General features: G+C 37.9%; 14 protein-coding genes and 4 long non-coding RNA genes across 28 annotated transcripts in view; 8 read left to right on the top strand and 10 right to left on the bottom strand.

Annotated features, from left to right (window-relative positions):
- Nucleotides 1-5,340, bottom strand: part of si:dkey-183c6.7 (urea transporter 2) — a 36,399-nt gene extending 31,059 nt beyond the window's left edge. The window contains exons 1-4 of the mRNA XM_048183897.1: nucleotides 5,118-5,340; nucleotides 4,119-4,308; nucleotides 2,173-2,301; nucleotides 1,877-2,069 (exon numbers count right to left, since the gene is read on the bottom strand). Coding sequence (XP_048039854.1) covers nucleotides 1,877-2,069; nucleotides 2,173-2,301; nucleotides 4,119-4,308; nucleotides 5,118-5,250 — 645 coding nt within the window. The 5' untranslated portion in view covers nucleotides 5,251-5,340. The remainder of the gene's footprint in view (nucleotides 1-1,876; nucleotides 2,070-2,172; nucleotides 2,302-4,118; nucleotides 4,309-5,117) is intronic.
- Nucleotides 5,341-36,659: 31,319 nt separating this feature from the next.
- On the bottom strand, nucleotides 36,660-41,428 carry syt4 (synaptotagmin IV). Its single transcript, XM_048183875.1, has 4 exons — nucleotides 41,107-41,428; nucleotides 39,561-40,423; nucleotides 38,425-38,545; nucleotides 36,660-37,801 (listed from the first exon to the last, which is right to left on the bottom strand). The coding sequence occupies exons 1-4, from the start codon at nucleotides 41,138-41,140 to the stop codon at nucleotides 37,491-37,493; spliced, it is 1,329 nt and encodes a 442-aa protein (XP_048039832.1). The 5' UTR covers nucleotides 41,141-41,428; the 3' UTR covers nucleotides 36,660-37,490.
- An 11,993-nt stretch (nucleotides 41,429-53,421) lies between these two features.
- On the top strand, nucleotides 53,422-59,529 carry vbp1 (von Hippel-Lindau binding protein 1). Its single transcript, XM_048183891.1, has 6 exons — nucleotides 53,422-53,582; nucleotides 53,876-54,000; nucleotides 54,252-54,318; nucleotides 55,217-55,315; nucleotides 56,189-56,327; nucleotides 58,896-59,529. The coding sequence occupies exons 1-6, from the start codon at nucleotides 53,502-53,504 to the stop codon at nucleotides 58,970-58,972; spliced, it is 588 nt and encodes a 195-aa protein (XP_048039848.1). The 5' UTR covers nucleotides 53,422-53,501; the 3' UTR covers nucleotides 58,973-59,529.
- Nucleotides 59,530-59,870: 341 nt separating this feature from the next.
- Nucleotides 59,871-66,925, bottom strand: rab39bb (RAB39B, member RAS oncogene family b). 3 transcript variants are annotated; one of them, XM_048183889.1, is made up of 4 exons: nucleotides 66,672-66,925; nucleotides 66,489-66,595; nucleotides 65,524-65,750; nucleotides 59,871-61,819 (listed from the first exon to the last, which is right to left on the bottom strand). In XM_048183889.1, the coding sequence occupies exons 3-4, from the start codon at nucleotides 65,736-65,738 to the stop codon at nucleotides 61,393-61,395; spliced, it is 642 nt and encodes a 213-aa protein (XP_048039846.1). In that variant the 5' UTR covers nucleotides 65,739-65,750; nucleotides 66,489-66,595; nucleotides 66,672-66,925; the 3' UTR covers nucleotides 59,871-61,392. The 3 variants fall into 3 exon arrangements, with proteins under 3 accessions (XP_048039846.1, XP_048039845.1, XP_048039844.1); XM_048183888.1 differs by having other exon boundaries at nucleotides 66,489-66,570; XM_048183887.1 differs by having other exon boundaries at nucleotides 66,489-66,570; nucleotides 66,667-66,924.
- Nucleotides 66,926-69,535: 2,610 nt separating this feature from the next.
- zgc:162171 (uncharacterized protein LOC565931 homolog) lies at nucleotides 69,536-74,271 on the top strand. The gene is made up of 3 exons (XM_048183886.1): nucleotides 69,536-70,315; nucleotides 73,154-73,434; nucleotides 73,567-74,271. Exons 1-3 carry the CDS (start codon nucleotides 70,123-70,125, stop codon nucleotides 73,744-73,746), a joined length of 654 nt encoding a protein of 217 aa, XP_048039843.1. The 5' UTR covers nucleotides 69,536-70,122; the 3' UTR covers nucleotides 73,747-74,271.
- A 1,071-nt stretch (nucleotides 74,272-75,342) lies between these two features.
- LOC125264525 lies at nucleotides 75,343-81,682 on the top strand. Its single transcript, XR_007184090.1, has 3 exons — nucleotides 75,343-77,623; nucleotides 77,766-77,852; nucleotides 80,127-81,682. It is a non-coding gene; the product is annotated as an uncharacterized LOC125264525 (long non-coding RNA).
- Nucleotides 81,683-83,757: 2,075 nt separating this feature from the next.
- si:ch211-200p22.4 (phosphatidylinositol-binding clathrin assembly protein) lies at nucleotides 83,758-153,063 on the top strand. Of its 5 annotated transcripts, none has more exons than XM_048183858.1 (20): nucleotides 83,758-85,193; nucleotides 105,746-105,888; nucleotides 120,144-120,219; nucleotides 120,300-120,402; nucleotides 120,621-120,714; nucleotides 121,217-121,328; nucleotides 123,902-124,008; nucleotides 126,060-126,101; nucleotides 126,509-126,529; nucleotides 130,065-130,150; nucleotides 131,152-131,287; nucleotides 134,883-135,016; nucleotides 136,607-136,704; nucleotides 140,987-141,097; nucleotides 143,416-143,547; nucleotides 143,837-143,867; nucleotides 143,979-144,129; nucleotides 148,666-148,722; nucleotides 148,830-148,946; nucleotides 152,534-153,063. In XM_048183858.1, the coding sequence occupies exons 1-20, from the start codon at nucleotides 85,064-85,066 to the stop codon at nucleotides 152,546-152,548; spliced, it is 1,896 nt and encodes a 631-aa protein (XP_048039815.1). In that variant the 5' UTR covers nucleotides 83,758-85,063; the 3' UTR covers nucleotides 152,549-153,063. The 5 variants fall into 5 exon arrangements, with proteins under 5 accessions (XP_048039815.1, XP_048039818.1, XP_048039814.1 ...); XM_048183857.1 differs by having other exon boundaries at nucleotides 83,760-85,193; nucleotides 140,987-141,109; XM_048183861.1 differs by lacking the exon at nucleotides 140,987-141,097 and having other exon boundaries at nucleotides 83,759-85,193.
- LOC125264524 lies at nucleotides 148,291-160,660 on the bottom strand. The gene is made up of 3 exons (XR_007184089.1): nucleotides 160,505-160,660; nucleotides 159,073-159,124; nucleotides 148,291-148,438 (listed from the first exon to the last, which is right to left on the bottom strand). It is a non-coding gene; the product is annotated as an uncharacterized LOC125264524 (long non-coding RNA).
- A 22-nt stretch (nucleotides 160,661-160,682) lies between these two features.
- Nucleotides 160,683-172,889, top strand: zgc:92429 (uncharacterized protein LOC445063 homolog). The gene is made up of 11 exons (XM_048183877.1): nucleotides 160,683-160,903; nucleotides 161,492-161,541; nucleotides 161,754-161,810; nucleotides 164,640-164,794; nucleotides 164,968-165,071; nucleotides 167,346-167,398; nucleotides 168,956-169,026; nucleotides 169,231-169,333; nucleotides 169,463-169,582; nucleotides 169,690-169,752; nucleotides 172,492-172,889. Exons 1-11 carry the CDS (start codon nucleotides 160,840-160,842, stop codon nucleotides 172,810-172,812), a joined length of 1,161 nt encoding a protein of 386 aa, XP_048039834.1. The 5' UTR covers nucleotides 160,683-160,839; the 3' UTR covers nucleotides 172,813-172,889.
- A 532-nt stretch (nucleotides 172,890-173,421) lies between these two features.
- On the bottom strand, nucleotides 173,422-259,133 carry si:dkey-172j4.3 (diacylglycerol kinase delta). 3 transcript variants are annotated; one of them, XM_048183840.1, is made up of 29 exons: nucleotides 258,960-259,133; nucleotides 256,492-256,727; nucleotides 198,873-198,983; nucleotides 198,701-198,781; nucleotides 198,431-198,535; nucleotides 195,907-196,039; nucleotides 195,518-195,624; nucleotides 195,313-195,438; nucleotides 194,934-195,036; nucleotides 192,686-192,845; nucleotides 192,306-192,414; nucleotides 191,236-191,375; nucleotides 191,072-191,156; nucleotides 190,474-190,559; nucleotides 190,247-190,346; nucleotides 189,769-189,973; nucleotides 189,309-189,407; nucleotides 188,030-188,120; nucleotides 185,488-185,595; nucleotides 185,176-185,272; nucleotides 184,801-184,908; nucleotides 183,092-183,205; nucleotides 182,482-182,616; nucleotides 179,673-179,833; nucleotides 179,227-179,341; nucleotides 177,500-177,589; nucleotides 177,280-177,396; nucleotides 175,594-175,702; nucleotides 173,422-175,311 (listed from the first exon to the last, which is right to left on the bottom strand). In XM_048183840.1, the coding sequence occupies exons 2-29, from the start codon at nucleotides 256,666-256,668 to the stop codon at nucleotides 175,262-175,264; spliced, it is 3,222 nt and encodes a 1,073-aa protein (XP_048039797.1). In that variant the 5' UTR covers nucleotides 256,669-256,727; nucleotides 258,960-259,133; the 3' UTR covers nucleotides 173,422-175,261. The 3 variants fall into 3 exon arrangements, with proteins under 3 accessions (XP_048039797.1, XP_048039798.1, XP_048039796.1); XM_048183841.1 differs by having other exon boundaries at nucleotides 177,280-177,393; XM_048183839.1 differs by lacking the exons at nucleotides 256,492-256,727; nucleotides 258,960-259,133 and adding an exon at nucleotides 211,749-211,995.
- Nucleotides 183,595-185,472, top strand: LOC125264527. The gene is made up of 2 exons (XR_007184092.1): nucleotides 183,595-183,746; nucleotides 184,224-185,472. It is a non-coding gene; the product is annotated as an uncharacterized LOC125264527 (long non-coding RNA).
- A 9,320-nt stretch (nucleotides 259,134-268,453) lies between the features above and the next one.
- On the bottom strand, nucleotides 268,454-270,667 carry LOC125264526. The gene is made up of 3 exons (XR_007184091.1): nucleotides 270,539-270,667; nucleotides 270,025-270,126; nucleotides 268,454-269,801 (listed from the first exon to the last, which is right to left on the bottom strand). It is a non-coding gene; the product is annotated as an uncharacterized LOC125264526 (long non-coding RNA).
- A 1,084-nt stretch (nucleotides 270,668-271,751) lies between these two features.
- gpr185b (G protein-coupled receptor 185 b) lies at nucleotides 271,752-277,724 on the top strand. Its single transcript, XM_048183879.1, has 2 exons — nucleotides 271,752-271,882; nucleotides 272,742-277,724. Exon 2 carries the CDS (start codon nucleotides 272,744-272,746, stop codon nucleotides 273,740-273,742), a length of 999 nt encoding a protein of 332 aa, XP_048039836.1. The 5' UTR covers nucleotides 271,752-271,882; nucleotides 272,742-272,743; the 3' UTR covers nucleotides 273,743-277,724.
- An 11,695-nt stretch (nucleotides 277,725-289,419) lies between these two features.
- zgc:109889 (uncharacterized protein LOC553542 homolog) lies at nucleotides 289,420-336,744 on the bottom strand. The gene is given in 11 exon segments (XM_048183866.1): nucleotides 289,420-290,201; nucleotides 291,545-291,721; nucleotides 291,724-291,932; nucleotides 294,936-295,220; nucleotides 297,826-298,004; nucleotides 298,373-298,456; nucleotides 298,848-298,965; nucleotides 299,757-299,910; nucleotides 306,047-306,181; nucleotides 307,820-307,964; nucleotides 336,474-336,744. Coding segments are annotated over 10 exon segments (1,632 nt in total). The 5' UTR covers nucleotides 307,953-307,964; nucleotides 336,474-336,744; the 3' UTR covers nucleotides 289,420-290,043.
- A 1,919-nt stretch (nucleotides 336,745-338,663) lies between these two features.
- htr2cl1 (5-hydroxytryptamine (serotonin) receptor 2C, G protein-coupled-like 1) lies at nucleotides 338,664-508,162 on the bottom strand. 3 transcript variants are annotated; one of them, XM_048183869.1, is made up of 8 exons: nucleotides 442,356-443,697; nucleotides 441,065-441,192; nucleotides 440,868-440,984; nucleotides 439,552-439,650; nucleotides 392,037-392,124; nucleotides 374,699-375,304; nucleotides 344,239-344,439; nucleotides 338,664-341,017 (listed from the first exon to the last, which is right to left on the bottom strand). In XM_048183869.1, exons 6-8 carry the CDS (start codon nucleotides 375,087-375,089, stop codon nucleotides 340,062-340,064), a joined length of 1,548 nt encoding a protein of 515 aa, XP_048039826.1. In that variant the 5' UTR covers nucleotides 375,090-375,304; nucleotides 392,037-392,124; nucleotides 439,552-439,650; nucleotides 440,868-440,984; nucleotides 441,065-441,192; nucleotides 442,356-443,697; the 3' UTR covers nucleotides 338,664-340,061. The 3 variants fall into 3 exon arrangements, with proteins under 3 accessions (XP_048039826.1, XP_048039828.1, XP_048039829.1); XM_048183871.1 differs by having other exon boundaries at nucleotides 443,400-443,697; XM_048183872.1 differs by lacking the exons at nucleotides 439,552-439,650; nucleotides 440,868-440,984; nucleotides 441,065-441,192; nucleotides 442,356-443,697 and adding exons at nucleotides 506,054-506,112; nucleotides 507,703-508,162.
- LOC125264505 lies at nucleotides 443,702-448,349 on the top strand. The gene is made up of 4 exons (XM_048183876.1): nucleotides 443,702-444,013; nucleotides 444,430-444,595; nucleotides 444,728-444,843; nucleotides 447,444-448,349. The coding sequence occupies exons 1-4, from the start codon at nucleotides 443,864-443,866 to the stop codon at nucleotides 448,248-448,250; spliced, it is 1,239 nt and encodes a 412-aa protein (XP_048039833.1). The 5' UTR covers nucleotides 443,702-443,863; the 3' UTR covers nucleotides 448,251-448,349.
- LOC125264511 lies at nucleotides 448,505-450,695 on the bottom strand. Its single transcript, XM_048183881.1, has 3 exons — nucleotides 450,106-450,695; nucleotides 449,618-449,787; nucleotides 448,505-449,363 (listed from the first exon to the last, which is right to left on the bottom strand). The coding sequence occupies exons 1-3, from the start codon at nucleotides 450,281-450,283 to the stop codon at nucleotides 448,788-448,790; spliced, it is 924 nt and encodes a 307-aa protein (XP_048039838.1). The 5' UTR covers nucleotides 450,284-450,695; the 3' UTR covers nucleotides 448,505-448,787.
- Nucleotides 477,611-478,994, bottom strand: LOC125264521. Its single transcript, XM_048183894.1, has 2 exons — nucleotides 478,832-478,994; nucleotides 477,611-478,633 (listed from the first exon to the last, which is right to left on the bottom strand). The coding sequence occupies exon 2, from the start codon at nucleotides 478,575-478,577 to the stop codon at nucleotides 477,906-477,908; it is 672 nt and encodes a 223-aa protein (XP_048039851.1). The 5' UTR covers nucleotides 478,578-478,633; nucleotides 478,832-478,994; the 3' UTR covers nucleotides 477,611-477,905.
- Nucleotides 508,163-530,063: the final 21,901 nt, after the last annotated feature.

Raw genomic sequence — 530,063 nt, 5'->3', positions numbered from 1 at the left:
CTCACCAAGGCTTCATTTATTTATTCAAAGATATAGTAAAAACTATAATATTGTGAAATATTATTACAAATTTTAAAATGTCATTTATTCCTGTGATAGCAGCCATTACTCCAGTCTTCAGTGTCACATGATCCTTTAGAAATCATTCTAATTTGCTGAATTGGTGCTCAAGAAACATTTGCTTCTTAATGTTTTTGTGGAAACCATGATATATTTTTTTCAGGATTCTTTGATGAAAGGAGGGGGGGGGGGTTGTTCTTACGCATGCGCTCATTTCAAAAACTCACTAACAGTCTTTGGTTTCTCAGTCGACGAAAAGATCCTCGTTAGCACCTTTAAAGACTCTAAAATGTTTCTTTCAATACAGTATTTCCTATTTAAACAAGAAACTGAGGACATCTATTTTTATAGACATTATCTTAATTATCTTAAATGTGTATCCCTGTCAAAAGATTGTTTTGTCAACTTTTGTAAGTTAAAAAAGAATCTGAATATTTCTACCAATATCTCCCATATTATTCCTGTCATAATATTGTGCATGAGTCATTTGCAGACTCTGGCTGGAAATAATATAAGCTAATTTTAAAAGCCTATTTTAATGGGCTTTTAACTCTTTTTCACATTCAATATTTATGAAAGTCAGAGATAAAAAAGAGATACAAAATAAATATAAAAGTTCTTCTCCATTATTTCTTTCAGCCCCATGCACCTGTCATTAGTGAATCAAGCTGTCTCCATGGAGATGTGATAAAAGCATATAAAAGCTATAAACAACCCATAATAGTCAGTTGCTATAGTGTGCCAGAGAGAGCGGATGCAACCTAATGCCATGCAACAGACCAGAGTAATGCAATAAATACGATCATCATCATCATGACATAAAAGATCTAAACACACACACACACACACACACATATAGGAGAGATACAAAATGTTAGGATGATGAAGATAGATGGAGGAAGGAGGTTTAAAATGTTAGTTCACCCAAAAATGAAAATTCTGTCATTAATTACTCGCACTCATGTCATCCCAAACCTGTAAGACTTTCGTTCATCTTCAGAACACAAATTTAGATCTTTTTGATAAAATCTGTGAGCTTTCTGTCCCTCCACTGACAGCTATTCAACTACCACTTTGATGCTTCAAAAAGTTGATAAAGAGATCGTAAAACTAATCCGTATGAATTGAGTGGTTTAGCCCAAATTTTCTGAAGACTTGATCGCTTTACAGATTTAACTGAATTTATTCACATATAAACATTCATCAACTCGGAACGGAAGCTCAAGCATGTTTGCTTTACGCATACAAGAGGTTTGTTCTCGCGCGTCAGGTTTGGTTGAGCTTATGTTTATGTTCACTGATCAATGTTTATATGTGAATAAAAGCCTAAATTCAATCTGTTCATCATGTAAAGCAATCAAGTCTCTCCAGAAAATTTGCACTAAACCACTCAATTCATATGGATTAGTTTTACAATCTCTTTATGAACTTCTTGTAGCGTCAAAGTGATAATTGCATGGCTGTTTATGGAGGGACAGAAAACTCTCAGATTTTATCAAAAAGATCTTCATTTGTGTTCTGAAGATGAACGAAAGTCTTAGGGGTTTGGAACGACATGAGGGTGGGTAATAAATGACAGAATTTTCATTTTTGGGTGAACTAACCCTTTAAGAGGCAAAACAGGAAAACGTTTAATAAAAAAGATAGAGCTACAGGGAATGATAGGTAGAATACAATAAAACCTAATCAATAAGATGACAGGTTGTTTTAGAAGCATGAATGGCAAATGATTTGCTTTTGCCTTTTCACATCACTCTGTCCTTTGTTCTCTGTCATCTTCATCATTTTACGCTTCCATTCTGTTTCATTCTCTCACCTGTGGAACATGGAGTTGGGTGTGGTTGGTGCTCTCTGGTGCCCCTGGTGGCTGGGCAGGATAGTTTGGGAAATAGGGGTTAGAAGTGCCAGTACAGGCCAAATACAGCACAATGACTGTGTTAAAAGGAAAGACGCTAACTGGCAAATCCCAGCGTTCCAGAACTGAAGCCAAACTACTGGAAATAAAAGTTCTAAGAGAGGAGAGAAAAAGGGTTGTTTGCGTTTTATCAGCTATTTTTTGTGAATGTGAATATGTGACAGAAAAAGACACATATTCAATTAATTTGCTCTTACGTTGTAGCACCACCAAGACACACAGGCAGCAGAAGCCACCAGTACCAATCTCCAGCAGAGCTGAAGACGCCCATCAGCAGAGCCACTAGCATTCCATTAAAACCATGAAGGCCACTGGAAACCTCCTCCCTGCAGACACACACACAGGTTAGGATCACATGTGAGATTGGAATCAGCACATGCTTCTTTTTTTAGCCATGTGCTTAGATAAAATGTGCTAGGAGCATTTTTAGATGCAGCATGTTTGTTTTCTGTGCGCATGACAAAGTGATGCCTGATTCCTGCACAAATGACTCTTATAAGCCAGCTCTATTTAGTGAATCAATAACATACTGTACAGTACAGCGACCTATGAAGTCCGATTCCCACCTGAATGACTCTTATGAGCCAGTTCTTTTTAGTTGATCAACAACAAACTGTGCGTCCAATGAAATCCCATTCCTGCACAATTTACTCTTAAGAGCCATTTTTTTTAGTTTATCAGTAACAAACAGCGTGGCCATTTAAAGTCTGATTTAAGAACGCATGACTCTTATTTTAGGATTAGGTGTGAGGTTGGGGTTAGGATTAGGCAATCAGGTATCAACTTCAACAAAGTGGGAAATAATTTGGCAAGGAGTCGAAATTCAGCACAACACCTGTTGTATTTAGTGAATCATGTGACATACAGTATACAGAGCGGGAGAGCATTCTGATTCCTGAGCGAATATCTCTTATGGCTGATTCTGTTTAGTTGAAGGATTAGTCCACTTTTAAATAAACTTTTCCTGATAATTTACTCACCCCCATGTCATCCAAGATGCTCATGTCTTTCTTTCTTCAGTCGAAAAGAAAAGTTTTTGATGAAAACATTCCAGGATTATTCTCCTTATAGTGGACTTCAATGGGCACCAAACAGTTGAAGGTCATAATTAGTTTCACTGCAGCTTCAAATTGTTCTACATGATCCCAGATGAGAAATAAGGGTCTTATCTAGTGAAACCATCGCTCATTTTCTGAAAAAAAATTGAAAATTTTATAAGTTTTAACCAGAAATGCTCATCTTGAACTAGCTCTCTTCTTCTTCAACTCTATTAGAATTCCAGCAGTGTAGACACTGCTAAGTGTATTACTGCCCTCCTCAGGTCAAAGTTTGAACTAATTTTTATATGCAATATGCCTGCTCAATAATACAATAGTGTCATTTTTTTTTCAGAAAATGAGCGATGGTTTACCTATATAAGACCCTTATTTCTCATCTGGGATCGTGTTTAACAGTTTGAAGCTGCAGTGAAACTAATTATGACCTTCAACTGTTTGGTGCCCATTGAAGTCCACTATAAGGAGAATAATCCTGGAATGTTTTCATCAAAAACTTTAATTTCTTTTTGACTGAAGAAAGAAAGACATGGACATCTTAGATGACATGGGGGTGAGTAAATTATTTAATCAGTAACAAACATTGCGACCAGTGAAGTCCGATTCCCGCACAAATATGAACCGGTTCGTTTTAGCGAATTAATAACATATAGCACTGCAGTCTTTACTCTAATTGTAAAGACTTATATGAGCTGGTTCTTTTTAGTGAATCAACAACATCAAAAGTGTGTGTGAAGACAGACTTCAAGAATTGTAATTCTTTTGTTATACCTGTTTGTTAAAATTAGTTGACAACAGAATGTTGTCAAAACATCACTCATCTAGACTGCAGCTGTAAAAGCAGTTTGCTTCTCTGAGGTTTGTTTTTGTAGGTGTGGATCTGTTTATTCTTGTAATTGCTTGTGCTTTTGTGCTTTCTGTTGTGCATAATATATATAACAAAATATATTTTTAATTTGTTTTTGTTTTTTTGCTATAAGCATGTCCTTTGTGTTTTGTTCATGCTTGGCTGCCCGAGTATGCATTTATTTGCACATGTTTTGTCTATGCGTATGCTTTTGTGCATGTGTGGGTGTGTAATTCTTCACCAGTCCTGTCCCAGGATTATAGCTGTGAGGGTGGAGGCCAAAAGGCCGAGCATCCCCAGCAGAGCCTGCCAGGGGCTCTCCAGCAGTAATGCAGCTAGAATCAGAACTCCACTCAGGGGGTTGTTTAGCAGAATCACCCGTGAGATCCCACGTAAACACCACTCAGAGAACTGCAGCAGGATGGATTTATCTGGGAGAGAGAATGTAGGAAAAGACGGAAAGAAAAGGAGAGAGATACAATACATAGGAGAGAAAATTCTGTCATCATATATTGATACTCATGTTGTTTCATACCTATGTAATTTTCTTTTTTCTGTGGAATATAAAAGATGTTTAGCAGAATATCTGTCAATTTCAATATGTAGAAGATATTGCTGCTCTCTTCACAAAGAATGTGGATGCACCACAAATAAAGCACCACAAAAGCATCTTTAAAGCCTCATAAAAGTAGACAATTCATGCACTATATTCCACATCTTCTGATGCTATATGATAGCTTCATGTGAAATGTTTATCTGAAATTTTGTTATTCACTGAAAATTGGTCTTACTTGACAGCTGTGGTCACCATTCACTTTCATACTTTCATTGGTTAGATCCTTTTTTATTCCACAGAAGAATGAAAGTCATAACCATTTCAAAAGACATGAGGTAAATGACTTGAATGAATGAATGAATTTTCTTTTTTTGAGTGAGCTATTAGTTAATATATATAGCTACGCATGAAAAACCCTCTGATTCATGAAAACGTTCTTGAGGGAGAAGAAGGTATATCAACAAAAATTACATGTGTGTAACTGTGCATCCATGAAAATTTGATAGTACAGCACAATTTATTTTTACTTTTAGTATTTTTATCATGCATTTTATTTTCAGAGAAAACAATATTTTGAATAGGCTGTGTCGTTCTAATACAAACTCCTCATTTTACATTTAAAAGTACTGGTAATTATATTAGTATGAGCTGAATGTTGTGTACTGTAGGATGGCGGTCTCTTACCCTTCATGTGAGTGTGTAATTGTTTCATTTCTCCAGTGCAGTAGAGCAGGGCACTGATGACACGCTGTTTTAGTCCTCCGGGCTGCTGTGGTGTGTTTTTTTCCGAAATCCACATGTTGCCAGTTGAATCCATGCAGCCACTAGGGAATTTCAGACTGAACTCTCTGACTAATCGCACTTATACTACCTTACTTCCACTGTCCTCGCCCCTTTTTCTCACCCTCTCCCCAATCTTTTTCTTCTAGACATTGTGAATTCTGTTCTCTCTGTTACTTCTACTGGTCTCCCTTGACATGTAAAGGTTAATATTATATCTTTTTTAACTCATGTAGTGTAACAGAGCCGGGCAAAGTTCATCTGTAGCATCTTTTGTCTTCCTCAATCATTCACATTTCTGTTACCCTTGTGTTTTCCTTATCAGCATTTGTTCTTCGATTTTTTCTGTAAAGCAGTGAATTTGTGAGCAATTACCATGTGAAAGAACATATCCGTGTACAGCATTTATTATTTTTTGTCATCACTTTAATTCAAATAAAACCAAATCAGTTTATCATTTTTTTATTTTTATCTGTTAAAACCTTAAGCTCATTTATAGGCATCCTTTTGAAATAGATAACGAAAAACTAATGATGTAATATACAATATAGCCCCTCTTTAAAAATGAATAGACATTAAAAAGTAAAATAACCGAATTATAGTTGCATTATGTAATCAGCAGTCATTGCTGTGAGAGGGACCCACAGTTCAGTGTTTGGGCATGTCTGTTACATAATAAAAGAGTGTTGCCTGAACAAAAAGAGATTTACTCTCGATGTAAAAGGGGTCAGTGAGAAAGCAATTTGTAGTCTAAGTTAGTCTGTCCACAAATTATGTAAACCTGTTTCTGTTTGGAGATCCAGAGGGAGGCGGAGTTTTTTGACAGACAGACAGACAGATATGGAGCTCACATTGCTAATTATAAATAATAATAATAATGATAATAATATGTTTTATTTATATAGCACCTTTACATTACAGTTACAGTTGCACTATAGGAATAACAATAAAGCAATAAACAGAAATGACAATCAACAGCAAAGTAACAAATTAGAATAAAGCACAATGAAAAACAGGACACAAAATGCAACAGAAAACATACAAAAAACAACAGAGAAGTAAGAAATAATTTACAACTGACAACATTCAGAGAACAGATAGGTTTTGTGTAGTGATTTAAATTCAGAGATATTATTGACACAGCGGAGTGATTTGGTGGAGAGAATTACATAATTTTGGTGCAGCAACACTGAATGATCTGATTGAAGCGAGGCGATACCGAGGGATACTGAGAAGGCCAGAATCAGAAGAATGTAATGAGTGAGTTGGAATGTAAGGGAGGAGAGTGAGTAGGAGGATTTTGTATTTAATACGATATACAGTACGGAAAGTATTCAGACCCCCTTAAATTTTTCACTCTTTGTTATATTGCAGCCATTTGCTAAAATCATTTAAGCTATTTTTTTTCCTCATTAATGTACACACAGCACCCCATATTGACAGAAAAACACAGAATTGTTGACATTTTTGCAGATTTATTAAAAAAGAAAAACTGAAATATCACATGGTCCTAAGTATTCAGACCCTTTGCTGTGACACTCATATATTTAACTCAGGTACTGTCCATTTCTTCTGATCATCCTTGAGATGGTTCTACACCTTCATTTGAGTCCAGCTGTGTTTGATTATACTGATTGGACTTGATTAGGAAAGCCACACACCTGTCTATATAAGACCTCACAGCTCACAGTGCATGTCAGAGCAAATGAGAATCATGAGGTCAAAGAAACTGCCTGAAGAGCTCAGAGACAGAATTGTGGCAAGGCACAGATCTGGCCAAGGTTACAAAAAAATTTCGGCTGCACTTAAGGTTCCTAAGAGCACAGTGGCCTCCATAATCCTTAAATGGAAGATGTTTGGGACGATCAGAACCCTTCCTAGAGCTGGCCGTCCGGCCAAACTGAGCTATCGGGGAGAAGAGCCTTGGTGAGAGAGGTAAAGAAGAACCCAAAGATCACTGTGGCTGAGCTCCAGAGATGCAGTCGGGAGATAGGAGAAAGTTGTAGAAAGTCAACCATCACTGCAGCCCTCCACCAGTCGGGGCTTTAGTGGCCCGACGGAAGCCTCTCCTCAGTGCAAGACACATGAAAGCCCGCATGGAGTTTGCCAAGATGGTGAGAAATAAGATTCTCTGGTCTGATGAGACCAAGATAGAACTTTTTGGCCTTAATTCTAAGCGGTATGTGTGGAGAAAACCAGGCACTGCTCATCACCTGTCCAATACAGTCCCAACAGTGAAGCATGGTGGTGGCAGTATCATGCTGTGGGGGTCTTTTTCAGCTGCACGGACAGGACGACTGGTTGCAGTCGAGGGAAAGATGAATGCGGCCAAGTACAGGGATATCCTGGACGAAAACCTTCTCCAGAGTGCTCAGGACCTCAGACTGGGCCGAAGGTTTACCTTCCAACAAGACAATGACCCTAAGCACACAGCTAAAATAACGAAGGAGTGGCTTCACAACAACTCCGTGACTGTTCTTGAATGGCCCAGCCAGAGCCCTGACTTAAACCCAATTGAGCATCTCTGGAGAGACCTAAAAATGGCTGTCCACCAACGTTTACCATCCAACCTGACGGAACTGGAGAGGATCTGCAAGGAGGAATGGCAGAGGATCCCCAAATCCAGGTGTGAAAAACTTGTTGCATCTTTCCCAAAAAGACTCATGGCTGTATTAGATCAAAAGGGTGCTTCTACTAAATACTGAGCAAAGGGTCTGAATACTTAGGACCATGTGATATTTCAGTTTTTCTTTTTTTAATAAATCTGCAAAAATGTCAACAATTCTGTGTTTTTCTGTCAATATGGGATGCTGTGTGTACATTAATGAGGAAAAAAAGGAACTTAAATGATTTTAGCAAATGGCTACAATATAACAAAGAGTGAAAAATTTAAGGGGGTCTGAATACTTTCCGTACCCACTGTACAACCGGAAGCCAATGGAGCTTGTACAAAATTGGGGTGATGTGGGCAGAAAAGTATTCTGGCAGCAGATTTTTGAATATACTGTAGTCTGAAGATGGAGCTGACTGGTAAACCAATGAAATGGGCGTTGCAGTAATCAAGGCGGGATGAGACAAAAGCGTGGATAATGGTTTCGGCATCTTTGATACTAATGAAACGATGGAGCTAGGCAATGTGGCGTAAATGAGAGAATGCTGATTTGGTTACAGAGTTGATATGGGGCTAAAAGGAAAAATATGGATCGAAAAAAAACTTTAAAATAACTTAGGTGTTATTTTCCTGAAGCGACTTAACTTAGGTCTTAAATCCTGAAGCGTTTACAGTTAAGTGTGCCATATGCATCAGATGTTCAGCCAGCAGTCTGTGGGCATGATGTCTGAGGCTGAGACTAGGTCTACTGAGGAGTACTGAGACTGTCTCCCATGTCCTGTATGCCACTCTTACCCACACCGACAGCAATAAAGGGAATTATGTGAGGCTGCTTTTTATAGACTATAGCTCAGCCTTCAAGGCTATAGTCCCCCACAGATTGGTCTCCAAGCTCAGGGACCTTGGACTGAACCAAGGTGAAAAAAAAGTATACTTGAATGCACTAAAAAAATACTTCAATAGAATCAAGTACATTTGTAGTACATTCTTAATTTTTGTGCTAAATAAAATTGTAAAAGTTATACTCTATAAATACACTAATTAAAAGTATATTTGTACTTCAGTAGTACTTCAGTGCACTTAAAAAAAAGTATACTAAATACCACTAATACTTAAATTGATTTTTAGTGTTAATAAAGTATACTACCGCAAAAATATACAGAGAAGTTTTATTAGTGTATTTCTTAAAAGTGTGATTTGAATGCTTTAATAATTAGTTCAATCTTAGTAGACTTTTATATAGTAATCCTAAGTTTAAATTAAATTGATTTTATTAAAAATATATTACTGATGTACTAGTTATAAGCACATTTTCCCAACTGTGGTGCTTAAGTACACACTTAATATATAAATGCACTAATTAGCACTAACACTTACATTGATTTTAATTGTAGTCAGATAAAGTAAACTAAATTTACATTAGTGTTTTATAAGTGCATTACTTAAAGGGATAGTTCACCCAAAAATGAAAATTTGATGTTTATCTGCTTACCCCCAGGGCATCCAAGATGTAGGTGACTTAGTTTCTTCAGTAGAACACAAATGATGATTTTTAACTCCAACCGTTGATGTCTGTCAGTCTTATAATGCGAGTCAATGGTCACACAATTTATAAGAGTCAATAAACATGCATAGACAAATCCAAATTAAACCCTGCGGCTCGTGACGGCACATTGATGTCCTAAGACACAAAACAATCAGTTTGTGCGAGAAACCGAACAGTATTTATATCATTTTTTACCTCTGAAACACCACTATATCCAACTGCGTTCAGCATTCACTTGGTGATGTCTGATCGCGCTCTGACAACAGCAGTGATGTCTGGCACTCATTGAAGTATATGCACGAGATATCACTGCCATTGTATATTGTGTGTATATTCAAGTGTGCTATGAATGTCTTACATACATTTTTGTGGATTTTTATATATGCTGTCACTAAGTTATATTTTAATATGTTTTCATGAAAAATAAAACATGCAGGTTAAATGTGTACTAAAAGTCACAATTTAACAGTAAGTATACTTTTAGCATAGTACTTAAAGTGCTATATTTTATATTTTAATGTGGAAAAAAGTACTACTAATGACATACTAATAGTGTACTTGATTGTAATTTCACGGTTCGTGGGTTCACTCTGGCTGTGTCTGAAATCACCCCCTATGCACTTAAATAGGGCACTATTTGAGGGGACAGCCATTTGTAGTGGTGTCCGAAACCATAGTGGACATTACCGAGTGCATTCATTCAATCCCACAATGCACCGCAATAATGAGTGCACAACCGATGTACACTCAACGGCTGTGCATTTTGCCCTGTGTAGTCAGATCGTTGGTGTGTTCATGCAGTGTTAGCCCTGGCTGTGTTTGAGTCTCTCGTTTCTGTTCTGAATATTCCCCATCAGGTTTTGGATTACCTGTTGGACTCTTGTCGGAGGACTGGTTTGCCCATTGCAGTCTCTGGGCTACCAAGAAATACTTTGCCATCTTCACCCCTGACGTCTGACCCTTAATTGCTATCTTTCCTGCTGCTATTTTTCTTAATAAACTTGTATTTGCTGCATTCACTATTGAATCCTCCTTATTTCACATGACAGCGCTATTTAAAGACACCATTAACATGTACTTAAGCATAACATATAAAGGGGATATTAACATAGTTACAGTACATTTAAAATAAAAATACGTGGGCAATACATTATAAATGCATTTTGTATATATTTATCATATATTATTCTTATATTTTAAATAATTCATAAGTGTATTTTCTATGTCTGATGGGTATATTTAAAAGTGTATGAAAGATGGGTTCAAGTGTACTACAAGTGGTAAATACATACATTTTTAATACAGAGATAGTATGTTAAAAGCACATTTTTGCGTGTCTCAAAATAGCACAGTTGAGTACACTTATTTTATAAAAGTGCACTTTTTTTCATCTGGGAATGCCCCCCTCTGTGATTGGGTTCTGGACTTTCTCTTATGCAGACCACAGGTAGTGAGAGTGGGCCAGACCACCTCCAACATCATCACCCTGAGTGAGTACAGGAGCCCCACAAGCATGTGTTTTGACTTTGAGTCCCCTGCTCTACTCCCTCACATGACTGTGTGTCCTCTCACAGCTCCACTTCTGTCATCAAATTTTCAGACGATGCGGTGGTGATGGGCCTCATCTCCAACAACAATGAGCCTACCTACCTTGATGAGATGGAGAAACTGGCATATGGTGTCAGTCAAACTATCATTCTCTGAATGTCAGCAAAACCATGGAGCTGGTTGTTGACTTCAGGAGGAGGCAGCAGAGGAACTACTGGACTCATCACATTCAATCCCAGTAAAAAATGTCAGACAATGGCTGTACCATCTGAGACTACTGAAGAAAATTCAGGGTCTCCCCTGAAATCCTGAAAACTTTCTAGAGAAAGTATATTGACTCAATGCATCTCATCGTGGTACAGGAACTGCTCTAGGACTGTAAAGCCCTACAGAGAGTGCTATCCTGAACTGCTCTGCCTTCTCTGCAACATTCGAAGTGGGTGGATGCAGAGCCAGGGCTGTTAAGATCCTCAAGGCTCCACCCAGCCTGAAAATTCACTGTTCAACCTGCTGCAATCAAGCAGATGCTTTCACAGCCTGATGGCTAAAACAGAGAGGCTCAGGAAGTACAGAGTATGCCAGATCTGCATTTGGGATGGATGGATGGATGGATGGATAGATTGATTTTATTTCCTTACTTCTCCTATTTCTTGTTATTTCTTTCCTCTCCAGGTTCTCCAGTGTTCAATCAGAGGTTGAAATATTGACTGGGGCCATGTTGAATTACTGAATGCCAGCAGAAACCAGACAGAAATATAAAGACACCCACACAAGCACAGAGAGGGAAAGCAAAGGTAATTGTCCAACCCTTCCCTTCTGATGATGTTTACGGGAAGTTTGCGAATAGCATAAAAATACCCACTGTGGCCTTGACAATCACAATCTGTTTGTACAGCCAAAGAAAACCAACTACTCACAGTCAGGCCTGCAAGAAAATAAAGGTGTATATTGACCTTAGGCATGTGTATGATATGTTTCCCCCAAACAGCTTTTATTCTATCAAAGAAGCAGATATATGCTGGTGTGAGAGTTGTTTTCCACTCTCACTCCCCTTCCTACGCTGTTTTTTAAACGCTTTTTTTTCTTCAGTCATCAATTTTTCAGTGCATCTGTAAGTGGGCTGAGGCAACCCAGAAGCAAACACGCCCTACCATTGATTGATAGTCACCCTGACTCAAAGTCTCAGAGGTCTGACTGATGCCGAGATGGATGGAGTTAGATGAGGAGAAGAGAAATCAGAGTATGCAATATCGAGCAGAAAGTGCTAGAGAAAATAAGGCGATAAATGTGAATGTGATATTTTGAGGCTAGTATACATTTTGCACATAGCTTACAGGTTCTGTGTATATGCTTGGGTGTGTGAGGCCTTTTTGAATGACACAGAGGACATTGTGATCTTGCAATTTGAGTGACATTCTCCTTGCATGGACAAAACTGGTCGATGCTTGCTCATTTACATTGTCTCACGCACACCCACAGGCTTTAATTAAGGATGCACAGACTGTCTGGCCAGTTGTAGATCGTTAGCCCCGCATGTGCTGGAGTCAAGATCCAATTATCTGGCAGTGTAGTGCAGTGGCCTCGTGATCTGTGCTCCAATTCACCCCACCCACAGGGTTCTGATCTGGATAGAGCTGTCATGGGAGGCCTCTACTGAAGCTGAATGTGTTATTTTCTTAAAGGGACAGTTTACCCAAAAATGAAAATTTTGTCATTTTACTTACCCTCTCTTCATTCCAACCCTGTATAGCTTTCTTTCTTCCGTGGAACACAAATAAAGATCTTTTGAAAATGCTTTTTTTTTTTTTTTTTTTTTTTTCATACAATTAAAGTCAATAATGTTGCTTTGGACATTGCATATCACTAATTATGATCACATACTTTCATGTTTAACGGGTGTTTTTTTCTAGTGATAAAGTATGTTTAATTCATACAATTTAATTAAATTCAAATATGAATTAAAACTAAATCAATTAAATAAAACTAAATCCATACAATGATCCCATGATGGGAACCCCTAAAATATTCTATATGAAGCATCTGAAAGAACCCTTTAAAGTTCTATATAGAACCTTTTCTTCTAAGAATGTATAGAGGGTATGCATGTGACGTCACCGTCGACTGTTATGACTGCGGTTACGTCCACTGAGTGGCAAAAAACTGAGTGACAGTATTGGTTTTCAGCGTGAATGCCGCGAAAAACACACAAAACACATTCAAAACGGGAAAGAGCTTTGCGACTGACTGTACAAATAGCTTTGACACAAAATCTGAGGTATATTTTTACAGACTGCTGAAAGCTACAGAAAAAAGAAGCAAATAGGTTGCTGCAATTCACAGAAACAGCTGGACTCCAGGCAAAGAAACATGTTTTGCAGTTATCATTTTGTGTCAAAATGTCTGATTTTGGGGTAAAATCATACCGTAAATATTGTATTGTTATATATTGTGTTGTCAACTCATCAATTAAATATTTACCATCTTATATTCTGCATAATTGGGTGTTTTTAAATAAACACCAAGTTATTTCACTCGGCGGCCATCTTTGAAACGCCTCTCGGGCATCCTGGGCATCATGCAGCTCCTATCTCTTTGAATGGGGAAACATCAAATTCTCCAAAACTGTTCGCCAACCTTACGATTAAATTTCATATTTGAAATCACCAATGAAATCTGACAACAACTGTCTCATAAATGTTTTTTCCAAACTCTCGAATCATGACAAAAAATTTATTTTTCAGGCTGGATCAAGCTAATGCGCGTCTCTTGTGCCTCATTTCGGAGGCGCGCGTCTGACTGTTTCTATAGAAACCAGTGCTTCTAACGGCCGCTGCAGTGACGCGATGACTTTACCAGTCGGCAAGTGGTTCTTATTTAGAAGGCGGGACTTATTCCGCCATATTGCGCGTTACACTTTCTCCCATTCAAAACAATACAAGTGACACGTCTTGTGTTATTCTATAGTCTTTGTAAACACTGACAAAAACTATACAAATTGTAGGGCTGGACAATATGACGAAATATATAGCATTGATATAAGTGATAACTCCGATTTAGACCTACTTATAGTATTTATATAAAGTGTTCACAGGCAGATTTGCTTTATGTATTTCCTCAGCGTCGAAATCAGGCACATATAAATGTCAGGAAACACGATTCCTGGCTGCATGTCAATATCCATGGATTAGGTTTATTTGACATGTCATAAGGAACACTTTCGAGTCCAACCTTTAGTGTAATCGTTTGTTTTACTCGCGTTTTCGCAGTTTTCCCTATTAAACCCAGTCATGCAGCAGGTTCTTTTGCCACTCAGTCCAGCTGAGGGAGCGCATTCTGGCGGAAAAGTGACGTCTATGCATACCCTCTATAGACTTTATGTGTCAGAGAAACAAGCACATAGACATCTTTAGAATTTTGTGTTTGAACTTCAGTTTTTGTGGTAGATGGCATCGCTGTTGAAGAGTAATTCTGGTAAAGTGGCTTCACTCACTGTAGAGTTAATGAAAGTTATCATGAGCATTGTTATGTTTTAAGTGGATGTCATAAATGTCAGTAGACAAGGAAGATTTTAAAACAAGTGGTTCATTCATACAGTAAATCCTTAAGATCTTACCTTCATGCTGTTCAAATACAAACCGGAAGACAGAACTCAATGAGTGCTTGGGACAGGGCTGCATAAGGTCTATAAATTCTAATCCATTCAGAGTACTTTGCTGTTGTGTAGTGGAGGCTTTGGATTCAATAAGAATGAGAAGCACACAGATTCATTACACATCCCTCTGTATGAGACATATTCTTCATCCCTCTATGTGTAAGTGTGTATGTTTGTATTGAGGATTGTAGGTGGTGTTGGTATAACCATTTCGTAGGACTGCTGATATTCTGCATAAACATGTACACACACACACACACACACACACACACACACACACACACACACACACACACACACACACACACACACTATATTCCTCAATGTCACTGATTGAATAAGCAACACGCACCTTAAAGGTTACACTGACAAACCCAGACAAATGACATTGAGAGCTGTAAGAGTCTAGTTCCATTTTATGGAAATGGCTAAGCAAATGTTCATTTGAATTTTGTGCATTCTCTCTTGGAGACTCCTTTAATATTCTTTTCTTTCCTTCCTACAGATCGATGTACTTGTTACATTTACATGTACTTATGTTTTTTTCAATTGCTAACATACTTTTGTCCATTCTGTAGTCACATTTTCAAAACTCTAAACACATTTAGCAGAACATCTGTCTGTTGTGACCATACCATGTTTTCACACAAAATGCAGTTTTGTGTGAAAACACGTTTCTAAAATGCTTAGATTTTCTTTTCATATAAGCTTACCTCATACCAAATTCATGGATCTTTCTCATCTTATTTGCACATGTTTAAACACAGCAAGTCAGAAATGAAGACCTAATGTTCCAATCTTTAAATATAGGATAAAACTTACACTTTTGCAACAACAGCAGTATTGGAAAATAATTGAAACTATTGATAAGCATTTTAAATTAGCAGATCACTTAAATATATAGAAATAGCAGATTCCAGTCTCAGTAAAATAGGACTCTTTGAATTTGATTTGTTCAGTGTGGATGAGGAACAACACAGAGGAGCAGAGAGAAAATAATATCTGGGTAAGGGAGAAGAATAGATGAAGGAGGAGAGGAGAAGTTGCATCAGGAGGTATGGGAGAGGAATAAGAATGTGTGCTGGATTGTGCGTCTCTATGGTTTTCCGCCTTACATATGTAGAACCTGAAAGCTTATTTCTGCCATGGATAGAAAATAAAAAAAGGTAATTGTGACTTTTTATCTCACAATTCTGACTTTTCTTCTCTCAATTCCTAGTTTATATCTCACAATTCTGAACTCACAATTGCAAAATAAAAAAATATTTTTGATAAAAAGTCACAATTACCTTTTATGCTTTTGTATTCTGTGGTGGAAAAAAAGCTTTCATAATAACCAATGACCATGTATGTTGGATTTGTTGTTGATAAATGGCAGCAATTTCATGTTTTCATTTCAGTAAAATCTTTATACTACAACGATTTTACTACAACAATTCCACTACCACTGTTCCATATTTACAAAATATGTGGTCTGCATAGGGCACTAGGGGACACCATCCCACCTATTCTATGGGGGCAACATCAACACCACACACCCAACCCCAGAAAGAGATTTCAACCAAGGGGGCAACTGAAGTTCAGCATAGGGGACTCACTTAGCTGCCCTGAGCAATTCTGTTACTTTCTTCTTCTTCTCTTTTTCTACTGCACGTTCTATAAAATAATGACTCACTTCTGTTGCCAAGAATGCACACATTCATCACTCAACCAAAAATGTAGAATGGCTTACATGCATTATACTATTACTGCAGTAAAAGGAAACTGAATTTTACAAACTATGGATTTCATATTTTCTGCAGGTAGAACCGAAACATGACAAGTAATGCAGTTTTCATAATGCCGTCAACTGTTTTTTTGTATTTTGATAGTTTGATTGACTATATGTTCATGTTGGATAGAAAACTAGTGCTATGTTTTGATGAAACGACTCAATTTTGAATCTGTGTTTTGATAGAGTTAGTATGTGTTGAAAAAGGTTTTTAGCATTTTGAAATAGAGTTTGTGTGTATTTACCAAAATATGGTTTTGGGCAGTACTTAAAGTACTTTAAGTATTGGTAAACGCTTGTTAGCAATTAAAACAAAAAAATGTAACTTATATCAAAGACTATAGAATAACACAAGACGTGTCACTCGTATTGTTTTGAATGGGAGAAAGTGTAATGCGCAATATGGCGGAATAAGTCCCGCCTTCTAAAGCCAAGAGCCAATCGCCGATTGGTAAAGTCATCGCGTCACCTCAGCGGCCGTTAGAATCACCGGTTTCTATAGAAACAGTCAGACGCGCGCCTCCGAAGAGACGCGCATTTAGGTCTGCGCATGCGCATTAGCTTGATCCAGCCTGAAAAAATACTTTTTTTTTGTCATGATTCGAGCGTTTAGAAACTAAATTTATGAGTCGGTTGTTGTTAGATTTCATTGGTGATTTCAAATATGAAATTTAATCGTAAGGTTGGCGAACAGTTTTGGAGAATCTGATGTTTCCCCATTCAAAGAGATAGGAGCTGCATGATGCCCAGGATGCCCGAGAGGCGTTTCAAAGATGGCCGCCGAGTGAAATGACTTGTCTTAAAGGGACTTTGCTTATATAACCTCATACTGTAATGTTATAAATTGCTATGTGATCTACTTGCAGTTTGTTTTTGCAGGTTTTCCCTCACCCAACTACATGAGGTTGAATACATTATGTGAGAATTACCTTTTTTTGTTGTTGTTTAATTTTCATTTTACTTACTCTAACGTTTTAAGATGGGAGTCAGATACTAGACAAGTTTTGTGGGTTATTCGACTTTGCCATTTAGCGCCACTACCAGTCTTTGTGTCCTTTTAAAGGTCGATCTTGCTAGAAGCAGAAGCACAAATTAGGTTCCACAAAGTACAAGCAGGAGATAAAGCAGGGAAGCTGGGCTGGACGATTAGATCTGAGGCTGATCGATAGAGGATATATGATCTGGTTCAGTTTTCGGCAGCAGAGAGAGACTAATGTTTGCGGAGAGAAAGCGAGATAGAGAGACCAATAATGAGTGTGTGTTGTGTGTGTGTGTGTGTGTGTGTGTGTGTGTGAGAGAGAGAGTATGTGTGTGTAGTTTAAAGAATGTATGCCACAGCAGCTGAGCTGACTAATGGCTGTTCATATGAGTCTTCAGATGACCACAGGGAATAGATGAGTTTAGCGGGAGAGAGCAGAAGTGAGATATGGATATGGATAGAATGAGAGTGAGATAGTGTGAGAGGAGATAAATTGTTCAAGAGAGTCGTTTAGCACAAGAGGAAACTGAGAAAACTGTTTAAACCCTGCTGAACTTATCTGCCTTCCCCAATCTCTCTTTATCTTCCTCCCTATCTATTTTTCTTCATAGGATCATTATAACTGAAGACAGTTTCTTTTAACATAGGCTTAGCCACGGAAGACACATTCGTGGACTGACTGTAACAGATTCACTGGTCATGTGATGCATATTGCACACAAAAATGACAAGTTTCAGTATGATTTGCTGACAGCTGTGCAGCTTCACAGAGTCAGAGTGCACAGTTTGGAATGGATCCTTTTCACAGACTGAATCTAGAAAAGTTTTTTTATATAGTTTCATTTTTTGAAAAACCATATACTTTGTGTTTTATTGCCATTAAATTACAGAAAACTGGTTAATTATTCTGTGTGAGTGTTTCTAATACAATGCGTCTAAGTAGGTGGATCTTGGCCAGAATAAAGTGCAAAATGTACCAAGCTATTATACTATTATTGCTAATACTTACAGATTGATTATGTACAATTGTCTGCTGTTTCCTACATTATCAATTGCTAATGTCATGTTGCTCAAGATGTATTATATGGTTCTCTGTTGAATAGTCTTACCCCTCAAAACATCATTAGTTCATCACATAAGTCATTAAATGCAAAATGGTTGACCTAGTTATCACAATGTGTCAAGTATATTATTTCTATGACATGAGCACAACACAAGAGTTACAATTTCTGATAATGGAAGAACATCATGGAAACAAACAGGGTCAACAGATGGAAAGAAGAAGAGGAGTAAGGATGTGTGGTAGAAGGGTAGGGAGGCAAAACAGAGGAAGAGGTAGATGAGGCAATGTTTCTGGTGAAATAAGGACCACTATTGTAAACAGTGTTATCAATCATGACCTTGCAATGGCTTATGCGGGTCTAAAGGTGCAGCTGAATGTTTGGAGAAAAACCTTTTTCTCAATCATTCAAGCATTTCATAGACATAACAGGTATATATTTCAGCAATATGCACTATACGCTAATATGGTATGCATGCTATAATCTTACAGTTTTTCTCAGTTGTTTTGGCACATTTCTCATATCACCCTTAAAATTTGCAAAACTTCTAATTTCTTGAAATAATTCATACAAACAGCACAACATATTGTATTACCTGCAAAAGCCTGTAACTTGCTCAGAATCCTTAGTTCATCTCTCAAAAGCAAGTATTTATGTCAATGAACATATCAGTGCCATCAAAATGACAAGTGCTTGTGTCCTTGTTCACAAACAAGATAGTCAGAATGCTTAGCCTTGTTGTCAATATAACAGTGATGAATATTTCAGATGTAGCCTAAACTATGGCTATGGTTTTTATGACAGTGAACAAATTATGTTCACGTGTATGTGTGTGATATAGTATGTACCTGTATAAAGTTCATTCAGCCTACACTGTAAAAAAAATCCCAGTAAAATTTACGGTGAAAAAAACGGCAGCTGTGGTTGCCAGAACTTTACCGTAAAAAATACGGTCACATGATTAATCAAAGTTCATCACAAGCAGATTTTCCACAAGCTGAGAAGGACAACACTAACATATAGAAGGTGCACACAGTGTCATTCACACACACACTAAACACCATCATGGTAACACACATGACATTTTAAAAATGCAATAAACATTAATTTAACAACATTAGATGTAACATAAAACCCTAATGTACATAACTGATTAGAAAAAAATGAGAAAAACTAAGAAGAAACAGAGTTATTTCAATGAAAATATATCAAATGTGAAGTGTCACGCAGGGAATTGTGGGAATGTCAATTTACGTTTTTTCACTGTAAATTTTACAATGAATTGTTATTTTCACTTCCAAAAACTGTGAATTTAATGGTATTTTACCGTAAAATTACATTAAATGTACCGTTAGATCTATTACAGTTATTCACCGTACATAGTACGGGAACTTTCTGTAAACCAATTAACAGTTTTTCACCGCAGCATTTTTACAGTCTTTTACTGTTAAAATCACGGTCATTTTTTACAGTGTACTATACTGTACGTGTAAAGCAAGTGTAATATGCTACTGTAAATGTAAAAATGCTACTGCAATATTAAGATTATAGCATGCATACCATATTAGAGTGCAGTGCACATTGCTGAAATACATACCTGTGATGTCTACAAAATGCTTGAATGATTGAGGAAAAGGTTTTTCTCCAAACGTTCGGCAGCACATTTAGACCCGCATAAGTCATTGTAAGGTCATGACTGAGAACATAGTTCACAGTACACTCAAAAAAATAACTCTTTGAACGAACATAAAAAAATCATGGAAAGGATTTCCACATGATTAAGTTGCTTTATTTCAGCATTATGCAATTCTGTTATTCCAATTTAATGTACTTACGCTGTGTCAACTTAATTTATTAAGGTTGATTCAACTTATTTACTATGGTTGGGCACAGCTTAATTTAATAGTGTCAGCCCAACTAATTTGCAATGTTTTGGACCAACTCATTTACTTAAGTTGATCCAATCTATGCAATTTAAGTTAGCCTAACAAAAGTGCATAATGCTGAAAGAAAACCATTTAATCACACGGAAATCCTTTCCATGATTTAATTACATTAATTCAAAGAATAGCTTTTGAATGTTAATAAATTGAAACCTTTTTACCAGTGGGTCCTCATAGTGGGCCTCATTTCACCAAAAACGTGCCTACGCCCTTTGCCTTATCTCTTCCTCTGTTTTGCCTCCCTACCCTTCTACCCACACATCCTTACTCTTCTTCTTCTTCCCAGCTGTTGACCCTGTTCTACCATTATCAGAAATTGAAACTCATATGTTGTGCTCTGTCTATATATGCTTTCCAGTTGAAGATTCATGACATGCATTTTTTGTCTGCTTTAGAGAACTGGTTGTGTCATTGGTTGATAATGCTTTACATTCCCCTGAATACATTAGTGAAGACAGGATTCACCTGCAAAATTCATCAATTCAGGACACATTTAAAAAAGTCTAATAGAAATGTATAGATAGATAATATACTAGGTCAACCATTTTTCATTTAACGACTTGTGCGATGAACTAATGATGTTTTGAGGGGTAAGACTATTCAACAGAGAACCATATAACACATCTTGAGCAACATGACATTAGCAGTTGATAATGTAGGAAACAGCAGACAACTGTACATAATCGATTGCCTGAATGTATTAAAGCATTTGCAATTTGTTCAAAAGAATGAGAAACTGCTTTCATGATGTGCACAAGTGACTAGATGATGTGGTGGTTGAACAAGTAGTTTTGAGAATTTCATTTGTGATCTGAGAAATGTGCCAAAGCGACTGAGAAAAACTGTAATATTACACTTGCTTTACACTTACAGTATAGTAGGCTAAATTAACTTTATACATACTATACACATGAATACATATACAGTACAGTCCAAAAGTTTGGAACCACTAAGATTTTTAATGTTTTTAAAAGAAGTTTCGTCTGCTCACCAAGGCTACATTTATTTAATTAAAAATACAGTAAAAACAGTAATATTGTGAAATATTATTACAATTTAAAATAACTGTTTTCTATTTGAATATATTTGACAAAGTAATTTATTCCTGTGATGGCAAAGCTGAATTTTCAGCATCATTACTCCAGTCTTCAGTGTCACATGATCCTTCAGAAATCATTCTAATATGCTGATCTGCTGCTCAAGAAACATTTAATGTGTACAATTGTACAAAATATTTGTGTACAATATTTTTTTTCAGGATTATTTGATGAATAGAAAGTTCAAAAGAACAGTGTTTATCTGAAATCTAATCTTTTGTAACATTATAAATGTCTTTACTGCCACTTTTGATTGATTTAATGCATCCTTGCTGAATAAAAGTATTCATTTCTTTAATTTCTTTTCAAAAAAATAAAAATAAAAATTCCTACTGACCCCAAACTTTTGAACGGTAGTGTATAATGCTACAGAAGCTTTGTATTTCAGATAAATGCTGTTCTTTTGAACTTTCTATTCATCAAGGAATCCTGAAAAAAAAAGTACACAACTGTTTTCAACATTGAAAATAATCATAAATGTTTATTGAACAGCAAATCATCATATTAGAATGATTTCTGAAGGATCATGTGACACTGAAGACTGGAGTAACGATGCTGAAAATTCAGCTTTGCATCACAGGAATAAATTACTTTGTCAAATATATTCAAATAGAAAACAGTTGTTTTAAATTGTAATAATATTTCACAATATTACTGTTTTTTACTGTATTTTTAATTAAATAAATGTAGCATTGGTGAGCAGACGAAACTTCTTTTAAAAACATTAAAAATCTTAGTGGTTCCAAACTTTTGGACTGTGTATATACAGTGTATGAATATAGTCTTGTCTTTTTTATCACAAGGACATTTTACAGTGTTTTGTTGAAAGACCAACAGTAAATACAAAACTGTGAATCCTGTCCAGTCTTTTGCAATCAATCTCCCATATACAGTAATGTGGCAATTTGTACTGTTAAAATTGATATATACCATACAGACAAAGTGCAGTCTTGTGAAGTTTCAATCACTGTCATAAAAACCATAGCCATAGTATCTGAAATATTCATCACTGTTATATTGCAACATGCCTAAGCAATTTGACTATCTTGTTTGAGAACAATGACACAAGCACTTGTCATTCTGATGGCACTGGTATGTTCATTGACATAAATACTTGCTTTTGAGAGGATTTTGAGCAAGTTACAGGCTTTTGCAGGTAATCCAATATGTTGTGCTGTTTGTACGACTGTACAAAACTGTAAACAAAACTGTAAAACGCTTTCTCTGTGAGACTTTCATCACGCTGCTCTTGGTGTCCCCCACTATAGGCAAACAAATACTTAAGTAATCCCAATAATTCAGTATAAAATCTTTCATCCATTAAAAGCTCTGAGAGAATTTGGGTGTGTGCGGGTGTATTATGTCCCTTCAGTCATGCAGAAAAGGCGCATCTGCCATGACTCAGACTGCTAGCGCTTCTGGGCAACAGAACAGCATCTCACAGATGTTGGTATATCTTTATAATTTTATTTCTTAAATACTTAAAGAATAATTAATGGAACTGAAAAGGGATCTGGGGATGGAATCATTATTTCTGATCCCAACTCACAGATCAGTAACAGAACACATGGCAGATCAGCCTTGGAGGGCAGCGTGTTTATGTAAATGGAGAAAAAAGCAAATAATGCCTCTTGCTCTCTCTCTCTTCTTTCATCATCTCATTTTTCTGGTGGCTGATAATGCGCTTCCTTTGGAAGTGTTGCTGCCTAGGATTCAAATCACACACTATCATTATCACAAGACTTATTTACCGCTTATATGTGTGTGCTTAGCTGTTTGTGTGCTGTTATGCCATCCATCATGTCTCCCAGCGTTTTGTGGGCGCAGCAACAATTTGTCATGTCACACGCCTGCTAGTTTGATGGCCCGCCGGGCATACTTTCTCCCTGTCACGACTGCTCCCTCCTTTTCTCACTCCCTCCATCCATCCTCCCTCCCTCGTTCTTTCACCCTCTCCGTCTCCATAACAACCGAAGGAGTTTAGCCTTGACAGTTTGGTGGAGTGGTCTTTTCTGAGCTGTGTTCATTAATTCATACTCACACACTCTCTCAGGTGCAACTGCTCTGTCTTGCATTCACTGGGATTATCAAGCAAAACGCTCTTGCAATTCCTTACCACATCTGTGTTACCTATAGGCCTCCTTCATGATACCGCATCTGACACACATACTGTACACACACACATACACATTGGTATATGTGGTTCACGGGGGCTCTCCATAGACGTAATGGTTTTTATACTGTACAAACTGTATGCACTATCCCCTAACCATACACCTAAACCCATCACAGAAAACATTTGGCATTTTTACATTTTAAAAAAAAACATAATTTAGTATGTTTATTAATCCATTTCTCCCATGGGGACTGCTGGCTGGTCCCAACAATGTAGGTGATCTCAGGTTTTTTTTTTCAAGGTGGAGTATTTTAGATTATATTTGTGCTGATACCTGCTGAAGTGGGATGGGTTCATCGCTGAAAACTGGGTCAACCTAATTCAAATTTCTCCCACTGAGACATGACACCTAACACAGTCGTTTGTGTGGTTTGGTCAGGTTTTGCCAACATCATGAGCAATAAATGTCCCCACAAGGATAGTAAACCCTGAAATCACCTACACTACGTGGAGCAACCAACAGTCAACAAGGAAGATGTCTTAATAAAGATGATGAATAATGAATATGTAACAAGCTGGAAAGTTTTGTGTGTGATAGGTTTAGGGGATGTATAATAGTCATTCCTGCATCTGCAGCTATGAATTCTCTTATGCTTACTAATGCTGTATTATTTGATTAAAAATACAGTAAAAACAGTAATACTGTCGAAAATAACTGATGTGTCACGGTTAGTGGGTGTTGTAGAGAAGTGCACAACAAAAGAGTATTTAATAAATCCAACAGGTAAACATGTTAAACTACTACAATACCAGACAATGAAACACTGGAAACTGCAAGGCTTAAATACACAGGGCATGATTGACTAAAACAGAACAGATGTAGAGCTAATTAATAACCAAGGAAACTAACTAGGAACTCAGGCAGGTAAAACAGGAACAGAACACAGAGAAAACAAAATCAAAACTGACTGCACATTACATGTTGTCTTTTTAAATATATTTTAAAATATAATTCATTCTTGTGAAGGCAAAGCTGAATTTTCAGCATCATTACTCCAGTCTTCAGTGTCACATGATCCTTCAGAAATCATTCTGATATGCTTATTTGGTGCTCAAGAAATATTTTAATATAATTATTCCAAACTTTTGACCTGCAGTTTATAAGCTATATGTAATGTATTTGTCATCTGCCATCTTGGATGTTGCCAAATGCCAAAGACATTTTTAGGCAAAATGAGTTACTTAAAGGTGCCCTAGAATTAAAAATTGAATTTATCTTGGCATAGTTGAATAACAAGAGTTCAGTACATGGAAATGGCATTCAGTGAGTCTCAAACTCCATTGTTTCCTCCTTCTTATATAAATCTAATTTGTTTAAAAGACCTCCGAAGAACAGGCGAATCTCAACATAACACCGACTGTTACGTAACAGTCGGGATCATTAATATGTACGCCCCCAATATTTGCATATGCCAGCCCATGTTCAAGGCATTACACAAGGGCAGCCAGTATTAACGTCTGGATCTGTGCACAGCTGAATCATCAGACTAGGTAAGCAAGTAAGGACAACAGCGAAAAATGGCAGATGGAGCAATAATAACTGACATGATCCATGATATCATGATATTTTTAGTGATATTTGTAAATTGTCTTTCTAAATGTTTCATTAGCATGTTGCTAATGTACTGTTAAATGTGGTTAAAGTTACCATCGGTTATTACTGTATTCACAGAGACAAGAGCCGTCGCTATTTTCATTTTTAAACACTTGCAGTCTGTATAATTCATAAACACAACTTCATTCTTTATAAATCTCTCCAACAGTGTGTAATGTTAGCTTTAGCCACGGTGCACCATCAAACTCATTCAGAATCAAATGTAAACATCCAAATAAACACTGTACTTACGCGATTAGACATGTTGCATGACGAACACCTTGTAAAGATCCATTTTGAGGGTTATATTAGCTGTGTGAACTTTGTTTATGCTGTTTAAGGCAAGCGCGAGCTCCGTGGGCGGGGAGCGTGAGCATTTAAAGGGGCTGCAGCCTAAATCGGCTCATATTTAATGTTGCCCCAAAATAGGCAGTTAAAAAAATGAATAAAAAAAAAATGTCATCTGAACAAGTAAGTATGTTAGCATTATAATAAATCGCGCTGCCAATGGTGATTAAATATATCAATCGCTTAGCTCGGATCACGTCAAACCATGCAAATTAATATTATTGTTATACTTTGTTTTAAAAATTGTTAATGTTAACAACATCAGCATTGTGTGACTATGTGTATTTAGTGTGTATTAGTGTTACCTGTAGATTTCAATTTCTGTAGCCATTCCCAGTCCGAAGTCTTTTGCTTTTGACTACAGGTGAATCACCAGTTGTCACCGATGATTGTCATTTGGACCTTTCTGGATTACAATCCGCCATCAAAGTTTTATTAATTAATTATTGCAGCTGCTGTGAGAAAAGGCTATATAAATGATCTGCCACCTGCAGCATCCTCACATGCCATATAGCCTTCTAGCTGGGACTCCTTCTTCTGTTTACAGATGTAATGTAATGATGCAAAGATAAACTGCTGCATGCTTGAATTTCACACGGAAACCCACCAGTACTGATTTTATTATAAAACATTATTAAAAGCTGTTGTGAATTGGGCTAAGGTAGGGAGATTGTTTTGAACACTGGCTGGTTATGTACTTGCTCAAAAATTTATTTTGGATAATTTTTTAAAAGTTACGGACTGCAGCTTTAAGAAGACAGCATAATTTTTCTACCAACAATTTGAGTCAGTCTTTACATTTAGGATGACTAACTATATTTAACTTACTTCCAACCATTAATCCATTTGCAGAGTTCTGTTTTGTATAAAATAGTCCTCATCTAGCCAACTGCTAGAAGGACTCATCCAGTCAGTAGCAGACAGAGGACCTTATGCAAATGAATTCATACCCAGACACTGTTGAAAAAGGTCTTCAATTAAAGCTGTTATTTATATATTTCTTTGAGTGTGTGTGTGTTGGGAGAGAAGAATGAGAGCCCTTTAAAAGGTTCTCTGGTTATTTAATTGTCATTGCCATTGAAGGTCATGTAGTTTCAGCTGTGTGAGTCAGCATACTGCTCCTCCAGTGGCCCATCATGCACCTGGACACATTCACCTGTTATTAAGGACATTCAGGCCAGAAAATGGTCAGTCAATTTAATTCGGTTTTTATTCATGACGTTCCATTCATCCAGTTTGTCACATTGACTGCATTACTTTTTTTAATAGCCAACCCATTTCAGCCATTTCAAAAGCATTTCAGTTTCCCAACAGAAAATGACACTCTTATAGAAAATATTTTAAAATAAATAAATATTTTCTTATTTTCACCATAAAATCAAAATTGACAATTCTTATTTTTTTATGTAATATTGCAGTATTTATTATAAATGATTTATCTGTGTACATCATTATTTGTTTTTATATTCATATCTCATAAACTTTAATAAAAATGAGGATGGGACAACCTGTCACTCACATGAGATCACAGCAATAGCAAATCAAAACCAACAATATCAGTTTCTGATGCACAAACTCAAGTCCCACCCTACACTTTTTTCTTGTTTAAGAAGCTGTTTCACTTGGACATATGTCATAATATGGAAGAAAAGACAATCACAGCTTATGTTTCATGCCGACTTTAATGGTACACGACAGAGTATTTCTTGTTTATTTATTTAAATAAATGAATTTTTTATCCAATACATTTAATATCTGCATTTTTGATGCATCCCGAGTCACTACAGTAAGACTGCATTAATGATGTTTTTTCCAGTTTGGACAGAAGGTTTACTTGCTCATATGACATATTTTGATATGCACATCTTATAGGACATGCAGAAGAGAATAAAAATTATGTAAAATGTTCCTCCGCAAGTTACGTGCAATGTTATTTCAAAACACTGCCTCATGAAGCTTCGGAGCTTTACGAATTGAATCAGTGGATCATAGCGCCAAAGTCATGTGATTTCAGCAGTTTTGGCGGTTTGATACACGATCCGAATCACTGATTCGACAAAAGATTCAACACTCTGAAGCAGTCTTTTGAAATTGGCCATCACTAGATATTGTTAAAAAGTCATTATTTTGTTTTTTTGGCGCACCAAAAATATTCTCGTCGCTTAATAATATTAAGGTAGAGCTACTGTACTCACATGAACTGATTCAAATATGTTTTTAGTACCTTTATGGATCTTGAAAGAGGAAGTACCATTGTTGGCAATGCAGGCCTCACTGAGCCATTGTCTTTCATCAAAAATATCTTAAAGGTGCCCTAGAATTAAAAATTGAATTTACCTTGGCATAGTTAAATAACAAGAGTTCAGTACATGGAAATGACATACAGTGAGTCTCTTCTTATATAAATCTCATTTGTTTAAAAGATCTCTGAAGAACAGGTGATTCTCAACATAACAGCGACTGTTACGCAACAGTCAGGATCATTAATATGTACGCCCCAATATTTGCATATGCCAGCTCAAGTTCAAGGCATTAGACAAGGGCAGGATGTCTGGATGTGCACAGCAGAATCATCAGCCTAGGTAAGCAAGCAAGGACAACAGCGAAAAATGGCAGATGGAGCAATAATAACTGACATGATCCATGATATCATGATATTTTTAGTGATATTTGTGAATTGTCTTTCTAAATGTTTCGTTAGCATGTTGCTAATGTACTGTTAAATGAGGTTAAAGTTACCATCGTTTCTTACTGTATTCACGGAGACAAGACTGTTGTTATTTTCATTATTAAACACTTGCAGTCTGTATAATGCACAAACACAACTTCATTCTTTATAAATCTCTCCAACAGTGTGTAATGTTAGCTTTAGCCACGGAGTACAGCCTCAAACTCATTCAGAATCAAATGTAAACATCCAAATAAATACCATACTTACGCGATTAGACATGCTGCATGACGAACACTTTGTAAAGATCCATTTTGAGGGTTATATTAGCTGTGTGAACTTTGTTTATGCTGTTTAAGGCAAGCGCAAGCTCCGGGGCGGGGAGCACGAGAATTTAAAGGGGCCGCGCAGCCTGAATCGGTGCATATTTAATGATGCCCCAAAATAGGCAGTTAAAAAAAATTATTAAAAAAAATTTATGGGGTGTTTTGAGCTGAAACTTCACAGACACATTCAGGGGACACCTTAGACTTATAATACATCTTAATTTTAAAAAGATGTTCTACGACACCTTTAATTTGTGTTCCGTAGATGAACGAAGGTCTTGCGGGTGTAGAACGACATGAGGGTGAGTAATAAATGACATTATTTTCACTTTTAAGTGAGCTAAAACTATTCAGAAAGTTGTCATGATCATATCAGAACTTTTGAACCTTTAATGTAAAAATTTCAACACATACAAAGCCACTGAAAACCAAAGTGGCACATTTCAGAGAAAAAAATTATAATAAAAAACTTGAAATACCTGCATAAGTGTGCACAACCCTGAACTAAAACTTAGTTGAAAGCGCCTTTTGATTTTATTACTTTTGATATATCTTGACTTGGGAATATTTTCCCACTCTTCTTTGCAAAACTGTTCCAGGTTATGAGGGCATCTCCTGTGCACAGCCCTTTTCAGGTGCCCCCACAGATTTTCTGTAGCAAAAATAGAACATCAGAAAAAACTGGTAGATTTTGTGCACATGTGCAACACGACTTTTAAGGCACTGCTATATGTGTGTGTGTGTGTGTTCTTATCGTATCATCATATTCAGCCTGTATCATAGTGGTCCTCTTCTTTTCTGTGGTTTAATCTTATTTTCATCTATTTAATAATTTATTGCTTGACGAGACAGACATCGGCTGCTCTGAATACCAAAAAGTCAGAGACCCAACCTCACGTGCTTCACATCACCCTAATATTTCATCTGCTTCCTCCATCAGACACACTGCTTGGCATACTCAATATTCTCTCCTTTTTTATATATCTCTTTCAAATTCTTTCCCTTTGCCTTTATCTCTCCCACTCACCTTTCTGTCTATCAGTTTACAACTATTTCAGTTCCAACTGTTCTCCAGCCAGAAAACCACCTTCTTCCATTTGTACTTTGTATCACTTCATCTATTTCTTTCATGTTCTCTCACACTTTTAAGTTCCTCACTCCCCAGTTTCATTTTATGCTTTATTGGCAATAAAAAAAGTAAAACACTTTTGTATTGTCAAAGATGTAACGGTATAGACAATAACCTCCTTACCTCATTCACTCGCCCTCTCCCTCAGCCAGGAGACAGCAATCCTTCATTTGTCGTTTCATGAAACACTGCCTCATTTAAAATGCATTTCCATTACATCTGAGCACTATAAAAAATTCCCAGTGCGCACACAGAGACACACACACACACATAAACGTCTGAGCTGAGTCACAGCATGATGTTGCAGCTCCCGCAGAGCTGAACTGGACAGGGTGGGGATTTGTGTCTGACTGCAGGAGGTGATCTCTAATGTGGACATGGCTGGTCTTTTCAGCTATTAGCTTTGTTCCAAAACCTAGTGAGTTGCACTGTTTTTGGCATCTTATATTACAGACATTGCAGTTTTTTGCTCTGGCCACATCTGCAGTCCTCATGTTTTCCTGCACCAGGACTATGACATATTCAGACAGGTGATCAGGGACCCTGAGCATCTTTCTTCCAGTGTTTTTTAAAGTCAGTAGAAAGGTCTCTTTAATGTCTTGTAAATGTGACCTTAAATGACCCTTCGCAAAGACCTTAGTTACTGTTGCTTTGTCCGACAAGCCATGGCGATGTCACGCCACACAGAGTGAAAAATACATCGCGGAGAAAAGAAGACACTGACAGCACATCGACAGACAAGACAGAGCAGGTCACTTATGATATTAAACAAAGTCCCAGATTTCAAATTGTGTAATTTTTTAAGAAATTCGAACAATAAAAACCATTTTGTAGCTCTTTGATGTGTCCTGACAGATCGCTGTAGCGCCTCAGTTCAAGCGACTCGTGAACCGATCATCTCTTCCTACTAGTTCATTTATAGCATCAAATAAACATGAATGAACATGAGAAGGAATGTTGTTTCAACCGCGGAAAGATGTTAATACACACCGTTTTCAAGTCCACCGAGGTTAATCTCCTAACTCCTGACTGCTTTCTCGGATGAAAATGGCGGAATCGGCGTTATGATTGGTTAGATCGCTTGTCAATCAAACTCCCGGCGAAGGGTCAATTGTCTCCCGTCTGTAAACTGTTAGTGTCTTAAGGACTATCTATCTATCTATCTATCTATCTATCTATCTATCTATCTATCTGTCTGTCTGTCTGTCTGTCTGTCTGTCATAACAGCTACATCACAGCAGCAGGGGCACCGCTAAGGGCCCATGCACTTTTGGGGCCCCCAGAGATCAGTTTTATTAGTAGTAGCCTAACAGTCAGTGCTCACATGTTGCCGGGACTCTGAACGCCCACACTGAAACATAGAATCATCAGACTATTAATTAATTGTATACATCGTGCGTTCAGAGCTTTTATAAACTGTACGAACTGAACGGATCAATTGTCTGTGCAATTGACTGTGACTGTGACTGAAGCTTAATTGTTTAATTTTGCATGAGTGGCGCTCAAATCACCGTCAGCGCATTCACCAGCGTTAAGATATGCACGAGCCATTCCTATGCAACGCTGATGATACAATGTGCAATCCATTTGGATTGTGTTGAGGATAGTAAAACGCTATGGTGAAAGTCGAACATGATCTAAAACAGCCATTAAAATGACCGATGAAAAAAGAGGGGAAAACATCATCCTGCAAGCTTTTTAAACTCACGAGGACCACGTTTATTAGAATTGATCGCTGTATTTATTGTGGCAAATTTTAACTAAGCTAGTTGTAGAATTTATAATAGATAATCTGTAAAGGGAATAGATTTTCACTAAAGATTTATATTACAACTGTGGCTATTTTTCATAACAAATGCTAAAAAAAGAAAGAAAACATGGTCTTACCTGTAATTAAACCTGAGTTTTTGTAATTTGATGCAAAGGTAGTATAATACTAAGGATAGTGTTATTAATGTGCATACGTTTTAAAAAAAAATGAAAATATATATATAAAAAAAAAACTTTACAGGATTTATGATATTAATAAAACAGTCTATGAAAAGGGTCTATTCTTTCAGAGGGCACAAAAAATTGCTAGCGGCGCCTCTGCTCAGCAGTTCCAGTGACTGAGAGGATCAGTTTCTCAGGTGTGCAGAAACTGATGATAGAGTCTGAGCTCTCTTTTGACATTATTCTCTCCTTTTTTTGGCCAGACAGGTGTGGAGGCAGATCTCTCTGATAGTTTGGTATGTGTGTGTGTGGTTTGACCATTGCCCAGTGCTCTTTATGCTGACCTATTCTCTGATGTATCATTGCGTTGCCTAACACGTCAGAACCTCAGTCATCTCATTCTTTTACTTGCCTCCATAAGACACACACACAGACACTGTAACGATTCGGGACTCATGGTAAGATCCATATGCAAGCTTTATTAAATGTGAGCGTGGTCGTACAGGCAGGGGTCAGATTACAGCAAACAGGTACAGCAAGGAACAGGCGAAATCGTAGTCAGGGTACAGGCAGTAGGTCGAGGCAGGCAGATATCACTCACAGAACAGCAGACAAGGCAAAGGTCAGGACAGGCGGCACAGGATCGTAGACGGGAAACAGACAGGCAGACAAGATAAACGCTTGGAATTGTACACAGAGGCAACAAGACTTCGCGGTGAGGTGGTGTGTGTATGAGTCTTTTATAGTCCAGGTAATGTGTGGCAGCTGGGTGTGGTGATTAGTGTGGAGTGATTGTGAAGTGAGTGCAGGTGATAAGCAATGGAGGATCATGGGAAATGTAGTCCGGGATGTGACAGGAACAGACGTGATCGTGACATAACGCCCCCCTCCTGGAAGGCGCGTCCTCGCGGCATAAAAGGAACAGCTAGGGAGGGAGGGTGGGTGCATTGGAGACCTGCATGCAGACAGGAACGGGGTCCCCAATGCAGGTCCAGGAGCCTCGGGCAGCCACGGCGGGTCAGGAGCCTCGGGCAGCCACGGCGGGTCAGGAGCCTCGGGCAGCCACGGCGGGTCAGGAGCCTCGGGCAGCCACGGCGGGTCAGGAGCCTCGGGCAGCCACGGCGGGTCAGGAGCCTCGGGCAGCCACGGCGGGTCAGGAGCCTCGGGCAGCCACGGCGGGTCAGGAGCCTCGGGCAGCCACGGTGGGTCAGGTGGCTCGGGCAGCCACGGCAGGACAGAGTCCGAAGATGACCACGGCGGGTCAAAGTCCATTAATGGCCATAGGGGTTTATAGTCCATGGGCGGCCCTAGCAGTTCGGAGCACGCTGATGGTTGCGGCCGTGCAGGGTCCCCACCCACAAGCTCCCCACCCTCTGGTATATGGCCCCCCCAAAAAAGTTCTTGGGGAAATCAACGGTGGCCATGGTCGATTCGTGGACAAGGAGCTCGTGGGGCACTGGCAGGGCAAGTAGCACAGGTTCTGGAGCGGACTCGATGGCTGGAACACCCCCTATGTTCCTTGACACCAAAGGGGCGGCCATCTTGCCCGTAGGCACTGGCGAAACAGCCATCTTGTCCATCGCATCCAGAGAGCTGAGGTGCGTTGCAACCGGCGAACTTGAGTGCGTTGCAGCCGGCGAACTTGAGTGCGTTGCAACCGGCGAACTTGAGTGCGTTGCAACCGGCGAACTTGAGAGCGTGCAACCGGCGAACTTGAGAGCGTTGCAAGCGGTGAACTTGAGTGCGTAGCGACCGGCGGGCTTGAGAGCGGAGCGGCCAGCGGGGCAAACGGCTGCTCTGAGACGGCAGCAGGCCGTTCTGGGACAACAGCGGGTTGCTCTGGGACAACAGCGGACTGCTCTGGGACAACAGCGGGCTGCTCTGGGACAACAGCGGGCTGCTCTGGGACAACAGCGGGCTGCTCTGGGACAACAGCGGGCTGCTCTGGGACAACAGCGGGCTGCTCTGGCTGCTCTGGGACAACAGCGGGCTGCTCTGGCTGCTCTGGGACAACAGCGGGCTGCTCTGGCTGCTCTGGGACAACAGCGGGCTCGGGCTGGCAGACTGCTCCCAAGTCCATAGAGCTCGAGTACATCCTCCACGCACGCATGTCAGCCAAGACATAAAAAGTGAAGACAGCCCTCTTGGCCATCACAGGACTGACAGGGAAAGCATGCTGGACTGGAGTGGACTCACTGGCTGGAGCGGGCTCGGGAACGGATTCACTGGCTGGAACGGGCTCTGGGCGATCAGCGGAGACGTGACGTTGCTCTGGGCGATCAGCGGAGACGTGACGTTGCTCTGGGTGATCAGTGGAGACGTGACGTTGCTCTGGGCGATCAGCGGAGACGTGACGTTGCTCTGGGCGATCAGCGGAGACGTGACGTTGCTCTGGGCGATCAGCGGAGACGTGACGTTGCTCTGGGCGATCAGCGGAGACGTGACGTTGCTCTGGGCGATCAGCGGAGACGTGACGTTGCTCTGGGCGATCAGCGGAGACGTGACGTGACTCTGGGCGATCAGCGGAGACGTGGCGTTGCTCTAGAAGATCAGCGGAGACGTGATGTGATGTTGTTGTGGTGGCCGCCATTTTGTGAGTGTTCTCTTTAGCGGCCGCCATGACGTGATTCACTGTGGTGTCGCATTCCTCTGCGATACCCACAGTAAAAAGTGAACCGACAGTGAACAGGGCAAAGTCCAGAAATTCCATGAGCGACCCTCGGGGACCATTGGTAAGTAAGCAGTTCTTTAATGGTTCGTTTAATCCATAGGTAAAGAAGTCAATGAGGGCGTGGTCCGGCAGATCAGATAAATTAGCAATCCCCAAAAATTTCTGGATATGTGCCTCGAGAGTACTGTTACCTTGACGCAGGCTGACGAGACACCATGCTGGGTCCATGCTGAGGCTGGACATGCTCACAGAAGCTGCTGGATCTAGGTTTGGCGAAGTCTTCTGTAACGATTCGGGACTCATGGTAAGATCCATATGCAAGCTTTATTAAATGTGAGCGTGGTCGTACAGGCAGGGGTCAGATTACAGCAAACAGGTACAGCAAGGAACAGGCGAAATCGTAGTCAGGGTACAGGCAGTAGGTCGAGGCAGGCAGATATCACTCACAGAACAGCAGACAAGGCAAAGGTCAGGACAGGCGGCACAGGATCGTAGACGGGAAACAGACAGGCAGACAAGATAAACACTTGGAATTGTACACAGAGGCAACAAGACTTCGCGGTGAGGTGGTGTGTGTATGAGTCTTTTATAGTCCAGGTAATGTGTGGCAGCTGGGTGTGGTGATTAGTGTGGAGTGATTGTGAAGTGAGTGCAGGTGATAAGCAATGGAGGATCATGGGAAATGTAGTCCGGGATGTGACAGGAACAGACGTGATCGTGACAGACACACACACACACACACACCTTTTTCACTATTCCTGTCACTTTACAATTGCCCTCTCTCTACACTGTAAACCCAAATAAGTTTGCAAAACTCAAAAAAAATGGAAGCAATTGGTTACATGAAAATTTTTAAGTTGAGAAATTCCAAGCTTAAGTAAGCAGAATTAGCAGATTTTTTTATTTTGTACTCATGCATTTTAATTGTTCTTAAATTGAAATATTTTAGTAAACTAATTCATACATTTAACTTAAAATTATCCTGCATGCTGGGAAATAGAAATCTCAGTCCAGTTTCAGTTAAACATAAGTTTGTCTAAATTAAAAGAAATTAGTTCATAAAACTCAAAACAATGAAACAGTTCAATTTACTTAAAATGTCATTTCTGTGAACTTGAAAGAAAAAGAAAGTGCTACATACTCAAAGTTAATTTGACTGTACTTATTAGTAATTTAAGTTTGTCCTACTCAAACCAATTCATTATTTTGATCGTTGGGGTTTACAAATTTCCTCTCTCTTTTGACGTTTCTCTCCTCTTCTTAGCATCACTCTGTTGTGAGGTCTACAAATCTGACATGAAATGATCTTTTCTTTACCTGTCATGCACACAAGCCTCTCTATATGTGATCTCCCTTTTATCACACTATTTTCCTTTATCAATCTTCATATGCAATGTCATGTAAATAAATTTGACTGAAATCAATAAACATGACCGCCCGTGTGTGTGCTTATTTGAGTGCATGTGTGTCATTTTGAGTAACTGTCTCTCAGCTTCTCTTTTTCTCGATGCTCTAAAGTCTCACAAGTTTGTGTGAACGTCTTATGAGGTAATTTGCTATGTATGGTAAGCGTGGGTGCTCACGGGTTTGCTAACACATGTTTTCAGAAACCTGGAGCGCTGACACATCAGTACTGTACTCAATGGACTGACGTCGACGGCTAGTAATAGTGCTTTAGCTCATTTTGCCACAGATCCAAGGAGAAAATAGAACATTCAGGCCCTTCTTGATATTCTAAGCCTTGGCAACCCACCGACAGGTTTTGTGAGGATAGAGCTTTCCTGATGTCATACATCAGAGGACTATATCTCCTGCTGACTGCTTTCAAATAAGAAAGGAAACATACACTATCATTCAAAATAATTATCTTATAATCTCACCAATGCTGCATTTATTTGATCAAAAACCTGTTACAGTAAAACTGTATTATTATGAAAGTTTTCCAATTGAATATATTTTAAAATGTAATTTATTCCTACATGTGAAGACAAAGCTGAAGCAGCAGGCAGTCTTCAGTGTCACATGATCCTTCAGAAATCCTTCTAATATGCTGATTTTGTGCTCAAGAAACAATTCTTATTATTGTCAATGTGAAAAACAGTTGTGTTGCTTAATATTTTTGTGGAAACACAAAATTCGGGATTGTTTGATGAAGTTCAAAAGAACACGATTTGTTTGAAATAGAAATATTTTGAATACTTTACTCTCACTTTTGATCAATTTAATGCATCCTTGCTGAATAAAATCATCTCTCTCTTTCTCTCTAATGCTAATCACTATTATTGATTGGACTGTGACGCAAAACCACTGACTCAGACTTCCTAGTCATCACAGTAAATAACATTAAAATGATCAGATGGAATGAATTTAGATTAACTAAATGAGACATACTATATTTCTTTTTCAGAACTTGATGTTTTATAGCAATACACATATACATCACTTCCACCGTTGTGCTCACAGTGAAGAGAAAAACACTCTGTCTCACACTCCACTGGAACTGAACTAACACACACATACACATTTATATACAATACACACACAGATACACACACACACACGCTCACATTCACACATGTACACGCACACCGCATGCGGTCCTGTTCAGTTCGTGCAGTCGTCCTGCTTTAATACATCAGTCTCTGCTTGTTTGTGCCTAATTTAGGCTGCTTCCACACCATGTTAACTTACAAAAACATCAGGCAAAATATGCAAAAACAAACCAAAGTCGAGAAATCAAGTATAAAAGGGAAGAGATTAAATGAATTTCAACATTTGAATAAATAAAAGATAAAAGCATCTTTTAAAAAATAAACAGATCATTCAGTTAATTTACATCATCATCATCATCATCATCATCACATTACCAGGATTTTCTTTAATTGTATCGCATAATGGAGTATTAATAACAGTGAGTAGAGAAGAACAGCAATAGCAACATGACATTCGGTACTGCACAAGATGGTGATCGATCAGGTTTCGTATGAAGCATGAAGAAAAAGCGGCATTGGGCATCTGAGACAGTCTTTGGAATCATTAATTGGCCGGGTTCAGCTGGCGCCTCCCCCTTTAGAAGAAGCCCCACCCCAATGATATGACTTTGATGACTGAAATCAGTTGATTGACAGACATTACTCGCGACAAGTCCACAGTTCAAATCCTGCCCACTCAACCATGAATTCCAATGACAGTTCCTGGGCATCTGTCAGCATGGCAACCAGCAGAGCTAGTCTTCGGACAGCGCGTGCCACTTAGCGATCTGTCGGCGCGGGTGGTCGCAGATCTCACGCCAGTGCTCGCCGGCGGTGCCGGGGGAGGAGGTGCCGAGGAGGAGCCGGCCGATGACAGGTGTACGGGACGTTCTGTCGGAGTCCAGCAGGAGGAGCTCCACGCTGGTGTCCCGCAGGCCATCTTCCGAGGGCAGGTCGAAAACGAAGAGCTCGTTGAAGACGGGGTTGGGGGCACACTTTTTCACGTGCGTCTTCTTCTTACACACTCGCTTCTTCCCCTGGAACAAGTTCACCTTCACGTAAGGGTCTAAAAAAGATGGGAGCAAGAGAAATAAACAGTGAGACAGAAATCAATACTTCAGTCGATGCGCAGGAAATTATACTTTGTGCACTGGGAGATCACATCCCCGCTGTACAATGTGTTTCATAAGTGGCCGACACAATGATGCACTAATCAGGGTTATTATGACTAAAATCATTATAAATAAATAAATATTTTCACTGCTTGGAAAAAAAAAAACTAAATGTAAATTGAAATAATTAAAATATATAAAAAACCTAAGCTATTTTATTTTTGACTGAGTTTAACTTGATGTACTAAAATAACTAAAACTGAAATAAAAAATAATAAAAACTATATAGACATTTAAAAAAAAATGATTTTTTTTTTTCTAAAACTTGAAATGAAAATGGAAAATATAAAAATAAAAACTCATTCAAAATATTAAGAAAAACTATATTATAGTATCTCAAAGCTAATAAAATAACACTGGTACTAATAGAGGCGATCCATCAAAAAATGCACATGAAATGTTCTTTCTATCTATCTAGTCTATCTATCTATCTATCTATCTATCTAAATTGCACTATATTAAGCATGATGCTTCTGCTAATGTCCACTACTATCTGTCCCACACACTCTGACCTCACCTGATGGTCCGTTGGTGTCAGCCTTGGGCAGGTGACGGGCTTTCAGTACCACCACAGTCAGAGTACTGGTGGTAGACTGATAACACAGGGACAGAAGTAGCTCTCCTCGACCAGCACTCCTCTACAGAGAAGAAGAGAGACATTTATTTACAAGTTTTTGTCTGGTTTGGACACAATCAACATCACAAACCTCTCCCTAATTTCACGTTTGGGCAACTAACCCTTAGGCAGGTTAGAGAGGACAACGTCTAAACAGTTACGAGAAACTGACTGAATCATTCCCTTGGCACAACACCAATGTATGCCTCCAATTATGTGTGAACATGGAAGCATGTTGCCTTGGCAACAACACATCAGCAGGGTTCTGCTGCTGCCACGACGATGACTTAGAATGTCTCTCAACCGATGAAGCATAATTATGTGTTTAACTATATGCAGTCAAAGTCACCAATGAAACATAACAGCCTTTCTTTCATCTCAAATGGAGTGAATTCTTATGTGCATAACAGTAAAATTGTGTTGCCAAAACAAGATTTAATCAAAGATGATGACTTCTGCCCTGTTCACTGTTTTTTAAATTAGGTGCGTTGCCTTCCAATCCCCAATAAAGACTTTTATGCATGAAGCAGTGCATTAAATGTGACAAGAAAATTGGTGTAGATTCTTTGTGAACACATTAGTACATTTATTATAAGCCTAAATACTTAGTCAGTCTGTAAAGGCAGAAATGAGTCATGTGTGGTCCATTAGTGGGTCAATTAAAAATGTACAACCTGTGGGTCTTAAGATGGATGGCAATGACTATTTATTAACCCAACTGGAAAAACAGACACCATTAATTGTTTTCTCTTTCCGGGCTTGGGTGTGTCATTGACTGTCCGCATTAAACAAGACCAAACCATTGACTGTCTCGACATGAGCTGGGACTGGTATGTTGACCTTAAAAAAAAATATTCAAATTCTCTCTCCTCTTCCAAAGGTACATGTATGTGCTTTCATATTATACTTGGCTGTGCAATCTATGCGAGCATGTCCATGTAAAATATATAAATCGATATTAACTTAAACATTTATAGTACAGTTTACACACACACAATAAATAAAGACAAATAAACACAAAATAAAGCTATTCTTACCCTGACGTTTCTTTTGATAATGTCCCGGCTCATGAGGACCCGCCCCTCGGACAAGTCAATGTCAGCCAGAGGAACGAGGGTCTCTCCGATCACTTCATCACGTGAAAAGCGGTCGAAACTCAGCACCATGAAGTGCAAAGCCAGCTGGGAAACTCGTGCATATTGGATTCCGTAGAAGCTGAAGGTCTCGTCGAAGGCCGGGTCCAGAGTCTTCCTCAGTACACGTGTCTTCACCTTGTGCTTCTTCTCAGGCAGCAAGGTCAGCTTAATATAGGGGTCAGAGGTCAACGACTGTTCATCCGTGGGGGACAATCCATGTGCCTCCTTGATGTGAACCATGAAAGCCTTCTTCTCAAAGTTGTACTCAACTGAAAAGAAGAGAGTCCCCAGGCCACCCTCCTTGTCCTGAGATTTTTCCACGGCTGGTGTTGGTGTCTGACTAGATAGGATGCTTTCTGGAGTACCAGCCTCCTGATTGCCACCCGGCCCGAAGCCTGCTTGAAGAGACGGGATGTCCAAGTCTGGGGAACTACGCACTTTCAGTTGGAGGGTTGGTGGCTTGGAGGTAAAGTTTCCATTAAGATCTCGTTTTTCCAGGTCCAGATGGAGCTCTGGCCGCCCAGCAGTGGGACTGAGGGTCTGTTTTCCATGGGCTTCTGGTGTCTTTTCTCCTCCAAACTTCTTCTTTCCATTCAGGCTCTCAGGATAGATGTCAACCCCCTTCAGCATGTGGACAAACTTATAGGGTGGGGTCTTGTTATTGGTCTTGTTGGCTTTGCGCTGGCAGCAAATCCATGCAAAGATGGAGACGCTGAAGACCAGGCCAAACACACTCACCACTGCCACACTCACAGGAACCTCCGCTATGTATAAAACAGGAAATTGAGAAAAAAATATCTATTTATCTATTCTTTTTTATAGATATATGCAGTCTTATTGTTGCCGTGAAATACTAAAACACATTCAACCATTAACGGAATACGGAGATTATATAAAATTATTTGCATCAGAGGCAACACAAACACTGACATATGTTCACAGTTTTAGCAAAACAATACAAAAGAAAAATAATGCCACTTTTTCTCACCGAACAAGGTCTCAGGAGGCTTTATAAATCATACCATTTATAAAGGACTGTAAATTTCGTTTTGGCTATGAAAGAAGTCACAATCATATGGTATGCAGTAGCTAGTCTCTGTGAATATGGAAATGTCCGTTTTCAAGGTGGGTGCAGCACCTCTCCCTTGAATTAGCTAAGGTGCTCTGTCAGCCTTTTGTCTTTCCCTCAGAAAACAAATTATGTACTCTTCTGTGACTATTAAGTAATCTTTGAAAGCTGCTGACAAGCATCTCGACGCGTTTCAAACATTTTCATATAGCAGTGATGTCATGGGCTACTAATAGAGCACGCGCCTATTTATGTATGTGCCCGCGCATCAGAGAAATCATTACTGAGCCACGTTTCCAAAAATGTAATAAGAGATATGTAACCGTGCACAAATACGATGTATTCACCGACAATGATAAATAACAACAATTTACTCACCGAAATGTTCTTCTTCTGTCGTCAATGGTGCCATTGTATGTGCGCGCTCTGTCCAAGGTCCTGAAGAGATGCTTCGGCTCGCGCTGCCTCTCACGATTTTCACCGCACGTTACACTCGCCCGTCTTTCGCTTCAGGCGGAGAGGGACACAAGACTGAATAATTTAATGGTTGTAGTAAATTAAAAATTTACGCCTGTTTATTGTTGTAACAAAACAGAATAAGCAAGAATTTCCTCCTTTCCCAGAGGTTTCTCACACCCACCCAGTGCTGATACTCGCTGCGCTATGAGTGTGCCTGAAAAGCGACGCCTCCCCATTCCCCTCCCCTCTAGTGAGTTTATCGGTTCTGACGCAGTTCTGACGAACACAGTGCCTGAAATCACTGCCCTGCGCACTGTTTAGGCCTGTTAATCATTGTGTGTGCGTGTGTGTGTGTGTGTGTGTGTGTGTGTGTGTGTGTGTTTAAACGTAGCCTATCTGAAGAGGTACAGGTGAAATGGTCTTCGTTGTGGGTCTATTAACGGGGAGAACTGAGCTGACACAATTTCATTTTATGTTTCCTACAGTAAAAGCTACATTTGATCAAATAACACGGATAATAGAGCAGTAGGTCTATGCCTCAATAAAGATCCTTTATATATCCTAAACATCTCTGGTTGCACACATAAAAGACTGGTAGTGGACTTGTTTTTATTTTGTTCTTTTGCCAGAAATGTATGGTCTGACATCTTTTAGGCCCTAATTTAGCTTGGAATTGGTAACATCCCTCTCAGTCCTCATTTAACATCTGTTGAATATTCATGCTCATCAGTGAAAATCTGCTTGATGGTGTCACCTTCACATCTTTCTTAATCAGTTTGGATTTTTTATTTAATATACAGGTGCTGGTCATATAATTAGAATATCGTGAAAAAGTTCATTTTTTTATTGTAAATTATTTTTAAAAATGAAACTTTCATATATTCTAGATTCCCTACATATAAAGTAAAACATTTCAAAAGTTTTTTTTTTTTTTTAAATTTTGATGATTAGAGCGTACAGCTCATGAAAGTCCAAAATCCAGTATCTCAAAATATTAGAATATTTCCTAAGATCAATCAAAAAATGGATTTTCAAAACAGAAAAGTTCAAGTTCTTTAAAGTATGTTCATTTGTACACTCAATACTTGGTCGGCAGCACATATTACAGCAAATGACTTGCTCCTAGCACAAATTACAGCATCAGTGAAGTGTGGCATGGAAGTGATCAGCCTGTGGCACTGCTGAGGCACTATTGAGCCTTCAGATCATCTGTATATTGTTGAATCGACTATTTCTCATCTTTCTCTTGAAAATATCCCATAGATTCAGGTGTCAGGCATGTTGGCTGGCCAATAAAACACAGTAATATCATGGTCAGCAAACCACTTGGAAGTGGTTTTTGCACTGTGGACAGGTGCTAAAGTCCTGCTGGAAAAGGAAATCAGCATCTCCATAAAGCTTGTCAGCAGATGGAAGCATAAAGTGCTCCAAAATCACCTGGAAGATGGCTGCATTGACTTTGCACTTGATAAAACACAATGGACCAACACCAGCAGATGTCACGGCCCCCCAAATCATTACTAACTTCAGAAACTTCCCACTAGACTTCAAGCAGCTTGGATTCTGTGCCTCTCCAGTCTTCCTTCAGACTCTGGGACCATGATTTCAACATGAAATGTAAAATTTACTTTTATCTGAAAAGAGGACTTTCGACCACTGTTCACTGTCCAGTTCTTTTTCTCCTTAGCCCAGGTAAGATGCTTCTGATGTTGTTTCTGTTTCAGAAGTGGCTTGGTAGTCCTTTTCCTGAAGATGTCCAAGTGTGGTGACTCTTGATGCACTGACTCCGGCTTCATTTGACTCATTGTGAAGCTCTCCCAAGTGTTTGAATCGGCTTTACTTGACAGTATTCTCAAGCTTGTGGTCATCCCTGTTGCTTTTGCACCTTTGCCTACCCAATTTCTTCCTTCCAGTCAACTTTGCATTCAATATGCTTTGATACATCACTCTGTAAACAGCCACCCCATTCAGTAATGACCATCTGTGACTTGGGCTGCGTCCGAAATCGCATACTACATGAGTAGGTACTACATTTGAATTTGAACGTACTTCCCGACCGTTAAAACAGTACATTCTATATAGTATGAATAAGGGTAGTATGAATGGAATTCGGACGTACTACATCCGCTATGTTAATGTTGTCACGTGTCATGCGTCGTCACAACAGCACGAAAATTTAAAGGGCCTGCTCTACTCCGCTTTCATCAGCAATGTTTTTTATTAATGCTTACCGCTTTCATCGTTGTTTTAACGTCGATTCAATCAACAGCTCAAAGGAGGCGTCGGTCAGCTGCTCGCAGATCACGCTTTTCAACAGCTTGTTAAATATGTCAAAGTATAATCACCTAATGTATTTAGCTAGGAAATTTTACCTCAGAATAAAAATACATCTGTTAATATCACGACAGAGGCTGATTTGAAGCAACGAAAATAAATAATTTATTGTTAAAAATGAATGCATATAAAAATACACGAGAAACAAAAGACATGAATCAATAAACAAACTTGAATACATTATATATAAATAAATAATGTGTAGACAGAGAGGGCGAAAGAAATACACAACACTAAATATTATATACAATATATACAAATAAATACAATGATAATATACATTCTAAAAAAAACTACAAACTGTGAGCCCTATAAACTACTGCCACCTGAATGTTGCTGTCCGTTAAGTTTTCTAATCTCATTAAACTGCGTAACAACGAACGTCTCCGTTAAATAAAACAGTGTTAACAAGCAGATGTAACGTTATCTCGACCTGTTCGTTAGCTTGATGTGCTGTCAGTAATAATGAGTAAACATCTTTTTACAGCCAACTCTTAATCTTCTCATTACATTGTTTAAACTTTCAATAAGTCAGCCGTTTACTTACATTATATTAAACAAGTGCAATTTAACCACAGTAAACGTTTTTCCCCGAGGTACTTAATGACTTGAATAAGCTGCATATTGCCGCTTTCCGCCATTTTTGAATATGAAGAATCCTCTCCTGTGGCATCACGGGATAGCGCAGCGTCCATCGAATGCCTACTACAGAATTCGGGCGGAAGCAGTAGGTTATCCGGGTACTTCTCGCCTACTGTTTTTCGAATACTATAGTTGCGTCCCAAATGACGCACTATACACTATGCACGTATACACTATGTACTTGTGCACTATGCACTCATCCATGTAGTGCGTGAATTGTATAAGGTTATTTTGTCATTTAACAACGGAGTCCGATCCTCCCTTCCCCTCCACTACGTAATTAAAGCTGCGACAGTCGAGTGCACGAAGTGTCCAACATTCCACACTTCGTTTTTTCCGTTAATTTAGTGCATCATCCGGGTATTTAAAGTGCACTTTTTCTTTTTGGAATTTTCTGTGTGAACGCACTACTCGCACTATTTATACTTAAAAACGTCATAGAATAGTGCACAAGTACGCGAATTGGGACGCACCTTATGAATTCGGACATACTACTCGCCTCGCATACTGTTTTTCGCATACTATATAGTAGGGAAGCAGCGATTTCGGACGCAGCCTTACTCTCTTTGTGGAGGGTGTCAATGATTGTCTCCTGGACCATTGCCAAGTCAGCAGTCTTCCCCATTAGTGTGGTTTCAAAGAACAAGAAATACCTGGAATTTATACTGTAGGGATGGCCATTTAATGAAACTCACATGGAAATATTCTAATATTTTGAGATACTGTATTTTGGACTTTCATTAGCTGTACGCTCTAATCAACAAAATTAAAATTTCATTTTTTAAAATAATTTACAATAAAAAAATGAACTTTTTCACAATATTCTAATTATATGACCAGCACCTGTAATCAGTATATGAGTCCATAATCAACAAATACTGTAATAATCTAAAATAAAAAGAGCCCTCATTTCATCACAGACCTTTTTCAGCATTTGTGGTGGTGACTTAAATTATTATATTAAATAATTTAACTTGAAATGATTCAAAATGTAAACTGACATCATATTTCTTATTTTATTAAGAAATGTATCTTGTCTCCTCAACGTTTTTATTGAAGAACATATTCTTAAAACAAGTCAAAAAAGTCTAAATGTTGAGAACCAAATGAAGACATCTTGTAAATACTCTTGATTGTAGATGAACACTGATTTCAGCAACAGCCACATTGGAGTGGAATAATGCCCTAGTGAAAAAAAAGTATACTTTATTGTATTTTAAATATATTCCCTTTTTCTATAGTACACTGCAAATATACTAACAAAAAATGTACTATCATTAAATATATAAAAAGTATATTAGTATCATATTTTCACAATGCAACTTTTAACACACTTTAAAATAATTGTACTTTAGTATATTTTCTAAAAAAATATATTTTAGAAAAATATACTTGAAGTATAAGTTCAGTTTATTTTTTAAAAGTGTATTTATTTGCACTTTATAAAAATATATTTGAGGTGTATTTTAACAGTGTACTGAAAATGATCACTGTAACAATGCACTGAAAGTATATTTAAAAAATACATTATTTAATATCCTGAAGTTCTAGTGTATCTAATGTTAAATTTGAGTATATTTTTTAAGTTTAGTTCTTCATCCTTGGAATTCATTATATTACTTGTGCTATTTATTTCAGTATGAATGCATTACAAGCCCATTTAGTATATGCAGTGTAGCCTTTACAATTTCCAAATATGTGTAAATGTTTATTAAGTTTACACTGGCAGAATCATTTTACAATCGTACACACAAATCTATATTAAACAACACACCAGCAGCACAAGTAATGCGAAAAAATATGTCGAGTGGTTAAACTTATTCAAATGTCTCTTCAACTTGGTCTGTGACCAATCAGATTTTGTTGCTCACTGCCTTCAGCCAATCAGAGCTGCTGACGTCACGGTCGTCGTCTGAATCTCCTCGCTCAGTCACTCAGGTGAAGTATAATGTCGCAATGTATAATTTTTTTAATAAAACACTGAAAGCGCAATACATCGCTCAGTCTTGGGGATTCTGACCAGTTCAATCAAGTGACATCGCAGCCTGACCGTGATGGCGACGACAACCGGCTAATCTAATGGCCTACGCGATCCTGAAAGAACCGGAGAAAAGTGCTGCTATTGGGAGGTGAGTTGTAACGTTAGTCTACCAGTTAACAAACTTAATTTTATTTTCGTTAACAAACGGAGAGCGATATTTCGGCTTGATATCTCATTTTTGAGTTTTTGTGTGGTGGTTTATGGCACATGTTTGTATGCAGCACCAAAACATTCATATATGATTGGTCAAATCGGCCCGTATTCTGTACGATATTAATTCATAAAGTGTTTTATGCTTGACTATGTACCGAAAACAATATCGACATGCCATTCTGATACAGTTCCCTGCTGCTAATCCTCATTTACTGTTCAAAAATAGTATTGGTTCAATGTAGGATTTAGACAGACTATTGTAAAAGTGAATAAAGAGTTTAACATTTCTTATATCTTTGGTATATTCTGTCAACAGATGCTGTTCTTCACGAGTCTCTGCGGTCATCATTGTGCCATCAGACACAATGAGAAGCTCATCAGAAAATGGAATATAATGTGTAATTTGTATTTATGTATAGAGGGTCACCATGGTCCAATATATTTTTTTTTTCTTTAATGAAAAACATGGTAAGTTTTGCTGAATCTAAGTTTAAATAAAAACCATTGGATTTGTCAATGAAATATGTCTCTTCATTAGTGACGTTGTTACATTTTATTTATTTTAATGGCTTTGAAAACAAATGCATTCAACTTTGGGAAAAAGTGTTAAACTGTATTTAAATAGTAGCACAACTGTATTGTGTGAGATTATGTAATTCAAAGTACAGTAGTCAACTTTTGAAGTGGATCAAAAAAGTTAGGACAACATTGATTAAAGGTTTTGATCCGCTTCAAATGTTGACTATATTATACAAAGTATAAGTAATAACAAAGTGTATTGTTATTGACTGCAAAGTGTGTAATGTTTAATATTTGGAATAAGCCAAAGGTACTGAGCATACAGTATATACTATTACCTGTAAAATAATATATTCAGCGTATATTGCTTGTGTTTTCTGAAGACACTCGTAATTATTTTGTATTGTACTTAAATCACAAATAAACTGTACTAATAACACAAAGTGTACTCATAACAGAAATAAATTATACTTATAACACAAATAAAAGTATACTTATAACAGAAATAAAGTATACTTATAATACAATGTATATTATAACAAAAAATATACTTTTAACACAAATAAAGTATACTTATAACACAAACTAAGTACACTTTAATATCACTAATCAAGCATGTAATTAGTCCCTACACAGGCATATACTTAAAGTGTACTAAGTATACTTGAAGTTGTTCCAATTTAGTACACATAAGTATACTAAATATACTTAAAGTTGTATTTCAATACTACTTAATTTCAACTTAAATATACTTAGTACAAAATAAGTTGTTTCAAAATAGCACACTTTAAATGAACTAATCATTAACACACTTGAAATATATTAATAATTAGTCTTGCTGCAAGTATACTTAGTATACTTTTTTTTTCACTAGGGTAGAAATGACCAGGGCCTGGATGAGAAGTTGTGTTGCATGTTCTGTTATAAGGCCTGATTTTCATGATGTTGTACAGTGCAAATCTGCATTTGACATTTGGAGACTGAGGAGTTTTGTGATTAGATGTAACACTTTAAGTTTGATAGGTTAGAAAAGAGCTGTGGTCTTGTCTTCAATATCATACACTATCTTCTTTTTGCGCTCACAGGAGAAATTGCATGTGACTGTGAGCAAATTTGTCTCCATTTTCTCCATAAACATTTTTTATCAGGATTATTTTTTGCCTAGCAATCATTGAATTTTAGATACAATTATTTAACTTAGGCCTACATGACCTGAAGTAGCTGTTTCTCTTGTTTAATTTGATGCTTTGTATTTATGCTACTGTAACTTCAAACCCACATGCTAAAACAGTTAGCTATGTTATAGCTGTTTGGGTGGGGATTGTTGACTTATGTAATTGTATATGTTTTCTAATTGACTGTGATCTATTTTCATGAAGTGGGTGGAGTAACATACACAGGTGTGCAATCATTAATAAAATGGCCGCTGCTCTCTTGTGCAGTTGAAGCTTTGGAGCGTTATGAGTCTTTTGAGTCGAATCAACGGTTCGGAGCGCCAAAGTCACGTGATTTCAGCAGTTTGGCGGTTTAATGCTCCTAAGCTTAATGAAGCAGTGTTTTGAAATCGGCCATCACTAAATAAGTTGTTATGTTGTTTTTTTGGCGCACCAAAAATATTCTCGTCGCTTTATAATATTAATATTTAACCACTGTACATGAACTGATTTAAATATGTTTTTAGTACATTAATGGATCTAGAGAGAGGAAATGTCATTGCTGGCTATGCCTCACGGAGCCATTGTATTTCAATAAAAATATCTTAATTTGTGTTCCAAAGATTAACAAAGGTCTTACGGGTGTAGAACGGCATGAGGGTGAGTAATAAATGACATTATTTTCATTTTAGGGTGAACTAACTAAATATATCACTATATAATATATAACTAATTTGTTTAATTTAAGTTTGGCCTACTCAAACCAGTTAATTATTTTGAGCAGTGCAATTATGTTTATGCAAAAAAGTGGATAGTGTGGATGTTATTTCAGCAAATTACTTCTCAGTGTTATTTCTATCCCCAGCTAGTGTTACAACTCAGCCCAGTAATGGGGTAGATTGTAACAACGGAACTCTTTGTATTTGACAATTAACTCACATGACATGAGCCTAATCTGTGATTATGTAGTAGACAAATGTGGCTACCACGTAGGCTATCAAAATTTGAGACATCTAGCACAAACAACCTCTTGTTGACAAAAAGTGTTACAACCATCCCTGGTCTCCTTCTTAGTAAATGGAAAAAAACAAAAACGAATTAATGCAAGGCTGTTTCTAATTCAAATTCTCTTTTTGACCATTGTAATTGTAACGATTCACCACGACACATTTAGGGTTAACCCAACTGTGGGAGTTTATTCAAACATAGAGGGATACACCAGGTACAGTAAGTAAAGTGTTTTCAAAGACAGGCCAACAGGAAAACTCAGGATATCGTTTGTCCTCAAAGATATCCAAAAAACGAGGAAAACAGGTAGTATCTCAGGTAATCAACTAGAAACATAATCTATTATCTCAGTTTGCAGGCATGAAATAAAAAAAAAACGATCATAACAAGAAGGTGAGTCTATCAAACACAAACAAGGCCAGACAGAGGCTGTGTAAACGCAGTGTAGCCTTGAGATGACAACACGTTCTATTGGGAGCTGTCCACGTCCTCGGGCTGGGAATTATGCGTTTCTATGGCAACACTATCAACGCTGAAATGAATCTGCAGCGGTCAGGTGGTACAGCAGTGGGTTCAAGTAGGAGCTCTTGCAAGCTGTAAAATACGGTGACCGGGAGGGGACATGTTCGGTTAATTTAGTTTTGTCGTCGCCACAACATGTAAACTCGTGGGAACGTAATAATATGTCGTGGCCACAAGATATTAATTCGTGGGAACGTGATAATAACTCGTGGCCACGAGATAATTTTGTCGAGGTAACGACATCCTTATGTCGTGGCCTCGAGATCATATGGTGAGGAAATGACATCTATTTCTCATGGCCACGAGTTAAATGTGTAAAAAACCTACGTGACCATGGCAACCTGGAACTATCAGAAATGGATGAGACTAATAATATTTATTTTTAATTTAGAAAAAGAACGGAATTAAGAAATTATTATATTAACATAGTGCATATTATATTGTATTACGCGCTATGTTACTTAGACAGCATTCGAATGAAGTTTATCAATAAATGTTTAAACGTTGTACATTTTAATCCCGTCCGAGTCTTTTAAATCCATTCACTTATCGTTTATTGTTTATTTAATATTTTAATATTATTATTAGTTACATTTGTACATTTATTTGCATTCTTTTCCCCTTCATTTCCCATATTTCTTTTTCTAATTAATATTCTGTACTTTATGTTACTGAAAGTTTGTATTCTGTAGGTTAAATACTGTAAATGCCCGATCATGCCAATAAAGTTTTGACTTAATGACTGTATTTCTGTAGCCTATTTCTGTAGCTTAAATGAGCGTCTGTTTTCACTTGTAGCCCCTCGTGCCTGTGACAGCATTCGAATTAATTCAGAGTTTAAGTTTAAAAATGTTACTATTTTAGAATATTTTGTTCACTATTTGTATATGACCTATGAAAGCTTTATTTATGATTTTATTTTATTTCTATAATTTATATATATATATATATATATATAGCTATATATTTCCCTCACCATATTTCCCTGATCTCGAGGCCACGACATATTATCACATTCCCACGAATAATCTTGTGGCCACGACATATTATTATGTTCCCACGAGTTTACATGTTGTGGCCACGACAAAACTAAATGAACCGAACATGTCCCCTCCCGGTCACCGTAGTAATAGGCTATGCATGATTACTTCCTGGTTGTCCTTAAGCCAGCCCAGGCTTGCTGTAGGTACATCGACACAAAACCATCAATGGTTGACTTTTTAATGTTGTATTCATATTTTAATGCAGTTATCACATTTACCTAATTTGCCAATAAACCAGATTTATTGATTGCAATAAAAACGAAGCTATTGGGAAGCTATTTAAAAACGCCTTGTCTGTAATTAGACACGCACACGCATTTTTTTCCCCCAGCACTTCAAATGTTATTTTTAATGTGATGACCACAAACATTATTTGTTCATCCTTCTGAGATTGTCCCCATTGTACAACCGAACGATTCAAAATGTGGGAAATTCAACATTTGATAGAAAACAATTATTTAAAAATAAAAAAGACAATAATTACCACTATAACCAGCAGGTGGCGGCAAAGTAGCATTTATTTGCGCATATATCAGCCATTTCCTCTAATCGTTTTTCACTTCGTTTTTGACTAAATATTAAACATTATAAAATAACTAGGTTAAAAAATACATTTTGTCAATGTGAAGTATGAAATACTCAAAAAATCTCATGGAAAACAATAACTTTTCTTGTGAATGAATGACAGAAAGCGAGCACGGCTCTCTTTGTAATCACAGCAGCTGTCAGTCAATGCAGCGCAAGATCAATGATTTCAGCACACTTGTAAAAACACACATTTTATTCAATTAATCTAACTAAAGTGCACAATAAATATTTAATTTTTGAAGCTTTTTTCACATAAAAGTGTGAAAACTGATGGTCGAACTCAATTTAGCCGAAGAGGAACACTGAGGTACGTCTTTATTTATTTGTTTTTTATGCTGTCTTACATTTGAATAACTAAATTAATGCTATGCCTGACTATTTAAGTGACTATATTCTGATTATAAACTAAGTATTACACTACTGATGCTCAACACACCAGCAAATGACATCTCACCGGAAGTTTTCAAGCTGGCTTATATTATTGCAAAAGTTATTAAGTTATAGTTACTAAAGAATGCCCATTAATGACCCACTAAGGTCACAAAGTAAAGTGTAACTCCTCACCCACCTGGGTCTCTGGCATGAGAGTCGGAGGCTGCAACCTCTAACATTTGTCACTAGAGCATTTCTTGAGACCAGAGGAGTGAGGTTTACTCGCACAGCAACTACCAACCTCTGTTACACTCACCCCCCTAAACCTCACTCCCATCTGGGCCACGGCACCAATGTAACCCCTTACCCAGGTCCTACTCGGTCCGCTCTGTGCGGGCCTCGAACCTGGGTCTCCGGCATGAGAGTCGGACACTCTAACAAGGAGGCTGAGGCTGCAACCTCTAACATTTGTCACTAGAGCATCTCTTGAGATAAGAGGAGTGAGGTTTACTCGCACAGCAACTACTAACCTCCATTACACTCACTCCCCTAAAACTCACTTCCATCCGGGTCACGGCACCAATGTAAGCCCTCACCCAGGTCCTACTCTCCCCGCTCTGCGCGGGCCTCAAACCTGGGTCTCCGGCGTGGGAGTCGGATGCTCTAACAAGGAAGCTAAAAGCTGCAACCTCTAGTGCCGGAGACTAGGGCTCGAGGCCCGGGCAGAGTGGGGCGAGTAGGACCTGGGTAGAGGGGTTATAAAAGCATTTAAATATTTGTGAGCTTTACAGAGTATTTAAAGGTGCCATGGAATGCTTTTTCACAAGATGTAATATAAGTCTAAGGTGTCCCCTGAACGTGTCTGTGAAGTTTCAGCTCAAAATACCCCATATATTTTTTTTTATTCATTTTTTTAACTGCCTATTTTGGGGCATCATTAAATATGCGCTGATTCAGCACGTCCCCGCCCCCAAGCTCATGACTCTATAATACATTGCATAAACAAAGTTCACACAGCTAATATAACCCTCAAAATGGATCTTTACAAAGTGTTCGTCATGCAGCATACCCAATTATGTAAACTAGTATTTATTTGGATGTTTACATGTGATTCAGAATGAGTTTGAGGCTGTGATCCGTGGCTAACGGGCTAAAGCTAACATTACACACTGTTGGAGAGATTTATAAAGAATGAAGTTGTGTTTATGATTTAATTGATGTTTTTATACCCGATTTTACGTTTATTTTGAATTCTATATTATTCCCCAATTTATTTATTTTTTTGTAGTCGTTTTTGTCTTTTTATTGTTTTTTTTTATGTTTTATTTTATATGCATAATTGTATTATAGTGAATATTATTCAATAATTAAAAAAACACATCTACCGATTTCCACTCACACACACACACACACACACACACAGGAAGGCCTGTACTGAAGGTGGCAGTTACAAAACACTCGTGTCTGTCGATCTGCGTCTGTTGTAGAGTATTGTTTTAGTATGCAGAGGACCGACTCAATATCATTTAAATAAAATTGAAGTTAAATGGCCATTGTATTTATTGATATTCTTTTCACACCAAATGTATTGGATCAAACTTCTGGCTTATCGCCAACTGCATACGTCACAGCCAGCGCCTCGTGCTCTTTCTAGGGGTCGTTAGGGCAACACTGACATCTGGCGGTTGATTTGTGAAGTGTCGAAGCGCACAAAAACTCGCTCACTGAATTTGAATAAGGTACTGAATTTGAACATAAAGAACACTTCCAAACACGTTTAATGAGACAATTACCAGACAATAAAACATAGATGGACCCTTAAATACACCACCGGCTCACCGTTAAAGGGAGATTCGTTACTTTTATTATGCAGGCAGCGCTCGTGCGTAAGAGCAACGGGCGCGTGCGTCAAGAGGAAGAGCCGAATGTCTCTCCAAAATGGCGGCGACCATAGAGAGTGGCAATGCAGGAGCTGCAAATAAGAAAAAACATCTCGGAATCCCCGAAGCAATATTTGTGGTCAGTGGGAATATGACATATAGTTCCTTTTCATGTCCGTACTGTCGATAGTTTCTCGTGAAATCTGTGTGTCATTGTGTTGGTGTTTAAACGGCTTTCTTAAGTAGAAAGCGCCCTGCTCTTCTCCTTATAAGGCTGCAGTCATTGCTTGGTTATGTCTTGAAGGTGCCGTGAGCTTTAAGTGACACATAACACATGACTAACCAGTATTTATATACTTGATAGGATAAATTCATTAAGGAAGCCCATAAGATGTCGTTATAATGAGATGTGAACTATAACTGTTTCTGTAGGAAGATGTGGATGCCTTCATGAAGCAGCCGGGCAATGACACAGCAGACGCCGTGCTGAGGAAGCTGGATGAACAATATCAGAAATATAAATATATGGAGCTCAATCTGGCTCAGAAGAAACTCAGGTTTGATTATAATTCATTTTACGTAGTACAGTAATAGTCAATGATTAGTTTGTGTGTCAATTCTAAAGGATGCTTTGCTATACAGACTGTATAATTGGTTTCCTTGCATTGCTGTAGGCTGCTGTTGTCCTTTTGTTATATGGAACAAATAAACAGTGATTTACTACTGCATTTAATAAATCAGATTTATTGCACAATAAAATATTGTTGCTGATTCTACTAGAAGCTGCCTTTTTTTTCATCTCTCTCAGGTTGAAAAGCCAGATTCCACAAATCAAACAGACATTAGAAATTCTACGGCACATGCAGAAAAAGAAGGTAAGCCCATCACTCTTTTACAATCCGTTTTAACTCCCATATCTCCATACATGTGAATAGATGGAGGGCTGCAAATCAAAGGTCAGCTTTCTAATTCCTAAAAACATTGCTTCTAAACGAGTTGCCCCATCCCAATTCACTTACTTGGACTATACCCTAAAAGTGTGTACTCTTTTTGTTAAGAAAAGAGTGTGTAGCAGAATCATAATTGCATCAATCATACGTGCTGTCACATAATGCATCCTGTCACCATAAACTTGCCTGTTAATTATCTTGTCACAGTTAAAGTCGGCATGAAATGAAAATTCACCCTTTCTTTTTTCCTTAATGGACGTTATAGATCTTATTATGATCTGCCGCTACTTTCATTGTATTGTGGTTTTAATATCCACATACACATTCCACATTTCAGTTCATTTGATTTATGCAACTCAGTTCTTCCTGCTGTATTGGAGAGAAAAGAAGTAGCACATTGATCTCCCAGTCATGGGTTTTGCATGCAGATTTCACAATGTTTTTACAGATGAATTAAAAATTTTCAACAGGTTAGAAATTCAACTCTTTTATTTAAACCTCCACTTAACCGTCAGTCTTGCACATCTGCTTTTTTTTTTTTTTTTTTGTGTCTGAAGCGCAATGGGTTGTGGTTAATATTAACTGTTAGAGTATGCATGGATCTAAACTTCGAATCTTCAGTCACGATCTGTGTACTTTTGGGATACTCATTTCCACATACTGATTAGGGAGTAGGGACACACTAATTCTAATTTCAAATACTATTTAGGATGGATATAATGTGAAATGGGATGCAGCAAGTGTTTTGTTCTTTGTCACTTTCAATCACTCTCTCATCACTTTGTAAGATTTTCTGTTCTGAATTATGTATTTCCAATCACAGGACACTACTGATCCCATGGAGACACATTTTCTGTTGGCTGATAATGTCTATTGCAAGGCCTCTGTCCCACCCACAGATAAAGTGTGTTTGTGGCTTGGGGTAAGTTTTGACTGCTGTATTTCATTGTATTTATAGTCAACATGAAATCAAAAATTGATATTGAAACAGTTTACTTATTAAAGGATTAGTCCACTTTTAAATACACTTTTCCTGATAAATTTACTCACCCCCATGTCATCCAAGATGTTCATGTCTTTCTTTCGTCAGTTGAAAAGAAATGAAGGTTTTTGAGGAAAACATTCCAGGATTATTCTCCTTATAGTGGATTTCAATGGCTACCAACAGGTTGAAGGTCAAAATTACAGTTTCAGTGCAGCTTCAAGGGCTTTAAACGATACCAGATGAGTAATAAGGCCCTTTAAAGCCCTTGAAGCTGCACTGAAACTGTAATTTTGACCTTCAATCTGTTGGTAGCCATTGAAATCCACTGTAAGGAGAATAATCCTGGAATGTTTTCCTCAAAAACCTTAATTTCTTTTCGACTGACGAAAGAAAGACATGAACATCTTGGATGACATGGGGGTGAGTAAATTATCAGGAAAAGTGTATTAAAAAGTGGACTAATCTTTTAACCATCTGTCATATAGAGACTACTTTTCATGTCCAGTCATTTACCGACTGATAAAATCAAGCGCTGCTTAATTACACTGTCACTGCATCACATAATAGAAGTAAAATGAGCTGTGAACACCATATAATGTTGACTGTAATATTCCTGTTTTCACATTGCTGCCTATATTTGAACATTTGAAATGTATACCCAACTGCTTCAATAAAATATTTCTGCTAAATGACAAACACTCAAGTAACTTTAGACATGAAAAACTTTCATGTTGACAATGTCTAGAAACATGTCTTTAATTGTTATTATGAATCTTGCTTATAGCCATGGTTATTGTTTTTGTGCATTAGGCTAATGTCATGTTGGAGTATGATATTGATGAGGCTCAGGCATTGTTGGAAAAAAACCTTGCTACAGCTTCCCGTAATTTGGACTCTCTGGAAGAGGACCTGGATTTCCTCAGAGACCAGTTCACAACCACTGAAGTCAGTATCCTTAAACTATGGCAAATATAGAGAATCAGGTTTGTTTTTTTGTTTTCCATATTGTGGAATATTACTTAAAGTATACTTGTTTATGTTACTTTGTTTCTGTAGACATTTTTGAAGCCCGAGAAGGTGTTTTGAATAATTGATAGGTAAATGGTAGAAGGAATATCAAGTAATGGAACAAACTAATCTTCATTGACAGAAATGTTTTATTATTTTGTGTTTTTCATTTTAAATAATTGCTATTTAAAATGAAAAAGTCTTGAATACGTTAGTAGAGCAAAGAGAATATGGAGAAAACTGGTTAAAAATGTGCTTAAAAAAAACAAAAACTTTTGAACTGCAGTGTAGAGCTGCATGATCACGATTTTTTTTTGTTTGAAACAGAGATGATTATCCCACGTTTCTGAACCGGAGGTTCCGACAAAATGTTAATCGCTCCAGTCTATTTAAAATGTTTAATCAATCTGAATAAATTATTTAAATGAACAGTTTGAATGAATGATTCGATGACAAATACCCTTTTTAACGTTCACTTTACGTTTAGTGCTTTTGAACATATCTCTTAAAAGAATGATTCAATGACAAATACCCTTATTAACGTTCACTTGTCGCCACTTGGTGTCATAACGATGTAATCGATACAATCGTTAGTTGAAGTGCCAAGCTACTTTCAAAAGGAGATTTGCTCTATTTTGATAGGTACCGTAGACATCAGTGTTTATATCCAAATGATAAATTTTTATCCTAGTACTTCTGTGATGATAATATTTGTAACACAAAAATAATGATAGTGTGGTTGAAAAGACTGTTTGTGAAGCTGTTGCATACCTTTACATGATAACTGCTCTCTCCGGGTCAGCGGCAGCACAAACGTAGATTTGACACTGTTCCAGTGTGATTTTGTCAAATGTTTGATAGACAGGTGAATTGTTGTCATTTTGGAATGAGATCGAGTGGGTTTTTGACTCGAGATCACAGTCTTTTAATGATTAATCGTGCAGCTCTACTGTAGTCTATGCATGTATCCGCAAAAGTCCAGTTTTTATATTGTTACCAGTATTTGATGTGGAGAGCATTGAGACACTTCCCTTTATTGCTTATTATTGACTGTGTAATAGTGAATCTTGTTCAGATTTATCATTGAGGTTGAAATGAATGAGATGTAGCTGTGTTCTCATAGTCCACATGTGCAACTTTTTTTAGACAATGATGCTAGTTGTGGTTTGTGCTCAACGTGGTCCATTCTATACATTACCACCAAAAGCATTTTATTTACAAATATCATATGTGTAACATGTTTGTTTATACATTCAAACTGTTACCTCAAAAGCCAGCTTGTGATTGCATAAAAATGCTGAATTAATGACTTCAGTTGGTAAAATGTTCTCAAAGCTATGAGAGTATGACTTTACAGTCTTGTCAGTTACATCATCATTGGACTCTCAAGTAAGTGGAAATGCAGGCCAGATGTGAGAGAGATGAGCTATGTTTCCATCCACCTATTTTTGGTGCATTTTGGCATATCGCATAAATGCTGAATGGAAACTCTAAGATGCGCATAAATTCTAAAAAATGTGCACTCAATTGTGGCGGATACATTTTTTGATCTGATAAGACATGCACATAAACTACATGGGAAACACATTTACTGAATAAATCGCTTGATGTGCAACAAAAACACTCACACGACTTTTCCTCAACAGTGGATGTGATTGGATAACTGGACTAACCAGTGGATCAGTTTAATTGCACAGCATCTAAAATGTTGGTTTTGATCATTCTGATCAAATGCCTGAGCCAAAGTCTGTCATCAAAATGATTTGGTTTAATTCCCTCCCAGAAACATCTGATTGCATGATTGCGATCCCAAGCACCAGGCATCCGAATGCAAAATAACATGACAGAATTTATGTGCACTCTGAGACATTTATGATGTAGGAGAAAAGAGCTTCCATGGTTTCCCAAATTGGAGCAACTTCCATTTTTAATACAGATATTTTGCACCAATTTCCCAGGAAGTGATGGTTTTGTTCTCTTGAACACATAGAATGGAAACGGTGGAATGTCACATAAAACATTAATGAATTATGCAGTTTTGCACACAAGTTAAATTCGCAACTTTGGATAGCTATGTACAGATGCACTGGCTCCAACACTATTGGTGGAAAAGGGGTAATTGTGTTTGTCATGTTGTAATGTTATTGAAACTGTTAATATTTATCAATGCATATATTTATGTACATGTAGTGTTGGTTAAGTGATCATTGAGTGAATTATATGAATTTTGCTTAGGAATATTCCACATCACATTCTCTGCCTCAGCAAACTGTTATGTTTTTTTTTTTTTTTAATGGAATGACATCTGGAGATATCTTTCATGAAAGAACTCTTTCAGGCAAATCAGATACAGGCCATAAGTGCCACCTGTTCTCACCACCTGTTTGGTGAAAGATGTGTTGACTCTTGTGTCATCTTAGTCTAACACGTTCCTCCAGGTTGCGGAGCGAGGAAAAATGCAGAGATAACTTTCCAACATTTTCAGATACACCTTAACCACTATTCACAGATATGGCACGTGTTTACAATTGGGATGTCAAGAGAAGGAGCAAAGATAACCTCCTCAAATCTGCTGAGCGGTCCTAGAAAAGGAGGCCTAGTTTGGTCACACCCCACCCGAATTCCTTCCTCATCAGAAAATTCACCCCCATATATCTGTTTGCACCAACACCAACTGTTATCTATTGATTTATTACTTTTTAAAGTATTTTTTCAAGTAAAAAGGTGAAAAACATCAAACAAAAGTAATAATGGTAGTTTTCTTGTTTTCTTTTTTATGATGAATTATTAGCTGTTTCAGATCGGGGTTCTCTCCACAGGGTCTACAGATTTGTCTTCCTCTGTGCCCCTTTTTCCTTTTCATTTGTTGTTTGGTAAACATTTGCATTTTCAGTTCTGTTAAAGCTAAACTGTAAAGCTAAACTCGTATGGTCCTATTTCTTTCTGTGGATTTTTTCTTGCCTTATCTTGGTGAGATCATTGTCAAAATGCAGCATACAGAATATCAGGGGGACATCTTGTTTCATCAGCCTCCTTTCTTCTCCACTTCCCTTTACTTTTCCTTCTCTGATGTCTGTTTTTTCATCTCTTGTCCTGTGCTCATTTGTCACATTGTAGCCATTAAACACTGAACAAGGAACTAATAATGAAGCGTTTTGTGAAGGCACAAAATCGATGAGCTGGTCTTTGTTTTTAATCTGCGTAGCTTTTTATAATTCCTCGTCTGATTGAGGTTCTGGCAGTGAGCGAGATGAATAAGCTGCGACTAATTAAATATGTGCCTGCAATTCTGTCCCTTTCTTTCAATCTTTGGCAATCACTTGTGCATGACTGAAATTACCAATTTTGTCTTAAACTTCTATTGCCTTTCAATTGCATTCTTTTGGAGCAGCAAAACTACTGAAGTGATAATATCCTCATTAAACTGTAAAATGACCCCAAAATAGTGGGTGGAATGTAGATTGCATAATATTCAACAAGAACATTTTTAACATGTTACTTTAATCTGTAGTACATTTCAAGTTCCCTTGATAAAGAGGTACAGAGTCAGTAGTGTTTGTACAGCCAGTCCTTGCAAATCCACATCAGCATCAAAAAGCTTACAGAGCAAGCGAGTGGTCAACACACTTCAAAATCTTTTGGTCCTTCCCTGAGACCCTGTTTCAGCCATGTTCAGAAATGGCTTCATGTTTATCCGATAATGTGACCGATTAACTACTCGGCCAATTGTGCACAGTTATGGACAGTATTGACACATCATCTCCAATCAGATTTGAGAAAGCGGGAATGGATTTATTTCATTAGGGATGGGAGTGAAAGTGAAGAGCAAGTCATTTCAAAAAGTAAAGATGTTATAGATGAATAAAATAATGGTTAAATACATGGTGATGCACGCTCCATGGATATAGATTATGCGAGTGTGTACAAGGTCAAAGGCCCTCAGTGGGCAGTTAGGAAACCTAAAGGAAGAGCTTGCTTTTTTCACATTAGATCATGTACAATCACAAGCTGTAACATCAGAAACACTCTTTGGGATAAAAGGTGTAGAAGATGTACCTAAGTACAACAGATTAAGGTTTATTTGTAATTCTGGTGAGCACCAGAGGCCTCTTGTGGTAATGCGTGATAAGTGAAATGTTATTAATTGTAAAATAATGCACAAATTGAATAATCCATCTGGAGCTCGTGGATGTACTTTCAGTAGTCCCTTTTGAATCTTCGCATTAGATCATTAAAACGAACCTCTTGGGTGATATGATGGACTGTCATACCATCTGAGTGACCTACTTATCTCACACCACTTCAATTACAATTGAAAATCTAGTTTTCGTTGATAAGGGAATTGTTCACAAACATTAGAGATGATGTTTTTTCAGTCTTTGAATTCATGTAGTATATTGCAGTATTTCACCTTCCTTTTGTCTTTCATGTTGCTAAAAGTCAATAATCAGACACATCATACCTCCAGCAATCACGTTTTCTTTGAGTCAACAGAAATGGGTATCCCAGCATTCGTCTGTGACGTAAGCAAGTTAAACTTCTGTTAGTCATTTATCTATCCCATGATAAAACCAGTAGAAGATACCTGGAACAAGCTTTAGTCCTGGATACGGGAAATCTCGTAAAAGCTCCCATCTTCATTTGGGAAGTTTAACTTTCGTGGCTCAATAGAACGAATGGCAGATGTGCAGATACAGTTAAAGTGCAGATATAGTTCTGACTGGCCAGTATGGGGTCTGCAGTAGGTTATTTACTAACCTTACATTCTCAGCAGTCAACAGAGTTCAGTTTGGCCATATACAAGATTGTGTGATTAGGGAAATGAGCAAGTAGTATAGAAAAGTGAAGCAACAGGGCATGGTGGGACTCAATTAGGCATTCAGCAGGCAGGAAGGGGTTGATGGTGTCATCAGGGAGTTGAAGACTGACCCTGTGATTGGAGGAAGCGGTTCTTTTGTCTGCTAGGGCCCAAAGGTTTGATAGGTACCATGGTGGTGATTGCTGACTCAACAGAAACATCGACGATCACCCTTTGTAACTTCTTCTGACGAATGCACCACGTTTGGTACAAACCCGCTCTTCACTCCCTCCCAGCCTTCCTGGATGGTAATCTCCCCGCTCTTTACCAGCTCGAATATATCCCGTGTAAGCTCCGTAAAAGCCCTCTCCACATTTATGGCGTCACGTGCTGAAGTCTCCACATAGCGCATACCGTACGCAGCCGCTAGCTTCTCAGCCTCTTGTCGGCTCACCTGACGCTGTGGTTCCAGATCACATTTGTGGCCGACTAGCAGGAAGACAATGCTGTGGGGCTGCACGTGGCTGCGTGCCTCCTCTAGCCACTCGTGAACGTTCTGGAAGGAGCGACGGTTGGTTATGTCGAAGAGCAGCAGACCTCCCACAGAGTTACGGTAGTATGCTCTGGTAATAGACCTGAAGAAAGCATTACAGAATGAAACAATGTTCCTGAATTTGAATTGAGATAAAATACTATTTAAATGTAAGGTAGCATTAAAGGTGCCCTAGAATCAAAAATTGAATTTACCTTGGCATAGTTGAATAACAAGAGTTCAGTACATGGAAAAGACATACAGTGAATCTCAAACTCCATTGTTTCCTCCTTAAATAAATCTCATTTGTTTAAAAGACCTCCGAAGAACAGGCGAATCTCAACATAACACCGACTGTTACGTAACAGTTGGGGTGTACGCCCCCAATATTTGCATATGCCAGCCTATGTTCCCAACATTATGAAAGGGATTACACGTCTGGATGTGCACAGCTGAATCATCAGACTAGGTAAGCAAGCAAGGACAATAGCGAAAAATGGCAGATGGAGCAATAATAACTGACATGATCCATGATAACATGATATTTTTAGTGATATTTGTAAATTGTCTTTCTAAATGTTTCGTTAGCATGTTGCTAATGTACTGTTAAATGTGGTTAAAGTGACCATCATTTCTTACTGTATTCACGGAGACAAGAGCTGTCGCTATTTTCATTTTTTGCAGTCTATATAATTCATAAACACAACTTCATTCTTTATAAATCTCTCCAACAGTGTAGCATTAGCCGTTAGCCACGGAGCACAGCCTCAAACTCATTCAGAATCTATGTAAACATCCAAATAAACACTGCACTTACGCGATTAGACATGCTGCATGACGAACACTTTGTAAAGATCCATTTTGAGGGTTATATTAGCTGTTTGAACGTTTTTTTAATGTTGTTTAAGGCATGCGCGAGCTCTTGGGGCGTGGAGCACGAGATTTAAAGGGCCACACACCCTGAATCGGCTCATTTCTAATTATGTCCCAAAATAGGCAGTTAAAAAAATTAATTAAAAAAAAATCTATGGGGTATTTTGAGCTGAAGCTTCACAGACACATTCAGGGGACACCTTAGACTTATATTACATATTTTAAAAAAAAGTTCTAGGGCACCTTTAAATTGGTGTAAAATGTAAATTCACCCCATTTATTTACTAAATGCATGTTGTTGATCGTATCAGTGAATGATTTACCCATGCATATGTTTGTTTTGTTTGACCTCATTATTTTTAGTCAAAATGTCATAACTGGATCCTCTGCTGGACCGGACTTGTCCAGACATTTAGTCCACTTAAACTCCATGTCTTTCTTACAAATGACTGGAAGCTTACATTCAGATCTGGCTCTATCCAATCAACAACCAATTGATTGAACCAAGACCCCGTCTTACTTTTTTTTCTTCTTTTTGTTAGTTTTTCTTTTCGCTCGGATGTACATCGCAAAATGGAAAAAAAGATTTGTCGTTACTTGCGTTACGTTGTGATTTTAAAATGAAATTCATATACCTGTACTTTCAACTAGAAAAACAGATTTTGTAACAATTAAATGTCTTTAAATGTCTTCACAAAGCCTCATCTCTCATCAAGTTTTCAGAAAAAATTTAAGAGACCTTAAAAAAAAGTATTTTAAAAACCCCAGGCTACGCAGACAAGGCTTAAGCCTAAAATGCATGTTTGAGCTCTTTTAACTGAAAGCAACTTGCACTCTTAAAATATATCAGTGTCATTGTTTTGTCACAAGATGCAAACAAGTAATGTTTTTTTTTTTTTTCCAAAGGCATGTTTAAAAAAGCTACTTAAAGGTTTAGTTCATCCAAAAATGAAAATTCTGTCAATAATTATTCACCCTCATGTCTTCCCAAACCCGTAAGACATCTGTTCATCTTTGGAACACAAATTAAGATATTTTTGATGAAATCCGTGAGCTTTCTGGCCTCCGATAGACTGCAACATTATTACCAATTTCAAGGCCCAGAAAAGTAGTAAAGACAAAGTTAAAATAGTCCATGTGACTACAGTGGTTGAAGCAACAAGAATATTTTTATGCGCAAAAAACAAAAGTAATGACTTTATTCAACAATTTCTTCTCTTCCATGTTAGTCTCCCACGCTGTTCATGTAGTAAACACAGTGCAGGTGCTTCCGGGTTCTACATCAGAACGCCAGCTCAGTATAGAGACCTGCACTCCCGCGGGACCCAACGCAACAGAGTGCGGCGCGGGACAAGATTTGATGGGCGCGTGCAGGTGCGGGCGGTGAGACACTACTCATGTGCGGGTTGCGGGAGAATCAAATGATTCGCGGGACTCCCGCAATATAGAAATATCAAAACATAAAATATCTAAAAACGAATCATTTGTATTCATACATTGCAAAAAAGCAACAAGAACAACTAATACAAAATAAAAACGATTTACAGTCGCAAGCATATGCGAGATTCTATTTATAACTTGTGTTTGCAGTGTTGAGCAATGTAGCCAATCACAGACATATCTGTTGATTTCTGAGACGTAATGGAGACGCAACACAATTAGGTGTTTATGTTAGAATCCTCTCACCACTCAAAACGCCGGTGTTTTTATGCAGTGCTGAAATTTGCGCGCTCACAAATCCTATTTTTATAACACACGAAGTGTAAACATTATGCAAGATTCATTGTTATATATATTTATTGTATTATAACAGAGCTTTGTGAGATCGCGATGAACTGAGATGTCAGCTTTTTAGTCATTATAAAGGGAGTGCTCTTTGCATGCATTCTGCCATACCAAACCATGCATGCATGCAGCTTACGTTTTGGTTAAAACTAACTGTGGTTTGTGAATGTTGATGCTTTAATAACAAATATTTTATCGGGAGTGTTTATGCTGGGATGTTGTGGTGACACATAACTTAATATTTCATGGATATACGGACAAATATCTATATAAGCTACTTTTATGCGTGATTTTGTGGGTGTGCAATGCATGCACGTGATGCTAAAACAGGAGCTGGGATATAATGAGCCGGTGTTCCAACGTAGAACCCAGAAGCGCCTGCACTGTGTTTACTACGACAACACACTGACATGAAAGAGAAGAAATTGTTGAATAATGTCATTATTTTTGTTTGTTTTTTGTGCACAAAAAGTATTCTCGTCACATAACATTAACGTTGAACCACTGTAGTCACATTGCAGTCTATCGGAGGCCAACAAGCTCACGGATTTCATCAAAAATATCTTGCGGTCTTGTGGGATTGGAATGACATGATGAAAAAAACTGTTAAAAGGCATCAGAGTGAGACTGTAAAAGAGGTCTGAGCTTGTGAGGAGCACCGCTGGGAACACACTGAGCTGTGAAGGATTCTGAGGGGCCTCTGGAGTTAAGTTTTAAGACATTCGTGACATTGTAGACGGCAGTGATTCATCAATATTTCTATTTCCTGTAGGAGTTCTACAAAATCTTTTGTTGGTAAAGAGGCATTTGAGCTACATTTATTAATAAATAAATAAATATAGACAGTGTCTCTGAATCACATAAGGTGGAAAAAAAGTATTAGTGATGTGTGAATCAGTCTGTCATCAAGTCTGGGTGAAATAAGCATGGATACCATGGAAACACCAATCATGCGGATGGATAAGGACTAATGATCAGATAAGCTTAATAAGGTGGAGGTTTCTTTTGATGTGTAAGCAACTATTTGACACTGTACAATAGTTAAATATGTGAAATAATGTGTCCATTAGCATAAAAATCTTTCTGAACTAATAATCAATAATATTATTTACGCAGACATACATCTTTATGGACATGGATTTACAATACCTGAAGCGTTCCTGGCCTGCAGTGTCCCAAATCTGCAGTTTAATGCGTTTCCCAGGTTCGATCTCCACCAGGCGGGAGAAGAAGTCCACCCCGACTGTTGGGTCTGACACCTGTGCAAAGCGGCCTTCTGTGAATCGCCTGATTAAACATGATTTTCCAACAGTGGAGTCCCCGATGACAATCAGTCGAAATTGATAAAGCCAAATTGCTTCCATGTCTATTCAGGTCTGTCAAAGCAAAAAGGAGAGAAGTGAAATTATACAGATGCTCCCAAAACATCTATTCATGGTTCCAAAAGACAAAATAGAAAAGAGAAACATTCTTTAATTTATTCACCCACATGTCAACCTGCTTTACCAGCTTTCTAAAAGGAGGAAATACAGTAAAGTTCTCTTTAAAGTGTTTCTATAACCTCTTCCGGGAATGTGTTGTAGTTATAAATATTACAGCAATTACATGATCATGGCCTGACAATCATTTTAGTCAGCTACATCCTTGCTCTTCGTGAGAAGGTAGTTGAGACACAAAATCATCCTTTTAGTGTTTGGTTTTAAGGTGTACAGTAATGATAGTGTCTGGTGGTTTAAACTTTCCCTAAGTTCATCTTAACGTGATATTTTTGTAAAATATAAGATGCTATATATGATTAGATGCTATAAATGATTAGTCTTTAACCTGCATCAATACCTGAAATTACTGAGTAATTTTTAGTAATTTGAGTTTTTAGGTCCTTAGTCATATGCAAGTAACTCAATACTCTTATCATGACCTATTGACAAAATGTGAAGTCTGTTAAATGACTGAGATTTCACTGAGGCTCGCCTGATAGCTGGCTATCGCTGGCCTTGTCATAATAACGATTGCTTCTTGTTCTAAATCTACGAAACATTCAAATGTTTAACAAGCGATGTCTTTGTGTAGAAGCATTTGTGTAGAAGATCCCTTATTCGGTGCTCTTTACTTACGTTGTGTTTTTTGTTTGGTCGTTTCAAAGCTACCAAACGGCAGATCCCATAATCTTTAAAGGATTGAAGCCTCTTTAGGAACCTTTGGATGAAATGACAGACATAAACTATTCACACAATATACCGAATAATTGACAAAACATTCGTCTCTACAGAAAAAAAACAAACAGGTGCAAACCTAACTGCGCCGCGTAGGCGGTCTGTTTTGCTTGGATGTGGCTAAAGATGAGTCGCGTGTTGTTAAAATGGTCCCTGCCTGGATCAAAGTCGCGTAAAAGTCAAAGATGATTTACGCTTGTCATGTTTTGATCCACGCTTGGAAGATGGAGAAATGTTTGGATGTTTTGGGCTGATGAAATGGAAGCGACAGCAGAAGCATCATATAGCCTGACTCATTCCGCATCAGCACCAGTACCACAAACCTCCTAATAGTAGCGACAGACAAACGCGTGTCATCGCCACATACATTAATGATTCCCTCTTAAAGGGTTAGTTCACCCAAAAATGAAAATTATGTCATTAATGACTCACCCTCATGTCGTTCCAAACCCGTTCATCTTCGGAACACAGTTTAAGATATTTTCGCTTTAGTCCGAGAGCTTTCTGTCCCTCCATTCAAAATATATATACGGTATACTGTCTATGTCCAGAAAGGTAAAAAAAACATCATCAAAGGAGTCCATGTGACATCAGAGGGTCAGTTAGAATTTGTTGAAGCATCGAAAATACATTTTGGTCCAAAAATAACAAAAACTACGACTTTATTCAGCATTGTATTCTCTTCCAGGTCTGTTGTCAATTCGCGTTCACAACTCTGCTTCTTCTTCTTCTTCTTTCCTGTTTTACGGCGATTGGCATCCAGCTTATTGGTGCATTACTGCCCCCTTCTGCTCCGGAGTGTAGTTCAGGACTCCGCAGTGACGCTGCTAATATAAGACGCTGCTGACGTGTTATCTAGTGCGCCCGAGCTTCGTTTACAGTCTGAGGGAGACGCACGCTGTATTCAAGCTATTCTACATTGTTTGGTATTGCTATATTTTTTTAAATGGTGCATAAGTGTGCATGTTGCGGATGTCCTAATCGCCAAAAACAATGACGTAAAAGTGCATTACCAACGCCGACAGATGAAAGGATTCAATGGAATCAATTCAATGGAAAGGATTCCGGAAGAGAAGACAATGCTGAATAAAGTCATAGTTTTTGTTATTTTTGGACCAAAATTTTCGATGCTTCAACAAATTCTAACTGACCCACTGATGTCACATGAACTACTTTGATGATGTTTTTATTACCTTTCTGGACATGGACAGTATACCGTACATACATTTTCAATGGAGGGACAGAAAGCTCTTGGACTAAATCTAAAATATTTTAAACTGTGTTCCGAAGATGAACGGAGGTCTTACGGGTTTGGAACGACATGAGGGTGAGTCATTAATGACATAATTTTCATTTTTGGGTGAACTAACCCTTTAACTTTGACATACTATTTATATTGTTCCATACATAATTTTCAGCTTATTGGGGAACACATAGGAAATTCGCCATCAAATGAAAATGGTGTTTTTAAAAATGAATCCAATAGCATAGCAATAGCAGTATCTGGTGTGACCACCATTTGCCTCATGCAGTGCAACACATCTCCTTCACATAGAGTCGATCAGGTTGTTGATTGTGCCTGTGGAATGTTGGTCCACTCCTCTTCAATGGCTGTGCGAAGTTGCTGGATATTGGCAGGAACTGGAACACGCTGTCGTATACGCCGATCCAGAGCATCCCAAACATGCTCAATGGGTGACATGTCCGTTGAGTATGCTGGCCATGCAAGAACTGGGATGTTTTCAGCTTCCAGGAATTGTGTACAGATCCTTGCAAGATGGGGCCGTGCATTATCATGATGCAACATGAAGTGATGGTCGTGGATGAATGGCACAACAATGGGCCTCAGGATCTCATCACGGTATCTCTGTGCATTCAAAATGCCATCAATAAAATGCACTTGTGTTCATTGTCCATAACATACGCCTGCCCATACCATAACCCCACCGCCACCATGGGCCACTCGATCCACAACGCTGACATCAGCAAATCGCTCACCCACACAAATTGCCTTGCCATGAAGAGAACACCTCTCCAAAGTGCCAGACACAATCGAATGTGAGCATTTGCCCTCTCAAGTCGGTTACGACGACGAACTGCAGTCAGGTCGAGACCCCGATGAGGACGATGAGCATGCAGATGAGCTTCCCTGAGATGGTTTCAAACAGTTTGTGCAGAAATTCTTTGGTTATGCAAACCGATTGTTGCAGCAGCTGTCCGGGTGGCTGGTCTCAGATGGTCTTGGAGGTGAAGATGCTGGATGTGGAGGTCCTGGGCTGGTGTGGTTACATGTGGTAACTGGTGGACATTCCTGCAGTCAGCATGCCAATTGCACGCTCCCTCAAAACTTGGGACATCTGTGGCATTGTGCTGTGTGATAAAACTGCACATTTTAGAGTGGCCTTTTATTGTGGCCAGCCTAAGGCACACTTGTGCAATAATCATGCTGTCTAATCAGCATCTTGATATGCCACACCTGTGAGGTGGATGGATTATCTCGGCAAAGCAGAAGTGCTCACTAATACAGATTTAGACAGATCTGTGAACAATATTTGAGAGAAATAGGCCTTTTGTGGACATAGTCTTAGATCTTTGACTTCAGCTCATGAAAAATGGGGGCAAAAACAAAAGTGTTGCGTTTATAATTTTGTTCAGTGTATATTGTTTCATACATAATTTTCAGCTTATTGGGGAACACATTGGAAATTCACCATCAATCACCACCATGTTGATGATGAATATGGGTTTTCAATTCTAATTTTTGAATTGCTTTTAATTAAAAATAACTTTTTAACTGTTTATTTTTTATTTAAAATACAGCAAAAATGGTCTTACAAATGCACAAATGTACCACTTTTATGTTGATTTATACCACTTAATCTAAAAAACGTCAAAAAGAAAGGTATGTCATCACAGTGAAATTTATTTTAAATATTAATATTAAATATCATTTTGATACATTTACATTTAGGAGGGTTGAAACATCACAAAAACTAGTAGGCTCCGTCTTAAGTCTACACTAAATCTTGCTTCAGGTTTAGAAGCGTAGGCTAAGTGCGTTTTCATGTGCGCCATCTATTTCAGGTTTTACGAGAAAACAAACAAGATAATCAGCATGACGGGAGATGTAGTTTATATGCGATTCTTGGTACTAAACGCTGGATCAAAATCTCCTCCTAGTCTTAAAGTTCAGTTAGGTCTTAAAGTTCAGTTAGGCACACTGTGAAGCTTCTTGAATAGGTCGGTCAGCACAATAGATATTTGGTTGGAAAGGCTCGACAGTGGATCCACCGCGCGAAGAAAAGTTGTCGACAGGCAAATGAAGTGTGAAACTTCTCACTGCTGAAGAAACGCATTTAACTGCACTATAGCCTATTGACAGCTGTCAGGCGCCTTAACACGCAGTTGATTTTTCTTCTTCTTCTGTTTTGTAGAGACCTAGACCTCTAACACGGCTTTTATTTTACAGAAAATAAAATAAAAGCTTTCTTTCTTCTGATTATTTATGTCATGTAGGCTAGTTTAGACTGTTGAAATGCAGCAGGAGCGGTTACTCAAAGTACTTGTCATTGGAGATTTAGGTGTGGGCAAGACTTCCATCATTAAGCGTTATGTGCATCAGGTTTTTTCTCAACATTACCGCGCAACTATAGGTGTGGATTTTGCTCTGAAAGTCCTGAATTGGGATCACCGGACTGTCATTCGACTGCAGTTGTGGGACATTGCAGGTAAGTTACTGATGTTATGTATTCCCTGCCTTTGCATGCATTCTTAATGATTTTCACTAAGTAAAGTCACAGGCTTCCTTATCAAAAAATCAATAGGCCTATGTAAATAAATGAACATATGGGTAATTGAGAGATTTCAGGGAGTGACAGCAGTGTCCTACAATATGACATGCAATACCTCACGTGAAAACATTCAACAAAACATGTAAATCTTGTATAGGCTACTTACATCATCCATGCAGTTTTTAGGACGTTTAATTAATTTCACGTTTATAAATGAATTCTAAGCTTGATATTATAAGAAAAGGTCATTTTTGTGATATCTGTCAGATACCAGTAGACTATATTTATGTATATAAAATCAAGGTGCTAAAACATTATGCAGCGATAAATTCATTGTACACTTTGAATTAAATTACTGTTGAAGAAAATTGAGCAAAACTTTGTGATAATTAAATGGAAACAAAATTGTGGGTTCTTTCTAACACCCAATTTCATAGCACTGATGTTTTATTCACTGTCCACAGTGAAACTTGCACCATTACAACATAATATTTGATCTTAATAATACACAGAAAGAGATGAATAATATTACTGGAGTGATGCCTTTACCACTTGGCTTGGACACATTACATACAGTCCAAAGCATGCCTTGTTTGGGATTTTTTCCCCCCTCTCTCAGCTGTTGTGAGTGACCTCACAGTGTTATGAATCACCCTCTGTGTTTATGCTCAGATTAAACTAAAGCACAGGGACAGGAATTTGTGTCTCGTGTTTATATTCACTGGTCTGGTCTCGTGCTTATATTGGTCTCATGTGACGGCTCTCGCATCACCTACTGGTACAAAACACTAAAAACTCCTTTCCATCGCTGAAACAATTCAACATGGCTGACAGACTCAGAGATATGTTTACAAAACTCTAAAAATGGAGTTATGGTTTTATTTTTCATGTTTACAATAAAATGTTCACAAAAACTGAAAAGATTTAGATAAAGACTTCTGTCAGCATAGTTTATTGACTGTGAAAGCATGTATTAGGGATGGCTGTGCCCCTGAGCATAGACTTAACATGGAGAAACTGGTAGAGTGCATTACATTCTCATCCCTGATTGAATGTAGTAATTTATGAGAAGTTTCACAGAGGACCACATAAGGTCAAATTTCAACTGCAAACCATGCATATTAGTTGTGACAGTCTAACTGGCCTTGGTTTGCCTTGATTTTCTGCATGATAATGCATTAATACAGACTAGGTCCTTGTAAACACCATCGGGCTGAATGATTCTTATTGTGAAACCGTGCTGATATCCAGACATGTTCACAATGTCTTCCATGTGGTGCTGTGAAATCAGGATTAGAGTGGTTATATAGAAATGTAAGAGTTCCCAGACTAGCTACAAAGGACATTTATTGACATAATATTATATGACTAATATATTAATATGAGTATAATGAGTTAGCTAGCGTAATGTGCCTTGCTGATGGAAAATTGTGTAGAAAAATACTTAAAAATGAAGGTTGTTTATTGGCATGTTTCATTCTGTGAAGAACCTTTAACATCCAAGGAACCTTTCCATTGCACAAGAGTGGAAATAAGTTTATTTAGATTATTAAAACCAGCACAGTAAGTAGGGTACAACAGGGCTAAAGGCACACCTTAAGAAAAAATGTGCTTGTGCTACTCTCAAAGTGTATGATTGCAAGGAAAATATATGTTTGTATTGGACATTGTTGGAGCAACAGATTTTGTGTGAAAATAAATCATAAAAGTGGTTAATTTTGTATAAAATCTTATAAATGTATGAGGTGGTGACACACATGGGGTAAAAGGCCCCTCGCAATGGGGTAAAAGGCACACGGTATTCATACATATACTTTAGCTAAAATAATATGTTTTTAATAATGACTAGGTTAATACTTGTTCAAAAGAATCACTTTAGCAAAGTTTGTACTATTTTCTATTTATTTTGATATTTGTGTTCAATAAATATACTGACATTAAAATAGGCCTATGTTAATATAAAAATATTAACAAAATTACTTTAAAAAGTAAAGATTCTGAAATCATTGAAGGAGATCCCATAATATTTAATATAGATTTACAGTAGTAACAATAAATTATATTTTATTATCAAATGATAATATAATATATTTTTTAAATATGATTGTTTCATTAAATATGGGTATTATCTCTAAGATGGATACCCAATTTGATATATTTACCATCTGAATCTAACCATGTCACGTCAACAAATAGAAAAGCCAGTCAGCTATTCATTATCATGTTAATTATTGTGCCTTTTACCCCAAATACAATACTTTTACATATTCACCCGTTATTGAAAAACTGGTGCTTGAATTACCTTGAACAAAACTGAAAATCATTAATATTACATCAAACTACCTCAGAATCAACTTCAGACAAATCAGAATCAGACAAATTTGCACGTGCATTTTGGAAAGCGGATATTTAGGAAAGTGCTGCGGCAAGTTTTTGTACCATCAAGTGGTTTAGAGGCATTTAGCTCCGTTGTACCCTATGCTGAGAAATCTGGCGAAAAAATGGTGAACTGCTCTCAAATGAAAATGCAAATGGATCCATTCTGACAGATTTTATAAAAGCGATTAAAGATTCTGCTTTTCTCGTGTGCTCAAGCTCATGTCATTTGTGATATGGGAAGATGTTTATGTTGTTTGCAGTCAAGGAAACCATGTACATTAAGTTTAGCCAGTCTAAGAAAAGAAAAAATATTGTGAAATAGCACTTCAAAACCATTAAAACAAGAAAAAAGACTACATAGAAACTATCTCACACTCATTTCTTCTTTATTCTCAGGACAAGAGAGGTATGGCAACATGACACGTGTGTATTACAGAGAGGCCGTAGGGGCGCTTGTGGTTTTCGACATGACCCGTGCCTCCACTTTCCAAGCTGTGTTGAAATGGAAAAAAGATCTTGATTCTAAAGTGGCCCTTGGCAATGGGCGTCCCCTGCCAGCTGTCCTGCTGGCCAACAAGTGTGACCAACAGAGACATGGTTTATGCTCCAAACTGCCCAAACTCGACAACTTCTCTAGAGACCATGGATTTGTGGGTTGGTATGAGACGTCTGCGAAGGTACAGATTATAGGCTATTTTTTTTTCATATATATATATATATATATATATATATATATATTAACCTCTGCAGTAGCTGCACATCTGAAAAAAAACATTTCTACTCATATTGTTCCTTCCTCTTTTTAACAGGACAACACAAACATTGAGGCAGCCATCATGTGTCTTGTGCAAAATATAATGGCCATTGATGTGGAGGATGTTCCTGTGGAATCAGACCCCAGTGTACTGATCCTGCCTGCTTTTGATTATAACCTAAAAGAGCGCAGTGACTCTAGATGTTCTGTCTGCCCAAAATTCCAGTCCAGCTGAAAACCATACACTAAATTATAGCGTAAGATGGTGAAAAGAACAGAGAACAGAATGGGATAGAAAATTACAAAGAGAGAGAGAGAGAGAGAGAGAGAGAGAAAGAGCAGCCACACTCTTTGTGGGGCCTTCAAATTGTGCTAAAGTAAGCCTTTGTGGGAAAGACAAGACCATGAAGCTTTAACACTTATATGCACTTAACATTTACACATGCCAAAAACAACAATGTCATCAATAAAACATGCAGCGTTTACATAGAGTTTTCTCTGATAAATACTTAATGTTATAGACTCACAACTAAATAAGGCTCCTGCAGCAGAGGCGCTTCTGACTTAAATTCTGCATGCTGTTTTAAATGCAGCATACAACAAGCTTATGTACACTCAACAGATACTTGAGGCTCTTAAAACAGTTAATGTCACCATGAAATCAAAATGGACAATTCTAATTTTTTTTAATGGGATATTGCAGTATTTATTATAAATGATTTATCCGTGCACATCTTTACTTTTTTTTTAAATTCATGTGCCCTCGTAATCTTTAATTAAAATAACTAGCCCTCCCTCTTGCAGTGACGTCTTCTCTTCTCTGATGATGTGTTTACTGACGTGAGGGCGGGACAACCTGTCACTCACATGACATCACAGCAATAGCAAACCACAACCATCCAACGATCCAATCCCGATGGAGCCTTTTCACAGACTGTGATGACATGTTTCCACAGTTATCAACATTGCAAATCTAGTAAAGTTTTTCATATTTTTATTTAAAAAAAATTTAATACACATTTATAACACTATATGTTGTTTTATTGGCTTGTCTACGGAAGAGGATTAGGGCCAAGCAATAATAAAAAAATAAAACCATCTTGAGATTAAAGTTGTTAAATTTCGAGAAAAAACTCGTTAAATTTCGAGAAAAAAGTCAAAATAAAATGTTTAGATTAAAGTTGTTAAATTTCGAGAAAAAACTCGTTAAATTTCGAGAAAAAAATCGAGATAAAATGTTGAGAATAAAGTCATTAAATTATGAGAAAAAAGTCGTTAAGTTACGAGAACAAATTTGTTAAATTATGAGAAAAAACTCGTTAAATTTCGAGAAAAATGTCGAGATAAAATGTTGAGAATAAAGTCATTAAATTACAAGAAAAAAGTTGTTAAATTACGAGAACAAATTTGTTAAATTTCGATAAAAAAGTCGAGATAAAATGTTGAGAATAAACTCGTTAAATTACGAGAAAAAAACTTGTTAAATTTCGAGAAAAAAGTCGAGATAAAATGTTTAGAATAAAGTAATTAAATTACAAGAAAAAAGTCGTTAAATTACGAGAACAAATTCATTACATTTCGAGAAAAAAGTCGAGATAAAATGTTGAGAATAAACTCGTTAAATTACGAGAAAAAAACTTGTTACATTTCAAGAAAAAAGTCGAGATAAAATGTTGAGAATAAAGTCATTAAATTACAAGAAAAAAGTCGTTAAGTTACGAGAACAAATTCGTTAAATTATGAGAAAAAACTCGTTAAATTTCGAGAAAAAAGTCGAGATAAAATGTTGAGAATAAAGTCATAATTTAATGAGTTTATTCTCAACATTTTATCTCGACTTTTTTCTTGAAATTTAACGAGTTTAATCTCGAGATGGTTTTTATTTTTTTTATTATTGCTTGGCCCTAATCCTTTTCCGTACTTGTCAGTAAATGACAAAAATGTAATTAAAATTTGACATATTTATCTCTTCTTACCAACACAATCAATCTCTTTATATTTTTTCCCTTTTTTGGAAAATTGTGTAAACTCTATCATAGACTTTTTTTTTTCTTTTGCTATTGGAGGAAATGGAAATACAGAAATTATTTTTGCTGTTGTCTCCCGTTCACCGCTATAGATGTTTACCAGACTAGAACGACTTCCACTTCTGAGAACCCCAGAAATGTGAAAAGGGTCCATTGACAAAACCAAGTCCCGCCATTTCACGTGGTTATACGTCACAATAGGGAAGAAGAGTATCGCGACATGACGACTTTAAGTAACTAGTCCATTGCTGCTTATCAACCTGAGATATTTTTGGAATTTTAGATCAGATGCAGACCACAGATGGAAAGCCCGTCTGAACCAACAACAACAGCGACAGCTTGACCAAGTACTGTCTGTAGTGCATGCCTGCACATATGACAATATTTCAGATGTAATAGCTGATACAATTGTTAGGTAGCACTTTATTTTACAGTCCTGTTGCCCATGTACATATCATGTACTTATTACAGTAATAGCAACCCTGAACCTACCCCTAAACCTAACCTTAAAACCTGTAGTTACCTTATATCACCCAGTATTTTCTTAGGTAAGTACACGTGCTGTAAAATAAAGTGCAACCAATTGTTATTTATTGTGTTTAAGATATCTTTTATATTGGTTTGTGTCTTGCCTTGGCTTATGGAATCAAGGATGATGTAAGAAATTATGTGAATGAAATGAAAGTGATATAAAATGCAAAAATAAGCAGTCAGTTATTATAAGCATATAATAAATTCCATTACCGTGAATAGCAGTACTGGAATTCAAACAGTGATATGTGTATGCATACATACATATGCAAAAAAAAATGGAAAGCAATTGCTTCAGACAAGTAATTGCACTCAAGTGTCTCGGCTGACACCAAGGAGGCACGTGCCTAGTGTTTTAATGTGTCACTGGATGTTTGAATGTTTTTATGTCATGACCCATATGCTTACTGTCTGCTCACAGCAGTAATTTTTCACTGTCTGTTTACCCTGTCTGCTATGTCTGACTTGCCATTATTATGGATCCCCACAGCTATCTTACTAAATAGGCTTCACTTTTTCCACATTATTGTTTTGGACTGTGTAACTCTATCTGTGTAATTGCATCTTGTAGCTAAAAGGTATTTATCATCTCACAAAACAGTAAAAAAAAAATAATCTTTCTGCTTGTTGGACTGCCTCTTTGCCACAAGAGTCTGCCACATGGAGCGTGTCTAACATTGACCTTTACTAAGCCTGCTTTTTATTCAGTAGACATGATGATGAATAATTGTATGCCAATTAAGTCTTTACAAAAGCGGAACTTCCTCTCATGTCGCACATGATCATTCTGTTCATCAGCAGGAGACTTATGATTTTATGATTTTGTAGTAAAAACTAATGAATGGAAACTGGATATCTGGATTGCATGATATGAATTATATAATTTATAAACACTCACGGACACCGTGTGATGCAATGTTTAAAATCTTTTAAAAAACACATTTGGAATTTTCTATAAAATGGAAAATAAAACCCTTTCGTGGAATAATCCAGTATAAATGTCACATAAGAATACCCCACAGAAAACAGCGAAAAATTGAAATCATTACATAACAAATCCAATGCTTAAGAACAAGTGAGGCGTGATTTTTTTAAAGCGTTGTTAATTGTGCATCTGATGATGCTCTATGTTTTTGAGAGGTAATTGCTCGTGATATCGTTTGGAACAATATGAGGAGTGAACTGCACGCGCTAATGATATAGCAACTCGCACCTACAGTGCTGTGAAAAGTGTTGTATTTCCAGCCTTGGGCAATAATTATAGGTCTGGGAGCATTCCCGGAGGATGTGTAGGCTATTGCTCGCTTTACAGGTATGCTGTAGTGAGGAAAACGTGAATAGGGGCGCTCCGACACTCCAGCCGAAGGATGCGATAGTGTCACGGCGCGTCGTCGTTACGGACTGATCAAAGGGAATTCCGTAAAAGTGGTCAGAAAACTGTTACAGGTTTTTTGCTCATCGTGGGGGATGTCGAAAGGGTAACGACTATAGGGACCAAATTCCCTTTGGCGGTGGAATATGTTTTCCTCTAATCAAGTTTGAGCAGATATTTTGGTAAGCACGCTGGGGAGTGATGGTATCATGATGGTATTATGCCCTCCTCTCAAAAAGAAGCCAGTCAGAAGTGATTCATCAAAAGTAAATTGTAATTTTCAAACATAAATCAAATTGAAAATATTGTTTTGCTGCCTCCAAGGATGATATCAGCAGAGCAGATAACTCGACATAATGCTGTGGATGGGGACAGAATTGCTGCTTCTTTTTATTTTCCCATTGAATTCAGGTAGGATACTGTCTTTACTTAAACATACAGTTTATATAGTTTATCCGTTGTGTTTTTATTATTGCTTTTTTGGTCCCACTTTATATTAAGTGTCCACTATGTATTTAAATAAATCATTTGATACAATGCACTTATTGTGTACATACATGTTTTTACATTGTACTTATATTTTAAAAAACACCTGCATGTAATTACATCTGTAATTACATTTATAATTACACTGTTGATCCATCCCTTACACCTTATCCCACCCTTAAACCTACCCATACTACCAAAGCTTTCCCTAATCTTACCCGTATCCCACCTCAATAGCAGCAAAAGTGTTTTGCAATTCAATATGAACCCAATAAGTACATTGTACTTATTTTTTGATTTAAGTACATGGTAGTTAAGGCCACCTAATATAAAGTGGGACCGCTTTTTTTTATCCCATCAGACAGCTAGCTGTCTTGTTCATCATTTATTTATGAATAATGAATAATTAGTAGCATCTTGTAACAGTTTTTTTTATTATTAGCTGTATATGCTGTTTGTCTAACTGAGTGTCTGTTCTGTTATATAGTAGAATATAGTTTCAATGGATTTCAGGGGACATGCAGAAATGAAAGAAAAAGGCACAAAACAACCTGAAACAACAAACATCAAAATTAAAACATAAAATTAACTTCTTCATTATTACATATACAAGCCCTAAATTAATAAAATGAATACATGCAATACAATGTACAAATGATATTGGCCTTTTAAAATATATTAATAATTAGATACTTTAATGACATGACTGGGCTGCTGGACATTTTTGTCGGTGCAATTTTTGAAATTATACACTATGCACTGTAAACCGAACAGTGAAATTAATTAAATTAAATGAGTTTGTTTCACTCAAATAATAATGAAAGTTCATTGTACTTAATAGAAAAAAGTTGCATGAACTCAAAATTTCATTGTAGTAAGCTGAACTTAATATGATTGAGTTGAGCTGCAGCAGATTTTTAATTCCCAGCATGCTTTGCGTCAGACCATATAAATAACTGTTGAAATTAAGTGTTATTTTGTGTGTTTTTGCACAAGATTAACATATGGAGATAAAAGTTAATGTTTAATGTTGTGTTATGTTGGGATTCAGGGTGGTTCTGTTATGTTAGTTTTGTAGGGTTACCATGGTGAAGAGTAGAGCCTGTGGTTAGGTTGAGGATAAGCTGCAAAACATTTAAGACCACATGTTGTTTGATTACATATATGCAAGTATGTAATGACTCTCTGATAATGTCTCTCTGATAGTTATAATAGCATGTGTTATTTGCTATGTAACATTTAACCAAGATCTGAATGTGATGTTTATGTAAATTAACTGTATGTAATTAACATTATGAGGAGTTGGGAAAGGGATGCTGGTGACGGGATTGTTAGTGAGAGACACCTGTGCACCACACTGGCCTTGATCCGCTTCCATGGCTCTCAGCCCCACCCCACTTGTCACAAAAATTTTAAGTTCTACCAACTTTTAAAAAATGAGTTAGTTTACTTAAAGGTGCTAAAGAGGATCTTTTCGTCGACTGAGAAACCAAAGACTGTTAGTGAGTTTTTGAAATGAGCGCATGCGTAAGAACAACCCCCCTCCTTCACAGCTCATTTCGAGGGAACGCCTCCCAAAACTCATGCACGAGTATTGGAACATGAGTGTTTACCACCGGCATTCGCTGTGTCGTGTTAGTGGATTCATTATGTCGGACTCACCGCAGGTAACTCATAATCTGCAGTTGTTACTCCTGTCTCCTGACAAAAACATTGCATGCGGCGCCTGTAGAGTGTGGAAAGTTACTGGAGCGCGCAGCCGCGCACGTCTCTCACAAGGAACGTCATGGCAGTGCTTGACAAGCCAGAGGGCTGGTGTTTTTAAGGCCCTACCTCGTGCACAGATGATGTATATTAATGTTATTCCTTTCAGTGCACCTAATAAATAGTCTTTTATCAGTTAGTAAAGACAGTTTCAAGTAATATTGCAAAAATGTATAAAACAAAACATCTTCTGTAGCACCTTTAAATGTTTTGGAGTAATAAGTTTCCTCAAATGTTTTGAGTATTCTGAACTTATTGGGTTTTACAGTGTGTTCATTAAGCAAAATATTACAATGTGCAGTATAGAATACAATATACAAACTGAGATTTTACATCAGTAGTTAAAATTTTGCTAACAGACCATGATGATGTGATTTTTTTAAATAAATGAATTGCTAAATAAAACTAACAGCTCATATCTTTTCAATTCACCAGCGCAGAACTCTGAACTACCTGCAGTTATGGACAGTGATGTGCTCGCCGAATATGCATACCAGTCTGGGCCGTCATACCTGAGTCTGATCCTGCTGGTTCTAACCGTGGGACTGTCCGGCAGTGTTTACCTCTGTGTGCTCCGGTACATTTGTACCGGCTGCTGCCAGCCTGTAGTTGTTGGACCTGAAGATGAGAGCATGTCAGGAGTGGTGTGAAAGCAGCTTTTGTTTAAAAGTGTGTCTGTCTTCATGATTGTGTTGGTTAGCTTGTGGCAACAACAAATCATACTTTTTTTCATTCATTTGAAGGACATCAGAATGTTATTGTAAGATTTTGAATTTGTATAATACATTTCTTGTGACGTTCCTCATTTGTTAGTCACTTTACATAAACGCATCTGCTAAATGATTACTAAATTTACAGCCTATATGTTGGCAATAAAAGCATTCATTTAGCCTAGTCAGACATGTGATTATATGGATGATGCAAGGGCTGACTGAATGAGAGGGAGGGGTAAACCATTTTACCAGGCGTTGGATGCTCTGTCAATCAAGAGAAGTCCTTTTCACAAGCCCTGTTTGCAATGGTATGACACAGTCTGCAGTAACACCTGTATACTTTCAATGAATGTAAAGAGCTTTTTAAAAACAAGGTCAAACAAATATGGAACCATTTATGTGAAAAAATTGTTTTGTCCACATTTATGTATTTTAAGTACTCTTTAAAGTGATCCAGAATTTAGTTTTTTATTAAGGATAAAGCGGTCCATGCAGTGACGCGGTGCAACTTTCTATTATTGGCAGAATTTCAACCATAATATGTTATTTACATGTCAACATCTCTTGTTTCATTAAGTAGGATGTTCCCTGGGGAAGTGATCAGTTGCCAAGGGCTACTGCGGGATCTAGTTGCCATGGAAATAATTGCATCTGCTTACCTCTAGATGGGGCTGTCACATCATCTGTTCAGAATGCTTACCTAGGCCTCTTCAAAAAATTGCTGGATTACATCTTGTAGAAATACTTTTGTAGATCACTGTGTAGATCACAATGTTCTGTGTGTGTTCTAGTGTAAACACATTATGTTCATTGCAAATGCACATGAATACCACAGCGTGAATAGATTTTTAGTAATTTTATAGTATTTTGTATTAATCGTAATTTTGCAGTGATGTACAAAACAGCTATTAAAAACCAGGTTTACTTATACAGTGTCATCAGTTTTTTAAAGTAGACTATATATGGCCATATTTGACTAGTTCAAATGAACTAGCTATTTATAAATAAAACGTTTCTCTCAAAACAATACATGTTTTCATGCTCCTCCCAAATGAAGTCACAGGTTGACACCATTGTGGTTTTGCTCTTTAAACCACTTCCTCATACAGAAAGGTATGTTGATTGCTGTACTTCCCCTCAGAAACATTTCCTTTGCTTACCCCATGTTTGACTCTGACACTGGGTTTTAATGCTTTAGAGGTCACAGGTCATTGTTTTTGACCACTATTCATTTGTTCACTATAGTATTTATAAATCTAATACAATAAAATTAAAAGTTCAAGCAAAATTTGTCAATTGTTTATTTATCTAGTATCTTGTTACTTGGGCACATGATGGCATTTGAGTGTTGAGTGTATTTTATTTATAATGTCTTTTAATGATTTAATTGCCTAGTTAGTGTTTAATTAACAGATAATATATTATTTGTGGTATTTTAATCCAAAATAGCCTGTATGATCTCACTGCTCTTCAAGTAGGCAAACAAAGAAAACACTGATATTCATTTCATGTTGATGGGTGTCATATTATGGTGAAAAGCACAAGAATTTCATGTCAGTTATTTACACGTGAATAGACAAGGGCAAAAAGACGTGAAGCTTTAATGTGCTTCTGACACAGCTGGATGTAGTTTTCAGAATGACAGACATACGCGCATAAAAACAGGTTAAATGATAAGGTCACAAGATTTTCTATAAGGCATTTTCAGGGATGCAAACAGGTGAGAACATTGAGTGGGGCTTCGCATGATATGTTTTTAAAAAAAAATATATATATATAAATATATATGCTCATCTGTAGTTACTTTAAGGGAATTTTTATTTATTTTTAATACCGTATATATCCAAAACTGTAATGCAGGATATTTAAGACAATATTGGCTGATTAGACGGCAATACTGAGCTAAACTGCAAACTGTTTGCCATCTCTCTTCACCGTCCCCACATCTCGGACCTCAAATACATAAAATATTCCCCTTTAAAGACATTAGTTTTTAAAGTCAGAGTAAAGGAAATAATGTACAGTACTTATTGAAACAACCAAGTACCCTTGTAAACCCCCCCCCCCCCCACCCCCATAAAAACACTTTCTCATTGGATCTATGCAAATCCCTTAAGTGACCTATTTTGATCTCAAAAAGGTGAGTTGTCACTGAAAGGTGAGGAGTTTCCATCTATGATTTTAAACATATTGATGAGCTTAAACTTCTGATCTTTGAATGCAATGTTAATAGTTCCTTGCCACACAAACAATTTTGTATTGCTATCTTAGTGAAGACATTGCATAGACTTCAATTGATTTTATATCAGGTCAATGATATTTTACTAGCCCTACTCCTAAAACTACCCATCACAGAAGCATGTGCACATCATTAGATTGAAATAAAAACCTGATATAAAACTAGTGAAGACCAGTCAATGTCCTCACTAGTGTGTTGTGAAAGTATTTCACAATATAAGTGAGGACAGTTGGTCCTCACAAGTATAGTCAAAACACACACACACACGTTTGTTTTTGTGAATTGTGGGGACATTCCTTAGGCGTAATGGTTTTTATACTGTACAAACTGTATTTTCTATCCCCCTACACTACCCCTACCCATCACAGGAAACTGTGCACATTTTTACTTTCTCACAAAAACTCACTCTGTATTATTTATAAGCCTTTTTAAAAGTGGGGACATGGGGTAATGTCCTCATAAGTCACTTCATTTTGTAACACCTATGTCATACCCATGTCATTATACACATTTGTGTCCTGATATGTCACAAAAACACACACAGAAATAATAATAATACCTGTTTCGAAATATGATTATTTGCAAATAGATTCTTACCCACAAAATGTAAGAATATTTCGACAGAGGTAGGCAACATTGCCAACACAGCCTTCACACCACGAGTAGCTCAGCGACTTCTCTGATTGGTTGATTTCCAAATACTTTGAATGCAAACAAGATCCTTGCACAAAACATTCTACTTAAATTACATAACATTAAATGTATATAAAATATATCCTATGAAAACTTAAAATAGTTTTTATTCTATGAAAAGCCATGTCATTCATGAACTATTGATTTCAAACTGGATTCATGAGTCCCTAGCGGCTAATGATTGAACTGCAGTAAATCAGGGAGATTGAGATGTCAACTGGAAATGCCAAATTAAATAAAAAAATTCAGTTTAAAAAAATTTTTTTTTATATATATATATATATATATATATAATTTAATGTCTTATTTGTTATATTTATTCAAATGTTTTTCAAAAGCAATCTCCAGTGTAATTTCGTTTAAGGAACAACTGTCAAAAAAGAATCACAACAAGAGTTTAATAAGTTGAGAGTGGCAACGCTGTTTCCCACGATCGAGTGAACGCCGCTTGCTCTCGTCCAATCAAACTCTCGCTCTTCGTTCACCTGATCACAGCGAAGCCATTTTGTCCTGAACGGCTCCGCCAGCGCATTCTTCACCAAAACCGGAATAACAGAGCTGACAGTTCGAACCGCAGCCACAGAGACAGCGACAGACAGGGGGGTTATCGCTACACCACCCCTCCTTTAGTCCCGAACAACTCGACGTCTCTAGGTCTCACCACGGACGGAACCGTGTCGTATACGCGGACTAAAGGGGGACTTTAAGCGGGACGGAAGGGCAGAGAACCAGGCATCCGGTTAGACGCGCTGGCTCACCGGGCTGGAGTCCAACTTGAGCCGGACACTTTCAGCTCTCTTCGTCGGGATGCACGCTGGACTTCTTTTTAACGATATTTTCAATTCTTTTTGAAGATTATGTGCTATTTAGGAATAGCTTAGGCTCGCGCAGGATTGTTTTTGTTAGTAGTTGTCTAATATAAGAAAGCTGGAGCAGTAGTTCAAGCTCAGATGTGATTTATCTACTCAGCTGGCTGGGTACGTTAGATAGTTTAGATTGTTGATCGCCTAAATAGTTTGGTTACATAATACTTTTGTTTTGTTACCTGTATAGTTACATTGTTGCGTTAATCCATATTTCTTACCGCCTCTTTGCTACGTCTCTCATAGGGTTTGGTTTGTGTGTCTATGCATATTTCTCGCAAGCAGAGTTCTTGACTGGTTAAGTCTTGGTGCCAGTGTAATAGCAGGTTTATAAAGGCAAGAAAACCCGCAGAACAGTTTTGCTTATCTGATCTCAGTATAGTCTGCTGGTGTTTCCCACAATCCAGTTAAAAGGTCTTTATTGGTGAGGCTCAAGCTGGCTGACAGGTGATATTTTCTGCCTGAATCCTCTGAGCTGGCCTGACTGATAGCTATGACATTTTCCAACAGTTGTTTTGTATCTTCAGACTTCAATAATACCAGTATCTGCTCTTGCTGCCAATGCTGTATGAGTAATATTAGCTAACAAAAGTTCAGATCGCCCCTCCAAATTAGTTACGGCATATCTAGTTGTGACATTTTTACTAGTTAGGTCAACTTTTCCTTCCTTTTTTACTGCAAGTGTATAAACTAGTGCCAGTTGACTTGGTGGCTGGTTCAAACATATCAAACTCAACAGTTTGTATCGAGTCAGTGTATTTTTGTAAAATTGTCCTATACTCTATCTTAGTGGAAATACACACGTCTGCAGTGAGATCAGGTCAAGTTTAGTGCTCGTTTTTCATATATCAGAGCTGAATAAAAATGTCAGGTCAGTCCATCACGGATCGCATTGCTGCAGCTCAGCACAGCATGACTGGATCAGCCATCAGCAAAGCCGTCTGCAAGGCCACAACGCATGAAGTCAGTGGACCCAAAAAGAAACACCTCGATTGTGAGTATGCCAAAAAAAAAAAAAAAAATCCTTGTAATTGTATTTGCACAGTCTCTGCAGGTGTTCTTGGGTGCTCTTTTAAAAGCTCAAAGTCTTACTGCATGCCTGGCATGCAGTTCCACTAGACTTGCACATCCTCAGCTGTCTGGACGCTAGTGATGAATTAGAACATGCTCGTGATGGGAATGCTGATCTGTCTTTGGACGCCGTCAGTTCAACGTGTGTAACGTGGCAGTATACGGTCATTCACTGACTTTGTGGCCCATTTTATTTTTCTGTAAAGATGTATGTGTTATTGCAGCAATGTTGAAGCGGCTTGTCATCTTACAATCAGCTTCAGTCTATTAATATGTGCTTCATAATGAGCAGCCGCTTCTGCTTGAATCAGTGAATGTAGCTGTCAGGGATTCTGATGCATTGTGTTTGAAGTCATGTGGTGTGTGTAATGTCTTCACGTCTTGTGTGATCCCTCTTTTAACAGTCATCATCGAGACGGTGTGGGAGCGATGAAGGTCAATACAGGCGTGTGTGCAGTGAAGCATTGAGTCATTGATTCTTTTGATAAAAGGAGAGTTAATGCAGAATGCAGCATGTCCGTTTCATTTTCGCATAGTCAGTGAGCTAAAGTATTTGTACGACTTGTTTCTGACGTTTTAAACGCAGCTAAATGCGTCTAGGTGCAAAATGCTCTTCATCGAGGAATTTCTTTTTAGACCTTTATCAGAGATTCCCTGATGGAATGAGGTGAGGCTGGCTGCTTCGGCACCTTTCGTGCTGTTAAACCACAGACCTTCTTGCAGCCATGAAAACGATAAAGCCTGATTGGTTTGTTTTTGTGTTTTTGTCTTTGATTCATCAGTGTTTGCAGAACACAGCTTCATGTTTAGTCTGGATTTGTTTCCTGTGTCAGCCACCTGTTATGTGGCCCAGTATGGTAGACTGTGCCGATCTGCCAGCTTCATCGCTTCTGTTTTAATCTGCAAACACTGCATAACACAACACTGTATTTGTCGTAACTGTGACTCAACGCAGAATTACTGAAGGTTGTGTGTTGCTTACTTCCTCTTTTTGCTCAAAGCAGAGAAGTATTATATCCAGAAACATTTCCACATGACTTGTTTAAACCGGTTCTTAGAATTGGGGAATTTGTGAAGCCTGTCATATGTTGTTTTTGTGTTGTATCATAAAAACCATGTACGTCATAATTTATTATTGTGCACTGGTATATTGGCAAATTGGTTATTGGTGATTTTCTTTTAAATTTATGGATATTGGTTGATTTTGGAAATTTGTGACAGTTCACTTCCCCACTTTTTACATTTGGATTACTTTTGCCATCATCTAACTCTTTAAACAATTAGTTCACTTCAGAATTAATTTCCTGATAATTTACTCACCCTCATGTCATCCAAGATGTTTATGTCTTTCTTTCTTCAGTTGAAAAGAAATTAAGGTTTTTGAGGAAAACATTCCAGGATTTTTCTCCATATAGTGGACTTCACTGGGGTTCAGCGAGTTGAAGGTCCAAATTGCAGTTTCAGCTACACGATCCCAGCCGAGGAATAAGGGTCTTATCTAGCAAAACGATCAGTCATTTTCCAAAAAAAAAAAGATTAAATTCTGACGAGATTTCTCGTTGAGGTGAAAAGCAGTCTCGTGATAGTGTGAGGGTGAAATTAGGATATAATATGCCACCGCTACGTTTACATTATGCCTCCGCTGTCGTTTTGCTTTTTATAGACATAAAAAACCATTTAATTCAGTTGGATAACGGTCGCTGCCGCTCCCTATCCACAGAGCAGGCCTACGCGTGATCACGAAAGTGAAAGTAAACGCGAGCGCGTATTCAAACGCGATGTCAATACCCCGCGTTTGAAAGCGGCTCCCTGATGCATGCAAATATCCTCCAATATGAAAGCTATTTTAGGCTGGGCTGTGTAGTTGTAAGCATCTCTCAGCTCTGTATCATGCTTAAAAAAAAAAAAGTGGTCTCTATTTGCACTTTGAATATTGAGAGAGTGCTTTGATTATGGTTGCACTTATTGATTACACTTAAGACTAAAAGAAAACTTATTTATTTTTATGGTAACACTTTACAATAAGGTTTCATTAGTTAACGTTAGTTAACTTTACATGAACTAAGGAAGAACGATACTTCTACACTATTTTAGTTAGTTCATTTCAACATTTACTAATACATTGTTAAAATCAAAAGTTGTATATGTTAACATTTAATGCACTATCATGAACTAACCATGAATGACTATTTTTATATTTAACTAACATTAACAAAGATTAATAAATACTGTAGCAAAGATATTGCTCATTGTTGATGTTGGTTAATACATTAATGTTAATAAATTAGACCTTATTGTAAAGTTTTTACCATTTTTATTTATACTGTTTTTATTTCTATAATCAGTTTGTGGAAAGGAGTTCAGTTTGGAGGTCAAAAGTTGTAGAAGCTCATAAATCATGTACAGTAAGGTCTGAAGAGACTGAAATCATACAGTAGAGAAGTCAGTCAGTTGAGTTTGCGGCAAAACGTTTTACAGTGCTTGAGTATTGTTGTCTTTTACTGCATATGATAATTCATACTCAGAAAGTAGAACTGAAATGACATTAATTACAAGATGATTAGTTAAAACATTTTAAATACACCTGCAGAATATTTTTCTAATCATGTTTGAGGATTTCTTAAAAATAGTGTGTAAAAATCTCGTCTCGTGAACTCAATCTCGTGTCTCGTCTCGTGAGCTACCTGTCTCATCACACCCCTAATAAATATATAATATATACTTTAACCACAAATGCTTGTCTTGCACTGCTCTGCAATGCGCCACGCATTATGTAATCACGTTGGAAAGGTCATGGCGCGTGATGTAGGCAAAGTACTGATCCGGTGTTTACAAAGCAAACGTGCAAAGTAGGGGAGTGCACTAGGCATGTGACGGTATCAAATTTCCCTGTCACGATAATTGCTGAAGTTTTTATAAGTAAATTATCAGGAAATTTTAATTTCAAAGTGAACTAATCGTTTAAAAACACAACTGAATAACACTGTTAAATTAAATCTTTATGCAAATATCAAAGAATATCACTTGTTGCATGATTGGTTTTAATTTTTTTTAATTTAATTTTTATTTATTTATAAAATAGTACAATTTTAATGCATCAACCGTTTATTGGTTATTATTAGCCATAACTTTAAAAGAATTATTGGCTTATGTGTATCGGCCAAAATTTTATTTATTATTTTTATTATTTTTATTTTTATTTTATTGCATCCCTATTGGTTATGTTTATTCATTGTTTTTTCATTCTGACTTAAGCAGTCTGTGAGATTGGAAATTTATATAGCTGACAAAGAAGTTAATCTGACTTTTTTTTCTCTCTCTCTTTTGAAGATTCTGTCTTTTTATTATTTAGTTTTGTCCAGTTTGCATTCACTTTCCTGTTCTGTGCAAACATCAGTGAAATTTTTACTGAGTCAACAAACAGATTTTGATCTCTGACCTCTTCGGAAGCAGTGAGTGGGTCTCTAGCTTTTGGTAGAACTTCAGCTTATTGTACTGAACTGGGATCTGTGCTCAGTCTTACATTCTAACCAAGTAGCTAACTGGAGAATTGTTTCCAGATTGGTACAAAAATTACACTGCTACAAGTCTCCGCTTCAGATTTCTAATTTTACATCGACCATTTACAGGTCCTCTTGATATATTTTGCACACAATCAACAGATCCACTCTGATTGACTTGTTTTAATGCAATTTTGGAGTGTCAGGTTGCATTGGATTTTATCAGTCCACTGGGAAATTTTTTAAGAGTTAAATGCTAAATAAAAAAAATGTATTAATTTTAGCTAATGCCAGATAGCCCCTTCCTGTGGTGGGTGGACTTTGACCAAAATAAGGTACAATTTCCAACTAGTCGAGAAGTTTTAGATTTTTTATATATATACTTTACTTTAAATTGGGCCGGTAGGCAGTACTTCTATATTTTAATCTGTAGCATACCCTCACTTTTTCTTGCGTACCAGCTCTTCTCACATGTTGCCATATTGCAATGCAATGATAAAACGATTATCGCTGCATCTTTTTTTTTTCCCTATACAGATTTTATTTTTTCTCACTGTGTGACTACTTGGTACTTTTAAAGTATTTGTAATGATCCATAATGAATTACTTCCAATATCTTTTATTAATAAAGCAAATGGAAGTGATTTGGCAAGTCAACAGGAAGGTTACATTTGCCAGCATATGTCCCAGCATTGCAAAGTACCAACAGGAAAGGAAGCAGCATACTTGTAAAATAATACAGACTTCAGCATATTCTGAGTCACTAACATTAAATAATAGACTTCTACCCAACATCCTCCTGTTGTGTGCAATAAAATATTAATAATATAGCAATAACACAACTTGCATATAGTGTGGCTTGTCCAGGGTTGCGTTTCTCAAAAGCATTGTAAGCCTAAGTTGATCGAAGAACAATTGCCACCAATGGTCTCTACGATCAATTTAGGCTTCCGATGCTTTTGAGGAATGCAGCCCAGGTCCTTTTCCCATTCAACTTCATAGGAGCCAAAGTGCTTCCATTCTCTAGCTTTTAATGCAGAGTACCAGTCAGATTTCTCGCTCAGCCATCATGGATCTCTTAGGGTGCGTATCCACTGGCACGGAGCGAGCGGAGCAGAGCGAGCGTTTTCAGTTCATTTCTATGGAAGTTGAGCTTCACGCTTGCCCGTGACATTTTCTTCACACACAGTATAAGTTGCCGTCTGACATGTTTTCCCGCCCCTTTTTGATTCACAGGATATCTTTTTTTTTTTTTTTTTTTTTACTGTTGATTTATGGTTTAGGGTGTTCTACCCTGCCCATATAGTATTAATTTGATTTGTGCAGGTCTTAAAAAGCATAACATTTGATTAAGATTCTTAAAGGTTTATTTCACCCAAAAAGGAAATTTGTCATTAAGTACTCACCCTCATGCCGTCCCAAACCTGTAAGATGTTCATTCATCTTCAGAACACAAATTAAGATATTTTTGCTGAAATCCGAGAGGTTTCTGATAGGGCTGGGTATTGACACAATTTTCACGATTCGATTCGATTTCTATTCACATGCTTGTGATTCGATACAGATTATTTTGGTTGTATATTAGATACAATACATGGGAAGTGTTCTAGAGGAAAAAAAAATCAACTAATGCTGTAAGCTACACATGGGAGTCAGTTTGTACTACATTACTATAATTTTGAAGGTTAAAATTTAACTTATTTATATACAAACACTTAAATTACACTCAATTTTTTTTTATAATAAATAAAGTTTAGAATTAAACTTAAATTTTTTTTAATCTAAACATTTAAATCATGGCTGTCATAACTGATTTATTCAAACATGAATTAAATATTGAAGAACATTAAAAATTATAATGAATATGTAACTGTGCATATATTTATCAGAATGCTACTTTCTAGAGTTCACTTTTCTAGCTGACTAATGAGTTTATGGTCACTGAATATGGTTTTTCTGAGGTAAATGTGACGTTGCGTGACATTGTATACAAGATGTTTTATTAACGTATTTCCTTGGTTGAAACACTGAGCGATTTAATGTGACATGATATGGATTTCGGTAAGTTGTACTGTATCTTTTAACATACCTTTTTAGATGTTTATTTCACGCTGTAACTGGTATTAAAGCGGAGAGGATAAGTTCACATGCGCTCCGTGCTGTCACTTCTCTTTAACTGAGGTGCTACAGCGACCTGTCACGTCACATTAAACAGCGCCAAAACGGTATTTATTTTTTGAATTTCATAATAAGATGGATGTGATTTGAAATCTGAGACTTTCATATCAAAAGTAACAAAGCACAAAGATTATTGTGATTTATTGGATAGGAGGCACGCTACATGTTCTGTTTATTCATCAACTGAAAACAGACTAAACTAATCGATTCTTGTGATTGAGGAATCGATATCGATTTGTAAAAATAAGAATCGATTAAAATCGAGAAATCAATATATTATTTTTTTTTACCCAGCCCTAGTTTCTGAACACTTAGGCAGCAACGTCATTGCATCTTTCGAGGCCAAAAAGGTATTAAAGACATTGTTAAAGTAGTCCATGTGACTACTTCAGAAACCCTCAGATTTCTTCAAAAATATCTTAATTTGTGTTCCGAAGATGAACGAAGGTCTTACGGGTGTGGAACGACATGAGGGTGAGTACTTAATGACAAAAATTTTCACAAATTTCAATTTTCACTTAATGACAAATTTCATTTTTGGGTGAACTAACTCTTAAGATGTATTAGTTGACTAGTCATTCAGTTAACCCACCATACTAATTGATTTTGAATGTGTGTGGTCTTGTACATGCCTAAAGCAGACTTTACAGCCATAGTAAAGTCGTAAGACTATCCAACTAGCAGCAGTCTGAATCTGGAGTCTGTCAGGGTTAAAGGTGAAGTGCTGCTGATTTTGAACTAGACAGCTGAAATGATGCTGTGCAGCAAAGACAAAACAGCCATTCTCAAACATGTCTTGGAAAATACCACCCAGCCTTTCAGTATACAGATTACCCTTCAGGATGCTTTGTCCACTGTTTGCAGCCATCAGCTCCGCACGAGTAAACTGCTCCACAGATAAGTAGCTTTTACTCATGAACTCATTGTAATTTTGTGGATGATGGATGTTGTATTACTTGAGAAGCAAGCAAGGAGAAATGGAAGCCACGGTACTTTGACTGATAAAAGAGGATGTCTTTGAAGCACAGATTCAGTAATGGAGTTTTTTAGGAAGAGAAGCAGTTGATCAATGTTTGTTGAGCTTCATTCAGTGTGAGGACACAACTACACCACTTTAAGAGAGCTTACACATGCTGCATGACACATTGCTTCTGTTCCCTTCACGCTCATAGTGCTGATATGGCCTATTTATAGCTGCTGAGGGCCTTTGGCTCTGTTTGATAGCTTGTTTTGTACCTTATAAGAGCCCTTGGCTCTTCTTCTGACATCTCCTCTGCAAAACCTGGGACTTTATTTATGATGCATCTCAGAGGAGAGAATTCTCAGAGCTTTTTTTTTTTCTCTCATGCCTATACAGTATGTGCAAAACTACATATTTTCACATTCAGATATATAACTATAACCTTTTATTGCACTGAACTATCACACTATCCTCACAAAAAACAGACAAAGCAAAGAAGCATAATAATAACTGAAAGTCTTAAGTCAGAGAATTATTATTATTATTATTATTTTTTTTTTAAATTTCAATGTTAAAGACAGTAAATTTGTTGGAGGAAAAAAATGGTTCTTTGGTGGCAAATATAGGTGCACAAATTCACAAAAGTATAGACTTTTAAGTCATACAAGTAACAAATTATATACAAGTATAAAAAAGTATTAAAAAATAAATAACATTCCAGGATTTTTCTCCATATAGTGGATTTCAATGGGCACCAAACGGTTGAAGGTCCAAATGACACTTTTAGTGCAGCTTCAAAGGGCTTTAAATGATACCAGATGAGTAATAAGGGTCTTATCTAGCGAAACGATCGGTCATTTTCGAAAAAAATACAACCGTTTATGCTTTATAAACAAAATATCGCCTTGAACGTACTTTCGGTTTCCGCATTTTTCATAACGCTCTTCTATGCCTTCCCTATTCTACTTATGGAACGAACGCGGCGCCAGTTTCATTTTTTTTCCCGTAAGTAGAATAGGGAAGGCATAGAACATTCAGCGTAAGCATTTTAAAGAATGCGGAAACGGAAAGTACGTTCAAGGCGATATTTTGTTTATAAAGCATAAACGGTTGTATTTTTTTTCGAAAATGACAGATTGTTTCGCTAGATAAGACCCTTATTACTCATCTGGTATCGTTTAAAGCCCTTTGAAGCTGCACTGAAACTGTAATTTGGAACTTCAACCTGTTGGTAGCCGTTGAAATCCACTATAAGGAGAAAAATCCTGGAATGTTTTCATCAAAAACCTTAATTTCTTTTCGACTGATGAAAGAAAGACATGAACAACTTGGATGACATGGGGGTGAGTAAATTTATCAGGAAAAGTGTATTTAAAAGTGGACTAATCCTTTAAATAGGGTAATAAATCAAATTATATCTGAATAGTACTTGATTTCACTATCCAACAAGATGCTATTTCGGACATTAGACATTAATGCGTCAACATTCATGCTTAAAGATTTGCATTTGATTTTTCTATTTTTTTTAGTTTTCCTTGCCTTAAATGACATTTGTTGGGCATTGCGAGAAATAAAAGGCAGCTGATCTTATATATGATTGTATGGCTTTCTTTTGTCCTTTTTATTATAGTCTGGAGCTCTATAGAACTCTACAAGCTGTGCTCCCAAGTTGCTGATTAGTTGCAAAGCTCTCCTGGTGAAAAAGAAAAGAGAGGGAGAGAGGGAGAAATATGGGAATGACATGTGAGGAATGGCTGCGGTATTCCACAGAACTGTGTCACTGAACTCACTGTTCAGGAATCCCATATAGGCCTTTTACAAAAATGTCCCCATCATCACATTTATGTTCCCAGAGCGCTGATCGAAGACCGACCTTGTCTCGCCACATTTCAGCCTGAATGTTAGAGGACCATCCACCAGATAAACATAATTTGCTTTTCTAGCACTTTGCAATCACAGCAACAAGGCCATCAACATGCATCTGGAAGGAAACAGAGGCAGAGATACAGACATAGCAAACAAGCTCACAAAAAGGAACCCAGCTACATTTAATAGAGGTCCCAGGTTCCCCAGACAGAGGGAGAACTGACGTTTATTTGGAGAAGAATTCTCCTTGCTGTTCTCCTTCAAGCTAGCTGAAGCAGTTAGCCGATAAAAGTCTCTCCGTGCTCATTAAATTCAAAACGGTTTGCTGTTCTTATCTGCAGGTTAGAGAGGTTAGCATTTGTTTTTGAGAATAGAGAAAAATCTGAACAGGTCTGGAGGTCCTTTAATCTTAGTGATCAGCTTTGCCATGAAGGAAATCTCAATCTTTTTGATATTTAGTGAAATTATTATTGTAATAAATCTCTTCATGCTCTTGCGTTGGAGGTCCATCTAGTCTTTAAACATGGCTGCACACGGCACAAATATTGGCAATACAAATATTATATTGATGGCGGGGTCACGATAAAGTAGTATTTATTTTTTATTTTTTGTATTTATTGTGATTAGAACTGTAAAAATTTAATTAAAATTAAATAAAAAAATTAAATATAACTTCGAACTAATTTCTCATTCATCTTCAGTGAACTTCACTGCTTTGCGTGAACCATAGTACCATGTTTATTTTAGCAAAAAAACCTCAGCAGACTTGCCCTGACTGCTGTCAACCCCCCAAATATTTCGTATTTGTACGCACAAGATCTTCTCATGAAAAAATCTCTAATTCACAACACGTGCGCACATAAATTTGATCTCGTTCTAATGTTAGTGAATTTGTAGTATTCTAAATTCGCGGCCACGTGCATGAGGTTAGTCATTTGCATAAAACATGCCCAAACCATCTCCATATAAGGGCTTTCCACACAACCTTTACAGTCTTTCGTCACTCTCGTCAAACATGGCGCTCTCGCCAGATCCTCGATCAATGTATCTTTCTCAAAACCAGTTCAAACACAATAAACCTTTTATACCAGTGGTTCCCAAACTTTTTAGCTTGGAGTACCCCCTGAAGGGATTACCATCCTTCTGCATAGCCCCTCTCTTCCACTTCGACTGCAGTCACACCTTTACCATTAAGGGACAATATTTGCCCCCTGAATTGATTTTCCAGTACATTTTTTTTACCTTTCTGAATAACTTTATAAAATAAATGTTTTAAATAAAAAATATTCAATAGAGAAATATGCATTGATGGTAAAACTAAGTAAAACTTTTAAATATTAAGCTAAAACCGCCAGTAGGTGGCAGCAAGTCACCGTTTTTATGAGTGAGTCATCGAGTCATTCATTCAGTAACGAAGCAAGTGGCTGTGAATGAATCATTGAATCATTGACTCACAATTTGTTCAAAGCCGCAGAATTGTTTTTGAAACACAGACGTGTGTTGTAGTTCTGCTGTGGTTTTCGTTAGAACTATTATTACATTGCAAAATTGAGTAAATACTGACAGTACTGTGTTTAAAATGTACATTTTATTTTTTTACCTGTTGTATAATAATGTCACGTTTGCAGTCATATATTTGGGAACAGTGCATTCTTGCTCGTTATCATCATTAAATACAAGAACTCACACAAGGTATGTTTTTGTATAGTTTGAGTCTTAAATCGAAATTAATCCATTATCTGTCTATATTTGTTCTTCATACGAGTAAGTGCTGAATCCCCACTTTTACAAAGGTGAATTGTCGAGAACGACAGTAGTTTAGCGTGATTTAAGGCAGCAGATTCTGCATACAATCTATCATATGCATGCTGCTTGTGTGGATAGAGTCATTTTTGACTGCAAAAGATGAGGTTATTTGATTAAATGTACTGGATTTACGACATTTTGGCAGTTAGAAATACATGCTCAATTTTAATATTATTTTAAGGTAGAATTAAATGAACTACTCAGCATTTTGTTCACGTACCCCCTTTTGTCACCTCACGTACCCCAGTTTGGGAACCACTGTTTTAAACAGACCCAGACTACAGACCTCTCATTAGCCAGCTGTACATACTCGTAAATCTGTGTTATTCAGAGAAACCTTGCAGCTGAAGCTATAATGCAGCTTTTCTTACGTCTTACTAATTTTATTATTAAAAATTAAATATAACAAAATTATAAGGCTGCACAGAGAAAGTGCTTTTTTTTTTGTGTAGGGGTGTGGTTTCGGGTGTTCCTAAATTTTTTGTTTTCCGTTAAATTTAGGGTAAATTTCAGTACGAATGTTTTTGGTGAATCATGATTTGTTTGTGAAAACATTTCTACGCAGATTTCAAATTTGTGTGTGCGCAAGCTTAGTGAATGAGACCCATTGATTTTTTTTGTCTGAGAATATTGTGCAATAACATATTGCAATACTTTGAAATGTCAATTCCCACTCCACCTCCAGTGCATAATGGGCAGCAGAGGGTCATGGAGAACTGACCTAGAGTCAGTGATTAGTACACTTGGAACAGGTAATTAGCATGGCAGCTGTGGCGGTTCAGAGGTGAGCACCAGCTACGGTCTTCTGGCTGACAGCTGGACAGACTGTCAGGCCACCTGGTCAATTTACTTCCTCGTGTACACACACACACACACACACACACACACACACACACACACACACACACACACACACACACACACACACACGAGAGGCTTCCTGCCAAACTTCCTGTGCCTCATCAAGGCTCAATCCTGATTAATTTGTAAGCCTGGGCACTGCGGAGAATAATCATGCTTTGAATCAAAAGTGCTTTAATTTGTAATTTTGTTATTTTTTTTCACTTTTGCATAGAGCTTGTTTTAAATCCAAACCAGGCTCCAGTCCACCGGCCAATTATGGCAGCAATGTGTGCGTTGGAAACTCAAGGATGTTTTGAACCTCTGTCAACTCTGACTGGTGGCAGGCGCAGCCCGGTATGAACATTTCCAAAGAGTTTTGTTGTGTTTCAGTCCAACAATACGACTTTGACAGAGGCAGACAGAAAGTGTGTGACCTCATCGCTCAAAGACTCATCATTTGCTGCATTGCAGTGACATCATTGGGCCACCGCTTCCTTTCACCGCCTTTCTCGGATTCGATTCTCGCCATTGCACATCATTTCGTGCTCTGGTGCACACATCTCAGCACGGAACCGTGCAGGTGTGTGTGTTTGTAAGGGATAACATGGAAATGTGATTGTCTGTTTTAGTGAAAGACTGTCAGAAGCTCTATTTAAAGGCTCTGGTGTGAAACGCTGCCTGTTCTCCGTCTCTCTGGGAATCTACTTTTGTGAACTTAGTGTGTGACACTCAGAAGCATTGTAAAGGAGATCATTGGAGATTAGAATCATGTGCTATCGCTAACTACCTCATGATACAATACACGTCGTATCATACAATATATCATGATTCAGTTCAGTACATTGCTTTGCATCGCAGTTTAATTTGATTGGAATTGAAATGAGGATGAAACGGTTACCAGTTTAACGATAAACCACAATAAAACCCTGATGCTTACATTTACGGTTTCATATTTTAATTATCATTAATTACGCTGAATTGCATTAAGCAAAATTAGCAACATTCTCACGCAGGTGCAGCATATGTTTTTTGTTTTGTGTGATAACATGGTGGAAGGCGTTTTATAGTTTTACAACCTCTACAACTTTTGCAGTCGAGTGCTGAGGGAAATTATATGAATGTAGGGCTGGACGATTATGGCCTAAAATCAAAACCTCGATTAATTGAACATTTTACCTCGATTACGATTAATGAACGATTATTTTATTTCTGTTTTTTTTTTTTGCCCTCATAGTTCACTGACAAGGTTTGTACTGTAAATAGCCTATGATTGACTATTAAGGTGGGATTTTTTTTTTCCCCTGTTGAAAGAGTGATCTGACATCATAGCTCACTATCAGCAGTTAGGCTATTTTATCTATGGTTTGTAACATTTCTTACATGTTTCTGCTCGTTGTTAGTCATACCGTCTCTCTATTAATTGTGAAGCTGTGGGTTGTAAATAGTTCCTTCAAAAGTATAAAAAATAGATGCTATAACTTTCTTTTTTTAAAGTTTCTAAGCTATTTTAGTGATAAATCACAGGACAGAGCTGACAACAAGTTTCTGCGTTCCTCTGTGTGCGCGCGATCTTCACGTTTTGCCCAGCTGTTTGTGTGAGTGTTCGTGCCACATGCAGCTGCGCGAGCGCGGCATAGATATATGTATATATCTATGCGAGCGCTGTAGCTCGATATAATAATACACATCCGATTGTCTAATCGCTCGAATGTCCAAACCATAAAACAAATACAACTGGCAAAGTTTAGTGAAGACGCAAGGCGCAAGGCTCACCGCTCGCGCGCCATCACTATGTGTTGAACTGGCGTTCACCTCCGTGTTTTGCTTTTATGCCACTGACTGGACGGGGCGGAGTCACGTGGCTACACACGGAGTTATGTTTTTAAGGGGGAAGTATAGGCCTATTTACTGTTTGTAAACATTCGGGATGCGCGCGCATCGTGGTTGCAGAAAACCCGGGAGTGATAACCAGTACGACTAGAGAGTTACGACGAAGCGGTTCAAAGTAGTTAAGATTTAGAAACATTATAGAATATTTTGATTTGTTATTTTTTTTAAATGTTGTCGGCATATCACAGCAGCTTCACCCAGCGATAAGCACTGTTATTTCAAAAAAATTAACATTACCGAGTGGGATACAGCTTACGGATCCGTTTGCCATAGCACCTTGTCAGTGGTTAAATGATGAAACGAAATGGCCAAGCATCCAGTGGCCAGAGATATATATTTACCTGATTGACACCTCAAGTGTAGGCCTATAGCCTATACTCAGGAGAAGCTAAAAGCGTATAAGTCTCTTGACGCGTACAACTTTGTTTTGTTTTTGTTTGTCATGAATTAAAAGAATAAAAAGTTAATTTCGAGTTTATATCTCACAATTCTGACTTTTATTTCTCGCAAATCTGAGTTTATATCTCACATTTCTTACAAAGAAAAACAATTGTGAGATATACTCGTTATTCTGTCTTTTCTGAATTGCAATTTATCCCGCAATTCTGACTTTTTTCCCCTCAGAATTGTGAAATAAACTCACAATTGCGAGTTATAATGGCCGAACTGGGAGTCATAAACACGCAAATGCAAGAAAAAAAGTCAGAATTGTGAAATAAAAATTTGATAGACTATGTTTAAAAGTTATCTATGTAAAATGTTATAGGTTTAAATATTATTTCATGCTGTAACTGCTATGTATGTATGCCCTCTGAACTGCATATGTGAATATTATGTAGACTTACTGTTTACATCAAATTCCTGCTTTAATAGTAGACTAATCCTTGCAGGTGTCATCAGTCCAGTCTTGTGAAACGTCTCCATTTAGCTTCAAAGGACGTTTTCAACGATGGTTTTCTTTAAAAATTAAGACTATATTTTTTGATTTCCGATTCCAACATCCAGAGGCACAACAAAACATTTTTCTCTTATTCTCTTATTTTCCTCCAATTGCTACCGCTATTTTTCTGCAACCACTATGCGCGCGCAGCTGCAAGTGACGTCATTGTGACGTCTGCTCCAAAGTGGTCTATAGACCACTATGGTCTATAGACCACTATGGAGCAGACGTCACAATGACGTCACTTGCAGCTGCGCGCGCATAGTGGTTGCAGAAAAATAGCGGTAGCAATTGGAGGAAAATAAGAGAATAAGAGAAAAATGTTTTGTTGTGCCTCTGGATGTTGGAATCGGAAATCAAAAAATATAGTCTTAATTTTTAAAGAAAACCATCGTTGAAAACGTCCTTTGAAGCTAAATGGAGACGTTTCACAAGACTGGACTGATGACACCTGCAAGGATTAGTCTACTATTAAAGCAGGAATTTGATGTAAACAGTAAGTCTACATAATATTCACATATGCAGTTCAGAGGGCATACATACATAGCAGTTACAGCATGAAATAATATTTAAACCTATAACATTTTACATAGATAACTTTTAAACATAGTCTATCAAATTTTTATTTCACAATTCTGACTTTTTTCTTGCATTTGTGTGTTTATTACTCCCAGTTCGGACGTTATAACTCGCAATTGTGAGTTTATTTCACAATTCTGAGGGGAAAAAAGTCAGAATTGCGGGATAAATTGCAATTCAGAAAAGACAGAATAACGAGTATATCTCACAATTCTGTTTTTCTTTGTAAGAAATGTGAGATATAAACTCAGATTTGTGAGAAATAAAAGTCAGAATTGTGAGATATAAACTCGAAATTAACTTTTTTATTCTTTTATTTCATGGCTTCCATAGACTGCCACTGCTCAACTGTCATTTTCTGCAACCAGGTAGGCTCCGCCCATAAAAAACGTCATCGCTGTTTGCAAACACCAAATTGGTCTATTAACAGGATTAAAAAACCGAAATAACCGACATGGGAAAATTACGTCGGTTAGAGGTTCTGAATTTCGGTTTCGATTACTTTTCGATTAATCGTCCAGCCCTATATGAATGAATTAATTATATAAATGTATCTACACAAAAATATGTAGATGCTTACCTGACCAAAGAAGTAGCTCTAACCAGACTGGGAAATTCCTGTTTAATAGCTAATGCTTATTTAGGCAACCTGCTTCTTTGGTTTAGTGAAAGTACACTTAATCAAAAATACTGATACATGGATTTAAAGTATTGATGCAATATTGCAAGAGAACATCCCTGATATGCAATGTCTGAAAGCTCTGATTCAGGGTGTAATCAACCATACAACCACATGCATTCCCTGTGCTTCAGATTGTCAGAGTGGGAGTTTCTTGCTCGCATTAACTCTGTTATTTGTGCCTCTCTCAGTCTTTCTCCGTTTAAGACAGTGGACTTTGTGATCAATACCACCAAATGTGTTCTGTTTTATCTGATTAAATCAGCACATATTCTCACTTAGGAGTTTTTCACTCTCGTTCTCTTTCCCTCCCCCTCTCTCCCAAAGGAGCCAATCAGCTCTCAGGCTCTCCTTCTGACCATCAGAAAACAAGCAAGACAGGAAAGGAGACTGAGCTCTGAGCAAATGCCATGGTGCAGTTCAGTACTGGAGAGAGAGAGAGAGAGAGAGAGAGAAATGGGGGAAAACACTGTTGAACAGGCAGCCATCTCGTTACTCATCCCCCAACAGGCTTCAGTGTGTTTTTAATAGTAGTCACAGTATGTGAATATGCATTAATCTTGGGAAGAGATGCTGAATAGCTCAAGTGGAGTTGACTTGAATCTTCAGGATCGCACAGATTTATTAATGCTCCTTGCAATACAATTACTATTGCTCAACCTAAGTGCTAAACTTTGGCACATGACTCGTTTGTGCTACAGGCATGAATGGTACCTCAAAACGTGCCCCTGTGTGCTATTACTTTTCTAAGCGATCAGTTTTTTCCCCTGGTGGGTGATACCACAGACATGACTGTAAGGAGGGACCTGTATGTTATCTAGAGGCTTGAATATCATTAGACTTAGGGATGGATTCTTTGGACTTGGGCCAGTAAACAGCCACCCAGAATAATCTAGTAACCACCTAGCAACCACCCACAACACCCTAGCAACTAGGGCTGGGTGCTGCTACAGATCTCCACATTCGATTCCTACTCAAAACTCTCAATTCATTTCCAAATTTTCAAAATTGTTCATTTATCATGTTCTTTTTTTTGTGTGTAAAAGAAATTCTTTCTCAGTTAAAGGCATAGTTCACCCAAGAATAACAATTCTGTCATTTACTCACCCTCCTTTCATTCCATACCTGTAAGGTTTTCTGTCTTCTGAAGATATTTTAGAAAAATGTCTGTTTTTTTTTTTTTAGTTTTTTTTTTTTTTAGTAAAAGTCAGTATAGGCTCAAATTGTTTTGACTTTCATTTCATCGTTTTAACAGTTTTTGTCCATACATTCTTCAAAATATCTTATCTATCTGTTCCAGAAAAGAAAGTCACACAGCTCAAACTATGCTGTTAACTTTCATTTATGTATTTGGCAGATACTGTTACAGGGTCCCTGCAGCTCCTTAAAAATCTTAATATGTCTTAAATTCATTTTGATCAAATTTAAGGCCATAGAAAGTCTTATATCTAAATGTTTATTGGTCTTAACTATCATTTTATAAGAGGTTTTAAATTTCACGATCCGGACTGTGTTTATTAAAGGTGCCGTAGAATGGAAAATTGAATTTACCTTGGCATAGGTGAATAACAAGAGTTCAGTACATGGAAATGACATACAGTGAGTCTCAAACACCATTGTTTCCCCCTTCTTATATAAATCTCATTTGTTTAAAAGACCTCCGAAGAACAGGCGAATCTCAACATAACACCGACTGTTACGTAACAATATGTATGCCCCCAATATTTGCATATGCCAGCCCATGTTCAAGGCATTACACAAGCCAGTATTAACGTCTGGATCTGTGCACAGCTGAATCATCAGACTAGGTAAGCAAGCAAGAACAATAGCGAAAAATGGCAGATGGGGCAATAATAACTGACATGATCCATGATAACATGATATTTTTAGTGATATTTGTAAATTGTCTTTCTAAATGTTTCATTAGCATGTTGTTAATGTACTGTTAAATGTGGTTAAAGTTACCATTGTTTCTTATTGTATTCACGGTGACAAGAGCCGTCGTTATTGTCATTATTAAACACTTGCAGTCTGTATAATTCATAAACACAACTTTATTCTTTATAAATGTCTCCAACAGTGTGTAATGTTAACTTTAGCCACAGAGCATAGCCTCAAACTCATTCAGAATCACATGTAAACATGCAAATAAATACTGTACTTACGCGATTAGACATGCTGCATGACGAACACTTTGTAAAGATCCATTTTGAGGGTTATATTAGCTGTGTGAACTTTGTTTATGCTGTTTAATGCAGTCGCGAGCTCAGGGACGGGGAGCACGAGGAATTAAAGGGGCCGCAGCCTGAATCGGTGCATAGTTAATGATGCCCCAAAATAGGCAGTTAAAAAAATGAATAAAAAAAAATCTATGGGTTATTTTGAGCTGAAACTTCACAGACACATTCAGGGGACACCTTAGACTTATATTACATCTTGTGAAAACGCGTTCTACGGCACCTTTAAACTTCTAAATGCTATTGGGCTATTGTCACAGAAAGGAAAGACTAAAACATTATTTAACACATCAATTCTTTATATAATATATTTTTATATTGTCGGCACAATCATCTGCTTGTTGCCTTTCTTTAAATGGGTCAAAGACAAGATGTCACCATTTTGGTATTTAGCACTGACAAATATGTTAAACTTGATAAATATTGATATTTTAATGCATTTTTAGATTGTTTAATTTGTGTTATTGATTCATTTTAGATGCCCATGAACAGAGAGAGTTGAAAGGCACTGTAAAATGCCAAAACGTAAATGCAGACCCAATAGCTAGGGTGGCACTCTTAAAGCCCATTCACACCAAGAACAATAACTAAAAATAATTATAACAATAACTATATTAGCGTCCACACCAATGAACTATAACACTGTTCATTCTAAGCATGTACTGCAGTTTTGTCATCTGCCACAAAATGCTGAAGCTCTTTAAAGCAGGATGGATACTGATTGGCTGTCAGAGTTTTTATTGTTTATTAGTAAACAAAAAGTATTCATAAATATAGCTGCAAGAAGTAATTTTTGGGGCCGAGCAAGTCAGAAACTAAGTGTTAAGCTAAGCAGGCATGGCAGGAGCATCAGAACAGTAGAATAAAATGCTTATCATTTTTCAACATCTGCTTCTGCCGTCATTTACTCAGGAATATTATTAAAACTAATTTAATGATACAGGCTAATACTAAAAACATTGCAATTATGGGATCAATGTAGGGTTGCACAATTATGACAAAAACCACATGTAATTGCGATTATTAATTACGATTATCACAATTTAAATTGAATCATGGAAATTTTTCTCTTCCTGAAAAACTTGTATTGCTTTTCTATAGCATTAAGTCTCAAATGCCAACTATACATTGGTTTGGTTTCTTTAAATAAAAAATTAACAATATGCATGGCATCATAATGTTATACTAAAACTAAAATTAAGACTATGGGAAAAAAAAAAACTCAAGATAACCTGTAGAAAACACATCTCAAGCAAATAGAATAATATAAGTGAATTTTTTTTTGTAATTGCACCTTTGAACGATTATGTAATTGTGGAATCCGTAATTGTAATCACAATTAAAAATTTGATTAATTTTACAGCCCTAGAACAATGGCAAATTTCTCTCCCTTTTTGGCAAAATGTCATTCAGAGTAACAAACCATGGTCATTCAGCGTAATGGATATATTTATGTAAAAATGAAACAACATACTTATTCTGACCTGTAATTATTAAATTATATAAAAGGATATGTGATGATACTAAATTTTATTATATTTTAGATCACTTCCTTACAACATCTTCTTGCTGACAAATGGGTAAAACCTAGTGGTGGAACGATATTAGCAAAGTATAAAGATATAAAATGTACAATTAATTAGTATTTGAAGGCTGCACTGTGATCCTTTTTATAGAGTCTTTTAGTAGGACATCAAATGAATTACATTTTAGTGGGTGTCTTCTGTAAATTATGGTAAAAAATGTATGAGTGTCATAATATTTTTATAAAATTAAACAGGACATATTCTAATGTACAGGAAAAAAAATAAATATTAAAGCTTTATTACACATTTATTTTTTGATGCATGAAACCCCGTTTTATCTTTGACCCACATACATTATTAACAAATGAGCAAAATCCAATATAGAACAATCTATAGGCCTAATTTTAATGTGTTGATATATTAGTACATAAACCAATTTACCAAGGTATAGCTACATTTCACATGCATTCCCTGGGAATCTCTTGAGCTTAGAGTTGCTAGCACCATGCTTTATTGTTTGAGCTACAGGAATTATATTTAATTTATATTTATTTAACAGACATAATAATCATCTCAACAAATAACTGCTGTTATGCCAACTGAAGTAAACATTAAATTGCATTTCTTGTGCAAAACTGTTTTATAGAATTACACCAATATGACATTTAATCATAAAGACCCACTATATATACAAAACAGGGCAGAGGCTTATCTACACACACTCTTGCTTCCACACTGTAGTGCATTACATCCTCAGTTTATAGGCCATTTGTACCTTGCTGGCATCCTGTAAGTGTGTTTTGTAGATGTATAGCGCACTGCATACTAGTGTGCTGTCTCTTTTGCCAGATCCTTGTGATTCATCATCAGACTCCAATTGGGAGCTGCACTACTTACTACTAGAACTCCCTATTAGAACAACAGACAGGCCCACAGGGCCAAAATCCGACAGAAACGGAGGAGTCGTCTCCCTCATTACCTGCTCTGTGTTTGAAAAGATGTTTTTCTCAAGGGAAGGGAGAAAAGAGATTTGCCTTTGAAGAACAAAAAAGAATACTGGGTTGTAGGAGGAATGTCTTCATTATGCAAACAGGACAGACTAGAAACGAGTTTTCGAGCATCTGATGGCGTTCAAGAGATGCTGCTTTCAGATGCAAGTACGCAAAGCAAAACTGGGGTGCTGCTGCATATTTAAAGACGTGACGCTCTTTGGTTCTTCTCTGCTTGTCTGTGTGTGTTGCATAACAGAACGACTGCGATAAATTCTCGCTGTAGAATACTGAGAGATGTTATGAGAGTCTGCTGAGATTTGCTTCCATTAGCACCCACTGCAGATACATATGTTTCATTCAATGTGAGGGCCCTGCTATCTGCTGTGTTTGTTGGAACATCTTGTGCAGGGTCTTCGAATCGTTCGAAATGTGAATCGGTGATGTGTGTTGCTCTAACTTGTGTGTCGTGTGTTTTCAGATTTGATCCACTGCACCAATGAGATGAATGTGAACGTGCCCCAGCTGGCCGACACTCTGTTTGAGAGAACCACCAACAGTAGCTGGGTTGTGGTCTTCAAAGCGCTCATCACCACACACCACCTAATGATGTATGGAAATGAGGTAAGAGATTCTGCAAATGAACTTCATACTAGGGCTGCACAACGATTAATTGCGATTAATCGTTTGCAAAATAAAAGTCTGTGTTTACGTAATATATGTGTGTGTTCAGTGTATAATAATTATGTATATATAAATACATGCACATACATGTATATATTTAAGAAAAAAATTATATTTATATATAAAGTATTTATATTTATATGTAATATATAAATATGTATATTTATTTATTTATACATGTATATCTTTTTTACATTTATACATGTATGTGCATGTATTTATATATACATTATTAATTATTATACACTGAACACACACATATATTACGTAAACACAGACTTTTATTTTGCAAACAATTAATCGCGATTAATCGCTGTGCAGCCCTACTTCATACTTTTTTTTTTTTTTTTTTTTTTTTTTTTTTTTTTTTTTAAATGTGGCCCATATCAGACACCCTTCTATGCAGTTACCATTAGCCACATCTCCACTTTCGGGCCAAAAGCGAGCATGCTAGTGCATGCCAGGGCCAGTTGAGTTTCCACTGTCACTTCCGGGGCTTGATCGGGCCTCGTCGGGGCTTCCTCAGGGCCAACGGCCAGGGTTTTTTGGCCCCGTCGAATACCTTGATCCAGAGCGGGCCAAGTGTGGCTTGAGGAGTGGTCATGAACAGAGGCGGAGTTTACCTTAGAATCAGGAGATGCTGCTCATTTCCCATATTATTATATCAGGCTACCAGCTAACTTCAACATTTAAGACATCTTAAACAATTATGAGCTCAAGCTTTCAGTTCAGACATCAGTGAGTGTTTGAAATAACTTCCTTGTGATCTGATGGGGATTCTGATCACTGTATGAGGCAGAAAAATACGTATATGTAATGCTAAAGGCTACTTATGCTAATCATTGCGATTAATAAATACACACGTTTATGGAAATAACCAGAAACTGCTTGAGGAATGTAGACAACTCATATGATTATAATTGTGCTTTTATTTGGTTTAATGTTTTATCTGTCTCTTTCCTGTGCCTTTGTTGACACCAGACTAATGCATCCGTATATCTGTCACACACTCTGTTTAATTCGAATAACTCATAACTCTTGTTTTCTTCTCATGAGCTCCCTCTGTTGCTCTGGCTGAAAGAATAACAGTATAGAGAGACTGAGAGATTGCTAAAACCTCCTCAGATTGCAATCATCTCATAATTTAGAGGAAAATTAATAGAAATTTTCAGAAATGTGACGTAAACATGATATTTTATCAATATTTTTATAAATATGTAAGCCTTTGGATTTAAAAGCCTTAATGGAGTTGTTTTGGGCGTTCTTGTGATTGTAAATAAATAGACGCAGGTGCAACCGAATAGGTTCTCTTTTTACATGAATTGGTAAATACTAGTTTGATTCAGCATGATTGATGTGAACTCCTGACACAAATTAATAAATGATTGTCACTGTAGCATTTTTTTATTGTAAAAGTTTGGTCAAATATCAACGTTGGAATCTGAAGTCTTTAAGTAAAGGCCAAATGTTCGTATTTGTCATGTTCATTTTTCGTTCTCGCTAGTTTTCAGTCAGCTGGTGAAACTGTGAGGTCGTGTGACGTGTTCTGTGGAGGCGTGTTAAGGGTGGGTTGTGGGAAGTGCTGCGGAGCTACTGGCCCGACAGTGGAAACGCAACTTGATTTTGGCCTCGGTGCTTGAAGTCCGAGGCTACTGGCCCAGTTGTTAGCACTGGCTTGGACTGGACCAACAGTGGAAAAGCGGCTATTGAAGATCCAGCGTAACTTGGTCAAATTGATCCTACATGACAAATCCCAGCTCAGCAGTCACAGTGTGCTGTTTGTGACTGAGTGTGTATGTGAGACATGGTGACAGTGGAAGCATTTTACATTGCCATCCTGAAAAGTTGGCGTCAAGTTGCAGTAAATCTGTGAAGTTTTAAATGTCAAAGTGACCTGAAACAGCATGGAAAGACTAAACAAGTCCTAAGTTCAGCTGAAGCCTTATCCAGCCTAAATTATATTAAATGATTGAAATTAATAGAATTTAAACATAAATGGACTTAAAAAATTTTTTTATAGCATTACTTTTTCTTAGTTTAAAGCAATTTTGACCATTTGACACCTTATGTACATCAATATTTTAATTGTTTAAGTATTTTAATATTTTCTACTACTGTTTAAAAGTTTGGGGTTGGTAAGATGTTTTTGAAAAGTAATTTAATTGATCAAAAATATGGTAAAAACGGTAATACTGTGAAATACTATTACAATCTAAAATAACTCTTTTCTACATTAATGCATTTTAAGATGTGATTTATTCTTGGGATGGCGAAGCTGAATTTTCAGTAGCCATTACTCCAGTCTTCAGTGTCACATGATCCTTTAGAAATCTTTTTGTTCTATCTATTTGAGAGATCCCACCAAATTATTAGTATTTTTTTTTTTAATCTTTCAGAAATCATTTTAATATGCTGATTTGAAGCATTTCTTGTCATTATCAATGTTGCCATTAGGGATGGGTATCGTTTAAGGGTTAGTTCACCCAAAAATGAAATTTCTGTCATTAATTACTCACCCTTGTGTTGTTTCAAACCCGTAAGACCTTTGCTCATCTTTAGAACACAAATTAAGATATTTTTGATGAAATCCGAGAGGTTTCTGATCTCCCTATACGCAGCAATGTCATTCCAAATTTCAAAGCCCAGAAAGCTAACAAAGACATCATTAAAGTTCTTTAACTGTAGTCTTTAAAAGTGTGCACAGTTTATGAACAGCAACAACAGTTGGATAGAAATAGATACTTACATACAGGCACAAACATGTAGTCCACTAATGATGAACAGCGGGTAGGTGAGAAAATGACACACATATACACACACATTAATGATATATACAGTAGAACGTGACCTAGATGTGCACATGGCACACTTAATGCATTGCTACTACATAAGATCCTCTAGAAATGCACACGTTTACCTAGCTACAGTATCTAAATGAGGATACTAGTTCTCTTATTATTTAAAGCTAATTGTAATTATTACAGACCTTAAAGGTTTAGTTAAACCCAAAAATGAAAATTCTGATCATTTACCCACCCTCATGTCTTTTCACATGTATATGTCTTTCTTTTGTGGAACAGAAGTTGGCAACCAAACAGTTTTGGTGACAACTGACTTACATTGTATGAAAAAAAAAAAAAAAAAAAAAAAAAAAAGAATAGAATAGAAGAATATCTTCTATGTTCCACAAAAGAAAAGAAAAAAAGGCATACAGGTTTGGAACAGCATGAGAGTGAGTAAATAATGACATTTTTCTACTACTACTACTACACTACATCAAAATGCAAATTTTGTCATTTTAGTATTAAAAGAACACATTTTTGACTCTTGATTTTCACCTTTACTTTTAAAAACTTCCTCAAAGGGAAGGTTTGTCAGGTTTAGAGGACTTGTGGGATTCCGTGAATCCGAAGTTTCTTTGTGAATTGTTCTACACTAGTCGCTCTATATGTTTGTTTTTAAATGCAGCCAGTGAAGAAAAGCCATCTATTGTATTGCCCTGGCATTATTTCGCAGTACACTGTCCTTTTTATCTCATCACATTCAATTTAGACTGCAAGCTCACAACTTGGGATGGATATAATTGCTTTTTCTGGCACTATAGATTCTGCAGGAAACAATGGCACACACACTCACACAAAAACAATGGCGGTGCTAGTGACTCTCATATGTGTCCTTGTTCATTCACTTGGACTATAAAATAAAAAGCCCTTCACTATACATCTTGTGCTCGCCAGTGTCAGAGATAGTGAGCGTGCAGGACTGTCCTTCAGCACACCCTGTTCTACTGCATGACGGGGCACTAATCAGACAGGGGTGGTTTTTGTTATCGGAGCTGAACGTCTGGTCCAGGTCAGGACTGGTCTTAATCCTTTACTACGTTATGGTTTTAAAAACACACGGTTGGTTATCACTGCCTGTCGAGGAACTGAGACATTTGGAGGACATTTGTTTGTCAGCAGTATCCCTGTAAGAGGGCACAGGAAGGGCCACAGATAAGGTATTGTTGATAAGGGCGTTTGCACATGCATTTGTGCGAAATAGGAGAGAAAAGGGGCGATGTCACCCACCGATGGCCCAGATACCGAACGCAAAATTCGCTATAGTGGCGTGACTGATGTCACTGGGAGTGTATCTTGTCTAGAGTAGAGATAGGAGAGAAGGGGGGTTTGAAAAAAACGTCTAGGTTAAGATAACTTTATGGATAAGGAACTTTAAGCGAAAGAGAGTAAGGCAAGGGACAGCGAGAGAAGCGGGTGGAATTTTAATCAGCCGGTTCATGTGGGGTCACACAGTAGACAAATTGCTTGACCTTGTATGGGAACACCACTGCCACTGCTGTCCATCTAGAATGGTTGGTTTTGGATACCGAAGGAAGACTGGGTGTGCGAGTGAGCTAATACTTGAGAGAGTTGTGTGTGTGAGGGAAGTTTAGTGGATCTGGTTAAAGCTGGAGGTGCAAATAAGGGTTAATTTAATAAAGATTGTATTAGGGCTGGGTGATATGTAAAAAATATTTTATCGATAAAAAATCGCCTTAAAAAATATCGCGATATTCAATAATATCCCCTACCCGAGCCCCGTCCCCGTCGGAGACAACATAGCCGACAAGTACTGTAAACACACATCAGTTTGGTTGCACTTGATCTGACAATAGTCTGCAAATCAGTAGGCATAAACTTAATTTAATTAAAGGTTAAAGGTTTGTTTTTCTTTTCTTTCTTTGTGCTTTAATATAAAACATTAGCTTTGTTGTTATGTTAGTGTTGTTAATCATTTCCACACTGCTCTTATCAAGTGTTTGAAATGAATTTCTTTTCGTCAAGAGAATTGTTGAATTGATGAGAGTTTAATGGAGTTCATTGTGAAGGTGGACATTGTGGTGGTGATTGTAAGAATGATGCATATTGATGTCAAATGTGTCTTGCCTATTTTTTCTTAAGGTCCGATGTTTCTCTTTCATTTTTGGAAGTTTTTTAAACTTGTAGTTAAGCTATAATGTATTTGTTATTTGTCTAAAAACGATTAAAAATAATTTGATTCATTCTGCATGACCAAAAACGGAAAGGTTTTTTTTTCTTCTCATGTTTTAGAGCTCCGATGTGTCCTTACAGGCCTCGTATAACGAAATAATAATAATAATAATAATAATATTAATGATAATTATAATAATAATAAAATCATTATTTATTTGGAAAATAAGTAATTACAAATGTTGTTTGTGAATTTTATGTTTCATTTGTTTTGATAATGAACAGGCTGCGATGTCAAGCAGTGCTATTGACGTGTGCGCGCGAGGCGCCGGCGTGATCACTTGAACTGCTTCCTTCCACCAGTGAAAATAACTTAAAATACTCATTTTTGGTCATACTGTAAAGAGTTTAATCATATCTGTGTACACTCACAACAAAAACAAAACATTTTGTTTTTGTAAAATAAAGAAAACAGGTAGCCTACCACTTTCTTCCGTCTTAGTTTCCTTTTGAACGTGTTTGTGTGGAGAGCGTAGCAAAAAAATAAATAAATTAAAACAGCATATGATTTCCGTTTTTTTTTTCTTTTTTTTGTTAATCTGTTAATTGTTTAAGTGAATATATTTGGTGTATTTATTTGTTTTATTTAGGCTGTATGAGTTTATTTTGCGCTGCAGATGTGAATCCTCCTTTTCTGTTGTTTGCGCGTGTAAAACGAAACCACTGGAAAACGAAAGTGATTATTTTTAACGAGTCATAGACATTTAGGCTATCCATTCTAATTTGTAATTTAATTTAGCCTTTTAATTCGAATTTAACAATCTTGACGGTTTAAACAGAAATGTACATTATTAGCGCCGCGGGTATTGATAATACACAAATCCAATATAGTCTGTTACACACACATGCGTGACAAAACTGTGTTTACGGGAATGCTTGAATGTTTTAAAAATAAAAATACATTGTTAATAAGCAAAATCAAAATGTTACTTTTATAAAGAGTAGCCTAGGCCTATTCGATTCCTGGCCTTAAGTAAATGTGATTCCAGAATAGATTTTTTATTCCTAATTAATTAGCTAGCTACTATAGGCTACAAAATATTTCATTTATGCTATGTGAATAAATATGTGAATGGTAACTATGGGACTATGTTAATTTTTTTTTCTCGATATTGCCAGTTATCGTCTGTAACTGACTTTTAATATCGACATCGTGATACTTGCAAGACATCGTCGATATACGATAATATCGTCATATCGCCCAGCCCTAGATTGTATTTAATGAGACCTGCCTCAGTCCTCTGAGTACTTTTTGTCTTTTTGGTTTCATCATTAACTGATTTCTTGTTTTTTTTCATTTAAATTTAGCTGGATTCTGTTTAAATTTGAATGTTTAAATTAAATTGTAGCATTCAAAAAGCATGTCTAATTAATTGAAATAATAAAATGTACACAATTTTATGTCACCTCTGTCTAAAAGCCACTGTCGTCTCTGGCTTGCTTTGTCAAGGACACCTAATATTCAACAACATTACTGCCTTACCTGCATTGACACAATTGTATGCGAACTGAACTGAGCCGGATGATGACATCACTGTACATCACTGTCTCCTGAGCTGCTATACAGATAAATGAACTAAATTAATAACTAATGATTTTTTTTAAGATGAAAATGAATCAGTACTGAACTTACTGAAGCGGGGCAATGACTATTTTTTTTTTTTATAGAGCTGCTAAACAGCCAAAATTATGTTTCCTGCTATCACTATGAAGCTGCTTTGAAACAATCTGCATTGTAAAAAAACACTATATAAATAAAGGTGACTTGACTTTAACAACAATGTATTAAAAGTTTAACAAAAATAAAAATTTTACGGCCCTATGAAATTAATTTTACCCCCCACCCACTAAATTCTGCTTTTTCCCAAATTCCATTTTTTTTTTTAAAGGTGCCCTCGAATGAAAAATTGAATTTATCTTGGCATAGTTGAATAACAAGAGTTCAGTACATGGAAATGACATACATTGAGTTTCAAACCCCATTGCTTCCTCTTTCTTACGTAAATCTTCCGGAAAACATGCGGATCTCAACATAACACCGACTGTTACGTAACAGTCGGGGTGTACGCCCCCAATATTTGCATATATGCCAGCCCATGTTCAAGCATTAGACAAGGAAAGGCAGTATTAACGTCTGGATCTGTGCAAAGACAAGGTAAGCCAGCAAGAACAACAGCGAAAAATGGCAGATGGAGCAATAATAACTGACATGATCCATGATAACATGATATTTTTAGTGATATTTGTAAACTGTCTTTCTAAATGTACTGTTAAATGAGGTTAAAGTTACCATCGTTTATTACTGTATTCACGGAGACAAGAGAGCGTCGCTATTTTCATTTTTAAACACTTGCAGTCTGTATAATTCATAAACACAACTTCATTCTTTATAAATCTCTCCAACAGTGTGTAATGTTAGCTTTAGCCACAGAGCATAGCCTCAAACTCATAGAGAATCAAATGTGAACATCAAAATAAATACTTTACTCACATGATTCGATGTATGCACACAGCATGCATGACGAACATCTTGTAAAGATCAATTTGAGGGTTATATTAGCTGTGTGAACTTTGTAAATGCGCTGTAATATAGTCGAGAGCTCGTGAGGCAGGGGGCACGCGATTTAAAGTGGCGGCGACTGAAAAAATCAGTGTATAGTTAATGATGCCCCAAAATAGGCAGTTAAAAAAATTAATTTAAAAAAATCTATGGGGTATTTTGAGCTTAAACTTCACAGACACATTCAGTGGACACCTTAGACTTATACGTCTTGTGAAAAAGCATTCTTGGGCACCTTTAATTATAAAATTTCATTATTACGTTTTAATGGTTTGATTATATGAATAATCAAAAAGCGTTTCTAATCAATTGAAATCATAAAACATTACAGTATAATTTTTCTTCAAGCTGTGGAAATTGAGCTCTGGGGAGTGTCTTCCTATAGTGAGAAAGCAGATGCTGAAAACACAACGAGCGTCACACCTGTTTCAGTATGTGTAGTTGACGAAACTGCACCACTCATTCAAACAGGGAACATGCAGACTTCAGATTTAAAAAGCAGCCATTTTGCACTTTAATATTCACAGAAACTATAGTCCATATCGTGATTTGAATGTGCACTCCTACTTTTTGATTTATTTATCAAAATTTGCCAAATTTTATGACATTTCGCATTATACTGTAAATTTTTATGACTGGATTCCTTGATTGTGTCCATGTTTTCCTCATTGCTGAAATCATAGGGCCTGATTAATTGTGTTGAATAGACAAATTTCCCCATAGACAAAACAAAAACTTGTTAATAAATGGAAATACACAAATGCTGACCAGAAGATTGAATGGAATTAATGAATGTGCTATAAACATTGTGTCAAACATCAGACATTTATCACTTACAATTAATAATTTTGCTTAATTAAAAAACATTAGGCAATGTGTGATTGGTTGATCTGTTCACTGTTGTTGTCTCATCACTGTTCATGCAGCTGTGTCCATAGAAAATCAAAATTGACTCTATTTTATTTACTGTTCTCATTATGAAGTGCGTATTAGTCCAGAGAAGGGAGAAAAATAGTCTTCTTATCTTTCATCGAAATTTAATTAACTTCCACATCTGAAACGCCTTTCTTGTACAGCTGATGTCACATAGGTTGCACGGGCTCCTGGATAATGTTAATCAATAGCCAAATAGCTGTAGGCATTGTTTAAGGCTATCGCTGTAATTAATGCAGCCTTTCTGAAATCTCAACAAAAGATTAATGTCAACACAAGTTTCAGCATTTAAAGATCTATTTTTAATAAATCCATGTAAATGTCAGTCTTGAAAATGCTCTGCGAGCGTGAACACAGGTGCTCAGCTCGTGTTCTGGGATTCTGCGTCTGACATCTGGTGCGTTTTTCTGAAGAATTATAGAGAACAGTCTCTGATTCATAGTGTGCTTCCAAATGCAGAAAAAAGGTGCAGTTCAGCCTTGCTGTGTGTGATGGTTTAAATGAATTTGTTGCTGTATGTAATGCTGTACCAGTTGTGCAATGTATAATCCATGGAGTTACGGAAGTTGCAAGATCTTGCTTAGCTTCATAATTCAAAAGTGCTTGTAATGTTGCATCTGTTTTATCACTTGACGAAGTATTAACACATGTACACACACAAAGATTTGTTTTGCTATTTTAGTGAGGACAGTTCCATAGTGGTTTTTATACTGTACAAACTGTACATTCTATGTATATATATATGTATGTATGTATATATGTATATATATATGTATGTGTATATGTATATATATGTGTGTTTGTGTATATGTGTTTGTGTGTGTACATTATATATAAACGTCTCATACGTACAAAGATTTATTTATTTTTATTCTGTCAAATTTGAAAATGCGTCTCATTATTGAAGTAAAATGGACTACAAATGCTGTTTTATGTTGACTTTCAAGGCTTTTCTGACGTAGCTGTGAATTGGGCTGATTAGCATTCTGGTCATGTGCTGACTCTGAGTTCAGGTCTCTCCTGTGTGGGATCTGTTTGCATAATGGACGCTGTTTGTGAGTGATGTGCGCTAGGTAAGGTAATTATTACCTTTATGAAACACCCTCTCCCTCCCCTGATGTCTTTTTCCTTCTCTTCCCTGCAGGCAGGAATGGCAAATCTGGCAGAAAACAAACGGCTGCTTCTTAGTAATCAGTAATTCATAAGTAGGGAGTATGAATAAAGTACATGTGGGAATTGATTACTCCCCTTTTTGGATTGGACCATTAACATTTTTTTTTTTTTTCTGTGATAGTAGACATAGTGGCAATGACATCGGGCTCCTACGCACAGTTGTCCATGATGCTTTGTCACTTTTCTTCATTGCTATAAGAAACTGTTTTCCAAATTAGTGTGTGGGAGGGTCAATTTTATTTCTTTATTTGAATGGTTTACATTACTTACTTTTTTTTGATGGTGAGATTTTGTGAGTGTGAAACATAGCAATACTTCAGCTTTGTATGGTGCATAAAGTTTGGTGGGGTTTTTTTTGTTTTTTTGTCACCCTTTCCACTTTGCATTCTAGTTCAGTCATTCATTGTGAATCAGATGCAATTCCAGCTCTTAACTTTACAAACAAAATGGGTTTTGTGTTTGAAAATAATCGCTATCGAACTACGCGATTCCTTTCACATCCTGTCATCATCTTTTTGTGCTCGCTGTTTTTTTAAAGCTTTTATTTTTTCTAACTGTAGTAATTGCTCAGTCCGTATCCATAGAAACCTCAGAACATGTATGGATCGAGAGAGCGAAGACCAGCAGCCGGCACATTATCAGGGCATCATCGTACAGCCTATTTACACATGTTCCCTGCAGGGTTAGTTCTCTCGCACACAAACACGCACACATACGGTTTTCACACAGCAGTTCCAGCGCTGCTTCTGGATCAGTTCCCGACCGCACATGCAAAATCAGTGGCTAAAACATGAGCAGTCCCTGTTGCCAGATTGCTGATATCTTCCCTCAGCCTGAGCTGCTGTGTTAATAGAAGCTGCTCTGTTTGGGAGAGAAAGCTCCCTGCCGAAGTGCCTCCTGCCTTAATAATAAATGATGCTTCACTCTGACACTACTTGAGGTTTGTTCTCACATTAATTATTTGCTAAGCAGAGAATGCAGGAACCTTCCTGGCCTATCAATCTATATTTGTCATCCTTACTTCTGACATCCATTTTGAATTACCTAAGCAATGTAAAAAAGAAAGCGAGATTGAGGCTTTCATGCAGAGGTGCAGGCGAGCGTGGATTTGCAGACTCCACTGAATTAGTAATCCATATTGATCTACTCTCCGGAATGGAGCAATATTCTCTGCATTTTGGTGCTGGCTCGGCCGTGCATTTTCCAAGAGGTTTCTCTCCAAGGTTAAGCCATGGTGCCAGAGAGAGCTAGAGCATGAGCTCTGCACAGCTGCTTTCCTGGGGATTTTCTTCATGGTCTGAATGCGGTCTGCCTCACTCCGCTTCTTATCCCTATGGGTAGACCAGCATTTGTGGAATGGGTCGGGTGTAAAGCAGAAGTATGTCAGTAGTTTTCTTTGAGAATGATTGGGAACACACTGCTAGATCAGGGATTTTCAAAATGTTAGATGCTAATGAGAGACTCCCTTCCAAAATGATTAAGACAGCTACACTATATATTTTCTTTTATAAAGAAAATGTTATCCTGTGTAATATAGTAAGTGAAATTTTATGACATTTTGTTTGCAAAATTTAAATGGATTTCTATTTAATGCAGATTCTATTCATTTTCTGCTGTTAAAACTATGGCTGATATCATAATAACTGACTGTTGACATTTATATTACATTTGAAGTTTTTTTTAACCTTTCTTTTGCTGATATTTGCTGATATTAAGTCAGTATATCCCGCATTGTCCTTTTTTAACATTAGTATGTTGGTAAAATGCAGCTGAATTTTTACAGGCTGCACAAATTCTAAGAGATTGAGGAACCTCACTCAAAGCCATAATCACATGACCAGGGCCACCCCAGGCACCATGAGCTCCTTTGAGATCAGAGATCATTGGTTTTTTTCAAAGGGTGGGTGGCCTCTTTCCCTCTATTTACACACAAAACTGTTCACTCTTGATCTGCCAACTTAAGCAGAGGCTTAGGAATGCAGTGTTTTTTAAACCTCCCTTTCCTTCAGATGCATTTTAGGAACCCTCAGTGATTTCAGTGACTTTCGACCTTTGAATACTTTTGCCACAGGCAGAAATGGCCCCTGCCAGGACCATTTTATTCCTCTGCACCAAGCAAATTTTGCCTGACCGTAGGGCCTGTCACCAGGTCCTCATGCTGGTTCTCCCCTGAGGTGAAACAAGCCTAAGGCTCCATCCCACTACGTAAAAACTAGTATGTTTCTTTCCTATTTCTGTGGTGCACTGATTTACAAAACAAGATCAAGGTTACACTTACTGCATTGGTGGCTGATAACTTTTTAGTGTCCCAAAAATGACATTGACGAATGCAGTAGGAGAAACAATTTGTTTTATTCATATGCCCCGGTTAATAAAATCTGTGTTCAAGATGCACAGTAAGTAAAGGTTAAAGTCAGCATTAAATGAAAAATCACACTATATATTTTCTAAATGCATATTATTGATCTTATTGTGTACTACTCCTCCATGCATACACTTCATTTTGTTTTGACCTTATCATTTTTAATTTTAACTTTAATAGGTTGTTTGCACATGACGTCACAGCAGCAGCGCGAATGAGTCTGGAGGGCAGGGAGTGATTTTTCTATATAGGAATCCTATCAAAAACTCGAAGTTCGTATGTTTTGCGTCATTTATGGTTGCTCAAATCGATAAAATCGAGAACCCAGAAGGTGTTTATATCGTTTACATAACTTATACCATTTACCAATACCATTATACCAACTTATATCGTTTTTTATCTTTAAAAGTTGTCGCCTTTAATAGCGTTTTGCATCTGCTGATACTGAAATGAATATGGATACCTGCTTACCTTATTTGTTTTTGACTTGGTTAAATATCCACATTCTTCATGGTATCGTTTGCAGGGAAGAGAAGCTATTTTATACCATTGAATGATAATTTGATGTTTTCACTTCAGTTTTGTAGTATTCCTTTCACAATGTTGATCTGGTTACCATGAGAACAGTGTCACGCGCCGCTGCTTCAGCCATCTTATGGTAGAAAATGTCCAAATAAATAAATGAAGTCGATTCAACAACCAAGACAGCACTTTCAAAAACACTCAGCTATGTGATTATTTTATTGAGTGATAGGGAGTGGGTTAAATCAGTGACATTATTAGATTTGATATACGGCGTCTTCCCGTCACCTCCTCAGCCGGCTTCCCTTAGTGTGTTTTTACACGTATAAAAGGCAACAATTGTATTACACCGTCCAGTTTTTTCTTTGAACGATGACGTGAGCTCCTGTTGCAATTCTCGATTCAGCATAAATGACCTACAATGGCGTCATTTTTCACAATCACGACAGAAAATCAAAATACTGCCCTAGCTTCACTAGTAGAAAGGCAGCGCGGTATAAACAAACCAGACTAGAACTGAACGCGGCATGACGGCAGCTTCGCATTCTCTATATCTACCTCCTCGATGGCAATCAAGTCTTTCAATTCAGTGGAAAAGTAGCTCATCTTCATAACATTAAGAGATCACGTCCAACATATGTTGTGATTTTCTGTTTATACCTTTCTAAACCAGCAGAGAAAGGACTTTTCTCCATCTCTTCCATTCTAATTTTCACGGCTTGCCCTCCACCGGTATTTTGCGTGTCACCAGAACCACGTGATCGCAAACAACCTATTTTAACCTGATATTCCTATAACTTTATACTCCTGTCATGTTTCTCTCTGGTGACTTCTGTTGGAATTCTCAGCTTAAACCCTTTCTCACAATCAACTTCAGATATCCCTCCATCCAATCAACAACCGATGGAAAAGAACAAAGTCCTCATCCTACACTTTTTTTTCTGTAATCCGTTTCACTCATATGTACGTCACAATACGGCAGAAAAGATCTGTCGCAACTTCCGTTACATCACGACTTTAAACCCTTGTTTTAGTAAAGTGGTTGATTGACAGCTATATTACAATATGATTTCCCTGATAGAACATGATTATTCTTCTATTCATCAGTAACTACTTGTGATCAAATCCAAACAATCTTTATACCAGATGGTTTTGAGGTCTGTTTAGGGTACAATGAACGTTCAAGAGTCTGTTTTTCTTTGTTTACCCGTCATGTCCACTACATGCATGAATGAGGTTGGAACGCATCATATCTTGGTGTAAATCTCCCGCATTCCCAAAACTCCCATCATGTCCGTTCACAACAGCACCCAGAATGTTGTGTGCTTCTCTTTGCTCTCTTTCTCAACCCACAGCTGTGTGAGCTGGTGGGATTGGGCTGGACGGAGGAAGGGAGCTGCAGCAGACATACTTGGCAGCTCAAAGAGAGCTCAGAGGAGTCTGGTCTTGTACACAGGTCTAGATTTCACAAAGTGTACTGCAAATTCAGCAGCGGGGGATTTCCGCATGTCAGGGATGAAGTCGCTCCCGCAAACTGACAGATTAAGAGCTGCAGAATCACATCTAGTATATAACTTTACACTTTTGTGTCATCTCTTCTCTGTACCTGCAGCGTTTCATTCAGTATCTGGCCTCAAGAAACACACTCTTCAATCTGAACAATTTCCTTGATAAAGGTGCATTGCAAGGTATGTAAGAAACATCTTTACTCTCTCTAAAGCATTGTACGTATAAACACTGATGATAAACCCCTCGTTCTGTCCTTCAGGTTATGACATGTCCACATTCATCAGGCGGTACAGCAGATATCTCAACGAGAAAGCTCTTTCCTATAGGCTAGTGGCTGTGGACTTCACCAAGATGAAGAGAGGGTAGGTACACCTCAGTTCTGCCTCCATCAGATTGTCTGCCTAGAGTCAAGCTTGTGTTCAAACACATTGCCTCAGCAGGACACAATCTAATCATGCTAGCTCATTATGCCGATAATTAAGTTGTTTTTAAAAGCTGATTAAGTAGCTTAATTTTTTAAGCACTAATTAAGATTGCGAGTAAGTGGCGAGTTCTGATTGTTTATCTGTTTGTGGTGCAGTATTGATGGAGTCATGCGCACCATGAACACGGAGAAGCTGATCAAAACGTTGCCTATCATTCAAAACCAGCTGGACGCGCTGCTGGATTTCCAGGTTTGTGCTGGAGAACGTGCATGCATGCTTTAAAACTTCCCAATTATTTTCTCTTGTCTTTGTTTTACTGGCTACATCATGATTCATTACCCCTATTTAAAAAAAAATTACATACACTACCATTCAAAAGATTGGGGATTTTTTTTTTTAAGTCTTAACTGACTCCAAATTTTGAACAGTAGTGCATATGTAAACAATTACAACCTGTGCAGACACAATGCATAAACATGTACAGTGTGAAAAGCTTCTTATTCCCTTCTTTTAATGAAAGTGATTTTTCACTCTGCTTGGAAAGAGGGGCCAGTGTTTACAGCACAGATTATTTGATTGCTCTTGTGATTGAAGTGATAATCAGTTCCCTTAAATTCAAGTAGAATTGGTGACCCCTAAGCCTCAGGTTGGAAAACCCTACTTTAACAGAACAACATTGATGTTGATTCAGTCCAAGCTATTTGGTATGATGTGTACTCTCTTGTGTGGTTGTGTGGGTGTTTGTCTGTAGGCTAACCCTAATGAGCTCACTAACGGAGTGATCAACGCTGCCTTCATGCTGCTCTTCAAAGACTCCATCCGTCTGTTTGCTGCCTATAATGAGGGCGTCATCAACCTGCTGGGTAAGAGTAATCCACTCCCTCTTACTCTGGAAAGCATCCTTCTCTCATGATCTGCTATGGGGTTAAGTCTTATTGCTTTCTGTGGAACGAAAAGTACAGTTGAAGCACAAGAGTTTGTGTCTTCCTGTCCATTATACATACTAATTACTAATCTGAAATACTTTTTATCCAAAATGAACTGCAGTTTGCTTATTACAGGAACAAGCTGAATGGGATCAGTGTAGCACAAATAAACTTTTTGAAATCAATCCTGTGGTTAATAGAAAATGTGTCCATTTTGAAAATCTCAAACAGAGAGCAGAATGGATATATCAGAGAAGGATGTCTATGAAGTAAATGTATCAAATTAATGGAATTGGGGTCTGGAGGTGTAAAGAGTACCTGAAAACCATACTTGAGTAAAAGTATTGATAACTTGCGTCGAAAATGACTCGTTACAAGTAACCGATTCCAATACGACTTGAGTAAAAGTCTTACAGTATCTGATTTTAACAGTACTTAAGTATTTTACTCATGCTGAATGTAGGCTCAAAAATGCACTAGTCCTCAACACCTGAGAGACGTGCCGGTGAAAATAAGAAACAGTTGATTTGTAAGACAAGAAATCATGTTTATTTTCTAAAATCAAAATGAAACCGAGCACCTCAATATTGCAATAAATCAAGGTCGACACAACAACCTCTTGAACGTCTACAAACTTAACTCTCGAGTCTCGGTTAAGCTCAAAAAGGCCATAAGTAAATCAGTATCCATCAAAAAGGTCTTGTCAATATAGTGGATAAATAAAATAATTAAAAGAAAGTCAAAATCTACAAAGGGTTTTCAGCCTCTTCACCCGCTGCAGTCATGACCTCAAATCAAACACCTGCGATTCAGCAACTACCTGCTAATGCACTCACATTCACATAAAGTAGCCTTGTCGACAAGTTTGGGTGAGTAAAGGCAAAACGCACAAGATATAGTATCTTCAATGCCCTTAGATGGCGATACATGATTAAATATGTGCACATACACAGTGCTGGTTCATGTTTAGAGCTCTAGAGTATATGAAATATGTCCAGAAAACTTAAAACACGCTTGCTTCGGACAGTATATGAAATATATGATCCACGTTGCAAGCGCTGTTAAACTCATCGTGGCGTTCCATGCAGAAACCGATCTCGTGTACTCCGCGTGTTCTTATATTAAATATTGTTAGTCATATTTTCCACGTGTTTGAGCACAGAGCTGAACAGGAGAGGTAATGAACAGCACTGAAATGGTCTTTCGTGACATTTGAATCCTCCACTGGGATGCGTAATACAGCGCAGTGATTGAATTAAACAAGTTCATTCTCATGAAATAAATATGGAGAAAAGCTCAAAAACTGCTAATGTACATTTGTACTATCCAGCCACGGCAGCCAATCAGCACTCCAAATTAAACTCATATACCTCACTTTTCCTGACATTGGTTTAACTTTTTTTTTAAATTGGAAGAACGAAATAGCTCAGGAAAAACTAAAAAAAATAACAACCACTTTTCACCTAATAATAAACATCTCAAAAAATGTGTTTTAGAACTTCATGCTTTAAATTTACATTAATTAGGCTAGTAGCTTTTGCTGTAGTGGCAAAATTGTAATAGAGAATTGTGATATTTCACTGGTACATATCTAAATATTTGAACCACTTACCCAGCCAGGTCAGTAAAAAAAACAAAACAAAAAAAACTTAGCATGGAGCCCTGCTGAAGCAGCTCTAAATATGCGCTGTACTAATAAATGAAAGATAAAATATGATAGAGCAATAGAATGAACGGTGAAAGTAACAGAGGCTTGTACAATACATTTCAACAGGCATGATTAAGCATGAAAATAACTGAAGGTAATATAAATTTGCCCAACATATTCTTTTGGTTTCTCTACCTAATATTTAAAAATTACAAATGCAGTGAAAATACAGGTATCTGTATCGGCGAGTACCAAAAAGGAAAGCATTGGTATTGGCTTCGTTCTGGAAAAAGTGGTATCTGTGCATCCCTAATCTGACCTGCTGTATAAAATGTCACTCCAGACCAACCCACAAGTTTTTGTTAAAGGGTGAAGATCCTCCTGACTTTGTGCTTTCACAAACAAAACGGTGCATTCTATTTGAAATACTTGTGCTTTGTCCTTCCTGTGACCCTATGTGGCACTTGTCATCCAGTGTGTGACCCCCTTAATAGTCTAGCAGATATAATTCCCTTTTAGTCCTTGCTGCTTTTTACTCTGAACTTTTTTTAAACTGTAATTATTCAATAATTAGTCATTAAGCCAGTCATTTTTCCTTTATTCAGTTATTTTTATTGTTTTTTTTTTTTTTTTATGTTGTAACATACGGCATTTAGGTTGATGGTCTGAAAATGCATTAGAGTGCTAGCTGTCCTTGAGCGAACCATTACAGCAGCTTTTATATGCCCCTGTCTCTGTCAGCCAGGAGTGTTTTGACAGTCCTCTGATGGGTAATTGTAGTCTTTATCTGTTTGAGTCACTCTGCTAATCGTTTTGCTCTCTCTCTGTTCTCTCTCTCTCTCTCTCTGTCCTCCGTTTTCAGAGAAATACTTTGATATGAAGAAAAACCAGTGTAAAGATGCTCTGGACATCTATAAGAAGTTTCTGTACAGGATGACAAAGTTGTCAGAGTTCCTTAAAGTGGCTGAGGTACCAATGACACACACACACACACACATACATACATGCATATATATATAATATACAATAATACACACACACAAATTTTACCAAATCCAAACCACATCAATTTTAATAACTACGATTAATTTGTATTTAATCATTTATAAGTGATATATAATTGTTCATGAAGGCTGGAAATGAAAAACCCCTTATATTCAGGTGTGCATAATTATTAGGTAGGTTTTCTTTTACAGGTGAAATGAGCCAAAAAGATTTAACTCAGACTGAAAAGTCAAAAACTATTAAATGCTCATGAGAAGGACGCAATACTAATGCAATACTAGAAATTGCAAAGTTCAAGCATGACCACTGGACAGCAAAACGCTCATTGGGTCAGCAGGGTCAGACAAAAACAGGTGAAGAAAAGACACATGTTAACTGCAAAATAATTAAGAGTTAAGGTGAAGAATTAAGTGTGAAACCATCAGGAACGCTTTAGTCTCCAGCGCCACCATTTTCCTGAACTGCAACCTACCAGGAGTCTCCAGAAGTGCGAGGTGTCAGGATCTCAGAGACTTAGGTTAGGTAAAGGATCCTAAAAAATGACCCCCACTTAATAACAATCACAAGCTGAAGTGTTGCCTAATAATTCTGCACACGGTGTGTATACACACACACACACACACACACACACACACACAAAATCAAGGGTATTTTGATATGACAGGTCTGACAGTCCCTCTCTCTCTCTCTTTCTCTCTCTCATATATATCTCTCTATCCCACGACACTCTGGCATTCATATTCACTGGATAGATGCATGCACAGAGACCATATTGAGTGTTCTGGCACTGCATTGTACAGTCCTCATGGACTGTGCCCATAAGCATATACATGTGCCTTCTCTACCAAGAGTGATTTGGTCGTCACTGCTTTTCATCCTTCGTATGAATCAAGGATAAATGGGCATTAGATAAAAAGAGACTGAAATCAGCATCAGTCTATCAATTTAGGGTCTCGTTTGAGTACATTTGTACACCAGGTATAATTGTTTAAATTTTAATAGTTTGAGTATTACCTGCCATACATTACCATTCAGGAGTTTTTTTTTTTTTAATATATTAAAATAGAAAACAGTTTATTATATATTGTAATATTTCACAATATAACTGTTTTTACTGTATATTTGATCTGATAAATGCAGATTTGGTGAGCATAAGAAACTTTCAAAAACCCCATAATGGCAGCGGACCTATGTGAATTCACCCCCAGCAATCTGTACAATGATAAAAAATAATCCTTATCCAGTAATCATGAATGACTGTAAAAGCTATCTAAAATCTATCGAAAGTTCTTAGTCCAAAAGTGCAGGAAAACTTCACATGATTTGTACCCCACTAAGACTGCTGTATACAGTGTGGAAAGATTTGTCATTTGTCTCCTGTCATTCATACTGTAGTCGTTAATGGCTGTTGTTCGTACTGTGGATTCACGCGGCTTGAGACCCTTAAAGTTTCAGAGTCCTGTTTCTCTCTCCTTCTGGCCCAGAAGAAGATCTGTATTTGGTGTTAATAGGACTCTCACTCCCTCTTCTCTCTCTGACACTGATGAATTTCCATGCTGCCTCCTCCTTTCCCACAATTCCCCTCTCCGTCCATTCAGCCAGCCGTTAGACTGTCTGGTCTATTTCCAGACTGGCTGTTCTTCTGATGCAACAAATATCTCAGGGATTTGATTTGAAAATGAGTCTGAGAACAGTGTCCATCACCATGTAAGATGCTTGTCTAATTTGCTGTTTTACCCCCATTGGGTCTCATTTTAAAGTCATCATTTGTCAAAATTGTTTTTGAATGTTAACCACTCCACACACCACAGTCAGCTGTGCGAGACCTTATCAATGTCTGTGTCCGTTCCCATTGGTCCTCTGTGGCTCTTGGCATGCCACACCTCTGTTATTTCTTTCATTTTTAGTCACTGCATGAGGTAATGATCCGTTATGTTTGTTCTTTTTCTTATTTTCCCCCTCCCCCTCGTTTCTTTGTTTGTTTGTTTACTGTTTTTTTTTTGTTTATGACACAGCAAGTTGGGATTGATCAGGGTGACATCCCAGATCTCACTCAGGTCAGTGTACATTTCATCTCCACTTTCTGTTTTTCCTCTTCTTTCTCACAACGCTGCTGCTGTGTCGTCCATCGTACCACTGCTCTCCCTTCTTTCTTTTCTCTCTGTTCCCCCTGTCCTCGTCCTCTCTTTCGTTGTCCGATGTGCTGTTTTTGTACCCATGCTCACTGTTATTTATTTAGACATTAGTTAGATCAAATATCAAACACTGCTCTCTCTCTGTTTGTTCCCTCTCAAATGTTTGTTTAGTGATGATCACACTATTTCAGTATAGCTTTATGGATCTGCACTTGGTAAATTTGATATATGTGTTTGAATGTGTTGACATTACAGAGTGGGGTTAACGCATTATATTGAATTGAAAGGTTATTCTCCTGTGGTAACACATTGTTTATTGTTCCTTTCAGACGACTAGAGGATCTTACCTTGTAGGTGGTGGGTTATATGCACTGCTTGTATTTGACATAATCTTTGCTAATACTAGTGCTGGGTGATATATTCAATATTTTGTTAATTTGCATCATTAATATTGTAATGATATTTATTATAGGGCTGAGTTACAAAATATTGATTTCTCAATTTGAATTGATTTTCATTTTGAAGAACCAATATCAATTCTTAAATCCCAAGAATCGATCTTTCAGTCTATGCTGTTTTCAGTTGATGAATGAACAAAACTTTGTAGCATGCCTCCCATCCAATAAATGGCAGTAAGCTTTGTGCTTTGTATGGTATGAAACAAAGTCTCAGCTTTCAGATTCTGTAAATTTTATCACAAAATTTGTACAATTTTGCCACTTTTTAATGTGGCGTAAAATATCCCTTTAGCGCCTCGGTTCAAGCGAAGCGCCAGCACGGAGCGCATGTGAGCTATTCATCTCTTCCGCTTTACTACTAGTTACAGCACAAAATAAACATGTATGAACATCAAAAGGTAAAGTACAACTTACCAAAATCCATATCATGTCACATGTCATCGCTCAGTGTTTCATCCGCGGAAAGACGTCAATAAAACGGCTTGTGAACTGTCACTGCATTTACCACAGAAAAGCAATTCAAAACTCATTATTCAGCCACAAAAATGAACTCCAGAGAGGAACATTTTACTAAATATATGCACTATATTGCATATTAATTGTGTTTTACTTACCTTTTTTTTACTTATGTTTTTCAATATTTAATGTATGTTTGAATAAATACGTCATGTTTTTATGGGTACCACTGTCGGTAGCAAGGTCCCCATTTCGAGCTAGGATTCCTTTCTGTGTGGAGTTTGCATGTTCTTCCCGTGTCACTTCCGGGTGCTCCAGTTTCCCCCATACAGTCCAAAGACTTGCAGGTTAGGTGGATTGGATATGCAAAATTGGCCATATGAATGTGTGTGTGAGATTGAGTGTGTTCCAGCAGAAATATGTTAATATTTTAACAAACATATTTTAAAACCATCTTTTGAATTAAACCTGGGGCATATAAAAAGTAAAACTGATATGCCTTCATTTTTCTGCAAAATGTGTAATTATTATTGTTTATTACTATTTATTGTTGTGCTGTTCCACATACTATTATTGAAATTACAAGAATATTTTATTTTATTTTATATATAAATGCATATTATTATTATTATTATTATTATTATTATTATTAGGGATGCACTGATATCTGTATCGGGCCTGATACTGCGCTCATGTACTCATACTCGTACTCATTAAAATGCTCTGATACCAACAACTGATACCATCCCAGTGTGTGTAGTGTTTGCGTTCAGACAAAGAAACACAACAACAGAGCAAACATAGACCATAATGGAGATATCAGAGAAGGATGTCTATGAAGTAAATTTTTCAAATTAACATAATATTAAACAAATTATTCACCCTATAGCTGGTGTGCACGAGCTGATTGCAAAACGCGCAGACGTGGGAGCTTGTCGATCACATCAATTTTTTACAGACACCGCTGAAAGTTTGTTGGTGGAGAGTAGGCCATCTTTTGTGGCTGTTCGAACACATTCAACCACATTAGCGTTTTCACTACGAAAACAATCCGGTCTAATGTGTTTTCGACTGTCTCTGGAAGTGGTCGAAAGTGGACAAGCTCAAAACGTTTTACACCCCGTTTACACCTGTATTTATCGTCGTCCACTTGTGATCTGATTGACCAAAACACATCTCAATACCAGGTGGAAACAGGGCCTTTGTAAAACATAGTCGGTTATGTCTTAATTGAACGTAAACAGTTCAGAAAGAAAATGTGTGTGTGTAACAGTATGTTGGATACGTGTATCTCTTAAAGTGACAGCAACCTAATATTCCTATTGCTTTTTTTTTGTCCTCAATGTTAATCTAACTACAAAAGAGAAACTCACTGCTCTTGACTAAATAACTTTTGTAATTTATATATATATATATATATATATATATATATATATATATATATATATAATATTATAATTTATATATATATTATAATATGTGTTATTATATCATCAGAAGGTAAATATTGAGTTAACTTTTTCAGCTATATCTCCCAGCCCTAGTTTGTTCATGACTGCATCAGCAGATTCATCCATTTAAAACCAGGCTAACTGATTAAATGTGGCCCAAACTGCCGTCTTCTGCCTTGTCACTTTGCAGGCATGGCTGTACATCGCTTTTCCTGCTGATCTGAGGCCAGACGTGCAGTTGTCTCTTTATGGTTTGATCAAATCGTTGACTCAGATCAGCATAAAAGCAAATCTCCTGCTGGGTTGCATGACGGCTTCATGCTTGCAAACCCCCTGGCCATCAAAGTAGGAGAAGGTGGAGCTCTTGAGCACAGAACGAGAGCTATATGTTTTTCCCCTATGACCGGTTTCTCCTTTACGTGAGAAAACTGCTCCAGCGGCCCTTCGTTTGTAGGACTGTGATGAAGTATTCATGTAACCTCACTGTCCTTTGCGTAGCCGGCACGCACATCTATAATGTAGCCATTTAATCAAAAGCCTGTTCTCGCCGTCTCTTCTCCAAGGAAATCAAATCAGACAGGAAAGAAGCAAATTAAAAGCTGTCACTTTCATCTTTCTTTTTATCTCACTTCTGTGGAAGTAATACGTTTTCCAGCTTAGTTGAAATTTTTTACTTCTATTTGAATTGTAGAGTGCTGCATATGTATTTTTTCCTCTCTTTTGGCTTCTGTTTTCTGTGGGATGGATTAGGCCCAAACTGCCCTCTCAGCGATGTGGAGAAAAAGCCAACCTAGATCAGATCCAGACATGTTTGCCAGCGCTGCCAGCTAGGCTCAGTCAAAGAGCTTACCTTACCCTTAGTCTGTAAGAGCAGTTTATACATGATTTGTCTGTTCTGGAAAGTTGGCACAAAGCACCTGCTCTTTTCACCTACCATGAGCTCTGACTTGTGCTAACATTTGCTCTCATTTGAATGAAGCAGCATGAGGTGTGTGTGCTCTTAGGTGCTAACATACACAGATCCAGATCAGCAAACACAGGATGTGTAATGCTTCCTCATGTAGTTAAGATAATTATTTTTGAAGGAAACAAATCCTAGATCGGTATAAAGGGCTCAGAGGAAGGTTTTAGTTAGATTTGCGACTCAAAACACAAGAATGTCTTGCAGAAACCCTTAAGTACTAGTTCCAAAAGCCATTGTAAAGAGTTTAATGTTATGGATTTTTATATTAGTGACCTCATGGGTCTGTCATGAGGTTTGGATCTTCAAGTATGCATGTCACTTCCTCTCTTTATATATTTGTACTCTTCCTCTCTTTTGTTTTCTGTGCTTGTTTATTCTTTTGCCTGTACGCCTCTTCACAAAACCTTAAAGCATGCTCCTGCTCTTATTTTCTGAAACTCGGGTGGATTGAGTGGGTGTATGTGTGTTAAGTGTGTTTGACTGTGTGAGTGTGTACTCTTTAAACTGGTGCAATATGTTTTTTGTTGAGCTCTTAACTCGTCTCTTTCTCCTGCAGGCTCCCAGCAGTCTCCTGGAGGCTCTTGAGCAGCACCTGGCCTCTCTTGAGGGAAAGAAAACCAAGGAGCTCTCTGCCGACAACAGGTGCGAAACCCTACAGATCTATACAATTCAGCATCACACTGTAAAGCCCCATTTGGGCATGTGTCTGTGAAGTAATAAAGTAATAAAGACTTTGAGCTGTTTAATCCAAGTCTTCTGAACAATCACGATTGCTTTACATGATGAACGGATTTAATTTAGGCTTTTATTCACATAACTCACTTAGAGCTCATCAAATATGGTAAACAGACGCTCAACTGCGCTGACATGATGGGCGAGAACCAATGAGGTTCATTCTAGCGCATCAAGCAAGCACAGTTGAGCTTCCGTGTTTATCATATTTATCAATAGATGAGGAAAAAAAGGATGGCATTACCATAAATGGGACAAATTAGTAGTAGTGAACAGAGATAACAAGAAAAATGCTGATCAGTGGATTTGATCCATATTACAGATCTAGTTAGACCCTACCAAATCTAATGTTCACTGACATTTTTATATATATATATATATATATATATATATATATATATATATAATATAAAAAAAAAAAAAAACTGTCAAAATATTTTCTTGGTATCATCTTATTTATATTCACCCCCATTACATTGCCTAGATACTGATCATAAATATGGCGAATTAGTGGGTAAAGTCACGTGATTGAACAAGAGTAATTGAGTGGCTGGTCATATAACAACATACGGTGGGCATCATAAGCTACCCATTTTGTGTAACATAAAATGCTTTTATTATGCGATTAATTTAATTTTTAATGAGGTTAATGACTTCTTATTCATCTCATGTTGGTGTATCATTTAAAAAAATATGTAGTCAAATGCAAGTTACTATATATGCTACCTCTTAACAGCACTTTATGGCACAATATGTTGAAGCACTTGATGCAGCAACAACAAACCATTAGCAAGAGATTTATAATAGCCACTTACTGACTTTTTTGGGTTGTGAACAGTGTTTAATTTATCAGGTCTCAAAGAAATGAAATGAAATCTCACTTCCATGTGGATCTGTGTTTTTGTCTGCAGAGCCAACACTCTGTCCAATGCGGTGTCAACCCTGTCCAACACCGGCATGTCCTTCTCCTTCTCATCCAGCAGGATGGACGAGAAGGAGAAGCAACAGGCACTGGAGGAGGAGCAAGCCCGTCTGCAAGCACTCAAGGTAGACTACAATCTCTCCCATTATGTAAATGAAAATGTTCTAATTGACCCCTCGCAAAGACCCGCCCCCCTTAGTTACTGTTGCTTTGTCCGACAAGCCATGGCGCTGTCACGCCACACTCAGTGAAAAATACATTGCGGAGCAAAGAGGATACTGACAACACGTCGACAGACAAGACAGAGCAGGTTACCTATGATATTAAACGAAGTCCCAGCTTTCAAACTGTGTAGTTTAAGAAATTCAAACAATAAAAACCGTTTTGTGGCTCTTTAATATGTCGTGACCATGGTCGTGACAGATTGTTGTAGCTCCTCAGCTCAAGAGGCTCGTGAACTGATCACCTCTTCCTACTAGTTCATGTATAGCATCAAATAAACATGAATGAACATGAGAAGTAATGTTGTTTCAAACGTGGAAATACGTCAATATACACAATTTTTCAAGTTTAACTCCACCGAGGTTAATCTGCTAACTACTGACTACTTTGTTGGACAAAATGGCGGATTCTGTGTTCTGATTGGTTAAATCACGCACGTCAATCAAACTCCCTGCGAAGAGTATATATATATATATATATATATATATATATATATATATATATATATATATATATATATATATATATATATATATATATATATATATATATATATATATATATATATATATATATATATATATAGTGCTCAGCGTAAATGAGTACACCCCCTTTGAAAAGTAACATTTATCTCAATGAAGTAAACAATATCTCAGTGAACACAAAAACAATTTCCAAAATGTTGACAAGACTAAGTTTTAAATAACATCTGTTTAACTTATAACATGAAAGTAAGGTTAATAATATAACTTGGAGAACAAAATTTTCAGTTTTACTCAAACTAGGGTGATGCAAAAATGAGTACACCCCACTGAAAGTCTCTGGAGCAAAGCTAAATTTTAGACTACAAATATCTAATGTAACTAGAATCTAACCACAGGTGAGTCTAATTATTCATTACACAGGTGTCCAGCAGACAGTTGACTATAAAAGGGTGTTAAAACCCCTTCCCATTTCATGCTGTCAGCAATGGCACCACATGGAAGAGAAATGTCACAAGACCTGAGAAAGAAAATAATTTCTTTACACCAGAAAGGTGAAGGCTACAAGAAGATCAGCAAAGCTTTACTTAATCAGTCAGAATACTGTAGCAAAAGTGGTACAAAAATTTTAAAAAGATGGAACTGCAACCATCTCACAAACGTCCAGGTCGTCCACGGAAGTTAACACCTTGACAGGAGCATCTTCTGATGAGAAAAGTTGAAGAAAATCAGCATGCAAGTTCACTGCAGTTATCTAAAGAAGTAGAAAGCCAAACTGGGGTGACTATTTCCCATGACACAATATGGCGTACACTGCAGAGGAATGGCATGCATGGGTGCCATCCACAGAAGAAGCCTCTCCTAAAGCCCAGGCACAAAAAAGCCCGCCTAGAGTTTGCCAGGGCCCATGCTGACAAAGATGAAGACTACTGGGACTCTATACACTGGAGTGATGAGACCAAGATAGACGTTTTTGGAACTGATGGCTTCAAAACTGTATGGCGTCACAAAGGTCAGGAATACAAAGGAAAATGCATGGTGCCTACAGTGAAACGTGGTGGTGGCAGTGTCTTTATGTGGGGCTGCATGAGTGCTGCTGGTGTCTGGGAGCTGCATTTCATTGATGGCATCATGAATTCACAGATGTACTGCTCTATACTGAAAGAGAAGATGCTACCATCACTCCATACCCTTGGTCGTCGTGCACTTTTCCAACATGACAATGATCCCAAACACACATCTGAGGCCACTGTTGGATTTCTGAAGAAGAACAGGGTGAAAGTGATTCAGTGGCTTCTGATCTGAACCCAATCGAACACCGATGGGGAATTCTGAAGAGACGAGTTGAGCATCACTCTCCATCCAGCATCCAGTCTCTAAAAGAGGTCATTCTTGAAGAATGGAAAAAGATAGATGTTGCAAAACGACGCCAACTTGTTCATTCTATGCCTGGAAGACTTGGTGCTGTCGTTAAAAATCATGGAGGCCATTCAAAGTATTAGATGTAGTAGTTTTTGTTGTGGGGTGTACTCATTTTTGCATCACCCTAATTTGAGTAAAACTGAAAAATGTGTAATCTAATTTATATTATTAACCTTACTTTCATGTTATAAGGTAAACAGATGTTATATTAAACTTAGTCTTGTCAACATTTTGGAAATTGTTTTTGTGTTCATTGAGATATTGTTTAAAATGTTACTTTTCAAAGGAGGGGGTGTACTCATTTACGCTGAGCACTGTATATATATACACACATACACACACACACACATATATATATATATATATATATATATATATATATATATATATATATATATATATATATATATATATATATATATATATATATATATATATATATATATATATAAAATATGTGTATGTATATATAAAAGAGTATACAGTATAGGCATATCCCAACCAAGATTTGGCAGGATTGGAGATGCTGTTCTAAGAACATTGTGTCCTACACATACATGCATGTTTATACAATACGCCCTTGTACATTCAGTGATTAGCCTCCAGCAGTAAATGGTGAGCGAGGTTAATCAAACTTCTTTGTCCCCATCAGGAGGTCATACCTTGTGGGACACAAACACACACACACACACACACACACACACACACACACATAAACTGAATGACAGGAACGTCAGTGGTGTGGAATGTATCCCCAGATGCACCGTGGCTCCGTATCTGAATAGTTCAAACATTCAGAGCAATTTCAAAGTCCAACATCAAAATATTTACACAGCCCATGTTCGAATAATTTTGTGTGAAATTGAACTGGTTTTTCTTTGTGATTATTGTGTTCTCAGCACTCCTGGAGGGGCATGTTTTCTAGCTACTGCTTTCTTTTTCTGTTTTCTTTTCCCACATTTTCTCAGTGTTGTAAAGGGCATATCGAAAGGCATAAAACCTTAACATGTCGCAACCTACTTTCTCTCTCTTTAGAAAGTAGAATTAAGGGCTGCACAATTTGAAGAAAAAACTCTGGTTTCTTATTAAAGATTGTGATTTAAAAATGAGTTTTAAAATAAATAAAGCTCCAGGTTTGTTGTGCTTGTTTGTAGGGCTGCACAATTTGTCCAAATATTTTGTCAATATGACTATAATTAATAATAATAATAACTATTATTATTATTGCTAAATAAGTAAGTAATAAGTAAGTATTATTATTAATGCTAAATAACTAAATTGATGGCTCATTCAATCAAACTGACTGATAATGATTATTTGTAGTGCAACCTTATGATTTGTTTAGTCTTTTTGAGTGAAAGTTCCCCAAACCAGAAGTGCTTCCCATAATTCAAAATGCAGTAGGCTCGTCAAGAAAAAGGTGAATACAGCCACTATACAGATCTACACAGGCAGAAGGTCTGAGCTGTCGCTGACTGGCACTTCAGCTGCCTGAGTTGCTGTAATCTGTCTGATTTCACAGAGCTCAGCTGAAGGTAGCTGCTCTGTGCTGTCCTGCTCTACAGTGACCAATGTTTTTCCTGTGTTTGTATAGAACCAGCGTCTGAAGGAGATCGGCATGCAGACCCCCTCCACCTCCCCCAGCACACAGTCTATGGGCAGTGCCAACAACCACAGTGCGGGCATGGACCTGTTCACTAACACCACAAGCCCACCCTCAACAAACAGGTCATTGACATGACTACAATAGATATTTTACCATATGATATTCATTACCATACAAAACCCAATACCTCTACAACATGTACTACCCCAGATGACACACAGCATAAACACATTAAAAATACATGTACACATTGTCCAAAAAGTCTGAGATTTTGAATAAACTAAAAGATGTGTGGTTGAACTTATTCAATGCATTCGGCTCTTGTTGGGTTGTTTACTGGTTTTAAACCCCTATTGGCATCATGAATCTCGTGATTGTTGTAGGAGTTGCTTTGCTGATGATGCAAGTTGGTTGTCGTAAGAGGTGGACAGGTGGTCACGACCCCATCTTTTCACCCAGTCTGACTTTTAATGCTTTTTGGAGGTGTTTGCTCTTTTTTTGGCTGTGGACTCTTCTCAGTGGTACAATCCAAATGTGCCATGATTGGTGAGAATAAAAAAGCCTTGTACCATCTTTGAGAACCGGGACGGCTTCTAAAGACCAAACCATGGCTGTGCAGTTTATTCACTAGTATCTCTTAACTGGACACTTTTTTTTTTTTGGGACCCCACCCCTACTTCAGATTCCCTTCCAAACTCTTCCAAGCATTTTGCAGAACCATATAAAGATTAAGAAACATTTTTAGATGGTGCTATACAGTATGTGTGAGAGAAGAGGGAGTACTAGATGTCGACTTCTACAGAAAAGGGACACACACATCAACAACCAAACCTGCTGTTTCGATTTTCTCCCTCTCTTGAGTAAATTGATGAAGCCATTCAGCCTTGTGGTGCAATGTCTTGAAACCAATAAAAATCATAGTCTAGTTGCTTTTGACTAAGTTCTACCAGACATTGTACAATGATCTAGTTTCTAATTTCTCAAACTGGGGGAGCACTGTATACATATACAATCATTCAAAGGTTTGGGGCCAGTAAGTGTTTTTTTTTTTTTGTTTGTTTTTGTTTGAAAAAAGTTTCTTATACTCACTAAGGCTGCATTTATTTTATCAGAAATACTGTAAAACTGTAATTATAAAAAATAACTGTTCTCTATATTTTAATGTTTTATAACATTTTATTATCGTGATGGCACAAGGGCACATTACTACAGTCTTCAGTGTCACATGATCCTTCAGAAATCATGCTAATTTGGTGTTCAGTTATTATCAATAATTACTGGTGCTCAATTATTAATAATGATTCTTATTATTTGTGGATATCAGGATACTTTTTTTCAGGATTCTTTGATTAATAGAAACTTCAAACGAACAACATTTATGTGAAAAAGAAATCTACAATGTAAAAGTCTTTAATGTCACATTTGTTTAATGTTTGCTTTCTGAATGAAAGAATTCAGAAAGACAAACCTTACTGTCCCCAAACTTTTGAAAGGCAGTGTGTCTTAATTTTGCATTCTTGTGATTTTTCTTATTAAAGTTTGTTAAACTTACTTCAAAACCTTCAAATATTTTCACACAAAATACTATTTTTTTTCTGTAAAATAGCATAAAATACTGCAATATATTTACAAAATATACACAATCTCTGTGGTAGTATTTGAATATATTACTTTTGTACTAAAGTGTCTTTTTTTTTTTTTTTTTTGCACAGCATGCCAAACCTCACCAGTGACTTGTTTGACCTCCAGCCTGCCTTCATTCCTGCTGTGCAGAGCACTCCTATCTCCACCAGCAGCAGTGCCTGGGGAGGTGCGGCCCACTCCACCTACACACATACACTCCATCACTAATGCCGCCTCTGTTGCTTTACCACTTTAGATCGCTGACCTTCAATTTAGTCCCAGAAAAAAATCATTAGAACAGATCAATCCTTTGTTAACATGCTGTAAATGTTCATTTAATTATTTGTTTGTTTACATGCTAGTTCATTCCTATGTACATTGTCTGTTTCACATCATCACAAGCTTTATTTGTAAGCCCTGCCCCAAATGCTGCCATTAGCCCTTGGGCTTTTTTTAAATGTTTTTGAAAGAAGTCTCTTATACTCACCAAGGCTGAATTTATATGATCAGTATATTATATGATACAGTAAAACAATATTATTGTGAAATATTACAATTTAAAGTAACTGTTTTCTATTTGAATATTTTACAATTTAATTTATTCCTGTGATGGCAATGCTGAATTTCAGTAACCTTTATTGCAGAAATCATTCTAATATGCTGATTTCTGAGTTATTATGAGTTATTACCAATAATTTATTGGTGCTCAGTTATTAATAATGGTTCTTATTATTATCAATGTTAACTCTGACACTGTTGCTTAATATTTTTTTGGAAACCGTGTTTTTTTTTTTTTTCCTCCTTTTTTTTTTTTTTTTTCTTTTAGGATTCTTTTGAGTAGAAAGTTCAATGAACAGCATTTAAAAAAAAAAAAAAAAAAATTACATTTTAAAATATATTAATGTCAATAATTTCATAATAATAACATTTTTTATACCGTATTATTTTTCATCAAATAAATGCAGACTTGGCAAGTAAGAGACTTCTTTTGAAAACATAACTCTTAATTATTCGTCTTTTGACAGGTAGTGTAATAGCGTATAGACTGTTGGGTAGTAGTTTGCAGTGGTGTTTGCTTTGCAAAAATGCATAATAAGAGTGCATCACGACCGCAAAGGGAACACTCTTCTAGTTTATAAGATGACACATGAGACACCCAACAATTTTCTGGACTTTACAAACACACTTGAGAGAAGTCCACATCAAGTACATAATTTAAGGCCCCGATAAAGTTCTTTTTCGTTATTTGCTTAGGGGTAAAAAAAAGTTTGAAATACGTGACCAGCGACTGTTAGCGAATATTCCGAACAAAAGAAATGAACTGGAGAAGATTTCCACCTAAAAGAAGGTGGAGCCTCACTGCACACCTAGCTATTGCGTAATTGCCACAGACCAATGGTAGTTCGTAGCCGGAGCAAACTTTTCCTGAAAGTTCATTTTGGCAAGCTGTTTTGAACTCTCAAAACATTCACAAAATGAACTTCGATTTCGGTTGAAGTATATCAGGGCCGTCTAGATGAGCAGCTGGCTAGGTTTTGCAACCCGACCCAATGTTTTATGTTTTTTTTATTTTCCGTACCAATCCATCCTATTGTGTCAGTTTAGAACAACATTTTCTAGATATTCTGAAGCGTGACAAGTTTGGGTACCATTCCACTGAGGAATTATTGCTGTGCTTGGTGTCAGAGGTTCATTTTCAGCAGTTCAGCACATCTGCTGGGGTAGTGTGAATTGAGGACACAAGGTACAGAATGTAGACATATTGCCAGACTCTTAACTATGCCAGGATTTGTAGGTCACAGCATGCACTTGGATCGTGAGTTTTACAGCTAGTGGGCAGGTGCGCAGAGGGCTAGCCAGACGCACAGCTAGATTCAGGCCTCTAGAGACCCACATATACTACTAACAGTGCAAAGACACACCAATGTAGACAGATGGAGAGATGAGGTGTTTATAAAAAAGAAAAGAAAGAAAGACTGCTGAGTAATGAGGAAAAAAACACAGGCACAGATTTAAGCTGTATATTGTTATTTACATTAGAAATTGTGCAATAATAATAGTAATCCACTAAAAATTCAGCTGGCTGAAGTACTTCAGCTGAAAATGGTGTTTAATGAAATTTACAGGCAAAAATGGCATTTAACAACATTCTCTGATGGATGGAAACTGTTATCAGAAACTTTAATGTAGAGGAAAAAGTATACATGTAAAATGGGCTGCATGGTTTGGTCTCAAAAAATTATATTTTGGGGTTATGACACACATTGCGATTTGAATTGTGATATGATGAACATGTAACATTTCATTGTGCTGTTGTTTAGATATCTAAGTAATGATCAATTAGCGTCGCACACCTGTAGGTCATAGATAGGTGCGTAGGAAAAAAGACTGGTAAAGTCAAAATATGCAAAAACAAGAAAATCCCGCACACTATCAACTTGCAAAACAATAAAGAACTAATAAAGAATAAAGGCTAATAAAGAACCTTTTTTATTGTTTTGCAAGTTGATAGTGTGCAGGATTTTCTTGTTTTTTTTTTTTTCATTTTTTAGATATCTAAGTAAAAATACAGAATCACATTTAAAATAGCATGTGCGAAAACTACAAGCTAACAAGATTAATAGGCCATTTTAGATTAACAAGCCAGCGATTTAATAGGCCAGTTAATTTCTCCGAATTTATTTTGATGAATTGTGCAGCTCTAGAAACAATTTAAATGGATCATTTGTGATATATTGCCAGAAAAGTGGTCATGTACACTACCGTTTGAAAGGTCGGGAACAGTAATAAGCAGGGTTTGTACGGTCATGAAAAACCTTGAAAAATCATGGAATTTTAAAATAGCGATTTCCATAAATAAACCAGAAAGTTTTGGAAAAGCCATGAAAATATGTTTCACAAATATCTGTATAATAGAATATATGTTAAATTTTAGAAGTATTGTATCGTCGCATCGAAAATAAAATAAGTGGTATTGCCCATCCCTAAGCACACAGCATCTGCACCGTGGCCAAATACACATACTGTCATGTCAAAATGCCCATCTTGGTGAGTATCCTCATAAACTAAGTCGGTTAAATGGTTGAGAAAGAAAACGTATATCAGTAGATTGGATCTGTGCATTCTGTCTTAAAATGACAGCAGCATAATAAACCTGCTGCTGTCTGTCATTAATGTCATTAATGTTAATCAAAGAACAAGACAAAGAGAAAATCACTCACTGCTCTTGACTGAATAACATTTGTAACTTTAATTTTAAGTATTAATCAGTTTTTAATTTACAGTGAATTTACTGTTTTTAATTTACCGTTAGACCTACCTGAAAATACTCTAATTTGTGGCTTTGTTATGTTGTATTTATTTGTGCTACTGCTTTTTAATTTATTTATTCTTATTTTAATGACTGTTAGTAAGTTCAGTGCAATGTTTAAAATCAAGCTTCCTTGTGCAATGTGTAAGCTATTGCACAACAAAATGACCCCATTCTAAAAACACAAATACATGAGAGTTGCTTAAGGGGAAGTTCCCTCCTATTTTCCAAATCAAAATTCTGGCCATGAGTTCTAATTGATAATGTTGGGTAAACAAATTACAATATTTATCATTCGGGCATTTGGTCACATGATACTGTATGTTCTGTGCCTGGAGTAATGTCTGGCACAGTCACAACTTTTTATTAAAACAAATAGCAAGCAAATAGCATTAATACTCATTCATTTTAGTTAAATATGCTATGATAAATTTGAACATGGATTTTTTTTCTTATTATTTTACATGTATACATAGACTTTCATGGAACATTAGGTCATGAATGTTTGCCTCAAAAGTCATGGAAATGTATAGGTGAAAATTTGTATAAACCCTTAATATGTCTCTTATTTTTTTGTTGTGCTGCTTAATTTTTTGTGGAAACCGTGATGCACTTTATTTTTTTTCCAGATTTTTTTTGATGAGTAAAGTTCAAAACAGCATTTATTTGAAATATCTTTTGCATCACTATAGATATGTGCCACTATTAATATTAATGCACCGTTACTGAATAAAAGTTTGAATTTCTTTCCAAAAAAAAAAAAAAACACTTCACTGACACAACTTTTCAACGATAGTATATACAACTGAGACATGCTCATGCTGCCTATACTATATTTTGATGATAATTTGAACTTAAATTTAAACAATTTTAATTTCGGTGCAGTTGTGATTGATTAATTGACTTATTCTCCCCTCCAGGTTGAAAAAAAGCCATGAAAATCAATAGAATATCTTGTAAATTTTGATAGTGAATTGCTCTTTGTGAGCAACTTTATCAATCTTCATCCAATAATCTCAAACGCCTGAAAAAGTCATGGGAGTTTAGTGTTCAAAAGATAAGGGAACAGTATTTTGCAGCGCAACAATCATATTGTGTTGTGACATCTTTCCTTTTTACATGTTTTGTGTGTGTGTGTGTGTGTGTGTGTTACTCTCAGGTCTAGAGAGCAGCACTCTTCATCCCATGGCTTCCATTCCCACCATGAATGTAGATTTTGATGCTGTATTTGGGACTAAATCTTCCAATAGCGATGTGAAGCCATCAGCTGGTAAAATGCCTGGTAAATCACGAGTGTGATTTATTAATAACTGCGCTTATTAATCTTTAAAGGTTTGATCCTTGCTGTGGCGCTTAATATCTGCAAAACTTAGTAACCTTCACCTGAAATAAAACTCTTCTGCTGGTTTTGCTGTAATAGTGAGTTTGTGGAGCTTTGCTGCTGGAACGCTGAAACAAATTGTGCAGCTGGCTGCAGCACCTGCCCGCCTGCCTCGGTTCTGGAGAGATTGGGAATGTTCTTTGGGGAATCACTCCTGCTTTTTCCCCCCACTTACTCGCTCACTTCGCTGCTCTGTGGCTGTTATCATCCCTTCATCCATCCACTATGTGTGTGTGTGTGTGTGTGTTAGTGGAGGCTGGGTGCTGACTGGCATTTTTCTCCATCTGTTAATCGCTTGTCGTTACACTCCTTATCTGAACACAGAACAGACACACACACACTCACCAGTATACTCTCTCTCTCTCTTCGCCCCTTTTCCTTCCTCTTTTTTTATGTCCTTGGCCTCCTTTTTCTTACCTTTTGCCTTTTTTTTTTTTTTTGTCTCCACCCACCCTTTTTCCCTCTTTTTTTGCTCTCTTTCCTGGGTTGTGATGGCTGATCTGATGTGGTGAGTTTACTACTTTTTTTTTTTTTTTTTGTCTTGGCCTCCTTGTTCCTGCTGGCGAAGCAGGAAGTAAAACTGTGTAAATATGGCATGTGTCAGCAGACTCTCTCTTGCTTTCTTTCTCTCATTTACTAAAAGAATTAGCAAAATTCCCTGTGCTATTTACCATTTGAAAACCATCAGAGGCCTCTTCAATTAATGAAAACTTCACCAATCATCTGTTTAAAAGTCAACATGAAATGATGAATTCACAACAGTGTTATTTTAGTATTGTTATAGATGCTAATATAGCAGAATATTTATGTATAGCTTTTATTTTTATATTTTCAGTTTATTTTAATTTAAGTTTGTTCATTTTTATTATTTTTTCAATTCATATTCTGTATTTCTATTCAGCTTTTAGTATTTTAGTTTAAACTTTTTAAATTTAATTCCGTTTTTTAATTCTAATAAGATTTAATAAGTTAAACTTTTATCATCTAATATTCATATTTTATTTTATTTCAGCTTTATTTTAGTTACAGAAATGATAATAGTTTTAGTTAACAATAATTAAAAAATTCAGTGCAAGACTTTTGGAATAAATTGCATTGTGAAAAGTGGGCAATCCATACAAGAATGGAGACAGAGCTGATAGTTTGCAGTCAACTGTAGAAAGGATCAAAAAATTGGATGCCTAAGGTCAAGTTCAGGCTTCATTATCTACAACAGAAGTCCAAAACATAGCCTAAATAGCTATTGGTTGACATTTAATCAGTATCCCATGTGGCCTATGTGATGTCAGCCAAAAAAAGGGAAAATAATTTCTGAGATTTTAATGAAAGATTACAAAAAAAATTTTCTCTTTGAAATTACTTGCACTGATTAATCATGCACAATAAGACCAGAAACCTGTATTAGGAAATTAAATATGTTGCTTTCATGTTGAATTTAATGCCTCAATAAGAAGAAAAACGAGACAAAAAGAGGATTACATAGATTTCCAGTTTCTTTAAGGACCCCTGCCATGTTATTTCCTCTTCGATCTCAGTGTGGTTCCTCCCATCCTGACCTCATGCTCTACTCTACATCTCTGTGAGTTTTTTGTCATGCCACGTGTGGCCTCACAGAGGCTCATCCCCGCTGCTCGCATTATTATAAACATCAGCAGGAATTCAGCTCATTTTCTCTCGTCTTACTCCTGTCTCTGCTCTATAACACTTCTGTTCTAACCAGCCCAATGCGACAAGTTTCCAGCGACTAGCAATTTGTGTGTCCACACTGATAGCATCACATTCATTAAGAGCGTATTTGATGTTTCGTGTACAGTTATATTGAGCTGTGATGCACTGATCCTGTTGTTTTCTTTCCCAAGACCAATATCTGAACTGGTATTTGCCAATTCAGAATACTGATCTGATACTGCTGTTCATCTGTACAAATTTGATGTTATCCTTTTCGGAGCTTAATCGTCTCAACTACGACTAACGCACAGTAACGAATTTGGTTTAGTCAAGTTTAACTGATACCCAATTAATTCAACACCGCAGAAATGGAAACCAAACATATGACAAAATGTCCTTAATAGCTTTTATTGCTGGTCGCTTGACATGTCGCTTTTGGTTAGGTGCCTGTCTGCAGCAAAAATAAGTGGTTTGTCACTCTCATAATACTTCGGTGGATTCATCAATGGAATAATCTGTCTTTTTTTTTTTTTTTTCAGGTTATGATGCATTAGGAGACTTGTTGAAGCCCACGGTGACAGTTCACAGTCAGGCACCGGTCATGCCACATCATACAGACAGTAAACTGCTGGCCAATGACCTGGACTCGTCTCTAGCCAACCTCGTAGGCAGTGAGTCCCTTTCCCTCGCAGCATTATTGGTCTGTTTGTGAAGCTTTCTTTATTTACTTGGTCAGAAGTCCCTGACCTTCAAATTGCATTTGTGCTACTCTACTGAACAGAGAGTCAGCAGCCATATGGTGCTAGACGCTATGTGTGTGCGTGTTGAACAGAGATGAATTAAACCTAGCTTAGGGGAAATGAATAGGTCTCTGATGCCTCCACTGCTGTAAGTCTTCCAATATTACGCTGATGTGAGGCTGTTCTAACAGTCTGTTTCTTTCTCGTGCTCTCTTTTTAGACCTGCAGTTTGGGGGAGCACCAGGCAAAAAGTGAGGATTTACATTTAATTATTTCTGAATCATTTCTGGTTGTGTGCTTCAATCTTTAATAAGAGGCAGTGTCTAGCTTCTCAGACTCTCTGTGTGTGTGTGTGCGTGCAGGTCTGATATGCAGTGGACTCAGCCTGGAGAGAAGAAGTTGACTGGTGGCACTAACTGGCAGTCAAAGACAATGAGCAGCACCACTGCCTGGAGCCCCGCCCCCCTGCCACCTGCTGCCATGCCACCTGCCGCCATGCCCGTGCCACACATGGTGAGAACACACACTAACGCAAACACACACTCACTCACACACACTTAATATACAGCCATCTAAATATAGTTGCACTATTGTTCAAAAGTTTGGAGTCAGTAAGATTTTTTTTATGTTTTTGAAAGAAGTCTATGTATTTATTTGATAAAATAAAGTAAAAACGGTAATATTGTGAAATATTATTATGATTTAAAATAACAATTTTCTATTTTGAATTATTGTACAATGTAATTTACTCAGTGTCACATGATCCTTCAGAAATCATTCTAATATGCTGGTTTGGTGCTCAAGAAACTTTTCTTATTAAAGGGTTTGTTCACCCAAAAATGAAAACTATGTCATTTATTACTCACCCTCATGTCGTTCACCCGTAAGACCTTCGTTCATCTTTGGAACACAAATTAAGATATTTCTGATGAAATCCAGTGGTTCAGTGAGGTCTCTATTGCCAGCAAGATAATTAACACTTTCAGTGCCCAGAAAGCTACTAAAACATATTTAAAACAGTTCATGTGACTACAGTGGTTCAACCTTAATATTATAAAGCAACGAGGATACTTTTTGTGCTGCAAAAAAAATAAAAAAAATAATGACTTTTCAACAATATCTAGTGATGGCCAATTTCAAAACACTGTTTCATCAAGCTTTACGAATTTTTTTGTTTTGAATCAATGGTTCGGAGCGCCAAAGTCACGTGATTTCAGTAAACGAGGCTTCGTTATGTCATAAGTGTTTCGAAATGTCAATAGTTCATGTGACTTTGGCAGTTTGATACGCGATCCGAACCACTGATTCGAAACAAAAGATTCGTAAAGCTTCAAAGCAGTGTTTTGAAATCGCCCATCACTAGATATCGTTGAAAAGTCATTATTTTGTTTTTTTTGCTGCACAAAAAGTATTCTCGTCACTTTGTAATATTAAGGTTGAACAACTGAAGTCACATGAACTGTTTTAAATATGTTTTTAGTAGCTTTCTGGGCATCTGAAAGTGTTAATTATCTTGCTGGCAATAGAGACCTCACCGAGCCATCAGATTTTATCAAAAAATTCTTTGTGTTCTGAAGATGAACAAAGGTCTTACGGGTGTGGATGACATGAAAGTGAGTAATTAATGACAGAAATTTCATTTTTGGGTGAACTAACCCTTTAATTATGTTGAAAACAGTTGTGCTGCTTCGTATTTTTGTGGAAACCATGATGCATTTTTTTTTTTTTTTTTCAGAATTCTTTGATGAGTGTAAAGCATTTATTTAAAATAGAAATCTTTTGTAACAAGTCTTTATTGTCACATGTGATCAAATGAATGCATACTTTCTAAATGAAAGTGTTGACTTTGTACTGACCACAGACTTTTGAATGGTAGTGAATCTATTTCTGCAGTCAGAATTTTTTAGACAAAGGACACTAAACTGTATAATTTATGAGGCAACTGATTTCTTACATCTCTGCTGGTTAAATTGTCTCTCTTCTGTCTATTTCTTCCCACATAACAATAATTTCCACTCAATATTCCATGTCCATTTATTATTAGTATGTAGCCATGTAAGCAGGCTCATAGCAAAATAAACCACTTCAGGACAAGGGGCCTTCCTGATATCCTGATCACCCTGAGACCGGATGACTGTACATTTAACCATTACTTAATATATACAGGCCTTCTTGCTTATGTAAACACACACAAATCATTTCAACTACTCTTAAACTTATAAATACAAAGGAATCCATCTGTTGGAAAGCTCGATTCACAGCAAATATCCAGATTTCATTTAGATTTTAGTAGTATTGAGATGGCAGTTTCTATTCCTTTTTGCTATTGTACTGTGTATCTTCAGGAAATATAAGTGTGAGTGTGTTTTCTTCCTGTTCTCAAGCTGTGTGTATTGATCCAGTCGGGCAGGTGAGGTGTTAGTGTCTTCAGAGACAGGAAGCAGATGATATGATTTAGCTGTTTACATGTGTTTTTGACCTCTCTTCTCTCTCACTCAGGGTGTTCAGTGTAGATTGACTTTTGAACTGCCTGAGTCGAGAGAGAGCAGGAGTCTGTGAATGACTAATCTTCAATGTCTCTCTTTCTGTCTCTCTCCACCTTTTATGTGGTCGGCATCTTTCTTGCCTGTTTCTCCCCGCGTCTAACGTCTTCATCTCTCCTCGCTCTGTATGTTTCTGTCTTTTTCTCTATCTTCTTCCTTGTGCTTAACCCAGCAGACTGGAATGTTCTATACTAGTTATGTAAGTACCACCTATAACTGAAAGTTCTATTATCTTGAGTATCATTTAAGAGGGATCGATTCTTTCTTATTCCCTCACATTTTTCCTCTTTTACACACTCTCCTTCTCCACGCCTTATTTTTTATTTCAATCTAAACCTGTTCAGTCTAATGAATTCAGTTTTCAGTAAAGTGATGTGAATCGTGGGTGAAAATGGTCAGTTACTTAGAAAAGCTTGCATATCTGAATGAAAATAAAACACTCTGGTTGTTCATGTGCTTTGAAGAGCAACATACAAACTGTTGTCAGATTATAATGTAATGCCTAAAATCACTTGTAGTTTTTAGTGATTTTATATATATTTAGATAAAATCTTTTGCTTTTTTTTGTATAGATTAAAGCAAAAGCGTGACATAAAACAAACCTTATCACAGCATTGGACAGATTTTGGATTTTTGGTGCATCCTTAACTATAATAATAATTATGGCAAAGCTGTTATAATATGGTGCTCGGTCAGTTTAATACATGTTTATGTAAATAATATCATGCATAATGTATATGTGTATTATATGACATTTTTTGCTTGAGCTTGTTTACCACAGTGGCTTTTTATACTTCATGCTCTCTTGAGAATAATTAAAAAAAAAAAAAAACAATAGATTGATGTCTCTTTGAAACTCTGGTTCCAGGTTGTATGACCCAAAGAAAAATTTCACATTCTGCGTAAAGGGGCTGAAAATTGATACTTGGTGTGAATAGGCCTTTACTCTGAATTCCAACACCCTCTTTTTTTTCCACTTCATGCCTGATAAACACAGAAAATGTCATATGTTGATTTCCCTGTGACATATAAATGTTTGTTCGGTCTCTTGTGCCCTTTCTGTAGCATTTGATACATTCATCTTTTGGAGCTTTGACTTGCAAACCAGACCTGTGCAAATGTTTGTGTTTTGGGGCTGCATTTTACGTAACCTGCTTATGATTCAAAACCGATGAATACATGCTATGCGCCAAAGAGTAAAAATCAATGCTTGCCGTGTTCAGAATAAGGTGTCAAATAAGATGTTAGGCTTTTAAGTGCATGACAGTTATTCAGGTAAGTCAGTGTTTTAGGGAAAACTATTCAAGACATACACTACCGTTTAAAAAGTTTGGTGTCAGTAAGTTTTTTTTTTTTATTATTATTATTATTTTTTATATATTTTTTACACTGACCCCAAACTTTTGAATGTAGAGTATGGTATGTGGGTCATTGACGAATAAGGTTTTTATAAGTGTAAAAAAAACATACAATTAATTTTGAAGTTTTATTAAGTGTTAAAAATGAGATTGTGGTTTTTATAATCAATTAATACTGCTTTTGTCTTCTTTTTTTTAATAAGATGGACAAAATTTGTCACCAAAAAGTCATTCGGTTTAACTAAAATTTCGATTTTACCGCATTACACTTTTGGTTATACTAAATGACGATATTTTCAAACAGTGTTAACAGGCTGATAGCTAGATAGCTAGCTAATTAGCTTTCTAGATAGCTAGAAAAAAGACAAACATTTTATTTTTAGTACAAGTTTTTAAAATATTTCAACATTTCCCATGTTTTATAGTGGTTGTACCGAATGACCTGATGTTTCAGGACATGCGTATAAGCAAGTGAAAACATGAATTTTTCAAATAGTTAAGAGAGAGTTAGTTACTTTGCTTCATGACCATGTGGTCTTTTGCAGGTGTCTGATGATATGACATGATATTGACCGCATGACTTGATCCAAAATGGTCCCTTTATATTGGTTGCTCCGAATGACATCAATGAAATTCATTTTTCCAGACATTCTTTCTCATAACAAAACAATGACTTCTACACATAATTTCCTTTGTGTAGATAAATACACATAATAGCTTTATATGTAGCAAAATATAATTAAAACCTTTGGATTCAATAAAACAATAAATACTTTGGATGTCATATCTTTGTTTTTTATTATTATTAAGGCCTTTGGACAAAAAAATGACCCGTCATGTCATTAGTAGGCACGTATCAAATCCTTGGGTCATTTGTTTTTACTCCAGTGTTGCATGTGTTGAATGGACCAGTCCAGGCATCTGTGCAGGAGAGTTCAAAAGAGTACAATTAAACTCTACAAAAGAGTCCAATTAAACCAGATCTTTAAATGAACCAGACATGATTAGTGAGCACAAAGGTATTGAATGAGTATACAGTAGTTTGATCAGTATGTCATTGTTCGATTGATCAGTGCACCATTGTTTGATCAGTCAGCACATTGATGGTTGATTTGTGACTTTTTTTTTTTTTTTTTTTTTACACACAGGCTCCTGCTCCCATGGCGTTTTCCATGACAACACCTCAAGTGCCTGTGTATGGAATGGTGAGCATTGTGACCTCACAGTGGTTACATGGATATTATGTAGATTAATTAAATGGTTAATAGCTGAAAAGAAAATAACGCTGAATGTAATGTTTGGGTGGATTTAGGTCCCTCCTCAGCTGGGACAGATGGGAGGGGTTCCAGTGATGACCCAACAACCCATGTTGTACAACCAGCCTGTTCTTAGACCCACTAACCCTTTCACCCCCATCCCCGGAGCCCAGGTACACACAAAACAAACACATACCAGTTAATCCACTTATAACACACATTGGCCTCCCATGCATTTAAACCATACATCAGGGCTATAATATAACAAACTTTCATATCGGTAGTTATCTCTCAGTTGAATGACAGGCTGAAACTTAATGTTGAAAAGCCTAAAAGACCTTCTACTGTCTATTTAGTATGTCATCAATAATAAACAAACAATTCCAGCAGGATTGAATCAGTATTCATTTTATTGTTTTTAATGGAAATGAATTTTTTTTTTTTTTTTTTTTTTTTTTTTTGGCAATACTGTTACTCTTGTATTTTTTTCTGTTTGAACCAATATATACCATATAGAAATATTGTATTGGCATATGTATTAATAGCCCTATGTATTAGGGATGAGAAAAATAACTTTGATTTCTGTGATTAATATTTGACAATTAATGTATAAACAATAATTATAGCCAGGGCTTGACATTAACACCCGCCAAATGTGGGTAGATTTCAGCTGTGGCGGATAAGACAGCCACTCCCACTAGCCACTTTGGCGGGTTGAATTTAATTTCAGCTTACAGCCAAATGAAATGCCAAAATTGTCGTATCACAAAATTACAATTCAATTACAATTCTTTATCGATTAACTTGCAGTTAGTGAAGGCGGGATAGGTGGAATCGCGCTGAATGACACACAACAGAAGCGCTCTCTATGTCGTGTGCGTGATCAGTTCTCCTTGCGCCTGAATAGTCAAATACACAAACACACAGATGTCAAAATGTCCATTGTGTGGAGTATCTCACGTGAATATAGTCGGTTATGGCTTAAGTGGACGTAAACAGGTGGGTAATAACTGGATGTGTATCAGTATATTACATCCATGCATTCAGCAGCCCAATTAAATACCTGTCATTAATGTTAATCAAACAACAAAAGATGTTTATAAGCCTGTGTAAAGATGTTAAATAAAACAAAAGATGTTAAATAAACCTACTGTATCTGAAAAAATATATTTTTAATCAAATATATTGTTTTTGTAATTTGCTAATTTGCTGCTTTGTTCTTTTATATAGCCTAACAAAAATAACTTATAAAATTTCTCATATTAGCCTATGCTCATATTGCCCACCCCTTGCCCACCTGTACATACCAGCTGATATACAATGTAGTCTTGATTTGGGTCATCACTCTGCATTTGAAAGGGTTTTAAATCTTCTAAATCAAGTAAAATGACTCACTATCAAATAATTTAAGCATGCCAAAGTCAACTTTAATCATACAAAATGTAATTTCCCAACGGCAAAATTGTGGCCAGTGAAAATGCTGAGTGGCTAGTAATTTTTTTTTAAAACCACAGGGGTGGAGCAAAAAAGTTAATGTCAAGCTTTGATTATGGCAATTAACACATCCATCATTTAAAAAAAAAAAAAAATTTGTATTGTGAAAATGAATGTGCAAATTTGTTTTTAATGTGAGCAAAATGAACTGATAACTCTTCAAACAGAGAGAGCAGATTAGTTCACTTGAATTAAAAGTTTTATTAATATTGTTCTGTAATTGATGAAAACAATTTGATAATTTGCAGTGTAGGTCTGGCTTTTAATTATACTGTAATGTTGAATGTCTATAATAACTCATTTTATAAACAGAAATGGAAAACAAATCCATTTAATAGAGGTATTGGTATCAGTGATACTGGCCTTCATTTATAGTACTTAAGCCGTGCACACACTTAACGATTGTAAGGCCGATTATGAATGTAAATTGATACTTATGACTGATCGCGCTCAAACGCGTCCAGTCAGAGCCAGTTGCGTTCAGTCTGCGATTACAGTCGGTGTTCAAATTCCAAATTGTGTAAGTATTTTAATCTGCTTCAGTCGCAGGAAACAATCGCTGTATGTTGAGTCTTAGAATGTTTTAGCTAGTCGTTAAATGTGTGCCCAGCTTTAGTAAAAAGATGCCATTAAAGGTGCGGTAGGTGATTTGGGAAATGCTAACATTAGCCTGCTAGCATTGAAAGCATACGATCCCACCCTCCCTGCAAATCGCCGTCCAAATCCACACCTACTCCAAAACACTGAAGGTGCACACACACACAGAGCTACTCTCGGCAAAGCGTCACAAGAGACGGCATTAAACTACCTCATGTCTCAAAGCACATAACATTACAATAATAATGAACGTAAACAACTTATTAGAGAGCTTGTACCTGACTGCTGCAGATTCGTTTCGGTGTTGATACTGTTGACATGGAAACGCATTACGAGTATGAGGACGTGAACAGCTCCGGTTAGAATCTCTTAATTGACCCTTCGCCGGGAGTTTGATTGACAAGTGATCTAACCAATCATAACGCCGAATCCACCATTTTGTCCGACAAAGCAGTCAGGAGTTAGAAGGTTAACCTCAGTGGACTTAAACTTGAAAAATGGTGTGTCCTGACGTCTTTCCGTGTTTGAAACAACTTTCCTTCTCATGTTCATTCATGTTTATTTGATGCTATAAATGAACTAGAAGGAAGAGATGATCGGTTTATGAGCCTCTTGAGCTGAGGCGCTACAGTGATCTGTCACGACTATGGTCACGACACATTAAAGAGCCACAAAACGGTTTTTATTGTTTGAATTTCTTAAAAAAACTACACAGTTTGAAAGTTGGGACTTTGTTTAATATCATAAGTAACCTGCTCTGTCTTGTCTGTCGACGTGTTGTCAGTGTCCTCTTTGCTCCGCGATGTATTTTTCACTGCGTGTGGCGTGACAGCGCCACGGCTTGTCGGACAAAGCAACAGTAACTAAGGGGGACGGGTCTTTGCGAAGGGTCAATTACGGTAGTTATGGTGTGAATGCAGCATAAACTCATTGTTTTGTTTTGGTAGGAACTGTAAAAGGTGGCTGCTGTTTGTTTGCGGTGCTCTGGTCTTGTATAAACTCTGCATAGCATGAAACGCGCTTATGACGTCTGTGCAAACAGGGTTGGCGAGGGTATGTGAAAACAAACGCTGACAGGCACGTAGGATATCGTATTATTATATTCGGACCGAATATAAAGATCGGGTGAACATTTTAGGGTCCTACGCCCTCCACAGAGGATATATATTTATAAAAATACTTTTAGACCGTTTAACATAGTGATTGCTATCAGGATATAAGGAGACTTTTAATCAGTATAACAAAAAATGTTTCTGTAGAGAATCACCTATTGCACCTTTAAACAAATATTTAAAATATTTAACATACCATCTTTATGTTTGCTTCCATATTAATTTGGAGATTTAATGTGAAAATCTATGCAATGTAATGTATTTTTTAATTGATTGACATCCCTTAATATTACATTGATATTTAAATGTTTACATTAAGCATTGTTAAATAGCGTATTAGTTTTTGCTGTAGTATTCAGAATTATCCATTTTCATTGGTATTATAACTACAGAAATTTAGTATTGACACACACACACACACACGCACAGCTCCATGACTCTGGCAAGTACACCGATGCTCCATTTACAGACATTCAGTTCTGCTGCATTCACACGGTCATTACTGAGCCATTTGATGCCGTTCTCTTCATTTACTGTATAACTCTTTGTGTCTACAGATGCAGTTCATGTAAGCAGCACTTCAGCAGAGCGCCAAACAAGACGGCTAAGAGGAACACCAAGCAAGTAGAGGATCCAACTACCACCAGATAAAAGGAGGGCGAGATAAAAAGAAAGAGTGTGCATATAAAGAGAAATGTATTTGTCAAGAATGCTCACCTCAATGTCTGAAACGACTCACCCAACACATACAAACACACACCAAATGAGAGTGCGCACAGTGTTTCATTTTTCATCTCTTGAAGTTCATTTCTTTCCTGGGGCACTGTGTCTACTGGCAAGTGTGATACATCATGGTAATTGTGGATTTTATTGCCGGTATTAAATTACCATGCACTGAGCACTCTGCTTTTTTTTTAACATCACAATTAATATTAATTAAACCTGAAGCCCATCACAGTGGACTTCCTAGTACTGTCACCTTTTGCTCTGTTATGAAGATGCCCATGCTTAGTTCAGGAAAACAGCATGTGTCACCAAAGAAAAAATATGTTTACTAGATCATAAACATGTTTAAATGGTTCATTAACACAATGCCTTGGCTTCTCATTTCAGAACAAGGAAAGAATTTGACCCCTTATTTAAGGTGTTCTGCACCCCCAAGCACTTTACACATGCATTTATGTGTAACATAATATACAACATTGAGCTTGTCTCTTATATCTAGAACTTTAGTTGTCTAATGTTAACATTTACCATGTCTTACTGATGGCTTTTGTTCAAAATAGCCAGTCAGTCTTTTTTTTTTTTAACTGGTTTAAGGGTTGTCGTTTCAGACATGATGGTGGTCTTGCACACACACACACACACACACACACACATACACACACATGCACACACATAAACTGGTGTTACGTGAGCCACATGAAGAGCTCCCTCTTACTGGCCTCCCACCTTGTTTTGTCACTTCCAGGACACTGATAAACATATCTGCTCCCGCTCTTCTGTGTGTTAACCAAACATATCATGTATTTACGACTACATCTCACACTTTGAGACCACTCCCACATGTACCACCCACCCTGAGAGCGAGTGACCGGAAGCATCGGGGAAGGGTACAGGGTGAATGGCCCTTTTGAAAAATCTGTTTCTAATAAGGGTTTTTGTTTAACCCTTTGTTTTTTAATCTTTTTTTTTTTTTTCATAGAAAGCATGTTATAAATATATATATTTTCATTATTATTTCAGAGAATGACATGAATCATGGTCTGTTTTATGTTGCCAAATTACATGCATATGCGATTCGAAAAATGCCATAAGCTAGCTTCTGTACCCAGCACCTGACATCACGTTTCGTTCTCTGAACGACGTGCGTATCGGTGTTTGCCAACTTTGGAACCAAAATCAATAGCTAAAATCTACTTTTAAGTCTGTTTTCGTGCAGTTCCTCAGAATGTGGGGTACTGTTAACAGGGTATCTTTATTTTTGCTTGTGCAGCCAAAGTATTTCTGATCCTTCTGAAATCCCTTTAACCCTTTATAGAGCAGGATTCCAGTCCACCCTTCACATCATCCCATAATTCCTGCTTTGTTTCTTCATGCTTTGTTCAATGATACCGTTTAGTTTTTATTCTGCATGGACTGATGGAACGGCAGTGGAGATAGTGGTTACATTTTTTGCCATGGTAAATGAAAGCAATAAGCCCTGTGAAAGCAGTGGTTTACAGTGATTTTAGAATCTCAAACAACGCTGTTCTAAAATCACCGTAAACCATGGATTCACAGGGCTTGTTTCTTTTATAAGACAGTTACTGCATATAGCTGGTTTCATAAAATCAACACATCGCAGCAATCATTTAATTTATTGATAAATAATAATCCTTCCGCCAAACAACGTAGTTCTTAAGCAATGTTTAGCAGACACAGTGGAACTATCCACTATATAAAAGTTTTCTGTAGTGTTGTTAAAAAGTCACTCTTTTTTACACCTCTAAGTCATGTTATAGAGCAGTTATGACATGTTTATAACAGTCAGTCATGTGTACATTGTTAGTGTACAATCAGAATGTTTTTTGTGATGTATAAACATAAGACACACCTCCTTTTGCCATTTATTTAAACCAGGTTCAGCCAATTTAAAAGGGCATTCCACCCAAAAATGCAAATTCTGTCATCATTAACTCACCCTCACGTCGTTTCAAATCTGTATGCATTTATTAATGTATATTTTATTACTTTCTTTTTTTTTTTTTTTGCCCCATACAATGATAGTCAATACCAACATTCTTCTTTTGTGAGAAGGTCATTAGGTTTGGATCGAAATAAGGGTGAGTGCATGATGGCAGAAGTTTCATTTCTTTGGTGAACTATCCCTTTTTTTTTTCAGCAGTTCAAGTGTGGTCATTGTTTGTGTGTGTTGCTAAAGACAGCACAGGTTGCTGTAATGCGTGCTGTGTGAGTGCCTGCCCTCCTTTTGGAGAAACAATGTACACCATGTTTCTCTGCTTGCTTATTTCTGTGTGTGAGTGGGTTACTAATTCCTTATTGAGCGACTCTTAACAAGCTTGTGAGTTTATTCTCCTTTGAGTGCTGTCAGAGGGTCCAGCTGGTTCAGACTGAATGCTTTTTATATGCAGGCTCTGTGTTGATACTCTCGCTGGGTTTGCAAGGTAACGGGGCACTGAGGTGCGATGCTGTTTAATTAGGATCTATTCTATTATCCCGTCACCGGAGGCTTTGCGTGTGTGTGTGTGTGTGTGTGTACGTGAGCGAGAGAGCGAATGTATGATTGTGAGCTTCAAGGAGGAGCACAAGATCTCAAGATGTGCTAAGGTTCTATCATTCATGAGTCAGGGTTTCCATGGTAATCTCCAGTTTCTGGTCCTTGGCACAGGTTGCTTAGCACAGCTTTTCCACATTTTTTTTTTCTTTCGGCCATATTTTGTCTTTTTTTTTAAATATAATTAAAATCTCTGCATGCATTAGCAGCCCTGCCTCGGGTGAAGAATGCATCTTAAAATGCAAGTTTATTTGGCAACCTATGATAATATTGCTTTTGGATAACCTGTAGGCCTGTTGATTTTTTTTTTTTTTTTTTTGTCATGAACGCTTTTCTGAAGGCTTTTTTTTTTTCCCTTTTTTTTTTAAATACTTGGTTGAACTAAGTAAAGAAACATTTTATTTTTATTTAAGGTCACTGCTATGAAGAAAGAGGTTCCCTACGTTCTTGTTCTCACAGCTCCCCCTTGTGGTAATTGTGTCTTTCACATAAACAGCTGCTAGATTGTGACCCGAGTCTTTTTTTTGGTGTTTATGGGACTGTTGTGTACAAAAAGCAAATGTCTGAGTGTATTGAACTCACCACTCTACATTCATCCTTTATTTTAAAGCACTCAGCCAGACTGAAGAGCAGCCAAATCCAGAGTACTTGTGAACTACTTAGCCTGATTTTATACGCCTTGGCTCGTCTCATTAGTTGGCCTGGAAAACTCGGCTCAGCAGCGGCCTTTCAGAAACGGATGTGTCAGCGTGAACCACACATCTGTAGAGGGGATGCTTGGTGTTCAGGTTCCTTCTCACCATTGTATAGTCATGGAGCTGTCCTGGCGCTTTAATTACTTTTTTTTTTTTTTTTTTTTTTGTCTGCTACATTCACATTAGCATCTTTTATCCTTATTTTTCTGTTACAGAATTATATGCAGTATATTTAGAAATACGTACACAGTAAAAGTGCCATCATCCCCGTGTATCAGCCCAGGGGTATGGCAAGCCGTTTTGACTTTTATTCACATCTCAGGATATGAATTCTTGATATCAACAATTCAGTTGTTGATATCAGGAATTACATTTCCACTAGTAACAATGTTAATTCTTGACATCAACATTTGAATTTCCACTGAATTTCCATTGAATTCTTGATATCTGTAATTGTATTTTCACTAGTGAAATGTCACCATAGGCTGCCATTCAAATTCAATTGTGGATATCAAGAACTGATTTCTTACTAGTTGAAATTCCAATTTCACATATCAGAAATACAATTCTTACTAGTAAAAATAGTAATTTTTGATATCAACATTTCACTAGTGAAAATACAATTACAGATATCAAGAATTCTAGTTTTTACTAGTGGAAATAAAATTCTTGATATCAAAAATTAGCATTTTAACTAGTGAAAATTCAATTGTTGATATCAAGAATTCATATCCTGAGAATGAATAAAAGTCAAAACGGCTTGCCATACAGGGGAGCAAAGCAGCAACTTTTTCTTATCTATTTATCATAAAATGCCAAAAAAAAAAAAAAAAAGAGAGAGAGAACCTCCATGTTTATGCTGATTTCCTCACTGTATGTTTTGTAATTTATTTATGCAGACCATAAGGAGTTTATTCAGCATGGTGAAAATTTAAAAGCAGAAATTGTGGGATTGTGTTTAACTTTTTTGTTTCTTTAACTTTTTGTCTGCCTTTCATTGACATAAATAAAGTCCATTTTCATTCCTGAGTTGTTGGTTATTTTTGTTTAGTTTCACTTTTTTTATCCATCTCATCATATTGAAGCCCTCTTAAATCCCAAGCAGGAAGATCATTGCTCTCGAGGTCTTTTTGGATGACCCGACGTGCGGTTCTTTTGTTTGCTCTTCTCTGGCCTCTTGAAATTGCACTTCATGCCTGCCTCACGGCCCATAATGCAGGGTTTTTAATGAACGCACGTTTTCAATACCTGGTCAAATTTGTATAGTGCCGTGTTGTGTTGTTTTTGCGTCTGTCAATGTAATTTCTGTTGAATTTATTGCACGAGTTTCACTGCAACAGGAACCACCTGATTATTTCTTTGTAGCACTTTTTGACAGTGGACTCAGAAACTGCAAAATCAACCAATGTTTCTTTGTGAATCTTCTTCTGTTTTAAGAACAACTTCAGCTGTTTTGAAGTTGTCCAAACAGTGTACGTGGAGCTGGTTATAATGTGTGGAAAAGGATGTACAGCAGCAACTTCCATCTTGTGGTCCTTTCCCCCAACTTTACAGCAAATCTTTGTTTAATAAAAGGTTAAATTAGTCTTTGCTATGACATTTAAGGTGATTCCTGTACTATTTGGCTAGACAAAATTTGATTTCATTAGTTACTAAGTAACTAAATGTGGTTTAGATTATTTAACCCTTTGTTCTACTCTTCTGAAGGTCACCGTGTGTGATTTGAAGCAGAGTCTACATGTGATTTTTCACTTCTGTATGAATTATTTGAGCGTAGCCACTTAGTGCAGTCACTATTTTTTTTGTTTTTTTTTGTTTTGAATATGTATCATTGGGGGAAAAGAATCAGACATGTGTGGATGTGCTTGTACACCAACTCTCTCAAGTCTGCTAGAACGCTTGCATCGGTTGTCGGTGAAACCTTTAATCAGTAACTAAACCCGAATCAAACACCCTCATCATTGACGTTTCATCTGCAACTGCCTCTGGTTTCCCCGTGAGCTTCATGAACCACACAGCACTGGTTGAAGTCGATGATCTTATGATACCAGTCTCTCCTGAACTGTCTTTTGTACGCTTGCATTGAGATGCTCAACCTAGGACCAAGAGATGCGATGGATTTAACTCCATTTTCTTTTGATCGCTTTTTAATTTGTACCTGTTTTCTTGCATGTTTTTGTATCTGACATGCCTGGGAAAGTTTCACAGTTCCATGTAACGTTTGCGAAGTTCTATTAAATATGGTGCTGTTTTTTTTTGTAAGCAGTCGTTGTCGTAGTGATGGACGGATTCTGTGTATATCTGTTACTTTTATGATTTATCAGTGGTTGTTTGTGCTGATCTGGTATGTTATATTTCTTCTTGCCATTTTTGCTTGGGTCAGTTTTTGTAAGTTCTTTTATTCTTACTTTCTGTCTCGGTCTCTGTTTTGTTGTCTGTATTTGTGAAGAAAATTTATGGTTGCAAGCCTCTAACCTGAACCATGAATGAATGCCTTGTGAATAAATGGAATTAACGCTCGCGCTCACCGGTTTCTTAATAAAGGACATTTTTAACAGATTTCATCTTGGCTGCCTATTCTGTACATCTATTAATATTCATCTACACAGTCAGGACTAGTATCTGACTCAATTTTTCAAGGTTTCTATTCTGCAGCTGCTTATTTGCATTGAGATTCCTTACTTTTATACTTTGTGCCTGCCAGTCAAATTAAATTTTTTGCTCAATGAGAAAAGATTGTGCTTCCACTGTTGCAGTGGATCTGTTTCTCTAACCCAAATCCAGCATCTACCAAGCTGTAAGTGTTTGACTTTTATGACTCAAAGTGACTGTATTTGCAAAAAAGCAAGATATATTGTTACGCCTTGTAACTTTTCTATTTTAATATATATTAAAATGTAATTTATTCCTGTGGCAAAGCTGAATTTTCAGCATCATTACTCCAGTCTTCAGTCACACGATCCTTCAGAAATCATGTTAATATGCTGATTTGCTGCTCAAGAAACATTCTTAAATTAAGAATGTTCAAAACAATGACACCAGATACTGCAGATACATTATATATAAAACACGGTCGGGGGGTGAAAACCTTTTGAATTTGAAGATCAAGGAATATTGTACTTACTTTGTCTTCTGGCAAACATTTAAGTGTCTTCTGTTGCTTCCGAAGGGCAGTACTAAATGAAAAAAAGAAAAGAAAAGAAAAAAAATTAAACAAAATAAGAAAAATTGTGACGTCTTCATCCTGTGCAAAAGTTTTCACCCCCGACTCTTGATGCATCGTGTTTCCTTCTGGAGCATCAGTGAATGTTTGAACCTTTTTTAATAGTTGTGTTTGAGTCCCTCAGTTGTCCTCGGTGTGAAAAGATGAATCTCAAAATCATACAGTCACTGCTGGAAAGGGTTCAAATATACAAAAGATGCTGGAAAACTGAAGAATTTACGGGACCTGGAGGATTTTTCTGAAGAACAGAGCTCAGTTTAACTGCTCAGGACAAACAAGGGACTCGTAATCAACCATCACAAAACAAAAAATAGTCATAGATTATCCAGGAAACGACACACAGTATTAAGAATCAATGGTTCACAAACTTTTGAGCAGGTCGTTTTTATAAATTCAGCTTTTTTTTTTTTTTTTTTTTTTTTTTTTGTGGACCATATATAAACATCTTTTTTGTAAAATATCTCACTCAGGACAGTACTAAATAAAAAATAACATGCATATTGTATGATCCCTTTTTTGTTAAAATTATTCACATTTTCACAGATTCTTCAAGGGTTTCACAAACTTTCAGGCAGTACTGAATGTATAGAAAAACAAGACTTTACAAAACAATTTATCATTTTATCAATTTAAAAAAGCCACAATATAACATAATGAATTTTAATAGAGGACCAGAATAGTACACAGCTTTACAAGTGAAATTGCAGAACAGAACATTTCATGCATTAATGCACTGGTAACACTTTACAATAAGGTTTTTAGTTGACATGAACTAAGAATTATTAGTTAAGAATTTACTAATTCATTATTAAAATCAAAGGTAACACTTTATTTTAGTGCTGTAGTTACATGTTACTACATGTACTTACTATAGTAATAACAGTAAATTATGCATAATTGCAAGTAACTAACCCTAAACCTAACCCTAACTGTAACACTGTTAATTAATAGTAGTTAATTAATAACTTATTTGAGTAATTACAATGTAACTATGGCACTGTAAAATAAAGTGTAACCAAATCAAATGTTGTATTTGTTAACATTAGTTAATGCACTGTGAACTAACATTAACAAATATTAATACTGTAACAAATGTATTGCTTATTGTTAGTTCATGTTAGTTAATACATTAATGTTAACAAATGAGACCCTATTTTAAAGTATTACCCATTTAATAAATGCATTTTTATGTGTTTTAAACATTACATTTAATATATATTTTTGTATTTATCTGAGAAAGCAAATTGCAACAACAATCAGTTCACAATATGTTGATTTGTCTGTCATTACTGATAATCAGATTAAGTAAAAAAAAATATAACACATAACCCACCTTTAGATTAGCTCTTTCTAGTAGCTTTTTCTGTGCCCCCCTTCTCCCTGTCTCTGTAGACATCAGGAATGTCACACCCCCTCAGACTGACCCCAGCAGCTGTGAGGAGCACATGGCACACTGGCTATTTTTAGAGTTCATTCAGACTAGAATATCTCCTTCTTTTTCCCTGGACGTGGTTGTTCCTTCTGGATCTCTCCTCAGCTGAAAGTTCTGGAGAAGCTTCTCAGTGGTCGGGCAAGTTCATAAGTACCTGAGACGAACGCAGGACAGAGAATAACAACAAGGAAAAGAGTCCAGTAATAAAGTCAACCAGAATATCAAACAGGCCAAACATGGCTCTACTGTGTTACAACAGAGGCTGCGGGGATCGATTTGATGCTGACAAAAACTCAGATGGTAATTTTTCTCATTTATTTTTTACTGTTTATCAATATTGTAAAAGAAAAAGTATTTAATTGAACTGAATAACTGTGTATGTGAAGCTCAAGGTTGGTATCACAGGTTTGATGTTACATAAATCTACCAACAACTTTCAACTGTTTTTTCACTTTCTGTACCAGACCTGTGAAGCTGTTGTTTTAGAAATTGAAATTTATAAATAGAAGTGATCCGACAACTGTTTGCAGTGTCAGAGGTCCTGAGGGCCACGATTTCAAAATGTACTTTTTGTCCTCCAGCTATGTACCATTTCTAACACATTTTATTTACAACATTTGGAAATGATAGAAAAGGGTGATTTAGTGTGTGTCCATAGTGGTTTATTGGATCCATGAAGTCTCCAGCACATTTGGAGGGGTTCTAATCAAATGTTACTTCCATAAATGGCTCATCTCCCAACTGTCCCTGCTGGGCATGTGTTTGAATGTCTATGTATTTATGCAAGGCGTGAGTCCTGTTGAGTCGAGTTCATAAAAAATGTAATAGGATGGACGTCTGTAGATAAATGTCTCCTGCTAAACCTATTTTCTCTCTCACCACCTGAAGATGCCTGTCAGTTTCACCCCGGAGTGCCAATCTTCCACGATGCCTTAAAGGTGAGCTCAAAATGTGTCTGGTAGTCTTTGTTTTGACAGCCGCACGCGCTCTTTGTACAGACCGCTGGCTGCTCCGTTCTAGCGCTGTCTTAACTTGATAAGCACGGTGTCGGCGTGTTTGCCTGTTTCTTAGGGAGCCTAATATTCATGTTTTTGTTTTATTTTGTTCTTGGCTGTCTGATGTGGTTCTTTGTTTGGGTTATTCTCCTCAGGGCTGGTCCTGCTGTAAAAAGAGGACGACTGATTTCTCAGAGTTCCTGTCAATCAAGGTATGCTAATAATATGATAATCGTGACTGTTGCATCTCACGCTGCTTTTTATGCGTTCCACGTACAGTAATATAGATGGACTGGGACAAAGTGACAGAAAATGTCTCAGTCATCTACAAAATAGTTAAAATATATGGTAACACTTTACAATTAAAGGTGCCCTAGATTCAAAAATTGAATTTTCCTCAGCATAGTTAAATAACAAGGGTTCAGTACATGGAAAAGACATACAGTGAGTCTCAAACTCCATTGTTTCCTCCTTCTTATATAAATCTCATTTGTTTAAAAGACCTCCGAAGAACAGGCGAATCTCAACATAACACCGACTGTTATGTAACAGTCGGGATCATTAATATGTACGCCCCCAATATTTGCATATGCCAGCTCATGTTCCCAACATTATGAAAGGCATTAGACAAGGGCAGAACATCTGGATGTGCACAGCTGAATCATCAGACTAGGTAAGCAAGTAAGGACAATAGCAGAAAATGGCAGATGGAGCAATAATAACTGACATGATCCATGATAACATGATATTTTTAGTGATATTTGTAAATTGTCTTTCTAAATGTTTCGTTAGCATGTTGCTAATGTACTGTTAAATGTGGTTAAAGTTACCATTGTTTCTTACTGTATTCACGGAGACAAGAGAGCCGTCACTATTTTCATTTTTAAACACTTGCAGTCTGTATAATTCATAAACACAACTTCATTCTTTATAAATCTCTCCAACAGTGTAGCATTAGCCGTTAGCCACGGAGCACTATCAAACTCATTCAGAATCAATGTAAACATCAAAATAAACACTGTACTTACGCGATTAGACATGCTGTATGACGAACACTTTGTAAAGATCCATTTTGAGGGTTATATTAGTTGTTTGAACTTTTTTTTTATGTTGTTTAAGGCAAGCGCGAGCTCTTGGGGCGTGGAGCATGAGATTTAAAGGGCCACACACCCTGAATCTGCTCATTTCTAATTATGCCCCAAAATAGGCAGTTAAAAAAATGAATAAAAAAAAATCTATGGGATATTTTGAGCTGAAACTTCACAGACACATTCAGGGGACACCTTAGACTTGTATTACATCTTTTAAAAAAAAGTTCTAGGGCACCTTTAAGCTCAATTCGTTAACACTGAAAAAAGTAATGCGTTATATCTACTAAAAATGTTGGCAACAGATTACAAGAAATATTATTAATTGAATTCAACAAATAGAATTGAGTTAGAATTAAACAATTTTAATTCCTTAAATGTTAACCATTTAAAACGAGTAAAATTTAAGTAAAATTTAAACAAAAACGTCTGAATAACAGACAGACGTCGAAGATTAATTAAAGGGATAGTTCACACAAAAATGAAAATTTGATATTTATCTGCTTACCCTCAGGGTTGTGTTCTACTGTTTTTTCAGTAGAACACAAATGATGATTTTTAACTCCAACCGTTGTGGTCTGTCAGTCGTATAATGCATGGCAATGGGAACTCCATATATAAGAGTAAAACAAATAAAACATGCACAGACAAATCCAAATTAAACCCTGCGGCTCGTGACGACACATTGATGTCCTAAGACACGAAACGATCGGTTTGTGTGAGAAACCGAACAGTATTTATATAATTTTTTTTACCTCTAAAACACCACTATGTCCAACTGCATTGAGCATCCAATTAGTGAGGCCAAAAAACGCATTCTGATGATTGAAGTGATCTCTCTCGCTTTGCTTCAATGAGTGCAAGAGATCACTTCCGTTGTCAGAGCGCGTTCAGACCTCACTAACCGGATGCTCAAGGCAGTTGGACATAGTGGTGTTTTAGAGGTAAAAAATTATATAAATACTGTTCGGTTTCTCGCACAAACCGATCGTTTTGTGTCTTAGGACATCAATGTGAGCCGCAGGGTTTAATTTGGATTTGTCTGTGCATGTTTTGTTTTTACTTTTATAGACAAAGTTCCCATTGACATGCATTATACGACTGACAGACCGCAACGGCTGGAGTTAAAAATCATCATTTGTGTTCTACTGAAGAAACAAAGTCGCCTACATCTTGAATGCCCTGGGGGTAAGCAGATAAACATCAATTTTTTGGGGGGTGAACTATCCCTTTAAGAACTCTATTTTTATTGCCAACATTGGAGACATCTGATGATAACAAGCAGAATCACTGAAAGAAAGAGAAACACAAGAATTAACAGAGCTTTAGATGTTGATGTTGATTTTATTGAAAATGTTTGGTCACCATTATGGTGATCGTTGTTTAATTTAGTTGGGCAGTTTGACTCTGCTTTTTATGACAGTTTGGGGGTTTTGTAATAATGTTTGCTAATTTTACACATTTTAAATGGTTGACTTTTAAGGAATTAATTTGATTAATTCTAACTCACGTCTTATATGTTTAATTTAATTAATAATATTGCTTGTAATCTGTTGCCACAATTTTATTGAGTAGATAGAGTGTATTACTTTTTACAGTGTAATGCAGTTTATAAATACTAGGCCTAAAGTGTTGTGAGGTATGTGAGTCCAAAGCCCCACACTGTCTACAACAATAATCGAATGGGAAACAGATAAGGATAAGTTATCTTGAGGTACCCTTGGAAGTTTTATAGATGATTTTATCAAAAGTGACTTATCAAATACCAAATTAACATATAGCAGCCAACATTAGCATTACTGAATGTTAATAACAGTACTAATAAACATACATTATTGAACACTCTTTCACAATGAAAATATATATGTCATTTATCTGCTCTGGGTCTGCTAATTGTTTTCTTCCAGTCACATGTTGATTGGCAAGTCCTGCCTTCTTTGCTTGTCCTCTCAGGGTTGCACCCGCGGGCGCCACAGTAACGAGAAGCCTCCGGAGCCTCTGCAGCCGGAGGTGACGTCTGATAAGGGAGACGTGAAGCAGCACAGTGGAGAAGAGATTATCTACCAGGGACCCAAATCTGCAGAAGCCCTGGAAAAAGAGAGACCCAGGTATATAGAGTAGATTTGCAGCTCACGCACACACACAGTGCTCTGAATACAAAATTCATTTGTTTTCCTTCTCTGAAGCCCTTTCTTTGTCTCTTTCAAAAAGAGAAGTAAAGCTCCTTCTGACTGTATTTACAAACAGAGGGTGACATGTTTTTTGATTCCCTCCTCCTCAGCTCAGATGAGCCAAAGACAAAGCTGCAGGTGAAGATCTCTCCCTCTCTGGCTCAGATCGTGGAGAAAATGGAGATCACTGAGAAGGAGAAAAGAGAGAAGCTAGGTGAGCAATACTATTATTCCTGTTGGCCATCATGCTTAGTTCCCCCTGCAACACAAGCACACTGTAAAAAAGAAGTTTATTATTACACACGTCACATATAGTTATTGTAGCAATAACTAGAAATTATGCATAATTACATGCAATTAACCCTAAACCAAACCCTCATCCTAACCCTAAACCTATAGCATGTACATGCAGTTAATTATTATTACTCAGTACTCAAATGTATAATTACACTGTAATACTGACACCTTAAAATAAAGTGTAACCGAAGTTGTAAATAAAACATAGATTATTTGACTACATTTTACAACTAAATACTGTTTTTCTACTTCAAAATTTAGGTTCAGGTTAATTTACAACCCAACACAAAACTAAACAAAAATGAGTCAATGAAATGTATTCATTTGAAAAATGTATTAATCTACAAATTAATATTAAAGATAATACAAAAATGTTAAAAAGAAAAAGATAAATTCATAACATAACATTAATTTTTGCATTAAAAAAATTTACAAAATATATTAGGGTCATCAAAAATAATGTTTATCCATGTTGCAATCCAACAATAATTAAACAAAAATGTCCTTAAAATCAAGCAATGAAACATTATTATTATTATTATTATTATTATTATAGTATTGATATTAACATAATTTTATATTAATGAAGATAAATAAATTAATAAACAAATTATATTAATCTTTCCAGTCAATAATTCACAAAATACTTTGTGTTTGGTAAATATAATATTTATCAATGTTGCAAGTAAGCCTGTGTTTAATATATATATTAATATTTCATATAGGGTTATTGTCATTAACTAAAATAAAACTAATACCATTTTGCTACTTTAAACAAAAAAAGTTAAGTGAAATAACACAAAAAATAAAAACTTGAGCTTATTTCAGATAGTTGCCAATGTAAAATTTCTCATTTTCGTTTAGTTGAACTGGAAGTACTAAAATGACTAAAACTAAATACACTAACAAATACAAATGAATAAAAACTGTTGTATATATATAAAAAACAGTAATATTGTGAAATATTATTACAATTTAAAATAACTGTTTTCTCTTTGAATATATTTCACAAAGTAATTTATTCCTGTGATGCAAAGCTGAATTTTCAGCATCGTTACTCCAGTCTTCAGTGTCACATGATCCTTCAGAAATCATTCTAATATGCTGATCTGCTGCTCAAGAAACATTTAATGTGTACAATTGTACAACATATTTGTGTACAATATTTTTTTTCAGGATTATTTGATGAATAGAAAGTTCAAAAGAACAGTGTTTATCTGAAATCTAATCTTTTGTAACATTATAAATGTCTTTACTGCCACTTTTGATTGATTTAATGCATCCTTGCTGAATAAAAGTATTCATTTCTTTCATTTCTTTTCAAAAAAATAAAAATAAAAATTCTTACTGACCCCAAACTTTTGAACGGTAGTGTATAATGCTACAGAAGCTTTGTATTTCAGATAAATGCTGTTCTTTTGAACTTTCTATTCATCAAGGAATCCTGAAAAAAAAAAAAGTACACAACTGTTTTCAACATTGAAAATAATCATAAATGTTTATTGAACATCAAATCAGCATATTAGAATGATTTCTGAAGGATCATGTGACACTGAAGACTGGAGTAACGATGCTGAAAATTCACTTATAAACTTATAAACACTTATAAAAACTAACAAAGTTGTAAAATGCACAATAAAATTATCAAAACTTTAACTAAAACTAGTGAAAACAGACAATATAAAAATAAAATCTAATTCAAAATATTAACAAAAACTATAATTGAATATCAGATTTGCTAAAATAACACTGGTCTGAGTAAAAGCATATGTGAAGCAACTTTCTCCTTGCTGTGTGCAATGATATGACTAGTTTAATTGCATTATTTAGCTTTTTGTTGCCAGTCAGTAGCACTGCTCTAGTGAAGTGTCTATGCAGCTCTCGCTTCTGCCTAAGGTTATTTCGGTTCTTGACAATAGCTGTAGATGTGATCTATGGAAAGGTGCTATATAAATAAAAATTCTTCTTCTTCCACCTGTTCATAATCTGTCACTTAGGACCACCTGTTAAAACATGCACAGTAACACCCTGCTGTGCTCACAGCTCTGCTGCAGGATTGACCTTTAGATATAGTGTGACTATTGCAATTTTTGAGAATTTGTTGTCTTATAAAGTATCTCTTGTTGTTCGTCTGTCTGACTTTGTTGTTTTCTTTTCCTACTGTCACCTCTTCCCTCTCGCTGTCCCACAGAGTGTCAAGTCGTCATAGTTGGGGTTAAGTGCAAAAACACAGGATGCAAAACAGTAAGTGTACATGTAATATGTAAATCACAGATTACATGAAATAAATCAGCTTGCTTAACAAAATAATGCCATCTAGTGGTCATAATGAAGAACGACACTGCAGCGCTTCATGTATAGACAGATTCCACTGAGAAGAACCAATCCTGAGTTTTTTAGTGTAACAGTGCTGATTCGGCCGCATCAGCCTCCTTTGCTCCTTATACTAGTTTCATGAGGACATGAAAAGCAGAAACTGATTCTAGACTAGAATTTGAATGTTGAATGGACACAGAGCAGCTCACAGATGAGTGAGAATTAATGACTAAATATCACTTACTCGGGTTTGACCCTAATGCCTACTTTTAAAGCTTCCCTTCTCTGGGAAAGGATCATCTTTAATGGATTAGTTTGCTGAAATCCCAAAAGTTCATCATGTTAATTACTCAGCAGAGCTGTTCTTTAGTCCTGGTGAGAACCTGTATCAGCAGGGACGTGTGCTATTCAGAATTGAATTAATTACATTTACATTTTTTAACTGATGTAGATTTTTTGTTTAATTTTTACTATGAATTAGCAGTAAGCATTCTGTCATAAATTGTTTGTAATGTCACCAATCGGATATTTCATTTATATATTGCACTGAATGTCATTTTATGCACAATGGTGAAAGAACATTCTTTGAAATGGATCCAGAAATCATTAGAACAGACTTTAAATTGCAATTTAATAAATTCATGTTCCAGTCATTCCATTTCAGTGCCCTGTCAGTCATGACAAATTAAACTAAAATTTTATCTTTTGAATTGAAAAGGAGCCAATTCTTCAATTATGAACAGTCCTGCTCGTCAGGTTTAAGGTGCAAGGTTAAAAAACAAAACTGCGTGCATTTTGCAGAAGAACATTGTTGGATCTGCGTGACTGCGGATGAATATGGTTATGCTACTGCTCATAAAACATTCTCTATTTACCTTAAAAGGATAGTTCACCCAAAAATGAAAATTTGATGTTTATCTGCTTACCCCCAGCGCATCCAAGATGTAGGTGACTTTGTTTCTTCAGAAGAACACAAATGATGATTTTTAACTCCAACCGTTGCGGTCTGTCAGTCATATAATACATGTCAATGGGAACTTCGTCTATAAGAGTAAAAAAAAAAACATGCACAGACAAATCCAAATGAAACCCTGCGGCTCGTGGCGACACACTGATGTCCTAAGACATGAAACGTTTACATAATACTGGTTCTCTCAGACTAGTTAATAATGTTTCTTTCCTCTTCTTTATCCACTGAAACAGACAACTCATGACAACTCTATTACAGCTTCCATCTCATTTATCTATTTGGAAGAGTAGAAAAAATTGAGTGTATTTTCAGGCGTGAAGGCAGTAAACGGATGACACCGAGCTTGTGCTGAATTTAAGTGCATCAGCACTTTAAAGTTTTGCTTTTGTAAATATGCTGAGTTACTGTGAGTGTTTCTCTGCAGTGGAGTGTCTTTGTTCAGTGTGTAGTGTGAGATACGCCTGTGTGTTAACTATGAATAGCTGTTGAACATCGGTGTGTGTGCGTGTGTTCAGACTTACCAGGGTCCAGAGACTGATGCAGAGATTTGCTTACATCATCCTGGGGTCCCCGTCTTCCATGAAGGGTAAGAAACCTGCCGCATTTGAGTCTTTATTTGGAAATATGACTCTAGCTATACTTATCTGTTGTAGATTTCAAACAGACAGTTCCTGTATGTGCAGTCCATTTCAAAAGGAGATCACGATGTGATCACACAAAAGTGCTCTTTCTATCAGTATTTATGAGATGAGAGGGGAAGTGCAGGATAATTCACATGTGCTCTTCATAGATACAAATACTGGAACTGTTGCTGCATTAAAACCACCGACTTCAACGCCTTCTTGGATCAGAAGGGCTGCACAACAGGAAAACACTGCTGGATCCCCAAACAGGTAAGAGCTTTTATGATCAATGGATAGTTTTTTACATGGACACACTGTATGATCAGGAAACAACCAACTAACCTTCTCTGAAAAAAATGTATTAACTATCTGTATGTTGTATTTGTGTTTGGTATGCAGGACAAAAAGAAGGTGGCTTGCCGGCATGATTGGCACCAAACCGGAAACCAGGTCGTGGTCACAATCTATGCCAAGAACTGCAGTCCAGAGCATTCCTATGTGGAGGCAAACCGCACAGTGGTGAGTTCAAATGAACCTGTAACCTCGTCCCTTTAAAACATCAGCATTCAATGACTTTTTATGAATGAATCTGTGTACATGTTTTTGTCTTTTCCATCGATCTGCAGTTAACATGCCACATTCAGTTTGAGGGAGACAAAGTGTTTCATAAGGACATCCACTTATGGGGGGTAAGATTGCTCTGCATTAATTGTTATGATTTAGCAATGATAAAACGTCTTGAAATCCTAGTGAAGCAAAAAGTAATAAATGCATTTTATTTAGTTTTGTGCATAAGAAACTATTTTACAAAAGTACTTAAAAAATACTATTATATTAATATTTGGAATTAGCTTATATTTTTATATAATATAATCAATTTTCATTTTAGTTTAATTTTTAGTCATTTTGTTTTGCTTGTCTACGGAAGAGGATTAGGGCCAAGCAATAATAAAAAAATACAACCATCTCGAGATTAAAGTTGTTAAATTACGAGAAAAAACTCGTTAAATTTCGAGAAAAAAGTCGAGATAAAATGTTGAGAATAAACTCATGAAATGACTAGAAAAAACTAGTTAAATTTCCAGAAAAAAGTTGAGATAAAATGTTGAGAATAAACTCTCTAAATTATGAGAAAAAACTCATTAAATTTCGAGAATAAAGTAATTAAATTGTGAGAAAAAAGTTGTTAGATTATGAGCACAAATTCGTTAAATTATGAGAAAAAAGTCGTTAAATTTCGAGAAAAAAAGTCGAGATAAAATGTTGAGAATAAAGTCATTAAATTACGAGAAAAAAGTCGTTAAATTATGAGAATTTAACAATATTTTTCTCATAATTTAACAAATTTGTTCTCGTAATTTAACAGCTTTTTTCTCGTAATTTAACAAGTTTATTCTCAACATTTTATCTCGACTTTTTTCTCGAAATTTAACGACACTTTTCTCATAATTTAACGAATTTGTTCTCGTAATTTAACAACTTTTTTCTCATAATTTAACGAATTTGTTCTCGCAATTTAACAATATTTTTCTCATAATTTAACGAATTTGTTCTCGTAATTTAACAGCTTTTTTCTCGTAATTTAACAAGTTTATTCTCAACATTTTATCTCGAATTTTTTCTCGAAATTTAACGACACTTTTCTCATAATTTAACGAATTTGTTCTCGTAATTTAACAACTTTTTTCTCATAATTTAACGAATTTGTTCTCGTAATTTAACGACTTTTTTCTCGTAATTTAACAAGTTTATTCTCAACATTTTATCTCGACGTTTTTCTCGTAATTTAACGAGTTTATTCTCAACATTTTATCTCGACTTTTTTCTTGAAATTTAACGAGTTAATTCTCAACATTTTATCTCGACGTTTTTCTCGTAATTTAACGAGTTTATTCTCAACATTTTATCTCGACTTTTTTCTCGAAATTTAACGACACTTTTCTCATAATTTAACGAATTTGTTCTCGTAATTTAACGACTTTTTTATCATAATTTAACGAATTTGTTCTCGTAATTTAACAATATTTTTCTCATAATTTAACGAATTTGTTCTCGTAATTTAACAGCTTTTTTCTCGTAATTTAACAAGTTTATTCTCAACATTTTATTTCGACTTTTTTCTCGAAATTTAACGACACTTTTCTCATAATTTAACGAATTTGTTCTCGTAATTTAACGACTTTTTTCTCATAATTTAACGAATTTGTTCTCGTAATTTAACAATATTTTTCTCATAATTTAACGAATTTGTTCTCGTAATTTAACAGCTTTTTTCTCGTAATTTAACAAGTTTATTCTCAACATTTTATCTCGAATTTTTTCTCGAAATTTAACGACACTTTTCTCATAATTTAATGAATTTGTTCTCGTAATTTAACGACTTTTTTCTCATAATTTAACGAATTTGTTCTCGTAATTTAACGACTTTTTTCTCGTAATTTAACACGTTTATTCTCAACATTTTATCTCAACTATTTTCTCGAAATTTAACGAGTTTATTCTCAACATTTTATCTCGACTTTTTTCTCGTAATTTAACAAGTTTATTCTCAACATTTTATCTCAACTTTTTTCTCGAAATTTAACGAGTTTATTCTCAACATTTTATCTCGACTTTTTTCTCGTAATTTAACAAGTTTATTCTCAACATTTTATCTCGACTTTTTTCTCGAAATTTAACAACACACTTCTCATAATTTAACGAATTTGTTCTCGTAATTTAACGACTTTTTTCTTATAATTTAATGAATTTGTTCTCGTAATTTAACTACTTTTTCTCATAATTTAATAACTTTATTCTTAACATTTTATCTCGACGTTTTTCTCGTAATTTAACAAGTTTATTCTCAACATTTTATTTCGACTTTTTTCTCGAAATTGAATCACTTTAATCTCGAGATGGTTTTTATTTTTTTATTATTGCTTGGCCCTAATCCTCTTCCGTACTTTTGTAATTTCTAAATAGTTAAAAAAAAAAAAATTTTCATTTTTAAGCTTTTTATATAATAGTTCATTTATATAATAGTTTTTATGTAATAGTTCATCTGAAATAAGTCTGAAATAAAATAAAATATATTTTTATGAACATTTGGAAAAAAAACAAGTTTAGTTTTACATGGTTCTGACACAGTTTGTAAACTCTGGAATTTGATGAATAATTTCCAGGTCTGGAAAAGTATTTGCGCAAATTTTCATTTTAGGTTTCTTCTCATAATGTAGGCACATGTATAAATAATTTATGTTAAATATGGTCTGAAAATCTAGAGAGGTTTAGAAATTTAAGCCTGTAAAAGTATGGAATTTTGAAATGGAAAATGTGTAGGAACCCTGGTTTAAGTTAATGTTAACAACACAGGTATCTTTCTTTTTTTTCTTTTTAAATCCCGAATGCAGTCAGTTAGACATCTGTGTCCACTTCTGGTTTCTTAGGTGATTGACGTGAAGAGCAGTTTTGTGAACATGGTGCCCTCTAAAGTTGAGGTGACTATGCGGAAGGCTGATGCCGTAGCCTGGGGCAAACTTGAGGATCCCAAACACAAACCAGAGCCAGAGGTCACCAACGACATGAACAACACCGAACAGGAAGACGTCAAACCCGACTGGTACATCTCAGATGATGACATCAGTGAGTCTGACTGGGAAGATGACGATGAGGAGGACAAGAAAGAGAGTGAGGAGAAAAAAGAAAAACAGGAAGATGATGGACCCCCTGAGCTAGAAGAGCCTGCTGATGTACCTCCAGAAAAATGAACATTTATTCTGCGGTGCAATGGTTATGTATTTCCGGTTATGAATTTGTTTACAATAACACATGAGATTTATACAAATGTGGGGCTGCCTTTTTTGTTATTTTAATTTAGTTTTTGTTTGCTAAAAGATATTGTGTGTGGTTGTGTTCAAAGATTAGAGAAGTCTTAAACTTAAAAGTGAAAAACGTTTCATATAGAGTTTGAAATACACTACTGTTCAAATGTTTGGGGTTGATAATATTTGTTAATGCTTTGAAAGAAATCTCATGCTCACCAAGGCTGCATTTATTTGATCAAAAAAAAAGTATTATTACAATTTAAAATAGCTGTTTTGTACTTTAATAAAATTTTTTTTTAAATGCGTTTTTTACATTTTTTTTAGCTTTCTTTGATAAATAGAAAGTTCACAAGTACAGCATTTATTTGAAAAATATTTTTTAACAGTGTAATTTAAAGCATCTTTTCTGAATACAGGTACACATGCTCTTCCAAAAAAAAAAAAAAAGACCCAAAGCTTTGATCAGTAGTGTATTCACTGCAGATTTTTAGCACTGACAAAGCATTGTATGTTCAGAATTGGACTGAAAACATAAGAGCAGTAAAGCATCACCTCTCAGATGAAGTATTGTGTGAAATCATGAGAAGAAAATGCAGCAAGTCAAACAGCAATGGCCACACTTTATTTTTGCGTCAAGTCAACAGCAACAATCCTGAAGTAGGTGATTGCAGTCAGGGTCTAAGGCCATGGAAGCTTGACTGCAACCCATATGGCAAAAAAAAATATTTTAAATAAAAAGGATAAATAATACATCTTAAAAGTAAACAGCAGTCTTGACAATGAAGAGGATTGGTACCAGCAAATAAAAAGTCAATCTCTTCTGTTTTGGTTCCTTTTTTCTGTTTAAAGAAAACTTAAAAAATACATTTTCTGTTCATAAGATCATTGCCTTCCACTTGTACCTGATTGCCACAGTCATAATCGATGTGCTGATACGTGGAGATGGTCAAGTAATGTCGATCAAAACCGAACAGCACACAGCAACAATTCATCACAGATGAGAAACTTTGAAACGAAGACATGCAAAACAATAATAATAAAACAAAATACATTCCAGCTTTTAGGGGCACAATCAGCACCTCGACTGTCCACCAAACTCTCAAATCAAGACCACGTTTGCAATGTCTTTTTCTTTTTTACAGAGCAACACTGTTAGACTTTGGCTCACAACTATCAAGAAAACAATTAAGTTGTCCAGTGTCGTGTGTATTATTTTCTTTTGATGAAACTTTTTTTACACCGTACCATTGGAGTGTGTCGATAAATACTGCTTGAGAACCATATATATTAGTCAAGTTCAAGTTTTGCTTTAACTCGGGGTCTCCGTATACAGACTGACCCCTGAAAAGGGGTAACAGTTGAATAACATTCATACGTTTGGTTATATACTGTCTTATATGTAACATATCTCATAGGTTTTCCATGAACGGGACACCAGTTTTCATTTGATAAAACAAAACACAACCTTTTTAATTTGCCTCTTTTAAACATTTGTTTTCTATATTAAAGTGCAAGGCGAGATAAAATACATCTTGAAATGTACGACATACAGCATCACTTTCTTTCACAAGATTTCCCTGCAGAAAAAAAGTAAAGAAACAGCTCACTTTAAACCACTGCGCTCCATTTACTCACTTGGCACAAGAGTTACGGCACTGAAGCTTCTAGAACGACGGCTCAATTGACACACTAGTGATACACCATCACGACTTGGCTGACGATCCGAGAGTAAAAAGAAAAAAATAGACCTTTTTCCTGCATAAGGGCATGAAAGGCATGCAGAAACTGAGACGGTCTTTGATAGATACAGAGACTAGATGCAGATTAACTATTCAGCCAGTTTGACGAATAATACAGGTCCACCGTACATTCGTTCATCAGGATATTCCTTTTTTTGTTTACATGTGTATAATTGTCTTACAATTGTTCTGTTTGTTTTAGTTTGTTCCTTTCTTGTTGTTCGGGCGGCGACAGGACGGGCTCTTTTTTTCCCCTTTGGAGAGCGAAGAAAGTTTCTAGTTTGTGTCTGACGGCTGGAATACTAAGAAAAATGTAGGTAATAAAATAAGAAAAAAAAAAAAAAAAAGAGAACGGATTTGGTCATGCATGGGAGTTGCGACGCTGAAAACAGAGAGAGAGACGGTGGACGGTCCACTTCCTACTCCCTGATGATGAGCATTTCCCACGACAGCATCCGCAGGCAGAGGAGAAAAAGGAACAGAAGCACAGTAATGCAGTGCTGGGCCGCGCCCCTCTAAAAAAAGCTCACAAACATGGGGGTGGGGCATGTGTCTGCACAGGTGGTCTCACGCCCTCTCTCACTGGGCGTAAAGCAGCATCCCGTGGCGGAGTGTGTCCTCACAGCTGAGGTGCAACAAACCACTTCAGCTCTTCAGTTGCCTGTAGAATCCACATCATACACGCCTTTGATATCCCAAGATCCTGAGTGGTGCAAACAAATGTATTAAGAATAAGGTTGAGTTGAATTTAATCATTTTTATTGATTAATTATGCATCTGAACCATCTGTGCACGGCACAAGGAATAGTTGATAAACTCTATGAGATAATTAGAAATGATTAGTTCAAAATCAGGCCAAGCAAATAGCATGACATGGCCGTGCCACTGCAGCTGAATATGACAGTCTACTGACAATAATTCACTATGACGGTGAGATTATGAGGCTGGTTAATACTGCGTTTCTGCTTGTGAATTTGTATCTTACCTGACAGAGAGCTGCTGGACCTCTGCTTATGCAGCCTCTCTCTCTCCTTCTTGCCCTTGGGCATGATTTTCAGCTTCATACTGCTTTTCACAAACACACGGGATGGGTCCTAGAGTGAAACCAAAAACAGGGAGTCAGGAACAAGGAGAAGGGATGATATGCAATGCAGTCTAAAGAGCAGGGGCGGTTCGAGGGTCAGTGGATATTCAGGCCTTTAGCCCAGACTTCTGTGGATGCAAATTAAGCCATCCTTTGATTTAATATGGTAATAATACTGTATTATATAATGATTTGCAAAGCATTATTTTAAATGTTATTAGACAGATTAAAGTAGAAGTACAAGTAAAAATAATTACCAATACCAATTAGTTGCTGAAATTACTTGTGTTTTAAACCATATTTAGCAGCATGAAAAATAAAGCAATTTTTCAAATTGTCAATTGATTATATTCAGAACACGACTGCCGTATAGTCTGAAGCTGTTAGAGCAATTCTTCTGCATTCTCACGAAATCTTTACAAAGAAACTGACTACATTTCAGTGAATCTCTTATTTGCAGTTTATTGCCTATAATGAATTTGACAGATTTGCGAAAGTGTAGAACTCAATGAGCTCGTGCTAAACACCTCTTCACCTCTGATTGGCCGTTGCATGTCTGTGATCGTGACAATGCTCAACACTGCAAAAAGCACATTGTCCCTCGGTTTCACAGACAAGGCTTTTAAGCTAGTCCCAGACTAAAATGCAAATGTCAGTTCCATTGTTCCATTGTCTCAAGATTCACATCAGTAATGTTTCTTTTCGAAGGCACGTTTATAGCAGCTACTTAAATGCCCTAATTAAACTATGGCCTAATCCTGGCATAAAGATTAATCTAAGCCCTGTTTGTGAAACCAGGCCTGCAAGTAGTAACACTTGATGCAAAGGGAGAAAATATAATGCTGTAATCTAGTTTAGATCTATGAGAAAGACAAGGAAACAACATTTGAATGATAACATTTAAGATGATATCATATAAAACGGAATATATACACTACTGTTTAAAAATTTGGGGTAATTAAAAAAAAAAAAAAAAAACTTTTATTCTGCAAAGATGAATTCAATTGATCAAAAGTGACAGTAAAGTCATATGTAGTGTTAAAAAAGATTTCTAATTCAAATAAATGCTTTTCTTTTGAACTTTCCATTCATGAAAAATCCTGATTGATAATGTTGACATTGAATGTTTCTTGAGCAGCAAATCAGCATATTAGAATGATTTCTAAAGGATCATGTGACACTGAACACTGGAGTAATGATGCTGAAAATTCAGCTTTGCCATTACAGGAATTTTAAAATGCATTAAATTGAAAACAGTTATATTCAATTAGAATAATATTGCACAATATTGCTGTTTTTACTATATTTTTTGATTAAATTAATTCAGCCCTGGTGAGAATAAGAAACTTATTTCAACCAACATTAAACAATCTTTCTGAAGTCAAACCTTTGAACAGTAGTGTAAATAATCACATTCATACAAACAACTTCTCTTTGGAGAAAATGAATTCATTTTTTACTTTTGGAATCCAAAGTAAATCCAAGCTCAATAGAGAAAGTAATGCAAATGAAAATGAAACTCCAAAAGGTCACACTCAAATTTAAGTACTGGACACTATAACGGCATAAATGTGGAGTAGGACAAACCTCCTCAGAGCAGTGCATGCTGGGACAGATCCAGTGAATGTCCTCCAGCTTATGTAACTCGGCGCTGAGACTGTCCACTGTGGAAAGAAGCTCCTCTTTCTGAGAAGACTCCAACTGCTACAAACACACAGAAAAAGTCTTTATCGTATTTCATACAGCATTACTTCTGTACGAGAACGGGAGAAAGAAAATGAGAGAGAGAGACAGTGAAGCCGCTCACCAGCAGTTTTCCCTCCAGCAGCATCTTGGTCTCTTGCTGGAGAACTTTACTGCTGTTGACAATGTCTACCGCAGTACTGCGACTCAAAACCTGCAGAGAAACAAACACACAACCACACCTCAAGTTCAGTTTGATTTTCTGACAGACTCTTGCTGTTCAGTGATTAACACACAGTTATTCTTCTATTTGCTGGTCAATGGAGTTCCTGTGGAGAACAGCATGAGCAGCTCAATGAGAACATGCTGAAAGCCACAGCAGGAAGGAAGGAGGTGCTATTATTCCTCCTGGAGACTGAAAGCTGTACTTGATCTGATCCTCATCACATCACTCACTGATATGAACTATGAAAATGTACACTGAAAATATATTTAAAGCTGCCAAATAAAAAGAATGTTTTTTTGTGTGTACATTTGTGACATTAAAGGGATAGTTCACCCAAAAATGAAAATTTGATGTTTATCTGCTTACCCCCAGTGCATCCAAGATGTAGGTGAATTTGTTTCTTCAGTCGAACGCAAATTATGATTTTTAACTGCAACCGCTGCCGTCTGTCAGTCAAATAATAGCAGTGGATAGGAACTTCAACTATAACAGTAAATAAAACTTGCTTAGACAAATCCAAATTAAACCCTGCGGCTCGTGACGACACATTGATGTCTTAAGACACGAAACGATCGGTTTGTGTGAGAAACCGAACAGTATTTATATCATTTTTACCTCTAATACACCACTATGTCCAACTCCGTTCAGCTTCCTGTTAGTGAGGTCAAAAAACGCGTTCTGACGACGGAAGTGATGTCTCGCCCATATACTTCAATGAGCGCGAGACATCACTTCCGTTGTCAGAGCGCGATCAGACCTCACACACCGGAAGCTGAACGGAGTTGGACATAGTGGTGTTTTAGAGGTAAAAAATGATATAAATACTGTTCGGTTTCTCACACAAACCGATCGTTTCGTGTCTTAAGACATTAATGTGTCGTCACGAGCCGCAGGGTTTAATTTGGATTTGTCTAAGCAAGTTTTATTTACTGTTATAGTTGAAGTTCCTATCCACTGCTATTATTTGACTGACAGAGGGCAGCGGTTGCAATTAAAAATCATAATTTGCGTTCGACTGAAGAAAAAAAGTCACCTATATCTTGGATGCCCTGGGGGTAAGCAGATAAACATCAAATTTTCATTTTTGGGTGAACTATCCCTTTAACTTCTTCGTAATTGCTTCCTTGCTTCCACTGAAGCTCAAGATGATCTTTAGATCATTCTCAAATCATGCTGGAGAACAGGATCCTCAGGTTTTTTCACAGAACTCAAGTAATGCCGTCATTTAAGCAAAACTGAGATCACTAAAGGTGTCAGACATCTTGACCTGACTATATACTGTATATCATACCGTTCAAAAGTTTGGGGTCAGTTTTAATGTTTTGGAAAGAAGTATCTTATGTTCACTAAAGGTGCATTTATTTACTTAAAAAAAAAACCTACTGAGCCCAAACTTTTGAACATTATATATTTACAAAATGTTCTGCATTCAGTTAACGCATGAATATTAATCTCATCTGCTTTGTGTTTTCCATTGCCTACAGGTGATTTATCAAAAATGTTGAACTTAAATGATCATTTAATTCTGCCATACAAACAGAATGAAGCAAATGGGAAGAATATATTTGTTAAATGTGTGTTGTTAAATATTGTCTCAAAAGTTTTAGCAAGTGTGTTTTGGTCACCTCAGGGCTGGAGGGTTTGGAGGGGAAAGCTTCACTCAGGACCGCAGCACTGGCATTGACAGAATGAGCTAATTCCTGCTCCACCACCTTATGAGTCTTTGCCACCTCCCGGATCCTACAAAACATGATAACCACACATTCAGCAGTAGCAGCATAACGCACATTTCCCCTCCATATAAGCCTTTAATACATGGTTTTGAATGTAGTTGTGAATATACAATTACTTGTGAATCAATACAAGGAAGTATCACATTTCTAAGCATTAGAAGTAACAGTAATGGGTGTGGTTTCGAGGTAAAATGGATAGTTCATTTCTTTAATAACCCACAAAGAGTTTCCCACATTTGTATGCATTGATATTCACTGTGGTGTGACATTCCTTTTGGGTTACAAACGATTTTTGTGCAGGTGTTATAGACTCTTCATACAGGCACACACAGACACACCTATAGATGAGTGAGTCGGCCACTAAGCCAAGCTGCTGGACCTGTGCACATTCCTCCTCCGTCAGATACTCCATGGACTGCTGAGAGTTCAGTCGGGGCCGAGCCGGACGGCTGTCTCCTTTCCGCTTGTCTTCCCATGATTTCAGCGTGCTCTCGAATGCCTAATGTAATAGCAACATACAATGTTGGCATCAGCATATAATGCAGAGCATCTACACTAAAGATTTTAGAGGGGTTGGGTACAATGACCTAGTTACTAGCCTCTGTCAGTGATAACAATTAGAAATGTTTCTTGAGCATGAAATTAGAATGATTTCTTAAGGATCATGTGACACTAGCTATGTTTCCATGGACACTTTTTTTTTTAATCCGAACATGCAGTTTACATGAAAACTAAATAAAGTGATTGGGTTGATGTGTGTTTATTTGATTTTTTTGTGCATGGATTTGATCTTTCGCTGTTGTCGTAAACTAACCATCCTCCTTTTCTTTGTTTTAAAAAGCAGACTTAATATTTATGTTTCAGGTTGATGAACATATGAAGCTTTGTGTCATGCAAGCAGAAAAAACACCCCTTGCCAAGCCCAAAACAAGGCATCTGTGGATGCGAGTCTGAAGCAAGGACTGTCCTGCAGTACTTCACAGATAATGAGTGGAAGGAGAATTTTAGAATGGCATGACAGTCTTTACGACACTACAGTTGTGCTCAGAATTATTGGCACCCTTGGTAAATATGATCAAAGATGACTGTAAAAATAAATCTGCATTGTTTATCCTTTTGATCTTTAATTCATAAAATGAGTAAAAATCTAACCTTTCATTGAAGGAAAAGAATTGAAAGTGGGGGAAAAAAAATCACATTATGAAATAAATGTTTTTCTCCAAAACATGTTGGCCATAATTATTGGTACCCCTAGAATTTTTTATGAGTAAAATATCTCTGAAGTATATTCCCAGTCATATTTACATTTTTTTAGCACACAAGGGTGATCATGAACATGAAATTGTCCAGCCATGACTTCCTGTTCCACAGGAGTATAAACATGAGGAAACACAAAGGCCAAATTCCCTTAATCATTCATCACAATGAGTAAAACCAAAGAATATAGTTCTGATGTGCAGCAAAAGATTGTTGAGCTTCACAAAACAGAAAAAGGCTGTAAGAAAATAGCTAAAGCATTGAAAATCCCCATTTCCACCATCAGGGCAATAATTAAGAAGTTCCAATCAACTAAAGATGTTACAAATCTGCCTGGAAGAGGAAGGGTGTCAAAATCATCCTAATGCACGGTGAGGAGGAGAGTTTGAGTGGCCAAAGACTCTCCAAGGATCACAGCTGGAGAATTGCAGAGATTAGTTGAGTCTTGAGTCTCAGAAAGCCTAAAAAAAAAAATTATCAAACGGCACCTACATCCCCACAACATGTTCGGGAGGTTTTCAAGAAAAATCCTCTGCTCTCATCCAGAAACAATATCCAGTATATTCAGTTGTCAGACAAGACTGGAACTTCAAACAGGACCGGCTTCTATAGTCAGATGAAACTAAAAAAAAGAGCTTTTTGGCAGCAAACCCACCAGATGGGTTTGGTGCACACATGGATAAAAAGTACCCCATGGCCACGGTTAAATATGCTGCTGGATCTTTAATGTTGTGGGCCTGTTTGAGGTCCTGGACATCTTGTTCAGATATATGGTATCACGGATTCTACCAAATATCAACAGATAAAAAAATCAAAACCTGACCGCTTCTGCTAGAAATCCTATAATGAGCCATGGTTGGATCTTCCATCAGGACAATAATCCAAAACAAACATCAAAAACAACACAAAAATGTGTCACTGAGCACAAAATGAAGCTTCTGCCATGGCCATCCCAGTTCCCTGACCTGAACCCTAAAGAAAATGAGTGGAGAGAACTGAAGAGAAGAAGCACCAACATGGAGCTGGAATCTGAAGGATCTGGAGAGATTCTGCATGAAGGAATGATCTTTGATCTCTTGTCAGGTGTTCTCCAAACTCACCAGGCATTATAGAAGATGAATCAGAACTGTTTTCTTGGCAAAAGGAGGTTGCAAAAACTACTGAATAAAAGGGTGGCAATAATTATGGCCAACGTGTTTTGGATATAAACATGTATTTCATAATGTAACTTTCCCCCCACTTTCAATTCTTTTCCTTCAATGAAAGGTTAGATTTTTGCTAAGTTTATGAATTAAAGATCAAAAGGATAAACAATGCAGATTTACTTTTACAGCCATATTTGATCATATTTACCAAGGGTGCCAATAATTCTGACCACCACTGTATATTCAACAACAACAACAGCTAGTTCCATGTGTCATACATCATTATGCCATTTCAATGTCATTGGACATGTGCAGACTTTTCCAGTTTCAGTTTTTAATCTGATCAAGGGTCCATGTAAACACAGCTAATAATATTTGGCTTTGCCATCCCAGGAATAAATTACAATTTAAAATATATAAATTAATATCTAAATATTAATATACAAATAAATGCAGCCTTGGTGAACACAAGAGACTTCTTTCAAAAAACTTTTAAAAAATGTTACCACCAACACCATACTATTTAATGATAGTATATGTACGTTTATCTGCAAAACTAAGCTGATAAAGCTTGTTTTTCTGGTGAAACTGACATAGGAGGTTTTGCTGGTTAGGTTAGTCTAATGGCGGCAGCAAATCACCAGTATCCCACAAAGTGAAAAGGATCACGCAACACATAAGGGTGACTAGCAATGCTGGTCTGTTCAGAAATAAGAGAAAAGAAGATGAGCGCACACACACTGACCCGATCTCTGGTGAGCATCTGGGCTCGGTTCTTGTGGACGATTTGGACCATGCCAGGAGGCTGAATCCAGGCTTCACCGTCCACCTGCACAGGTACACCTTCATCACCTAGGATGGTGATCTTTACCTGCCGACACTGAGGAAACAGCCAGTGTCAAAGTACATCTGAATTAGTTTAAAAAAAAGTTAAAATTACCAGATGATGCATATTATTAAATTATTTACCATAAACATGTTCTCATATACATTAGATGATATTAATAATCAATATTTACCCTACACCTACCCTACACTTTTAAATAAATAAAGGTTTAAAACACATTGTTAATTAAGTTTCATTTTAGCATGGTGGAATAACACTTTTCCTAGAATGCCCTAATTTACTCTTATCTCTTAAAAAAGGGTAAATTAAGCATAATTAGTCAAAATTACTGATGCAATCATTGTGTTGTCAAAAATTGAATTTCTTTGAATTGCAATTCAGTAAATTCCTCAACTTGTCACTCTGATTCAAATTTCAGTTAGGGTGTAGTTGAATTTAATTCATATCCAACCCATGAATTGAAGGAAAGATAATTGTTAAATTCTGCATTGTGTCCTGGTGTTCAGACCTGGGCGATGCGGTGATGCTGTAGGTTGATGACTCGAGACATGGCCATCTGCATACTGCCGAAAACAGCGACCACTTCCAGCTTCTTATCATCAAACGACGGAGCTCCAAAATTCTACACAATTACAACAGCAGACAATAATTCAAAATGTGCACAGCTGAACCACATTCTCATCATCTGAACTACACTTTATTTACACAAGTCTATATCTATATGTTTTAAGATAAGCAACTTAAACTACATGAAACACAGGAAGCACCAGATGTCTTATGTGCGCACTCTGACTCTTGCTGGGAAATTATATTATGACACATCTTTACTAGACAAATACACTTTACAGGAAGTAATCTGTTAATCTGTAAATTAGACAGAGATCAGATAGCACAAGCAGCATCACTCCAGGTAGGATGGTTATTGTAGAAAGTGTCCCCCTTTGATAAATGGACTCTCCCAGTCACCCTGTCATTCAGCGCGAAATGGACTATTCCAAAACGCTCCACCAGAGTTCGCGAAGTGACGGAGAAGAGATCAGGTGGTTGATAATGGGAAAAGGAGATCGGCTGAATATTGTGTATATAGTTGTAGTTTAAAGTAAATAGTTATAATCCAAATCGGAGGAAGTTTTTATTGATTGTGCGTGTGCGTGCATCACACTGTAAGTAATCATTACAGAGCATTCTCAGCGCATGTTAAGATGAACGCTGTTTAGCCTGTATAGGTGTTTAAATTGTCTGATTACTTGATTATGTTCTGCTGCTATGACGTTACTGACATTCCATATTTATGTATGCCATTCGCTGTCAGTATTAGTTATATTTATAACTTATAAACGCATATGCACGGTCGCATTTCAGGTAGCGCGCATGCGCTCCTAATTTGTTTACATCTTAGTTTGCACGGGCAGCAGCAGCCATGTTCACGTGCACAGCTCATGCCCAGTGTTAGCGCACACACATAGTTTGCATTGTATTGAACACAAACTCCATTTATTCAAGTATTTCATAATAGATATTGTAATAGTGTTATATTTTTTCCATTATTGATCAGTATTTTATTAAGTAAGCTTTATTAATATTGTGTTTGTTTTATATATGTTTATATCCATATTTATATTTGTATTTTGTATTCACAGAACCACACATCTATGCACATGTAATAAACCAAGATTTGGATTATAATCTGAGTGAGACATCCTTGTTCTGACCGGACAAACTGTAGCCTTCAACCGAACCCGGACTAGCAATTAGATAAAGAATCACAAGATTTTTCAGTTATCCTTTGTAATGTGAGCTTAAAATGTATCTATTTACTAGACTTCAGTGTACTGTATATTGTATATCATACTTATTGCATTTTCACTGTTCGGTGCTCTTTAACGCTCTCATCCTTTTCTATTTTCCACCATTTATTCCCCAAACCTGTTTCATACTGATTCCTGTTTATACGCCAGAATGCACTCCGTCACACTGACAATTTGTTCTTGAAAAATGATGAAAGGATGTTGATGGATTGATGAGCGGCTGTAAATGTGGTTGATGCATTTTGAAAGTCATATTTGCAGGAAGAAAGTCTGGCCAGGAGCCATTGTTTATTGACAGCTCAGAACATTAAAAAGATGCACTGAAGATAAATGAATGGCACAGATTCTACCCTCCGGAAAGTAAAGTTATAAGTTCTGAACTGAAATTCGGTTGCATTGATGGACTCACATTGTCCTCTTTGGTGCCACCCCAGAAATTAATGCCTCCTGCATAGCTTGGGATGTTCAAAACAGCAAGACCCTGAAGACTCGGCAAGGACATGGGCACTCCATCACACTGCACACAAAAAAAAGAGAGAGACAGACAGAGAGTGTTACATGACGTACTGTACAGCTTCTAGAACATTTGAAACATGAAAACATGATCAGTTACACAGATGAAAAATACACATCTACACATAAACACAGTGGCAGAGCATCATTCATAGTATGTGAAGTGAAGTAAATGGTACAAAGACTACTTCTTCCCATTAAAGGTCAGAAAAGCCCACATGTCAACATCATGCATTCCCTTTCTCTCTGTCTGTCCAACACATGCTCGTACCTCCAACTGGACTCTTTGTTCCAGGTTCTTGTAGGTTTTCTGCACCAGTTCTTTGGTCCCTAGCACTCCATACCACATCATGTTTTTAGTGCGACTACTGTAAAAAACAAAAAACAAACAAAACAAAAAAAAAACATAGTTTTAGTCAGCATTATATAAACACAGCATTATTACAAAAAAAAAAAGTTTCTTGAATAAAAATGAACAATAAAAGCAAAACTGTAACTAGTAATACCAATGCCTCTGCAAGGCATTTTTACACAGATTTAATAAATTGTATTCAGCAGTTCTCAAACATTTCATCTCTCTTACCTGCACTTTTTGGGGTGCTCGTCTCTCTTGTTATTGAACTCCAAAGATATTTTGGCATCCAGCCCGATGCCAAAATAGTTATTCATCACACACTTTTCTGTGCACTGCCTGTGGAACAGAGAAACAAGCATGATGAATTGTGTAAGCTGAGTCACAAAAGGATTGACTTATGAATACAAAAGTTTTTGGAGTGCTACATAAACAGGAAAGGTGGATGCATTCATCATATATCATTCAAATGAAAATTTATTCATTTATAGATGAAACTGTTGCAGTGTCACATAAGCAGCTGTACAATATCTTATAGTGATGGATATGAGGAGCGCAAGAAACATAAGAAACTTCTTTCAAAAAAACTAAAAATGTTACATTTTCAGCTAATCTAGAACTGCTCTTTTCAGCTATATAATTATGTAAATAATGCTAACATTGTAGACACAAATCCTATAGCCTATAGATAGAAAGGTGTCTACTGAAGAACTATGTATGGACTATATAAAAACAGATTTATGTCTACTTTACGGTGTACATTTTAGGACATCCTCAGACCTCAGTCATACAACGAAAAGGCATCATGCCTCAGACTAAAAGGATTCAGGTCTCAGGAAAAACAACGTCAGGTGTCAGGTCTCGTACAATTAGGCATCAGATGAAACGGACTCAGATAAAAAAAGGCATCGGACAAAACGGCCTCGAACATAAAGGCATCAGGAAGTGAATTGCCCCACCTAAATGTGACGCCACATGCACGCAGTTTCTAACTGTTAAATGTTACACTAAGTTATATAAAACATATCCCACTGTGATTATTTTGTAAATATTGTATTATTATTTGTATTATAAATAACACATTGCAACTAGCTTGTATTGCAAACTATCATGAACACTTACGAAAATTAACCAAGGTTTATTATAGTAAAAGTGTGGTAACTATGATTTTTTTGTCGGATTGATACTATTTGTATAACAATAGTTTTACTACAAATACTATAAACTATAGTGTAGCAAAACCATGGTTAATTTGTGGTTACCGTAGTTAACTACAATTACTATGTTTTTTAATTTGTAGTAAAACCATGATTAGTTTTCATAAGGGAAGTAAAAAATCTTTCGAGCCATTAGACTGCATTGTTATAAAAACAGCTGCTTTGTGTACAGAGGTTACCAAGGAAGGACTTTATTTCTGCTGTTCAGTGCCACCTACTGTCAGAGAGTCGATTACATTTTAATTCAGTTAAAGGTGCTATAGAGGATGATTTCGACGACTGAGAAACCAAAGACTGTTAGTGAGTTTTTAAAATGAGTGCAGGTGTAAGAACAGCCCCCCTCCTTCACAGCTAATTTCGAGGGAACGCCTCTCAAAACTCGTGCACGAGTATTGGAACACGAGTGTTTGTTTACCTCCGGCATTCGCTGTGTCGTGTTAGTGGATTCATTATGTCGGACTCACCGCAGGTAACTCATAATCTGCAGTTGTTACTCCTGACAAAAACATTGCATGCGGCACCTGTGGAAAATGGAGCGCACACGTCTCTCACAAGGAACGTCATGGCAGTGATTGACAAGCCAGAGGACCAATCGTTTACGCGATGATCGCGTAAACGATTGGCTGATGTTTTTAAGGCCCTACCTCGTGCACAGATGATGTATATTGATATTATTCCTTTCAGTGCACCTAATAAATAGTCTTTTATCCGTTAGTAAAGACAGTTTCAAGTAATATTGCAAAAATGTATAAAACAAAACATCCTCTTTAGCACCTTTAATTGCTGTTTTTCTGCAGACCAATGTGAAAATCGCCATGTTCTTTTCTGTGTAGAACCTAACCAGTGTAATATTTCATTAAATCTGTAAGAATAAAATTACAGCCCCCTCCTCTGCTTTTTTTTAAAATTTGTTTTAATGCTCGAATAACAATTATAAAGAACATTGCCAAGGGATTACATAAATAGCCTACATGAACACCATCAATAGATAGATTCTACATATTTAACATGCACGCACACACCCCTTACATCGATTTGGGAATAGTTACAGTTAAATATAAAAAAGGGGGAGAAAGAAAAAGACAACTGAAGATGCTATTATGATGGGATAACAGCCAACAGAAAGTTCTACAAAAAAACATAGCCAAAAAACAAACAAACAAACAAAAAAACGATGCCTTTTTGTCTGAGTCCATTTCATCTTATGCCTTTTCATCTGATGCCTAATTGTACGAAACCTAACACCTGACGTAGTTTTTCCTGAGACCTGAAGCCTTTCAGTCTGAGGCACGATGCCGGTTTGTCCAATGACTGAAGCCTTTTAGTCTGAGGCATGACGCCTTTTCGTTGTATGACTGAGGTCTGAGGATGTCTTAAAATGTACACCGTACCACTGTGAGACTGTGATGGACTAGTGTATCGGTGAGTGGAATAGCAAACACTGTGGGATATTACACTGTCAACATGGTTTTAGAACTACTGGAGACTAAGATGTCATTACTGCACTACTCTGGAGAAAGATAAGAGCTCTGTTGTGTGTGTTTGCACAGTCTTACACAGACTCTTCAGAGAAAAGCACAGTGCTGAAGCTCTCTGACTTCTCCAGTAATATAGGGGTTGAAGTGGTTGGACTCAATGTGTTTTGACCTGTCATTGAAATGAAGAAATAAAAGAGTGAGAGAGAGAAGTGCAAAATTCAGCCCTAAGAAAAAACCTCGAATCACTACAAAAACTTCAATAGCAATAGTACAATAATAAAAACTGTGTAGCAAACTGTTCTGGAAAAAAAAAAAGCTTCTGAATGAAAACTGTGAACTGTAAATTTCACGAGACTACTAAAAAGAATATTTCTTATAAATAAAACTCTATCTACTCAAACACTTGTGTAACACCTTATATAACCGATTTGAGTAAAACCAATTAAACACATTAATTTACACATACAAATATCTTACAGTCTATAGTAATACACAAAGTATTTGAGTAGTTTGCATGTGAATTTCAAGCTTAAAAACTCATTTCCAGTTGACTGAACAAATACTTGTCAATTAAAGCTAGTTATTTTCTTTGAAAGAACTCAAATTAAATTAAGCTCAACTGATTACACACATTTGTTCAGTAACCCTGAAGATTTAGTAAAACTGGCATCTTTTTTTGTTAAATTTTCATTCCATGTGACTCATTTCATGCGTTCATGTGACAGTGATTTATATTAAGAAATATTACATAAAAAAGATTATTTTTTTGATGTAAATCAAAATATAAGTTAAAAATAAAACAGTTCTTCATGAAAAATGGGTTGTTTAGTGCTGCCCTTTATGTGAGCTAATGCAGTGTTACGCATTTTAATATAGTTGATGTTGCTCCTTCAAGTGATACTTGGCCTTTTCTTTTTTCACCTCTCCCTGCTCACACAGACAGTTCTGAGGGACGACCTTTTCTAGACAGTGTCTGGGTTGCATGATGTAATTTCCACTTCCACCAGGGCATACAAACATAGTTATTTTTGTATCCTCCCAATTTAAACATTTAATTTTATGTCTTCAGTATTTGGAAAGCTCTTTAGTCTGAATTTCTACAGCTGACCTTCATATTCACAAAATGAGTAATGATCCTTTAACCGTGGGGTTTTAATTCAGGGACTTTGGTGGTTGTTTTAACAAGCCATCTGCAATTTTCATTCTTGTAAAGGTTTGCAATTGTGTTAAGAACATCTTTCATATATCAAAATGCCAATGTTTGAACGAGCTACAGCAGAGGAAAATCTTGAGAAGACTGAGGATCCAATTACTAGGCACCATCTATGAATATTCATAAACTGAGTTTGTCACTCACGTGGCTCCGCCTCTTTGAGGTCCTCACTGCTTCCTCTTTTGATTGATGAGCAGGAGGACATTCTCTGTACCTGGGTGTGTCTGTTCTGCTCATCCACCACTGAGAGAGAGCAATCAACAGCAGTCTAATTAAATATTGGGTAAAGTGTCCCAGAAGCCACCGTAACATGCTGTGTACTTTCCTGTACATTTGCAAGCCACAGATCTTAGATTCACCTTATTTAAATGCAATCACAGTAAACACAATAGAAAGTAAGGGGTAAAATGTTATTCACTGAAGCCTTTTTGTGTTTTTCTCTCTGGGCATGTTTTGAACATGTTATCTCACAATTAGCTTCACGAAGTACAGAAGTTTAGCCTTACAGTACTCTACAATGCTTGAATGATGTTCTCTTTGATGTTTATTCTATATTTTCTAACACTGGCCCAAAATACAATGACTGAAGAATGCACTCCTATACCTTTTTCTGCCTGATCTATGATTTGTCGGAGTGCTTTCTTTAGGCTGTTGGCCCTCAGCATCAGCTGCTCTCTTGATCTGAAAGGTCTGGAATGATCAGCGTCGCTCTCGTCTGGTGAGATGGACCCAGCTGGTACCAGTTGGGCATTGGCGTCTTCGCTGAGAGCCTTAACCAAAGAGTCCAGCTTCTCGTTCAACATGGCACACTGAGATAGACACACAAGAACAAATCAAAACAGTTTTCTTGGTTTCTGCTGAGTTTATATTCTTCATCTGACTCTTCATTTAACTGTTTATTTGACTGTTTGTTTAGCTGTTCATTTAATCTTTTGACTGTTAATTCACACATTTGATTGTTCCTTTGGCTTATTAATTGATTGTTTGTTTAACTCTTCAGTTGTCTATTTAACCATTCACATGTTCTTTTGATTTAACATTTAACTGTTTGCTCACAATAAAAAAAATAAAAATACCTTTACCTTTTTTGCCATTGCATCAGCCTCCTCTTTATTCTCCGTGGCCCGTTCATAAGCTTTGCCGACCTCAGTCACAAAATCATTAACTGTCCCACAAAGAAACCTGTGAATGAAAGAGATAGGAAGACAACATGTAGAGGTTCAAAAGGATGTTTAAAAAAATTATATTCATATACTATAAACATAACCCTAACAACACATTCAGAAACACAAACCAACTGTTTACTCACTTAGCAGATGATATAACGTCACTGTGTTTGTCAGAGTCCAGGATTTTGGTCAAGTGAGTGGCAACAGAATCAGCATATTGTGTAATCTGGATTTCAAAAACATCATTTTAAAGCAGAAAATCTCATTTAAACACAGTTTTCACTTCTGTTCAAAGGTTTGGGGTTAGTAAGATTATTTTTTTTACCATTGTTTTTAAAGAAGTATCACAAATGCTGCATTTATTTGATCAAAAATACAGTAAAAACAGTTCTTCCAACTCTTAAAAAATGCTTAAATATTTCTTATTATTATCAATGTTGAAAACGGTTGTGCTGCTTAATATTTTTGTGGAAACCGTGATGCACTTTTTTCAGGATTCTTTCATAAATAGAAAGCATATATATAAAAAAACAGCATTTATTTGAAAAAAATAATTCATTTTTTTGCTACTTTTTATCAATACAGTGTACCGTTGCTGAATAAAAGTATTCCTGACCCCATGCTTTTGCATGGTAGTGTACTGTACGTCTATAAAGGGGATGAGCATTAGCTATGGATTAAAAAAATATATGTTCATTTTGTAATATTACTTATGTATTTTTTGCATTTGAAGGTCACCTGTAGGGGGGAGTCTAATGGGTCCTCCTCCTTTACAATCGCTGGAGCCTGTTTGGTGGGCACTTCGTAGGTCATCACACTCCATCTGGGACACACACATTCAGAGATGAGTTTGATGAGAGTCATTAATCCACTCATTCTCCTTCTTTCTCTTTGTCTCTCACCTGTCCAGCATCTTGGTTGTAGCTCTCTCCAGTTTCTCCAGTATCTGCAGCAGCTGAGCATCATCATCACAGAGTCCTCCCCATCCCAGCACACGCGCCAGGTCATTTCCTGTGCCCAGCGGTAACACGCCCAGCTGGCACTGTTACACAATGCAACACAATAAAAGTGTACTTCTGGGTACTTCAAAAGCTAAAGATTACATCAAATAAAAATGGACCCTATGTACAATACCGTTCAAGGGTTTTTAAAGAAGTATCTGATCATTTTTTCAGGATTCTTTAATGAACCGAAGCATTTATTTGAAATCTTTTCTAACATTATAAATGTCACTTTTGCTAATTTAATGTATCCTTGATGAATAAAAATACTAATTGCTTTCAGAAAAAAAGCTCAAATAGCTGCGATGCCGTTTCTGAGTGTCTCTCTGAAATCAGAGCTTTGACAAGAGTAATATCAACTAAGATACTACAAAATACACATTTTCTACTTCTGGATATGTTTTAAACCTTGTACAATATGATATGTTTATCTGTCTCACTCTCTCAGGGAGAAGGCAAACATTTACGTATTCTTTATAATTTGTTCAGGTTTGAATTTTTATGGATAGTAAAAGTTGTTTTAGCAATTTTCAACTATTGAATATTTTCTTTCATGTTCTCTAATCATCTATTTTATATCCTATTATTTGAGGTTGTGGATGATTAAATAAAGTAAATAAATAAAGATTTTTTTTCCTTTTATTTAATATTTAGTTTTATTGTTTTAACTACATGATATTTCAATAAATGTTATATTTATGATAAAAACGAATAATTTTATGAGTTATACAAGGCATTTGTTAAATGAAAGCTAAGGAAACAGAATTACATTTAAAACAAGCTTCTCATGTTAATTTCATGAACTTCCAGTTAAAACCCAGCCCACTTCCGGATTTATCCGAATACAGATACAAATCATTTTTAAGATTGTTGCAAATAGAGATACAGATATTGACACCGCTGCACACCCCAAGTGCACGTTTTCAGAATCTTTCATTAAAATGTAAGAACTTTATTCGGGTTATTCTGACCTGTTTGTGCAGACTGAGTTTGTCCAGTTCAGAAAGAACCCAGCCCACGCTCCCATCTCCACCACACACTAGAATACGAAAGGTCTCAAACTTCTGGAAGAGACGAAGCCTGTACACATAAACAAAAATATAACACAACAAATATGATCCAGAGGGCGACTTCACTTTGCCAACAAAATTGTATGTTCAAAACAGAATACTATTAAAAGCTGCACTAAGATTAAATGTGCATCATGTGACGTACTAAGAATGTTACAGCTATTAAATAAAAATATTGGGTTGTTTTAAAAGCTAAGCTACTGTGAATGATTCCTGACAGTTTAACCGCCTTACAAAGTCTTCTGATATTGCAGCGTGTTATCAGCGGACATTGATCTCACCCCAGCTGTGGGCCACCGTTCATGAGGTCAAAGACCTGAGCAGGGTTCAGAAGCTGCCTAAACCTGCGCAGGAACTTGACGCCCTGGTTGTCACCACTCTTACTGTTCACCAGCACCAGTAGAGGACTCGAGCAGGATGGAATGGTGGCCTTCCAGAAGCCTGAAGTGAGCAAGGGATAATGAAGAAGGACAATGGAGGGATTGAAGAGGGGGGAGAGGGAGTGGGAATAAGAGAAGGAGAGGAGAGGAAAAGAACTTGGGAGGGGTGTCATGTTTTGAAATGTAACCATCTTTAACCACTGTCTCTTTAAGAACATAACTAACATCAAGAATGACTTTGGCTGCATCCAAAATCACATGCTTTCCAACTATATAGAAGTCAAAAAACAGTATGTGACCAAAAAAAAAACTATGTCCGAATTCACAAGAGTAGGCAAAAAGTGCCCGGATGACCTATTTTTTCCGACGAGATACTGAAATGTGCATATGATGGACACTTTACTTTCCCATGAGGCCACAGGAGAGGATTTATGAATGGCAGTGAAGCGACGTAACTGACACCGGTAGGTCACGTGATAAGGGCACCATGGTGAATGCAGTATGGCCAGATCACATTCGTTCTACACACAATCATACTAGACAGAACTTACTTTTTTAGTGGTTGTGAAGTAATTACTTCTTCAAAATAAGTACCTACTCAAGATTCATTGTATGTGATTTCAGAAGCAGCCCATGTTATGCAAAAGCGGTATGCAAAAGTTTGAGTTCTGTAAGATGTTTTTTATGTTTTTGAAAGAAGTCACCAAAGGCACAAAAATACAGTAAAAACAGTAAAATTGTGAAATATTATTACAATTTAAAGTTACTGTTTTATATTTTATTATATTTAATTTTGTGCTTCTTAATATTTTGTGGAAACCGCGATACATTTAATTTAATTAAAGGTGCCATCGAACGTTTTTTTTTTACAAGATGTAATATAAGTCTAAGGTGTCCCCTGAATGTGTCTGTGAAGTTTCAGCTCAAAATACCCCATAGATTTTTTTTTAAATAATTTTTTTAACTGCCTATTTTGGGGCATAATTAGAAATGCGCCGATTCAGGCTGCGGCCCCTTTAATTGCTCACGCTCTCCGCCCCCCTCCCGAGGTCTCGACTCTATCATTGCATAAACAAAGTTCACACAGCTAATATAACCCTCAAAATGGATCTTTACAAAGTGTTCGTCATGCAGCATGTCTAATTGCGTAAGTACAGTATTTATTTGGATGTTTACATTTGATTCTGAATGAGTTTGAGGCTGTGCTCCGTGGCTAACGGCTAATGCTACACTGTTGGAGAGATTTATAAAGAATGAAGTTGTGTTTATGAATTATACAGACTGCAAGTGTTTAAAAATGAAAATAACAACAGTCTTGTCTCCGTGAATACAGTAAGAAACGATGGTAACTTTAACCACATTTAACAGTACATTAGCAACATGCTAACGAAACATTTAGAAAGACAATTTAAAATATCACTAAAAATATCATGTTATCATGGATCATGTCAGTTATTATTGCTCCATCTGCCATTTTTCGCTGTTGTTCTTGCTTGCTTACCTAGTCTGATGATTCGGCTGTGCTGGCTGCCCTTATGTAATGCCTTTCATAATGTTGGGAACATGAGCTGGCATATGCAAATATTGTGGGCGTACATATTAATGATCCCGACTGTTATGTAACAGTCGGTGTTATGTTGAGATTCGCCTGTTCTTCGGAGGTCTTTTAAACAAATGAGATTTATATAAGGAGGAAACAATGGAGTTTGAGACTCACTGTATGTCATTTCCAACTCTTGTTATTCAACTATGCTGAGGTAAATTCAATTTTCAATTCGATGGCACCTTTAAAAACTCTTTGATAAATAGAAAGTTAAAAGGAACAGCATATATTTGAAAAATATTTTTGTAACAATGTAAAAATCTTTGTCACTTTTGATCAATTTATTACATATTTGCTGAATAAAAGTAATAATTTCTTTTGAAAAAAGAGAGCAATCTCACTGACCTCAAACCTTTAAATGGTGGTGTAAATATTACATATTAAATAATGAAATAACAGGAATAACATTATATTCATTGGTATTTTTAACTGACATACTGTAGTTATAATTATATTTGATCTAAATAATGTCATTTGCAACAATAAGCATATGACAATGCGTTATGGAGACAGCTAAGCTGATGCAGTTGCCAGGGCAACTCTTACCGTCAGAGTCGATGCTGTTGAGTGCAGTGGGTGGAATGATGGAGACCTTACATTGACCCAGAGGACAAACCTTTCCCAACTGCTCCTTACAGCTATTATGCACCTACACACAGGGAATGTATAGAGAGATGCATTAATGGCTACTCACAGACAGTCGAATACCCATCGTTGTAACAGATGCACAGAGACACACTGGTGACACAAGGTAAACACACCTGTATAAATATGATGTCAAATGCTTTCCTGTAAACTCTGGGTGTTTATGTGGTATTTCTAGTTGTTATGGTTACAGAGTGAAGTGTGTATGATGCGATATTGTGGGTGTGGGTGATATACAGCACTGTGTTCGGTTTACAAAGTGGGCAGGAAGGTGACGTACAATAGCTTTGCACCAGAGGCACCGCCAGTCCTGCAGTCGACGGACGCTGCCACAGTTTCGGTCGCACACCACACACTTAGCACTAACCGGCAGGTTCCCCTCCAACCACTGGTGAGGCATTGATACCTGTACACACAAACACACTAATCTAGGTACAGAATACCACTGAGACCATATGCAAGTAGAAGTTAAAAGATTCACTTACCCCATCCTCATCCTCAATGATGTCATTTCCTATAGACGCCAGAGTGGTCCACTTACAGTTATTTGTGGATCGTACGGCACAGCGCTTGTGGGCTTTGAATTTACACACTAACACACATATAGAGAAAAGATGACATTAAACAGATCATCAACTGAACGTGATAACAGGCTGAGGGCATTGTTCGCATTTATGAGTCATTGATTATGCTCTAAACAAACAACGTCATTGTTCGCTCTACAAGCAGAATAAACTATGCATGAAAAAGTAAATGGCACCAAAAGGAAAAATCCAAACAAATTGTTCACAAAGAATAAGAGAGTGAAATAAACAATATGGGATACATGAAACGCTTAGACAACGATACAAAAAAGCTTTGTGTTTATGTTTACCTTCACAGGAAAGACCATGAGAGGTGACCCCCGGCAGAGCCTCTCGACACACGTTGCAAAAGGTGGGCCGGGCGTGAGAGCAGGCGTACCAGTTATGCATCCCTGAGAAGTGCTCCATGTTAAACTGACTGGCCTGTGATCAGTAAAATCATGTCAACATCACTGCACTATAAATACACATTCAAATAATAAGATCTGCAGTAGTTCTCAACCAGAAGGCCTCAGCAAACTTCCAAGGGGGCCTCAACATGAGGCTACGTTCACACTGGGATTGACAATTGTCCTGTCTGTTTGAATGTGCAAAGGGAGTCAAGCCCATATTCTCTTACCAGTAACCATAGTGACAGTCACCAAAGTAATATCAAACATGCAACGTCCGTAAAACTGAAAAGTATTTTCACTTTTGACATGATAAGTGTGATGATGTGATGATACACAGGGCAACTTTTTGAGCAATGTTGCTTGGGCACTTTGCCATTGGGAATGAGCAACAAATTTCTACCTGGATAGATTTCTATCCCAAGCAACACTGCTCAAAAAGTTGCGGTGTATCATCACCTTAAGATTCCAATCCAGACATGAGTTCATTGGTCAAATCTTCATTAATCGACAGCAACTTTTATATCTGGATGGAGAGCGGAGCATTCAAGTTGCGAGTAGAGCACAAAACTGATGGGAGCAGTGAACAGTGACTGGATCTAGAACCTTCAGCTCATATCTCTGTCGCTCTAAAATATTTTATCAGGTAGAAATTGTGTGTATTAAGGAGTAAAAAAGGGTAAGAACCACTGATATAGGGTCAAATACAACACATAAGCTACTGTTATAGACAAAGACTGGCCTGGGATCTGTAAGGAGGTTTTTTTTTAATGAAAATGAAAAGCACTAAAGATTTAAAAATCACATGAATTAACACAATAACTACTTTACATCAATATTTCACCTAAACACAGTTACAATTAGCCGTTACTCCTGTGGCTTTCGTTTATTGATAATTTAAATAGGGAAGCGAAATCCATGTGAAGGCGCATCAAATGCACATTCAATTCAGTTCAATTCATATTTATTTGTAAAGCACTTTTCACAACACTTATCGTTCCAAAGCAGCTTTACAGAAAACATATGTGCCTACATTACAATTGAGAGTGATCTGTTATCAGAGGTGACTGTGTCCAAGTAATATTATTTCAGAAATGTACATATACAAATCACGTGGTTAGCTTATATAATGTATTAATTTTAGGCAGAATGAATGAGCTCATTAAAGCAATTATTATAAGTTGTGAACATAACGATTACAATATATAGACAATTTTTAAATGTACAGTGGCATGAAAAAGTTTGTGAACCCCTTGCAGAATCTGTGAAAATGAGAATTATTTTAATAAAATAAGAGGGATAATAAAAAATGCATGTTATTTTTTGTTTAGTACTGTCCTGAGTAAGATATTTTACATAAAAGATAAATGAAAGTTTGCATTTAGTTCACAAGACAAAACAATAGCTGAATTTATTAAAATAACCCCATTCATAAGTATGTGAACCATTGATTCTCAATACTGTGTGTGGTTACCTGATGATCTACGACTGTTTTTATGTTTTGTGATGGTTTTTCATGAGTCTCTTGTTTGTCCTGAGCAGTTAAACTGAGCTCTGTTCTTCAGAAAAATCCTCCAGCTCCTGCAGATTCATCAGTTTTCAAGCATTTTTGCATATTTGAACCCTTTCCAGCAGTTGCTGTATGATTTTGAGATCCATCTTTTCACACCGAGGACGACTGAGGGACTCAAACTCAACTATTAAAAAAGGTTCAAACATTCACTGATGCTCCAGAAGGAAACACGATGCATTAAGAGTCGGGGGGTGAAAACTTTTGAACAGGATGAAGATGTCACAAGTTTTCTTATTTTGTTTAAATATCATTGTTTTTCATTTAGTACTGCCCTTCGGAAGCAACAGAAGATACTTGCATGTTTCCCGGCAGAAAAATTAAGTACAATTTACCTTGATATTTGAATTCAAAAGTTTTCACCCCCCGACTCTTAATGCGTCGTATTTCCTTCTGGAGCATCAGTGAATGTTTGAACCTTTTTTAATAGTTGAGTTTGAGTCCCTCAGTTGTCCTTAGTGTGAAAAGATGAATCTCCAAATCAAATTCCCAGATTCTGCAAGAGGTTCACATATTTTTTCATGCCACTGTAGTTCCAAACGTAGGTTTGGGAGGAGCCTAAACATTCAGTCCTGTCAATCATCATTACGAGCGTATATAAGCAGCAGTCACTGCGTCATCCCAGCGACAATTCTTCCAGCATCCCTCCTCCTCCCCATCTCCTCCTCTATTTCTCTTATTCTCCCTCTACGCAGTACTGTTATAGGGGGTTTAACTCGGAGCTCAAGCCGAGCCTCGGGTTTGAGCCTCCTTTGAGGACAGCAAGCCGAGTTTGACTGAATGGGCAGGTGAACTTGTGAACTGAACCTTTAAATGATTTTGGATGGGTTTAAAGGTGAAGGTTCAGACACTGACCTCATAAGTCTCCCATTTCTGTACAGACTTCAAAGCACTGATCCAGTCTTCCATCTCCTTCCTGCTTTCCGCACACAACATCAGCTTACGGAATGGAGTGATAACCTTGGAGAGAACGAGAGACATATAAAAAGTGTGAGCTAGAAATGAACCAACTAATGAATGGAGCTGTGTCTCAAAATTGAGTGAGAAACCAACATAAATCTAGACATATTTTAAAAAATGGTTTGCTAGGTTTTGATAAAGCCACTGAAAAGAGGTTTTGCTTACTGTGAAACTGTTGTTGATGTTTTTGGTGCTGGTCTCGGCCACGCTGGCATCCGAGAGGTCGACCTCATCAAATATGAGAGACTACAACAATAAAGTAGCATGCTTTGGTCACCAACAAACACTTAAACAATCACCTATATTCAGCACCACCTGAGGTTCAATGTGCTTTTACCTTTGAATCTTTGGCATAGTAGAGAGTTCTGCCTCGCAGTTTAAAATATCTCCTCTTCCATCTCTGAAAAGAGCTGGTCTGTTTTAGCAGAAGACCCTCCTTTACACTCTTCTACAAAACAATGCAGAGGAAGAAAAAAGAAATTAAACATGTGTACAAGGCAGCCATTGCAAATACAACAATCTGATTTGTTTTTGTAATAGTGTTCATGCATCCCTACTTTTTTATTTATAATGAAACATTTTCATGCCATGCTAGAACTGGCTATTTTTAGAAACTGCTTCATAGCCCAGTGGATTTACTGGTGTTCATAAATTGCTTCTTTTGCATGTGCATGAAATTCAGTTTCCCATTTGTTATACTGAATCATTATAAGAAATGAACACACAAACCCCTGAGGCTCCAACTTGCATTAACAATCCTGCACTTCAAAAACAATGGCTTATCACCAGGCCCAGATGGAATTGGTGGACTTTTTTCTGCTCTTTCTGGTTTTAAACATGATTATACTCTTATGGGTAGACGAAGGTATAAAATTATACAGAATATGTATTAAACAAACATGCATGGGATAGTTCACCCAAAAATTTAAATTCTGTCATCATTTACTCACCCTCAAGTTGTTCCAAACCTGTATGCATTTTTTTCTTCTGCTGAACACAAAAGATATTTTGAAGAATATGAATAACCAAACAGTGGATGGGCCCATTGACTTGTATATTATGGGGGGAAAAAAACACTTTGGAAGTCAATGGCTACCATCAACTGTCTGGTTACCATCATTCTTTAAAATATCTTCTTTTGTGTTCAGCAGAAGAAAAAAATTCATACAGTTTTGGAACAACTTGAGGGTGAGTAAATGATGATTTTTCCTTTTTTTGGGGGAACTATCCTTTTAATAGCTTTGTTAATGATGTGTTTGAATACTGTGGAGATTTCACAGTATGATTTTTACACAAATTGCCAATTACTTCAGGGGAAATCACTTATGAGGACTTGCATGTTTACTGATAAAACTGTCTAAGAGCATCTATCAGATTTACCATAACAACACCATCAAAACCAGTTTGATCTCTCTGTAACGCTTTCCTTCGCTCCTACCTTAATTGTTTATAAGAAAACACTGGTTTATCGTAAAGGCGTTACAGTAAGCATTTAATAAAACCTGATATGTCACCTAGCAAAATTCCTGACTCAAGTGCCAACAACACTGAAGGAGGAGTTGCCAGATTTTCATAAAGTTCACTATGGATCTCCAAAACATGATCAGGTCTTCAATTAATTTCTGACTTTTATCATAAACATTGACACTTCAGTCTGGTCTGAAGGGCAGAGCAGCTAAAAGACTTTCAAGAAGTCATCAAATACAGCTGTACTTCATGGCACATAAGCAGTAAAATCAAATCACAATGCAGTCTGTCCTTGTCTAAACATGCAGGGCATATTCTGTGCCCTCTGATGACGTGAGATGTGAATTTCATGAGTCTATCGTGACAGAGCACCGCCAGCAGCTCGGTCAGCAGTGAGACAGGCTGATGGGACAGAAAAGACAGCATATCTGTCTCTTGTGGTTCTGTTATGCTGAAAACAAGGAGGGTGAGAAAGCTGTTGCTAATCATTAAGGAAATAAAAGTGAGTAACCTAGCCAGGCAATCTGCCAAGAGTCATGATGACGTACACACACGAAGGGAGTGAATTCACAAAGAGACAACAAGAGACGGCAGTGGCATGGTTTGGTGGGAAAGTATGTATCTCTGTATCTCTCTGGCTATGTTTTCACACACTCCTAATGTGACCACAATGCATTAAACAAACTACCCTGATGTGTTACATAATATTGTATAATACAATATATTTTCTTATCATATGAAAATAGAAAAACTTTTAGCATTAACATTTTTACTTCTATTGTCAGTTCAAAACAATTGTCACATTTGAGACCTTATTTTAAACAATTGTGTTTTTACTTTTCTGTGTAAAAATAGTAATATTATTGATTTAAGGGTAAACCAGTAGTGCAATTGAATTTTGAGTTAAACTGACAAAAAAAGTGGCATGAATTTCATCACGACTGCTCACACTGTCATTTTTGAAGAAAATCAGATATACAGAAAAAAATGTTGCAGATCAGAATTTAAAATATTAACTTCAATGTGGTCACATGTGAGGATTTGAGACACATTCAGCTGCAATGTCAGTGTAACCTCTGAGTCACTTTTGCAGGTGATTATACTCTCTCTATGTCCCTTTCAAAGGTGTCTCATTTTCTCCACCATGACTCCCAGCAGGGCTCATAAATATATGTGAACTGCCCCCAGAAGGTAGTTAAATCTGCCCAAACCTCCATTTGATAGCATAAAGTAAATAATGTTTTCTTCGAGAAGTATATGTAGGGATTGGTTTAGTCAAAGGTTTTTATCTTTAGATTAATATGAAAATAACATAAGTCTAGAGTATGCATGTTCTCATTATGTATGTATGTGGGTCAGGTTTTGCTATTTTTGTGGGAACCAAATAAGGGCATTCAAATCTAAAATCAATTACATTATGGAAACAAAAAATCATTTTTTGAAAGGGTTAGGTTTAGAAGTGTATGGTTAGCATATATATTCTAGAAAATATAATTAGGTCAAAAAACAATAAAAGTCACAGAAATTAAAACGACATTAAAAAAATGTGAATGAAATATGACGAAATACTTTATGGTGTGTGTGTAAGCTTGGCGAACGTGATTTCCTCCAAGTACAACATGTTCCTGGATCAACATCTTTGTAGATCCTGGAACAAAATTTCAATCAACCAATCAGATTTGAGGGACAAGTTTACAGTTTATGTCAAGTTTAGGCTTTCAACCAGGGTTAGGTGCTTCTACATCAGTGTTATTCAATCATTTCCCTCTGATTTTAGGGATCAATTATGGGTAGGGTTAGATTCAGGGGTAGGGACAGAGTTTAGGACTACATTTTTGGCCAGGAATGTTGTTCCAGGATAAACAAAATATGTTGATCGAGGAACATGTCAAAATCACGGTGACCGTGCAGGCTTAAACTTCTGGATATCCGCCAGTGAAGCTTCCCTGTACAGCAAGACAAACATCAGACCCAGACATCACTCACTGCATCCTTTCAGAACAGAGCTGGTTTCACATTCATAAAAGATGAGGACATCTCTGATCCATCACAGTGTGCAAGCACACACACACACACACACACACACACGTTTGTTTTGCTATCATAGTGAGGACATTCCATAGGCGTAATAGTTTTTATACTGTACAAACTGTACATTATATCCCCCTACACTACCCCTAAACCTACCCATCACAGAAAACATTCTGCATTTTTACATTTTTAATAGAACATTGTTTAGTACGTTTTAAAGCTATTTTAAATATGAGGACACATGCAATGTCCTCATATTTCATGTTTACGTCATAATAACAGTGTAACACCCATGTCATTATACAAATGTGTCCTCATGAATCACAAACACACACACAGAGAGAGAGAGAGAGAGAGTGATGTCAGATGGTGACTCAGAGGAATCTCACAATGATTGCTATTTTTGTTTAATATCTACCTCTTCCTCTCCTAATCCTCCTCTCCCTCTCTTTTAGTTCCTCTCAAATCCTCAGTTTCTGTATTCACCCTGCGCTTCTCGCGTCACTTCGGCTCTCCCTGTTCATTCCCTTCTCTGTTTGCTGTCATTCTCTCCTCCTTTTTCTTTTTTATCCTCCTCTTTTGTCCTCTCTCTCATCTGAAGGGCACAGTGCCTCTGCAATGCCCTACATAGAGCTGGAACTACAAATCCCATGATTCCTTTCAGCAAAGCTGATTAGATTCAAGGAGTTATAAAACCTGAAGAGCTATCTGTCAGCTTTCCCATTTATCTCAATAGCAAGTGTATGTGGCCCAGAAGTACACAGACTGGATGCTGCCATTTTTACTTCATTGGTAAGAGTTGTGATGTTGGCAGGGACGTACTGATTTGAAATATGTCAGAAACACTGATCTATAATAGAGAGAGATCAGTGCTAAGCAAGTCCTTAGCGAATGGTCTGAATGGTCATTTCTGAGCCGTTTTAATTGAAAGCAACTTGTCAGTGCAAGTATATGTCAGTGCCATTGTTTTGTCTCAAGATGCACACCATGCAACACAAAATGTTCTTTTGTTTTTTTTTCCTCTAAGGCATGTTTTTAAAAGCCACTTAAATGCCCTAATTACACTAAGGCCTAATCCTGGCTTGATCGATGACCTGTCTGTGAAACCGGGCCAAAGTATATTTGTGTAATTTGACATATTTAATTATTGCTGGTTTGAATAATATTCTGAGATTGCATTTCACTTTTTTTTTTATTCATTTTGAGGAATAATGACTCTGTTTTGTGCAAATAAGATGAGTAAATGTATGCTCACATTTAGTCAAGAGCTACAATAACCATCACGTTTACACAGTGCACACAACACCTCTGCATTTGCTCCCAATTTCTCTCAACATGGGGACGGGAGAGCTGTCAGACCATAAATGGGACTTATAACTTTCAGACTATAACTTTTGTTACATATTTGAAAAAGTTACTCAAATATTTTGTTGTATTTAAAAGTAATGTTATTTTATGAGTTACATGAAAAAAGTAATCTGATAACTCACATTACTTGTAATGCGTTACCCCCAACACTGTTTATGCCATCTATCAGAAGGAAATAACAGTCACAGCTAATCAGACAAACCTTGACCCCTTGATTAGATCCACTAGTCCAGTGGTTCTCACACCTGTCTTTGAGTACCACCAGCACTGCACATTTTATATGTCTCATCAATCACACCTGATTCAACTCATGAGCTCATTAAGAGAGACTGCAAGGCCTGAAATGGGTGTGTCAGATATAGGGAGAAATACAAATTGTGCAGGGCTGGTGGTACTCCAGGGGTGCTTCTCAATAGAGGGTATGCATCGACGTCAATTTCCCGCCGGAACGCGCTCCCTTTAGCTGGACTGAGTGGCAAAAGAACCTGCTGCGTGACTGGATTTAATAGGGGAACTGCGAAAATGCGAGTAAAACAAACGATTACACTAAAGGTTGGAACCGAAAGTGTTCCTTATGACATGTCAAATAAACCTACTCCATGGATATTGACATGCAGCCAGGAGTCGTGTTTCCTGACATTTATATGTGCCTGATTTCGATGCCGGGGAAATGCATAAAGCAAATCTGCCTGTGAATATTTTATAAAACTACAATATAGGTAGGTTTAAATCAGAGTAATCACTTATATCAATGTTATATCGTCATATCGCCCAGCCCTAAAACTTGTATAGTTTTTGTCGGTGTTTATTTAAAAACACCCAATTATGCAGAATATAATATGGTAAATATTTAATTGATGAGTTGTCAACACAATATATACAGTATGATTTTACCTCAAAATCCAACAATTTGACAAAATGATAACTGCAAAGCCATGTTTCTCTGCAGGAGTCCAGCTGTTTCTGTGAATTGCAGTGATCCATTTGCTTCTTTTTTCTATAGCTTTCGGCAGTCTTTAAATATATACCTCAGGTTTTGTGTCAAAGCTATTTGTACAGTCAATCACAAAGCTCTTTCCTGTTTTGAATGTGTTTTGTGTGTGCGGCATTCACGCTGAAAACCAATGCTGCCACTCAGTCTTTTGCCACTCAGTGAGCGTAACCGCAGTCATAACGGTCGACGGTGACGTCATTATGCTTCCTCGATTCCTCGCTCCTACATCCTCTAGCCTGTGACCCGGAAACTGATCTAACTCGGCCATCTTGAAGGACATCTCAATTCTCTAAATGCACCGTGAGGAGGTGAGGAACGAGGAGAGTGGAAGTAGGGCTGGGCGATGTTTCGAATGCTTTTGTCACGCGCATTTCTTCAGTAAAGCCGGTTCCCTGATTACCGCTAAATCGCCATCACCTGCTTTCAAATGGAGCGGCATTTAATAGACAGAGCCGTAGATCACTGATAAGCGTTCCGCGATATTGCGTGGCTTATCAGTGATCTACGGCTCTGTCAATTAAATGCCGCTCCATTTGAAAGCAGGTGATGGCGATTTAGCGGTAATCAGGGAACCGGCTTTGCTGACGAAATGTGCGTGACAAAAGCATTCGATACATCGCCCAGCCCTAAGTGGAAGCTTCCAGAAGAACTATGAGCGAGGATACACAGGTGGTCTTTCTTGTCGAGAAACCTGATGCACGTATACATTCACCTCCCCCTTCATATCTGCCACAACAATTTAAATGTATGCTTTACTTTTGCAGTTTAAATAAACTTTACATCTAACATATTTCAATGAAGCATCTTGCGTTACTAATATTTATTATGAATTGAATGAACATGAGGGCAGATCCCTTGAGCGCAGTTGATGAAGTGACGCTCGAGTGATCGAGAACATTCCGATTTACAGATAACATTTTCTTCGATTCCTCTGTCCTCGTTTTTTTTTCCTTGCATCCTCTCCTCACATCCTACGGGGGTGGAGCTGAGACGAAAGGAAGCGAGGAAAGGATCGAGGATGCACAAATAAAAAAAATGAGAAGCACCCCAGGACAGGTTTGAGAACCACTGCACTAGTCTGTTGTTCCCATGCAAACGCATGGCCTTGTGGTGCTGCTGTGGTGTGAAAAATAATAATTTAGTTCAATTCAGGTTTTCTCTGCTCTGAAATTAACCTATTTTTTTTCTAAACTATGGCTTTTGCTTAAGAAATATTATTGAAAGGCTTCTTTAAAAAAAAAAAAAACTGAGATTTATATGTCATCCTCTGACCTCTGAATTGCTTATGAAGTGTATCTGAGTGTCTTTTTAAGTCAAAGCAGTACAGCTATTAGAACAGTCATGTATCATTATACTTATAATGTGACTCCAACCCAGTAGCAATATGCAATTTGTGATAGTGAAAGGGAGAGAGAGAAAGATAAATATGTAAGGGAGCAATTGGAAAAAATGAAAAAAAAAAAAAAAAAAGCAAAGAGTCCTCAAAATATTGAATCCAAGTGCAATAAAAGCATCATGAACAAAATTGTATACTCCAAAAAAATTAATTCTTTTATTCATTCGAGAGATAAATAAATTCAAATACAGGGAATCTTAATCAAGTGTCCATTTAGAAGAAATCAACCAGAGAGTGAGTGAGTGAGACATGACCTAACTGCCAAATGCTTAAAATGAGTGAATCAAAATATGGTATACATGTTACTCGTTCTGACCTTTATGGAAAAAAAATAGCACTGCTTGTATGTGTCTTAGAATGGCTAAATACAATCACCTGAAAATCATAGCTCAATTGCAGTCAATCACCCTTATCTATCAGTTGCCATGGAAACACCAATGAGTTGTCAGCAAACAAAGCTGTCATTCAAACAGTCAGCCTTCCAAAGGCGTGAACAAACATTGTGCAGCACTAACAGCATGCAGGGCAATAAGCTACACTACCCAGAAACATAGGTCAACATTGTTTTGAAATTTTTCTATAAAAATTAATGAAGACACTTTCTTTGTTCAGCACAGATCTTAATCATCAAAAACCCAGACTGTTTTTTTTCCCTTAAGAAATCCCTCGTTGATTCAGATATAAAACATCCTCTTTTGCTCCTTCTGGACATTTCATAAATAATTACAGAACTGGGCTGATGCTGAGATCTCTAAAGCTTTGTTCAGACAGGCAGGACAAATCTGATGTATTCGGACATACAGTATCTGACTCATCGGTCTATAGCAGAGAACCAAATGAAATCTGATTTTTAAAATCACAGCTATATACAGTTTGAAATCCAATCAGATTTTTGCAAATATGTCAGTCTGAAAGGTCAGGCTGTATTTCAAGTAATATGTTTGTGATTAATGACTTAAATTTTGTTTTGCTCTCTACTTTTGTGACCTTTATGTAACATTATACAAACTACTCAATATTGTCTGGAGCTGTGTCTGAACACCCTCATTTTCACTTACACTTTTCTCACATAGCAAACTTGTGCATTGAAGTCAGCAATGCCTCCGTCACATCCTCTCATGTGCCTTGTGTGCTCATATATGAGCAGAACAACATTTTCATTTATCCATCCTCACTGGCAGCTGCTCTCAGTTGTCATATGAGTAAATCTCTCGCTGACGCTTACATCATCACTGTAGCAACTGATGCAGATATACCGGAAATTGACTACACATTCTGAACAAACAGATCAGATTGCATCACTTAACGTACAAAACGACAGTCCTTAAGATCAGATTGGACTAATATGCAGTGTGTTTGATTCCAGGCTCTGTATGTATGTGTATAATAAAACAGTCTGGGTGAGATGGCACAGTCTGGTTAAAGTTGAGTTAGAGCCAGACCAATTACCCAAAGCGCCCACAGAGACTATGAGTCCCTTTCACAGCTAGTAATTAACCTAATGAACTGATTACAGCCCCTGCAGTACATCCTACGATTTTGTGTGTGCATGTGCGATCTAATTAGAGACTAAATCACACAGCCTGAGAATTTACTACCTCTGAGGTGTTGCCCTGGAGAAGCCAAGACTCATTCAGTAAGTGTCAGATCCTAAACATGCAATGTGCTAATGGAAACTGCTGCACACATACAATTCACAGGTCGTTCATATTAGTTTTACTAAATGATGAATAAATACATCATTTGACACGTTATATCGCTGTGCGTGTTATGAAAACATGGACCACAGCCCTCCACGTTCACTGATATGCGCTTTGCAATGTCCAAATCAAAACTTTTGTATTTGATCTCACCTAAATCTTGTATATATGGTTAAATTACATTGATTTAACCTTTAATTGATCTAAAAAGCTGTCAAAAAATCAGAGCATCATATCGGCATATGAGAGACAGACAGCAAGAGAAAAGGAGAAAGAAATGCTTTCAAGTCCTAAACGAGAGGAAGCTAGCCAAAGGAGACCGAGGAGCATGAAAGACAGAGACTCCTTTGAACGGTAACATTTTCATTTGATAGATGTTCCCCTCACACACCCCGAGTGCATCTAATACTGCAACCATGTCCGCTTGCTGTTTTAGATATTAGTGTTCATTACATGCTAAAATGAATGCATTTAAATCTGAATGAACTGCCACATCGGAGTGTGTTGCAGACCTCAGGAGGAAGTGGCATTTGAGAGATGTGTACATGTACTGTAGACATATGTGTGATCCAATCTATAGACTGCCAGGACACACAAGAACACATCACTTTTGGCTGGTGATAAATACAAATCCTACATAACCCATAGCCACAGAAAATCAGTGTGCTTATTTGATTATACTGTAGTTTAGATTTAGTTAACAATAACAACCCTGGTTTATGTTATATTTTTGGATGCTGGTCCACATGGTCATTCTTACTTATTCTATAGCTTAAAGGGATAGTTCACCCAAAAATTTAAATTCTGTCATTGTTTACTTTCCATCACGTTGTTTCAAACCTGTATGCATTTCTGGTAACACTTCACTTGAAGGGGTGTGCATAAGACTGACATGACACCTTCATAATCTTGACATGACACGTGTCATAAATATAAAGGAGGTTTTATGCATGTTTATGACAACTGTCATTAAATGTAATTCGCTCAATTATGTCATTTTTAATGCAAAGATGACATTGTTTGAGATGTCTTTGTTACGACAACTTGACATAAACCAAGACATCATAACCTGTCAGTGTCTTTGTCATGACAACTTGACATTAGCAAAACATCATAACCTGTCATAAACATGACATAGCAGATTAATTATCAAACTTAAAAAACTACTTAGCTTTATGGGTTAACATTACATTACATTAACACTTCAGTATAGGGAACACATATATAAACAATTAACTATGACTTTTCCCTCAATAAACTCTTAATTTACTGCTTATTATAGTTAATTGTTAGGTTTAGGTATTGGGTAGGATTAAGAATGTAGAATAAAATCATGCAGAATAAGGCATTAATATGTGCTTTATAAGTACTAATAAATAGCCAATAATTTAGCCATATGAATGCTAATAGTAATAAGCAACTAGTTAAAAGACCCTAAAATAAAGTGTTACCATTATTTTATAACAGTGTCATTTTTTTACGAAATCTGAAATTGTCTATTATCTGACCTTCTGTTGGTGGAAACTTAAAAAAACAAAAAACAAAACAAAAAAAACATGAAATGAAAAATAGTCATGACGCTGTTATAAAATTATTTGTCAGAGTATTGTCACTTAATGACATTTTAATGACAAGTTCAATTTGTACCACTGAAGTTGAGCTCAAGATACATATTCATGATATAATGGCCTCATGACAGCCAATGTCAAAACCAACGACATGACAGTTTAATGTAATGTTAACCCATAAAGCTAAATGATGTCAAATTGTCATGACAAAGACACTGACAGGTTATGATGTATTGGTTTATGTCAAGTTGTCATAACTCGGACATCTCAAACAATGTCATCTTTGCATTAAAAATAACATAATTGAGCGAATGACACTTAATGACAGTTGTCATAAACATTCATAAAACCTCCTTCATATTCATGACACGTGTCATGTCATGATTATGAAGGTGTCATGTCAGTCTTATGCACGCCCCTTCAAGTAAAGTATTACTGCATTTCTTTCTTCTGCTGAACACAAAAGAAGATATTTTAAATAATTTAGGTACCCAAACAGCTGATGGGCCCCACTCACTTTCATAGTATATGGGGGAAAAAATACTTTGGAATCAGTGGGGCCCATCAACTGTTTGGTTACCCATATTCTTTAAAAAATATCTTCTTTTGTGTTCAGCAGAAGAAAGAAATACGTACAGGTTTGGGACAACTTGAGGGTGAGTAAATGATGACAGAATTTTCATTTTTTGGGTGAACTGTCCTTTTGAGAAACTTGATCAAGTTCTCTAATATTTAATTTAAGTATCAGTTGGTATCAAAAGTTTCACCTAATGGGGATAACGAAACAAAAAAACAAAAGTTATCTAATTCTAACATTCAGTATGAGTACAGAGCTATAAAATTAACGTGGAAAGAAAGGTTTAACATCCGTTTTGGCATCATGGCAAATCCCAGTACAGTTTGTTACATTACTGAGATCTCTTCCATACAGGAGACACAAGATTACCAAGATCGTTAGCACTATTAAAATGGGATTATTCTTCTAAACAAATGTTTCAGTCACAGTTATTAACCTAGGATGTCTGCGATTTCATGGAATTAATTAAGGTGAGGATCATACTCAGCGCTGAGCGGTCAGGTATGACCCGGTCTGTGACTGTACTCTTCTTATGGATTAATTCTCTTTTTACATTTGAACAGCACTCAAATTTGATTAAGAGAAAAACATTGCAAACAAATTACACTGAACAAAATTATAAACGCAACACTTTTGTTTTTGCCCCCATTTTTCATGAGCTGAACTCAAAGATCTGAGACTTTTTCTATGTCCACAAAAGGCCTATTTCTCTCAAATATTGTTCACAAATCTGTCTAAATCTGTGTTAGTGAGCACTACTCCTTTGCCAAGATAATCCATCCACTTCACAGGTGTGGCATATCAAGATGCTGATTAGACAGCATGCTGCACATTTTAGAGTGGCCTTTTATTGTGGCCAGCCTAAGGCACACCTGTGCAATAATCATGCTGTCTAATCCGCATCTTGATATGCCACACCTGTGAGGTGGATGGATTATCTCGGCAAAGGAGAAGTGCTCACTAACACAGATTTGTGAACAATATTTGAGAGAGATAGGCCTTTTGTGGACATAGAAGAAGTCTTAGATCTTTGAGTTCAGCTCATGAAAAATGGGTGCAAAAACAAAAGTGTTACGTTTATAATTTTGTTCAGTGTATGTACTGCAAATATATACATTCTTGCCTGGACTTTAATTTTTCCATAGGTTGTGTGAGAAAAACAAAGACATGTTTGAATTTCCCTGACTAGTTCCATGTGAACAAGGCTTTTGAATAAATCAGAAAAAAACTTAAGACCTCAATTTAATCTAATTTCCATCTAGGAGAAACAATTCAGATATTAAAAATATCTAATTTGAATACAAACCTAATTGTACACAATTGTACACTGAATATTGATGGCTTTGAGACAAATTGTTTATGTTCCTCTATTGTAAGTCGCTTCGGATAAAAACATTAACCTTTTTGACTTTAAGGTATTTGAAGGCCCCCCTCACTCACAATTTCTACCCCATAAAATATTTTAGAGCTTGATATACATAGAAAGATGTATATTTGTTATAATAAAAAAAAAAAAAAAAAATAATAATAATCGTTTCAGCTTTTTTACATGCTTGTTTTGTCTTATTTTAAATAATTTTAAGTCATGTTGAGGCCCCCTTGGAAGTTTGCTGGCTCCCTGGTTGAGAACCACTATGCTAGATGCATAAATATAAATTGGTAAATTTCCCGTGCAATCATGACTATATTCATGCATAAATTTGATGAATTACACAGTACATATGTATGTGTCTTTAACTGTCCAGACTGCCCAATTCTGTCATTCATTATAGGCTTAGCATTAATGCTGTGGTAATCAGATCAGCACACACAACCATGTCCTGCTAGCCTAGATAAACCTTATGATGCACACACACACACACACACACACATACAAACACACATCCTGCATCATGTCTCATACAAATCTAAGCCAATACATATATGCATGAATGCACAAAGCCAATCATGAATCCGCTCGTGACAGGAAGAGATTATCAGACGGATGAGACCGGGATGAGTTTCACAATCAAATAAATCACATAATCGCTAATATAACATCACACAAACACAGTTTTCAGTGCTCATTCTAGAGAAAACTACACAGTAATATAAGGAATAGCCTATCCAAACCTGTGAGAAGACTCTATTGCAGACTGTCTGTCCTTCTGTTGTTCTTACTGAACTGTTGGAGGAGGTTTCCAAAAAGTCTTCCTCTCTCAAGCGATTGACATCTCCCTGCCCACCCCCATCACAGCCGAACAAGAGTGGAGCAAAGCAACACACACTGCCTGGACACAGCCCGGGCATGATGGGTCCCTTCAGCCATCTACATGTACACATACACTTTCACACAGTAACATGCTGATTTCCTTTGTGCTGCACCTGAAAGACACGCCTTCTTCTGAAAAAGAACTTCCTCTTACAGGTGAAGTGATAAGACTGCCCATCCTATTACGCACAGACCTACCGTGTGAGAATGAAAACACAAAGAGACGTGTAAAGGTCTATATTAATAACTAGAAAAACTGGTTTGGTAAGCGTCTTTCTTCACAGAACTACAGGAAATCTCAAGCACCTATAGGTCAAGACAGATGTTCCTATTGGATCAGGACAGAAAAATAATGTCTTTACTGTCACTTTTGATCATTTTAATGCATCCTTGCTGAATAAAAGTATTAATTTCTTTCTGACCCCAAACTTTTGAACAGTATGAAAAATGTACACAATTGTTTTCAACATTGATAAAAAAAAAAAAAAAATATATATATATATATATATATATATATATATATACTATATACTAGTATATATATATATATATATATATATATATATATATACTATATATATATATATATATATATATATATATATATAAGCATAAAAAAATTATAAGCATAAAATAAAATATTTTTTTCATAGTGTGATTTTTGGGGAATTGTATTTAATCCAATTAGGGTCAATTTGATCTGCTCCAACAAGGCCATACAAATCAAACAGTGCATGAGAGTTAAATTGTAATAATATTTCCACAATATTACTGGTTTTGTGTATGTATGTATATATATATATATATATATATATATATATATATATATATATATATATATATATATATATATATATAAAAAGCATAAAATAAACGTCTTATTTGTCATCTGACGGACATGCTAAGTGGAACATTTAGAAATATCTAGTAAACATCTTGACTGTTGAACATGCCTAGAAGTGTCTGTTTTAGAAACAGGTGGGATGTGGAAAAGATGAGCAAGATGCATTTGGTGAGTGGTGGAAAAAGACGGAAATACAGCCAGAAATACAAACAGTGAAGCATGAAGAGTGGGCTCTAATGTGATTCTCTTGCGAGTACTGGATAAGGAGACAATGTAATGAGCAAAACGATATGTTCATCTCTTTGACAGCAAACACTGAAAGACAGAGAAAGAGAGAATTTGTCCCTCTATCTTGTATTTGTACAAACCTTGTACAAACTACATGGGTTAAGTTAAGGTTTAGGGGTAGGTTCAGGGTTAGTGCCTAGTTAGCGTCATTACTATAATAAGTACATCGTATGTTCATGCGAAACTGGACTGTAAAATAAAGTGCTACCTTATCTTCAGTTCACATTACTGTCACTCTAAACCTCCCTGTCTTGATGTGTCTGCTGTTTTACAGCCTGGAAATGAGATAAAACATCTCCTTACTGTAGTGCAAGGCTGAATGAAGGAACACATCATCCCTTATGGCTCTGTTTATGAGAATAGGATGAATGAGAGCATTTGTGGGTTGCAGTTAATTGTGAAGACACTAGAGGGCGGTAGTTGCTGGAGCTAAAGCAGTACTGCAGTTATTTGTAACTGTCTGTTACTGTCTCTGTTGAGCCCAAAAGCACTGATATACAAAAGTGTGTGCTGATCATACACACATTTACATACCCAAACACAATGTTCACACTGGTGCAATTTCACATGTGAAATATGCATTTTCACAGCTGACGTTACATGGCGGCCCGTGATATTATGATGGCATGCAGGGTTGTCATAGCAACTACATTGGCCCCCTGGTTGGCGAGGAGACGGACGATCTGAAGGGCCACCAGGCCATACACACATACACAGCGTAAATCGACACAAATTCCCACATCAACATGCTGGGCTAAAGGCAACCTGCTGCTGGAGAGGAAATGAAATGCTTTGTCACTTCCTGCGAGAGAGCGAAACGAACGCAGGGGGATTGGCAGCGTCACACGACATATGGAGCTAAGCCAGCTAATCTGTGTATGGAGAGAAAGAGCCCAATGCCAAATTAATCCTAATGAACCCGGTGTCAGATTTAGTGCATCAGAGTCAACACAATTCCCTCAGTGGATGCGCAGCAGAAATTCTCTTCCGTATTTATACTGAATAAACCTGACTGGTACCAAACGTAGATTATCTTAGTATGCTGTAATGATTAAAATGAGAAGAGGAAGTCGAAGGACACTTTGGAAAATTAGAACACATGAACACACACACACACACACACACACACACACACACACACACACACACACACACACACACAAGACTGCTGTGGGAGATCGCTCTAATCTCGTTGCAGAATTACTGATGACTGCTTCCAGCATACGCCACAAATCTGGGACTGATTCACATAATCCCTTGAGAGAGAGAGAGAGAGAGAGAGAGAGACTGAAGACAATGAAGTAATGAAAAGAAGACAGGTTAATTGAAAAAGAGAAGAAAATCTTAAAAAATGAGTGCAGATCAAAACTGTTTTAATCATTTAAAAAGAATAATTTTGCTCAAAAGAAAAAAAAAAACAATAAAAGCAGTGACAGGAAAAATAAAAATTTTAATATGTCAGTATTTATAATTTAAAATATTATGTAAAGAAAATAAAATACAATTCAACAAGGCATTAATAAATATAAAGATGTAATAAATAAAAAAATATATGACTATATTCTATATAAATAGAATATGTAATAAATAAAACTATGATAATACTTAGATACAAATCTAATAGTATTATCTGCCAGTAATTTAAACATAAAATGTTATGTAAATGAAACAAAAGTAAAATACAAAATAAATAAATACATTATACAAAGGCATGATTCTTTAATGTAATTATTGTACTTTTTATTTTATTGTATGAAAACAAATTTAAAGGGGACATCACACACACAGTTTCTGCCAATCTCGTGCTAATCTTGAGTGCCTGTAGAGTAGTATTGCAACCTTCATATCTTTGAAGAATCTTTAGTTTTATCAGATTTATAAAAGGCAGATAAGCTGCACTGATTATTTCTGAAAACAGTCAAGCTCCTGAAGGCATGCCATGGGCGGAGCTAAAGAGTCACACACACACAATACATCATCGCATTATACCTGGATAACTTTTGATCCACTATACGTTTGTGTTGTTTCCATTATATGCACTTACATGCTGACTGCCAACAAAACAGACATTGGATGCAGTTTTACTTAAAGCCTGCAGTTCCAACACAGGATCTTTTATCACTGGGACCGCTCCATCTTTCAATTTCAAATGATCTGCAAATCCATCGTCAAACTGGGCCTTGTTTATAAAATATACGCCACCGAAATGCACAACTCCACAATTTGCATCCACTGTTCCTTAATGTTGGGTTCTTTGGGAAGCTGAACAAAGTTATCTTTCACCTCACAAGCAAAAACACACTTCTTTGGTAACATTGTTGATTTCCTGGTCTAGAAACAAAATGACAAATCTTTCTCAAGCAAGTACCCCGAACGAAGCACGTTTATGGGCGCGCTCTTATGAGAGAAGTGCCCATACAAGGAATTCCGCCCTTTATGACATCATACAGGGCCATACTCGAAAAAAACGTTCTGAAACTTAGACGAATCCTGAAGGAGTGTATTTGGCACATACATTCAACTTGTTTTTTGAAACTTTAGCCATGTTTAGCATGAGAATCCAACTCTTTAACAGTGTAAGAATGCATTAAATTGCATTATATCCGCTTTAATAGTTAAAATATACAATATATAAAATATATAATAAATATATATATATTATAAAATAATGTGGAAATAATTATAATATAAAATATGTAAATAAGTAAATAAATAAATAAAGTTCAACTAGACATTAACATGAACATAAGGAATAATCCCAGATTAACCAATCAATACTATGAATAAAACATCAGCAAGACTAGTAGAAAGAGAAGAGATTATGACTAAAGAATCACAGTGTGCACCACACATGCACAGTGTGAATGGAGGCCGAGGGAGAGGAAGAAAGGGATTGAGATGTTCCACAGAGGTGACAACACCTACAGAGTGAACACCTGCTGATCGTGTCATGAGCGCTGGACAGAACAAAGGCCTTTTGATTGAAGTCCTGTCACTGCTGCTCCCTTATGACATACACGCAAATGCTGGGATCAGTCACGACATGCTCCTTAACCCTGAGTGCTCTGCCGCTTGTGCCGTCTCCACGGGAACAATTGCCAGCCATTTCTGCGGAAGCGGAATGAGTGGCGTTCCGCTAAAGAGCCCATTGTCCCTCCTCAAACTCCTCCACAAACAACATTTCAGCTCTCACACAAGCTCCTGACCACCTCACTACACATATGAGTGGAATATGTCTGCTGGACAAGTTTAAACGGTTGAAATGCAGTCAGTAAAAGAAGAAAAAACTTTTCTTAAACTTTATTTAAAAAAGTTAAAATTTAAAGTTAAAACAGATAAATAAAATTGTATCATGAAAATATGTCTTGTGACTGATCATTCTATTAAAAGTCCTTGTAGTAGAAAGGGGAAACACAAGTATAAATAAATATGTTGTTCATTTAAATGTTAAGTAAAGTAAAATATAATAAACTAAGTACTTTACAGTGGCTGTCAATGGAGAAGGTATGTGGTTATAGCATCTACCAGTAGGGGCTAATTGTTTAAAAACGCGATGAAACAGAAGTAGCAACATATCTTTTCTTTTGTATTGTGAAATACATCCGAGTGAAACAATATTGAAAAAGGAAAAAAAAAAATGTAGGAGGGGACTTGATTCCATCTATCGTTATTCATCGTTTTTCCATAAAAAATAAATGCAACTGTAAGAAAGGGGCGGGGTTTAAGCAGACTAGATGACTAAAGAAGTCCAGCATATGTCACCAGAGAGAAGTCTGTCGTTTCATCAGAAGATTGAGACATTTTCATTAAAAATCATAAGGTACAAAAAAGTAAAATAAATATACTGTATACATAGATGATTATTTATAATAAGATCTATAATATGCATTTACAGCATTCATTTTTGTGTCATGCTGACTTTAAGTGAAAGTAAAAGTGACATGTGAAGGCCAAATATGGTGACCCATGCATTTAAACCATCCAATTAGTGCACACACATTACAAGTAGTGAGTAGTGAGTAGTGAGTAGTGAACACACACACACACACACACACACACACACACACCAGGAGCAGTGGGCAGCCATTTGCTATGGTGCTCAGGGAGCGATTGAGGGTTAGATGCGATTGAGGGTTAGATCAGTGGTTCCCAAACTTTTTAGCTTGGAGTACCCCCTGAAGGGATTACCATCCTTCTGCATAGCCCCTCTCTTCCACTTCGACTGCAGTCACACCTTTACCATTAAGGGACAATATTTGCCCCCTAAATTGATTTTCCAGTGCATTTTTTACCTTTATGAATAACTTTATAAAATAAATGTTTTAAATAAAAAATGTTCAATGAAGAAATATGCAATGATGGTAAAACTAAGTAAAACTTTTAAATATTAAACTAAAACCGCCAGTAGGTGGCAGCAAGTCACTGTTTTTATGAGTGAGTCATCGAGTCATTCATTCAGTAACGAAGCAAGTGGCTGTGAATGAATCATTGAATCATTGACTCTCACGATTCGTTCAAAGCCGCAGAATTGTTCGTGAAACACAGACGTGTGTTGTAGTTCTGCTCTGGTTTTCGTTTTTCATTTCATTGCAAAATAGAGTAAATACTTACAGTACTGTGTTTATAATGTACATTTTATTTTTTGACCTGTTGTATAATAATGTCACGTTTGCAGTCATGTGGATATTTGGGAACAATTGCATTCTTGCTCGTTATCATCATTAAATACAAGAACTCACACAAGGTATGTTTTTGTATCGGAGAAAGTTTGAATCTTAAATCGAAATGAATCCATTATCTGTGTCTATATTTGTTCTTCATGCGAGTAAGTGCTGAATCCCCACTTTTACAAAGGTGCATTGTCGAGAACGACAGTAATTTAGCGCGATTTAAGGCAGCAGAATCTGCACGCGATCTATCATATACATGTTGCTTGTGTGGATAGTCATTTTTGACTGCAAATGATGAGGTAATTTGATTAAATGTTCTGGATTTACGACATTTTGGCAGTTCGAAATACATACTCGATTTTAATATTATTTTAAGTTAGAATTAAATGCTACTCAGCATTCGCGTACCCCCTTTTGTCACCTCACGTACCCCAGTTTGGGAACCACTGCCTTAGATGCTCAAGGTCACCTCAGTCATTTCCTGCCGGTATTGAGAATCGAACCCACAACCGTTGGGTTACCAGTCTGACTCTTTAACCATTAGGCCATTATTTTTTTTTAAGTTAACAACCCAAAACTGATTACCTGTATTCAGCTGAACATGGTTCGATTGAGTTCCATTCTATTTAATTAAATTCAACAGAATACAATTCACATTTTTGTATTTGTCTGTAAATAAACATTCATAAGTTAACATAGTTCATATAACCTTTAACACTGAAGTTTTGTTTAAAATTTTGTATATTAACATAACAGACAGCTGATAATATAATGCCAGTCCAGTAAAAATGGATAAAGTGATGAAGAATAGACTGAATTATTGCTTGTGGTTGTACTGAATATCTCCATAACAGTCCCACTGTGTGTTGTTGTTGTTGTTGGCAGGGATGCCAGATCTACAATCACAAAAATTGTTTTGAAAGGCAAGCTATAAAACACAACAAGCTTAATTAAGCCTTAATAAATCCCTATATCACAAACACATAAACAGACCGAACACAGCGAGTCTAGTGGGAAAGATAGATTACAAACCACATACAGCTGTCGTGAATGTTAGTGCACACTTGCACACAGCAGAGAAAGAGAAAGCGCTGTTATAGGCTAACATTCCACTTAACCTTTCCAGTGAGACACACACACACCTGACCTAGCACCTGTTCTGTGAGTGCAGGTCGCAGCCGTACACCTGTATCGTCTCGTCTCCTGACCGTGTTTAAGTGAATGTTATTATATTTTATCATGTGAGTGTGCTCTGTGTGCGTCTTGTCAGCAGTTCTTCTCTTCACTGGCAGCGCTCGGCTTCCTCAGGCAGTGAAATTTCTTTTTTTTTTGCTGAATTAATCAATCACAGAGCATGATCTCTATGCAGATGAATCTCTCTAGATAAGTGAAGAGAACTGAAACTTTCCAAACATTCAAATCACATCCTCTTAACGTCAACATGCATTATGAGTAAGGTTTATAATGACTGGGTTCTTCAGGAGGCTGTAGGCTGATCACACCATCTGATCTCACACACACACATATCCCTTTTCCATCATAATGGTGGTGGTGCCAGAGCCAGCGCTTGGCTGGGGATCTGAGGACCTTTCTCAGATCTGGTCTACTGACATTAGTTTTGAGAATATATTAGATCCAAAGTAATTTAATTCAGCATCTTTACATAGCTCAAAGAGATTGGTATAGACAACAACTACACTTAAGATGACAGTCTTTGCTACCTATTGATGTGGCATAGCTAGGTTAACTATTTACTGTATCTAGCTATTGTTAAAGTTTAGTTGGTTATTGTGTTTTGTGCATGTTTTCTCCTCTTCTACTCTTATTCCAAAGCAAATTCAACATTACTGTTCAAAAGTTTGGGGTCCATTAGATTTTTTACTTTTCTCTCTTTTAAGAAATCTCTTATTCTCACCAATGCTGCAATTATTTGATCAAAAATACAGTAAAAACAGTACTATTGTGAAATTTTATAACTGTTTTTTATTTTAATATATTTTAAAATGCAATTTTAAAAATGTATTCCTGTGATGGCAGAGCTGAATTATGTTAGTCTTCAGGGTCCCATGATTCTTCAGGAATAATTCTAAAATGCTGATTTGGTGCTCAAAAAACATTTCTTACAGTTGTGCTGCTTAAAATTTTTGTGGAAATATAAAAATACAGTGATAAATTTTTTCCAAGCAGCAACCTCCCTCCTTTTTGCGTGAGGCCAATACGGAAGTGGATTAAACCGCAATTCGTCGACTGGCCGCTAGGGACAGGCTCCAAAAGAGAGCAGAATCTCATTGAGTCCCATGTTAAAGTGCCTAACTTTACAGCAGAAATAAACATGTTTACAAGTTGGTACAAATTGTAGTTTTGGTCTATACTGATCATTTTGCCCTTCATGATAACTCTGAGGGGGGTGAATTTATTTATAACTCATCCATTTAAATTATATTAAGCCTTAAAGTTCTGCATAATTAAGGGCGTGGTCACTTGAGTGACAGGTGGATTGCTGTTGTCTGTGAGCCGTCACTCACTTTACCTCAGCTAATTCCAGCCGCTGAATTTGGCATCTCTGCCGTGTTTGTGCTTTTTTCTGGATTATTTTATACAATTATAAAATAATATGGTTCGCTGCATTAATAGTCGAGACAGATGTGCGTCTGTGTGCACGCATGCGGACGGAAAGGATCGTCTTGGCATTGGCTAAAAGATTTGTTAGTGAGATTTACTATGACTATGGCTGGAGAATATCCCTCTCAAGACACCACAAACTCCGACAGCACTGCTTGGATATTATAACTAAAACTGCTGCATTTTGGACGCAGGCTCAAAAAAGGCTCGCAGGCTTTTTTGTGACATATATACAGTTTTACAACATAAACGCTGCCCAGGTTGCATAATTTCTTGAAGAACAATGATGGAGAGCAGATCATCCAGAAGAAATGTGATGCAAACAATGGATAATATATTAATATTTAATGGATTTAACGCTTTTGTGGACAAAAAGTACAGTTTTTTTTGTTTTTCAATGGACACTCATGGACATTTTACCCAAGTGCCACGGATTGGATTCATTTCGCGATCACTATTTCATTATAAAGGTATGAAGTCCTGTTTGATTTTGTCTTGTTGACGTGCAAACCTGACACAAATTACAATTACTGGTGTTGGAGCATATCGTGAAACAGACGCCGTAGATTGACAGTAAACCTTTATAACTTTCTAATGATATAACTTGTTAACTAATAAAGATAAGTTGTATCATTAGAATATTAATATTTTAGATGCCTTTGCCTGCTAACATGGTCACGTCGAGCTAGGCGGTGTGGTTTCAGTAACCAATTCACCTCAGATCAACTACGTCCCACCTCTTTGCCCATTTTCAGTTATCCGGGAGTGACGTGCGGTGGCAGCGGCCTCATTTTTGCCTCAAAAACTGCTCTTCAGAAATCTACGGGTGACGTCACAGACACTACGTCCATATTTTTTTAATAGTCTATGATTTTTTCAGGATTCTTTGATGAGAGTTCAGAGACGATAACACACATTCAAACAGTGTGTGTCCAGACTGTGAGATTCCACAGCACCCTGTGATCTCTCCCTCTCCCCCAGTAAACCATATTGCCCCGTGTGACCAGCAGCTCATTAACATAAAGCTAATTATGACTCACTCTCTCTGTCATTTTCTTTCTCTTGACAGCCAATACTATGCTTTGTGATTGTGTGTGACGAATACATGCGTCGTCATACAAACTACTTCTTTACCAAGTCTTACGTCAGTGTGGATCTTCCATCTCTCTGGTCTCTGAAGCAGGATGTGTGCCGATATCATCTTCCACAGGATAATCAGACAGGATCATATAACCCGCTCCAGTTCAATTACAGTAAACCACTCCAATCAGCTGATTCCAGCAATAACACACAGCTAGCGACGTCCAGTTAGTATGTACCTATCTGCTCCTCTACTTCAATCACATTTTCGTTTCTCCAACTTACTCTCTCCACTCACAAAAAAGTACAAAAAAGCACAGTGGTATTACCGTGGATTTTGAACATGCACACTTCTAATACAACAGTGCTTTTTAAGCACATACCAAAATACATGAATACGGCAATCATTCTTCATCAATTCCCACAACATGGTATCACAACCACCTTTATCGGAACTCTCTCTTTCCATCTCTGTCTCTATATAACAGGAACGGGTGTGTGAGTGGATCCCTCACTGCACTTTAAAGCAGCCCATAATAAGGATGCAAGGATGCATTAAATTGATCAAAAGCAACAAATATGCATAATGTTACACAAGATTTCTCTTATTTCTTAGTTCTTTTTAACTTTATATTCATCAAAGTACCCTGAAAAAATATAATCAGGACAACTGTTTTAAACATTTATAACAATAGGAAATGTTTCTTGAGCATCAAATGAATCACATTATAATGATTTCTGAAGGATCATGTGACACGTTCAGCTTTGCCATCACAGGAATAAATTACATTTTAAAATATATTTAAAAAAAAAACATTTATTTATTTTATGTTTTTTAAAATTGTACTAATATTGCACAATATTGCAGTTTTACTGTATTTTTGATCAAATAAATGTAGCCTCTGTGAGCATAAGAGACTTAAAATATCTTTTGAACAGTAGTATAAATAATGAATGCTTGTACACTCGTCTGCATAGATATGAACTCTCAACGGATTCTAAAGCATTTCTTCTAGAGTGGTTAAAAAAATTCTATTATGAGCAAAGTTTTAGGAGTTTTAGGATTTTGAAAAAAATTAAATACAAAGAAAGGTTATGACTAATTGAATAAGAAATATTTAAAGGGGGGGTATCACGCTCAGTTTCTGCCAATCTCATGTTAATCTTGAGTAGTAGTGCATCCTTCATATCTCCAAAAAGTCTTTAGTTTAATCATATTTATAAGAGATAACAAGCTGTACCGAATATTTCCGAAAACAGCCGAGTGCCTGGAGGCGTGTCGTTGTGAGCGGAGATAGAGTGACGAGCTATCACGTGTACGCGCAGCTTTTGTGTAGAGATCGTCTGTATTTAAACACACACTACACCATGGCATTATCCATGGATAACTTTTGAATCACTATAATGAATATAGCGTATGAATGATGAATAACGAATTTATGAATTCACTACGTTTGTATTGTTTACATTACGTTATATGCACCTATTGACAACAAAACAGACATTTGAAGCAGTTTTACTCACCACCTCGGTTCCGACTCATGACCGCGATCATTATCGCTGTGACCGCTCCATCTTTCAGTTTCAAACTATCTGTAAATCCAGTGTGGAACTTGGCCTTGTTTATGAAACCATAAACGGCGAGATATTCTCCATTCATTTTAACCAATAAAAAAGTGATTGTAACAATCAGTTTCTATGGTTATTTTAATAACAAATGTCGAGAGTGCATCAATGTATTGCGTGAGAACAAAACTCTCAGCTCCACTTGACGCTGGGTTCTTTGGGAAGCAAGGTTATCTTTCCCTCACAACCAAAAACACACTTATTTGGTGACATTGTTGATTTCATGCAGTCCTGTGACCTGTGCAGCGCTGCCGACGACTTCCGTAAACCTGAACGCGCGTTGATAGGCATGCCGCGTGCCCTTGCTCTCTCGCGCTGGTTGACGTGTGCGCGCGCCCTTCCGGAAAAAGTGCCCGTACAAGGAAATTCCGCCCTCGTTGACGTCACTCAGGACCATATTTGAAAAAGAAATCTGACAGCTGTGACTATTTTGGAAGAGAATTTCTGGCACAGAAATACTTCATTATACGTCCAACTCACGTTTTGAAACTTTGGCCACATTTAGCATGAGAATCCAACTCTTTAACAGTGTAAATAAATCAGAATACATGAAATAGCATTATACCCCCCCTTTAAGATTCTGCACTATTTCTAGGTCACTAATCAAAAAAAGTACATTTGTGATATTATTGTTGTGCTGATAGCATAAATTGATCTGAAAAAAAAGGCAAATCTGCAGCAGGGAGTTCCTCTGTCACTTCAGTGTGAACGCAAAGAGTATTTTACGTGCTAAACAGCCTGTGACAGCACACTGTAAGTGCCAAACTCAAAAAACACCTCATTTGCATTCCGATTTGCATATAGTCTCAGGTCAAATAGTCACACTGTTGCTAATAGATGTTAATAAGAAACTGTTAGTACAAGAGATTCAACACAGAGCCAAATCCGAGTGTGAGTCTGTGTACAGATTACAGTACATATGTGCTGGAGAGCACTCAGAGGCTCTTGTAGAAAGAACTCCATCTGTGTGTGTGTGAGTTTGTGACTAAGTGTGTGTGGGTTTATATGGGTGAAGTATAGAACATCTATGTATGAATTAGCGCTTTAATTTAATTTAATTTAATTTTACATTACTGATATTTTGTCAATTTTACTTGCTTAGTTTTCTTAATATTCTTTATTTGCTCAATTTCCTAGTGTATGCAGATATGATAAAACACTTTAGCAGTACTGAAGTGCAGTTTTTTGTCATGCCAATGTGTGTGTGTGTCTGTTTTTGTGTGTCATGAGTATGTGTGTCCAGTGTGGTAGTCCTTCAGTAGGGGTGTGAAAGGCTCACCCCTTCTCTCGCTCCATCCACCATGCAAATGAGCCCTATACACAGCTCTCAATAATACTCACACACAACCCGACACTCATCTCACCGTCCGCCCACTCTCCTGTCCTCTCTACTTTCACTCCATCCCTTCTGTCTATTTCAGGCCTGTGCAAATCATTTCATTTCTTAACCCCCCTCTTCTCCTGTCTTTGTCCAATTTTATACCTTCTTGTTTTCTTGAGTGTTCTTTATTTAGCAGAGCAAGGCCCTAATTTACATAGCCTATGGCCACTGTGAGAGAGAGAGAAAGAGGGAAATTCCTCTGGCTTTCTTGATGGTACTGAAGGCTAAATCCACACCTCTCTCACCATCTCTCTCTCCTGCAAATGCTCAACGCAAGCCAAATAGGGAATCGAAGAAGAAAACAATACTGCTGCCAACTATCTCTCAGTGTGTCTTCCTTTGCATATGATCATGTTGTTTCAGGCAGAGATGTTTTCACACATCTCTCAAAAAATCGACCAGAGTCACATTTTCTCCATTCGTCTTTGCATCTCATGTGTTTTTAAAGAACACGGAGCCCCCTGAAAATGGCCGCACTATTCAAATCATATTCAAAAAAATCCAGTTTATTACTAAAAATAGCCATCTACATATAGCCCACATCAACACACGATATAAAAGCGTCAAGGCCGGAATTGTTTCTCAGGACCACATGTTCACCTTGACATGCAAAACATGCTGATTTACAAGTCAAATTTAAATTATATGACATCTAACAAGAGACATGAGCTACATACACAAACACCTCTTCATTTGTGACTTTTTACCATAAGCAATATTTGGATTATTTGATTATTAGTGGTGCGCGCTAGCATCACTATAATTATAGTTCATACTTACATTACACTGCCATTTAAAAGTTTGGGGTTGGGAAGTTGTTGTTTTTTTTTAAATAATATTTTTATTCACATTAAACTAATCAAAAGTAACAGTAAAAACATGTACATTGTTAAATAAATAAATGCTGCTTATATTCATCATAATCATGAAAAAAATGCATCAAGGTTTCAATAGAAATATTAAGCAACACTATTGTTTTCAGCATTGATAATAAGAAATGTTTCTTGAGCAGCAAATCAGCATCTTAGAATGATTTCTGAAGGATCATGTGACACAGAAGACTGGAGTAATGGCTGATGAAAATTTAGCTTTGCCATAAATTAAAATAGAAACAGTTGTAATAATATTTCACAACATTACCATTTTTACTGTATTTTTGATCAAATAAAATGCAGCAAAAACAAAATCTTACCAACCTCTAATTTAGGGGTCTGTTAAAATACCTAACCCTAATTAGTAAACTGTTTACCATATTTATTTATGGGATGTATGATTGTAAATATCAGCCTTTGTGTGTCTTTGTAGCCTAGTGTCTTTGTAGTGTGCAGACATGAATGATACTTCAAATTGTGTATTCTAAACAATCAGACATATTTTTCTAGTATACAATAAAACAGGCAAACAAATTAAATAAATACACCTTATCTACCACACTTCAATGCATTAAAAACCACCCAGAACACCTCAGCAACCACACGGCAAGGCCCGGCAACCACCCACAATTCCCTAGCATTGTGGAGGCGACTTCTGTATGGGCAAACACCACTCACATTGTCTTCAGAAAATGTAAGTTTAGTTCATTAGTCTTGTTTGACAAAGCTAAATTAAACAAAATAATTATAAACTAGTTGGAAAAATTGAAAACAAAGTCACTGATGATTAAAATATTCCAAGAAGAATTCTACATGATGTTGATTTTCTAAGAGAGGGCATGCTCAATGTGAACACACTTCTAGAAAGTGAATAAAAATAGACATTGCTTGGAGCCATAGTGAGTGAGAGGAAGCATAACTGTGTGTGTGTGTATTCTCCTCCGCAGTTTGTTAGGGTCAGTGTGAAGAGCGCTGGTGTGTAGTGTGCTCTCTCTGGCCGCCCCCTCAGGCCCTGCTGTTGTGTAACCACCGCATTGCAGTCGCACACACAAACACATAATGACTGAAGTGGCATATATGTGGGATAACACAAGTGTCTTCATGTGTTTATGTGTGTGGGTCAAGTTTTGCCCACATTGTGGAGACCAAATATCCTTACAAGGATAGTAAAATGTCCGAATGTCCGAAAACATCAGAATGTGAGGATCAGCCAATAGCCTCCAGACGAGAAACAGCTTAATAAACATATAAATAATGTATTAATAAATATACAAAACAGTTTCTATGATGGTTATGTTTGGGGTTAGCAGCAGGGTCATTGTAGGAATCCCGAGACTCAAAAAAGGGAACGATTGTACATTTTTCAGAGAGGGTTTTATGGTGCACAAACTGTCTAAAAGCTAAAGCAAAGAACGAAAAAATATTATTATACTAAGTAGCTAGTCAGTAGATGGATGATTAGTCAAATTTCTTGAGCCAGATGATATGGGATGGAAAAATATATCATTATCTCAATATATAATAATTGAGGTTAATGAAAAACAAACATGTGTATGTTTTGGCATTTGGGGGTGTGAAATTCCACACACTCTTAAAAATGAGGGTTCTATATTTGTGTCAATGATCCCTGAAGAACCTTTAACATCCATGGGATCTACGTGTCCAATGCAAAAAGGGTTCTGGTTTGAAAAAGTTTCTTCAGATTATTGAAAAGTTCTGTACAAAAAATGGTTCTTTTAAAAACTGTTCACTGAAATGTTTTTGGGGAACCCAAAATGGTTCTTCTATATAGCATTGCTGCAAAAACACTCTTTGGAACCTTTATTTTTAAAGGTGCCCTAGAATTAAAAATTGAATTGACCTTGGCATAGTTAAATAACAAGAGTTCAGTACATGGAAATGACATACAGTGAGTCTCAAACATCGTTGTTTCCTCCTTCTTATATAAATCTCATTTGTTTAAAAGACCTCCGACCAACAGGCGAATCTCAACATAACACCGACTGTTACGTAACAGTCGGGATCATTAATATGTACGCCCCCAATATTTGCATATGCCAGCCCATGATCGAGGCATTACACAAGGGCAGCCAGTATTAACGTCTGGATCTGTGCACAGCTGAATCATCAGACTAGGTAAGCAAGCAAGAACAACAGCGAAAAATGGCAGATGGAGCAATAATAACTGACATGATCCATGATATCATGATATTTTTAGTGATATTTGTAAATTGTCTTTTTAAATGTTTTGTTGGCATGTTGCTAATGTACTGTTAAATGTGGTTAAAGTTACCATCGTTTCTTACTGTATTCACGGAGATAAGACTGTATTCACAAAGACTTCTTTATAAATCTCTCCAACAGTGTGTAATGTTAGCTTTAGCCACGGAGCACTATCAAACTCATTCAGAATCAAATGTAAACATCCAAATAAATACCATACTTACACGATTAGATATGATGCATGATGAACACTTTGTAAAGAACAATTTTGAGGGTTATATTAGCTGTGTGAACTCTGTTTATGCTGTTAAAGGCAAGCGCGAGCTCCGTGGGCGGGGAGCGTGAGCATTTAAAGGGGCCGCAGCCTAAATCGGCTCATAGTTAATGACGGCCCAAAATAGGCAGTTAAAAAAAATTAATAAAAAAAAAATCTATGGGGTATTTTGAGCTGGAACTTCACAGACACATTCAGGGGACACCTTAGACTTGTATTACATCTTGTAAAAAGACGTTCTACGGCACCTGTAAAGGGGTAATTCACCGCTGGCAAAATGGGTTTTCAATAAAACTTAGATGTCTATGCAGTAGAAAGGCAGGGGGAATAAATGAAATTGGTGCTACCTGACTAGAGAAGGAAAAAAAAAGCTGTTGTCTTCCCTTTTGCCAAAGAGGTAGGAAAACTTCAATACCCACAATGCACTGGGCATCTTGCCGTCCGAGGCCAGTCCCACCAGTCTGCTATGGATACGCTTACCAGAGTCAAATACCGCCTTGCTTTAGTAGGAAATACTTCTTAGCAAACTTGTAGTCATAATAGTGTCGACTGTTCCCATAATGGTGTTCCCAGTTGCAAGGATTAAAGAATAAACGCTTAGCGAAAGTGAGTTACTTTTGGTTTCCAATTAAGGATTCGGTGTGTTGTAGGCAGCAGAGAAGCAAAGAATCATAAATATGGAGAGAGCACTGTGATGGAAAATCTGAAAAACCTCTGTGTTTGTAGTCTCCATTTCAAACTGAATGACAATGAACACAGTGTTGTAGGCCAAATGGAAGGGAAAAAACTGAAAGAAACTGCTGTTCCATCAGTTCTGCCCAACCTCCCAAAGAAAATGCACAGGTAAAATCATGTACAGGTAAGAAAGCTCTTGCCATAGCTGTTCCATTTTTACCATAATGCTGTTTAAAGAGTAGACAAAGTACAATACAATTTTCAGTGATAATACAATACCCTTACAATAACTGTCCTGTTAATAACCCTTTGTCAATCCGACTGTCTGGTTTACGAGGTACAAAAATGCAGAAGTATAATCTGTAGTTTTCACGAAAGCCCTGGAGCTGTCAAAAGTAGTGACTTTTGCTGACAAATAAGTGTGAATTTCTCATTCCAGGTAACATGGAGAACGAGTAAAAATTGTTAATTTACATATACTACAGATATTGTAACTAGGGATGCACCGATACCAGTATCAGTATCGGGCCCGATACCAAGCTCATGTACGTAAAAATACCCCCGATACTAAAGACCGATACCTCAAGTGACGTAACTGACAGAACTTTCCGTGCACAGAGACACCGACGGCAAGAGCAGAAACAATGTCAGTCTCAGAGGTGAGGAAATACTTCAAAATTAATGATGACAACCCACACATTGCGAACTGCATGCTTTCAATCACAATTCGTCATGGATTAGTGAAGGTGGGATAGGCGGAATCGCGCTGAATGACACAGATCAGAAGCGCGCTCTCTGGCACGCGCAATCCCAGTTCACTCAGACAACACGTGATCAGTTCTCCTTGCGCCTGAATGGTCAAATGCACACATAGTTGTCAAAATGTCCATCGTGTGGAGTATCTCACATAAATACAGTCTGTTATGGCCGTAAGTGGACGTAAACTTTTGGATGAAAACAGTATATAGGCCTACAGGATGTGTGTCAGTATCCATGGATTCGGTCTTAAAGGGACCTAATTAAATATTTGTCATTAAAGTTAATAAAACAACAAAAGATGTTAAATAAATGTATACACGGTATATAAACTTACTGTATCTGAAAAACACGTTTATTTAATTTGTAGCTCTATAGTATTTGTTGTATTGTTTGTAATTTGTTTGTAAATTCCTTTTAATATAACAACAATTATATATATTGGTAATTATGCCCTTTGAAGGTTACTGGACACTGAAATTTTTGTTCTTTAAGTTTGTGACAAGCACATAAAAATTATTACCTTTTTCATTAGAGTAATAATAACACATTCTACAATCATTAGTCTCACTGTGTTGTGCTTGGAAAACTGCAACATCACAAAAAAAAAAAAAAAAAAAAAAAAAGAATGAAATTAATAAATGTATAGGCATCGGTATCGGCGAGTACCAGAAAAAAATATCTGTACTCGTACTCAGTCCTTAAAAAATTGTATCAGTGCATCCCTAATTATAACAATAGAAAGCGGATAGAAAATCTGCGAAGCTACACTTTAACAGTGTACGCTAAAAACTACAATGCTATTCATCACAGAGAGGGAACAACAGAGATAGATATGAAAGTAAATATAGAAAACATAGATTGAAGAGCAGTGGTTATGCTCACAGCAGGTGTTTAGAGCCTTGCCTGAATCTTCTGCTCCGACAGTCTCACATTAGGAGAACATTTCCCATTGTTCCTTGTTTCATCAAGCAATCATGGACAAGTGGTAAAGATTGAGAGGAGAAAATAATCTGACCACGGGAACACACATTCTGGTCCCCGGGGGCACTGTGCAACACACACAGCTTGACACGATTAGAAACGCAGTGGGAGACAAGTTAAAACAGTACAGAAAGAGAAAGTGGGAAGGGGCTGGATAAATGGCATTCTGTCTATTTACGGGTGACATCTTTCCAATATCCAACAGCAGGTGATAAACAATGTGAGGAGAGAACGAGAAAGAGCGAATGATGGAGAGAGAGACCGAGAGAGGCTGCTAAACTATGTTAGAGTAAATATAAGAGGAAAGCACACTTTCTCTGTGACACACAGTCATTTCTCAATATTATTTCTTCAATCTCACACACAAACAGTGTCACAATGTGGCTCCGAGACAGCAACAGAGGCCGCAGACAGGGACCAAACTGAGAATAAATATAGCTAAACTAAATTTAGTCTACTAAACTCATGAAAAACTATACTGATTAGCATGAGGGTGAGAGGGAAGCTCAAAGACAACTCCCAAGAACCCCTGCTCCACCCAGCAGAATGCTGTGGTGAAATCCGCTCGTTGCAACAGGCCTCCTGCAATACCCAGCTCTTACGCCGCACTCTTAGGCAAGTTTCTGAAAGTTACAAAATAAGTGAATAGCAGTGTAGAGGTCAAAACATAACTGTGCTGGGTCATTCCAGTGGGCAACGGGGGTTCAGCTATTGCAAAATGTGTGTTTAACAAGACTTTACTTCAAGGAAGCCTGTTTTCATTGAGTGAGAACAGAGGTAATTGTGAAAAAAATTAAAAATGTATATATACACACACAGTTGCAAAAAAAGTATGTGAACCGCTTGCACAATCTGTGAAAATGTGAATAATTTAACAAAATAAGAGAGATCATACAAAATGCACGGTATTTTTTATTTAGTACTGTCCTGAGTACGATATTTTACATAACAGATGTTTATATATAGTCGACGAGAAAAAAAATAGCAGAATTTATTAAAATGGCCCCGGTCATAAGTTTGTGAACCATTGATCACAAACTTAGTATCTTAATACTGTGTGTCTTTTCCTGGATGATCTATAGGCATCTTTACACAGAAAAAGCGACACAGAAACCAACTCTGAAGCGGCATAAAATCACAAAAATGTGCATTTACACAGACTGTTTAATGCTCCTCTGAAGCGGCATAAATGCATTTACACAGGAATTAAAATCGCGGGAAACAATGCTTTGAACATAAGTATTTCAAAACTAACAGTTTTAACAAAATTAATTTAAAAATAATTAAATAATAAACAATGAAATATAACTCGAAATAAAAAAAATACGAAAATTTAAAGTAGTAAACTGCGTGCTATATCTCACGCTTTGATGTTTGTCATAATAAAAATTGAACGATGCAACAAAAAATTATACATTATTACACCGGGTAGTTCACAACAGGATTAAAAGAGGTCGAACTTTTTTTTGTTTTGTTTTTCAAAGAGACAGAAACAACAAATGATGCTAGCGTTTGCGCGTATCAGGCAGCAGCAGATCACCAGATAGACCGTCGTGTGAGGGTGAAATATCGTCCTCAAGGAGATGATTTTTGGAATATAATATAACAGTACACAATCACAGTGACGGCGATTGTGTTAAGCATTTACCTTATCTGAGAAAAATGTAGCAGCGCGTTGATCTGACAGTCTCTTCATGGGAAGATTACAAACGGCGAAAGCCAATTGATGACCCACGACGATTCTCTGCTGTTATTTTGGTAGTTTTGCTTCACGATGTGAGTACAGGACTCTTTTACTTCAATGCCCCTTGTTGGAAGACATTATTTTTATTATTTGCCCTAAGTTATATGTTTCGTCTCCTGCTTCTTGAATCTCGCGCCGCCTGAGCTGACTGGAATGCTTTTGGTTGTCATGACAATGACGTACTTTAGAGCGGCTATATTCCGTGTTCATTTACACTGAACCAGAACAGTATCAGACTCGCCTTTGATACTAGGGGCTGAGGTGGGTCAGACCCGGCGTATTTTAGGTTTTCTTTAACACGGCATTGCGTCTTTACACTGAATTCTGAGCAGGTACAGACCCGCTTCAGAACAGCCATAAATCGGCTGTGTAAAGATGCCTTATGACTGTTTTTTTTGTTTTGTGATGGTTGTTAAAGGGTCCCGCAGATTCTTCAGTTTTCCAGCATCTTTTGTATATTTGAACTCTTTCCAGCAGTGACTGTATGATTTTGAGATTCATCTTTTCACACCGAGGACAACTGAGGGACTCAAACACAACTATTAAAAAAGGTTCAAACATTCACTGATGCTTCAGAAGGAAACGCGATGCATTAAGAGTCGGGGGTGAAAACTTTTGCACAGGATGAAGATGTCACAATTTTTCTTATTTTGTTTAAATATCTTTTTTTTTTTTTCAGTATGCCCTTTGGAAGCAAAAGAAGAAACTTGCATGTTTCCCGGAAAACAAATGAAGTACAATTTACCTTGATCTTCAAATTCAAAATGTTTTCACCCCCGACTCTTAATGCATCGTGTTTCCTTCTGGAGCATCAGTGAATGTTTGAGCCTTTTTTAATAGTTGTGTTTGAGTCCCTCAGTTGTCCTCGGTGTGAAAAGATGGATCTCAAAATCATACAGTCACTGCTGGAAAGGGTTCAAATATACAAAAGATGCTGGAAAACTGAAGAATTTACGGGACCTGGAGGATTTTTCTGAAGAACATTGGGCAGTTTAACTGCTCAGGACAAACAAGGGACTCGTAATCAACCATCACAAAACAAAAAATAGTCATAGATTATCCAGGCAACGACACACAGTATTAAGAATCAATGGTTCACAAACTTTTGAACGGGGTTATTTAAATAAATTCAGCTATTTTTTGTCTTGTGAACTATGTGAACATCTTTTATGCAAAATATCTTACTCAGGACAGTACTAAATAAAAATTTAAGATGCATTTTGTATGATCTCTCTTATTTTGTTAAAATTATTCACATTTTCAGAGATTCTGCAGGTGGTCCACATATTTTTTCTTGAAACTGCCCATATGTAGTCAAGAAACATTTTCTTTTTAAATTTTTTTTTTTTTTTTTTTTGTCACAAGTCATTTTATTAAAGCCACAATTACGAAAAATCAATGTGCAGCTGCAATATTTAGTCACAACTGTATTTTTATTTATTTTTTTACACTGAGGTAGAAACAGGCTTCCTTACTTCCATTAGTTGACATGAGAAGAAGTAATTTTTTTAAAGATTAGAAGTTGGGAAAAAATAGTGGTTCTTACAGAAAAGGTAGACATACTTCACATAGGAAATGAAAATTCTGTCATGATTTACTCAATCTCATGTCATTATAAATCTCTGTGACATTCTGTCTGACTGAAACATTCTTCAAAATATCTCTGTTAGTGTACTGCAGAAGAAAGTAAGCCATAAAGGTAAAGCCATAAAGCCTTGTTGGTACATAAAAAGGTGAAAGCTTTTGACATTTTGAGCAGAGGAAGCACGGATGTGGTTTGTAGTGCAGGACAAAAAATGCATATATGGTGCTTGTGTTTTCTCTCACACATGCATATATACAGATACACAGCGGTGTCTTCTATTCCTTTATCTTTTTTTTTTTTTTTTCTCTGTTTCTGTACTCAGGCATGCTGCTTCCTTCCCAAACCCTCAAACACACTTGATTGAGGAGGTGTGTGTGTGGGTGGGTGGAGAGGGTGCTTCAGTGCTTTCATCTCAGGGTGACACAGAATCCCTCGCCAGTATTATATCATCTGCACCTGCACTCAGTGTGTGTTTGCCTGTGTGTGTGTGTGTGTGTTTATGTGTGTGCATGGGGGCAACCACACCTGCCTCCTTAATGTAAACTCTTGATGGTGACACTATCTTAAGACAGCAGAACACAAGGAAGCCCTCCTACCCCACCTCAGAGTATGATTCAACAAAGCTTTATTGCAACAAAAGTAAACAGTATAGCTAAAAATACAGCACATTGTATTTCTGTAGATTGTGCAAGGGATTGTTCACTTAAAATGAAAATGATGTTATCATTTATTCACCCTTATGTTGTTTCAAACCTGTATGACTTTCTTTCTGACTAAAATATCCTTTAAAATATGTTTGTTATTTTTCTACAGAAGAAAATAAGTCATTGGTGTTGCTCAAAAGAAAGAAAGTCTTACAGGTTTTGGCAGAATTTTGTTTTTAGGGTGAACTATCCTTTTAATCATAAAGATGTTGGGAATGGACCACAATTGTACAAAAATATTTTGGATATGGTATGATGACAAGAATCAGTCATCTAACTTGACATACATTTTGAAACATATTTTTTTAGAATTCAGAATAAAGTGTGCCGTTTTGAGTGCCACAATGCCCCATTCTACACTTTTGTCCTCTAGTTTTCAGGAATTTCTGTGCCTTTCCTGATTCAGTGACTATTGAACATGATCACTCAGTGTGTTCATGCTCAGTTGGTAATAAGATCCTCTTCCAGTTCCTTTTCTCTTTATGTCTCCTTTGTAATTCCTTTGCTATTTCCTTTTCTCATAATTCCAAATAAATGTTTTTACCATGTTTAGTGTCTGATGTTTATGCTTGATTCATCAAAGATACCAGGAAACAGGAGAAGAGTTTTAGGCTAAAACCAGCTAACAGTAAGAGCATGAAATACAAATTCACCCTATTTATTTTCTAAATGCATCTTGACCTCATAATTTTTAATCAAAATGTCATAACTCTGTCTTATTTTGAAATGGCAGATCTGGTGATGTATTATTATCCAGTTATTAAGTCCACATAAACCAGGTCCCTTTTTTAAAATCAACTGCAAACTTGTATTCAGATCTACTTCCATCCAATCAACAACCAGTCAAAAAAGCAATCCCCCTTCTTACATTTTTTTCTGCTTCATTAGGATCACAATATGGAAGAAATTATCTGTTACTACTCTACTGAAAAGGGTACGGAAGAGGATTAGGGCCAAGCAATAATAAAAAAATAAAACCATCTCGAGATTAAAGTTGTTAAATTACGAGAAAAAACTCGTTAAATTTCGAGAAAAAAGTCGAGATAAAATGTTGAGAATAAAGTCATTAAATTACGAGAAAAAAGTCGTTAGATTATGAGAACAAATTTGTTAAATTATGAGAAAAAAGTCGTTAAGTAAGTTTTTTTTCTCGTAATTTAATTACTTTATTCTCAACATTTTATTTCGACTTTTTTCTTGAAATTTAACGAGTTTTTTCTCGAAATTTAACAACTTTAATCTCGAGATGGTTTTATTTTTTTTTTTATTGCTTGGCTCTAATCCTCTTCCATAATAGGGTGTATTTATGTTAAGTATTTATAAATTAAGGGATTAAATTAAAGGGATAGTTCACCCAAAAAGGAAAATTCTGTCATTTTTCATGATTTCTGTGGAACACAAGATTTTAATTTCTTTTTTTTATATATCCATTCCATGAATGTCAATGGGGACCAAAACAACAATGAACGAATGAGTGAATGAATGAGGGACAATTAAGGTGCAATTATCTGCAAAGCTGTGTTAAAACAATATGTATTTGAAAAGTACTATACAATTAAACTGGACATAAGTTGAAATGTGTTGAAATGTAAAATATTGATCTCTTCTGTGACTACAGATCTAAGTAATATATTTTCAAAAGGACTGATGAGTGCTCGGGTCTTGCCACAGATTTTAAATAGAAGAATTAGTTTTTTAATGGGTGTAACTGAAGCACTAAGGTTTGATTTAGTCCTGACTCCACTGAAGAGGTGAGTGTTATAGTCTATCGTGTGACTGATACATGCTGCTCAAGTGTTCACAGACAGGATGTGCTCTAACCTTACAGGTAAGTACAGACCTCAGAGCTGCAGGCTTTTTCAGAATAAATAATACACACTCACACCTGCACAACCATAAGCATTTTAGGCTTATCCCTCGATAGCCCAACCCTAACCCTGTGTTGTCCTCTCTGAGAGTCTCTTTCTACCAAAAGTACCTTATTCTCTCTCTAAAAGCTCTCCTTTTTTGTTTCGGTTACCTGCAACCTCTTTTGTTTCACAATCCCTCCTTCTCAGCTCTAAAAAGTCATTGGTATTCATTATACAACATTATACCCAAGCAAACACACACATACACATCAGGGTTTCCTATTAATTACCTAGACTGTGTGGGTAATTGTGTTAGTGTAATGTGTGTCGCCACAATTTCATAATAAACCGAAAATATTTTAAAACTTCTCATAATAGCATAAAAGGTTTCTACCATTGCTTTGCATGATTGGTTTTGCAAAGTATCTGTCAAACAAACTAAAATCGAATGCGTGATATGGCTTTGTGTCCTCACCAAATCGCAAAAGACTGCAATTTAATAAAATAATTTGTTTGTCTTGCATGTTTCAAAGCAAAGTGTGCACTTTGCTCACACAATCAGACTGTAATCCATTGTTTTCTGCATCTCAGAACGGCTCAGTTCACAGTGAATGAATACAGTGAGCTCTATCTCTGCATGTACTGTGAGTTCAGCCACCAGCTACGCATTATTTTCACATTTGGATAATTTCCAACATTTTTATTGACAATTTTACTAGATTTGTAATGAGACGTGTTTGTAAACTTGTTTTCAAAGAAACTGTAGTTTTCTGTCAAAATAAAAGCTCAATTGTAGTTTTAATCAAAATAAAAGCTCATGGGTTTATCTTTTGCAAGTGTAGAAATTACAGCAAAAGTATTGTAATCTCCCGTGTGTAGCGTAAAGTAAAATAATATACCTATGAATTATTAATTTTCTGTTTTACACTACATAGCTACTGTCATAGGAATAATAATAATAACATTATTATTATTATTATTATTATATTCTAAATGTTTGTCTAGAACACAAGTGTGAATGTAATGTAAACTGAGACATATATGAACTAAAAAGAGGACTGAGTCCCCTTTAAATGTCAGGTAAAATCAATTCATTGACTTTTTTCTTTGTTCAATTTGCATACTCAACATGGCATACTCAACATGGTTGGAGCGCTTAATTTTGAACTCTCCAAGTGCACCAGATTGATGAACTTTAACCCCTGGACCACCCTAGCAGGACCAAGGTCCACCCACCACAGCCTCACAAAATCCTGTGGGAAACACTGCACATATATTGTAGGGCAATGCTATACTATTTTTAGAAAATTTCATCAAATACTCTTTGGTATTTGAGAGAGAGAAACTTCAACCTTTAAGATATTTTCGTACAGTCTATGCACAGTGGTGCACACAAATTTGACCCTGAGAACTGAAAACAACACCGTCCTACTTTGTTCGGCTGCAATCCAGCCCTCTGAACAATGAGAGATGTTGCTCCATTCACAACGGAGAAACCTCAAGGAACTGATCGCTGTCACCACAGACCATCTACGGTTACAGACAAGAAACAAAGCCCGAAGAGAGTAAAATATGGATGAGAGACACTCTCTCAAGTGCTTCATGTGGAATAACACTGTTAGTGTAGTGAAATTAACAGGATGAAGGGACTTGTAGAAAATGTCTCTGTGATTAAAACTGAAATATGAGACATCATTCTAGACTCCTCCTCACTGGCATCAAACCTGACTGCAGGTACCACTGAGGGAGAGAGTGAGTATGTGTATCCTGTTCTAATAAGATTAGACGTTGAGATGGGATTAGTTTCATCTTGGCAACATTCCCATTCCAGGCAGTCCTAAAGACAAGAGCATCTATAGCTGCACTGTCAACATTTAAACTAATGATCAAAAACAGAGCTTAACCTCACAGATGGTGCTTCATGAGTGCCTAAAATCAGAAAAACTATTAATTCAAATAATGTGTTTCTCCCTGATAAAACAGTTAAAGGTGCTACAGAGGAAGTTTTGTTTTATACATTTTTGCAATATTACTTGAAACTGTCTTTACTAACTGATAAAAGACTATTTATTAGGTGCACTGAAAGGAATAATATTAATATACATCATCTGTGCACGAGGTAGGGCCTTAAAACATCAGCCTCTGGCTTGTCAATCACTGCCATGACGTTCCTTGTGAGAGACGTGCGCGGCTGCGCGCTCCAGTAACTTTCCACACTCCACAGGCGCCGCATGCAATGTTTTTGTCAGGAGACAGGAGTAACAACTGCAGATTATGAGTTACCTGCGGTGAGTCCGACATAATGAATCCACTAACACGACACAGCGAATGCCGGTGGTAAACACTCGTGTTCCAATACTCGTGCATGAGTTTTGGGAGGCGTTCCCTCGAAATGAGCTGTGAAGGAGGGGGGTTGTTCTTACGCATGCACTCATTTCAAAAACTCACTAACAGTCTTTGGTTTCTCAGTCGACGAAAAGATCCTCTTTAGCACCTTTAAGACAGATTTAAATTCTTCTGGGTAGAAGTTCTCATGCAGATTAAACAGATTTGAGCCTGGCCTGCAACATCTCCCAATTTCTTCTTTCTCTCCCCTACTGCAAATGCCCATGCTGTTTGAGTTTATGCTAGTTTGGCACTGGTAAAGATTGTCAAAATGGTCCATCAAAAGAAGGTTAAGAATGGCCAACTAGCATGGTCTTTGTGATGAACCTGGTTGGCCAACTTCAGTTAAGCTACAGAACCATCTTGGGGAGACCAGCACACCAGCATCCAAAAGACAATTTCATATATGATATTATAAAAAGAAGCAAAAACCTCAAATAAAAAAAAAAAAACTTATAAGTATATAATAAAAGTGAAAAACAATAACAAAAAAAAAACAAGTAAATAAAATAATAAAATAAAGTATTCTTTTTTTAAAATATACAAATGTACCTTATCGCCATTTTATTTCAGTCTTCAGTGCCATTTTCTATACATTTATTATTTGATTATATAGCTAGTCAGTCTCTCCTTCTCATCTCTCCCTTTTCTTCCTCTTTCTATCTTTCTTTCTAGCTCATGCAGTAACCATGACCTGGAAGAGAGTGTCAGTTTCACCTACAAGGTGAATACAGGTAAAAGTAGGACAACTTCTAAAGTAAGGCACTTAAATTTACTCTGCACTAAATTTGAAGCATTCACTCTCTGCCTTACACACAATTAGTAAACCCTCTGCGAAATCACACCTCCCATCAGTGGTTTTCTGGGAAATCTGACCGTCATGTCACGTGTCACGGCACCCTGCTCGCTTTCAGTCTGTTTCTCTCATCTAGCCAAATCTTCCTCTGTATCTTTCTGTGTGTTTCTCAGTATGATCATTTTTGGACTCAATTCTGATGAACGTCACAGGAAATAACAAGCACACTAAAACCATCTTCCTGCAGACCTGACCACAGCCACAAATAGACCTGCACTAGCCTAAAAATGACTGACCTGCTAGCAATGCTTACTGGAAGAGAGAGAGAGAGAGAGAGAGAGAGAGAGAGAGAGAGAGAGAGAAGAACAATATGAAACTTCTCTACAAATGAAACCTAAAACCACTTCCTTCATGTACTGATGACAATGGCCCAGATATAGAAATGCTGATCTTCCACCTCACACCCCAAACAGCTCACTCTTAACAACATGTAACTTCTGTAGTAGTTTGTGACCTAACATTACTAAACCAGTTGGCATTACTGCTGTGTTCAAATCAGACTAATCTAAACCAATCAAGAGAGCTTCTCTTTGAATCCAGCTCACCTGGATCACACAATCAGTAAATTTATGCTTTCATGGCTTCTGTGTATGTGTGTGTGCAAGGTTTGTGTGTGCCTTCTGTTTACACTGCGGTGTTGTTTTGGTGCAGTGCTGATGCATGTGATCGACTCTGAGAGCTTTTATACTGGACCGCTCCAGAATTGACAACAGCCAGGCACAGAACAATGGCCTTTGATTAGAGAAAAGGTCTGTCCCTCTCTCTCTCCTCTAAAACTCCTCGAGTGGACCAGAGCGACTGTGCAAAAGAAGAATGACTCATTCCTCCCTGTTGCTCCCTCTCTCTCTTTCTCTCAGTTTCTGGCCTGCATGAATTGTGTAGATTGTCACCATATCACCCTGTCACTGCCCATGCCCACAAAACCTACAGTTCTGACTCTTCAGACCATGCATTCCCATTTTAGACCCTTTGTGACTATTTTTCCGATTAACAGTGCAGATGAAAAGTCAAATGACTTTTTTTCATAAACAGATGTGTTGTAAAGGACAGAATACATTAGAAACTCCTAATGCATACTAAAGTTGTATCATACCAGCTATTTTCTTAAAATGAATTATTACTACTACTACTAATACTACTACTACTACTGCTACTACTACAGTGAATATTATTATATAAAAAAGATCTATTCTTAACATATGATTTAATGTCTTCAATTTCACACAGCATTGCAATGCAGTTTTCATTGAAAATTGAAGGGAGACTTTGAAAACCCAGAATTTATTATAAAGTTACATCTGCAACAATAAACATGAGCAAAACTAACAATCCTAAACCTCTCTACAGTTTATCAAACTTATCACAGGAGGTGCTTATGCAGTTCACTGCCATGTTTTTATATTTCACATGCACTATTTTGAATTGTTAACTTATGTACAGATTCGTCAGACAGGTGTTTTGGGCTGTGTTTTTAAGATGCTGATAAAAGGAGATAATCTTTGAATTCCTGCATTGCGTTTCATTCATTCTGTCTACCATGAATCACGGTTATACCATTTGGAATATACTGTGGCACTGCTGGTATTTTGAGGCTCAGGTTTTGCAATACTACAGTAGCGGGGTAAATCGTGCAACCCTAAATTGTACTGTATGGAACCAGTGCTATACATACTAATAACATCTGAGAAGTGTTGATTGGGCTACAGTCATATCTGACCTGGGTTCAGCCTCCCTGCAAGTGAATTACTCATACTGGGGAACCATCTGTATCAGTTGATCTGAAGGGAGAAAGAAAGAAAGAAAGAAAGAAAGAAAGAAAGAAAGAAAGAAAGAAAGAAAGAAAGAAAGAAAGAAAGAAAGACAAAGTGTTGCTAAAAAAAAAAAAAAAAGGTATCTATCATCATCATCATCATCATCAAAAAAACAAAACAAAAAAACCCATCGGATTAAACGCTGTCTACACTAAGTTGTGCTTCACTGTCCTGACTGAATTAACCCCCTGGACGCTTCCTGTTTTGTGGAGTGTGTAGCGTGAATCAAAACCCTCTGTTGCTATTTTTAGTGGCACAAAACATGCTCTGAATTGCAGAGAGTGTCAAAAGAGGAAACACAGAAGTAGACTTCCTTCCTGCTTCAGTTTTCTTCATTTAAACTATGAAAAAAAAAATAGATGAGAGAAACTGAGTGGGCGTCAACATGGCCTGATGGCTTCCATTTTGTCCTGACTGGAGATGGTACTGCTGCTGCTAAGTGTGTTTGTCATGACTGATGCTATATTATGATGTGCTATCTGTCTTCATTAGCAAAGAAAAGAGATGGAAACTGACATACACACACTATGATTGATAATAGTGTATATATATGTCAGTTTCCATCTCTTTTCTTTATCAGTCATACTAACAACCCAGTAGCTCATTCTTCCATCTTTCACTGACACACATTAAACATTATAACTGGGGTAATTAATTTCACTCATACGATGGAGGCTTGTGTCTTAAACCTGCAAAATGTCCAGAATTTAATTTTTCTGAACACAAAAAATAAAGGTTGTATTAAAGGAACACTCCACTTTTTTTTTGAAAATAGGCTCATTTTCCAACTCCCCTAGAGTTACACAGTTGAGTTTTACCGCTTTTAAATCCATTCAGCTGATCTCTGGGTCTGGCGGTACCACTTTTAGCATAGCTTAGCATAGTTCATTGAATCTGATGAGACCAATAGCATCTCGCTCAAAAAAATGACCAAAGAGTTTCAATATTTTTCCTATTTAAAACTTGACTCTTCTGTAGTTACATCGTGTAGTTACATGCGCCTGCTGCACTCATGGTACAGCAGCAAAGATCCTTGATTATGACGCTGGAATGAGAGTATAGTTCCTAGCCATATCGGCCTAGAAAATCGCAACTTTTCATTTTCCGTCGGTCTTAGTACACGATGTAACTACAGAAGAGTCAAGTTTTAAATAGGGAAAATATCGAAACTCTTTGGTCATTTTTGAGCGAGATGCTAACGGTCTAATCAGATTCAATGAACTATGCTAAGCTATGCTAAAAGTAGTATCGCCAGACCCGGAGATCGGCTGAATGGATTCTAAAATGGTAAAACTCAACTGTTTAACTCTAGGGGAGTTGGAAAATGAGCCTATTTTATAAAAAGTGGAGTGTTCCTTTAAAGGTGCTCCAATCAGGATTTTTGGAGCAGATCACAGATCGTCGATCACAGGAAGCAGTATCTGCCATTACGGTCACCGATACCGATCTATTTGAAGCCTTCTTTTTTTTCATGTAGAATTATTTATAGGGATGCTCCAATCAGGATTTTTACAGACATTCATTCAAGGCCTGAATTTCATTTTTGAAAATGACTCTTGTGGGCATTTTTTAGACATTTTATATAATTATCTCATTTAAATGTTTGATCATGCAGTGCATTTGTAAGTGTTTTTACAGTGGGGCAATTGTTGCAGGGTAGCTTACATACAGTACAAGCCTGATTTCAAACTCTGAATTGAATTCACAAAAAAGAAAAGTAACAGTCAGTAATAAAATAAGAACAAATAAACAACTATATATATATATATATATATATATATACAAATAAACAAAGCAGTAGCACAAATAAATAAAATAGAATAAATATACAAATAAAATAAACTATGCTTTAAAGTTTTTTGTTGTTGTTTTTTTTTTCCAGGTATGTCTAATATCCAGGTAATAAATACTAAAAAAGTTTAATAAGAAATCAAATGTAAAATAATATTGGATAATCTTCCCTGAATAAATTAAATACAGATTAATCCGTACAATAGAGGTTACAAAAGTTAGTCTTTCAAGAGCAGTGAGTGTCATTAATGTTAATCAAACAACAAAAGACAAAGACAAAGAAAAAGAAATCAGAGACAGCAGCCAGATTATTAGGCTGCTGTCACTTTAAGAGCTCCACAGATCCAATACTGTTACACAACTTTCTCAACTGTTCACTTAAGGCAAAACCGACTGTATTTATGTGCATACTCGTCAAGACGGTCATTTTGTACATACATTTGTGTGTGTTTGACCATTTAAGCACAATTTGGTACTTGCGAGCTAGGTTGTATGAATCAAAGCTTTATTTAAAACATCAAATATGTTATGTGTTTGAACCAATTAAATTTCACTCTGGGCGAGGTTATCCAGAATGACATGACAGAAATAGAAAGCAAACATCTGACAAAATACAAAAGTAGATTGGAGAGATTTGATTTATCACTTGACTCTTTGTTGCAGTTAGTTAGGGTGTAAAATAGATGCTCAGTAGAAGCATGTGCTGGGTTTCCCTGGGTGGTTGTGATGACTGGAACAGCACTAAAAGCTACCTGCTGCATCTGTGAACCTCTGTTTCACTCATTCACTTGTCCTCTGCTCTCTCTGCCACCTGTCTTTCTCATACACGTGGCCTCATAATGTGAGAATGAGAGAGCTCATTATGGCGGCTGTTTAACAATAGGATAAAGGATTGCTAGTTTGTGTGTAGATCACTTATGATGTGTGAAAACAACATGAATGGAAGATCTACATGTGTGTCTCTGTGTTTACCCTATTGGGTTGGGCTACAGTCATATCTGACCTGGTATCAGCCTTCCTGCAAGTGCATTACTCATACTGGGGAACCCATCTGTGATCCTCAAAGAAAAGAAAAGAAAAGAAAAGAAAGAAAGAAAGAAAGAAAGAAAGAAAGAAAGAAAGAAATTTCTGTTTTTCGTGAATCAAAACCTTACATTACAAGTGAAGTCTCATTCCTTAATGACTTTTATAATTGACCAGAGTAGACTAACCAATTAGCGATTCACAAACCATGAATGATTCATATGAGCCAGTTGTTCTTAGTGAAACAATTACATATCCAAGCATGACCAATGTAGTCAGATTTTCCAAAAAGAATGACTCTTATGAGAATCAAACACATACAGCACAACCAGTGTAGTCCAACCAATTCATGAACAAATAACTTTTAATAACCTTTTTTCTAAGTGAATCAGAAACTTACAATAGCCTCAGGAAATCACATTTGTTGACCGTATATGCCATTGTGGATAAGTATGCGGTTTCAAAAAAGTATAAAACTGAAAAAAGTTACTCCTAGTGAGGCGTAAATTACTGTAATTTCTTTCTAGAATGTAATGCTTACTTTTCTAAACTGAGGAGCATCAATGACACATGCGGCCAAGACACAGATAATGTGACCAGTAAATAATGATTTACGAACAAACTAATTACTCATATGAGCCGGTTGTTTTTTGTTGAACCTATAACACACAGCACGACCGGTGTAGTCAGATTACTGAAAAGAATGAGAATAAAAGAATAAAACAAATTACATTTAGATGTGGCCAATTATGGGACAACATTTCGCCTCTAAAAACGCATTTAGAAGTAAAAGAATCTTTAATGGAACTGTTAAGGAACCAAATTCATTAAGATGAATCAGAACTAGAACCCAAATAATTGAATTCCATGTGATTCCTTATTCATGGTGCTATTCATTTCTTTAGCTATAAAGCTTTACATAGAACACCTTTAAATAGCTCATACAGTGGGTACGGAAAGTATTCAGACCCCCTTAAATTTTTCACTTTGTTATATTGCAGCCATTTGCTAAAATCATTTAAGTTCATTTTTTTCCTCATTAATGTACACACAGCACCCCATATTGACAGAAAAACACAGAATTGTTGACATTTTTGCAGATTTATTAAAAAAGAAAAACTGAAATATCACATGGTCCTAAGTATTCAGACCCTTTGCTGTGACACCCATATATTTAACTCAGGTGCTGTCCATTTCTTCTGATCATCCTTGAGATGGTTCTACACCTTCATTTGAGTCCAGCTGTGTTTGATTATACTGACTGAACTTGATTAGGAAAGCCACACACCTGTCTATATAAGACCTTACAGCTCACAGTGCATGTCAGAGCAAATGAGAATCATGAGGTCAAAGAAACTGCATGAAGAGCTCAGAGACAGAATTGTGGCAAGGCACAGATCTGGCCAAGGTTACAAAAAAAATTCTGCTGCACTAAAGGTTCCTACAGTGGCCTCCATAATCCTTAAATGGAAGACGTTTGGGACGACCAGAACCCTTCCTAGAGCTGGCCGTCCGGCCAAACTGAGCTATCGGGGGAGAAGAGCCTTGGTGAGAGAGGTAAAGAAGAACCCAAAGATCACTGTGGCTGAGCTCCAGATATGCAGTCAGGAGATGGAAGAAAGTTGTAGAAAGTCAACCATCACTGCAGCCCTCCACCAGTCGGGGCTTTATGGCAGAGTGGCCCGACGGAAGCCTCTCCTCAGTGCAAGACACATGAAAGCCTGCATGGAGTTTGCCAAGATGGTGAGAAATAAGATTCTCTGGTCTGATGAAACCAAGATAGAACTTTTTGGCCTTAATTCTAAGCGGTATGTGTGGAGAAAACCAGGCACTGCTCATCACCTGTCCAATACAGTCCCAACAGTGAAGCATGGTGGTGGCAGCATCATGCTGTGGGGGTGTTTTTCAGCTGCAGGGACAGGATGACTAGTTGCAATCGAGGGAAAGATGAATGCAGCCAAGTACAGGGATATCCTGGACGAAAACCTTCTCCAGAGTGCTCAGGACCTCAGACTGGGCCGAAGGTTTACCTTCCAACAAGACAATGACCCTAAGCACACAGCTAAAATAACGAAGGAGTGGCTTCACAACAACTCCTTGACTGTTCTTGAATGGCCCAGCCAGAGCCCTGACTTAAACCCAATTGAGCATCTCTGGAGAGACCTAAAAATGGCTGTCCACCAACGTTTACCATCCAACCTGACAGAACTGAATCTGCAAGGAGGAATGGCAGAGGATCCCCAAATCCAAGTATGAAAAACTTGTTGCATCTTTCCCAAAAAGACTCATGGCTGTATTAGATCAAAAGGGTGCTTCTACTAAATACTGAGCAAAGGGTCTGAATACTTAGGACCATGTGATATTTCAGTTTGTCTTTTTTTAATAAATCTGCAAAAATGTCAACAATTCTGTGTTTTTCTGTCAATATGGGATGCTGTGTGTACATTAATGAGGGAAAAATTAACTTAAATGATTTTAGCAAATGGCTGCAATATAACAAAGAGTGAAACATTTAAGGGGGTCTGAATACTTTCTGTACTCACTGTATGTTTCCAAACACACATACACAAACATTGCCATCTACTCTATCTCGTCCACTCTCACACACACAGACACGATCTGACAGCTATTCCTGTTATTTAAAAGCTCTGCAGTCTTTCTGTCCCTTCGGCACCATCAGGACAAACCAGAGATCCTTCAGGCCTCTGTCGGCCCCTTTCTCTCTCTCTCTCTCTCTTACGCTGTCTCCCTATCTCTCTCTCCTGTCTTCTCCCTTTCTTCGCTCCATTGCCTTAATGGACTGTCAAGGCAATGATGGACGATGCTCTTCTAATTAGGTTTTCAAGTTTAACCCAGAAAGAAAGAAAGGGAGAAAGAAAGCAAGGGATGAGTAGAGGAAGAAAGACAGAAGGGAGATAATAAAAAAGAGAGATAAATGAGACAGATACAATGTGAATGCAAAAAGGGAAACAAATGATAAATCCTCACTAGAAAAGAATCATTGGCTTTAAAGTTATGGTTCAGTTCATCTAAAAATGAAAATTTGTTCAATCAGTTAAATTCATTATTTACTTGTCCTCATGTCATTCCAAATCCACATGCTGTTATTATTTCTGCTGAACACATTTTTAAAGAATTGTTACACAGCTTGCCAGTTCATAGTGACCAGTGGCCTAAAAAAAAAAGCACACCATAAAAGTAATATATATTACTTGTACTATTCCAACTCTTCTGAGTGTGAGGAGCAGCAAATAACAGCATACAGGTTTCAACAACATGAGGGTGACTAAATCAGTGTTTTTGTTTTTCTGCGATATATATTGCAATATGAAAAAAAAATTCACCAGATGACTTAAATTGCTCTATTTGGAAAGAATTAATCATTCTAGAATCATTGGGGTGATTTTGTATGTGATTTTGTATGTGAATAAGCATAGAAAATAATGAACAAATTACAAGCATAGATAAATATAATAGAACAAAGATACGAAAGAACAAACAATGCTTTATATTTTTCAGGTAAGTCTAACAGTATTCAGGTACAGAAATTGAATAATCAAATGTAAAATAACACTGTAGTCTTCACTGTACATAAATTAAAATGAATCTGTATTAAAACTAGAAAAGTTATTTTTCTCTTTGTCTTTTGTTGTTTGATTAACATATTATAACATAATATTAGGCTGTTGTTACTTTAAGACCAAATGTGTGGATCCAAAATACCGTTACACATCCGTTTGACTTTCTCAATCGTTTATATCACCTTAGCCATAAGCAACTTTGTTTACGAGGATACTCAATGTTTTACGTTTTTTTTTTTTTTTTTTGCATGTATGTGTCCATTTAGGCACAAATAGACACGGAGAAGAACGGCATTCGATGTTCACATGGATCTGCGCGGCTCTCTGTGTGTGTGCACAGAAAAAAGCCACATTTTCAGAATTTAGCTCTGAAATGATTTGAAATCGCTTGAATGTTTAAACAGACAGAACCTAAAACGCACGCAAATGATAAACTTTCATTGTGTGATGGTCAAACTTTGCAATTAATCCAAGAATCAGGTGCATTTTTAACCGTGGTGTCTGGTCTCTACAGATGAATGATCCCTATACTAGACATCGCACATCCTGTGATGTGACACATCGCAATATCGATTATAAAACAATATATTGTGCAGCCCTACTCTACATGGACCCATAAAATCCACTAGGATAGAACATCAATACAAAGGGGGTTTAAAGTCCCCTGGTGAAAGAGATTAGAGACAGACATACAGCCTGCCTTTGTTTCTAATTACTTTTTACTTATTAAGACAATTATCTGTCAAACCTAATGTGATGTTAATTAAAAAAACAAGGTTCAGTTATAGTTCTAATGTGATTATGACATCCTGTCTATATATCCTAAAGCTAAAAAGCCAGTTTAGACAAGATAAATGGAGTAAAGATGGTTAGATAGCAGAATTCAGTGACAGCTGTATTCTTTCAGTCTTGGACATATTTGACAGTTTAGCAGGTGATACTAGAAAACAGTCAATTGCTACAGTACTAGTATGAGACACAGGTCTCACAGGTCCCAAAATTAACTATGAAATGTCTTGTTACTCAAACCATTAAATAGCCATTAGTGGTGGGTTGAGACTAAACTCACTGTGGGGTATTGTCAGTCACCACATAAGTTCAATCTCTTGGAAACGCAACAAAGGGAAAAACACAGGGTCATTCCTAGACATATGAATCTACTCTTTTCCTCAAGTAATTCTATAGGGGTTTTACACATACAACATGAAACTTGACCTCCTCCTCCAACTGAATACAGTTACTGAATACATCTACATGACTATTCAAACAAAAACACCCAGGAGCACATGAAACATTCACAGAACTCTCATCATACACATGATCTGAATTTATAGGCTTCTTAAGACACCTAGAAAAAAATCCCCGTATTGCTACAGTCTTCTTGGAAGAAGTTCCTAAATGCAAACCGACTAAAAACAGTAAGAACATACTGAATTACAGTAAGAGCTGTGGCACAGCGGTGAAGTACCTGCTTGTGACTATAGGAATTCACCAATATTAAAATTCTAGCTGATAACCCATAAATGACTGATATTAAAATTCTGTTCTTTTAAAAGTAAAAATAAAACAGTTAACATTAAAATCAGTAGTTTTAAAATCTACAAGTGAAATTGTATAATAACGTCTAGCATGAAAATGGAGTCAATTTAAAATCTTAAAGTTTTTGCATTAAAAAATTCTTAGTGTTTCTAAATATTAATTTTAAGTGAGCATTAGGCGAGAGTAAAAAAACTAAATTAAATATTCAATATCGGCCATACTGTAAAATGCCCCTTGGAAGAAAAAAGACTAATTAAATATAAAAAAAGAATAAAACACACTTTTTATGTTACATTTTTGGTGGTCCCAATAGCAAATAATAACATCGCCATAAACAACATCAACCGAAAAAAACCAAGCTATATTTACCCCTCAGTGTCACACCCACATTCACAGTGACAGCAATCTTCACTTCTCCTTTTCCACCCTTAACCATGCTTTCTATATATATTTTTTTTTAGAATGTAGTTTTTCAAAATGTTGCTTTGCCTGGTCCTTGACTAAATTTGCTACATCATTTAGTCACTTAAATGATGTCTTGTACTTTATTTCCTGCTCCTCCTTGAGACAGTCTATCTCACATTTACAGCTTTTCAAACAGTTAATATGAAGTGTCGCCTTTGTATCAGACCTCTTTCTTTAGAAAACAATATAACTGAACACCAGTCTGGTGGGGTCACATCCTCATTCGGTCCACTACCTTGAGGAGAAACGGCTAATTAGTTGTCATGGAATTTTGCCCTTTCTGAATTTGTCTTGTGTCATTCTGCCTCTCAGCAAATGGACTGAATGTGTCTCTCAGCTAACACACACAAAACACAACAACACACATTCTTTTCCTCCTTGCCTGCCTCCAGTTTCTGCACACCAAATTAATGAGGGCACTAACAAAAAGGGCAGAGAGAGAGAGCGAGAGAGACAGATTCTTATGTAATTCTTTACCCCTTGGAGAGGAAGAAGGAGAATAGGGCTATCTAACACAGAAAGAGTATTGATACTGTGCACTGATAAATGAGACCCTCAGAGGAAACCTGTTACAGGATAAACCTACACACATTACTGTTCCTCCCTTCTTTTTTCCTAATTCACAAACACATATATACAAGTTCTCAACATACTTTCTTCTCTTTCTACATCTCATATAGTTTTTTCTCTCTTCACACCAGAGTTCAACTATAAGGATTAACAATTTTTTAACTGCCTTAAACAAATCATCATCTATGTCACCCAGGTGAGTAATGTAACATGGCAAAATATTTACATCAGCACAATTGAGCAAAACATTGTTTGTTGAGCCCTGAAAACACTTATTTCTCAGGTCTCCTCTATTGACTAGTCCTTTAATCATTAAAGGTGCAGTAAACGATTTTTGAAAAACGCTGCTGGACCAAGCACCAAAACACACTTGTAGTCAATCAGCAGTAAGAGGCGTATACTGTCATGATGCAGGAGGAGAGAGAGCTCAGTGCACAAGACAGACATTAGCAGAACGACTACAGAAAGAGAGAGATGGCAGAGAAAATACAAAAGGCCAGGGGAATATACCTTTAAAAAGAGGGGTTACAATCAGACAAGAGATCGTATATTATCTGCGTTAAAGGGTTAGTTCACCCAGAAATTAAATTTCTGTCATTAAGTACATGAGGAATGTTCAAACCGTAAGACCTCCATTCATCTTCAGAACACAAATTAAGATATATGATGAAATCCGAGGGTTTCTGAACCACATATTGGCAGCAATGTCATTGAACCTTTTGAGGTCCAGAAAGGTAGTAAAGACATTGTTAAAATAGTCCATGTGACTACAGCGGTTCAACCTTAATGTTATGAAGTGACGAGAATACAAATATGCAAAAACAAAACAAAAATAACGACTTTATTCAACAATTTCTTCTCTTCCCTGATATTCTCCTACGATGCTGACATGGTGAACGCAGTGCAGCGCTTCGGTGTTCTATGTCAGAACGGCGACTCATTATTGGCCGACTCGCATGCATCGTGGTTCTCACATGTACACCCTCAGGCAAAACAGAGCTGGCGTTTGGATGTAAACATGGAAAACGCTGCACTGCATTCACTACGTCAACAATGTAGGAGAATGACAGGGCAGAGAACATTACGGTTGAACCACTGTAGTCACATGGACTATTTTAAGCATGTCTTTACTACTTTTCTGGACCTCAAAATGTGCAATGACATTGTTGCCTATGTGTGGTTCGCAAACCCTCGGATATCATAAAAAAATATCTTAATTTGTGTTCTGAAGATGAACAAAGATCTTATGGGATTGGGATGACATGAGGGTGAGTACTTAATGACAGAAATTTCATTGTTGAGTGAACTAACCCTTTAATATCGGAGAAGCTTTTCAGCACTGGAGAGACCTTACGGAGCAGTAAGGCCTGAAAACGGATGTTTTATTTCTTCTCTAAATGAGAATAACGTTGGTTTTGCTGTGTTTCACAGAACTAAGATATGCTGTCTTTTGCATGAATATACTGATGTGTCATCTTCGCTTGTTTGTTCATTTTCATTATTATATTATTATAAGCCTGGAACGTCTAAACCTCCTCCACCACCCGTTTTAAGCATCGGCTCCCACAGTGTGTCCGTGAAAATCCTAATATGTCTTTTTTATTTTGGTTCCCTTTTGTAAGGATTCCACTGATAGCAAGCATTGATGAAGCCCAAGTGCAGCTTTATAACAATAATCAATAATAAAAGTATTAATTTTAGCCTACACATTAGTCTATACAATTTTAGCATCCAGGGTGTCAAATGTACAATAGTATCTTAAAATACATATTTATTTATAAATTATATCCAATAAATTAATTAAAATAAGGAGGTCATCAAAACACTCGTATGGGGTCATATGGTCTAAGATATGTACAAAACGTACAACACGTTAACTTCGATTCTACACATATAAATGTCAGTGTGTGCAAGCCAACAACAGGTAATAAATGAACTCAGTCAGGCTGAAATGACATGTCACGCTTAGCAGGGTTTAACAAGTATGCTAATGAAGGGGAAATCACTAATGAGCAAGGGGAAGAAGCATGCAGTGTTTGCTGACAATCTAAGCACACACACAAACAGACAATTACTTTTCATCAGGCACGTACTGTACTGAATTTCAAATTCTGCTAAGCAGCATTAGCCTATCATTAGTCTCAACGTCTGATGACCCTCCAACAAACCATCAGCAATCCATTCATTGACTGTCTGATGCATATTGCACACAAAATTAGCAAGCGCCGTTTGAAATCGCCATTTCCGGTCTGATTGGCTGGCTTTACGCAACCTCTGGGTGCAAGTCCACATAGGTTTTTTGATTAGTGCTGTCACAATGAGCACATCATTAATTGTTGTGGCTGATCTATTAAAGATAAACATGCCCCTAAATGTCATGCAAAAAAGAAAGATCAGATGGTCTCTTCCTGTCTTCTTGGTCAAAAAAGCTTCATTGTGGATCAAAGTTCATGCCGCAAATCAGGCTACACTCTGGCTACACAAGGGAAAGGCTATAGTTTGTTATATACAATGATTCAGTCAATTAGATCATTACATGCTGTGTACAAATCCTCAGGTCTATAATGTAAAAAACAGTGAAACAGCAGCTGTCAGCCAAATTTACCTAAAGCTCTATGTAAACACACCCTTATTTCCTGTCAAAGTGTGTGTATGTGAAAAGAATAAAAAGACAACATTTTCATAAATTTTTCTCAAAGGACATCTTCTCTGAGATTTAAACAAGATAAACTGAGCTATTTGTGAAATTATCAAACATTAAGTATTAAATTCCATTCAAAAGTTTGGGGTCAGTAAGATTTTTAGAAATTAAAGGTGCCCTAGAATTAAAAATTGAATTTACCTTGGCATAGTTGAATAACAAGAGTTCAGGGAAAAGACATACGTTGAGTTTCAAACTCCATTGCTTCCTCCTTCTTATATAAATCTCATTTGTTTAAAAGACCTCCGGAAAACAGGCGAATCTCAACATAACACCGACTGTTACGTAACAGTCGGGATCATTAATATGCACGCCCCCAATATTTGCATATGCCAGCCCATGTTCAAGGCATTACACAAGGGCAGCCAGTATTAACGTCTGGATCTGTGCACAGCTGAATCATCAGACTAGGTAAGCATGCAGCGACAATAGCGAAAAATGGCAGACGGAGCAATAATAACTGACATGATCCATGATTACATGATATTTTTAGTGATATATGTAAATTGTCTTTCTAAATGTTTCGTTAGCATGTTGCTAATGTACTGTTAAATGTGGTTAAAGTTGCCATCGTTTATTACTGTATTCGCGGATACAAGAGCCGTCGCTATTTTCATTTTTAAACACTTGCAGTCTGTATAATTCATAAACACAACTTCATTCTTTATAAATCTCTCCAACAGTGCAGCATTAGCCCGTTAGCCATAGAGCACTATCAAACTCATTCAGAATCAAATGTAAACATCCAAATAAATACTATACTCACATGATCTGATGCATGCATGCAGCATGAATGACGAACATCTTGTAAAGATCCATTTGAGGGTTATATTAGTTGTGTGAACTTTGTTTATGCACTGTATAACTGCACTTATCGTCGAGAGCTCGGGAGGGCAGGGAGCGAGAGATTTAAAGGGGCCGCGCAGCCTGAATCGGTGCATAGTTAATGATGCCCCAAAATAGGCAGTTAAAAAAATGTATAAAAAAAAATCTATGGGGTATTTTGAGCTGAAAGACACATTCAGGGGACACCTTAGACGTATATTACATTTTAAAAACGTTTTAAAAAAACGTTCTACGGCACCTTTAATACTTTTATTCAGCAAGGATACATTAAACTGATCAAAAGTGACAGTGAAGAGTTTTACAATGTTACAATTTTCAAATAAATGCTGTTCTTTCAAACTTTCTATTCTTCAAAGAAACCTAAAAAAAGATCATGGTTTCCACAAAAATATTAAACAGCTCAACTGTTTTTAACATTGATAATAATCAGAAATGCAGCAAATCATCATATTAGAATGATTTCTGAAGGATCATGTGACAATGAAGACTGGAGTAATGATGCTGAAAATTCCGCTTTACAGGAATAAACTATATTTTAAAATACATTAAAATAGAAAACAGTTATTTTAAATTGTAATATTTCACAACACTGTATTTTTGATAAAATAAATGCAGCCTTGGTGAGCATAAGATACTTCTTTTAAAACATTAAATAGATCTTCCTTATCAAAGAATTTCAACATAAAAGTATTAGTAAAGCGTTAGACATTCATTGACAAAATGAAAATGTTAACTTGATTGGCATCTGTGTAATTGCCCGATTCAATTAGTTCAGCTTCATTGGCTTGCAGATACTGACTAATATTCTGCTAATTTCATCAACCGCACAGTCAAGATAAACATGACTGACATGCACTGATCTGGGATCAGGTTCATCTTATTACAGCTGTGATCTAACTGTTCACATACACAAAGCCATTGCTTATTTGAGATCTGCTTACTCTAAGCAGATCAGATGGTTAAACTGATCTGAGGTCAGTTTTCAGCTATTTAACAGAAAGGAACAGAAGGTGAAGCTTTCTAGCACAGAGATAATGTTCTGATCTGAGATCTGTATTAAAGTAAGCTTCTAGCAATTAACAGACAAAGTTGTAATGATTTGTTATGGTGGCACTGCAATAAACCTTTGCACTCTGTGAGCAGCAATACAGAGTGTTAAATGTAAAAAAAGTTGTTCAATGGGCCATGGCCAAACAGTGTCAGAGAAATACAGTATATAGCTGGTTACTAAGTTACTGCTAAGCAGACGAATGTGCGATCTATAACATTACATTGTTCTGTTTCAATGACACTTAACTGTTATGCTACAAAACAGGTGGCCTCACTGTTGCAGTCCCATTTTACACTCACGATCTCACATGGGTCAAAGGAGAAAGGTCGCCTGAGTCTGACACACAAATACTGAATTCTTGGGAGTGGGAAGCACAGGTGAGACACTAAATTCTGCTACACCTTTTTGCCTGGAGTTACGTGGAGTTATAATGATATATATAGAGAGAGAGAGAGAGGGCTCCAGACTAACTTTTTTTACTAGGAGCACTGTAGCCCCTTACTGAAAATTTTAAGAGCAAGCACAAGCAGAAAATTTAGGGGCACCTTAGATCGACTGCAACAGTTATTCACATTTAGAGCTTTGAAGTGCTGAAAAAGGTTGTGCAAAGCAGTTGAAACTCTTTGAATTATTTTTTTAAAAGGTTGTACGAACCCTGAAATGAATTACTATTTCCGCCACAATGCCATGGTTACAGTTAGTGTTACTGAATTAAATCCACGATGGATGTTCTTGATTTGTGGACTGGAAAACCTACAGTATAACTTGTTCATTCATGGCACAATGTTTCTTCTGGTTTCCGCATCAGAGCTGTTTGAACTGATATGATTTATAACAGAGAAATCTGTGCCGAATCTAAATGCTCCTCACTAGATCTCGCTAGTGTTATTAATTCTGTGGCAAATTGGTCCGAGCTGATAAACCATGCTGTGCAGCTCAAATGAGTAGCGCGGTTTCATTCCACTTTCGTTTTGTTTGCCGTCTGATGTTTCTCATACGCAACAGAAATGCCAGCTCTCAGTTGGGCAACATGATGGTTGCACCAGTGTGACCTCTAAAAAAAATTTAGTCACACCGGTAGGAAAAACGGTTGCAAAATATCACAATGCAACACAATGTTGACACAATAAACAAGAATGTGTGAGGGGTCAAGGCTAACCCTCAGTGTGTTAATGAACAGACTGAGCTCCACACCAAACTGTCAAAATCATTCTGCAAGGAAGAAGCTATTTTAAAATGAGCTCAATTAATCAACAGCATTTAGGCTTTTGATTAATAAAGAACATGCGCATCCACTTCTGTCATAGCTTGCATAAGCCTTTATATGTATATACAGTATGTACATATATGTATGTAGCTTGTATAAGCCTGTATATGTATGAGCTTGCTAATGACGGCCTCATATCCTTTTTCCCTTTCAGAAATAAACATTAGTCCAAACTGACATTGATATTGTACATACACTGTACTAGTCATCATAGCATGCCAAGTATTGACTGATTCTGAGCCATCAGCGACTGTCTTCTGGATCAATATGCACTCCAGCTACAACCATTCAATGTGTGTGTGGGGGTGTGTGTGTGTGTGTGTGTGTGTGTGTGTGTGTGTGTGCGCACATGGGGCTATTGAGCCCTTCATCTTTGGGGGTGACTTCAGCAAGTGTGACCAGCCACTTACTTTTCTCTCAGAAAATCTCCTCTACTTAAAAATAAATAAATATATTGGGTGGTTAAAAAAAGTAAACAAAATCTATCCTTGACATGTGCAAATTATCTTTTTCTCTCTCTCACACATCCCTAAATCCTACCTTGGCTCGAATCTGACCAGATGTAGACACTTTTCGGATGAGTTTGTGCGAGGTCTCCTCAGGCTCCCCGTCACTGTCCGATGATTCGTCACCCGCCTCGGCTTGAGGGTCCGGAGAGGTCAGGGACTCCCGGGGCTCCCGGACATAAAGGACATTTGGATTGAACTTCGAGGCCATGACTGTGCAGGGGACAGTGTTTTCTCTGCACTCGTCTCCTCCTTTGTGCCAAGTCAGCTCTGAAATGGAGAAGGCATTGCTCAACGGCAACTAACGGTATTGATTCCAAAAGAGACTTCTTCTGCTTTCATTTTACAGACCCATCGAGCTCTAGGAACGTCAGCATTCATAGCAAATTTAGTTCCTCTATTTTGATTGCTTTGAGGCTAACAAACGAAACCAGTGCACAGACCAAAGGACAGCTAACAGCAACAGGGGATTATTTTGTCTAATGCACAATAGCATTATGGGTCATTGAAAAAACACTTTATTTTAAGGTGTCTTTGTTACAGTGTAATTATACATTAAAGTACTGAGGAATATTAAAGGATTAGTCCACTTTTAAATAAACTTTTCCTGATAATTTACTCACCCCCATGTCATCCAAGATGTTCATGTCTTTCTTTCTTCAGTAGAAAAGAAATTAAGGTTTTTGATGAAAACATTCCAGGATTATTCTCCTTATAGTGGATTTCAGTGGCTACCAACAGGTTGAAGGTCCAAATGACAGTTTCAGTGCAGCTTCAAAGGGCTTTAAACGATACCAGACGAGGAATAAGGGTAGCAAAACAATCAGTCTTTTTCGGAAAAAAAAAAATACAACTGTATATGCTTTATAAACACAAAATATCGCCTTGAACGTACTTCCCGTTTCTGCATTCTTCAAAAAGCTTGCGCTGAATGTCCTACGCATTCCCTATTCAATTTATGGAAAAAAACGAAACTGGCACCGCGTTCGTTCCGTAAGTTGAATAGGGAAGGCGTAGGACATTCAGCGTAAGCTTTTTGAAGAAGTATGTTCAAGGCGATATTTTGTGTTTATAAAGCATAAACGGTTGTGTTTTTTTTTTTTCCGAAAATGACTGATCGTTTCGCTAGAGAAGACCCTTATTCTTCGTCTGGGATCGCGTAGAACGCTTTGAAGCTGCAATGAAACTAATTTTGACCTTCAACCGTTTGGAGACCATTGAAGTCCACTGTAAGGAGAAAAATCCTGCAATGTTTTCCTCAAAAACCTTAATTTCTTTTCAACTGACAAAAGAAAGATATGAACATCTTGGATGACATGGGGGTGAGTAAATTTTCAGGAAAAGTTTATTTAAAAGTTAACTAATCCTTTAAGTAAATACATGTACTTACTATATAGGGGTAAGATTAGAGTTTGGTTTAGGGTTAGTTGCATGTAACTATGCATAATTTACTGTTATTACTATAGTAACTACAGGTAAAATTTGTAACAATGACACTGTAAAATAAAGTGTTACCCTTATTTTTTTTTTTTTTAAATAAGTCATATAATGATTTTTTTTTTTTAATTTCCAGAGTTAAACCATTACACTTTTTGTTTCGTTTTTACTTTAATCCTCACAAAATCGCACATCCAAATGATGTTTATTTCAGTGAAAACATATCCATAATAGAATGTCGTTTTATGAATTGCTTTTTGAATAAAAACAGATCCAGGCAAAATAATGAGCGACACGCCATTGACCCTTATGCAGACGGTGAAGCCCATTAGCGCGCAGAATCGATACAAACCCATTTGACATAATCCACAGACGGTCGCTGTCAGGGCTTTGAGAGATACATGAACTCGCTGACTGTTGCGCGTGTGTTCACAGCTGCGCATTCGTTGCGCTCACAATCATTCGATTCGGCGACACTCCGTTATCAGCACCTTTTTAGCTGTTAATAAATTGAATCGCCTCTCGCCCCCAAAATATTGCTTAAACGTGTCTCCGTGTATAAAACACGGAACACACTTCAGTTTATTTCAAACACATCTCCTGTAAACATGAAATAACTACCTGTTATGATGTCGCGCGTCGGCTGTCTACGTGTGAAAACGAGCCAGTCGCTTTGCAGAGCAATAAAAAGACGTTCGACTCAATAATGACATTACTAATATTTAAGCGCAGGCGTCTAATGGGCTTCTGGATTTGGGGAGATTATATTTACAGAGATATCTCTGACTCAGTAGCACCAGCTGTGTTCTCATGTCTTTCCAACCAAAAACAGCCGTGTTACAGGCAGCATTTATGTTGTACATACACAATTTAGCGATCTCACGCGAGCAGCAATCTCCGGCTTTGTCATTTGAATAAAACCGTGAACGGTTTGATTCATTTAACGCTCGTGGCGCTCGGCCATCACTTTCTGAATTGACAAATAGACTCAACTGTCACTCTCGAGCACGATTCCGTCTGCGGCAGTTGTACCGACTAAATGAAAAGGTGGACGTGGTGTTTTACCTCTATGGTGCGTTGTCGGCTCCCGTTGACCCTCGTGTGTGTGTGTTCTTGTTGTTCTTGGTGGGCTCTCGCGCAGCGCGGTTAGATACTGTCAAATAATCTGCTTCTGTCGCGCACATACGCGCGCGTACGCATAGCATCGGATAAGATTTGAATCGAATGGGAGGGGTGGACTAGAGCGCGAGAGCGTCCGTGTGTCAGCACATCTGGATGGCTTGACAGCAGATATCTAGGAAATGTTTGAGAGATTAATGCTTCTTCGTTTTACTACAGTTATCTATGCAGACACAATATCGCTTCAGAAACTTCAGACTGGAGTGTGTTTATTGGGAAGAAATATGTGACTTGTTGCTACACGTCGAGCTGATTGACAGAGTTCGCCATTTAGATTCAGGTAATAATGGTTCAGATAATCACAGCATCAGGTCTAGTGTGCTATCAAAAATGTGGGTTTTTATATTATAGCTAATAAAGGCTTATTTAATTCCTTAAATCTATTGTGAACACTGCTGAGGTTTCCTAACAAAATACCTGAATTTAGGAACCCCAATACAATTAAACATGTCAAAGTAATGCAACTAGCAAGCGACAGCTTTAGCATAGGCTACTAAACATTTATTCAGTGTAGCAGGAAGTGCAAGAGAAGAGACTTGTTACACACCATTGATATTTGCACAGCTCATGCCCTATTTACCCGTCCTCAATCTACAGGAGCTCCACTCTTTACCTATCAAACCCCTCAAAATTCACCATAACTCTTCTTAATCTCAAGTTTAACAGATCATTTAACACTATGTCTCTTCATTTCTTCATATCGTTCCAAAAATGTAAAAATAAACATAAATAATTAGCCTATTTAATAATAATAGTAATAATAACACTAAATTGCACTTACAAATTCACACTTAGTTTCACAAACTTACTCTACAACTCTAGTCCCCCTCTACAGATTGCATGTGGGAATCAAAAATCCCTGCCACAAGAAAAGTACAAAAGCGTGTAGTTTCAACATGAAAGGGTGAAATAAATGTCCATTTTACACATCTAAGTGATTTGCACACCATGAAGTTAAGTCATTTCATAATAAGATGTTCAAGATGTAGGTGTAAAGTGAGAAAACTTCAGTGTATTTGAGTGCTTTACAACCTTTTCTTTTCTTTTTTCCATTTACTGTCCTCGTTAGTTTCTCCAGCGCATTAACCGTAACTAGCCAAAAGCATCTCTTTAACACCCACTCTCATTTCTCAAATGAAAACAGAATATATACACAATGAAATACATGCTGTTCTGAGACCAGTTTTAGACATTATTTTCCATGTGAACTCTCTGTAAACTGCTGTTATCTTCAGTGATTCTTGTTTTGAATCTACATCCATCACCATAATAAGCTCTAATGGCGTCCTGGGCGTTCTTTCACATCCATAATACCATAGATAGATGCTAATTTTCTGTCATTAGAAAGATATAAAATTGCAACAAATTGATGTGTGCTTTCATGTTTAATACACACCTGAGTGGTATCTAACTGCTGACCTGAGCCCATTTACATTCACCTCGTGCTGCAGCCACTATCTAAACCAGGGACTTTAAAATTATTTTCATTAAAATTCAAGTATGAAATGCATTTATTATGCTTTACTAATGGTCTGAAAAAAAAGAAAGAAACGAGAATAAGTTAACCACGATCTAGAAGGAAAGATTATTTCCTTTTTTCTGACTGTGAATTATAGTTTATGTCCGCCAATATCAAAAAGGATTCCACTCGTTATCCAGAAGGTCTTTCTTCTGCTGAACACAAAAGAAGATATTTTGGAGAGTATGGGTTGATGACTTCCATAGTGTGTGTGTATATATATATATATATATATATATATATATATATATATATATATATATATATATATATATAGCCTATATATATATATATAATACTATGGAAGTTAATGGGGCCCATCAACCGTTTGGTTAGCAACATTCTTCAGAATATCCTTTTTTGTGTGTGTGTGTTCAGCAGAAGAACGAAATTCATACAGGTCTGGAACAACTTGAGGGTGAGTAAATGATGACAGAATTTTCATTTTTTGGGCAAACTATCCCTTCAAAAGGATATTTAAAAGTTGTATAAAGCTGTTCATGAGTAAGGGGCACCCCCAACTACCGACTGAGTCATTATTTTGGATGTAGCTTTCTGCTGCCACCCAGCGGTATAAATTAAAACACACTGTCTGTCTAATGCTACCGGTCCCAATTAAATAATCGTCAAGGTCACTGTATAATTAAATTATAATTCAGTGCCTTAAAACACTACATCCAGCTATTTTTTTAGATGTGGGGCAAACAAGTTAAAGTTGGGTTTTTGTGCAACCGTGCTAAGAACAATCAAGAGTTGGTATTGAGGTCAAAAGGATGCATCAGACTAGATGCTACAGAAAGCCACAGAACAAGGAACTCACGGAGAAAGAGTTTCGCGTTTCCCGGTGAGCTGCCGTGCCCCTCGAGGTACGTCATCCTTCGCGTATCCACGCGCACTTAAACCACTGCAGAGGAATAACATCCTACCTGCCGTGCGCAAGCAGAGGCGCAAGGGGCTCAGTGATTATGATGCAGAAGTATTACACATGCAGGCTACACTTGCCTACGAGATTCAGTCGTAAATGTATTATGTTTTAATTTAAGATAATGATACAAACATTTGCAGAAGCTGTTGGTTGCTTATACAAAATGTACAATCATCAGATGGTGCACGCAAAAGAATCGGTCCACCGTTTATCGGTTACCACGAGAACGCGTCCAGTGAGATGAAAGTTGTCTCAGTCAGCTGAGGGATGGATGGATGGATATAGACAGAACAATAAGTAGAACGATAGATAGATAGATAGATAGATAGATAGATAGAATCCATTCCTATTCAGTGCCATGAATGCATTCTCATTTAAACAACTAGACCACGAAACACTGAGCCTCCCTTTGATCTTCAGTAAAAGAAACAGGCTTGTTTGTGCATATGCTTATCTGAATGTGTGAGTGTATCCTTGATACAAATGTGATTACTCATGTACAATTACTGACGCATACACATTTTTAAAATATGGATCTGTACTGTTTTTGTCTTTTTTGTAGTCTTCGCAAGGTGGGTGTAAATAAATATTTAAAATGTGTGGATTTCTGTCTCAGAGGAACTGAATACTAATCATGCAAAAGAGCACAACTGGAACAGGATTATAATTTTAACAGCAGTGCACAGGGGAAGTGTACAAGCAGAAACCGCTAATTGGTTCAACAGTTGAGGAATATTATCTAAAGATCAGTGAATCATTTAGAACCATTCCCAATGGACTCCTCGACAGAGTGAACAACAGCCACTGCCCTTTTACATTGACTAGAGCTCAGCTTTGCTATTTCCTCAGTTATTGTAAGATAAAGATGAGGCTAAGGGTGATTCCAGAGCAAAATATAGTAGTATAAAAATATAGTAGTGGTTTAGTAGGTGGAGCTGTTTCAGAGAATTAACAGCTGAGTCCTCTAGTTGTGAAATCTAAGAAAACAGAACTGAAATAGAAAATGGACTTTACAATGGGAAAACAGCAATATACACAGAAGAATGTTCCTGAAATGTTCTACTCAAAGCAAAACATTCTGTGAATGATGAATTCACAGAAGTCATTCTGCCCCGAATTGGTTCCAAAATATGCAGACAGCCTTGTAAATGTATAATGCAACATTTTTGTTTTGAAAAAAAAAAAAAAAAGATCCAAATACAAATGATTTGGGTTTTAATAAATAATAATAATAAAAATATATTAAAATCAATAATAAAAAAAAATTGTGTACATCATATATGTTGTCCACCACGGCTAAATACTTTACTGAAAACAACCCTCCCCATTTCATTACAGATAAAAATCCAAACAAGTAATGTGCCTGATGATTGCTTATCATAATTTTGTAAAATTTGTATTAAATATAATGTTAAAAAAACTGCTCAGTCTGCTCCATCTCCCTTAAGCCCTACTATTTTTCCTTTCTGGCTGGCCTTTGCCTCATCTGACCTGCTATCAGCTTCCGTCTTCCTCTATCATCTTCACAGATTCCGTAAATACACAATTGTCCAACCCCCTGCTGTCTCCCTCTTAGGGCTAATATGAAATGACATGCTCTCATCAGTTAGAGAGGCTGTGGGTGAAAGCTATGGAAAAGTCTATCCTGAGTGGATACTAACACTTGTCTCTGACCCCCCTTGGGAGTATTCTTCACACATGGGCACCTGCTGCTCACGCAAGCCTGCCGGACCCCCACTGGGCACAAGTTGACTACTGCAGACTAATCCCCCATCAAGTGAAGAAGAGATCTTGACAAAAGCGAGAGAGAGATCGGATGGAAAAAGAAAGAAGGAGTGTAACAAATAGCTATCTGTGCCTATAGGTATAACACTGCCATTATTAGATGGAAAAAAACTGACCCAGTTAGAGCCACGGTACCAGCTCCAGCTTGGGGGAAATATTAATGGAATGCTCGCTCGCTCACTAACACTCACTCACACTCACTCACTCACTCACTCACACTCGCTGACTCACACTCACTCACGCTCACTCACACTCAGTCACACTCATTCACACTCACTCACACTCACTCACTCTCACTCACTCACTCACTCACACTCAGTCACTCACTCACACTCATTCACACTCACTCACACTCACTCGCTCACACTCACTCGCTCACTCACTCACACTCGCTCACTCACTCACACTCAGTCACTCACACTCAGTCACTCACACTCATTCACACTTACACTCACGCTCACTCACACTCAGTCACACTCATTCACACTCACTCACACTCACTCACTCACTCTCACTCACTCACACTCACTCACTCACTCACTCACTCACACTCATTCACACTCACTCACACGCTCACTCGCTCACTCACTCAATCACTCACTCACTCACACTCATTCACACTCACTCACACTCACTCGCTCACTCACACTCGCTCACTCACTCACTCACACTCAGTCACTCACACTCAGTCACTCACACTCAGTCACTCACACTCATTCACACTCACACTCACTCACACTCAGTCACACTCACTCACTCACACTTACTCTCACTCACTCACACTCACTCACTCACACTCATTCACACTCACTCACACTCACTCGCTCACTCGCTCACTCACTCACTCACTCACACTCATTCACACTCACTCACACTCACTCGCTCACTCGCTCACTCACTCACTCACTCACTCACTCACACTCATTCACACTCACTCACACTCACTCGCTCACTCACTCACACTCGCTCACTCACACTCAGTCACTCACTCATTCACACTCACACTCACGCTCACTCACACTCAGTCACACTCATTCACACTCACTCACACTCACTCACTCACTCACTCACACTCACTCACTCACTCACACTCAGTCACACTCATTCACACTCACTCACACTCACTCACTCTCACTCACTCACTCACTCACTCACTCACACTCACTCACTCACTCACTCACTCACTCACACTCAGTCACACTCATTCACACTCACTCACACTCACTCACTCACTCACTCTCACTCACTCACTCACTCACTCACTCACACTCACTCACTCACTCACTCACACTCATTCACACTCACTCACACTCACTCGCTCACTCACTCACTCGCTCACTCACACTCATTCACACTCACTCACACTCACTCGCTCACTCATTCACACTCGCTCACTCACACTCAGTCACTCACACTCAGTCACACACTCATTCACACTCACACTCACGCTCACTCACACTCGCTCACACTCACTCACTCACACTCGCTCGCTCACACTCACTCACTCACTCACTCACTCACACACACTCACTCACACTCATTCACACTCACTCACACTCACACTCATTCACTCACTCGCTCACTCACTCACTCACTCACTCACTCACACTTGCTCACTCACTCACTCACACTCATTCACACTCACTCACACTCACTACCTCACTCGCTCATTCACTCACTCACTCATACTCGCTCACTCACTCACTCACTCGCACTCACTCACTCACACTCAGTCACTCACACTCAGTCGCTCACACTCACACTCATTCACACTCACTCACTCACACTCATTCACACTCGCTCACGCTCACTCACTCACTCACTCACACTCATTCACACTCACTCTCACACACTCGCTCACTCACACTCGCTCACGCTCACTCACTCACTCACTCACACTCATTCACACTCACTCACTCACACTCACTCTCACACACTCGCTCACTCACACTCGCTCACGCTCACTCACTCACTCACACTCGCTCGCTCACACTCACTCACTCACACTCACTCACTCACACTCATTCACTCATTCAATTCAATTCAGATAGCTTTATTGGCATGACAAAAAAATACATTTTGTATTGCCAAAGCATTTAACCAACATAGAAAAATATTTAGAATAACAGAACATCTGAGTAAAGCCTATGTAGAGAAAATAATAAAATAAATAAAAATAATTTTAGTAACAAAATAGAATCATTCTAAAAATAATAAATAAAAAAGATTATAATACAGAAATCATGTAATAACTGAACTTAGAATTTGAACATTATATACAGTATATACAGTGTGTAGGTCTAATGGGGATGTGTTTACTGGCTGTTTGTTTCTTTCTGGTTGTCCCTCAGGAGATGGCAAGATGCAACAAATCTTGCAGCTATATTGGAACATTTGGCTTCTTCACCAAGAATGTAATATAGTTTTTGGATTGGGCTATAGGAGTTAAATTGGGGGAATATTTTATTAATTTTGGGGAAGTAGTGGTCTCTGATATCTTGGTATTTTGGGCATTCTATGAGGAAGTGCAGCTCCGTCTCCGTCACTCCCAGGATGCAGTGCGAGCAGAGTCTGTCCTCACGGGAGAGCCAGGTCTGTCTGCGCCGGCCCGTCTCTATGGCCAGACTGTGCTCGCTGAGTCTGTACACCGTCAGTGTTTTCCTGAGTTTCGCATCACTCACTGTGCTCAGGTAGTTCGCAATAGCGTAGTCTCGATTTAGTGCCGAATAACATTCCAGTTTGTGTTGGTTTTTAATGGTGTTTGTCCAATGGGTGATGTACTTGTCTTTTTCTGTGTTTATAATTTGTGTAAGCCGAATGTGTGTGAGTGTGTGTGAGTCCTGAGGCTGGCAGATCTCAGCGGGTGTGATTCATTCACTCACTCACTCACACTCACTCACTCGCTCGCTCACTCGCTCACTCACACTCGCTCAATGTTTTATGGGGACACTTTTAATAGATATTTTCGGCATTTTTACATTTTCAAAAAACATCACTTAGCGTTTTTTACTTCATAATGTTTAATCAAAATGTCATTACTAGACCTTCTAGTGAAAATGACAGACTTCTCTCTGGTGAAGTATGCATGATATTTTCAATCATTAAATCATTAAAACCCAGTTAAGTTACATTTATCTGCCTCCACATCTCAAAACACAGTCAACAAATGATGCATATAACCATGTCCATTCCTTGGATTTTTTCTTTTTCAATAAAGGCCCATGCACCAATAATGATAACTATAATGATAACCATAAAGATAAAGTTCTAAAAATCAAAGAATAGAAAAGAATAGCAGAATCCACCACAACTATAATGATAATGACACAGAAAAACTATATTGTTGGAATCACTTTCAAAACTATTTTTTCCAGTTGACGAATGATAAAAACAATCATAACCATAAAATAACCAATCAGAATCCATCCTGCTTTAAAGAGCTTGTGCATTTAAAGTGGCAGACAACTTAAAGGTTTAGTTCACCCAAAAATGAAAATAATGTCATTTATTACTCACTCTCATGCCGTTCCACACCCGTAAGACCTTCGTTAATCTTCGGAACACAAATTAAGATATTTTTGTTGAAATACGATGGATCCGTGAGGCCTCCATAGCCAGCAATGACATTTCCTCTCTCAAGATCCATTAATGTTCTAAAAACATATTTAAATCAGTTCATGTGAGTTCAGTGGTTCAATATTAATATTATAAAGCGATGAGAATATTTTTGGTGTGCCAAAAAACTAAATAACGACTTATATAGTGACGGGCGATTTTAAAACACTGCTTCAGGACGCTCTGGAGCGTTATGAATCTTTTGTGTCGAATCATGATTCGGATCGCATGTCAAACCGCCAAACTGCTGGAATCACGTGACTTTGGCGCTCCGAACCGCTGATTCGACATGCTGATTCATTATGCTCCGATGCTTCCTGAAGCAGTGTTTTGAAATCGGCCATCACTATATAAGTCGTTATTTTGTTTTTTTGGTCGCTTTATAATATTAATATTGAACCACTGTACTCACATGAACTGATTTAAATATGTTTTTAGTACCTTTATGGATCTTGAGAGAGGAAATGTCTTTGCTCCCTATGCAGGCCTCACGGATCCATCGGATTTCAACAAAAATATCTCAATGTGCGTTCCGAAGATTAACGAAGGTCTTACAGGTGTGGAACAGCGTGAGGGTGAACTAATCCTTTACCTGCAGTGCCTGCTTAGAATAAACATAATGATATTGTCTACCTTCTGAAGAAGATGGCTGCTGCTGAAAAGCTTGACTGGAAACAGCTTTACAGTCTTCTTTCTACCTTTCTTGCATGTGACATTCTAAACAAATTTCACCTGTGATTACTACAAAACTCATCAATAAATCAATATGCACTAAAATTAACTGCTATTATTCCCTCAATACACCATTACAAACCACTTAATTGCAGCATTTTGCAGTAACTAAGCTAAATCATGGCATTTCACAGTCAAATGAAATAATCACAGTCAAATATAATTGAACTTTCTACTAATGAGCCATCAGTAGTTTTGCATCACAGACTCATAACTATCACGTCAAGTCAAGTCATTTTCATTTATATAGCGCTTTTTACAACAAAGATTGTTTCAAAGCAGCTTCACAGTGATAATAGGAAAATTAATGGACAGAGATCATTTTGGCTTTACAGCAGCTCTAGGAAAAAATTTAATTATTAACTTAGGGTCCGCTTAAATGACACCTTTTTAACTGAAAACAGAAGACTTTTAATGCATTCTTGCCTTTCATTTACATGTTTAGCATATAGATATGCGCATTTGAATGTGTATGTGCGCAGACCCTTCGTCTTTTTTAGTGACATTGCCAAATTACCTGTCTGGTCTGCATAATACAGAATTATTAATTGTTTCTGTGGATCCATGCGAACTGCAATCATTTTAATAACGTTTTATCTATACATAGGGAAAGAGAAGGAGGCCTTCGCAGGGGATAGTTTAGTTGACGCTTCAGGGCTGTGTTGTTGTCGTGTCTAGGCGCAGGTCCTTCATCTCATCTGGATACAGCCTGGATCTGGCAGACTACGGTAAACCTCGGAATACAGAGAGAGAGACTAATATTAGCATGATAGACGCCATTCTTCTTATGATGTAGCAAGTACATCAGGTGTTCCGGCTGACCTAATTTATGCAGCCTAACAATTTACATGATTTGAACCATAGAAGTAGATAATGTGTTATGTGTATGCAAGTTTAAACAGATGTGTTTTAGTCTAGATTTAAACAGAGCGTGTCTGCTTCCTAAACAATGCTAGGAAGACTGTTCCAAAGTTTAGGTGCTAAAAAGGAAAAGGATCTACCGCCTGTGGTTGATTTTGATATTCTAGGTATTATCAACTGGCCAGAATTTTGAGAACACAATAGATGAGAAGGACTATAATGTGTTAAGAGCTCGCACAAGTAGGCTACTGGGGAGCTAAACCATTTAGTGCTTTGTAAGTAATTAGCAAGATTTTAAAATTTATACAATGTTTATTAGGAAGCCAATGCAGTGATGACAGAACCGGGCTAATATGGTCATACTTCCTGGTTCTATTAAGAACTCTCACTGTTGCATTTTGGACCAGCTGGAGTTTGTTTATTTGGCATGCAGGGCAACCACCCAGTAAAGCATTACAGTAATCTAGCCTTGAGGTCATAAATGCATGAACTAACTGTTCCGCATTTGTCATTGAGAGCATATGTCATAATTTAGATAGATTTTTAAGATGAAAGAATGCGGTTTTACAGATGCTAGAAATGCTTTCAAATGAAACACTGGTATCAAAGAGCACATCTAGGTTCCTAACTGATGACGAAGACTTGACAAAACATCCATCAAGTGTTAGACAATATTCTAGGTTATTACGTGCAGAGGTTTTTGGTCCAATAACCTTTTATATAACCTCTATATTTGAATCTCTGTTTTGTCAGAATTAGGAAATTGCTATTCTTCCATTTTTTTTATATCAGCTATGCATTCCGTTAATTTTGTGAATTAGTAAGTTTTGTCAGGGCGCGAAGAAATATAGAACTATAATGCTGATTATAGTAATCTGATGAAAATTATATTGCCATTGTTTAAAGCAGTGTTTTTCTGGGTGGCAGACCACATCAAAACTAAAACAAAAACTGCAGATCATCTAACATCCTGAATCTGGAAACCACTAACTACCAAAAAAAACAAACAATTGGCTTACCACTTATGTCAGACATGTTATAATAACTTTAACCAATCCTTAACATTACTTTTACTGACCTGTTATTATTTCAGTGAATCTATCTATCTACAATTCTTACACAGCATTAACTCCTAGACCATGAGTACTGTTTGCTTTCAAAAACTGTAAACTTCAACAACTGTTCCATTTCTCATAGCCATCTTCCCTTTTTTGCTTTGTCGTGGTGTAACTTGCTCCACCCACTCAAGAGATACACAGCAGTGTCATTAAGACAGGAAGCAGAAAGAAGCCTGAAAGAAGCAGAGTGCTGCATTAAAGAGCCGCTCTCACTGGAGACTGAAAACAGTTTGAAATTGGAGAGGGCTGCGACTGAGAAAATCACAGTAAATAAAAACTTCATACTGAGAGTGTTTAAGCTGCTGCTGTCAAACAGACAGTGAATAGAAGCACACTGGCTTGCTCACAGCAGATAAATACATTTGATGAGGCAGTCACATGCACACACATACTCACGGACACAATGCTACAGCATCTGCTGACGAGCGAGTTCCAGCGTTTGGAGAGCGTCAGCAGGTTTTTGCGCGGTCGACATGGGTTCAGTAATAGTCTTCTCAGCTGAATGGAGGGATTGCAATGCATTTATTTAATCATCAATACAGTATCTTAGGACAACTTAAGCACTAGACTGACATGCACTTGTTTATTTAGATGGTCTAACAAAAAGTAAATTGATCTTGGCAGTAGCTGCTTACACAATACTAAGATAAACAGAGCTAAGAAACACACTAGGGAAAATCACGATACAATGAGCTTATTTACATAAGTGGCTTTAAAAGAGACAAATAAATAGGTCTGTCTATTCAGCTACCAACCGTGTTATAGCGTGCACTGATTTGCCAATTGACAAATGCGCATCGAAATGTGTAACATACTTTATCAGGTAATATGTCTATATGCAGAAAGGTGTTGTAACAGTGCATGGATACTTGTGAGAAAGGTATGAGAGAGTGATGATGTAATAGCTTACCCACAATGCTGTGCAGAGAAGATGAATGGGGGAGTGAGAGTGAAGGTGATTGGTGGGAGCTCCCATCAATGAACACATTGCAGGGCTGACGCTCAACCAATGTTGAGACTTATTGTAATTCTGATCACGGCTACTTATTCATAAGATTGTCTGTCATTGAAATCGCAATGAAAAAACAGCATTCCTTCAAACAGTTCAGTGCCCTCCATTCTCACTGTGGGTCTCTATTTTCGGCACACAAACAAAAGCCACCTGCAATGTACTGTTTGTCTGTACAGTTCATTGTCCAATTTTTCTTTGGCACGTTGTGACTAACACAGGTTTTTGTGAGGTATAAGAACAACCAAGTGTCACAGCAGGTAAAACCTGTATGCCATCTACAGCTCCAAAACTAATTCTCGTGACTGTCTGTCTGCCATCATTTGCTAGCAGATGCTCAATTCAAGGAAATGCGCCTTTCTAAAAATAAAGCCTTGTAAAGACATCTGTTGTTGGTGTATTTGAAAGTGTCCTCATAGTGGGAGACGCACGCGCCACTGAACACTCACACTTACCACTACAATCCGTATTAAAAAAAACAAAAAAAACACACACAATGACGAAATTAGATATCTGAATCGACATGTTACATAATCATCACGATTATAAATGTATACTTTAAGAATTTTCGGGTGCCAATATGTTGCGTAATATCGCGCAAAAGACACATGAAAGTCATAAGAATGATGTAGCGACAGAGACGCGCAAAGTAGACAGATTTAGTTACTTAAAACAAGTCAAGTGGCTTTGTGTGAGCAGGACAGTTTGGTGTGGTCGGTAATCTTGGAGAAAAAAAGAATCGAGTTGTTTTGCGCAAAGCGGCAGCAGCTGCCACTGGGTCCGGTACCGGGGGAAATGAAACCTAGTGAGACGCGCTTGTCCCTTGAACCTTATAGTTGGATTCATGTTGTCTGAACGTGTTTTAATATTAATATTCCGTCCACAGCATCTCTGATTCACAGACTCGATCATGACTGTTGTGAGGACTCTTGACGTCAGAGGGGAGAATCATCGCTGAGGTCCAATGGGGGGAATATCAAGCGAGGCAGAGCTATCGTCCTACCAACAGTATTAGCCATGCTAACCGACGGGCACCTCGCTTTTCCACAGGACTTAACCCTCCAAAGATGACGGTTTTACCCACCTACGTGAAACAAAGGGCATTTTAGTTCTTCTTTTATGTTGCTCTCCGTCTCTTTCTGGGTCCCCCATCTCCTCTCTCATCTCCATCTCCTCTTGTATGACAAGCACGGACAGCGCGCGAGCTCGGGGGAGAAAAAGGCATTGCAGCTTCATGGCACTGAGGTACCGTATGCTGATGCGCACTTGTGCTTTCTTTTGTTAGAACATTCCTTAGTTAAACGTGTCATTGACTTGCAATGATTGGTTTTCAACGGGCAGTAGTGTATTTAAATAAATTGCCGGAGGGTTGACCTCTCCGAGTCCTTTGCAGTCTTTTCTTAGTCAGTTTATATATATATATATATAGCCAGGTCGGTGAGGTGGAAATTTATGAATGAATGAGTTAAAATGTGTCTGCGTCTATGGCGTCAGGCAAAAGCGCATCATTGTGGATTCTGGTAGCATATACACGATGCCTTCATAAGAGACCCGTGCACTGAGGTGGCGCGTCTTATTTTTAGACAATTACTAAAAATAGAAACAAAGTGAAGTGCGTGCGTTTCGTCGGGACTGGTGCCTGATTAATAGCCTTTTTAGCGATGAAATGCACATGCAGCAGTAAACTAAGCGAAATATTGCATATTTCCAGCTCGTCCGGATGCAATTTGCTACACTGTTTTGGTGGTTCAAAATGTGCCAATTGCGCCTCGTTAGTGCTCAGCGACTGTTTATTAATTTCTAATTAACCACAAACCAACACTTTGCGAGCTATAATTATAAAATCTGAAAATTTTAGCTAATGACAGCATTTGTAAACACACATCCTACTTAGCCTAGTAATTTTATTCTTCACTGCCCTAAGAATAAGAGACTGTGTCATCAGGTCCAGACGCTTCAGGCATATTTCTTTTGACAGATATCCTATTCCCACTGCCTTTCCACTGACATACACATTCTCTCTTATCTTCACTACCGCACCCCTCTCTCTCTCTCTCTCTCTCTCTCTCTCTCTCTTTCACCCCCTCCCTCCCCCCACCATCAGCTATGATTCACTCTCTTGCAGCAGCAATGAGCAACCAACTTCAAAACACCTCTTCCCTCTCCACGGCGGGCACGTGGAATCTCCTGGACGTGCGGAACTCATCACCGGTGCGGACGACAGAGCTGAGGCCGCTTCCCGTTAGCCCGTGGGACATTGCACTGTGCGTGACAGGCACGCTCATCTCCTGCGAGAATGCGATCGTGATTGCCATCCTGTTCTACACGCCCACCTTGAGAGCTCCCATGTTCATTCTGATAGGGAGCCTCGCGTTCGCGGACCTGCTCGCAGGACTCGGCCTCATTCTCAACTTCGTTTTCATCTATATGCTGAACACGGAGTTTGCGACTCTGATCTCCGTCGGCTTGCTGATCGCCGCCTTCTCCGCATCAGTGCTCAACATCCTGGCTATCACAGTGGATCGCTACTTGTCCCTGTACAACGCTCTGACCTACCACACAGAGCGCACGGTCACATTCACCTATGTTGTGGTGGTTCTCATTTGGCTGGTGTGCATCACCCTGGGCCTACTGCCAGTGCTCGGCTGGAACTGCCTCAGAGACGAGGCCAGCTGCAGTATCTGCCGGCCGGTCACCAAGAACAATGCTGTGGTGCTCGCTGTGACGTTCTTGCTGGTGTTTGCCCTCATGATGCAGCTTTACCTACAGATCTGTAAGATTGCCTTCCGCCACGCACAGCAAATCGCTGTTCAGCACCAGTTCATGGCCATTTCCACCACAAAAGGCGTGTCCACGCTCTCCGTCATCCTCTGCACCTTTGCCGCATGTTGGATGCCCTTCGCCATGTATTCGATCGTGGCAGACTCCAGCTACCCAATGATCTACACGTATGCAACAGTGCTGCCCGCGACATGCAACTCGGTCATAAACCCAATCATATACGCTTACAGAAATCCGGACATCCAGAAATCCCTGTGGCTAGCCTGCTGCGGATGCGTGCCGTCCAACTTCTCCTTGCGGCCAAGGACATCGAGCGACGTATAAGTCGGACTACCCATGAGTTATGTCTATCTCACATAATTGGTTTGTACCGCGTCAGTGTTAATGATATGATGTTTTCCCTTGATGGGATCCCAGTCAATCGTTGTGGGTTGTAGCTGTTGCGATCCAAGATGTCAACCTGCAAATGTATAATTAGATGTCTTTAATGCATAGTACACCTCTATGCACAAAATATCAAATCCTATCAGATATGAAACAGTTCAAACTGAACATGATCTAAATAATCTAGATATGTCATACAGGCCCAATGACAAAAATCAATACACTATATATAAAAAAAAAACAAAAAAAAAACACCATTAACAGTGAAATGATTACAAAATCAACCCAATTTGTGTGAAGAAAGCTGTAAATTGTGAACAGCTTTCATGTACACGACAATGCTATATAGAATGCTTTCAGCACCACGGACAGCGGAGGCACAATGAGGCTATTCCCTTGCAAACCCGCCTCTAACACTTATATCTGTGTTTACTAAAAAATGTATGAATGACAAAAAGAAAACACAGTCCCGTGAGTGAAAATTATACCGCTTCTGGCGTCTGTTGCTTTACAGCCAGTTTTATTAAATCACTTTTTTTTTTAGTTCATCTCGCTAGCTGAAATTATGATGTAAGAAAAAATTACCCCTTTTCATTTAAGCGCAATTTATTTGTTACTACAAGTCTTTTGCGGTGAAAATTCATATCATAAATTTAAGATTCCCTGGGAAAAGCCTATTTGTTTAGACATGCTGAATTTTTTTTTTTTTTTTTTTTTAATTGTCTGGTGTCCCTAATGACTTCAAAATTTCTGCTGCCACAAAGTTGTGAGGCAAATCATATTTTCAAACATTTTTGGTCTCTGGAATCTTTTGTGCACACCTTTTGGTTTTAGTGCATAACAGCGAATTAATGAAAGTTTAAGCTCAAAATGAGGTGTCAGCCACAATGCTTTAAATACGACACAGACTCTTTCAAAGCAATTTTGCAAAAGACCAACTGGGACAGGAATGAGACAAATGCTTTGGGTCTGTACAGCAAAAATTATCCTGGTGATTATCAGATATAATTGAGTGTGTAGACTGTACAATTAGTCCGTCAGATCAGAGATCAGTGTTAGGGGCAGGCTTGTGTGTAAACAGATCTACATGTAGGCCTATTTAATGGTCATATAATTAGGCCAAAATGGGACAGAAGGGACTTAAGTTAAGATTCAGCCAAAAAGACCTTGAAGTGGCATGTGAGATTTAAAAAAAACACATTACTGAATCTGCCACATCGGATATAATGCTGTACAACCAAAAGACACACAAAAAACTCGAAAAACAAAACCGAGAAACATTATGACTCTCAAAATGGCGCAAATGAATCATCACTAACAGCTAAATACTCTCAGAAAAAAAGGTATGGCTCTGTCACTGGGGCAGTACCCTAAGGTACAAAAGTGAAAAAGTACATCTTTGTACCTTCTTTCCCCCTAAAATGTACATATTAATACCTTAAAGGTACAGTATTAGTACTTTAAAAGTACATATTAGTACCTTTTCATTTTTTTGTACCTTACGGTACTGCCCCTGTGACAAGTGCGGTACCTTTTTTTCTGAAAGTGAAGGATTAGTTGTAATATATTTTATATGCATAGATATTTGTGGAGCTTAAAATATGACCATAACAAAGCCTTGTGTTTTCAAGGGGTGGGGTGGGGGGGGGGGGGGCTGTTCTTTGACAACCCCTCATTTGCAGCAAAGAATCTTAATTTAGGCCTTACCTTTTCTCTTCTGCAATAATGAATCAGCTTGTACCGTTCACTGACAGAGCTACAATCACAATGAGGCCATCAACAGAGCTAATTTTACTTCCTGACTTGAACATGATTAAAAGAGAATAGGTTAGTGAGACCAGGGTGTTTCAGCTCTTTAAATCAAATGTACTGTTTTCTAGGATGCACTTTTGCATTGTAGTACAAGTATTCAAAGTTGGCCTTGAGAGCCCATCCAGATGCCCTCTGACTAACCTCAATACTCTTAGTGACCTGTACGAAATCTGATGGACTTTTACATGGAGGTATTTCACAGTCTGGACACTGTGGAACAATTCTCCAGTCTTCTTTGTGCGATTGTGTGATACGCCTGAGTGTTTGTTTGTCTGTGTTTGAGAGCGAGAGGACCATTTGTTTATATACCACTCACTTATGTCAGGAGTGGGGTTCAGTGACCTGTCACACTGTGCCCACTTATAAAAAATAACCCACCCCACATAATACACGAAACCTAGCAAATATCAATGTTTTTCAGCAAATCTCTATCGTTATGTAATGTATCTCCACTACAATGTACTCAATGGGATACCATAGATTCAGTTTGTTCAGGGGTGCAGCGGTTATTTTTCTTATGCAATGCTGTATGAAAACGTATATTTTTATACACATCAGGGCATGAGTTTTATGATGTCGTTTTGGTGTGTGAGTACATGTACGTGTGTTCAGTAACTGTATTCTTATCGATGTTTTCTTAGAAAAAACAAAAACAGAAAAACCTAAACAAAAAAAACAAAAAAAAGTGTGTTGGCAAGGCAGAAAGTGCCATAATTTCACTTACTAGTGTCTTACTGAGTTCATGCATTAATCATATCAGTAAAAAACAAGGATTTGATTTGTAACATCACCTGACTGTGTTAGAAAGTACCATTCAGCTTCAAACCTGCAATGGTTGAAGTACAGCTTTGTGCCCAGATTATAGGCAGCTTGACTACTGAAGACAGACAAGATATAGTTTGTTTAGTAGCGGAGGGTTTTAACAGTAGGGTCTAAAGCTAAAAAATAGACCCAGAGAACCAGATGGTGCACACGTTCAACGCCAAGGGAACGGCTGCATTCCACCCTCTCGCTTGAACACTGGAGCCCAGTGCGGCTACTGGCAATGCAGTCCTCTCTTTAGTGTTCTGTTGGACTGGGACAGCCCTTTTGTGTGCCAGACTACAGACAGATGGTCCACCCCCAGCCTCATGCTCAAAAGTGACCTATCCAATTACTAACACCACAGATATCATCACAGAAATTAAGTATGCCAGGCAGACAGTCATCTAGAGTTTCACATATCTTCAGTCAGTAGTGGATAAAATATAAGACGACTGCATACCTCTAGAGCTATACGGCACAGGCGACGGGGGCTTATTTTCAGAGTTGCACTGAGAGAAAGAAGAACAGTCTAGAGTGAGACTAGCATACCTTAGTCCTTTGTCATGACGTCACTGCTGGCGTACATTAATGGAGAGAGGTCGTCTGAATGACGGCACCTAACCGCATGGAAGCTCTATTACCACTAAATCTAGCCCTGCTAAAAATAGCCTTGAGGAGCATGAAATGTTACATTTATCTAGGGTACTTGAAATCCGTTTTCTGGGCCATTAAGCTGAGCTCTGTGTTTCCCATCAACAACTACATTAGAGTAAGAAGGCGCCTTCCTAAAATAAGGAAGGGGAGAGAGACAGTAAGCCTTTAGAAGAGCCTCTGGGATTATGTAACCACTGCACCCAAATGTAGCTCATTCTACAAAAATCCAAATCTCTTGTTACTGATGAAGTCTCACTATGATCCACAATCACTTTTGTAATCATTTATAGAGCTAAAGGAAAGGTCTTGTGTAGGTAAACTGTCAGCACAATTATGTGGCCCTTATTAGCAAGCGGTCAGAGATGTGGAAGGGTGCTCTGATACTGTGATGTAATTGTTGTTGATCATTTTCTTGCTTTGTTTGTTTCTATTTGTGTTGTGAACTGAAATCTGACAAATACGATGCACTTTATGAAAGGAACATGCTACACATTGCAATGTAAGTGTGGAATGTAATCCTTCCTAAAAATGATTTATTTTTTATTACTGTAAATATGACAATATCAAGACAAAAAGAGAGTGGGTGAGAAAAAAAAAAACAACACGAGGAGAATACTTTGTCAAATAAAATTCAGCAAACTCAATCACGGTCTATAGTTGTTTGGTGTCTTTATCATCTGTGTGTGTTTGAGGGGGAAGGACAGACTCACACCGGTACGGTTCATTGTTTGAAGGCGGCTTAGCTTTAAAAGGATTGCGTATGAATTATTGAGCCGTTCCGTTTTACGTAACTCATGCTGTCAGGATCACGGTGAGTGTGGGATCTGAACGCCAGAGATCTTGCCGTGCCCACGATGAGAGGTGATGGGCAATTCGCACCTTTTTGAAGCGCCTGCTGTAGAAAGTGTATTAGGCCTACAATTTCAGCAGAATTTAGTTACTACTTCACTGCTATAAAACAAAAATGGATTAATAGGGTAAACCTCAAACAGTTTAAGATGTCAGAATCTCTATAAAATATTATATATGTATATATAAACTGAGCATAAAAAATAAATACAAATATAGCTGCGAGCAGCAATCATCGGGGTTCAAGCACTTTAAGGCCTTTAAGCACATGCGTAAAAAGGTATTATATTTTATTGTATTATAGCATGTTAACTCCATTAATTAAACGTGCTTACTCACACATTTTGTTGCAGAAATGGATATTTGAAATCAATAATGAGGTAAGAAAATGCTGATTCCAGGTTTCCCCTTTAAAAATCATAATTTTCAGGTCTCAATGTAATTGTAATGTTATATTACTGCAAAAACATACGTCAAATGAACAAATGAAGTGGTAAACCTTGACAAAATGTGATTTGTAATGTTATTATAAGGATTTATATAGTTTAAAGGGATTTTAAATGACAAAACCTTGAAACCTTGAACTATATTAGTGGCCTTCTGCTGCCATCTGGTGGAACAAAATGACAGTGTCAGGCAATTTACTATAAAAAAAATATGGTTTTAAAGGTTTTTTGACAGTTATAGCGCCACCTATTGTGCAATCTTCCCCACTTTTTTTTGGTGTCCTCAGAGTGTGCCATACATATGTGTGTTAATTTTGGTGAAAATATCTCATTAAGTTTTGAAGTTATAGACACTTATATATATGAGAGCATAAAAAATGACCCATGAAAGTCTTTGATTACATTTTTTTGCCACTTCCTATCAAAATTTTGACATTTGGACTTTAATAAATTTAGTGAACTAACTTAGGTTCCGTGTTTCCCACGCTGGTTTCGTCTTGATCGGACTAACGGATTCGAAGATATTTGCAAAAGCTTTTTAAACGCCTAATCACAACGTGGCACAAACCATAAGGAGAAACCTGGCAAGTCTAGTATCAATGGTCAGTAGTATCAAATATCAATAGTATCACTTGTCATGGTTTCAGGAGTCTAAGGACGTGACTCCCGTGAAAATAAGTCGACCACACCCAGAGTTATATACATTTTCAGCTAAAACCATTAAAAAATATGTTTTAATTTTTTTTAACAGTTATAGCACCACCTATGGTCCGATCTACATAAAAGATGGTATGCTTCTTTAGAGTCATATGCTACATGTGCTCACTTAATTTCGTGAAGTACTGAGTTTTCGTTAAGAATTTATGGGCTTTTGAATATATTTGGCCACACCCATTTTGTAAATGACCCTGTTGTAGCAACCCAAAGGGTAAAGTTCAACTTTTTTTTTTGATAATTATTGATCTAGAGAGTCCAGAGAATTGTCCTACACTGGTTTGGTTCCGATCGGGCGAAAAATCTAGGACTACTTTGCAAAAGTAGGTTTTTCACATATTTGAGAATAAATAATGAACGATTTGATTGACCACATTGGTTCTTGAGGCAAAGTTGTTCAGAATGAGGAGATCTATCAAATGATATGCATATTGTGAAACTCCACGTGATTACTGAGGCGCAAAACTCGTTAGCGCCAACTAGTGGCCGATTTCTTTCAAGATTCTTACAGACCTCTAGGACCATGAGTCGAACATGCCCACCAAGTTTTGTTCCGATCGGCCTCCGTTAACCTTGTCTAATAGGTGCTCAAATTTCATTGGCCGATTGCGGCCATATTTTTTGAGATACGCCAATGTCCTCATAGACTATCATGCCCCCTTGGACCAAGACACTGTATGCCAAATTTCAAGTCGATCAGACTAACGGTTGCGTAGTTACAACTGTTTTCATGTTTTTTTTTCAAGTTATAGCACCACCTAGTGTTCAATCGACATGATTTTTTTATCGTGACCAAAGATTGAGCCCATACACACGTGAACCGAGTTTGGTATCTCATTTCTTTCTCGAGATATAGCCATTTTAGTAGAAGTGGCTCCACCCACATGGTACGTTTTGGTGCCCCTTAGCGACCGTGAACCAAAATTTCGATAATTATTGATATCCAGACTCCAGAGAACATTTCTGCACTGGTTTGGTTCTGATCGGGTCAAAAACCTAGGACTAGTTCGCAAAAGTAAGTTTTTCAAAAAACCCAAAATACCCAAAAATTCAGACATGTCCTCCGCTTTGCGTTGGGTGGTTCTTCGCCTCTACGTCGTGCATTAAAATCCTTTAATGCATGGCTAGCCGTGGATTATCCCTTACATAAACATTTATCAATGCACACATCAGTTATGGTACAGTAAATGGAAGCTCAAGCATGTTCGCTTGATGTGCAAGAACCAATGAGGTTCATTGTTATGTTACACAACACATTTGAGCTTCTGGAAGAGGTTCGTTCTCATGCATCAAGCTGTTTCCGCTGAGCTTCTGTTTATGTTTGCTGATTAATGTTTATACGTGAATAAAAGCCTAAATTAAATCTGTTTGTCATATAAAGTGATTGTGTCTCTTCAGAAAATTTGAACTAAACCACTCAATTCATATGGATTAGTTTTACGATCTCTTTATGAACATTTTGAAGCATCAAAGTGGTAGTTGCATAGCTGTCAGTGGAGTGACAGAAATCTCTCAGATTTCATTAAAAATCTTATGGGTTTGAAACAACATCAGGGTGAGTAAATAATAACTTTCAATAATAATTTTCATTTTTGGGTGAGCTTTCCCTTTAAATAGGCTACATTTAGGCCTAAAAGATAGAATTACACTTTTCTGCCCTGTGTGCTGTCACATGCCGCCATGATTCACCCTCAAAAGATTATTTTGTCAAAAAAACATCTGTGCAAGATAGACTGGACAGCATCGAATACATTTAATTTAATGCGATTTGGGTGGCACTAAATGAACTGTTAAAAAAACACCAAAAGAGTGTGATGTCCACTGGAATAGAGACTGAAACTGAACTGAACATGATAAAACAGAAAACAAACGCGTGCTGAGGTAAAAAGTCGCTTCCCTCAGCAGCAATGTTAACTCTTGCTTATCACGCATAGGCCTACACGCACACAAGGGGGAGAAAAAAGGTTGGTGGGCACTGGTTAATGGAGCTCGCCTGTATATTAGACAAAGAAAATACTGAAATTGATGTAGGCTACCGAAACGATGAACACCCTCAATTGAATGGTAGACTAATAAGTGAGAAATTGCGCGTCCTGCTGGTAATTTGAATGAATGACAACTAATGAATGCGCGAAGAGGCAGGACAGTATGGTTTACCCATACCCACATAACCTGCCTACTCATTCACTCACAAGCTCACGAACACGCACACGGTGAAAAGCAGGGATGAGTCATGGGCGCGCGCGCCCACGCATGCGGACAGAAACTGAGAGGTGACAGTATCACCGCCTCAACAGCACTGAGTCACACTACAGCACTACTGAGACAGTCACCACGAAAACTGCTCCAAGACACAAACAGAACGTCACATAATATATCCTCTTTTTATACAGTTATTACACTTGCAAATAACTTTAAATAAGACAAGACAGAAAGTTGAGAGCCACCAAACAAACAACACTGTGTTACTAGCTCATCTGTTACTGTTTTGTTCAATAATCGTCTCTGAATTGTAGTGATTCTTTTTTATTGTCTCGTTCTTTATTAGACATTCACACAACCAATTTAAACAGGAAAGAAGACCTACTAAACCATTTTGTGACAATAACTCACTAGCTATTTCTTACCGTGACCGAGAGTGGACACTTAGTTTTGTCGTGGCAGCAAGACATGTTAACTCGTCTCGAGGGAACGTGATAATATGTCGTGATTCGTGAAAGCATATAGGCCTAAAAGCAGGGGTTAAATTGGGCCGGGGCTTAACGTTATTAGGGCTCGACGTCGCGGGACAAGTGAATTTTTTTGATGTGAAAGAGAATTTTACTTGCCTGACCAGATAAGTAGCTTTATTAAAATGTTAATAACAACCAAAACGTGAGAATGATTCATTTTAGCTTAAGTGGTGATTGATAGTGGATAGTAATATAGGCTAATGTATACTGGTGGCGATAGCCTATTGCGCTGTTGAGGCCATGTAACCTCTTGAGGAGAATTCAAAACAAATGAGCTCTGCTCACACAAAGAAACTCAGTTATCATGTTGCAATAAAAAATCAGTATGTGGGGTTTATTTACGACATATGATAAAGTTAAGCATCACACGACCGAAAGTGCTGAATTCCTGAATATCACCTCGGCTGAAATTTACACTAATTTCATACAACAGTTCAATAAACAAGTAGTTAATATTAATCACTTACGTTTTAGGTGCAATATTGCCTGTTTTTTGTTCTATTGTAGTAGCGAAAATAGTCCAAACAAAGCAGAACCAGCGCATCTCGCAGCTGCGCTCAACGATTCAGCGTTTTGAACGAATCGGTTGAGTGAAGATTCAATGACCCAATCATAAACAACTGCTTCATTTTTGAATGAATCGTTTGAATAAATGAATCAGTGGCTCACTCATTAAGACGATCACTTGCCGCCATCTACTGGCGGTTTAATTTCATGTATATTCACAATTTTTTAAAGAATCTCATAACATTATTGAATGTAGGTGTACTTTTTCAGTGTAAATTATTTAATTTGGTAACAGCCCTATAGTGTCTTACTATTTTAATATCAAATGTAAGAATTTGAAATAAAAGAAACAAATTTAATTAGATTGGGGGAGGGGGAAATGCCCTTTATAAAGGTTAATTATTATTATTATTAATTAAGAAATTATTATTATTATAAGAAATATTAATAAAATACTCCCAGGGTAAATAACATAAATATGCAGATTTAGATATATCACTGCTGATAAAACACTGATGAGAATGTTGCTTGTTTCAGAATAAATTATATTTACAACACACAAAAAAAAATCCTATTATTTTTTTTTTTTCAGGCAAGCTAGGTTTTTACCCTGACAAGTAAATGACCAATTTAGCTGTCCAAGAGACAAGCACAAAACAAGGCTTAATGTGGAGCACTGTATTTTGCATTTATATTCTCTCCTTTAATGGTAGCATCACTCTTATATTTGATACTGACACAAAGAAGAAGGCACAGGCCTACAGAAAGATTTTATTGTCATCAGATGTAGCTTTGCACACTACCAGCATCTATAGAATGATTTTGATCAGCATTTTATTGTTCATAGCAGAGGGCTCTCTCAACTTGTTATATTTTAGTTTGTCAACTGATACAATTTTGTAGTCTTCGCATACACATGCACCCCTGAAACCACAGAGCCACCCACATAACAAATCCCTGCCTACAAGAAAATATTTTTTTTTGTATCTATCCCATCCACAGCCGTTTAAATATATTCACTGATCGTGTCTTTAATATTTTCATATTAGCCTACCGCCTTAAATTCCCGTAAAGTGAAAAATTCACGTAAGTGCGCCCACAGAAATGTCATATAGAATCAAAGCTTTATTGGCAAGACTGCTGCCATTTACGGTGAACGTGATTTCACCAAGTACAACATGTTCCTGGATCAACATTTTTGTTGATCCAGGAACAACATTCCAATCAACCAATCAGATTTGAGGGACAAGTTTACAGTTTATGTCAAGTTTAGGGTTACAACTCTGGGGTTTTTCTGAACTCTATTGGTAACGATGGAACTTGCGACCATAGTTCGCTTTGGGAAACGCACCCCTGGTTAGGTGCTTCCACAACAGTGTAATTCAACTATCATTTCCCTCTGATTTTAGGGATAAGTTATGGGTAGGGTTAGGTTTAGGGGTTAGGAAAAGGTTAGGACTAAATTTTCAGATAGGAATATTGTTAATCCAGGAACATGTCTTGGCAAAATCACGGTGACCGGCATTTACAGTAGGCCAAAGTCACTTTACTCTATAGTCTTTGAGTAGGCCTATAATAAAGAACGTGAATAGGCTAGCTTTAAATATTCTTTTAACATATAGCCTAACAGCCCTAATAATAACAACAACAAATTATTCAAACTTCATTCGAATGATGTTCATTCGACTTCATTCGTCCGAAAACAGAAGCTCATTTATTGTCACATACTGCGTACCCTACAGAAATGGAGTCAAGTAAAAACTTAAAACGTAAAAACTTTATTGGGAAGATCATTTAAAGTATTTACAAAACATATAGGCTCGGTTTCACAGACAGGGCTATACCTAAGCCAGGGTAAGGCTTTAGTTCAATGGGGCATTTAAGCAGCTTTTAAACATTCCCTATATATATATATATATATACAGTACAGTCCAAAAGTTTGGAACCACTAAGATTTTTAATGTTTTTAAAAGAAGTTTCGTCTGCTCTCCAAGGCTACATTTATTTAATTAAAAATACAGTAAAAAACAGTAATATTGTGAAATATTATTACAATTTAAAATAACTGTTTTCTATTTGAATATATTTCACAAAGTAATTTATTCCTGTGATGCAAAGCTGAATTTTCAGCATCATTACTCCAGTCTTCAGTGTCACATGATCCTTCAGAAATCATTCTAATATGCTGATCTGCTGCTCAAGAAACATTTAATGTGTACAATTGTACAAAATATTTGTGTACAATATTTTTTTCAGGATTATTTGATGAATAGAAAGTTCAAAAGAACAGTGTTTATCTGAAATCTAATCTTTTGTAACATTATAAATGTCTTTACTGCCACTTTTGATTGATTTAATGCATCCTTGCTGAATAAAAGTATTCATTTCTTTAATTTCTTTTAAAACAAATAAAAATAAAAATTCTTACTGACCCCAAACTTTTGAACGGTAGTGTATAATGCTACAGAAGCTTTGTATTTCAGATAAATGCTGTTCTTTTGAACTTTCTATTCATCAAGGAATCCTGAAAAAAAAGTACACAACTGTTTTCAACATTGAAAATAATCCTAAATGTTTATTGAGCAGCAGATCAGCATATTAGAATGATTTCTGAAGGATCATGTGACACTGAAGACTGGAGTAACGATGCTTTGCATCACAGGAATAAATTACTTTGTCAAATATATTTAAATAGTACACAGTTATTTTAAATTGTAATAATATTTCACAATATTACTGTTTTTTACTGTTTTTTTAATTAAATAAATGTAGCCTTGGTGAGCAGACGAAACTTCTTTTAAAAACATTAAAAATCTTAGTGGTTCCAAACTTTTGGAATATATATATATATATAAAAACATTAGTGGTGTGCATCTTGAGACAAAAATATTTTAAGATATGTCAGTAGCCTACAAGTTGCTTTCAGTTTCAAACAGCTCAAACATTCACTTTAGTCTAGGACTAGCTTAAGCCTTGTCTGTGAAACCAGATTATATACTATAATATAATTGTTAATATAACAATTTCTTAATTCTGCACTTTTTTCTTATTTAAAAATATTAATTTATTAATAATATCCATTTCTGATAATCCCAGGTTGATATGGTCCTTTGGATCTCGACTCGAGGACACGACTTACACATTGCGTAGCCACAACATAAGGATATGCAACGTTAGTTACCTTGACTAAATAATCTCCACGACATAATATCACGTTCCCAAAAATTAATTTCTCGTAGGCATGACAAAACTAAGTTCACCTTTTCCAGCAAACAGACTCATTCACTTTAAAAACTCAATTTGGCAGCTCTACAAATAGCTGAAGGAGACAATGAGGACAATGAAACAGAGATGCGTCACAGATTCACACAGCTGATCAGTCCTTCTGCAAGTCACGACTGTGACGGTGACACATCCTACCTTCCTCAAAGTTAAGATCAGGTGAACAAGACCCTAAGTCACCCTCAGTTCTCTGCCAATTTATGAGGGATGAGAAATCATAATAGGAAAACTTAAATGAGGGAAAGTGGGAAGAAGGTACAGTGAATGTTAAGGATAATAAAGCAACAAGGAAGGCTTTACAATAGGAAGGGAATTAAAGCACTGCTTGCCTCTGAAGTAATCTGATCTAGCATGTACAAAATGATAGGGATTCATTTGAAGGATACAATCTATAAATCAATAGAGACAGAATTTAAGGAAAGGATGAGTTACTTGATGCTTGCTGTATTATTTTTCACATGCTTCTATAGTCTGATTGTGATTACAGCATGACTTTTTATTTTTTATCATTTTGTAGACATTGCTGGAGTCAATTTCCATTTCAGTATCCTCACCAATCCACCAATAAATAGTTTTAATTTATTAATATTAGAGTACATATGTAAATAAATAAGTAAATAAATACCCTGAGATTTGAATGGGGGAAACCGATTGAATAGTTTAGATATTATAAGAAATCAGAAATTTCCATGACGTTTAAGATTGTTCATGAATCCCAATTTTTCCCCCCGAATATTTCATTCCTGGGGGGGAAAAAAAAGGTCTTAGTTCATTTGATCATGGAAAATACTGTATGAAGACAAAAAAAGACAAAAAAACAAACAAAAACAAACTACCACCTTTGGGCATGATTGATTTGCTTTTTAATATATGCATTAAATTGATTTATAAATAGATTGAAATGGAAATATTAAATGTAAACCACACTGAGGAATGTTTTAAGAAGCACTTTAATGGCAGTTCATACATGCATGCAGCATTTGCCTACATTATATTATTTTTAATACATTGATTCTCATACTGTTTCTTATCTATATAAATCAAAGTTCTGCCATTTTAACAAAGTTCTATACATCACATTGTTTAAAACACAAAGAACTTCATTCTTTACATACAAAACACAGGCTAAACACACAGCTCATGATAGCTGGTACGTTGGGAGCGTTTAAACTTGAAGTCTCCCTGTTTGTGCAGTGAGTGACACATTTAAGCAAATAAATAGAAAAAAAAAAAGCTGAAATACTGAAGTGCTCTTATTCTGTACAAATTAGCATATTGAACATTTCAAATGCCCCAGAAGGCAAGATGATTCAAAAATGAAAACGCTAGCAAACAAAGCTAAAATTCAAAAATGACCCCAAACCAGCTGTTTATCAATTACACAGAACACACTGTTAATTTGCGTTTGTGTTACACATTACCAGGACAAAACAGGCAAGAGCACAGCTGTCTTGTTGTCTGCTTAATTATGGCGTGCTTGGTGCCTTGGTAATGATGCAGTGACATCTACTGTGGCTATAGTCAGATGATTAATAAGTGAATGGTTTGATCCTTTAGGGAACAGATGGCCATGAACTGTATCCATTTGAAAAGACACAGAAAAATATGGGTTTTTTTTTTTCCCATTCTTGAAAAGACAGTGGAAAAAACAAAGAGAGATCCTGACACAGTTAAAGATACAATCCATAACTACTAACACAGCACCACTTGAACCTCAAAACAAAGTATCAAAGTATTGTTTAATGAGCCTGTAGATGAATAAAAGCCCAGCTCTGTTGTCTAAAGTCATTTGTAGTTGCACTACCAGTAACTGCCTACAAGTAGCAGCAATCACATTTTGTGACTTGTGTGTTGGTGGATTCAGAATGCACCGATATACTATCAAAGTCCTTTAAAAGCCTGACTTGTAGCCAAGAAGAAAGCAAACAAAACCCTAAAACTCATTCCAATCCATCCAAAGGGGTTAAATCATTTAATTAATTTTGGGGAAATATCATCACCAATAATGTGCGTAAAACATCATCATGAAGCTTCCTTCCATCCCTCAGATTCAGAAAACATGTTATATTTGCAACAGAATTTGATTATATCTTGCATATAAACCCTTGATACGGTTTCCTGATTCAGATTGTCCATCCATTCTGTTCAATTAGCTGGGATGTAAACAAATATATTTAATACATTTTAAATAATAAACGAAAATATAACTAAACATCTACTGTTTATTTGTGCTCTATTGGAGCAAATCGCTCAATAATATTGCTATTTAGACTTTCAACTGGTATCATTTCAACTTGTTTGTTATCTGCTTGATTCGTGGACTACATGCATTCAAGAGGTCAAAATGCAGCTGTTTCTTTGGGCTTGAACATGAAAATGTTTACATGCAGTTGCAAGAAAAAGTATGTGAACCACTTGAAAAATTTTAACAAAATAAGAGAGATCATACAAAATGTGTTATTTTTTATTTAGTACTGTTCTGAGTAAGATATTTTGCATAAAAGATGTTTATATATAGTCCACAAGAAAATAAAATAGCTGAATTTATTAAAATGACCCCTTTCAAAAGTTTATGAATCATTGATTCTTAATACCGTTTCATTACCTGGATGATCTACAACCTTTTTTTTTTTTTTTTTTTTTTGGTCCTAAAAAGTTAAACTGCCTAACGTTCTTCAGAAAAATCCTCCAGGTCCCACATATTCTTCAGTTTTCCAGCATCTTTTGCGTATTTGAACCCTTTTCAGCAGTGACTGTATGATTTTGAGATTCATCTTTTCACACCGAGGACAACTGAGGGACTCAAACACAACTATTAAAAAAGGTTCAAACATTCACTGATGCTCCAGAAGGAAACACGACGCATTAAGAGCCGGGGGGTGAAAACTTTTGCACAGGATGAAGATGTCCAAATTTTTCTTATTTTGTTTAATTTTTTTAATTTTTTAATTTAGTACTGCACTACAGTCATTGCTTACGGAAGAGGATTAGGGCCAAGCAATAATAAAAAAATAAAACCATCTCGAGATAAAAGTTGTTAAATTTCGAGAAAAAACTCGTAAAATTTTGAGAAAAAAAGTCGAGATAAAATGTTGAGAATAAAGTCATTAAATTACGAGAAAAAAGTCGTTAAATTACGAGAACAAATTCGTTAAATTATGAGAAAAATGTAGTTAAATTTCGAGAAAAAAGTCGAGATAAAATGTTGAGAATAAAGTCATTAAATAAACGAATTTATTTTCGTAATTTAACGAATTACGACTTTTTTTCTCATAATTTAATGACTTTATTCTCATAATTTAATGACTTTATTCTCATAATTTAATGATTTTATTCTCAACATTTTATCTCGACTTTTTTCTCGAAATTTAACGAGTTTGTTCTCGTAATTTAACGACTTTTTTCTCGTAATTTAATGACTTTATTCTCATAATTTAATGACTTTATTCTCATAATTTAATGACTTTATTCTCAACATTTTATCTTGACTTTTTTCTCGTAATTTAACGACTTTTTTCTCGTAATTTAACGAGTTTGTTGTCGTAATTTAACGACTTTTTTCTCGTAATTTAATGATTTTATTCTCAACATTTTATCTCGACTTTTTTCTCGAAATTTAACGAAATTTAATGAAAAATTCTCAAAAAGAAACCCCAAAAAACAAACAGTCGTAGATCATCCAGGTAACGACACAGTATTAAGAATCAATGGTTCATAAACTTTTGAACGTTTTCATTTTAATAAATTCAACTACTATTTTTTGTCTTGTGGACTATATATAACATTTTTTTTGTAAAATATCTTACTCAGGACAGTACAAAATAAAAATTAACAAGCATTTTGTATGATCTCTCTTATTTTGTTCAAATTATTCACATTTTCACAGATTCTGCAAGTGGTTCACATACTTTTTCTTGCAACTGTAAATGTTTATTATATTATTCCCTTAAATATATTCCTGACTGTTTCCTGTCCTTCAAGCTAAAATTAACAATGCATGTTCATCCAGCTGGCTGTTCTAATAATTATGAGGTCATGTTCTAAGGTTAGAGAGAGAGAAAAAGTGCAGGAGAGAGGACAGATGGTAGGACCACCACACTCAGAGTAAGTGATGAATAGTCTCAGGCAGAGGACTCAAGCCCACTGCGCTGACGAGCCGATCTCTAACAGACATTATTCCATGGGGTCAAAACTCTCATTAAATTTCACAGTCAAGGCTTCAATTTAAGATGTACAATCTAAAATTCAAAAGTTTCCAGTTTTGTCTCTTTGAGACTTTGTAGTTAGGCAGCCCCCCTTTTTTTAAACACAGGAGCCATGTTATATTAGTGCAGACAGACATCGACATGCTACATTAGTTGTGATAATTCTGTTCTCTGAAACCTACACTGTAATGCTTACTTCATGTTTTTTTTATTTCTTTATTGTCGTTTTTCTCGTCTCAGTCTGACCACTCATTTTCATCCAGCTCAGAGTCTTCATCAGATTCGCTGTACTCCACGGCGATGCGACGTGATAATATAGTGGCTACGTCATTCCCAACTGGCTCCTTCTTCGCTTCCTGCTCCCGCTGTTCCTGCACCTTACGCAGCTGGATCCCTATAAGACAAAAACGAAAAAGGGAGGACCAGAGAAGATCTCTAAACATCAATTCATATATAACTAAAAGGGTGAACCTCTCAAGAACTGTCAAGAAATTTGTCTCAGTTCATATTTCCAAAGTCCCTTCAGTGCAAGTCATTTCAATCAGCAGCTATCTTTGAAACACCTCTAAAACAGCTATTTCAGTCATGCAAGTACAGCTCCTCTCTCTTTGAATGGGGAAACATCAAATTCTCCAAAGCTGTTCACCAAGCTTGCAATTAAATTTCATATTTGAAAGCACCAATGACATAAATTATGTTTCTAAACACTGAAATCACAACAAAAAACTGCATTCTTCAGGCTAGAGCAGACAATGCACATTCAATAGCGACTGGAGCTTCTAAAGGTGGCTGCAGTGATGCAATGACTTTATCCTATGCTCACCAAGGCTGCATTTATTTAATCAAAAATACAGAAAAAACTAAAATATTTTGAACTATTATTGAAATTTAAAATAACTTTTCTATTTTAAAATGTAATTTATTCCTATCATGCATGCCTGAATTTTCACAGCCATTACTTCTAACATTATAATTTAATGTAAATAAGTCTTTATACTGTCACTTTTGATCAATTTAATGCATCCTTGCTAAAATAAAAGTATATAAAAACAACAACAACAAAAAACAAACAAATGTACTGTCGCTAAATCTTTGAATGGTGTTATATTACACTGCCTGACCAAAAAACAAACAAAAAAAACAACGTTGTTTGGATTTAAATAGGCAAATGCTTAAGCGTCTATGATTGGATCATTATTGCAGCGATTACTATGTTTCTAGCATGTTATAGATTTGGCAACAGTTCTTCTAACCCTAATTGATGGAGTGTGTAGCTTTTCATTTTTTAAACAACCATGTACATGTAGGAAAACACATACCAGGATAGCCATATACAAGGATGACAATGTCAAGATTCTTCAGGCTCAAATTGTGAAAATGGTTGGGATGGAGCATAAAGAATCATTTTCACAAAAGAATTGATGCACCTCTTGATGGAAATAAATGTGATGTTATTTCCATCGAGAGGTGCATCAATTTTTGGTCAAGATCTTGACAATGCAAGAGTTAAGAACTCCAAACAGCAACTGTTTTTTTTTTTTGCCCCGGCTGTATATTATATTATATTATATTTATATAATATAAAAGAACATTTAAGAGTTTTTACATTGTGACATTTTCATGATGCCGCCAATTTTCAATATCGAAACGAAAGGGAAAAAAAAAAAAAAAAAAGTAGATTGTAGTCACCATCTGACATCTCAACACCCAAACCCCACTTTACGTGTGACCTCTCACCTCGTCGGATGGCTGCCAGCAGGTCGCTGCGTGCATCGCTCATTGGGATGAGAGGTACCTGGCCCTTCCTGGGGACAACCGGTGCTTCCACAGGGGCAGTGGGCATAGTGTGTGAGTGAGGGTGCGGGTGGGGGTGTGTGGGTGGTCCAGGTGGAGGTGGAGGGGGGGCTGCAGGGGAGGATGGGTTGGGGAAGGGGTGTAAGAAGCAGGGAGGGCAGGAGTCGGAGGAGAGGGGTTGTAAGTCTGGGAAAGAGATGGCATGGTACTGGCTGGGGCAGAGGAGGGGCCAGTGGGACTGTCAAAGGCAGTCTGGGCGGAAGGAATGAGAGGTGGAGGTGGAGGAGGAGCAGGAGGTACGAAATACTCTCGATGCTGAGACTGCTGACCACTGAGATATAAACAGAGATAGAAATTATTCAGACAAACAACTTTACTCAAAAGATGAGGTTTAATCTTAAAGCACACTACAAGATGGAAACTCGTTGCTTTTTTATGTTATAAATTTCAGCATGTCTCATATCAAACTGCTTATTGGCCAATACAAAAAAAAAAAAAAAAAAGGTGCTGGTCATATAATTAGAATATCAACAAAAAGTTGATTTATTTCACTAATTCCATTCAAAAAGTGAAACTTGTATATTATATTCATTCATTACACACAGACCGATATATTTCAAATGTTTATTTCTTTTAATTTTGATGAATATAACTGACAACTAAGGAAAATCCCAAATTCAGTATCTCAGAAAATTAGAATATTGTGAAAAGGTTCAATAAAGACACCTGGTGCCACACTCTAACCAGCTAATTAACTCAAAACACCTGCAAAGGCCTTTAAATGGTCTCTCAGTCTAGTTCTGTAGGCTACACAATCATGGGGAAGACTGCTGACTTGACAGTTGTCCAAAAGACGACCACTGACACCTTGCACAAGGAGGCAAAGACACAAAAGGTCATTGCAAAAGAGGCTGGCTGTTCACAGAGCTCTGTGTCCAAGCACATTAATAGAGAGGCGAAGGGAAGGAAAAGATGTGGCAGAAAAAAAGTGTACAAGCAATAGGTATAACCTGAAGGATTGTGAAACAAAACCCATTCAAAAATGTGGGGGAGATTCACAAAGAGTGGACTGCAGCTGGAGTCAGTGCTTCAAGAACCACTACGCACACACGTATGCAAGACATGGGTTTCAGCTGTCGCATTCCTTGTGTCAAGCCACTCTTGAACAACAGACAGCGTCAGAAGCGTCTCGCCTGGGCTAAAGACAAAACGGACTGGACTGCTGCTGAGTGGTCCAAAGTTATGTTCTCTGATGAAAGTAAATTTTGCATTTCCTTTGGAAATCAGGGTCCCAGAGTCTGGAGGAAGAGAGGAGAGGCACACAGTCCACGTTGCTTGAGGTCCAGTGTAAAGTTTCCACAGTCAGTGATGGTTTGGGGTGCCATGTCATCTGCTGGTGTTGGTCCACTGTGTTTTCTCTAGGCCACTATCAGAGCAACCTGGGCTCTTATAACACCTGAGCAGTGCCACAGACTGATCGACTCCATGCCACGCCGCATTGCTGCAGTAATTCAGGCAAAAGGAGCCCCAACTAAGTATTGAGTGCTGTACATGCTCATACTTTTCATGTTCATACTTTTCAGTTGGCCAAGATTTCTAAAAATCCTTTCTTTGTATTGGTCTTAAGTAATATTCTAATTTTCTGAGATACTGAATTTGGGATTTTCCTTAGTTGTCAGTTATAATCATCAAAATGAAAAGAAATAAACATTTGAAATATATCAGTCTGTGTGTAATGAATGAATATAATATACAAGTTTCACTTTTTGAATGGAATTAGTGAAATAAATCAACTTTTTGATGACATTCTAATTATATGACCAGCACCTGTATATATATAGAACAAGAGTAATGTCCACACAGCTCCAAACACATAATAAACAGTGCAACCTTTTGTCTTCATTAGGCACAATGGTTGTACAAAAATGACTAAAACGGAAATAAAAAATACATTAATACTAAATATAAAAAAAACCCAAAGGCTAATAAAAATGAAAAAAGCAAATAACAAAATTACTAAATAATAAACAAACTAAAATTAAAATGAAAACTGAAAATATAAAAAAAGAAAGCCAATTCAAAATATTAATAAATGCTATAGTATTATAAATGATACTAAAAGAGAGTTTGAGAAAGTTTGTGTATGATAGCTACAGTCAGGAAGGAAAATAGTAGATGACACACCTAGGGCTCTATCACACACCCTGTTAAATGTGACGGCAGGCGCGACACAAGTGTTTTTTGCGAGTTTCAGCCCGATGCAGTTATCGTTTTCATGTCCTGCACCACGTTGTTTAAATAGCAAATTAATTTGTGCCCATTTGTGCACCCATGGGCTTGCTGGTCTGAAAACGAGGTGTGTTCAGGCGCATTGTTGGAGCGTTACTATTTTGAGGCAACTGAAATAGACTGCGCCACTGACCAACTGAAACCTAGTCTAAAGTCAATGGCGCAATATTTGTTTTGTTATTTACACAGCGCGTTAGTAATATGCGGGTGCACAATCGCGTACACTCTGCTTATAACACATACAGGGACACGCAAGCAGCACACACACGCCAAATATTAAAAATAAAAGGATTAAAATGTAAAAGATTATTATTGTGTGCATAAAGATAAAAATGCTTTGGTGGAATCCAGCTCGCGCACTTTAACCTCGCGCACAAGCAGATCCGTTTCCTCGCTAAAGAAGTGTTCAGTTTTTCAGCTTGCAAATTCCGCCATGTAAATAGCCAATCCGCCATGGCACGAGCGCAACTGGCTTTTAAAGGGAATGGGAGAAGAGAGGTTTATTGCACGTTATGCCCAAAACACACCCATTACTCATTAAGAGAATAGAGACAACCCTTTCAGACCATGCGCCGGGCACACCGACCATTTTTCCTGTCCTTAAATTAGCAAAAGTGGATTCAGACACGCCCTAAGTGCAGTTGTGCCGTGCGGTTTAGACCATGTGCTTAGATCAGCCCCTAGTCTGTGGTTTCTTGTGTAAAGTCTGATAATGTTACCAACACAAGAAAATGTGTACAGCGAGACAGGCTTTTGTCTTGTAGTGAGTGCTTGGCCACAGACATTATGCTGCTAGCTAAATTTTACACATGCTTGTATATGTATTTTGTACATTATTCAGACTCTAAACAAAAATACAAATGAAATAGCATTTAGACCATGGTTCTGCAACAGCTAGGCCTAGGGGTTCATGGTGGAACTGCAGAGAGAGTTAAAGTAATGCAAAAGAAAACTGAATAAAAAAACAACAACTTTATATTACAGAGATTTACACAGGAAATACTGTATTAAGAGAAGCCAAAAAAACACAAAAAACAACCCAGACCTGTAGTCTTTAGCCTGCAGGGGGCGTGGCCCGTTGAGAGCGGGGTCTGTGACTGGTTGTCCATGGGAGGTCTGAACCCTGCCAATGGTCTGTCTCCCAGGTGGAGCGGAGGAGGAAGAGGCTGGCCGGTAACCGCGGTCCAAAGACTGGGTCTGGACGTGAGAGGGGGCCATGAGGTGCTCTTTGCCATCAGCAGCAGAGTATGCGCTAGTCACAGCCATCTGTTGAGCTGGGTGACTGGGGCTGCCTGGGTAAGAGTGCTCACCCATGTCTGAGGCAACCGACCTGATGAGAAAGATGAGAGAGAGTGAAAAAAATTAAAAATAAAAGACATGAAGAGAGAAACATTAAATGCAAAACAAATGTTTTGGGTTCTAAAGTGCAGCTCTATTGAAAGCACCTGTGTGACATGCTGTTGTTTATTACCACAAATAATAATTCTGACTGCTGATTTTGCCCCTCAGTCACTGCACCAGAATAAATGTTAGAAGACACAATGTTTGGAAAGTGTAGGCAAAAACATGCAACTTCCTTTACTGAAATTTTTCTTTTATTCAGAGAAAACAGTCATTGCAGCTAATTAGATTTAAAATTGAAAGTCTCACCAAGGCAGCAGTTATTTGATAAAAATACATAAAAACAGTAATATTGGGGAAATATTAATACAATTTTAAATAACCATTTTTCTATGTAAATATATTTTAAAATGTAAATTATTTGTGTGATGGCAACACTGAATTTTCAGCAGCCATTATTCCAGTCTTCAGTGTCATGTGATCCTTCTAAAATCTTAAAGGTGGTAAAGAGGATGTTTTGTTTTATACATTTTTGCAATATTACTTGAAACTGTCTTTACTAAGTGATAAAAGACTATTTTTTAGGTGCACTGAAAGGAATATTATTAATATACATCATCTGTGCACGAGGTAGGACCTTAAAAACATCAGCCAATCGTTTACGCGATCATCGCGTAAACGATTGGCCCTCTGGCTTGTCAATCACTGCCATGACGTTCCTTGTGAGAGACGTGTGCGGCTGCACGCTCCAGTAACTTTCCACACTCCGCATGCAATGTTTTTGTCAGGAGACAGGAGTAACAACTGCAGATTATGAGTTACCTGCGGTGAGTCCGACATAATGAATCCACTAAGTGTGTGCGCGGCTTAATGATTGTAAGGCCGATTATGAATGTAAATTGATACTTGACTGATCGCGCTCAAACGCGTCTAGTCAGAGCCAGTTGCGTTCAGTCTGCGATTACAGTCGGTGTTCAAATTCCATGTGAAAGTATATAAATCTGCTTCAGGAGCAGGAAACAATCGCTGTATGTTGAGCACAGTCAGAATGTTTTAGCTAGTCGTAAAATGTGCGCGCTCATTTAAAAAACTCAGTCGACGAAAACATCCTCTGTACCACCTTTAATATGCTGATTTGGTGTTTAAGAAAATTAAGGTAGAAAACAGTTATGCTGCTTAAAGGATTAGTTCACCCAAAAATGAAAATTCTGTCATTTATTACTCACCCTCATGTTGTTCCACACCCTTAAGACCTTCGTTCATCTTCGGAACACAAATTAAGATATTTTTGATAAAATCCGATGGCTCAGTGAGACCTCCATTCCCAGCAAGTTAATTTAGACTTTCAAACACCCAGAAAGGTACTAATGATATATTTAAAACAGTTCATGTGATTACAGTGGTTTAATCTTATTGTTACGAAGCGACAAGAATACTTACTGTGCGCCAAAAAATGACTTTATTCAACAATGAAGCTTCGAAGCTTTACAAATCTTTTGTTTCAAATCAGCGGTTCGGAGCGCGTATCAAACGATCGCAAACTGCCAAAGTCAAAAGATTCGTAAAGCTTCGAAGCTCCATGAAGCAGTGTTTTGAAATCGCCCATCACTTGATATTGTTGAATAAAGTTGTTATTTTGTTTTTTGGCGCACAAAAAGTATTCTCGTCGCTTCATAACAATAAGATTGAACCACTGTAGTCACATGAACTGTTTTAAATATGTCTTTAGTAGCTTTCTGGGTGTTTGAAAGTTTAAATTAACTTGCTGGGAATGGAGGTCTCACTGAGCCATCGGATTTTATCAAAAATATCTTAATTTGTGTTCCGAAGATGAACAAAGGTCTTACAGGTGCAGAACGACATGAGGGTGAGTAATAAATGACAGAATTTTCATTTTTAGGTGAACTAACCCTTTAATATTTTAGAAACTGTGTAGAAACTGTGACACTTTTTTTCAGGATTCTTTGCTGAATAGGACAGCATTTATTTTTCTAACACTCTAAAAGTCTTTATGTTTACTTTTGATCAATTTAATGTGTCCTTGCTGAATAAAATAATAGTAATAAAAATCACACCTTTGAATATATTATTTTATCATTTAATATATGAAATGTATTATGTATATAATTACGTGTTCACGCAGAGACTCAAACACAAATCAATAAATCATTGCCGATTTATGAATTATTGAGATAGTTTGAACTGATTTGAACAGAACAAACCAAACTAATCAACCAATTTTTAAACTTTAAATGTTTAAATGTGTTGTACATGTCTCTGATATAAACCTCTGTCTTACTTGCTTAACTGTGAGAGAAAGCCAAATAAAAAGCACATTAAAATCATTGCAATATTCACATGTAAAATAACTAAATATCATCTAATTGTTTAACTTTACTATATAAAAAAAGAACTGCGTAGAGATGTAATGCTTTAGATTGGCGGGTGAGGGCTCAGGTGTCTCTATAAATTCAAACAGATGTTGGCAGCTCAAAGTGTCAACAGATGGCAGCAGTGAGCTATGCTGAACTGCAGCCCACTTTGATGATCATGTATTGCCTTGGAAAAGAGTCAAAGCGAAAGAGACCACCAACCTGTTGTCCGGCGAAAGGGAGCCTTCAGAGGACATGCCATGGTATGGAGAAGGTGTGAAGCGGGCATCTGGGCGGAACTCCTTATCAACCGCCATTACGTTCCACTCCTGTCTGCGATTTCGAGCCTTACGAACCTTTTTCACCTCACGACTGGGATCCTCCACCTGCTTCTGCTGCTCCTGAGTGAGTGAGAGAGAGAGAGAGAGGCAGAGAGATCAAATGAGAGTGAGGGAGAAAGAAAGTTGCAGTGTTGCAGAAAGCCCAGGGATTCATCACAAATCACGTTTGGTGAAAGAGAGTTTTAGACTGTCAAGCTAAAAAGAGTAAAATCACAGACACACAGACTGTAGTGTCCACATCTTTCACTGAAAATGCTGTGAAGAAAGTTTGCTACATAATTCAGGAAATGCATTAAACATACACACGCACTCAGTAGAAAAGCTAGTGAAGAGACTGCAGGGAAAGAAAGTGAATGCACAAGCAGGAGTCAGCATAGTGAGGGATTGACGGATGAACAGAAGGACTGAGAGAAATGCAGGTCTCTTACGGAGGACAGGAGGGGGCTTCTGAGTAGGGCCTGCCTGGAGTGGGACTTAGTCTGGTCTGAGTGAGTCTGGCCTGAGCCGCTGGTCTGGAGAGAAGGGGCAGAGTCTGGGGGGGTTAGAGCTCTCATTCATGCACACATAAAGACACGTTCTTTGACGTGTTTCTTTCTGCTCTCTTCTTTGCATTTAAACACACAGGCTTCTGGTTTGTAGGAGGAAATGAATCGGAGAAACTGGTTTTACAGGGGGCCCGGAAGTGCCATTGGAATCAAAGGTAGGTTGTCTGATGTGCTAAGCATTATTCCAGCTTGTTGATAAGTCAGTCTTAACCATGTTAGTACCACGTACAACAACATTTATTTTAGTATCAACTTGGTACCAAAGTTCCAGTATTTTTGACATCCCAACTGCAGTATATGATTGTGGAAAGAACAGATATGAAACAGGACATAAAGTGCACATGTAGTAGACACACACCTTCTGTCTCCTCTTTTCTTTTCTCTTGTCCTCTGTAGCTTGCAGCATTTTCTCCCTCCAGAGGTTAAAGAAGTAGGAGGGATCTGTGTAGAACTTTAGTGCATCCTTCTTATCATCCCTATATAAAGAAAGAAAGAAATAGACATATGATGGTTGTATAAGTGTATTAAAGGGTATAAACTGTTTAAACGAACTAATTTGCTGAAACAAATTGGGCTTTCAGACACTACTTGAGATTGAGAACATTCTAGGGTAGTGCACTTGATGTGCAGCAAGTGATTTATGCACCAGAGATGCACAAACCAGGGACACAGTCTAATCTGTCCGGCCGGTTTCAAAACTAACCGAACATATATTTAAACTTCTCATAATAACAAAACATCTCTAATTTATTTTGACAAAGTATCTGTCAACTGAACTAATATCTAATAGCAAATACTCCATCTCTTCATGTGGTGTGAGTTTAACATGCATTTGGGAACACAATGTAATATTATACAGTATTATATAATTATAATTATTATTATTATTATTATATTTAAATAGTTTGGCTTCCTATAAACACCACTGTGAATGTGATGTGGACTGAAACACTATTACAACTAAAAAGAAGTCCAGGTACAAGTCAAATATATTTATTTATATATTTGGATATAATGCAAAATTTTTTTTTTTCTGCCCACAGGCTTCAGTTAAGTTTGATTTTTGGCCCTTTGTAATAAAAGCCTTGGGCATCTCTGCAGTACATAATTACTCATAATCTTCTTACTCATAATTCCGAAGCTCAGAAGCTGAGCTGAACTACAGTATGCTACAGAAGATGCACTGTCGCTACGGTTGATAATAAACAACATTTAATGTATCTCATGGTAGAATGTCAGCTGGAAGTAAGGACGACGATGATGTCACCTGTAAGGGCTGAGAATATTGAGAGGGGGAGGTTTGTCTCCACGGTGGTAGAGCTCCAGAACAGGATTAGGGATGGAGTTCCTGGAAACCACCTGTTGGTCCTGAATGGTGGAACTCTTGAAGGCCTTTCTCATGTTGATATCTTGCAGAGAGACTAAAGACGGGGGGCAGAGGGAGAGATCAAGTTTATGCATTCATTTTTTTAATTAAGACTGTCTTCGTTGCAAAACTACCATTGTTAATTTCTATATTTGTCTTATTTTTTAGTAAAAAGATCAAAATTTTCTCAATAGAAATTTACCAGAGAATAAAAAGTGCATAAGATATTGAAGGGTTCGCTTACCAAAAAATGAAAATTCTGTCAATTATTACTCACCCTCATGTTGTTCCACATCCATAAGACCTTCGTTCGTCTTTGGAACACAAATGAAGATATTTTTAATGAAATCTGAGAGCTTTCTGCCCCTCCATAGAGATCCAATGCAACTACCACTTTCAAGGTCCAGAAAGGCAGAAAAGAGGCATTGTTAAAGTCCTCCACGTGACTCCAGTGGTTTTATAAAGCGATACGAGTGCTTTGTTTGTGCAAAAAAAACAACCATAATTTACCACTTTGTTTATGAAAATATTGATCTGCAACGCACGTTCATGAGAGCATCACGATGCATTCGTGTTGTGCTCAGGTGTCAACAAACACATATGCGCGAGTGTTCGCGAGAGCACCACGGCACATGCGTTGTGTGTTCACGCAAGAGCTGACATTGTTGCATGAACACGCTTTGAATAATACTGTTTTGTAAATAAAGTTTTTTTTGTGTGCAAAAAGCACTCACGTTCATAAAATAGAATAAAATACAGAGGTTAAACCACTGGAGTCACATGTAGTACTTTAATGAGGTCTTTCCTACCTTTCTGGGGCCCGTTTCAGAAAGGAGGTTAAGTGAGAACTATGAGTATGTTAACTCTGAAATGAGGGGAACTCTGGGTTTTCTGTTTCAGAATGGAAGGTATGTCAAACCCAAGAAAGCAGGTTAAGTCAAGCCTGTTTCTGAAAGAGAGGTAACTTATACTCCGAGTCAGTTACCATGGTAACTTGTTCTGTGAACCTAACCTGTTCAGGAGCAGGTTTTCTTCGGAGTTTCTTTCTGTCTCCTCCCCCTTTTTAAAGTGCAAGTGATGTTTAAATAGTTCATTCATTCGTTCATGCTGCAAAAATGCGTATTTTTGAGTATTTTTTGTCCTATTTCAAGTACAAATATCTAAAAATTCTTAAATCAAGATAGATTTTCTATATAAGAAAATGATATAGGATATTTAGTCGTGATTCCTGGAGGGATCTAAATTAAGTGCATTTTACTTAAGTAAAATTATCAATATCTGCCACTGTGGTAATAAAAATAATCTTAATTCAAACAGAAAACAAGAATATTCGGAGCGTCTAATACTAAGTGCAAATTTACAGTAGCCCCGCCCACTAACGTCACACAAGGTTAAAAACAATGCATGTAAGTTACAGCTTCAGTGGTATAAGCGGTAGAATAAGCGGAGAATTTCCTTGTGACGCGACTGACGGGGTTCGAATGTGCCTTATTCCGAACTCGCTCTTCTTCCTTATCACATCAGAAAGGCATTTATTTTCAATAAAAATGAAGAAAATGTTCTAAAAGTTGAAGTAAATTGCCTAACGAGTGTTTAATAATGATAAAATAATTTACCCTCTGATATTATTGCGTCCTGTTAATTTACAACACTGGAGGTGCAAATAGTATGCATCTGCCAGTATAAAATATAAAATGAAAATTAATTAGTTCAATAACTTACCATTCTGCCAGTTTTCACCTTTGATATTATAACAGTGATAAGAATTAAACTTGCATCGACTCAGAAGTATGCGGACGTCATTTTGTCACGTGCTGTTGCCATGGTGAATTGTAATATCGGAGCTCCATTGATGATGGCTTTTCATAGTCGTGGCGCTTAAAGGGATAGTTCACCCAAAAATGAAAATTTGATGTTTATCTGCTTACCCACAGCGCATCCAAGATGTAGATGACTTTGTTTCTTCAGTAGAACACAAATGATGATTTTTAACTCCAACCGTTGCCGTCTGTCAGTCAAATAATGCTAGTGGATGGGAACTTCAACTATAAGAGTAAATAAAACTTGCATAGACAAATCCAAATTAAACCCTGCGGCTCGTGACGACACATTGATGTCCTAAGACACGAAACGATCGGTTTGTGCGAGAAACCGAACAGTATTTATATCATTTTTTTTACCTCTAATACACCACTATGTCCAACTGCATTCATCACTCGATTCGTTTGGTCTGATCGCGCTCTGACAGCAGCGGTGATGTCTCGCGCATTTACTTCAATGAGAGTAAGACATCACTGCCGCTGTCAGAGCGCGATCAGACCTTACTAACGAGTGCTGCACGCGGTTGGACATAGTGGTGTATTAGAGTTAAAAAATGATATAAATACAGTTCGGTTTCTCGCACAAACCGATCGTTTCGTGTCTTAGGACATCAATGTGTCGTCACGAGCCGCAGGGTTTAATTTGAACTTGTCTATGCAAGTTTTGTTTACTCTTATAGTAGAAGTTCCCATCCACTAGCATTATTTGACTGACAGACGGCAACGGTTGGAGTTAAAAATCATCATTTGTGTTCTACTGAAGAAACAAAGTCATCTACATCTTGGATGCGCTGTGGGTAAGCAGATAAACATCAAATTTTCATTTTTGGGTGAACTATCCCTTTAACTCAGAGTCAACCTACTCGGAGTCGAATGAACTAACTCAATTCAGCTGTTCTGAAACTGAAAACTCCCATTTCAGGGTAAGTCAACTCAGAGTTCATGTTTCAAGTTGGTTGAACCTCCTTATTGAAACGGGCCCCTGGACCTTGAAAGTGGTAATTGCATCAGATCTCGAACCCCTCGGATTTCAATAAAAATTATCAGTAACACTTTACAATAAGGTATAATTTGTTAACACCAGTTAATGCATTAACTAACATGAACTAACAATGAGCAATACATTTGTTACAGTATTTATTAATCTTTGTTAATGTTAGTTAATAAAAATACAGTCGTTCATTGTTTGCTCATGTTAGTTCACAGTGCATTAACGTATTAGTAAATTTTGAAACTAACATTAACTAAGATTAATAAATGCTGTAGAAATATTGTTCATTCTTAGTTCATGTTAACTAAAGTAGTTAACTAATGTTAACTAATGGAACCTTATGGTAAAGTGTTACCAAAATATCTTCATGTGTGTTCCGAAGATGAACAAAGGTTCAAGTAATTAATGGGTGAGTAATTAATGACAGAACCAATGAAACAAGACAAATTACACTTATATAAAGGCAAGACAGACCAAAGTAATGCTGAATGGACCATTATCACCATAATGGATGACATACTACTATACACGAGACACCAGACAACCAGTTAACTGCCACTCAGAGGACTGGATAATGATAAAGCAATACTTACAGCTATTACCCAAGATCAGTTTAATGTTCATTATTATGGTGATTAAAGTTGTGGTTTGACTAGGACAAGATGTCTCTTGATCAGCGTAAAGAGTAAAGGGTCTTAAAGCAGAGCTGTGTGAAATCCCTGCTTAAGTCTTTTAAGTGTTCACTGAAGGAGAGGATAGAGCTATCCAGGAGACAGCAGATGGTCATTCTCCTATTCACACGCTCTGCTTCTCACCCTGGACTAATCTGGAATGGCTCAGACACATATGATAGATCTGCTGCACACCTAAGAGCAACATTTTTTTAATGTTCTGGCCTCACAATCCCATGGTGTGTTTTTTTTTCTTCAGTAGATTGAGCTGTTCATGAGTGACTTAAGATGTTCTGTATATTGACACTATCCAAATCAAAACCAAGGTAGTGAAATTGCATGAAAAAATGCAGTGAACAGTGGTGGAAAAGAGCTATTTAGATATTCGTCCAACATCAAAGTCATGATGATGCAAGTAATGTCATACAATGATCTATGACAGAATGTGGAAATTAATGTCTTGGCTCTGGTCCAAAACTAAATCATTTATTAGGATCTTCTACATTAGTTTTGGGGTTGTCTGTCACTGAGGGGACGGGGCTTGTTTTGATGTAAAGAATGATGGACTGCCTCAATCGCCCTCTAATTATATATGCCACAGGAGAACACTCGCAATATAAAGCACTGGCTGTGCCTCAGGGGCCACTGTACTACTTTATTGAACATTAATAATTCAAGACTGAGCAAACTGGCTGATCTGATGGCAGGAATGGGGTATATGAGGTCAAACCTGGGACAACCTATAAAACAAGGTGGTTCTACTTTTCCAAAAATGTACTATGGAGTTATGAGCCACAATGCAGTGCTAAAGCCCTTTCTTTGTCCATTCGTTCAAATACCAACAGACATTCTGTCTAAAACAACTATGATGCAGACAGGGCCGTAGCTGGGGTCTCCAGGTACCGGTGCAAGTTGTTGATGTGGGTACCCTTGAAATCGCATTCCCAGGGTTGTTGCCCTCAGTTGAAATCGCGGGGATTTCAGGTTAGGGTTAGGGCTAGGGCTAGTGACGGCCCTGGATGCAACTCTTAGGACATGCATGTTATATATATTTAAAATTGTATCCTTAACCTCTGCCTTGGCTATCAAAATGGTTGTCTTTTTTATTCAGAAATGATTCCTCTCAGATTCTTCTGTAATCAGAATGTTATTAATACAAAAATGGCTGCTCTGAACAGTGTTACTGTATTTTATTATCATTGAGATACTATTATAGTTGTAATTTAATCATTTTATTTTCATATTTTCTAATTTCATTATTATTTTAGTTAAAATATTAGTAATTTTGATTTGTGTTTTTGGGATTTTTCTTTTCTTTTCTTAAATGTCTATAAATTTTTTTATTTTTAGTTCAAGTTTTAATAATTTTATTATATCAAGGCAAACTAAATGAAAATGAGAAATGTCTTGGCAACTAGCTGAAACAATAGGTTTTTCATATTTTGTTTTATTTCAGTTAACGTTCATTTTAATTAACAAAAATGTTTTTTTATTTATTGCTTCAGTTTTAGTTAACTATAATAATCCTGGCTGTGAAACATAATAATATCCAATGATGTACTTCTCTCTAATATAATCTCCACATCACATTATTCACTAAAGTTTTCTTCGTCTGTCTCTTACTTTAATTGTTTTATTCATATATCTAAATACATATTTTGGCCTTAGTGAACAGTCTGTTGGAGTGCAAAAGAAAATCTGTTTTAAGTGTGGATGGCTGGTTATAAATTAATAATTAGAACGAATGTTAAGAGAGGGAGGGATGACATTTTTGCATCAGATAGAACCATGAATGCCAGCAAATCCCATCACCCATTCTACTAACACACACACACACACACACACAAACACACACACACACACACACACACACACACACACACACACACACACACACACACACACACACACACACACACACACAGTCTCCTTTCCAACCCTTCATTCTGCATGCAGCACACATAAATCCCCAGATCACCATCAGGTCAGACAGACACACACATTAGAGACACACGGTCCAGAAACCACACTGTGCGCATTTCCAGCAGGCCTTGGCTCTCAGCACGGGTGTGGTTGAGAGGTCATCACTCACTGTGAATCAGGTGATAATAGAATGCTCGGACTTTTAAAAGAAATGTCGATGTTTCTTCTCCCTAAATGAGTGGTCACAGGGGAGCTGGAACATATTAAACCCTCTTTATCGGCTCTCCAGTTATCGATCACAGCCGGGTGGAACGTTTTAAATAGACAAGGACATCGTTAGAACATGTAACATGGCCCTAATCTTGATTTTACATACGGACGGGGTGTTTACAGATTAAAAAAAACTGTTCTGTGATGGGCATCAAACACATAGCCTGACATCAGAGAGTCGTGCTGAGCTCTGCTATCTGTTTCATTTATTGAGACAAAAGACGGTGCCACCAGGCACTGGATTCTTCTATTCCGCAGAGAGAAGAACAAAAGAAAGAGATGAGAGGAGTAGAGGGAGGAGTAAAGTGATACAGTACGATTTCTCTCTCTTTCATGGCAGAGAAAGCTGGGTCATCCCTCTAACTACAGGCTAAAAGAAGACCATTATAGAGGACAGCACTTGCAGGCAAATGCGCTCTCTCTCTCTCAACCCCTTTCCAGCTGCTACCTGCAACAGCTGAAAGCTTGATAAGATCTGGAGATGATGTAGAGATTAAGCTTAATGCTTGATGTTACCCTCTTCCACGGTGGAGTCCAGCTGAGTGACTTTGATAGCCAGCAGGTCCACTCTCTCCTGCAGGTTATTCATACGCATGTAGAAACTGTTGGCTTCATTAAACAGCTCTCCAAAGATGTCCTCTGCATGACGACCTGCAAGACAAATGGCAACAGAAGCTAAGAGATTGGCATCCTGAAAAGATCAACTGAATTTCCACTCTGGTTTTGTGTTGGTCTTGCAAGTGGACCAGCACAACGACACTGTTCATCAGCAAAACTTGATTAAGCTGGTGGACCAGAATAGTGTCTTCTGATTAAACAGGTTTACATGCTGGTAAAACTAGATAAATTGGTAAGGAAACAATTTTCTTGTGTCATCACTGGCTATGTTTACATGCACACTTTTTGCTTCAATCTGAATGAATTCATTTCGATTGATGAATCCGAACATAGTGTTTACATGAATGCTAAAAGCGATCAATGTCACAAGCTTTCTAATCGGAACTGATTTTTTGACACACACTACATGAATATACAGAGTTTCCAGCTGTTTGTGTATAATAACCATTACATTACATTAGTAATCTCCTACATTAGTTCTTTTTTTTTTTTTTTTAACAGCAGACAATAATTATCCATTTATGCCCATAATTTGGAGACAATGAGCATATGAACCATTGTGCCATGCTGCTTACCAGTCAGTAAAAATGACCCTCCCCATGGCCAAAACCAGTCGCCTGTGAATGAGTATGAAACAAGGTATGAAAGTAGGGCTGGGCGATGTATCGAATGCTTTTGTCACGCGCATTTCTTCAGTAAAGCCGGTTCCCTGATTACCGCTAAATCGCCATCACCTGCTTTCAAATGGAGCGGCGATACATATCGATATTGAACGCGATATTGCGTGGCTTATCAGTGATCTACGGCTCTGTCTATTAAATGCCGCTCCATTTGAAAGCAGGTGATGGCGATTTAGCGGTAATCAGGGAACCGGCTTTACTGACGAAATGCGCGTGACAAAAGCATTCGATACATCGCCCAGCCCTATATGAAAGCTATGATGAGTATGAGACTAGGAAATAAGGACTGGTGCGACGTTGTCCTGCTCCACTTCACAGATGATGAGTGAAAAGAGTCAATGCATATGCGCAGTACTTTTCAGTTTCGGTTTTCAATCCGATCAAGTGTTTACATGCCCTCTCGATCGCTTAGAAAAGGAATAAACAGGGATGGTTTCAATACGATCGAAATTTCATTTGGATTGAGCTCAATCGGATTGATTAAGGTGTTTACATGAAGGCTTTTCAGCAGGATTGAGTCATCAATCTGATTACTAACGGGTTATTTGGTTGCATGTAAACGTAGCCACTGTCTCCGTTTAATCATATTAAAATATTTTAGTAAGAAAAAAATAAAATAATTGTAGGTAAATATATATTTGCATGTTATATTGGTGCACATTAATGAAAATGATTAAATACAATTGCTCCTTGTTTTATTTAATAAAATGAAGTGTGGAAAAAGATGCCTTGGTTATTTTAACTATATTTTTATGGTGTTTACATCAAACATTTTGTATAATAAAGCGACTTGACTATAATGGAAGTATGGTTGAATGACTGTTCCCCTGACTGTCTCCCCCCCCTAGAGACCAGACTGTTGGTCTTTTCAGTAGGGTGAGAACCTCCAATATTGTGAGATAACCAAATGAGACTTATTTCAACAGATAGCATTATTATATAAAAGAACAAACAATTCAACAAGAGAAAAGAAAAGCAGGGTGCCACCCACTCAAGCTTCCCAGTTGTTTGATGATGGCCGCTAGGGTGCTGTTGGTGACACACTCCAGCTCACTGGGCACTCCATCAGGCAGAGCTCCTCGACACAGGTGCTTGGGCTCGATGCTCCTCTTCACTAGTGGCATGACTGACTACTGCCTGTGAGAGAGAAACAGGGAGACTTTTATTAAGTTATTTAAGACACAAATAAACCACCTAATGAACTCAAAGACCAAATGAGAAATATTATTTTATATTATATATATATATATATATATATATATATATATATATATATATATATATATATATATATATATATATATATATATATATATATATATATATATATATATATATATATATATTACACACACACAGTAAAGAGAATAATAAAAATACTACAAATGTATTAGGTTTTTAATTGTTGAAAAATGAATAACTATAAAAATTATATGAGTATATTTTATATATATATATATATAAAATAAACTAATCATCCTTCCTCACAGCCAATATAAAATATTAAAATTTAACAGAAGTTAAGTATTGCAAGGAATAGGAAAAAAATTGAATAAATAAATAAATTAAAAAGCAGCACTGGGTCGATAGGGTAAGTGACCTGTCCAGAACTCTGTCACATGGCCATGGGTCATCATTATAGTTATGCCCTGTTTTTATCATTTGTTTACTGTACAAATGAAAGACATTGTAAAGGTTAAAGTTAATATGAAATAAGAAATCAGTTCTATAACATCAAATCTCACAACCTGATATGATTACATTGTCTTTCCAGCATGCCTTAAGTGTGTTGTGCTGGGAAAAAAAAATAAATAAATAAATAAATAAAAATAAAAAAATATCCACCAGTAGTTAACCTGGGTCCATATTTCTAAAACAGATCTAAACCACAGACAAACACTAATAAAGTCACTGGCATCACACACTGATGCAGATGCAATGGTTCAGTGACCTGGGCACGCAGACAACATAGCCTGGCAACTAAAGCGGACTAGTATGCTGCTAATGAGATATGAAAAAATTTCTGCTACGCAGGCCGGCCCCCTCCCACCCCAGGAATGCTGTCACTCAATTCCCTGTAAAAGGGTCACTTCTTTAGACTGGAGGGGGGAGAAGAAAAGAAGAGTAAAAGGGGAAAAAAGGGAATAGTTTAAGAATATATGATAACATTTCTGTATTCATGCTGTACATATACAGTGCATGCAGAATCATTAGGCACCTTGATTTTCTGATCATATTTTTTTTCCAGGCACGTCTTACCAATTCCAAACCACATTAATCTTAATAACTACTATTAATTTTATATTTATTCATTTATAAGTGATATATATTTGTTCATGAAGGCTGGAAATGAAAAACGCCTTATATTCAGGTGGGCATAATTATTAGGTACGTTTTCTTTTACAGATAAAATTAGCCAAAAGATATTTAACCCGGATTGAAAAGTCAAAAATTATTCAATGCCCATGAGAAGGATGCAATACTAATGAAATACTAGAAATTGCAATTAAGGCATGACCATTGGACAGTGAAATGCTCATTGGGTCAGACAAAAACAGGTGGAGAAAAAAGATGCATGTTAAATGCAAAATAATTAAGAATTAAGTGTGAAACCACCAGGACCCCTTTAGTCTCCAGCACCAGCATTTTTCAGAACTGTAGTGTTTAGTAGTGTTGAATAAAACTGAAAAATGTTATTTTAAATTGTAATAATAATTTCAATATTACTGTTCCCTTTTAAAATGGGAACTCACATTGTGTCGCCTAGAGGCAGGGTCAGCGCGTGCCTATAGGCCTATGGTGGCAGCACAGTCAGGGTGCCAAGAAAGAGATGGATTTAGTTTTTAATTTAATTAATTTATTTATTTATTGGATTCATTTGGAATTATTTCACTTATGAAAAAGTTATCACCCGATTAGTTATTCAAAATCTAAATTAATTTTCCTTCCTTCTACTAAATACCAAAACTTGCCCCTACTAAGAGCGGCATATCGGTCTACATGCAATGTAGCCAAATCACATACATATCTGCTGATTTCGCAATGGCCAATCAGAGGTGTTTACGTTATCACTGGACAAAAACTCTGGCGTTTTGAGCAGTGAGTGGAATGGACTCTGAGTTCTGCACGCTCGCAAATCCTCTCATAATAAACAAAGTGTAGATATTATGTAAATAAGAGATTCATTATGCAGACAGCTTTATTTATTATAACAGAACTTTCTGAGATTGCGATAAAGCGATTATAGAGGGAGCGCTCTTTGCGAGCTTTCTGCCATGCCAAATGCCTTATACAGTATGCTTATTTTTCTGTTAAAATTAACAGTGGTTTGTGAATGTAGAAATAGGGCTGCACGATTAATCGGACGATTAGAAAAAGAAAAAAACCTTGAAATCACGCTTAAACGTTTTGGCTTAGTGTGATTATGAAATCGCAAAGCTGCGATTATTTTTTATGAGCAGCTTGTCAATGAACTATGGCTCCAAATACTAATACAGCTGAAAGCACTGCGAGTTTGAATCGCTTATAATGTGCATTTGAAAAAGCAACAGACATGAGAAGCGTTTATTAACATCTTGTCCAACAAAAGACAACATTTAATAACATATTTTTACTCCAAACTCACTTCATAACGACAGTTGAGCGTCCTTCCGTGATATGATGTGGCTTCTTACACAAAATAAGGCAGTCGTGTGTTTATTAGTCATGTTTAATCAATCAAAACGTTTCAATCTTCTGTTTATTCAGCTACAGCGATAGTATGGGATTTCCTGGAATGACGCGTGTTCTACTTCGGCAGCAGGGCATATTTTTTTCTGTGCGAGAATACCCTCTGGCTTTCAGTTGGAGAAGCATTTACTACTGATCACAGAGCCGTACAGCTCTGACAAGCTGCACATAAATTAATTGCAGCCTTTGCCAAATTGTGTGCGATAAAATTGCAATAAATCGTGCAGCCCTTCGAAAACATGCTTGTACATGCTTGTGTATTAGTGCAAGTTTATTAATAAACCACTAAACAAAACCCCCAGAATTTCACATGCATCTCAAAGATCGAGTTTAATTGTAAGTGTGAAGTGGGGATGGGATGACGGTGTTTTGCCTAGAGCGGCAGTTGAGCTTGTGCCGGCCTTGCCTAGAGGGTGGTATGGGAATATATGGGTATGGGGTGTCTGAAGCATGAGTCTAAACACAACGATGAACTTGACATTGGCCAGTGACAGCCGATGATGTCACTACATGTATGACCGTGAGTATAAAAAGGCACCTGTCAAATACATCATCCTCTTTTTTGTCTTCAGGAGAGCATTTGCTTGAATGTGTGTCTAAAAGGTGATTATGGCTAGAGCAAGTGATAATTTTATTATTTATTTAGGATTTGATGCCATATCAGCACCAATGGCTATATTCATGGCGATCAGTATTTAAATTTTTAAAAATAATCATGATTACAATCACTTCACTACATTTACAATAATTTAACAACTTTGTCTTAAAAAACAATCAACATACAAAATCAGACCAACAGGGTTGGGGAGTAACGGAATACATGTAACAGCGTTACATAATCAGGATACAAAAATCCAGTAACTGTAATTGTGTACTGTAAAAAAACATAGTAATCAGATTACAGTTACATTTTGAAAAAAGGGGGAATACAATCAGGATTATAATTAGGGCTGCAACTAAAGATTATTTCAATAATCGATTAATCTGTCGATTATTTTTACGATTAATCGATGAATCAGGGAAAAAAACATTAATTTCCAACCTTTTATTCAAAAACAGAACTGACAGTGCAAATTCACAGTGCAAAAAATCCTCAGAACGTGCAAAAACAGGTTGCTCTTTTAACATCCCTGAGCTGTTAAAGTAATAAAAAACAAAAAACAAATGAACTAACACAAAAAAACATACACATGTATGCTTTACATCTGCCAAATATATAGGTTTTTTTAAATAAAGTGCACAAAAAGATGTATATTTTTGTTTAAAGGGACCTGAGCTGTCAGAACAATACATCTTCTTTCTTTTTTTTAAATAAAGAAAAATACAAATCAGAAAACTTAACAGGATTTGTTTGAACGGCAGAACTTCTTCTCTACACTACACTCACTCCCTCCCAAATATATTTGTCAACAATAACCGATATGGGACAAAGCACAGAATAAATACATGACAACAGAACAGTGTTTATTTTAACAGCAAATTTTTATTTAGTTTTAGTCATAGTCTTTTGACTAAAATGCCATTCAGTTTTAATCATGTTTTAGTCATTTGAATTGTTTTAGTAGTTGACTAAATATCACAAGAATTTAGCTGACTAAATCTAACGGGTTTACTTAAATTGTAATGCATTAAGAATTTCTCTAAAATTTCCAAACCCAGAAAACACCTACTGTATTAACCTATTAATATGAATAATATTAAAATTTGAACATGCAATACAGACACAGATTTAACTGCTGTGACATAAAAAAAAAATATCATCTTATAATTAAATAAAACCACTCCTCCTAAAGAAGAACACAATGTCTTCTTTTCAATTAATGATATATGCATTCTTTATAACAACTTGCATACAACATTCCTTATGGATTAAATATAATTAATATATAATAAATCCTTATTAAAGCTAAAGAGCAGTGAGTGATTTTCACTGTCTTTTGTTGTTTGATTAATATTAACCCTTTCGAGCGTGAGTTTAAAATATTCTGTCACCCCAGAGTGAGTTTTAAGGCGACCGTTATTTTAGAACGTTTGCCTTTAATGTTTCCATAGCGACCAGTCTTGCGTGTCACGAGCGCTGAATGCAGCCACAATAAAAACACTGTATGACAGATGGATCGCTGTTATTTTTTTTTTGTTTTTTGTTTATTTAAAATATTCACAAACTTGCTTACTCCCCGATGGTCTTTCGTCTACCTCCGCTCTGCTGTTTATTTATTTATTTATGCTCCGCTCTGCTTCGCGCTCAACCGTGCTTTTTTATACTCAAACATCTCCGCGTCTTATTGAGAGGCGTAATAGTCGCGCGACACAACGAATCGATAATGAAATTCGTTGCCAACTCTTTTAATAATCGAATTTTATCGATTTTATCGATTCGTTGTTGCAGCCCTAATTATAATCGTTTCATTTAAACCTAAATAAATCACTATTTTGCCATAACACATTAAGCACTGCTTGATTATACAGTATTTCCTGGTTCTGTTGCCAGTAATGACTCACGTGCCACCCGCTGGTGCATGCGCAAATAACACCCGTCTATAATCTCCTCAGACGCAGATTGAGTCACTGTTGCTAGTTGAAACGATGCTGCCCGCGGGGAAAAACGCTTTAAATTCATGGAAATTTTGCTTTTTTTTTTTTTTTTTTTTCAAAGAATAAAATGCAAACAACATGGTTGTACAGTGCAAAATCTGCCTTCCAGATAAAGAAACTGAAAGAAATTGATAAAATACAAAAGAAATATCAAAGAAATTGATGAAGAAAATGTTTTTGTAGCTGGAATATTTTATATATATATATATATATATATATATATATATATATATATATATATATATATATATATATATATATATATATATATATATATATATATATATATATATATTTATTTATTTATTTATTTATTTATTTATTTATTTATTTATTCAGGGCTGTGTATTCGCAAGATGTGGAAATGAGACATGATTGCTTAGTTTTAATAGGTTTTAAAAGTAACCAAAATGCTAAACATTAAAATTCTTTTTAAACATTGAATTTCTTTTTCTTTCTTATATTATATATATATATATATATATATATATATATATATATATATATATGTGTGTGTGTGTGTGTGTGTGTGTGTGTATGTAATCCAAAAGTAATCAGATTACATTACTTTCATGTTGTGGTACTTGGATTACGTTACTGTGTACTTTTTTTTATTATGTAATTTATAACTGTAACGGAATACATTTTTAAAGTAACTCTCCCAAGCCAACAACAACAGTAATGACAACAATTACATAGAATCTTTTAATTTAATATTTGACAAATTCTAAAATTATTCCTGAAGAAACCTTTCAAAAAATGTGCATTAACCTGTTAGCCAGCACCCCCGCTTTTGGAAAATCCCAAAAAATGACATACCCAAACTAAAACAGATACAGTTCATGAACCCTTTGCACTAAAAGCATAAGTAAGGTCTCATTTGAAAGCAGACACTTTGCAGTTTATGGTAAACTCGTATTAGAAATTTATTTTTATGAAATATATTTATGAAAATGAAAGTGAAGTTGGCCTTGTGGCAATCTAGAAATGCACTGCAGCTAAAGCCACATGTCTGACCATGTTATATTTGTCCATTGATTTAGTATTGGATTCACCTTATACAGTTTGATATTTTCGCATTCGTTACATTCCATTTGCCATTTATTGTAAATGCACAAATTCAATAAGGGTTTAATGTCAGACACTGATAGTTTTACATTCCATCATTTCCAACTTAAGTGCTTCTTTTGCTGCTTTATCTGCTTGTTCATTACCAGCCAGTTCCATATGGACCGGTATCCAACAAAAAACAATATTAAAATCTTGTTTCTTTAAAAAGTCCACTTTTCCTATTATGTTGATAATTATAGGATGTTCAGTTTTCAAATACTCAAGTGCTTGTAGGCAGGATTTAGAGTCTATGGAAATTAAAAAATGTCATTGTTGTTCCTTTTCTATTTGTTCTAGAGCTAATGAGCTAATGCACAAGCTTCAGCTGTAAAAATTAAACTTTGTCCAGAGATACACTTTGTAACGGTAGTACCCCCAAAAAAAACCTTTGCCAATTCGGGTGCTAGGCAGACTCAAATCTACCACATTAAAGTAACTAATTGTTTAACCCAGGATAACTCAAATAACTCAAACCACCAGTTACACAATTAGATGCAAAAACATTATATTGGAATTCACCACAAAAAGACTACACAAAAAATGCAATTCTATCAATTTGTAATGTGCAATACCAGAAATGGAGATACGCTTTCACAGAGAGGATCACGGCAATTACAAAAAGACACACACACACACAAAAAAAGGTCATTTGATGTAGTTCATCATAGAATTATTAGTCCATAGGGTTAAGAGTTCATGTCTCAAAACCAAAAAGGAAAAAGCAAAAAGTTGACAAACACTTCAATAATTTCAATAATCAAACACCCAAAGTTTCAATAATCAAACTATTCAAAAAATAAACAAACAAAATCAAAAGAAAAAACAATTCAGAAGCAAAAGTTTACCCCAGAAAGAAAACAAAACCAAGTAAAGCTTTAAAGAAAGACAATTACTGTGCGCGTGTGTGTGTGTGTGTGTGTGTGTGTGTGTGTGTGTGTGTCTGTCTGAGTGATGTCGGGGAGCTTTTGAAAGTTTTAAGTACGTTTAAATGCGTTGTTGGTAGGAAAATACCTGAACTGAGGTGGGTCTCGGCAGTTAAAACCCCACATAATCGGTAGTCGACGTCGTTGAGGGCGTTGCGATGGTGCAGCAGTTAATTCTTTATCCGAGAAACTGGAAACAGTCGGAAGCGACAGAAACCGGGAGCCTTCTCTCCATACCGGGCAACGCGCTGCAGACAACGCCAGTGACGAAGGATCAAGCGAGCTCAATAGACGAACAGTCGGAAGCGACAGGAACCGGCAGCTTCCTCTCCATACCAGGAAACGCGCTGCAGACAACGCCAGTGACGAAGGATCAAGCGAGCTCAATAGACGAACAGTCGGAAGCGACAGGAACCGGCAGCTTCCTCTCCATACCAGGAAACGCGCTGCAGACAACGCCAGTGACGAAGGATCAAGCGAGCTCAATAGATGAACACTGAAGCGACAGGAACCGGCAGCTGTAGTCATCCGTGCCAGGGAGATCCATCACAACGGCATGTGCATAATTAAACGTAGCAATCTGCCGTGCACATAATTTAAACAGCCCGCGTCTCGACTCAGCCTCTATTGTTGGTCGCCCTCCCACTGCAACGCAACACTTCACTCACGACTTCCTGTTGTTACTCCTTCCACTTCCTCTTTTATCCAGGAATTTGTTCAATTATCCGCCCCTTTCTCCTAATTGGCTATAACATCCATCCATTTTAAAAGTGCAGTTTATCCCAAAACCGTCACAACTTGCCGACACATTTTGGACAAATCACTACTGCGGCAGATACATGATTGTCTGACTTTGATCCATCTGTGTTGACAGGTACATGGGATGGTAAACTGAATCTTATGTCCAGAAATTTCTCCTGAAACATTTAGATGATTTAGCTGGGTTTAAAAAAAAAAAAAAAAAAAAAAAAAAAAAAAAAAAAAAAAAAAAGTATCATGAGCCAGGTGCATCAAAAAAGTTGTTTTTTTTAATATTCCAAGGTGGTATAGGGCGAGCAAGTGCTAAGAGTTTTAGGAAGCATGTTCATTTGTGTCAGGGTTATATGACACCTATGAAATGTGTCATGTGCCTTGGCAAGGAGCATGCACGCTCAGTCCTTGAGGGGGCTAAATGTGTGTATTGTAAGAGTTTCTTGATGAAGAAACTCTGCTCTTGTTTTTTCCTTTTCTCGAGGGAATTTGGACAATCATCTTTATCCGTTTGGATGAGCTTTTGTTTATCGGGATATAACCGCCCAGCTCATACGAACCTTCCATTTCTCCCAGATCTTCACATTGATGTGGAGAGATCTTGGGGAAAGCCATTTTCTGCTCGCATTCACCTTTTCCAGCATGCAAATTATGCTGATGTGGAAGAGATCCATGCTCCCCCAAAGCTCCACTTGAATAGCAATTCTGAGTTGTTAGGCTAAGTTGTTTAGCCTCCTTGGAAGCTGTCCTGAGAGCAAAATGTCATTAGGCCTCCTCTCGTTTTAAGCCCGGAACGCACCAAGCCGATGCCAACAAACTAGTGGCAACGAAAGCAGACTGCGGGGTTGGCTCACGTCGGCAGCGTCTGGGTCCAAAGTTGCCCTGACACACCACACCAACGGTCAAGTAACACATCCGTTCTGTGCCTGCGTAAGAAGCAATGCCTTTCCGTACCAGCAGGTGGCAGTAGCTGAACAGCCAATCAGAATGATCAGATGTCCCAACTGACCGATGAATCCTGACACCGATTGAGCCTCTTTGGTGCCTCAAAGTTGGGGGTGTTTTAGGCACTTTTTGGCCATCCTCTCCCCTGATCTCCGCCTGCTTTAGTAACAAGGCTGTTATGTAGCCTTCTTGGCTGGTGTAGAATGTAGTACTGAGGCCTCCATCCTTGAGTTCAGTTAGGGACCAAGTTAGGTTCTCTGGGAGCATCCTTGGTTACTGCTTGCAAAATGAGCTCCGCCTGCTATTAGTGATTTTTGACAGGCATAGGATGCAGTGCCGAGACCTTCGTCCCTAGAGCTTGGGTAGGTAGTATGCCAGGTTGTTAGGCTCTCTTTGAGCCTCCTTGGACAACGCACAAGCAAGGAGTATTTCTAGGCCTCCTCTCCTTATAACAGTCATTTGCTAAGGTCTTTGCTCTACAGAGCTTCACTTGGCCAGCTAGATCATGTTGTTAGGCCTTCTTGATAGCTGCTCTTTATAGGGCGTAGTTAAGCCTCCTCTCACTTTGGAAAGTTGGTGTTTACGGCCTCTGTCCTTAGAGCCAATTAGGTGGGAGTGCCAAGTTGCAGACCTTGTTGAGCCTTCTTAGCTACTTCCTTTAAGTTAAGAGCGTTGCTAGACCTCCTAATTTGGGAGCCTAACTCCACTCTTCAGGGCTCTGTCTGAACAGTAGCTCTGAGTGGTTAGGCTCTCTATGAGCCTCCTTGGAAGACCTGAGGCACTCTAGTGGGACGCAGCACAAGTTCCCATTCGAAAGTGAACGTCTGAGGTTACACATGTACCCATGCTTCCCTGAGAAGGGGAACAAGATGCAGCATCCCTTTGCCATGCTACAGGTATTCCTGCATGCATCTCCTTCAGACAAGTATTTCTAGGGCTGGATGATTTGACCTAAAATCAAAATCTCGATTAATTGAACATTTTACCTTGATAACAATTAATGAATGATTATTTTTGATTATATTTGTTTTGTTTTTGCCCTCATAGTTCACTGGCAAGGTTTGTACTATAAATATGCTTGACTATTAAAAGGTGGAATATTTTTTCCTAATGAAATAGTGATCTGACATGACATAGCTCACTTTCAGCACTTATTTTATCTATGGTTCCTAACATTTATTACAGATTTCTGCTCGTTGTAAATTAGATACAGATAAATTAGTACAGTACCAGTACATTTATTTGAATGTGTTAATGAGAGCGATTGCGTGTGTGAATTAGTCTGATTAAAAAAACGACACATGGAGTGACACTCAAAGACCTCAACCGAATGGCCAGAAACATCCCTACAGTCACACTAGATCTTGCAGGAGACCACAACGTTCACACTTACCTGCGAGACATCGACTTTCACCTGCAGTCTTTGACCAGTGTAAACCACCAAGATAGACTATCTGCTTTGGATCACTTCCAGCCCAGAGTTGCGACACTTTCAGACTAGGCAGCCAGAAAACATCTAATGAGACTATCAGCAGCTGAAACAAGCCATCATAAAGGAATTCTCAGACCCAGAGTCTGAGAATGGGCTGATTGCTGCCCTAGACACCAAACAAGGTCGGCATGAAACTCCCTATGTTTACTACCACAGACTCAGATTAGCTTACTTCAGAGCTTGCAACGAACCTGGGATGGAGGAGGACACCAGCTTCAAGAGCCTTTTCCTCTGAAACCTCTATCTGATTGTAACTCACCATTTGGGCATTAGGGCCTACCCCCATACAATGCCTATTCAACAACTACGTGACCTGACACAGAAAGCCTTTAACAAACACAAGGCCTCCTCAAAAAGGGTTTGTAAGACCCCAGTGATTCTGAACCGCAAAACCCAGAATCCAAAGCGACACAGAAAACCAGAAGGTACACAGTACTGCCACAATGCAAGACCCTTCAACAAAAAGCTCCTAGTCAGCAGAGGGCAGAACCGTCACCATGGCAACAGACCCAGGCAGCAGACCAACCGCTGGGAGGAACCATGGAAAAGAACATCCTCACCCTGCAATAGGGCTGGACGATTAATCGAAAAGTAATGGAAACTGAAATTCGGAACCTCTAACTGACATAATTTTCCCATGTTGGTTAATACTTCCCCCTTAAAAACATACTACCGCGTGTGGAGCCACGTGAGTCAGTCAGTGGCATAAAAGCAACACAGAGGTGAATGCCGGATCAACACATAGTGATGGTGCATGAGCGGTAAGCCTTGCGTCTTCACTAAACTTTGTCAGATGTATTTGTTTTAAGGTTTGCCAGTTTGAACATTCAAGCGATTTTAGGCGATTTTATTTCGAGCTTCCGTGCTCGCGCAGCTGCATTGTGGCACGAACACTCATACAAACAGTAGCTGCGCAAAACGTGAAGATCGCGGGCACAGAGGAGCAGAAAGTAGTTGTCAGCGCTGTCATGTGATTTACCACTAAAGTAGCTTAGAAACTCAAATTTTATTATCCATGGGTTTCAAAGACGTCACTTCCGCTATGCCCGCCGCCATATTTGTGTCCGGTCACAGCTGCGCGCTCTGTTTAAGTCTATGGCGACAGCAGCTACAACTACCAGAGGAAGGCCAACAAAACACTCTCAGAAGGTTCACAACAAATTTACAATATGTCTGGGATATGTGGTGCTGTTAGCCGTTTTAACAGTCGTCAGAACTACACATTTATTTGATTTCAAAGGAGTTAGATCGGCGATATTATTGGCTTCATTCAGAAAGGACCACACCACTGGCAGCCAAACAGCAACGCACAACATTAATAACTGCTGGGACTGTAATTTACATAACTTTATAACTAGAACACTATTGTAATAAAATGTTGTGAATTCTCTATGTTGTTGTTTCAGCGTGTTGTTGTGGGAAGAGGGCGTCTACTGGAGTTAAACATTGATTACATAACTTGTTCAAACTTCACTTGTGCATTCGCGTCATTTTGTTCAGATAAAACTTGTAATATTAATTTTATGAAGTATAAATATCTGATTATACTCATGAAGGATGTGTTTCGTTGAGGTAAATAACCCACAGAGCTGAAAGTAAGGCAAAACATTAATATGATTGGGACTGTCTTCTTATAAATTATATTATAATCGTATATACTTGTAACATAACGTTGTGAATTATTTGGGCTTATTTGCTGTGTTTCGGAGTTCCATGACGTTACTTCAAGTTCATATATGCGTGATTTTGTGCAAATACTAGTTGTAGTATCTGAATTATTTTATATAGGATGTGTTCCGTTGAGTTAATTAACTTTCAGTTTATGTGTTTTTATTCTCTTCAACTTCAGCGTGCGCAGCTCAAACAGCAACGATTAGCTAAGTCATTTAAATGTTTACAGTAATATTAAAACTTTCATGTTTTTTTTAAAAAATGAATGCATTATTTTTAATATCTAGCTCTTATATTGTTCTCGTATTATATTCAGCAACACATGGTTTGATTAATAAGGATCACGAACAATAACAGATTTTTTTCTCAAATCATCTCATTTTGATAACAGTATTATTTGAGCTGCACGTGCTGAATGAACACCCGTAAAATGAAGCACTTTGCTAGAAGGTTAACTCAAAGGAACACATCCTATATAGGGTAATTCATATATTTATACAAGATAGACATAAAATTACAACTTATATTTGCACAAAATCATGCACGCATGTACTTGAACTATGTAGTCAGCTCGTGTCGTGAATTTGTTCATCCTGTAATAACACGCCGAAACACAGCAACTAGAATTCACAATATTTTAATACAATATTATATACAATTATAATGTTATGTAAATGACAGTCCCAGCAGTTATTAATGTTGTGCGTTGCTGTTTGGCTGCCAGTGGTACGGTCCTTTCTGAATGAAGCCAATAATTCCGCCGATCTAACTCCTTTGGAATCAAATAAATGTGTAGTTCTGACAACTGTTAAAACGGCTAACAGCACCACATATCCCAGACATATTGTAAATTTGTTGTGAACCTTCTAAGAGTGTTTTGTTGGCCTTCTTCTGGTAGTTGTAGCTGCTGTCGCCATAGACTTAAACAGAGCGCGCAGCTGTGACCGGACACAAATATGGCGGCGATAAAATACAGTGACGTCACATGAAACCCATGGATAGCATATATTTTTCTACTTTTGAAGGAACTATTTACAACCCACAGCTTCACAATTAATAGAGAGACAGTATGACTAATTCACACACGCAATCGCTCTCATTAGGTACTGGTACTGTGCTAATTTATCTTTATCTGATTTACAACGAGCAGAAATATGTAAGAAATATTACAAACCATAGATAAAATAACTGGTGAAAGTGAGCTGAATATGTCAGACGTTGTTATGTATTCACTATGTGATTATTCCTTTATAGTGTTGAACCAAACCCAGACAACAAGCCCAAAAACAATTATAATAAGTAGACATGGCAACACATCAAAAGCGTGCTCTGCGAAGCAGCCTTACAAACAGAAACAAAACATAACTTTGCTGTGGTTACTAGAGATGTTCCGATACCCCTTTTCCATTCCCGATACAGATTCCGATACCTGAGCTCAGGGTATCGGCCGATACCTGAGCTCAGGGTATCGGCCGATACCTGAGCTCAGGGTATCGGCCGATACCGAGTACCGATCCGATACCTGGGTGTGTATCTGTATGAATTGATAGAATTATTTATGGTGTGCTTCAGACTTATCCCTTAATAAAACAAGAACAAAAATATACAGTGAACTAGAGTATTTTTATTATCTGACATAGGCTACATTTGTCAGTTATATTATTTATTTATTTTAAGTGAAAAAGAACTTCAAATGCAGCCACAAATCTAACACTGTAAACTGAAAAAGGTATATTAGTTTTACAATATAACTATAAAAACAGTGCAACAAATAAATCTAGGAATAAAATTAGGCTATATAAGAAAATAATCTCTTTAAAACTTGAAGTCCAGAAACAATTTTGTTAAATAAAAATCTCACGTTTTCGACGACTGACAGCAGCTGGTCATCCAGAACAATAAACGCGACAATTTTGTCGGTTACCTTTATTGTCTTTTGAAAACTTTTCTCTTTGTTTGAATGAAGCTGGCACGCCTCATCCTTCTCCATCTTAAGTGCGTCAAACGCCCGAATCGCTCAATTCGCACCGCGTCATTCACGCGAATCGCGCCGCAGGGAGTCAATTCGCGTCTTTGCATTGACTTAACATGTAAATCACTCGCGCTTATCGCTTCATTCGCGTCTGGTGTGAACGCAGCATTAGCCTTTATGTAACCATCGTGTTGCGCGGGGTGACGCGTCTTCAAATGCTTTATTAAGTTATTTGTGTTAAAGTTGCCAATACTTGTGCCACTCGAAATTGCAGCATTGCATATGAGACATGTCGCCGTTTTACTGGTCTGAAATACTGCCAAACAGCAGACATACTGCTAGCGCGTTTTCACTTCTCCGCTGCTCTAAACTCTATGCTCTAAACAGTGGTTGCTTGTGGCAACACAGCACAACTTCCTGTGTTTGCATTCTGAGCCGCGAAGAAGAATTGATCTCCGATTTGCTGCGTTAAGCAAAGATAGCGGGCACAACTAGGTATTGTTTAAGAAAATGGTATCGGATCGGTACGTGAGTTTAAATACTCGCCGATACCGATGCCAGAAATTTTTGTGGTATCGGTGGTATTTCCGATACTAATATCGGAATCGGAACAACCCTAGTGGTTACATTACCATGCTGTCAATAACTGCAATTTCGGGGAGCGTGTCATGTTCTGTATACACATGGAACAATAATTTATGAGGATTCACTTCTGTATTTAAATGCGGTTATCCCTCCTGAAACTTTATAGTTTGTACGTGGCCAACGTGGCCTGCAAGAGCTCTTTTAGTCTTACCAATCACAGAGGTTGAGTTCTCCCCCCCCCCCCCATTTGATTCTGCTCTTACAATTTAAATTGTCTGTCACTGTTTTTTAAAATGTAAAAATACTGGAGAATTTTGCTCGGCTGTTCATCAGTTGCTGTCCTGATCTCTTTTATATACACACACACACACCATCATAACAATTACACACCAGTTCAATAACAGATAACACTGCACTGAAATATTCACACTCTCTTTCAGTCTGTCTTCTCATGAATAAAGCAGTTGAGACCATAGAGACACCAGGGCTGTAATCCTCACTCCCTCAAGCCCTCAGCAGGACTGTGTGAAGTGTAAGTAATAAAAGGATGGGTTAATGGGGAGAGAGAGAGAGATAATGATGAATCACTAAAAAACACATTTTTTAACCTCCAAAATAAACTCCAATGTAACTCAACCCTAAGTAGAACCACTAAACTGGCAAATTATCTATTAAATAAACAATTTAATGAAAGACGAATCCTCTCCAAATACAGATTAATTGACGATGATTTAGAAATAGAAAGAGGAAGATGTAAACAAACATGGACAGATAGAGAAAGCAGATGATCTGTAGACACTGATCTACAGCAAATAGAGGATGAGAAACTCTTTCTACTCATCTGTCCTAAATATCACAATGTAAAAGAAACATTTCTCCCCAGATTTGAATTCATTAATTACATTATTCATTAAACTTATGGTACTGAGAAAATGTCCTTCATAATGCGAGAAGATGATAGCACAGCTGCAAAATATGTGATAGCCATTCAATTTTAGAAAAGTTTAACTGCCTAGAGTCCTGCTTTATTTATTCATCTATTTAGATGGATTTTGTTTATTTATTTAATGTATATATATTAGTATAGAGAATATCTATCTATGTGTCTATATGTTTTAGAGGAATGGAAGGACACATCAGACAGCAAAATACTCAGAAGCTGAACAGTTCATCATGGCTGTCTGTCTCTAAAAACCTTGTGAGCTCCTTATCTACATTTACATTCATGCATTCAGCAGATGCTTTTTTCCAAAGTGATTTTGACTTTCAAAGAATTCACAATATGCATTTTATCAGTATGTCCCTGGGAATCAAATCCATGACCTTGGCATTGTGCCCTGCTCTAACAGTTGAGCTACAGGAATGCTACCTACCAAAACAGTTTTTGTTTGCTGCTGACTCACAACACAACAGGATGGGTTAATGGGAAGAGAGATTCACAACAATGCGGTTTAAGATTTTAAACACAGTCACTGATACCAACATCATGTCCTAACCTGCCATGATGTGTCAAGTTTCAAATGAAATTGCTGCACAACTTGACACAATCTCGGCCAATCAGAACATGTCTAATGTTTAATAAAATAAAAATTAAGTTAAGGAAAAAAGAAACTTGATTAAAATGGAAGAAATTTTTTTATCAAATGACGCTTTGTTGTGTTGTGCCTAGTTAAGTGTAATAGTGAGAAACTTTAAATTAAAAAAATAAAATAGAAATTACAGAGTCAGACTGTTCCCACTCTCTCACCATCTTCTCTTTGCATGTCATTCAGGGTTTTTATATATTAACTAAAACCATAAAAAAAAACATTTTTTGTTACTTGAAATAAAATAAATGTTAATTGAAATAAAATATAAAAAACGTAAACTTATTTTATTTCAGCTAGTTGCCAATAGTATAATATCATAATATTAAAGGTGCCATAGAATTGAAAATTGAATTTACCTCGTCATAGTTGAATAACAAGAGTTCAGTACATGGAAATGACATACAGTGAGTCTCAAACACCATTGTTTCCTCCTTCTTATATAAATCTCATTTGTTTAAAAGACCTCCAAAGAACAGGCGAATCTCAACATAACACCGACTGTTACGTAACAGTCGGGATCATTAATATGTATGACCCCAACTTTTGCACATGCCAGCTCATGTTCAAGGCATTAGACAAGGCAGTATTAACGTCTGGATGTGCACAGCCAAACCAACAGGTAAGCAAGCAAGGACAATAGCGAAAAATGGCAGATGGAGCAATAATAACTGACATGATCCATGATATCATGATGTTTTTAGTAATATTTGTAAATTGTCTTTCTAAATGTTTCATTAGCATGTTGCTAATGTACTGTTAAATGTGGTTAAAGTTACCATCGTTTCTCACTGTATTCACGGAGACAAGAGCCGTCGTTATTTTCATTATTAAACACTTGCAGTCTGTATAATTCATAAACACAACTTCATTCTTTATAAATCTCTCCAACAGTGTGTAATGTTAGCATTAGCCCCGTTAGCCACACACAGGCTACTATGAAACTCATTCAGAATCAAATGTAAACATCCAAATAAATACTATACTTACATAATCGGGTATGCTGCATGACGAACACTTTGTAAAGATCCATTTTGAGGGTTATATTAGCTGTGTGAACTTTGTTTATGCAATGTATTATAGAGTCGCGAGCTTGGGGGCGGGGAGCACGAGCATTTAAAGGGGAAGCACGCTGAATCTGCGCATATTAGGCAGTTAGAAAAAATGAATAAAAGAAAATCTATGGGGTATTTGAGTTGAAACTTCACAGACACATTCAGGGGACACCTTAGACTTACATTACATCTTGTGAAAAAGCATTCTAGGGCACCTTTAAAAAACAACTGACTTGAACCCTTAGACACAAACTGTCGAAACGTGATGGTGAGAATGATGAGAATTATAGGAAGCACACACAGAGAAAGAAAAGCAATGAACGAAAGAAAAAGAGAACCAAAAAGTGTGCCACCTTGCCAGGAGGGGCCTTGGTGATGTTGCCATGGAAACAACACTGAAATGGCTTCTGAGAAAGGATTGAATTAGAGAGAGAGACAGAATGAGAGAGGGAGAAGAGTGAAAATGGTGCAGAGAGAATCCCTTCTATACATCTCAACAAGATGTCAGAAATGCAGAAGAGCCCCACCCACTCTCGTAATGATTATACCTAAGCATGTCTCAATTTCCCCATCTCTTTCTGACAGCAGGAGGGGGTCAGGGACCCTAGGGAGAGCAGCAAAGTGAATTCCTGAGTTGCTGTTATGTGTGTAGGGGGATATAAAGCAGTAATATGTGATATGAATATTAAGAGCAATGAGCATATGAGGTTCACCTCATTAACCAACGCTAAACACTCATTCACAATCATCTGATTAGGAGCAGTTATAGTACAGCAGCAGGAGTCCGAGTCAGTGAGCATGTAGTCTCTGTTTGCATGATATTAAAGACAGAACTACCCGCTTTTGTGGATGCATGTTGTTTTTGATGTGCATCAGTGTCATTTAATAAGTTTGTGTGTGTGCATGAGCATCTGCTCTGTGTGAAACAGACGGCATTTATAATGCAATTAAAGGCCCAGCTCTCTCTCTCTACAGGCATGTGTTTAAAAGTCAATGTAATGCTATCAAACACTCATCTCTCACTGTGAGCCAAGTGCCTGTGGACTGCATGCAAAATATCACACACACACTATATCATTAGTCACAAACACTTAAGTTCATTCTCTTAATAGATTCCAATCTAATGCAATCCATCTGCAGCTGCATTTATTTGATTAGAAAAACTTGTAAATTATTATAACTTTAAACAAAGGTGAATTTTCTGCAGCCATTACACCAGTCTTCAGTGTCACATGATCCTTCAGAAGTCATTATAATATGCTAGGTGATCAAGAAACATTCCTATTATCAATTTAAATCAGTACTTAAAATTTTTGCGGAAACAACTAATATATATATATATATATTTTTTTTTTTTTTTTTCGGGATTACTTTATGAATAGTTCAAAGAATAGAATTTATTTGAAAGAAATATTTTGTAACATCATAAATGACTTTACTGTGACTTTTGATCAATTAAATGTTGTCACAATACTGTAAACTCTAACTTTGATACGATACCTTGAAAAATATCAATATTCCATACCATTTCCGATTACATGGGGGAAAAACTGCCATATAAACTGCCATGTAGATTTTTTTTTTAATATCTCATAATCATTTGCCAATCCATTGAAATTCTATGCAATCAATATTTTCAAGCTTCAAAAAGTATGAGACATTGTGACAGTAATGCATATGAATCAAGTAGTTTAATCCAAGTCTTATGAAGAACCATGATCGCTTTATATGGTGCTTAGATTTTAATTTAGGTTTTATTCACATTTAAACACTGACAAAATTCCAATCATCTCGCATAAATGTTTGCTCACTCAATGTATTTGTGTTTTTACAGTGGGGGAATTTTGTTGCAATAGCTTAAAGACAGCACAAGGAAGCTTGATTTCAAACTCTGAATTCAATTTACATAAGACAATTAAACAGTCAGTAATAAAATGACTGTATTCAATATTAATATTATAAAGCAACAAGAATATTTTTGGTGCGCCAAAAAAACAAAATAACGACTTGTATTTGTATTTTGTACTTGTACTTGTATTTTCGGAACACAATGAATCATCGTATTGAATCAGCGTATTGAATCAACAGCAGATTCGACACGCTGATTCATTTATGCTCCGATGCTTCCTGAAGCAGTGTTTTGAAATCAGCCATCACTATACAAGTCGTTATTTTGTTTTTTTGGAGCACCAAAAATATTCTCGTCGCTTTATAATATTAATATTGAACCACTGTACTCACATGAACTGATTTAAATATGTTTTTAGTACCTTTATGGATCTTGAGAGAGGAAATGTCATTGCTCCCTATGAAGGCCTCACGGAGCCATCGGATTTCAACAAAAATATCTTAATTTGTGTTCCGAAGATTAAAGAAGGTCTTACGGGTGTGGAACGGCATGAACGTGAGTAATTAATGACATTATTTTCATTTTTGGATAAACTAACCCTTTAAAATATATTTTTTATATTTATATATTTTTATATTTATAATATAATATTATAATATATTTTTATGAGTTTGTCACACCACAGAAAAATGTGTTATGGACCACCCAGCCAAATTTGAAAAAAAAAAAAAAAAAAAGTCAAGTAAATGAAATAAGTTATGAAAATCTTGATTAAAAAAAAAAAAGCATTATTCTCTCGCAAATGCTAGGGGCGTGTCCGCTGTCTGTGCTAAAACCACGCCTACTTGCGAGAGCAAGTAGTCTTACTAGTCTAATGAGTCAAACATACTGATGCATATAACCAAAAGAATCACATTAGGGTAGGGGTGTAACGATACGCTCAGGTCACGATACGATACGTATCTCGATACGGAGTTCACGATACGATACGTATCACGATATTTTGAACAAAATGAAACTGAAATTCAAACAAGATTTATTAAAAAAACATGAACAAATTTCAATAATTTTCCTTGTTGTACATACAAGATCACATTTCAATAAAATAAATAAATATAAAATTTTAATAAAAACCTTCTGTATTCAAATTAACAGTTGAATAGGGCTGTCTGTCACTGAAAAAAAAATGTTAAATTTAACATGAACTTAGAATTATGAATAGGGGCCGTTCACATATCGCGTCTAAAAACGCGTGGAAGGCGCGGCCGCACCGCTTCTCCTTCTTTCCAAAGCGCTTGCGCTCCCGTGGCGTCGGTCGTTGCTATGCAACCATGAACTGAGCTCTCTAAGAGGATCAGGATGTTTCTGCAAAGGATAAATGATTTCTAGCCCTTGCATTAGTTTTACTACGAGATATATTGATGGAGATAAGATATAAAAACCACCATGTACAGCTATGATCAGCTGTTCGGCTGAGCTTTTGATGTTTTGTTACGGAAAGGCCATAGCTGATCGGTTGATTCTTGTCACACGACCTGCGGTGCGCTTGCGGCATTCTGAGAAGTTGAGAATTGCACGCGCGTCGCGACCGCGTTGATCCCTTTATGAGCGCGCCTGCCGCGCGGCTACATTTGAAAATAATAACTGACTTGCACGCGGAAAAGACGCAATATGTGAACGGCCCCACAGAACTTCTTAAAGCAAAGCATCGCAAGCGTCTTTTGCTTTTCTGTGAGCACAGCCGTTGCTGTGCACTGCGGTGAAAGAAAGCCACGACGTTTCTCACGCGACCATGCAAGAGACTGACATGAGAAACGTTTAAACCTGCTTGCAAGATTCAATGTGTGCCCGAAACACTTACTGAACTAGAGAGCTGATTGAGACACACCATTTACGATAAATCGTTACACCCCTAATACTTATAGTAATTTAAAAATGTGGTAGCATTGGATCTGGACAGGAAGGATAACTCTGGGAGTTGGAAGGGGTGTGTCGCGATTCTGCCTTCTCACATCGCGATACAGGTTCGTGGACCTGCGTATCGCGATTTCGGTTTCATATCGCATATCGTTACAGCCCTACATTAGGGGGTTGCAAAATTTAGTAGAGTTACTGTGGACTACCTACTAATTATAACATAAGCACACACAAGGCATCTTACACTCATTGGTGGGCACGCAATGCTGACTGTGGCACCAGATGTCGGCACTGCGAAATCGGAGGATGAAGGCCGGGATGACGAATGCCGGGATGATGAATGCCGAGGCGGGAGATAGTCGGTTCAGCCCCATTTACCAATAACAGTGGATTATCAGTGAATCCCAGCTGTCTCTGATGAAAGTTTGTAAAACTATCCGGTGTTAAATGATCACTGCAGAGGCGGGTGTTGATGGTGATTGTCAGCTCTCTATCAAGATGGCTCTTCACAAAATGAATCCACCTTTTCTTCATATCATCGTTTTTAGGAAATTTAAATAAGGAGACTGAGCTGTATTGTATATTATCGCAACCAGGTAATACGCCTTTGCTTGACGAAGGCATAGCTAGCAAAATGTAGGTTGTAGTAGCTAACGGTAATGACAATAACTCGCGATTGAGCGGGCGAGCTGCTGTAGTGTTAGGGGCGGGGCCATGCTCTGTGGCCCTTGTGCGTCATCAACATTTATTATAGTTAGGGGTGGGGCCATGCTTTGTTTGAGACTCTGACAAGTAAGCATTACTGTATTTCACTACTGTATAAAGACCAAAAATATCACTTTTATCTGATATCTTTTACTTTGTGACCATACACACAAAACTGACAAATATCCTCCAACATCAGACTCATCTCTGCTTATTTCCTTTCTTTTTTCCCAGCAACATTTTTTCAGGAGGACATTATGGTTTAAATATCAAATCAAGAGGAGCACAAACAGCAGAGCTGCATTTGCAGGTCGAACTGATGAGCAGATGTGTGTTTGTGCTGCTCAGATTCCAGAGGCCCTGATCCCCCCTGCCCCCCTTTTCCACTGACTTCCCTTCACCTCTTTAATGTCGGGATCAAATCTGTGGGCTCTCAGGGAGCCAAGCTAATCAAGCCTTAGCCAGAAAAAAAAAAAAAACCCTGTAAGGAAATACGATCACATTTTGTTCCCTTATCCAAAATATTCAGAGCTGTTCGGAACACAGAACAAGAGTGTCATTACTGCAGACTGAGAGGAAGTGTTGCCATGGTTTCTTTTCATGCCCTCTGATTGTTGCTTGATCAAAAAAAAAAAAAGAGAAGAGCAGAAGCCAAACACTTCGACAGACAAGATAGTTAGACAGAAAGAGAGCAAACTGTACATTATCCCCTTCAAGGTCAATGACTTTAGACTAGTATTAATTTTATATTTTATTTTTTTAGGCCAACTATTTTTTTTTTTTTTTATTATGTGTTGAATTCGCTTTTTTTTGTTTTAGTTTCATTTTAAGTAACTTTGTGCTTTTGTCACTTTTTTTTTTTTTTTAAAGGTGCCCTAGAACTAGTTTTTACAAGATGTAATATAAGTCTAAGGTGTCCCCTGAATGTGTCTGTGAAGTTTCAGCTCAAAATACCCCATAGATTTTTTTTTATAAAAATTTTTTAACTGCCTATTTTGGGGCATAATTAGAAATGCGCCGATTCAGGCTGCGGCCCCTTTAATTGCTCGCACTCTCCGCCCCCTCCCGAGCTCTCGACTCTATCACTGCATAAACAAAGTTCACACAGCTACTATAACCCTCAAAATGGATCTTTACAAGATGTTCGTCATGCATACTGCATGCATGCGTCAGATCATGTGAGTATTGTATTTATTTGGATGTTTACATTTGATTCTGAATGAGTTTGATAGTGCTTCATGGCTAAAGCTAACATTACACACTGTTGGAGAGATTTATAAAGAATGAAGTTGTGTTTGTGCATTATACAGACTGCAAGTGTTTAAAAATGAAAATAGCGACAGCTCTCATCTCTGTGAATACAGTAAGAAACGATGGTAACTTTAACCACATTTAACGGCCCATTTAGCTAATGGCTAATGCTACACTGTTGGAGAGATTTATAAAGAATGAAGTTGTGTTTATGAATTATACAGACTGCAAGTGTTTAAAAAATGAAAATAACGACAGTCTTGTCTCCGTGAATACAGTAAGAAATGTTCTTGCTTGCTTACCTAGTCTGATGATTCTGCTGTGCACATCCAGACGTTAATACTGGCTGCCCCTGTGTAATGCCTTGATCATGGGCTGGCATATGCAAATATTGGGGTCATACATATTAATGATCCCGACTGTGATTTACATAAGAAGGAGGAAGCAATGGAGTTTGAGACTCACTGTATGTCATTTCCATGTACTGAACTCTTGTTATTCAACTATGCCGAGGTAAATTCAATTTTTGATTCTAGGGCACATTTAAATATTACCATTTAGGTTTAATGTATTTTTATTTCAGTTTCAGTTATTTATTTATTTCCAGTTAATAACTGAAATGCTTAAACTTACACTTATTTCAGTTAGTTGACAAGCAGCATTTCTAATTTATGTAGTTTAAGGTTTCATCTAATATTTATATTTTATTTCAATTAACAAACAAATGAAAATGTTTTAATAGTTTTAGTTAATGATATAAACTTGCTCCAGACAGACTACATACCAATGAATCAAAAGCTCTGTCCTCATCATGTGTACCAGCTCTTGTGGATCTGATTTTGAAGGCATTAGATATGCCATTTGCAAATCAAGAAGATTCATTGATGTTGCAAATTACAATATACATCTGTAATGTTAGATGAAAAAAGATATGGGTCCCTAAAGCCCAAACTTTAGCAATAAATAAGAGTACATGTGTTAAACTGGGATGGGCTTGAGGGTTAGCAACGCTCTCTCTCTCTGTCTCTCAACCATGAACTCTTCTCACTCCGTCACACACAATTAAATGTGCTGCATTCAGCACAATTGGAACAAATCAGCCAGGACACCATGTGACCTAGCTGGATACCCCATGCACGAACTCCTGGCTGAATAAGGCCTGGAGCAAAAGGGGTCGCACCCTGGAGCAAGTGCTTTGAGTGTAGTGCTATGATCTGAGACCAGCTTTGTATCTGAAGTTCCAGTACATTTATTAGGATATGGATGGGTCCTTCATCTGTGTAAATGGGGCAGGCTAACAGGAAAACGAAACTGGGGTGTTCGGAGAAAAGGCGGTGGGCTAACTGGACAGTGAAATATGGCTGTGGGTGAAACCTTCAACCCGAAGAAGACTCAAAAGAATGATTACTTCAGTTTAATTGTCATACAAAAATTTAAAGTCAGCATTAAAAGACAATTAATGCAATTTCATCTATTTTTTTAATTGTTCATGTTGTTGTGAACAGTTCATCCATGCACGTGTTTCTTTTCATTTTTTTTGGGACCTCGTAATGTTTCATTCCAATATAATAGAAAAAAAAAAAAAAAACCATAAGATGCATAAACACAGGAAAATTGTTTACAGCATGCAATTTGACATCAGACAACAACTATCTTGAAATGTATTGCTGAAGACAGCATTTTGTAACAAAAGTGGTTAGCATGCTGACAGTTCATTTTTAAAATACATTTTGTGTTTTAGATAGCCAAGTACTTAGATGCTGGACGACTAAATCGGTCATTCGCTCGCTTTTCACTTTCACGTTTGAATTTGTGATCACACGAATACTCTGTAGGCCTATAATTTGCGGGCATCAGGGAACTGCTATCAATATGCAGGGTATTGAAATCGCTTTTGAATGCACGCTTGGTTTTTTACTTTCAAATTCGTGATTACACATACTCTGTGTATAGGGAGCGCCGGTACTGGCCGCACATTTTACAAGATAAGATATTTGTTGTGCACCAAATTCTCCATCATCATCTTGTCAGTCATGTCTCCAAGTGTAAGTGTCTGCAGGTTGGATTAATGGTGTGACGAAGGTTGGGGCGTGGAGAAAGGTCTTTATCATTGTTGTAGCAATTCACCTTTCGGGACACAAATTACTCCGAACTACAGCTATGAAATTTGACTCCTGCTGCGACTCTGCAGCTCATGCTGTATAGAGTAGAGCAGAAGCTTTCAGTTTATGGCCTAACTGTAGCATCCGTTGCAGGGCTCCAGACTGCGCCTAAAGCGGTCGCATTTGTGACTAAAAATATTAATTTGATAGTGATATTTTTGCTGAGGTCGCCATTGGCAACCATACAAATTCACACGTTATAACTGTAAAATTTGCATGTTATTTGCGTGTTCCGTGACCAGCAGCCTATCACATCATTTGCTGTGTTGACGTAATTACATGAGATGCTGTGTGTGAAAGATTCAGTTAGAGTGCCGAAATATGAACAGGTAGGGACAAATTTCACACACCAAACAGACGCCAGAGAACTAGAGCTGATGAAAGCCGACTGTGTTGTAACCTCGCGTCGCCTGCGTCGGTGCAAAACAGCTGCATTTGAACACACCATTCTGCTTTTGCGTAAAGAAGACAACTGCCTATTTCTTCATATAAATTTGTCTATATTCGTCATTGAAAAGGGGAAACCGGCTCTACAGACTGCAGATACACACACAATGCATTGCGTGCTTACCGTTATGAATATCAATCATGCTGATCACTTTCATTATTCCACTCCGCTCACCCTCATCAGATAAATTTAAGGTCATATAAAGTCTTCAGTGCCTTAAACAGTATAACAAGAGTATAAACGATCATTTTAAGGAGTCTTATATTTTGTGGATGGAAAAACAAATCGCGATACTCCCTAATGTGATTATTATTAATTTCATTAAATAAATGTGAGTGCTACATGTTTTAAAGTCAAAAGATGGCGCTGTCTTCAGAGCAGCTCGCAATCAATGATTAGCGCACATTTGTCAACCGATTGCTAATGCTGATCAATTATCACAGTTTACTTTATAATATTTATATTATATTGTGTTGTAAACGGTTGTAGCAATGTAATTTTTTAATCCTCATCTGAACTTGAATGAGCAGCAAAAGTAAAGCACAGACATTTCAAAATAAGAGTCCCGCTGTATTTCAAAGTAATCAAAGTCAAGCAGTATGTATATCAATTTCCCCTGTTTGTTATTTGCTTACACAAACCAAATTTAATACATTTATATATTTATTTCCATATATTTATTTTCATTTGATTCAAAGTAAACTATTGTAGCTTCAGGAAGGAAGGACTAAGAACATTATTTGACACATATTATTCAATATAAAAATTTTACTAGCATCAGGGTTATTATAGTTAACTAAAACCATTAAAAAAAATTTTATTGCTTGAAATAAAATGTTAATACTAAAATAAAAATCTATACAAACTAAACATACATGTTTAAAAACAAAATAAATAAATAAAACTTAAAAAAAAAAAAAAGCAGAAAATATAAAAATCGAATCGGATTCAAAATATTAACAAAAACTATAATAGTATTAAGTGAAAATAGTAACATTCTCACAAGATGAAAAAGCTGAAACTGTAAAGGGGAGATATATAAACACAACAGGATGACTAAAAGTAAGTGATTTAAAATTAAGTTCATTATTGTGTGGCTCTTAAAATTATTTGGCGCCTGTTTTATTCCCCCTATAGGAGCTAATGGCTCTTTGATGAAATTTTTTTGTCTGGAGCCCTGCATTGTCCAACTGAACTTTTATTTCTATAAAAAAGCAAAATGGCAGTGGGGGCGGTGCCACAGTGAGCAAGTAATGTAATCGGTCTGTGGCTGAACACCGTGTAACACTGACTACCACAGCAAGCATACATCCAGACACATCCGTCGGAGATTGATAACACTGTACAGCAGTGGATTGATTCACAACATCGATGATGACCACCGTGACACCCATGTAAAGTAACTGCAACAACGCATCATTGATCATGCCCTATTGTTGCCTGATATTGCTGAGTAAGCATGCTGGTAAAACAGACTGTGTGTGTGTGTGTGTGTGTGTGTGTGTGTGTGTGTGTGTGTGTGTGTGTGTGTGTGTGTGTGTGTTATTGGGTTTGTTGACAAAACCGGAAGCACCTACTCATGTTGACAACTAAAGTGAATAAAAAAGAGAAAATGAGAGAGGCTCTGGTTTAGTCCAGCTGTCTAGTATCCTGATATGTAGTGTGACCTGGAAAGTCCTTTTCGATAGGCTCAATAGACAGGCCATGCTTGCATTTTCTTTTCTTTCTTTTTTTTTTTTGGTGTAGGATAACAAAAGGCAAAGGGAAAATAGCAGCAAACAGCACTTCTGCACAGGCATTGCACACAAAGACAATTGCACACAAACACAACAAAAGGGAAAGGTGGCCTGCTGTACAAATACAGACAGTACGCCAACTGAGACTTTAGTTGAGACTTGACTTGGACTCCATGTTAAAGACTTGTGAACATGTCCATACAGTATATTAACAGAACTGACATCAATGCTCAAGTTCAAGTCAACAGATCCATTCCGGCTCATGGTTAGCGACATCAAAGAGCTGATACCGTCACAATCCAGTGGGACGTTTCAAAGTTGGTAAGCAAGCTGGAAAGTGGACACCAAACATTTACTCTGGCTAACATGATAAAACTGACATTATTAACCCTATGGGTTCTGAGGCATTTTTTTGGGACCAGGAGATGTTTTGACGAACATTTTTGAGATTTTTATTCTGAAATGATGCCAACCAAATATTTAGGCTCATAAGAAAGGCACTTGGCATTTAGTTATAATGTTGTTAAACATACATAGGCTACAAATGTTGGTAAATAGCTCAAAGTGCAGGGACTAACATTTAGTCAAAATTGAGATTGAGTCTGAAAACTGAGAGAGTAAATATTTGAAAAGATGGACAGACTTTGGAGGACAGAAAACAAAAAACAACATGAAGATTACCCAATATTTTTATGTTTATAAATATCATAGTTCATATTATCATTACATATATATATATATATATATATATATATATATATATATATACACACACACACACACACACACACACACACACACATACTGGAGACCTCAAGCCCTTAGGCATACTAGACCGACCTATGATAAATTATGTAAACTTACAAATATGGATGTATTATGTCGCAGTTCCTAATAAAGTCACCAGCCTCAACTGACTCGACATTTTATTTGTTCGTACCACATGATTTCTCGTCAAAGCAAATAATAATAAAATGCACAGCCCATGTTATGAATGTTTTCACGGTACCACATTAATCCTCATCACAGCCATAACACGCATAACAAACACATCACAGCCTTTTTACGGGATCAAAACAGAGCACTTGCGCGCGATGTTAGCGTTAGCAGCTCAGCTTTGTCCAAGCCCATGAGAGATGCAAAACCGATTAAAAGAGCGTTTACCTGTGTATATCAAGCACTGGAGCGGCGTCTCTCTGATTTCGGTCCGTGTGTTTCTCTCACTCTGTATTGTTACATCGCATGCATCCCGTAACGGTTATTGTCTGCAACGGCTGATGTGAATAACGGTACGCGAGACAGGTTCAGTTGTTTGTAAATCTCGGAACGATGCGCCCAGCGTGCGCGTTTCCTTGACAGCGTCGAGTCTTCTGCTAGAGAGCAAGATAAACGCTGCCTCGCGCGCATGCGCAGACTGAAGTCTTGACCACCTCCCACCGACTGGAGCAGCAGAGGAAGAAGAAATGAGCACTTTGCAATTTAGCATCTTTACAAAAATGTCAGTCAGGACGGTCCAATAGTAGACTATATTAGGTAGACTAGTTCCATTATGTACTGATGCCAGTGAAACCAATGTAAGCACAAACACAAAGGTAAAGACGAATGTATTAGCTTTTCTAAACAGAAATGTATCCACTGCGAGGATGTTAGGAATAGATTTTTGTAAATTGCTGTGCAAATTCAAATTTTGAAAATTAGAGCGCAGAGTAGGCTATGTATAATTAGTTTCTTATTCGTGCATTCGTATTTCTATCAGTAGATGGCAGCATTGGTGACAGTGATGCATAAAAATGCAATGTATAATGTAATTTGAATAAAATTGTTTCATTTTAACAGAAATGTAAAATTCAAGTAAAAACACGTTTCTTGGTTAACTCTAAGTTACCTTACCAATACGTTAAATATATATACAATATAGTCCAAAAGTTTGGAACCACTAAGATTTTTAATGTTTTTAAAAGAAGTTTCGTCTGCTCACCAAGGCTACATTTATTTAATTAAAAATACAGTAAAAACAGTAATATTGTGAAATATTATTACAATTTAAAATAACTGTTTTCTATTTGAATATATTTCACAAAGTAATTTATTCCTGTGATGCAAAGCTGAATTTTCAGCATCATTACTCCAGTCTTCAGTGTCACATGATCCTTCAGAAATCATTCTAATATGCTGATCTGCTGCTCAAGAAACATTTAATGTGTACAATTGTACAACATATTTGTGTACAATATTTTTTTTCAGGATTATTTGATGAATAGAAAGTTCAAAAGAACAGTGTTTATCTGAAATCTAATCTTTTGTAACATTATAAATGTCTTTACTGCCACTTTTGATTAATTTAATGCATCCTTGCTGAATAAAAGTATTCATTTCTTTAATTTCTTTTCAAAAAAATAAAAATAAAAATTCTTACTGACCCCAAACTTTTGAACGGTAGTGTATAATGCTACAGAAGCTTTGTATTTCAGATAAATGCTGTTCTTTTGAACTTTCTATTCATCAAGGAATCCTGAAAAAAAAGTACACAACTGTTTTCAACATTGAAAATAATCATAAATGTTTATTGAGCAGCAGATCAGCATATTAGAATGATTTCTGAAGGATCATGTGACACTGAAGACTGGAGTAACGATGCTGAAAATTCAGCTTTGCATCACAGGAATAAATTACTTTGTCAAATATATTTAAATAGTACACAGTTATTTTAAATTGTAATAATATTTCACAATATTACTGTTTTTTACTGTATTTTTAATTAAATAAATGTAGCCTTGGTGAGCAGACGAAACTTCTTTTAAAAACATTAAAAATCTTAGTGGTTCCAAACTTTTGGACTATACTGTATATATATATATATATATATATATATATATATATATATAAACAAAGAAATGCTTGTATTTTAAGTACAGTATTGATTAAATTCTTCAACCTTATCATGTGGCTTTAAATTTTAGCTATTATTGTCAGCAGTTTGTTTTATTATTGTCAGCAGTATACACTACCTAACTCATTTTAAGAGTTTGTAATAGAGCTATTAATATTATATAATTTACTGACATATTCCATAGTACTTAACAATGTATTTATATGATGAATTATTTGTTCTAGTCTGAGGTAAAATACCTAAACAGATGGCTTATAGATGTAATTTCCACAGAATGATTTTAAAATACCTGATTGTGTTTAAGATGTAAAGATTTCCCACCCACTGATGAATCCGGTGCTGTCCATGGTCCTGGAAACAATTTGATTCCATTGCAGGTAGATGTACTCAAACTCTTCAGGATATGCTTCAATTTACAAAACTTTACAAACACAATGACCACCACAGCGAGGTGTACTGCAGAATGAATGCTAATTGTCTTTTATTAAATAAATAGCAGCTTCACAAAATGATAACATTGTGAGGATGATGGGGTTTTTATAACAAAAAAACAAAAAAGAGGATCTGGTAAAACTTTCACAGGCTATGGTATAAAAAGGAGAGTTTGAACAAGGGCAGGTGATACAGGAGAAATTCTAAGGTTCTACACAGGAAAACAGCAAGAATTTACAGCTTTATACATTATTCATAGACATCCTCAAATGAGCATTTTTGGTCTTACTGACCAACATTGCCATGGACAATCTGTCCATAATATGTAAATTGTTTTAGTACTCTTCTCTCATTCGGTCATGACCACCTGATGAAGCAGCTCACAACTAATCTTACATTCACAGTAGATCGTGGAGGCTAATTACTTCACTATCTTTTGAAAAAATCCTTGAGAAGCAGTTTGGACTGGAATAAAGCTCAAACTGCATTACATGTTAGCATTAAAGATGCAAACTGAAATTTTTGATTAAAGCTTTATGTTACGTATAGGCATCTTTACACAAAACTGATTTAAAGCTGCTCAGTGCCTGCTCAAAATTCTGTCTAAAGACATAATGCTGAATAAAAGTCAGGCTAAATTATGCCTGCTCTGACCCACCTTAACCCCTAGTACAAATGTATACTTATTCAAATTGCTGTGTAAATGCATTTATTGCACCTCTGAGCAGCATTAAACAGTCTGTGTAAAGACACCTAATTGCCACTTCAGAAGCGCTTCTGTGCCACCTTTACTGTGTAAATTTGGCATATGACTTTCACCCCATTTTTCTGTTAGGTCTGGCTTTCTAGGTCACTGTGAGAAGTGGTTTGCAGTCATTTCCTCTGCATTGTTAGGTCTGTATTATCGTTTTACTGCCACTCAAAGGATTCAGCATATCATACTGGAGGTGTTTACAAGTTACACAAACAATGACCTGACTTGCAAGTGTATTTAGACAGCATAGCTTGGATGACACAGTAACTTTATTTGGATTCACACTAGGTCTTTTTGTAATTTTTCAACTGACCACAAGAGGATGCTATGACTCTATCTTGCATGAACTGCTGTCTCGTAATGGCCAATGCTGCTTTAGTAAGAGACTGGGTGCTCATGCAGTACTTAATGGCATTCAAACATCTGAACCTGTTAACACAAACAATCTCTCTCTCTGTCACACACACACACACACACACACACGTTACATTCCATCTCCCTTTTCCGATCTTGGTCAGATTGTTTCCGTAGCTAACACAGCATACATTCTATGCTGTGATACAGCTGAGTCGATGAGAGTTACGAGTTCTTGTGCGACATCTCCTCAAGATCTAAACATCACTTGGAGCTTGGTCACACCCTGTCCCGTTTGCCACGTCAAACTAAAAGATATTTTTCAGACACTGCTGGTGTGTTCTGTGTGACTGTGACAGCTGCTGATGGAGAGCTCCGATATTCCCGGTTTCAGCTCCAGTCCGGGGTCAGCGTCCATGTCGTGGAGCTCCAGATTTCGGATTCCATTTCCGTCCCCATTGCGGCAGTTACTGTTCCGGTCAATGGAAACTTTTTCGCAGATCAGGATGGGTGTGACCACAGCATGGGACGGACAAGGAGCGTGTATAGCGATGGGTTTAAGTCCTACCCGTCCATACTGGCAGTGCAAGTAGCTCGAAAATGCCCTTCGGTAGGTCTTGTTAAACAAAGTGTACACTAAAGGGTTGACCCCCGATGAGATGTAGCCCACCCAAACGAACACATTGAGCAGTTCTGTGAGCAGAGGCTCATCGCAGGCTCCGCGGCAGAGGACATACAGAACGTTAGTAATGAAAAAGGGACACCACATGAAAAGGAAGAGGAAGAACACTACGCCCAACACTTTAGATGCTCGCCGCTCGTTCTTAATGGCCTGCATCATGCCCCGCCGCCCGTGGGCTCCACCCGGGTCCCGTCCAGCAGGCGAATTCATTTGAGATGGCACTTCTGAACTTGGGATTATTGAGATGGTGTCCGGGGGCACGGTCAGACTGAGCGGGTTTCCGTCGTTGTTGCTGATCCGTAGACAGTTCAGACTGCTACGACGTGATGGAGCCGACGGCGGGGCCAACTGGGAAGTAGGTGGAGGCTGCAATGGCTGCTGAGAACAGGCTTTGCTCTCATAGAGGAAGACTGTGGCCTGACGCTGAAGTGCTTGGACGGTGAGGCAATAAGTGACCACCATGATGACCAGAGGAATGAAGAAGGCAACAAAAGAGCCAACAAGTATGAAACGTTCCTCGTTCAGAGCACAGTTGCCGTCTATTAAGACCTTTTCTCTGTTACGCAGTCCGATCACTGGGATAGGCATTGAGACACCTGGAGTTGGGACAGGTAAGAGAGAGAATATTAAATAAATATACATAAACACCAAAACAACAACAACAAAAACAATCCGACTACCAGCAAATCACACTCAGAAATCTATTTCTGAGACAAATCCTCTCTCATATTTGGCTAGATCAGTATTCCTGAAGTTTGAGAGAGAGAATCTTTTATTTAATTAGAGAAGACCAATCAGACTGTCAAGGCAGATTAATGCAGTTTTGGATCCAGATAAGAATCAAATAAACATTGGGTTCACGTTCAAACAAGAGAGAGGTTGGATGTGTGAACTCTGTCATCTGCACTCATTACTAAGTCTAAGGGTAACACTTTACTTGAAGGGGTGTGCATAAGACTGACATGACACCTTCATAATCTTGACATGACACGTGTCATGAATATGAAGGGGGTTTTATGCATGTTTATGACAACTGTCATTAAATGTCATTCGCTCAATTATGTCATTTTTAATGCAAAGATGACATTGTTTGAGATGTCTTTGTTACGACAACTTGACATAAACCAACACATCGTAACCTGTCAGTGTCTTTGTCATGACAACTTGACATTAGCAAAACATCATAACCTGTCATAAACATGACATAGCAGATTAATTATCAAACTTAAAAAACTACTTAGCTTTATGGGTTAACATTACATTACATTATTTTGGTAACACTTCAGTATAGGGAACACATATATAAACGATTAACTATGACTTTTCCCTCAATAAACTCTTAATTTACTGCTTATTATAGTTCATTGTTAAGTTTAGGTATTGGGTAGGATTAAGAATGTAGAATAAGATCATGCAGAATAAGGCATTAATATGTGCTTTATAAGTACTAATAAATAGCCAATATTTTAGCCATATGAATGCTAATAGTAATAAGCAACTAGTTAAAAGACCCTAAAATAAACTGTTACCATTATTTTATAACAGTGTCATCTTTTTTACGAAATTTGAAATTGTCTATTATCTGACCTTCTGTTGGTGGAAACTTAAAAAAACAAAAACAAAAAAAACATGAAATGAAAAATAGTCATGACGCTGTTATAAAATTATTTGTCAGAGTATTGTCACTTAATGACATTTTAATGACAAGTTCAATTTGTACCACTGAAGTTGAGCTCAAGATACATATTCATGACACTATTATAATGGCCTCATGACAGCCAATGTCAAAACCAACTACATGACAGTTTAATGTAATGTTAACCCATAAAGCTAAATGATGTCAAGTTGTCATGACAAAGACACTGACAGGTTATGATGTATTGGTTTATGTCAAGTTGTCGTAACAAAGACATCTCAAACAATGTCATCTTTGCATTAAAAATGACATAATTGAGCGAATGACACTTAATGACAGTTGTCATAAACATGCATAAAACCTCCTTCATATTCATGACATGTGTCATGTCATGATTATGAAGGTGTCATGTCAGTCTTATGCACGCCCCTTCAAGTAAAGTGTTACCAGTCTAAGTAATATTAGCAGGTGAGACAAGAACCTTCTGTGGAGAAAAGAGATGAACAGGGGGCAAAGAGAAACACAAAAGGAGGCTAGATAGAATAGTGTTCTTATTGTTAAAAGATTAGTTAGGGTCTTATCTAGAGAAACCATCGCTCATCTTCTAATTTTTTTTTACATTTTATACATTTTAACCATAAATGCTCATCTTGAACTAGCTCTCTTCTTCTTCTCTATTAGAATTCCGGCAGTGTAGACACTGCTAAGTGTATTACTGCCCTCCTCAGGTCAAAGTTTGAACTAAATTGTCATATACAATATTCTAGTGCAAGTATATAACAATTAGTTCAAACTTTGACCTGTGGAGGGCAGTAATACACTTAGCAGTGTCTACACTGCCTGAATTCTAACAGAGAAGAAGAAGAAGAGAGCTAGTTCAAGATGAGCATTTATGGTTAAAATGTATAAAATTTTAATTTTTTTTTTAGAAAATGAGTTATGGTTTCTCTAGATAAGACTCTTATTCCTCATCTGGGATCTTGTAGAACACTTTGAAGCTGCAATGAAACTGTAATTTTGACCTTCAACCGTTTGGTGTCTATTGAAGTCCACTATATGGAGAAAAATCCTGGAATGTTTTCATCAAAAAACTTTAATTTCTTTTCGACTGAAGAGAGAAGGACATGGACATCTTGGATGACATGGGGGTGAGTAAATTATCAGGAAATTGTAATTTGAAAGTGAACTAATCCTTTAACTAAAACTATTAAAAATCTTTTTTTTTTTGGTCTGTTTGCTGAAAAAAAAAAAGCTCAGAATGAGCTCAAACTCAAATGAGTTTTGATTAATAAATAAAAATAACTTATAACAATAAAAGCTGATTCAAAATATATTAATAAAAACTATAATAGTATATAAATAATACTAAAATAACACTGCAATAAGGGAAGGTAACGCCTGTGTGCATGGGTGAGAGAAAGAGAGACATGGTGTCCAAGAGAGTGTGTAGGTTTGCATTCATTTCAAAGAAAAGCAGGGTGAGAAGACTTTATCTTTTCTGGAATCTACTAAATTCATTAAACCTTCAAACACAACTGCCAGTTCAATCAATCCAGAAAATCCTTTAACTCTGCTGTTGGAACAGATCAGTCATTGTAGAGTCACTCGACTCTAGAGGGCGCTATTGCAGTAGAATGCCAATCCTTTAGCATTCCACACACAAAGACTGTGCTTTATGTTATTGAACAGTAGGTGGTGATCTTCACTACAAATGTGTGATTACCAGACCACAAACATTCAATCAATGCAAGCTACTCTGAATTTAGAGGAGCTGCTCAGGGTGATGGAGAAAATCACCACAATCACCAAACTGGTGCTTGTTTATACATTTGTTATTTCAAATCATTTTCATTGTTGCTAATCTGAGGGGCCTCAGCTGGAGCCTTGAAAAACATTCACAACATAATCTGCATTCTGAGGGGTCCTGTGAGATATGAACACATTCCAGCAATAAATTCAGCCAAATTGCAGTAGACTGACATTGACTTCAGTGGGTACAAATGGTACAGCTGTTTAATCTAAAGACCTCTACTGTCATTGGAAAATAATGTTGTGTTTGTCCTTTCTTCTGCGGGTTTTTCAGGCTCCTGCTCTGCTGGTTGTTTGGGATTGCTTCACCATTCCAGTCACTCACATGCTTGTTTTTGTATATGATATCAATCATATCAATGTTTCTCTGACCTATTGAAATGGTCCAAACTGCAGCGATCTTCAGCATGGCCTTGGTGCGGGAGTTGAACCGACTGTGCTCAATCGGATTGCGTATGGCCACGTAGCGGTCGAGGGAAATGGCACACAGGTGCATGATGGAAGCAGTGGAGAAAAGCACATCCAGATATATCCAAATAGGACAGAGGGCGCTGGGCAATGGCCAGGCATAATCTGGAAAGATACAGAGAGAGAGATTACTTTGTAAACACCCTTAAAGAAAGAAAGAAAGAAAGAAAGAAAGAAAGAAAGAAAGAAAGAAAGAAAGAAAGAAAGAAAGAAAGAGAAAAAGGATAGACAGAAGGTAAAGTGGTCCTGGTAGATCACATTATAAAAGTCTAGAAAACTGACTTTAGACCAAGAGCTAAATATGACTGTTATGTCAGCAGGCTTAAAATAACCAACATTAAGAAACAGTCAGGTTATGTAAAAAGTAAGTCATTTAGAGTTGTGTAGGCTCAAGGATATGAGAGAGATACACACACACACACACACACACACACACACACACACACACACACACACACACACACACACACACATTGGGTCTTCAGAGATAATTCCAGAATTATAAAACAGACAGTTCTGGTCCTGGTTTGTCAGTAGTTTTCCAGTTGGCTACAATGCTCCAAATAGTAAAAGGTGTGATGTAAAACTCTTGTTCACCACATAATCTGCGTAAAAGGTTTTGCCTTTCACTGCCAAGATGTTATGTTGTGGGTGGATGCCAGTGAATTGCTATGCAGTTGCTAGGATGTTTTGGGTAGTTGCCAGGAAATTTGCTAGTGTGTTTCTAAGTGCTAGGTGGTTACTTACTGGCCCAACTCAAAAGAACCCATCCCGAAACCCCATAATTTGAATTAGCATTCATGTCTATTCAGGGCAAGCTGCACATTGACAACTGTAATAGTGATGTTAGCTTTAGCAAGCAACTCTAAAAAAAATGTCTAAAGAGTTTCTGACCAAGTTCTTGTTAAATTTTGGGTCCACAAGACTAAACAAGAGTTGGGAACAAGTGATGATACCAGTAATTTAGTGTTGTAGTACTCGAGAACGGTCTTGGTCTTGAGACCATTTTTTGAAGGTCTTGGTCTTGTGTCAGTCTCAGACTAAGAGGACTCACCGGTCATGATCACAAATGCAGGGATATCACTAAATTGCCAGAGCATTGTCTGATTTATTTGTTAACTACGGAAGAGGATTAGGGCCAAGCAATAATAAAAAAATAAAACCATCTCGAGATTAAAGTTGTTAAATTTCGAGAAAAAAGTCGAGATAAAATGTTGAGAATAAACTCGTTAAATTACAACTAAAAACTCGTTAAATTCCGAGAAAAAAGTCGAGATAAAATGTTGAGAATAAAGTCATTAAATTACGAGAAAAAAACTCGTTAAATTTCGAGAAAAAAGTCGAGATAAAATGTTGAGAATAAAGTAAATTATGAGAAAAAAGTGGTTAAATTACGAGAACAAATTCGTTAAATTATGAGAAAAATGTTGTTAAATTTCGAGAAAAAAGTCGAGATAAAATGTTGAGAATAAAGTCATTAAATTACGAGAAAAAAATCATTAAATTTCGAGAAAAAAAGTCAAGATAAAATGTTGAGAAAAAACTCGTTAAATTTCGAGAAAAAAGTTGAGATAAAATGTTGAGAATAAAGTCATTAAATTATGAGAAAAAAGTCGTTAAATTACGAGAACAAATTCGTTAAATTATGAGAAAAATGTTGTTAAATTTCGAGAAAAAAGTCGAGATAAAATATTGAGAATAAAGTCATTAAATTATGAGAAAAAAGTCGTTAAATTACGAGAACAAATTCGTTAAATTATGAGAAAAATGTCGTTAAATTTCGAGAAAAAAGTCGAGATAAAATGTTGAGAATAAAGTCATTAAATTACGAGAAAAAAATCATTAAATTTCGAGAAAAAAAGTCAAGATAAAATGTTGAGAATAAACTTGTTAAATTACGAGAAAAAACTCGTTAAATTTCGAGAAAAAAGTCGAGATAAAATGTTGAGAATAAAGTCATTAAATTACGAGAAAAAAATCATTAAATTTCGAGAAAAAAAGTAAAAGATAAAATGTTGAGAATAAACTTGTTAAATTACGAGAAAAAACTCGTTAAATTTCGAGAAAAAAGTCGAGATAAAATGTTGAGAATAAAGTCATTAAATTACAAGAAAAAACTCGTAAAATTTCGAGAAAAAAGTCGAGATAAAATGTTGAGAATAAAGTCATTAAATTATGAGAAAAAAGTCGTTAAATTACGAGAACAAATTCGTTATATTATGAGAAAAATGTTGTTAAATTTTGAGAAAAAAGTCGAGATAAAATATTGAGAATAAAGTCATTAAATTATGAGAAAAAAGTCGTTAAATTACGAGAACAAATTCGTTAAATTATGAATTTTCTCGCATTTTCTTGAGTTTATTCTCAACATTTTATCTCGACTTTTTTCTCGAAATTTAACGAGTTTTTTCTCGTAATTTAACGAGTTTATTCTCAACATTTTATCTCGACTTTTTTCTCGAAATTTAACGAGTTTTTTCTCGAAATTTAACGAGTTTAATCTCGAGATGGTTTTATTTTTTTTATTATTGCTTGGCTCTAATCCTCTTCCGTAGTTAACATCGTTAATGTGACTGGATGTAAAACTTCCTGCTTCAAATGCAAGCAGTAACTCATTTCTAACTGGATTTATTTTGTTACTGTTGTGCCAGGTCATAAATTAATAGGGGATTGTATCAAAAATATCAGAAAAATTATTACAAATGCCCACGAAATATCATATATGATTGCAAAATAGTACTTGTATGAGATCTTGTTTTTTTTAATTATAACATGATATAATTAAGCAATATCACAAGAGCAAGAGAGCTGTTGTCTTGACAACAACACTACCTGAAATTCAAAATTTCAAGCTTCAATTGATAGGCTTTTAGGTGACAGAAGTGGCAAAATGAAAACATCCCTCAGAGAGGACACACTGTAATGCAAGGTCAGATACTCTTACAGCAAGGTCTACAGGTCTGAAGGGGCATGTCTGAGGGTTCGGAAGACATTAGCGCCACACGAGGTGTGAGTCACTGCCAATTTAACATTTTATTGAAGCCCAGGGCAAGTGCAGGCAATCCAATCATGGGCTGAATGAGACTGGTCCAAATCCAGACAGCACTTTGGAGCTCAGAACACCTGGACTGGAGATGAGGGGAATGTCTGATGCCAAGTTAGCGAAATTAGTGATAACCGAGTTCTCTGCCAGCGTGGGACCAGCAAGTGTTCTGACACAGATGGCAATTGAGGGGTTTTCCTCTCCTCGTTTATTTGTCTGTATCTCTGCAGTGGTCAATTCATGTTTTGAGCACATGCAATTACACCTGTCCTAAATGAGAAAAAATGACAGCAGAAGATCCGTGGGGATACAGATTATGGGGTTAAAATAAGTGTAAGAGAAAGAGATAAAGTGGTATGAAAAGGAGATGGGGTATGTGGTGGAAAGCGGGAAGTAAAGGGAATAGGTCAGATTCAACCCATCAAATGAATGTTTAATTACTGCAGGTAGAAAAAAACAAACAAAGTGTTGTGGAGGAACCAATACATCACTGATTTTACACTGTTTTGTCACATTATGTTGTGCATGCAGACCTACAACTGGAGCAATAATCAAACATATTCTCCCAGAATATCCTCTTTCAGGTAGCATTGGGAAGTTCCCCATTTCAGAAACCAAATCATTTTAGTGAATCAATTTGTTCGATTGGTTCAATTTAGTGAATCAAAAAAGAAACACAGATTCATGTCATTTAAATCCTTGTCTAGATATTCCTGCACAGCCTTTTACATATTTTCTGTAGGAAAATACTTCTAAAAATTAAAAAAAAAAAAAGTTCTAAAAATATTTTGTTGTTGATGTCTTTTTAATTTCATTAGCTATATTAAGTCTCATGCTGTCACCCTAAATGAGAACATCATCGGTTTGAACTAATACATGAATACACAATCTAAAAAGTAAAAAAACAAAAAACTGTCTCCTTTAACAGCCTGTTTACATATTATAGACAGTTTTATTCAAAGTAACTTTTATTCAAAGCAACAAGGTTGCATTCAAGGAATACATTTTTCCAGCATGTCTGTTACCTGGTAATCAAATCCATGACCTTGCCATTGCTAGTGCTGCCAGCAGTGGATATGTTGTACTGTTCTGAACTGTGGTGGTGTGGCTGTATCAGAGTGAACACAAAAACTGGGGGGGTTGAAACATAATTAACAGGGCATGGGGGGCAACATTTCCTCACGTCAACATGCAACTTCATCTGCATGTTGATGACAGAAAGCACGCATACACTCTATTTTAACCCTCTTTCATCCCTTGATTGGTCCAGCTGCCTACGGCCCTTTACATCTTGCTTTGATTAATTGGAACAACTGATAACTCAGCCCTCATTTACATGTTTAGTAGATTAATTTCTCTCTTAGTGCAGACAGAGATGGAGTGTTGGTACCCTACAGAGACAAGAAAAATCAACTGTTGATTTCTGTACATCACTGATATAACTGAAATATATCTCCTTTGGCTCTTTCAACAATTTTCAGACATCCATGATGAACTACTTAGATTATGGGTTTGCACTTCTTTTACACTCAGTGATAAATGTGGATTGTCTAATAACAAGTCTAATACTTAATAGTGCTCCTGTAGCTCAGCTAGTGGTGCTAGCAACGGCAAGATTAATGGTTTGATCTCAAGGAAACAAGCATGGGTGCAAAAATATATAGTTCGAATGCACTCGCGGTTGCTGTTAAATGCTTTTATGTAGATGTTTAATATCCCATATTTTAACAAAGTAGTATCATTCAGCAAACTACACAATTCACCCACTGTTAATAAAATTCACAGATAAGTCAATTCACTCTAACGACAGTTTTTAACTAATTTACACTTAGACAAATTGGTGACGAATTTGTATGAATTGTTATGATCTCATTCACCCCACTGAGGGTTAGATTTAGTGGTGCGGACCTTTTATATAAAAAAATCATGTAAATGTTTTTGTATGAATTCATGCAAACTTGCCACCAATTTTTTACAAACCATCACTTTGTAGAAAAGACTAAGCGTCTACGCACATACACATTCAAACGCACAAACCTATAGGCTAAACACGTAAATGAACGGCAAGAACGCATTAAAAGTCTTCTGTTTTCAGTTAAAAGGTGTCATTTAAGCGGCCCCTAAGTTAATAATTAATTTTTACAACAGAAATGATTCAATCAGAAACCTACTTTAGCTCGAAAATAACTTTTTCTTAGAGCTGCTGTAAAGCCAAAATAATCTCTGTCAATTAATTTTCCTATTATCACTGTGAAGCTGCTTTGAAACAATATGTATTGTGAAAATTGGTATATTAATGATGATGACTTGACTGGACCAATTTGCCAAATGTAAAAAAAAAAATAATTCAAACATATGATAATTTTGTCAAACGAACAGGGGAAAAGGTGGCCAGAGTTTATGTGCAGTGTGAAAAACATTGAAACATTAACAGGCCCAGAACCACCCTTCAGACGCAAGACAGAATTGAGATGTCTATCAGTTCAACACCATTTGAGCTGCTGAGTATCATTATATAGCTCATCTTCAACACATCCTGACACTGTATGTTTCCAGAGGTAATCAGTCTAATGCTTCTCTCCAATTTCATTTCTACTCCTTGTCTGTCTCTTGCTGATCCTCGACGATATGGTTTCTAAGCTTTCTCCAGAAGGCCACATGCTCCATCACAAACCCCATTTTTGAGATGATGCACTGGATCTTAACACCCGACTCACACAGATTAAACAGACTGCATCAAGGTCAGATGGCTGTATCTTACGAAAGTCACATGCCAGCTCAATCACATACGTGGTGCACTCCCCCCACCAAACACACACACATTCGCACACACTATTAGACCCCGTAAATGAAATGAGTGTGAAATCCGTCATTGTCTCATTCACTGCAGTGGAAAACTATTTTATATCAGTGTGTGTGCGTTTGTGTGTAGACATAGGCGTGTCCGAGTTTATGAACGTGAAAGCATTCGTATGTGGGTGTCTGAGTGTACACGTTCACACATTCTAACAGCTGAAGATATTTTGCTCTGACAGCTTGCTGGTAATGGCCATCACAGGCTTACTGTTTATGACAACAAGCAGACATGCAGCAGAATCCCTCCACTCCATCTTTATCTGTTCAATCTGTGTGCTTATGTGTGTGTATGTGTGTGTGTAGTGGTGGCGGTGGGGGTGGGGGGGGGGTGTACCTTTCCTTATCCTCTGGTTGTAAGATGCCAAAACCCAAGAAACATATGAATACGGCACACAATGTTGAGTTGATGGTATTTTGTGTCAGTACTGTATATGAGATTGCATGCATTTGAAGTTTTTATAAACACTGTGGTCTGCGCTTTGTGCATGCCAGAGCAGGGTTTTCATTGTTAACTAAAACTAAAACCAAAACCAATTCCCTTGTTGTAATTTATGTATAATTTTGTTTTGGTTTTCTAAAATCACTTTCATAACTGAGAATTTAAGTTGTGTTTGTTATTTATACAAAGTTCTGGCATGAAACTCTAATGGGCAGGCTAATTGGTCCTTTAACACAACCTGCTAATTATCACATCATTATCTATAGGTCACAGATGACTGGTTCCTGCTGTATTATAGCCAATGAGTTTGCGTGCTTAATCTTTAAATACATGAGGTAGCATTGCTTAGCAGCGCAGCGTGCTTCAGAAACCTTCCACCTTCCCCAGCTCCACCTGTATAGATCTGCAACGGTTCTTCATGTACAATATATTGTACAGCAGCAGCATGTCTTACTTGCTCACAGCAGCGGGTCATGTATGTATTGGCAGTAGCAAGTCCCGTACTTGCTCTGCAGCAGAAGCAGCAATAGCCAACAGCAGCAGCAGCGTAGCAGATCTTTTACGCCAAGACCAAATATATCTACATTGTCATATCCATTACCATGCCAAACAGTCTGAGAGTTGTCATGACAGAAATATGTTTATACATTATTTTATTTATTATAAGTTGCAGTACTTTTATTTTGAAGGCTAGGTTCAAGTTTATGCAAATGGTACTCACTCAGAGTCTATAAGCTTGTTCGAACGAGACACTGCGTCTCAACCTCAGTCAGTATTCAAAGTCAAAAGTGAAAAGTGACGGAGCTGTCTGACACTGCATTAACGGAGCATATTCTCTCAGAGACGAATTTCAACATAATATGCTGATAACTGTTATAGTATATAACTGAATTAATTTATTCCATTATTTCTCTTGTGGCATGACATATAGGCTTGTGAAACAGAATAATAGTATTTTGTGTTAACCCTCTACAGCACAGCGTTGCCCTCAGGCAACGGAAAGTTTTCTTAAGCCCTATGTTTAGTAAATTCTTCTTTAAATGATAACAACCAATTAGAAAGGTCGAGAAAGTACCAAAGAACAGTTCAGTAAGGTGTTGGAGTCAATATCAAGTACCATTTAAAGGTGGGACGTCCTGTTCTGACACATGGTCACAGGAGCACATGGTGTGAGAAGAAGGCAATGTTAATATTGTCTAATATTGTCTGAAGTTTAAAATCATTGGTTACCCGTAAGCCAATCAGATACGTTTAGTTATGACGTATGTTATGCGCCTGTACAGCCGCATCGAAGCACAGACATCATGCATCAAACTCAAATCTATGATTGAACTTCTACTGTAAACCTGTTGTAAACACATGATGATGCGAGCGAAATACCGGAGTGAACATGGCTGTAAACGACTTTTGCAGATTATGCGAAGTTAATCTACGCATACACGGTACAATCACGGCCTCTAAACTTATTTTTGACAGAGTGAAACAAGAAAATGTTTGTAGCCAACTCTCAAACTTAGGATTAGATCTTTTAAACACAGCTCTTTGTTCCTCACGAGTTTGTCGGAAATGCTGCAACGTAATTTCAAGATTACATCATGACATGGAAATAAATTAAACTTTTCCCAAAAGTAGGGCCACAACATCACCTCCATTTAAAATGTTTATCAAACACTCTTCTTGTTCTGGCTTCAGTTTGAAAAAGAGTTGAATGTTCTCCATAACAGAGCGAATTGCATCCCGTGTCTCGTTTCCCATTTCCGCGGTCGTTTCGGTTTTCGATTTCTCTAACCTACAATGTAAAACTCGGCGCTTAGCATCTACGTCACGGCTCTCAGCCCGCCCTCTGTTGATTGGCCCGGCTGTTTCCAGACCGGTGGAAAACAGAAAGCTCTGACGCTGTATCAGACTGAGTACAGAAGCGAAATGAAATTGAGCGGAAGTAGGAAGTCTGACGTAGTCAGGCTAGTAGAGAAGCCTTTTGTCAGGTTTTATGAAATTTTTTTTATTTTGCATGTTCAGAAATTCAGTTTTCCTTTTCGTTGCCTCAGGGCAACGTTGTGCGATAAGGGGTACTTTTCGAGGAGGTTTTAGACAATACCTCACATTGGCAACAATGTATTATAAGAAGGGAAGATGCAAGATTCTTGGGTGTGCAGGAACACCCAAAGTGATGTGCAAAAATTGTAACATACACCACTATGTCACAGCAGAGAAGAAGTGCTTTTTGAAGTTTTGTACAGAGTGAAATCTTATTACATGAAGTACATTATATTGCATAGCACACTACATGATACAGACCTATGCATGTATCAAATTCAATATATCAATGTCTTTCAAGTGTTTTTCCCTTTTTACTTAATGATTTCTTGAATTAATTTTTTTTTTTTTAATCAATAAAATGTTCCCAAATGAACCAAAAAATTATGTGGAATATTTTTTTTTCATGTGCCATCAACATGTGTGCAGTAGAGGGTTAAACAGTTTTTTTTTTTAAAGTTGGTGGTTTAAGTAAAACTACGCTTAATTTTCATTGATGACTGCGGAGTTAGGAAATATTATAGCCTGCACTCTTAATAATTTTAATTAGCTATAGGCATATAATTCATTGTATAATAGACCTAAAAAATGTTTAAAACATTTTAAAAGATAGCTAATAGCCTAATCTTTTGTTATCCTCACAGCACGTAGTATAATATTAATTTAATAATAAAAGAAGCCGAACCTAATTAGTTATAATAATAGACTAGAAGAATGTAACAGGCCTACATTCATTGGAAATACCAAATCCTCTTAATATTGCCAAGATTTGATGCTTTTGACAATATCTGGCTATCGTCGATACATGATCATCTGTCGACGCAACCCTGGTTACCGCAAATGTGATTGATATGACGTCACACACGTTAAAGCTCAACTGGAAGAAGAACATGTAGCTCTACAAAAGACTACACAAACGGAGAAAGATATAACTTTTGGAAGCAGTGAAAGGTCTAAATGCAGCACGTGTGAAAATGCAGGAGTACGATCAAGAGAAGGCCATGGAAGAAGATCAGAAAGACTTCCTGAAAATGTCACCTGTACCACAAGCTGTGACCACTACCTCAAATGAAAGCACAGCAGAGCTTATGAATGTGCTGGTAGGTGCTTTAAGTGCAAACAGAATTCCAGTTCCTGAACCTTCAGTATTCAGTGGGGATCCATTGAAATACAATGACTGGAAATTCTCCTTTTAGACACTGATCGACCAGAAGAACATCCAAGACAAGGAAAAGGTATACTACCTCCATAGGTATGTTAGTGGACAAACTAAGAAGGCACTCGATGGATATTTCCTACTCAGAACTGAATCTGCCTATGTTGCTGCATGGGAGATTTTAGAAGAGAGATACGGAAATCCATTTACTATTGCAAAATCATACAGAGACAAGCTCTAGGTGTGGCCTAAAATGGGATCTAGGGACAGCTTTGAGCTCTGAGAGTTTGTTGACTCTGCGTAGTTGTGAGGCATGAGCACATATTTATGATGGATGGATGTGGATGGAAGCACTTTGTTCAGCTCATACTCATTGAAACCTATCACTGCCATTATAAAGCTCGGATGCGTCAGGATATTTATTAATATTTCTCCGATTGAAACAAGAAAGTCATATATACCTAGGATGGCTTGAGGGTGAGTAAAGGTTGGGCTAATTTTCATTTCAAAGTGAGTTAATCCTTTAAAGCAGTTGCTAGACTGAAATACAAAATCAAAGAATTCAAAGGTGTGAAGCAAAAAACCAATGAAAGTACAAGCCTAGAAGAAAGGAAAGAAGCAGAACTATCCATACACCCATACGTAAAGCATCTGGCAATACTCCCAAAGAACAGCCACATATCAGCTTTACTTAATAAGCACTTTCACGAAAGGGTACATCATCAAGGACGTGGAATGACAATGAACGAACTGCGAGCTAATGGATGGTGGATCCTGGGATGCAGCAGTGTAGTCTCATCACACATCTTCAAGAGAAAACAAGTTAATAGCTAGTGACACCACATTTGACAAAAAAGGGAAACCCAAACTAAAACTGTTTCTTGAAAGACCTGTACAAAAGGTTGTTACTTTGCTTGAGACAGATTAAGAGGTATATTGTTTTCTTGAAGTTACAGCCTAATTGGTTAATAACGTGAAAATGTTTTCACTGAAATGTGGTTACCAGCAACGACCATTGTATTTATAGAAATCCCACATTAAGGTTTGTGTGATTTGGTGGGAGTGTAAATGCTGCCATTATATTGTTTATATATTTTATGTGTAATTTTGTTTTCATTTTCTAAAATCACTTTCATAATTAAGAATTTAAGTTGTGTTTGTTATTTATACGTTTATACATTATTTTATTTAAAGTTGCAGTAGGCCTACTTTTATTTTGAAGGTTCGGTTCAAGTTTATGCGCAAATGCTGACTTCACATCAGTCTCTTAGCTCCTGCAAGCAAGGACATTATGTATGCTCTGATAAAAGTTTGTTTTCATCACAAAAGACTTGAACGGTCATAAGGAAAATTTAAAGACGCAGCATGCAGCCAATGCGGCATTTCATTTTATTTGTCATGTTACTCATGATGCTTTGGGCTTAAAGCCCAGTACACACCGCCAGTGACTTTGGCTGAATCCCAAATGGCACACTTCTATGCACTTTTGGTCTTGTGGACTTACATTGGCTGCACATGTCCATTAAGTCCTCGAGACCGTAGGGTGTCCAATTCATCATTTTCGCTTTCAGAAGGGTGCTCGTGAGCGCCCCCTTTGCGGCCGCTATGCTCCCTCGATGCCTGCAAGTTTGCGAGCTATGCAGAGGACTTCGGCAGTCAAAGTGGCATTACATCACAAAAGTGCGGACTCAGAGGAAGACCGTGAGGGTTTATGGTGCCATTTGAGATTCAGCCTTTGTCACTGCATGTCGCTATAGTCTCTGTAGACATAATAAATACATAGATGCCCTATTGGCTGCTTTGGTCCTATTGTTGCTGCGATACATCAATGAGTCCACCATATTGTGCGGGGCAAGACTCCTCATTAAACGTGCAAGTAAACGGGGAGCTGTGGCTTTTCTGGACAAAAAGCGCAATAACATTTGCATTTCACAACTGATTTCAATGGTTTATGATCTGCGTGAAGTACGAACAAGGTTTTGTCTCCAATTACTCGGAATCCCAATAGTTTGAACTTGAAAATTATTTATTGTCATATAAGGAATTGTGAAAACTCATGCTTCTCAAGCATAGATTTGGTTTGTTTTGCAAGGTTAATAATTGCGGAGACCTTACTAATGTAATATAATTTAATGTACATGAAATGTGCACATTGATTTTAATTGTGGAAATGGCTTTTTCTGTCTTCAACAATGGCATTTTAGCTTTTTCCCTCGTGCCTTTAGCTTTTCCTCTTGAATCACATCACAGGACGTCACAGGACAATTTCAAATGAATATGAAGATAATTTGCATCTCAAAACCTTATTAATCTGAAGCATTTATCTTAAGGCCCTTTACATTTTTATAATTTATTTCTATTTGTGTTGCCTTATGCTTGCAGTTTAACACACAAATGTTTGCTTTATTATTCATAACACAACAATAAATGTCTTTATAGACATTTTATATCATAGTAAAAAAAAAATGTCTCCATTTTAAATGAACAGCATTATATTTAACTGTTTGGCAACTTTATTAGTAGTAATATAATATAATAACTGAATAAAATAGCAGATAGTATACCATAAATTGTAAAATAATATAGTCAATAAAATAAAAACAACAAATAAAATAGTGAGTAGTGAATAGTTGTCACAGATCCCTTGTCTTCCTGAACTCCAATTCCCATGATCCTCCTGTTCTCTACACCTGCACTCACTTCCCTCGTCATCTCCCCATCATCACCGATTATCTACACCTGGACTTCCTCGTTTTCACTCCCTATATATATGGACTCACTCCCTTCACTCCTTGTCTCTTCTTAATGTTGCTTTATGTGTGTATATGCTTCAGCTCTGTGTTTCTTCATTAAAATACCCATCATTGTGGATTTCCATTGACGCTTCATCTCTATTGCATACGACACGTAACAATAGTACAATCGTATAATATCATAATAGGCAGACGAGGTCTCTTGGAAATGCAGAGAACAGTCCACTGACAGGCTTTCTTCAGCCTTCTTTGAGGTTTGTGATGTCCTGGTTCACTGGCTAAACTGGGGTAAAAATATAAATGAGCTACGATTAGATGACAAGCAATCAAATCACCTGCTCTTCAGAGATGAGTCGGTTTAGATCTATCTGTACTTCTGACAGCCTGCGCTGTCCTGTCAAAGTCCTCTGGCTTCATTGCACGGAAGACTCAGTTGTGATTTTGATCAGTTAATGGTATAAACTATAATATAATCTCAGACTTCATAAAAATCATGTAAACTTTATATAATTTGTTATAAAATCTCAGTTTTCATAGATGACTAGCATTGTCGTTAGATTTTAATAGTCTGACTTTGGTGGTAAACTAGCTGTCAAAATGTTATAATGACCAAAAACAACTGTTCAGACTTACATGTGAAAAGTAATTCCCCGATATGTGGATTGGATTGTGCGACGGTTTGTAAAATCTCAAAATAGTCAGGCATCATTTCTTCAGTCCACTTCTGAGAGTTACAGCATGTTGCCCCTACAAATATGGCAGCGCCGTTGACGTGTGGTCCAGCGGCCAATAGGGCATCTATGTTTTTATTATGTCTACGCTGTGTACCGTTAAGTCGCTTGTGGGCGTTCCTAGTGCTGTCACTCTAATGTTATTGGTAGACTGCACGTCTAAACATATGTATAGAAAATGCAATCACAAATGATATATAAAACTAAGAAATCATTCTAATTTGACTGTAATTAGGCTGTTGTAGAGTGTTGTGACTGTAGAGCTCAGTGCATTAAATCATTAACTAGATTAACGATCGATCTATTAACAAATTAAACTCACTCATACTGTCAAATTACTAAAACGTCATTCGAATTTGACAAATAATCAATTTTCTTGCCCCTAATAATCCACACAATGCAGGGGAAACTGTAATATGAACATGCAGCAGTGCTAAACTTCTCACTGCATCATATAACAACACATGAACAATCAACGTATGAATCAAACTCACTAAGACTACCTTTTCCACGCATCATTTTATCATGTCCATGTATGTGGTTACAGTCAAATCATATAACACAGTGATACACTTGATTTTATTCTGGCCGCCGCTGCCACTTTTATATGTTAAGCTTTGGTTGAGAAAACAGTTATTTAGCAGAATTACTGGTCAGTCTGTAAATTTAAAAACTTAATGACTGCACATTTGCTGTAATTCTGCATAATAGTTACACTTTTTCCCAAATCATAAAAAACAAGTTATAATAATATATGATATAATAATATATAACATAATAATTAAACCAAGTTTAATACAGTCTGTTAATCGGCTGCTGTGCCAGTCTAATGATATGATTTATTATCAACATATGTGGAAGTGTCTGTCGCTAATGTGCTTTGGCCTGAGTGCTGTCATGATGCGTCAGCTTGCATTAAATTTTGTTTTGTGGCCAGTTGTCACCATATTCCCGCTGAAATGAAACACAGATTGTGTGATGATGCAATTTTTTGTAATAATGATTTCCATTTTATTACTTTTATTTTTAATTTTGATGTTAACTCTCACGCTCACTCTGATGTTTGCTCGTGGCATTTCTTGTCAAAGGTAACATGCAGTATTATAGAAGAGGACACCGAAATCTAGGCTGATTTTAGGCTGAGTTTACTGAGGGGGTGAGAGGGCCAAGGTTCCAGAATCACGGTTCATAACTATACTGTGTATAGTTCCCTTTCAGTCGGTCACGTTCGACGTACGTCAGTAGTGACCGACGAATTGGGATATCGCTTAGAGAGCCCTATCATCTTCGTGTAAACTAAAACAAGCCAATGGAATTGGCGTGCGATATTTGCATAATGCGCACCGCCCCCGACAGGTGTACATAAATAGGAAGCGGATGCAATCGCACTCTGTCTTTCGCTTCGGAGCCATTCACTGGTGTCCTATTTAGAAGACTCTTTTCTTCGTTTGTTATTTATTCTAAAACATTGCCTCAGAAGAGGATCACAGCGAGCTTTTAGTGCTGGTGAAGAGGGCACGTTCAGCGAGGTCGCGAGTGTCCGAGGAGCTGAGCTATAAGCTCTAAAACTGCTGTTTTCACAGCAACACAAAGAGTGTGTGTGTGAGCGATTTGGGCCGGTTCCTCGGTGTGTCAGGGAGTGGTGTACCTGACACATCGCGTCGCTCCCTGGGTGCTTCAGCACGAGTGAGTTGACTTCCCCTTCTAAAAGAGCTTTACAGACGAACCCTGACAGTATGTCATTTCGTCTGTGCGTTAATGGATGCGGTCGTTCCCTGGTCCCTGCTGATGGGCACAATCGTTGCATCTCGTGTTTGGGCATTCTGCACGCTGAAGCAGCTTTTGTGGATGGTTCATGTTCCCATTGCGGGAACATGACCATCGCGGTGCTGAGGTCGAGGCTCTCCTTCCTGAAGTCTCAGGAAGCGGGGGTCCCCTCTCCTATGCCGCGTACGACCGTTTTTTCCGGCCCCCGGAACCGGAATGACGGTACGGCGCTGTATAGAGAGGGCGACCTGAGGATTCCGGTCAGGGCTTTCCCGCCGAGCGGAAACGCTCCTCGGGCCCCTGCCGCCTCATCAGCACCGCAACCCATCGTGCCACCGTTGGTTTCCGCTGGGCCCTCTACGGACTGTCCAGCCGTTACCTTTGGTGTGCTGGCGGCGGATCGGATGTCGACCGCTGCGTCGGAAGGTGAGCCTGAGTCCTCGGGGGAAGATCCGGACGCGCTGCCGCCCGGGACGGTAGTGTTGCCCGAATCGGATCCCGAGCTCACGGCTGTGCTCTCCCGGGCCGCCTTGTGCGTCGGGCTTGGGTGGAACCCTCCACCCTGTCCCGGCCCGTCTCGGTTGGACGATTGGTACTTGGGGGGGGGTCGCGCTGGTCAAATCCAGCGTCCCGCCCCAATGCCTTTCTTCCCGGAAGTACACGATGAGGTGACCAGGTCTTGGCAAGCTCCGTATGGGGCTCGTACAGGGCCTGGTCCCTCGTCCGCCTTCACCTCCCTGGACGGCGGGGAAGCCAGGGGGTACGCGAAGCTCCCGCCAGTCGAGCGGTCTGTTGCGATGCAGTTGTGTCCAACGGCCGCTGGCGGGCGCGGTGAGCCGCGCCTCCCGTCCCAGGCCTGTGAATTCTCAGCCGGTCTGACTGAGAAAGCTTACAGTGCCTGTGGGCAGGCTGCCTCTGCCCTGCACGCGATGGCCCTTTTGCAGGTCTATCAGGCAAAAGCGCTGTCGCAGATGCCCCAGGAAGGTCCTGACCAACAGCTGCTTGGGGAGCTGCGCGCTGCCACTGACCTTGCCCTCCGGGCAACGAAGGTGACAGCGCGTTCTGTTGGCCAGGCGATGTCTACACTGGTAGTCCAGCAACGCCACCTCTGGCTGACCTTGGCAGACATGAGGGAGACCGACAAACATCGGTTCCTGGATTCCCCCGTGTCTCCGGTCGGCCTTTTCGGCGACGCGGTGGAGAGCTGTGCCCAACAGTTCTCCGCTGCACAGAAGCAGGCTGAGGCTATCAGACATGTCATGCCACGGCGGTCCGCTGCTGCCTCCACCCAGCCGCCCGTGGCTCAGCCTCAGCCCGCTCGTCGCCGAGGGCGCCCGCCTGCGTCTTCCTCCGCCCCTGCTAAGTCGGCAAAGCAGCAGCCTACACCAGCCAAACAGCAGGGTGCCGGTCGCGGACGTGGTGCCCAGCCCGTCTCTGCCAAGCCAGGTGGCAAGCGGTCGGGGAAAACTCGGCCCTGAGACGGGCGACCTGGAGCGGAAGGTTCCTGCCCTTCGGGAGAGTATTCCATCTGCTCTCCCACCCCCGGAGGAGGGCCGGGGGGATTTTGTGGCGTCTGTCTATCTACCGCCGCTGGCTCTCCGGAGTCCAGCGGTACCCACTTTGCCACAAAAAGAGCAGTTTCCTCAAACTCCAGGTCACAACAAGGTGTGTCTGCCAGTGTGCCAGGCCCCGCCTCGCCGCTGGCAGCACCCTCCCCATTCGCCAGCAGGCGGCAGTGTGATGGCGCAGACCGCGTCCCGTGCGCCGTCTCCCATGCACACTGCTGCCTCGCAGAGTCCGACCCCACTCGCGGCCGCTTCCAAGCCGCCCGAGTCGGGTCCCTCTCTGCCTTGCTGCCCCACCCCCGGTGCGTCTGTGGTGCCTTTGGTCCCGCTGGTTCGGAGTCTGGAGGCGTGGAGCACGCTTCCCAGCCCGTCCCGCTGGCTCATTCGCACTGTCAGACTCGGCTATGCGATTCAGTTCGCCCGGCGTCCCCCGGTCTTCAGGGGTGTCCACTTCACTCAGGTGTCGTTGGACAGTGCCCCTGTTCTCCGGGCGGAGATTGCTGTCCTCCTGGCGAAGGATGCAATCGAGCCGGTCCCTCCAGCCGATATGAAGTCGGGGTTTTACAGCCCCTACTTCATTGTACCAAAAAAGGGCGGTGGGCTACGGCCAATCCTGGATCTGCGCGTCCTGAACCGGTATCTTCACAAGATGCCGTTCAAGATGCTCACGCAGAAACGCATTTTCGAATGCGTCCGTCCCCGGGATTGGTTTGCAGCAATAGACCTGAAGGACGCGTACTTTCATGTCTCGATTCTACCTCGACACAGACCCTTCCTCCGGTTTGCGTTCGAGGGTCGGGCATATCAGTACAAGGTCCTACCCTTCGGGCTGGCCCTGTCACCCCGCGTCTTTACGAAGGTTGCGGAGGCGGCCATTGTTCCCCTCAAGGAACAGGGCGTTCGTATTCTCAACTATCTCGACGACTGGCTGATCCTGGCCAGCTCGCGAGAGCAGTTGTGCGAACACAGGGACATGGTTTTAGCTCACCTCAGCCGGTTGGGTCTTCGGGTCAACTGGGACAAGAGCAAACTCGCCCCCGGGCAGAGGATCTCTTATCTCGGTCTCGAGCTAGACTCGGTTGCACGGACTGCGCGTCTCACCGAGGCGCGTGTCCAGTCGGTGTTGAACTGCCTGAGTTCGCTCAAGCGCAGGACAGCGGTTCCACTGAAAGTTTTTCAGAGGCTCCTGGGGCATATGGCATCTGCAGCCGCGGTCACGCCGCTCGGATTGCTTCATATGAGACCGCTTCAACACTGGCTCCGCGGCCGGGTCCCGAGATGGGCGTGGCAGTGCGGCACGCTCCGTGTCCCCGTGACACCGAGCTGCCGTCGCACCCTTGTCCGGTGGTCGGACCCTTCGTTCCTGCGGGCCGGAGTACCCCTCGAACAAGTGTCCAGGCACGCTGTGGTCTCCACAGATGCCTCTGCCACGGGATGGGGGGCCACGTACAACGGGCATGCAGTGGCAGGTCTTTGGACGGGGCCTCAGCTGCATTGGCATATCAATTGCCTCGAGTTGCTAGCGGTTCGTCTTGCGCTGGCCCGCTTCAAGAAGCTGTTGTCAGGCAAGCACGTTCTAGTCCGCTCAGACAGCACTGCGGCCGTTGCGTACATCAACCATCAGGGTGGTCTACGCTCCCGTCGCATGTCGCAACTCGCCCGCCATCTCTTGTTGTGGAGTCAGAAGTATCTGAGGTCCCTTCGGGCCACTCATGTCCCAGGTGTGCTCAACCGTGCAGCCGACGAGCTGTCACGGCAGCCTCCACTTGCGGGCGAGTGGCGGCTCCACCCTCAGGCGGTCCAGCTGATTTGGCAGCATTTCGGCGAGGCCCAGGTAGACCTGTTTGCCTCCCCGGAAACTGCCCACTGCCAGTGGTTTTATTCCCTGACCGGCGGCACGCTCGGCACGGATGCCCTGGCACACAGCTGGCCCCCGGGTCTGCGCAAATATGCGTTTCCCCCAGTGAGCCTTCTCGCACAGCTCCTGTGCAAGGTCAGGGAGGACGGGGAGCAGGTTCTGTTAGTGGCTCCGTATTGGCCCACTCGGACCTGGTTCTCAGACCTCATTCTCCTCGCGACAGCCCCTCCCTGGCCGATTCCTCTGAGGAAGGACCTCCTGACTCAGAGACGGGGCACCCTGTGGCACCCGCGTCCCGACCTATGGAACCTCCACGTGTGGTCCCTGGACGGGATGCGGAGGTTCTGAGTGATCTCCCGCAAGCGGTTGTAGACACCATCACTTCCGCTAGAGCTCCTTCCACTAGGAGTCTCTATGCGTTGAAGTGGAACCTGTTCGTCGAATGGTGCGCCTCTCGCCGAGAGGACCCCCGATCATGTTCGGTCGGATCCGTGCTTTCCTTCCTGCAAGAAGGGTTGGAGCGAAGGCTGTCTCCCTCCACCCTGAAGGTGTATGTTGCCGCTATCGCCGCACATCACCACGCAGTTGAGGGTAAGTCCCTGGGGAAACACGATCTGATCGTCAGATTCCTGAGGGGAGCGAGGAGATTAAATCCTCCTCGCCCTTCCTCCGTACCCTCTTGGGATTTGACCCTGGTTCTCACAGCTCTCCGGGGTCATCCCTTTGAGCCTTTGCAATCAGTCGACCTGAAACTATTGTCTCTTAAGACGGTTCTTCTGGTTGCATTGGCTTCCCTGAAGAGGGTAGGGGATCTGCATGCATTTTCGGTCGACGAAACGTGCCTAGAATTCGGGCCCGGTGATTCTCACGTCATCCTGAGACCCCGGCCTGGATACGTGCCCAAGGTTCCTACCACTCCTTTCAGAGATCAGGTAGTGAACCTGCAAGCGCTGCCCTCGGAGGAGGCAGACCCAGCCCTAGCTTTGCTCTGTCCCGTCCGCGCTCTGCGCGTTTACGTGGATAGAACGCGAAGCTTCAGGACCTCAGATCAGCTCTTCATCTGTTACGGAGGCCAGCAGAAGGGAAAGGCTGTCTCCAAGCAGAGGATGGCCCACTGGATAGTGGATGCCATCGCCTTGGCGTATGATTCCCAGGGCGTGCCTTGCCCGCTCGGGTTGAGAGCCCACTCCACCAGAGGGGTGGCCTCTTCCTGGGCGCTGGCTCATGGCGCCTCGCTGACAGATATTTGTAGAGCTGCGGGCTGGGCGACACCCAACACGTTCGCTAGGTTTTATAGCCTACGTGTAGAGCCGGTATCTTCACGTGTACTCGCATCCACTAGTCGGTAGACGTGTTGTACCCACTCTAAGTGTCGGCTTGCAATGCCATTCCCGCCACTGGCCGGATACGTGCATACTTCTCTCCAGTCGTGTTCCCCGCTTGGCGAACCCTGTCGAGCTCCTCCGCCTCCCCCTTCGGCTCGGACATTGCGGAGTGTCTGATGCCAGGCCTACATCCGTCGCTGACGCTGTCTGTTGGCTGGGGCCCATATGTCGTGACCCCTCTACGTGAGCGGTCCCATATGTGTATTTTCCACGGTTTAAAACTCCCTACGGGCCGAGTCCGTGTCTTTCCCTTAGCAGAGCCAGCTCTGCTGTCACCTGTCAGATGAGTCTCCCCCTAACCAGGTGGAGCCATCCCAGGGACTCCATATGCGTACTGCCCCCCGGGCCAGTCCATATGTGTATTCCCACGTAAACTCCTCCCCCATTGGGTAGGTAGTGGTCTCCGCAGCGTCCCTTACGGGTTCGCTTCCCCAGTGTGCCTAGTTTACTTAGTGGGTAGTGGTTAGACAGCAGTAGACTCTCTCGGTGTAAGCTCGCCCCCTTCACCGCCAGCCGGTGCTATGGGCGGCTGAGCTTGCGCTGGGCACTGGAAGGGGTTTCGTAACTGTGGCGCTTTAGTTGGGATCCCAATTCGTCGGTCACTACTGACGTACGTCGAACGTGACCGACTGAAAGGGAACGTCTCGGTTACGTATGTAACCCTCGTTCCCTGAAGGAGGGAACGGAGACGTACGTCCCGTCGCCACAGTTTCTGTACCCTCGCTGTAGTGCGGACACCAGTTGTCTCCTCAGCGAAAAACAGAGTGCGATTGCATCCGCTTCCTATTTATGTACACCTGTCGGGGGCGGTGCGCATTATGCAAATATCGCACGCCAATTCCATTGGCTTGTTTTAGTTTACACGAAGATGATAGGGCTCTCTAAGCGATATCCCAATTCGTCGGTCACTACTGACGTACGTCTCCGTTCCCTCCTTCAGGGAACGAGGGTTACATACGTAACCGAGACGTTTTCATGGTGGATTTGGAGAAAAGTCTTTGTATAAACCAGTTGCAAGAGAACCATTTGTGTCTGCATATGCTTGGAGGGAGATACACTTGTTTTTATTAATTCCTTCCCTCATTTTAGTAAATACTGGCCACGATTTACTATCATTCTATAGTATTAGTTGAATCATGCACAAATTAAGAATTTGTTCCCGCTTTTTACTGGACACAGTGTAATAATTAGTTTCCTTGTTTTAATTAAATCAAAAAGAGGGAACAAATTAGTACAACAAGGCCATGAGTTACTAAAACGAGGGAACAAATAAATTCTTAATTTTCAGAAATAAATTCTTAATTTATGGCCACAATATATATTTTTGTCCACATTTCATGTGCGGGGCTTCGTAAAATAACTTAAACATATTTTATTTTAGCTAGCTGCCAAGACAACATCTCTAATTTTCATTTAGTTTAAGTTTAATAACTAAAATAACTAAAACTAAAACTTATATATAAACTAAAATACACTGGAAACGCCCTAGAAAAGTGGGGTTTTGGACAATTTTGGCATGAATCCTTTTTAATTTGTGATAATGTTGCACTGATAAGGGACAACACAAACTATGAAAACATATGTTATTACATAAACAGTTTATACATAGAAAAATCTTACATTTTCGATTCATCAAAATATCCACCATTAGCAGCTATCTGACCTAAACTGGGTTCTAATTGGTTCATTGTATTCTAAACTTAATTGGCAATCAATTGTTGAAGCTATTAAGGTGTGCTGACCCAAAAATCTTTTACAAACCTGGTCCAAGTTTAAACCAGTAACCAGGCATCACAGCTGGCAAAGGGGCATGTCTGACTTTGACATGTATATATTGCCATTATTATGTAATCAAAATGAAAATTATTATTGCCGGTCTTCAATGATAATGTCAAGTTACTTTAATGTATTTGCACCAAAAAATGATAAGGATTTATGCTGATATCGTCCAAAACCACACTTTGCCAGGGGTGTTTCCAAACTTTTGGAGGGCAGTGTATATATATATATATATATATATATATATATATATATATATATTGTGACGCGTGTCCCGGGCACTCATCAGCGTCGCCCTGGGAACAAAGAGGAATCACCTGTTCACCCTCATGACCAGCAGATCGGTCACAGGTGTTCCAAATCTGCTGCTCCCTATAAAAGCGGCACACACTGGCTGTATGGTGAGAACTACTCTCCAAGAGACGTGCAGCTAACCTTTGTCTGTTCTCCCTTTGCCAGAGTCAAGCGTGTGACCCGTCTGCCCAACCACAGGAGCACCCACGGCACTCCTTCTCACAGCCACGGAGATTGAAGGAACAGCACGTCACCTTACTGCACTACCTAAATTGGGTTTTCCTAATAAAATCCACCCTCCGGGGACTTTCACCGCAACCCACTTGTCGTGTGTTTCTTCACCCTGCCACAGTGGTGGAGAATGCGGGCAGCCCACTGAAGAAACACAGACACTTCACCGCAAAAAAAAAAAAAAAAAAAAAAAAAAAAAAAAAAAAAAAAAGAAAATCACTTTTTTCCTGTTTTTTTTTCCCTCTCCCAGGCGGCTGCCCTCCCTCCCTCTTTCAGCATGGAAGAGCTGCTGAAGCATTTAACCGAGGTGAGCATCCGGCAGCAGCAAATCATGGAGCACATGGCTGCGCGGCAAGGGGAAACCGAACGGGAGCTCTCTGCGCTCCGTGGAGCCGCCGCCCAACAGGTTCCGTTGCCAGACCCCCGAGTACAGGCCACTCAACTCCTGCCTAAGATGACGGCGAACGACGACGTAGAGAACTTTCTACAAATGTTTGAAGCCATCGCCGCCCGGGAAGTCTGGCCACCTGAGGACTGGGCACGGATACTGGCTCCCCTGCTCACTGGCGAGGCACAGCGTGCATATTTCATGATGGACCCAACCCTGGCAGCGTCATATGATGAGCTCAAAAGAGAGATCTTGGGGCGCGTGGGCCTTTCCCCAATATGTGCGGCACAACGTTTCCACGATTGGGAATACCGAAGCCGGGTGCCGGCGCGTGCCCAAGCTGCCGAGCTCACACGTCTCGCTCACCACTGGTTGTTGTCCACCAACCCTACCGCGGCTCAGGTCGCCGAGCGGGTAATAATAGATAAACTCCTCCGTACCCTTCCCCGACCACTCAGGCAGGCGGCTGGCATGCGGAACCCCCAGAGCGTCACAGAGCTTGTCGAGGCCATCGAGCTGGCGGAGGCCGCCCAACACCGAGAGGCTGGGGAGAGGGCGCCGCCTTTTCCCCGGAGGGTGGTCCAGGAGCGACGCACGCCGGAGGGCGCCACGCGCGCAGTAAGCAGGCCGGCGGTTCCTGAGCCCCGCGACGAACCTATGCCTACGGAGCCCCCGCGAGCATGGCTGGCAGGCTGCGCAGTACACCGCGCCCCATCAAAAGCGGCGCCGCGAGCGGAGGTGAAGCTGAATGGCCGCCCCTTCCAAGCCCTCCTCGACTCTGGCAGTGCGGTCAGCCTAGTGCAACCTTCAGTTCTGCCGCCACGCACTGAGTCCAAGACCCTCCTTCCTATCACCTGTGTTCATGGCGACACTCACTACGTGCCCACACGACGGGTGAACATCTCGGCGTCGCAAGGGACTTGGCCAGTGGAGGTGGGCATCGTTAAGGAGCTCCCCGTGCCAGTGCTGCTCGGCCGAGATTGGCCAGGCTTTGAGCCGCTGCTCTCCGCCGCCACCCAGCCGGATAGACAAGCCGGGAACCGCCGCCGCCGACGACCGAAGCGGCCCTCTCCGCGCTGCCCTGCGCTGCTGACCTCTGACAGTGCACGAGATGGTGAGTCCACCCCCCGTAACTCTAATCTCTTCTATGATCTGTTCCAACAGGTGACGGGGGGGGCCGCGTTCGCCAAAGAACAGCTAGAAGACGATCGCCTCAAGCATTGTTGGGGCCAGGTGAGAGAGATAGATGGAAAAGAAGTACGGCCGCCTCCCCATCCGACCCCTCACTTCGTCGTCCGAAACGGCCTGCTATACTGCGTTGCGCCACGGAGGGGGGAGGAAAAACCACTCTTAGTAGTCCCGCGTACGAAAACGGCAGTGATCCTGGAACTTGCTCACGCTCACCCGATGGCTGGCCACCTGGGGGCTCAAAACACAGCGCAGAGAATCAGGGATCGTTTTCACTGGCCGGGACTGGAAGCTGAGGTGAAAAGATTTTGCCAGGCGTGTTCCACCTGCCAACGAACTTCGCCCCAAACTCCTCCCCCAGTCCGCTCATACCGTTGCCCATCATTGAGGTGCCCTTCGAGCGAGTCGGGATGGATCTCGTAGGGCCGCTGCCGAAATCCGCCAGGGGGCACGAACACATCCTCGTCATCGTGGATTATGCCACCCGGTACCCCGAAGCCATCCCACTTCGCAAAGCCACGGCCAAAGCCATAGCTCAGGAGCTATTTCTCCTTTGCAGTCGGGTCGGCATACCTGCAGAGATACTGACTGACCAGGGCACGCCGTTCATGTCCCGGCTGATGGCCGAACTCTGCCGTCTCCTAAAGGTGAAACAGCTCCGAACTTCAGTCTACCACCCCCAAACGGACGGATTGGTCGAGCGGTTTAACCAGACGCTCAAACAGATGCTCCGCCGAGTGGCCGCCGAAGATCGGCGGGACTGGGACCAGATGATCCCGTATGTGCTATTCGGCATCCGAGAAGTGCCGCAGGCGTCCACTGGCTTCACCCCATTTGAGCTACTGTTCGGCCGCCAACCGCGAGGCCTCCTTGACGTGGCTAGAGAGGCCTGGGAACATCAGCCCACAACGGCTCACCGCTCGACCATTGAACACGTCCGTGCCATGAGGGAAAGGGTCGACAGAGTAATGCCGTTAGTCCGGGAGCACCTGACGAAAGCCCAGCAAGCCCAGCAGCGACACTTCAATCGGGCAGCCCAACCGCGGGAGTTCAACCCAGGCGACCACGTGATGGTTCTGGTACCCACCTCGGCCTGCAAATTCCTCGCTTCCTGGCAGGGACCATACACGGTGATCGAGAGGGTGGGTCCCGTCACCTACAGGGTCCGCCAACCTGGCCGTCGGAGAGAGGAGCAGCTGTATCATGTGAATCTCCTGAAGCGCTGGATCGGAACACGAGACCAGCTCTCTGCCCTTGCCAACGTGACCCCCGTGGTTGTTGATGTTAGCCCCCACCTCTCGGCTGCCCAGAAGACCGATCTGCAACATCTGGTCAGTCAGTTTTCTGATGTGTTCTGCCCCACGCCCGGGCAAACAACCATCCTACAGCATGACATCCGGACTCCACCAGGGGTAGTGGTGCGGCAGCGGCCCTATCGTGTGCCTGAGGCTCGGCGACACGCAATCGAAAAAGAGGTGCAGGAGATGTTGAAGTTGGGAGTTATTGAACCATCGCGCAGCCCCTGGTCCAGCCCAATCGTCATGGTCCCAAAGCCCGATGGCACTCTCCGGTTCTGTAATGACTTTCGCCGCCTAAACGAAGTCTCTGAGTTCGATGGCTACCCCATGCCCCGCGTCGATGAGTTACTGGACCGCTTAGGGAGAGCCCGGTTCATTTCCACCCTCGACTTAACAAAAGGGTACTGGCAGGTGCCATTGACCGAAGAGGCCAAAGCCAAGACCGCCTTCTCAACGCCCAGTGGCCACTGGCATTACCGGGTTCTCCCCTTCGGGCTGCACGGGGCTCCAGCTACATTCCAGCGACTCATGGACATCTTACTGCGGCCCCACCAGACTTACGCGGCGGCATACCTGGACGATGTCGTCATACACTCGGAGACTTGGGAGAGCCATCTCGAGCGGCTCCGGAGGGTGCTGTTGGAGCTACGACGGGCTGGACTGACTGCCAACCCCCGCAAATGCCACCTCGCCTTATCAGAAGCCCGGTACCTGGGATACCGGGTCGGTCGAGGGACTATCCGGCCACAAGAAGAAAAAGTAGCTGCAATCCTCTCAGCACCACAACCAACCTCTAAAACTCAGGTACGGGCATTCTTGGGGTTGGCAGGCTATTACCGCTGTTTTATTCCCAACTTCTCCTCCATAGCTGCACCCCTGACAGACCTAACTAGGAAGGGACAGCCAGAAGTAGTGCGCTGGGGACCAGAAGAGGATCGAGCGTTTCAGCAAGTAAAGACAGCGCTGACCACCGAGCCCGTGCTGCGGGCCCCCGACTTTAACTGTCCCTTCCTTTTGCAGACGGACGCCTCCGATGCCGGGATGGGAGCTGTCCTTTCCCAGGTTGTGGACGGGGAGGAACACCCAGTGGTATACATCAGCCGAAAGCTGACCCCTGCCGAACGACGTTACGCCACGGTAGAGAAGGAAGCGTTGGCCGTCAAGTGGGCTGTCCTGGAGCTCAGGTACTACCTGCTAGGACGCCACTTCACCCTCGTCACAGACCACGCCCCATTACAGTGGATGGCCCGGGCAAAAGACACCAATGCCCGGGTGACTCGGTGGTTCCTGGCGCTCCAGGATTTCCACTTCACCGTACGACACCGGGCGGGGACGGCCAATGCCAACGCGGACGGACTCTCTCGAACGTGGGCAGCTTTCGCGGGTCTGTCAGGTATCACCTCCCACCCACCCTTGTTCTCCCCATTTTGCACAGGACCAGGACGACGCTTAGGGAGGGGGAGTGTGACGCGTGTCCCGGGCACTCATCAGCGTCGCCCTGGGAACAAAGAGGAATCACCTGTTCACCCTCATGACCAGCAGATCGGTCACAGGTGTTCCAAATCTGCTGCTCCCTATAAAAGCGGCACACACTGGCTGTATGGTGAGAACTACTCTCCAAGAGACGTGCAGCTAACCTTTGTCTGTTCTCCCTTTGCCAGAGTCAAGCGTGTGACCCGTCTGCCCAACCACAGGAGCACCCACGGCACTCCTTCTCACAGCCACGGAGATTGAAGGAACAGCACGTCACCTTACTGCACTACCTAAATTGGGTTTTCCTAATAAAATCCACCCTCCGGGGACTTTCACCGCAACCCACTTGTCGTGTGTTTCTTCACCCTGCCACAATATATATAAACCAATCTAATAAAAATGATTAGAACTAAACTTTAAAATCAAACAGAAAATATAAAAATAAAATCTAATTCAAAATATTAACAAAATCTATAGCCTAGTAGTATATCAATGATACTAAAATAAGACAGAGTATCTATGTGCATGTTTGTTCTCTCCTGCCACTAAATTGCCTCTTTTCCAATGCTCCGTTTGCTCTGAGGGTCTGCAGGATCCTGTACTGATCAATATCTCTTTGTGATCAATAACGTCCTCTTCTCTCAAACTGACAAATGCAAGCTCATCATGTGCACTATTTACAGCTGACAAGCAACTAAGATCATTTAAAGCAGGACATCTTCCGCAATCAATATGAAGGGAGTCTGAGAGAGTTCGGCTAACCCACTCAAGTCCAGAGATTGGCGAGGCGACGCATTCTGAAAGAGCTCCCTCATGGCTGAGGAGAGATGGACAGTGTGGCCCCCTGCATGAATAGCAAGAGTCAGAAATTCTCTAAAGCAGACAGCTCAGTTGCTCAGAGGCAGCTGGACTGGAAAACGATCTGAATTCTGTCACAGGCAATATTTCTGTTGGCTTCTGAGCAAAGCAATGCCAAACAAGATTCTGTCTCTCTCAATGTGCCCCCACAGCCTGTCTCTCTCGCTTTCTCTTGTCCTATGAAAGAAGATTTCATGCTATACAGTGTTATAAAGCTATTAAATCTTGCCACCTCTGGCCCTTTCTTTTCTAACTTTGTCAGTGCTCTGTACTGTATATAATTAAACTCATGTACAATTTCTCAACTAAATCAACCTAAACCCCAACTTTTTTTTTTTTTTTTTTCAAAATAGAAGTTATCATCTCTTGAGTTTTGGTGGAAAGAGACCAATTAAATGTGTTATTTAACCAGGGTATATTCTGTCATTTGTATAATGAGCTGTGTTATTTGGAGGAGAAGGGCTGCTTTGCACCAGTGAAAAAAGCCCCTGGGTCTTAAAGAGAAATGCCACTAAAGTTATATTACAGGAAGTCTGGTTTCTCGTGAGGCTATATTCTGTAGGTGACGAGGGCTTTCTAATGGGATGCATTATTTTAAAGTTTGCATCCCATTTGCATTTTTATACACCTTAAAATGTTAGTTCACCCAAAAATGAAATTTCTGTCATCAAGTACTCACCCTCAAGTCGTCCCAAACCTGTTTTCAGAACACAAAGATATTTTTGATTAAATCTGAGGGTATCTGATCCACACATAGGCAGCAATGACATTGCACCTTTTGAGGTCCAGAAAGGTACTAAAGACATAGTTAAAACCGTCGACGTTACTACAGTGGTTCAGCCTTAATATTATGAAGTGATAAGAATAGTTTTTGTGCGCAAAAACAAAACAAAAATGACGACTTTATTCAACAAATTTGTCTGTCCCCGGCAGTGTTGGGCACGTTACTTTAAAAAAGTAATTAGTTATAGTTACTAGTTACTTCTCACAAATAGTAACGGAGTTAGTAACTGAGTTACATTATTATAAAAGTAACTAATTACCAGGGAAAGTATCTATTGCGTTACTTAAAAAAAATAAAATAAATAAAAATATGCCAAATAAATTGAATGCCCCCAATATTACATATAAGTCTAAGAATAAATTATTCTTGATGCGACTCCTGACTCATGATCCGCTCTTGCTCACGACATGAAATTTCTCTGTACTGTGTTGGTAGCCATTAAAGAAAACGTAGTTTCCTATTTATGTTTAAATAGTCCTACGTTATGTTTTAAATCCATTTATTCGATTATGAAAAGTGAACAGCGTGAGTAAGATGCATCATAAAATGCGCAAATATATCGGGAGACATGGAGTGGGTCAGACATGATTTTAAACACTTCATTAAGTTTTGTTTTATAGAAAGCCTCTCTTTAAAGTGAATTTTGTTTTGTAAAAATTGTATCTTAATTTTAATCAATGTTTCATCAGCCAATTGCTTGGATTTAATATATAACAAGCAAATATAGCAGACAATAAAATCATGACATGGAGGCGCGGGCGCGATCACTGGCGCGTGAACTGGAGCGCGTCTTATAGGCTAAATGAACCGAAACTCAGAGGCTGCTTGCCTCGCAGACATGAGAAATATATCTATAGAACGCTTGAAATATCTACTTTAACGAAAATGAAGTAATTAAACACGAAAAGAAAGAGGCTACTCTGATTATATAGCCTAATCCGAATGAAATGTGCATTATCTCTCTAGGCGCGTCCATATGAGCAGATGATCAGCAATGAGAATCAGCAATGTCAACTTCATCTTTGCAGCCGACACTGATTCAGAAAACATTACTTTATTAATAAACAATTAAAATGTCTCCTTGCTGTTTTTGTCACACTCATAATCATTACTTTTGCCGGTTCTTTATGGCAATTATGCGTGCCCTTGAGTGCTATATAGCCTATATTATGTAAACGCTCCTTATTATGGTTTCTCTCCAGTATTTAAGAAATTAAATTAATATAAATGTGATTAGTCAACTAATAGCTTAAATGAACAACTACTAGTCGACTAGAAAAAAACTAATTTCACATATTTTCGATCAAGCATCAAAAAGGGTATTCTGGTTTGAGCTCGCGCTTCGCGCGCATGCTCTGACAGACACACACACAGTGCATCATACATTATTATCAGTTTAAAATTATATTTGTGTATGACTAACCGCAGCACACACCAGAGAAAAAAACTTTGCAGGTCCTATGGCTGAGAGAGAGCTTACTCGGATGAAAACCGCTTCAGTGAGCTTAATTATAGTAACGCGGCATTTTTTTTGTCAGTAACGCTAACGGCGTTGTAACGGGAGAAAAAGTAATTCGTTTGATTACTCGTTACTGAAAAAAGTAACGGCGTTAGTAACACGCGTTATTTATAACGCCGTTATTCCCATCACTGGTCCCCGGTCATAATGCTATGCTATTTTCATTGCAGTGCTTCAGTGTTTACATCCGAACGGCGGCTCAGTATTGGCCGGCTCTGGTCACGTGAGCAGCGCGACGCATGCGTGTGATGCTGGCGCAGGAGCTGGCCAATACCGAGCCCGCGTTCAGACATAAACACTGAAGCTGTCTTTAGTACCTTTCTGGACCTCAAAAGGTGCAATGGCGTTCCTGCCTATATGTGTGGATCAGATACCCTCGGATTTCATCAAAAATATCTTCATTTGTGTTCCGAAGACAAACGAAGGTCTTACGGGTTTGGGATGAGATGAGGATGAGTACTTAATGACAGAAATTTCATTTTTGGGTGAACTAACCCTTTAAATATCAGTGCATATTAGCCTATAGACTAACTTGGAATATTTTACCCACAATTCACCACTCCACACAGTGATAATATCTAAATTTCAAATTAATATTTCAAAATGTTTTACATATATTCTCATATTTCTGGGTCTATGGTATTAAATAGTTTGACAATCAGGAGTTTTCAAATTGGGGTCCCCAAGGTGCTATGCCAACCGTGGAAACATTCAGAGTAATATAGTGCTAAAATGTAAATGAATAAAAATATTAAAAAATACATCATTTATATTAAGAATATCATATTAAAAATATTAGATATTAATGATATTAAAAAAAATAAAAAAATAAAACATAATATTCATACTTTTTCACAATATAAACGGGTCTTTATTGGAAATATTTCAGGAAGGAATTTTATCTACTTTATATTTTGCGGTTCATGGAATCAAACAGTTTGAAAAACCCTGTGTCAACTCACCATACAGGATGTTAATGAGCGAGATGGGCATGACCAAGATGCCGACCAGCATGTCCGCCACGGCAAGGGAGCGCAGGAAGAAGTTTGTTGCATTTTGCAGTTTCTTCTCCAGTGACACAGCTAGAATAACCAAAATATTTCCTCCTATTGTCAGAAAGATAATCACAAGAATCAGCAGGGCTGGCCAGTTCTTTTCCTTCATCACCTCCCTTTCGACCCCATGAGGAGAAGATGAAGATGAGGAGGGGAGATTGACACTGTAATCAGTCCCGAAAAAGCTCTGGTTTAGGCTCACGGTGGTATTGCCAGGCCAGACCATCCAGCCAGTGAGGTCTAGGGAGGATGTCGTAGAGCTAAACCCACCCAGAATTGGCCCGCCAGGTGCCCCCATCCTCTGATGCCGTTTTCTGTTCCCTGTATCAGTCAGAGCTCTTTCCACTCATGGCCGCTGATGGCCACGTACGTGAAGAAGAGTTAGGAAGTTCAAAAATGATGAAGTGATCCACTCATAGTGCTATGTGAAGGAGAAATCTACTGCGCTGAGGATATCCATAGCATTTCCTGTTCCTAGTTTCTGCCGCAGGATTTTATTCATGGAAATTGCATCTGTAAAACACAGTGAGAGACACACAATACCAGTGAATACCAAAAATATGAACTTAAAGATAATAGACATTATAAAAGAGTAAAAAGACACTGACTATCACAAAGAGTTGTTCAGAAAATAATAAAATAATAATAAGAATCAAAGTCACACAATAGTGAAGGTTGCGCTGAATATTTTCAGTACATTGTCTAAATGGTGACTGACAGCCCTGTCGACTTGCTAAATTTATTTTCACTCGTCACAGTGAGAATATCTCCATCGTAATATTGGAAGGTGCGCAAATGATCAGTTACGGAAAGATCCACCTATTTCGGGAAACCAGTGACACCCTGTCTCTGTGGTAATAGAGGGTAATTGAGTTCACAAGTTAAAATGATACGTTACAATCCGAGTCTCTGTGAACCTGCTGCACTTCGCTGTACAGGTCTACCGGGAGTCATAATTCACCAAATCTGAGGTTACTCGTCATTAAATTAGCTGGTATTAATAACTCAAGACACCTGTCAAAAGTAATGTGATGTAATGTCATTATTATTGTGATGGACAAGTGGGTAATTGTCGCTTCATACAGCCAGTCGCTTTGCGCTAGCGCCGAACAACGTCTAATAAGCTTCTGTAATTGCCGTTTTCACCTCATCAGTTAGGCTGTGCATTGTAGTAGGTGTAGACTGATGGCACGTTACGTGTGTGGGAATAACAAGTACCCACAGTGCTCTGTGGCCCACAACTAACCATGTATGTTTTAATTAGAAGAATGCAGCTGAAAATGAGCTACATGATGAATCTCACCACTAATATGCTGATGAATAGTTTTGAGAGCTTTCTCCACTCATCCAATGGCATTCATTCATCATGATGGCTAACAGATCAATATGGTGATTATTTAACGGTGCCATCGAATGTTTTTTTACAAGATGTAATATAAGTCTAAGGTGTCCCCTGAATGTGTCTGTGAAGTTTCAGCTCAAAATACCCCATAGATTTTTTTTATTAATTTTTTTTAACTGCCTATTTTGGGGCATCATTAGAAATGCGCCGATTCAGGCTGCGGCCCCTTTAATTGCTCGCACTCTCCGCCCCCTCCCGAGCTCTCGACTCTATCATTGCATAAACAAAGTTCACACAGCTAATATAACCCTCAAAATGGATCTTTACAAAGTGTTCGTCATGCATGCTGCATGCATACATCGGATTATGTGAGTATTGTGTTTATTTGGATGTTTACATTTGATTCTGAATGAGTTTGAGGCTATGCTCCGTGGCTAACGGCTAATGCTACACTGTTGGAGAGATTTATAAAGAATGAAGTTGTGTTTATGCATTATACAGACTGCAAGTGTTTAAAAATGAAAATAGCAACGGCTCTTGTCTCCGTGAATACAGTAAGAAACGATGGTAACTTTAACCACATTTGACAGTACGTTAGCAACATGCTAACGAAACATTTAGAAAGACAATTTACAAATATTACTAAAAATATCATGTTATCATGTCAGTTATTATTGCTCCATCTGCCATTTTTCGCTATTGTCTTTGCTTTGCTTGCTTGTGTTTGAGACTCACTGTATGTCTTTTCCATGTACTGAACTCTTGTTATTTAACTATGCCGAGGTAGATTCAATTTTTAATTCTAGGGCAGCTTTAAACATATATCTTTATCAGTTAAGATTATCAGCTTTATTTTAGTTAGATAAAAAGGGTTGGTTTCTTCGGTAGGGTTGGTAAGGTGAGAAGACGAACAAAAGTATGAGTCAGTAAATCAAGCCATTCTGCTCTAAACTGCAGAGATTGTCCCCTATAGACAGCAAATGTGAATTGCGCAGGAAAATATGATAACCTGTCCAAGTTTCCTTCTGCAGTGCTAAGAAATAGGTTTATTCACTGCATGGGGAGGGCAGTTTTCTGATATACAGACATGTTTCCCCACATCTAAATAGAGAGCAAAATCGTAATGTTCCTTAGACGCAGCAGAGACCGTGGTAGTTCACCTCTTCTCTGGAGACTGGAGATAAAGCAAACAACAGCAAAAAGTAAAACGGCCTTACAATAAATAAATCACTGGATAGTCACTTCCTGTGTGTCTACCTCACACATAAACACAAGAGCATCTTAAATGCAATGATATACAGGTTCAAGGAAAGTGCATAAAAGCCACAAGACTTTACAGTGAGCCCTGAATCTTAATTTGACACTTCAGGTCCCATTATAATAGAACAGATCATCTCCTTTGGGAGACATGCTGGTGGGTACAAAAATGAACACCATGAGCTGCAGCAGGCTAAGAGGCAATATCAGTATTAAGGGGCTCTGAAATGGTCTAAAATTAGAAGTCTATATATGGACTGCAGGAGCCTCTCTCACTACACAGTGACCCCAAAAAGTATTTGGACACCACACAAACTTTAGGATCATTACGTTAATTTATTTATTTACTTAGTTATTTTTGAAAGAAATTAAAGGTGCCCTAGATTCAAAAATTGAATTTACCTCGGCATAGTTGAATAACAAGAGTTCAGTACATGGAAATGACATACAGTGAGTCTCAAACTCCATTGTTTCCTCCTCCTTATATAAATCTCATTTGTTTAAAAGACCTCCGAAGAATAGTTTACACAACAGTCGGGGTGTACGCCCCCAATATTTGCATATGCCAGCCCATGATCGAGGCATTACACAAGGGCAGCCAGTATTAACATCTGGATCTGTGCACAGCTGAATCATCAGACTAGGTAAGCAAGCAAGAACAATAGCAAAAAATGGCAGATGGAGCAAAAATAACTGACATGATTCATGATAACATGATGTTTTTAGTGATGTTTGTAAATTGTCTTTCTAAATGTATCGTTAGCATGTTGCTAATGTACTGTTAAATGTGGTTAAAGTTACCATCGTTTCTTACTGTATTCACGGAGACAAGACTGTCATTATTTTCATTTTTTAAACACTTGCAGTCTGTATAATTCATAAACACAACTTCATTCTTTATAAATCTCTCCAACAGTGTGTAATGTTAGCTTTAGCCACGGAGCACTATCAAACTCATTCAGAATCAAATGTAAACATCCAAATAAATACTGTACTTACACGATTAGACATGCTGCATGACGAACACTTTGTGAGATCCATTTTGAGGGTTATATTAGCTGTGTGAACTTTGTTTATGGTGTTTAAGGCAAGCGAGCTCTTGGGGCGTGGAGCATGAGATTTAAAGGGGCCGCGTACACTGAATCGGCGCATTTATAATGATAGGCAGTTAAAAAAATTTATTAAAAAAAACTATGGGGTATTTTGAGCTGAAACTTCACAGACACATTCAGGGGACACTTAAGACTTATATTACATCTTTTGAAAACATGTTCTTCGGCACCTTTAATACTTTTATTCAGCAACAAAATTGATGAAAAATTACAGTTAAGACATTTATAATTTTACAAAAGATTTCTATTTCAAATTAATGCTATTTTTAGAAGTTCTATTCATGAGAAATATTAAGCAGCACAACTGTATTCAACACTGATAATAAGAAATTCAGTTTTTCCATCACATGAATAAATTACATTTTAAAATACATTAAAATAGAAAACAGTTGTTTTAAATTGTAATACAATTTGACAGTATCACTGTTTTTACTATATTTTTGATCAAATAAATGCAACCTTGGTGAGAACGAGAAACTTCTTTCAAAAACATTGAACTTTATATATCACATAAAGGTAAAAAATTCTTTTATATTTATTTTAGTTTAATATTTTAGATGTTCAAATACTATGGGGTCACTGTATGCATGCAAAAACAAGCCCAACCACACAGTTTATTGAAAAGAACAGTGAAATATAAACTCTTTGCTAATATAAAGTTAACAAAGCTGATTTTGGCTCACCTGATGAGAATCCTAATCTCACCAGCTCTCATTCTCTCTTTATTGCTCTCCCTCAAACACTCTCTTTTCCCTTCAGACACCTCTTCATCTTCCATTAATGAAGTGGATGAGAGTGCACTCACAAACCAAGAGATTCTGCATGCCAACAATGGGTAATTAGCCTCCTCAGCAGAAGCCAATCAAGTAACTGTGAATTGGGGTAAATTGGCATAAAATAGAACGACTACAGGAAACAAGTACAATACCCAAATACCCATCCATCATCCATCATTTAATCTGGTAATGATCAGTACTAGTTTAGAAATTAGCAAAGGCTTTCATTGGGGAAAATGTTGCCAAAGCATTCAGAGATTCCCTTATGATCCACCAAAACAACAAATAAACTTCCACATTTCCTTTTATAATAGAATGAATACAAAAAAATAAAGTAAATAAAAGGAGTACAAAGTATGATTCTGCTTAAGAGTGTTTTAGACACTGACCTACATGAACGTGTTCTTAGAACTGGATGTCTCATTTCTTATTTGAATTGGAAAATGAAATGCAGAAATCTTTTTACATTATGGGAATTGTGGGCAGACGAATCTGCCTGAGGGGAATAAAATTTCCTCCCACTAAGAAGTTTAAAAACCCTTTTACTTCCTGACAGGAAGGTTAAACATTCTCTCAAGCTAAATCTGAGTGGTGTGAATGGATGAGAAATGAATGCTGAGTAGTTAATTAGTCCTGGTGCTGTCGACCAAGATCAACAGAGACAAATGAAGAAAAGAGGAAGGCATTGCGAGACTAAGAATAGATTGAGCGACTCTGACAGCATCACTAACTGAAGGAATCTGTAGAATTACAAATCTAATATTACAAGTCCCACTTATTTTGTTTGGAAATATAAATTAAATGTAAAATCAGGCGTGCAAGAGTAGCCATGTGGGTATGGGGTCTGGCACAAATAAATAAACAGACTTACAGGGATCCTCAAAGACCCCAATAACAAAATGCGCAGAAATACTAAACATATGCATATACGGATTTCTTCTCGGCAAGTGCTTGCGAAACGAAAACCCAATTTTGATCCCACAGAGAAGACTCTCATGTCTCCTAATTTATTGTTCTGTTTAATTCACAGCACTGCTTTAACTGAATCTTTTTAGTCTGCATGGCCGAATAGTGGTGTATAGATTGAGAAAGTAACCAGCAGGCTTGAAAAGCCATTTGCTCAGAGCCGCTCAGTGCAGCACTTTAATTTAACAGAAAATAATTCCAATCTCAATTTATCCTGGTAGGGAAAAATCGTGACATAAGAACTGAAAATGGAATGGTTTCTATGGAATGGAAGATATTTCTGGATTCATTTTTCAAGTGCGCTATGTTACGAACAGCACTTGAAAAGAAAAGAAAATCAAACAAACAGCTAAACACAAACTGTTCTGCTAACTGTCGCCCTTGGCCTTTTCTTTTTGTTTTATCTTGCCGTTAGCAGGGTGAAATACTTAGGGCAGACTTTTGAAAGAAAATGAGTAAACATCCTTACTGCTACAACAAATACTTTCCTATTTTTGTATATTAGGCTACATGTTTCAGCAGTCAAATTCTGTCTTATTGCAATGATACAGTGATTCATCTGCAGCTTGCGGTACATTACCATTACAATCTGCTCTTGTAAAATAACCCAGACTATTGATTTGAAACCTCTTCATATATGTCTGTTTTGCCCTCTTCTTCACATCTCTGGAGAAGGACATTCAGATAATAACTCAACTCAAAGGACTGTCACAGGAGTCACGCATGTGGAAAATTTATGTTCCTTCAATATTCTGCAATTACAAAACGTAAAAGATGAAAAAGCCTTTGTCACAGAAATCGAAATTCAAATATTAACAGCAGCATCTTTTTCTTGCACATCGAATATATTCTGAAACGAATCCTGTGGTTTTTCTTTGAATCAAAGGCTAGTCATGTGCTAACCAGACTGCTAATGTGCATATAACAGGCAGAAATCAATGACTAATCCATACGGTTTCATAAAGAGCTAATAATGAGGAGAATACACACATATACTTGCAAACAAAGACACACACCCAAATTAAAGTATTTTGAAGCACGAGAACCCTCCGAACCATGAAATGGGGCTTTTACTTGGTTTGGATTAACATAAGTCACTCTGACACCTTTGTGAGATGAAGCTTTCAGAAAGTCTTAATGTATGATAGGGACACCAATCTCATTCATTATATGCATTTCCTGGATGGGTGAATTTGTAGATAGAATCTGAAAAAGGTGACACTCGCACACACACAAAACTTTTAAAAATGCACCTGCTATTGTTTACTAGGACTGATGCGATTGATAAAAATTTCTTCTCATGTATCATTCCAGGGTCAACATCTCACGTCTGCTTACGCCTACTGCAAAATGCATCTAATATAAGAAAAAAGTTGAATTCAGGTAAAACCTTAACAAATACCAAAGAACAGGCCGACACATGGCTTTCTAAGATTTCTTCTTTGTCCTTCTTTTGCATTCTATTTGAAACTCAGCATTTTTCTATTTATTTTGCTGGTTACAATGGCCATTGGCATGCCTTAGTGCGACACATCTGCACATCTCTGACTGATCTCTATTTATCAACAACAATAAAAAAAAAAAGTAAAATAAGCTTTCTGTAAATTTATGCATGAGGTCAGGCTAGATTTCTGATATCAGCCATCAACCACTCATGATCGGCTATTTCAGGGTGAGGTGCAGAAATTTAAACTTATCTTGGATGAAACTATTTGTCTATCTTGCTATACAATGCAAAGATTAAGTTTTTTCAGTTCTAAACAAAAAAGAGATATTCTAAAAACTATTCTAACTTTTCTTTCCATTCTAAAACAGAAAAAGACAATAATACTTAGTAGAAAAAGTGAAAGAAAAAATAGTGACTACAAGGATTGTATAATAGTTCAACATAAGGCTAAATTGATATTTTTTAATTTGAAAATCAAAAAGATATTGCATATACAGATCACATATAATAATTCAAAGTCTGTTTTTGAATCTCCAATGATGAAATTAAAAACTGATGTTGAGCATGTACGCACAAGTATAAAGCCTCATTTTTATTTTTTGGGAAATTAAACCATATCTGGACTTCAGGAATGCATGAATAAGATCTCTTTGCATTCAGTATAGAATTTAAACAATTAAACCTGGGATATCTTCAATATTGCTATCTTCTCGTTTTAGCTTTTTATTAGTTTCCATCCATTCGTAATATTAGTTTTTTCCCTTTCTTTCTATCTTTTTTTATTTTTATTTTTGCAGGCCTCAGGGGTTATATTGGCATCCAGGGAGACAGTGTATTGATTTCTATCTTTCTTTAACTTCTTTCAAGCTTTTCAATTCTCAATCTCTCTCTTTCTGCCACATTTCAGGAGCATTTGGTGAAGAGCCTGTTGAGGTGCTCTATGCCCTTGACTGAGCACCATCGGCTGTAATTTCACCCCTTCACCCTTTTTCTCTCTCTATGTATCTTTCCCCTCCCTTTCCTTTTCTCTTTTCTTTTTCCATAAAACAGAGCAACACCTTTTGCTTCTTCTGTGGGAATGGTGCTCTCTTTCTCCTTTTAACTTTTTCATGATTTTACTCAGTTTATGAGCCTGTCTGTTTATATAATACCTGTTTTTTTTTTTTTATATATATATATCCGAACACACTGATAAACACAATACCGCTTGAAAGCGTCTTTTGCACTAACTGACGTGACTGACCCCTCTAAGGCAGGGGTTCTCAAACACATTTCTGGAGCCTCCCCAACGCTGCATGTTTTCCCATGTCTCCTTAATCAAACACACCTTATTCTGATCATCAACTCATTAGTCGAGACTCCAAGACCTGAAATGGGTGTGTCAGACAAAGGAGACATGCAAAATATGCAGTGCTGGGGAGGCTCCAGGAATGTGTTTGGGAACCCCTGCTCTAAGGGTTTCATTAGCACCTGTTCATCCTATAATCATTTTGGAGTTAGTCTTCCTGCTATACAGTATACCTTTTCTGACCTGCTGCATCAGTCTTCCTTTCCTTGTAGACTTCAACTGAATCAACACTTATGATAATTGCCGCTTGTTTGCCATAGCAACATTCAGATGAACAGTCACGGCATGATGCTGAAGTACAGTGGGTACGGAAAGTATTCAGACCCCCTTACATTTTTCACTCTTTGTTATATTGCAGTCATTTGCTAAAATCATTTAAGTTCATTTTTTTCCTCATTAATGTACACACAGCACCCCATATTGACAGAAAAACACAGAATTGTTGACATTTTTGCAGATTTATTAAAAAAGAAAAACTGAAATATCACATGGTCCTCAGTATTCAGACCCTTTGCTCAGTATTTAGTAGAAGCACCCTTTTGATCTAATACAGCCATGAGTCTTTTTGGGAAGATGCAACAAGTTTTTCACTCCTTTGGGGATCCTCTGCCATTTCTCCTTGCAGATCCTCTCCAGTTCTGTCAGGTTGGATGGTAAACGTTGGTGGACAGCCATTTTTAGGTCTCTCCAGAGATGCTCAATTGGGTTTAAGTCAGGGCTCTGGCTGGGCCATTCAAGAACAGTCACGGAGTTGTTGTGAAGCCACTCCTTCGTTATTTTAGCTGTGTGCTTAGGGTCATTGTCTTGTTGGAAGGTAAACCTTCGGCCCAGTCTGAGGTCCTGAGCACTCTGGAGAAGGTTTTCGTCCAGGATATCCCTGTACTTGGCCGCATTCGTCTTTCCCTCGATTGCAACCAGTCGTCCTGTCCCTGCAGCTGAAAAACACCCCCACCGCATGATGCTGCCACCACCATGCTTCACTGTTGGGACTGTATTGGACAGGTGATGAGCAGTGCCTGGTTTTCTCCACACATACCGCTTAGAATTAAGGCCAAAAAGTTCTATCTTGGTCTCATCAGACCAGAGAATCTTATTTCTCACCATCTTGGAGTCCTTCAGATGTTTTTTAGCAAACTCCATGTGGGCTTTCATGTGTCTTGCACTGAGGAGAGGCTTCTGTCGGGCCACTCTGCCATAAAGCCCTGACTGGTGGAGGGCTGCAGTGATGGATGACTTTTTACAACTTTCTCCCATCTCCCGACTGTATCTCTGGAGCTCAGCCACAGTGATCTTTGGGTTCTTCTTTACCTCTCTCACCAAGGCTCTTCTCCCCGGATAGCTCAGTTTGGCCGGACGGCCAGCTCTAGGAAGGGTTCTGGTCGTCCCAAACGTCTTCCATTTAAGGATTATGGAGGCCACTGTAGGAACCTTAAGTGCAGCAGAATTTTTTTTGTAACCTTGGCCAGATCTGTGCCTTGCCACAATTCTGTCTCTGAGCTCTTCAGGCAGTTTCTTTGACCTCATGATTCTCATTTGCTCTGACATGCACTGTGAGCTGTAAGGTCTTATATAGACAGGTGTGTGGCTTTCCTAATCAAGTCCAGTCAGTATAATCAAACACAGCTGGACTCAAAATGAACTTAAATGATTTTAGCAAATGGCTGCAATGTAACAAAGAGTGAAAAATATAAGGGGGTCTGAATACTTTCCATACCCACTGTATTTTGATCTGTAATCTGTTTTTAGTTTTTCACAATCATAACACACTATCAAAGATAAATCACAACTTTTTTTCTAGTCCAATTATTGGCCACTTCAGTTTCTTCACTTCCTCCCAGTGACCCCACAGCTCACTGATGAAGCAATGCATTCCTCTATTCCTCGTTCTCTTTTCCACAAAGCTGATTCAATGACACTTGAGCTGCTTGGATATTCAAGGGCAATCAGCAAGATACCATCACCCTGAGCACTACACTGGCCTCTACAACAAGGTTTAACCGAAGGAGTGGTCAAAGTTAATGTTAACACCGCGTAGCTTGAAAGATCAGTGGTCTTGAGAGATGCAAGAAACTTCTGAATGCCTTCTGCTGTCCTGATTGACCCATTAAATCATCTAAAAATGTTCACTAGAACAAACATACAGGAGGCATGGGGGGGAATGATGATGATCCAGGCAGAACTGGCCTTTGAATGCAAGTCTTGGGTCTGATTGCTTTCAGAAGCACTACCTTGCAGCATATTGTGGGCAGCCTATTCCACTTTATCAAACATTGATCAAAGACACTCTTGAGATACCACAAAAGAACTGAGCTGTGGGGGAGAGATGATAGATATTTTCAAGTTGAATTTGAATGCAAGGAAGGATAAACCATGAATTATTGTGTGTTGGGGGGGATGATGGATGGATGGATACAGGAGACAATGTCACTGAAACACTGGCCAATACAGTTTTGGAGATTTCACGCTATATACTCTATGCACGGCCTGGTGGCCAGTCTTGTACTTGTATCGGTGATTCCCATGGTGAATTGATGCTGTATTTGTTGCAAAAGGAGGCCCTACACTATACTAATAAATTATTGTCTAAAAACAGGTGTTTTATTTTCATTTTCCAACCCCTGTAGATAGACAGAGAGAGAGAGAGAGAAAGAGAGAGACAGACAGTACTAGAAATGTCTGATAGCATATTATTTTTGGAGTGGTGGATCGTCATCAAACAACATCCTCTTGCCCAGCCAGTAGCATGTGCTGTAGGTAAGGTTGTCTTCACTTAGCATCATTCATGCTGTCCTTGTGGACAATCCTGTGTGATTTTCCTACAACAAAGCGAGTTACTAAAGCCTCTGATATGGTTAGCAAAAGAACAGAGAGCATGAATCCTCATTAGCAAAAAGCCCTTGTCGTAGGGCATCCAATGCGCCCTCTGCATACTCCCTTGGCATGACAAAACGGCAATAGGACAAGGACACCTTGCATTTCATTAAGGATACAACTTGTAGTTGTGCCTCAAATCAGAAACCCAAAGATAACTGAGAGAATGTCCTGGTAAATGTGAAGTTAATTTAATTTGAAAGGATATTCCAAGGCATCGATGACCATCGATGGACTTAATACTACAGGAAGAAATGAAAATGTGATTGGTTTTACACTGTGTGCTTAATCATATAAAAACACTGTTAGAGGTCCATGAGGGAAAATGTATATTATATATAAAAATGGGAAAACTGGGGTGGTGCAGTGATGGCATCAGAAAGCTGAATGATTACTGTGTTCATTTGATTTTATAATAGTGGTACTGTTGGGAAGTAAATTAAAGTCCACTTAAATAACGCGAAACAAAGAGATACTTCAGTTATAGGGCATGTGGTCTGGTCTATAAATACTCCCTTCCGTTTTGGGTTGTCCAAACTTGTATCTCGGTGAGGCTCTATTATAAATGGTGACAGGTAAATGGTGCCTGTCAATATCATCGGAATGGGGTGATTAATGAGGGAAGAAAAATGAAATGAATCCTTTTGTAAAGAAGAGCAGAAAAAAACAATAATGTCTGGAGTGGAATTCATCGATCAACGTGAAACAGGCAGATGGTGCAGAAGATGACAAGTTTCATCTCCCTCTTTGACTTTCTTTCTGTGATTTATGGTGGGTATTAATTATTGTGATAATGGTTCAAGCCTTTATGTGATGATGAGAGTGACAATGAAAGTCTTATCTAACTCACAACAGTACAAGTGCACACATACAACCAATGTTGAGGGGTGCAGGCCAGGGTCATACACCCTCCATAAGCAGACCTTCATATGAAAAATAAATAAATAAAAATAACTTACTGAGGGCTCCTGTCCTGTTTAATTAAAAAATTAATTAAAATTATTGAAAAATATAATACATTTAAATTATTTATAATAGATAAACTATGAGAAAATGTATAAAAAAAAACAAGAAAATAATAATAATAATAATAATTTATTGCTTTGACATGACACTTCCGCAAACACATATGCACAAGTCAAGTGAGAGGTCTAAGTATGGAAACATCCATTTATTCTTAAATAAAAAACAGCCATTTATTCTCATCATCTTCATCTTAAAAATGCAAAATAGACATTTGGATGATGTTCACAGTCTGTTCTGATTGCCACACCATCACAGCTCTCATGAATCATCCAACAAATCCTGGTGCTTTTGGCATTTAGGCTGCCTAAAACCATAATTATGTTGCAAGCATGTGAGTACTGTATGTGTTTGCTGAGGAATGTTGTGAGAGACTACGGTAATTAGGATTTGTTTGTTCGGAAACTTTACTTGCTGACACAAATCCAACGGCTTTCAATGCCCACACACAGACCCTGTGAATAAATAAATAAACAAACGAGCAAACAAATAAATGGATAAGAAACAGCACTAAAAGTAGGCTGCTTTAGTGCTGAAAGTCCTACATCTCTTTGAGTTCTTTCACTAAACTAGCCACTTGAAAGGACATATAATAATTTATCATCGTGAAGGCTTCGACACAATGTGTGTGTGTTCTGCCTCATTCCTAACACGTAACCAAGGCCGTTTCTGCACCCGCTGCTGCTTTTGACTTAGCATTGACCATTCAGCTCTAAAGAAAACCTCATGCTTACAGTTTAGTTCTTCTGGCTCCTTGTGCAGTAGTGGAAAAAGTTGATAATTCTTCAATTGCGGCACTTCACAGTTAAGACGAAGCCTTAATCCGGCTCTCAGTTACACGGTCACACCTCCACCTGTGTGTCAAGGTACTGTATGGATTTTGGCTTTGTGAAATTAAGTACTGAGAGACTTTCTCTCTTTTGTGTATTGTCTTTTTGCCCTCTAAACAAACAAGACAGCAACCAGGAGTGGCAAGTGCTTATTTTGAAAATCTTTCTATAACGGTGTGTCCTAACAGGGTCCCTGAGACTGTTTACGGGGTTTGTGTAATTCTGTCATTCCCTTTACCTCTTTGAACCTCCCTCTGGGCTTTTTGTCAGTGTTTGCTCTCAGGAAGCTCCTGGCTTCATGCACCCAAACTGAGGTGAGAGTTGTTCTCACTTTCATAGTTTCCATGAAGGCTGTCAAGGGAATACTGAATGTACTGCCATCAGGATGAAAAGAGAGCGGAAGAATAAAGAACATTAAGATAGCTTTGTGCAACAGTCTTTTCATTGTCCTTGCTCATAATTATTCAGCATGCAACATTTGCATAATTTCATTTGTGATGTCTGTCATTTGGTCACATTGTCATGAGAGTCATTAACTGTGCAAAATCCTCACTCACTCACTCACTCACTCACTCACTAAACTACCCCTGAATTTCTTTAGCCAGGCATTCATCCATTCATTCACTCATTCATCACTCCCTCTTTTACATGCTTACTCGTTTAATTGCTTCCTCGTTCATTTGCATATGAATTAATTCATGCATTCTCTAGAGTCTCTACCCCCAGTCCACACTGTGTCATCTAGCCCAGAGCACATCCTACCATCACCCTACACTACGACAACTACGCCAGAGTCCTCCACAGATGGAGAGCTTCCACCCGCCTCAACAAAGGAACCAGTGAGGAGTACAGTGCCAATGATCGCCCAGGAGATGAAGCCCAACTGTGAGTCTGACCAGGAGTGTGAGCCGGCAACATCCGTGCCAGTAGGAGTCTTGGTGGAGTCTGACACTAAGGACTGGCTGATCGATTGGGACAGCAAAGTATTGCTTCCTACCCTGCCTCACCCTGAATCATCTGTATCTTCATCACCTCTGGTTTTACCCAGCATAGAGACTGTTTTATTACCACTGATCCCACCCAGCCTCCCTCTCCGACCTCCACTGCAAGATTCAGCCAGTTCTTCAGTCACACCTGGTTTCTTTCAGTCCCTCATATTCTCTCCAAACGCCTTGCTGTGTGGAGAAGCCTCAGGCCCTTTCGGTCGCCAGCTTTGCCCAAGCGAGTGGATCCCCTGGCTCTGCCACCAGCCACTGATCTCTTTGCTTCACCTTAGCCCATCGACCTGTCGGCTCCACCTTGGCTTCTCCCACTCTTCTTCCTCTGTGCTCCATCTCTCCATCCCCACAGCTTCACCGGACTCCTCCTTCCCCCTGGTCCTTGGTCACACTGGCTCCGGCTCAGCCCTCGGACGCACTGGATACTCTTTGGATGCTCGTCGTCGCAGTTCCGCCTTGGTCTTCAGTGCCATTGGTGTCATCAGTTAGTCAGATTAACTTGATGTAGCTACATTAAAATTACAATCAATAAATCAGTTCATCTTGTGAACACTCAGTATTAGGGCTGTGACGGTGGCAAATTTTTACTACCGCGGTGGTAAATCACCAACAACCGCCAGTGTTGCGGTGGTGGGGTCCAAAGGGGGGGCAGGGTTTGGTTGTATTTTATATATATATATATATCTCAGAGGTTGCGTTAGACTTGCGTTTCGCCGTCATTGCCGACTGCGTCACTTTCAGTTTTCATCTTGAACATGTCAGATTGTGAGTGAATGCGATCATCATTTCCTCTTTACTACTGTACATAACGAAATAAAAATGAATGAAAATCAAAAAATAAGTTGAAAGATACTATCTTACCGAAATCTGCATCACGTCAGTTCAATCAGTGTTGCAAACAATGTCACGTAACATTATACCTCAGAAAAGCCATTCGTTGACCATGAACTTATAGTCAGCAAGAAAAATAACAAAACAATTATGTAAGTAAGCATAATTAACTTTATTATTATAAAATTGACTTAATCTGGGTGCTCGTCTGTGTGTAATCAAGCACATCGTTTTCATTTTATTCTGGAGACTGAACTCGCGCTCTGCTGCCACACTAGAGCGCACTCACCACCTACTGGACAGGGGTGGGAATTACAGTTACAAGCTACATAATATGTCAAAATGACAGATGGCCTGCAGATTTTTTTCCGTCACTGCTAAAAAAAAAAAATCCATCAATGACGGAAAATTTTCAGTTAACCTCTGATATATATATATATATATATATATATATATATATATATATATATATATATATATATATATATATATATATATATATATATATATATATAAAATGTCACACTACCGCTGTTGACACTCCATGACCGCGGTGGCAAGGTTGTCATGCCTACCGTCACAGCCCTACTCAGTATTGATTATTAATTAATTAATTCTAAGAGAATTGTATTTTTCATGGCCACAGAAAAATAATTCTTTCTTAGCATTTACAGTGCTTAGAGCTGATAATAAGACCTGATCATTTAAGAGACAATCTATTGCAGACAGAGAATCAGAACTAAATATGTATTGTGCACAAGTTAAATTAACTAAATCACTAACACTAACATCTAAATTAACAAACACATAACTAAACTAACAAACATACATACACACAGTCACACATACATAGGTAAAATGAGGAATGGTAGAGTGGAACCGAAGTGGGAACAGGAAATGGAGCTATGGAGAAGCCCAAAACCAGGAAAGGATCATCAGTATTCATTACAAAACTCCTTTGTTAACAAAGGAGGTTCACAACTTTAACTAACTAGCAGCAATTTAGTATATTGTACGATACTTGTATTAGGCCTCAGCTTTTTGAAGAGCGTCCCAAATATACCATTGCAGTAGAAAGTCCTGAGGGTTCAGTCCGTTAGTGCTGAAGTTGCAATCGATGTCTTCTGCGTTGAATGAAGGACTGATGACAAACTCGCATGGTTATTTTAAATCTTATAGTAGGAAAGAGTTTTTTTCTCTCTCTCATAGATGAGCACAGGGCTGGAGAGGCCTGCTGAGGCCACCCAGCTGGAGATTTCTTGAGACCGTCGAAGAAGCAAGGGAGTGAGAGAGGGTGGCGTTGGGCTCTTAAAGTGTGTGTGAATCCATACCTATCAAGGTCGATCTCACCAATGAGGAAAGTGAAACTTATGAGTGGGAACTTCCTCTTCTGGGGGAATTTATGAGCCTTTGTGTTTCTAACAGGGCATTTGCCTATGTAACTGACTGGGTTGTTGAAGAAGAAACTATAAAGAGTCATCCTAATATGTTGCATAGGTATCAACATCTCAAATACACAAGCATTTAAATCTTCACGATACGAACCCATAGACACAAAACATGGCATAATTGAAGTTACATTAAATGTATCATAAAACATGCACATATAATACTGAATACAATACAAAAGACAATATAGAAACAATAATAATGGATACCATGTTCTGGGGATATGCATGTTCATTTATACAACAGTCAGTCTATAAATTAATGTGGGAAGGTCTGTTTTCAGGCTTTCTGTGTCTTTCCTACGGGCCTATATAAACTGAACAAAACAAAAATTCTGCCATGTAAATACGTTAAACCAATTACATCTACGTCATCACGTCAAGAGGCCAGGGGTCGTCAGAATGTGCAATGGTGGCGGCAAAATTAAACTGGAGTACAATTTAAACAACACATTAAATACACTGAAGGAACTGTATCATTACTACGGACCTTCATCCACACGCTTCTGCTTTTCAGAGAAGGGAGGGGGTAGTATTGAGGTGCACAGCCACCAAAAGGTCAGCTTCCTGCACCCGTCTTTTCCTTATACCTTCCAGCAGTAATATGCTACAAATTAACGCTGTTGCTTGATTAAGAGCATCACTTTACATAAAAATAGCGCACATAAGAAATAATGGAACTCCATGTTGACAGGAATAAAAGGCGGACATAAGCTAATGTGCGCATGTCACAAAGTAATTCCAATAGAAAGCGCCAGCACTTGTAAACACCATATCGGATTGGATAACGTCTCATGTAAACAGTCCACTGAATCTGTCAATCGGAATGATTTTAATCGGAATGACAAAAAAGTGTACATGTAAACATGGCTACAGATTCATCCTATAAAATGTCATTCTGTGCCCAATATTCTGCTCCAGCAATTGGAATGAATGCAGTAAGTAACATCTGTTCCACCCTGTGAGCCCCTCAACCTTCAGTTTTACAGCGTTCACCTGAGATCTCCTTCAGCGTGCAGGACTGCAGAGTCAATTGTCAGTCAGCTGTCAATCAAAGCCTGCTCTCCGACTTGAGTGCCGCCCGCTGTGGAATAGAGACACACTTGATCAGACGCTGTTCTTTTCCACCATCACATACTCTTGTTCTAATCCTACACACACACAAACAATGAAGCGTCCCTGCCCTACGCTGAATATTCATCCGATATTTTAATTAGATGGAAAGCGAGTGTCAAGAGGACATAATGAAAGACAAGCAATTAAGGCAAAACGGGAAAGTTAGTGCAACCTTTGCCACCTCGTTAAACAATTGCTTTGTCAGCCCATTTCTGATCTACTTCCTTTTATAATGTGAACCATTAAAGGCCAGAAATTTGTTAAAATTAAAAGGAGTTCCTTCTTTGAAAGGCTGTGATCATTTATCTTTCAGGATGCTTTAACAAGCCTTTGGGTGACAACAGAATTCGAATATCTATGTAAATTAGAATGACCATGTGAAGCCCCCCCCCCCAAATAATAATAATAATAATAATAATAATAATAATAAAATAAATAAGCGGTTGACGAGTAGATGCTGTGTTTTAAGGCAATTAAACTGTGGCTTTAAGTTTCTGTCCACAAAGAAAACAAGTCCTGCTTTTAAGAATTTAAAGGCACACTATGTAAATTTTTGCCGCTAGAGGTTGCCTATTCAAAACAAAGGCGTAGCTTGACGATGCCGAAATTGAGCGCAGAATCTTGGGAGCTGTCACAGCCAGTGGAAAAGAATCGGGACGGGACTTTGGCAGAAATCATGTTCATGGATGAGATTACTAACATTACTGTAGTATTAAGCAGAGCGAGGCTGCGTGATGTTGGAGCTGAACAAGGCCGCTGGAGTGATTGCTAATGAGAGACGAGCGAGACGCCTCAAAAGCAAAGGAACTTTTATTATGCCACAGTTGCCACTTCTGCTTCTTCCAGTCAAGCGTATGTGGGGTAACGCAGCTCTTTTTTATCATATTAGATACATTTGTGTGTTGAAAATGATGTTATAATACCATTACTCTGAGCGTTCACTCGGTGGCTGCTATGAGATACTTGTTGCACACTGCAGTAAGCTAGATCAATATTAGAATATTAAAATCATATTAGAATCATATTAATAAATGTAATGAGCTGATCAGTTTTGGTAATGGATGTTTGTTTTCGACTTGTGCTGTACGCGGTAGACCAATCGCAACAGATTGGGCCGTCTGGCCAGTCAGAGCAGAGCAGGCTTTCGGAAAGGAAGGGTTTAGAGAGACTGATTCATCCATCGAGTTGTTTGACAATCATTGAACAATGTGGTGATAAGCAATGTATATTAAGAGAAAAAAGTCCTTAGATGCATGTAAACCTGTTATACGAGACCTCCAAAACAAAATTAGGAACCTTTCAAATACCATAATAGGGCACTTTAAAGCATCTTTGGTGTTTCCATGGTTTCTACAAAATAAAACCGGAAATCGAGGGTAACAATATTTTAATCCAAAAATCCTACATATTGTGCCTTTAAGAACTTTAAGACTTTAAGAAGTCTAACTGAGAGGCATTCATAGAGAAAATAAAATTTATTTACCGAATTACAGAGTGTGGATAATACTCGTCTTGTGTTTTCATGCCTGTCTAAAGAAGATGCATGGAGCATGGAATGCCTTAGCTTCTCTCTCTTTTTCTCCACTGTATTTGTCATCATACACTCATCTCCCTCCACAGCTTAAGCACAGGAAAAACAACTCTTATCACTTCTCTGTCACATGGTCAATGGTTGAAAAAATGCCTTTGCTTTTGAATAAATATGACTTGCTGTCTAATCTCTCATGCATAGTAGTAATCACAGCACACACACACACACACACACACACACACACACACACACACACACACAGGTTTGAGTACATATGCCCGAGGCTTTGCTGAGTTTGTATAACAGGTGGCTGAAAACAGACAGGATGAACAGGGTGCCAGCATCTGCGAATCTCTGCTAAAACCAATCACATTATGACTGCATGCCGTCTTTATCAGGACTAGCATACATATTATGTTTTGATTTTTTTTCTAAATATCCCTACCTGGCATGTTAAGGTGTTATATTATAAGACACCACTGAAAAGTAATCCTGAGAAATGACATGGGTCTCTAGGGCTTTTCACACGTAACACTGGGTTAATGTCTTATTACAGTAACACCCCAGATAAAAGCTAGTTTTTACCCTAGGTTAACCCCTTGTTGCTGTGCAAAAATTATACAGTGTGAAACTACGCGGTGCTAAAATGCTTTCCAGAGCGTGCAACAACAGACAACAAATTATAAACTTCATTAGTGCTTACCTTATCAGATATTATATATTATAAAGTCAGAGCTAAAAATGCAATAATTATACATTAACTGAAGTGATGAAGAGACACTATTATTACTCTATTAGATGATTTAAACAACCAGTAGATCTAGTGTAATTTCTACAGATTGACAAACTGACTGCTGGAATAAAAACAGGCTTGTATTTGTCCTCTTAATTTGTCATCTATGTTGTTAACATGAACATACAAAAATATAACCAGCTTTTATATTTGTTACATCTGATCAGGCTCCTGTCCGCCAGAGGGAGCCTTCACATGAATATTGAGCTCTGTCACTTCCTGTTCCTGCTAAATCATTCCCTGTCATGTCATTTTCAGTTCAGTTCAGTTCTGAACGAAGAGAAACAGGAACTAAAGGCCCGGGTATACTTCACTTTCTGCGTCCGGATGAGTCTCGCGCCCAGTCATGTCCGCGCGGGTTTCAAAGTACACTTAACTGTGGATGAGTGCGGATGCCCGCGTTCTACATATGCACAATACAATTGTTGTGACTCTTCTTTCTCTTCTGTTTTTCTTGCGCATGTGCTGTTGTACCCTGTCCACATGCAGCCAAATTCACACGGACAGTGCCTTAATGAATACAAACTAAAAGTCCATGAAAGTGAAGCAACACAAACAGACTAAGTGTGAAGACAGTATTGCCAGTTCTTCTGTCTTACTAAGGCCCTGTTTACACCTGGTATTATTATGTGTTTTGGTTAATCGGATCAGACGAGGGAGACACATTCCCATTTACACCTGGTGTTTTAATTCGTCTCTTTTCTCCATTTTCAACCACTTCTGTCCTGATTTCTTTGAGAGAAGGGTCTATGGGTGGGTAAATGTATGGGCTTTTTCAGATCTTTTGATATAATGGACGAAATAAGCTCACGCAATTTACATATAAACGCGACCAGCTTTTGTTTCTGCTCTGGCAGCCGCAAGACCACGTCTAACACTGTGAGGGTGTGTTAGATATCAGGAATAGTGAGAAAACATTATTCTTGGTATGTTATTCATCTTCAAACCAAACTTGGGTCTTCAGCCAACAAAGTCCCATCTGGCTAGCTGCGCTTTCCATAATGTTTACGCATTACGTCAGTAGGCGGAAAGTAGGCTGTCGTTTCTGGCTGTTCGAACACATTCGACCACATGAGTGTCTACACTACTAAAGCAATCCGGTCAAATGCATTTTTGTGTCCTGGTTCCCCCCCGCCGCGCCTCGTAGATGAGGAACCAGCATATTCGGTCAAAAGTATTCTGGACGCGAGACGGTGGGGATGCGGATTTCAGTTTCTGGTGGACTAGGAAGGTTACGGTCCGGAGGAGAGAAGTTAGGTTCCTACTAGGGACATTCTGGATCACTCCCTTCTTGATGATTACAATCAACGGTTAAGTTCTCCAGGAGGTGCTCCTAGAAGGAGGGGTACTGTCACGGTTCATGGGTTCACTGACTCATTCCCGCTCTGTGTGTGTGTGTCTGCGATTGCACTGATGAGTTGATCTGTGGCTCATCAGCACTGCTATTTAAGACCTTTGCATTCTGTACTGTGTTGTTAGATCGTTTGGTGTTTCCACCGTGTTTCCTGCTTGTGTTTGAGTCTCCCTGGTCCTGTTCTTCGCCTCCTGTGGATTATTGTTCCTGTCTACTGTGGATTTCATGCTGGATTCACCTCGGAGGAACACGGCTGTCCATTCCATTCCTGCGCTGCCAAGAGTGACTGTTTATCTGCACATGCTTCATCTGACTCTTACACTCTTCCTGTCTTGGACTTTTCTAAATAAATTTTTAATTGTTCACATTCGCTGCTGAATCTTCCTGTGTGACCGTGACACTTTTCATGTAGTCGTGTTATATTGTGTCATGTTTATCAAAATAAATCTGATAAAAAACATTAGGCCTTTACTGTTGTTTGTTTGTGGGTCTTTCTGCCTTTAGTTTTGCCTTCAGCAAGAGAAATGCATGCTCAATTGGGTTGAGATCAGGTGATTGACTCAGCCATTGCAGAATATTCCACTTCTTTTCCTTCAAAAACTCCTGGGTTGCTTTTGCAGTGTGTTTTGGATCATTGTCCATCTGTACCGTGAAGCGCCTTCCAATCAACTTTGCTGCATTTGGCTTAATCTGGGCAGACAGTATGTTCCTATACACTTCAGAATTCATCCGGCTGCTTCTGTCTTCTGTCACATCATCAAAAAAACACCAGCGATCCAATGGAAGCCATGCAGGCCCATGCCATAACTGCCTCCACCGTGTTTTACAGATGGTGATGTATGCTTTGGATCATGAGCTGTTCCAAACCTTCTCCATACCTTTTTATTCCTGTCATTCTGGTACAGGTTGATCTTAATTTCATCCATCCAAAGTATGCTTTCCAGAACTGGTCAGGCTTTTTTAGATGGGTTTTTTTTTTTTTTTTGCAAAATCTAATCTGAACCCTCTGTATTTGTTCTCGTGAAGTCTTTTCTAGAGTGTAGTCTTTGACAATGACACGCCTACATCCTGGAGAGTGTTCTTCACTTGGCTGGATGTTGTGAAGGGGTTTTTCTTTACCATGGAGAGGATCCTGCAATCATCTACTACTGTTGACTTCTGTGGACGGCCAGGCCTTTTTTGTTGTTGTTGTTGCTGAGCTCACCAGTGCATTCTATTTTTTTCTCAGAATGTACCAAACTGTTGATTTGGCCACTAGTAATGTTCTTGCTATCTCTCTAATGGATTTGTTTTGTTTTTGAAGCCTAATTATTAATGGCCTGTTTCACTTACATGGAGAGCTCCTTTGACCGCATGATTTGGGTTCACAGCGACAGCTTCCAAATGCAAATACCACACTTCGAATCAACTCCAGACCTTTTACCTGCTTAATTGATAAAGAAAAAATGAAAAAATAGCCCACACCTGTCCATGAAACAACTTTTGAGCCAATTGTCCAATTATTTTTGGTCCCTTGAAAGAGAAGGCTCCTCTCAAGAGCTGTAATTCCTAAACCCTTCCTCCAATTTGGATGTAAATACCTTTCAAATTAAAGCTGAGAGTGTGCACTTTAAGCCCATATATGTATATCTATAACTGTAAATCCCATATCCAATATATAACTGTAGCTTTAATATGTTTTGATAAATACCTGAAAAAAACAAAAATTGTCCATGTGTCCAAATATATATGGACCCAACTGTAAATAAGCAGATTGCACATAAATCCTATAAAAATGTCATTACATGTGACATCAAATCTCCTCTAACCTGAAACCCAAACACATCTGAAGCTCTGAGGATATGCTGCTAGAAATGTGATGTGAGAGCTGGCTGGGTTACAGATGTTTTTATGGAGTGTCTGTGGAATACAGCGAGTTGATTAAAATCCCAGCTCTGATGTAACAGGCGGAAGAAACATGCCCTGCTAACACACATCCATAAACCACTTACACAAGATCTTCAGGCTCTGCAGGACAGAGGCTGTTGATGTGGATGTGTATGGGAAAGAGTGAAAAAAAAAAAAAAAAAAAATCTTCAAACAATGCAACTGTGTTTTTGTGCATGAGAAAGACTCCTGTGATTTTACAAAGTTATGCTTTAGGAAATTGACAAAACCCCAATATGGGGATATCCACAAAGATAAGATTAGAAAATGTTATCTAATAATTAAGATTAATTTAAAAAAAATAATTTCATTTGTTATAAAAGCAGTGAAATAATAATAATAATAATAATAATAATAAAAGTTTTTTTTTTTTTTTTTTAAATAAATAAATAAAACTACCTTTTACTTACATTGTTGGGACCAAATGTCCTCACAATGATACTACAACCTGAAATCTTATGCATTGTGTTGATCAGCCAACGGCCCCCACTTGGAAAATGTCTTAATAGTAATAAACACACTAAATAAGCACTTAATTAACATTTAAATTTCAAAAAGCTTTGTGCGAGGATTAGGTTTAGGGTCGGGATTAAAAATGTCATGAGCTCAATATAAAACAGCAGAAGTCTATAGAAAGTCCACTATAATTGAAAAGCAGTAGTGTGCGTGGTCAGAGGGTTCCTCAAATCTCTCCTACAGCAGACGTTTAGTGAAAGATTAGGTCTTCTCATTATCCAGCTCTGTGCTGCGTCTCTCAGAAGACATTGGCCAGTATCCACTGATTCACTGAACCAATTTAACAGAAATCCTGGGAGAATCAGGAGAATACCGTTAAACACATGTGATTTACTGCAGACACATGGGTGATATGGTGTTCATATGATAGAAATGGAGCTAAATGATGAAATGCAGTGTAACAGGACTGACATAGGGCAGAGAAAGAGAGAGTAAAGATGTAACGGAGGTAGACAAGATCATAGGCAAACAAGGAAATGCTTGTAATGAGTAGGGATGCCAACCATTCCTTCTAAAATAAGGAATCATTCTGGACTGGGGAATGGAATTGAGTTTCTTACTACCGTATTGTTCCAAATATACGAGTTTTTTTTCTTGAAAATACCTCTGGGGAAAAAATGGGGTCATCTTATATTCAGGGTCTAGACTTTTACATGTCAATAATACACCGGCAACAATAGGGAGCGCCAAGAAATACGGTGTCAGAGTGTAATGTTAGAAGATGGTGAGCCTAAAAAGACTTTAAAAAATGCTAAAAAATGTCTTAAAAATGCTAACAGTCAAAGAAAAGCTTACTGTGGTCCTAAAAGTGGCCACTTCGAAGAAATTGACAAGCAAGTTTGTCAGTATTGTAAGAATTAACTCGGATCAATTAACTTAAAGGTAATTAAATTACAGTGAATAAGAACCGAATAAAACTGTAAATGATTCAGAATTAATATTTAACACTTTATCAATTATTCGTCCACCGAAAAATTGAAGTTGGGGTATTTGACCAATTCTGGACAAAATATTATCCCGTGGCCAACGGTAATAATACAAAGTTATGATTACTGATATGAGCAAGATAGCAAAATCTAAGTTTAAGGCAGTAATTTCGTAAGCACACAGCACAAGACACTGATATTATGTGAAAAATTATGTGAAATTATTATGTGAAAAAGACTTTACTGAACTACTTTAATACACAGCAAAATCTCCAGAGTTAAATCAACTCTTCTCAGAGTACATATGGTCCCTCTCTAAATAGTGTTAAAATAACACTAAAGCAGAGTTAAAGTTAATGATAATTAAGCAATTAATTAAATTGGTGATTGTGCATTAGTGATGAACACTTGCTGTTAACAAGCAGAATCACTGAAGAAAAGAGAAACACAAGAACTACAACTGACTTCAGTCACAGGCTTATTAATTGCTTAATTATCTCATTAACTTTAACTCTGCTTCAGTGTTACTTTAACACTATTTAGAGAGGGACCATATGTACTCTGAGCAGAGTTGATTTAACTCTGGGGATTTTACTGTGTACACTAACGAAACACACACACACACACACGCACACTTTGACTCTCTTTGATCTTTGGGATGTGGAGTTTGTGGGCTTCGTTCATGAATAATCCTACAGTACTGTAGCCGAAAAAAGAAATGAGTGGCTGCCCGTAACAGAATTGTAATACAGCTGAAGGCACTGGATATTGCCAAATAGCTGAACTTACTTTCAGGGAGAAACTGCTGTCTTTTCAGCACTATGTGATTGGCCTAAGGAAAAAACATTATCCCCTGGATCAGATAGGTAATGTGGATCAAACACAGAGCTGGCCAATAATGAGTCACCGTTCTGATGTAGAACCCGGAAGCGCTGCACTGTGTGTACTACGTGATCAGCGTAAGAGACTGACATGGAAGAGAATAAATTGTTGAATAAAGTTGTTATTTCTGTTTGTTTTTTGTACACAAAAATTATTCTCGTCGCTTCATAACATTAAGGTTGAACCACTGTAGTCACATGGACTGTTTCAAAGTTGTCTTTACTACCTTTCTTTCAGTCTATTGGAGGCCAGAAGGCTCATGAATCTTAATTTGTGTTCCAAAGATGAAAGATGAAGGTCTTACGGGTGTGGAACGACATGACGGCGAGTAATTAATGACAGAATTTTCATTTTTGGGTGAACTAACCCTTTAAATAAAATAGTTTGTTGAGTTCAGTGCTGATATAATTGTCAAAAACAGAAGTAATACAACAAATATCGATTCTTTATATCGGTTAACGGGCACATAAACATGCAAATAATTGGTATCGGTTGATCTTATTTTGTGTTTGTTTAAAATCCGGTCAGTTGTCACAGATGGTTTACTTTAACCTAAAATGGCATATGCTGTATAAATATATGTTGAGTGTGAGTACATTCCTTATTCTCCTCTGCTGAAGTTGACATCTCCATTAATGAGCAATAAAGACAGAATCATCTTATATACATATATACATTACATTATACATTATATACTTTATGTGTGAGACTGAGAGGTTTGTAGGTTGGTAGCAGGGTATTTGAAGTAACTAATTAACCGCCGAGACAGATTTGACCTTTCCCTCAGACTACATCGATTTCCCCTATAGTGGCCCGGACACACACAAACAAAACACACCATTATAACACACACTCACACAGAGATAGTTAGATAGATCTATCTGTAGTATACTGTAGAAATGACAAACACAAGATAGTATGAAATAGAATCTGCTGAACGTGAATCCACAAACACACACACACACACACGCACACAGTTAATTAGTTACTTTGTTTTCCGTGACCTAGTTTCTGTCTGTCAGTGAGTTAATTAGTTAATTCATTTCCACCTGTGGTTTATTATTTTACTCATTAGTTCCTTTGTTTGGTCAGTGTATTTATATCCTCAGTTCTGTCTTAGTCTCTGTTCGTCTTGGTTAATGTTAAATGTGTGTAGCTCCCCTAGTGAAAAAAAAGTATACTTTATTGTATTTTAAATATATTCCCTTTTTCTATAGTACACTGCAAATTTACTAACAAAAAATGTACTATCATTAAATATATAAAAAGTATATTAGTATCATATTTTCACAATGCAACTTTTAACACACTTTAAAATAATTGTACTTTAGTATATTTTCTAAAAAATATATTTTAGAAAAATATACTTGAAGTGTAAGTTCAGTTTATTTTTTAAAAGTGTATTTATTTGCACTTTATAAAAATATATTTGAGGTATATTTTAAGTCAAGTCAAGTCACCTTTATTTATATAGCGCTTTTTACAATGCAGATTGTGTCAAAGCAGCTTTACATTGATAGCTGGTACATAATTTGGCTGCACAGCAGCTCTTAAATAATAGTATCAATGCAGGCAGATCAGAAGCACTGTTGAATAAATGTCAAGAATACTATTGAATATCAAATGTCAAGTGTCCCCAACTAAGCAAGCCAAAGGCGACAGCGGCAAGGAACCCAAACTCCATCAGGTGACATCAGGTGGCAAACAAGTGGCAAATAGGTGTTAAAATGGAGGAAAAAAAAAACCTTGGGAGAAACCAGGCTTAGTCGGGGGGCCAGTTCTCCTCTGGCGAACAGTGCTTTGTTACAATCAAGTATAATGTCGCAATGTATAATTTATTTAATAAAACACTGAAAGCGCAATACATCGCTCAATCTTGGGGATTCTGACCAGTTCAATCAAGTGACATCGCAGACTGACCGTGATGGCGACGACAACCGGCTAATCTAATGGCCTACGCGATCCTGAAAGAACCGGAGAAAAGTGCTGCTATTGGGAGGTGAGTTGTAGTCTAACAGTTAACAAACTTTATTTTATTTTCTTTAACAAACGGAGAGCGAGATTTCAGCTTGATATCTCCTTTTTGAGTCTGTGTGTGGTGGTTTATGGCACATGTTTGTATGCAGCACCAAAACATTCATATGATTGGTCAAATCGGACCGTATTCTGTACGATATTAATTCATAAAGTGTTTTATGCTTGACTATGTACCGAAAACAATATCGACATGCCATTCTGATACAGTTCCCTGCTGCTAATCCTCATTTACTGTTCAGAAATAGTATTGGTTCAATGTAGGATTTAGACAGACTATTGTAAACGTGAATAAAGAGTTGAACATGCTGTCTTATATCTTTGGTATATTCTGTCAACAGATGCTGTTCTTCACGAGTCTCTGCGGTCATCATTGTGCCATCAGACACAATGAGAAGCTCATCAGAACATGGAATATAATGTGTAATTTGTATTTGTGTATAGAGGGTCACCATGGTACAATATTTTTTTTTCTTTAATGAAAAACATGGTAAGTTTTGCTGAATCTAAGTTTAAATAAAAACTATTGGAGTTGTCAATGAAATATGTCTCTTCATTAGTGATGTTGTTACATTTTACTTATTTTAATGGCCTTGAAAACAAATACATTCAACTTTGGGAAAATGTGTTAAACTGTATTTAAGTAGTAGCACAACTGTATTGTGTGAGATTATGTAATTCAAAGTACAGTAGTCAACATTTGAAGTGGATCAAAAAAGTTAGGACAACTTTGATTAAAGGTTTTGATCCGCTTCAAATGTTGACTATATTATACAAAGTATAAGTAATAACAAAGTGTATTGTTATGGACTGCAAAGTGTGTAATGTTTAATATTTGGAATAAGCCAAAGGTACTGAGCATACAGTATATACTATTACCTGTAAAATAATATATTCAGTGTATATTGCTTGTGTTTTCTGAAGACACTCGTAATTATTTTGTAATGTACTTAAATCACAAATAAAGTGTACTTACAACACAAAGTGTACTCCTAACAGAAATAAAGTATACTTATAACACAAATAAAGGTATACTCATAACAGAAATAAAGTATACTTATAACACAACATATATTATAACAAAAATATAATTTTAACACAAATAAAGTATACTTATAATAACACAAATTAAGTACACTTTAATATCACTAATCAAGCATGTAATTAGTCCCTACACAGACATATACTTAAAGTGTACTAAGTATACTTGAAGTTGTTCCAATTTAGCACACATAAGTATACTAAATATACTTAAAGTTGTATTTCAATACTACTTAATTTCAACTTAAATATACTTAGTACAAAATTAGTTGTTTCAAAATAGCACACTTTAAATGAACTAATCATTAACCCACTTGAAATATACTAATAATTAGTCTTGCTGCAAGTATACTTAGTATACTTTTTTTCACTAGGGTCTGCCTCCTATGTTTGATTATTAAATTCCAATTTGTGTAATTACAGAAAGACAAACCGAATACCAATTACAGCATGGATTCACCTGCTGTTAAGCTGCTTTGCCTGGAGGAGGAGCAGAAAAGCCTTGGGGCCCACTATTGTGGATTTCTGTATCTGATGAGCCTCACAGATCATTCCCTGTGCTCATTCTATCTGACCAGCTTGAATGAACATACAAAGGCTCGCCTGGGTCCTCGGGGATAACTCGTTGAGTTTGTTGAGTCTGCCTTGCTGAGGAAAAACTCTCTAGCCCCACTCCAACTCCAGAGCTGCCAGAGACCAGCCAGCCACCACCGGCGAACGATGCAACAGGGGTGTCGCATGTCCCCAAAGCAGACCGAGGAGACCAACCCGCCGCGATGGGCAAGCCAGGACCAAGGACAAGAGCGGATGGTACAACAACCGTTGTCGCAGAGGGAGTTCTTGTGGAGCTCGCGGACTGGAATGAGTAGAGCCCTGCCCACAAGACCACCGCAGTGGATGAGTTTATAATGGGCTCTGGCAACTATTACAATGAACTGAAGGACATTTTTGAGAAGGATCTTATTGACTTTTTTGGAGAGGTTTTTCCCAGCTCCCCTGTATCTCCAGCGTCTCCTGATTCTCCAACACTCTCAGTATCTCAAGTATGCCCACCCAGTCTCCCTCTCCCACCTATTCATTCAGCCAGTTCCTCAGCCCCACCATCGCTGCTGTCTTTCATCCCTTCTGTATCTCCCACATGCCATCTGCCCACATGCCAAGTGTCTTCAGGCCATCAGCTCCATCCCACACAGAGGATCCCCTGTCTCCGCCTTCAGCCTCTGGGCCCACTGCTTCACCTTGGCCCATCGACACTTTGGCTCCACCTTGGCTCCTCCCTCCCTGGGCTCCACAGGAAACCATCAGCCATACGTCTTCTTCGGACTCCCTCGTCCCTCTAGCTCCGCCTTGGTCAGTCGTTGACCTGCCTGCACCTTTAGTTTCGGCTGGCTTCTCCTTCCCCCGGCTCCGCCTTTGTCCTCGGTCCCACCGGCTCAGCCTCTGCCCTCAGGATTTCCAGCTTCACCTTGGACGTTTGTCGCCACGGTTCCTCCTCGGTCTCCAGGTCCATTGGCTGCTTGTGGACTTATTGGCTCCATCTGGGTCTCCCTCAGTGGTGGTTTCATCTCCAATCGCCAGGGTGTTGGTTACCATTGTGTTGTCTCAACCATGGCTCCTCCCACCTTCAACACCACCCTGGGGCCTTGTCCTGGTTAAGCCTCAGGATTACCATCTGGCTCCTCCTGCTTCTGGCTTCCCTCTGGCTCATCCCTCTGTACATTCCCCATGGACTGTTTTCTTCTATCTTTTATTCCACATCTCCCTCTAGAGCCCCCTCCCTCCCTCCCTCCCTCCCTCCCTCCCTCCCTCCCTCAGTATGGACTCTTTACGGCTTGAGGACGTGCCTCTCCAGGGAGGGGGCGATCTATCACATGTTCAGTATGTTTTTGGATCTGTCTTTATTGCTTTGTTTTCCATGACCTAGTTTCTGTCTGTCAGTTAGTTAATTAGTTAATTCATTTCCACCTATGGTCTATTATTTTACTCATTGGTTCCTTTGTTTGGTCAGTGTATTTATATCCTCAGTTCTGGCTTAGAGCCTGTACACACGGAGACGCATTTAGCTGTATACGTAAAGATTTTTTATCGTATCGGTGTTTCATCCAGACGGATCTGGCATTTTGGGAACCTAAAACCACAATTTTTTAAAACCAGGTCCCAGAGTGGATGAATATGAAAACGACACCCTTGCATTTTTGTGTGTACAGCCAGTCTGTATATTTTGTGAAACGACAATGTCATCACCCCACGTCTCGACACTAGTCAGACACCGCAATGTCACGTAACCGCAACAACAACAATGGTGGACCACATGCTTGTGTTCATGCTGCAGAAGCTACTGAGTCTATTAGCTTTACTAAAGCAAAATCTTCTGCTCCTTTGCTACTACGGTGAGCAACAAATTATTATGGATTATTGTGTTAAGTTTGTATACAGCACGCAAGGTTTATGTGCATGCTCCAAGTCTTCTTCTCTGCTTTTTCACTGTGGCAGAATTACAGTGCCACATACTGGTCTGGCATATATACTACATCGTTTTGAGTCGGTTTCAGTGGATTTGTGTGTACGCAGATATTTCTTGATACGATGCAGTGTTTATGGTTTTTTATTTTAGAATGAGGAATAAGAAGATCAGACAGCTCTTGGTTCATGCGGATGTGGCCTCAGTCTCTGTTTGTCTTGGTTAATGTTAAATATGTGTAGTTCTGCCTCCTATGTTTAATTCCAGTTTGTGTAATTCTTCATCATGCGTTTGTTTACACACTAGCCATTACTATAATATATTATATTATAATATATGATGCATTGTTTCCACTTCAATGTCACATTAATATCCAATGACAATATAAAATCCAACAGAATGAATGCAACCAATTGGCTTTTAGTACTTGCATAATTAAATGTGAGATCAAGTGATTTCAATTGATTGTAATATAAATGCAGTTCTATCTGAAACGTACTGATGAGGGAGTCAGTATAGTTGCACACCTTGCAGAATGAAGAAAAAAAAGACAGCTCCAAACAACACTGCAAAAAAATAATTAAAAAGCACAAGACATTTAAGAATACAAGAACATTTCCAAGTCATTAAATATTCCTTAGAGAACAGATGAGTCAGTAATTAAGAAATGGAAACAGTACGGTACAGCTGGAAATCCTAAGGCAGTCCTCAAAACCTGACTGTGCAAGAAGGAAACGTGTGGCAGAGACCACCAAAAGACTGACTCTGAATTGAGCATTTTGGCCATCAGAATAAACACTATTAATGCACCAAAATTTTGGCAACAGAAAAAAAAAAAAATTCCCAAATTAGTGCCTCTTCTCTGATGACACATTTTGACCATGTCAGTACATGGAAACTACAGTATTTCATGCACACAACGTATATAAGGTACAACAGGTAAACATATCAGCAGTGTAGATACACTTCACTGTGACCAAGAAGGATGCTAAAGTAGCAATTTGTAAAATTTGTTCACCTAAAATACTGAGAGGCGGTTCATTGCTGAAGAACTTGATTTATCACCTGAGAACAGAACAGCCTGAACAGTATACCGAGTACAGTTACCCAAAATGAATTACCGACAATTTCAGTTTTCGACTAAAGCCGGGCACACATTTAACAACTAGCTAAAACATTCTAAGACTGTGCTCAACATACAGTGATTGTTTCCTGCAACTGAAGCAGATTTAAATACTTACACATGGAATTTGAACACAGACTGTAATCGCAGACTGAACGCAACTGGCTCTGACTGGATGCATTTGAAAATCTCAATAATCGGTAGAATATTTGTAGTCTCAGTCATCAGTTAAGAAACGGGCGCCTCAACCCCTGTGATGTGTGGCAACAGCAGCGCGAGATCTCGGGACCAAGCAGACACAGATCAAGTGTGGTACAAAGCATTCACAGATTTATTCAGGAAGAAGGGTCATATTTATAGACATAGGTCAAACAACAATCTCCAGGATGGCTTGAGCATCCAATCATACGACTTAAAGGTGCCCTTGAGTGATTTGAAAAAACATTTTAAATTGTTCCCTGATATCTACATAGAGGGTATGTGGCTTTTTTATGGCCGAAAATTGTCCAGATATGGTTTTACAGCTCCATTTATAACCCCACAAATAGCCCCTAGAATGAAAAGGTCTGTTTTTGCCTTATTTGGAAGGCTCATGAATAGTAATATGGTGCTCCGCTCTGATTGGCTGTTTCACTGTTCGGCTCCTTCCAGTAGCTCACACTGATAGCGAACAAATCTGTACTGTACGGCGTGAACGATGGAGAGTTTTGGTATTCAACCTTATATGTTTGAGCCTGTTTCTGACGAAGATGCAGATGTAGAGGAACAACCAATTTTGTTGCGATTGGCCATAGACGTTTCTGAGTGGTAAGTTAGTCTTTATTTTCAGTATGCACCTGCAAAACGTAACTGTTACGTCAATGGAACTAGCATATAGCGTTAACTTTACACTATAACTCATAACGTCAGTATTTGCAACTTTGTTTTTAGCATTGTAAAAAAAAATAATTGTAATAATGTGTCGCTGTATGGTTTTACAATGATAGCTTCTTCACTTTGCAATAACAACTCTAAACAACGAACGAAAATTTGTTTCTAATATATTGACATTACCGATATGATTTTAAATTTGATTTATTTAGCCAACCAAAGTAAAGCATAGAAGACATTCCAAAAAAGCAGTGTCATGTTTACTACTCAGCTGCCGTAGTGTGATTACGATTTAGCTATTAGTAACAAAAACTTACATCGTCTATAAATATCTTTTTCCACAGGTGTACGCATACAAGTCATACAAGTTCTCAAAAATAAAAATATTTGAAAAAAAGTGACTAAATGTCTTGTCAAATGACTATCGTTTCAGTTTGAACGGTGTAGAAAGTTAGCTAGAAGGATCGAGTATCTGTAGCTATCTGTAAGCAAATAAACTAACATAGTTAGCTTCGGTGTAATGTGTTGTTGGTTAAATATAGGTCAAATTATAATTATATCCGACAAAAGAGAATTGGCATATGTATCTACGGTTATGTTATAGATTTATATAACAAAGACAGTAATAAATTTTAACCTCACCGTTAATAGTAGTTACGTAAACTTTGCTATTTGTTACTGTACTAGCATCTTGCATTAGATCTAGACAACACTGGGTACATGGTCGTTAATGTTGTTAGCTCACTAAGAAACTTTACATTTAATCAGAAATAGTTTCTACAGCCAAGATGTGGATAAAAGCACTACTTACTGCTTGCGGGAATATAGTTGGAATTACCCCTTTCTTCAGTGTCAAACGCTGAGCGAAGCCTGCTTGATATTGTCCCAGGTTAGAAAAGCTGTCCGTGGTGAAATGGGCAGAGCAAACTAACAACTTTGAGTTAAATTGTTCCGGTATCCGGTTATAGATAAACATCAGCCATGCCTTTTGACAGTTTTTTTCTGGAGGAAGACTATGAAAAGTTTTCACATCCCCTTCACAGCCTGGAACATAACATTTATTTCCATGATCTGCCATTTTCGCTGTTATCCTCGCTTGGCTTGTTTCTTCACTCTGCTTGCAGAACTTCCGATGATTCCACTGGGCGGTTCCGCCTGGCCTGGATCATGAGCATATGCAAATATTGGGGGCGGAGTCCCCGACTGTTACGTAACAGTCGGTGTTATGTTGAGATTCGCCTGTTCTCCGGATGTATTTTAAACAAATGAGGTTTATATAAGAAGGAGGAAACAATGGGGTTTGAAACTCAGTGCATGTCTTTTCCATGTACTGAACTCTTGTTATTCAACTATGCTAAGGAAAATTCAATTTTTGATTCGAGGGCACCTTTAAGAATCAAACCTTACCATGTATGGCATTTCAAGAAATATAATAACAAATAAGAAATGTATTTGCATAAATGTGTGTGTGTCTTCAACTTCTGTTTACGTGTGAGAGTGTCAGTGTGTCCAAGGACTACTACTTCTTGTTTTGTCTAGGGAGGTACATGATGTGCACAATGGAAAAATCCCAAGACACAGAGAAAGTCAAAAAGTGAAGCCCAATAAATGAGAAATTATTTAACAATTAGAAACACAATGTCCCTAGTGTGAATCATGGTGTCAACAGCAACATGCTGTGAGAGAAGGTTCCCTGCAGCAGCCTTGGAAGGCTTTTGAGTGGAGGCAGTGAAATGAACGCAGTTAGAACAGGGAAATCCTGGAGGAAAACCCCATGGCATCTAAGACATGTAGGAGAACATTTGATTTTATGACCCCGAGCACAAGTCCAAAGCTACACAAGAATGACTTAAAAATAATGTTCTCCCCTGCTCTGTATAATATATATACTTAGTATTTATTCTCCCGGTTTCACAGACAAGGCTTAAGATAGTCCTAGATTAAAATGCATGTTTGAGCTGTTAACTGAAAGCAGCATATCTTAAAATATGTTTTGTCTCAAGATGCACTCCAGTAATGTTTTTTTCTAGTGTACATTTATAAATCCTCATTTTCCTATCCTCATTGACGGCCACAATTACTGTCTCAAATGATTGGGCATAAGCATGCTGAGACTGGGTTTGTGGGTGGCTCATGTTCTTACATGAGAGCATGACCAAGTCGGCACGCTAGTCGCGTCTCGCCTTTCTCATAAGGGCTCGCATTTCTAAGTGTTTCATGTGCTATTGAGCTGTTGGCTGACAGCGCGGGTTGTCACAGTAACCCAGCGTGTCATTCAGTGCTCTAGATGCACACTTGGTCGAGGCTCGAGTACCTCAAATGAGGTGGAGTCCCCTCTGCTATGTCCCGACCTAGGGGGAGGACTACTTCGGCAAACAGCCAAGGTGACCTGAGGATTACAGTGAGGGCTTTACCCTCCAAATGTGTCTCCATGGGCCCCCCCACTCCTCTAGCGCATCCCAAGCTGTGATGCTTCCGGATTGAGATAGCATTTCATTCGTGGCTCTGGTGGAGGATCAGATGTTTGCTTGGTCTGTTGCGTGCTCAGACCCGCTCTGAGTGATCGTGGCTGGGTGATCGGATTCTGGGGGTGCAGTGTGATGCGTAAATCACCTTGCCCAGCCCCTGTGCCTTTCTTCCTGGAGGCGCGCAAAGAACTTACGCAGTATGGAGGCAAATTTGTGCCAGTAGGGAACGCCAAATGTGCCAAACTCTGTTTTAAGTTTTTTCTCTACCCTCGACGCTGGGGCTTGTGGGTTGTGGGGACTCCCCAGGTGAACTATGTAGTTGTAGTGCATGCCCGCAAAGTGCAACTCCTGCCCAGCACCTGTAAGATAACAGCAGCTCTGGCTGCGAAAGCTTACAGTGGTGCTGGACAGGCCAAAGCACACATAATGCATGGGGGTAGTTCTGATCCGGGGTTGATGCAGGAACCGTGATGAAAGTCACAGTGCAGGCCAGACCTTGTTCATCTTGGTGGTCCAAAAGCACCCCCTGGCTAATCGACCTTCTTTGCGTATGCCCTGTTCTATCTTCCACCCCAGCAGGTATGGGGGTGGAAGGAGGGAACAGAGACGTCACCACAATTGCTGTACCATAACTCACTGGCTCGGCTCCTCAGTGAAAACCTGAATGTGCGATTGCATGCGCTCTTCCTTATATACCCGCTGTACAGGGCAGGGTGCGCGATGCAAATCTCACACAGCAATGTCTATTGGCTCGTTTAATTACACTCAAAGGTGACTGGGGTCTCTGAAAAGATCCGAATTCATCAGTTCAGTTCTGACGTAATGTCTCCTTTCCCTCCTTCATGGAACGAGGGTTACATACATAACCAAGACATTCCCTGAGAAAGGAAATGAGACACTGCGTCTGGCAAGACACTATGGGGAATGCCTCAGTTTGACTGGTGTCTGAAGCACATGTCAAAACGTGACAATAACTTTGGATGGCGTCAGCCTATGATGTCACTACTGGTATAACCAGAGTATAAAGCCCCGGGTATACTTCAACCATCCCCGTTCGTGCACCGTCCGCATGATGTAATTTCTGTCATGCGGAGGGCTCGCGGCTGGCTGCACACCCCGTCCGTGTGCAGCGAAAATTTTGAGACCGCGCGGACGGTGCGAGTGCAATAGCGCATATGCAAGAAGGACCACTAAGTGTCCACTAGGTGGCAATACGCAAAGTACTGAGAACAATGTGCAGTCATCGAAGAAGAGTGTGTAAAGAGCGATTCAAAAACAAGACGAGTAAACTCAGAAGTATGCCTTCTCAATCGTTTTTGATTCTTGTTCTCTTGGTGTATCTTCTGAACTATGTTGCAATGGTGGATGCACTATTTTTCTTCTCTGATCCTGCCAAGCGAATGTCCCGTTGATGACACGATGTCTGGTAAAAAAATATAGAATAAATTGTACTGTGCATGTGTTGAACTCCGTCATCCGTGCGCATCCTTGGTTAGTATACTTTGAAAGATGTGTGGACGGGACTGCACGCGAGATGCGTCTGGGCGCGGAAAATGAAGTATACTCGGGGCTTAAAAGGGTGCCTGTTGTACACGTCATCCACTTCTTTGTCACTTCTTTGAAAGACCGTTTTACTCAAAAGTCTTTCAAATATAATTCCTTCGAAGTGATGGTACTTTATGTAACGTTATGTAAGTTGACATTTGTGCTGGCTACTGTATACAGGCTACCACGGCACCATACAGTCTTTATCAAAGAATTTGATGATTTTCTAACAGAGTTAGTACTAGCTGTGGATAAAGTCCTTGTTTTTGGTGATTTTAATATCCATGTAGATAATGATAAAGACTGATTGGGATTGGCATTTATAGACATTCTAAACTCTATTGGAGTTAGACAACACGTGTCAGGACCCACTCATTGTCGTAATCATACTTTAGATCTAATATAGTCACATGGAATTGATATTGATGCCGTTGAAATTCTGCAGCAGAGCGATGACATCTCAGATCATTATTTAGTCTTGTGTATACTACATTTAGCCAAGGCTGCAAAACTGCCACCCTGCCATAAATATGGTAGAACCATCACTTCTACCACTAAAGATTGCTTTATAAATAATCTTCCTTATCAGTTTCATCTCCTTAACATACCAGATAGCTTAGAAGACCTCAATGTTGCAACAGAAACTATTGACTATGTCTTTTCCAGCACATTAGACTCAGTTTCTCCTCTGCACTTAAAGAAGAGTAAGGAAACTAATCCAAAGCTGTGGCACAACAAGCACACTCGGGCCCTTAAGAGAGCTGCCAGAAAAATGGAGCGCATCTGGAAGAAAACAAAACTAGAAGTTTTTTGCATTTTGTGGAGAGAGAGATGATTGAGTACAGAAAGGCCTTAAAAACTGCTAGATCTGCTTATTTCTCAAATCTTTTTGAGGAAAATAAACACAACCCTAGGTATTTATTTGATACAGCGGCTAAATTAATGAGAAACAGCAGTAATGACTTTATGAACTTCTTTACTTGCAAGATTGACAATTTTAGAGAGAAAATTATAACCATGCAATAGTCTACAACAGTATCACGTCAGACAGTGCACTGTAGTGTCCCTGAGGAAAAATTCCATTCCTTGGCCACAATCGCTTCAAACGATCGACCGATCGCAGCAGCAGTTTGTTTGGTGGCCTGAAGAGCCAAGTCTGTAGTGTGGCGCAGTTCAGCCACCACCTCAGGGGGCAAACCTTTACCCTGGTCCAGGTCCTTCAGCAGGTCAGGCTGGTAAGTCTGCAAAACAGCCATTGTGTGAAGGGCAGCCCCGGCCTGACCTGCTGCCTGCATGCTCTGCCATTCAACTGTGGCGATCAGAAAGAAACGGCAGGATCACGGGAGCAGGGCTGTTATGTCCGGATAAAAAAAGCTTGTCTATCCTGCCACAACTGAGTTTACATCTTTCGCGCCTCCAAGGCAGATCTAGTCTGTCTGTGGCACAGGTCCAAGGGGTTGGGCTGACAAAAACGTTTGGGAACCCCTGGTCTACATTAAAGTATCATGCCGCAGTAGAGTCTAAAAGCAGCTGTTTTGTGACTCTGTGTGTGACCCGAGTCCAGATCCCCCATCACCCTGTGTGTGTTCTGTTTCCTGTGGTTTCTGGGTTCAGTCGAGCACTGGTGGAGGAGAGAATGCAGCGGCCAGAGGCGTTCTTATCTCAAGCTAAGCCCGTTAAGTGTGTGTGTTTAAAAAGCAGTCCTCTGTTAATCTACTGCAAGAGTCTGTGACTGTGATTGTGAGTGAGAGTAGCCTGCTGTGAATCACAGATGTGACTTTGTATGCTTTGCCCTATCTCTCATGCGTGCACACACACACACAGATGTGTTTTGTCTGACTCATCTGTAGTCATGCAAATAGTCATATGTGAGGACTTGAGACCAGTGCTTAGCTGTGCCCACCTACCTGCCTCTTTCTTTAATCTTCTAGATTGTGCATTTAAATATATGCACAATTGTGTGCTCTTTTTAAAAGGGGCTGTATTGTCTCCCTTTTTCTCTTATTCTAAACTAAATCCATTAAAAAAAACTTGGAGTTTCTTTGTGCATTTAGACCTTTAAATGCACACAGAGGCATTGTTACATCAAGTGTTGTATGTTGAAGTATGGGTATCTATATGGTGTTGTGCAATCGATTAACATCCTGTTTTTCTTTTTTACCTTTATGTTTTTACCTTTATGTTTTTACATCTTATATTAGCATGTCTACCACCCATTTCAGCTGAAATGAGCATGATAAAGGGATTAGTCCACCCAAAAATGAAAATGTTGTCATCCTCATTGTTCCAAACCTGTATGCATTTCTTTCTTGTTTTTCTGAAGACAAAATAAGATTTTGAAGAATGCTGATGACCAAATTGTTTTGGTCTCCATTGACTATTTTTGTCCATACAATGGAAGTTAATTGGAACCAAAATTGTTTAGCTACATTTTTCAAAATATATTATTTTGTGTTCAGCAGAAAGAAGAAATGCATGCAGGTTTGGTACAGGTAAATAATGACTTGTATTTTGGTGTGGACTATCTCCCTGTTGTTTTCAGGGCTGGCCTCATACTGAAATAAAAATTCTGATTGTAACTAATTAAACATCTTTATGTCAATCAAATGTCACTTTCAAATAAATATGTTTGTCACAGGTGTAAAAACCATTACATTATTCAAATTTCCATGTTCGGGTATGATAATTGCTTTTGTGACTTTGCATGCATGATAAAGTGCTGTGTAAATTGGGTGTGTAGATTGACTGTGGAAGTCATCTTAATGTAAACGAATGTAATTATCTGCAACTTGAATGACTGTGTGCACATGCACAAAATACAAATATGTGTGTATGTTTATGTATCATTACCAGGACAGAGTTCAGGTCACTGTGTAAAGCCTGCAGAAGTGTGCCTGTAAGAAGAGCTTCCTTAATTAGTCCAATTGGTCTTAAATTAAACCTCCCACTGAACTCCCTAATGAATGACTTCAGACTTCCAAGATACTTTTATTAATCCATTTATCAATTACTTCTCTACCATTTAATCTTTCTCTCATGTTTTAAATGTCTCAAATGCTGTCATACTCATAAAACATTTGGCTCTCTTTGTTCCTCCACGTTCTTATAACAGAAAACAGGATTTTCCTTGTTCTTCTTCTGAAGAAAAACAAAACAGTTTGATGTTCTAGTGTATACCATTTTTATGTACAGTCAACAGCATAAATTCTAGTCCACTTTCAGGTTATTTTGACTATTTAGACAGCCCACTTAGACATGTGAAGTTTTTACATGCCATTTAAGAGTGGTTTTATCTGAAATAGTGAACTAACCATGAGCAATACATTTGTTACTGTATTTACTTATCTTTGTTAACATTAGTTAATGAAAATACAGTTGTTCATTTCATTGTTTATTCGTGTTAGTTCACAGTGTATTAACTAATGTTAAAGGTGGGGTATGTATTTTTTCAACAACAGTTTGGATGTTAGTCAGGCCGACACCAACAAAAAACATCTAACCAATCAGTATTAGGGGGTGTATGACGGTCGAGGAGAGAGAACGAGCAATACGGAGATTTGAAAAAGAAAAAAAAAAATGCAGAAAGAGAGATGATGAGACAATATAAAACAGCTCAAAAGAATATCACTGGAATGAAGGTTTATGACTGGGCAAGCACTTTAGGACCCGCGTTAATATTAGAAAACCTTTCCAGCACAGGAGAGAGCTAAGCGGGAAGGCTTAAAAAACAGATGCGGAGGCTGCTTTGATTCTGCTTCACATGTGAGTAAAACTGGGTTTGAGTGTTATGATTGTCTGGCGGAGCAATGAAGAGAGGGGTGGGTGTGTTTGGGTTGATTTCAAATATCAACACTGTCCAACAGCGTTGTTGAAAAAATACATACCCTCCTTTTAAGATTTTAATAATGTATTAGTATGCTGTATAGGTGCAGTTCATTATTAGTTCATGTTAACCAATCTAGTTAACTAATGTTAACTAATGAACCTTATTGAAAAGTGTTACCATTTATTCATTTGAAAATATTTTTAACAAATAAATAAATAAATACCCCAGTTTGAGACCCCCTGTAATAGTCCATACGTTAGTACCAAATCTATTCAAACAAAAAAGTGTGTAGAGACTACCCTCTTTCACTAATGTGTGACTTTGTGCTGCTAGTAAAGTGATTTGTCTTCACTTTTCTGTTGTCTCTGTTGGACACATCCATTTCCTGGCCTCTCTGGAGTGTTAATGCAGACAGGAGTGTCTCTTTCCTTTTAAGTGGTTTGTTGTTCTAAGTGATTTGATTTTCTGTTCCATTACTCTCCCACACTATGTCTGTCTACAAAACCTTTGTCTTGTTCCCTCTCCCGTAACTATATATCTCTCCCTTTGTCACCAAACTCTTCCTTTTATCCTCCTGGACATCTTTCCATCCTGTTAATGTTTAACCATCCATCCATTCATTCATCCATCTCTGTCTCAATATTACATTGCTCTTGTGAGTCAGGTTTGCTAATATTGTGTCTGTAGGTTGACAGGTATAATTTCCAGAGGAATGCTGGGAAGGAGAGCCCCCAGAGAGACACGTGCAGAGAGGTGTTGAATTCCTCTGTCCATCACCCTTTCTTTCAAAGAAATTTCCATTCGTTCCTTCAGCTCCAAAAGATTTCTGATCTGTCTTGTATCAAATTTAGAGTGGTGCGCTACAGAATGAAACAGCAGAGAATACAGCAGCGTTTTTTTATCCTGCTCTTTGAAATGGAAATCTGCAATTCATAGATACTAGCAAGAAAGAAAAAAAATACTTTTGAATAGTCACTTTTTTGGAACAACCATGGTTTAGTCTGTTATCAAGCTTCACTATACAGTAACTAGTGTGAGAGATTTGAACCGAACTAAACACCCTGCAACCTAACTAAATTTGCCACGTAACTCGTCCTTGATTGGATCGTTGAAAGTTGGGAGTTGCTAACAAAATGGAGGCAGATCTGAATGCCCGTTCACTGCGAGCACCCTCACGTTACTGTAAGAACCTTATTTATTGAGGATGACGAGGACGGTCAACGGCACTAAACAGCGAGAGAGAGTGTGAGAGAGCCTGCCTGACTGACTCTCTGACTAGTAAAAATATATCAAAAATATAAAAAAAATGTCTGAATAATTTTTGGTTTGACTGTGTGTACCAATTCGACCAATTTTATTCAAAACACCCTAGCAACCACATAGTATGCTGGGAATTACCTACAGTATCTTAGCAACAGGGCATCGAGATTTGCAAACTTTTTCATTTACAAATCCAGTTGTTATCATCATCTCATTATTCTGCTGCAAAATCCTGCATAAACCAGCATGAATTCCATGATGGTCCAGACTGGTTTATGCTGTTCTAGCTGGTTGACCAGCATAGTCTTCCAATGTTAGGGACCAGCAAACCAGCAACCAGCCTTCCATGTTGGTCACCAGCAATGCTGTTTTACAGCAGAGTCCCATCATCATCAACAGCAGTTTTAGTCATTCTCTCCAGTCTCTCTTTCTGAAACTCTATGTCTTCTAATATAAAACACTTCTCTTTTACAACTTTTCTTTTCTTTAACAATCTTTCATGTGTAATCAAACACGCTCTGCTCTCCTCCTCTTCACTTCTTCCATGACTATTTAAGGGGAGTCTCTTGTACTCAGACAGATATTTCAGTTAATGATCCTTTCTTTCATTCTCATCTTCCTCAATCTCTCAAGGTGAAGAGCACCATTCTCTTCCATCAACTGCAATCCTAAACTTTGTAATCAGCCTCAGATCATGTGTGTGTGAGTCAGTTTTCTCTACAATGGTACCACCAACTATACCTTTGAGGAAAATGGCTTAAAAATATACTAAATATTAACTCAATGAAAATGTAAAAAGCTTGTGACTTTGTGAGGTTTTTATATTTAGTGGTATGTGTGACTGTGTGTGTTTGTGGATGGAATCACACTGAGAGCATATTGATACATATAAAATATTTCGAAATGAAGACAAAAATTTGCATTACATGTAATACTCATAAAGTTTTATTCTTTATTGTGTACACATATTGCACATACACTATATTGCTAAAAGTATTGGGACACCCCTCCAAATCATTGAATTCAGGTGTTCCAATCACTTCCATGGCCACAGGTGTATAAAATCAAGCACCTAGGCATGCAGACTGCTTCTACAAACACTTGTGAAAGAATGGGTCACTCTCAGGAGCTCAGTGAATTCAAGCGTGGTACCGTGATAGGTTGCCACCTGTGCAATAAGTCCATTCGTGAAATTTCCTCACTACTAAATATTCCACGGTCAAGTGTTAGTGGTATCATAACAAAGTAGAAGCAATTGGGAACAACAGCAACTCAGCCATGAAGTGGTAGGCCACGTAAAATCAGAGCGGGGTCAGCGCATGCTGAGGCGCACAGTGCGCAGCAGTCGCCAACTTTCTGTAGAGTCAATAGCTACAGACCTCCAAACTTCGTGTGCCCTTCAGATTAGCTCAAGAACAGTGCGTAGAGAGCTTCATGGAATGGGTTCCCAGAAGATGTTATAGCTGCAAAGGGTGGGCCAACTCTATATTAAACCCTATGGATTAAGAATGGGATGTCATTAAATTTCATGTGCATGGAAAGGCAGGTATCCCAAAACATTTGGCAATATAGAGTATATGTTCCCATAGAAATGTGAATGTATGTACACACATATATACACACATTCACAGAATGAATGACATTCAGTGGTTACAACAGACTTCTAGTTCCCAGCATGCTTTGCTTCTGACTGTTAAAGGAGAGTAAATGTTAAAATTAAGTGTTACTTCATGTGTTTTGCTCAATATTAATACAGGGGAGATCTGTCTGTGTTTAAAGTTCTATTAGTTTGGAATTTAAAAGGGTTTCTGGTATGTCTGAATTTTTGGGGTTGCCATTGTGCTGAGCCTGTTTAGGTTGACGATTGGCCGAGCACCAAAAAGACTATCCCTGCGTCCCAATGTCCATACTATCCATCCTAAATAGTATGTGAGATTAAAATAAGTGTGTCCCAAAGCATAGTATGTTGAAAAGAGTATGGCAAAAGTCCCCGGATGGTCTACTATTTCCGGTAGATTTTCGAAGTGTGGATCCGTGCACACTATAAAGGCTAATATTGCCCACAACCCATTGCGCGTTGGACGAGGATTCAGTTCAGAACTACAAACACGAGTAAAAAGTGTTAAAAGACTACAAAACATGGCGGATATGTGCGATCGAAGCGGAGAGGTTTGAGTGACTAATCATCAGTTTAACCTGCTAGAAAATATTTATTTAATGTTATCCGTGTTATTTTTCATCTGCAAATACCAATGTGGACTTTTATAAATATCCGAATGGCCATTAACTTTAAAATGCATCATTATACATTAATATGAGGAGAGTTCTCCACATGAAAGACCCGCGACGGCAGATCAACGTGCTGCATTTCTCTCTGATACGGTAGGAAATTGGCTAAATGAAATGTGGAGGATGTAAGATGATTGACAGGCCAGTTTACGGTGACAGGATGCGACAGAGAGAAAAGACGCGATTGTATGACGTGATAGTATGTCCCAAAGCTTGTCTACTCTTTTGCTACACACTCAAAAGTAAGTACTTTTTGTTCACAGAAAGAGTGCATACTTTTAGGGCGTAGTATACGTAGGCGAATTGGGACGCAGCATATACAGTATGTTACTTTATTTAAAAAGTAATGGCTGTGTTCTCTTGTCTCTTTGCTAAATATTTTAGTACATGCAGGTGTGCTATTGTTAACTAGCTTGAAAATATGAAACAATTATTATGTAAATACTATGTAAATTTCTTATATTATAAGAAATATATTATGTTATATGTGTCTCCAAATATGTGTGTTTATACCGCAAGAGTAAATGTAACTGCAACATTTTACACATGCAGTACCATATCTTATCCCATGTGCATCTATGTATTATGAAGTGTATTACTGAATATAAAATTACATACTAGTATTATTATATATTAGTAAATATTTTGTTCATATTTTTTCAATATATGAAAAGCGGTAATTCCTTATGTATTAATCTATATATTGTAATATATTAAAATTATATTATTCTGTATATTTTCAAACATACCATTAAATCATTTAATATATTGATCTTTCAAACATAGGGAAATATATTTTCTTTGCGTAAAGGAATGCTAATACTCAATAAGGGCTAAACTTTTTTCAAGCATTTAACCCCCCAAACAATGAAAACAGGAGTGTTAACTTTTTAGCATTTCTGGTTTTGATTGTTTAAATCCTTAAAATAATATATGTAGTTAACAATACATAGCTCAAGATATGTTCCCTATTTTATTAAAATACATCAATAATACTCCCTGTTGCTAAATGGAATTACAGAGGTTGTGTAGTTTCATGTCCTTCACAGCTACAGTATCTTAGTAATCAAAACTACAATATCTCAGTAGTCACTGCACGCTGCAGTAATTACCAGGTGTCCAAGACTCAACTCTAGCTCAATATTATTTTCCTCCAGAACTTAGAAAAGCCTACACAGACACACACATTCACATTAACTAAACCCACACTGTCGGTCAATACTAAACCATATACACCATCAGAGTCAGTCATATTTACAAATATCACACTCTATCACACAAAAATCGCAAACACAAATTTAAAAAAAAAAAAATTACAGACATGTCATGCTTTAGCAATCAGAGTGCAAGGTAAAGAAAATCAGCAGCCGGGGGCCCAGCTGTGTGAGATTGGACCTGATATCGATCTGTGCTATCACCTCCTTTCAGCCGGTAAGCTACAGAAAAAAACCCCACATTGGTTAAAAATATACCCCACCTCTTAAATGTGAAAGTATCAGCAGGTTTATGACAATGTATAATTCATGTCGTTTTAACCAACAACACCTTAAGATGAATAATTTACAGATTTTTTTTTTTTCTTTTTCTGACAGCTGGTTAGAGACAGGTCCATACAGACTAAAATCACGCAATACCCCTGCTTCTTTACTGTAGGGGTCCAGAGAGACGATTAAAAAGTTATAGCATTTCAGATGTGATCTGCAAATTCTGCTGGATTTAAAGGTACGGTGCAATAGAGTGCTGCAGGAATGACATGTAGGCTAAAAAGAAAAAGTTAGTGTTTTAGCTCGGTGTGAGCCGTCAGCTCCACTACAATTTGGAGCGGTTAAGGCCCGGGTAAACTTAATTTTCCGTGTCCCACTCCTTCTCGTGCACAGTTGAGCGCGCAAACCTTTCAAAGATACTCCTTGCCCCATGTCCTTGAGTGCGGAAAGACACGTCTGGCACCTGCGCATTATCTATTGGACTTTTCAAGCGCTCAATTAACTCGCATGTGCGCTTTTGTACACGCACCGTCCGTGCTCACAGAAATTCGGCTGCAGGGGGCCACTGTTCAGAGAGTCAAACTAGTCAACAGTCTAGTAAACATTGGCAACCTCTTTAAGTTATTCTTGACTGTGCCGATGAACACCGCATCGTGTGAAAGATTTTTTTTCTTGGTTGCACCAACTGAAAACACACAAGAAACACCATGAGACAGGAGAGACTCAGACATTGCAGTACTGAACAACGAATGGTCCATGCGTGTGGGCACGCAGAGCTATTAAATTATTATTATGCTACTTTTGTTATTAAATTAATATTGCAATTAATTTGCCCCACGATATCATAGCACATCACTGCATAACCGACGCGCTGCAAGGACAATAAAAGTTTAGTTAGATAGCATACTCATTTAAAAAATAACTTGTTTAACACAAAATTCCTCTTCTTTTTCTCACTGATTTTTTTCTTTTTTCTTGCGCATCATCACACTGGACATGTTTACATTTACATTACATTACATTTATTCATTCTGCATGTGCTTTTGTTCAAACCAACTTACAAGTAAGGAATACAGAAAGTGATTGCGAGGCAAACAGATAGAGAAGTGCTTGAATGAACATCGCTAAAAACCTTCTTGAGCCCGAAAAACCAAAGATTGCTCAAATTAATCTCAAACTTACCTGGATAGCAACCGAAACCATCTTCAGGCAACAGGCCACTTTAAACAGAACAATGTTTTGACAGCACCACAGAGCAACAGTATTTACAATACTCACTTGGCTATGAATATTAAACTGTGGAAAGAGAAATATTTAAACACTGAACATTAAAATTACACACATTACCTTTAATGTTTACTCTAATTACATTATTTAAGAACTGTAATCTTTTTGGACTGCTAATTAGGCTAAGGTCCGAACCTCTTGTCAAACAAATATGAGTTTATACTAGTTATTTGCTTGTGTTTCTGCATCTGAAATTGAATTAAATAACTGGAGGTGGGTTGCTGCTGTAACCTCACTGGAATTTTGTTTTGTAGTGTGCTAGGCAACTGACTATTCTAACTAAAATGTTGTTTTAGTGTAATGACCACCATACTTTGCCTTTGACCTTGTTAATATGAGCAAAACAAACTAATGTCAAAGCTAAATTTTAATTTAATTTCTCTACAAAGTTTAATTTCTCTACAATCATTTGCCATTCAAATTATTTTTTACTCCACTGAGCCCTTTGCAGTGCATTTTGGGATTGCTGTGAAAATCAGTATCATCAAAACATTTTCAACAGCTAAAAATATATTATCTGACATTTCATTTATGCTCTCCGGCACTGAGCCAACAAAAAAATTACTAATAAAATCTAAACCAACCTTGTTACTGACAGGTGTAGATTTAAAGAGTCTGGTTTGAAGATGATGCTGCTGTCTGCACTGTTTGGTGAAAATATACTTGGAAAAAAAGCTAAATAATTATTTTGGCACAAATTGTAATTGTAAAATACTGTTTCATGTCCAGTAAAAAAAAAAAGAATAAGAAAAAAATAAAAAAAATAATTCTATATCTGCTAAATGCTCAACCATTGGCAAGTCAGACAAATACACTCACCTAAAGGATTATTAGGAACACCTGTTCAATTTCTCATTAATGCAATTATCTAATCAACCAATCACATGGCAGTTGCTTCAATGCATTTAGGGGTGTGGTCCTGGTCAAGACAATCTCCTGAACTCCAAACTGAATGTCAGAATGGGAAAGAAAGGTGATTTAAGCAATTTTAAGTGTGGCATGGTTGTTGGTGCCAGACAGGCCGGTCTGAGTATTTCACAATCTGCTCAGTTACTGGGATTTTCACGCACAACCATTTCTAGGGTTTACAAAGAATGGTGTGAAAAGGGAAAAACATCCAGTATGCGGCAGTCCTGTGGGCGAAAATGCCTTGTTGATGCTAGAGGTCAGAGGAGAATGGGCCGACTGATTCAAGCTGATAGAAGAGCAACTTTGACTGAAATAACCACTCGTTACAACCGAGGTATGCAGCAAAGCATTTGTGAAGCCACAACACGCACAACCTTGAGGCGGATGGGCTACAACAGTAGAAGACCCCACCGGGTACCACTCATCTCCACTACAAATAGGAAAAAGAGGCTACAATTTGCACGAGCTCACCAAAATTGGACAGTTGAAGACTGGAAAAATGTTGCCTGGTCTGATGAGTCTCGATTTCTGTTGAGACATTCAGATGGTAGAGTCAGAATTTGGCGTAAACAGAATGAGAACATGGATCCATCATGCCCTGTTACCACTGTGCAGGCTGGTGGTGGTGGTGTAATGGTGTGTGGGATGTTTTCTCGGCACACTTTAGGCCCCTTAGTGCCAGTTGGGCATCGTTTAAATGCCACAGCCTACCTGAGCATTGTTTCTGACCATGTCCATCCCTTTATGACCACCATGTACCCATCCTCTGATGGCTACTTCCAGCAGGATAATGCACCATGTCACAAAGCTCAAATCATTTCAAATTGGTTTCTTGAACATGACAATGAGTTCACTGTACTAAAATGGCCCCCACAGTCACCAGATCTCAACCATCTTTGGGATGTGGTGGAACGGGAGCTTCGTGCCCTGGATGTGCATCCCACAAATCTCCATCAACTGCAAGATGCTATCCTATCAATATGGGCCAACATTTCTAAAGAATGCTTTCAGCACCTTGTTGAATCAATGCCACGTAGAATTAAGGCAGTTCTGAAGGCGAAAGGGGGTCAAACACAGTATTAGTATGGTGTTCCTAATAATCCTTTAGGTGAGTGTATATATATAGTATCAATATATTAGTTTTTTGGTTATGGTTAAACCAATTTACAATAGTACCAATAGTACAACTCAGTAGCGAAACAGTATTGTACCGTAATGGCAGTTGAATAATGGTCATTAGCAAAATCCCTTTCCACAGCAGCTTGGGATTGAACCTCCAGCCTTTGGACTGGCAGTTCACTTTCTAAGGCTACGTTCACACTGTCAGTCCAAATCCGATTATTTGTGTATCCGATTGGAATCTGATCAATAATTGCGTTCACATTGTGTATTGCAACTGTTCAGATTCAAATTGTGTGTCCATGCTGCTCTTTCACTTTCCGCATTATCTGCATTGGTTTTTATGGCAATGACATTGCGTTGGAAGGCATGGAGGGGTTTGCAATACAGATGCTGTTTTATTTACAAGACATTGTGTAGCTGCCATGCGCTGGTCTACTGCGTCTTATGAGGAAGCGGCAGAAACGTAGGAGGCTGTATGCGTGGGTTTATTCCGCGCTGTCATATCCACCAGTTTTAAAACATGTCTCTGTTACGGTAATTTTCTGCTCGTCCAGCACTTTGAAACAAGACAACCTTGTTTCTGCAGTGACTTTCACCATTGTATCCTATAACGATATCTGACGTTTACGTATTACGTGGCGTGAGAAAGTCACATAAACCACATGAAATGTGATCAAAGGATTTCAATGAATGCGATTTGAATAGGATTTCAAACCACCTATGAATGTAGCTCGAAAAGGATTTCATGTGATTTTTGGCCATTCACGCTTGCTAAATCTGATCGGATTTCAATTGGATATGCACAAAAAATTGGATTTGGACCAAGCGGCAACTTTCCGTTCTCTGTATTGAAACCAACATAGAAGTGACAAACTGCAATTCATCAACTGGCCGCTAGAGACAGGCTCCAAATGGAAGTCAATCCCATAGACCCCTGTGTTAAAATGCCCAACTTTACAGCAGAAAAAATATGTTTACAGCCTGGTACAAAAAGTGGTTTTGGTCTAGGCCTATGTAACTAATTTTGACCTTCATGACAAGTGTGAGGGGGGTGAATTTATGACTCATCAGTTTGATTATATTAAGCCTTAAAGTTCTGCATAATTAAGGGTGTGGCCACTTGAGTGACAGGTTGATTGCATCTGCTGTCCCTGCTAGCAGCTTGTCTGCTGTCTGTTAGCCGTCACATCCACTGAGCTAATTCCAGCCGCTAAACTTGGCATCGGAAGATAAACAGAACACATGTTGTTGGAACGTCTTAGCATTGGCTAAAAGTTTTGTCCATCAGATTTACTACAATGACAATGGCTGGAGAATATGCCTCTCAAGACACTACAAAATCCGACAGCACTGCTTGGAAATTATAACTAAAACTGCTGTACTATTTTGAAAAATATACTTTAGATGTGGGCTAATTTGTTTGTGACAGTCTAAAGTATACGATCATATACAGTTTTACAACATAAACGGTGCTAAGATTGTATAATTTCTTGAAGAACGATGATGGAGAGCAGATCGTTCAGAAGAAATATGACAGACAATGGACAATATATCAATATTTCATGGATTTAATGCTTTTGTGGACAAAAAGTGCTGTTGGATGTTTTTCAATGGACGTTTATCATGGCCATTTTACCCAAGTGTGACGGATTGGATTCAGCTTGTGAATGCTATTTCATTACAAAGGTATGAAGTCCTGTTTTGATTTTGCGTGTTGTCATTTGCACACACCCGACACAAATTACTGTTGCAAATGTATAATTTGTTATCTTTATTAATATTTTAGATAGTATCTATATTAGATGGATAGCTCCTTAGCCTGTGCTAACTTGATCATGTCGAGCTAGGCGGGCGTGGTTTCAGCAACCAGGCACCTCACGTCCCGCCTCTTTGCCCATTTTCGGTTATCCAGGAGTGACGCACGTTGACACACTTCAGAAACCTACGGGTCACGTCACGGACACTACGTTCATGTTTTATACAGATTATGATTTGGCCTGACAGTCTGAATGTACCCTAAATATTGCTCCTACCATACTGATCAACATCTGCTGTCAACAGGGTCAGTCTGTTTGGCATTCTGAAGACAGAAGTCTGAAGACAGAATGTGATGAGCAATTTGGAGATAATTTTGACTACTCCCATGATTCCTGTAGGGATGAAAATAACTGTAATTTTGGAACAGTATCATGCATGCACTGTTGAGTAATGTAATATGAATTTCAATGCTTTTCATCTGATAATAATAATAATAACTCTTATCCTAAACTTTCAAAACTGCCATCTAAGGTAGCATCCGAATTTTAATGAAACTACAATATTCTAATGAGCATAAATATTGTCCAAACCTGTTTTAATTTGATTAAACTGTTTATAGATACTTTTTAGTATTCAAATGATAATTACAGAAATTTCAGGAGGGAGAAAGACTTCCCCAAGCAGATTTTGTACCAGCTTCGGTTGGTCAAGCAAATTTGCAGCAACAGAAAGGTGCTTAGTTTGAAAGAGACTTCTGTGTGAGCTGTGACAATAGATAATGGACCTTCAATACAAAACACCAAAAGACAAAGGACTTTTCACAGAAATGCACAGAAATTTTGCTAATGTGACCTTTAAACCTTTAAAATGCTTTCTGGGTAGACTCACTAGATTTTGTTTTATAAAAATATGCACTACAGGTCTATCTTTTATAGGCCTAAAACACTCACCTGCACTCGCTCTGTCAAGCAAATGCAGTGTGAACATCTGTCAGCTCTCACAAACAGAGCGCTGCAATCAGAGTTGACTTCAGGTTGTCAGGGTCATGTAATGACAGAGAGCCCCACTAGGTGCTTACACTTACCAAGCTCGGGTTACACAATGCTGTTGTGTGCACATTTCACTCCCCCGAGTCCCTGCTATGAATCATTCAGACTGGTGGTTTGCGTACGAATTCCAGGAAAAGTGAGTTCTCATTGCATAACCATTCCATTTCGTGCCGATCCGGGCCAGCTTGTATGGTTAAGGTTTCATTTTCCACTGCGGGGCAGTTCAACGGCCGCTCTTTGGAATGTAACAGGCCTACAAAAGCGTCAGTCGTTGCCTTGGTAATGCAGCGGTTTACTGATGATATGAGATGTAAATAAAGACCGCGTTATGGAGGATGATCATATATTTCTTTTAATTTTATTATTAATTTGTGTTTACATTGCTCAAATAGAGCGCTTAGCCAGCTACAGAGAAACTGGTAGCCTGGCAACGGACAAGTGACAAATCTTGAGTGGTGACGTCACTTCATGGATTCTGCACAGTTAGACAACCGTGCCGAGAATGGTTTGTAATCGTGCCATGCCATACCAGGCTCGAGTGGATAAACAATTGGAACCATTCCTTACCATTCTAAGAATTTAATTCATTAAATTTATCAAGGATGCCTTAAATTGATTGAATTTGAAATAAATGCTGTTCTTTTAAACATTCTATTCATTAAACAATTTAAAGAACATAATATATTACGCAGTACAAATTTTTTTTTTCAATATTGATAACAAAAGTTAATTGAGCAGCAAATCAGCATATTAGAATGATTTCTGAATTATTACTGCAGACGTGAGTAATGATGCTGAAAATTCAGCTTTGTCATCACAGGAATAAATTACATTATGAAATATATTATAAAAGAAAATTTACATTTGTAATAATATTTAACATTATTACTGTTATTACTGTATTTTTGAGAGCTCCGACAGAAGGTACGATTTTCAACGAATTGCATGAATCTTGTCTACGAATGAAATTAGTGTTGTGATTTACTGATCTGTTTTAACACAAATGCTCAGACATGTGGAAAAAAAAGAAGAAGAAAAAAAAAGACACAATAATATTCTGGGTTTTGCTCCTAAAGCTTTGTTTCCCATGCGTTTTGAGAGAACCATAACTCTTCAACAAGTGTAAAGAGTTACAGACGTGAGATCAATAAACTGAAAGTGAAGGAGCCTTCCCTGAGACTGATGTGTAAGCACGCACACACATACGTTTGTTTTGCTATCTTAGTGAGGACATTTCATAGGCGTAATGGTTTTTATACTGTACAAACTGTACATTCTATCCCCCTACACTACCCATCACAGAAAACATTTTGCATTTTTACATTTTTAATAAAATTGTTTAGTATGTTTTTAAAGCTATTTTAAATATGAAGACTCATGAAATGTCCTCATATTTCATGTTTACGTCGTAATACCAGTGTAATACCCATGTCATTATACAAATTTGTGTCCTCATAAATCACAAAAACGCACACACACAGAGAGGTGTGTCACACTTTGTAATTGAGGCGTGTTAAGACGGACAGATGCAACAATTACAATCTTTTCTCCACTATTCCCATCTTCATTTAAAATCCCTTTCCCTTTCTCCCTCTCTCGATTTCTTACAGACACACACATAGAATCTCCATTCAAAATCAGCCATGTAATTGATGTAAATTAGTCTGCTGTAATGAAACCCGTTTAACAATAAAAGACCATGGGGATTCAATGCAGTGTCTGTGAAAGATGGGCAATAGAATGGGTGATTGGATTTCATCTATAGAATACATGTTATACAAGCATTCTACCAGTCAAAATTTTGGACACAACACCTCATCCATATTTTTCAAAATTTGCTACACTTCAGAATAAGAGTAAAGCCATCAAAACTATGGATTGCATAACCAAAAATGCTTATTTTTTTCCAAGTAGCTGCCACTTTCCCTGGTAACAGCTTTGCTCACTCTTGGCATTCTCTCCACCATCTTCATGAGGTGCCACTTGGCTTTTTCTTGGCTCTCAGCTCCAACTTATCCATTTAACTCATCTATTCCAACTGACATCACTGCCTTTTTTAAAAAATGTTTTTTGTTATTTAGTGCCATTCAAATTCAAAAGGATAATTAAATTGGATGTTGTCAATCTTCCTTTGAAGTGGAGCATATGCTATCATTCAAAAGTTTGCATTAAATAATAATAATAATAATAATAATAATAATAATAAATGGTCTCAATTAATGGTCTTAACCATTTTAATCAGAAGTCAGGAAATTGGCAAGAATTGCACAAATACTGTAGATAAAGTAACTTAGCACGATAGCCTTCCCCAACCTGCAGACAGATTTTTACAGGAAGAAGAGTCAGTGTTGTTCAACTCAATGCTGTGGCTTCAAACGGTTTATTAGCAGTCGAAAAATGTCTCCCATTTCGTTGAGTTTAATGAGACCAAATATTCACTAGAGGGATCAGATTTGAACTCTGACCAGGCCAAAACCTGGGCCTGATGGACTTGTTCTAAAGACATTACTTTGCAATTTGGGCAGGAGGATTCATTGTTGAATATTAACATCTGATCATTCCTCCTTAGCTCAGTGGGTAGCACTGTCGCCACACAGCAAGAAGGTCCCCGGTCCATTCTGTGTGGAGTTTACATGTTTTCCCAGTGTCAGCGTGGGTTTCCTCCCGGTGCTCTGTTTTCCCCATAGTCCAAAGACATGCAGGTTAGGTGGATTGGATATGACAGATTGTCGTAGGAGTGTGTGTGTGTAAGTGTGAATGTGTCCCAGCACTCTCAGTGCTGGGTTGTGTCAGGAAGGTCATCCAGCGTAAAACCTGTGCCAAATCAAATATGTGTGTGAAGCAAGCAGACCCTGCAAATGAACAGGATTAATGCTAGGAAGATGGATGGGATGGATGGATTTGAAACAAGACATTCTGCAATATTCTTTTGTACTCCAAAGCATTAAATGACTTTTCACAGTGAAGTAGCTCATCAATACCTGTAACTAAAAAGGCTCTCCACACAATGACACCACTTCCTCCATGCTTCAATGTGGTAGATATGCATTTATTATTATATTTATCACCAGATTTTCGAAAACACTCTGAAGCATCACCATGCAACTCTTGTTTCATTGTGATTCATCACTCCACACACAACTTCCCATATTCTACCAAAAACATAATTCTGTCTTTGATGTTTTTCTGAGACAGCAATGGCTTTTTAAGTACTGCATTTGCTTAAATGTTGCTAATTTCCTGACTAATAATTTGTGGTTGAGACAATTAAAAGCTTAGTGTTTAGCCATAGAGAGAGAGAGAGACACACACACACACACAAACTAACACGACTAACAACAGCCAGCCTCAGGACACTGACACCCTCATCCACAGAATTCGGTCCAACCAAATTATAAAAGCACAAAAAGAAAATTACCTGACCTACTGGACTGAAACAACAGATAAATAGAGACTATGCAACAGCAGAATATCTGAGTACAGTGAACGACTGTAAATTAAGAAGAATAATGACGAGGTACAGACCGAGCAGTCACACGCTGACTGTAGAGACGGGCAGATACAGACAGAACTGGCTGCCCAGAGAGAGCCGCATCTGCCCGTACTGTTGCCACCAGCTGCCCTAACTATGAGGAAATCAGAAAGACATTTTATCCAAAATTTGAAATACTTTGCCCTAATTTCATAAAATTAAACAATAAAACACAACTTCAACATTTATTAGGTGAAAAAAAAGATTGTATCCTAGTAGCAGCAAGATTCATTGATGCCTGTCACAAAAAGAGGGATTATACTATTCAGTAATGCGCTCACACACACACACACACACACACACACACACGCACGCCCATACACACTGAATTCTAAACTGAGACTTTACAACTCTTTATTTAAACATACTAAATCACTAAATTAAATATGTTCTACTCATATAGACAAACCATTACAACATTCATTGCAGAACAAATATCAAAGCCATATAGATTATATAATATAATAAAAATAATAAATACATTACATTTAAAACTGACCAACAAACATCAGCAGTTAAATACTATAGTCTCATCTTGAAAATAAAGCACCATTTGCACATCATTTAAACTCAAATTCAATTAAATTCTTTGTAATTTGATCAAATTTATGTTCCACCGTGATCCTTGATTCAACCAAAGTAGTAAAAATTGGCAGTGCATTAATGATTTTCCCTTCAGCAGCCATTCCCAACTATAAAATTTGCCAATGTACATTGTTCTCTGTGTGTTTTCGAATACTTGCACCCAAAAGCGTAGATTTGGTATCAACATTGGGGGGGGGGGGTATTACATATATATATATGTGTGTGTGTGTGTGTGTGTAGCGTTATTGGATAATTTATTTCTTCTCTATCTATCTATCTATCTATCTGAAATTTATGTATAATCATTCATCAAATTCTAACATAACTGAGTGATTCTAAAAAGAAAAAAAAAAAAGTTAAATATTGAAACCGCCAGTAGGCGGCAGCGATTCGCTTTTTTATTGAGTGAGTCACTTAAATCGTTCATTCAGCCAATTCGTTCAAAAGTCAGATTAATTTAGGAAGAAAACAAACACCGATGTGAATACTTTTGTCATTGATAATTACAGACACTATTTAAAAATGAACTAACAAAACGGACGGCTGTTTTGGTAACTGGTTACAGTTACACTGATAGTTATGGCTAAATTGCAATGGATTAGCTAGCTAAAATATGTGTGTTACTTAGCTGTTACAATATTCCCATACCTCCTTCTCAGTACATGCTTTATTCTTTTTAACGTCCCTCTTTGACCAGCAGTTTAATATAGTTGGCTGAGCAGCGGTTCTCTTCATTTTTGGCGCTACTCGTGCTCTCTCATTCAAACAGTACAGCACCATTCGCGTTGTTTTTGGTGAAAGTGCGATGCGCATTGGTTGGGCGTTACCATTCGGTTCAGTGGAGGGGGAGGTTTTTTTTTTTTTTTGTCTAATTTATTACAAACTCATATTTGATTAGAAACAAAATTGTTACAGAATAAATGAATTCTACATATTTTTCATTTTATCTACTGTGATTTTCATGTTGAAATATTGGGGGGGTTGCAACTGATGGACAAACTACGCCCCTGCTTGCACCCATAAATAAAAAATGTCTTATTAAAACAAAAACTTAAATTCCCAAGTATTCTGTCCAATACTGTAAACAGTGGTACTAGCCTGGAACATTCAGCAAAAACATGAAACACAGTCTCTGGTTTGGTACAAAAATTACAGGGTAATGAAACAGACGTACTGAACTTAGAAACAAAACTATTTGTAGGTAACACACAGTAAAATATCCTCCACTACAAATCCCCAGAGCGTTTCGGAAGTGGGCCTTTATACAAAAGCCTCCAAGGAGGAGAAAGGTCATCAGAACCATTAGGTGTTCTTTCCATTTTGTATCACATCTATGATTAATATCTTCAAAATAATCAGTCTTTACACACATCTGATAAAATTCTTTTTCCAACTGCTTGAAAATCAAGCTCCTGTAGCCCCTTGAACTTCAACAACTTCCCCTCTTGGTCACCCTCTGTACAAACCCTTGGGGACACAAATAACTTAGGGAAGGAACATTGCATCGATTCACCAGACAGAAAACAATTTACAAAATGTAGGAATTGAGAAGGAAAAGCAGCTTTCAGACTTTTTATGAAATGTTCCACCATCCTCACATACCTAAATCCCACTTGTTCACAAATTTCCATTGTCTGGAAGCAATATCAATCAGATGTGCAACTTTTGTCAAACCCTTCTCTATAAATGTTTTAACAATGATATTGTTATTATGATATTATTGATAACAGTGGTTCGTTCAGGCCAAAATGGTAATTTTATCGTCTAAATCCCTTAAAACCAGTGCAGGAATTTAAAACTGAAACATAGAATTTTACATCGTATATAAAATTCCCACTATACTGGGACATCAAAAACAATTGCTTGTCAAGGGAAAAACCACCAAAAGTGCAAAGCAAAGCCAAGCCAAATGACACTCATGGTGTAGAAAACTCCTTAACATAAAGTGAAGTCTGAGCAACTTTCAGCCTAATAGCTTTAACTTTGTCTGCCAATTCAATACATTTAACCGATGCCATAGCATATGTAACGGAGGCCAGATGGGAGTGAGGTTTAGGGGGTGAGTGTAACAGAGGCCAGCTAGTAGTCGCTGTGCGAGTAAACCTCACTCCTCTGATCTCAAGAGATGCTCTAGCGATTGATGCTAGGGGGGTTGCAGCCTTTAGCCTCCTCGTTAGAGCGTCCGACTCCTAAGCCTGGGACCCAGGTTCGAGGCCCATGCAGAGCGGGGCGAGTAGGACCTGGGTAGAGGGGTTACACATAGATGCAGCCAAGTTATTAATAATAAGCACTCTACCCCTATATGACAATTGAGGGAGAACCCACCTCCCTTGTGTAAACAGCCAGACACCTTGTCAATTAAACCTTCCCAATTTCTCTCCATATATCGCTCTTCCCCCATAACAACCCCATGCACTTTAAGAGCATTGCTGAGGAAGTACTGGAGGACCTCCGTTCTCCCATTTGCCCAGCAAAAAAGATGCACTCTTATGCCAATGTATTCTTGAGGAAGAGGCTCTCTGATAGACATTAAGCGATGCTATCATTTTCTTAATATCTTCATCCGACCTTATTACCACAGTAACAATATCGGCGTATGCGCTTAGTTTAACTGTTACCAAATCTGTACCAGAAGGGCACACTGTGGAAATCCCACTTAACTGACTTCTCAAAACTGCCAAGACTGGTTCAATAGCAAAAGCATATTGAAACAAAGAAACAAAACCTAAATCAAGTTTATACACCTTGGCAAAGGAAATCAGATTTCGAACCAGAAAAAGATTGTTAAAAATGGATCGATCTGGAATACAGTAAGATTGATCTGCATGAATCACTGAAGATATACAAAGTTTAAGTCTATTAGTTAAAGCTTTGGAAAATATCTTGTAGAGCAATGACACAGGGCGCCAATTTTTGATGTCTCCAAGGTCACCCTTCTTTGGCAGTAAAGTTATCACGGCCTTCCGAAAGCTCACAGGTAATGTTCCTCTTTCTAGACACTCCGAGAAGACAGAAAACAAGTCCTTTCCAATGACCGACCAAAATTGTTTATAGAATTCCACATTTCATTCCATCCAACCCTGGAACTTTCCCTGAAGAAAGTTTCTGAACAGCTACAGTCAGCTCATCAAAAGTCAAAGGTTGATCAAGCCTAGATTTCTCCTCTTCTGCAAGTTGAGGTAAATCTTGAAGGAGAATGTCAGCCATTTCATTATCACAGGGTTCTGCCTTATAAAGATCCTCATAAAAAGATAAAGCATAGGGCATTATTTCATGATCTTCTGTCACTTTTCCTCCTCCTGGAAGTTTCAAATGACATAAAATCTTCCTGTTTACAGTCTTTTTCTCCAGACTAAATGAGGAAGATGTTGGAGCATCCATGTAGCACCCTTGAAGGAAGTAAAACTTGCACGGATAAGTGTCTCTTGAGCCCGTTCTTCCATTTTTCTTCCATATTGTTTAGTCAGAGGGAAAGTTTCTCTCCACACATCCACAAGACAATGATAAGTTATGAACTTTTTAAGTTCATATGACAACTGGCTATGTGGTTCTTCATGGTTCCTATCTAGAGTGTGGTTAATAGTACAATTAAAATCTCCAGCCAGAACAACAATTCTATCCTGCAAAACATCACTAAGAGCAGTCTTCAGTTTTCTAAAGAAGAGAGTTCGCTCTGGACCAACATTTGGTGCATACACATTAAATAACGAAAAATTTTATCCATGAACCATTACATCAACACGCAACATTCGACCAGGAACCAAGTCAAAAACACTAACAGGCTGCTGCTTATATTCTGGTCCAAAAAGAATGGCAACCCCTGCACTAACACCGGAACTATGACTTAGTATAGCCTGCCGCTTCCATTCACTCAACCATTGTACTTGATTATTTGAATCTGTATGAGTTTCTTGAAGAAAAACTATACTAGCCCTCTTTATCATAATGTAATCAAAAAGACTAAACCTTTTAACAGCATCATGACACCCATTGACATTTAAAGTACCAAATCTCAAGGATGTCATGAAAAGAAGAAGAAAGTAACCATAAAAATGGTTCACATATCACTTTTTGCCTTGCAGAAGCAAAATACTTCTTACATTACAGAGAATCTTTTTAAGGCAGTACCGTTTTGGTCTATCAAGCTCATCAAAGGCTGCCTTCCGCATAGCTACAGTACAAGATATCAGGAATAGTTTTAAATCTGGAAAGTACGACTCAGTAATGGGCTTGCAAAGCCCTTTTGTATTATCAAGGAAAGCATTAATCTGCTGTAACGAGTAAAATTTAGTCCTACCTTCAGAAGTATTCTCCAAGTCCATCACATCATTCTCATCATATATTTCCTCATCTTCCTTATCAAAATCCTCCATCTGTAGCCTTAAATCCATCACTTCTTGTAAGACATTGCCTCCTTGACTCTGATTGATCAATTCATCAGTACTTATTTTAACATCACTTACTTTAGATTGTATTTGTTTCTCATTCCCCGGTGATTTGGCCTCATGCACATCTTTTGCATTCACCTGGCTCAACCCTGGCTGCGTGATTACAGGCCTGTCATTTTGGTCAATCGTTATCTCGGCTATCTCCACGGCACTACTGTTGGAATCAGCCAACAGGGATCTTCCCTCGTGCGCCTCATGCACCGCCATTTTTCCCATCTCCATTAACGCCATTATTCCCATTACGATTCGGGCAAGTCCACCTGACATGTCCAAATTCGCCACAAATAAAACATTTCATGGACTCTGAGCTAATAAATATATAGTGTAATCCTTACCCTCGATAGTTAATTTCACCGACAGGTTCAAGGGATCACTCTGAGAATTAAGAATCATGAAAATCTGGTGCCGAAAAGACATTACATTTTTGAGTTCGGGATTTTTGCATCTGAGCAAAATCATCTTAATGGGACTCACTAATTTACCATATCTCAGGTAGCCTATTTCTTCCAATTTCTCATTTTTTAACAAATGGAGGAACATTTGACAAGACAATCTTCTTTGATGGGCTCGACAGAGGCAAAACAGGCACAAACATTTCATTAATCATTAGTCCGCTATCTATTAAATCATTTCCCATTTGGCTTTGACTCAAAATAACAATCGCCTTGTTCATGCGAGAAGCAGATCTGCTGTTTACGTCGCCGACAGTAGCATTCACGGCCACTAGACAATCCTCTACTAATTCAGATGCATCAGGCATACATTTGTAGCCATGTCTAATAGTCAGCTGCAAGAAATCACCCGCATCCGAGAGATCTACTTACTTTTTTTATGTGTATATGTACATGCATGTTGATTCACTGTAAAAATTAGAAATGCTTTGGCAATACATTGTAACAATTGTCATGTCAATAAAGCACACTTTTAATTGAATTGAAGAGAGAGAGAGAGAGAGAGAGAGAGAGAGAGTGTGTGTCTTTGGAGGGTGTATATAAGCTTTTACTTGTGTGAAGTGTCCTTGGAAAGCATGTGGGGAAAAAAGCATGAGAAGACATGGAGGTAGGAGTGTGAGCTGATTTGACATGAACAGGGGCAGACCTTGGAGAATCAGTGCAAAAGAAAGAGCATATTGAGAGTGGAAGATTTCTTTGTGTGCAAGTAATGAAGTCAGGCTGCAGATTGCCGACTATCAGGTGTAAAGATCCTGATGCAGCCCGCTGAACAGCTATGATAGACTAAATCTGTCACCATTCATAATGGTAACTTGGACAAAGATTAAATCAAGACAAAGAAAGAACTCTCAATGGAGAATCAGAAGGGACCACGCAGTTTAATCCATGACCGGGCTTGACACGCTTCTGATTCATTATATCTCTTGGTCACCTCTTTTTCCTCATAACACTCTGAAAACTCTGTGTCCCTTACTGTATAAACATTTGTAGAAGAAAAAAAAAAGTGCATGTTATGTTGTCACATCCAAAGTGTTACATAGGGACAAGGTAGGATGAAATGTACTGTCTTCACCATTAAGTGGATGATTTTTGGAATGTCCTGAGCCAAAGTTTTCTACAGAAGCAACAACAACACCACCACACACACACACACACACACACACACACACACACACACACACACTTTGAGTCGCTAGTATCAAACAGTAGGTAAAACTATGAGTCATACGAATGTGTGCACTCTGAGTGAGAGTCTTCAGACAGCCTCACGCCCAGAACCCATTATTACAAACAAGAATTGATCCTGTCAAACCAAGACTAGAGGGAAAATTACAGTCTTTCTCTTTTTCCGTCTATCTCTTTCTTCCCCCCTCTCTCTTTCTGCAGAAAATGATGCAGATAACTGTTGTATTACAGCAATAGGATTCAATATTGAAGTGATTTTCATAAACATAGTCATTAGTGACTCTAGTCTGACAGGAAGGCCCCACCATTATACTCTTCCAGATGAACGACACACTGATTTAACCACTTCATTACCCAACGTGCATTTGGTTTCGCTTATTTTTTATTCTTTTCAGATTTAACTTAGTCAATGGATGTTTTGCATAGTTACACAGATTGCCTTTGAATCAGTACAAAAGTACTTCCAAAATGATCTCTCAGCCTCTCTTCCGGCTCTCATAGACGTCTGCGCTGCCGCCTCTGCATAACCAGCTATGCAATAGAGGTACACTTTTAATTGGCCAGCGATATCATTAAATTACCCCAGCAATAGCCTTCACAGAGTTTACTTGATGTGACTATCTACTTATGCAGTCTGCATTTTTTTTTTTATTTTTTTTTTTTTTTAGATTTCTTTCCTTAAAGGGATAGTTCACTTTAAAAACCCGTGAACTGACATGCTTGTTTACGAACATCCATTTTCTTTCAGTCCTGAGATAAATCTAAACAGATTGAAGTCCATCCCAGAAAGAATCACATATTCATTAATTAATCTTGCTCAGCATCCTCTGATCACTTGTGTTCATAGATGACAGCAGATGATAATCACTTATGAAGACTTACATGCCTTACGTTGAAGCCTGACTGAAATGATTCCTTAAGTATATTTAAAAAATATATATATTTTGCAAGCAATCTATACAGGTGCTGGTCATATAATTAGAATATCATCAAAAAGTTGATTTATTTCACTAATTCCATTCAAAAAGTGAAACTTGTATATTATATTCATTCATTACACACAGACTGATATATTTCTTTTAATTTTGATTATTATAACTGACAACTAAGGAAAATCCCAAACTCAGTATCTCAGAAAATTTGAATATTGTGAAAAGGTTCAATATTGAAGACAACTGGTGCCACACTCTAATCAGCTAATTAACTCAAAACACCTGCAAAGGCCTTTAAATGGTCTCTCAGTCTAGTTCTGTAGGCTATACAATCATGGGGAAGACTGCTGACTTGACAATTGCCCAAAAGACGACCATTGACACCTTGCACAAGGAGGGCAAGACACAAAAGGCCATTGCAAAAGAGGCTGGCTGTTCACAGAGCTCTGTGTCCAAGCACATTAATAGAGAGGCGAAGGGAAGGAAAAGATGTGGTGGAAAAAATTGTACAAGCAATAGGGATAACCGCACCCTGGAGAGGATTGTAAAACAAAACCCATTAAAAAATGTGAGGGATATTCACAAAGAGTGGACTGCAGCTGGAGTCAGTGCTTCAAGAACCACTACGCACAGACGTATGCAAGACATGGGTTTCAGCTGTCGCATTCCTTGTGTCAAGCCACTCTTGAACAACAGACAGCGTCAGAAGCGTCTCGCCTGGGCTAAAGACAAAAAGGACTGGACTGCTGCTGAGTGGTCCAAAGTTATGTTCTCTGATGAAAGTAAATTTTGCATTTCCTTTGGAAATCAGGGTCCCAGAGTCTGGAGGTAGAGAGGAGAGGAACACAATCCACGTTGCTTGAGGTCCAGTGTAAAGTTTCCACAGTCAGTGATGGTTTGGGGTGCCATGTCATCTGCTGGTGTTGGTCCACTGTGTCTTCTGAGGTCCAAGATCAACGCAGCCGTATACCAGGAAGTTTTAGAGCACTTCATGCTTCCTGCTGCTGACCAACTTTATGGAGATGCAGATTTCATTTTCCAACAGGACTTGGCACCTGCACACAGTGCCAAAGCTACCAGTACCTGGTTTAAGGACCATGGTATCCCTGTTCTTAATTGGCCAGCAAACTCGCCTGACCTTAACCCCATAGAAAATCTATGGGGTATTGTGAAGAGGAAGATGAGATATGCCAGACCCAACAATGCAGAAGAGCTGAAGGCCACTATCAGAGCAACCTGGGCTCTCATAACACCTGAGCAGTGCCACAGACAGATCAACTCCATGCCACGCCGCATTGCTGCAGTAATTCAGGCAAAAGGAGCCCTAACTAAGTACTGAGTTCTGTACATGCTCATACTTTTCAGGTTCATACTTTTCAGTTGGCCAAGATTTCTAAAAAGTAAAAAAAAAAAAAATCTAATTTTCTGAGAAGCTGAATTTGGGATTTTCCTTAGTTGTCAGTTATAATAATCAAAATTAAAAGAAATAAACATTTGAAATATATCAGTCTGTGTGTAATGAATGAATATAATATATTCACCTCATGCTCTCAGATTGTTTTGTCCTGAAAAATCATCAAATAGTTGTATATTGCAGAGAAACACAATTTATCACAGTTACGCTGCAAAGTATCTGTTTTAGTCCTGCTCTTCTCCTAGAGACTGAATGCAGAGCCATGTCCAAAAATCTATTAAATGGATGTTTTGTAATGGAGTGACTATAGACCAATTGCTTTTGCACAGGCCAGTATTTCAGCTCCTATACATCAATTATTTGTTGAGGAACTGGTTGCGTGTGTTGGCGTACCTCCAGATGCTTCTGGCTAACTTTCTCAGCAATGTCTATCTGTGTGTGAATGGCTTCAAAGGCTCAGAAGAAGTGTAGTCAATATCCAACTCTGTCTCCCTGACAATGTGAAAGCAACAATAAAGAGGCACCATAGTTGCCAGAGGTTATTAAAAACAGTTATGAGAAAAAAATATTCCCAATAGATGTACTTGAACTACATAATGCATTAAGCAATTTCTACGAACCGCTTAATTAGTGGTGCTTGCCACAGCAAGCATTATTGTACATACAGTACTTGAGGTCAGGGATTTTTCAAGATGCTAAGTATTAAAAGAGTTCTGCACAGATATTAAAATAGAATAAACTTCATAACATTACTATTTTTACAGTATTTTTATCAAATAAATGCAGCAAGAACATTAAAAAATAGCAGTATATATCTAAAGAACGTCTTGAGGGAATATATGAATATACACTCTAAAAAAAAATACTAGGTTAAAAACAATCTAAGTTGGGTTGAAAATGGACAAACTCAGTGGTTGGGTTAGATGTTTGCATAATGTGCTGGGCAGTTTTATTTAACCCAACTATTGCTTAAAATTACTCTATGGCTGGCTTAAAGTTAACCCAACAGTTACAAATCAGACACATAATTATAAAAGGCAACAATAATAATCAAAAGGTGAACATTTAATAATAATAATAATAAGCAATTTAATAAATGTTTATTGTTTAATTTTTATTCATTAAACTTAATAATAAATGTTAATTTATTAAACATATATCATGTGTTAGGGTTAGGGCTCATTATTTCATTTAAATGTTAATTTCCAACATACTTTGGGTTCATTTTAAGCAAGCAATGCAGTAATTTTTAAACAGTATTCGAGTTAAATAAAACTACCCAGCAGGTTGGGCAAACATTTAACCCAACTGCTGGGTTAAAACAACCCAATTTCTGGGTTTGTCCATTTTCAACCCAACTTGAACTTCACAGACCATGTTGCGAAGACAGTGTGGTGAGTGAGCAATGCTTGTTGATTGCAACACTTCAAATTACTGAATCCTTATGTTATCCTTTGGGAAGAAGAATCGGCTAAATGAATAAATGTGAATACATATCAATGCACTAAACTCACTCAGAACATCCTGGCAACTGCAAAGCGACACCCAGGCAACAACATACAGAGTTTTGCAAGGTCAAGAACCATTTATATTTTCTTCAAAGAACACAGCATTAATGTGCTTCTAGTGCTACTCAACAGGATCACTAAAGTGGTTTAATGGGATTGGTAGGGAATGGAAGTTTCACTTTCCTGCTGAATAGGTACAACCTGTCGTCCCAGCTTTGTTAATGAAACCATGGAAGGGCACAGATCTGGGGGTACCAATCTCTGCCAGCGTGAAGACCAACAGATGGTGCTTGACTGTGTGATATGTAGATGACTGGTCTGTAAGAGTCAGAACGGATTCAGTCAGGACACCACAGCTGACATTCCTCTGCAGTCAAACACACACTCAGGAGAATTACCACTCTCTTGTCCTCCCCTCTCCTCTCCTCAGATGTGTGGACCATAGTCCCTGTGAGCCGTTTATCTGACACTGTCAATCTCACCGCATGCGGTCTCACCACAGACTGAGGGGAGACTGCAGCCCACACTGGAACAGCAGACAAGGCCACATTAGTTATGTGGTTACTTTTCATTTACATGTAGCAGATGCTTTTATATAATTTATATAAAGTTCTTTCTTTCTGCAGTGTATTCAGTTGCAGAACATTCCTCATAACTATGACATTTAAATGCATATTTTTCAAGATGCCTAATTATTACCCTATGAATTAATATTGTTCTGAACCCTGAAATTGTGCATTATGTTGGTGAGAATGAATGTATACCCGTCATACTGTATATATTCACTATATTCACTCCCTCCTTGAAATGTTAATCTATCTATACATACACACAGGTTAAAAATTTGGGGGCAGTAAGGTTTTTTATATAAAAGGAATTAAATAGTATATAATTAATACTGGAACAGTGGTCAAGACCACATTAGTTATGTGGCTACTTTTCATTTACATGTAGCAGATGCTTTTATATAATTTATTTGAAGTACTTTCAGCTTACATTTACATTTGGATGCATATGGCAGATGCTTTTATCAAAAAACGAACAGTGAATTCAAACCTTACATTTTTCTTTAGAACTCGAACCAAATACCTTAGCATGCTAGAAAAAAAATCTGTAAAACTTACACTAAAAGAACAGCAGCTGTGGTTGCCAGATCCAAAAAAAAAAAAAAAAAAAAAAACATACTGTAGCAACATTTTTAGTTTTACAGATTTACTCAATTTTATAGTAAATAAACTTTTCATTAACTGAAATAATGTTAATATATCAAATGACTAAAATCTGTTTTTTACCTTTATATTAAACTGTCAACCACATGAAAAAAAACACAGGCGGTAAAGAAAATTCCACATGATAAATCTTTAGCTTTAAAAATGAGCTTTTTCACAAGCTGAGGTGAATACTAATATATAGAAAATGCACCTGCACACAAATACAAAACACCAATCATGGTATCACAATAAAATAATGGTAACACAATGTCAAAATAATGAAATAAACATTGATTTAAAAACATAGGATGTAACATAACACCCTAATCTAATGACAAGAAAGAACTAAGAAAAAAATTCTGAGAATGTCATATATATAAGTCTCATTAGATCCATTACAGCTTTTCAGTGTATAGAGTAAAGCCGGGCACACATTTAATGATTGTAAGGCCGATTATGAATGTAATTTGATACTTACGACTGATCATGTCCAATCGCGCTGAGTCAAAGCCAGTTGCGTTCAGTCGGTGTTTACAGTTGGTGCTTAAAATCTTGCAGTGTGCTGCGTCTAACGATTCTAGTCTTAGAATTTTAGAAACAGTCATTGCCAGTCCTCCTCACAAAGATTCTTCTCAAATTTGATAATTCCCACTTCTGAAGTAGTGGTTGCGAGCAAATTCGCGTTCAATTTTTTACAAGGAAAGTCATCTTTACAATAGAGCACGTGAAGGCAGCATAATATTTGCGACCGCTGACGTCTGTTTCCTTGGAGACTGTGTCAGGCGATTGTAAACAAGCGGCGAAATGGCGTCAAAAAAAGTTTGCAACATAAAAACACATTGGACAACCGGTATGGAAGAAAAATTGGTTGAACTCTGGCAAGAGTACGAATGTCTATACAATATATCTTCGAAGGAATACCATAATAGAAGCGATAAGGAAAGAAGCTGGGCTGCTATTGCGGAAGCTTTGAACGTGTCAGGTACAGGGCCGGATATCCATAGACGGGATTGGGCGAGTGTCCTGGGGCACCAACCAATAGGGGGGGCAACAAGTGATAAAGATAATGACTAGACTTTTTTTTTTTTTTTTTTTTTTAAATCATGTTTTGTATATTATATATATTATATATATATTTTATTTATCTGGAAAGCTATGGATACAAAATTAACAGTTAATGATACAATATATACAGAGAGAATATAAAGAGCCCTGCCCCTTTGATCGCGAAAGTGAAAGTGCCCTTTGCTTTTAACATGGGCGTAATTTGCATGTGGGACATGTCCCCACCACTTTTTGAAACATCTCGCGGCATTTCGCTGATATCTAATACAAAAGAAACACCTCTAGCTGATTATCAATTTGTGTTAATTATAGGCGATCTGGCGCTGGGATGTGTTGTTTTTGAAATCATGTTGAGTGCTCGTTGTCGCTGTTATCAGAGGCGCAACAGTGTTGCTTAACGGCCGACACCACCGGAGTGCAAGCTCTAAAAATAGATTAATTTAACAAAGTTACTCACCTCAAATTCTCTCTGTAGAGAACAAAGTCCATGTTGCCTCTCCAGCCAGGACCTCACCCATATCCTGCGCGTTTTTCCTCTTTTTTTGTTATTTTCCGCACAAATATAGCTGCAGATGAAGAGCGCCAGCTGTTTGTTTACATCCATTTTCAAGATCCCGCGCACAGTGTGTTGCTTAGCAGCGGTCTCAATCGTAAACGTTTGTGTTCTTCTCCGACTGTCAACGATTAAAATCGGCTCCAGTCGAAGGAAACAATCAGTATGTGTGTTCAGTTCAGTCTTAGAATGTTTCAGCTAATCGTTAAGCCGGGGACACACCTAACGATTAGCTGAAACATTCTAAGACTGAACTGAACACACATACCGATTGTTTCCTTCGACTGGAGCCGATTTTAATCGTTGACAGTCGGAGAAGAACACAAACGTTTACGATTGAGACCGCTGCTAAGCAACACACTGTGAAAATGGATGTAAACAAACAGCTGGCGCTCTTCATCTGCAGCTATGTTTGTGCGGAAAAAAAACCAAAAAAAAGAGGAAAAACGCGCAGGATATGGGCGAGGTCCTGGCTGGAGAGGCAACATGGACTTTGTTCTCTACAGAGAGAATTTGAGGTGAGTAACATAAACTTTGTTAAATTAATCTATTTTTAGAGCTTGCACTCTGGTGGTGTCGCCGTTGTTAAGCAACGATAAGCTGCGATCCTCAATGAAGCTTGTTCGACTTGAAACGGCACTGTACAGACCATTAAATAACCACTGAAGTGCCATTTCATGTCCAACAAACTTAGTTTCAGCAAATGCAAGTAACGTTATCTGCAGATTGTTATGATGATGAACGTGACATAAGGTCTTTACAATTGTAGCATTTCACCTTTCGACACGCCCATTACAGTATGCAGCTATCCCTGTCTGTCTTATTAGCCAGCGCTAAACTAACAACCATGACAACTGGTACAACAGTTAATAAACATTAACGTAAAAACAGTGTATCATCATGCTCACTATTATCACATGCTATCTAATAACAGATGGAGGACCATGAAGGGTTCAGGAATATGTTCAGAATGAGAATGAATGACTTCAATCTACTTTTGGAAAAAGTGGAGCCTCACCTTTCACGTCAGGACACCAGACTAAGGCTAGCAATCCCTGTGAAGGATAGGCTTGCTGTAACTCTGCGCTTCTTGGCAACTGGTAAGAAAAGGGCGATGAGCAGAAGACATCTCTGGATAAGACAGTAATATGTTTGTATGCGTTTGATTTGCTTTAGGTCCATTTAACATTTTTGAATATATGTTTGTATGGATTATTGTTATCTTTTTAAAGGTGAAACCTATAAGTCCCTCAGTTTCCAGTTCAGGATGGGGGCCAGCACTGTATCCAGGATTGTTGCAGAGACTTGTGAAGCCCTACATCTTGTTTTAAAAGAAGATTATCTAAAGGTACTTATCTGTATAATTGCAAATCATTCACAATTTGATTGATATGTCAAACATTCAGGCTGATGTATTACATTCTTATTTATTTGTATTTAATTCTACAGTTTCAGACAGATGGCAATTCTCCAGACAGTTTAAGTGATAAAATATATTTCAGTGTTTGCATTAAAACGTAGGTATATATTTAGCTACATTTACATGCTTTATTATGGTTACCAACTGGGAAGTATTAGGTTTCACCTAGGATTATTGGTTATAAAATATATGGTAACACTTTACAATAAGGTTCATTAGTTAACTACATTTGTTAACATGAACTAATAATGAACTGCACTTATACAGAATTTATTAAGCTTTGTTAATGTTAATTTCAACATTTACTAATAGATTATTAAAATCTTGTTAACATTAGTTAAAACACTGTGAACTAACATGAACAAACAATGAACAACTGTATTTTCATAAACTAAAATTAATAAAGATTAGTAAATACAGTAACAAATGTATTGCTCATGGTTAGTTCATGTTAGTTAATACATTAACTAATGTTTAACTAATGAACCTTATTGTAAAGTGTTACCAAATATATATTGTGTATATACAGTATACATAAGGTAATATTTAAAATTATTTTCACTGTACATTTAACTTCCTGTCTAGGATTAGTAAAACTGGTTAAAGGGTTAGTTCACCCAGAGTCCTTCATTCATCTTCAGAACACAAATTAAGATATTTTTGATGAAATCCAATAGCTCAGTGAGGCCTCTATAGACCGTAATACCACTGAACTTCTCAAGATCCAGGAAGGTACTCAAAACATATTTAACCCTTATAGGGTCTCTTTGTCCAAATGACATGAAACTTTGTACAGTTGTTAACACTTTCTAGATCTACAAAGAAAAAAAAAATTGGAGTGATATCTTAAAGGTCACACTCAGGGTCTTCAGGGTCATAAAATTACATTACAAAATTAATTACATTATTACATTATTCATTACAAAAAATTGTTTATTGACAAGGTGCAACAATGGATAAATGCAGGTAAGTTATATAGCAGATAGACAGTTCAGGAATGATGGTTGGTGGATAACTTCTGCTTTCATCTTTACCAGGTTTCGTGACGATAGCAGAGGTAACTGGAGGAGTGGGGAAAGAACAAATATCAATCCAAACACTATTCGAATACGGTAATATCTTTCCACAGGAATCAGGCATAAAGAAGACAAAGGTGATCACAGGAGCTACGAATGAGAATGACATGAGATCAGAGTGGGAGTAATGAAGACTTACTAGCTGAAACGTCATGGTAAGTAGAGCAGGTAAGGAGTCATCAGTACTCTGATCTATAATATGAATATAGATCAGTGGGTGTGTCACGGAATCTAGTTTTAGTGTGTCTAAGAAGTTGCTAGATTTGTCGCTAGGCTCTTGAAAAAAAAATCAAAAGAGGCGGGGAAGGTGCTAAATCTAGCAACAAAATTGATAAACTGGCAGCACTGGTGTGCTTTTGTACTGGTGTTGTGTGCTGCAGTGAAGCAGAACAGCTGCCGGTGATTAGAACAGGAAAGATATAATGGTGAAGCCAGTCAGTTTTGTGGAATTCAAGACGTGGAAAGTAAGATGAACTCAATAGTTCCAGGAGGTCTGTTGGCCATGTGTTTTTTTTCTCCATTTGACCATTGCTCATGAGATCAGAATGTGATTTACTAGCTGAACCATCAAGGTAAGTAGAGCAGGTAAGGAGTCTGTTTCCACATTTGAGGCCAGACAATGAGTGACTGTGAGGTGTGTGCTTCTGTACCGGTGTTGAGTGACGCAGTGATGACGAACATCTGCCAGTGATTACAACGAGAGGCAAGAGGAGCACTGTGTCGGTGTAATGGGGAGCCTGGTGTATCCGTGACAGGTAGGGCAGGTTCATAATAATAGTAACAACCTAACAACAGCAAATGATCATTTTTGGGTGAACTATGCCTAGTACAAATGGGTAGTACAGACTTAGGGTTTTATTCTAAATATATTTTAAAAATGCATTGATTATGGTTCTGTTAATATTTTCCATTTCTAAAGGTCCATTTACACCAAGAATAATGACTATAACAGTAACAATAATGATGTAATTTTAACAATCATTGTAAATTTAAAAGCATAGCATGAATCCACACAACAACTATGATAATGGCACAGAGAAGCAATATCATTGGAATCACTTTCAGAGCAATTTTTTTTTCCAGCTAATGAATGATAAAAACATTGACAGCTAATCGGAATTCATCCTGCTTCAAAGAGCTTGAGCATTTAAAGTGTATGCTAATATATTTATTATTATGTTTATATTTATTGTTCTTGGTGTGAACAGACCTTTAACAATGAGAATATGTAAAAATGTTGACAGTTTTGTGTCATCTATATGTTTGGATTCCATGTTTTTACATCTATCCTGTCCTACAAAAATATCTATTTAAATAGTAAAAAAGTTGAAACCCTTTGTAAAACAATTAGATAGATTTGGAAGTGTTTTGCAAAAGAATCTTTTTGACCAATACCTATTATACTTAGTTCACTCTTTTTTCTCTCTCTCTTTTTTTTTTTGTTTGTTGCAGACACCCAGGACTGAGGCAGAGTGGCTGGACATTGCCAAAGGGTTTGAAGAAAAATGGCAGTTTCCTCATTGCTTGGGATCCCTGGATGGCAAGCACATTTATATTCAGCCACCTCCACACAGTGGCAGCACATTTAGAAATTACAAATGCAGATTTTCTGTTCTTCTAATGGCTGCAGTTGACGCCAACTGTAATTTCATTTATGTGAATGTGGGCACACAGGGAAGAGTTTCAGATGCAGGTCTGTTTGCCACCTCAGACCTTAAAAGGGCATTAGACAATGACCTGCTGAATATCCCACCCCCAGCGCCACTGCCCAATTCCGATGTCCAGTTTCCCTTTGTGTTTGTGGGCGATGAGGCTTACCCGCTCCGCTTGGATTTAATGAAGCCTTTCCCACATCGACAGCTAGAGATGGACCAGCGAGTTTTCAACTACCGCCTTTCGCGGGCACGAAGGGTTGTAGAGAATGCCTTTGGCATCCTTGCCAACCGGTGGCGAGTGTTCAGGTCAACAATCATGTTATCACCAGACAAAGTGACCAAATTAACTATGGCAGCTGTCTGCCTCCACAATTTCTTAGGAGATTGTGGATCTGAGTCACCCCCCCCACCAGAACTGGCAGATAGGGAAACTGCAGAAGGAGGATTTGCAGCAGGAGAGTGGAGAGGGCAAAGATCGGGAGCACTGCACCCTAGAAGAGAAGGAATACGCAATGCCAGCCATCATGCCAAACAGTTGAGAAATGTCCTTAAAGACTACTTTATGTCCACAGGATATGTGCCATGGCAAGACAAATATGCTTAATGCTTGAGGCTGTAACACCAATACACATGAAAACTGCCTCCCTTATATATACAGCTATGGAAAAAATTAAGAGACCACTCCAAGTTCAGAAATCAATGTTAAGTGGTCTCTTAATTTTTTCCATAGCTGTATATATTTATATATATATATATATATATATATAAAATATATATAATTTATAATATATATATATATAAAATGTGTGTATTTATATTATTTTCAAAGCATAAAAATAAAAAAACAAATCTGATTTGTACTTGTTTCAAAGATTTATTGCAGCAAACATTACATTGGTATGTTTAAAATACACTTTCAAATTTCAAAGCACATTTATAAATGCTAATACTGTGAAAAAAATTAGGAGAAGGTTTATAGAGAGGTATAAGCATTTAGAAGGTATTGTGTAAGAAAGAACTAATTATTTGTAATTATCACTAATTATATGTAATTATTTGATTGAATTGAAAAGTGAAGAAAAAAAAAAACACTTTCAAAATAGAAGACATATAATCGAAAAGACACATACAACAACTCTTCCTACTCCTCCAAATCACCAAGCATTGAAAATGTTAGATGTTGCCTTTGCTGTGCTACATTAGAGTGTTGGTGTGGGGGCTGTTGTGATGTGTAATACCCAGCAGGTGGCTGTGATGGAGATGGGTATGTTGGGTACCCAGCTGGATATTTTGAGGATGTGTGTGATGTGGTTGCATGTTGTGGTTGGGTGTATATTTCAGATTCTTGGGCATCATAAATCATGTTCATGATGTTTCTTTTCAGTCTTGTCTGGACCATGTTGTCTTTAATTTTTCTCAGTTCTTCAGCAATCTGTTGTCCAAACAAATTAAATGAATCATTGTTTGTGTTTTGAACAACATTAGCCATTTGTTTCAAGACAGACAGTTTTTGAAGTTCAATATCACTGCCTTTTAATTCTCTATTTTTGGTGATCTTTGATGTGTATGTGTCCTTTTTAAACAGAGGGGGGCTTGGTTGCAGTATGTTTTCTTGTTCAAAAGTAAGGTCATTGGTTTCTTCTGGCAGCGTATCTTGATCAAGGGTGGTGTCATCTGACTCTTCATCCTCCATGAACTCCTTAATTGATGGATCAAGCTACAAAAAAATGGATAGAACATTACTGAATTTCAAAGCCATATAGGACATAAGAAGGTATAAGTTAAGGTATTAGTTAAGGTATAAGCAAGTGGAGGTGTAGATGGATGGTATAGAATTCTAATACTATGGTAAATATGCACTGGCTAAAGTGTAGCGTCTCATATTTCAACATGAGAAAGGTTTTATAATGATACAATAATCACATATTTATCTGTAATAGGTTATATTAATTTATAAATAGAAATACTTACACTTGTCTCACTCAGGCGTGGAGTTATATGGGTTTTAAGAAAATTCAGAGACTTAAGGATCCAGGTTTGCTTGGCTGTTAATGCTGTTGCACCACTTCCACTAGGCCTTGGTTTTAGCAGCCTGCTGTATTGGGTCCTTAAGGAGCAAGTCCTTAATTTCACCTCAGTGACTGAAAATACATTAAATTGATTTTACACATAGCCTCAGTCTGTGCATTATAAAAAAATGATGCACCGTTTGCTGAGCATGTTTAAGGGCACTTTCACTTTCGCGATCAAAGGGGCAGGGCTCTTTATATTCTCTCTGTATATATTGTATCATTAACTGTTAATTTTGTATCCGTATCTTTCCAGATAAATAATATATATACAAAACATGATAAAAGAAAAAAAAGTCAAGTCATTATCTTTATCACTTGTTGCCCCCCTATTGGCTGGTGCCCCAGGACACTCGCCCAATCCCGTCTATGGATAATCCGGCCCTGTACCTGATACGTTCAAAGTTTTCGCAATGGCAGCCCAGCTTCTTTCCTTATCACTTCTATTGTGGTATTCCTTCGAAGATACGTTATACAGACATTCATACTCTTGCCAAAGTTCAACCAGTTTCTCTTCCATACTGCTTGTCCAGTGTGTTTTAATGTTGCAAACTTTTTTTGACGCCATTTCGCCGCTTGTTTACAATCGCCTGACGCAGTCTCCAAGGAAACGGAGACGTCAGCGGTCGCAAATATTATGCTGCCTTCACGCGCTCTCAGCGCTATTGTAAAGATGACTTCCCTTGAAAAAAAACTGAACGCGAATTTGCTCGTAATTCAGAAGTGGGAATTATCAAATTTGAGAAGAATCTTTGTGAGGAGGACTGGCAATGACTGTTTCTAAAATTCTAAGACTAGAATCGTTAGACGCAGCACACTGCACGATTTTAAGCACCAACTGTAAACACCGACTGAACGCAACTGGCTCTGACTCGGCGCGATTGGACATGATCAGTCGTAAGTATCAAATTACATTCATAATCGGCCTTACAATCGTTAGGTGTGTCCCCGGCTTTAGGTGTGTCCCCGGCTTAAGGGAATGTACCATTAACCAGTTCAGAGATTTTTATAGCCTTTTTAATGTTAAAAGTATGGTAATTTTTACTGTGTAACTTAGGTTGTATATACGAGTTCACTCTCTCATTGTGGTCACTCTCACACACTGGTCTTCTAAACACACAATCTCTCCTACACACAGAGAAGAAGAGTATACAACTATTTGAAAGGAAATAAAGTTACGTCTTTCACACCTTTGTGACTTTGGTCCTCTAGCATTTCCCTCAAGGGAGAGTAAATAAAGGGATATAGTGGAGGGAGGACATATTTGAACTGGTGCTTCAAACAAACTACCAACCCAATTAATCATTCCTCCTGGAACATCTCGCATCCAATGAAAGCTGAGGCTTGAGCTCTATTATCTTTAAAAGCAATGTGACCCTCAGTAAAGAGAATGAGGGCCCTGTGAAAATAACCAACATGGAGGAGAGGGGTGTTTATTCTTTTATTATATCTAGAAGGCAGGTGTTGACTCTTTTTACAGCAGAAATTGTAGCGGTTAACACAGCATGTTTGGAGCAAAAGGTATTAATGTTTCAAGAGAAAAGAAACATTGTCCTCTTTTCTGATCTTTATCATAGTGTGTCCACCAAATATCCATATGACGACATAAATCAAATTACTACTAAAAGTGCAGATTTTCAACCCGTTTTGTATTGTTACAATGTCAGTAGAATATGTAAATAAACAATAGTGTTAATTTCGGTAACGAAAACTGATGAAAAACGTTCTTTGATAACCTTTTTTCAATGACTAAGACAAGACGATGAGAGAAGACACCTATTGTGACGAGACTGAAATGTGGCTTAAAAAAAAATAAAAACATAATAAAAACCAAAAGGAGGAGATACTGTTTTACGAGCTTTCATGTTTACAGTTGCCAGATTACAAGAATTTAAACCCCAATCAGACCTTTTCTGTTAAAAGAACACATTTTACTTAGGGCTGGGCGATATATCGCATGCGATTGTCACACGCATTTCGTCAGTAAAGCCGGTTCCCTGATTACCGCGAAATCGCCATCACCTGCTTTCAAATGGAGCGGCATTTAATAGACAGAGCCGTAGTTCACTGACAAGATACGCAATATCGCGTTCATTATCGAAGGCGATTCATCTGCTATATGAACGCGATATTGCGATATATCGCCCAGCCCTAATTTTACTTAATCTTTGCAATCTGGAAGCCATGCACACGTGCTCTCTGTACACTGAGGAAGAAGCACAGGTGATCTGAAAACACAGACAAGTAAGCTGGAGTTCAGCAATCTTCATTTGAGATTTTCTACTTAAATTAAAGTGTCATTCAGTCAGTCTGCGTTCTGTCATGAGCCGTTTGCGCTGTTTGTTGCGACTAAATCTGTGATCAAAGTGCAGGCTGATATCCAGCAGTGGTTCTTAAACTGGGGTATGCTAACAAAATGTTGAGTTTTGCCGTTCATTTAATTCTACTATAACATTAAAACTGAGCATGTATTTCTAGGAGGTAAAATGCCGTAAATACATGACATCCAATCAAATTACCTTCATGGTCAAAACTGACTGCATCCACACAAAGCATGCCAATCGCACTACATTAATGCTGTTCTCGATAATATACCTTTGTAAAAGTGGAGATTTAGCACTTACTAGCATGAAGAACAAATAGACAGAGTGTGCATCGAGATTTAAGAATAAAACTCTGTTCGATACAAAAACATACACTTCTGTGAGTTATTGTTTTTAATGTTGATCATTATTTTATGAGCAAGAATGCAATGTTTTCCGAATATCCACACGATTTTAAATGTGACATTGATTTTATACAACAGTTCAACAAGCAAAAGGGTTATATGAAGTGATGTACATTTTAAACAGCATTGTCAGTATTTTTGCTCTATTTTCACAAAGAAAGTCACAGCACAAACTGTTTCGTGAACGAATCTGTGGCTTTAAATGAATTGTCAATGATTCAATGACCTATTAGGTGTGTTCGACATCGGCTGGATGCAACCGAGAGTAGCCACGTGCAGGCGGGGAGGAGCTGAAAACAGAAAGTGAAGTCGGTCACTTTCTGCTTCTCGTAGTGACGCTTGCGCTGCGTTTGCATACTTTATCACAGCTGAAGTGAAATAAATGCAATATTTGACTGATACACAGATGTTTCAGAGACATTTTCATTTAAAGGTGCCCTCGAATGAAAAATTTAATTTATCTTGGCATAGTTAAATAACAAGAGTTCAGTACATGGAAATGACATACAGTGAGTCTCAAACTCCATTGTTTCCTCCTTTTTATATAAATCTCATTTGTTTAAAAGACCTCAGAAGAACAGGCGAATCTCAACATAACACCGACTGTTACGCAACAGTCGGGGTGTACGCCCCCAATATTTGCATATGCCAGCCCACGTTTCCAACATATAAAAGGCATTAGACAAGGGCAGCCAGTATTAACGTCTGGATGTGCACAACCAAATCATCAGACTAGGTAAGCAAGCAAGAACAATAGTGAAAAATGACAGATGGAGCAATAATAACTGACATGATCCATGATATCATGATATTTTTAGTGATATTTGTAAACTGTCTTTCTAAATGTTTCGTTAGCATGTTGCTAATGTACTGTTAAATGTGGTTAAAGTTACCATCGGTTATTACTGTATTCACGGAGACAAGATCCGTCGCTATTTTCATTTTTAAACACTTGCAGTCTGTATAATGCATAAACACAACTTCATTATTTATAAATCTCTCCAACAGAGTAGCATTAGCCGTTAGCCATGGAGCACTATCAAACTCATTCAAAATCAGAAGTAAACAATATAACAGTATACAATACTCACATAATCCGACGCACGCATGCCGCATGCATGACGAACACTTTGTAAAGATCCATTTTGAGGGTTATATTAGCTGTGTAAACTTTGTTAAGGCACTGTTCAAGGCAAGCGCAAGCTCTGTGGGCGTGGACCACGGGATTTAAAGGGGCCGCAGCATAAAATCGGCGCGTTTATAATGATGCCCCAAAATAGGCAGTTAAAAAAATTAATAAAAAAAAAATCTATGGGGTATTTTGATCTGAAACTTCACAGACACATTCAGGGGACACCTTAGACTTATATTACATCTTTTAAAAACATAATCTAGGGCACCTTTAATACTTTATGCACTGCTTACAGTTTTTACAAGAATAAAGTTCATCATAAGCATATATTATTTAAATACCAATGTAGTGGGGTCTACATTTTTTATCAGTTTTATCTTGATAAACATGACACAATATAACATCACAACTACATGAAAAGTACATGTGAGCATTAGTGGAACTGAAGTTTTCAGAATAAACAGGAAACACGTGATTGTTGTCATGCGGTGAATCTGGCCAACCGTGAAACAGCTGTGTCGTCATCAGAGCCCGTCCAGCTGCTCTTGAGAAACTGACTCAGCCGACTGCTCTCAAATCGCTCTCGCGGTACTTTGATGCCATACGTCAGAGTCACATGGCGTCGGCGCTGTCTCAAGTCGGACAAAATTTCTAACCGACATGCACTGCTTCAAGTCAGCCGCCGATCGGTCTGTGCAGCGCTGCATGAAGTTGAACAAGCCTATCCATAAATACAGCCACTTGCTTTGATACTGAATGATGAATGACTCTTTAATTCACTCATACAGAGTGACTTACCGCCACCTACTGGCGGTTTCAATTATAATATTTAAAGGTGCCATCGAACGTTTTTTTACAAGATGTAATATAAGTCTAAGGTGTCCCCTGAATGTGTCTGTGAAGTTTCAGCTCAAAATACCCCATAGATTTTTTTTTATTAATTTTTTTAACTCCCTATTTTGGGGCATCATTAAATATGAGCCGATTCATGCTGCGGCCCCTTTAAATCTGGCGCTTCCCCGCCCGCTGAGATCGCGCTTGCCTTTAACAGCATAAACAAAGTTCACACAGCTAATATAACACTCAAAATGGATCTTTACAAAGTGTTCGTCATGCATGCTGCATGCATACATCAGATCATGTGAGTATTGTATTTATTTGGATGTTTACATTTGATTCTGAATGAGTTTGAGGCTGTGCTCCGTGGCTAACGGCTAATGCTACACTGTTGTAACGGCTAATGCTACACTTGTCTAATGCTTTGAACATGGGCTGGCATATGCAAATATTGGGGGCGTACATATTAATGATCCCGACTGTTACGTAACAGTCGGTGTTATGTTGAGATTCGCCTGTTCTTCGGAGGTCTTTTAAACAAATGAGATTTATATAAGAAGGAGGAAACAATGGTGTTCGAGACTCACTGTATGTCATTTCCATGTACTGAACTCAAAAAGTATCATATTGTTTTTATCATCGTTGCATATTTATTGAACATTTTTTTATTGAAAGCATTATTTATTTTATAAAGGTATTTATAAAGGTAAAACATGCACTGGAAAAATTTATTTAAGGGGGCAAATATTGTCCCTTAATGGAAAAGGTGTAACTGCAGTCTAAGTGGAACTGCAGTCTAAGCCCCTACTGGCCTACGAACGAGGAGAAAGAAAAAACATAGATGCCCAACTAGAAGGGCTATCGCTGCATCCGCTGGGAGATCAATATTTGCTGGACGGAGAAGGAGAAAACATAGATGCTTGACCAGGAGGGCTCTTGCGGCGTCCAACGGGAGACCAAGGCTCACGGCATTGGACGGGTAAGCCTCGCCGGATGGAGAAGAAAAGATGGACGCTGGCCGGAGTTTTCAAAAAAGTTTCTGAAAGGTTTCAGTTACTGCGTTTTGCGTGTGGACGAATGGCCAAATCGAATAGAAAAAGCTGCGGTCTTGAAAATACCTGTGTTCCTGTAGAGGGCCTAACAGTCCTCCTGGAAACAAATGCTGTGATGCCAAACCCCCTCGTAGAAGAAGAACACTGTCATGTTTACAACTGTGACAATGAGCGCTTACTAGGATCCACTAAACACTGGGATTTCAAAATTATGTGAACACAATGGCAGTTTCTTTCAGTTTTCCCCTTCCGTTTGGCCTAAAACACTGTGTTCTTGGTCATCCAGTTTGAAATGTTGAATACAAACACAGTTTTTCAGATTTTCCATCACAGCATTACAATTCTTTGCAGCCTTTAGCCTCTGCCTACAATGAGCTGGATCCTTCACTGGAAACCGAAAGTAACTCACTTCCGCTAAACATAACGTTTACTAACGTTCTTGGGCCCGGGAACAATACAAATCAAGACATATTTCCCACTAAAGCAAGGCGGTTTTTGACTCTGGTAAGCGTATCCATAGTAGATTGGTGGGAGTGACCTCGGACGGCAACATGCCCAGAGCATTATGAGTGTTGAAGTTTTCCTACCTATTTGGCAAAAGGGAAGACAGCCTCTTTATTTGTTTTTCTCTATTCAGGTAGCATCAATTTCAAAAACTGTTTAACCTTTCTACTGTAGAGGCAGCCAAGTTTTATTGAAAGCCCATTTTGCCTGAGGTGAAGTACACTGCTCGCAAATAAACAGTGCATCACGGTATTTGTCTCACAGGAAAATGTAAAAACAAGCATGCTTATGATGATAAAAGCTGCAACCATCAAAATATATAAAAATCATAGCAATTAATTATAGATGATATTTGTAAATAACAGAAAACATTTTTAACATCCAAAGTAATTTGATTCATTATCTACATGTCATTCAAAGTTATTTATCCCCTTCAGACACTGCGTCCATTCGAATGGACATCACATGGATTTTGGTATAGACCAATAAGATTTTGTGTTCTTATAATATAAGTACTGCCTGTTCACTGATTGGTCCCTGATATACCAATCACAATGAAAGTATAGCATAATTTAATATGATTGAGCTTCATGCATCACAAAAGTCAGGCAGGGCTAACCAGCTAGACAGGAGAAGGAGGAGCTCCTTTTTATCTTTTATATGCAGATTTATGTTTATGGTTGCATCATCAACTTGCACCTATTATAATCTTAATAGTATCAAGCGATAATATTCAAGGTTAATTTGAAGATCTTTCAGAGCTGAAGATGATTTTTGCAATGGACATTAGGTCTTAATAAAATTAATTATGAATATTTTTTTATCTGATGTTATGTCTTCAATGTTTTGATCATAAACTGTCATTTAGTTTCTCATTAATTTTAGTGAAAAACAGAAACAATGAATGTTAAATGAGTGCATACACAGCAACACACACACACACACACACACACACACACACACACACACACACACACACACACAGAGAAAGATGCTATATGCACACAATCATATATTTATCAAAACCAGCAAGTACACACAAACACACCCACAAACACACATAGACATATACATATTCCCATTCACCCACTGCAACCAACAAAAATAATAAAACGTTTTTTTGAGAATTCATCTTATCATCTTACATTTTTTCTACCTTTGTATTGCATTGCTATTTGTTACATTATGTTCTTTTCAAAATCGTCAATGCTATAGTTCACATAAGAACTGTATGGTTAACATATGACTAATTTTTTTGTTGCTTCAGCTTTGATGTCCATTGTAGACATAAAAAATTAAATAATTAATAAAAAATTAGTTTGCACATTTTTTTTTTAAATTTAAGACTTTATACATTAAAGAAGAGCAAATATCAAGTGGATACATTTTTGCACAGTGGAACAAAATTCAGGTCTGAAGGGGTTTTAAATAATGAGTACAATAGCGATCAATTCACATATGATATTTGTAAATAACAAAGTGGTTGAAGTCACTGTGCTCTGTGATTTAGAATAAACTTCATTGTAATAAGGTTGTTAGAGTTTCAGCATTTTAAAAAAATAGTTTTAAATTTAGAATTTTACAAAACGCTTCTAAAGAATCGTGAACATACGCATTTCTTTCTTTGAGATTGAGTGCAGACTTTGATTAAACAGATAAGTGACTCTGTTGTAACACTTGAAAGACTATTTTTACACAAAATGTCTTCCATTCAGCCATTTTAATGAAATAAGAGGAAATTGGTGGCTGAAAACATGACTTTAACAAAAAAAAACGGCACTTTCTTTGTACACTGATAATTAGTTGCAAACCAATTTCCATCTGAAGCTGTCTAGGTGAACTCTTTTGCTGACTGACACAAACCAATCTTATAAAAGATGAAAACGGTTCTGAGATTGTGTATAAATGAGAGAATGATTACAAAAATCTAATTGAAATGTTAAGACCTGAATTAATGAGGTCTGGGGTTTGGCTAAATCTAATTACCTGGTGTTTCCCCCAAGCTACATTAAGACCAATGTAAAACATAATAGAAACTATTGAACTTAATGGTAGCTGCTCTGTTAAAGTTGTAGTGCTTGTAGTTGTTTATCTGCTGTCTCCGAGTCCCCTGGCCTCCACATTGCAGGCGCTGTGAGGACCAGACTGAAGACACACAGCATTCACAATGAGGAGACCAGAGAACCCCATTGGTTGCCTGGTCAATAGAGAGATTGCAAATCAAGTTCATCTGTGAACTAATTGCATTATGTTATAAGTTATAATTTAAATGTGTCGTTTTAACTGACTGTGTAAAATGACCATGGAAAGGTTTTTGTATTAAAAATAAGAGCTTAATATTTAAAATCAGATAAATAAAAGTGGCCATTTGATGATTTAAAATGAGATAGGATGAGCGGAACACTCCATCTTCATTTAATTAATTTAGTCGGGAATGACATTTGAGGATGTAAACCTAAAGGAAATAACTTCAGACAAAAAAGGTCAAATAGTGAATTACCTATAGCATGATCGTGGTTTCGAGTCATTGCAGATGACCTTCAGAAAAACCTTTGATTGGCTTTTAATGTCGATTAATGTATTTGCACCAACATGAACTACAAACCCACATAAAGGTCCTTCTAAAGAAATCTATGGAAGAAATACCACAAAGGTACAATAATGATGACCATCTTTTTCCAAGAACATCTCCTACTCAGATTAGCGGTATGGTTCAGTTCACTGTCTCAAATGGACCGTAAAATAATTACAACATGCTCTTTTACCCCTGAGTTCCATTAAGCTCATAGACAACGAATCAATATTCGATTCAGTAATGAATTTGCGCTCAGCCTTCAAAGACCCAGCTGCTGGAAATAGTAGTCTGCAATTACGCAGAAGCATTTTTTTGAAATGTTTTTCTTAAATTGCGCTATTACAAGCCAAAACAGACTTAATTTCACAGCCCGTTTTCTTCCATGACCTAAGGGTGTTGCAGGATGTGACATGACAATTATTGAAATTTTAGTTTTTAATTGGAGGCCAGTGTCACTCTAGTCATGACTGACCTGTTATTACACTCAGAAATAAACCCACCCGCCTTTTCCCTTAAGTGAGCACTTAATACCACAGAAACATAGAGGCTATTGATTTATTCAAGTGTGTTCGGTCCATCTACAGCAACATTAAGAGTATCTATGGGTATAATAAAATGCTCTGCCAAACTGTATGGTCAAGTTCTTTCCCCGAGCTACAGATGAAAGGAAAGGGAGAGTCAGTATGGTTGATTAGTCTTTGGACGGAGGTCAAGAAAAAGCCAATTACTTGCCAAATTTCACGTCTGTCCAAGTTTAATGGTAATACTTTTCCTGGTGTGGTCAGCGTACACATCGTCAACCTTCTTTACCATGATAAAAACAACTACAAGACAGGAAAAACAGCCTGTAGTTGTTAGTGTGTAGGTGTTGAAAAAAGTCAAATGAAATAATCAGAAGCAAAGTTGACCCATGATGACCAATAGAAAAGCGTCATTGAGATGAAACCCTTATGAGTCAGTCCTAACACCTCAACCTCTTATGCCATCCAGCCACCTTCACTGACCTTCTGGGACTTTCTGCCACCTTCTAGAGATGCAGAGATCAAGCAAATAAGTCTGACACCCTCGCATGGGAGAAATAAGACAACCACACATTGCAAAATCAGAAAAAAGATCTGTGGTTCAGCTTTGGGTGCATAGTCACCTTCTTGTGTGCCTTTTTATTATTTCTTTTTTAGCTGCTGTCAAACACTTCAGAATGGAGACAGCTCAAACGCCTACTTAGTCCATGGGCATCTTAAAGGTGCCTAGAACGTTCTTTCACAAGATGTAATATAAGTCTAAGGTGTCCACTGAATGTGTCTGTGAAGTTTCAGCTCAAAATACCCCATAGAAGAGCGAGGGCTCTTGTCTCCGTGAATACAGTAAGAAACGATAGTAACTTTAACCACATTTAACAGTACATTAGCAACATGCTAACAAAACATTTAGAAAGACAATTTACAAATATCACTAAAAATATCATGTTATCATGGATCATGTCAGTTATTATTGCTCCATCCGCCATTTTTCGCTGTTGTCCTTGCTTGCTTACCTAGTCTGATGATTCAGCTGTGCACAGATCCAGACGTTAATACTGGCTGCCCTTGTGTAATGCCTTGAACATGGACTGGCATATGCAAATATTGGGGGCGTACATATTAATGATCCCGACTGTTACGTAACAGTCGGTGTTATGTTGAGATTCACCTGTTTTCCAGAGGTCTTTTAAACAAATGAGATTTACATAAGAAGGAGGAAGCAATGGAGTTTGAAACTGTCCTGCAAGTTACCAGTTTTTATTTTTTTACAGTTTTAGGGTTAAAGGAAATCAGTAGAAGCTCCAAACCATAAATTTAAGTAGAGCAGATTCTTAGTGCTAGTTTATGATAAACATTTTGTAAGCTTTATATTCTAATCGCTGAACACATGCATTACACTTTTGGCAGAGGTTGCGTTATTCAGCCTGAGGGTGGCGCTCTAATGTTGATTGACAGGCTTAAGGTACATACGACACATGCAGAGAATGATATTAGAATTGCCTTAATGTAGCATTTATTGCCTTTGAATATTGTTTTAATATATTAAAATATTTTAAAAGTTGTGGAAGAATTCCAGTGAGGAAAAGAAAGTCATGTCTATTCTCAAACATAAAACTACGGAAGAGGATTAGGGCCAAGCAATAATAAAAAATAAAACCATCTCGAGATTAAAGTTGTTAAATTGAGAAAAAAACTCGTTAAATTATGAGAACAAATGTTAAATTATGAGAAAAAACTCGTTAAATTTTGAGAAAAAAGTTGAGATAAAATGTTGAGAATAAAGTCATTAAATTACGAGAAAAAAGTCATTAAATTACGAATGTGTTCTCATAATTTAACGACTTTTTTCTCGAAATTTAATGACATTTTTCTCATAATTTAACATTTGTTCTCATAATTTAACGACTTTTTTCTCGTAATTTAATGACTTTATTCTCAACATTTTATTTCGACTTTTTTCCGAAATTTAACAACTTTAATCTCGAGATGGTTTTATTTTTTTATTATTGCTTGGCCCTAATCCTCTTCCGTATAAAACAAACACAACAGAACTATTAAAAGGCTATTCACATAAACATGTTTAAACTGAAGGATTTATGCTTTCATTAATTTGATATGCCACTCCACCCATGTTAATTTTGACAGCAAATTTTGATTTAGTTTTAATCATAGTCTTTTGACTAAAATGCCATTTAGTTTTAGTCATCAGAAATTGTTTTAGTCGACTAAATCTACAGTATATTTAGTCAACTAAAATCTAATTTAGTTAAATTGTAATGCATTAAGTAAGCATTTCTCTAACAATACACAGATCCAGCTTGAACAGTAGTTCAAGATGAGCATCTATTGTTAAAACGTATATATATATTTTTTTTAGAAAATGACCAATCGTTTTGCTAGATAAGACCCTTATTCCACGTCTGGTGTCATTTAAAGCCCTTTAAAGCGGCACTGAAACTGTAATTTTGACCTTCAACCATTTGGGTCCAATTGAAGTCCACTATAAGTAGAATAATCCTGGAATGTTAATGTTGATTGACAGGCTTAAGGTACATACGACACATGCAGAGAATGATATTAGAATTGCCTTAATGTAGCATTTATTGCCTTTGAATATTGTTTTAATATATTAAAATATTTTAAAAGTTGTGGAAGAATTCCAGTGAGGAAAAGAAAGTCATGTCTATTCTCAAACATAAAACTACGGAAGAGGATTAGGGCCAAGCAATAATAAAAAATAAAACCATCTTGAGATTAAAGTTGTTAAATTGAGAAAAAACTCGTTAAATTATGAGAACAAATGTTAAATTATGAGAAAAAACTCGTTAAATTTTGAAAAAAAAGTTGAGATAAAATGTTGAGAATAAAGTCATTAAATTACGAGAAAAAAGTCATTAAATTACGAATGTGTTCTCATAATTTAACGACTTTTTTCTCTAAATTTAATGACATTTTTCTCATAATTTAACATTTGTTCTCATAATTTAACGACTTTTTTCTCGTAATTTAATGACTTTATTCTCAACATTTTATTTCGACTTTTTTCCGAAATTTAACAACTTTAATCTCGAGATGGTTTTATTTTTTTATTATTGCTTGGCCCTAATCCTCTTCCATATAAAACAAACACAACAGAACTATTAAAAGGCTATTCACATAAACATGTTTAAACAGGAAGGATTTATGCATTCATTAATTTGATATGCCACTCCACCCATGTTAATTTTGACAGCAAATTTTGATTTAGTTTTAATCATAGTCTTTTGACTAAAATGCCATTTAGTTTTAGTCATCAGAAATTGTTTTAGTTTTAGTCGACTAAATATCATAAGGTTTTAGTCGACTAAATCTACAGTATATTTAGTCAACTAAAATCTAATTTAGTTAAATTGTAATGCATTAAGTAAGCATTTCTCTAACAATACACAGATCCAGCTTGAACAGTAGTTCAAGATGAGCATCTATTGTTAAAACGTATATATATATTTTTTTAGAAAATGACCAATCGTTTTGCTAGATAAGACCCTTATTCCACGTCTGGTGTCATTTAAAGCCCTTTAAAGCTGCACTGAAACTGTAATTTTGACCTTCAACCATTTGGGTCCAATTGAAGTCCACTATAAGTAGAATAATCCTGGAATGTTTTCATCAAAAACCTTTTTTTCTTTTCGAATGAAGAAAGAAGGACTTGGACAATTATCAGGAAATTTTTATTTGAAAGTGAACTAATCCTTTAATGACAAACCTTTTTCTTTCCAGCAGAGAGAATGGCGAGTCCAAGAATCCTTTATGAAGGCCAGGGGCGCATACAGGGTTTAAACAGTAGTCCAAATGAGATAATGAGCAGCAGGTGTGCGTAATTAGAACTCTGGCGAGCGAGAGCGGGTGAATGATGAGGGAGAGCCCGGTGTGCTCTTGACAACTTTGATAATACAGAAGAGGCTCTACAACAGTGGTCTCAAACTCTATTCCTGGAGGGCCACAGCTCTGCACAGTTTAGCTCCAACCAGCTCCAACTCACACCTGTTTGGAAGTTTCTAGTAATCCTGAAGACCTGGATTAGCTGGATCAGGTGTGTTTGATTAGGGTTGGAGCGAAACTGTGCAGAGCTGTGGCCCTCCAGGAATTGAGTTCGAGACCACTGCTCTACAAGTTAGCAATCTCACCAATCTTTCAGATAAATCAGCTGATAACTTTACATTAATTCTAAATGAATGAAAAGCCACTGTTGTGAGTGTTCTCATACTGCTAAGGTAAAAGACCTTGACTGGTGCCCTGAACTAGGAGAGGGTGGAAGTGGTCATCTGATGTACTCATAAACACACCTTAAGTGACGTGTGATTCAAAAATCACAATGTCATCGTTGACTTGAGTACCAGTCGCTATTTTACTTAACGTCCTTGGATGGGCAAAACTAAAGTATCACTATACCAGCAAGCCTTTCTTGATCATCCAACTTCATCTAAAAAAGACCGCACTCCAACAAAACACCAGATACATTACAGTAATCTTGCAGTAGTCTCCTCACAGAGTGCAAAGTCAATTATAATAGCAATAAAAAAGGATCTGTGTTTGAAACCTTTCCCACATAGTGACAAATCACCAGAAAAGCGGACAGACGAAAAAACAGCATGAGTAAGATGAATATTCAGAGGAAATACTCACCGTTCCTTCTGTCAGAAGAAAATAATTCTCATTAAATCCAACATGATCACGGCACAACTTTAATTAATCTCACAGTATGAAGCACAAATGCTGCTGCTATCAACCAAATGCATATGTTGCACTGCATCATGACTGTGGAGCTGATATTACATACAAAACTTTACACACCCGCCAAATATTAATTGCATTACGCAAGCATGTTTCATGGCGTGACCAACATCACAGAGCAGATGGTGCAGACATTGTATCCCTGTAAATAACAGTAAAGTGTCTCGTCTGAGTGTTAAATATACCTCAGTCATGATCTGATCTGCTTCACACACACACACACACACACACACACACACACACATAAATGCGTTTCACTATATTAGTGAGGACATTACATAGACTTCCTTTGATTTTATATCATATTAACGATATTTTCTATTGCCTAACCCAACCCCTACCCCTAAACTCTCCCATCACAAAAATGTCCCAAAAAAAATGTGCAAAACAATGTATTTATAAAAAATAAATAGAAAATAAATAAATAAATAAATATACACTCACACAAACGCAGTCTATCTCTTTTTAAGATCGATTCCAATGAGATCCCATGACGTGGATATCAACTACACCTCAACCATGCAGAATGTACACATAAATGTCCTGCAAAATCGACCAGTTCTATTTTTCTTACAATATATTACAATAAAACTATGTCCTTAAGGTCACCAAAGCAATCATCCCTCTTCAGCCGCCATTGACCTGCTTCACAAGGTCAAAGGAATGATGGAGGAGCGCTACAGCTTCATATCGACAATCCCACATCGAATGATAATGATTAGTACATCACTTATCATGTTAATGAATAGTGATGTTGACTCAGTTTAAGGAAAAGAAGCATGGGAGACAGAGAGGGAAAGAGCAAACAATTCCTTCTATTCCCCAGACCGCTGAGCCTGACGTGACTGAAAAGAAAGCGAGCCATTCATCTCCTTGTGGAACCACAGAAAATCATTAGTAGTGGAGACTGTCCCGCTCCTTTAAGCGAATCGTTTAATCACTGAGTGGAATTGTAGGATGACAAAACAAATGGATAGATGCAAGAATGATTCATCTGTTTTGTTTGGGAGCCTGCAGGAAGAAACAGAGTCAAATCGAACACATTGCAAAAGAAATACAACACAGATTATTCTTGTGAAAGAAAGAAGGAAAGAGAAATGAAGAATAGAAAGAAAGAAAAAAAATCATACCAAAAGGCTCCCGAACCTCTTACTGATTCAAGCCTGCAGCATCAACTGCACTAGTTTCCCAATGTGTTTCTGATGTTTGGGTATGTGAACCCATCTGAGGGATCCCTCTTTTTCATTTAGGAGTACTAAACTTCACCAAGAGATTTTGTTATTTCGGTCCCTAGTGGCTCCACTCCAGAAGCCACAGAGAGTCTGCATTTGTATAGTGCGTTTCAGTGTAACCGTCATCTGTGTTTATCTGCAAAGCATTTAAATGGAATGGACTCCGTAGAAAGGGTCCTGTTTAACAGACAGAGCTTGAGATGACCTTTCCAAGACCGAGCGGTTGTTCCGCGTTTTCTGTGAGCAAATGAAGATGAAATTTTAAAGTGGTTATTCTTGGACAGAGAGTGCGACAGATATATAGAGAGAGATATTATAGGTGGACCAGAGCAAACATTTTATCTCAGGCAGGTTATTCTGACCTAAATACACCCAATTATATCAAGACACCACACAGTGGGATGTGCACTTTAGGTCATTTTCTATCTCCTCACACCTGCGTGCATATACAACACATGCACAACAACACACACCATTTCTGGGCAAATTTCACACATCCTGTCAAGAACATGCTTCTGCAGCCAGATCTTATTAGTATTATTTGTAACTTTTACAAATTTTACAAATTTTGTAACTTTTACTTTTTAACTTTTATGTACAGTTTGGTTGCACACTGAAACATGAAAAAGGTACGGTGGCCGAGAGAGCTCAACATGCTGCGACAGAGGAAAATGCATGCAAACAGAAAAAACGCCAGCAAATAAAGAAAATATCTTCATATGTTTGACAACATATGATCTGCAAAAGTGCACAATGCACTAGGGATGTGTCACGATTTTCGAATATTCGATTAGTTGATTTAATTATAGAATATCGAATAGGCTGTGCGATTGTCGTCTTAAAAAAATCCTCATGTTTTCAATGGTGACACGTTCATGTAACCAGAGGGTGGCGCGCGCGCTGCCAATAACGCACCTAAAAAGCTGTCAATCAACTAGACAACAGCAGAACATAGACGTCAAAATCAATGTTCACACGACACACGAGCCGTCATTCAAGCTGTTCACAATGATATAACGCGTTTGGGCAGCCTAAAATCAATATGGCTTGAGGTAGGCTTGCTGCGATAGTCGGTGTTGCCGGTGTTCAGGAACAACATCGGTATCATCACTTGTCACCGCTCCCGAATTGGCGCTAATTTGAAAGTGAAAGTAAAATTCCCTCGGTCATTCATGGTGCGTGTCCACTATAAGGTGCCGGACTGGACAAAAGCGAGGCGAACGCCGCGAGCGAGCGACACTGATAGTCCACTGGCGAAGAGCGAGCGTTTTCAGTTTATTCCTACGGAAGCTCGCTCGCTTCGCACTGTTATGAATGGCCGTGCGGATTTTACTTTCACTTATATTAAAGAACATATTAATATGTTTTAGCACATTACAATCATTATATGGCTTGAGTTAAGACAGCATGTTCTCCAATGAATTAAACAGTTTATCAATATCATACAGATAGAAAGCGTGAATGGTCTCTCTCCCTCTCTCTCTCTCTGTTTGTGTGTGCATGCGTGCGTGCAGGGGAGGGGTGCGATTTTCGAATAATAATCGAATAATTCCCAGCGATTTTCGAATATTATTTTTGCTTGAAATGCCCATCCCTACAATGCACCTAAATACAAAAAACGCGCTGCAAATACGCACATCACAACCAAATACATGCATATTTGCAGCGCGTTTCTGTATTTGGTTGTGTTGTGAGTTTTTGCGGTGCATTTTTGTATTTGGGTGCAAAAGGAGTTTAAATAATAAATCGCTCCATAGTGAATTCCAAGTGATCAAGGGCTTAGTGCGTTTCATTTAAACCTTATGCACGAGTTCCGCCAGTAGTGGGCACTCGTGCAACGTAAGCGATGACGCACATCGGAGTCCACGAGAAATGTAGCGAGTGAAGGGCATTCAAATTTGGAGTGGAACACAGCCATGGTTGTCTGCAACCCATTTCCTAATCCTGTTTAAGAAATGGTTTGTTTCCTGTTCAAACAGGATTTGTTTATGATGTAGCTCTTGCTTATCGGCTGTAGCTACCTGTACATGTTTACAGACAAACACACTGCTTATATTGCTGGAGCAACTCTTTTGGTTTGTTTGGTGTGAAACTTTGCAATTGACCAAAATCCAAGTGTAGGACAACAAACGACTATATCATCATCAACCTTTGTAACGCTGCTCATCTACAGCAGTGTTTCCCAGCCCTGTTCCAGGAGGCACACCAACACTACACATTTTCCAACTCTTCCTAATCAAACACACCTGATTCAACTCATCAGCTCATTAGTAGAGACTCCAAGACAGGGATGGGCAACTTCAGTCCTGGACGGCCACTGCCCAGCAGAGTTTAGCTCCAACCCTAATCAAACACACCTGAACCAGCTAATCAAGGTCTTTAGGATTAGTAGAAAGTTATAGAGGGTATGCACGTGACGTCACCGTCGACCGTCAGGACTGCGGTTACGCACGCTGAGTGGCAAAAGACTAAGCAGCAGCAATGGTTTTCAGCGTGAATGTCGCGAAAAACACACAAAACACATTCAAAACGGGAAAGAGCTTTGCGGCTGACTGTACAAATAGATTTGACACAAACCCTGAGGTATATATTTAAAAACTAGAGAAAGCAACAGAAAAAGAAGCAAATGGATCACTGCAAGTCACAGAAACAGCTGGACTCCAGGCAAAGAAACATGGATTTGCAGTTATCATTTTGTGTCGAATTGTTGGATTTTGAGGTAAAATCATACCTTATATATTGTATTGTTATATATTATGTTGACGACTCATCAATTAAATATTTTCCATCTTATATTATGCACAATTGGGTGTTTTTAAATAAACAACACTGTCAAAAACTATACTATAAAACTATACATGTTTTAGGGCTGGACAATATGACAATATAACATTGATATAAGTGATTAAGCAGATTTAAACCTACCGATATTGTAGTTATATAAAATATTCACAGCCAGATTTGCTTTATGTATTTCCCCGGCGTCAAATCAGGCACATATAAATGTCAGGAAACACGAGTCCTGGCTGCAAGTCAATATCCATGGATTAGGTTTATTTGACAAGTTGTAAGAAACACTTTCGAGTCCAACCTTTAGTGTAATTCGTTAGTTTTACTCGCGTTTTCGCCGTTTCTCCTATTAATCCAGTTACGCAGCAGGTTCTTTTGCCACTCAGTCCAGCTGAGGGAGCGCGTTTTCGGCTGGAAAGTGACGTCGATGCATACCCTCTATAGGCAAGTGAGTTTTTATCAGGGATGGAGATAAACTCTGCAGGACACTGGCCCTCCAGGACCGGAGTTGCCCATCCCTGCTCCAAGACCAGAAATATATGGGCCAGTTAAGGGAGACATCCAAAATGTGCACTGTTGGTGTGCCTCCAGGAACAGGGTTGGGAAACACTGATCTACAGATAAAACTGGTTTCCTTCATTTCCTGAACTGTTTATGCTCTCAAACACCAGTGGACAGTGCTGGATTCACCAAACACATACACAAAAAAAAAAAAAAAAAATCAAAAATCACTGAATTGTATCTGTTTATATTTGTGCATGACTGGCAATATATGTGGTTTGTGTCTAACGAATGTGTAAATAGTTTTAATACATGCTGAAAGAAACACCACTCTTGTTTGCTCAAGAATTAATAGACTTCTTTCACCTTTGATCAATTTGAGTATTTGCGCAAAAGGCAGTCCCCCTTATGACTTTTGTAGCTTGACCAGTGCAAAGTAACTGGGACGGTTATACGGTCATAAATCTATTGTCACAAATTAAATTATGGGGTGCGATTCACCCCTCTAGACATTATTTACATCTAACACACCCACGCTCACATACTTATGTCTTTTTCTTTCTACTGAAGGTGCACACCATTCTGCTTATAACAACACAGACACACACCACAAAACACAAAGAGCAGTTGAAAGACACATGAACAGCTCCTCTCTTTTTTCCTTTCAAGTGCCATCCTTCCTCCCAAACCGCAAAGGGAGAATACATTTAAAACCGTGTAAACAATATCCTTTAAAAGCATCACTCACCATCCATAGCACCTCTGGGCGACTTACAGAGGAAGCAACCTTATCTGATTATTAACAAATACCTGGAGGATTCACTTTAAATCTTTATCTTGATTCAGCCTGGCCAAATAAAACAACATGGGCTTACATTAAACAATAGTATAGACCAGGGGTGTTCAGTCCTGCTCCTAGAGGGCGGCTGTCCTGCAAAGTTTAGCCCCAACCCCAATTAAACAACCTGAACGAGCTAATTAAGGTCTTACTAGGCCAGGGGTGCCCAACCCTGTTCCTGGAGATCTACCTGGGCTGCGTTCCACTTCACTTTTAGGCCTAGTCCACATGTACACGGGTATTTTTATATTATATCTTCGAAAAAAAAAATCTATGTCCACATGAAAATGCAAAAACACGCTATGAAGCACTGTCAAAAGCCATGTAGGCCAATCGGAAGCCTGGAAAAAAACCTTTACTGGTTCAGGCTATAACATTTTATGTTATTGAAGTGCCCCTATTATGGATTTTTGAAAATTACCTTTAATGTAGTGTGTAACTAAGTAAATGAAAACATCCTGCAAAGTTTTTTAATCTTAAAGTTCACTGTATATACAGGGAGTTCAGAATTATTAGGCAAGTTGATTTTCTGATCATATTTTTTTCCCAAGCACATTTTACCAATTCCAATCCACATCAATCTTAATAACTACTATTAATATTGTTTTTAATCATTTATAAGTGATATATAATTGTTCATGAAGGCTGGAAATGAAAAATGCCTTATATTCAGGTGTGCAGAATTATTAGGCAAGTTTTCTTTTACAGGCAAAATGAGCCAAAAAAGAGATTTAACTCAGACTGAAAAGTCAAAAATTATTAAATACTCATGAGAAGGACGCAATACTAATGCAATACTAGAAATTGCAAAGTTAAAGCATGACCAAGGGACAGCAAAATGCTCATTGGGTCAGCGGGGTCAGACAAAAACAGGTGGAAAAGAAAAGACACATGTTAACTGCAAAATAATTAAGAATTATGTGTGAAACCATCAGGAACCCTTTAGTCTCCAGCGCCACCATTTTCCAGAACTGCAACCTACCTGGAGTCTCCAGAAGTGCAAGGTCTCAGGATCTCAGAGACTTAGGTTAGCTAAAGAATCCTAAAAAATGACCCGCACTTGATAAGAATCACAAGCTGAAGTGTTATAAAATACATGAAGACTGGGTTTTTATAGGCCTTATAAACAGACAGCTTGAGAGTGACTCCTGAAGGACCAGCACCACATCCTCTTGTACCACTGTTTGAAGAATTTATCTTCCAGAATCTGGCAGTAAGTTTTGGAAGATCATTTTTAGTCCATCTCTGCAAGACAGACATTTCAGGATAAGAGATGGACTAAAAGTGAACTCAAACACCTTACTGCCAGATTCTGGATAAATTCTTCAAACAGTGGTACAAGAGGATGTGGTGCTGGTCCATCAGGAGTCATTCTCAAGCTGTCTGTCTATAAGCCCTATTAAAACCCAGTCTTCATGTATTTTATAACACTTCAGCTTGTGATTCTTATCAAGTGCAGCTCATTTTTTAGGATTCTTTAGCTAACCTAAGTCTCTGAGATCCTGACACCTTGCACTTCTGGAGACTCCAGGTAGGTTGCAGCTCTGGAAAATGGTGGCGCTGGAGACTAAAGGGTTCCTGATGGTTTCACACTTAATTCTTCACCTTAATTCTTAATTATTTTGCAGTTAACATGTGTCTTTTCTTTTCCACCTGTTTTTGTCTGACCCCGCTGACCCAATGAGCATTTTGCTGTCCCTTGGTCATGCTTTAACTTTGCAATTTCTAGTATTGCATTAGTATTGCGTCCTTCTCATGAGTATTTAATAATTTTTGACTTTTCAGTCTGAGTTAAATCTCTTTTTTGGCTCATTTTGCCTGTAAAAGAAAACTTGCCTAATAATTCTGCACACCTGAATATAAGGCATTTTTCATTTCCAGCCTTCATGAACAATTATATATCACTTATAAATGATTAAAAACAATATTAATAGTAGTTATTAAGATTGATGTGGATTGGAATTGGTAAAATGTGCTTGGGAAAAAAATATGATCAGAAAATTAACTTGCCTAATAATTCTGCACTCCCTGTACAGTTATTCCCCTGGTTTCACAGACAAGGCTTAAGCTAGACTAAAATACATGTAAAATACATTTTACTGATGACTGCTCAAACCTCGGGGAGTTTAAAGCAGGATTCACAAAACGCTTGGTCTTAAAATACAGATCAATGCCCAGTTTATTTAGACCAGTTTGCTCCTCTGAATCTCAACCTGTAAGTATGATTAATAATCGATGTTTAAATTTTCTAGCGATTGTTCATAAATTAATAGTTTTGTGTTATGTTGTGTAACGTACACACTAGTCTGTATGTCTCCTGCTAACCGGCTAACTCACGTTTCTGTAGTTCAGCTATTCGGATGTGCAGCATCGCTAAGGTGACACTTACCATATAGAAACATCGTACTCCAGTCGTAATTGCGAATCAGTTTGATTGAATACTTCAGATGTTTCATCATCAGACTCGGGCTCGAATTGATACGGTAAAATCGATGCTATCTTTTCTGTCCATACATTGAACACAGAATGTCTTGCGAATTGATAGCCGTCATTCAGTTATTGCAATGAGCGAGCGGTGCGCACAGTAGACCAATCACAAAGGATTGGGCCGTCTGACCAATCAGAGCAGTATAGGCTCACAGAAAGGAGGGGTTTAGAGAGACTGAATCTCTGAACTGCTTCAAACGAGTTGTTTACAAAAAATTGAAAACTCAGGTGAAATTAAAATGTATATTATGAGAAAACTAAAGTGTTTTTGACCTTGCATGCATTTAAACCTGTTGTAGGACACTCCCAAAACAATATTAGGCATAATAGGGGCACTTTAAGCATTTTATTACTATTATTATTCTTAATTCCAAAAACCAGAACTGTACAATGCAACATATTCAAAGGAGAAAAAATAAATAAATAAATATAAACATTGTTATAAGCTGCGACTGGGACATTCTAAAATGCTTAATGTGGCTTAATGTACCAAGACAGTGATATTAAAAGACCAAACTCAGTAAACATCATACTAATAAACCATACTGTGTACAGCAAAGCAGATGAGCCCAGAATATGAATGCAATGTGTTTAATTACACGTCAGGTGTTTTCCTCCCATAGAAAACCGTTATAATGAAAATGCTTAACGTCACCTACTAATATCAAATTCTGCACAAACCAATTTCTCTCTAAAGTATGCTTTATTAGTATAGTTTTTACCAAGTTCTTTTAATGTCACGTTAAGTATTTTCTTAATGGGAGGAAAATGCTTAACGTGTAATTAAACATTGCGTTCATATTATGGGCTCATCTGCTTTTCTGTACATAGTATGCTAAGGTGTTTACTAAGTTTGGTTTGTTAATAACACAGTTTTAGTAAATTAAGCCACGTTAAGCTTTTTCACGTTGTCCCCAGTGACTGCGTTGCATTGCATTCTGACACCTCTGTTCCGCAAAATAATGGGAGAACTGTGCATGTATCTGTATATGTTATAAGCCCTGTTAGCATAGTTATTAGCAGCAATATTTTGGCTACGTCCTTCATTGTATAAACTCGCCTCACGTAAACAAAGGAGACACAATCTGACATCAAACAAATGAGATAACTGCTCGCACTCCGATTTCACTGGCCAAAATCTCCGGCTTCACCATGAGTTTCTAAAAATCTTCACCCGGGCCGGAGTTTTCAAAAAAAGTTCGGTTTCAGTTACAAGTTACTGCATTTGCTTGTGGATGAATGGCCAAACTGCATATAAAAAAAAGTTGCGGTTTTGAAAATACCTGTGTTTGTGTGGACAGGGCCTTAGACACGCTCTCGCGAACTTCCCTAAACACTCGGGGGAATCCCTGCCGCCATTTTGAAGTGCGTTCCACTTAGTGAAGTGGACAAGGGAAGTTTATATGGACAGACCCTCGCTCCCTCGATTTTGACCTCATATGTACACTTAAGGCAGCTCCATATACCACAATGCAACACGATTGTGACGTCACTGCATATAGAGTTTAATTTAGCCCACCACAAACAACTCTGATATATGATTTTTTTTTTTTTTTAAATATCTAAAACAACCCAAACACACCTATTCATACAGAATGCTGCATTAAACAGTTTCATAAGGAAAAAAAAAAAAAAAAGTAAATAATAAATCAGCTCCATGGCAGATTCCAAGAGATTAATATGGAGTCAAATTAATGCCTTAAAGTTTTGCACAAAAATAAAGTTTTGCAAAACAAAACAAAAAAAAAAAAAGAATTGAGCAATAAAAAAAATGTTTTGCAAACAAAAATAAAGAATTGCAAAGGAAAAATAAAGTATTGAACGGAAAAAAATAAGTTTTGCAAACAAAAATAATAAATTGCAAAATAAAATAAAGTAGTGCAAAAATAAAAATAAAAATCAATTACAAAAATCAATGACAGCTGTAATCCTATTTTATCTTTGCCACATATTTTTCATGCTCAAACCTACTAAATCATTTGCAACACTCATTTTATTCTGCGTTTCAGTCAAGCGTGCGCTCACGATATCGGTTTTCCTTTGCGCTGCACTTTTCTGTGCGGTTCTCTTTATGGCACTGGTTTGACATGGGGGTGGAGTCAAGAAACGGGAGCACGCCTCCGCGAAATGCATTGGAGGGGAACGTAATCGGCGACAGGTGAAATAATTCTTTGACATGGTTAAAAATAATGAATGGTTTGTTTTTGTTGGTTTGTTTAGCATATGTTGTCGCCAATTACGACCCCCTCCAATGCATTTCTTATAGTAATATGACCCGTTGCTCTCTGTCTCACTGCCTGTATCCACTTTTGTGTCCTTAAACATTCGTTTTTTGGGGTCGACAGCTTATAAAAACGTATTTCTGGGTTTTTTAGCTTGTTAGCTGTACGCCTTGTCACACAGCAGCTTTTAGGCATTGTTCTGTTTTTTGTAATAAGTCAGAAAAGACAAGAAGGCAGCCTCACGCAATACAAAGTCAATGGAGACAGTTGGATTGTTTTCCCCCCGGTGGGCGTGGTTTTCAGATTATAATAAATACGCTCCGTCTCTATGCTTGATCTGTTATGTTCCGATCTGCGTCTCCTGCCGATGATGTGTTTCACGGGGGCATGCCCCCGTTTCTTGTCTCCACCCCCACGTCAAACCAGTGCCATAAAGAGAACTGTGCAGAAAAGTGCAGCGCAAAGGAAAACCGGTATTGTGAGCGCACGCTTGACTGAAACGCAGAATAAAATGAGCGTTGCAAATGATTTAGTAGGTTTGAGCATGAAAAATATGTGTCAAAGATAAAATAGGTTTACAGCTGTCATTGATTTTTGTAATTGATTATAGTTTTATTTTTGCACTACGTTATTTTATTTTGCAATTTATTAATTTTGTTTGCAAAACTTATTTTTTTCTGCTCAATACTTTATTTTTCCTTTGCAATTCTTTATTTTTGTTTGCAAAACATTTTTTTATAGCTCAGTTCTTTTTTTTGTTTTGCAAAACTTTATTTTTGTGCAAAACTTTCAGGCATTAATTTGACTCCATAGATTAAGGGCTTAGGACGTTCCAATTCAGCCCATTGCAAGGGATCCATGTCTCAAGCATGGTTCAATAAACTACAACTTTTATAAATTAAAAAGAAAAGCATAAAAATGTTAATAAATTTTGGTCTCTATTTTAGTAAATGGCAATCCTTTTTTTCATCCATATATTTCTAAGTGTACGATCTTGATACATTTTGTCACTGAAAAAACCATGTCCTCCGGTGTGACGCCATATCCTGATATTAAATCGGGCAATTCCATGGACAAATTTAATTAGCTGAAGGACCCAGTTCAAGATCAAGTCAAAGCCACTGGAAGGCAAGCCTGCAACCTTTAGCCAAAAAAAACGTATCAGTTAATGCTAACACTTCGCCTCTGGCGGTACGCAGGGAAGGAGACCAGAGGCTGTTTTTTGAATGGATGTCAATGGAGGCTTCACTATGCTGATTAAACAGCTTTTGTGGGGAAATTGCTGATCATTTAATTAATCAACAGCCTGTTTGCTAATCTTCAGCATGTTTTACACTAAACAATACTTTCGCTGAGAACTATATGTAGATTTTAGCTTGATAAAAATGTATTTTTTAAGAGAAGGCAGAGCAGGGAATGTTGCGACTGATGTCACTGCCATTACACGATAGGCTGATGATTAAGTTAGGCGTTACGCTTTTTCCAATGGTAAGAGATACTGACCCTCTCATCTCCCTGTAATATACAATCTCTGATCATGTTACTGAAACACCCCGTGAAGCCCATGACATGTGCACATGGTTAGTTTCTGTCTCAGAATTGTGTTACGTTTTGCTGTCCTTTGGTGTGACACCCCTAAATTATATTTTTTAATTAAAAATGTGTTAAACTACAAAATCATGGAAAATTATGCAAATGCGTCTTGCTAACTGCTAATGACAGGTTAGCTATAATAGCAAAGTCATTAACTGACTCAAAAGGCTGAAACATCCTATGGTCAAACAAGGACAAAGATGTCACACCAGAGGACAAGGGCTCTTTGAGAAGCATTTTAAATAATTAAATAAGATTTGTTCAACTCCTTTTCATTCTTTTTTGATCATTTTCAGTGTTCTTAAATGCAGTAATTACATAAAATAAAATTCTGATGTTTTGCAGAAAATTTGTACTGTTATAAAGTGTCATGAAAATAAGCATAAAATATGATACTTTGTTTTTGAGAGAAAGAATTGAGGGAGAGAAATGAGTGGGAGGGAGACAGAAGGGAAAAGATCCTAGGAGAATGACACAAAGTAAATAGAAATAGAAATTATCCCTTAAAAAGAACAGCCATATACTTTAACAAATGTGTTTTAAAAAATAAATAAATAAATAAGGTTGATGTAACAAAATGAAATGCTATTTATTCTTTAACAAACAAATTAATTACTTTAAAAAAGATTTTGGGGTGTTAGAGTTTCAAAAATATTTGCTCGGTCAAGGAGTCACATTTCATTTTGTTGATTTAAAACATATTGATATTGTTTGTATCAAAATTAAATTCTTCTTCTTTGACACCCTCAAGGTTAAATGAAAATACTTTAATGTAATACCCCTCACTCTCTTTAACGCAATAACTACCATTTTTGTCCTTTAGTGTGACAATGTCCTACATGCACACCAAATACAAATACATTACCATGCCAATCTCTATTATCATACTAATATCCTGAGAGTTGTCATGACAGATATATGTTTGTATAGGGCTGTCAACGTCAACGCACGCGATTAATTCAAAATCCTTAATGCGTTAATATAATTTAACACATACTGTATTTAACACACACACACAAAAATAATTACGCATGTGAAATTGCATCATGACGTAATTTACATCATGCAAGTAGATGATCTTAAAAGGTTAGTTCACCCAAAAATGAAAATAATGTAATTTATTACTCACCCTCACCCTTGATAGGTATTATCAACTGGCCTGAATTCTGAGATCACAATAGACGTGATGGACTATAATGCATTAACTCACTCAGGTACTGAGGAGCTAAACCATTAGTGCTTTGTAGTTAAGTAGTAAGATTTTAAAATCTATACAATGTTTAATAGGGATTGCCCTTCTAATCCTTTGTCAGACTATAACTTGCAAAGTGCTGAGACAGTTGTATCATTTTTGATTCACTTTAATAGCTTTGTGGTTTAATGATGTCTGGTTTTTGTAGCATAAAAAGGGCCCCGTTTCTTCTGTATTTTCAGTCACTATTTGATATCTCTCGATGGTGACTCAATTTCTGCTCTTTGCATATCAACGAGATCTCGTCAAACTCAGACTTATAGATTTAGATTTATAGATTTATACTTAAACTTTTGATTAACATTATATTTGGATTGGATTAAGATTACTAAAATTTATTAAGATTTTGCTAAAGTTTTATTAAGATTGTTACTAACATGTTACAATGATAATACTTGCATGTCAAACTTCAGAGATATTGGAAGTTGATTGATAACTGTATGTATTATTCTGTTATGATATGTTATTTATTGAATTCACATTTTTACTATTCACAATTAATATGTTTATCATTTATTTTCTGATTATATCTTGTTAAGCAATAGAAATCAATTTAATCATCTGACCTTGGATCTCTGAATTGCATCAGTTTTAATAAATAGAACATTACAAGTGTGAAAATACAAATTAGAATTGTATTTGGTCTCTCTTTATATTTAATGTTTATTTAACCAGGAAAACTGTAATGGGCATAAATGTACATTTGAAAATTATATTATATATATATATATATATATATATATATATATATATATATATATATATATATATATATATACATACATACATACATACATACATACACACACATACACACACACACACATACACACACATACATACACACACACTTAAATTTAGTCATTTAGCAGACGCTTTTATCCAAAGTGACTTACAAATGAGAACAGGAGAATCAATCAAATCAACATGAGAACAACAGTATGTAAGTGCTGTGTGAAGTCACAGTTATGACAGTAAAGTGCTCATAGCAAGGATTTTTTTTTTTTTTTTTTTTTTTTTTTTTTTTAATAAATACACAAATAGATGGAATGAAAATAGAAATCAAGGTAAGTGCTACTATTACTGGGTCAAGTGCTGACGAAAAAGATACATCTTTAGCATTTTTTTTGAAAATGGCTAGAGACTCAGCTGCTCAGATAGAGCGTGGCAGGTCATTCCACCAGCCAGGAACAGACCCGGAGAAGGTTCGTGAGAGTGATTTTGTGCCCCTTTGTGATGGCACCACAAGCCGCCGTTCACTTGCAGAATGCAAGTTTCTGGAGGGCGCATAAGTCTGAAGTAGCGAGTTAAGGTATAACGGTGCAGAGCCAGCGGTCGTTCTGTAGGCAAACATCAGAGCCTTGAATTGGATGCGAGCAGCTACTGGCAGCCAATGCAGACTGATGAAGAGAAGAGGGACGTGCGCTCTCTTCGGCTCGTTGAAGACCAGTCTTGCTGCAGCATTCTGGAACAGTTGTATAGGCTTGGCAGTGCATGCTGGAAGACCAGCCAAAAGAGCATTACAATAGTCCAGTCTGGATAGAACAAGAGCTTGGACAAGAATTTGTGTGGAATGCTCCGATAGGAAGGGTCTAATCTTCCTGATGTTGTACAAGGCAAATCTGCAGGACTGGGCCGTTGTAGCAACATGATCTGTGAAGCTTAAACAATCATCCATCACCACTCCAAGGTTCCTGGCTGTCCTGGAAGGAGTAATGGTTGACGACCCAAGTTGAATTGAAAGGTTATGATGAAGTGTTGGGTCGGCACCGACCACCAGCAGTTCCGTTTTTGCAAGGTTGAGTTGAAGGTGGTGGTCCTTCATCCAGGCAGAAATGGCGGTCAGGCAGCCTGCAATACGACCAGCAACCGTCGGATCATCTGGTTGGAATGAGAGGTAGAGTTGTGTGTCATCAGCGTAACAGTGATAGGAAAAACCATGATCCTGAATGACAGATCCTAGTGATGACATGTAGATGGAGAAGAGAAGTGGTCCAAGCACTGAGCCCTGAGGTACCCCAGTAGCAAGATGATGTGACTTGGACACCTCACCTCTCCAAGATACCCTGAAGGACCTACCTGAGAGGTAAGACTTGAACCACTGGAGTGCAGTTCCCGAGATGCCCTTCGACTTGAGTGTTGACAGGAGGATCTGGTGGTTAACGGTGTCAAAAGCAGCAGACAGATCCAGCAAGATGAGTACTGATGATTTTGAAGTCGCTCGTGCCAGTCTCAGCTCTGCTATATATATCTGCTATATATAGCATAGAGCGGGAATGCAACAGGTAAGGAAATATGGCAGATGACAGTTTGCAGTAGACTTAGCTGGCTGTAACACGGTGTTCCTTGTGCACATGACGTGGTGGAGATGCAGGCTGACGAACAGAGGATCAAGGAAGATGGCGATGAAGGGGAAGACAAAAAGGGGACAGACAGAAGATGAATCAGGAACAACAGGTGAGTCAAACAGATAGGTATCTTAGGTGAGTTAAACTGGTAGATATCTCAGGTGAGTCAAATGGGTAAGGTCTGTGGAACTTCTCATAGACGAGACCAGACAAAGATACGATTGGAACGCTGGCTTAAGAAGGGTGTATTGACGAGGAAGTGCAGGTGCAGGGAATCAGTGTTCAGGAGCTGATATGCAGCACGTGTGCTGATGGCTGACAGAGTGCAGGTGTGGATCAGAAGTGATGCTGGGAAATGATGCTCAGAGAGTGACTGAGCTGGTGACTGTGACAATGCTACACAAGACTGTCATATAGAATTATATTATAGTAAAATAGAAGTCAAATGAATTACATTTTCTATTATACAATAGGTGATTTAAAAAAAAAACTGTGGTGTAATGCAATAAAATTTAGAGCTAGAACTACACTTGTAACAGACAGACAGACAGACAATCAAATTCTCTCCTACCATTCTCGGCCTGGAATTCTCGGCACGGTTGTCTGACCGTGCTGAATTGTGCTGATAGAATGCATGAACTGACGTCGACACACAGGATTTGTCATTTGTCTGTTGCCTGGCTACCAGTTTCTCCCTAACTGGCTAAGCGCTCTATTTGAGTGGCGGAAACACAAATTAATAATAAAATTTAAAGAAATATCTGATATCCTCCATAAGTCGGTCATTATTTACATCTCATTTTAACTGTTGTGTAACCAAGGCAACGACTGACACTTTGTATTACATTCCAAAGAACGGCCATTATCAGTCCCACAGTGGAAAATTAAACCGTAACCGTACCAGCTGGCCTGGACCGGCACGGAATGGAATGGTTAGCGATGAGAACCGTTTGGCCCCTTGGTGGAAAAGCTCTAGATAGATAGAATAATTTAATTATAGAATGAACTAAAGAATGATAGAAAGAACCAACAAACTAACGATCAACAGACAGACAGATCTATTCACACTCAGGGCAATGAAAAGCATTTGATAGGGGGAAAGGACAGAACATCCTTGAATTCTCCATCTATGATGCTGTTTAGAATAGTAGGGTGTCTCGCACACTGTCTATCTCGCACACATACACACACAACTCTGGTCCTTGGGGATTTAAAGGCTATCGACTTGAATTTGCACTTCTCACACACACAGGGAGAATGTTCCTTGGGGTCGGCACAGATCAGTGAATTGTCATTGATGTCATCCATCTCTTCTGTGACAGACAGGGATCGGAGAGCCGGAGAATGAAAGTATGTGTGATAGGCTGTCTAAATCCACACAGTGGTACGGCTCAGTCAGTTAAGGTTGGTTGTAACACATCAGAGTGACAGACCCGGTTTAGCTGACAGGCAGCATGTGCTTGAGTGTGTGTTTCACAGAATCTGATGCCTCAAATTTGCCTCTCTGGAAAACAACTGATAGCCTAACAAATAGACAGATTTCCGACTAATAAAATAAGCCCCCCAGAAAAAAAGTAATGCGTATTAATTCAAAACTTTATTGGCACTAATGTGCAAGCAAAGCTGTGATCTCTAGGTTGCTGTTGAAGTGCTGTGACAAGGAGTAAGGTGTGACATCATAAAAGAGATGTGAACAAATTCACAGTTTGGCAGTGTGAGCAGAAACTTTTCAGCAACTATGAGAGAACTGCTACTGTTGATGGTGATACTGAAAACCACTTTATAAAACAAAGAAGCAATAAGAGGCAGAGATATGGAATATGCAGCTTCTTACCCATCCATTTTATTATTGTCATCCTTCCAAACAAATGATCTGTTAATTTAATTTGCTCCTGTGCCCCTGGCTCCCTCTTTCTTACTTGGAATAAGGGGAGTTCTTCTTAGTTCTGCTTTGTCACCCAAATTAAGCAGTTCACATCAAAGAGATGAATTTGGAAGAGACGGAGAGCGTAGAGCTAGTCCAACAGCGTGAACATTTGCTGCATGCACACACACACACACACACACACACAAAAATGATTTACTCAGCGGCTTCCCAAAAGCTAAATATTTTGGTTGGAGTAACGATTTGCACCTCTTTAAATATTTATATCCCATTTATAGCCTTTTTAGTGAATCAATCCCAGTGAAGATGGAAAAAAATAGACAGAGAAGCTCTGCGCTTCAGTGACCTCTCCAACCACACTGCCGCCTTCATGCAAGCTGTTGTCTTTACTACTCTTTCTGTTCATCCTATTTTAAATATGTTTTGTAACAGTGATGGCAGTTTTCTCCTCATAGTGGCCAAATGGCCTGATTTTGGCTTGAGATGGTCTCTGTCTTGGAGCACAGTGAGGATTAATTTCTGACCCAGCATTTTTATCTTGTTTTTCAGTAAAAATATGGATTATCCATTATCCATGATTTTTACATCATCTATGATATCAGCTCCCAAAACAAAGTCATCGGTCTTTCTGCGATGCAAGTCATCCATCAATGTATACTAATTTTCTCTTGTCAGGTTTTGCATATTAAGCATTGTGTGGCCCAGAAGCAGAAGAACACAAAGGATATAAATTTACATATTGTTTATAGCAACTGGGAAGCTCATTCCTGTTTTATGAGAAATCATGCAGCAGTTTCAAAGATATCACCAAAAAAAAAAAAAAAAAAAAAAATCCATAAAAATTTGGCCTCCTTTTTCAGTTTTCAAAAGACCTTCCTAATGCATAAGATTGGAGTCAGTGTTATTCACCCGGTATTTCACTACATGGCAGTCCACAAACGGGGTTAAGATTTCAAGACCTTTGAATGTATAATCTTCTTAGAGTCTCATTTTCTCTCTAAAATCTCTGTGATGATGGTGATCCAACCAATCTCCTACAAAAACATGGAAAAAGTACCTGAATACAGACTAATTTTAGTGTTTTTCCACAAACACACACACACACACACACACACACACACACACACACACACACACACACACAAATCTGTTGTACCTGAACTAGTCTCTTATTAATGCGCATCCAGAAAAAAATGCCTAGTGAGACATGAGATCAAGTCCCAATCATGTCCAGGATGCATTTCATTACACATCTGAGCAGCGGGTTATTCATCAGTTTGACAGGTCTAATCCCTTTTGGTCACATTACAGAAATATTTGTGGCTTGATGACCACTGCGAAGGGACCACCAGAATTCCAAAAACAAGATTTACTGTTGCCACATGATGAGAAGTCACACTGAAGCCTATGTGTAAGATGTGAGAGTATGTTTCCAGTGTCAAGTTTTTTTCTCTCTCTCAAATGATTGCTTGAATGGGAGTCTGCAATGTCTGGCACATTCTGTCCACATTTACTGAAACAATGTCTGTGCACTATTCACACATACACACTCATCTGCAATCAATTTGCCCTCCGATGTCAATCCTTGAAGCAAAGTAATGAGAAAACAAGATGACTACAGGGTTTAATAGATACAATTTCAACACCAACGCATTAAGACAGATTGTTTTAAAACTTTAAAGGCTCACCCCTCCTATTAGAAGCACTTTTAGAAAAGCTACGGTGGCTGACACAAAGACAAAGATGTCGTTGTCTGAGACAGCAGATAGCTAGGCAAGCAATTAGGTTTCTTCAAACTTCTAACAAAGAACGACTTCTTCTTTGTGCGTATTCAACATAGTGACGATGCAAGCTGCCTCTAAAAACACCAACAAACACAGAGACCAAACTCGCTCTGTAGAGCAGTTTGTCCGTTTAGGGTTACTGTAGAAACATGCCGCCGCAAAATGACAACTTGACATGGAGGGGGGACCTGTGGTGTATGAGGATAGAAATGGCTCATTTTAAGGTAATAAATACATAACAGTTGAGACTGTCCTCCAAAAAAAGCACCTTATTATGACCAATATTTATGTTTTAAAGTCATGCGCCCTCTAGCTGGCGTAAAAATAATGACAGTGTCTTGTACATCTGTTGTCATGAAATGACGTATGACTGACCTTACCAATCAAAATGTGTTCATTTAAATGCAATATGTGGAGATTTTACACCATTTCTCCTATTTCTATTTAGCAAAACTCATTTTTTTATTAACGACTACACCCACCCCACCCTTAAACCTACCCTTAGTGATTTATATTATGCTGTTCTCAGCTCCAGTTTCGCAATTTAGCAACCTTTATAAATGACTCTTTATGAGCACATGCGTTCCCTGGGATCGATCCCACGATCGCATGATCACGTGATTGCATATTGTTGTATATTGCAATGCTCTGCCAATTGAGCTACGCGAAACAAGAAATATGATGCAGATAAAAGGGAACAATGCACTAAAATTAAAGTGTTCTGTTGTTGAGAGGGGCGCAACTTTAGGAAACGCTCCCATCGGTTGTATTTCAGGGAAGTGACAAACGACCTATATGGTTGTATTGGTTGGAGAACATGTTGTAAGTAACAGTTCATTATGTAAGGTCTTTATACATCACTCAAAACATAGTTATGTATATTATATTGCATTCTGTCAATAGATCCTCCTAAACTTTACACATTGCATCTTTAAGTGGACTTGTTCACAAAAGACCCATTTACAAGTTTAGTAGAACAGTTCCATTGACAAAAAAAGTTGGGATGAGTTGAAATTTGTGGCAATCAACTTTATACCATGCTAATGATTGAGCTTAACTTGCATGCACTGAGCATAAAATATTCTTTATAGAATGTAGCATGACATTGGAAAAAGCATGCCCATCCCATAAGACCCTTTAAGTTTTTCAAAGACACAACACTGACTGGCCTCATAAGCAACTGCAAAGAAGCTGCCTACAGGCGGTCTGTCAAATGGTGTTGGAACTGGAGCCGTCACAATAATCTTTTGACACCATCTTCACTTTAACACAGCTTCAGGTTGAAAGTACCCATAATTTCACAGTGCCTCAAGCAGGAGGCAATCACTGACTCAGTTAAACAGTTAAAGAAAACATGACCCAGAGGATTAACATTCTAAGACAATGAAAGAAATGCAATCTGCACAGACCACACTGCAACCACATAGGCCAGCCATACCTCATCTATAACTGTCTGAAACAGACAAATCACATCAGTTCAGCAGAAAGCATCAGAGTTCTGAAGTGACGTTTTAGAATTAATAACGGAGGCTTGGGCTCAACTGTTAAAATGTCAACTTGAGATTTGAATCCGTGGCGAAGGAAGTAGTTCCGCATAAAAGGGGTTTTAAAGCCATTGTTGTTTCTTATTTATTTACACACTTGTGCCATCGAACTGCTGTATAAACCAATATCACACTTGTAGCCGTGCAATATGTCTCTATATCAGCACGGCTGTGATTGCCTACGCTACAGCACTCGGACTGCCTTGCTGATATAAGAGCGATATTGCACGACTACGAGTGTGATATTGCTCATATTGTAACCCGTCAGTTGACAACCTAGTCTATTGTTTGGTTATTTTGATCCTGAAAGCAACTCAAATTGTAAGAACAAAATGACTTGACAAATAAACTTTGATCCATCACATGACCGTCCAACAACTGCTGTATATGACAACTTTTGTCATGCAGACACTGACACAAAAACTTAATGCAGAGGAACAGGCCGTCTGAAAGCATCCCGTTAATCTGCGGTTCTCTCTCACACTCTCCATCTCTTAGTCTCTTATCTCTGGAGTTATGGGTGTATACGCTCAGCGATGCTTATCTGCAAGCCGACAAGCATATAACACACCATCAGAAAACTTTACATCCCATAACCCTCAGCGGAACTGCTGGGCGAGGTGCAACTGTTGAGTGACATTAGGATGAGAAGGGACATCACAGAGTCAGTGAAGTGTGTGTGCACATGTTCATGTGTGTGTATGTGTGCTAACCTACACAAAGAAGGAATAAAAAAAAAAAAAATTTGTGTGCCCTTCAGATTAGCTCAAGGACAGTGCGTAGAGAGCTTCATGGAATGGGTTTCCATGGCCGAGCAGCTGCAGCCAAGCCTTACATCATCAAGAGCAATGCAAAGCGTCGGATGCAGTGGTGTAAAGCACGCCGTCACTGGACTCTAGAGCAGTGGAGACTCTTCTCTGGAGTGACGAATCACGCTTCTCTGTCTGACAATGATGGATGAGTCTGGGTTTGGTGGTTGCCAGGAGAACGGTACTTGCCTGAATGCATTGTGCCAAGTGTAAAGTTTGGTGGAGGGGGATTATGGTGTGGGGTTGTTTTTCAGGGGTTGGGCTTGGCCCCTTAGTTCCAGTGAAAGGAACTCTTAATGCTTCAGCATACCAAGACATTTTAGACAATTTCATGCTCCCAACTTTGTGGGAACTAGAAGAATGGTCAAAAAATTCCCTTAAACGCACTCCTAAACCTCGTAGAAAGCCTTCCCAGAAGGATTAAGAATGGGATGTCATTAAAGTTCATGTGCACGTAAAGGCAGGCGTCCCAATATAGTGTGTGTATATGTATATATACACACACAACCTACACAGGTGCCTGTTTCTCCAGGGGCATGATGCCAGAGTATATGTGTGTGAAAAAGGGAAATTTCTCTGTAGGCACATTGTTTGTTGCACAATACACTGTTAAACAGATATCTTCCAAGCTGTTATAGAGCAATCCCAAAGATTGAGCCTGAGCTTGCGATGGAGAGGTCTACCTTCCTCACTCTGCTCTACCATTTGTAAGACCTCAAATAAAAAGATCACAAAGCAAAGAGGATTAAGAGAAGAGTGGGCAGCTTCATTGTAAATATGTACCTGAGTTATGTGTTTCCTCACAATATTATCATAACTTCCCACTGCATGAAACACACATTCACAAACACTCTGTGAGACAAACTACCTCCACTCACAACCTATAAAATATAGGTCTCCAAGTGTTCACTTGGGTCAAAAACCCGGGATTCTCCCTGAGACCTGAATGGGTTTAGTTCTAAAACTTTGACAGGTGCCTCAGAGTCTGATTTTTGTAGCCTTAGGTCTTGTGTAATTTGAAAATAAATTTGCTTTTACCAAACTGAGATGAAAAGATCCAAATTCTTTTCAAATATTGAAACTATCCATTATTCATTCCAGCTTTTAAGAAAATGTAATGATAAAACAATTACATATTAAACAATACTATGACAATGTTTATTATCTCCTCTCTTCTCCACTCTGTTGTTCTTCTCTGTGTGAATTACCAAACCCTCCAATATTTTAGTCTATGCTGCAGCAGCATGAGCTCCACATTAACCACACTATGAAATACTAGAGTCATTCGAAAGAATGAGCGTGGGGATTTGCTAATAAATGTTATCATAAATATACATTTCCTTGTAATTTGAGGTGCAACATAAAGTTTATGAGCTGTTTATCTAAATATAATTACACGCCCAAGTAGAAAAACGATGTACCCCAGCCAGATTTTGATTACAGAATACCATCTAAATGCAGTTGATGCCAAATTAATCAACTAAATCAAATTATATAAAAATTAAACAACAGTATTTTCAGGTTTTTTCCTCAACTGGTGAAAATCCACAGAAAACATACCATTCCACATTTTGACATACACATAATATAGGCTGCATTTGCTTGCAACATGGGTCAAAAGCACAGGTAATGTAAATATTATGATGGAAGAAAGATCAGAGAATGATTTTCATCTACAAGTAAGATATAGGAATATGTGCATACTTTTAAATCTACACCTGCCATGGTGTTTCTTATTGTTGTCTCTGATTTTGCTCAGTCATATCTGATAGAAATAGTCAAACTCACCACTGACGTGCAGGGCTGCAGACTGTACAGACATTTTCATTCTCTACATTTTACATTCAGGTCCAGTCAGTTTCGAAATGAATTGCCACCGGGTCTAATATTATTGGGTCTGTCTCGGCCGGGTTGCGATTTTTTGTTTTTAAAATCATTTAATGCATGTTAGAAGCGGGTAAGAAGTGATTTAGGTCTGTTACAGATTTTAGGAAGAAGACCTACGCTACAGTTCACTGAACAGGAAGAAATAATTAAACAAAGTGGTGGAAACTACTATAGAGTTTGTACCCTCAGCCAATATAGGTAAAGTAACCAACTTTGTCTTTCTAGTCTATGTGGAAAAGGCATACAAAAAAGAACAAGCATGAGAAAATCAGTGACAAAATTAATGAAAAATGATTTTTGATAGATGTATTTAGCTGAAGCTCAAGCAAAGCATTTCCAAATAATATCACTATTAGTGATGCACATTGTCACTCCTGCAAGCTGGAGTGCCTATGATAGCCACCAGAGGGCACTCCTTCCATCGGCCTTATTTCACCATGAACTACATTTCCCATAACCCATTGCCTGGACCTATAACATTCTTTTTACTTCCACCTGTGTCTCATTACCTTGTTAACTCTGCTTATATAAACCCTTTTTATGCAGTCATTCATTGTGGAGCCTTGTATGTTGTAACACTGCAGTTCTGTGTGTTTGTCTGGACTAATCACATTCTGATTACTTCCACCTGTGTCTCTTTACCTTGTTAACTCTGCCTATATAAGCCCTGTTTATTCAGTCATTCCTTGAGAAGCCTTGTATGTTGTAACACTGTGGTTCTGAGTGTTTGCCTGGTTTTTAGTTTTTGGATTCTCTGCCTTTGCATGTGTTTTCTGCCCTGTTTGTTATTTGGATTGTTTGCCGTATTTTTGACCCTTTTCTTGTTATATGGATTATGATTCTGGAATGTCCCAATAAAGCTGCATTTGGATCTTCTTGGAGCAGTTCATAACACACATATTGATATTGATTGATATTTGGAAATTTAACCAATATACCAATTAGTGTTTAAAAAAGCATGTTCATATCCCCTACATTTAGAATGTCATAATTTTTATTTTATTTTTATTTTTGACTATACAATGACAGTCATCAGGTCTAAAAATAAAACAAAAAAACCTTATACCCCATTAACTGTCATTACATGGAAGTGAGAGAGAGAGAGAAAAGACATTTATCAAATTCCAGGTTTGGAACAACATGGAGGTAAGTAACTGCAGACAAAATGTTTTGGATGGACTATCCCTTTAGTCTTTACTAAATCTCAATGTGAATGTCCATTTTTCCATTTATTACTTTATTTGTAATTTAATTAGACAAAATTTTAATATCAGCCAAATATTAAAATCAGTTACTGACCATAACAATAAAATGAATAAATAACTAATAATCCAATTTTAATATCAGTGCATCTCTAATCACTACGTAATATCAATATCTACCCAGTGAACTCTCTTCTACATCTGATTACATGTGCAGGTAGAGACAGAGATAAACAAGTCTTAATAAATGGCCTTTCAACAAGGGACAGAGACTGATCTGGATACAGACTGACCCTATTTATTCTTTGATGGCTGGCTGACTTCCTGTCCTCTATCCTGCCCCCCTCTCTCCCTGTCAGTCTTGCTATTTCACAGCATAAATTTCTCAGACATACCCTCGTGTCCTGTGCTGAGGCCTTGAACTTTAGACAAGCAAAGACTCCTGCCCTTGACAATGTTAATTCATGTTATCCACATGGTTGAATCTCAATGTCCCACGAACCAATGTAAAAACGCACAGCGCCTGGCCTGGTGAGCAGCAAGTTGTGATGTCGAAGAAGGCACACAGCAGGACAATAACTGAATATGCTGGATCTATTGATGCCACCCCAGAGAGAATGTCAGTTCCCCACAAAGACAAAAGGAGAAGATGTGGACGTGTAAAGCCTACTTATTTATCAAAAAGAAACCTTTAAGGTTAAGGCTTAACATATGATATGGTGTGTTGTGGTGTATTATAATGTAGTGTAGCATCCACCTTATTTTCTAATGTAAGAGTGGGCGCATCCATTTGTGAAGTGAATGTGCAAGGCTTCCAATGTCATCCACTCCTAGTTATTTTTAGCTGTACAAAGCAAATACTTGATACTGCAAACTAGTATTTCTTACCATATTATTTTAATGTATTGTCATAATTAAAAACACACTGGTTTGTAGAACAAATAGTTTTGCCATTGATGTTCTTCTAGTTATTTACCTATAGCGGCTTATGAATGGAAAGTATCCCATTCAGAGAAAATAAGGTGCATAGCACAGTAGAAGGCAAAGCATTTTATTTCTAAAGCACATTTAAAACAGCTCCTGCTTACCAAAGTGCTGTACAGTCTAACAACACAAAAAGACTGCAATACAATAAAATACGTAGACTAACAAGAAAACACATTGATTCACAACATTACATTGATTCAAAAGCCAGAGAAAAAAGATATGTCTTCAGTGAGGATTTAAAACCATCAACATTAGAAGACAACTTAATGTGAACCGGCAAATCATTCCACAGACGTGGAGCGGCAACAGAAAAGGCACAATCACCTTTGAACTTCAAACGAGACCATGGCACAGTCAGCATCAACTTGTTTGTGGACCTTAAGGGCTTAGAACATTGTTGGTGGAGGAGAAGATCAGTAAAATATTGTGGAGCCTGGCCATTTAACCCCTTATACACATACAATAAAACTTTAAATTTCACACGATTTTCAACCGGCAGCCAATGAAGTGAAGCCAAGACGGGTGAGATATGTTCCCTCTTTCTGGTTCCAGTAAGAAGCCTGGCAGCAGCTTTTTGTACTAGTTGCAGGCGGGACAGAGAGGATTTAGCCACACCTAGGTATAGTGAGTTACAGTAATCCAGCCTAGAGGATATAAAAGCATGGATTACTGTCTGCAAGTCCTTGATTGTTAAAAACGGTTTCAATTTAGCGATGGATCTAAGATGGTAAAAGCTATTCTTCACCACTGAATTTATTTGTTTGTCAACTTTAAGGGTGTTATCAAAAATCAATTTTTTTTTTGCATAAGGATGGGAATTCACAGATAAAGGACCCAATTGGTTATTTATCAGTGTAATAGCAGCTGGTGGTCCAAAAACTACAATTTCAGTTTTTGAGTCATTTAGTGTTAAAGAATTGGCTGCAAACCAGTATCTTACCTCCGTGAAACAGTTCAATAAAGCCTCTACATCATCATTATCTTTGTTTCAAAGGGAAGTACATCTGAGTCTAATCTTCATAAAAATGATAGGGAATGTTATGCTTCTGAAAAATCAAGCCTAAAGGGAGCAAATAGAGTGAAAACAAAAGCGGGCCCAGAATTGATCCCTGCGGTACACCACAAGTTAATGGTACAGAAGAGGAAGAGAAATTGCCAACCTCCACTGAAAATGTTCTATCACCAGAAATAGGATTTAAACCAATTTAATGCAGTACCTTGAATTCCTACATATTTACTCAACCGTTCAAGCAAAATAGCATGATCAATGCTCTTTACAGCAGACTTAGTTCAAAAACAGCTGACAATTGTGACCTAAATATGATTTTCAGTTACAATAATTAATCCAAAAATTCAACATTAGTAATTTACTTTTCGTGGCATTAGCCGCGCACACTAGAGGTTAACCCAACTATGATGACTTCCGCTTCTGAGAAACCTGGAAATGTGAAAAGGGTCTATTCAGTTCACTGGAGACTCGCTAAGAAATAATAATTTAAATTAGTGAGTGGGTGACTCGAGAACAGCTGCAATTGGATCAGTCAAATTCGCAAACAAATTGTTCATTGCAATTAGCAAACAAGGAAAAGAATCAGTTCGCTTTTGCTTGTCAGGGCACATAATTTCTTCATTTCAAAATAAGGAGTAACGATATGTTTTATGAAATATAGTGGAGTACAAAAAAGTATGATCTTATGTTTTGGAATGTAGTGAAGTAAAAGTAAAAGTTACTCAAAATAAAACTACTCCAGTACAGATATTTGAAAAATACACTTAAGACCAGTAACAAAGTAAAAATACTTACTGTCCACAAGTGGTGTATAAACTCCCTTCTCAGCGCCGTGTCAGGACACTATTGGGGTGCAATACCACACAACTCACCTCTTAATATAGGCGGTGAAAAAAACAAGAACTGCAAATGATGTGTAAAACAAGCCATAGCTTTGAGACTGTTAAATAATATCACAGTGAAATCAGAATATTTATCGAAAACAATTGCCAGTTTTGTTCATGTGGGCCTATATAGTATAACATTGTATAGTGTTTAAAAAGACTGTTCAGTTTTGCATACAAATTCTGCCTTGATATAAAAAATAAGTAAAATTCATAAAAAGATAGAATGGGTATAAGAGAGTGAAATCAGAAAATAGGTGGAAAGAGGACAGCTGCAGGGGGGAAGGGTTGTACAGAATTGAACTGAAAGCCCTTGTGTGGGAGGATAGAAGTTTGAATGGCTCACACCTCCTGTAATAGGCTGAGAGGTATTGTAAAGCCTCCTTCTGACACCCTGATCTATAGGGCTTCTCACTGTCACAGGAAGGGATACAGTGTGAACACAGAGGCACTTACACTCAACGCTTTTTCTGTTTTACACAATGTGCACAGACATGCATGAACACACAAACACCCCAGAAGTCAATGACCTCTAAACTGACCCCAAATTTCCAAAATATCTAGTGGTCAATATTATTTCAGTTGTCGTTAGTAAGGCAACCATATTGCTCACACTTGATCTACTTTATTCATACTTTACTCATTCTTCAGCTTTGAACATCATAGACATACAATTTTCAATGGGCCGTATCAAATGAGCCATATCATAGAGACTGCTGTTTTGCCCTGGGTCTGTAGGTAACCACCCAGCAACCACCTAGCAACACACTAAAAAACACTCAAAACTACTGCATAGTAAAGCCCTGGCAACCACTCTAAAAACATAACATTGTGGCAGCCATTTTTGCAATAATAAGCATCACTCACATTCTTCAAAATGTTTAAATACTCTTTCTAATGAGATTTGGAGCTTGTCTGAGGAACTGTGTGAATTCAGAGCCCTTTTGTGGAGGAGTTTGTTTTCGGAAACTTTTACAAAGTCTCTGGACGCCACTGATGTCTGTAGTCATGCACAATAAAAATAATGACTCTGCCTGGCCCTGCTCCACGCTTCACAACATAATGGGTATTAAGCATTTTCTGCTTCATAAATTAAATATACTTGCATTTTTACGACTACCGGGACACTCCACAGGTCCAGCTGTAAAGCAGAGGGAAGCTTTGTTGTGTGCGTAATTTGATGTTTGTCTATCGTGACAATGCATTCTGTGGGCTGAAAACATGTTTCAGACAGTAGAGACGGATATGCTGGAAAAACATATTAATCTAGTCTTAATTTGTTTGCTAATATTGTCTGGTCTTCCATCTAGACTCAAGCTGGCTGGTTCTAGAGAGGTTTTGTTCACTTTTCAGTTTGAGAGAACATCTTAAACCAGCTGAAACACGCAAACTAGTTAAGTCTCGATTAAGTTGTTTTTTTTAAAGCAAGGATTGTGATAGATGAGTCTTGATGTGCTATATAAATACATGCACATATATGTACACAATTATTCATACATTAACATTAACCCTTCTTCATGTTTTAAAACCTTCAAAAAAAAATCCTACCTGCTTCTGTCTGATGAGACAATCTTTCTCTTTGTCAGATCAATTCAGCACTGACACACAAATCAATCAGATTCTAATGTGTTAGTGTGCATGTTCTGTAAATGGCAATATTGTGAATACCGTGGTGGGCTGCATTGTGGACTGGCTCATATGCGTTCCAGGTGACAGACAATGATTTATACAACACTCACAGCCTTCTGAATTTAAGTCCCACACATTTTGTACATGCAGGGTCCAAAGCCACATGCGAAGCTCTGTGTGTTTTTCCACAGTCGGAGCTTCAACCCTCACAGTCAGAGACAGACAGAATGCATATGAGGAATTGCTGTTGACACCAGCTGAAGTATTTCCAGTAAGTACTATGGAAACAGAATGTCCAGATTTAAAATTAGAACATGATAAAAATAGAACATCAAGACAAGAGAAAAGGAACATGGACAAGGCCATTGGTTTAGTTTAACATGTCATGCACAGTTTGAAATTAAACAAAAGAGACATCAAGCAAAAAAAGCCATCTGTAACACTTCTAACTGTACTGAGCTACAAAGACTACAAATTATCCACTCAAAGTCTACAAATACAAAATAGCCATGAGTCTGTTATTAAAAATCTTACACTCTGGCAACATTTTAGATGTCACCATTCAGTTTAGCTTTGGTTTCATTTCTATAGACTATTAGTTTGTCATTTATTGTTACCTGTTTCATTTGTTCTAGTTCACTTACTCAAAGTGAAAAGCATGATAACTCTCTAGTAATGACTGAAGTCATCGTAAGCTTTTGAAGTTTTTGTAAGGTTTTGGATAATACTTGCTCCTGACAGATTTAGTAACACTTGAGTCATTACTAGTGGGTTACCATGATCTTCACTTTAGAATACTGTTCCAAATAATTAGTAATTCCTTCTGAAGGATTTGGTAATACTTGAGCCATTACTAGGTCTTTGCTTGAGAATAAATTATGCATTATATGCATTACTCTCTTTAATTATGATCCTGTATAGTTCTTAGTAGTCCTTTGGGATGTATGAATAAAATGTTTATAGATTAGCTAATAGTGAACTACCTCATTCAACTAAGCGCCATTACTTAATTCGTAGATCAGAGTTTCTTGTTAGTTAATAGTAGAATTAATAGCTCAGGGGCCTTCAACCTTTTTCAGATCTTTTTGTGCATACAATTGTGTGTTAAATATTTCTGTGAAATCACAAGTTAAGCGTTTTTAGCCAAGCGTTTTTACGTGGCCATTTTAACTTTAGCTTTGTTTATATTTGGTTTTAGTGAACTTAAAGGTGGTACAGGGGATGTTTTCGTCGACTGAGTTTTTGAAATGAGCACATGCGGAAGAACAATCCCCCTCCTTCACAGCTCATTTCAAGTGAACGCCTCCCAAAACTCGTGCACGAGTATTGGAATACGAGTGTTTACCACCGGCATTCGCTGTGTTATTAAGCCGGGCACACATTTTACGACTAGCTAAAACATTCTGACTATGCTCAACATACAGCGATAGTTTCCTGCTCCTGAAGCAGATTTGTATACTTTCACATGGAATTTGAACACCGACTGTAATCGCAGACTAAACGCAACTGGCTCTGACTGGACGCGTTTGAGCGCAATCAGTCATAAGTATCAATTTATATTCATAATCGGCCTTACAATCGTTAAACCGCGCACACACTTAGTGGATTCATTATGTCGGACTCACCGCAGGTGACTCATAATCTGCAGTTGTTACTCCTGTCTCCCGACAAAAACATTGCATGCAGCGCCTGTAGAGTGTGGAAAGTTACTAGAGCACGCCGCCGCGCGTCTCTCACAAGGAACGTCATGGCAGTAATTGACAAGCCAGAGGGCCAATCCGCGCAAGTCTCTCGCAATGGCAGTGATTGACAAGCCAGAGGGCCAATCGTTTACGCGATCATCGCGTAAACGATTGGCTGATGTTTTTAAGGCCCTACCTCGTGCACAGATTATGTATATTAATAATATTCCTTTCAGTGCACCTAATAAATAGTCTTTTATCAGTTAGTAAAGACAGTTTCAAGTAATATTGCAAAAATGTATAAAACAAAACATCCTCTTTACCACCTTTAAAGGGCACCTATTATGTCCCTTTTTACAAGATGTAAAATAAGTCTCTTATGTCCCTCAAGTGTGTATTTGAAGTTTTAGCTCAAAATACCACACAGATCAGTTTTTACAGCATGTTAGATTTGCCGCTTTTTGGGGGTGAGCAAAAACACGTTGTTTTTGTGTGTGTCCCATTAAAAGCAAATGAGCTGCCGCTCCCGGCCCCCTTTCAAGAAGATGGCAGGACTTCAAGAGCTCTTGCAACAAACAAACAATCTCATGCACTAAAAAAATGCCAGAAACCGTTGGCAGCGATGTTCAGTTCGTCAGACAATGATGTCTAGAGAGCAAGAGAACATATACTCTAAAAAATAATTCAGTGGCTTAGTAAATATCACAGTAACAATTCACTTTGTTAACTTAATAAATTCTCTGAATATCATTTACATGATGGTTTGAGTTGAACATACCAAAGTAATTGACTAAAAGTCCAATAGTTAATTTTGTCTAAAATTTACAGTTATATTTATGTTTTTTTCACTAATATACTTAATGTATTTGAGAAATTTCTATAAAAATATTTGAGAATGGAGAATTAAAAAATATCATTAATCTTTAACTTTTAACTTTAAGAAATTTTACTCAATTAAAACAATGCAGTCCTCGCCCACTCTCTGACATGACGACAACTCAACGGTTGAGTGTGTGTGGGCCGTTTGAATTCTCTCCACTCTCCAGAGAAGTTCTCTCTTTTCAGCATCGCAGAATTGGTGCATTTCCTCTATGAAATTCAGTTTTGTGTATGTTTTATTTTATGTATAAAATCATGTGCTTTAAATCATTTTATTTAATGCAAAACAACATGGGACTCAATGTGAGTCACCTAAACTAGTGATGCGTCTGTCTTTTTGCGTGATTGAAATGCCTGATGCTTTGCATAAAACACGTCTTTATTCCTAAAGATAATGAATGTAATTAATTTTGATGAAAAAATTCTCAAAACTGTGCAGTGTTTGTTTATTGGCAGGTTATGGAGTCAGTCGCGTCACAGCATCTTTCGGCTATGAGTGAAATGCAGGACAGCGGTCTGAAGTTACAAGTTCACCTCGTTTCATTAGGAGTGGGGACACGCACCAGATGTGTGTTGTTTGTTTGGGAGCGCAGCACGCTCAGGCAGCTCTCGAGGGGGCTGCTTGCGAGCACTGTGAGCATCTCCCGCTGAGAACACTGCGCTCCCGCTGAGCTCTCTTTGAGGAGAGTTCCTTGGGTCTCAGGTCCCGCTGCCTCACATATTTTAACACCACAAACTTCCACCTATAGTAACACTGTAGGTATGAGAAAATACGGTTATGGGGCAATGCCCAGGGTGGAAGAGACGATTGCGAGCCATCTTTCCCCCAAGGCTGCATCATCCCTAAAAGCCCTGACACTGCGCACCAAACCGTTAAGAGCAACATCTACTTTGGTGGGCAAAGCGTACTCAGCAGCGGGTCAGGCGGTGTGCATGCCTGCATACTATGTCTATTTTGCAGGCATACCAAGCCGACCTGATGAAAGACCTGGGTGAAAGCGAGGTAGTGGGAGATGACGTAATTCATGAGTTGCGTCAGTCAGCTTATTTAGCTCTCTGCTCCACCAAGGAGATGGGCAAACCAGTCAATGGCAGCACTGGTGGCTGCAGAGAGACATCTGTGGCTCACAGAGATAAAGGCAAGGTGGATCTAAGGACCATCATTGTTGCTAAGAGGGCTTTGTTGAAGAAATCCATGAAAAGCCATGAAAAGCCATGAAAAGCGTAAGGATTCTGAGGGTGGTGCCCTCTGTAGACAGATGGCATTCACAGCATTACACGGTGCCTGTCTTCCTTTGGTGCCCTCAGAGGGGGTGCTCTGCCAACCCCGTGGCAATGCCAGGGCGCAGAGGGTCCCTGTAAGTTATCGAAGGGTGGTTTGCACTCTCTGAGTCGAGTTTTATTACAGTAAAGCCAATCGTTCTCTGCCAGTGAGCTGCTTCAGGGCACTGTGCTGACTGCCCAAAGTATACCAGAGGCCAGTCTTGAGAGAGGCCATCATGTACTTGTTCGATCCGACAACACATTGGTGGTCTCATATATAAATCATCAGGGGGGTCTGAGGTCACGCCCATTATACAAACTGGTACATCAGATTCTCCTGTGGGCCCAAGGGAAACTGCATTCCATCAGGGCAGTTTCCATCCCAGGGTACCTAAATCAGGGAGCAGACATCCTGTCGAGACAGGGGCCGAGGCCTGGGAAATGGGAGAATTTCTATGGGAGAATTTTGGTCGAGCCAAAGTGGACCTGTATGCATTTCCCCCGATTGCTCTGCTTCCAGGAGTTTTTCCCGGGACGGGGTCCGCCTGTTGCTAGTAACCCCGTTCTGGCCAGGTTAACTGCCTGGTGGGTGCAGTGCTGGACTTCCTGTAGGAAAGATTTTCCACAGGGTTATCCTCCTCCACAATAAAGGTGTATGTGGCAAAAGTCAGAACAACTTTTGTTTCGGGTCACCAAGGAAAGGTTACCCTGCATCTAAGCAGAGGATGAGCAAGTGGGTGGTCAAGGCCATTTCACTTGCTTATGAGTCGGCTGGTCAGCCTTCACCTTTGGCTGTATGTGCCCACTTGACTAGGAGTATGGCTGCTTCTAAAGCATTACAGTCAGGAGTTTCTCTCCAGGATGTATGCAATGAGGCAGGCTGGTCCTCGCCGCATACATTTGTGAGGTTTTATGAACTTGACCTTGGCTCCACTCCAGGGGCGCAGGTGTTATCTTCTTAGTGTACGCAGCGACTTACTTCAGGTATATCAGAAGCTGAATGTGTATGTTCTTGGGAAGGCTTTATAGTTTCCTGGTCAGTGACGTTACCGTCACAGCACTGGAGTGATTTCATACTTGCTTCACAACACAATCACGCAGAGGCATTTCCACAGCATTTCAATGCAGCGTCTCGTTCTCTATTCAGGGAACTAAGGTTACATACGTAACCAAGATGTTTTTAGAGTGTATGCTGCATGGAGATAGAACAGGTATAGTTTAGTTTAATTACAGTTATAAATGATGTTGTCATCTTGCTTTTATCCACTATTAGTACAAGCCTGTTGTAGCAGACCCCGTCCGAATGATGGCCAAAACTTTACTGATGAGTTTTAGGAAGTTTATTGGGGATCACACAAAAGATGAAGCATCCATTTTCACTCCAGAAAATCACAGAAAGAGCTGGATAAAATGCAGTACAAGAAGTGCTCATTAAAGTCTTATCCATAAACCCGTTATGACACCCGTTACAACTAACAGTACACAAATATATACAGACCTTATGCCTTTTCCGGGGGTGCTTAATAAACTGGTAAACTTTTAATCCTTAAACAACTTCAATGAATGCAATAAAATGTGCACTCTCCCTTTCATTACTACCGTAAAACCCTATGGCACCGGAGATTATAAGCTGGATCATGAAAAGTTTGTATTGATCCATCCTTGAGTAACAACTTCTTAGCAAAACCTGTTTTCTATTGTCCATTTGTATTGACCCTCGTTCACAAAGCAGTCTGGTGTAAAATGATTCACGCAGACATAAACAAATTCAGGTACATGAGGGTGCATTCTCTTCAAAAATAAAATGAATGCACCGCGTCTTCAGCGGCTCTGATGTCAGGAATACATGAAGAACTATGTTCACTCTTACATCCAATAACAAAACACCTGAGAATTGCATATGAGACATCGTTGTCGCTACTCGTCATCAGTCTCTCGCGCGCTCCTTTTTCTACACATTCATCAAACAGCTGTGGTAAGTCGGATCAGTCTACAAATATGGCGAGTACTGTCATCCTCTCCTTTTATTGTTACGTGCTATGCCTGTCACATGCATAGTATAGCTTTCTCTGTCGGTGACGAGGGATTTACATGTTATAAATGTAGGGAAATCAGGCTGACAGAGAAAATCTCAGAATTAGAGACATGCATCCAAACTTTAATTGAGGATAGTAAGAATGCAAGTGCTTTAGATACGGTTTTGGATGTGACTAGCTCCATTGTTCAGTTCTGGCTGTAGAGCCCGCGCAGCAGGGCAATTGGGTGACGGTGAGGTGGCCTAGCTGCGGAAAACACCACTCTTCCGTTCCAATAAGAACATCAAACAGGTTCTCCCCACTCAGTGACACACCTACTGAGAATCCTGTTGGCGATTCTATTACACGGAACGTGAAAATAGAGACACCAGCCACCATACAGGTGCTGGTCATATAATTAGAATATCATCAGAAAGTTGATTTATTTCACTAATTCCGTTCTAAAAGTGAAACTTGTACATTATATTCATTCATTACACACAGACTGATATATTTCAAATGTTTATTTCTTTTAATTTTGATGATTATAACTGACAACTAAGAAAATTCAGTATCTCAGAAAATTAGAATATTGTGAAAAGGTTTAATATTGAAGACACCTGGTGCCACACTCTAATCAGCTAATTAACTCAAAACACCTGTAAAGGCCTTTAAATGGTCTCTCAGTCTAGTTCTGTAGGCTACACAATCATGGGGAAGACTGCTGACTTGACAGTTGTCCAAAAGATGACCAATGACACCTTACACAAGGAGGGCAAGACACAAAAGGTCATTGCAAAAGAGGCTGGCTGTTCACAGAGCTCTGTGTCCAAGCACATTAATAGAGAGCTGAAGGGAAGGAAAAGATGTGGTAGAAAAAAAGTGTACAAGCAATAGGGATAACCGCAACCTGGAGAGGATTGTGAAACAAAACCCATTCAAAAATGTGGGGGAGATTCACAAAGAGTGGACTGCAGCTGGAGTCAGTGCTTCAAGAACCACTACGCACAGACGTATGCAAGACATGGGTTTCAGCTGTAGCATTCCTTGTGTCAAGCCACTCTTGAACAACAGACAGCATCAGAAGCATCTCGCCTGGGCTAAAGACAAAAAGGACTGGACTGCTGCTGAGTGGTCCAAAGTTATGTTCTCTGATGAAAGTAAATTTAGCATTTCCTTTGGAAATCAGGGTCCCAGAGTCTGGAGGAAGAGAGGAGAGGCACACAATCCACGTTGCTTGAGGTCCAGTGTAAAGTTTCCAAAGTCAGTGATGGTTTGGGGTGCCATGTCATCTGCTGGTGTTGGTCCACTGAGTTTTCTGAGGTCCAAGGTCAACGCAGTCGTATACCAGGAAGTTTTAGAGCACTTCATGCTTCCTGCTGCTGACCAACTTTATGGAGATGCAGATTTCATTTTCCAACAGGACTTGGCACCCGCATACAGTGCCAAAGCTACCAGTAACCTGTTTAAGGACCATGGTATCCCTGTTCTTAATTGGCCAGCAAACTCACCTGACCTTAACCCCATAGAAAATCTATGGGGTATTGTGAAGAGGAAGATGCGATATGCCAGACCCAACAATGCAGAAGAGCTGAAGGCCACTATCAGAGCAACCTGGGCTCTCATAACACCTGAGCAGTGCTACAGACTGATCGGCTCCATGCCATGCCTCATTGCTGCAGTAATTCAGGCAAAAGGAGCCCCAACTAAGTATTGAGTGCTGTACATGCTCATACTTTTCAGTTGGCCAAGATTTCTAAAAATCCTTTCTTTGTATTGGTCTTAAGTAATATTCTAATTTTCTGAGAGGATTTGGGATTTTCTTTAGTTGTCAGTTATAATCATCAAAATTAAAAGAAATAAACATTTGAAATATATCAGTCTGTGTGTAATGAATGAATATAATATACAAGTTTCACTTTTTGAATGGAATTAGTGAAATAAATCAACTTTTTGATGATATTCTAATTATACAACCAGCACCTGTAGTCACATGTTTGCCGGGAGCCAGAGTGCCTGACATCAAAGCAAATTTAAAAGAGAAAATGGCGGCCAGACAACTTGCTCAGGGTGAGGTCTATGCTAACACGGTAGAGTCTGTCAGCAGTCATCAGCGGAGCCTGTACAAAGTGATGTCACTTTGCCCAGAGTCTGCAAACGGCTTGTTCTGAGACACTGCTTAAGATTTATGGGGATTCAAAAATGAGGAGTGGGTGGAATTTTATCATCATAGGGTGGTTGTTCACACACTGCCGACACACATTTATGTTCAAACTCCATGCAGAAGTGTATTTTGCATAATAGGTATAGTTCACCAAAAAAAATTAAATTCTGTTATAATTTATTCATCCTCATGTCAGAAAGGACAATATTTTGAGTGCCTCAGGCTGCATCCAAATTTGCATTCTTCCCTACTAAATAGTACATGAAAAGAGTATGTTTAAATTTTTCATAAAACAGTAGGCAAACCCGAATGACTTACTACTTCCGACAACTTTCTGAAGAGTGCATCTGATGGACACTACTAAGAATTTGTGAATGGCAGTGAAATGACACAACTGATTCTGGTAGGTCACATGACAATGAGAACATGATGAATGTAGAACATCCGGATTATATTCCTACTACACACGTTCATACTAAATAGAACATAATTATAACAGTTGCAAAGTAATTACTTTACTTTGAGTACTGTACCTACACTGAGAGTATGTGAATATTTTTGTATACCACATAATTTAATATTTTAACATAAAAATATCTTCAATATTGTACAATAAATGGCAGATGCCTGCAGTACAACCACAGGCATCCTAGAGGTTGAGGACCCCTGGTATAGCCTGAATGCACGGTTGCTTTCTGTAACGCATAATGTCTGCTATAAATAAAATGTAAATGCACATTAGTTCAAGTACAGTGAACTAATAAACTATTGTTTGGCCCAGAGATGATTCCTGACCGCAGCAACACTGAAAACAACCTGTATTTAATTTAGTACTTTTATACATTGACATTATAAATGTGTTTCACTGATCTTTCTAATATATGTGTAATCGTAGATATACATCTCCGTACAGATGCAGTGTGTGGGGAATATTTAGTTCAGGGCTGGTATAAACATGCAAATACACAAAGAAACAATGGAAACTGTTACTTTCCTGTGTATATTATAAATAATTCCTAGTAACTGGAAAAACAAGTTGTACAACAAGACTACACCATGTTGACTCAATTGTACTTGGAATATGCTGGCAGACATGAATTACAGGCATTGATGTGTCTTCAAGAGTCACCTTTCCTGCATTGATTGTGTGCCCTTCCACTCTTTGTTGCTATATTCTTTAAATTAAGTTTTATTTAAAAAATTCAGGACGAGCACAGGATATATATATTTCCCTCACCTCTGTCCCATGACAGTTCCACAGCATCCCTCCACCACCCCATCACCTCGCTCTTGGCTGGTTTCAATCCCAGTCAAGGAGGGGGAGTACTCTGGGTTCGGGGCAAATTCTGAGCTCGGAGCCCTCCCCCGGACAGCACACCAAATAAGCATAAATTACTATATCTGATTTCTTGCACGTGTAAATTTGTGAATATCTTCAAAAGATTCAACATGATATTGTAAGGTACAAAGGGGCTAAAGGTGCCACAGGGCAAAAGGCGTCTTTTGATTTTATTTTCCTCTAAACCGATAGATGGCACAAAAACTTGCCACAGAACTTTCCTAAATATCCGCTTTTCAAAATGCACATGCAAATTTGTCTGATCCTTGACGCGATCGCGGGCAGTAATGCAAAGTTGATTCTGAGGTAGTCTGATGTAATATTTGATGTTTTTTAAAATGTTGTTGATTTAAGTAGCAAATGAGAATCTATTAAATTAATGTTTGTATTTTCAGACAAAGATCTTCTTAATGATTTTCAGTTTTGTTCAAGGTAATTCAAGCAACAGTTTTTCAATTACGGAAGAATATGTAAATGTATGGTATTTGGGGTAAAAGGCGCCCCTGCTGTTGGGGCAAAAGGCACAATAATTTACATGATAATGAATAGCTGACTGACTTTTCCATTTGTTGATGTGACATGGTTAGATTCAGATGGCAAATATCATATATCAAACTGGGTATCCATCTTGGAGATAATACTCATATTTAATGAAACAATCATATTTTAAAAAATATATATATTATCATTTCATAATAAAATATAATTTATTGTTACTACTGTAAATCTATATTAAATATTATGGGATCTCCTTCAATGCTCTCAGAATCTTTACTTTTTAAAGTAAAGATTAATGTTTTAGTGTTGAGATTACGTGGTATTTAATATATTGCTATGCTAATTTAGAAGAGTTTCTGTAATGTTGGGTTTTTAAGGGGTTAGCATCACGAGGATGAGTGGAGCATGAGCTTGATTTGAGAACAGGTATACAGTAATTAAAGAATTTTGTTACTAATTAGCAAGTTAGCATTTGCTGAATTAGCTAGTTATACCCAGTTATGTTCCTACTACTAAAAATATTTAAGTTGAGATTACATGATAATATTAAGTTAAATGTATGAGTTAGCTTACTCAAATACTTAGTCTATTAACGTGTATAGTACAAAATACAAATCTGCCAGTTCTGCTTACTTTAACTGATTACCTAAATTTTTGAGTTTTGCCAACTTATACAGGTTTACAGTGCAGTAAAAACAGTAATATTGAGAAAAATTATTACAATTCAAAACATTTTCTGTTTTAATACATTTTAAAATACATTGTATTTTTGTGATAGTGAAGCCAATTTTTCAACATCATTACTTCAGTCTTTCATGAATCATTTTAATGCTGATTTGGTGCTTAATAAACACTTATTAACAATGTCGAAAAAAGTCTTTACTGTCACTTTTGATCAATTTAATGTGTCTTTGCTGAATAAAAGTATTAATTTCTTTAAAAAAAAAATATCTCACTGACCCCAAACTTTTGAATGATAAATGTTACATTTAGTCACCAATGTGGCAAGTGACCTCTCAGAATATCAAAATGCCTCTTTTTGTGATTCATCCCAGCACTGATGCTGCCCAGGGAATAAAAAGTGACATATGGGGCATCTTTTGACACCTAAAAAGACAGACTCGGGGGAAATAGCCAGAAAAACTCTCCCATGCTGTGGCACTGAACCTGGTATGACTTTAGTCCCCAAGGTGGAACACTGTGACAGGTGGGTTGTTTCTGTAGCTTGTCTCCGGGGCTGTAATCTGGGGATATGCGTACGAGAGCACACCAAGACAAGATCAGGTGTGGGGAGTGTGAAAGACCAACAGCGAGGAAAAGAGAGAATAGAGAAAAAGGCAGCCAGGCAGAAATGGAATTTTCCCCTGTGAACGCACACAACAGTTTGCGTGCACCACACGCATGTATTTATCTGTGTGTGTTTTTTGTTGTTGTTGTTGTTGTTGCTTGGTTTTTGTTTTGCATTAAGCAATTACAGAGCACTAAGGGCCATATTTTAATGATCTAAGCACATGGCGCAGGTGCACTTAGGGCATGTCCAAATCCACTTTTGCTAGTTTAACGACGGGGAAAAAAAGGCTGACGCGCCAGGCACATGGTCCAAAAGGGTTGTATCTTGTCTCTTAATGAATCATGGGTTTGTTTTGGGTGTATGCTAATAAACCAATCAGAGTGTCATCTCCCAGGTATGCTTGCACTATGGCAGATTGCTATTTACATGGCGGAATATAGACACCCTCCATAAGTCAGTTTAAATACATGTGAGTATTGCCACGATTGGTCAAATAATTAGAAAATAGACCTTCTGCTGAAATGTTCCTATAAATATATTTCCCTTAAATGTGCATTCTAAATAATAAATAAATGTTTTCCCCAACTAACTTGCCGCAGTCCAGTGCTCTTCTTTTTATTAAGTGTTTCATACCTGTTGAATTTACATTTTTAAATGTAAATTGAGCTCCCTTACAAAAATTAAACATGTTTTTTTGTTTTTTTTGAAAAAAAAAAAAAGTAGTAAGTACTTGTAGTAAAACCATGGTTAATTTTCATAAGAGCAGTATTTAAAAAGATGAATGAATGTGCCTTAACTGCCTTAAAGAAACTTAATGTGTTAAGTAATCTTAATCAGAAATGCATTGACAGCATGACTGCTTTGAATAATAATTATGAATTTTGTCAAATGTTGTGAATTGCATACAGTGAAATGATTTTCAATGAAAAATGATGCAGAATAATGACTAATAATGAATAAATATGTTCATTCTGATCTCATTCATCAAGTCTCTCACACACTGCAGCGTTGCCATTACATAGCTTTCTCTAAAATAAATTCTGTACACAGCAACCATCAAAATGTCTCTTCTCCCGTCTCTGAAAATGTCAGAATTTTGAAATTATCCCACGGATGCTTATTTTAAGAGGCCTTTATTCAACTAGGTGTTAACATCACATTGAAAATATACATAACCGGAAGAATCGATGCACTGCTTCGACGAGCACTTACAGTAATCTATTCCACTGTCTATTTCATTCGTCATTACTGCAAATAGGTAATTCTGACACATGCAATGACTATCCATTATGACATGTATGCATTTTTATCTTCATGTACACAATAATAATCTTTTACATTGTAATCCTTTTTTATTTTTAATATTTGGCATGTTTTTGTGCTGCTGTGCTTCCCCGTATGTGTAACAAGCAGAGTGTACACGCGTTGTGCACCCGCCTATAGGCGCATATTACTAACGCACCCTTTAAATAACAACAACAAAAATGCGCCATTGACTTTAGACCAGGTTTTTGTTGGTCAATGGCGAGTTGACTCAAAATAGCAACACGCCAACAATGCAACTGAACACACCTCGCTTTCAGACCAGCACGCCCATGGGCGCGCAGATGGGCATGAGTGCATTTGCTATTTAAACAACGTGGGCACTGGAAGTGAAAATAATAACTGCATCGGGCTGAAACCAGCAAAAAACACTTGCAATCGCACCTGGCATCACATTGCACCGGGTATATGATAGGGCCCAAAATGATTAAGCGGAGGATCTTCTAATGCACAATTGTGCATGGTGATGGTCAAACCAACAAATGAATTTAAACTGAAATAGGTCAGGTCACTGGATTAAGATTATTGACGTTCTTTATCCCACCATCTATGTGTGCTGGTTGTTAAAAACACACGCATCCAAAAGATATGCAGATAAATAAAATATGCAAAATCAAAAATATGCCATTTTAAATGCAACAAAAATGCTTATATAAACACAATCACAATCACGCCAAAACTACTAGAACCACTGTGTTTCATTCATGGTGGTGAGCCATTCCCACTGGGTACAATCAGACCTGACAGAACACTGACTAAACACGGTCCAGGGCCACACAGACAAAGGCAGCCAATTCATATTTATGAGAGAAACCCCACTGAGAATCAGAACATTAAACATAAAACCAAAGCCCAGAACAAACTCTAGCACAGCCTTACTTCATCAGTTTCTCTCCAAGATGTTGACTCTAGATCAGTTGTCCACTTCAATACATAACCTAATGAGATCAGAAAGAAAATTATGAAAGTTGATTCCATATGAGCTGATATGTATTACAAATGACCTGGAATTAGTATGACCAAGATATATGAACAAAACAAAATCACAACCAGGGAAATGCAGTATTCACATATATCACATTTAGATATTTTCTAATGGACCCTTTAGAACATACACATATTCGGGATTATCAGAAGCGGAAGTCAGCATAGACTGGTAAACTTATAGTGGTGAACAGGCGACTACGCAAATATGATTGTCGTGTTTCCATTTGTTCAAATGGTAAAAGAAAAATGGCAATAGCATTTCCACGCCATTCCAAGACAGGAAAAAAATTATAGAGATGGATTACGGTCCTACGGTAGGAGAGAAAGATGTTAAATTTATCATCAACCATTATATTGGAAACACCCTCACAGCAAGTTTTTGTATATATCAAAATACTAACGCACCTTTCTATGAAACAATAGGATAGTTAACTCACTTCCATTCTCAAAAAGCAGACTTCATGTAATTTTTGAACGACGCTTGTGGCACAATCAGGCATGCAACTCTGCGCTCGAATGATGTCAGCCGTATTGCGTCATTTCATCTTATTCCAGTGTTCACTTTTCGAACCTGTACGCGTCCCCCTCTTTGACGCGGGCGCGCGACTCTACAAGTCCCCGTTACGCATAATCCAACCAGGCACCAGCGGGAAAGAATGTGGAAGTAATCTGAACACATCGCGTCGCAAAATGTCACCACAAGAAACCAGCAGTAATAAATTCACAGCTAGTCTCAGAGATCCCACTTATTAAACTGACATCACCAATTAATCATCAATTTTAATTCGATCAAGACAAATATTCCTCAGCAACTACAATGAACGTGACCCATTCTCATAAATCTGTCTCTACAAATCACTGAATCTGACACACAAAGCTGGATTTCTTAGAGCAAAGACGCCACATTTACATGCCAAAAGAAGAGGATTCATTTTACAATCTTTGACATTGACAGTAAATTGCGAACAATTAAGGAAAGACTTGCGTAAGGTCACACTATATTTCATGACTTAATGTGTTTTTACTGATTAATAAGACGCGTAATAGATGTAGAGCGATGCGCAGAGGAAACACTAAAGTTCTGTTACACATCACAAGGCTTTATTTCAATACAATCTATGAGGTTCATCTCCAACTACATACAGTAATAGCAAAATCACCAGCAACACCGTCATTAAAATAAGCTTTTATAACATTTACCAGATGTGTTGCCTTAACCTGCGCGCAGGATCATTGCAAAACAAAGGAAAGCCAAATACAGCAATTATTAGTAATGGCTTAAATCTATGTTTTTTAAACGTTTAAGAATTCATTCACTTACCCAGCTTACACTCTCGTAACTGTGAATACTTCAATCAGACTTCTTTTTTTTTTTTTTAAATACTTATTTTTAAGCTCGCGAAAATACAGTTGTTAAAGGAATACGTGATACTTCGCATGTGAGAATAAAGGTATAGGGTATATTCATTTAAAACGCATTAAATAAATAGACATCAGTGTTTTCTCGCATGTAAAATAAATGCTATTTTTGATTAACTCACCCATTAAGAAATCGTCTGTCTTCTCTGACCTGCCGGCATTCTTGCGTTTCTCCTCTCCTATTCTTTCACTTTCATTGATGACGAATTCCTCAAGAACGCAAGCCCGTGGCAGGACTAGGATCGTGGTCATTCAGACTGAAGCGCGGAAAGAGAGAGAGAGCGAAAGAGAGAGAGAGAGATCGTCGTCACTGCCTGCAACCAGCCGCACACCAAACCACGCGCGAGGATCTACAGGCTGTCTGTTAATGCAGCTGCGCTCTGGCGCGCGGCCAACGGTAGCAAGGGTGGAGGCCAGCCAGCGTTTATCAGTAACGCATCTCTCAGTACTCGACGGTCCGGTTTAATTACTCTGAACGTGCAATTAATGAACGACTGAACACTTTTCTCACCATCCATAAAACTGAAAGTCACGCACAGATATTGTTTCAGAAAGTAGTCTTATAGTGCATGCAGTATAAATTCAGTGCCAAAAGTTAATATAGCCTACCAGAAGTTCAATTGGTCAGTTTTGTAAATGTCACTTCTGCACGAACCACTTTACACAGGCCTAATGCATCTTTAACTAGCCTACTATACAGGCTACATGCCTTGAAATTCTTACAAAGTATACAGGTGCATCTCAATAAATTAGAATGTCATGAAAAGGTTTTTTTTTTCCTGTAATTTAATTCAAAAAGTAAAACTTAAATATATTCTAGATTTATTAGACAAAGTAAAATATTTCCAGACTTTTTTGTTTTCATTTTGATGATTACAGCCTCCTGCTCATCAAAATCAAAAAATCAGTATCTCAAATTATTAGAATATTTAATTTCAAGTTCTATTAAATTACCATTCTCAGGGTATAAATACTGGGTTTAGGTCAGTAATCCCAACAGCAGTCATGGGGAAGTCTGCTGACTTGACAGTTGTCCAGAAGACGATCATCAAGACCCTCTACAATGAGGGTAAGCCACAGAGGGTCATTGCTGAAAGAGCTGGCTGTTTGCAGAGTGCTGTGCCAAAGCATATTCATGGAAAGTTGACTGGAAGGAAAAAGTATGGTAGGAAAAGGTGCACAAGTGAAAGGAATGACTGCAGGCTTGAGAAGATTGTCAGGTGAAGCCGATTTAAGAACTTAGGAAAGTTTCAAAAAGAGTGGACTGAAGCTGGAGTCAGTGCATCAAGAGCCACCACACACAGACGTCTTCAGGAAATGGGCTACAACTGTCACATTCCACGTACCAAGCCACTTCTGAACCAAAGACAACGTCAGAAGCATCTTACCTGGGCTAAGGAGAAAAAGAACTGGACTGTTGCTCAGTGGTCCAAATTCCTCTTTTCAGATGAAAGTAAATTTTGCATTTCGTTTGGAAATCAAGGACCCAGAGTCTAGAGGAAGATTGGAGAGGCACAGAAGCCATGTTGCTTGAAGTCCAGTGTGAAGTTTCCACAGTCGGTGATGATTTGGGCTGCCATGTCATCTGCTGGTGTTGGTCCACTGTGTTTTCTGAAGTCCACAGTCAACGCAGCCATCTACCAGGAAATTTTAGAGCACTTCATGCTTCCTTCTGCTGACAAGCTTTATGGAGATGTTGATTTCATTTTCCAGCAGGCTTTGGCACCTGCCCACACTGCCAAAGGTACCAAAAGCTGGTTCAATGACCATGGTGTTACTGTGCTTGGTTGGCCAGCAAACTCACCTGACCTGAACCCCATAGAGAATCTGGGATATTGTCAAGAGGAAGATGAAAGACACCAGACCCAACAATGCAGAAGAGCTAAAGGCCGCTATCAAAGCAACCTGGGCTTCCATTACACCTGAGCAGTGCCACAGGCTGATTGCCTCCATGCCACGCCGCATTGATGCAGTAATTCATGCAAAAGGAGGCCCAACCAAGTATTGAGTGCATAGAAATGAACATATTTTTCAGAAGCCTGACATTTCTGTTTAAAATATCCTTTTTTTATTGATCTTATGAAGTATTCTAATTTATTGAGATATATAGTAGACTTCAATGGGCACCAAACAGTTGAAGGTCAAAATTAGTTTCACTGCAGCTTCAAATTGTTCTACACGATCCCAGATGAGAAATAAGGGTCTTATCTAGTGAAACCATTGCTCATTTACTGAAACCATAAACGCTTTTTAACCATAAATGCTCATCTTGGACTAGCTCTCTTCTTCTTCTCTATTAGAATTCCGGCAGTGTAGACACTGCTAAGCGTATTACTGCCCTCCACAGGTCAAAGTTTGAACTATTTTTTATATGCAATATCCTAGTTCAATAGTATATAACAATTAGTTCAAACTTTGATCTGTGGAGGGCAGTAATATGCTTAGCAGTGTCTACACTGCCGGAATTCTAATAGAGGAGAAGAAGAAGAGACCAGCCTACTATATGGAGAATAATTTTCTTATAGAATAATAACTTTAATTTCTTTTCAACTGAAGAAAGTAAGACATGGACATCTTGGATGACATGGGGGTGAGTAAATTTTCAGGAAAAGTTTATTTAAAAGTGGACTAATCCAAGAACTTCAGTATGTGTTCATTGAATTTATTAAATATACGAGTTCCACAATGTGAGCTGAATTACTGAAATAAATTAAGTTTTCCACGACATTCTAATTTATTGAGATGCACCTGTAGATATGTATTTGTGCATACTGTTGCATTGTAGCCTACTTTAAATAACAGTGATTACACACACACAATAGCCTAACTGTTATCTATTTGAATATATTTTAATAAAACAAGAAACCATTACTAATAATTGAACACCAGATCAGCATATTAGAGTGATTTCTGAAGGATCATTTGACTCTGAAGACTGGAGTACTTAATTATTCTTATATAATTATGAACCCTATATAATTATGAACAATTAAGTACATATGTAAATCTTAAATTTATACACACACATTTTTATATATGTATATATGCATTTTTTTTTTTATGGTTGTAACAATCTGCCCTATTGGTTGAGTTTACATGAATTAAAAACGGGGTTAGATTATACTGCTGAGGGTTTGGAGTGATTAAAAAGATGAGACAGACAAGTTGTGAAATGAATAAATAATGTGTATTTACAATTTCCACATGGAACTTAAAACAACACAATAAAACTAGAAAAAGTTAGGCTGTTAAAAGCGTGGAGTCCGTTTGCACCATATCATAAAACAGTCCATAAGAATCATAGCATGCTGCAAGTCCCAATGTGAAAGTGTCCACCGGTGTATATACAAAGTCCTGAAAAGTGATAATCTGATAAAAAAAGTGATGTGGTTTGCTGGAAAGGTAAGTTCATAAAATATAACTCCACAGTCCAACTGGCTGGTCATTTTGACAGTGATCTTCCCTGCGTTCCATTCTGAAGGACACATCCCTATGCCCTAATCCCTTCAAAGGGTTTACCCTCTGGAGTGAAAGCTTCGAAGGGATGAAGGGTGTAGGGGTCAAAAAAACTCTTTTTTGGAACGCACTACTGCATCATCTTAACAAGACAATCAAGGAGGAGTAGATTGTGCAAGCTGCGCCCTTTGTTTAACGTTAGTGTATTTATTTATTTAGGTTTATTGCACCATATTGTGTCTATGTATTTTAAACATTTGGACTGATAAAGGGAGCTGTAAAGTATTTTTGTTGAAGTACAATGTCATTTTGACCATAATAATGCATATAAATATTACAGTAGTATAGAATACATACGTTTATATGTAAAATCGAACTCCGAGCCTCCTGTACCCATTTTGTGACGTCAAACAACTTCCCTGCACAAAGGATCATGGGGGCCCGAAGTGTCCATCAGTTGTACCCTTCGAAATCCTTCATTCTGAAGGTCCCTTTGAAGTGGCCAGTTTTGAGCACTTCGGTTTGGAACGACCCTTCAATATGGCAGCCATGATTGTTTTCACTCCGAAGTGCCCTTCGGAGGGCGATATATCCCATTAGGAATGCACCGTCTGTTTGTTTGCCATGCTGCCTCTTTTATGCTGGTCTATTTACTGATTCCTGTCATGTGATCACTCACATGACAGGCAGACCCATGCACATTTAAAGACACATAAATCAGATAAGAGGAATAAAATGGATTAAAATGACCACATGTAAACCTATTAAAACTCTAATATACATAAAATCATTATAATATATACAGTGGTTAAAACATGTGATTTGTGTGACAGTGATAAATGACATTGAAGACATAAAATGTGTCTTTCATCACAGTCCCCCTAAAAATTTGTGACTAACCTATAGCTGTCATCACACTTAAAGGTGCCCTAGATTCAAAATTTAAATTTACCTTGGCATAGTTGAATAACAAGAGTTCAGTACATGGAAAAGACATACATTGAGTTTCAAACTCCATTGCTTTCTCTTTCTTATGTAAATCTCATTTGTTTAAAAGACTTCCGGAAAACACGCGGATCTCAACATAACACCGACTGTTACGTAACAGTCGGGGTGTACGCCCCAATATTTGCATATGCCAGCCCATGTTCCCAACATTATGAAAGGCATTAGACAGTAACGTCAGTAAGGGCAGCCAGTAACGTCTGGATCTGCACAGGTGAATCAACAGACTAGGTAAGCAAGAACAACAGCGAAAATGGCAGATGGAGCAATAATAACTGACATGATCCATGATAGCATGATATTTTTAGTGATATTTGTAAATTGTCTATCTAAATGTTTCGTTAGCATGTTGCTAATGTACTGTTAAATGAGGTTAAAGTTACCATCGTTTCTTACTGAATTCACGGAGAGCCATCGCTATTTTCATTTTTAAACACTTGCAGTCTTTATAATTCATAAACACAACTTCATTCTTTATAAATCTCTCCAACAGTGTAGCATTAGCTGTTAGCCATGGAGCACAGCCACAAACTCATAGAGAATCAAATATAAACATCAAAATAAATACTTTACTCACATAATTCAAAGCATGCATATAGCATGCATGACGAACATCTTGTAAAGATCCATTTGAGGGTTATATTAGCTGTGTGAACTTTGTAAATGTGCTGTAATATAATCGAGAGCTCGTGTAGCAGGGAGCATGTTAAATTAAACGCAAATTAAAGGGGCGGCACGCTGAAAAAATCAGTGCATAGTTAATGATGCCCCAAAATAGGCAGTTAAAAAAAATTAATTAAAAAAAAATCTATGGGGTATTTTGAGCTGAAACTTCACAGACACATTCAGGGGACACCTTAGACTTATATTACATCTTGTGAAAAAGCATTCTTGGGCACCTTTAAATATCTGTGATTATGTGATCTCTCTTCACTTCACTAAGACCAAACAGCTGCAGTGAGCTCTCTGTGGTTAGAATCAACCCTTACCAGTCCTTTATCTTTCATGATGTTACTATCCTTTGTCAGTTGCAGACTCACTCACAGACAGGCTGGCAGTGTTCTGCACGGAGCACTACCCGCACACAGCTGTTCACAGTTGCACACTTCATTTCTCTGTGTCTCATCAGAACGCTCACCGGTCCAGTGAAATCATAACATAAAATGCAACTAAATCTCTCACCTTAACTGATTTACATCTACTGATAAACAGATGGCATTTGTTTATTAAAGCAAAATTGTCAATCAAGCGAGATTAAAACTGCTGTGATATTCCCGTGAGCCACATCAATTTATGCTAAGGTAGTGGACTGAGCTTCGTTAAGACTTCTCCTTTACCCCTTAAACTACCACTAAATTGCAAATCTTGTGACAATAAAAAGACAATAAAATAATACATTTTATGTTATAATAACTTTTTTTTTTTTACATTATTTTTAAATTAATGTACCTCACCTTGTTCTCAGTGAAGATTAATTACTCGAATACTATATTTGGGGGGGTTTATGAGGTTCACCCAAAAGCAGTCACGCCTCTATACGGACTGGAGCGTCTGCTCTCTTATGGGGTAAGACTAATCGTACCTAACAAAACACCTTTTCAAAGAGGCAATTATGACAGACTGCATGGTGCTGTGTGGAGCAGAATACGATTAGATGAGATCTGCAGTTGTGCATTTTGGCACCATCCCAGTGCTGAGTGCTACGTGTTAAATTATACAAACCCAGCATGGTTCCTACGAATGGCTTCGTCGTGCTTCTGACATATCATTTGTGACAACAGCGGGGACCTGAGCTTCACCCTAAAGCCCAGCTAGGACAGATCGGCCGAATGCACAGAAGCCAAATGGAGCTCCACAAGGGTTGGAGGGCAAGAGGAGAAGGGCAATAAAATAGCCAGTCTATTATATGAATGAAAATTATGGGATTTGAAGGTCAGATCCAACTCAAATGTCTCAAGTATAATCATAATAGCCAAAATTCATTAATGGATCTACTGGGGTTAGAGAGAACTGAAATAGACCATATAATGGTCCAGGAAGTTTAGTGGAAAAAATCTCATCCTTAGAAGAGCATAAAAGCACAACTCCTACCTTTAGTACTGTTCCTTTAGTATCGCCCTCCATCAGCACCTCCTATGTGCATTAGCGTCTGTCTAAGTGGCCTTTATGCGAGATGATGAGTGCAGACCGCTAGAGGAAAGAAATTTTCCCTTCTCTCACCCAGGCCACCGGCAAGTCTAACAGGCCTCACAGGAACATCTCCCAAACACACACACAAAGTGCAATCAAAATAGCTGAAAGGTAATCCAGCCTCCCTCCCCAACTCTGCCAGAAGACAGGATCATTAGACTACTCAACAATGATGAGGGATATTTGAGGCACATTTCCCCCACTTTCAGGAAATATACCTTTGGAGAATGTCAAACGACGACTCCTGCTTCCCATACTCACATATGTCCCACCTGCTGAAATGCACTATCATTAAGGGCTTTGTAGAAAAAAGACATAGAGAAGCAAGTGTAGTAATCATAACCTCATCTACTGGGTCTTCCTTTCATATATATATCTCACTATAGAGCTTCTTTGAGCAGACCTTCTTAAACAAAAAACATGTTAAGCCTTGTGGGGAAAATTTTGTGGGTTGTCAGTTATAGAAAAAAAAGTTCACACATTACCGCTTTGTTCACCCCAAGGGAATGTAAAGATAGCGTAGATTTGATGACAGATAATGGCTTGTAAAAAAACATCAATTTAAAAAAAAACAAAAAACACCAGTTATTGCTGCTAAGAGTGGCCCAACCAGTTATTAGGCAAGCACTTTTTCCACACAGGGCCATGTGGGTTTGGATTTTGTTTTCCCTTCTTAATAAAAACCTTCATTTAAACCTGCATGTTGTGTTTACTGTGTGTGTGTGTGTGTGTGTGTGTGTGTGTGTGTGTGTGTGTGTGTGTGTGTGTGTGTGTGTGTGTGTGTGTGTGTGTGTAGGTGTGTGTGTGTGTACAGTGAAAAATTGTAAACGTATTGCATACACTGAAAAAAATGTAAAATGTACTTATTATTATTTTATTTTTTTTCAGTTTTTGCACTCATATTTTTAAGTAAATTTCACAAGTATGGAATTATCTACTTATCTAAGTTATGTAAAATTAAAGGTGAAATAGGACATTTTTGCAGAGGCTAGCAATAGCGAGTTAGCTTTCAAATCTTCACATCCCACCCTGCCTTCAGAGCATCTCTAAAGCCACACCTCCTCTAAAACACATGAAGGCACACACACAGCTGCTCTCAGCAGAGTGTCACAAGAGTCACCATGAAACTACCTCATGTTTTAAACATATATTATAATAGAGTCTGGGAACATGACGTCAGCAGCGCATTGCATTCTGGGACATTAGGTCACGGACAGTACAGTAGAGACTGGGAAATAGTGGAGGAATATGTTAAAAATTTATATTATAGTTAAAAACATATTAGAATGGTGAACGCTGGCTGTGGTATGAACTATATGCATATACTGACCAGCGTGGAAAACGAATGTGAAATGGAGCGCCATTTTGTCCCATTTTCGGGACATCCTAAAAAGCTTAACGTGGCGTAATGTAAGTAAACATCATACTAATAGCCCAGAATTTGAACGCAACGCGTTTAATTTCACGTTAAACGTTTTCCTCCCATAGAAACTGTAAGTAACAGTTACAGCAAAGCAGATATGAGCCTAGAATATGAACAGAACCCGTCTTATTACACGTTAAGTCACTGTCCATTAAGTGTTTTCTTTATGGGAGGAAAATGCTTGTGTTAAATGTACGTTCATATTCTGGGCTCATCTGCTTTTCTGTAGTAAACACCAAACTAATAAAGCATTAGCATTAGTAAATTAAGCCACGTTAAGCATGTTATAATGTCCCTCATTTTCTGCCTTCCGGCTTAGAAACACAATGGTGAAAGTGAAACTCAAAATAATTTTGTCCAAAATTTGGCTTTGTCATTTGTATTTATTACAGATTAATAACTTCTGATCCGTTTGAATATGTACGTGCTCACGCCATGAATAATGTACGAAAACGCGTTTAGAAATGTCAATTGTGATATAGGCCTAGTTGCGATCACTCTCCGTGTTGATAAAGCAACACCTCTGATTCATTGTTCAGCTTGTCTCGGTAAGAAATCGTGTATTTATTCCATTTAGGTCCAGTAAAACTTACTTGGTGTAGCGATTCCACAATATAATTAATTTCAGAGCTGCATTACAGAGGATCATGCTGTTATGTTATCCCTTAATGCTTTAACATGAAGAAATCAGGGCGATATGATGATATGCTGGCTGAGATCAATCTATATTGTGTTTATTATTTTATCTGGCAGATATATCGGTGCCACTTAGTTATTAAAAACTGAAATAGAGAAATCTCTTTTGTCCTGTGTGTGGTCCGATAGAATGATTTCTATGCGTGTCGTGTCCTGGCCACACGACTGAGCGATCGAATGAACACAAGAGATTCAAATATTAGTCCATTTATTCTAAGCAAGTACAAACAGCTCTTTAAAAAATTAACGTAAATAAAGTTGTTTTTTCATCTGGTGATTTGTATTTATTGTCATTGTACGCTCCTGAGCGTGACATAAAACATGGCGGCGACTACCCAGAATGCAACGCGCAGTGACGTAGTTTGCCAAGCTCTATAATGAAAGTAAACAACTTGGACCAGACTGTTGCAGATTCATTTTAGTGTTGATACTGTTGACATGGAAACACATAATTCCGAGTCTGAGAACGTGAAGAGCTCCGGTTAGAATGTCACGGTTGCCATCTCTTAGTTACGGTGGCTGCTGCTTGTTTGCAATGTATTACCAAAGTCCCTTTAAGACAAGTCATTTCACTCGGCGGCCATCTTTGAAACGCCTCTCGGGCATCCTGGGCATCATGCAATCTCTTTGAATGGGGAAACATCAAATTCCCCAAAACTGTTCGCCAACCTTACGATTAAATTTCATATTTGAAATCAACAATGAAATCTAACAACAGCTCATAAATTTTGTTTCTAAACGCTCAAATCATGACAAAAAAAATATTTTTCAGGCTGGATCAAGCTAATGCGCATGCGCAGACCTAAATGCGCGTCTCTTCGGAGAGGATCGTTTCTATCCACAAGTTTCCTACGCCCCATGAGGCCTTGCGTCAAACGTGGGAGTGTCTTCCGGTTCTAAGTAAACAAGGCGTGACACTCATTCATTCAACAGTTGACAGTAATTCAAAATTTAACGATCCAAACTTGCGAACGTTTGTTTTTTACTTAAAGATTTAAGATTCCGGCATCAATATTTGAACAATGTTTTACAATAAAAAATGTTACAGTAATAGTAATTTATTAATTTATGTCAGGAGTGCACATCAATCATGCTGAATCTAACTGATATTTATATTGACATAAAAAGAAAACACAGACCTATTCAGTTGCGCCTGCTTCCTTTTATTTGCGATCACAAGAACGCAAAAAACAACTCCACTAAGGCTTTTAAATCCAAAGGCTTACACATTTAGAAATATATTGATAACATACCCTATGTTTACATCACTTTTCTGAGCATTTCTATTTATTTTCCTCTAAATTATGCGATGATTGCTATCCGAGGATGTTTGCGCGATCTATCTATCCTGATCATAGACGATCCTGATCCTTTCAGCCAGAGCAACAGAGGGAGCTCATGAGAAGACAACAGGAGTTATGAGTTATACGAGTTAACCGGAGTGTGTGAATCTGTGAAAGATATGCATTTGTCAGGAATCAACAGGCACAGGGAAGAGACAGATAAAACATTAAACCAATTAAATACACGATTATAATCACATAAGAATTGTCTTCGTTCCTCAAGCAGTCTCTGATATTTTCCATAAACGTGTGTATTTATTATCGCAATGGTTAACATAAGTAGCCTTTAGCATCGCATATATGACAGTGGAAACGCGACTGGCTCTGGCACGCACGACACGTTAGGAGTCAATAATATCACATCATAAGGCTTTGGTGCTAGCATCAGTAACAGGTGAAGTACAGACAGCGGGTTGTTCATGTATTGCAGGGTCAGGATGCTCTTGTAGTCATGCAGCAGCACTTTTGTGGAAGGTCAGTAAAGTAAAGAGCAATTAAGGGCACATTTATTGTATTGTGATATTATTAACTAATAATGTAGTAAACTGAGATGTTGTCCCTGAGCACCGTAAGGACATCTCTCATAAAGATTTGCAACTTTACAAAGTAAACAATGATCCAAAAAACACTTAGCCTCTTCGCTAATTAGCACACAAAATACCATTGGTAGGCTGCTTCCGCCGCCTCACCGGAAGTTGTACCCACGTTCTCTTTTACAGTAGCGCCCCGCGGAAACAGGTGGATAGAAACTGGTGATTCTAACGGCCGCTGAAGTGACGCGAAGACTTTACCAGTCGGCGATTGGCTCTTATTTAGAAGGCGGGACTTATTCCGCCATATTGCGCGTTACACTTTCTCCCATTCAAAACAATACGAGTGACACGTCTTGTGTTATTCTATAGTCTTTGGTATTACTGATATTTCTCTTCATAAACTCTGCATGGAATGAAACGTGCTGATGACTTATGATGTCTGCGCGAACAGGGTGCACAAGGGTATGTAAAATCATATGTTGACAGGCAGGTAGGACATCGTATTATTTCATTCAGACTGAATAGAATGATTAGATGAACATTTTATGGTCCTACGCCTTTCACAGACTAATATATATATATATATATATATATATATAAGGGATAATCCACGACTAGCCATGCATTAAAGGGTTTTAATGCACGACGTAGAGGCGAAGAACTTTGTTCTTTGTTGCCTCTACGTAGTGCATGAAAATCCTTTAATGCATGGCTAGCCGTGGATTATCCCGCTTATACCTTGGTTATTTGCCAAGTTAAAAACAAGTTAAAGCTCTAACTGATGTTTACAGTGTAATTTTTTAACAGACGGTTAAAAAAATGACGGTAAAAATGACGGTTATTTTCTTAAGTTACGGCTCGTTAGTTCTAGCACTCCGTGCGCTTTAAATAAAGTAGAGCCATCGGATTGCTTTAATTTTAACGAATTATCACATATATATACAAATTCATTATTAAAAGAAAGAGTCAGAGAACTGAAAGAGGAAGATCAGAGAGAGAGAGAGAGAGAGATGCGTGCGCCATACCTGCACTGTGTGTGTCTCTTCTTTAAAGTCTACAGTCTGAAGTCCCCTCGTTGCTTAAGCATATAACTTAGATAACATAGGCTAACTTAATGATTATTTAATGAATTTATTAAAATTATTTATGAATGACAAGCAACACTGACAGTGACAAGGCAATCTTTATTTTAACTAAGTTAATCATATCATTTATTTACATAAATTATGTAGAGTGTGAAATAAAACCGGCGTCTCTAACCACCGTTCACTATAAATATAAAGACACTTAAATTAAATGAAAACAATACAAAAAAAAGAAAAAAGAAAAAAAAGAAATCACGGTTTATACCTGCTCTGAGACACATCAAATTTGCAACACTGTATTCGCGTCCAGCGGTAGACTGAACAGAGGCATAAAACTCCCGCAATGTCTCATTTAAAAGAGAAGCAGAGTAGGTCTCGACATCACAATGGATCTGTCTTTGGCGCAAAAAGTCACTGAAAGTGTTAAAGGTGCCCTAGAACTTATTTTTAAAAGACGTAATATAAGTCTAAGGTGTCCCCTGAATGTGTCTGTGAAGTTTCAGCTCAAAATACCCCATAGATGTTTTTTAATTAATTTTTTTAACTGCCTGTTTTGGGGCATCATTAACTATGCACCGATATATAGTTTGCGGCCCCTTTAATTCTCGTGCTCCCCCTCCCCCAGAGCTCGCGCTTGCCTTGAACAGCATAAACACAGTTTACACAGCTAATATAACCCTCAAAATGGATCTTTACAAAGTGTTCGTCATGCATGCTGCATGCATACATTGGATCATGTGAGTATAGTATTTATTTGGATGTATTACATTTGATTCTGAATGAGTTTGAGGCTGTGCTGCGTGGCTAAAGCTAACATTACACACTGTTGGAGAGATTTATAAAGAATGAAGTTGTGTTTATGAATTATACAGACTGCAAGTGTTTAAAAATGAAAATAGCGATGGCTCTCGTCTCCATGAATACAGTAATAAACGATGGTAACTTTAACCACATTTAACAGTACATTAGCAACATGCTAATGAAACATTTAGAAAGACAATTCACAAATATCACTAAAAATATCATGTTATCATGGATCATGCCAGTTATTATTGCTCCATCTGCCATTTTTCACTGTTGTCCTTGCTTGCTTACCTAGTCTGATGATTCAGCTGTGCACATCCACACGTTCTGCCCTTGTCTAAAGCTGTATTCACGTCACCTCGTATTTACCGGAATCTTGAAATGACAACACGTGACTTTTTATTCGGAGCGGTTCACGTCCTTTTGGTCCTTATACTGGGAATTATGCGTTTCCATGGCACCACTATCAACGCCTAATAAATCAATCTACAGCGGTCAGGTGGTACAGCGGCCACGTGGTACATCTGGGAGCTTTCAGAAAACTCCCAGCTTACAAGCTGTAATTACGATCTCTACGAGGATGTGAATGCTTTTTACAAGCTAGAATCTTGTAACTACAGGAATTACGAGGCCGCGTGAACGCACCTTAATGTCTCGATCATGGGCTGGCATATGCAAATATTGGGGCGTACACCCTGACTGTTACGTAACAGGCGGTGTTATGTTGAGATTTGCCTGTTCTTCGGAGGTCTTTTAAACAAATGAGATTTATATAAGAAGGAGGAAACAATGGAGTTTTTAAACTCACTGTATGTCTTTTCCATGTACTGAACTCTTGTTATTCAACTATGCCAATATAAATTCAATATTTAATTCTAGGGCACCTTTAACTCCCCATTTAGTTGTCTTTTTCGTATTGACCTCATCTTTGTCGTCTTCTATCTAGCTCTGCCAGTGTTAATTCTTTGTGCCGCTTTTTGTCATTCAACGTCTTCTCCTAGTCTTCTATTTCGTCTTGTGCCTGGGCCCATTTCTCAAAATTGCCATATTCACCATACAAATGAAATGATATGCAAAAATCATCTAAATAAACGCTTTCATATGTCTCTCACTCAGTTTGCAAGCGTAACTTTGTTACTATGGTTACCAATGTTTATAGTGGCGGATTAATTTCGATGATCTGTAATCAAAACAGACTGGAACTACATGTGCATTAAACGGTTTTACTGCATATAGGTGCTGGTCATATAATTAGAATGTCATCAAAAAGTTGATTTATTTCACTAATTCCATTCAAAAAGTGAAACTTGTATATTATATTTATTCATGACACAGATTGATATATTTAAAATGTTTATTTCTCTTAATTTTGATGATTATACCTGACAACTAAGGAAAATCTCAAATTTAGTATCTCAGAAAATTAGAATATTACTTAAGACCAATACAAAGAAAGGATTTTTAGAAATCTTGGCCAACTGAAAAGTATGAACATGAAAAGTATGAGCATGTACAGCACTCAATACTTAGTTGGGGTTCCTTTTGCCTGAATTACTGCAGCAATGCGGTGTGGCATGAAGTCGATCAGTCTGTGGCACTGCTCAGGTGTTATGAGAGCCCAGGTTGCTCTGATAGTGGCCTTCAGCTCTTCTGCATTGTTGGGTCTGGCATATTGCATCTTCCTCTTCACAATACCCCATAGATTTTCTATGGGGTTACGGTCAGGCGAGTTTGCTGGCCAATTAAGAACAGGGATACCATGGTCCTTAAACCAGGTACTGGTAGCTTTGGCACTGTGTGCAGGTGGCAAGTCCTGTTGGAAAATGAAATCTGCATCTCCATAAAGTTGGTCAGCAGCAGGAAGCATGAAGTGCTCTAAAACTTCCTGGTATACGGCTGCGTTGACCTTGGACCTCAGAAAACACAGTGGGCTAACACCAGCAGATGACATGGCACCCCAAACCATCACTGACTGTGGAAACTTTATACTGGACCTCAAGCAACGTGGATTTTCTCCTCTCTTCCTCCAGACTCTGGGACCCTGATTTCCAAAGGAAATGCAAAATTTACTTTCATCAGAGAACATAACTTTGGACCACTCAGCAGCAGTCCAGTCCTTTTTGTCTTTAGCCCAGGCGAGACGCTTCTGACGCTGTCTGTTATTCAAGAGTGGCTTGACACAAGGAATGCTACAGCTGAAACCCATGTCTTGCATATATCTGTGCGTAGTGGTTCTTGAAGCACTGACTCCAGCTGCAGTCCACTCTTTGTGAATCTCCCCCACATTTTTGAATGGGTTTTGTTTCACAGTCCTCTCCAGGGTGCGGTTATCCCTATTGCTTGTACGCTTTTTTTCTACCACATCTTTTCCTTCCCTTCGCCTCTCTATTAATGTGCTTGGACACAGAGCTCTGTGAACAGCCAGCCTCTTTTGCAATGACCTTTTGTGTCTTGCCCTCCTTGTGCAAGGTGTCAATGGTCGTCTTTTGGACAACTGTCAAGTCAGCAGTCTTCCCCATGATTGTGTAGCCTACAGAACTAGACTGAGAGACCATTTAAAGGCCTTTGCAGGTGTTTTGAGTTAATTAGCTGATTAGAGTGTGGCACCAGGTGTCTTCAATACTGAACCTTTTCACAATATTCTAATTTTCTGAGATACTGAATTTGGGATTTTCCTTAGCTTTCCTTTCACTTTTTGAATGGAATTAGTGAAATAAATCAACTTTTTGATGATATTCTAATTATATGACCAGCATATATATATATATATATATATATATTGTCTGTGAAAGGCGTAGGACCATAAAATGTTCATCTAATCATTCTATTCAGTCTGAATGAAATAATACGATGTCCTACCTGCCTGTCAACACATGATTTTACATACCCTTGTGCACCCTGTTCACGCAGACATCATAAGTCATCAGCATGCGTTTCATTCCATGCAGAGTTTATGAAGACAAATGTCAGTAATACATTGCAAACAAGCAGCAGCCACCGTAACTAAAGCCGGAGACACACCTAACGATTAGCTGAAACATTCTAAGACTGAACTGAACACACATACCGATTGTTTCCTTCGACGGGAGCCGATTTATATACTCACACATGGAATTTGAACACCGACTGTAATCGCAGACTGAACGCAACTGGCTCTGACTGGACGCGTTTGAGCGCGATCAGTCATAAGTATCAATTTACATTCATAATCGGCCTTACAGTCGTTAAGTGTGTGCGCGGCTTAAGAGATGGCAACCGCGACATTCTAACCGGAGCTGTTCACGTTCTCAGACTCGGAATTATATGTTTCCATGTCAACAGTATCAACACTGAAATGAATCTGCAACAGTCAGGTCCAAGTTGATTACGTTCATTATTATTATATGTGCTTAAAACATGAGGTAGTTTCATGGTGACTCTTGTGACACTCTGCTGAGAGCAGCTGTGTGTGTGCCTTCATGTGTTTTAGAGGAGGTGTGGCTTTAGAGATGCTCTGAAGGCAGGGTGGGATGTGAAGATTTGAAAGCTAACTCGCTATTGCTAGCCTCTGCAAAAATTTCCTATTTCACCTTTAATTTTACATAACTTAGATAAGTAGATTTTACTTAATTCCATACTTGTGATATTTACTTAAAATATGAGTGCAAAAACTGAAAGAAAAAAAAACCCTGAAAAAAATTAAGTACATTGCAAAGTGCATGCAATGTTAAACATTTACAATTTTTCACTGTATATGGTAAGGCAACTTACTGTACAGTTGACCAATTACATTTTTACTGTAGCATTTTTACAGTGCTTTTGTGTAAAAATGACAAACATTCTTTACAGTATTCAAGTTTTGGCAAGTCATGAGGTTCAATAAATGATGACAAAACTGTTATTTTTAGATGAACTATCCCTTTAAGGACAAGAAAACAGTCTTGAACAGTTAGAATGATGGTCCATACTATAATATTTCTCAGCCCAAATTATCGCAAAACTATACAAAAAGCGAGCAATTGGTTTATGCAAAGGAAGAAAGCAGAAGCTGTCAAAACAGGGTTGTCCTAGAAAAGAGATGACAAGTAATTGAGCGCCATTTTCTGCCATTATCCTTATTTTGCATCAGCTTAGTGTAACAAATCATGTTGTTTAGATGTGCACCTCAGAATGACATCCAAGCATGTCACCTGAGGACACGGCATGTGTATTCTTCAGTCGCTGAGTTAACCGGCATGTTTTTGTTTTTTTTTAAACTCAGTGCAAACACAGTGCCTGTCATTTCTTTATTAATGTTGCTTTATTTTCCATATAAAACCCTGGATTTGTTTCATGCTCAGCCATGAGAGCAGAGCAGTCGTGCATTGAGGATTGCATTTGGAATCTGAATCAAACCAGGGCTGACTGTTCACGTATAGCTCCTCTTAAATGTGGATCTGGGCTCAATTTTACAGTCACTCCTCTAATGATTAGACTAATGATTAGACTAATGATTAGTCAGGTTAGCAGAGAACAGCCTTTTACCAGGCAGCCTAGACTGAGCCTGAAGGGTCAAGATTCATCCTCAGTCCCACTGACCCCCAACCGTTTCTTCATGCACAACTGAATAAACCACAACTGGCGAAGCATGCAGACCTAAGTGACACCCCTTTTAAAGGGTCTCCTTACTGATCCTAGTGTTTCCCTGGCTTCAGGGATATGCAATGATTTGTGCTATAAAAATTCCCATAAACACACTCCTAAACATTGTGGAAAGCCTTCCCAGAAGAGTTGAAGCTGTTATAGTTGCAAATGGTGGGCCAACTCCATATTAAACTCTACGGATTAAGTTCATGTGCATGTAAAGGCAGACATCCCAAAACTTTTGTCAATATAGTGTATCTCACCATGGGCGGAGCTGTTCATCTGTAATTTAATTTAATGTTATTTGGGAACTAGAACCATGCTGACTGAGCAAGTTGAACTTTTTTTCTATTAATATGCCAGGTGGTGAGGAATAATACAAAAATTGTCAAATTCACTCAGTATCACATGATCTAATCCTCCACTATCTCACTTACAATTAAGAACAAATTAATTGTATTCAGTTGTGTTGTAGGCACTAAAACAGTTCAGTACTTTATAGTCACTTTTATGTTGAAAAAAGTGAAGATTTCTGTGCCACCCCAGACTGGCTGCTAGCCCCTGCCTGGCCACCCCTATGAAAATATCCTGGCTCTGCCATTGCTGCTCATATCCAAAGGCGAGAGAGAGAGAAAAAAAGAGAGAAATTAGTGACAATGCCAGTTCTCCCCATAACTCCCCCTGCCATAACCACCAAGTTGTCTCATACGCAAATATCTCAAGCACTCAGAAAAGTCTCCATCCACTTAACGTCTGAGTTTGCTTTTGTCAATGATAATGAAAAAAGGAATGCTGACAATATCTTTAGAAAATAAAACATACAGTTTAAGAAATATGATTAAAATGATGATTAAAAAATTGCAAGATATTAAAAACTTTTTTTTACATCAAACAATGTTTTTAAATATAAAATATTGTTATGTGGTCTTTGTTTGGGGTGTACACAGGGTCTTTGGGGTCAAAGCAACAAAATGTAATTTTGTAACAAAATATTTTTTTAATGTAATTTTACTCTGTTTATTAATGTTTTTCTTCACATTTGTGCAGTTTTTGGAGGATTTATGATATCTTTTAAATGTATATAAATACAATTTAAAAAAAATATATATAATATACATTATATATATATATATATATATATATATATATATATATATATATATATATATATATATATATATATATAAAATTCACTATATAAAAGACCCAAATTTCTAACTTTCATTCATGGGGATAACATGGATAATTTGACATGGTTTATAGTAAGTTTTTTGCCCATCTTTTGGAAAATGCAGTTTAAAGTGAAAAAATTACCACTTTAACAAGTAGATGGCTGCAGAGCTCCACTATTTGCTATTTGACTAACTGAAAGATATCTTTTCACAAGTTTTTTTTTTTTCAGTTGGATTCATATCTACATATCATGAAATCACAATTATAACAATAAAATTTACTTTTTGTCAAAGTTTAGCATTTTTTGTACTGAAAAAAATCTGTTTTTTCAATAATGTTACATTATGATTAGAATCAAACCTGAACAAGATGTTACAAAGAGAAAAGTTGGAGTCTTTAGAGTTTCATTTATTTCAATCAACTGTTTTTCAAATAATTTGACAAATTTAATCTACACTTCAGTTACTAACTGTAACAGAACAAAAATTAACAGAAATTATATTATATATTGAGTACAACCATGATGGACTTTTTTTTTAACACCAACATAAAAATAGATCATTCCAATTATTTTTTTAGAAAATAAACACTGATCTGAAACCAGTCTTCATCACAAGCCATTTCTCCCACTCTCCCTGATTTCCTGCCAGTCTGCATGTACACTTTCCTATTAAAAGGCAAAAAGCTGATCAATTCAAATAACACACACTCTATTTCTTTTACCAAGATGGTTTTGGAATTTGACATGTCGTGACATTTGGCTGACAAATGTGTCGTGACATTTAGCTTGAAAGTTGTACCAGTGTTTCCATGAAGCTGGTTAGACTAGAGGCAAACTTCACAGGAAAACATGCACACTTTTTATACAATGGTATGGTACAAGGGTTACACACCCCAAAAAAAAAAAAAAAAGTTTTGTTGCCTACCAGGAAATACAAGTGAAGCTTTTAAATAAGTCTAACAATGTACTGAAAATATCATGTTTTGATTTCAAACTAAATGAGCAGACCCCATTGCTTCTGCTGGACTTCAGAGGTCTGGAGGTTTAAAAGCAAGGCTCCTGAGCCAAACATTTGAGAGCTTGACTGATCGATCCATTCTCCCTGGTGCAGTAAGCTTCAAACAAAAAGCATAATGTTCATTAAGCAGAATAGAAATATTCATGATTCTGCTTAGCTAAAAATACAGACAAATATACTTGTCATTGACTACATACATTTAAAAAAGTTTTTAATTATTATATTTTATAAAATAATATATTTTATTTGATTTATTAATAATAAACGTAATCTAAAATGTGTGAGCTTCCTGGTTTACCTTATTTGATGCACTCTTTGTATATGCGATAATCATTGTTTACTATATACAAATATAAATTGTTGCTATCCACGATACATACTGTTGCAATTTTGTATTGCAATACATTATGACACTACAGTATAATCTGAGAAAAGCTCTCATACTTGTTTTCAATGAAAGCCTTCTATGAAAATGCTGAGCTTCAGCAATACGTTGACCTAGTACATTAAAAATAAGAATTCCACCCTTCTCCCAGTTCAGCCACCAGTCCAGTCTAAGTAATCCTCTCTCAGACTGCGGATTATAGTATATTATGTGGGGCACCTGGGTAAACCTTCCTGGTTAATCTCTATACAGCGATACATTTCATTGTCCTTAACTCAAGGAAAGAAACTTGCATACGTCATTCTTTATGTGTGGAAGAGATTTGAAATCCCAGAATTAGATTGGAAATACCTGATTTGCACTCACCCTGTTTAACTTGCATAACGCCCTAAGAAGAACTCTGGCCTCGTTGAGGTGAACACTGATTTTTTTTTCTCTCACACGTTTGAATGGGTCACTACATTATCTCAAATCATCCACAGCAGAATTTATACAGAAGAGACTGTCCTAGTTTCTCTTCTGAAGCCAACGTAATGGCATAAAGAGACAGGGGGCCAAACACATTAAATGATTCTGAGTGAGAGAGTAAAAAAAAAAAAAAACAAGCAGAACCTTCTGCACACAGCTTTCTGTTGGTTCGCAAATTGCCAGTTCGTCCTGCCACTAAGGACCAATTGCACTTCCTGTAGAATAAGATAGATAGGGGAGAAGTAAGGGGAAAAAGAAAGACAGAGAGAAAGAAGACCTGTAAATAGCGAAATCCTCTGCAGGCGCACTGTGGTGTAATTTGGTTTGCTCCCCTAGGACAGATTCACCAGTGAAAGGAGAGAAAATGAGATTAAACAACATGTACTATTAAATCTTACGACATGCTGGCTTATTCAGAGCAGACACCAAATGCCGTCTTTTTCCTATCCTGGACACAAAAGAAAAGGGCAAAAACATTTATGGAGCATGAACAGGGGTTTGCTTTGTCATCTGACCTGATTTCACATGTACATGATAAGGGTTTGCCTAACATGCTCATTTTGGAAATCGAGTGAATCACTTAAGCAACGAGAACAAATTTGTTCCAGCTTTGCAAAATGAACAAAGGACTGAGAAATAGCAGTGCTGCAGTCAAAAATAAAATAACAGATGTTTCTCTAACTATAAATAAATAATAAATAAATAAATAGTTGTCAAGTTGATAAACTCTGACATTGTAATGATTTAGATTTTTTTTTTTTTTTTTATGTGATGACAAAGAGTTTCCTGTATGTAGTTTAAATGTGCAATATTATGTGCTGTCCTACAAAAGTACAGGAAAAACTGTTATTATATCAAGGTCCTATACCATGATGGTAGTTTAACAAACTCAGGGTTACAGGATTAGTTTCAAGTGCAAAACCAAACTAATTCAATCAGGTTTTGTTGTTACCATGACGCTGATCATCAACTTTATCTGTCGACTCAGGCTTTGATGCTGACTTCATGGAGTGTGTGCACATGCAAGTGTGACATCAATAGCGAACAGCATTTGGAGATAGAACAGGTGGGAGGTGAGGATCTAAGTGCAGTTTGTGTTTTGTTTTTCTTTATTATCTTCATTTTAAATGTAGGGATTTAAACTGTCCTTTTGCTTTATAACTCTTTTGCATATATCATAGATAGACATTGTATTTTTGATCAAATAAATCCAGCCATGCTCCGCATGTGAGACTTCTTTCAAAAACATTTAAAAATCATACTTTTAAGCATATTTAATGTATATTATTATAAAATGATAAGTAAAACTTTGGTTAGGATTATTCAGCAAAATGTATTGGCTCCAACATCCCTTTTTGGCAGTGTGGACAATCAATTAACAGCAGCATTGCGTCAGTCCCTGCACAGTGCATTAAAGTGGCTTCTTCCTGTCTGACCCCTGACAACTACCTTTACGGTTTACTGATCAATTCTCATTCTGTCTCACTGTCTGTTTCTTTCTTCCTCAGGCAAGCTGACACATTATTCATTGATGTAAAAAATATTAACCAGATCCAGGTGTTATTTTTTTGTCCAGCTGATCGCTGTCCAGCTCCCATCTTCTAACAGGAAAGCCAACCTCAGAGTAAAAGCGTGATCCTTCATCAGCAGAACACCACGCCATCGTTGCTACCACTAGCCAAACATGCTATCTGTCACACAGACCCCAGAGACCTCCACACTGTCAATATCTATCCTTTCTACCTGAATAATGGCAGAGCCAGCAGTGAAAAACAATGACCCAGCACATGCTAAAACAATAGAGGCTTCAACTGTCATTCTCAAAGTGAAACCCAGAATCCCAGCATCCCCCAGGGTGAGAGCCAGACCCTCCTGCCTGGCTGGAGATAACAATTGTGACAAGCTCCAGTAAACCTGGGCCCTGCAGAGGGACAACACAATCCAGCATGTCTCTTACCAGCATTAAGGAATAAAGAAAGAATTTAACATGTCAGTCATGCAATATTTATCAGTTTACACACTCTGATGCTCTTCAGGAACACAATGAGATTGTCTCGCCATATTGTTTTGTTGTTGTCCGGCTTGTCATATTACGTTATCTCACTGACTACATCTAAATCATACGGTGTTTGTTGTCTTGCCACAAGCTTCCTGTTTTTTATCCGTTTGTTGCTTTCATAGAGCTCCTCGTGTCTCCTTTCACTCTGTCTCTCTCTTAATCCTTTTCTTTCTGTGTATTTCCATTTCTGTTTCCCTCCTTTTCTTTCAGTTCCCAGCAGGGGTATGACAGGTCTTCGTGAG

The sequence above is a fragment of the Megalobrama amblycephala genome, linkage group LG3, assembly GCF_018812025.1.
Source record: "Megalobrama amblycephala isolate DHTTF-2021 linkage group LG3, ASM1881202v1, whole genome shotgun sequence".
Classification (NCBI taxonomy): domain Eukaryota; kingdom Metazoa; phylum Chordata; class Actinopteri; order Cypriniformes; family Xenocyprididae; genus Megalobrama; species Megalobrama amblycephala.
The sequence above is the reverse complement of the archived record's forward strand: the minus strand, read 5'-3'. Positions and strand labels throughout refer to the sequence as shown.

Excerpts from the sequence above, each read along its gene's own strand:
- vbp1 (XM_048183891.1), top strand. The coding sequence starts at position 53,502 with ATGGCGGCGACCATAGAGAGTGGCAATGCAGGAGCTGCAAATAAGAAA. Across the intron at positions 53,583-53,875 it reads TCCCCGAAGCAATATTTGTG|GAAGATGTGGATGCCTTCAT; the intron begins GTCAGTGGGAAT and ends CTGTTTCTGTAG. Across the intron at positions 54,001-54,251 it reads CTGGCTCAGAAGAAACTCAG|GTTGAAAAGCCAGATTCCAC; the intron begins GTTTGATTATAA and ends CATCTCTCTCAG.
- syt4 (XM_048183875.1), bottom strand. The coding sequence starts at position 41,140 with ATGGCACCATTGACGACAGAAGAAGAACATTTCG. Across the intron at positions 38,546-39,560 it reads TTATCAAAAGAAACGTCAGG|AGGAGTGCTGGTCGAGGAGA; the intron begins GTAAGAATAGCT and ends TCTTCTCTGTAG. Across the intron at positions 37,802-38,424 it reads TGACACCAACGGACCATCAG|ACCCTTACGTGAAGGTGAAC; the intron begins GTGAGGTCAGAG and ends CATCTTTTTTAG.
- LOC125264505 (XM_048183876.1), top strand. The coding sequence starts at position 443,864 with ATGGATGTAAACAAACAGCTGGCGCTCTTCATCTGCAGCTATGTTTGT. Across the intron at positions 444,014-444,429 it reads CTCTACAGAGAGAATTTGAG|ATGGAGGACCATGAAGGGTT; the intron begins GTGAGTAACATA and ends ATCTAATAACAG. Across the intron at positions 444,596-444,727 it reads TCTGCGCTTCTTGGCAACTG|GTGAAACCTATAAGTCCCTC; the intron begins GTAAGAAAAGGG and ends ATCTTTTTAAAG.
- zgc:92429 (XM_048183877.1), top strand. The coding sequence starts at position 160,840 with ATGGCTCTACTGTGTTACAACAGAGGCTGCGGGGATCGATTTGATGCT. Across the intron at positions 165,072-167,345 it reads GGAGAAAAGAGAGAAGCTAG|AGTGTCAAGTCGTCATAGTT; the intron begins GTGAGCAATACT and ends GCTGTCCCACAG. Across the intron at positions 169,027-169,230 it reads GTCCCCGTCTTCCATGAAGG|ATACAAATACTGGAACTGTT; the intron begins GTAAGAAACCTG and ends TGCTCTTCATAG.
- si:ch211-200p22.4 (XM_048183857.1), top strand. The coding sequence starts at position 85,064 with ATGTCAGGTCAGTCCATCACGGATCGCATTGCTGCAGCTCAGCACAGC. Across the intron at positions 120,715-121,216 it reads ACGCGCTGCTGGATTTCCAG|GCTAACCCTAATGAGCTCAC; the intron begins GTTTGTGCTGGA and ends GTTTGTCTGTAG. Across the intron at positions 131,288-134,882 it reads CCCGTCTGCAAGCACTCAAG|AACCAGCGTCTGAAGGAGAT; the intron begins GTAGACTACAAT and ends GTGTTTGTATAG.
- rab39bb (XM_048183889.1), bottom strand. The coding sequence starts at position 65,738 with ATGGAAGCAATTTGGCTTTATCAATTTCGACTGATTGTCATCGGGGAC. Across the intron at positions 61,820-65,523 it reads GCAGGCCAGGAACGCTTCAG|GTCTATTACCAGAGCATACT; the intron begins GTATTGTAAATC and ends TGCTTTCTTCAG.
- gpr185b (XM_048183879.1), top strand. The coding sequence starts at position 272,744 with ATGATTCACTCTCTTGCAGCAGCAATGAGCAACCAACTTCAAAACACC.
- htr2cl1 (XM_048183872.1), bottom strand. The coding sequence starts at position 375,089 with ATGGGGGCACCTGGCGGGCCAATTCTGGGTGGGTTTAGCTCTACGACA. Across the intron at positions 344,440-374,698 it reads GCTCATTAACATCCTGTATG|ATTATGCCTGGCCATTGCCC; the intron begins GTGAGTTGACAC and ends GTATCTTTCCAG. Across the intron at positions 341,018-344,238 it reads AGTTTGGACCATTTCAATAG|GTGTCTCAATGCCTATCCCA; the intron begins GTCAGAGAAACA and ends TCCCAACTCCAG.
- si:dkey-172j4.3 (XM_048183839.1), bottom strand. The coding sequence starts at position 211,958 with ATGTGTACATGTAGATGGCTGAAGGGACCCATCATGCCCGGGCTGTGT. Across the intron at positions 195,439-195,517 it reads TCATTGAGGATGAGGATGGG|GTATCAATGCCTCACCAGTG; the intron begins GTAAGTGAATCT and ends TTGTGTGTACAG. Across the intron at positions 188,121-189,308 it reads CCTCAAAGAGGCGGAGCCAC|GTCAAAACACATTGAGTCCA; the intron begins GTGAGTGACAAA and ends TTTCAATGACAG.
- LOC125264521 (XM_048183894.1), bottom strand. The coding sequence starts at position 478,577 with ATGAAGGACCACCACCTTCAACTCAACCTTGCAAAAACGGAACTGCTG.
- LOC125264511 (XM_048183881.1), bottom strand. The coding sequence starts at position 450,283 with ATGGCGTCAAAAAAAGTTTGCAACATTAAAACACACTGGACAAGCAGT. Across the intron at positions 449,788-450,105 it reads GAAAACTTTGAACGTATCAG|TCACTGAGGTGAAATTAAGG; the intron begins GTACAGGGCCGG and ends ATGTATTTTCAG. Across the intron at positions 449,364-449,617 it reads CACGCCTGAGTGAGACAAGT|CTTGATCCATCAATTAAGGA; the intron begins GTAAGTATTTCT and ends ATTTTTTTGTAG.
- zgc:162171 (XM_048183886.1), top strand. The coding sequence starts at position 70,123 with ATGCAGCAGGAGCGGTTACTCAAAGTACTTGTCATTGGAGATTTAGGT. Across the intron at positions 70,316-73,153 it reads GCAGTTGTGGGACATTGCAG|GACAAGAGAGGTATGGCAAC; the intron begins GTAAGTTACTGA and ends CTTTATTCTCAG. Across the intron at positions 73,435-73,566 it reads GGTATGAGACGTCTGCGAAG|GACAACACAAACATTGAGGC; the intron begins GTACAGATTATA and ends TCTTTTTAACAG.